The sequence below is a fragment of the Rattus norvegicus genome, chromosome 17 (assembly GCF_036323735.1).
Source record: "Rattus norvegicus strain BN/NHsdMcwi chromosome 17, GRCr8, whole genome shotgun sequence".
Taxonomy (NCBI): domain Eukaryota; kingdom Metazoa; phylum Chordata; class Mammalia; order Rodentia; family Muridae; genus Rattus; species Rattus norvegicus.
Window position 1 is genome coordinate 55,825,554 of NC_086035.1, and position 576,716 is coordinate 56,402,269.

General features: G+C 40.8%; 7 protein-coding genes and 1 long non-coding RNA gene across 41 annotated transcripts; 5 read left to right on the top strand and 3 right to left on the bottom strand.

The window, feature by feature from the left end:
- Positions 1–8,354: 8,354 nt before the first annotated feature.
- Positions 8,355–132,829, bottom strand: Arid4b (AT-rich interaction domain 4B). 8 transcript variants are annotated; one of them, NM_001414215.1, is made up of 24 exons: positions 132,601–132,829; positions 131,764–131,818; positions 91,916–92,026; positions 81,763–81,828; positions 79,065–79,155; positions 76,515–76,594; positions 72,852–72,943; positions 67,375–67,513; positions 65,116–65,195; positions 63,696–63,772; positions 62,068–62,222; positions 59,361–59,433; positions 56,848–56,942; positions 55,718–55,815; positions 52,972–53,212; positions 52,290–52,465; positions 44,623–44,883; positions 34,187–34,271; positions 31,376–31,574; positions 20,717–21,931; positions 17,599–17,712; positions 15,219–15,434; positions 13,569–13,715; positions 8,355–10,152 (listed from the first exon to the last, which is right to left on the bottom strand). In NM_001414215.1, the coding sequence occupies exons 2-24, from the start codon at positions 131,767–131,769 to the stop codon at positions 10,025–10,027; spliced, it is 3,945 nt and encodes a 1,314-aa protein (NP_001401144.1). In that variant the 5' UTR covers positions 131,770–131,818; positions 132,601–132,829; the 3' UTR covers positions 8,355–10,024. The 8 variants fall into 8 exon arrangements, 7 of the variants coding, with proteins under 7 accessions (NP_001401144.1, NP_445873.2, XP_063132844.1 ...); XM_063276774.1 differs by having other exon boundaries at positions 8,362–10,152; positions 44,731–44,883; positions 132,601–132,739; XM_008771765.4 differs by having other exon boundaries at positions 8,362–10,152; positions 13,569–13,730; positions 44,731–44,883; positions 132,601–132,739.
- A 367-nt stretch (positions 132,830–133,196) lies between these two features.
- Ggps1 (geranylgeranyl diphosphate synthase 1) lies at positions 133,197–157,209 on the top strand. 7 transcript variants are annotated; one of them, XM_063276199.1, is made up of 6 exons: positions 133,283–133,421; positions 140,180–140,272; positions 142,567–142,637; positions 143,379–143,924; positions 145,409–145,523; positions 155,116–157,209. In XM_063276199.1, the coding sequence occupies exons 2-6, from the start codon at positions 140,203–140,205 to the stop codon at positions 155,154–155,156; spliced, it is 843 nt and encodes a 280-aa protein (XP_063132269.1). In that variant the 5' UTR covers positions 133,283–133,421; positions 140,180–140,202; the 3' UTR covers positions 155,157–157,209.
- Positions 157,210–158,073: 864 nt separating this feature from the next.
- Positions 158,074–206,025, top strand: Tbce (tubulin folding cofactor E). Of its 9 annotated transcripts, none has more exons than XM_063276620.1 (18): positions 160,150–160,227; positions 165,534–165,961; positions 168,431–168,561; positions 180,840–180,924; positions 184,074–184,259; positions 189,630–189,718; positions 194,158–194,257; positions 195,063–195,165; positions 196,085–196,161; positions 198,107–198,202; positions 198,637–198,701; positions 198,785–198,849; positions 199,181–199,321; positions 200,721–200,874; positions 202,656–202,724; positions 203,705–203,764; positions 205,531–205,622; positions 205,799–206,025. In XM_063276620.1, the coding sequence occupies exons 2-18, from the start codon at positions 165,906–165,908 to the stop codon at positions 205,889–205,891; spliced, it is 1,662 nt and encodes a 553-aa protein (XP_063132690.1). In that variant the 5' UTR covers positions 160,150–160,227; positions 165,534–165,905; the 3' UTR covers positions 205,892–206,025. The 9 variants fall into 9 exon arrangements, with proteins under 9 accessions (XP_006254077.1, XP_063132690.1, XP_063132689.1 ...); XM_063276621.1 differs by lacking the exon at positions 160,150–160,227 and adding an exon at positions 160,382–160,866; XM_063276619.1 differs by having other exon boundaries at positions 205,531–206,025.
- B3galnt2 (beta-1,3-N-acetylgalactosaminyltransferase 2) lies at positions 204,856–247,399 on the bottom strand. Of its 9 annotated transcripts, none has more exons than XM_039095525.2 (13): positions 235,948–236,065; positions 234,694–234,864; positions 234,412–234,562; positions 229,599–229,699; positions 225,084–225,280; positions 221,526–221,621; positions 215,937–216,047; positions 213,061–213,139; positions 212,366–212,549; positions 209,895–210,020; positions 209,240–209,399; positions 208,731–208,787; positions 204,868–207,080 (listed from the first exon to the last, which is right to left on the bottom strand). In XM_039095525.2, the coding sequence occupies exons 3-13, from the start codon at positions 234,528–234,530 to the stop codon at positions 206,940–206,942; spliced, it is 1,371 nt and encodes a 456-aa protein (XP_038951453.1). In that variant the 5' UTR covers positions 234,531–234,562; positions 234,694–234,864; positions 235,948–236,065; the 3' UTR covers positions 204,868–206,939. The 9 variants fall into 9 exon arrangements, 6 of the variants coding, with proteins under 6 accessions (NP_001138323.1, XP_038951453.1, XP_008769923.1 ...); XR_361036.5 differs by lacking the exons at positions 234,412–234,562; positions 234,694–234,864 and adding exons at positions 208,339–208,455; positions 246,948–247,342 and having other exon boundaries at positions 206,949–207,080; positions 235,948–236,095; XR_010058837.1 differs by lacking the exons at positions 234,412–234,562; positions 234,694–234,864 and adding exons at positions 208,339–208,455; positions 246,948–247,342 and having other exon boundaries at positions 206,949–207,080; positions 208,731–208,790; positions 235,948–236,095.
- Rps19l4 (ribosomal protein S19 like 4) lies at positions 234,862–235,475 on the top strand. The gene has a single exon (XM_039096374.2). The coding sequence runs from the start codon at positions 234,986–234,988 to the stop codon at positions 235,421–235,423; it is 438 nt and encodes a 145-aa protein (XP_038952302.1). The 5' UTR covers positions 234,862–234,985; the 3' UTR covers positions 235,424–235,475.
- A 112,433-nt stretch (positions 247,400–359,832) lies between the features above and the next one.
- Kif5b (kinesin family member 5B) lies at positions 359,833–397,437 on the top strand. Its single transcript, NM_057202.2, has 26 exons — positions 359,833–360,361; positions 366,594–366,681; positions 370,498–370,571; positions 371,245–371,349; positions 371,982–372,030; positions 372,660–372,715; positions 372,799–372,886; positions 373,038–373,162; positions 374,371–374,475; positions 374,758–374,903; positions 375,729–375,877; positions 377,007–377,200; positions 377,723–377,791; positions 380,610–380,816; positions 381,191–381,334; positions 383,831–384,019; positions 384,445–384,562; positions 385,509–385,570; positions 385,663–385,772; positions 386,315–386,416; positions 387,619–387,679; positions 387,776–387,847; positions 388,024–388,128; positions 389,343–389,559; positions 390,338–390,487; positions 394,864–397,437. The coding sequence occupies exons 1-25, from the start codon at positions 360,236–360,238 to the stop codon at positions 390,466–390,468; spliced, it is 2,892 nt and encodes a 963-aa protein (NP_476550.1). The 5' UTR covers positions 359,833–360,235; the 3' UTR covers positions 390,469–390,487; positions 394,864–397,437.
- Positions 385,576–402,762, bottom strand: LOC134482723 (uncharacterized). Its single transcript, XR_010059198.1, has 2 exons — positions 401,971–402,762; positions 385,576–385,954 (listed from the first exon to the last, which is right to left on the bottom strand). It is a non-coding gene; the product is annotated as an uncharacterized LOC134482723 (long non-coding RNA).
- A 55,966-nt stretch (positions 402,763–458,728) lies between these two features.
- On the top strand, positions 458,729–572,077 carry Arhgap12 (Rho GTPase activating protein 12). Of its 5 annotated transcripts, NM_001107357.2 has the most exons (19): positions 458,733–458,916; positions 476,321–476,357; positions 478,607–479,361; positions 531,809–532,069; positions 535,894–536,034; positions 537,287–537,367; positions 539,592–539,717; positions 543,977–544,051; positions 548,701–548,762; positions 552,595–552,676; positions 558,025–558,126; positions 560,183–560,281; positions 562,761–562,863; positions 564,141–564,257; positions 566,299–566,397; positions 567,949–568,026; positions 568,128–568,262; positions 568,691–568,793; positions 569,701–572,010. In NM_001107357.2, exons 3-19 carry the CDS (start codon positions 478,684–478,686, stop codon positions 569,873–569,875), a joined length of 2,517 nt encoding a protein of 838 aa, NP_001100827.2. In that variant the 5' UTR covers positions 458,733–458,916; positions 476,321–476,357; positions 478,607–478,683; the 3' UTR covers positions 569,876–572,010. The 5 variants fall into 5 exon arrangements, with proteins under 5 accessions (XP_006254074.1, XP_006254075.1, NP_001100827.2 ...); XM_006254012.5 differs by lacking the exon at positions 543,977–544,051 and having other exon boundaries at positions 458,729–458,916; positions 569,701–572,077; XM_006254013.5 differs by lacking the exon at positions 535,894–536,034 and having other exon boundaries at positions 458,730–458,916; positions 569,701–572,077.
- The last annotated feature ends 4,639 nt before the right edge of the window (positions 572,078–576,716 follow it).

Below are 576,716 nucleotides of genomic sequence, written 5' to 3' on the forward strand. Positions count from 1 at the left end.
GGAAATCAGTCTGGAGGTTCCTCAGAAAATTGGACATTGAACTGCCTGAGGATCCAGCTATACCTCTCTTGGGCATATACCCAAAAGATGCCTCAACATATAAAAGAGACACGTGCTCCACTATGTTCATTGCAGCCTTATTTATAATAGCCAGAAGCTGGAAAGAACCCAGATGCCCTTCAACAGAGGAATGGATACAGAAAATGTGGTACATCTACACAATGGAATATTACTCAGCTATCAAAAACAACGAGTTTATGAAATTCATAGGCAAATGGTTGGAACTGGAAAATATCATCCTGAGTGAGCTAACCCAATCACAGAAAGACATACATGGTATGCACTCATTGATAAGTGGCTATTAGCCCAAATGCTTGAATTACCCTAGATCCCTAGAACAAACGAAACTCAAGACGGATGATCAAAATGTGAATGCTTCACTCCTTCTTTAAATGAGGAAAAAGAATACCCTTGGCAGGGAAGGGAGAGGCAAAGATTAAAACAGAGACTGAAGGAACACCCATTCAGAGCCTGCCCCACATGTGGCCCATACATATACAGCCACCCAATTAGACAAGATGGATGAAGCAAAGAAGTGCAGACCGACAGGAGCCGGATGTAGATAGCTCCTGAGAGACACAGCCAGAATACAGCAAATATAGAGGCGAATGCCAGCAGCAAACCACTGAACTGAGAATAGGTCCCCTATTGAAGGAATCAGAGAAAGAACTGGAAGAGCTTGAAGGGGCTCGAGACCCCAAAAGTACAACAATGCCAAGCAACCAGAGCTTCCAGGGACTAAGCCACTACCTAAAGACTATACATGGACTGACCCTGGACTCTGACCCCATAGGTAGCAATGAATATCCTAGTAAGAGCACCAGTGGAAGGGGAAGCCCTGGGTCCTGCTAAGACTGAACCCACAGTGAACTAGTCTATGGGGGGAGGGCGGCAATGGGGGGAGGGTTGGGAGGGGAACACCCATAAGGAAGGGGAGGGGGGAGGGGGATGTTTGCCCGGAAACTGGGAAAGGGAATAACACTCGAAATGTATATAAGAAATACTCAAGTTAATAAAAAAAAAAAAATAATAAAAAAATAAAAAAAAAAAAGATGTAAAAAATATGTTTTTTTTTATAGGTACAACAAAATAATTTCTATAAGTAATTCTAATTTAAAAGCCAATTATTGTATAGATGCATTTGTAGAGCACCTTACTATCACACTCCTTTCTCCTAAGTTCACTATGACCTAAAAGGAAAATCAGCAATCAACAGCAAAACGTATATGCAGGAGCCTGAGGCAATTCAGATCTCAAAGCTAGCATGGGGCATATAGGGAAACCCATCCAAACTAACAAAAACAAACAAACAAAACAAAACAAACCCACCTAGGTATGTGGCTCATCCCAGCACTTGGGAGGCAAAGGCAGAAGGATTGTCATCTCTTAGTCACTAGAGTCAAGGTATAATGAAATCCCACCCCAAAAACAAAAAAGAACCAAAGGGTGGTTTAGTAGTTACGTTGTTGCTCTTGCAGAGGACCCAAGTTCAGTTCCTAGCACCTATACAGAGGTTTACAACCATCTGTAACTCCAGTTCCAGGGAATACAAAATCCCCTCTTCTGACTTCTGGGGAACACATGTAATATACTTACATTCAGGAAAAACACTTAAACAATATATAAACAAATCTAATTTTTTTTTCCTTAAAGGAAAGTACATGACATCTTTGAAATTCAAACACTGAGAGATAAAAAGTAACTGAATATAAGCCAGAGTGTTTCATAGGTTGCTTTGTTTTTAAGGAAAGAGACCATAAACCACCCTCCCAAAGATTAGCAAGATTTGGGCATGAGGACTGTCAATTCAGTGACTGTTAGTCACGTGTACACTAAAGGCAAAAAGATGGCTTTGGTTAGCAAATCCCAAAGAACAGAAGGCATTAATTAGTTCTTATCTTCTATACATCAAATATTTACTGAGCCCCTGAAATGTGTGAGGCACTTTCTCATTTGTGCTGGATAGAAGTTGAAGAAAACCAAAGGCAGAAACAGCCACCGTAACAGTTCAAAGTGGCTTTTGAAAGTCCCAACACACACACACACACACACACACACACACACACACACACACACACACACACACACACACACACGGTCTGAATTAGGCCAGGGATTAAGGATCACAGAAGTTTTGGCACCAGAACCCTCCACAGTGTGGTGATTAGGAAGATCTTGCAATGAAGCTACAACAATGACTTATAAACTATGAGCCCATTAAATAAAGCAATCTTCCTTACTAACATCTTAAGGTTTATACTACCCCTCCCCCATGCTCACCTTCTTATCACGTGGCACAGGCAGATTGCCCACAAACCATCCTCTCCTTCTTCAACTGCTCTTCTCCCAATCGAGTGGCCCCAGCAGAGGCTGAAAGCAACACCATCAAGGGCTTCTTGACTAGCCACAATTTTATCCATTCCTGCCTTTGGTCCTGACAATTTCTTCTTCTACATCAACACTTTCTAGGGCATATTCCCTAGTTTTTAAGGAACAACCAAAGAAAATACGTCATTAAATAAACAAGCAAACAAATAGTAACTCGGTTCTTGACTTCTTCAACCAAACACCCCCAGTAGCTTCTGCTTCCCAAAATAAAACTTAGCACTCAGAAATGTATTACAAGTTGCAAGGCATCATTATCTTAAAAGAAAGTGTTTGTGCCTTTAAAAAACAAATCCTGTAAGCTAAAATTTTTTTAAGTCAAATATTTGAAGACAAACTAAAAACTAAAAACATCAGGCAACAGCAGCATAAAGGTTCTAAAGAAAAGCCAGTTCGCTTAAAGCTCAACTTAGTTTATACTGTTCTAAGGCCTAATTTAATTTCATTCTCTTCTCTAGGACCGAGATTGCATCACACCCTAGGAACCTAGAAAGGTGCAGGCAGGTCCCCATCAAACACTCTGGCAAAATAGAATCCGCTCCACTGCGAAAACCGGAGTTCCTACTTCCAAGGCTCTAATTGAAGGACTGCGTTCTAGTTAAAGTAAGCTCTGAAATGGTAAATTCAGCAGATGGTGATGGCATGGATGGACACTAAGGTCTGATATCATGATGACAAGACAACTGGACAGAGATCCTAAGGAGAGGAAATCATGGGCAGCAAGAGCCATGCAATGACCGGCACACTGTACAGGTTCCCACGATGCTCTCTAAAGCTTCACAGCAGTGCTCTAATGAGGCAAGAGATGAGCATGGGGACAGATAGAAACAAGAGGAACAGGAAAGGTTTCTCAAGAAGTAATGTCTTGAATGTCTTTAATGAATACAACCACTACTTCATCAGATCAAAGGCTCCATCAAGAGCGTTCTCAGAGGAAAAGGTATTTCGGGGTGTGGTTGAGAACAGCCTATTAGGCAAAAAAAAACTTGACTTTATCCTTTAGAAGACACAATACTACCCACGATAAACAGTACCTAAAAGTACCATTTGGGCAGAGCTAAATATATCTGGTGTGGAGATCAACCTGGACTATATACTAAAACTGTACTTCTAAAATTAATTTGGGTCTGGGTACATAGGTCATGGAAGCCCTGGCCTAGAGTGTGTTTTTGTTTGTTCAATGTCCAGCACCATAGGAAGGAAAGGAGGAAGAGGAGAAAGAGAAGAGAGGCTGTGGTGGGGGAGAGAAGCAGGCAGGCTCAAGTGGATAGAGCAACAGAGATGATGACAAGGGAACAAGGTATAGAAGAGTGAACAGGAAAGATATTGTCAAGACAGCAGAAGGGAAAAGCAGATCAGCCTGAGCAAGGATGGAGATGGACAGACAGACTCAACGAGAGTCAAAGCACATCACTGCTCCATGACATGGAAGGTTAGGCAGGAGGATCTTGAGTCCAGGAATGACAGACCTGTTTACAGAAGCATAATAAGACACTGTCATGGGCTGGAGAGATGGCTCAGTGGTTAAGAGCACTGTCTGCTCTTCCAGAGGTCCTGAGTTCAATTCCCAGCAACCACATGGTGGCTCATAAACATCTGTAACGAGATCTGATGCCCTTGTCTGTACCTCGTGTGTATCTGAAGACAGTTACAGTGGACTTATATATAATAAATGAATAAATCTTTTAAAAAAAGACACTGTCATTTATTATAAAAAATAAATGATAGATAGATAGATAGATAGATAGATACATACATACATACATACATACATACATACATACATAATAGAAAGATAGAAACAAACAAACAACACCATTAGGACTAAATAACCAAAGAGCTATATATGGAGAGGGGAGAGCACAGGATACATTTCAAGCCATTTGCTTAGGCAACTAACTAGAAGTGGAGTAGGTACCATTCATGCAGAAGTAGGATTTCAGTTTGAAGCATTCTTACTTGGTTTTCTTTTTAAGAAAGAATCCCATGTAGCCCAGTCTCAAACACACTATGTAGCCTAGGATAACTTGAGTTCCTGATCCTACGCCCCAAGTACGGAACCTGCACGTGCCACCACAGTGGTCTAAGGCCTTCTGCACACTAGGTAATGACGCCATCAACCCAGCCCCAGCCTCATGGAGCATCGTGAGGTAAATAAAGAATACACAGGTGAAGATGCTGAGGGTCGAAAGATAAACAGGCCTAGAGATCAAGGCAAACACACATGGCAGTGCCTACAAAGTTGTAAGATGATTGACAAGAACCCTGAGGGAAAAAAAAAACAGTATCCTAAGAACGATCCAAAGAAAAGGTTCATCTTAATTCAGAGAGAAGACAGACAAGCAAAAGAACAGAAAAATCACTCACCACATCTAAGAGCCTCAAAGTAGTAGTTACCAAGTGTTAGCAACAAGCAACCCTCAGACTATGTTGGGGGACAAAAGGGCTGGTAAGATGGTTCAGGAGGTAAAGACATTTGTCACCAAGCTGTTTGACCAAACATCTGACCCATGTGTCTCTTATGGTAGAAAGAATAAACTCATGTGAGTTGTTCTGACTTCCTAGCCTGGGTGCACCGACACATGCACACATAATAAATATAATTAAAAATATTAAAGGTTTTGTGAAAGTAGAGAAAAATGGAAAAAGGAATGGGAAAAGATTGAGGAAGGCACTAAATGTCACATGGCTAAAATTCAGCTCTTAAATGGGGGTAGGAGGATCCAAAGCTGAAGTGTATTGAGAAAGCTACATAGTGAGATCAAGGCTCACCTGGGAAAAACCCCAGCCCCATCCACCCCCGAAAAAGAATGAGGAAAAGGTAACTGGAAAAGTAATGACGTACAGCCCTCACTACACTGTTCAAAAAACCACCTCAAATACAATGTAAAAAACTTAAACAAGGTTAACTTGGTTCTGAGGAAAATCAAACTCATGCTTCATAGAACCTCTGATGACATAAACCAAAGGGTTACTATAAGGGTAACTAACAGTCTAACAAGGCTGGCCCGGCAGTAACATTTAAGGCTCACCTTAAATGTGTTTCTAATATTTTAAATTCTGTATACTAGGAGACTTTACCTAATATTTTTTTTTAATTTTAGAAACATGCAATGAGAAAATAATGAAGGTATTATTTCTTTAAAAGACCCAGTGTATTTAACACAGCTAAAAAGAAAATTTTGCCGACCTGCTTGCCAGCTGCTTGTGGTTGCCAGTCCCTTCACTTCATTGCAGATTCTTGGAAAACTGGCCTTTTAGTACATTTGGGATGTACTCGTTTCTTCACAAGGTTTTCTTTCTTTAGATGGCTCCTTCCAGAAGTTTGAAGTCACATTTAATACTTAAACGTTAAAAAATGCTAATCCACTGAGTGGGTGAAGACTATGCCTGTAATTCCAGCATTCAGGAAGCAGAGCCAAGAGGAACATTGTGCTTGGCCAGCGGGGGATACCTAGCAAAGTCCCTGTCTCCAAATATTTCAGATCCTAAGCAATACTGTGTTATCACATCCCTCTGCAATTATACAGTCACACAGGGGCCACACGAGCCTGTAATGCTGGCTTTTCAGTGGAAGGCTGAGACAAGAGGACAGCTTCTGAGCTAGGTGTGTGTCAAAGGTCAGCCTGGGCAACTTGATAAGGTAAAACCCTGTCTTGAAATAAAAAAGTAAAGCCAGGTGACTCGCACAGACATGTAATCTGAGCACTCAAAAGGCCTGAGGAGGACCAGACTTTAGTCATCCTCAGCAACATAATGGAATTTGAGGGAAGGAGGGCTCCATTGGCAGAGTTAGTTATGTCAGGGGAGTTACCCGCTAAACCCTAAAGGGGCACATGGACACAAGGGGGAGACCCTCATCGCCTCCAGGAGGGCACTGGCCACGCTGCAAGCTGTAGTCAGCCCGGCACAGCTCTCCAGGGCTCTCAATGAAACACAAATGAGTCTGACATAACACACTGACATAACACACGGCACTCACTGCTCCACACCCCCACATCACACACCACTCACCCCCACCCCCACTCCAGGCCCTTTTTTCCTCTTGTGCACCTTCCTTCCCAAAGCAAAGCTTAGACCTGAGCTTCCTTGAATGGCCTCAGTGCAGTCTTCACTTCTGGACTCCCACTAGTCAGTCATAACATTCCCTCTGGCCCCAAGTTCCAGTCACTTCCAAGATGGGGCCTTGCCCTTCTGTTGAGACTCCATTATCCAAGTAGTGTGTGGCTGATCAGTACTTAGGAGGTGGGGAACTGATGGTTCAGGTCACCAGTTTGTCCTGTTGTCCTGAGCCTATTAAGGAAATCTGGACTTGGGTGTACAAGAAGTCCAAATCATCTCCTTATGCTAAGCTGTAGGTGAACTTGAACTGACATTTGAATGACCAAACTACAGTAGAACGTGTGCATTCCTCCTGGCCGGTTCAGACCTATTCTCATGCCTCAACTTTGATTTAGATGTGGTGACGCTCAAGAGTATTAGGTACAGGGGTCAGTTGCATGTACAATAAGGCTAAATCAGATGCAAGGTTAACCGCCCTATATCTTCAGGCATGTGTCTTCAAAAGCAAGGGCCATGTCTGGCCTAGAACCCAGCTCTGCTGTGTCAGCCAACAGCATTCCGTGCTGCTGGGAAAAGGTGTACAGAAAATGACAAGGGCCATGCGGCACTCAGCTGAGGGGGTCCTTGCTTTCTTACCGTTGTTAAGATGAGAAAGGTAAGCTATGGAGTCTTGAACATTCCTGGGCTCTGACTGCAACAGCAGTGCATTTGTGTCACCACCGGCTTCCTCTCAAGTGACAGCACATTTTTGATATTGAAACCCCTCACTGACTGAGGTGACTGATATAGCAGACTTGTTAGATGGCTTTCAAGACCCTCTACAGACTATGAGGCCAGCTCTTCCACCTCCTTCCTCCTTAAATGCCACAATGAACATGTGGGAGCAAACAAGTTCCTCTTGAAGTTGCTTAGTAGAGGACGACGCACCTCTAACGCCACACTTAGGAGGTAGAGGAGGTAAATCTGAGTTGAGGGCTACAGATGACAGATTAAATTGTTGCAGTATTTTTTAAAAGATCATACATAATATATCAGGTGAATTGGAGCACCCTGGAAATGGGGAGAAGCACACTGGCTGGTTTAACCATGATTACTGGATTCCTGTAACAGGCACAGAGGGGTTACTCAAAGCAGAGCCAGAACGGCTCCGTCATAATGAGAATCTGTGAAATTGAAGCCAGGTTGGACAATATAGCAATTTTATTCCCAAGAAAAAGGAAAAAGAAGGTTTATGTTTATTGAGTCTTGGTCTATACCCAAGATCACTGCCTCAACCTCGTGAGGGTGGGATTACAGGTGCGGGCAATCATATACTGCAGAAACATCTTTTTATATTTGTGTATTCTCTGTGTGTGAATGCAGAGGACAGTCTTCCTTCTACTATTGGGGTTCCAGGGATTCACAAACCAAGGTTGGTCATCAGTGCTTACCTCTGAGCATCTTGCTAGCCCCCAAATACAGTTTTAAAGTTGTACTTAATTATTTCCTTCTTTGGACAACCCCCCAAATCGTAACAAAAAGATTTGTATTTACACTCTAGCAAAGTAATGTAGAGAAAGATAATAACAACCTTAAAAAAAAAAACAATTTACTTAAGGTTTGTTTTTTTTTTTTTTTTTTGGACAGGTTTGATTTGGTGTAGTGTTGGGAACTGAAGCCAAGGGCCTGGGGCACACTAACTCCATGCTGTACAACCAGCTGTGAAGGGGCTTTAAGGTTTAAAAGCAGAGCACTGCCTTTGGGACACTGATGTGTCCTTGTGATAATGCAGGCTGCAGCATGTACATATTCTCAGCAGTCATCACATACAAGGTGAACTAAAATTACTTAACCTGCTACAAACAAAATCAAGGATTCACAAACTATGGCATTTTATTTCAGAGCTTCTGCTTACATTTGTACAATATATTACATAATTCATCATGTTTGCAGATCCTAATATATACTTTATAGTTTTATTCTATTAGTTTTTCTTCAACATTTTGCTGTCAACAAATCTTTACAGTCTGTACAAATTTGAGTAACTTGAAACCATTTTTCAACAAAATTAGTTACTGTAAGCACACATTACAAGACTGAAAATGCTTTTCTTAGAAAGGTTCAATGTAAAGGATTAAGGATTCTGACACGTTAGCATCCACAACAAAACGCTTCAAAATTCTCACATGTATTGCCAGAAAACAAATAAAACATGCCAGCCTCATTCAAAAAAAAAAAAAAAAAGGAAGAAAAAAAGAAAGAAAAGAAAAGAAAAGCACACAGAACCACAATTAAAACAGTAAAACAGTCTGTACAGTGAAGTACTGTGTATTTAACAGCGCCAGGTTTTAAATAGCTTCAATGAACACATCCGCAATATACAAATGTATTACAAAGGTGGGGAATTAAATACAAGTGCCAAACAGAGATTGGAATCACACAACATAAAGTCAATACAAGTGAAAACAGCTTGGCGTTCATTTTGCAGTTTATACAAGGCATTTAATTGTATAGGCCTACTACCCAATTAGCTACGTATACGTAAAATAACAATCATCTTTGTGAGGCAGGTCATAGAAACAGCCTTGAACCATTCTAACAGTTTGTTCCTGAATTCTTTTTGTTGTAAGCTCATAATAAAATAAGCAATACAAATGAATTATCTGCATTTAAGGGAAAAGAAACATTTACAAGAAAACACAAAAATATAACTGTTATAATTCATTATGAATAAATATACACTTTGAACTGGCTAAGTACAATCTTTATACATTGTTTAAGATTTAATACAGTTTATTAGCCATTTTCTTTTTTCACACAATGTATTATATCAAAATTAAAAAAAAATACTGATTTATAGAAAAATGGCAAAGTACAGTAGTCCCATTTCAATTTAAGGGGTGTGAAAAGCCACCACATACCTTTTAGCCTAATTCAAACCTGTAAACATGTTCAGTCATTTTTAAAGAGAATCTTCAATATTTGGTTACCAGGATGAAATCTAATAATATCCTGTTAACTGCAGGTTTTGAATTTGTTACATGTGCTTGACTTATACAATTAAAGTCACCATAAGGTGACTTGCTTTAAAAAACAATTAGCTTGTACAAATGAAAATAGGTTCATATTTTTAATAAATGAATGGAAAAATATCAAATGTTCCAGCTTTAACAAAATACAAGGGAATACATATACAGTAAGTCATCTCACATGTTCTGGCCCACCTTTTCTCCACCTACTGCATCATCTTCACAGGCAGTGAAAAGCCTCCTCTGCCACAGTGGAAGGCCTTCGAGTTACCAGACACGCAATTCCCAGACAAGTTGGAAACAATTATTGCTTGAGGAAAAGCAGTTCGTTGTACTTTTTCTTCATAAAAAAAGTGCACTTAAGTGCCAAGTCAGCTTGTCAAGAAATAATTTTTAAATATAAAATAGTGCTTGTCTGATTTTGTGTGTTTGTGTGCCACTGTGCAGTATAAAAAAAGATGTGGCCCTCAACAGCCATTAAGTGCAAAGTGCTCTAGCAAGTCCTGCTGTCACCTGCACTCAACTGACATTCCATTCTGTGATGCACTGGACATTGACGGCTCAGCTAGTGTCAACATAACAGCAGCTGTTATGGAGCTGGATGAGGGAGAGGAGGAGGAGGAAGATGTAGCAGCACCTGAGGAAAAGGAAGAACACATGTGAGGCTACAAGGCAGGCTACACTGGGAAGAAGCAAAAGCTCATCTTCAGCCTAAACTTCTTTTGTGTTCTCCAAATTCAGCGTTTAGGAGCCATCCCTGCTCAAAGTACCATAGTGTAAAGAAGGGGAAAGTCCATGTATCTAAGCAGCAGACTGTTGCCCATCTGTAGAACGCAGATGGTACAGTATTTAGAGCTCAGTGACAATGTACTTGCTTGGACTACAAGGCCATTAGTTCTGTTCCTAGCCCTGCCAAAGAAAAAAGAAGCAAGGTGGAAAGGAAAGAGGGAGGAAAGGAATTGTGTATCCACACTGTAGAATACAAAATTAAAGAATAACTTTGTTCACTAAATACCCACCCAGTTTTGAATGAAAACAGGAAAAATGTCTGTCATTTCTGCTACTTTTCTAATACCACATTTCTGTACCACTTCTCCAATAAACTTTGAGACCTCAGAGACAGCTTACAGGTATACACTGCTTGCCTCTGTAGCCTAACAACCTGAGCTGAACTCCCAGAAGCTACAAGGTGGAAGAGAAGAAATGACTCCATGATGTTTCTTCTTGTGCACACTGCACTCAGACAATAAATGATTTTGTTTCCAAGTTTAAACAGAATGGGTGGTTCAGGTGAAAAGCTAACCATCTGTACGACCTCCCAGTGTTTATAATATACTGTTTTCCTCAACAGAATCATTATATCAACACACGGAATGGAATGTTTTAAGATAATACCTACATACACAAATAAGAAGGAAGTAAAGACCCAGTGAGACAGCTCTATGGATAAAGGCACCTGCCACCAAGCCTGTCCAGTCTGAATGTATATCTGAGATCCACAAGGTGGAAAGAAAGAACTCACCTCCAAAAGTTGTCCTCTGACCTCTAGATGTACATTGTGGTAGAGATGCACATATGTATGTGTACGTGCCTACATACATACGTACGTGTACATACACACACACACACACACACACACACACACACACACACACACACACAAAATGTAAAAGAAAGTTTTTGTCCCATACATGGGAGTAAGTTGGAGAAGCAAATTTGTTACCAGAGCTCTATTTGCCCAAATGCTCCCCTTCCTGTCCCTAGTTGTCCAATGTTTAAAACTTTGGATGAAAGTATTACTGTAAGGCCTAATCTTTGATAAAGACGGTTGCAATGATCCATAACCACACACTTATTTCTGCATTTCAGAGACTCTGGACTACCAGAGCCAAACAGTTTCTGTAGAGACTATAGTGGTCCTCAAATAGTCACCATGTCTCTAGAGACAACATCTACAACTCATGTTCTAAAAGAATTTCATCCTAGAATCTCGAAATGGGAACTTATACTTCCTAATTTAACAGCACTTATTAAAACACAGGGAGGAGCTGGGGAAGAAGCCCAGTCACTGGAATGACTGTAGAGACCCAGTTCCATCTCTAGAACCTATATAAAAAAGTAGGGCCTGGTGGCCAGCCAGTTTAGCCTATGAGCAAGGTCCAGGCAAATGAAAGGTGCTGTCTTAAAAATAAGGTATCTGAGGTTGTCTGTGGCCTCCACGCACAAGCAAACACACAAACACAGGTGGAAGGAAAGAGTAAATATTGTGCAGTGTCATACAGTGTACACTCTCTTGCTTTTACTTTGATTTAGGCTATGAGACAGGGTCTCACTATATAGCCCTGACTAACCTGACCTTGAACTTTTGCAAACACTGTCCTGCCCCTGCTTCTTGAGGGCTGCAGTATGGGCCAGCACCATAGTGCAAGATCATCCACATCAGCTCTATTGCCTTTTCTTCTCAAAGTTAAATAGTAGTATACTATATTTATGAATGAGAACTTCTTTAATTTCTAAGCTTTTGTTGTTACCAACAATGTAATATTTTGTACATAACAAATACAATTTTATTTAAGACAGGGTCTTAAGCAACACAGGCTAGCCCCAAATCCACCATTTAGCCAAAAATGGTATTTCTCCTGATTTTATTTTACCTTCCAAGTGTTGGAATTACAAGTGTGTGCCACCACACCTAGATACGAATACAAAAACTTAATGTCTGCTTTATTTTCATTGGCTTGAATATGCAATTAAATATTTTCCATCAGCAATGTTGCTAATTCAACATTAACTGATTCCCATCTTGATTGCGCATGGCTTCAATACTATGAACTAATGGAGCAGGCTTCCCTCACTCCCTGCTTCCATTGCTGCTCCTAGTCTATGTGCCACCCAGCATGTCATTTCCCTGTGTAAACGCTTCTAACAGCACTCTCTCTCCTCAGAATAAAACTGCAACCCCTCACTCTATCCTACACAGTCCCACATGTCTTGCCCTCTGTTTACCTGACTCAAATCTCTACTACTTTCACACCACAATGGTTTTCATTCTGGTGTGGAAAAGAACCAAGTATACTCTCACTTCAGAGCAGTGGTTCCTACCTAATTTGGGGTCATTCTACCACTCCTTCATCCTATGCATACCTGACAGTGTCTAGAAGCATTAACATGCTGTGCCACTGGCATGTGGGATGGCAGCTAGAAAAGCTGCTACATAGAGAACAGCTATCAAGCTCAAAAGCCAACAAGGTCACATTTAAGGAATTCTATCTCAAGGACATCTGTCAGGGACTTCTGGTGTGAACTGAGTCATGCACCAAAACTACCAATGGGAAATAATTACAAGTCATACTGTTAGAAGGAATGTCAACTATTACCACCACAGAAAACAACATGGAGGTCCCTCAAAAATTATAAGCAACACTACTACATTATGTAGAAAGGACAGCATTTACAGTGCCTAGGAAAGTAGAGAGGAACGGAAATTCATGCCTCATCAGGACACAACATCAGGACCAGATGGGAGCAATATCTTTTAGTGTGATGGCAGTCAATAATACTATTTAATTCAGAATACCTGCAAGATGGGACTTTGAATGCTGTTATAACAAAGAGAAGATAGACAACCTAAAAGTCCTAATCACTCCCCAAGTATGGATGTACTGAAAGACCATACTGTGCCCATTAGATGTGTGGTTATCTGTCAAAGTATTCTTTAAAACGAAGTCATTACAATAATACCAGACACAAAAATGCAAACATAGAATCTGTTGAATGAGCATGCACAAATCAAAAGATCGTATGATCTGTGCATTATGCTAAACTTTTTTTTTGACAATCTTACTATGTAGCTGGAACTGACCTGGCCTCCCACTCTTGCTGTCCCTGCCTCCCTAATGCTAGGTCTATAGCCACTTGTCACTCAGTGAAGGCCCTAACACCCCTATTCTCCTTTATACTAAGGGTATATATACTCTGTCAGTGGGCACTGTGATGCCGTAACAGATGAGGCTGTGTAATAAACTGACTTATGTTTAAGGAAAAAGTACTTACTTTCTCTCTCTTTCTTCTTTAAACGTTTTCTCCTCCTATCAATGGATGCTACTTCGGATTTTAATGAGAGATAATGTTTTCTGATTTCTTGCAATTTTTCTTGAAGAATTGAGATACGTTCAGCACTTGTCATATTTTCCAGGTCCGCTGTCAATTTGAAAGCTTCATTAATATGTATTTTGAGAATAAGTTAATAAAAATGAAAAAAAAAAACAATACAGTTTTAGCATAAGGTCTAAGACAGATAAACTACAAGAAACAATTTCCCATGTGTGTTGGTGCACACCTGTTATACCAGTTAAACCACACAAAGAAACAAAGACATCAAAATATTTGACTTCTCAATTCCTCTAGTCCCTGCCCTTTGACTACAATAACCAGACACAAATGAAATGCATAGCACAGAATTTGCTGAATGAACAAACCAAAGGCCTTATAATGTATTCATCATGCTAAAAATCGTCTTTTGGGTAAACAGGGTCTTGTTATGCAGCCCAAGCTGACGCGGCTGACCACTCTTGCTGTCTCTGCCTTCTGAATGCCAGTATCCCCAGCTCTGATCAGTTTTCTAGTCATACACAACACTGCCATAGTGTATGAGTTAAAAATAGCCAATGGAGCCTGGCCAAACCTGGTGTAAACCTTTAATCCCAACACTTGAAGACAGAGGAAGGGGGATGTCTATGAGTTCCAGGTCAGCCTAGCCTACATAGTCAGTTCCAGACCAGCCAAGGCTACATAACCAGACTGTGTCTTTAAAAAAAAAAAAACCAACAACAACACCACCAACCCAGTTATAGTGGCAGGCTTGAGACTCTAGGCCTCAGGCAACAAGGATTGAGTTTGAAGGCAACCTTATCTACACATTGAGTACTCAGTCAGACAGGTTATCTAGCAAGATCTTGTCTCAAAAAGGAAAAGTATATTTATAAATATGATGCAAAGACACCAAAAGGTTAAAATTATATTTTGGGAGGGAAGGGAGACAGGGTTATTCTGTAACCCAAGGTAGTCTCAAACTCTCAATCCTCCAGTCTCAGACTCCTGAGCCCTGAGATTACAGGTAGGTGCACCCATGCCTAGCTTCCATACTATTTTTTTTCTTTAAAAAAAAAAAAAAAAAGAAAGAAAAAGATTTGTATTATTTTTAATTGTGTATGTGTAGTCTATGTTCCTGAGTTCAGGTTCAGAGGACCACGGTTTCAAAGCCCCTGAGTTACAACTGTGAGATGCCTGACATGGGTGCTGGGATTTGAACTGCCCTCCTTTGGAAAAATATATTCTTTTTTTTTTTTTTTTGGTTCTTTTTTTCGGAGCTGGGGACCGAACCCAGGGCCTTGCACTTCCTAGGTAAGTGCTCTACCACTGAGCTAAATCCCCAGCCCTGGAAAAATATATTCTTAACCAGTAAGTCATCTAGCACCTGTATACTGTCTCCAAGCAAATTCTCAATCTTACATGTACTCGGTGATGGTCAGCTGTCTTAATATTTTCTTTTAGCAATTTGTTCAATCTAATCAGGATCCTAGTAAGGTCTATACTATGCCACTGTCAGGTCTCTCAGGCTCAGTGTAGTTTCTTTTTCCAAGCACTGGCATCAGGAGTAACTAAGACAAAATTCCTAAATCCTAAACCACGTATGTCACTTACACATCTGAAAACTCCACTTGTAAACCTTGGGAAGCCGGTTACTGGGCTCCTTGAGATCAGGATCTTTATCTCCATTCTTGCCACATTTTCCTGGAGACTGTATTCTTGCAGGAGACTTGCTATTGTGGGTCTTCATTCCAGTGGGGACTGACTTGATTGCCTGAGTCTTAGTCACACTTTCACCAGCTGAAAGATCTTCACTGTCACTACTGTTTGCTGAAAGAGAAAGAAACCATCAATAAACAAAAGTTGGTCAAACTATCATCATCTTAGGAAGATAACTCTAAATGTACCACTTGAATTTTCTACTACAGTAAACAATCTACCTAGAAAACCTGGAAAATCAGTGTTGAAGATTTAGCTCAGTTGTGTAATGCTTGCCTAGCAAGCCCAAGTCCCTGGGTTCAGCCCTCAGCACTGGAAAAATAAAACCTAGAAAAATCACATGCATATGCAGACATATCTCAGCCAAAGGAAATAAATGCCAAAGTCATCCCACCTATATTGCCAATAGGTATGAACTTGTGGTGCTGATTTTCCATTCTGCTAGCTTTACTATGAAGAACAGTGAGCCAGTACCCGATGTACCCATGTATCCATACCACAGATGCTTTACTCAGTCACAGGCTCTTTCCTAGCTAAAGAGCATTTTATTCTGTTGGAATAAAGAATTCCTTGTAGGAACTTCTTCATTCTAGTACACAGCCACTCTAATACACAGCAACAGGTACCAATTCCACTGCCACAATATCACCACCACTGATCCAGGTAATAAATCCTTAACCTCCTTATACCCAATGGCTTGTTTCCTAAGTCATCACCAACTCTGAGATCAACATACTCTGAAGTTTATCAAGAATTTGCTAGTTAAGCTTCAGTCCTAGAATGGATGAACTTATACCTGACCATTGCCTTGTAACGGGAATAGGATTTGTTTAGTTGTACATGTCCTCTTTCTGAATACAAAGTACTGTGATAGATTCTGTTGTAGAGATTACACTAAGAATGGTCAGAGAATGGTTAATGTATCTGATTTACCAGGATGGAAGCCAGATAATCAAAGTGGGACACTACCATGAACTCCTCTAGACAAACTTACTTATTGACTCTTTGAAGATAAGCCTTTCTGGAAATGACATTAAAATGGTAACATCTTAAAGGCAAAAAGCTTTACAGTGTAAGAAAAACATATTTTAACTATTCTGATATTTATACCAAGTAATCTAGAATCAATTTGGCATACATTCATGAGTTACTCTTTAGCAGTGCCCAAGTGGGGACTCTGAAAGTATTAAAAGTGATCAAAACTGGAAAGATACACCACCTCCCCTGAGAGTAAACAATGTCTGCCTCTCCTAAACACACATCTTAATGACTCCTTCCCTGTCCCCACTGCCGCTCTGAAACCATAGCAACTCCTAACTAAGCCACCCAAGGCTTGGCCCCTTTATGTGCTGTGGCCTGCCTCAGCCTGCCTGACGCGGCCTTGCTGAGCACAGCCACCCGGGGCCCCGAAGGATGCCATATTCACCGCCTGGAAGTCATATGGGCTCAGCAGAAGCTCGGGGAGCTGACCGCGTAACCCTTTTCTGCACTGCAGTGCAGCCAAGGCCGCTGCTAGCAAAGGTCAGGCAGTGGAGGTGGCAGGAGTCTCGGAAGAGCAGCAGGGGTCAGTGTGGGGCACCTGAAAAAAAATTCTTTACATATTTTCCACTTCTTATTTTGGCTACAAAATAATAAAAAGTAAGTAAGTAAATAAATAAATAAGTAAGTAAACTATCAAATGCACAGCCCTCAGAAGCAAAGCATTACAGTCTCTGCAGGCCAATGAACAGTCCCTGCCAGTCTTAAGACAGGCGACTGCCCTCAAGTAGCACGGTTTGGAGACAGAAACGTTATTTCACAGACTGGAACTGTGCCTAAGACACGATCTTTGCCTGCTGTTCTGAAGAAATATGAAGCAATCCACTTCATTATAACAAAAATACACATAATACACGTAGACACTGTGAACATGAAGGTAACTGGGTCATGATATCTACACGACCACTCACCAGTAACCAATGCTCAATCCTAGACTTTACCCAGGATCAGAAAACTCCTGTGTAACTTTTGGCTGTCGTTTGTGGCAGGGTCACATATAGTCCAGGCTGACTTTGAATTGGCTATGTAGCCCAGAGAATGATCATGAACTCCTGATTCCTCAGCCTCTACCGCCTCAACAATGGCATTATAGGCGTGCACCAATTGTCCAGCCTGTGATTTTTTTTTTTAAGGTTATAAGAAAAAAATGTAGAATTATCCCATAACCAAATAACCTTTGGGGGAGGTCAGCTATTATTTTCAGATCTTGAAGCTCCAAAGCAAACTTTATACTTACTGCCTTTTCCCTTCTTTTTGTTGTTCACCACAGTGGCTTTATGGCTTCTCTTCTGCTTTTTTGATGAACTTCCTACTCCCTGAGTATCTTTCACTCTTTTCTGACCTGTACAGGCTGTAATAAGAAACACAAAATAGAATCTCACTTTTACTTTAATAGGGCTGGGGATTGAGTCTGGGACTTCAGAGATGCTTGGCAAATGCTCTACCACTGAGCTACATATCCAGTCCAGCAATACAAAACAAAGTCAGACATTCCCTACTTGACTACTAAAATATTTTAGAAAAGGGTTTCCTCAAATTATATATTTCTATGAGATTTATGTAAATTATCACATGAGATATTTCCCAACTTTTAACAACTGTCATTAATGACAGCTAGCCCTTAAAAATTAAGAGCAACTTTCAGAAAGACAAAGTACATTCTTCTAAGGAAAATCACCAGTGAAATGCTGTCAGCATAGCACTGCAGTTTATGGGTCTAGTAACTCAAACATAGGACAGTGCTGAAACTTGTTACGATCCAATAAAACTAAGTATTAAGGTTCTGTTACAAGTTGAAATGGTAACAAAGTAATGTTATTTTGAATGATATAATATGAGTGCAAGTAAGACAGGATGTCATATAGCTTAGACTGGTCTCTAACCTCTACGTAGCTGACGATTACCTTGAACTCTTGATTTATGTCTCCTCCTCCCCAGTGCTGCAATCACAATATATTAACTGGATATATTTTTGATAGATGTTCATAAATGTTTTAAGTGAATTTACTTTTAGGGCATTGGCTAATTAACATGCAAATAACTAACAAACTCAGCAACATGGGCTAAAAAACATTTTGGTGTGAAATGACCTGCAAAGAGTACTATAAACCAACATCATATCACCCTTTCTTAAACTAGCTCAAGTGTTTATTTTCAATGAGAAATTCCCTGATGCTGCAAGTTTATGAATCCATCACTACTCTCAACTGTAGCATTTCTATATACTACTTGTGTGTCTTTAGTCCTTGTTATGCTTCTGTATATAATTATACATAATCTCTTAGACTAGCAAGAATAAGCTTTAAAAAAAGAGACTAAAGAGATATATCCACTTATTACATACGCATCATGTAAAAGAACACCAGGCTTAGCGCCAAAAACATTTCTTGTTGCTCCTGTTATCAATGGTGAAATTAATCTACAGTTTACAAAATATGGCTTTGCTTGGCTGAAATGTAATAGGGTGTTCACTGGATGAAATTTGTTATGTTTTACCAAATAAATACACTGAAATGAGGCCATATGGTAGATGTCTAACAGTTTATTGTGGCATAAATTTAAAAAAACAACTGAACAGTCCTTTGATTTGAGAAAGCAGGTAGCCTCAAGTTCCATACCTTTAAAATTTTTTATTTTAATTAAAATTTTATTTTAATTAAATAAATTTAATTTTATATATAAATTTTATATATAATTTTATATATAATTTTATATATATATATATATATATATATATATATATATATATATATATATATATGTATGTATGAGATGAGCTTGGGTAGGCACCCATGGAGGCCAGAAGATGATGTTGAATCCCCTGGAACTGGAGTTATAGAATTTTGTGAACCACTTGATGTGGGTGCTGGGAACTGAACTCTGGTCCTCTGCAAAAGCAGTAAGCACTCTTAATCACTAAGCCATCACTCCAGCGACAGCACTTTAAAAAGAAAACTTTACATGTGAGTGTGTGAGAGGACGTTTGTGAGCTGGCTCATTCTTTCAACCAAATGCGTTTTAGGCATTACATCTGAGTCATCAGGCTTTGTGACAAGTGCCTTTACCCAAGGAACCATCTTTTCAGCCCAAAGCCCATAGTTTTAATTTAATGAAGATTAATATCCAAAAGAGCAGCACTGACTGAGCCTCAGTAGAGAAGATATCAAACTCTTTCTGGATAACTTTAATTTTTCTTCAGTATTGAGGACAAAAAAGAAGATACAATCTCTCAAGACCTAGAATTTAATACAATATTGTTGAAGGCCCAAATACGCTCTTTTTTCATGACTATGTAATTTAACTCCATGACATAGCATGATTCATAGATATAATGCCAGTAGCAGCTGGACCTGAACATCTCCACTTCAGTTTTCACTAAAGATTTACTGAGTATCCTTTATTCTTTGAGAAAGGGTCTCCCTACCTAGCACTCCTGTACAGGAACTCACTTAGTAGCCAAGACTGGCCTTGAACTCTAGAGCCTCCTCCTTCCCCAACCCAAAGGCTAGGATTACAGCGTGCATAGATTACCATATCTCTTTATTGTCAACTAAGACCCTCACTGTTGGACTCAAAACAACCTCCAATGTTCTTCACAGAGGGTGTGCACATTTCAAAACCAAATGCCAGCTTAGAGTGCACTGATTTCAAACACCTGGTTCATAAGAAAAATGATGGCAGAGTACAACTGTGATAGCCAGAGAAGACAGTCATACTCTCACTAAGTACTAGTTTGATTCTCCACTTTGAAAAACTACATGGAAAAAAAAAATCAAGAATATTATTGACACACATACTGGTCCTTCAATTTGGAAGTTATAGGTCTAAGAAAGCATCAAATTCCTTTACAAACTCACACAAATAAGCTTGGCTTGTAAATCAAGTTTGATTCGGTTGTCTGAGGGAAGCAGTGCCTGGACAGCTAGTTGCTCCAAACCCCTATTTACAATATTTGGTTAAGGGTGGAAGGAGTCTCACAGCAAATCAGAATGTTTGTGAGTGGCTGCACATTTCAATTGCAAGTACATTTGCTGCAGGAGTACAGCTAGGTGGCTCATATGATATGGTCAACTAATGAACAGAATGAATTTCACCAGTTTTTAAGCTCAGGGCCTAGGTGCAAACTAGATGTGGTCTAAAATCCACTTGAAATATCATAGACAGTTCAAGAAAAAGACATTAAAGGCTCTCAAAGCCATCTCATTATCATTATTTAAATTATCTTCCTACTGTCCTTTTTCACTGTCCATACAAGCACACTGCTCAACCACCTCACAATAAAAGACACACTGAAACCATCAAGACATTAAAAGGGGAAATCCTACAAATAGTCACCATGGTCTTTTCCACCTCACCTTTTTCTGGGTGTTCTGGTTCTGGCTGATTGCTACTGCTGGAGCTCACGCTTGCATTAAAGCCTGCTGGTGAGCTATTCCCCTCTGACTGGAGGTCCTGGAGCTCCCCCACAACACTGTCCACCTCAATTGTGCTGTCAGTTTCACTCTTGATGCTTCGGACCTCTTCCTGGTTTGGAGGCAGGGGCACTGACACCGTGACAGAAGACTGCTGCTGACTAGTTTCTGTTACAGTGACTGAAGAAGGCGACTCCGGTGTGGTAGGTGGGGTATTGAGCACTGAATTACTGCCACTGCTCGGAAATTCTGTTTTTCTGTCACTAACTTCTAGGGGCTTTTCTTCCACTGGCTTACTGTCAACACTGGTAGGTAGTGGCTTCTCTAGCTCCATATTGGGTGAGCAACTCTCCTCTTCTGCCACAGTCTGCAGTGACTCCTCTACTGTCCCTTCATCTGGGGCAGCATGGGGTGGAGAAGCTGCAGCCTCAGTGTCAGAGTCCGAGAAAAGCTCCTTTAGTGTTTTCTTAGGCCACTGTCCCTGAATACTTGACCAGACGTCTTTTCTATCTTTAGCCCTGTTGTTCTGGAGTCTTTCATCAGAGTTATTTAAAAGTTTTATCCTTTTTTCTGCTACTTCTGAAAATCCTGAATAGAAACTAGTTGTCCGCAAAGATTTTCTCTTTTCTTCTAAGCCATTATATTTCTTGGTTGGTGTCATCTTTGCTTTGGACTTTTCCTCTTCGTCTTCATCTGAGGAGCTATTACTACTGTTTCCTGTGCAGAGTGGCTCTTTGCTCTTGGTTCTGTCTTCCTTCTTGCCAGGGGATCCACTCTGCAAACATTCGTCTGTATTACAATACCGTCTTTTCCCACGTTTTGTTTGTGGCTTTAAAGCCTTATCTGTTGTGTCCTTTTTAACATCCTTTCTCTTTTTTGTGATTTCATCTTCCTCTTCAAAATCAGTATCTTCTGATATTGCTTCCACATCTTTTCTTAATCTTTCTGGAGATTTTGACACTGTTTTGGCTATTACCAAATCTGGGTGGACTTTGTTTTCTTCTAGCAAAGATGGACTACTCAGTTCCTCTTTTGAAATCAGCTCACTTCTGCTGTGGGCTGAATGTTCCACCTTTGATTCGTCTTTGCTACTGCTTTCTGGGTCCTGAGCACACCTCTCCTCCTCCTGCTCACTGTCTTCAGCTGAGCTTTCGGAAGCTAAAAAATAAGAGGGGTGGGGGTGGGGGGGCAACATGCCTAATAAGACTGTTGTTTATGTCTGCTTCAAATAAGCAAATAAAAACAGAAAGAAAAACTTCCATCCAAGGTGCTATGATTTAAGTATCTTCTTCAAAACTGAAGCTGACACTTAATGACAACCATAGCAACTGGGAACCTCTCACACGCGTAGGTTAGCTATTTCACAAGTTACCACCATTGTGATCGCCCTCAACACAGAGAGCCTCAACTGCAAGAAATAAAAACTCTCTCCTTTATGAGTCTGACCCAGGCTGTGGCACTGTTAAACCAGTAGAAAACAGAATAATACAGTTTTTCAAGTGAACAAAACTAGTAGGCAGAAATTTTCTAAAGAAATTTACTCTTTTCCTATACTTACTTGTTCTTAAAATGCCAGAAAGCGCTGTCACTAAATGAGAACATGGAGGGCTGTGGAGAACGCACAGCAATTAAGAGTGTTGGTTGAGGGGTTGGGGATTTAGCTCAGTGGTAGAGCGCTTGCCTAGGAAGCCTGGGTTCGGTCCCCAGCTCCGAAAAAAAGAACCAAAAACAAAAGAGTGTTGGTTGGTCTTGCAAAGGACTCAGGTTCCTACACACACATCCTAACTCATCCACCTCTCAACTCCACTTACAAGGGATCCAACCCATATTTTAACCTGTGCAGGCACCAGGCACATGGCACAAATATATACATGCAGGCAAAACACATATACATATAACATAAATATTTTAAAATGAGAATTATTTTTAACGAAATAACAAGATAAGGAAATCCTCAGTTTAAAAATAAAATTCTAAAGCCTATACTACAGTTTGCATAAATCTTTCTACCTAACCATCAAGCTACCTACTCCAGTCAATAAGCATTCTATAACTTTCTGCCCATCTACCTATCTACCAACCATCCATCCATCTACCTATCTACCATCCATCCATCCATCCATCCATGTACCTATCTACCATCCATCCATCCATCCAACCATCCATCCATCTACCTATCTACCATCCATCCATCCATCCATCCATCCATCCACCCACCCACCCACCCACTCACCCACTGATTCTGTATTTTTCCCAGGAAGGTCACAGTGTAGCAGGTGTAGAGAAAAGAGACTAGTAGTGATTTTACAAAGGAAGTCACACTAAGAGCTATCACTAAACTGCCACTAAACTACAATGGTTTATAAACTAAATGCACATTCCCTGAAGGCCCAGATTAGCCTAAATAAGTCTTTTATACTTTCTATGTCCTGTTTTTTTGACTGTGCAAATGAAACTCCAACTCTCCTTTCCATGTCTTTTATGTTAGTGCTTCTATCAACTAGCAATACAAAGCAAAAGCATCCTGCTCAACTTAAGAAAAGCACCGAAGATAAACTATGCAGAGTTAAAAACGACAGCAGTCTATTACTCCCACTGCATATATTTCCCTGGTCATCCCTGTGTTGATGGCAGGTATTCTATCTATGGTCAGCACCAAGGTTTCTAAGAACTCACTTAATCACGGACTAAGCTCTCAAAGAAGCAGGCTCTAAAATCAGAATATGACCTAGAAAGTCTACTCAGACAGGTTTCTCTAGGTAGCCCTAGCTGGATAGAAACTCATTATATAGATCAATCTGGCTGTGAACTCTTGAGAAATCTGCCTGCCCTTGCCTCTCAAGTACTGGAATTAAAGGTGTGCACCACACTTGGATCAAATGACACTGAAGACAACCTCCACCTACGCTTTCTCACAAACTGAGACTTACATTAACTGGCCAGCATTTACTTTTTAAACTAAATGATATCTTCTTTTTATCTATTTGCTTATTTATTTATTTATTTACTATGTATGCATCATTATGTCTGCATGTCAGAAGAGGGTACCAGATCCCATTATAGATAGTTATGAGCTACCAAGTAGTTGCTGGGAATTGAACACAGGATCTCTGGAAGAACAGCCAGCACTCTTAACCTCTGAATCATCTCTCCAGCCCAACAGTATCTTCTTTGGGAGTATATGCATAAACAATTAAATCCTATTTTAAAAGTAATAATTAATAAATTTAGGTGAGAACTCCTAAGAGGCACATCTAGTTATTTTAAATACTACCTACTTAAGACGGTAGTGTCCAAATCTTATTCTTTAAACTATATATTTTTCTATATAGTACTATAAATGTTAGATATTATAGAAATTTTAAAGCAAACTTTAGAATATTATATAGCAGTAGGCTTATATAATGAATTCATATACAGTTTTCTGAAATAAGGGGAAAACCTAATTTCTCTAATACTTAAATCAAGTTCAGAGCAATTTAAAATATTTAGGGGCACCCAAATCCTGTGGGGAAGACAGCAGACCACCCAGGAGTGCAGACATCCCGAGGCTGCAGGACAGACTGCCACCTCTGCACACCTCGGCCCACATCCCTGGTACAAGGGGAAACTGCATAGTGCCTCTGGACAGAGGGATATAGGAACAGACAGCCACCGCTACCCGTGGTTCTGGTTTGCGCCTAGGACCAGACTGATTCCACCAAACAGCTCCCTGCACCCTAATCCCATGGGGCACAAGACTGGAATCTAAGAAGTGTGGATACTCCTGAGAAGTCAGAGGAGAATACCCTCTGCCCATAGTCCAGACCCAAGAGAAAATCGCATAGTGCCAACTGTGCCCACGGGGTGCAAGGACCTACACGAGCAATCAGTGGCAGGATCCTTTGATTCCTGCCCGCATAAAGCTAGAAGACAGTCTCCAGGAGCGCCGCCACAGCTGAGAGCAGAGCACCTGTTCTCAGGAAAGGCTGAAGGAAAACAGTTCTACAGGAGTGCTGACACAGAGGCCTACAGCAGGGCCAAGTCACTCCCAGAAACAGCAAGACAACCAAACACCAGAGACAACCCAATGGCTAGAGGAAAGTGCAGGAACCTAATCAAAAGAAATGAAGACTACTTGGCATCATTAGAGCCCAGTTCTCCCACCAAAGAAAATACTGGATATCCAAACACACCAGAAAAGCAAGATTTAGATTTGAAATCAAATTTTTTGATAATGATGGAGGACTTTAAGAAAGACATAAAGAGGGGTTGGGGATTTAGCTCAGTGGTAGAGCGCTTGCCTAGGAAGCGCAAGGCCCTGGGTTCGATCCCCAGCTCCGAAAAAAAGAACAAAAAAAAAAAAAAAAAAAAAAAGAAAGACATAAAGAACTCCCTTAGACAAATGCAGTAAAGCACAAGTAAACAAGTAGAAGCCCTTAGAGAAGAAACACAGAAATCACTGAAAGAATTACAGAAAAACGCAATCAAACATGTGAAGGACTTGAAAATGGAAATAGAAACAAAAAGGAAAGTACAAAGGGAGACAACCCTAGATACAGAAAACCAAAGGAAGAGACAAGGAGCTGTAGACACAAGCATCACCAATAGAATACAAGAGATAGAAAAGAGGATCTCAGGGGCAGAAGACACCATAGAAAACATCAACACAACTGTCAAAGATAATGTAAAACACAAAAAGCTCCTAACCCAAAACATACAGGAAATCCAGGACACAATGAGAAGATCAAACCTAAGGATAATAGGGATAGAAGAGAGTGAAGACTCCCAACTTAAGGGGCCAGGAAATATATTCAATAAATTATAGAAGAAAATTTCCCTAACCTAAAGAAAGAGATGCCTATAAACATACAAGAAGCCTACACAATGCCAAGTATACTGGACCAGAAAGGAAATTCCACTCATCATATGATAGGCAAAAAAAACAAATATACTAAACAAACAAAGAATATTAAAATCAGTAGGGGAAAAAGGTCAAGTAACATATAAAGGCAAACTTACCAGGTTACTATATCCAGCAAATATTCCATGACAAAACCAAATTTACACAATATCTTTCTACAAATCCAGCCCTACAAAGGATTATAGATGGAAAACTCCAACACAAGGAAAGAAACTACACCATACAGAAAGCAAGAAAGTGGAGTTGGGGATTTAGCTCAGTGGTAGAGCGCTTGCCTAGCAAGCCCAAGGCCCTGGGTTCGGTCCCCAGCTCCGAAAAAAAGAAAAAAGAAAAAAAAAAAAAAAGAAAGAAAGCAAGAAAGTAATTTCCGTGTAATGAAACCAAAAGAGAAACAAACAAGCATAATTCTACCTCTAACAACAAAAATAACAGGAAGCGACGATCACTATTCCTTAATATCTCTCAACATCACTGGACTCAATTTCCCAATAAAAAGACATAGACTAACAAACTGGATACAGAAAGAGGACCCAGCATTTTGCTGCATGCAGGAAACACACCTCATAGACAAAGACAGAAACTACCTCAGAGTAAATGGCTGGAAAAAAACTTTCCAAGCAAATGGCCCAAAGAAACAAACTGGAGTTGCCATTCTAGTATCAAATAAAATTGGCTTCCAACCAAGAGTCATTAAAAAAGATAAGGAAGGACACTTCATATTCATCGAAGGAAAAATCCACCAAGATGAACTCTCAATCCTAAATATCTATCCTCCAAATGCAAGGGCACCTACATTCATAAAAGAAACCTTACTAAAGCTCAAAGCACACACTGCACCTCACATGATAATAGTAGGAGATTTCAACACGCCACTCTCATTACTGGAAAGATCATGAAAACAGAAATTAAACAGAGACGTAGAGAAACTAACAGAAGTTATGAACCAATTGGATTTAACAGATATTTATAGAACATTCCATGCAAATCAAAAGGATATACCTTCTTCTCAGCACCTCAAAAAACTGACGATATAATCAGTCACAAAACAGGCCTCAACAGATACAGAAAGACAGAAATAATCCCATGCATCATATCGGATCACCATGCACTAAGACTGGTCTTCAATAACAAAAATAATTATAGAAAGTCCACATATACATGGAAGAAGAACAATGCTCTACTCAATGACAACTTGGTCAAGGAAGAAATAAAGAAAGAAATCAAAAACTTCTTCGAATTTAAGCAAAATGAAGATACAACATTCCCAAACTTATGGGACACAATGAAAGCTGTGCTAAGAGGAAAACTCATAACTCTGAGTGCCTGTCGAAAGAAACAGGAGAGCGCTTATGTCAGCAGCTTGACAGCAAACCTTAAAGCTCTAGAACAAAAAGAAATAAATAAACACAAGAGGAGTAGAAAGAAGGAAATAATCAAATTCAGAGCTGCAATCAACCAAGTAGAAACAAAAAGGACTGTACAAAGAATCAACAGAACCAAAAGCGGGTTCTTTGAGAAAATCAGAAAGATAGATAAACCCTTAGCCAGACTAACCAGAGGTCACAGAGAGTGTGTCCAAATTAACAAAATCAGAAATGAAAAGGGAGACATAAAAACAGAATCTGAAGAAATTCAAAAAATCATCTGATCCTACTAAAAAAGCCTATATTCAATAAAACAGGAAAATCTGGAAGAAATGGACAATTTTCTAGATAGATACGAGGTACTAAAGTAAAATCAGGAACAAATAAATCATCTAAACAACGCCATAGCTCCTAAAGAAATAGAAGCTGTTATTAAAAGTCTCCCAACCAAAAAGAGCCCAGGTCCAGATGGGTTCAGTGCAGAATTCTATCAGACTTTCATAAAAGACTTCAAACCAATACTGTCCAAATTATTCCACAAAATTGAAACAGACGGAGCACTAACAAATTCCTTCTATGAAGCCACAATTATTCTTATACCAAAACCACACAAAGACCCAACAAAGAAAGAGAACTTCACACCAATTTCCCTTAAGAATCTTGATGCAAAAATACTCAATAAAATTCTTACAAACCGAATCCAAAAACACACCAAAATGATCATCCATCATGATCAAGTAGGCTTCATCCCAGGGATGCAGGGATGGTTTAATATACGAAAATCCATCAGTGTAATCCACTATATAAACAACCTCAAAGATAAGAACCACATGGTCATTTCATTAGATGCTGAGAAAGCATTTGACAAAATTCAACACCCCTTTATGATAAAAGTCCTGGAAAGATCAGGAATTCAAGGCCTATACCTAAACATAGTAAAAGCCATATACAGCAAACCGGTAGCTAACATCAAACTATATGGAAAGAAACTTGAAGCAATTCCACTATAATCAGGGACTAGACAAGGCTGCCCACTCTTTCCCTACTTATTCAATATAGTACTCGAAGTCCTAGCCAGAGCAATCAGTGAAAAGAGGTCAAAGGGATACAAATTGGAAGGGAATAAATCAAAATATGACTATTTGCAGATGATATGATAGTATATTTAAGTGACCCCAAAAGTTCCACCAGAGAACTACTTAACCTGATAAACAACTTCAGCAAAGTGTCAGGGTATAAAATTAACTCAAATAAATCAGTAGCCTTCCCCTACTCAAAGGATAAACAGGCTGAGAAAGAATTTAAGGAAATGACACCCTTCACAATAATCCCAAATAACATAAAATATTTTGGTGTGACTTTAACCAAGCAAGTGAAAGATCTGTATGACAAGAACTTCAAATCTCTGAAGAAAGAAACTGAGGAAGATCTCAGAAAATGGAAAGATCTTCCATGCTCATGGATTGGCAGAATTAATATAGTAAAGATGGCCATTTTGCCAAAATCAATCTACAGATTCAATGCAATCCCCATCAAAATTCCTACTCAATTCATTATAGAGATAGAAAGAGAAATTTGCAAATTCTTTGGAATAACAAAAAAACCAGGATAACAAAAACTATACTCAACAATAAAAGAACTTCTGGGGGAATCACCATCCCTGACTTCAAGCAGTATTACAGAGCAATAGTGATAAAAACTGTATGGTATTGGTACAGAGACAGGCAGATAGATCAGTGGAACAGAATTGAAGACCCAGAAAGGAACCCACACACCTATAGCCACTTGATCTTTGACAAAGGAGCTAAAACCATCCAATGGAAGAAAGACAGCATTTTCAACAAATGGTTCAGCTGGAGATCAACATGTAGAAGAATGCAAATCAATCCATTCTTATCACCCTGTACAAAGCTTAAGTCCAAGTGGATCAAGGACCTTCACATCAAACCAGATACACTCAAACTAAAAGAAGAAAAAGTGGAGAAGACACATGGGCACTAGGAAAAAATTTCCTGAACAAAACACCAATGGCTTATGCTCTAAGATCTAGAATCGACAAATGGGACCTCATAAAATTGCAAAGCTTTTGTAAAGCAAAAGACACTGTGGTTAGGACAAAACAGCAACCAACAGATTGCAAAAAGATCTTTACCAATCCTACAACTGAGAGAGGGCTTATATCCAAAATATACAAAGAACTCAAGAAGTTAGACTCCAGAGAGCCAAATAATCCTATTAAAAAATGGGGTATAGACCTAAACAAAACATTCTCAGCTGAGGATTATCGAATGGCCAAAAAGCACCTAAAGAAATGTTCAACCCCCTTAGTCATCAGGGAAATGCAAATCAAAACAACCCTGAGATTCCACATCATACCAGTCAGAATGGCTAAGATAAAAAAATCATGTGACAGCACATGCTGTCAAGGATGTGGAGAAAGAGGAACACTCCTCCATTTTTGCTGGGATTGCAAACTGGTACAACCATTCTGGAAATCAGTCTGGAGGTTCCTCAGAAAATTGGACATTGAACTATCTGAGGACCCAGCTATACCTCTCTTAGGCATATACCCAAAAGATGCTCCAACATAAAACAAAGACACATGCTCCACTATGTTCACAGCAGTCTTATTTAAAATAGCCAGAAGCTGGAAAGAACCCAGGTCCCCTTCAACAGAGGAATGGATTAAAAAAATGTGGTACATCTACACAATGGAGTATTACTCAGCTATCAAAAACAATGACTTCGTGAAATTCATAGGCAAATGGAATGAGCTAGAAAACATCATTCTGAGTGAGGCTACTCAATCACAGAAAAACACACTTGGTATGCACTCATTGATAAGTGGATATTAGCCAAAAAGCTCAAACTACCCAAGATGCAATCTACAGACCACAGGAAGCTCAAGAAGGATGACCAAAATGCAGATGCTCCCACTCCTTAAAAAGGGGAAAAATATTCATAGGAGGCGATATGGAAGCAAAGTTTAGAGCAGCGACTCAAGGAATGGCCATTCAGAGCCTGCCCCACATGTGGCCCATATATATACAGCCACCAAACTAGATAAGATTGATGAAGCTAAATAATGCATGCAGAAAGGGACCGGATATAGATCTCTCCTGTGAGACACATCCAGAGCACGTCCAATACAGAGGTCAATGCTAGCAGCAAACCACTGAACTGAGAATAAGACCCCCTTGGGAGGAATTAGAGGAAATATTGAAAGAGTTGAAGGGGCTTGCAACCCCATAAAAACAACAATGCCAACCAACCAGAGCTTCCAGGGACTAAAGCACTACCAAAAGACTATACACGGACTGACCCAGGGCTCCAACTGCATATGTAGCAAAGAATAACCTTGTTGGGGCACCAGTGGAAGGAGAAGCCCTTGGTCTTGCCAAGGTTGGACCCCCAGTGCAGGGGAATATTGGGGAGGGCAATAAGGGGAATGCATGGGGGGGAATACCTGTATGGGGGAGGGGGAGGGCAAGGGAAGGAGAATAACCTTTGAAATGTAAGTAAAGAAATATATAATAAAAAATTAACAAAAATATATTTTAGGGAAAAGAATTAAGTTATTTTGTAAATCAGATCTCTAATCCAATTTCACACTCACTGCTTTTTAAATATCATTTATTTTTATTATTCTGTATGTATGAATGTTTAGCTTGAATGTATGGGTATACACCAAATGGGTGCTTGGTGCCTAAAGATTTCAGAAGAAGTTAGATCCCTGCCAATATAGATTTAAATGCTTATGACCCACCATGTGGGTGTTAGAAATTGAACTCAGGTCCCTAAGAGCAGAAAGTGCTCTTAACTACAGAACCACCTCTCCAGCCCAGTTCTCTGCCTTTCTTATTAACCATTACCATATATCAAAATAAGCAGATGAGTTCTTCACAACTTTCAGAACTACACTATCATCTTAACATATAACACAGCCTATGCTTTATACAACAACAGAAAGGACAGTGTTTGACAAGAATAGAGAAATATTGTATTGCTAACAATAAACACAGCAAATTCTGGGGGGGGAAAAAAAAAACAAACCAAACCAAACCAAACAAAAACAAAACAAAAAATAACCTGAGTCCACAGAACCACTTTCATAGAATTTAACTTCAGGGATGTTTTTTTAGGGTGTGGAAGGAGCAAAAATACATAAGGCTTTTTTATTCCCCTGAGACAGACTCTTGCTTAAACTAGCCTCAACTCCCAATCTTCCTGCCTTAGCTTTCAAAGTACTAGAACTGAAGTCACATACCACTACACAAAAGTTCATTTAAATACAGAAATTAAAATCAAATACTTGCATGAAACAATTATGTTTACCTTGTAGTCCATTAAGAATGGAGGTAATTTCTATAGATTTAATATGACCTGTATCAGAATTTTTGGCATCAGCAAGATCTAGTTTGGAAACCATCTCAGGAGATGGATTTGACTGAAACGGTGATTTTGACAAGCGTCGAAGTTTACAGTTCTTAGGAGAGTATTTTTCATCTCTGTCTTTTTCTTTGTCTAGTTTATTCTAGATTAAAAAATAAAGTATTAGATGTTAGCTATAATCTTACAACATATGACGTATTAGATATGATTATATATTAAAATATATAAAATATAAACTAAATATAAACTTATTGCTAACAACATTAATCCTTTTTTAAAATCAACATCAAAGAATATTAATTAAATATTTAACAGAGGGAAAAAACATAAAGAAAAGAACTTCAAAATAACCAATTTGATTCTTTTAAAATTATTCATGAAAACACTATGAGATAGAAAAACTGTTTTGTATTACAATCTAATAGTAGGGATGAAAACTGACAAATAATTAAGACTAGCAAATAAATATTGCTAATAACTTGTAAATTCTTAGAAATTAAATTATAAATCCAAATTTAATATTTACAAAAGAAACTCAATTTCAACAACTTTATTTGAAAATGAACATTGTCACTGTAAGATAATAAACTGGAATCGCCATACTCTGTACTTGAATTTACAGGCGGAGTTCCTCACACTGGCCTCTGCGGAGTGAGCTCAGAAGAGCCTTCCCACCTCACTCAAAGGCTGATGTTGTCTCAAACTCAATTTACAGATGAGACAAAACTAAGGTATTTCCTATTAGCGATTTGTTTGTTTGTTTATTTAGGTTCTCTAAGTATGACTTAGCAACAATTGTGAAGTCCCATTACACAGACAGACCGAATAACATGTGAGATTATTTTCACAAGTCTCCAAATGACAGTGTATACCTAATGTCACATAAGATATGCCAGGGGAGAAATACTCCCTTACATGTAACAGTTAACATTTAGATGGTAGCTGTCCTTCAAATGGGGTCCGTGGCCCTGAAATTTCTGAGAACTTGCTAGAAAAGTAGCCCCCTTAAAGATGAATCAAAATACTAAAGATGGAACCAGGAAGCCTGTTTTAATGTGTAGTCCAGGTGACTATGGTACATGTTTCATTTTTTTTTTTAAGCACTTTATGACTTGAGCTCAGAAATCAAAATTACCATGAGCACTGAAGGCTGAAATAATTTACTTCAGTCCAAGTCAAATACATTTTTAGTGGCAGTCAAAGAAAAGAAGTCTCCCATCCAAGTACTAGAAGTCTCAGGCTGGAGAGATGGCTCAGTGGTTAAGGGCACTGACTGCTCTTCCAGAGGTCCTGAGTTCAATTCCCAGCAACCACATGGTGGCTTACAACAATCTGTAATGAGATCTGATGCCCTCTTCTGGTGGGTCTGAAGACAGCTACAGTGTACTTATATATAATAAATAAATAAATCTTTAAGAAAGGCAATGATTAGGCAGACATGTTGCTCCTAGAATACTTTAAAAAAAAAAAAAAAGAAAAGAAGTCTCTACAACAGCTTTCAGTAGAAAACTTAATTAATAGAGGGGCAGGATGTATGTGCAATACTAAAAGGTAATATATATGAAACCTTTTAGAATCTGCTAATTTCCGATTCATAAGCCTCTTTTCTTGTGAGCAAGAATTTTAACATGCTTGAGTTAGTATAAAGAACTGAATAGGGCACAGACATTCAGAGAACATTTTATATGTATGATTCAAACACTGCTTCTACTCATCTACCTAGAAATGCTAGAGCTTGCTTTGTACAGAGACACTGGGTTTTTAACAGATATTCTTCCATTTCTAAAAACAATGCTAAAGGGGTTGGGGACTTAGCTCAGTGGTAGAGCGCTTGCCTAGGAAGCGCAAGGCCCTGGGTTCGGTCCCCAGCTCCAAAAAAAAGAACCAAAAAAAAAAAAAAAAAAAAAAAAAAAACAATGCTAAATACAGTGTGGTTTACATATTTTCCAAGAGGATCAACAGTGAGTTACGTCAAGAGTTTAAGAAATCCTGAGTTTTAAGTACTTGGTTACTGTACTGGAAACTTAAAACAGACTCAATACAGTAATAAAAGCATTCATCACGTAAGACCACAAAGGGGCCCCTAAACAGGACCGTAACAGCTCTTCACTAGAATGAGGAGACTGAGCTTCAGAATTACTACCAAGCATGTCAACTACACGTGATCATTTAAAACGATTTTTAAAGTCCCCAGCTCCGAAAAAAAGAACCAAAAAAAAAAAAAAAAAGATTTTTAAAAATTTCAAAACCATATTAATGATTTTTTTTTATTTTCTCATGCACAGTATCACAACTTTGCACATGAGAGCACAGATCCTATATTAGCTATTGAGTGTGTGGTAAAGAGGGTGCTGAAGAGATTCTGAGGCAGAACTCAGGGTCATACAGAGATGAAGAGAGAGACGCTCCTGTGTCTTCAGATATATCTCCTCTTCCCCACCTTAAATCTACTTACATCCCTACCCAAACGACTGAGGGCTCCTAGCTGAGAACTAAGAAAGACAGGAAAAGATTTAAATAGATAAATGTAATCTGGTTGTGTGGCTTTACACAATGTTGAAATGAAAGGGCCTTAAAGATTACTTAGTACTTAGAGCAAAATCCAATATTTGATAAAAGTGTTATTTAAAAAAGATGATAATATCAGAATTAGCACATTCATACACATGTACATTTAATTGCATTTTGGGGGGTGGAGGGTAGAAAATGTATTTACTTAACAGCTAATGGTGCACAGCAAAATCAAGACATTACCTTTATTTTCTTCCGATGTTTTATCTTTGGTACATTTTTATCAGCAGGTCTTACTATTTTATCTGCTTTAATCCATTCATCATATCTAAAATTAAGAAAAATGAGCATAAATATGTAAGGTATAAACCACTGAAGGAACTATACTATATTCAAATAAAAACTCAATTTTAACATTTTATAACTTCACTGGCTCTTTTTTTTTCTTTTTCTTTTTTCTTTTTTTTGGAGCTGGGGACCGAACCCAGGGCCTTGCACTTGCTAGGCAAGCGCTCTACCACTGAGCTAAATCCCCAACCCCAACTTCACTGGCTCTTAAGAGATCTGATGAGTATACAATCAAGACATCAAAGAGTCAAATCGACTGTCCCATGGTCAAAACCCTCCTAAATCCTCTAGGGTCACTACTGCTCCACTCAAACCAAACACACACATTAAATATTGAAAAATTATAATCTTTTCTAACATTTGTTTTGCTCTTAAGTGGTGGTAGGCATTTTTTCCCCTCTAGACCTACCAAGAAAACATGCTGTAGTTAGTAACACTCTGACAGAAAGGCCTCCTACTGCTTTTAGAGGACTCAAATAATTAGGGATTGGGGGGTGGAGGATGAGGGTGGTGCTGCTCTAGAAAAACATTATTCTGCCCCAAGTTTTCTGTGTTCTAAAAAGCTTCTTTCATATGTTTACAAACATTAAAGGGTCAATAGAGCTATGATGACTTCTCAATTCAATGATCAAAGTCTTCAGAATTTTACAAGGTGCAAAATACTGCTGACTACACATTAAGTTATGTACATCAAAAAAGGAGTACTTTTTTCCATAAAAAAATAAGCTAGAAAAAAAGGAACATTAGAGGAGACCAGAAGAGCATTATGTCTTCCAGAGGTCCTGAATTCAATTCCCAGCGATACATGGTGGCTAATAACCATCTGTAATGAGGTCTGTGACCTCCTCTGGCCTGCAGGTACACATGCAGGTAGAATGCTGTATACATGATAAATAAATAAATCTTAAAAAAAGCAGAATAGAAAGTAACTCAGTCATTCTCTTTTTCTGTTTTAAAGTTATACCCATAAAGAGAGCAACTATTTGTTATTGTTTATTTATCTGTCTGTAGTATTAGTGATTAAAAATAACCTTTCATATGCTAAGCTGTGACTCCAGCCTTTAATAACAAACACAAAAACCTGAAAATAAAGTTTAATTATTGCAAGCATTTATGGTGAAGTAACAAAGGTCCCAAATCAAGAACTAAATTAACAAGCTGTAATGAATCAGGCCTTGAGAGGCTAAAGGAAGAGTTTCAGGAGCTACAGGCCAGCCTGGCTACAAACTGTGAGCTCCAGACCAGTCTGGGTTACAAAGAGCAACCCAATCTCAAAAGCTACCACCTTCCTCTGGTGGGAAAAAGAGTTCAATTATATAGGTCACCGTTTGATTAAACATGTTTTCATGTTACAACAAACAGAAGACCTACAAGTACCTAAAGCAACCTTTAGGCTGGTGCTTCACAGACCACAGTGAAACTGCTGACTCAGCTCCACACAAAAGCACACTGTGCTTCCTACTGGCTAAACCTGGTGACAAGATAATGAAAAATTTTAACTAAGAAACAGAAAAGCAAAATATTTTTAATTTTTTCAGAGATACCTTATTAAATAGAACATTTATTCATCCCTCAAAATACAACTTTAAAGGATACTAGAATTGCTGGATATTTCTTTTGAAATTGATAGACATTTCTTTAATCTCAACACAGGAGGAGACAAAGGTAGGTAGATCTCTGTTGAGTCTGAGGTCACTCTGGTCTACAAATGGGAGTTCCAGGCCATCTAGGAGCTACATATTGAAACCATGTATCAAAAACAAAAACAATACCTAAATGTTGGAGCTGAACACACTAAAGAACTATAATCTATCATCCAGGAGGCCAAAGCTCCTAGATGGAAAGCTCCACGCTAACCTGGATACAGAGAGAGACTGTGTCTCAGAAACATCAACATCAACAAATAGGAATCAAAGAATTACTGCAAGCATGTGATAGAGTCATAATCTGGACTATCACATGCCTGTACAGGGGGCTCCCGCAAGTCAGTTAGTGGTTTAAGAATCAATAGGAAGGAGCCGGAAGATAACTTAGCAAGTAAGGTACATGGATAGAGTCTGAGGGCATCTGCATTCACACACATAAACACAGACACATGAAGACAGTAGAGGAAAAAATAGATTAAAAAAAAAAAAGAATCACATAGGATACCAACCATTCACAATAATTAGGAAATGGAAGCAACCTAATTATCCATTAACAGATGAATGGATGATAGAAATATGATACATATACATACATAATGAAATTCTATCAAGCTATAAATAAAATCATTACACATGCTGGAAAATGGATAACTAGAAATCATTATGCTAAATGAAATAAGGCAGGCTCAGAAAAAATACATCATGATTTCTCAAGTAAGTTTTATATGGATGTATGTAGAGGTGTGAGTGTAGATCACAAAACTAGAATGGGAATCATGAAGACATGTCTTAATGGGGAGCAATGTGAGAAAGACAAGGAAGAGACAGGAGGTGCTAAGGAAGCTAAGGGAGAGAATGGAATAGCAATACCAAGAAGAAGAAAGTGTGGGTGAAAATGTCATAATGACTTTAGAGAAGAGAATCAACAATACAGGGAATCAGGGTACACATTCCAGTATGGATCTCAATTGAGCAGAGAGAACACTGGGCAACAGTTGTTCAGATGAACCCTGTCAAATTATTGTACTCTTGTTCGTCAGTCAGCATGCTTCATGATAAGGAGGCTGGAGAACTATGATAAACATGTCTCCTGACCCACTGGCTCACCCGCACAGCTGCCTTGTTGAGGTTCAAGCACAAAGTCTTATGGCTACAAGAAAGCAGAGAGACTGACTGGATGTGCCACACACCCATCTGCCTTTGCCTTCCCCTCTTTTACTAAACAGTACCAAGGAACAATAAATAGCCTCTTCATTGCAAGAAAAGATTCACCTTGGCAGGTATAAGGGAAGAGGACTATTGTTGTCTTATGTTTTTCCCATTCAGAAACAATTTTTAATAATTAAAACAAATATTAAATTAGGCCTGATTATTTTAATTAAGCAGTGTTAGTTCAGTGGTTAAGCACTTGATCAGCATAAGAAACGCTCTAGATTTGAGCCTCAGTACTACCAAAACGGGTGTGTGTGTGTGTGTGTGTGTGTAAATAAAGGACTGGTTAGCCTCAGCTTTTAATTTCCATTATTAGCACATTATATAATAATCTTATATAGAACCTAGATAAGCATCTGATATTCATATAAACTGCTAGGCAAATATAAATGCCTAATCTGAGAAGATATATACTAAAATTACCTAATACAAAGGACTCAGATGTCTCATCGCCTAAAAATGGTCAAAATCTATATATTTATTCAACACATTATCAGTATATTAAGCATGAAGTCACAACACAGCTCTTATCTGCAAGGAGCTTACAATTTAACCTAGAAGACAATGCAAAACAATAACTGCAAAGTAATGATACAAACCTTTTGAAAGAAGAAGTTATGCTGGATGTGACCTTTTTAATATATTTAAAATACTGACACATAGCAAAAGGAAACCATTCAGAGACCACTGAGTACTTGCTCTCACCAGAGAAAACTGTAAGTTCTGAAAAGCTTTATGACTTTTGTGTGGCTGTATCGGCAAATCACTTGGTGATAATAAAGCAGCAGAAGGTTTGTCTATAAAATGGTTATTATGTACACTTTGACACATTTTCTGAAACCCAGCTTTCAAAAAAATACTGTATGCACATAGTAATACATACTCAGCCATACCTTTAAAAAACAAATTACACCCAGAAACAGGTGTTTTTAAAATACTTTCAGAACACCTGGTCATGGTGGTACACGCCTTTAATTCCAGCACTCAGGAGGCAAAGATAGACAAGATCTCTGCGAGTTTAAGGCCAGCCTGGTATACACAGTGAATTCAAGGGTACAGAGTGGGACCCTGTCTTAAAGCAAACAAAGCAAAAACAAACTTTCAGAGCAAAAGCAAGTTGATACAATTCTTTAAAACTACCTATGTGTAAAGGCTGTTACAAAGAAAAACCCCAAATAATTAGCTATTAAGTTAAATATCAAAATTCTAAAACTGGTACTCTATTTAAAAATTATTGACAACATATTTTATTTAAAATACTGACACATGGCTAAAGGAAACCCACTCGGCAACTGCTGAGTCCTTGCTCTCACCAGAGAAAGCTACGAGTTTCTCTTACTATTACACCCATAGAATGACATGAATGCTATTCATCAAAATTAAGAATAAATAGCAGTCTGGCAGTGGCAGTGCATGCCTTTAAACCCAGCACTCGAAAGGCAAAAGCAGGCAAATCTCTGTGAGTTCAAGACCAGTCTGGTCTACAGAGAGTTCCAGGACAACCAGGGCTACAGGGAGAAACCGTGTCTCAAAAACAAAACCAAACCAAACAACACCTCCCCCTCACCACCACCAAAAAAAGAGAAAGAAAAGGATAAGATAAGACACAGAGTCAAGCACTGTGGCACACATCTCTAAGACCAGCACTTAGGAGATGGAGCAGGAGGATTAATAAGCTCACCCTTCACCTACACAGGAGGTTTCAAGGCCAGCCTATGTTATGTAAAACCTTATCTTCACCACCACCACGCAAATAACAGCAGAAGGACAGAAACACAAATATGATAGCACTCTTGTACTTAAATTTTGTCAGAAGAAGCTCATTAATAGTATAGTCATTCTACCAATAGCATTTCCTAAGGATTCTGATTCTAATGCTAGAGTTGGTCTATAGGCAGAGATAACATGTAATTTGAAAATATCCTGGACACGTATGGACCAAGCTCAGGCCACTGCAAATGGTAAGAGCTATGGCACTAACAGCACAATGTAATATAAATTTTAAAAACATTCCCAAAGTTGTGTTTTTTCAAATAATTGATTAAGTTTAGGAAATTGTATTTGTACGTATTTAAAAAAACCAGAAGGACCAGCTCCGAAAAAAAAAAAAAAAAAAAAAAAAAAAGAACCAAAAAAAAAAAAAAAAAAAAAAAAAAAAACCAGAAGATGTACTTATTAATTTGTAAATTATTATATGGAATATGTCCAGTGGATATTTTTGAAACATCTGCTAACCTATAAGACTACTCAATGAGACAGACCCCGGTTTAGTCAACAGTTTGAGCTGAAAATACAAAGATAGACCAAGGCTCTCTAGTATAACCATAATGGAACTGTTCATCTTTTTCATGATGTCGATGCTGATTTTCACTTGTACTCCTGCACTGTGGTTAATTCAAAAGTCAATCTCTTCTAAAACAAGTTTACAAAATTATCAAATGAGATACACTTTATGGCTTTTAACTTTTACACTAAAGAACAATGGATGACTTTCCAGAGTATTTGCTCTTTTTATCATTGTTACAATAATCTCAAAGCATAAACACCATGATTTTGCATGGTTTCTTCAGTACACTAATTCAACTGTATGGAATACATTGAAGTACAACAAAACAAGGGTAGAATAGTCTAGAAGAAGAACAGGAAAATTAAGCTGAAAAGTAACCATTCAGTAATTTTTTAAAAACAAAAGAAAAAGAAGTCCTAAGAAATGAGGATTCCCAATCTGTCTCTCAATTGCTAACAAACAGACTAGATCGGTGTTCTGAAGAGAAGTTATATTCCTGAGCTCAGAAAGCTTATTATTTGAATCATGTTATTATGATTAGTAGAAAAACAGCAACATAAAGTAATAAACTGCAGTAGTTACCAGAAGACAAAAAAAAAAAATTAAAGAGAAACCTTCCAAATACAAATAAGAAATAAAGCACAAGATAATTAAGGAAAGTAAAAAAAAAGCCAGATGCAGATGCTGCAGCCAGAATCCAAGTGAAGAGTGCCATAGGAGTGACCAGCTGGAGGTAACATTTACTGGTCAAAGACAGGATTCCAAACCTAGTAATCCTGGTAAGTACTATTCTAAAAGTATGGGATGTGGGGCTATCTGAGTGGGCTTACCCATAAATGAGAAAACAGGACAGATGCAAATAACATTGTCCACTAGTTCATGGATTGATGCACAGAAACGACACAGTGAGACCAGGCAGGCTCAAGACAGGGCTTTCTTTGACACAGAAGAAGTAAGTGCAAGTCTACAAGTGGTGGTGGTGGTGGGGGGAGATAATTTGAATAGGTCAAGAAAACAGGCTGGTGTCTTTTACAAGACAATATCTAAACATGAGCATATTAACTTGTGACTAGAGGTGACAAATACACAGCCTGACTGTAGATGAAAGCAAGAAATTAGTATAAATTAGTAAAATTTTCCTTCTTGCTTCAATTTCCCAGCCAGATTAAAATTCAAATCAAAGTTACCAGCTGAAAGTGAGGACTAGAGGGGTGAGGGGTGGGGCGGGAATTAGAAACAATGTAAAATAGTCTGCTAAGAAAATAAGAGAGTGGACAGAAAAAACAAAATTGAAAAAAGGAGTAAGGGCTCACTTAAAGTTCATATATATCACAAGGCAATGATGTTACAGAGATGGCTCAATGGTTAAGAGTGCACATTACTTCCTCCAGAGGATCCAAGCTCAGTTCTGACACATAAGTTAGGCAACGCACAGCTCCCTGTAACTCCAGTTCAAGGAGATCAAATGCCCTCCGGCCTTCTGTACACAAGTAGCATACACTCACACATACATACACACATAGTAAAAATGTATCTAAAAGTCGAGTAACCTAAATGGTTCTAATATGTCCAGTTATGAAACAAGGAAGGATACAAATCCCACATTCAATGACATTTATGGTATGTTATTTGAGGGCGAAATAAAAAAGTTCCACTGTATAATCCAGGCTGGCACTAAACTCATATTTTTTCTGCCTCAAACACTGAGTGGTACAATTACCTATGTAGCATATATTTCTAAATCCAATCCTATACTTATTATTTGGCAAGGACATGATATCTCAACAGACCACTTAAGATAACCATGCTAATATTAACATTGCTAACGTTAAAAAACAAACAAAAAAGCAAAAAACCCCAAGAGAAAGTCTACTACTAAAACTAGCCAAAGTAGGAACTAGAGAATGGTTCAGTGAGTGAAGGCACTGGCTACTCTTCCAGACTTCAGTTCCCTGCACCTACTTGGTGCTTCACAACCATCTGTAACTCCAGTTCCAGGGGATCCAATAAGCACTTCTGGTTTCTGTAGGTACCACACAGACATAAATGTAGGCAAAACACTTTTACATATTAAAAAATTCTTTTGATTCTCTCTCACAGTTAAAAAAAGGTTAAGATACTATAATTTCCTGAACCTGTACTGCTAGGGGTTGAACCTAAGGCCTTGCAAGCGCTTAACAAGTGCTCTTCCATTAAGCTACAGCCCACCCAGAGGAATATAATTCTTAAAATTTTACAAAGCTATATTTTCAGAAGCACTGTAATTTTAAATCATTTTAATCCATTAATTTTATTTCTATTTTTCATGTTATTTTATGTTGTATGTTATTTTGGAAGGATTAATAATTATTCATGGAATGATTTAAACCAAGTACCCTATGCATGGTGATTCTCTATCATTTAGCAGTAACTTAAGATCACTCTATCAGAAAAGATCACTACTGGTATCATATCATTTGTGGTTTGGGTTCAAGAGCTCCAAATTTACTTTAAGTAAATTTAAATAAAATAGTTTTTTTTTAATCCTTCCATGTGTGGCAAAGAACTTTTTCCAATACTAATGCTTACATAAATATAATCTTCATTAAAATGTTTTATAGTAGGATATGAACAATATTTAAATTTATGCATCTCAGAAAAATATACAGAAATCAACAATAAAACTTTTTTAAATTAAGATATTATTTCCTTAAAGAAAAATTTTCTTACAGAAGTCAGATAAAATACACAAATAGCCCCATACACAATGTGCTAAATAAAGCATCTATCGAGAACCAGTGCGAATGGAGGTTTCATAAACCCCCATGCGTAAAGCTTCAAGTCTAACATTTCGTTAAACGGTAATATACACAATAACGCTGGAGACCTCTAAAATCACAGGAAATAACTGAAGAGCTGGTGGTGATTTGCTGTAGTCCTCTGTATTAGTTTTAGACATGAAGAAACATCAACATTAACAACAGTTCTTGCTGGTTCATCACTAGGGCACTCTTTGGTAATTACTACAGAGAATAGTGGGGACACTGGCATGCTCACTAAGAAGATTAACTGTTAAGTGTGCTGAAGCACGGTCCTGTCCTCTGTGCTGCAGAAGTTATGCAGATCCACCCCAGAGGTCTTCATCGAGATTGTTAGGATCTTCTTTGCAAAGTTCTTAACACAGAACTGCTTGAGGTCAGAACAGATGGCATCTGTCTTAATAACATAAGCATGGCTTGCTGGATCAGGTCTCACTTCCCTTCCTGGGTCATTACAAATCTGATTGCCTCAACTTAAAATCTTCCTTTCTATCAATTTCAAAACTGAAGTACTAAATATCCTCTGTACCTTCTGCAACCCAACTAGCTATGCTTTTCTTTGGTCAATCTCTTCTTTTAAAAAAAAAATTAGAAAATATGATGATTTAAAGTGTGAAATGATTTCCTCCATATTTTGTTTCCTTTGCTTTTGCTTAGGAAACCAATTAGTAAAGATAATCGAGCCTGAATGTTGTGGAATCTGTGTCTAAATCCTGTTCATCGGTCATGAAATTTCAAGCACTTGATATAAGCCAAGAGGAAATATTGCTTCTGTGTAGAAATCAGCAAAGTAACTAGGAATGAAGGATGGAGACAGCTGAGAGACAGCAAGCCTTTCTACTCCTGCGGTGGTCCTGGAGCTGGGGGGCTCGGCCCTCAGGCTTCCTAATTCACACTTACGTCTGCAAGTACCTGAGGGCAGAACAAGACCTCCTTAGCACCTTTACTCAGTAAGATGAAATCCGTCCAACAACGAGACCACAGAACAATCTGAGGTTTCTCCTATCAGCCAACCTGTCAATGAGAGAACTGCATACAATACAGACAGAAGAACCACAGCTATGAGGACAGACTCCATGCAGGGTACCATGTACCACCTGGCAAAGTCTATGCTTCAGAACAACTACACTTCAAAGCCCTGGTAAGAAAGTATCCTGAAATCCATACTTTTACTACCTTCTTTATCAGAAATTCAGTCTCTGAACTCCCTTCCTGACTCAAGTTGCCATATTCTTCCTAGTGTTTTAAAAGTCATACATATACTTTTATATATGAATACATAAAATTATACTTTCCTCAAATTGGAAAGGCAATCAGATTCTAGGTCACACTTGCAGAACTTACTGCTGTTACAACAGAACAAAAGGTATGCTTCTAAGAAATGAGAATTTGAAATCTTTTCTTAGAATTTCCCACAAACATTAAGCTTCATGTTCGTGTATAAGGGACAGCAGGGACTGAATTGAAGGACTCACAGTACTGAGTGGGTACTTGACCAAAAGCCACACCTCTTCTCCAAGAATAAATTTAACTATAAAGCCTGATAACTGTATTTTTCCTGAAAAACACGAGGACTCCCTTGAAAAAACCACCAATAGAAACAACTGAGCCTAATTTCACAAACTACAACTAGATTTCATACATTTAATTTACTACCTAACAATAAACATTCCAAAGTTAATGAAGTTACTGTGAAAAGACAACTAAATGGTTTGCCTTACAAATTGACTTCTCAATTTTAGATAAAACTGAAAAAGTGCAAGATAAAAATCTTAAATCTCTGACCACACCTAGACCTGGACCTCTGCTTTGTCTTTCACTGGCTGGACTCAGGAGCAGTAGGAAGGTTCACTCTTAGCACATTTGCTGCTATTTTCCAGCTTTGGTTTCAAAGACACAAATAAGGTCCTATGACTTCTGAAAAGATACTAATATAGCTGCTGATAATAAGGTCTTTTAAAAAAATCAGTGATGCTTCTTAAGAAATTCAGACTTTGAAATCTGGACGACCACAAAGAAGAGTGTGAGGATTTAAGTGGAGAAAGCAGGCAGCCTGGTAATGATATGATGAAGTCAAGAAGCAAAACCCATTATCATTGTGAGGTTTTCCTATCATTTCTTTCCAGTGTATACTCTATTAAACATGTATTAGACTTAACTGTCTAGACCTACTTTCCATTTACTAAAGATGTCTGTGAAGTGCTGAAAACACGAAGTAGAGTGGTAGGGTGTCATCGAGTGAGGTATTAACAGGCTAAAAGCTTGATATTTTTAATGTTAATGTGTTCAGTTAGAGTACTAGTAAGTCTGTAATTTGTTATGTAAGTTTTTAAATAGAAAAGTATTTTAAAAGTGTTTGTAATAATCACTAGCTGAAACTCAAGTTACCTCACATTCCATCCGCAGTAATGCACCAAGTAAAGGACCTCTCCACCTTCGACATCAGAATCTTTTATACTAGCTTCATACATTTTTTGATTTTTCCCTCGTCCATACCGCACTTGGACTTTCATGCCTGGTGGATAGCACTCAAACTCCTCTTCTTCATTGTTGTCATCATCATCTTCATCCTCATCTTCTTCCTCATCTTCTTCCTCCTCCTCTTCTATTTCTTCATCATCTTCATCTTCTTCTTTATTGGTTTCATCTCTTGAAAGGTTTAAAAAATTGAAGAGTTAATAAAAGTTACTTCATGAGTTTCAGTTCCAAACCACATATACCGATAAAAATCGTGGCTGTGATTGTTCCAGAACAGCTGGTTCCGTGTGTACAAAATGCTCTGAATTTCAATTTAGTATTTAAAACTAAAACCTGTATGAGAGGACAAGTGTCAGAAAGATAGTTTTAGAGGAAAAATAAGAAGCAAAAATAAGTACATAAAAAAAAAAAAAAGAAAGAAAATCCTGCACTGTAATCCCAGTCCTTGGGAGGATGTAGGCAGGAGGATCAATGTGAGTTCACAGGTCAGTCCAGGCTACATAGAAAGACCCTGCTCAAACAACAGACAGAAAGACAGAGATTAAGATTGATTGATTGATTGATGATTGATTAATTGATTGACTGATCGATTGACTGATTGATTCCTTGACTGATTTTCACCAAAGGAATATAAGTTGTGATGAACAATAGGAAACTAGTTTGGCTGCCTAAGCACTCTCTCATATTTTATTACAGAAGTGCTTTACAACTCAGTTTATGTACACATACACACACACACTTACTTCATTACCATTTTCTGATGGAAACTTACTCTAAAACAAACATGTCCAACATTAGTATGTTTAAAACAAAATATTCACTAATTAATGGTGACCCTTAGTAATGTTAAGACATGCTCAAAACAGATTCTCAAATGTTGAAGTAAATGAAATATAATTTTGACTTTCACAGGGATTTTCTACTATGGTCACATAAATTATGCAAGTATCACAATTTTACCAGACATTTATTGAATTTTTCTGGCATAGATTCTTTCAACATGAAAGCTTCTTAAAAGTAGGAAGATTTAGAGGTCAATTCCAAATATAGAAAACAGAAACACAAACGATCATAGTAGGAACACTAAGTTATTTTCATCACCTCAATATCACATAGATCCTAAGAGTGGACACTTATATTCCTTTATTTCTTTTTCATTGGAATTTTAAGACAGTGTCTCATTATGTAGGCAAACTTGGCCTTCAACTTTGATCCTCCTGCCACAGACTCCAGAGTTCATCACTATGTCAGCCTTTATGTTCTTCTTACATTATCCATAAATCTGTACTGAAAAAGTTTTTAAAAACCTCCAATTCTGAATCTTTACCAATCACTAGTTTTATATAAAATAAATTTCAATGTAAAATACAGTGTTATATTTGGGCAGTTTGTCTGCTTTGCAATGTGAGTGCACTAACAGCAAGTCTCTCACAGAGGATCTGTCCCTTCATACACATTGGAAATGTGTAATTATAAGAAAATAGATATAGAAAAGCCCCTGTGGTACTAATTTCAGCTTTAAATTCTTTCATAAAAATCTTTTGACTGACAGCATGTCTCAGCTATCATTTCTTACTATATAATTACATATGTAATGAGAAAACTAACAGATAAAATGGAATGACAAGTGAGTTCACAAATCTATCAACTTTGTCTGAAATGACAGCTCAACCCTATAATCCTAGAGCTCAGGAGGCTAAGCCAGGAGAATCTCTTGATCAAAGGCAAGATAGCAAGGCCCTGTTCTCAGAAACTCCACACAAAGAAACAGGAGAATAGAGTCAAGTCAGTCAGTATTTAGAAATCTAGACTTAACTGAATACAGCTTTCATCTGAAATGAAGAGCATGAACTGTTATTTAACAATCAATAGCATTTCTAGCATGAAATATTTTAATCAGCAAAGGTAAGTACAAAATCATCAGAGATGGCCTTATAAGTATTAAGAACATTAAACGAATTTGTATTCATTTATGCTATTTATATAACACACTGAAACTGCTAGGAGAGCACTCTGAAAAAATACGGCTTGTCCGTGTTTCAGGACTCCACCGTGAACATCTGAGAAAAAGGGAGTAATGGGGAGCACGGTACAAAGAAGAGCAAGCACCAAAATAATCAGTGAAAATACCGGACTCATACATCAAAGAGTACAGTGAGGCCACTAGGCACATGCCACTACTATCAGACATGAAGACATCCTACACATGGTTGTGGAAACAGTACACGGAAATTTTAATAGACCAATCAAAAAATTTTAAATATGTACTTAAAATCAATCTCAGATACAAAACTAAACAAAATTTTATTAAACTATACATTGGAAGTTCAAAGAAGCAAACAACATAGATACTGGCAATTAATCAAGGAAAACGGCTCTGTTTTTTCAAAGGCACTACTGGCAAATTCAAAAGTCAATGAGCATAGAAAGGAATTTCCTGAAAGTACCCATTATAACCAACACACTCGTTAAAAACTAAGCTCATATATATATATATATATATATATATATATATATATATATATATATATATATATATATATTACATACAAGTAAACACACATATATGTTATTTGTCTTTTAAAGATCATTGTGCTAATGTATGTTTTATATGAGTACAAGCATAATGAGCCAGAGGGCGAGTGTGTGAGTCAGAGGGCAGTTTGGGGGAGTTGGTTCTCTTCTCACTGATTTCTAGGGCTCTACTTCAGGCAGTCAGACTTTGTAGGACAGATGCTTTTACCCACTGAGCAAGCCTGACAGTTCTAAAGTTAGCTATGTTCTTCAGAACATTGTTTGGAAAACAAACTACATCAAAATAAAACTTTCACAACAGAGAAATGCCAGAATTTCCTGGTTTGACATTATTACTCTACTTATATCATTGTCATCGTCATAAAAAAGCCACAGTGTGCCCTTCCAGTCTGAATCAGTGCCCTGAGCAGACCTTGGGTGCTGGATCCTCACTCACTCCCACAACACCCAGAGGAAGCCCAATTCCCAGGTCCTCTAATACTTGAAGGATCAGAGATGAGGAGGCCACAACTGCCTCAACACCAAGAGTAACTGGGACCCCTGGGATCCAGAAACACAGGAATCCCTGCCAAGTCACTGGCATAGGTTCCCTTCCAGTCTGAACCAGTGCCCTGAGCAGACCTTGGGCGCTGGTTCTACAGTGACTCCACAAGTCGCAGGTGTTCTGAAACTCCCGGGATCACAGGAGAGGCCACAACTTCTGCCCGAAAACCCAGAATAACTAGGTTCCCAGGACCCAGGGACACAAGAACCCTCCCCCCAGCAAGGGGCACGGTTCCTCCTGGTCTGACCCGTGGGGACTGGCTCCACACCAAGTACCATCCAGAGGAAGCCCGACTCCCAGGTGCTCTGAAACTCCCAAGATCACAGGATCCCAGGATCCCAGAGGAGGCTCCACTCCTAGGAGATCAGACACAGCCAGGAGTTCAGGATCACAAAATCCGAGAATCAAAGACAGACACTTCCTCAGAGTAAAAGGCTGGAATAAAAATTTTCCAAGGAAATGGTCCCAAGAAAAAAAACTGTAGTAGCCATTCTAATATGTAATAAAATCAACTTTCAACCAAAAGTTATGGAAGGAGACTTTATACTTTATACCTCAAAGGAAAAAAATCTACCAAAATGAACTTGCAATTCTGAACATCTATGCGCCAAATGCAAGGGCAACCACATTCATAAAAGAATCTTTACTAAAGCTCGAAACACACATAACATCTCACACAATAATTATTGAAGATTTCAACACCCCAATCTAATCAGTGGACAGATCACAGAAACAGAAATTAAACAGACACAGTGAAACTAACAAAAGTTATGAACCAAATGGATTTAACAGGTATTTATAAAACATTTCATCCTAAAAAAAAAGAATATACGTTCTTAGCACAGCAGGGTACCTTGTCCAAAAGAGTTCATATAATCAGTCACAAAACAGGCATCAACAGATAGAAGAACACTGAAATGATCCCTTGCATCCTATCAGATCACCATGAACTAAGACTGGTCTTGAATAACAAAAAAAAAAAAAACCCAGAATGCCCACATACACATGGAAGTTGAACAATGTTCTACTCAATGATAACTTGGTCAAGGAAGAAATAAAGAAATTAAAGACTTTTTAGAATTTAATAAAATGAAGGCACAACCTACCCAAACTTATGGGACACAATGAAAGCAGTGCTAAGAGGAAAACTCATAGCTCTGAGTGCCTCCAAAAAGAAACTGGAGAGAGCATACACTAGCAGCTTGACAGCACACCTGAAAGCTCTAGAACAAACAGAAGCAAATACACGCAAGAGGAGTAGAAGGCAGGAAACACTCAAACTCAGGGCTGAAATCAACCAAGTAGAAACAAAAAGAACACAAAGAATAAACAAAACCAGAAGCTTGCTCTTTGAGAAAATCAACAAGGAAGATAAATAACACTTCACCAGACTAACCAGAGGGCACAGAAAGAGTATCAAAATTAACAAAATCTGAAATGAAAAGGGAGATATAACAACAGAAAATGAGGAAATTCAAAAAACCATCAGATCCTACTACAGAAGAATATATATACTCAACCAAACGGGAAAATCTGGATGAAATGGACAATTTTCTATACAGATACCAGGGTTAAATCAAGATCAGATAAACCATCTAAACAGTCCCATTGCCCCTAAAGAAATAGAAGCAGTCATTAAAGGTCTCCCAACCAAAAATGTCCAGGACCAGATGGATTTACTGTTGAATTCTATTAGACCTTCATAGAGGACCTAGTGTCAATACTCTCCAAACAATTCCACAAAATAGAAACAGAAGGAACACTACCCAAACTCCTTCTATGAAGCCACAATCACACTTATACCTAAACGACACAAAGAGAGCTTCAGACCAATTTCCCTTATGAGTAGCAAATAAATAAATAAACAAACAAACAAACAAACAAACAAACTCAATAAGATCCTCCCAAACCAAATCCAAGAACACATCAAAATGATCATTCACCTTCATCCCAGGGAGGCAGGGATGGTAATCCATCAATGTAATCCACTATATAAACAAAGAAAAAAGCCACATGATCATCTTATCACATGCTGAGAAAGCATTTGACATAATTCAACACCCCTTCATGATAAAAGTCTTAGAAAGATGAGGAATGCAAGGCCCACACCTAAACATAGTAAAGCAGTATAGAGCAAACCAGTAGCCAACATCAAACTAAACGGAGAGAAAACTGAAGCAATCCCACAAAAATCAGGGACTACACAAGGCTGCCCACTCTCTGCCCACCTATTCAATATAGTACTTTAAGTCCTAGCCAGAGCAATTAGACAGCAAACAGAGGTCAAGGGGATACAAACTGAAAAAGAATAAGTCAAAATATCTCTATTTGCAGATGATATGATAGTATACATAAGTGACCCTAAAAATGCCACCAGAGAATTCCTACAGCTGATAAACAACTTCTGCAAAGTGACTGGATATAAAATTAACTGAAACAAATCAGTAGCTTTCCTCTACTCAAAGGACAAATGGGGCTGAGAAAGACATTAGGGAAATGACACCCTTCACAATAGTCACAAATAATATAAAATACCTTGGAGTCACTCTAACCAAGCCAGTGAAAGATCTGTATGACAAGAACTTCAAGCCTCTGAAAAAATAAATTGAAGAAGATCTTAGAAGATGGAAAGATCTCCCATGCACATGGATTGGATTAATATAGTAAAAATGGTCATCTTGCCATAAGCAATCTACAGATTTAATGCAATTCCAATCAAAATTCCAACTCAATTCTTCACAGAGTTAAAAAGAGCAATTTGCAAATTCATGTAAAACACAGGATAGTGAAAACTTCTCAACAATAAAAGAACTTCTGGGGAAATCACCATCCCTGACCACAAGCTGTATTACAGAGCAATAGTGATAAAAACTGAATGGTATTGGTACAGAGACAGACAGGTAGATCAGTGGAATAGAGTTGAAGACACAGAAATGAAACCATACACCTACAGCCACTTGATCTTTGACAAAGGAGTTATACCATCCAGTAGGAAAAAATACAGCATTTTCAAGAAATGGTGCTGGTTCAACTGGTGGTCAGCATGTAGAAGACTGCAACTCTTATTATCTCCTTGTACAAAGCTGAAGTACAAGTGGATTAAGGACCTCCACATAAAACCAGGTACACTGAAACTAATAGAAGAGAAAGTGGGGAACTGCCTAGAACACATGGGCACAGGAGAAATTTTACTGAAGAGAACACCAGTGGCTTATGCTCTAAACTCAGGAACCGACAAATGGGACCTAAAATTGCAAAGCTTCTTTAAGGCAAAGGGCACTGTCAACAGAAAAAAATGGCAACCAACAGATTGATAGAGCATCCTCATGGATGGAGTGGATGGAGGGATGAGATGGGAGGTTTTCTGGAGGGGAAACTGGGAAAGGGGATAATATTTAAAATGTAAATAAAGAGGGACTATGGTAGCACATCCCTTTAATCCTAGCACTTTGGAGCAGAGATGGAGGGCTGTCTGTGAGTTCAAGGTCAGTCTGTTCTACAGAGAATTCCAGGGCTACACAAAGAGAAACCCTGTCTCCAAAAAAAAAAAAAAAAAAAAGACACAGTGTAACAAACAGATACCAAAGAACAAACACCAACCAGAGCATCTTACGAGTCTTAACCTTTTTAATCTCCTATAAGTTAAGACAGATAAAATTCTTGGTGGTCGCCAATCAGGGAAAGTTTATATACCAAAAACCAATCAAAACAACATAACCAAGGCATCATATCGTATTGTTTTCTTTTCTATTTATAAAGCTAAACAGATCAACATCCTTCAGGTAAAAATCCCAATCTTTACTAAGTTTCTAAACTGTAATAATCTCCTACGGCAGGAAAGTATACTTCAACTGTGCACATACACAGAGAGAAGAAAATAAATGTCCTTACTATATTTACCTGGGCACATTTAGTTTTGTTTTTTCTTCCCTGTTTGTATAATGGAGCTGTATTTTTAAAATCCTCAAATGAGAACAGTTGGTTTCACTTATTGAAAAGAGTAACTAGCACTTAGATCATTTTATTCTAAAGTCTCAGAGATGAAAGCCAAAGATTCTTACAAAGCTAAGAACCCACCAATAGACCACTTAAGTCAACATTCCCAAGTAGCCAAATCAAGTAAGTATGACTCATCACACACAGCCAAAACGACCCATACACTTTCTGCTTAAGAGACAAACACCCGGAGCCCCAACAGTTTCTGTGTCATCTTCATAACTTGCATTACCCAGTCAGGAGCAGACCTTAGTGCAGTAAAGAATACTGTTCCCTCAAGAAAATTATTTATAGGTTTCTATGATGAGAGCAAGAATAGATCAAAAAATATGATCTTTTCAACAATTCACATTAGTAGTGTCTCTGAAAGAATCAATTTTTCTTAACAAATGCAAATGATTCTTCTATACGTCATAAATCAATTTAGATTCAAACATTCACAAGACCAAATAAGAAGGCTGCATCCAACCACACTGTATCAGAAGCAGAGCAAGTATCTTACCCAGATCGTGCTTGCTCTTCTTCAGCATCTACCTCTGTGCTGAGGGCCTCCTCGGCCCTAGCTGTGGCACCGTCTTTATCTTCCAAGCTTTCCTTTTCTTCTAGTTTTGTAATGTTAGCTTCTTTTTCTTGATCAGATTGTGCAGGTATACATTCTAATAAGCCTTTTTTACTTCCCTAGAGAAAGACCAGAAGAACTAAACCAAAAACAGTAAAAACTTAAACCTAAATCAATGATTCTAGCTGTCAGCAACAAGAGGTGTCAACCAATATGTTACGGCTATTACTACTGATAATGTCAGCATATTCTTGCATTTTAAAGAACACATCATATAAAACTGCTAAGCCTGTCTGGTTAATAACTATCCTAAAATAACATTTCAGAAACATTCAGTAGAAGAGTTTGGCACTCTGTGTTTAATCCTCATCAAATCAAAAATTAACAAACACCCTTAAAAAAAGGTACAATGAAGAATAATAATGCAGGGTTGGGGATTTAGCTCAGTGGTAGAGTGCTTGCCTAGCAAGCGCAAGGCCCTGGGTTAGGTCCCCAGCTCCAAAAAGAAGAAAAAAAAAAAAAAGAATAATAATGCATAGAAAGCTAATAAATTGATTGGAAGAACTTCACAAATGATTAGAAAATCTATCTAGATGACAGATGACAATTAACGGTATATGGTTACCAGAGAGGGTTTGATATTTTCTTTTCTTTCACTCTCATCCTCAGCAGGCGTCTCCTCTTTTGGTATCATGTTCTTACTGTCTTCCACATTTACTTCTTTGATCTCTGCATCACTTTCTTCTTTAACTTTTATTTCTTTATTTTCACAATCTTTACATGGCTTGTTAAGAACTTTCTCTGGCAATGCCATCTGAAAATCAATATTTGCCGACCTGCAGTACTCTTCAAAGCCATATAAGTACCTGGAAACATGCAAAAACGATACATTTAGCAAGAAACACTCAAATACATTACTGAATAGTGTGTAGGGTTACTTTAGCTTGTTTTCTTTTTGTTTCATTGGGGGTGCGGGGGGAGGGGGGGTGGCCTGAAGCCGGAGAAGATGCTAAAGCCTCCTGGAGGTCACACAGATGCATTACAGTGGCCACTTTACAAAGTTGTTAGTTAATATGCATTCATGTCTTAGGTTATATGATCATCTTAACACATTCTAATAGTTCTCCATCTTTTATTGAGAGAAAAATTACTAAATGTGTAACCCTAAAATTATTGGCTCTCTTATCTCAAGTCTCCCAAATTCTGGGGTTACAGACATGGGCCACCATGCCCAGAAACGCCCCACCCCCCATTTTAAACATTGTATCAAATAAAATCAATTGACTATTTAAAGTCACAGGTAAATGAATGGAGGTGGAAACAATCACTCTAAAGTGAGGTAAACCAGACCGAGAAAGAAAAACATCAGGTTTTCAGTTGTCTGTAAATGTTAATGTTCAATCTTCGGAATATGTGTACTTCATCTGAAATACCCACAAAGGTCTGAGGTTACTAAGAAACCAAAAGAAGGGACCTTTAAGGGAAGGGATTGAATACACTTGTATAAAAAGTTAAAAAGGGAATAATGGAACAGGAAGAGTTAAACCGGGGTGAAGGAATGGAAGGTGTGTTAGAAAAGGGAATAAATAACAAAGACCTTTTAAAAACACATTACGCAGTAATCGATCAACAATGCCCCTACTAGACACCAGAAGATAACAAATGAAAAGCCCAGTGGGGATGAGTTACTTACTGCCTTTGAAGGCTATAGGCCTGATAGTCAATAGACCCCTGAAACATTTTAAGTTTAAGCTATTACCTAACTGCTCTTGGTTACCCTTCAGAACTGGAGAGCAAGATACTACTACTGAAGACACCACATGCTTGAGTTATAGGATTCATGCTACTAGAAACGTGGATATCTCATCCCAAAATGCTGTCTTTTATAGTCTGAAAGGTGCTAAGTAAACTACGGGAGGAGAAAAGTAATCCTTAATCACACCCAACTATTTTAACGTTTCCAGCTACAATGATGACTGTGGCCTGGAAAACGTGCCCTCTAGGGCAACAGTGGCACAAACACTGTGGGAGTAATCAACTGCTTCCTGTGAGTCCCACTCCACAGAGCAAAACCCATACCTGGGTACCACTACAAGGCTAAGAACCTGTGTCATTAGGTCACAAGCCCTAAAGGAGAACCTATTAATCTTTGGCTTAATGGACAAATATTAAACTAATAATTTACCATTACACTCACAGATCACCTAAGAAACTTCTACTTGCAGTAGACAATGGTCCACAAATAGTTAGTAGCTAAGGTACAGAAAATAAGAGACTGCAGAATGCTCAGTCCTATACAGAAAAAATACATGTGTATGTGTATATGAATATATAGCTACTCCCCTTCCAAGACTCAGAAACCACTGTGGAAGAAGGAATGTAAGGAGTACAACAGCCTATTGTAGTGGATGGCTACAAAGAAACTGTCTTCTATACACAGCAGGGGAGCTACATACATGAACTCAAAGTAGTTGTAATACAATGTACAAAACCTATGTAAGACAAAACCAGACCAAATTGAGTACTCGATCCCACCCAAGTTATGGAACTATTGGTAATTGTTAGCTGCTGGGGGGTCGGGGAGGCAGGCAGGCAGGGAGGGAGGCGGGCAGGCAGGCAGACAGACAGACAGACAGAATTTTCTCTCTAAGTATAATCCCTGGTAAGTTAACCACTCTCCAAGTAGAAGAACATACATTTAAAAATATTTAGGCCACACAAATTGGTCTTGTAGAAAAAAAATGACAGATAAAGGAGGGAAGTAAAGAGAGAGAAAGAAAGGGAAAGGAAAGGGAGAAAGAAAAACAAAGTTGGGTGGGTGGAGAAGAAAGAGTTAGGGGTGAATGTGGTCAAAACACATGAAGCGCCCAAGGAACTTCAAAAATAATACCTGAAGTAAGAGTGAAAAGTTACAATCTAAATAAAAGTAACAACAGTAGATACAAAGGAGAAGCTATAAAGATTATAAATGGTAAAAATCTATTTTGAGTATTTATAATATGCAAAGTATAAGGCACTTTAGTAAACTTCATTCAAAAGCAGAACATTCCTAATGGGCAAGCCATAGTGACCCCTTTGTAAATAAACTAGGGAAAATAAACTTAAGGAAAGCCAGATAGGGTCAAAGAATACCCACAGCTAATAGGATACCTTTGGCTCTGGGACATGAGCTTTTAATTTCTATGCAGTACTTTTCACATGATGATGGAATCTAACATTTTCTTTACAGATTCTTTAATATCTAGAATTATTTCTATAGACTAAATAGTAAAAATTTTCAGTTTCTTCTAAGTTAGCTTAAGTTAAATGATATATTGCATGTTGTTTTTAGGTAAGATATGAAGACAGTCACGTCAAGTACACCGACTCACTTTTTGTAAGCACATTTAACGTTATATCCTGCAGCTGAATTTAAGACAGGGATGCCAAGGTCTTGGTAGACTTGCTTCCAAACAGCTCCACTTTCAATCTAATGGACAAAGGGAAATAAAAATTTTTAAATTCGAAGTGGGATGGCAGTAATACATTTTAGCACACATAACAAATATGGTGAGCTACATTTACTGGGTCCAGGCTCAAATGCATGAAAAATAAATGATAAATTTTAATTGTGGTTTACAAATAAAAAGTTTGAGTACTCAAACAAATGCCAGACCACTCTAAGTATGTAAATATTGAGCTATTGAACTTTGAAATAAATTCAGTTATAGTAAATATAAAAGTATTATTTTTAAATCAACACTTCTAACAAAAAGAAAAACTGACATTTTCCTATCAAATTCACAAGCTAGTAAGACAAATTACTCAGTGAACTTTGTAAAGTATTTTAATCTAGAGCACACTCTGAGTTAAATGACCCATACAGGGTAACTAAAACACCATCTCAGATCAGCTTAAACACAAAAGTTTTAGAGGGAGGGAGGGAAACAGGGAGGGAGGGAGGAAGGGAGGGAGGGAGTAGCATAATCAAGTGGAGCTCTGTGAGTTCCAGGCAAGTCTGAGCAACATGGAGAGTTCTAGGCCAGTAAGGGCTACACACTAAGATCCCATTTTTAAAAGAAAGGGGGAAAAAAAACTGAGTGATTCCATCTCTAAGGCTGTGCCTTGACTAAGACCTCATTGAAGTCTGACACTAAAAAGGAAATCAGACATGTACTCTCTGTAAACTGCATATTACATCTTTCTTTTTACATTCTCGTTAATAGACAATAACTTGAGACATGACAGATATATACTGGGCAGCTATTAATCCGTTATTTCATGATGCTTTAATGTTTACTCATTAACACAGCAAATAAAGTGTAAAGCTAAAACTTATGTTTCATTCTGACAGAGGAAATTACAAGAAGACACTAAGTAAAGCCTTCAAGATGTTACAAAGTGGTAGAGAAAGAGAAGAGAGACAAGCTGCAACATCCATTCCCAAAACCAAGTCTATGAATGATCCCTAAGGAAACATATGGTATAAAAAGCACATTTCACTTTTGATTATAATACTTACGTTATCAAATCCTCCAAGTTTGTGCACAAGTCTGAATAACTTAAAAAGATTCAGATTTCGATACCCAAGCACAGGCCGTTTGTTAATAGGTGTACCTATTAAAACACATAATACATTAGCACCCTGCGTTACATATATTAATCTAAAATCTCAAAGGATTCACATAATACCAATTATTACCACCTACACTCCACAGGACCCAAACAGAATACAAGCACTTCCTTATCTAAACCCATGACAACATTATTTTAAAAATTTTGTACACCAGATTTTTAGGTTTTTTCTAGCATCTTTCCTCTGTTGATATTGATATAGAGGACTGTGATGGTTTGTATATGCTTGGCCCAGGGAATGGCACAATCTGGAGGTGTTGCCTTGTTGGAGGAAATATGTCACTGTGGGCATGGAACTCAAGACCCTCTTCCTAACTACCTCCAGAACAAAAAGGAAAACTCTCAGCTCCTCCAGCACCATGTTTGCCTGGATGCTACCCTGCTCCCACCTTGACAATTATGGACTGAACCTCTGAACCTGTAAGTAAGCCCCAATTAAATGTTGGGCTTATAAAAGTTGCCTTAGTCAAGGTATCTGTTCACAGCAGTAAAACCCTAACTAAAACAAGGATAAACCAAGTAAAGCAGGACAAACTGCAAACCTTTCAAACACTAGGGAGATAAAACTGAGAAAAGCTAAAGTACTGAGATATACAATGGGCACCTATTAATCAGTTATTAACTCACTAACACACCAAATGATTCTGCAGTAAAGCCATACTTCTGTTTCATTCTGACAGAGGAAATTACAAGGAGACACTAAGTAAAACTTCAAGATGTTACAAAGTAGTAGAGAAAGAGAAGAGAGACAAGCTGCAACATCCATTCCCAAAACCAAGTGGATGAATGAATGAATGGATTCTTCTCTAATTAGGTTTTAATCATTTTCTGTACTTTTTTTATAACTCACACAAAACTGTAAGGAAGACCACACTTCTTAGGCTAAGTCTCCACGCAAACAAAATACACAGATAAAAAAATATTTAACATTAAAGAATAAAAAAAAATACTCATACCACAACCACCACTACTATTCATCAGTACAGAACAAGTTCCTGAAGGTCTTGGTTAGTACAGTAAATTTCAAAAAGTTAGACTACATCCTCTGTCCTGCTGCTGCATGCATACCTATGTGTGTAAAACCTGGAATTGAACATGTCTTGGATATACTAGGCAAGTATTCTACCACTGAACTATTAACTTGGCCCACTAGGGGTTTTTTTTTTAGAGATTTTTCTTTTATATGAATATGTATGTATATGTCTTTACACCACATGTATATCTGATGACCACAGAAGCTAATAGATGGCTTCAAGTCCCCTAGGGGTAGAGCTACAGACAGCTGCTACCTGATATGTGGGTGCAAGTCCTCTGGATAAGCAAGCAGTCAGTACATTATTCACTGTGCCATCTTGCCAGTTCCCCCCCCCCCTTTACTTTTTATATGTGTTTGTGTTACTGTATAAGCACATGTGCGTGGAGGTCAGAAGCTTCTTTTTTCCCTTAGGGTCTCTCACTGAGCCTGGAGTTCGTGTATTTGGCTAAATTAGTTGGCCAGCAAGACTCAAGATTTTCCTATCCCTGTCTTCCCGACACTAGTGTTCTATGTACATGCCACCATGCCCGGCTTTTTAAAATATGGGTAACAAGGACTGAACTCATGTACTTATGCTGACATGGCAAGTAATTTACCAAGTAAACTGCAGCTCAACTTTTTTTTTTTTTTTTTTTTTTTTTTACTTTTTGGGACAAAACAACATTGTCCCAGCCTCCTGAATAGCTGAAATTATAGGCTCATACCACCAGGCCCAGTTTTACTCCTTGTCTTCTTCTGAGAAGAGTGTAGTTTACGGAAGGTTTCATATATACAAGGCTAGCTTCAAACCTGCTATGCAGCTGAGGATAGTGTTGAACTTCTAATCTCACTCCACTGGAGAGTGTTAGGATTACAAGCATTTCCCACACCACACTCTATGGATTATATGGTAGAAATAGAATTTGGCTTCATGTATGCCAGGCAACCACTGTTACCAACTAGGCCACATCACCAGCCCTATTCATTACATTTCTTTTGCAGCATTAAGCAAATTCAGAAAGCTGTCCCACTCAGCTGGAGCCTGCCATTTATTTAATTATTTATTTATTTTTTCCGTTTTTAGGTTACTTTTTATTTTGTATGAGAAGGAACTTTTTGAGGCGGGATCTTACCATGTAACCTGGGCCAGCCTCAAGCTCACAGTCTCTGCACTAACCTCCCTATGTTGGGATTAAAAACAAGAACTAGCATCTAGCCTTGACGTCTCTTCTTGCTATGATTTCTGGATTTCTATGAGGTTGGATGGTAAGATTTACTCAATACCAAACAAGTCCAATATTTGTTCTGTATCTCACACACAGTTAAGAGTAAGCATGCTCACCTCTACCTTCCGTGAATTTAGACAGTAAGAGTGACACACTTACCTCTATCCTCCATGAATTTATACAGCTGCTGAAGAAAGTTCTCCCTTTCCTCTGGAAATGGTTCTATTTCTTCCTAATTTTAATCACAGGAGAAAAGATATTGTTTTCCTCAATTCAGAATTTTATTAATGCAAGCAACATTTCTTGCCAACAGCAAAAACTATTATTCACTTAAATATTCCAAAGGCAGTTTACAAAATATTTTTTTACTACTAAGCTGTTCAAAACCACCTTAGTCTAGACATTTTGCACTAGATAAATACTTCTTAAAAGATATCTCAACAGAATTCCAACTGTCAATTTTTGTATAAGAAAAGGCACTAATAAAACTGTTGATCTCTGTGCTGTTACCAGAGATTTAGTCTTTAAATCAGGGTCACAGGCTCAAGAACACCTATTCTCACGTATATTAAAATTGGGCTAGAGTTTAACATCAAAGCTGATTCCATTATTGCTCCTCAAGGAACTCAGAAAACACAGGTCCCATTTGCTCTAAGTATCCTTCGTTATAGGCAGCCCCACTGTATAGTACTTCAAGCTTACATAATCAGTGAAGTGGGGAACAAACTTGATCTACAATACCTGAAGATTCAGACTTAGGGAAATCTTCAAGTAATAAAATAATTCCCCGAATTATCAATTACAAGGGAGGGACTAGCTTCTTGCTGCTGTGGCCAAGGGCTGTGGCAGTAGGGAGCTGGTCCTGAAGCAACCTGCAAGGAGCAGGGTAGTAGGTAAGATGGAGGAACTCACGATTCATTGACTTTCATCCATTCAACAAACAAAAAGCACCTTAAGTGTAGGCACTGTGCTAGGTGCTGCATCAAATAGAAGAAAAAAACCTATGGAGCCTGCTGTGACAGAAACGTGAGGAGTAACTGCAGAGAAAATGACTCAGCACATACAAGCAAGCTGTGCAGTTACTCTAACTGAAAGAAAAGTTCTAAAAGTCATAGGAGATCCAGCTAATATGCTAAACAAAGTCACATATCCAATGTCATTGTTCTAGTGAGGGGAATTGTTTTGTGGAGCAAAGAACAGTAAAAAAGAACAAAACAGACATATTAATAAGCTATTAGATTGGTACTTAGACACAAAATAAATGACAACTGTTAACTTGCTTGTGATAAACTGCATTTCTCAATTTAAACAGCCCATATATGCCAGGTTTTGGCAAGGCAGTGAACTACAAAAAAAGTTGACATCATCCTAAATGTCACTATGGTAAAATATCTGACTTAAACCACATTAGTTTTGTTTCTATTCCAAACATCTAAGTTTTTATTTAACTTAAACTGTTTAAATGGATCTCAGATTTCCTTCCACCCCCACCCTACCTCCACCCAGATTTGCTTTTTAAAAAGTACTTGTAAAACACAAATCTAAGCAACAAAATGTTCAATAACTGATATTTATGACCACCTGCCATGGTTATGCACTATAATAAATACTAAGAATAGAAATAAACTAATAATATAGAATCCTTCTCTTTGAGGAGCTTACCAATAAATTAGTAAGAAAAATAACAGGCAATAAACCTAAATAAGAGTGGTGAGGAGAGACATAGAGACAGGGAGAGATATATGCTGTATTCCAGAGGGGTGGGAGGAGTGGGGAGGAGGTTATGGTTCAGGAGTTTCCCTCAAGAGTTTTGGAAACTGACCAGACATGTGCCCAACAGTCCGCATGCACGCATGCACGCACGTACGCACGCGAGCACACACCAGGGTGTAGAACAGAGGGAGGAGAAGCAGAGTGCTACAGTGAGGGAGATAAGGTAACAGCTACAGCTCAGAGTTCCCAGGGAAGGCACAGAGACAAACACGAGGAAGGGGCAGCAGAGGCTGGACCATCAAAGAAGACTATACACTTGGAGCTGGACTTCTATACTAAAAAGAAAGCCATTCAGAGATTCTACACAAGGGATTGGTCACATAATACTGGAGACAGAAGCCAGGGCCTCCAGCTTGCAAGGCAAGCACCCAGAGAATACCTCAACCTTAGTTTTGACTTTAATATTTAAAATAAAGAGCAGACCTAGGCCAGATTGAAACAGACAAGTTTCTATGCTATCATTTGTCACTGCGTTATAAAACATAACTATTTGCTACAATTAAATAATATAATCCAAAAACTGAGAACATTACATATTCACAAGAAATTACCGTGATTTTCCAAATAGAAAACACAGTTCACCTCATGGTCAGAGAGTAGGTATCATTACCTGTACACTACTTAGTCATTAACTATGTTCCAATTATCTGTCACCTGAAGTCACAACAAAATCTAAAACTTTAACTCGATGACCCAGATGAATGCATACAGAAATCCATATATAGGAAGTTCAAGTGTTTTCCATTCTGTGAATCTAAGATTTCACTAATACTGGTTGGTCATTACTCTGGGCACATTTCTAGTCTTTTGGCAATTATGAAGATATACTGCTGCTATGAGATAGCAACTATCATACACACACTACGGTTCAAAGCATGTGAAGCACTAGGTGGTATTTTAGCCATCTTAAGCAAACGAACCCCTGAATCACCTCACCTCGGGAGAGTGTATGAAACGACTCTTAATTCCCCAAGCTCACATTCCCATTTTCAGATAGAAAGCAGACTTGATTAGACAGAAGATTATGATGAAAAGATCCCTAATAGTAAGACATTACTTAGCATTTTCAAAGGCATCAACAGTTTTTATTTACCTCTTCTTCGCTGCTATTATCTTCTTTCTCTTTTTCATCATCTTCCTCCTCCTCCTCTTCCTCGGCTTCACTACTGGAGCTGTCTTCTTTCAGTTCAGTCTTCCAGTTAGCAGGAATAGTTCTACTTTTGTGAAACTCAAGTGCCTGATCAAAGGCTAGAAACATACCATAATGTCAACAAGCAGAACAGATTAGGACAACTGAGTTATCTAAAAATATTAAATATGACAAGAAAGAAAGGCTGTGCAACCAAGTACCAAGGCTCCTGTTCTGCACTAAGAACGATTACACGAAGCCACCCACTTAATCCTTCTGATCTTATATGTGGGAGATCCACTTTACAGCTATTAAAGTCCACTGTTACCACTGGAAGGGTTCTTAGATTCAAACAAATACAGGCTGGAGGGATGCCGCAACAGATTTAGAACACTGGCTGCTCTTCCAGAGGTCCTGAGTTAAATTCCAGGCACCCACAAAATGGTTTCAAACTGTAATTCCACATAATCTATAATTGTAACCCCATGAGATCTGATACCCTTTCCTGGTTTTCAAACGTACACACAGACAAAACACTCGCATATATAAAGTAAATAAATAAATCATAAAAGAAAAAGAACTGGGCACATAACGTTAATCCTAGTCAGATCTCTGTGAATTTGAGGCCAACCTGAACTACAAAGCCAGTTCCAGAACATCCAGGGCTAAGAGAAATTCTGTCTCAAAAAACAAACAAACAAACAGAACAAATGCAAGAGGAAAAAGGCTATTTTCTTTTTTAAACAGAAATTAACTTTATATCCTACAAACAATTTTAACAGATGAGTCAATGTTTTTCATTATTACTTGTCATTCTCTTTTTCTGTTTTTGAGACAAGATCTCTCTGTGTAGCCTTGATTGTCTTGGAACTGGCTAAATAGACCAGGCTGGCCTAGAACTCAGAAATCCATTTGCCTCTGCCTCCCAAGTGCTGGGATTAAAGATGTGCACCACCATCCTATGAGTCAATATTTTACTCAATAATTACTAAACAGCACCATATCAAGCACAAACCTAAAATTAGCCAGAAATATTCTCTACAAATCTAACTTAAGCCAAACTTGAAATTTTGTAAATAATGAATTTAATCTAAAATAAGCTAAAAGAGTTATTCTCTTCTTATACTACATTGGTATTAACTATAAATCATAAATTTGTAGGCAACCTATCTACCTTTGATAGGTAAGGAAAAGTAAGAAACAATAATTTAAAATGCTAAAAACAAGCTAACAAATGCAATCACAGTATTACTTCCCAGTCAAATATAACTATTAGAGCCTTTAATTAGGAATAGACATTAGCAGAGTTAACAAATCAAAATTACCTTAATTTTATTTTTGTCATCCCTCGAAACCAACAGTGAATTTCCTAGGTAGAATCTACATTATTGAAATAGCTATTTGGCTTTCTTTAAATCACTGATCCAGATTATTACTCTACTTAGAAATTCTATTGAAAAAGGTTTATAACAAGACATGCAAGCTTTTTCAACATATAAATCTAATAAAAATATATTAATAAAGTAAAAGAAAGCTTGAATTTATCAATTTGTTAAACGTTTCTTATAATCTTCCCAAGATTATTCCCTTACCTTGTTTTAATACGGCATCAGGCTTTGGTGCAGTGTCACTAGTAATTTCATGGACATCTTTCCTTGGAACTGAAGTACTATAATATTCAATCACAAAGATGAAAAATAAGAGATTAAGATAGTAGTCACTGACACAGACAAATATCACAAAAATGAGACCATTAACATGAGCAATAAAGACAACTGAACACAGGGGCTAGCTAAACTGTCTATAGAAGCATCCTGCCTTAAGATTTGTTTTGTTCATACCTTGATTCAAATTCCAGAATCAAGAAAAGGAAATACTGAGTCTCTATATCTATTTATTTCTTAAAAGTAAAACTAAAAATATCGACCTCTTCTAAAAAGAAAACCCAAAAACCAAAAAACAAAACAAAACAAAACAAAACAAAACAAAAAAAGCTTCTCCATGTCAGACAGTGCTGGAGCACACCTTTAATCCCAACATTCAAGAGGCAGAAGCAGGCAGCTGAGTTCAGGACAGCCAGCTCTACAGAAGGAGCACCAAGACAGTTGGGGCTACACAGAGAAACCCTGTCTCAAAAGAACAGGAAGGAAAGAAGGAAAGAGAGAAAGAAGGAGGAAGGAAGGAACAGAGGGAAGAAACCATCTTCTCTGAGAAAGATTGCTTTCTTGCCATGTAGAATACATTGATTAAAAACCCACTTAAATCCTAAGATCACTTTATAAGTCATACACTAGCCAAGAGAGCAGCACTTTTCAACCTTCTTAATGCTATGACCCTTTAACACAGTTCCTCATGGTGACCCCAACCATGAAATTATTTTTGTTGCTATTTTGTAACTGTAACTTTGCTACTGTTATGAATTATAATGTAAATATCTATATTTTCCAAAGGTCTTAGGTGACCCCTGTGGAATGGTTGTTAGACTACCAATGGGCTCTCACCCCCACAGGTTGAAAAACACTACAGTAGATCTTATTTAGAAACAAAGAGTATTAAATAATCAAAAATAAGCCTTAGGACTACTGACATGGCCAGGCAAGTCCTGCTTTCAAGCCTGAGAGCCTGAATTCAGTACCCAAAACCCACATGGTAAAGGAGAACCAACTCCCAACACGATGTATTCTGACCTCTTCATGTACAGAATTATATACACCACCTCAGAAGTAAATAAATTACCCCAGAGACAAACAATATATTACTATCTCCTTAAATCCCTTAAACATTGAATCTGCCACAATAAACCACCAGTTATCATATCATGACTAAGAAAGTATTAAGTCTATGATAGCAGTCTAATGAGTAAAGGATGATACTGTAAGACTTCCAGAGAGTGTGAAAACCATTCTCTTTGAAACATTCCTCTTCAAAACTTAAATTCATAGGATCATAGTTTAACACCCTAATTTGGAAAACATGGCTTATGATTTTAAAAATTACATGAACAATACTTACAATTTGCCATCTTTGAAAGATCGCACAAGAATATTGTCTTTTTTCACGGCGATCTCATCACTACAGTCAGGACAAACCACCTTTAAAAGAAAGTATGGAACTATCATAAATGAAAGTAGACTTAAAACTGTTTACACGCCTGCTATTTAAATGTTTTTGAAGGTGTAGAACAGCACTTTGTGGCTGAACTGAGGACAAAGACCCAGAGTCCCTAGAATCTTGAAGACCATATGTTAAGCCTTAAATAAAAACTAAAAGCTTATAAGATGATCTAACACAAAATCATGTTTTTAAAGATTTGCCTTACAGCTAAGCATTAAAACATATTCCTTTAATCCTAGCACTAAGAAGCAGAGGCAGGCAGGCAGGTCTCTGTGAGTTCCAGACCAGAGAATTACACAAATTCAATCCTAGAACCCACAGTGTGTTAAGAGAGAACTATTAATTGCAACAAGCTGTCTTCTGACCTCCACATGCACACTCCACACATGTATGTGGCCATGGCAAACCCCCCAAATAAGTGAGTGCAATTTAAATTTTTAAATAAATAATAAATTACTGGGCCAGTGAGATGGCTCAGTGGATAGATTCCTGGGCACTGTGGTTATACCTAATGCCTAATGATCTCAGGACATGGGAGGCTAAGGTAGGAAGTTCTTTAGTTCAAAATCAAGCTAAGTGCATAGAAAAATCATATCTCAAAAACAACAACAACAACAACCACCCTAGTAAGACAGTTAAAAACATTTCATGCAGCAGACCCAAGTTTCGTTCCTAATACACATGTCAGATGGTTCACAAGTACTTGAATCCTATGTCTTCTAATTTCACAGGTATTTTCATATGCATAGTATATACTCACACAGAAACAAATACACAAATAATTTTCAAAAGTTAATTTTAAATTTACAAAAAGTCTTAAAAAATTCCTGGGCTAGGAGATGGGTCAGTCAATAAGTAAAGTGTTTGCCATGCTAGCATTAGGACATTTAGGATCCATGGCAATTATACAAAAGAGAGGTATGGCAGCATGACTTGGAAATCACAATACAGGATGGGAATGAGAAGATCCTTAGTTCAGCTAATCAGAGTCACAATGCACAAGATTGTGTGCACACATGACAAAGTTTTGATAGACGTATATTTTATTTACACAAAGCAGTGTTAAGTTTTTATCAAAAAAACTTCCCTTTACTTTTTAGCATTCCTCTTCTAAAAAAAATATCTTTTTGTTAACATTTATTTGCTTGGGACAGAGGAGGACTGCACATGGATATAGATTAGAGAACAAATGCAAGAGTCAACTCTCTCCTTCTACTATGGGAGCTTCAGGACTTGAACTCAGGGTTAGTGTTAAGTGAAACCTTTACCAGCTGCGCAAAGCCTGGCCCAGTAATAGAATGATGAGTGCCAATTCAAAAGTCTGCCCTCCTTTTGCATTTTAGACTTCATAGTGGACTTAGGAGTTCTGTAAGTTTACATCATGATTTTTCTACCCCCAAAACCCAGTTTTTCATTATCAAACTGCTTCTCTTAGACATCACCAAGATATTTTTGTATTTAAACGATTTAGAAAGTAATCTTTGCTGGCTTAATAAAAGCTAGATTCGCTCTCCTATTGTGACCTATAAACACCATTAGTTAGAAAAAACAATGTTTCCTGTACAAACTTATCTCATTAAAACCTACACTGTTTATAGCCAGACACGGTGATTGTATACCTGTTAACCTGGAAGGTGAAGGCGGGAGATTCAAGAACTCAAAGCCAACATAATTATACAAACAGCAGCTGAGGCCAAACTCCAGCACATGGACCTTATCTTAGAGAGGGAGAGGGAGAGGGGAGTGGAAGCTCAGCAGTAAGATGCCCTACTGGTAAAAGCACTTGTCGCTCTTGCACAGAACCCAGGTTCAGTTTCCAGTAGCCACCTGGACAGCAACTGTGAGTGTCTGCAACTCCAATGCCAAGAGATGCAATAGCCCCTTCTGGACCCGAGGCACACACATAGAAAAGCAAATATTCATACAAATAAAATAAAAACTAATTTATGTGTTTTATGTATATAAAGTTGCCATCCCAGAAGAGAGTATCAAATCCCACTAGATGGTTGTAAGCCACAATATGGGTGGTGGGAACTGAACTCAGAACCTCTAGAAGAAAAGCCAGTGCTCCTAATTTCTGAGCCATCTCTCCAGCTCCACACCCAATAAATATTTTTTTTAAACAAAGGATTAAAATCTTTCACTCAAAATACTCACCAGTGCAGGGAACCACAGCGCTTTCTTTTTATCCAAACTAATATAATCTACACAAACAACTTTGCCTAGCAGTTCGTCAGTCTGTTTCCTATCATCCTCATCGTCATCACTGGATGAGGAAGAAGATTCCTCCTCTGGTCTAGAAAGAGAAAAAAATATATATATATAGAACATTCTCATTTACCTTCAGGAAGATAAATATACCAATAGTTAACAGGATGTTTTAGAACGTTCCCACATCCACTAAAAGTAACTCTTTAGATTTCAAATCATTCTCTAAAATTTCCAAACAAGCTTATCTTCAAACAAAAGACATTATACCTATCACTCCCCAAATCATTTGTGCTTACTGTTTTGAAAAACAAAAGAGAACAAAGGCATAGGCACAGCAGTGCACACCTGTAATTCTAACAGTCAGGGGTCAAGGCAAGGAGCACTGAAGTTTAGTGCATGGTTTACATACCAGGACAAGTTCCACAAAATAAAACAAAGATTAAGGGGGAAGAGCAGAACAAAATAGCCCATCTCCAAATCCTCAAGAAAAAAAAAAGGCTAAAGGCCCATACTATACATCTCAGCATTGCACTGCAAGAGAGGAGATATGAAGCTCAGATCCAAGGCATTCAGGAAATAGTCTTCTAGTATTCCCAATAGTGAGAAAACTTGAAAAGGGAGAAGGCAGGGGTTAAGAACACTGTCTATTCCAGAGGACCAGCTTATCTTACTCACAAGCCCCTCCGGACTACAGTTCCACAGGAACCAATGCCCTCTTCTGGCATTTAAAAAAGAAGGCAGGGGTTGGGGATTTAGCTCAGTGGTAGAGCGCTTGCCTAGGAAGCGCAAGGCCCTGGGTTCGGTCCCCAGCTCCGGAAAAAAAAAAAAAAAGGCAGATTTAAAAAAAATGGAAGTTAATAGTGAGGGGCAAAGAGACAATCCAGTTAAGAAACAATCATTGTAATCATTGTGATCCTTAAAAGAAAATGAATCCAGTTCAGTACACAAAATGCACACATGGTTCTTTTGTGTTGTAAAATACATTCAGGAACACAAGATTTTGCACTAGGCCACAAAAATAGGAACTGGTCAACTAACAGAGAAAGAAGTATCTGAAATCAGGTACTATGCTTCTTTGACATTAGAAAAAAGCTGACTATAATTCTATAAAGGAAAAGAGATAAGACAAAAGGATACTTTATATTGAATTTCATGACAATTCAGAATACTGAAAAAAGATTTCTAACAATAGCTCAAATGCAACCCTAGTTTCAACAATCCACTATTATTTCAGACAAGTATGAGCAATTTCATACTTCATGTGCTGTATATTTTAAGAGATTAATTTTAATAGGTAATTCATAATGCATAGGCTCTTAAAGACTGAACCACTGGATATATGGACATAAGCAATCGTATATTTCCTGATTTTTACCAAAATTAAACTGTTAACAAGAGTGCAAATCAGAGATAAATGACCTTCCTTAGCATGTCTAAGAGTCCTGGATTCAATCTCTACCTCCACATTTATTTAAAAAAAAAAAAGGAATCTAACTTTATTTCAAAAAAGGTACATAAAATATCTTTTGAAATCAAACAGTAGTAAAGTAGCAATTGTCGCACTATTTTGTGAACAAGTCATAATCAATAAATTTTTTTAAAGCATGGCTTATAATATGCAAATTAAAGTCACAGACATTCCTTTTCCAGAATAAAAATCATTAGCATTACCAAAGGATACAGCTTAGGAACATAAGTAATCTTTGTTAGTAAAGCAAAGTTTGTTAGGCTTTATTTCTCTTCTGCTGGGGAAGTAACAGCAGAAGCTTGCCTTCTACTCCAGCATCAAAGACCTTTAACAAGTTACTAAAAAGAAAAACAGTAACAAAGCTAGGGGACAAAAGCTCATAGGAACAGGTCCATAATTCTAAACATTGTATTATTTGGGCAGAACAACACAACTTCTATCCAGAATAAGAAACTAGTAAGGGAAGAACTCTTAAAGTTACACATTAAGATCAATAACTTATTTTAAATAATTAACAATGTAGTTGGTCGTTAAAAAATTATTGGACTTAACTAGGATTAACTAAAGGCAAGCTATAGACTAAGTAGAATAAAGAAAGGCAGATTAGCTAGTATGTGGATTTATAGCTGTTGAAAGAGAAACAAAGATATTGGAACAATGAAGTCCTGGGAAACCTACAGAATTTGATGGTGACATGTTCTTGTTATATATCCTAGGTTGGCTGCAAATTTGCCATCTGCCTGCTTCAGTGTCTCAAGAGCTAGGATTACAGGCACACACCACCATGCCTGATTAAAAATACATTTAAAATAGCCATTGTTAAAATCATAATGAGGACTTTTTTTCAATAGGGTTAAGTTTTGAATAGGTAATTTCAGAAGCAAATGACAGTCACAAGAATACCCTCAAGGTCTCGGCCCAAGACTGTTGTAGAGGATGAGTAAAGAATAATGAACTCTGAGGAAATGTAGATAAAGAGACGGGTATTTCAAGCTGTGATAATTGTTTATGATGCTCATAAAACAAATCTCAAAGTGCCAAACAGGAACACTGTCCCTCAGTAATGAGACCAACCAGTAACAGTAGTGAGGTGAGCAACAGCTAGCAAACCAGTTCACACACAGAAGTAGGCTTCCTTTCCAAAACTAGCTCTCTAGCCATCAGACAGCGCATGTGTTGATTCCACATGTTGATTGATTCCAAGGCAATCGCTCATGGAATGCCCACATCTCATGGCATGCTGAGATTCTTAACAGAAATTGAGTATTGCTAATCATTAAGAAGCAGCACTCACATACACTTCATTATCGTGTTCAATGTAGAATTGTTTTTTCTTTAGCATTAGAGACTTTGTAATAAAGCATAACTTTAGTCATTTTAATAGATAACATCTACGTAATATTAAACTTATTTTAATGTATTTATATATTTATTTGGGTGTTTTGCTTGTGTATATGTCTGTGCCAAATTGTCAATCCTGGAGTTGTGATCCTACAGACAGTTGTGAGCTCCCTTGTAGTGATGGGACTTGAACCTGGGTCCTCTGGAAGAGCAGTCAGTGCTCTCAACCACTTTGCAGCCCTAGGAATGTGATTTTTAAACTGCAATTGAAAATAAAGCAGTTGAGTGCAGTACTGCTGCTAGGGAGTATTTAAGCAGGATGTTTAAACGAACATCTATGCATGCTGACATGTTTTCATGTAAATACATGATGATTATTTAGTATGTGCATTCTATACTTTGCAGAAGGAATGCTCCACCAGTAAAGTCTATACAAAACCATCAAGCCTCAACACCCAAATACAAAATACCTCTGCGCTTGGGGTTGGGGATAACTCAACCTGCACTTGTTATATAAGCATTATATATGTGTATATAAACATGCATAATTTATAGTATAAATTCAGTTTTCAAATCTCTAAGAGAGTTAATACTATGATCCTACTTTTACAGATAAATATATGAGAAGGCATGAGAAAAGTAAGTTGCCAAAGTCATAGAGCTAGTGGCAAAGTGATGAAAACCAGGCCATCAAGCTCCATGTTCACACTAAACTAGGTAACTGGAAACACCACTAATGAGATTATCTGACATTTCACACTCACCACTACTCTGTTAGCACCAATCAGAGTTATTAAAACTTAAATATACTCACAGAACTATAGGAAAACTAATGACCAATGATATAATATCAATTCGTTAATTTTCAAAGCTATCAAAACATTCCACAACAATTCACCTGCTTAAGTGAATACTTTGTGGCAATGTAATAGTCCTGTCAAAGATTAAAATATTCAGATCAGAGTTACAATGAAGGATCTCTTATTAATACTATCATATATTTTCTGAGACAGTCTTACTATATATCCCTGGCTGGTCTGGAATTCACAGATCTGCATGCTTCTGGCATTAAAGGCATGTACCACCACATTGAGCCCACCATTTATTTCATTTATGTTGCTCTGTGGCTGAAACACACTTAATTTAAAAAGGTCATACACAGAAGAATTTTTAAAAGTTACAATGGAAGTATACTAAAAATAATCAAGCTACCATCAAAATAACAAGACAAAGATATCTGACAAATAAAGAAAACATTTTATTGAAGATTCAGAGTAGTAAATGAGTAACTCAAATTAAAGATAGGAAAATGGATAGCAGTGAATATCTCTTTCAGTGCAGAAATTAATCTTTTAATTTCCTTCCTCAAATGAAAGTTTATTTGATATTAAAACTAATTTGCAAGTAACTTAAGTACTCTAGCTAAGGAAAATAGAACTTACCAGTTAAACAAGAAAAGCCTGTGGGTTAAGCCCCAGTTCTCCTGTCTCAGAACGTCTCCTTAATCTTAAATTTTATTTACATATTTACTCACTCATGTATGTATGTATGTATGTATGTATGTATGTATGTATGTATGTATACAGTAGTAACAGCTGATACCCATGCAAGCCAAAAGAAGCCATCAGATCCCCTGGAGCTGGAGTTACAGTAGTCACCCAATGTGGTCCTTGCAAGAGAAGCAACCATTCTTAACTGCCAATCCATTTTCTAGGACCCTGATTTTAATAAAGAAACTATTATTTTTAATAAGGAAACTATTATTTCAGATAAAAATAAAGATGAATACTTATTAATATAATAAAGATGAATTAGCCCATTAAATAGTATGAGTGAACTTACCCACCTTACATCTTGAGGGTTCTCAAATATTAAATCAGAGTTAATATCTGATTGTATGTACTGAAAGCATTCACTTAAGGTTTTTAATAATCTAATTAAATATTTTTAGCTGTTTAACAATATTTTCTTTCATGATTATATATTTTTATTTCTGATATTAATTTTTTTAATTCAAATCATTAATTTTTTAAAAGAACACTTGAAAGAATAAATTAAAAAATATACTCTGCTGTCTAATCCATTCCAACTTCTTTTAAACTGCTTCAAAGAAGTTGTTTTTAACCCTTTCAGGTATTTGCCTCATAGATACTAAGAAAGAAATCCAACACTATAATAACAGTAGGAGATGAAATTTTATCTATGACATTTGATCAATGCAAAGAATTTAGGAGACTCATAAAAAAATAATGTCTGGTTTCAAAGGAAAAAGCAGGGAACAACAAAATAGTTCACATAAAGGTAAGAGCTACAGAATGAGCAAGAAAATGGCAGGGAGGGAGGCACAAGGAGGTATGATTTCAGAAAACCAATGGGGACAACTGACTAGTTCTGCTCCAAAAGCAGCATCAAGATACATGAAGGAAGACTTGGAGGAAAACAGCTGTTAAGGCTGGCAGGCATGGAGCTCAGTCCCATGCTGAGGAGTCTGAATCTGTGACATCAGCAAGAGATCTCATTAACACTTTTCAATTTACAATTTAAAGATCTATTAAAACAATACTGGAAAGAGAAATGATTTCAGGTTCACTAACAGTTATGAAAATTGACTTACATATGATTAGATCTTCTTCCTCTATTTGTTTTCTTTCCTATGACTGGAGTGCCAAAATGCTCAGGATTGGTAAGTGGGAGCTGGTCTAGTGTCTGTGGGTGAGAGCACAAACCCAACAAGTTATTGCTTTGCAAGTGCTTTCTTCATTCTAAACCAACTAATGCAATATGTTATATGTTCAAATTATTTTTTTCATCCAACAAAGGCTACAATACAACTTTTCTATTGAAAGAAAACTCTAGTTTCAAAGATGTTAAAATAAAGATGAATGAGTCCCTTATTTGGAGAGAGAAAGAAAAATAAAGCCCTGGCTGCCTGTCTAGGTGATTCATTACCTATTAGTAAGCCACACACACCCAAAAATCACTAAAATACAAAATAACCAATAGCTTACCCAAAACACACACACAAGGTAATACACCTACTTATAATTATACTTGTAATTCTTAGGATGAGGTCAACAACAGCTCAAAATTTTTCCTTGTCTATAAATCATAATCCATAAAAATTGTAATAAGTAAGCAAAACAAAATTAACCATCAAGATAAACACCAGTAGCTTGAAAGGAGGATCCAAAGAAGATATATTATAATTTGGCAAATGTTTTCTACAATAAATCTTCCATAAAGAAATGTTTAAAAGTGACTTTTAGTATTTAACTTGTTTTTCTTTTTAATCTACAGCATACAATATAATTGCCAGTATGAAATCAAGTATTCCTTTCTTGATATAATCTACACATCTCACGGGAATGTACTTTTCATGAGTTTTCTTGTCCTTTTTCCAGCCTTCATTTCCTGCAAAGTATATAAACCTAAGGTACTAATACTACCCTATTAGCCTTAACCCACTAAAGCTCAGTGTTGATAATGTGTCTTATTTTCTTCTCACCTAATAACATGTGTACATACATACACACAAACACTTTTCTTTTTCCTTTTCCACCAATAAATTAATGTTTGCTGTTGGAAGGTAATTTTGTGAACACTGGAGAAATGATGGATTCCTGGGAAAATTTTCAAAACAGAGAAACTATCTATGGTTAAGATTTCTTAAAAGTTACATTTTATACGCTTCCTTCTATATACTCTCCTTACCAAGCATTAATATAATAAAAGTATTAAGATATTTCTGATTGTTTAACTAGTGGTTTTATTCTCTAGTAGAGGATGAGCTACTCAAGTAGAAATGCCGTGTCTACATAGCTCATCAGTGTCCTTAGCACAGCACTGACACATAGGAGGGGATTAATGAATATATCACACTCCTATTATCTTAACTGGCCTTAAACAAAATATAAATAAAAGTAATCAACAGCAGAAAGAGACACAGAGAAAAAAATCTTCCTTGAAAGCACCACAAACACATAGCTATTGTTCATACTATCTCAGCCTATCCCTGCCTTACGAACAAATCCAGTCTTAAATTCTTCTGGTAAAAGCAAAACTATTAAATTAGATACTTCTTTAAACCAAGCCTTCACCAGTTGAAAAGTCAGGATTTTAAGCTGCCATATTTACTTACTGGCACTAACTGGATATGTGTTCTAAGGGAATGGAGTTACATATAAACCTCGTAAATGCAGAAAGATCATTTCATGATGTCACTTGCTCCAAAGAAGTCAGATTTCTTGCATTAAACCTTCAAAACATGGGTGTGCTGGTGTAAAATTGTAACCTCAGCACTTGGGATGAAGGAAGTGGGTCCTGTTACAAGGTCAATCTATTCCCAGCCTACAGAGAGAACAGCTTCAAAAAGCCAATAAAACAACAAACCTCTGAAAACTAAGCCAACCCAAGATATCTATAATTCTAACACTCCGGAGGCTTTGAAGAGATAAGGAGGAAGATCAGGATTCCAAGGTTAATGTCAACTACGGAGCCAGTTCAAGGTCAGACTGTGCTGCACAGAGAGACCTCATCTCGAAAGAACAAAACAAACAAAACCTCATCTCCAAATATAATCCAATAATCATTTATTGAAGGCTCTTATAGAGAAAACACTGCTGGGGAAAAGGAGGAATCATCAAGGAAATGTGGCTATTCCCCTAAAACAGTTTAAAATTTATAGGGCACATAAATAACAAAAAGATCACAAAGCAAGAAAACTCAAGGGAAGGGCAAAAAATAAAGGGTGAGGTAATATAATGGGCAAAAAACCCACGAAAAACATTATACAGAAAAAAGCATTTCTAGTGGCCTTTAGAGAAGATTCTACCAAGTGGGTTCAACTGGAACCAAAACAAGATAGTAAAATCCAGCAGTCTATAGGGAGTGGTAAATTATGAGAAACAAAATAAAATGGAATTTCAATTGCTGAAGGAAGAGTAAATAATTTTCAAACAAAAATATGGTCTACTATGTAAGTAAGTAATACTAAAGTGTCCCATAACAAACATTCTTCTAAACAAAGAGGACAAAGGTATGACAGGTCAGTTACACTGTGTATCAGTCACTTTTGAGAGAATGACCTGGCCATGCACAGCATGTTACTATGGAGAGTGACTCAAGCTCCTGAATGCAGATCCTTGGCAGTTTTCTTGGTCCAGCTTTCAAGTAAATAGCCGACTTTTGTGCTACAAAGTTCTAGTCTGACTAGTTCTGGCTATCAGTCTCATAACTAACTAATTAGAGTGTTAAAAACAGTTCGTTGGAGTGGATAAAGCAGAGAATGTGACAATGCACTTAGCAAAGCCTCTGGTAGATGTGCACTTACATATGATTACCAAGTGCTCGGCTCCCTTCCTGTGCCAGGCACTGCAGCAGGAACTATGATCAAAGCAGTGAAGACAAAAAGCCTACTCTTGTGATACATGCTACCTAGGCATGCAGACCCCCAAAACAAACAAACAAAATATATACTTTAATGTCAGGGAGTGGTTAACATTGTGAAAGAGAAATCAAAGATAAAGGGGGGTAATTTCAGAAAGGGCAGTCAGACAAAAATTACAATGTCACTATGAAGTAGTTCCTTTATATCCTTCAGCTCTTCTTATTAAGTATATTTAAAATTCTTAAGATGCCTTAGAAGTCTTATACAACCTGACTAGAATATTTACATAAAGTTATATAGAAGTGGCCCGAAAAAGCTAGACACAGCAGTACATGACCATAATCCCGGCACTCAGGATGCAAAAGCAAGAGAACCATGAGTTCGAGGCCAGCATGGAACTCACAGAATTCCTATTTGTTTATTTATTTATTAAAAAAGAAAAAAGCAGCCTCAAGGTAACTAAAAAAGCCTACTACTTTCTTTGTGGAAAAGTACTAAAATGCTTTAAACACATAACTTAATGTTTGAGCTCATGGCTTTCAACATAGTTCACAGATCACATAATGACACGTATACTTGGGAATTTTTTTGATTAACAGGAATTTTTTTGTTCACTGGATTGAAAAAGCAAAACTTTGCTCCTTCTACAGAAAATAATACTACATGTTCAAGCCAGGTATGGTGACACACAACTCTAATCCCAGTACTCAGGAGGCAGAAGCAGGTGGCTCTCTGTGAGTTTGAGGCCAGCTTGATCTGTATGTACAGTGAACTCCAGGGCAACCACAGCCGCAGCTACAGTGAGACCCTGTCTCAAACAAACAAACAAACAAAATCAACACAAAAGAAACCCCAGAAGATGTGATCATTCAAATCAATTCTATCACGTACTTCACTTTCAGCAAAATGTCTCTCTCCTTTCAGACATAATGAAGATCTTCTCAGTGTCTTCTCATCTCCATCATCAAAAACTGTGAGGAAATAAAATGGAAGCAATTGAGCAACTTTTCTAAGATGATGAAGGAAATCATAAAATTTTATGAGTGCAAATAGTCCCGCTTTTAAGAATTAATTTGGAATTCACGTTTTCTAGCAAATATCTTTAATTACAGTTATTAGAGTAATTTGCTATTTCTACCAAAATGCATCTTATAAATAAAAGTATCCTTCTTGGGCCAGTGAAATGCTGCCACACCTGAAGACCCAAATTCCCTGTGGCACACAGAATTCATTCCTGCAAAGTTGTCCTCTGATCTCTATACGTGTCATGGCATACATTCTCTCTGTGTGTCTCTGTTTGTATCTCTCTGGGTCTGTCTGTCTGTCTGTCTGTCTGTCTCTCTCTCTCTCTCTCACACACACACACACACACACACACACACACACACACACACAAATTTTAAGACTTGAAGTAGGAAACACAAAACAAAAGGTGGCATTTCAAAAGGAAACAATTTAAATGCTAATTAATTACCCTCAAAAAGATAAAAGAAGAAAAGCAAGTCTTCCTACTGGTAGCCACCCATAGATTTACCTTAGATATTAGAAGCTAACAAATTTATGCAGCATCTGTCCCCGTCTCAAAAATAATATTACAGTAAGGTTGCTCAATCTGGACAATCCCTACATGCAAAATGTATCAAATAAACTATGTGTGGCAAGCTGATCCTATAGCACAACAGGAGCTCCATCCTAGAAGCCTCCTTTGCCAGTTGCCACATTCAAAAACTGTTTCCACATATTGCCAAATGTTCCCTAAGGTTGCAAAGCTACAATTTCCTGATTTAAGGCACTACAATGTTTGCTAGAAATAACAAAGGTAATAACTCACTTGACTATGATGATCATGTCACAATTTGAAAATTACTTTAGATACAGAATGATCTTCACATGTCTATTTTATGATACACAGAATTTCAAGAAACTCCTATATTCCTTAAAAATCCTGGACAGAGGGGAGGGAACACCCATAAAGAAGGGGAGGGGAAGGGGTTGGGGGACGTTGGCCCGGAAACCGGGAAAGGGAATAACACTCGAGATGTAAATAAGAAATACTTAAGTTAATAAAAAAAAGTAATTAAAAAAAATCCTGGACAGAGTACAGCTATTTTTAATAAAGTTATCAGATCTGAACTTTAAAATTTTTAGAGTGTGTGTGTGTGTGTGTGTGTGTGTGTGTGTGTGTCCCCTCTAGTTAGGATTACTGTTGCTGTGATGAAACCCCATGACCAAAACTAAGTTGGGTAATGAAAAGGTTTGTCTGACTTATACTTCTACACCATAAGCCGTCACTGCAGGAAGAGCACAGGAATTCCAACAGTGTAGGAATCTGGAGGCAGAAGCTGATAGGCCATGGAAAGGTGCTGCTTACTGGCTTGTTCCATTTGGCTTGCTCACCCTGCTTTCAGAACCTAGATTCAGAACCTAGAATCACCAGCCCAGGGGTGTGCCCACCCACAAAGGGCTAAGCCCTCCCACATCAATTACTAAGTAAGAAAATACTTTACAGGTTTGCCTAAAGTCCTATCTTTATAAAGAAATTTTCTCAGCTGAGGCTCCCTCCTCTCCAATGACTTTAGCCTGTATCAAGTTGCCATGAAACTAACCAGCATAGTATGCGTGTATATATATGCACAAGTATGGTATACTTGCATGCATATACCATAAACCAGAGGACAACTTGCATAAGTTGGTTCCCTCTTATTCAAATTTGGTGGTGCATGCCTTTATCCCTTTATCCACAGGACTACCTATACACACACACACACACACACACACACACGCACGCACGCACGCACGCACGCACGCACGCACGCACGCGCACTCCTCTACCTGAATCCAACTTGGCCAAAATAGTGGCATCAGTCTGACAAGAACTGGGAAAACACATATACTTGTACACTGACCATAAGAATTTTTAAGTGAGACAGGCAATTTTCCCTCTTAAGTTGAAAAGCACATGTCTCTTCAACTTGAACTTCTATCTATTCCTTAGTGCACAGGAAAATATGGGGATCATGTACATCCACCACTGTAGCATTCACCACTGTAGGCAAGAAGCCTGGCAGAACAGAAAATGAGTGAGATCATACCTAACTATTTAAAGAAATTGTGTTGTACAACAGGTTGGACAGTTAACACTAATGAACTCTAAAGTTAAAAATGATGAAGATGGAGGAACAAGTTTCTGTAAGATATATTTTGAAATGGAAATAGCTAGAAATCTAAGTATACACTATATACTAAATAATTTCAAATTATATGTACATATAAGCAGCTTAGAAATATTTCCTTTATAATCTGGAAGATAACCAGTAATAGTAACGGAGTCTATTGCACTAGTTAAGGAAATTTAGTCTAGGAAATCTAGCTTTATCTGCATTACTGCAACAAATTTTGTACAACTAAAAATAAAATTTTAATAAAAAATTATTGTCTTACCCACAGTATACCAACTTGCATCTGTCAGTTTATTGATAACAGCTTCCTGATAGGCACCATCAAGATTCTTCACTTCCACAATAGCTCCTACCTAAAATATTATGTAAATATTAGAAAACCTTTTGAAGGCAAATGACCCAAAAGCAATAAATAGTAACGCCAAACTCTGCTTTTTTTTTTTTTAATGCATACATGGTGTGTTGTGAATTGCTATTTGTATTTTCTGCTTCAAGAGCGGTGTCCTGACAAGAGGTAGGTCACATACTCAGGTGAGGTCAGATGAAATCTTAATTGACTGTGATTGGGTGATGGAAGGAAAAGGCGAAGCTGAAAGATTTAGAGAGGGAAAAGAGGAAGAAGACAGACAAGACAGGAGGATGGAAGAAGATGGAGGAAAATGAACCAGAACCACGTGGCCTGAAGTAACTAGGGATTTCATAGATGGGCAATAAAGTAACGTCGGGTACATTTGTCCAATCTAGGTGTGCAGCTTCTATTTCTATCAATTGAGTTTTGTGTTCTTTGCCTGGGTATTTTGGGGTTGGAGATTTACTGTTATAAGTCTGGCTGGTAGATATAAAAAAGTCTAGTGTTTTCATTTCTTAGGGCTAAGGGGAACAGAATGACAGCTCCAGACATTCCAAGAAAGACTGGTTCTGTCAGCCTAGCAAGCGGAGACCAAGAGAGCTAGCTTGGGAGCTGGTTCTTAACCAGAGTGGCTTGGCAGCAGGCTGGCCATGGGAACCAGAGCAAAAGAGCTGCTTGGGGCTGGTCATGGGGGCGGGTAGACCCATGCTTAGCCAGATTACAATAGTGATGAATGCAACAGTTACCAGCTTGATTTGTGTTCAAGATGCCTGAAGTTTTACTGACAATGTCCATACATTGGATAAGGAAAGTAAATCTAAGCATTACTAAGAAAGCAGTTTTGTCTCTATAGGCCTATAAAGGGGTCTTAAGAACCCCCAAGGGTCATTACAAACACTGAGAAGCACTGACTGTAAAAATAACTGTCTTTCCTCCATCTCCTCATCTCTCTTTCAAAGAAGCTGAAGATGGATAGAGGTAATCAAAAAGGTCCTGAATCTTCCTTACAGGTTAGACTGCCCACTGCTTACAGACATTTACACTACTTTCCATCTTATCTGAAAATGCTGGTATTTATACTTGTATGGTCCTTATAACGATGATTTTAAAAAATTCCTTCAGAGAAGAGCCTTAGCTCCATAAAATGACCAAATGGTAAAAAGTACAGAAAAACTGACAAGTCCTGTGAGGAATCGATACTCAGATTTTAAATCAAGAGTCGCATTATGTGCCATTTTTCTGTAAATTCATTATTCAAAGTGTATTGTGATTAAATGACCACTCTTTCCTATAAAAGAAACATGAAATTGAATGTTGTCACCTTCTACCACCTGATAAAAGCTACAAAATGTATGAGGAAATAGTTCAAATCCTAGAGACATCACCGCCAGCCCCCTAATCTACAGGTAAAAATGTATCATTAATCTTATACCAAAATTTGTTACAACTGGATATACAAATCTAAAATAGTACTAAGATCACATCGATCACAAAGAAAAAAACAAAAAACAAAACAAAAAACAAAGAAATAAATCAACTACACCATTATTTAGGAAGCTAGACCAGACTAAGGAGAGAAAGACTGAAGTCCAGGTGCCAATTCTACCCTTATGCAACAAACACTTCCTGGTGGTAGGTACCTGGGCCTGTAGCACAACAAGGCAGGTGAGACAGCAAAGAGCTATGGGGCTATGCCTAGGAGGCAGGCATAGGCTTGGGTACTCAATCCAAACAGCACACCTTCTCAAACACAGGCCGTGACCCTATCTGAATGCGGACATTATTGCTTGTGAAACTGGAGTCTTCCCTTCAGTTTTCTCTTCTATAGAGCTGTTCTTAAGACTAAATAAAATACTAGATGCAGAAAGATATGGGACAGCACTAGCACACACTGAGTGCTAAGTAAGTGGGAACTAAAGTCATAACTGTATATGCCTGTCTCCACTGGTCCCTGAAAGTGACAAATGGATACATAAAATTAAAGATGATGCCTATAAAATGGAAATGATGGGAAACTGTTTTTGACAAGGTAAGAATTAATAATAAGATTTTTTTTAAAACTAAAGAATTTTGAAACCCCAAGGTACCAAGTAAGCTATGTTTTGTGCAAAGATCTACAAAATGTTTCTTCACTATTCTTCAATATTCTAACGATTCCTCAAGCCCAGACGGTGGACATTTTCATACGTGGTGATTTCTCAAACTCCCTGTCACTGGCTTACTGGCATATAAGAAGGTAAAACAACATCTATCCCACTAGTGAATGAAGAACAAATGGCTCAACCTCCCTTAAAAGATTCAATCTGCCAGTGGGTGGCTCCAAAATCAAGAGCTCAGGATTTTGCTTTTAATTGCTTACATCATGAATACTATGCATTCCTGGAAAACCCATTCTTGCAGTAAAGGAAAACACCTGAATGGAAGGAGTAAATACCTCCTTCATTTTTAAACATAGATTTTGCTATCATTTCAGATACAATGTAATACTAAATATATTCCAATTAGTCTTTTTAGAGAATAGTATGTAGAGTTAAAAATGAACACCAATAAAAAAAGAAAAAAGATCAAATGTCATTCTCCAATCAAAACTGGGGGGAAATGACAAACTCACCTTCAGTGGGCCCTTTATGTGGTCATCCTGAACTTCCACTGTTGAAGAATCGTGTCTAAAAGTCACCTAGAAAATATGAATCTAATTACTTACACACCCAAAAAACCCAAACAATTACAGATCGTGTATGTGCAAACTAAATAAGGACCAACTAGTCTAAATAAAAGCCCAAACACTAAACAAATGAATAGAAAATTGTTTAAACAGATATTTTTTTCCAAAATAAAAATAATCATCAACAGACACCACAACTACAAGGCTGGATATCCCACTTACTACCTTAATGCACAACTTGTTATCCTTAAAGGTTGAGGGAAAAATGATGTAATGACCTAAGTCTATGAAGAGTTGCAATATTTTGTGAAGGCCTAAATACTACCCAGTGGATACAAATTTACTTTTTCTATTACTTTGTTTTGAATTTTTTTGAAACAAAGTCTCACTATGTAATTCAGCCTGACCTCAGACTCCTTGGTGCTTGGATAAAAAGTATTAAAAATGGCCACAATAGTCATTCAGAACTAAGTATCATGTTCCAAGGATGGAATTTAATATCCAACCAAGGTTGTGGATGGTAGCTCAGAGGTAGATATTTGCCAAAGAAAGTTCTTGAGTCAATCCCCCACATAGAGAAAAGACATAGAATCACACCCTAAAAACTTTACTCCCCTTTCGTTAAACAGAAAGCCAATGAACGAGTCCAGGATCATAGAGCTAGAAGATAAATAACAGAGCTAAGATTCAAACACTAGGTAGTCTTTCCCAGACCTTTCTGCACCTTGTACCAGTACTATGGAATTAGAGAATTAGGAAAATAGTAAGTGAAAAATGTTGTTTAGATGGATATAACTATGTATTCCTGGCTGACCTGGAACTCCCCATACAGAAAAGGGTAGCCTTGAAATCAGAGATCTGCTTTCCTCTGCCTCTCATGTGCTGAGATTAAGATTAATTAGTTGGTAACTACCATCACAGGCTAGGTATGCTAATACATATCTTTAATCCTAGCACTCAGGAGGTACACATAGGAGGGTCTCTGTGAGTCTAAGCCTAGTCTGGTCGGCATAGGAAGTTCTAGAACAGCTAAAACTACATAGAAACCCTGTCTCAAAACAAACAAGTAAGTACCATATTCAATACAGATTGATGGAGTTATCTACAAAAAATAATTCTGTAAGAACTGATGAGTTCCATCCAGTATCTATCTGCACCCAGAGAGATACCGTTGTCCCACAGCCTGCTGGACCCAAACTTGCCTAGACAGAGCTGGTCTGCCAGGAGTGCTCTCATTTGTAAGACCATAAGTGAGACCCCATTTGCACTCCACTAACTGTCCAAAGAGGGACCCTGCCAGGAGCTCACAGGGTATAGGAACCACTGAGCAGTCTAGGACAGGACTTTTTCCCTCTCAATCTGCACCCAGACTAAGGCTGTCCCACAGTCCTCCAGATCCAAAACCTGCCTAGAGAGAGCTGGTCTTCCAGGACTTCTCTCACTCCTAAGATCACAACACACAGGTGAGACAAGCTTCAGTCAGAGACAGCAAGACCAATTAACATCAGAGATAAGCAAATGGCAAGAAAAGAGCGAGAAGTTCAGCAACAGAAACCAAGATTAACTGGCACCAGCAGAACCCAGTTCTGCCACCATAACCGGTACTGGATACCCCAACAAACGGAAAAGCAAGATCTGGATTTAAAAATCACATCTCATGAGGAAGATGGAGGACTTTAAGAAAGACATAAATGATTCCCTTAAGAAATAGAGGGCAACAAAGGTAAACAGGAGGAATGCCTTAAAGAGGAAAAAAAAATCCTGAAAGAATTATAGGAAAACACAAGTAAACAGGTGAAAGAATTAAACAAAACCATCCAGAATCTGAAAACAAAAATAGAAGCAATAAAGAGATCACAAAGGGAGACAAACCTGGAGATAGAAAATGTAGGAAAGATAACAGCAATCATAGATGCAAGCAACACCAACAGAATAGAAGAGACTGAAGGGAGAATCTCAGGGGCAGAAGATACCATAGAAAACATTGACACAACAGTCAAAGAAAATATGCAAAAAGCAAAAAGCTCCTAACCCAAAACATCAAGGAAATCCAGGACACAATGAGAAGATCAAACCTAAGGATAACAGGTATAAAAGACAGCAAAGATTCCCAACATGAAGGGCCAGTAAATATCTTCAACAAAATTATAGAAGAAAATTTACCTAACCTAAAGAAAGAGATGCCCATAAACATACAAGAAGCCTGCAGAACTCCAAATATACTGACCCAGGAAAGAAATTCCTCCTGTCACATAACAGTCAAAACACCAAATGCACAAAACACAGGAAGAACATTAAAAGCAGTAAGGGGAAAAAGGTCAAGTAATGTACAAAAGCAGATCGATCAGAATTACACGAGACTTCTCAACAGAAAATATGAAAACCAGAAGATCCTGGGCAGATGTCATACAGACCCTAAGAGAACATAAATGCCAAATAAGGCTACTATATCCAGCAAAATTCTCAATTAACATAGATGGAGAAACCAAGATATTCCATGACAAAACAAAACTGACACATTATCTTTCCACAACTCCAGCCCTACAAAGGATAATAGATGGAAAACACTAACACAAGGAGGAAAACTACACCCTAGAAAAAGGAAGTAATATCCTTGTAACAAAACCAACAGAGTCACACAAACATAATTCCACCTCTTAACAACAAAAATAACAGGAAAAACAATCACTATTCCTTAATATCTTAACATCAATGTACTCAATTCCCCAATAATTAGACATAAACTAATAGACTGGACATGGGAAAAGGACCCAGCATGTAGGAAATACAACTCAGTGACAAACACAGACACTACCTGAGTAAAAGGCTGGAAAACAACTTTCCAAGCAAATGGTCCTAGAGAAGGACATTTCATGTTCATCAAAGGAAAAATCCATCAAGATGAACTCTCAATCCTGAATATCTATGCTCCAAATGTAAGGGTACCTGCATTCATAAAAGAAAGCTTACTAAAGCTCAACGCACACGCTGCACCTCACACAATAATAGTAGGGCATTTCAACACCCACTCTCATCAATGGACAGATCATGGAAACAGAACTAAACAGAGACATGGAGAAACTAACAGAAGTCATGAACCAAGTGTAGCTATTTAAGGAACATTTCATCCTAAAATAAAAGAATATACTTTCTTCTCAGCACCCCATGGTACCTTCTCCAAAACTGACCATATAATCGGACACAAAACAGACCTCAACAGATACAAGAAGATTGAAATAATCCCATGCATCCTATCAGATCACCATGAACTAAGGCTGGTCTTCAATAACAACAAAAATGACAGAAAGCACACATATACATAGAAGTTGAACAATGCTTTACTCAATGATAACTTGGTCAAGGAAGACATGAAGAATGAAATTAAAGACATTTTAGAATTTAATGAAAATGCAGGTACAACATACCCAAACTTATGGGACACAATGAAAGCAGTGCTAAGAGGAAAACTCATAGCTCTGAGTGCCTCCCAAACGAAACAAGAGAGAGCATACACTAAAAGCTTGACAGCACAACTATACGCTCTAGAATAAAAAGAAACAAATATACCCAAGAGGAGTAGTCTGCAGTAAATACTCAAACTCAGGGCTGAAATCAACCAAGTAGAAACAAAAGGAACTATGCAAAGGATCAACAGAACCAGGAGCAGTTTTGCTTTTTTGTTTTTATGTGTTTTTTGAAAAAAAATCAAGAGAGAGATAAACCCTTAGCAAGACTAACCACAGGTCAGAGTGTGTGTCCATATAGACAAAATCAGAAGTGAAAAAGGAGACATAACAACAGAATCTCAGGAAATTCAAAAAAGCCTATACTCAACAAAGTTACAAAATCTGGAGGAAATAGACAGATACCAGGTACCAATTCTAAATCAGGATCAGATAAACCATCTAAACAGTCCCATAACTCCTAGAGATAGAGATGCAATTAAAAGTCTCCCAACCAAAAAGGGCCCAGGACCAGAAGAGTTTAGTGCAGAATTCTATTAGACCTTCATAGGAGGTCTGATACCAATACTGTCCAAACTATTCCGCAAAATAGAAACAGAAGGCACACTACCAAATTCCTTCTATGAAGCCATAATTATATGCTTATACCTAAACCATACAAAGACCCAACAAAGAAAAAGGACTTCAGACCAATTTCCCTTATGAATATCGACGCAAAAGTACTCAACAAAATTCTCATAAACTGAATCCAAGAACACATCAAAATGATCATCCATCATGATCAAGAATCCCTAGAATGCAGGGATGGTTCAATATGCCAAAAACCATCAACATATCCTACTAAGCAATCAAACTCACAGGAAAAAAAAAATCTCATTAGATGCTGAGAAAGCATTTGACAAAATTCAACATACCTTCATGTTAAAAGTTTTGCAAAGATCAGGAATTCAAGGCCCATACTTAAACATAGTAAAAGCAATATACAGCAAACCATTAGTCAATATCCAACTAAATGGAGAGAAACTTGAAGCAATCCCACTAAAATTAGAGACTAGCCAAGGCTGCCACTCTCTCCCTACCTGTTCGATATAGTACACGAAGTCCTAGCCAGAGCAATCAGACAACAAAAGGAGATCAAAGGGATATAAATTGAAAAGAAAAAAAAAAGAAAAAATAACTATTTGCAGATGATATGATAGTATACATAAGTGACCCCAAAAGTTCTACCAGAAAACTAATAATAAAGGCCTGAGAAACAATTTCAGCAAAGTGGCTGAGTATAAAATTAACTCAAACAAATCAGGAGTCTTCCTCTACTCAAAGTAGAAAGCTATACCACTCCTGGCTGAGAAAGAGATTAGGAAAATGACACCCCTCACAATAGTCACAAATAACATAAAATACCTTGGTGTGACTCTAACCAAGCAAGTAAAGATCTGCGTGACAAGAACTTAAATCTCTGAAGAAAGAACTGGAGGATCTCAGAAGACAGGAAGATCTCCCATGCTCATGGATTGGCAAGATTAATACAGTAAAAGTGCCCATATTGCCAAAAGCAATCTACAGATTCCATGCAATCCCCATCAAAATTCCAACTCAATTCTGCACAGAGTTAGAAAAAGCAATTTGCAAATTCATTTGGAAAAACAAAAAAAAAAAAAACCCAGGATAGCAAAAACTATCCTCAACAATTAAAGAACTTCTGGGGAAAATCACCATCCCTGACCTCAAGCTGTATTACCGAGCAATAGTGATAAAAACTGTATGGTATTGGTACAAAGACAGGCAGGTAGATCAATAAAATAGAATTGAAGACTCAGAAATGAATCCGCACACCTCACTTGATCTTTGACAAAGGAGCTAAAACCATCCAGTGGAAAAAGGATAGTATTTTCAACAAATGGTGCTGGTTCAACTGGAGGTCAGCATGTATAAAAGAATGCAAATTGATTCATTCTTATCACTATGTACAAAGCTTAAGTCCAAGTGGATCAAGGACCTCCACATACAACCAGATACACTCAAACTAACAGAAGAAAAAGTGGGGAAGATCCCTGAACACATGGTTACTGGAGGAAATTTCCTGAACAAGAATACCAATGGCTTATGCTCTAAGATCAAGAATCAACAAATGGGACCCTCATAAAACTGCAAAGCTTCTGTAAGGCAAAAGACACTATCATTGGGACAAAACAGCAGTCAACAGATTGTGAAAAGATCATTACCAATCCTACATCTGATAGAGGTCTAATATCCAAAATATACAAAGAACTCAAGAAGTTAAGACTCCAGAGAGCCAAATAACCCCATTAAAAAATGGGGTACAGAGCTAAACAAAAATTTTTAGCTGAGGATTATTGAATGACTCAGAAGTACCTAAAGAAATGTTCAACATCCTTAGTCATTAGGAAAATGCAAATCAAAATAATCCTGAGATTCCACCTCACACCAGACAGAATGGCTAAGATCAAAAACTCAGGTGACAACAGATGCTGGTGTGAATGTAGAGAAAGAGGAACACTCCTCCATTGTTGGTGGGATTTCAAGCTGGTAGGTACAATCACTCCGGAAATCAGTCAGGAGGTTCCTCCGAAAATTGGACATAGTACTACCTGAGAACCCAGGTATACCACTCCTGGGCATATACCCAGAAGAAGTTCCAACATATAACAAGGACACATGCTCCACTATGTTCATTGCAGCCTTATTTATAATAGCCAGAAGCTAGAAAGAACCCAGATGTCCTTCAACAGAGGAACAGATACAGAAACTGTGGTACATTTACACAATGGAATATTACTCAGCTATCAAAACCAATGACTTCATGAAATTCATAGGCAAATGGATGGAACTGGGAAATATCATCCTGAGTGAGGTAACCCAGTCATAAAAGAACACACATGAGGGGTTAGGGATTTAGCTCAGTGGTAGAGCACTTGCCTAGCAAGTGCAAGGCCCTGGGTTCAGTCCCCAGCTCCGAAAAAAAGAAAAGAAAAAAAAAAAACAAAACAAAAACACATGATATGTAATCACTGATTAATGGATATCAGCCCAAAAGCTCAGAATACCCGAGAAACAATCCACAGACCATATGAAACTCAAGAAGAAGGAAGAGCAAACTGTGGATGCTTCAGTCCTTCTTGGAAGGGGGAACCAAATACTCATGGGATGAGATACAGGGACTAAGGCTGGAGCAGAGACTGCCCCACCTGGGACTCTTCTCATATGCAGACACCAAACCTTGAAGCTTTGTGGATGCCAAGAAGTGCAAGCTGACAGGAGACTGATATAGTTGTCTTCTGAGAGACTCTGCCAGAGCCTTACTGATACAGAAGAGGATGCTTGCAGCTAACTATTGGACTGAGTACAGGGACCCCAATGGAGGTGTTAAAGAAATGACTGAAGGAATTGAAGGGGTTTGCAGTCACACAGGAAGAACAACAATATCAACCAACCAGATCCCCCAGCACTCCTGGGGACTAAACTACCAACAAAAGAGTACTCGTGGTGGGACCCATGGCTCCAACAGTGTATGTATCATCAGATAATGATGGCATTATCTGGCATCAATAGGAAGAGAAGTCCTTGGTCCTGTGAAGGTTCTTTTCCCAAGTGTAGGGTGTTAAGGTGGGAATGAGTGGGTGGGAATAGGAACATCTTCATAGAAGCAGGGGGTGGGGAAAAGGCACAGCATTTGAAATGTAAATACGTAATATATCCAATAAAAAAAGATCCTAAAAAAAAGAAAGAACTGATGAGGTAACATGTTAATATTAGAATCTAGTGGTCAGTGTCTTAGTAAGGGTTTTATTCCTGTGAACAGACACCATTATCAAGGCAACCTTATAAGGACAACATTTAATTGGGGCTGGCTCACAGGCTCAGAGGTTCAGTCCATTATCATCAAGGCAGGAAGCATGGCAGCATCTAGCCAGGCATGGTGCAGGCATAGGTGAGAGTTCTAGATCTTCATCTGATGGCTGCTGGTGGAAGACTGACTTTCAGGCAGCTAGGGTGAGGGTCTTATAGCCACACATACAGTGACACACCCATTCCAGCAGAACCATATCTTATAATAGTACCACTCCCTGGGACCAAGCATACACAAACCATCATAGTCAGCAAGAAACAGACTCACAAACCAACTCTGGGGAATCCATAGAATCCCATGCATATTAATAACACACAAAAGCAAGGTTTTAAGAGTATGTTTAATGTGGGATAAATGCCCAATAGATCAAAAGCTAGTAAAGAAATTTATCACCAAGTCTGCTTAAAATGTATTCACTTTGTTTGTTTGAGACACTGTCACTATGTAGCCCTGACTGTCCTGGAACTCCCTATATAGACAAGACTTACCCCTAGAAACTCCTTGCCTGCCTCTCCCTCTGCCTCTGTCCCCCAAGTGCTGGGATGAGAGAGATGTCCCACTTTAGCCTAGATGAATTCATTTTTTTAAAGTTTATTTTATATTTTTATTTATATGTCTGTGAGTGTAAGTGTGTGTGTGTGTGTGTGTGTGTGTGTGTGTGTGTGTGTTGAGAGAGAGAGAGAGAGAGAGAGAGAGATCAAACTCAGGTCCTCTGCAAGAACAGCAAGCCTTCTTAACTACTCAGTCACCTATCCTGCCATAGCTCTATGTACGTTTAATTATTTATCAAACAATTTAAGATTAGTAAAATCATTAACTTTGAATTATAAATGTTGAGGCTTCCAAAAAAATTCAAAAAGAAGTTTCAAATATCTATTATATGTCAAATGCTACATGTAATATCTATTACATGTCCTGTGCTATCAACATATGAAATACAGCACTGCAGCCTTGTCTCTCTCCTTCATGATCAGAACAACACAGCAGCTATGTCTCAGCCCCTGGGTCATTTGTTACATAGCTAAGGGTGAACTGAAATGAAATCTAGCCTATGTTCCTCAAGCACAGGCACAAGCCCTGAGTGTCATTGGTCCTGCACAAATAACACACTTCATGCTGGCACAGGAATGCTCTCCCTGAGCTAAGGAATAGCTCCTTCTCCACCAGGAGGAAAGGGGTTTTTCTAAACTCAGTTTCAGATCTTTTAAGTACCATAAGCAAATAAATGATAAAAATTGATACATGGGTTTTTATTCATCCCTAGAATGGTGCTGATAAATACTATTAAGCTCAGAAAATGGAAGTATACGATGCCAGAAGAGCAAATGTCACTGTAAAAGCATTTACCTAACCACATTACAAAGCAACTCCAGGCACCAGCCTGTGAAAAATACAAGAGAAAGTGTGGCCAGGAGGGTTCACAGTTAATTTAGAGGCCTTCATATACAGTTAGTTTTTAGCCAGGGTAGAAATCAAACTAGCCCAAAAAGCTTCAACACATGCTTAAGAGATACACTCAGGCAGCACAGACAGAACTCTTCAGTGGAAATAATCATACTTCTTCCGCTTGGTTAATTATTCAAGTCAATGACTGCATGGTTATTTGTTCGTCTACACTGCACACCCTCCTATCTCCACACTCCTTCCATCTAACAGAGTCCAAGTCCAGTCACTCAGTACATTATTGGCAAGTGGGTAAATACCCAGAACACTAAGATGTTTCACTGGTCCTGAGTTTTTACTGTCCTGTATTTTTCAAATATAAAGGCATCTTCCTTCTACTAAATATACATGGTCATTCATACATTCATTCAACTACTCATACTTTTTGTTGCTACCATCACACCCAGGGCCTTGCTCATGGCAGGCAGATTCTCTCTGACTATGCTACAAATCTAGTCTCTTTCTCTTATTTTTAAAGAGGATCTCACTATCTTCCCCATGTGTGTCTCCAATTCCTAAGCTGAAATGCAGTTCTGGCCTCTGCCTTGCTAATACCTGGGACTAGAGGTGCACCTTACCAGTCTTGTGGTAATAACTTAAAATGAAAGCAATTATATTTGCTCACTAGCCAACTCAAAACTCAAGTACTTCAGAAAGATTTTCTTCAAAAATGGCAGAGGACCAAGTATCAGGTGGCATATACCTGTAATTCCAACATTCATAAGGTTGCAGTTCAAAGAGTTCAAGGCCAGTCCCACCTAACACAGCAAGACCTTTTCTCAAAAAATAGAGGAAGGGAGAGAAACAAAACAATGGGCTGGGAATATGGTTCCTTAGCAAGGAAGAATATTTGCCTAGTATTCCTAAGGCCCAAGATTCCATCTCAATAACCAAGAAAGGGTGGCAGGAGAGTGTTAATACCTGACGTTTTGCTATCGGGGGAAACCCATGTAGCCCTGACTGGCTAGGACACAGAAACCAGGTTGGCCTATCCCTCCTAGGGCTGGGATTAGAGATACATACCACTATGCCTGGCCACTGTTCTCATGTAATAAAAATAAAGGATCAAATCAGATGGTTTCTAAGATCCTTTCCAACACTAAAACAGCAATCCTAAAGAACCAAGTATACACTGAAATTATGAGCTGTGATAAGTAAATTTTATTCCAATTTATTTTTAAATAGCAAATATTGTTTAGTTTGGGAATGGTTAATAGCCTGCTTTAAAAATTCATTTTGCACAAAGATAATTTTTAGATTTTTTTTAGACTTTTTAAGTATCAAATATTTAATGACTATTAAATTACAAATAATACCATACCTTGACTTTGACAAGTCTTTTTGCAGTCTTGATCTTGGCTTCACAAAAGGCTCCTCTGTACTTGGCACTCACATCAGTGCCCACTGTCAAATAAGGAGGCTCATCAAGGGCCTAAAAATGCAAAGAAATACAACCTGATTTAAACTGCTTATTTTCCCCCCTACAATCAGGCTTCAGAATACGCCTAATCTTGTAACAGTAATTTAAGTTAAAATAGTGAAGCCATCTATAAAATGCTATAAATTAAAAATAATAAAACATGTATCATAGACCAATCAATTAAATGTACATTATGGAAAATAAAGACATTTTTTTCTATTAAACACAAATGGTCCCTAAAATGGCTCACAGACACAACCTTCCATTAAGGCTCTCACCACCTATTCACTCATTCATTCATTCATTCATTGACTTATTAAAATATATACTTATCATACAACCACAGGATTTGCTAGTTAGCAGATCTGAAATCTCAAAGCACGAACGAATGTTTTCTAACAGGCTGTACCTTGTATTCATCCAGATTCAGGATAGTTCTGTTCTTTTCAAAACTCTATGACAGAATCAAAGTATACGTGTCCCAACTATTGCTAAAAGCCACATGAAGTAATCCATTATGCACTGTCTCAAACTACTGACAGAATGCTTTACATGGGTTCTGTTAGGCTGTCCTTCAACTTTAAATACACTGCACACTTGTAGGTTTGACTTTTATTGGTCCTAATCTGCTGCTTTGCTTTTTTGGGGGTTTTTTTGTTGTTGTTATTGTTATTATTGTTGTTGTTGTTTACAGTAGGCTGCATTTCTGCACTGAACCTTATTTTCACCAATTCCAAAGCCAAAGGAAGATTATGTAAGCTGCTTTTTCCAGTGTTTTATAAGAAGCACTAATAGCCTAAGATATTCACCAAAAACAGGTACCAGGAGGTTTGGAAAAAGAAATCTATTATTGAATAATCCCTCTGCCTCCTCTTTTAAATATTCATAAATACACTGAAAGGCCTAAGAAGCCCTACAATAAAAACAAATATTCATAAATTTGAGTATGACTTAATCTATTTGTTTGTACCCCTTTCTTTTCCTCTTAATATCATTAATACTCTCGAGAAATCATAAAAGGCATGCAGTACAAAATACTGCCATAAGCACCAAGCACTCCAGTCACCTGTTGAACAGAAACTTCAGTCTAAGCTCATCCCAAAGTTCTTGTTAAAACATAAGGAACAATCTTAAGAGAATTCAGAGATTTCAATGTTACAATCATTTGCTTGCAACTGTATCTGTAATTTCTACCATGTCATTTACCTGTGGCTACAATTAGGCATACAAGTGCCTCAGAAGAGTTAGGAAAGCAATCCAACATAACTTGTAAATAACAGCATCTTATCAAATGTCAAAAGTTGGATACCCTGATATATATTTCATAACCTTTAAAAAAAAAAGTCTATGGTCATACCACCCTGAACACATCCCATCTTGTCTAATCTTGAAAGCTACGTAGGATCAAGCCTGGTTATTACTTGAATGAGGAGACTACCAGTGAATATCTGGTGCTATAGGCTTTAACAACAACAGCAACAACAACAGCATCATCTGACACCCCACACAAGCACTGAATTAAAAACCACCTTTCTGGGCTGGAGGGATGGCTCAGTGGTTAAGAGCACTGACTGCTCTTCCAGAGGTCCTGAGTTCAATTCCCAGCAACCACATGGTGGCTCCCAACCATCTGTAATGGGATCTGATGCCCTCTTCTGGTGTGTCTGAAGACAGCTACAGTGTACAGTGTAATAACAAATAAATCTTTAAAAAAAAAAAAAAAACACCTTTCTCAGCCAGTCAAACAGAGATTACATGTATCTGTTACACTATTTTTTGTACTGTTATTTTGTTCTTTGAAACAGGATTTTTTCCTATGTAGGTGGCCCTGACTGGCCTGGAACTAGGTGTGTAGGTAAAGCAGATCTCAAATTCACAGATAAATCCAACTGGGTATCTCTGCCTCCTGAATGCTGGGATCAAAGATATGCAGCCACCATGCCCAATGTGGAAAATGATGTTTCTTTTTTTAAATGACAAATCAAGTGTTTTTTTTTTTAATTTAAAAAAAGTAACAAAAGCTCTAGCATGCACATGCATGCTAAGTTTGCATCACAACACTTGAAGATCAGAGGACCATTTCTAGCATGTATCCAGGTCATGATGTTAAGCAGCAGGTATGCTTACCAATGTGCTCTGTTTAAATTAGGTAAGTGTCTATTAGTCAAGCTGTACATTTAGGCTGTAATAAGAATGGGGCCGCAGTTAAAAAAAAAATCTCTTCTTCACTGTTATTAATGTTTTATTGTTAACTAACTTAGTAACTTTATGTTGCTTTCTACATTTTTTATTACTTATTTTTAAGTGTATTGACTGCATGTATATCTGTCTGTGTTCAGTGGCTATGACATCAGATCTGAGCCTGGAGTTACAGACAGTTGTGAGCCTCCATGTAGGTGCTGGGAATCAAAGCCTTATCCTCTAGAAGAACAGCAATTATTCTTAACCATCTCTCTATAGCTCCTTTGTGCTGCTCTTTTAAGGTTCACAAATGTGTACCTTCAATACACATTCAACCTTAGCACTCTTAAGATAACATTTTCCTTGGCTAAATTCCATACATGACAGAAATTAGTGGCTTTATTTTACCATGAATAATGAAGAGGTGGCATATTTATATCAATTCTTTGTAATAATCATTACAGAACACACACACAAAATCATCACATATCTTAAACAATCTTTATTAATTATTTTTAAGTGGAGAAAAATTTTAAGAAAATTTGAATTCATTTTGTGGTCAAACAGAGTAAGGGACAGTCTTCATGACCACAACTCACAACGTCCATTAGCAATGCATCCTTTCTATATTGCTAGCCAGTAACATTTCATGTCAGGGAGAAATAACATGAACCTAAATTAAAACTAAGGAGAAAACCCCACTTCTTATAGAGTAAGTCAATTAGAACCTACCCAGCTGGAGCTGGGGAGATGATTTAATAGGCAAAGTGACTGCCACACAAGCAGTGTGTACACACTACGTACAGATCTCCCAAAACCCACATGAAAAGTCTGGCATGGAGATGTGCACCTGCATTCCAAACCTCAAAGAAGAGGATGGACATTCCTGAAATTAATGACCAGCCAGCCTACCAAAATTAATGTGCTTCAGAAAAAACGATCTTAAAAATTTAGAGAATAACAGAGACACCAGGTGTCAACCAACCAACCCACCCGCCACACATGCCCATCACCCTTCATATCTGTACCTACAGAGAAGTAAATAAATATGTAGGAAGTAAGCTTTGGGGGTAAGATGACTCAGTGATTAAAGATGCTTACACCAAGCCTCACAACGTAAATTCAATCCCAGGACCTACGTAGTGTAATAAAACAAAAATCCTCCCACAAGCTGTTTTCTAACAGCTAGAGGGACACAATGGTATGTAGGCATACAGACAGACAGATACAAACAGACAAACAGGCCTTGTGATATCACATCCAGTCCAGATATGTGTGTGACCGTATATATGAACAGATAATTGAACAACATTTTACAAAATATGGTATTCAGCTCCCCTGGGCACTAAGTTTACAGACTTATGAAATACACCCAATTTAAATCTATTTCCTTTGTATCATTCTAGGCAAGTTACTTTCTGTTCATAAATAATCCTTTGGTTTAAGTGTTTGTATGTTAAGTACATCTGTCTAACAATTCTAAAAGCAGAAAAGTTGTAAAAACAGTCAAAATGTTTGAGTTACTCTGAGACATACTTAATCATCTAGAAGTAAATCTGCATAACCAGTATTGTTAAATATTATCCAAAATATAAAAATGATTCTCTGCAGACACCCAAATCACATCTCTAACTGACAGGGTCAGACTAACAATTATTAACTCATCAACAACTGTTCCATTTATTCCCTTTCCCATTCTGCCCTAAACATTATTGGGGTTTTTGTTTGTTTGTTTATATTTAAATCATTTGCCAGCATGTATTATGTTAAATGAATTTCATTTTAACATTTCTCAATATGTATATCATGCTTTTTTTTTTCCTTTATTAACTTGAGTATTTCTTATTTACATTTTGATTGTTATTCCCTTTCCCGGTTTCCGGGCCAACATCCCCCTAACCCCTACCCCTCCCCTTCTATATTGGTGTTCCCCTCCCCATCCTCCCCCCATTGCCACCCTCCCCCCCAAGAATCCCGCTCAAGCTCACTGGGGGTCCAGCCTTGGCAGGACCAAGGGCTTCCCCTTCCACTGGTGATCTTACTAGGCTATTCATTGCTACCTATGAGGTTGGAGCCCAGGGTCAGTCCATGTATACTCTTTGGGTAGTGCCTTAGTCCCTGGAAGCTCTGGTTGGTTGGCATTGTTGTTCATATGGGGTCTCGAGCCCCTTCAAGCTCTTCCAGTCCTTTCTCTGATTCCTTCAACGGGGGTCCCGTTCTCAGTTCAGTGGTTTGCTGCTGGCATTTGCCTATGTATTTGCTGTATTCTGGCTGTATCTCTCAGGAGAGATCTACATCCGGTTCCTATCAGCCTTCACTTCTTTGCTTCATCCATCTTATCTAATTGGGTGTCTATGCCCTTATTTAAGAGAGAAAAAAAAACACCCAGGTATTACACAAATAACAAAAATGCTTTTCTGTAGTGACTGGGATTCAGAGTTAAATTCTCTTGTTATGGTCTAGAAACATTGTTAAGCATAAGGATCTGCATTCATATCCACAGCACACACATTAAAAGCTGGATATAGTGATAACATATGTGTGACCCCAGTATACAGAGACAGGCAGATCCCAGTTGCTCACTGGTCAGTCAGTACAGTCAAAGTACCCAGTATCCCAGTCCAGAGAAAACCCCTTTTCTCAAAAATTGAGATGAAAGGGCTGGCCAAATGGCTCAGTGGGTGAAAGCACTTGGCAAGTCTGACCACCTGGGTTCAAATCTTGGAAGGTGGAGGAGGGAACCAGCTCCATGAACTTGTCCTCTGACCTCCACATACTTGGAACAAATGCACACTCCACCAAATCATATATACAAATAAATAAAGATTTTAGTTTTTGGATTTATTTTGTTTGTTGTTTGTTTGTTCTGTGTAGCTTTGGCTGTCCTGGAACCCCCTCTGAGGACCAGGCTGGCCTGGAACTCACAGAGAGCTGCCTGCCTCTGCCTCTTGAGTGCTAGGACTGAAGGCATATGCTGGTGGTGACCAGGCCTACAAAGCTGTTATTTAACTAAAAAACATTTATTAAGATGGAATCCATAAAGGGAACACACCCAACATCTAATCTGGCCTCTAAACATATCCACATGGGTAAATGTATACACAAACATACACAAGACACCTATATCCCCCACATTTTTATATATTAAGACTATAGGTTTGAATAGGTTCCCCCTCCCCCATACACTTATGTTTAAATGCTTGGCCCACAGTATACTATTAGGTACAAGCATGTTGTAGTAGGTATGGCCTTGTTGAAAAGAATATATCACTGTGGGGCTGGGTTTTGAAGTCCCCTATACTCAAGATCCACCTAGTGTGGAACTCCAGTCTCCTCCTGGGTGCCCTGCAGAAGACAGACAGTCCCCTTCTTAAGCCTTCGGATTGATATGTAGAACTTAGGGTCTCCTTCAGCACCAAGTCTGCCAGTACATGTCCATGCTTCCTTCTATGATGATAATGGACTACATCTCCCAAACTGTAAGCCAGCCTCAATTAAATGTTTTTCTTTGTAAGTGTTGCTGTAGTCATGATGTCTCTTCATAGCGATGAAACCCTAAGACACAGCACCAACCTCTGCAGCAATGGGACTCAGTGACAGAATAGGTGTTTAGCTTAGTTCTATCCCTAGCATCCTCCCAAAAAGGCAAACTCCTGAATGAGATACGTAAATTAGAACTTCTACAGTTTAGTATACAGTCACTACCTCACAGGGATGAAAAGTATACTATATCTGTAGTATTTAGAACATGCCCAGTGTACAGTGCAAAACATAGACTAAACAATTTTTGTCCTTAATGGGGAGTTAAGTCATTAAAAAACAATTCCTATATAAAAAAAAAAAGATGCCATTATTTTTCTCTTCTCCTCCCCAGTTCTGTGTATGAAGTAACGCCTTTAAAATTGTTTCCCTTGTTCATCAGCCATGACATAATCATGCTGCCTTCCAGTAGTAAGAGTTGCTAGGATTCCATGATACTGATGCCTAATGAAGTGTATGACGATCCATTAGTGCAGCAATCAACCAAGTCTGCAGAGCTGTTCTGAGTCTAATGTACTCTGACTCAAAGCAAACACACACAAAGAACTGTGTCAGTAGGTTAACCAAGACTCCGCTGACTAGAAGGGCTAACAGTTATGCAGATATGTGTATCTATATAATCAAAAGGAAAATAAAAACCGCTTACCTTCTCTTTTTGTTCTGTTTCTCAGATTTTGGTCAATAATATAGACCATTTCAGAGGCTAAAAATAAAATGTCTTTAAGTAGTACCTCCACACCACAGAGGGAATTAAGCCACTAAATCATCATCCTCTTGTTTAGCAAAAAGAACAGTTTTCTAGTTGCTAAGGCAACAGCTAATTCACAGTTACCACATGTTGCTTAAACAATTATTTTTCTAGTCTATCTACCAAATGTCTTAATTTGTGTGTGTATGCATGCTTACAAGACTATACAATATAAAGTTAAAAGATCTGCAGAACTATATTTCAAACTACCAAAATCTCTGAAATTCAAATTACACACACACATACACACACACACACACACACACACACACACACACACAAACAAAATTGATGGTATTTTGCTAAAACTTCACATTCACAACAAAAAAAAAAAAACCCATTGATACCTACGGATTACTTCGGACTAGACTGCTCAGATATTGAACACAGTGTCATACATAGGAATCTAGCCTCATACTATTTCCTTGATTCAAAAGGCTGTAGACCTTTGCCACATGGCTCAGGGCTGCATCACCACACAGGAACAAGCCATTTACTACTAACCTCATCTCTGTTCTTTTATCAAACCTATAACATGTTGAGGATTGTCAACTCTGACTACAAAACACAAAATGCATCTGCAGAAACCTAAATGATAACCCAAAAAAATAATCTAGATGTAGAGATAACCCAGAAAAAAGTGTTAACTTTAAATCTTTTTAGCTCTGTCAATTGAAGTGCCAGGAATTCAAACTAAAGAAAATATATATCCCTCCTGGGTTTTTGGGTTTTTTTGGGGATGGAGAGGGGGGGTTGAGGTGGGGGGTAGGACTCATATAGTTCAGGCTTGCTTCAAGCCTGCAGTGTAGGCAATCACAGCCATGCACCACCACACCCAACTTAAGTATTTATCTTCTGTATCTTTGTAATACAAGATTATTAATATGTGTTACCCAATACAGAGGTAACAGGATGTAGAAGTATGAAGATACAACTATGAAATACCTTGGCTTATAACTCAAGCTTATTATCTGATACCCTGATTCTCAGTCTCTTCATCTTTACAGAAAGAGTAGTAATGCCAAAAATAAAAGAACCACTGGCTAACCCTTCTGCCAAGTCACAGACAGGAATAATGTAAGAACAATTAAGTGCCACCCCAACACTAGTTCATGAGCAAATAAGCCCATCAATTAAATTATGACCACAATGTTCCTGGATAGGTGCCCCCAAAAAACAAAAAACAAACGAACAAAAACACATTTTAAAAGTTCTATTTGATGATTTAAATGTGGCAGATAAGAGTTCTAAAGGGTTAGCCAAAGCTTCCAGAGGGAAAAAAAAATCTCAAAATTGTTGACCTAAACTTCTAAAGAATTGTATTGAAAATACAATTTCATCTAAGAAATTAAATAAGATCTTAGTCTATAAACCACCTAAATACTGGAAATTATAGTGTCAGTCTGACTATAAAACCAATCTAGACGCTTGGAAGAAGAGTAATTGTGAAGAATGAAAAGAAAAAGATACATGTGCTTTGCTATCTGTGCAGGCTCAATATGTTTTCTACTCTATAGATGCAACTGTGCAGAGCATACCCATTGATAGTCTCTCTGTGGGTTGGGGATTTAGCTCAGTAGTAGAACGCTTGCCTAGGAAGTGCAAGGCCCTGGGTTCAGTCCCCAGCTCCAAAAAAAAAAGAACCAAATAAATAGATAGTCTCTCTGTGTCATGTCATGTCATGTCATGGGTTAGGGGTCTGTAGCACATGATGGTCAGTGATGTCAAAAACAACAGAAGCAGAGCTTTGAGCTTGATGCTTGTCCATACTCTTGTGTTTTATGTTTGCTCATGGTTGTCCTCCCATTGGTTTTAGAATTTCTTTCTTCACTCTCAAAGTTTTTACCTGTGTTACCACTAGAATATACTGAGTCAATAGAAGTTATTGCTATGTCCAAACCAGAGTACTCATTTCCACTGCATACTCTAAAGAAACACCAACACATCACACACACTACATGTCCAAGTTAATGACAAGCATTTCAGCACACTTAACTCTTGCCTACTTCATCTGCTCCGAAGAATAAACATTCATGCTGAGAATGTCTGACAGGACAGTTAGTATTGTCATACTGTTCATCATTAAACCTGCAATGTAAAAACACACACACACACACACACACACACACACACGAGAAAAAAAAAAAAAAAAACAGGAGCTGGAGTAAAGCTGATTTACTAATGATCACGGCAAGGTCCAGGGATCCATCCCCAAAATAAAAAAAAAAAGTTTATAATAATGAGAATACTGTTATTTGAAAACATGTGGATAAGAATATTTTCAGAATTTCATTACCAAATCATCCTTCTGATGGTCTGGCCACCAGTTAAACTGTCTCCCTAGGACTTCATTCACCCCTCCTCCAGGAATGAGAGCATTCCTGTGGTATCAGTTCCATGGGCATGCCAAGGAAGTCCTGAAAAATTCTGAGATATGCCTTGACAGCCCATTTTCTTTAAAAAAAAAAAAAAAAAAAAAAAAACTTGAGAGAATCTTCTGGACAATAATGACAGGTGCTATGTGATCTGAGGATTTACCACACACACACACAACAAAATATGTCTTTTTAAAAATAGATTCAGAAATAAACTTCACTAATATTCTTTACCAGTAAGAATTGGGTTGGGGATTTAGCTCGATGATAGAGCGCTTGCCTAGTAAGCGCAAGGCCCTGGGTTCGGTCCTCAGCTCCGAAAAAAAAAAAGAATCATTTGTGAGTCTTGCTTCCTTTTCAAGTCCTAGAAGTAAAGTTGCTGGCACTGACTGTTCCAGGAGAAACTGTCTCCGTAACCATCATGATCTCTAAACACAGGAAGGGGGAAGGGAAGGAGCATCACTAAGCAGCACAGGTGGCTACTGATTTCTCCCAGGTCCAGAGAAAGAACAGGACACATAAAATGGAAGCATTACAGTCACTTTCATTTTTCCAGGGAAGCTGCTTTTAGTCTTTAAAATACAAATTAATTCTTTTTCTAGTATTTCTTGGGCTGGTATATAAGCATTCTGTAATCACACCCACCCTACACAATACACACCCTACACACCCTACACAATACACAGTGGTTAACAGTTGTCTAACTGCTTGTTCACTTTCAAAATATTGAATTAGGTATTCCTGTGTTCTGGGATTACAAGATGTGTAACTGTTACATGAGTCTGTAATTATAGACCACAAAGTGGTTCCCAGAGTGGGCTCTCCAGACCAATAGTATCAGCATTACATAGAAATTTGTTAAAAGTAAAAATGGTCAGCTCTACTCCATGTCATAGTTTGGAAATTAAAAGAAAAAATTAACAATTACTGCTTTAACAAGCCCTCCAGAGAACTCTAACTCACATCACACAGTAAGGAGCACCAGGTCCTGAGGTTATCTCAAGGTCTTAAATTGGTTCTCAGCAACAGAATTCCTATTTGGTCTTTAGCTACGTAGTATGTGACAACAGAAAATGGAGTAAACAAGTGCGAGTGCTTTGGTAAATCACTCCAATTATTTCAGCAGGGTGATAATGAAAAGTATGACAACTAGGGATAGACAGATAGCTCAGTACTTAAAAGTAGTTGTCCCTCTTACAGAGAACCTGTGTTTCATTTTTAGAACCCAAATGACAGTTCACACCATTCATGACTCCAGTTCCAGAGAACTCAAAACTCTCTTCTGATCTCAATGGGCACCAAGCACCTGCTTATGCACACACATTTATACAGGCAAAATACTCATACAACACAAAATAAGTATAATCTAATTTTTCCCCTAAACTGTAGCATCCACATAGCATGTAACAAGGAAATAAACAAAAATTCACTAGTTGGGTGTAGTGGCATTGGCCTTCAATCCTAGTACTCTGAAGGAAGAAGCATGTGGATCTCTTAAGAGTTCCAGGCCAGCCTTGTCTAAAAAGTCAGTTCTAGGACAACCAAGGTTGATAGTAAGAACCTACCTCAAGATAGAGAGAGAGAGAGAGAGAGAGAGAGAGAGAGAGAGAGAGAGAGAGAGAGAGAGAGAGAGAAAGAGAGCGCGCTCAGTCTGTGTCCTGTGCCACAACTCTCTGTACACAGATCCCACAGGGAGAGCTGGTCTCACAGGAGTGCTGACACATGGGAGAGCAAAGGTGAGACCACCACATCTGCTCAGAGGGACCAGCCCAGAGCCCTCAGGACACAGGAACCAAGGAGCAGTCTGGGACAGGACCCTTCCAGTTTCTGCCTGTGCCTGGAGCTGAACCAGTCCCACAGTTCTCTGCAGCCAGATCTGGCTGAAACAAAACAGGTCTAGAGGAGTGCTAACACACAGTCTTATGGGAAGGTCAAGCCACTGTCAAACACAGCAAGACTACCTAACACCAGTGTACTGGCTAGTTTTGTGTGTAAACTTGACACAAGGTGGAGTTATCACAGAAAAGGAGCCTCGGTTGTGGAAATGCCTTCATGAAACCCAGGTATAAAGCATTTTCTCAACTAGTGATCAAAGGGGGAGGACCCAGCCCATTGTGAATGGTACCATCCCTGGGTCGGGTCTTGGGGTCTATAAGAAAGCAAACTGAGCAAGCCAGGGGAAGCAAGCCAGTAAGAAACATCCCTCCATGGCCTCTGCACCAGCTCCTGCTTCCTGATCTGCTGGAGTTCCAGTCCTGACTTCCTTTGGTGATGAAACAGCACCATGGAAGTAAGCTGAATAAACCCTTTCCTCCCCAATTTGCTTCTTGGTCATGATGTTTGTGCAGGAATAGAAACCCTAAGACAACTGGAGATAACTAGATGTCCAGAGGCAAGTGCAAGAACTAAGCAACAGAAACCAAGGCCACCTGGCATCATCAGAACCCAGTTCTCCCACCACAGCAAGTCCTAGATACCCCAACACACCGGAAAGTAGGCAAGATCCTGATTTAAAATCGCATCTTGTGATGATGATAGAGGACTTTAAGAAGGACATAAATAGGGGTTGGGGATTTAGCTCAGCGGTAGAGCGCTTGCCTAGGAAGCGCAAGGCCCTGGGTTTGGTCCCCAGCTCCGGAAAAAAAAAAAAAAAAAGAAAAAAAAAAAAGAACCAAAAAAAAAAAAAAAAGAAGGACATAAATAACTCCTTTTTTTTTTCTTTTCTATTTTTCGGAGCTGGGGAACCCAGGGCCTTGCGCTTGCTAGGCAAGCACTCTACCACTGAGCTAAATCCCCAACCCCCATAAATAACTCCTTTAAAGAAATACGGGACACCACAGATAAACAAGTAGAAGCCCTTAAAGAGGAAACACAAAAAACCCTTAAAGAATTACAGGAAAACACAGGCAAACAGATGAAGTAATTGAATAAAACCATCTAGGATCTAAAAATGGAAATAGTAATAATAAAAAAAAAATCACAAAGGGAGAAAACTCTGAAGACAGAAAACCTAGGAAAGAGATCAGGAGTCATGGACAAAAGCATCACCAGCAGAATAAAAGAGATAGAAGAGAGAATCTCAGAGGCAGACGATATCATAGAAAACAGTGACACAACAGTGAAAGAAAATGCAAAATACAAAAAGCTCCTAACCCAAATCATCCAAGAAATCCAGAACACAATAAAAAGATAAAATGTAAGGATAATAGGTACAGAAAAGGTTGAAAATTCCCAAATAAAGGGCCAGTAAATATCTTCAACAAAAATATAATAGAAGAAAACTTCCCTAACCTAAAGAAAGAAATGCCATAAACATGCAAGAAGCCTACAGAACTCCAAATATATTGGACCAGAAGAGAAATTCCACACATCATATGATAGGCAAAAAAACAAATATATTAAACAAACAATATTAAAAGCAGTAAGGGGAAAAGGTCAAGTAACATATAAAGGCAGACCTATGAGAATTACACCAGATTTCTCACCAGAGACTATGAAAGCCAGAAGATCCTGGATAGATGTCATACAGACCATAAGAGAACACAAATGCCAGCCCAGGTTACTGTATCCAGCAAAACTCTCAATTAACATAGATGGAGAAACCAAGATATTCCATGAAAAAAACAAATTTACACAAATTGTTCCACAAATCAGCCCTAAAAAGGGTAATAGATGGAAAACTCCAACACAAGGAGGGAAACTACACCCTAGAAAAAGAAAGAAAGTAATCTCCTTGCAGCAAACCCAAAATAGGAGAGCCACACAAACATAATTCCAACTCTAACAACAAAAATAACAGAAACAACAATCACTATTCTTTAATATCTCTAAACATCAATGGACTCAATTCCCTGATTTAAAAAAAAAAAAGTAGACTAACAGCCTGGATAAATAAAGAGGACCCAGCATCTTTCTGGATACAGTAAAAACACCTCAGAGTTCAGACAGACACTACCTCAGAGTACAAGACTGGAAAACAACTTTCCAAGGAAAAGGTATAAAGAAACATGCTGGAGTAGCCATTCTAATATCAAATAAAATCAACTTTCAACCACAAGTTATCAAAAAAGATAAGGAGGACACTTCATATTCCTCAAAGGAAAAATCCACCAAAAAAAAAATCTATGCTCTAATTGCAAAGGCACCCACATTCATAAAACAAACTTTACTAAAGCTCAAGGCACACATTGCACCTCAAACAATAATAGTGGGAGACTTCAACCCCACTCTCAGCAATGAACAGATCTTGGAAACAGAAACTAAACAGAGACACTGTGAAAATAACAGAAGTTATGAATCAAATGGATTTAACAGATATCTATAGAACATTTCATCCTAAAACAAAAAAATATACCTTCTTCTCAGCACCTCATGGTACCTTCTCCCAAAGTGACCATATCATCAGTCAAAAACAGGCCTCAACAGATACAAGATTATACAAATACACCCATTCATCCTATGAGATCACCATGGACTATGGCTGGTTTTCAATAGCAACAAAAACAACTGAAAACCTACATATACATGGAAGTTGAAAAATGTTCTACTCGATGATAACTTGGTCAAGGAAGAAATAAAGAAATTAAAGAATTTTTAGAATTTAATGAAAATGAAGGTACAACATACCCAAACTTATGGGACACAATGAAAGCTGTGCTAAGAAGAAAACTCATAGCTCTGAGTGCCTCCAAAAGAAACAGGAGAGAGCATATACTAGCAGCTTGACAGCACACCTAAAAGCTCTAGAACAAAAAGAAGCAAATATATGCAAGAGGAGTAGAAGGGAGGAAATAACCAAACTCAGGGTTAAAATCAACCAAGTAGGGGTTGGGGGTTTAGCTCAGTGGTAGAGCACTTGCCTAGCAAGCGCAAGGCCCTGGGTTTGGTCCCCAGCTCTGAGAAAAAAAAAAAAGAAAAGAAAAATCAACCAAGTAGAAACAAAAAGAGCTATACAAAGAATCAACAAAACAAGAAGCTGATTCTTTGAAGAAAAAAAAATATGTATCAAGGAGATAGATAAACCATTAGCCAGACTAACCAGAGGGCACAGAGAGTGTAACCAAATTAAGAAAAACCAGAAATGTTATGCCATACATAAACATAGTAAAAGCAACATACAGCAAACCAGTAGTCAACATCGAACTAAATGGAGAGAAACTCAAAGCAATCCCACTAAAATCAGGGACCACACAAAGCTACCCACTCTTTCCCTACTTATTCAGTACTTATTCATTACTGGATGTCCAGGGCAGAGCAATGAGACAACAAAAGGTCAAAGGGATACAAATTGGAAAAGAAGAAGAAAAAATATCACTATTTGCAGATGATATGATAGTATATATAAGTGACCCCAAAAGTTCTACCAGAAAACTAATAAGGGCCTGATAAACAACTTCAGCCAAGTGACTGAGTATAAAATTAACTCAAACAAATCAGGAGTCTTCCTCTACTCAAAGGATAAACAGGCTGAGAAAGAGATTAGGGAAATGACACCCCTCACAATAGTCACAAATAACATAAAATACCTTGGTGTGACTCTAACCAAGCAAGTAAAGATCTGCGTGACAAGAACTTAAATCTCTGAAGAAAGAACTGGAGGATCTCAGAAGACAGGAAGATCTCCCATGCTCATGGATTGGCAGGATTAATACAGTAAAAGTGCCCATATTGCCAAAAGCAATCTACAGATTCCATGCAATCCCCATCAAAATTCCAACTCAATTCTGCACAGAGTTAGAAAAAGCAATTTGCAAATTCATTTGGAAAAACAAAAAAAACCCAGGATAGCAAAAACTATCCTCAACAATTAAAGAACTTCTGGGGAAAATCACCATCCCTGACCTCAAGCTGTATTACCGAGCAATAGTGATAAAAACTGTATGGTATTGGTACAGAGACAGGCAGGTGGATCAATAAAATAGAATTGAAGACCCAGAAATGAACCCACACACCTATGGTCACTTGATCTTTGACAAAGGAGCTAAAACCATCCAATGGGAAGAAGATAGCATTTTCAACATATGGTGCTGGTTCAACTGGAGGTCAGCATGTAGAAGAATGCAAACCAATCCATTCTTATTGCCCTGTACAAAGCTTAAGTCCACATGGATTGAGGACCTCCACATAAAACCAGATACACTCAAAATAACAGAAGAAAAAGTGAGGAAGAGCTTCAAACACAGGGGCACTGGGGAAAATTTCCTGAACAAAACACCAATGGCTTAATCAACAAATGGGACCTCATAAAGTTGCAAAGCTTCTGTAAGGCAAAGGACACTGTTGTTAGGACAAAATGGTAACCAACATATTGGGAAAAGATCTTTGCCAATCCTACTCCAATAGAGGCAAAGATTCCAATATTCAAAATATACAAGGAACTCAAGAAGTTAAACTCCAGAGAGCCAAATAACCCTATTAAAAAATGGGGTATAGAGCTAAACGAAGAATTCTCAGCTGAGGAATATCGAATGGCTGAGAAGTACCTAAAGAAATGTTCAACATCCTTAGTCATCAGGGAAATGCAAATCAAAACAACCCTGAGATTCCACCTCACACCAGTCAGAATGGCTAAGATAAAAAACTCAGGTGACAACAGATGCTGGAGAGGATGTGGAGAAAGAGTCCTCCATTGTTGGTGGGAATGCAAGCTGGTACAACCACTCTGGAAATCAGTTTGGAGATTCCTCCAAAAATTGGACATAGTACTACCTAAGGACCCAGAACACTGGGAGTTGGAATTGTGAAGCACTCCCACCATCATCAAATGATAAGAAAGGCTCACTAAGCTCGAGCTACACGTGCAAACAAAATGGTTATGCTTTACACCTGCTTTTCAGACTGAGCCTAGAACCACTTACATCTATGTCAGGTACAGGGTATTTATATGACAAGCACCAAACCCTACATGCAACCACTAACTACCTTCCCCAGGTTAGAACATTTCTCTTGCAGTGTCACAATTTCTTGCAGAGAGAATTTGGTGTGGCTTGTGTGACTACTGGGAGAAACTTGCACATGGTTTCCCCATGCATTTCACCCCACCAACTTTTTTCTATTGCTGATTCTACTTTCCATCCTTTCATTGTAATAAGGCATGGGGGGTTGTAAAAACAATTATCACACAGAGCCAGGTCTGTGCATTCTCCTAGCAAATTACCAAACTATAGTACCAAGTCACTAAGAGTGATGCTGGGACTTGACAATATATTTTCTTACTTATGCTATTAATAAGAGAAAACCTTGCCAATACCATTAAATCTGCCATGTTAATGTTGTTCTTACTTGATCCATTAATAAAAACGTTTTACTATTATTTTATTGCCATCTTATTTTGTAACATATCCAGTAAACCTAAATCACATGCAAAATCCTTAGCCTGTCAATAACAGGGCAAACTTACAAGCCATTATGGGAAACTGGTATGCTGTAACCAACAGAGTACTTTCTAGGCAAGACCAAAGGAGAGAAGACTGACCACTAAAATCTTAAAAGATATTAGGAATACATCTCAAAGAAAACCAACATCTCTAACAACTCTAAGTTCAAAGTAACTTCTGTTATTTTATATAGTAAGAATAAGGTAGAAATGACAAGGTTTCAAATGAAATCCTATATTACGTCACAGACTTTACAGCTCCCAAGTGCTGGCTTGTCACAAGGCTGATTCTCAACAGGTCAACTTTATAAAGCAGGCTGCCAGGAAGACAAGTGAGAACATCTTACTTCTCCATGTTCTGACTCTTCTTGTGGGAAGGGACACTCTAAAGAAACTCAAGGGAGTCTGCCCTGACAAGTATACTTTTTAAAAAACCTACTCTTTATACCACTCAAAATATCAAGGAAATGTTGGAACACTTAATGTAAAAATTAAGTTAGCAACAGTATTGTTAATAATGGAATACTTTCAGCCTTAAAATCACCATGAAAACTTTCTAATCTATGTAAACTACTAGGCCAGGGATACTTTGGAAGTATTTTGAGTTTTTTTGTTTGTTTATTTGCTTTGTTTTATAGAAACAGGGTCTCACTATATAGCTCTGGTTGTCCTGGAATTTACCCTGTGGATTAAGCTAGCCTCAAACTCACAGATTTGCCTGACTCTGCCTCTCAAGTACTGAGATTAAAGGTGTGCACCACTACACCTGGTTAGGTGAGAGATAGTTATAAAAATGTGATATGAAATAAGACAATGAAATATGAGAATTTTTGGATATAAAGGGATTAAAATAATACAAAGGAGGGGCTGGAAATACACACCTGATTTTGAATCCCCAGCACCTGTGTCAAAAGCCAGGCACAACAGCATGTGCCTGTGACTATAGTACTTGGGAAATTGTGAGAAATGGGGGGGTTTCTAGAGCTCATTAGCCAATCAAGTTAAATCAGTTCAATTAAAAACTGTCTCAAGGGGCTGGGGATTTAGCTCAGTGGTAGAGCACTTACCTAGGAAGCGCAAGGCCCTGGGTTCGGTCCCCAGCTCCGAAAAAAAAAGAACAAAAAAAAAAAAACTGTCTCAAAAAACAAGGTGTAAAGCAAAAGTGACAAAGACACCCAACATGAACCTCTGGCCTTCATACACATATACAACAAACACATACATACACACATGGATGTGGAGAAAGAGGAATACTCCTCCACTGTTGGTGGGATTGCAGTCTGGTACAACCACTCTGGAAATCAATCTGGAGGTTCCTCAGAAAATTGGACATTGTGCTACCTGAAGACCCAGCTATACCTCTTCTGGACATATTCCCAAAAGATGCTCCAACATACAACAAAGACACGTGCTCCACTATGTTCATAGCAGCCTTATTTATAATAGCCAGAAGCTGGAAAGAACCCAGATGCCCTTCAACAGAGGAATGGATACAGAAAATGTGGTACACCTACATAATGGAGTACTACCCAGCTATCAAAAACAATGACTTCATGAAATTCATAGGCAAATGGAACTAGAAAATATCATCCTGAATGAGGTAACCCAATTACAGAAAAACACACATGGTATTCATTCATTTTTAAGTGGATATTAGTCCACAAGCTCGAATTACCTAAGATGAAATGCATGGACCACATGAAACTCAAGAAGGATGACCAAAATGTGGATGCTTCACTCCCTCTTTAAAAGGGGAACAAAAATATCCATAGGAGGGGATAGGGAGGCAAAGTTTAGAACAGAGGCTGAAGGAACGCCCATTCAGAGTCTGCCCCACATGTGGCCCATATATATACAGCCACCAAAACTAGGTAAGATGGATGAAGCTAAGAAGTTCATGCTGACAGAAACCAGATATAGATCTCTCCTGAGAGACACAGCCAGAACATGTCAAATACAGAGGCGAATGCTAGCAGCAAACCACTGAACTGAGATCAAGACCCCCATTGGAGGAATTAAAGAAAGGATTGAAAGAGCTGAAGGGGCTTGCAACCCCATAAGAACAACAATGTCAACCAACCAGAGCTCCCAGGGACTAAACCACTACCCAAAGACTATACATGGACTGACCCAGGGCTCCCAACTGCATAGGTAGCAGAGGATGGCCTTGTTGGGGCACCAGTAGAAGGGGAAGTCCTTGGTCTTCCCAAGGTTGGACCCACAGTGTAGGGGATTGTTGGGGGGGGTCAGTAATAGGGGGTGGATGGAGAGGGGAACACCCATATAGAAGGGGAGAGAAAGGGGTTAGGGGAGTAATGGACAGGAAACCAGGAAAGGGAATAACATTTGAAATTTAAATAAGAAATGCCCAGTTTAATAAAAATGGAAAAAATAAATAAATAATATAAAATTTTAAAATACTTTTTAAAAACATGATTTAAACTTTGTAGAAGAAAAGAAAGAAGAAGGGAGGGAGGAGGAGAAGGAGGGGAAGGAAGGAAAAGAAAAAGAAAGGAACAGAGAAAAACTGCAGTGGTTTTAGGGCTCATCAAATACATAAACTTCTGTTTAACACATCAAGAAACAAATGGTCACAGTGGTCATCAGAGCACTGACTATCCCAAAACCTAGTGAAGAACATAAAATTGAGCATCTATTTGCTTTTGAGGATTGTAAAGACATTAAACAGAAGCAAGAAGAGTTTAGAGGATTTCAACTAATAAATGCCAATATGATATAATGAGAAAACCATCTTTTATGATAGACAAGTACTCTACCACTGAACTACCTTTTATTATTCTTAGGGTGAGGTCAAACCAGCATTTGAAGGTTCTAATATCTGTGATTGAAAGCTATTAGAAAGGCTGATAGTACCTGATTAGGTCTTGTAAAACTAAAACTGAACTGACCTGATACCTAATGGGAAAAACACAGAGCCTGATATTGTGATGCTCACCAAAAGGTTTTAGAACTATTTCAGAGTATACAGGAAGTAAGGGGGTTAAGTAAAAGTATAAAAGACAACCAGCCAAACTAAACATGCATATTTCTAAAGGTGAAACAATACCATCCCTTCTCCAAATGAAGGGAAAGGAGAAAACATATCACACTTGTAGGGATACGTCTTCCATGTGTGGTGTGAGAACTTCTGGCTCCTAAAGTAAACAAACCAACTATAAAAACAATTTGTGTGATCAGGCAAATGTGAACATACTTGCTACAGCATAAGAAATGTAACAATTCAGTAACATTACTAATTAGCGACATTAACATTATTGTGGCTATACTTTTTAAAAGTCCATGTAAGTTAATAGATTAAGGGGTGAATTAATGTCTAGGAGTCCCTTTAAAATGCTACATGGTGGGGGGGGGGGGAAACTGCCATTAGAATAAGAAAATAAATGTCAAGATGTAAATTGTGTGAAATCACTAGTTTTTTGGTTTTGTTTTGTTTTGTTTTGGGGGAGGGGGTGTTCAAGACAGGGTGTCTCTGTATTCCTGGTTGTCCTGGAACTCACTTTATAGACCAGGCTAGTCTCTACCTCCTGAAGGCTAGGAATAAAGGTGTGTGCTACAACACCCAGCTGTGAAATCAATCTTAACTTTGCTTTTTACAAATCTTAAATGTCCAGTTTTAAAAGTCTCTAGAATGTTTAATACATCTTTCATTTCCAAAACCTAAAAATTCCTATTTCAATAAATTTACGAATATCTACTTTATAAACAGGCACTGCCTGTCCATAGCTAAGTATCTGTCAGGCAGAATGATGCTCTGTAATGTCCTACTTCATTCTGCTTCAATGAGAACTGGGACTGTCACTGTCCTTAAGACCTGTATCTGTTTCATCAACACTTTATCACAATTAATACTACAATCAAAGAACTTACAATGTATATAACTTCAGGGGTAAAGTCATACATACTGCTTGCCATAAAAGTTGGTTTCAATCTATATGCACACACTGCCATCCTGCCCTGGAGCTCAAGTGTAGCTCAGACTGTACATTCAGTTCAAGCACCAACATTGTAAAATGAAAGAAACACCCAAACTCTGTCATCCTGTGATCTTTGTAGAGCCTTTAAAACAATGTTTCTCAACCTGTGGGTCATGGCCCCTTCACAGGGATTACCTAAAACCATCAGAAATCAGGTTACATTACAATTAATAACAGTGGCAAATTTACAGTTATGAAGTAGCAATGAAAATAATTTTATGGTTGAGGGTCACCACAACATAATTATATTAAAGGGTAGCATCATTAGGAAGGTTGAGAACCACTTCTAAAGTCTGAATCAAATACAAGTAAATGTACTTGATTTTTCTATGGGATAAACTTTTTTAAGTTACCTGAAATTTTTTAATTTGAAGAAAGATTATAAGAATCCAACGTATTAAAAATTAATAGAGCCAGCCTGGCAGTGGTGGTACACACCTTTAATCACTTTGAAGGAAGGAGGCAGGCAGCTTTCTGTAAATTCCAAGTCATCCTGGTCTACAGCATTCCAGGATAGCCAGGACTGTTAACACAGAGAAATGCTGTCCTGACAGCAAACAAGACAAAACAATACATTAAAATAAAATAAAAGTGTTAACTAGTGGAGTTTAACAGTACCATTTAAGAAAATGTGAATTTGGCACTGGCTTAAAAATGCATAGGTTTGGCACGAAAAAAAAATGCATAGGTTTCCTGGGATGTTATGAAAATGAACACTGATTCCTTCACTGGTCAAGAGGTCCAAATGAAGTGGTTGATTTATCCATAATCCTTATCCACCATATGAATACTAGGAACCTGGGTCCTCTATAAGAGCAGCAAGTGCTTTTATACTGCAGAAACCATCTCTCTTGCCCCAGTATAGATTTATTTTTAACAAGACAATTAAACATTTTATTATTTGAAATTTTAACTATATTTTAAAATGAGATCATCAAAATAAAATACATAAGAAACAAAAATTGGCACTGGTGACCTTCCAAAATGAGAAAAAAAATATTCTCTGTACATCAAATATATACAATCTTCCAGGCATTTTGTAGTCTCCCAACAAATGAACAGTGAGTTTGAGGCCAGCCTGAGGTTCATAAGACCCTATCTCATGGTGGGTCACACAAAAACTCACCACTAGTCAAGGTGTCAGTGAAGTGGTGAGCCACAAAATGAACTCTGTATCACATCCCCTCCCCAAGGTTTAGGGACTATCATCTCAGAAGAGAAGCCAGGAAGAACTGAAGCAAAACAGCACCTTCTAGAGATGACAGAACCAATATGCACAGACCTCACATCAGCTGTGGCTACCTGAACAAGACCTGCATAAGAGTAAGCCAGTCAGTCAACTTTCCAGCATGGAGTGGTCAGAGGTTCATAAGCCCCAACTCAATGGCTTCCGGGGAAGGGAGGGCCATTTCTCTTTAAGGTTGTGGCTTCTGGTAGGTCAACCATTCTGGTGGATGGCCCATGCCCAATATCTGAACAACACATATGAGTCCACGGGTTCTTCTTTTTGAAAGGAGGGGGGATGAAGCAGGGAAAAAGAAAGAGGTAGGAAGGATCTGGGAAGAGTGTGAATGGGGGGATGAATACAAAATGAACTGTATGAATATTTCACAGAATAAATATTTTTAAAAGATCATGCCTCAAAACAAACAAGATCAAGGACCAACAACACTAGCAAATATCAAACACTAGCAATTAGGAGCATACAAAATAAATGCATGTGTCTTTTAAAAAGCACAAAGACTCAAAGCCCTCTTACTTTGCACAGTGATCTTTTGCAGACCCCAGTAAACAGAAAGCCTGCAGCTTCAGAAGCTAGAACTTTACCAGCACTGGCCCATTCCAACATCATTCTCAATATATGAAGAAAAGACTGAATTTTAGAACAAAACCCTGCCTTAGAAGAATCAAATAAAAAGTGAACATCAGTTAGAAAACCTCCGCCTTTTCAATGGACCTAGACAACAGACAACTTGCTCTGCTTCCTACAACATAGTTTAATGAGCACCAAGTAGTCAACTTGGACTTTATCAAGCCACTAACCAGCTTTTCCCCTAAGCATCTAAGGGCAGTCATGGTCAACCATAAAGTACTGTTCATTCGAGGTGCACAGCTTATCTGCACCAGCACGAAACTTCCATCTTCATCAATTCCGACGTGGTAAAGACCAGATAATAATCCTATTTTACAGAGAGAACTAAAAAGCTTAATCATTTTGCTTTTTAGCAAAGCTAGAGTCTGAAGCAAGCAGAATAATAGCCAAACAAAATGTCTGCACCTTAATCCACAGAAAGTGTGAAAAATCTGTATTATCTATCAGGGGAAAATCTAAAATTGTAGAATGATCTAAGGTCACTTATCAGCTGAGCTTGAAATGGGGAGATTTATGCAATCATGATGAATACAGCCCAACACAAAATCATAAACTTACTTAAGCATGAAATTATTCTGTAACATTTACTTGTTATTTGTTTATAGTTTGTAGCCCGACTGCATGTTTCAAGTGTGAACTTTGTAGGTAACAACATTGTGTCCCAACAGTCAAAGGTTGGACACAATGCTACCACATGGGTCCTGATTCTTGAGAGGAAGAGGCTACATAAACAGAGAGGTCATGTCAGAGACACAAATGTCAAGAGAAAACGAACTGTGATCAGGAGCTGGAGAGATGGTTCACTAGAGGACCTGGTTCAATTCCTAGAATTCACACTGCAGCTCACAACCTCCTGTAACTCCAGTTTGAGAGAATTTGATGCCTTCTTCTGATCTTAGGTACTGCACGCAAGTGAAGCACAGACATATATGCAGGCAAAGACCCATGCCCAGAATAAAATAAAATGTTAATTTTTAATAATTGAGACTGGTACAGAAAAACTGTACTATGTTCAGCCTCTAAAGCTGCAAAAGGCAGGAACATAAGTTGTTTCTGGAAGACAAAGGAGTCCCAGAAGAGCCATGTAGGATTTCTGATCTCCAGAGATCTATGCTAATAATAATCTGCTGTTTTCACAGCTACTAAATTTGTGGCAAGTTGATTTAACAGAAAGTGAATACAGAGTTCATCTCTACCACCATTGTGCAAAAAGAAAAATTTCTAAATGCTTTGGAAAGAATATAAGTACCTAAATTTTAGCAATGGATAGGCTTATAAAAATCTGACTTCAAAATTTTGTGCCTTAAAATTTAGATAATATAATTTTATACAAATTCTTCACACCTAAAAAGTTAAGCAGTAATTAATTCTAAATTTATAATTCTTATTCTGGATTAGTGAGAAAGCTCAATGAGTAAGGAGCTTGCTGTGCAAATTTGTTCTCTGGCTTCATTATGTGCCACATACACACGAGCACACACACACACACACACACACACACACACACACACACGCACACAGGCATGCATGCATGCATATTATATATACATACTCACAATATTAAAACTGGTAAGAACAGACAATACCTGTGATCTTAGCCAAAATGCCAAGAAAAATACACAAAAATATTTAATAACTATTTTTAGCTTCCTATTCTTTTTTAACTTTTTTAATTATATAATTTATTTTTATTTTATGATCACTGGTGTTTTGTCTGCATGCATGTCTACATGAGGGTAAGCCCTGGAACTGGAGAGACAGGTTTTAGCTGCCTTGTAGTTGTTCCTGGGAATTGAGCCCAGGTTCTCTGGAAGTGCAGCTTGTGCTCTTAACTGCTAAGCCATCTCTCCAACTGGTGTGATGCTCCTAGTCCCAGCACTTAAGAGGCAGAGGGAGGAGGATAAGAATGTAGTCCTGGTGGTACATGCATCCACTTAATTGTAGTAAGTAAAGGCAAGTAAACTCTGTGAATGTGAAGCCAGCCATTTCCAGGGCAGCCAGAACCACATAGTAAGACACTGTCTCAAGAAACAAACGAAATAAAAACAAAACACCTGTCCAAAACTTTTTTAGTTCAAGTCCAATCTAAGATGCTTGACATTCTCTCTCTAAAAATATAAACGAAACCAGAAACCATTTCATACTCTTTTAAAACATGACAATTTATTTGTCCACAATAAGTAACATGCCCTTGACTTGGCTTTGTTTTTTGGAAAAAGAATCTGACAATACAGCCCAGGATTGTCTCAAACTCACTATGTCTCAAACTCACAGTCTTCCTGTCCCAGTCTTCTGCTTGCTAGAATTACAGTATATGCCAGGACATCCTGTAGAAGTTGGTTGTTTTAATTTGCAAGTGTTTTCTTTTCCTAGCACAAAAACTTAATTTATGAAAATTTAAATAGAACATTTTCTAAACTTTTCAACTTTCCTTGCCCCCTTAAAAATGGGATATATTTACATCTTGATACTTCATGATCTGCACTTAAATGGAATATAAAACATACTAAGTAATAATACATGTGTCTCGGTCCCCAGCTCCGAAAAAAAGAAAAAAGAAAAAAGAAAAAAAGAATAATACATGTGTCTTCTAAAGTATTTCCAGCTTTTACTTATGCCCATTTCTCCCACTCCCTAGCTTACATGTACATTCACACCCATTTGAGCACATGTCCATGAAAACCTGCCTACACACAAACATATACATACACAAAGAAAACTATTCTTTAATTATTAATTTATGTTTATGTGTTGTGAATGTATGCATGCCTCCAGAGACCAGAAAAGGGCTTCAAAGGCTCTCAGAGCTGAAGTTAAAGAAACCAAACTCAGGTCGTCTGGAAAACCAAGAAAAGGTTCTTAACCACTAAGCCATCTCTCTTGTTCTTCAAACTCTTTAAAGCCTTGTTTTCTTCTCTTTAAGAAACCAACTTTGAAGCTACAAAGTTTTCCTAGAATTAAAATCACTGCAGTTCATTTTAATATATTCAAATGACTTCTAATTTTTAAGAGAACAGAGTAGGTTTATTTACGAATGCTTACTATACTACGTAAATAAATTCTAGATTCAAATTTGTTTCCAATAAATTAAGCAAAGCGTTTTCAACTACATTCACTATTCCACAAAGCTACTGAAAGACCAAAAAATGGCAGCGACTTCATGACTTATAATAATCAGACAGCAGGGCTCAGCATACTGACTGGAGTGAAGCTCTGCGATCAGTATCATGTGTGCCTGTGGCACATCGCTCAGCATCCTTGCATGTTTCTTCAACCATAAAAAGAGAAAATGCTACTAACCTGCCTCAGAAGGATGTTTTAAGAAATAACCAATGACTACAGAACTTTCAAAGAACAATGTGCCATTTAAAACATTACAGAACCATAGTATTAAGGAATCCTTTTAAGCTGTATTCCCTGGACTTAAGCACCTATCTGCTGAAGTCACTGTCTATGGTCTATCCTAAAATTAACTTTTCAAGAATACTACATTAAGCACCCCAAGAATGGGCTGGAGACATGGCCACTGACTGCTCTTCTAGAGGGCCTAGGTTCAATTCCCAGCACCTACATGATATCTCTCAACTGTCTGACCCTCCAGTTCCTGGAGATCCAACATCCTCCATATATTCATCATTCATTCATACATACATATACATACATACATACATACAGTCATACACACACAGCAAAACACTAATGCACATTTAAAAAAATAAATCTTTAAAGATCCCAAACATAATCAGAGCTTTTGTTTGTTTTATACTTACTGGAGATCCAACCAAAGGCAAGCTCCCTACAACTGAGCAATACTCACAGGTGCACCCAACTTTTTTAGGAGACAAGTGTCTGGCTATAAATTTGAAATCTTCCTGTCTCAACTTCTCAAGTGCTAATACACTTATAACCATACTGGGCTCAACCTGAGCTTCTTGAAAAGTAGCCATTCAGCGAAAAAAAGCCTCCTCTGCTAACACTCAAGGCTTATCTTACCTTAGGAGCATCCCTTACAATTAGACACAATTAGTAATCACTTCACAGGGCTGTTAAGACTCTACACATAGGTCCTAGAGGACTATTTACCTCCTAGTAGCACTAGAAATTCAAATCAAATAACAAAGAAGTCAAGTCTTCATAGTAGTACCCTTTGTGTTATTTGGTAAAAGAGAAAATGGCATATTAAATGCAAATAAAACCTTGCTGAAGCCATCAAAAAAAATGACAAAGATATGTATAAGGGTACTCATCATATTAATGCATACTATAATCCAGGCACATGGAAGGTAAGTCATCATCCTTGGCTACAAAAGAGTTTGAGGGATACCTGAGTCCTATGAGACCTTGTCTCAAAACAACAGGAGAAAAGAGGGCCACTGGGCTGGCTTACCCAGTAAAGGTACTTGCCACCAAGCTCAATCCCTAGAATTCACACAGTGAAGGAGAAGGAAGAGACCCAAAAAGTTGACCTCCATACACTTACCTCCAGACAGACAGAAGATGGAACACATACACTAAAATAAACTAAATAAGACAGTTTGTTGAGACTAGAAACTATTCCCCTTTTTGGTAAATATGTGTCCCTTTTCTCCTAACTTAGACCACACAGTTCTAGGACAGCTTAGGAAAACCCGGTTCATGGTGGGGAAAAGAGATTAGAACAAAGTTCTCAGAATAAAGAAATCTGGCTTTTACTGTCTTTCAGAATTTAAAGCATAAAACCACAAACACGGTTTTAACTTTTAACCATAAAATTGCCATCAAAATGAATTTCGGTCAACAATAACAACAAAACTAGAGTTACTAAATAAACCTGAAACTGAATTTAAATTCCGAAAAACTTGAATATTCTTCTCCAGAACTCAGCTGATAAAGGCATTTGTCACCATCCCTGAGGACCTGAATTTGATCACTGGGACCCACACAGTGGTAGGAGAGAACCAAATACCATAACTTGTCCTCAGATCTCCACACAAATAGCATAGCATATGTACACACACAGATAAATAAGTAAAGATGTAATTACCAATATTTTGAAACTAGTAATAGTTGCTACAATTTATTAAGAGCCTATAAACATTGTTATTAAATTTAGTCACCCCGACAAGCCCTCAGGATGAGGATTATAACTAATTTCACATATGGATACCTGCTTTTTCAGAAGCGGCATATATAACATGGTAAATACAAGTTACAATTCAATCCCAAAAAATCCTAGTAACTCCTCACTGTAGAGCTTATAATAAGGTTCATGATCTAGCAGGCTAGCACAGCCATCGTGTGTACTGGTCTCTCAGCACCTCACCAAGAATTCTGTAAAGTATTTTCAGTTAACTTTTCATTAGTACATTCACAACTTTGTTCAGGAGTGATTTTTAGCCCCATTTTGCAAGAAGTATGAAATTAAAATTTTACCTTGATCTAAAAAAAAAACTGTAGGTAAACTCCAGCAACCAATAAAGGACAGAAAGACCTCTTGTATCTTAGCTATATACCTTTAATTATTAAGAAACACCACTTACTGGGCATTTTTTAAAGACACATCTTAACTTATCAGTGTAACTAGATCTTTTCTCTATGTGTCTTTTGCTGAAAGGTTCAATGGTTTCATATGTTCATTTCTGTCACTGAGTGACCACATTTTCTCTTTTATGCTTTGCTTTTTTCAAAAGAAAAACATACTGTATACATTGAAGGAAAGCAGGGAGCTGGGTAGTAGCTAGAGTATAGCCAACAGCCCAAAGTGTTCTTTCTAATGAAGTTAAATATATTAAGAATTCATCAATGACTAGGTTCTGGCTAAGTAATTGAGTTCTGAAGTCAAATGTTATCAAACCTGGGTCTAGAGATATAGCTCAGTGGTAGAGTACTTGCATACAGAGTACAAGATCTTTGGTTTGACCCCTACAATACTCATTCTACAAGAGAAAAAAAAAAAAAGACTATCAACTTTTGGATACAAGTAACAGACCTAGGCCAGGGAGATGGCCCATCAAGTAAAAGTATTAGCCAGTCAAGCCTAGAAACTTGAGGTGATTCCCATAACCATTTAACAAGTGGATGTGGAAGTGCATTTTTAATTCCAGTACTCCTGTGGCAGGATGGGAGGTAATGACCGACTAAGTAGAAACAAAAAAGGCCCTTCTTCAACAAGATAGAACAGCTGAAGTTGTCCTCTGACTTCCCTATGTACAGTGGTACGCATTTACAGAACATACATTAACATACAAACTCACACACAACATTTTTTCAACTAAAAAGGTTTTTTAAGGGCTGGAGAGATGGCTCAGCAGTTAAGAACACTATCTGTTCTTCTAAAGGTCCTGAGTTCATTTCCCAGCAACACATGGTGGCTCACAATCATCTGTAATAGGATCTGATGCCCTCTTCTGGTGTGTCTGAAGACAGCAACAGTGTACTCATATACATAAAATAAATACATAAATCTTTTTTTAAAAAATTAAAAACAAAATAACAGTGCTAGAAAGATTGCTCAGTGGTTAGAAGCACTGTTGTTCTTACAGAGGGCTTGGGCTCAATTCTGAGCACCTGTATGGCAGCTCACAACTGTACCATACCCCCTTCTGGCCTCTATGGGTACTAGCCACACACTTGATAAAAAGATATGCATGCAGACAAAACACTCATAACATAAAATAAAAACATACCCTAGACTTACATTGCCAAAGTTCCCAAACTAACATTAGAGTTAACCTGGATAAATATCACATCACCCAAGGTAATGTCTTGTTTCATATTGATCTCTCCAACTGTATCCTGAATCAACATGTAATCATAGGCAGTATTCTGTTATAAGCTCATTAGGGCAAATGAATGACTGTACCAAGTGTGAGATTAAATATACATTAACTTGTAGGCAGCAGGAATGCTTCAAAATCATACTTGAAAATTTCCAGTGATTTAAAATTATTTCATGGGGGCTAAAAAGATGATTCAGCAGTTAAAAGCACTGCTCCTCTGAAGGATCCAGGTTCAATTCCTAGCACTGACATAGTGACCCACAACCATCTGTAACTCTGTTCTAAGAGATTCAACAGCCTCTCTGGCCTCTGAGGGCCAGTAAGAGACATATATATGGCACACAACATGCATGCATGCAAAATATTCCTATATATAAAATTTTTAATAACTTTATAAAATATTCTCATAAAATCTAAGATTAATTTTAATTAAATTTAACTTGTATACAATATATTTTGGGGATTCCAAGAATAAACATAGGCTGGAGAAATGGTCCATTTCTCTTGCAAAAAGGCTGCAGTTCAGTTCCCAGCACTCATTATCAGGACATGTTGGGAAACTCACAGTCACCTCTTAACTCTAGCTCCAAGAAGTCCAACACTAACTTCTGGCCTTTGCAGGCACCCTACACACACACACACACACACACACACACACACACACACACACACACACTCACTCTCTCTCTCTCTCTCATATATATACACATACATACCTACCTACCTACATACATACATACATACATACATACATACATACATACATTAAGCTATGTGTGTTTTTTATATAAATGCTCTTTTAGAAACAATGGGATACAAACATTTGTGACTGGTAATGATCTGAACAAAATACAACTAGAATTGAGTACTGGCATTTGGTTGTATGCATCTTTGATGGTGAGAAGAATGCACAATCTTCTGAAAAAAGGAGCAGATCAACTGAGAGACACAGCTACGCCTAACTGTCATGGAGGTTCCAGCATGAACCTTATGAAAGCTATGGCTACTCTCCTCTGGAAAAGACATGACTATGAAATTCTGTATAACTCTGAGGTAAAGGAGAGGTTTACAGACTCCTAAAAGCCCACTCATGCTTGCATTTTCTAAGACTAAGCAAAAGCCATGATTAAAGACTGCTAGGACTATTCCTAGCGTTAAGTAAGTGAGGAAAAACATCGGTTGGTATTTTCTCATTATGGGGACAAGACATGGTCTTACCAAAGCCCAAGCGAACTTTAGCTCAAACTCACAGCAACTGTCTTCAACCACACATAGTACAAGTATTACTGTGTATACTTCCCCTTTTGCATCTTTCATTACATCTTTTGCTTTCATCACACCTATTAGAAAATATAATTCTCAACACAGCAGACAAAGCTCATAAAACAAGGTTTCTTGGTCTATGCAAACCAGCGTTTTCTTATTTTCATTTTACTTATCTGGTTTTTACATTCTAGTAGACTGTTTATTAGCTTGCATAAACTCTTCACCCTACTTCCCCCAAATTTGAATGCTATCTCCAGTTTAGTAATGAAAATGATCAGATTTCTTATAGCATACTATTTTCATAGGAAATGGTATATCATTTCCACTTAAAAGAGAAAAGTCATTTTCACTTAAGAAGAAATTAATTTAGTAACTCTTTAAGTTAAATATAACAATTACTAACATCAAGCAGACTATACTGCTTAATCATTTAAGAGGTAACATTCTCTCATTTTGAGGAAAATCTTTTAACGAAAGTTTGTCAATCAGCTAGGAATAAAAGCTAACTCAAGTTTATGCTTAATTCAGGTTTAAAGGAGACTAAATCAAAAAGTATTGATCTATTTTCATTAATATTTTCCTTTGTCTCATTCAAGGTACAGGATGAAATTAATACTTTCCACTTAGGTAATAAAAATTTCAAATTGATTATAACAGCACTCTGTACTTTACCAAAATCTACACCTTCCACATTCTACAGTCATTCACCTATTAACTATTAAAGAATGGAGGTGGCACAGCATCACCTTTAATCCAGCACTTGTGAGGAGACAGGTAGCTCTAGGAGTTAAGGTCAGCCTGGTCTACATATCATCTTCCAGGCCAGCCAGAGCTACATAAGACTGTACCCTGCCACTGGAGAAAGAAGGAAGGAAGGAAGGAAGGAAGGAAGGAAGGAAGGAAGGAAGGAAGGAAGGAAGGAAGGAAGGAAGGAAGGAAGGAAGAGGGGGCAAGCACACACCCATGCACTCACGCACCAACAACAACAAAAATGAATGGATGTGATTATGATTTCCATTGTTCAAATGTAGATGCCATCTTTCTTTCATAGAACACTAGAATCCTATCATATACTTCTAATGGACTTACAACTGGCCAGAGAGTCACTATTCTGTCCTGTGATATCAGAAAGAATATGTGTCCTCTTCAGAAATTTGTTGTCACCAGGTGAAGTAGCACATAACTCTAATCCCAGCGCTTAGGCAGAACAGCAGGGAAATCAGAACTCAAGGTCATTCTTAGCTACATATGTATCTACTCTTTGACCAGCCTAGGTTATATGAGGACCTGTCTTTAAAAACTATTGCTTTTTACTGTAGAACTGGGTCACTACTATAAAAATGGGTATGTCAATGAAAGTTGGGACCATGCCACTAGACCTGATTAGATGAAAGGCCACTAGCTAGGCAACACTAGGGATGTAGAGTTCAAGGACAGTATGGGCTACAGAGCAAGTTCCAGGACAGCCATGACTACATAGAGAAATTGTCTTGAAACCCTACCTCCTCCCCAAAAACAGGCTGTCACCATAACAAACAGCAGTAAAGTGGCATCTGAAAGCATGCCTCAGACATACTAGTGTGTCTGCATTTGATCATCATCCTCACAAAGTAAGTTGCCATGAGCAAGAAAATCCCCAAGAGCTAGAGATGGGGTTCAGTGGTTATAGAGCACTTGCTGCTCTTGCAGGAAAGAGCTAGGTTCAGTTCCCAGCACCCACATGGCAACTCCCAACCACCTGCGACTCCAACTCTTAACACATACATGGGCCTCTTCAGGCATTACATACATGTGGTACATACATGCAAGCAAACACACATTCTCATTCTCTCTCTCTCTCTCTCTCTCTCTCTCTCTCACACACACACACACACACACACACACACACACACACCTTTTGTTTTTGAGACAGGGTTTTACTCTAACCATCTGGCTATCCTGGATCTCATTTTGTAGAATAGGCTGACCTCAAACACCCAGAGATCCTCCTGCCCCTGCCTCAGGCATACACATAAACTTAAAAATTAAAAAAAAAAAGAAAAAAAAGAAAACTGGTGTCATGGTGGTATACCACCTTTAATCTCAGCACTTGGGAGGTAGTTAGGCAAATTCTGTGAGTTCAAGGCCCGCCAGGTCTACAAAGTAAGCTCTACACCAGCCAAGGCTATATATCTATAGTTAAAACCCTGATTCAAAAATAAATTAATAAAAATAAAAGGAAAAATGCTAAGAGGTAAAAAAGGACATGTCTTTTATGAAAGTGTGTAACTACAATCACTTCATGTACAAGATGTATTCCATGGGTGTCTCCTTGAACCAAACTTGTCAACAAGGTATGTCTAAAGACCCTGGTCTTTAAATGTAAGACTGACTGAAAGTTAGGGCCAAGTTCCAAGAGAGCATTAAGTTGAGCAAGAACAAATAGTTCTTTCACAAACTCAATTTTATATAATTTTTGATCACTAAAAGTAGGTCAATTGGTAAAGTGCTTGCCTATCATTGCTAAGCCCATAGTTCATAACCCAGTATTGCATAGTTAATACAGCACAGCTGGGTGAGGTGGTACACATGATGGGGAGATGGAGGCAAGAGAATTAGGAATAAGGATTTCCAGGCCTGCCTCAGCTATAGCAAACTAAAAGCCAACCTGAGTTACATGAGACCCTACCTCAAAAATAAAATACCAATAGTAATAAAGACAACAGCAGCAATAGTAGACAAATGACAACCTGTAGCTGCCTATTATTACACTATCAACATATTGAGATGCTCAGAAGTGAATGAGGAGAGGAAAAAAACAGCAATTAAAGGTGCCATGAAAATTCAGCACAAATTTAAAAATTTTTAACCCTAACTAAAATGTCACTAGGTTTGGCGTGTCTGTACTTTGTTTCAAGCCCCAATTCACAGAACATGAGACTTTTTGCCAGCACAGACTATAACGTTTACTTCGAAAATACTAAACAGCCACCATCATCTGAAAGGACTACCGTCCTTTAGTAAAATACTTTCATCTCTGATGTCACCTATCCTCCCCTTCTCGTACATCTCAACACAGCAGCAGTGACCCTTTAAAACACAAACTCCATTGCTCTGCAGTGAGACTGCACCACTTTTCTATAAGACCTGCAGTGCTCCCCATTCCCCAGGTTCAAAGAGGGTCAGCTCTGCTCTGCCTGTTCCCACTGTCTTCCTCCCTTGTTTAACACCAGCTACCGTGGCCTCTAGAGCTTTGAGGCCTGGCCAGCCACATGGCAATATGAGGGAGTGCTCAGCACCTGCCCAAATTTCTTCTCAATAATACCAAACTCTTATACCCATACCAACCTATCCGGTCCAGCCCCTTCCTTATTCCCACGCTATCTGTCCCTTAAAATAAGTAACATCGTGGGCTGGAGAGATGGCTCAGAGGTTAAGAGCACTGTCTGCTCTTCCAGAGGTCCTGAGTTCAATTCCCAGCAACCACATGGTGGCTCACAACCACCTATAATCAGGTCTGGTGCCCTCTTCTGGCCTGTAGTTGCATACATGCAGGCAGAAAGCTGTATGATGTATACATAATAAATAAATAAATAAATGTTTAAAAAATAAGTAACATCGTATTTACTCCTTTTTGTTAACACACATAACCTTAACACGTGGAATCCACAGATCCAGGAATTTCTATCTGTTTGATTCACTGATACATCCTAAAACAGAATAGAAACCAACATGCAATAAATTCAGTAAATGTTGAGTACATCTTTTAAGTGTCCAGGATCTTGACAGCCACTTGTCACAACATAAAGACCTGAAGAAAAATATTCAGTACTCTATAGGTTATCACAAGCCACACTCCCTGTAACTGAAAAGGTCCATTCCTAAGAGTGAACAGACTGAAAAATGTTTACTGGGCCATCTTGATGCCTCCACAGGTAAAAGCACTTGCTCCTAACTGTGAATGTGATCTTTGGAACTCTACATGATGGAAAGAAAGATCAGACTCCCTCCCACAGGTTGTCTTCTGACTTCCAACATGCAAGCTAGAGTGTGCATGCCCACACGCAAAAATAAATAAATCTAAAATGCAATAAAAATTAACATATACATATTTATGTTCAAGTAAATACATAGTTACATCTGAGGATATGCACCATGGAACACATGTGCATGTATGCACACACAGAATACATGTTACAAATTTTTAAATAAAAATATATATATTTTTTTTTTTTTGGTTCTTTTTTTCGGAGCTGGGGACCGAACCCAGGGCCTTGCGCTTCCTAGGCAAGCGCTCTACCACTGAGCTAAATCCCCAACCCCTAAAAATATTTTTAAATGCTAAAAGGTAAATTTATACTTTGTGAATTGTATCTCACTTTTTAAAATTAAAAAAAAAAAAACAAAAAAACAGCTGATAGACTGTTGAGGTCAATACTCTTGCTCACTGTAAGGGCAGGCTAGGAGCTGGGAATACCTTCTTGGTTACACCCTATCTGAGAAGCTCCACATACTGACCATACAAAACAAAGAGCGTTAAGTGTAGGGCAGGCGTCTCAGGAGCTATTCACGTTAACAGCAACAAGGACACCCACTTCACAGTCAACAGTTCTAATCCAATCACATCCATCTTCAAAACTAAGACCTCTCCATTCCCTCCCTCTTCACAGAACCACCTGACAGCTTATGTGATCCGTCCACTTCCACTCTCATTTCACCAGTTTGTTCTCCTCCCATCAACTGCTTTTCCCATCTGAAAATGTATAACTATCACCTTACGCTTTTGTTAAGACCCTTAGAAGACTTCTTGGCTATATTAATCCATTTTCCTTTACTTTAAAAAAAAAAAACCCACAAGGACGGCTGATGTATAGTTATAAGACTTATAAGTATATAAAACAGTAAACTTTGTTTTGGAGACTGAAAATTTCAAGGTTGGGCAGTCCCATGTATTTAGCCATTTATGAAAGCCAAATGAGACAGAAAAATGAAAGTACCAAGGCTGGTGTTCGTAATTTAGTTCCTAGAACCCACATAGTAGAAAAAAGAGAGAACCAACTACACCTAGTTGTCTTCTGACTTCCAGTGATCATGTTGGCACATGAGTATGTATACACATGCATTCTAATTTTCTTTAAATTAATTTTTAAAGTTTCACATAGCTCGTACATGTGTACTTTTTCTTTTTCTTTTTTTTTTTTTTTTTTGGTTTTTTCGGAGCTGAGGATCGAACCCAGGGCCTTGCGCTTCCTAGGCAAGCGCTCTACCACTGAGCTAAATCCCCAACCCCATGTGTACTTTTTCATGTGTGCATGTGTATGGGTGCACATGTACTCAGGCCAAAGGTTGTAGTCAGATGCCTTCCAGCTCTCTACATTAAAAAAAATACACTTACTGATTTTGTGTGTGGTTGGGAGAGGAAAGTGAGTATGATTCTGTGTGTGGTTGGGAGAGGAAAGTGAGAAGGGTTCCTGGGATCACACTCGGGTTGTCAGGCTTGGCAGCAAGTGCATTTGCCTTCTTTGCCATCTTGCCAGCTTCTCTCCACCCTGTATTTTCAAATACAGTCTTTTTTTTTTTTAACCTGGAATACACCAATATGATTTGACTGGACTGGCAAATCAACACACCCCAGGTATTTCTCTCCCTCCCTCTCTAGTGCTGAGATTACAGGTGAATACCACCACATTCAGATTTTTTACTTGGGAACTAGGATCCCTCATGCTTACACAAGCATTTTATGAACTGAGCCTTGTCTCAAGACCTCTCACATTGCATTGAAGAGTATTTCAGACTAGAATTATGACTCTGTGGTAAAGTCCTAGCTTTACATGTATGAGACCTGGTTTCAATTTCATTAGCTGCGGGGGGGGGGGGGGGGTGTTCACTCCCTCATCTTCTATCACTGCTCTTCTAGTCTCACCTGACACATACTTTTTTTAAATTTTGAGGTGTCAGCCTTGAAATTACCCTGTAACCTAGGCCTAACTGAATTTGCCTGCCAAAGTCTACAAGTAGGTAAGACAACAGACCTAGTAACACACCCAACCAACTTTAGTTTCCAGATGTTGTTCCTTTCCATCCAGTGTCTGTTTCCTTGTATCTGAAATACTTTTCCCTTTCATTGGCTGGCAAAATCTTTAACATTCAGCAGATATCAGCCACACCAGAAAACTTCCCGTGTCTCTTTCACTTAGCTGTCCTTTCACAGCACATCCTGTAATAGTCATATGGTGGAACAAATACTCTAGAAAAGTGCTTTAGTTTTCTGTCTTCTACTACATTGAGAGCAAGTCAAATTGTTGATGCTACTCCATCACATTGCCTGGCACACCAAAGTAGTTCTTAAATGATTTATTTAAAAGAAAAAAAAAATGCCAAGGCAGAAAAGGAAGCAAAGAAAGGGAAAAGAGGAAGAGAAATTGTATCCATGAATACCCAGAACTAAAAAGTGAGCACTTATAAGCCATCAGTGTGTTTACGTGGTCCAGGCCAGTACTCACTGAGAGACAGTAACACACATGAAGAAGCCCAGTCTCAAGTACAGCACCTAAATCCCTCATTCCCTAAACATTCTAATGTCTAAGCCACCTGGCCAATTCACTCCACAACTTACTCAATATAGTAAAAATGTCGGTCCATAACATGCACAGTATAAAAAGCAGAAACAGATTGAGTTAAGAAAGAAAAATAGGAATCAATCTGACATAGTTAACTGTAAAAAGAATTTATGAACTTCCATAGACTATCTGCTAATGTATCACCATTGATGCTAAAATGTTTTACTAGCCAAAAAGAAGTATGAAAAACATGAGGATTATTGAGATGGTCAGCAGGTAAAGGCCCTTGCTATAGGGTCTTATGGCCTGAGTCCAATCCTGAGGACCCGTTTGGTGGAAAGAGACTTCCATAAGTTGTCCTCTGACCTCATTCAAGTGTGTATACACATACAAATAAATAAATGTTAATATTTTGTCAAAAAATAAAAAAACAACATACCAGTGACCTCTACCCAAGAGCAGTGCCCACCACAGCAGCGCCAGTCCTAAAGCAGACAGGCTGCTTTTATGTGGCAAGACACAGTTCTCACAGACAATACTCGTCATGACCACGCTCTGTGCAAATTGGATTTCAAAGGATGTACAATAGGAAAACTGCTTTTCTACATTTAGACTTTCTACGTGTAATGACTTTAAGACAAAAAAAAAAAAAAAAAAACACATTACTTCAATATACTGCCACAATAAAATTCTTAGTAACATTAGTAGTTAAGACAAATAATTCAAATTTAAAAGCTTGCTTGAAAGTAGAGTTTGTTTGGTAAGACTCAACAAACAACATAAAATCACTCTGTAGCTCAAATGTCATTCACACATGCACATGGACACAAGCTACCTAAAACTGTTTCTCACACACAAATTGGACCTGATATACTCAACCCCAAATGGCTTTCCCTCATTTTATTTTGTTTCTTTGATAGTCTTACTATGTAGCCTATTTGGCCTCAAACCCACTAAGATCGGCAGCCTCTACCTCCTGAGTGCTGAAATTAAAGGTGTGTGCCACCACACTTAGTGGAGACTTCTTTAACATTTATGTTTATTATTTTTAGTTATGTGTGTGTCACTATGTAAATAAATGTTGCAACGATGTGGAGGTGAGAAGGGGGTTAGATCTCTTGAAGCTGGAGTTAAAGGTCCTAGAACCCAACATCTATCTACAAAGAGCATAGGCTCTTAACCACTAAGCTATCTCTCCAGCCCTCAGGAGCAATATTTTAGTACTTGTGATTAGTAATAATAGAGTCTCTCAAACTTCATAAGCTAAAATTATAAAGTATCTTTATAAAGTTGAAAGTTTAACCACTTTTTTAAACATTACTAGTATAAAGTTCCTTAATATTAAATGTAGTAACAGACACACATAAAAAATGGCATTTGTTTAAAGCCATGAAACTTTTAAGGCTAAAATTTCCAGTATACTTTCTTTTCATTGTTATTTTGATTCCTTGTTGGAGACAGAGTTTCCTGAAGACTTGGCTGCCTTTCAACTCAATATGTAGGCCAGGATAGCCTCTAACTCACTGTATAACAACCCAGGCTGTCCTTGAACTACTGATCCTCCCTCCACTGCTGGGATTAACAGTCATGCACCCTCACACCTGACCAACCGACCGACCTCCCTTCCTTCCTTTCTCTTTAAAGAAGAAAATGCAAATTTACACAGAAAATAAAAATTAAGAAAAACAAAAAACAAATCAACATCTTCAATTTAGTACATCCCTTTCAAACAAACATTTACTGAGAATCCAAGATGTGCCAGATACCACAATAGGAAGGGATCATAACATTTATTCAGCTTCTGAATGTATTGTGGATTATACATGTATCAGTCAACTTAAAACTTTTCTCCAGGTATACCCAACAAGACAGATACATGCTTTTCCTAAAAACACTTTTTCCTAATACACTCACTTTTCACTGTTTCACACAGGTTGTATATCTGTGACAAACAAAAATGTTTCACCTTCTCATATAACATTGGCTACATTTTCATTCATGTGAAAGACAGGAACTTAGAAAATAAAAACCAAGCCTCTACAGAGCCCCAAACTCAAAAAGGGGGGGGGGGACCTTTAAAAAGGTCTACTACTTAAGGCAAATACTTAAGTGGCAACAGCATTTGTATTCTACAAACAGAAGCTTTTAAAACTGTACCTGGATGCAGTCCTACAAAAGCAATCCTCGATGGAGACAAGTGTAAAAAATTTAAAAAAAAAAAAATCCCGAAAGAACTGTCAAAAGTAGATGCCATTTACATTCTAACATTTCAATTCTATAAGCACACACATGTTTTTCAGGTATATCTGAATTTGTAATAGATTTTAAAGAAAAAATATTCTAGTATCAAAGGTCCACCAGCTAAATCTAGATATTTTCCAGATACCTAAAGCTTTTCATACCAGTATGATAAAAAGAAAAACTAAAATAGCTATGATTTATCCCACCAATATACAGACTACTTCTTAGACACTTACATTTCTTAGAAACTATTCTGTGGTCAACATGTTTACTTCAGTAGAACCTGACCATTACACACAACATATCTTAAAAGATCATGAGTCAACTCCAAGATCCAGAACATCAACCTATAGAAAAATGACCCATAAACAACCCAAACTACCTAGAAATACAAGGTACAACAGGCCAAATCAGCTCTCTAAAAGTAAAGAGCACCGAAGTACTTGAAACATCTTCAAAATATTTGGCTTTCTGCTTAAAATTCACGGTCCTGGTCACACAATCAAATGAAATTTTCTTTCATCGTTGTAACAGACAGACCCACTACTGTTTCGAAATTCAGGTTACTAGACCAGCTTTCTGTTTTACGATTTAAGATGCTTTATTTAATTCGTGCAGTTGTTCTTTCGGTTCCACGCAAAAGGCGCTGTTCTATTTGGGAAACCTGCTATCTCTTAACTGACTCCACAACTTCGCAACACAGCCTGTGGATGTTCGCTCCAGATGACCCTCTGTCTCCAGGGAAAGCTCCACACTGAGCCACTCCACACACCTGCCTCTGCAAAACTCACAGGCCTGCCACAGCCCCTACACTTCCTGAATTCGAAAGCCACTCAAACTGGCTGAGTGACGCCTTACCTTCATGGTGACTCTGGGGCCGCGATCCCCACGGCGACACCCGCTTCACCTGCACCTGAAGGGGAAACAAAGACACCCGGTCAGCACCAATGGCACCCCAGCACCCCCCCCCGCCCCGGGCCGTAGTGGCGGGGGCGGCACCGAGTGGGGCCAGGAGCCCGGAGCAGGCACGCGCCATCCCATCGCCCCTACCGCCCCCACCGCCTGCCGCCCCATTGTCGCGACTCCACGGACTTTTCCCCGTCCTCCACGATGACGCCATTTCTGTCAGAAGAAAACTCACAACAAGCCCAGGGTCCGGCGCGGCCTGAAGCGCGGCTGCAACTGTCCAAACCTACGGAACCGCGATGCCCGGAGCCCCGGGACTGAGCCCTCAGTGAACCGGCGGGCCCTCGGGCTGCGGAGGCTCGGCCCCACAGCGCCCGCCCGCGTCCCGCCCGAGCGAAGGCCCACAAGTGGGAGCCGGGACCCGGCACCGAGGACATCCAGCTCCCGCGGGCCAGGCCGCCGGGCCCACGGTGCGGCCCGGGAAGGGCGGCTCCGGCTCCGCGCCGCGGGGGGCGGGGGTCCCGGGAGGCCGAGGCCCCGCTGCGAACGCCGACTCAGCCCCCGTTGCCATTTGCCCCGGTGCGCGGCCGGGCCCGGAGCTTACCCGGTAGAAAAGAATGCTCCTACCTCGGGCGCAGACGAGGTCTGAGCCCTACGGCCAGAGCCCACTGATCTGCCTCCCCCAACCCCCCAACACCAGCAGGCCCAAGGGAGAGATAGCGAAGGAGCGGCGGGTCCGCCGGCGACCGGGACTCCGGCTCCTCCTCCTCCCGTGGCGGCGACTGGTACCTTTGTTTGGCGGCCGCTCCGGCTCCCTCGCGGGGGGAGGGGGCGACAAAAAATCCCTCTCGGACGGAGGTCCGGGCCCCGGTCTCACTGTCCTCCGGAGGAACACGGCAGCCGACCTTCTCCGGCCCCCTCCGGGAAGAAGTCCAGGCAGTGGCCGTCGCGGCACCAAGCTGCGGCTGGAGACTCTCCCTCCGCTCCAGCGCCCGAGCTCCTCACTCCGGACTCGACTGACGGGCAAACATCGCTTTCCCCCACTCTGGCCCCCCTGCCCCTTCTCCCCTCCCCTCGGTTCTTTTCCCCTCCCCTACCTCTTTCCCGGATGCCTCTTAGACGACCTAGGATTGGGTAGGATTCTTTGGAGCCCGCCTCTTGCAAGTTTCTATTGGTTTGAGCGATGCAAACAACGACGCCATTTACTCACCAGTTCTATGGAAACAGAAAGTTATGCCTCAATGCTTTCTGGGAATTGTAGTCCATTCTTCCAGGTCAATCGGTAAACTTACGGATATTAGAACTACCAAGACCGCAATGCCCCCTTGCCTGCGTTCGACGAGAGCAGGGAGCTGAAGGAGGCGCGGCCATGAGGCAGAGGGGAGGTGGCATACGACGCCTGCGCAGTGTGATAGGGATGGCGTATTTTCTTACACCGAGTATTGCGGCGTTGCTGGCCGCTGAGGAGGGCGGAGATTTCTGTGTGAAATAGGGGGAGGGCTCCAAGAAAGCTTCAGGAAGAGCGGCAGTCTGAACAATAAAGTGGGGAATTGGCGTGGGTACTGCTAGTCTCGTTTCGGCGGCTTCAAGTCTGAGATCATCGTGGAACCGTGAGCAGCAGCGCGGTGGCAGGGGGGGTGGGGGGTGGTACCCGCATGGGGAGCGGGGGAGGGGGCGGTACGAAAGAGGAAGAAGTAAGGAGGAAGAGAGGACCCGGATGCTGACCCTGGTCGGAGTGACTGGCGGCCCGGTGCTGGGCTGAGGGAGAGGCAGAGGAGCTCGGGAAAAGTGGAAGGGCCACCAGTGCAGCTCAGGGAAGAAGCCGGCCCGCGAGCTTATTACAATGTCTGTTTGGAGCCCCTTTTTTTCCTTCAGAGCCATCGTTCCCCGGGTTTGGAGTCAAAGGTTCTTGCTGTGCGCGTTAACAGCTGAGCTTCTCGGTGGCCCCTATCTGTTTAGCTAGTCTCAAGCCAGAGCCTGCCTATTTGAGAGAGGGGGGGGGGGGGGGGGCCAGGCACTGACTTTGCATCAAGTTTTCAATATCGTATGAATGTTTGATGCGCTGAGTTTACCCTCTGAGGTGTTAGGAGAAGCATTCATTCAGTCCTCATGTGGAAAGACGGGATGGATCTTGTACAACTTCCAGAACCGAAGTCTAGTCAAAGTGAAGCATGATAGGAGGATGTGAATTAGAGCTTTGGCTTAGAGAGGTATAGAAAGGCTTCCCTGAGAGAGTGAGAACTAAGCTTGGCTCAAGAAACCAGCTGGAGTTATTAAGGAAAGGAAACCAGTTTCAGGAAAAAGATTTCCCAGTATGAAGAACTGAGGCCCAGAGAGGTGAGGAAGGATGGTTAAGGAATTTTGATCCAGCAGCCTGGAGACTGAAACAGGATTACTTTGAGTTGTAAGCAAGCCTGGACTACACAGGATGCCCCTGTCTCCAGAAAAGGAAAAAAAAAATTAAAAACAGTTTTTATCTGGTCCAGTGGTCCAGTGAACAATAGGATATCTTGGGTTTTGAACTGCTAAAATGATAACTCACTCAAAAGAAGAAGAGCTTAGCATTGTGGTGCTGACAAGTCCTAAGACCAGCCTGATCTACAGAATGAGTTCCAGGCTAGCTTGGATCACATAAACACTGTCTCAAAAAGAAAATTATATAGAGGAAGATCAGAGAGGCAGCTGCAGTTGCATTTCTACAGTGGAAAAACAAATATGTTTGCATAAATACTAGTCTACTCTTTGAACAAATTCCTAAGAGCTTTTCATTTTGTAAGTGGGAAAATGGTGTCAGATTCACAGAGACATTCTGTGGTGACCCCACATAAAATTAACTGAGTTTGTGCCACTTAGCCATTATTACCTCTTAAATTTAAGTCTAGTATATGAGGAGCTGAAAATTCTGTGATAAATTAACAGTTCTGGATTTAAAAAAAAAAATTTCAAGAGTGTATAGAACTCAAAGTGCTATAGGCTCTTAAGAAAAAAGTACAAAACATACCGTCTCTTGGTACTAACGTCGAAGTTCTCATGTTTACTCCACCACCGATAATACTATATGTAAATATTTTCAGGGACAGAACATTAATTGACTTACATGAATATTGCTAAATGTAAGTGAGCAAAGGAAATAGTGTTTAATTCATCACTGGTAGAGAAATATTAAAGATAAGGAAAACTTGAGAATTTAAAGAATTCTTCATTTCTGTGCAAAACGTGATTTGCTATTGACTCAGAGCCAAATTCTTGAGTTATTTTAAGTTATGTCAAATGTGTTTTCCAGGATGCAAACAAGATAGCAGCATGTTTTTTGGTGCCACCCTAAGTTGCTAGCCTTCAGACTTCACCCAAAACTAAAATATGTATATATATTTTACCATATGTTTAATCCTTTTCCAGAATGATCTGTTACCAACATTTTCTCCTTTCTTTGCATCTTCTTTATAGTTAACCTCTAAGAACCAAGCAACATGTCCAGCATTAACAGTTGTAATCCATCCCTCCAGAGGCCAAAGCAGGAAAGAGTTCAAGGCCATACTCAACTGCGTAGGGAGTTCCAGGCCAGTCTAGAACACATACCAAAACCCTGTCTTGGGAAAGAAAAAGTGTTACTAAGTTGGTATTTGAAATACTTTTATGAGCATTCTTTTCCTTGTGATGTACTTAATAGTAACCGCCAGTCAAGGCCAACGTAGAGCATTTCCTTCGGAAGTGAGGACATGCGACATATAGTATAGCCCAAGCTAGCCCTGGACCCGTTTCTTTTCCCCACTTCCCAGCCGCTGGGATTACAGATATAGACTACCACATTTGGCTAGATGTTTTCTACTTCGGATATCTCCCTGAATTCATATTGCTGAACTGATTTGTTTTCATGAGTTGCTGATTTTTTTAATGGATAACTGACTTATTAAGAATATTGCTCTTGAGGCCAGAGAAGTGGCTCAGTAACTACTTTATAAAGTGCTTGCTGTGAAATCATGAGGACCTGAGTTCATGCCTAGCATCTTTTTAGCTGGAAATGACTACACATCTGGAATCCCAGCACTGGGAAGTCAAAGGCTGGAAGATCGCTGGGGCTTGCTAGTCACCTATTCTGGCCAAACTAACAAACTCTGGGTTCAGTGAAGAGCCATATTTCAAAAACTAAGGTAGAAAGAAAGTAAATAAAATACTGAATGTCAGCCTCAAAGCTCCACCTACACCACTGTGGTGGCCTGAGTAAGAATGGCCCCCAAATGCTCATATTTGAATACTCATCACTAGTTGGTAGTACTGTTTGGGGTAGGATTAGGAGATGTGGTCTTATTGGAAGAATCCTGCAACTGGAGGTAGGCTTTGGGGTTTCAAAGGCCCGTTTGTTTGTTTGTTTGTTTGTTTGTTTTAAATCTTTTTTTACTATCCAGTCATAAACTCCCTCCTGGTCTTCCCACTAGCTGTTTCTCATCTCTCCACCCCCACTCCACCACACCTCCCACTCCCTGGGAGAGACCTCAAGTTTCTCAAGGGCTAGGTGTGTGCATCCTCTCTCACTGAATCCAGACCAGGCAGTCCTCTGCTCTATATATGGGGTGGGGGGCCCTCCTATCAGCTGGTGTGTGCTGCCCAGTTGGTAGCTCAGTGTCTGAGAGATCTCAGGGGTCCAGATTAGTTGAGACTGCTGGTCTTCCTATGGGGTTGCCCCCCTCTTCAGCTTCTTCCAGCATTTCCCTAAGTCAACCACAGGGGTCCGAGCTTCTGTCCATTGGTTGGGTGTAAACATCTGTATATGACTCTTTCTGCTGCTTGTTGGGCCTCTCGGAGGGTACCCATGCTAGGCTGCTGTCTGTAAGCACACCATAGCATCAGTAATAATGTCAACCCTAGAAGCCTCCCCTTGAGCCGGATCCCAATTTCGGCCAATCACTGGACCTCCTTTTCCTCAGGCTCGTCTCCATTTTTGTCCCTGCAGTTCTTTTAGATAGGAACAATTCTGGGTCAGAGTTTTTTACTTTGGGATGGCAACCCCATCCCTCCACTTGATGTCTTGTCTTTCTACTGGAGGTGGGCTCTACAAGTTCCCTCTCCCCACTGTAGGGCATTTCATCTAAGGTTCCTCCATTTGATTCCTGAGAGTCTCTAACCTCCCAGGTACATTCTAGAGGGTCCTCCCCACGCCCCTGCTACCTCCTGAGGTTGCCTGTTTCCATTCTTTCTGTTGACCCTCAGGGTCTCAGTTCTGTTCTCACCACCACCACCACCACCACACTCATACCTCAATGGCCCATGCCATTTCTAGTTAGCTTTCTATCTCTGGTTTATGCATAAGATATAAGCTTTGAGCTACTAATCCAATGCCATGATTTCCTGCCTGCTTGCTTACTTGCACACTCCCCAGCATAATGGTAATAATGGACTCACCCTCTGAAATTGTAAACAAGCCTCCAATTAAATAGTTTGTTTTATGAGTTGCCTTAGTTGTAATATCATGTTTGTTTTGTTGGTGATGGTAGTGTTTTTTTATTGGGAGAATTGTTTGTTTGTTTGTTTGTTTGTTTGTTTGAGACAGGGTCCCTCTACATAGCACCAGCTGTCTTCAATCTCACCATGCAGACCACACTAGCTACAAACTTATAGAGATCCACTTGCATGCTGGGATTAAAAGCATATGCCACCACACCCAACTGGTCATGGTGTCTCTTTACAGCAATAAAAGCAATAACTAAGACAACCACACACACAAAATTAAATAAATGAATACTTTTTAAAGTATGCTTCTTACTGGACATGATACACATGTAATTGTAGAGACTAAGGAAGGATTGTTCATTCTAGGCCAGCCTGAACTGCATAGAGAAATTCTTCCTCAAAAAAACAATAGGGGGGCTAGAGAGATGGCTCAGCCATTAAGATCACTGACTGTTCTTCCAGAGGTCCTGAGTTCAATTCCCAGCAACCACGTGGTGGCTCACAACCATCTGTGATGGGATCTGATGCCCTCTTCTGGTGTGTGTGAAGACAGCAACAGTATACACATATAAATATAAATATAAATATAAATAAATAAATAGTAAGAGGAAACAAGATAGAGGAGGGGACTAATAGCCCATTTTAAAAAATAAAATAAAAGTGGGGGGGGGGGAGTTTGATCCTAAAGAGTAACCTGAACAATAAATGCATCACTTTCATTCCTTGATTTCATATATTATCTGTAAAGAGCTACTAGAGTAGATGGACTCAGTCATTGAAACATCTACGAAGCATAAGGACCTAAATTCAGATCCCCCTGTAAAAGCCAAGTTCCACAACTCCTAACCCCAGCACTAGACTGGGCCAGAACAAGCATATCCCAGGAATTCATTAGCCAGTTAAATTAAAAGGCCAGGATTCGATGATAGGACCAATCTCAGCTATAAAAATATAAGATGGAAAATGATTGAAGAAGACCCAAGGTTATATACTATGCAAACATGTACTCACACACATGCACACATAAATTTTTTTGTTTATCACAGGTATTTATTGTATATGTGAGTGCCCACATACTTCAGTGCTGTGTTTTGTGCTCAGGATAGTTTTCAGTTCTTAACTTCTCTGTCTTAATTTTGTGTATGGAGTCAGCAGATGGCTCTAGTTACCTGGGTTTGCCACCAAGTCTGACAACCTGAGTTTTTCAATCCATGGGATTCACATTCAAGAGAACTGTCCTTGTCTCTAGAGCCCATGAAGTTGACAACACCGACCTGTGACACGCAGCACTTTGCCCAGCAGTAATCATAAACTGCCATCTATAACCGTATTGTGTTTGGTGTTACATTTACATGTACAGAGTGAATCCATTGAAGGTTATTGGAAGAGGGCTTGTGATCCTACAGACCAAAATGGTCATCCCCAAAGAAGACAAAACTCATAACACCTAAAGCTTGCCAGAGGCATCATAGTTACTAGAAAAACAGACTCTGTGGAGAAAAGTAAAAATCAATATTTGCAAAGAAATGGAAGACTCACCAGTAAAGGAGAGCCCTGCAAAGGCCAGGATCGAAGCTGGGTATTATGACATGCTCTGTAATCCCAGTATTTGGGAGAAGAGGCAGAAGGGTCAGGAAGGAATTCAAAGCTAGCACAGGTAAAATATATCTTGTCTCAAAAAATACATGTATGCATGCCGTGATTTATATTCTAGGAAGTATTAAAGTAAATGCAGAATTAAAAATATTTCAACACTAATTATACGAAATAATAATATTCAAATGAGCATGCACCTTAAAAACAATCTCCAGGACTGGAGAGATGGCTCAGTGGTTAAGAGCGCTGACTGCACTTCCTAGAGGTCCTGAGTTCAATTCCCAGCAACCACATGGTGGCTCACAACCATCTGTAATGAGATCTGATGCCCTCTTCTGGTGTGCATGAAGACAGGGACAGTGTACTCACATAAAATAAATAAAATCTAAAAAAAAAAAAAAACCCTCCAAAATTTATTGATTTAAATATTCCTCACAAAGCACACCTATCCTAATCATAGAGCATTTGCTAATTTGGAATCATTATAGAAATGTCTTTTTGTGAATTTGTTTTGGAATTTATTTGATGTCAACAATTTAAGTCCTTTATGATTAATTAACTAGGAAATTTTACTGTAGGTCATCTAAGAAAATTACTTCAAAATCAACTGAACAATGTTATCAGTAGACTGAAGAATTTTTCTTTAGAAACTTGAGGTATAATTTATACAGCAACCATCAAAAGTATATGTTCAAGGTGGGTTTGGTGGCTTGAACCCATAATTTCAAGGCCATCTTGGGCATCATAGTAAGACTGTATCTCAGGACTAAACTAGATATGGTGGGGGGTGTGTGTGTGTGTGTGTGTGTGTGTGTGTGTGTGTGTGTGTGTGTAATCTCAGCACTGAAAACCCTGAGGCAAAATGATCACAAGTTTGAGGACAGCTGAGCTATAATGTAAGACCTTCTTCAAAAAACTTCTTTAAAATTTAGATTTTTTTTTGTTAGTATATTCACAGTGTACAGACATCACCGTATCTAATAACATTTTGATTCTTTATATACATACATGTACCTTTATAATTCATTAGTAATAGTCTTTTTTTCTAGCCAGCAACTACTAACCTGTTTTCCCATCTGTATAGGTTGCCTGATTCAGAACATTTCCTATAAATAGGATCATACAGCCTGTTCTTTTGTGGCTGCCTCCTTTTGCTTTCTTTACATAATTTTTGCAAGGTTTTATACATGTAATGTTTTGCTGTATAAATAAAATTTTAAATCTATCATCCCAAAAAAGTATCTTGACAAAAAGTCCTTTGCCATCTAACACTTAAAGATAATTTGATTTGTGAGATCATTTTTATATTTCTCCTTTCTAACAGGTCAACTTTGAAATTAATAAAACATGGAGAAAACTAAAGAGAAAGCTGAAAGAATTCTTCTAGAGCCTTATAAGTACTTACTTCAATTACCAGGTAACAAATAGTTGTTATTAATAGATAGATAGATAGATAGATAGATAGATAGATAGATAGATAGATAGATAGATAGAGCGAGCATGCATGGTTTTCAGAGAGTACTCATTTAAATGTAAAATTAAATATAAATGGTTCTTGTTCTTGAGAACTTCTAGTGTAAGTTAATACCACTATAAGAGGAATTACTCAAAAAACTGTATGTGAAATGTTTCTGTTTTATTGAGACAAAAATCTTGTTAGTATAGCCCTGGGCTGACCTAGAACTCAACTGTAGCCCAGGCTGGCCTAGAATTTGTGGTAAACCTCCTACCCATCTTTTAATTGTTGGGATTATAGGTATGCTCTGGCCACTTCTAAAAGTTATTTCTTCCTTTTAATTTTGTGTCTGTGGGAGGGTATGTACACATGAGTATAAGTGCCTGTGGTCAGAAGAGGGTGTTAGATCTCTGGAGCTGGAATCACAACCAATGATGAGCCACCTGATGGAGGTGCTTGGAACTAGACCCAGCTCCTCTACAGGACTTTATCCCTCAGCCATCTGTCCATCTCAACTCCCTCTTTCTTCAGTTCATTTAGTGGGAATGTATGTGGTACTCAGAAGATCCTGGGGACCGAATTCAGGTCATAAGGCTTGGCCCTAACACCTTTACCCCAGAAACTTAACTTTTTTTTATTTGAGTCAGAGTCTTGCTGACCTTGAACTCACAAAGATCCATCTCTCTGTCTTTTCGGTGCTGAGATTAAAGGTGTGCATCACTACACCGAAACTAAAACAACTTTTTCCCTTTTTGAGTTTTATGGAGGTTTTGGCTGTGTGTGTGTCTGTGCAACCCAGTCTATCCCTGTGCCTGAGAGGGCAGAGGAGGACGCAGCTCCATTAGGTCTAGGCGTAGAGGTACACCTGTGAGCCAGCATGTGTATGCGTGGAATCAAACTTAGGACCTCTGGAAGAACAGCAAGTGCTCTTGACCACTGAGCCATCTCTCCAGCCGCTGAAAGTTAACTTTTATTTAGTTGTTTTCTTGAGCCTTGTTCTGAATTTACAGTATTAGAAGCTCACACTATATTTTTACAAAATGAACTAGTTGTAACTGCTTTCTGTTTGGGTTAATTTAACTTCTATTGGCATCTACTACCTAAAGACATTTCTCAAGTGCTCCGTATAAAAAAGAAAAGGCCGCTAAAACCTAGTCGACACAGGAGGCTAGCACTTGTTTAAATGGAGGACATGTAAACTAAAGTTACTCTTAAAATCTTAATTTAAAGGAATGATAGATTTTTTTTTTTCTGAGACAGGGTTTCTCTGTGTAAACAGCCCTAGTTGTCATGAAACTTGCTTTGTAGTCTAAGCTGACCTTGAGCTCACAGAGATCTGCCTGCCTCTGCCTCCCAGATGCTGGGATTAAATGCCACCCCCACCACCAGGCAAAGTGACAAATAATCTTGTGAGGAAATTCATTGGCAAAATTCTTGAAGTTTTGTGTGATAGATAGTGCTAATTGTCCTTGAACAGATTTTCTTGATTTTCAGAAAAATAAGAGATTAAATTGTATTTTCTAAAGATGCCCATTCCATCTTCAGTACAGTGGTTCAGATTAAAACTCACTTAAATGCTTTAGACTTTCATTTTAAAAAAAACTTTTGATTTTTAGTTGTGTGCATATGTGTGTTAGGAGTAAGGAGGACGCACGTATGAGCTGGGTCCACACAGAGGACTACAGAGGGTCCGTTAGTAACTTTGGATCTCCTGAACTTGGAATTACATGTAGTTGTGAGCCACCTACGATAGATGTTGGGAACCACACTGGGTCCTGGTCCTCTACAAGAGCAGGGAGTGCCTGTTACCACTGAGTCATCCCTCCGTTCACCCAGGTGTAGTTTGAATGGTGAAATGAAGAGGGTAAGTTCAGCCCCACTGTGCCCTTTACAGTGGGGAATCTGAGGGCTACTCAACTGGGAAGGAAATGGGTTGATGGGACTGTTTTATTAAGTCTGCTCAGTTTTGAAGCAAGTTTATCAGTTTTCCTTGTAATCACATTTTGGAGGCCAATTAGGTAACGTAGCCAGTGAAGTTACCTGACACCAAGCCTAAGATCTGACGTTTATCCCTAGGACCCACATACAACCTGCAGACTGTCTTTTGATCTCCACAAGTATACCATGGAGTACACATGTACATACAAACGCAATTAAGTAAATGTTTTTAAAATAATTTTTAAGTAAAATAATGTGGTTTTTTTTTTTTTTTTTTTTTTTTTTTTTTTTTGTCGTATTCTATGCTTTAATTGCAGGTAAACAGGTGAGAACCAAACTTTCACAGGCATTTAATCACTGGCTGAAAGTTCCAGAAGACAAGCTACAGGTATCTAGGCAGTCTGACTACTTCTCTTTTTGTCCTACTGGGGCACATTCTGGACCCTCAGCACCTGGGCAAGTACCCTGCCTCTGAGCCACATGCCCAGTCCTTAGGCAGTGCTCCTCCCATTGAATCACCAAGGAATTAGTAGATGTCCCAGAAAAAAAGTACTCCAAGACTCTTATTTTGTTAATGCTTTTACCATATTATATATTAAGGCTGCTTAATATATTTTATATAATACATTTTTATATTATAATATAATTATACTTTATATAAAAATGTATATTAGCTGTAAAAAGCTTAAGATAACTGAGACATTAATTAATTTGGAACTATCATCAAGTACAAACTGTTTGGGCCAAGCATGGTGGTATACATGTAGAATTCCACAACTTAGGTGCTGGCTACATAGGACGACCATGTCTCAAAAGAAAAAAAATCTGGACTAGAGAGATGGCACTGATATTAATTAAGAGCATGTACTGCTTTTGCAGAGGACCTAAGTTCAATTCCCAGCATCCTCATCCGGCACCTCACAACTGCCTCTAACTCTAGATCCAGGTTTATCTGATGTCTCTGGCCTCCAAGGGCACCTGTCCTCACAAGAACATACGCCACACTGACACAAACACAAGAAAATTCTCTGTGTGTATGTACAATAGCTTTTTCTGTATCCGTGTGTGTGGGGTGTGTGTGTGTGTGTGCACCTTAGTGAAATTTTCTTCTTTGGTTGTTTTTCTCTAGATTATCATTGAAGTGACTGAAATGTTGCATAATGCCAGTTTACTCATTGATGATATTGAAGACAGTTCAAAGCTCCGACGTGGTTTTCCAGTTGCTCACAGCATCTATGGTGTCCCATCTGTCATTAACTCTGCCAATTATGTCTACTTCCTTGGCCTGGAAAAAGTCTTAACACTTGATCACCCAGATGCAGTGAAGCTTTTCACACGACAGCTTTTGGAACTTCATCAGGGACAAGGCCTAGATATTTACTGGAGAGATACCTACACTTGTCCGACTGAAGAAGAATATAAAGCCATGGTGTTGCAGAAGACAGGTGGCTTGTTTGGATTAGCCGTAGGCCTCATGCAGTTGTTCTCTGACTACAAAGAAGATCTAAAGCCACTGCTGGACACACTTGGGCTCTTCTTCCAGATTAGAGATGATTACGCCAATCTACACTCCAAAGAATACAGTGAAAACAAAAGTTTCTGTGAAGACCTGACAGAAGGAAAGTTCTCATTTCCTACTATTCATGCCATTTGGTCAAGGCCAGAAAGCACCCAGGTACAGAACATCCTGCGCCAAAGAACAGAAAATATAGACATTAAAAAGTACTGTGTGCAGTACCTGGAGGATGTAGGTTCTTTTGAATATACGCGATACACTCTTAGAGAGCTCGAAGCTAAAGCCTACAAACAAATCGAGGCCTGCGGTGGGAACCCTTCACTAGTGGCTTTAGTCAAGCATTTAAGTAAGATGTTCACAGAAGAAAATGAATAATGTTAGCCATTCTTTTTTTTTTTTTTTTTAAGATTTATTTATGTATGTGAATACACCGTAGCTGTCTTCAGACACACCAGAAGAGAGCATTGGATCCCATTACAGATGGTTGTGAGCCACCATGTGGTTGCTGGGAATTGAACTCAGGACCTCTGGAAGAACAGTCAGTGCTCTTAACCACTGAGCCATCTCTCTAGCCCAATGTTAGTCATTCTTGATTAGACTCAATAATTTCTTTTAGTTGAAAATGAGAAGTGGTTTCTTCCCATTTATCTTTTCAAGTACTAGTCTCCAAAAATTGAGTAAATGAGGGTAATGTGTGTAAAATGTTTTGTTTTCAAAATCCCTTTGCACAAAATACAAAATTGAGGGCTAGAGAGATGGCTCAGTGGTTAAAAGGCTGCTCTTCCAGAGAACCCAAGTTCCATCTCCAGGGCCCACAGTAAAGTTCACCAACATCTGTAACTATTTCCACATAATCTTCTGGGCTTTTCAGGCACCAGGCACACACATAATATACAGGTATACCTATATATAGGTATATAGGGTCATAAATTTCAGACACTGAATGTGACCAGCTCTTCCTACTACCCCACATATACTGGGCTTGTCAATAAAAACGACTTATCTTCCAAGAAACTATCTGCTTTCTAACAGTGAATGGAGGGTTTCCAGTTCATAGATGACAATTCAAACATGGATTTCTTAGGCTAGTCTCTCTTGCTAGTTGGCTAAAAAGACCAAAGAACTGCTGTTTTTCCCTAAATGATAGTGCCAAGAGTACCTCAGTTTTATCTCTAAAGTCCTGTACCAAAGTCTGAAAAGACAAAATAAATACACAGGCACTTTTCCAACCACCTTGCTTGTTTCCATGCTTGACACCCCACAAATCGACCCTTTTGACAAAAGAGGCTGTTCTACTTAATGAAGTTCAATTCACAACCTAGTCTTGGTTTTTTTGTTTTGTTTTGTTTTTTTGTTTGTGTTTTTTTTTCTGGTTTGTGTTTTTTCTTGTAACATTTTTCTGACCCAATCTGATTAGTATCTGTGTATAATGTTTCTTTGAAGAAAGAAAATAATATAAAAGATGTTCGTGGAGTTCACTAGTAATGCCAGCATTCTGAGGTAGAGTCAGGATGATTAGAAGTTCAAGGTTATACTCTGCTCTTATATATATATAAGTTTGAGGCCAGTCTGAGTGACAGGGGACATTGTGTCCAAAGAAAATAAAAAAAAAAAAAACCAAATTTTTTTATTTCTTGAGACAGGTTTTACTATGCAATTCTAGCTGGCCTAGAACTCCAGGATCTATTAGCCTGGCTTCTGCCTCTTCAAGTGCTAGAATCAAATGTGTGTCCTACCATGATGCCTGGCAAAGACTGTGTAAGTCAATTTATTTCCTTGCCTAATTAAATTAATTTTGGCCTGGTGCTAACTCATAATTCTTTTGTTGTTCTTTTCTTGCCTTTGTTGGTAACAAGAATGTTTAACAGTGAGTTGAGAACCTTTTTAGAGTCATTTTGTCTTTCCAGTAATCAAAATCTCATTCTTTATTTGCTTGTGGTCCCAAATGTTAATTCAGAAAAGACCCAGGAGGCTGGAGAGATGGCTCAGAGGTTAAGAGCACTGGCTGCTCTTCCAGAGGTCCTGGTTCAGTTTCCAGTAACCACAGCTCACACCTGTCTATAATTCCAGTTCCAGAGGATCTGATACCCTCACATAGACATACATGGAAGCAAAACACCACGTTTAAAAAAACGAAAAGAAGTATCTGAAGAGACCCAGAACATGGGTAGCTTAGTTAAGTTAATAACATGACTTTATATGCTTAGATTTGTGCTACAGTAATGCTTTTCCTGCCTAAGAAAGTCTTGAGATAAACTCTTAGAGAAATGTTGGATTTTGCTGTGTCAGAGACATACTTTTTAAACTGTAAATTTTATAATTTATGCAGTTTCAGAACATTAATTTTTTTTATATCAAAACTGCAAGAATAAAGGTCAGTTGTATTGCCATAAATCTCTTGACTCAGCAAAGCGTTTATTTCATTGAGTTGAAGTCTGGCTTTGTTGTCTAAACTGTTGTTGACCTCATCATCTTCCTTCAGCCTTTTGCTTCCTGTGCCAGCCAGTGCTGCCAGGGAATGTTTTCCTGGCTGCTGTTGTGGCCACTGCTGCTTGTTTAGCAACCTCCTATCCTGGGTAACCTGTATTGTTTGTCTCTTCTTTCTTTCCTAGCAGAAGAGGAGTCCTCACCTAGCAATCTATTGTCCTTTATTATCTTTTTCCATTCTCCACCTATCACATGTGGAGTCTCCTAACTTTCTTCAAATTATTTACTTCAAGTAGTCTTCCTTTTACTTCCAAAAATGTAAGCCATATGAGGTGGCACATGCCTGTAGTCTTAGTACTTAGGGGCAATAGAGATCAAAAGTTGAGGGTCCTTATTGGCTACATAGTGGGCTGGGACTAGCCTGGATTTTGTTTGAGTTTACCCTGCAGCCCTAGGCCAAAGTAGCTCTTGAGCTCTAGAGGCCTTGTAATATCCCAGGCTATAATTCTCAGGGATCCTAGAGCTCATTGTAAGCTATGTGCTAAGAGAAAAGGGAAAGACATGTGTATTTATGCAACTTTAATCCCAGCACTCAAGTGGCAGAGGCAGGCAGATCTCTTATCACTTGGTATACATAGAGTTCCAGGCAAGACAAGGCAACATAGTGAGGTCAGGGTCTCTCTCTCTCTCTCTCTTTCTCTCTCTCTCTCTCTCTCTCTCTCTCTCAAAAAAAAAAACAGTTTAAGTACAAAAAACAAAAGAAGGCTCAAAATAATGAGCCCTTTATAATATAGTGAGCATTTTGCTTCTTCAACCCTACCATCCCGCTTGGCTAACTACAGACTCACTCTGCTCATCTTAATTCATCATTTTAAATTATTCAATATGTTGAGACTTAGCTATAATGTGAAGGTATTGTTTTACTGTGTACTGCTTAGTTGAAAAAAATACCAAAAAAAAAAAAAAAATCAGTTAGGAATTTCAATGTTAACTTGTTCAAGTCCACTCCGTACAGTATTTCCTAACACTTAATTGGCACTGACACAGAAGTGCCTAGGAAATGTTTATCATGCTTTTTTTAATGTATGTATGTATATGTATATATGTATTTATTTATTTTCTGTAGCCCTTGTTGGCCTAGAACTTGATTTGTAGACCTGAACTCAGAGATCTATGTGCAGAGGTTAAACACATGTGCCATCGTCACTCCCAGCAAAGCATACTGTATGCAACACTACTTTAGAAGAATCACCAACTTTGTATTGTTTATCACTGTACTTAAAAAGGAAGCTGTGTCTGAGGAGATAATCTATGAAACGAGATTGTTGAATCTCTTTGGGGTGTCTTAGTTACTGTTCTATTGTGAAGAGATACCATGGTCAAAGCAGTTCTTATAAATGAAAGCATTTAATTTGAGGGCTTGCTTACAGCTTCAGTTGGTCTGTTATCAGCTGGTGGAAACATAGTGTCACTCCTGGCCCTGGAGCAGTAGCTAAGAACTGCATCCTGATCTGTAGGCAGCAGACTGGATCTGCCACGAGGTCCTGAAACCTCAAAGCCCACCCCTGTGACACACTTCCTCCAACAAGGCCACATCTCCAAGTCCTAATTTTGTCAAAGAATTCCACTCCCTGGCAACTAAGTATTCAGATATATGAGCATAGAGAATTATTCTTATTTAAACCACCACAGTGAGGTAGTTTAGTACTAATGATAAGCTGTAAGAAGATGTATTAAATCTTTCTGAAACTTGCCCAGTTGCTTAATAGAAATTGTAAATTGGAGTGTTTTAAAGAGAATTGGCTTTAATGAATATTCTAAGATGCCAGTGTTTTTTAAGAATGTAATGGTGTGTTTATTAAATCTCACAGGTTAAGTCAATTGACTATAAACAACTGGACATTAAAAAATGGAGTTAAGACACTAGACAAGCCTGTAAAACCACCACTGAAGCTAAGGCAAGAGGATCGTAGTTCAAGAACAGTCTGACCTCCATAGGAAGTTGGGGCCCAGATAGATTGCATACTCAGACCTTAATCACAAAAAACAGAAATACTGAGTTAAGGAAGCAGGGTATTATTGAAGTAAGACATGCATTTGAGATACAAATTAGGAATTTTTAAAAACTCAGATTTTCTCAAAGTTTTGTGAAAGTGGATTTGTATAGGATGGAGTCATTATGCAGGAGGCATAATGCAGGAGGCAGGTCCAGGATAAGGCGAAGCCTATCATTGGATGAGAAGGAAGGGTGGGGGAGTGGGGGTGGGGGAATTCTAGGAAGGAGAAAGGAGGAAGAGAAGCAGGGAATCAAGGATGACCCAGATCCAAGTGGTCTTGAATTGCCAAGATAGCTGGGATGGACTTCTGTAGGCAAGTTTTATCTTATCTAGGAGGGCAGTTTATATCCTTATCAATTGGTTATAAGTTTATTGTGTGGATGTATTATAGATTGAGAATTTAAAATATAAATCTGATTGTTGGGTTACAGTTTGTTGAGTCTTGATTTTACTGGGTAGTTGGGAGTTTATACTTTAACTACAAGGGGGCAGTTGCTGGAAATGTGGGCAGAGTCCACGGCAGAGAGCTTCAATAGGCCAGCCGCTGCTGGACTTCTAGAACCATGATTTTGCAGGGTAGCTGGAACCAGAGAGTTTGTGGCTAGCAGAGAGCCACCAGGAGAGATACTAATCTGAGATAAATTAGCGCCAGTTCAACTGGCAACCGCCAGGGTATGCATGGGAACTGTTCCACCACTCTTTTATTATTATCACAACAGATTTGTGATTTGATAAAAGTGTAAATGTGAACAGAAAGATGACTTAGACTGTCAAGTACTTGCATAAACATGAGGATCTGAGTTTTGATCCCCAGCATCCACATAAAAGCAGAATGTGACAGTGTAATGTATTTTAATGTTTGCCTTATAAACTCAGCGTTGAGGAGGGGGAGAGAGGCCTTGGATACCCTGGGAAGCCATTCTAACTGAATCTGTAAGTTGCAAGGCAGAGAGAGAACCTGTCTAAAAAATAATGTGAAAAACCTATTGAAGAAGACACCTGATCTTGATTTCTGGTATCCACATGCTCATACATATATGCATACAGTTATAAACATGTACACACACAAAAGTATGATAACTGTATTAATTTGCCAGAGCCTGAAACTTGGCCAGTTAAGATTTGTAAAGCTGCGGGTTGCAGGTAAAGAATGAATAAATACAGTTATAGCATTCAGTGAGTGCTTAGTAGGGACTGAAGGTGGCACCACAGTTAGAAACACCTGCTCCTGCCTAGGACCTGGGATCAGGTCCCCGCACCACATAGTATTATGTTTACATGTTCACACAGGCGTGTATACCTGTGTGCACAGGTACATGTGCACAAGTATATATGGACATGAAGGTCAGAGGTCAATACCAAGTAACTTACTTGATCACTTTATTTTTTAGACAGGGTCATTGTAGTCCTGGTTGTCCTGGAATTCTCTGCAACACTACACTGGTCTCAAACTCACAGAGATCCCCCTGCCTCTTCCTTCTGCCTTGGTCACGTTTTACTCTTTTTTAATAGTTTTATTTGTCATTAGTGTGTGTCAGGGTGCTGGTGCATGCATGCGACAAAGCATATACAGAGTAAAGGACACCACTTTGAAGTCAGTTCTCTCCTTCCACCGTGGGTTCCAGGAATCAAACAAGTCAGCAGATACACACAGCAATCTGGTCAGCCCCAACTTTATTTTTTGACACAGGGTATTTCACTGAATCTAGAACTTAATAATTTGGCTAGGCTGCCTAGTCGCTGAGTTCTAGGGATGGGCCTTTCTCCACCTCCCCAACTGTGGTTACTGATCTGCGTCACACTCAGTGTTTACATCGGTGTGCTGGGATCGGAATCCAAGTCCTCCTGCGCGTGTGGTAGGCACTTTACCATGATCCAGCACTCTGCCATCTAATTTTTACTTATCATTGTCCTGATACAAAACAAGTCTGAAGGGGATAGAAGAACCAATTCTGAGCCAAATATGAGTGTCCATGCACCAGCTACACAAAATCATGTCACCCTGAATGGCATGTTTCTGTGAAGAAGGCTTTACAAATTTAAAAAACATTCTTTATTAAATGTATTATATCTAGTGTGTATGTGCTATGGCCTGCACGTGGAGGCCAGAAGACAGCTTTTACAACTTGTGGAAATCAGTTCCGTCTTTCTCCCATATGGGTCCTTGGAATTGAACTCAGGATTGGTGGCAAGTAACTACTTGCTGAACCAGCCCCCTGCCCAGTTTCATAAACTTAGACAGTTACAGAGCAAAAAGTCACGAATCAGTGCATTTCCCAAATGCAGTTAGAGATGTCAGGAAGGTTGTAGCCACAGCAGGACGAAGTGTGTGCTGAGTTTCGTGTGTGCTGAGCCTCGTGTGTGCTGAGCCTCGTGTGTGCCGAGCTTCCTGTGTGCCAAGCCTTGTGTGTGTTGAGCTTCCTGTGTGCTGAGCCTCGTGTGTACTGAGCCTCGTGTGTGCTGAGCCTCGTGTGTACCGAACTTCCTGTGTGCCAAGCCTTGTGTGTGTTGAGCTTCCTGTGTGCCGAGCCTTGTGTGTGTTGAGCTTCCTGTGTGCTGAGCCTCGTGTGTGCTGAGCCTCCTGTGTGCCGAGCCTCCTGTGTGCCGAGCCTCGGGTGTGCCGAGCTTCCTGTGTGCCGAGCCTCGTGTGTGCCGAGCTTCCTGTGTGCCGAGCCTCCTGTGTGCCGAGCTTCCTGTGTGCCGAGCCTCCTATGTGCCGAGCTTCCTGTGTGCCGAGCTTCAGGCGCTACTTTGTAACATCCTCAGCTTTAGAGGTGGGCCAGGCTACTGCCCTGCAAGCTCAACCGTGCATTCCAAGTGGGGTGACACATATCTATAACCCAATTCCAAAGACAAAACCAAGACAGTTGTGAATTTGAGACTAGCTTGTACCATATAGCAAGTTCAAGGTCAGTCTGGACCCTGACTGACCCCGTCTCTAAGAACCAAAACAAAAGCATGCATTCCACAAGTTGTGCCTTGTATTCACAAAATGTTAGGCCACATACCGAGGTTGTTAGTAGATGGTTATTAAAAGATCTGAAGATAGTCCAGGATGTTTTGGGCTCTCAATCTGTTACAGTCTTTTTTCTATAGTCACCAAAGTTCTAGTTAGCCCTCCAATCTGTAGTTCTTCAGCAGAGCCGAAGAACCTACACTTCCATCCACAGGTGGACCCTACCCATGTGTCAGCAGTCAACGGTCACCTTTGAGCCCCTCTCCTAATACTTGCTGAAAGTGATTGCCTTTTCCCATCTTGTCACCAATTACTTTATCGCCCTTAGTTTAATCTGAATGATCCTATGGGTGGCTGATCAACCCACACACTCTTTTTAAATGTACAGAGTATTGTAATGTTGCCGATCTGGCGTGTGACAGCTCTGGGGAGGAAAAAGGGGTCCTGGCGGTCAGGAGTCGGAATAGCACAGAGAAACACTGCATGACAACCTAACACAGAAGATTTATTGGTGAGGACAATAGAGGTGGCTGCCTCTGCTCCAGAGAGGAGAGAACTGATGAGGCAGGATTTCTCACTTGGGGGTGGGGTTGGGGGATTCCAGGGTGCCTGGGACTGGAAGGATTTTGTGCCCTAATCTTGGGCTCTTTTATGTAGGGTGGGGCCTGGCCAGTCTCCTGCCTCAAGGGACTGGAAACAGCTGTTACTGTCATAGAGAAGGCTGGGGGCTGTGTATTGGAGGGGGAGGCCTAGCCACTCTTGCCTCAATGGGCTTACAGCTCCCTTTTTTGTTTACTATTGATAAACAATCTTTTGAAATTGCTTTTCACACTAAGAACAAGATTCAAAAGAAGAGGCAAGAAGGACAAAAAATCAAAATCTGGATCTCCTTGCCTAGGAGCTTAGCTGTTTCTACTGTGAATTTATAATTTTGAGAGCAGTATCTGTTTCCTTTTTCTAAAAAAAAAAATTAAGACAGGTTCACCAGAATAGAGCTCAGTTGAAAGGAGGTTTGCCAACATAGGGCCTTGCATTTGATTCCCAGCACTGCATAAGATGGCACAGTGGCATTCACCTATATCCCCAGCACCTGGGAGGTGGAGGCCCTAGAACAAGGAGGTCAGGTCATCCTCGACTATATACTTAGTTTAAGGCCAACCTGGGCTGTTTAAGAAAGAAAAGAAAAGAAAAGAAAAGAAAGAGAGGAGGGAAGAAGGAAGGGAGGGAGGAAGGAAAGAAAGGAGAAAGAGAAAGAGAAATAGGAGGGAACATCACACACAAAAGAAGAGGAAAGAGGTGAAGTCAGAGAAAAATGAGCACAGGGGATTGACAGAAATTAGATCCCACCTATAAATTTCCTGTCCTTCAACATCTCAACCTTAGTATGGTTTCCAGCAATGCGTTTGCAGAACATGACAGTTCACACCCATCTGTATTTCCAGTTCCTGAAGGTTGGACACCTTCCTTTGGCCTCTACCATCTCTTTCACTCTCCCCCCCGACCCCTGGGGCTCCTGGGGACTCCTCTAGAGAAGGTAAAGCCTGTCGTTGTCAAAAGTGTTGATACAAAACACAGTTCTTGCTCCAAAGAGAATGTGAGAATTTATTTTTAAGTATGAATGGCCATAATCTGAGAACGTGGATTCAAGTTACCCTGACTTAGGCATACTTACAGAACAAATGAGGATCATAAATTCATACATTTACCAGATATTTTGGTGGGGACATTGGACAGATAGGTCACAGTAGAAGAGAAGGGTCTCATTTCTAGATTTCAAATGCTATCTTAATGTTTTTGTCTGTTTTGAGACAAGGTTATCTCTATTTAGTTCTGGATGTCCTGGAACTCACTGTAGACTAGGCTGGCCATGAACTTAGATATCATCCTGCTTCTGCCCTCAGCATGCTGGGATGAAACACATGTGCCACCATGCCCAGCTCCTTTTTAAATTGTTATTTACTCAGACCCCCTTCCACTGCCCACCCGTCCCAGGTTTCCCTCTTTTAAAAAAAAAATTAAAACCAATTTTAAAATGTTGTGTAGGGGTTGGGGATTTAGCTCAGTGGTAGAGCACTTGCCTAGCAAGCGCAAGGCCCTAGGTTCGGTCCCCAGCTCCAAAAAAAAAAAAAAAAAAAGAAAAGAAAAGAAAATGTTGTGTGTATGGGTATTTGCCTGCATGTTTTTGCACCACTTGTTTGCCTGGTGCTCTCAGGCAGTAAGACAGCCTGAGTCTAGAACCTCCAGAACTAGAGTTACAGATAGTCATGAGCTGTGCTATGGGTGCTAGGAATCAAATCTGGGTACTCCACAGGTACTCTTTTCTGCTGACCCCACCTCTACCCTCAGATGCTCTCTTTAGCTTAGGGTTTGGTAGAAGCTAATGATCTGCAAAGTTTAACAATGAATTCTAAGGTTTTACCTAATAGTAACCAAAATGTTAAGTCAGAGATAGTGAATAGCTATTAAAAGGGGATGAGAAGGCCATAATTGGTATAGGTTTGTAATCTAAGTATCTCAGAAGATTGATGCTAGAAGATAAAAAATTCAAGCTCAGCCTGGAAAATTCAGTGAAACATACCTCAAAATCTCAAAATAAAAGTAAAAAGAAGGCTGTGGATACAGTCAACGGCAGAATGTTTGCTCAGAAAGCTGGAGGCTATAGGGTCAGTCAGTCCTCAGTACTACAACAAAGGGAAGGAAACTAAAGCACCCACCATAGTGTAGGTTTCAATCTACAATATCCACAGGTCTTCCAATCAGTAAGTCAGTCAGTGTGCAGGACCTTCAATATCAGTGTGGCTTCCACAGAGCATGTTGGGTCACAGATTTAGACCTTCATTTAACCTTCATAAACTCTTACCTACATCCCACCAAATTCCTGCATCTTCTCTATCATCTAACTACCACCATCTGCCAGAGCTAGAGATGAAATCCAGGGAACATGCACTTTTAAAATTTGGATTCTTCTGGTTCTGCGCTCTCTCTCTCTCTCTCTCTCTCTCTCTCTCTCTCTCTCTCTCTCTCTCTCCCTCCCTCCCTCCCTCCCTCCCTCCCTCCCTCCTTCCCTCCCTCCCTCTGTCCCCTTCCCCCATCTCTCTTTCTCTGTGTGTGTGTGTGTGTGTGTATGTGTGTGTGTGTGTGTGTGTGTGTGTGTGTGTGTGTGTGTGTGTGTGTTTAGGAGTCATTTCAATATGTGTGGTTTGGGGATCTTAGGTTCTCAGGATTAGCAATAAGCACCTTTACCTGCAAAGCCATCTCACTCAACTCACTGAACCCACACCTTGAATCTTCCTGTCTCCTTGCTTTAACATTTCCCCACATCTCTGGCTTCCCCTTCTCTCCATCTTTCCAAAGACAGCTATCATCAGTGACTTCAAATCATTAAGGTGGTCATTCAGTTTTCATAGCCCTGTATTTCTCCATGTCAGACTCATAGGGATAAGTTTGTTTTAATTAATGTTTAAAACATGGCAAGGGAAGCTCAAACTTAAGAAAGATTAAGTGTGTACAGTAAATCCATTCTGAGTCCCATTATTCACTCATTTAGTCAATATTTAATTTTTTTTATTTTCCCCCCTTAGTCAATATTTAATGAGTGCTAGTTTAGCACCAGGCTATATTTAGGCCATGGAGGCCTAGCAATGAAAAAGAAATCAAGCCCTGAAGAAATGTGTTTTGTGTGTACGGTGGGGAAAAGGCACAAAAACTCCAGCAGGGGGAAGATGCTGGGAGCCAGCTTAGTAAGTAAAATGCTTGAGGACAAGAGTTCAGATACTTAGTGCTCACAGGAAAGCTAGGTGTGCTGTCCACATCTGTAACTCTAAAACTGGGGGAGTAGAGTCTGGGGGATCCCCAGAACTTCATGGCCAGTGAGTCTAGTAAATCAGTGTGACCTTGTCTCTCACTTCAGATAGGTTAAAAAGGAGTCTGGAGGAATGGATTGGTAATTAAGAGCACTTGGTGCTCTTGCAGAAGACCCAGGTTCAATTCCTATCAGCCACATGGAAACTCACCAGCACCAGCAACTCCAGTTCCAGACGGTTGATCTGATATACTCTTCTGAACTCGGAGGCACAAAACACATATATGGTGTACATCATACTTGTGGGCAAAACACCCACACATGCAATCAAATAGATACAAAAAAATAATGTAAAGTTCAAGGGCTGGGGCTGTAACTCAGAGGGATAGTGCTAGCTTTGCATGTGTAAGTCTCCTTAGAATTGTCAAAAATGTTGATGAAGGTGATGATGACGAGATGGTGGTGGTAGTGGTGATGTGAAAAACAGTAGAGGAAAGATACTTACTATTAACCCTTGGCATGACAGGCACACACATACATACTAACACACAAATGTTCCTATACAAATAGGTACACAGACTAACACACACACACATGAATGAATGAATGAATGAATGAATGAATGAATGAATGAATGAATGAATGAATAGGGCTGGGTATGCTGTTGGCACAATGCTTAACACACACAAAATTGTGTATCTTAAGACCCCAACACTATATAAAACAAGTAGAAGCCCTTAAAGAGGAAACACAAATGTGCCTTAAAGAATTAGAGGGAAACAACCAAACAGGTGAAGGAATTAAACAAAACAATTCAGGATCTAAAACTGGAAATAGAAACAATAAAGAAATCACAAAGGGAGACAATCCTGGAGATAGAAAATCTAGGAAAGAGAACAGGAGTCATACAGAATACAAGAGATAAAAGAGAGAATTCAGGTGCAGAAGATCCATAGAAAACATTGACACAACAGTCAAAATGCAAAACGCAAAAAGCTCCTAACCCAAAACATCCAGGAAATACAGAACACAATGAGAAGACCAAACCTAAGGTTAGTAGGAATAGAAGAGAATGAAGATTTCCAACTCAAAGGGCCAGTAAATATCTTCAATAATATTATAGAAGAAAACTTCCCTAACCTAAAGAAAGAGATGGCCATAAACATGCAAGAAGCCTACAGAATCCCAAATAGATTGGACCAGAAAAGAAATTCTTCTTGTCACAGAAGATTCAAAACACCAAATGCACAAAGCAAAGAAAGGATATTAAAAGCAGTAAGGGAAAAGGTCAAGTAACATATAAAGGCAGACCTGTGAGAATTACACCAGACTTCTCAACAGAGACTATGAAAGCCAGAAGATCCTGGGCAGATGTCATACAGACCCTAAGAGAACACAAATGCCAGCCCATGCTACTGTACCCAGCAAAACTCTCAATTAACATAGATGGAGAAACCAAGCTATTCCATGGCAAAACCAAATTTATACAATATCTTTCCACAAATCCAGCCCTACAAAGGATAACAGATGGAAAACTCCAACACAAGGAGGGAAACTACACCCTACATAAAGCAAGAAAGTAATCTTTCAAAAATCCAAAAGAAGATAGCCACACAAACATAATTCCACCTCTAACAACAAATAACAGGAAACAACAATCACTATTCCTTCATATCGCTCAACATCAATGGACTCAAATACCCAATAAAAAGACAGACTACCAGACTGCATATGTAAACAGGACCCAGCATTTTGCTGCATTCAGGAAATGCATGTGAATGCTCGCAGTCAACCATCAGATTGAGCATGGGGACCCCAATGGAGGCACTAGGGGAAGGACTGAAGCAGCTGAAGGGGTTTGCAATGCTAGAGGAAGAACCAGCCCTTCCATAGCTCCCAGGAACAAAACCACCAACCAAAGAGTACACATGGAGGGGCTCATGGCTCCAGCTGCATATGTAGCAGACGATGGCTTTATCTGACATCAGTGGGAGTGGAGGCCCTTGATACTGTTACGTCTCAATGCCCCAGTGCAGGGAAATGCTAGGGCAGTCAGGTGGAAGTGGGTGGGTGGGGGAGCACCCTTATGGAAGCAGGGGAGGGGTGCAATAAGGGGTTTGTGGATGGGAAACTGGGAAAGGAGTTAACATTTGAAATGTAAAATAAATAAAATAACCAATAAATAAACAAATACAACAAAAATACATGTGTGTTCTCATATGGAACAGAAGTCTTTGGAAAAAATTTTGAGTGCAAGTCAGGGCTTCCCCAAGAGAATCCGGAATGTTCCTTTTCTCCTTACTAATACCTTAGGAAAATAGAGAACTGTTAACCAAGGAGGCAAAGATCCTCACAGATATTGACATTATGCTTTTGAAAAATCTCATCACATTAAAAAAATCCCACCCCAGGGTAAAGCTGAATGATGAATAAAATTTCTTTTTCTTTCCCCTCCCCTCCTTTCTCTTCCCTTGTCTTCCCTTTCTTTCCTTTTCCCCTCCTCTCCCTCCTGCTCCTCTCCTCTTCTTTTTGGAGACAGGATCTCACTATGTAGCCTGGATGGCCTGGAACACCCTATGTGAACCAGGCTGCCCTCTAATTCACTTACTGCTTACTTCTGCCTCCCTTCCTGAGTGTTTGGGGTTAAAGGACTATGCCACCAGGCAAGTAGTGAGAATTTCTAACTTTCCTTCAAGACAAATCCCATACAATTTCAAATTCAAAAAGTCTGGGATATTATACTTCTAAAGGCATATAACACCCTGTTGATTTATTGGGACATGGCTTTTGGAAGCACTCCAGGCTTCTGTTTCCTTATTTTGAAAGAGCTATGATCTTGAATATGAGATATGGAAAACCTCCAATCACTCATCTTTTCTATTCTTGCAAAAATGAGGCAAGAAGGACTCCATGGGGGGAGACTCCCTTCATAAACACTGGGGAAACTATGGGAAAATCTTCAACAGATACAGGGTGAATAAGACCAGCCGCCCTATTGAAATATCAATAAATAAAAACAGACCAGAAACAATTATAAAGCAGTCCCTTCTGGGATCAGATGTGCTGGGAAATAAAACTTACTATACAAGAATACCTTAAAATGGGTGTATGATCTCTCATAGTGGTCTTTGCTACATCCTAATTTCAGTAAATGCAAAACAAGAAAAGATGGAGATTTAGGCAAGGTTTTCAGTGCTGCCCAAACCATTACATGGCTAATAGTCCCTCTAATTTCAGTTTATTCTTTCTTTCTTTCTTTTTTTTAGAGATTTATTTATTTATTATACAGTACACTGTAGCTGTTTTCAGACACACCAGAAGAGGGCATCAGATCTCATTACAGATTGTTGTGAGCCACCATGTGGTTGCTGGGATTTGAACTCAGGACCTCTGGAAGAGCAGTCAGTGCTCTTAACCGCTGAGCCATCCCTCCAGCCCTTATTCTTTCAATAATAGATCTTTGTAGTGTCTTTTGTGGTTGTTCACCTCCACTTGAGAAGAACAATATACTTCTATGTGCAGAATTTTAAGACTTTTAAGGTCCAATTTTGGCTGGGTGTGGTCACTCACAACTTTAATCCTATCACAGGTAGAGGCAGAGAGATTGCCAATAGTTTGATGCCAAATTGATTTAATATCTGAAACTTGAAGTGACTGACATTTTGCTATAATCTGGTACACTTTGTTCCCACCAACTTATTTTGAATGTGTTCTTGTATAAAACTATAAAAATTCAAATAGTCTCTTCCACAGTAACAGTGATTCAGGGTAAACTCCGTAAATGTTTCTGGGTCAAGAACACTTGAGTTTGGTTCAGAATAATCTCTCTCTCTCTCTCTCTCTCTCTCTCTCTCTCTCTCTCTCTCTTTTTCGGAGCTGGGGACAGAACCCAGGGCCTTGCGCTCTACCACTGAGCTAAATTCCCAACCCCAACCTCTCTGTTTTTTAACATGTTTTGTATCAACAATTCCTTGAAAAGCATGAAGTTGAATTAAATGTGGACATACTGGCATGGCAGTCCAAGCCTGTGATTTTAGCACTTGGTGGATGGAGGCAAGATATTCAGTAGTTCAAGACCAATCTTGACTTTGGCAAGTTTTGAGGCAAGCCTAGATTACACAAGACTTTGTCTCAAAACAATCAGCAGCACCACCTTCATGAAATGTTGTCCTTGAAAAAAATATCTCTTATCCGAAGTTCTATATTTCTATTAGAGAATTGCCACATGACCCTAGTAGCTTAGATCCTCCAGGTAAGAAAGAGCTGATAGGATTTCAAACAGGAAAGGTTCTGGAAGCTTATTCTATTTTTCATTAACCAATGACAGCAGATTCACTACAGGGTTCCCTCTCACTGCTAGGCAATAAAGTAGATTTGTCATGAATTATGTCTCCCAGTCAAGTTGTGCAGTTCCTCTTTGGTTGAATTACAGCCCTCTTTTATTGTTTTCATGGTGATGTGTGTTAAAACTGACTTGGATCTGGCAAAGCCAGAACTCTTCCACTGAAGTTTATGCCCAGCCTCAGGTATACTGAACCTGTGAGAGGTCACATTGCTACATGTTTATGTAATACCATCCTAAATTTGTTTTCAATAAAAAGTTACTGGCTTTTAACATCTAAAATCAAATCAAAACACCACCAAAAAAACTCGATTCATAGGAAGTTCTTGTTATAGTGGTGACTTCAATTTAAAACACTGCGTTTACTCTGGTTCTCCCTTATGCCTTAGCTGATTAACTTTTTCTTTCCAGTTCTGGAGGGATTAACACTACACTTTTCTCTGTAACTCTGAACTTCCTATGGTGATAGACTACTCGAAAGCATGAAACACTTTTGTTTTTGAGATAGGGTCTTTCTTTGCCATCAAGGCTGAAGCCCCTCCCATCCGGTCTCAATCTTGCCTCAATCTTCCTAGTACTGACTGTTAACAGGAGTGAACCACCACGCCCAGCTATGAACTTCCACTTCTCATCTTGGCTGCCCTAGATCAACTACCGTACTCAGATTCGGTTGGTCCCGTTGTCCTTCAGGGTTATAGTTCCGGTGCTTACCATAACAACACTTCGAGACAATGGTGTTAGGGTTTGGGTGGGCTAAACTAGTTTCTCGTCACTTCCTCTACGGAGGCGGGATTTCCGGTCTACGGATACTTCCGCCTAGAGCCGAACGCTCAGGGTGCGTGAGGGCCTCTGGGTGCTGACAGACCGGCTGAAAGAAGGTGAGCTTCGTAAGATCGTGGAGCTGAGGTGGCGAGCTGCCCAATGAGGCTGGGTTACCTCAGTATTCCTTCTCCGAGACTTCTCTCGGATCGGCTGGGAGATGTTGTGGGCAGACCCTGCGGAAGACTAGTGCGCCTGCGCCAAGCGCCTCTCTCTCTCTCTCTCTCTCTCTCTCTCTCTCTCTCTCTCTCTCTCTCTCTCTCTCTCTCGATCTCTCTCTCTCTCTCTCTCGATCTCTCTCGTTCTCCCTCCCTACCTCCCTACCTCCCCCCCCCCCGAGTCTGGGCGTGGATCTCAGGTGATGCTGCCAGAGTGGACAGCGGTCGTGGAGTGCGGTGGGAGGGCAGAGGAGAGTATTCAGTTTTTGTGGGTTTTTTTTTTTTTTCTTTTTTGAGAGAGGGTCTCATTCTGTAACCCAAGGCCATTTTGGAAATATCTGAGGCTGGCCTCTAACTAGCGTCAGCCCTTAGCTTTGCTTTAGCCTACCAATGCACCAGTCAGCCTGCCCGGCAGTACTTTAATTTAATTTTTAAAACAAGGATTCATTGCCAGATGCAGAGCTCATATTTCAGCCCTGGATGACTTTGAACCTGTGACAATCCTCCAGCCTCAACCTCCGGAGCGCTGAGATTACATTCGTGAGTCACCACACCCTCAGAATAACATTTTTTACAAAGAGTTTACTGCTATTTGGGGATTGTTCTGTGAGTTGTAGTTGAATCCAATATTAGGGTGTGATTTAGCCATCCCCAAAGAAAGAGGCTTATTGAGACAACAGGATTTATAAATGCTAATGACAAGACTGCTCTCTTGCCTGATGTGAAAGTTAGCCAGATCCACTATCCATTGCTGTTGTCTTTTTATGTCCTTACTTATTAATTTTTCTTTTTTTAAGATTAATTTTTATTTTATATGTATGGGTATTATGTATATAATGTATGTATGTGCACCATATGTATGCAGTGCACCAGAAATCCAGGGAATTGGATCGCCTGAGACTGGAGTTACAAATAGTCCAGGGTTGCCATGTGAATTGAACCTGGGTTTCTGGATGAGCAGCTAGTTCTCTTAGCCAGTGAGCCATCTCTCCAGCGCAAGTTTTAATTTTTGTATGTGCTCATGTTATGGGTGCTATTGTAAATTCAGCTTACTACCAGGAACTTTGGTTTGTTTTTGTTTGGTTTTTGAGACATCTTTATGTAGTCCTGGCTGTTTTGAAGCTCAGTGCATAGACCAAGATGGCCTGAGATTCACAGAGAACTTCCCACCTCTGCCTCTAGAGTTCTGGGATTAAAGATATGGGCTACCACACCCCAGTGCAGACAATTTTATAAATTATAATTTTTATTAGGATCTATAAAAATATTCAGAAGGTTAAGTTACTGATACAAATCTGCCCTGATGTAGAGAACAGAACCTTCTTCCACAGTGGCCTTGAAATCACAGGAGTCAGTCATGCCAGACCATTTCCTCCTTGTTTATGCTGCAGGAGTTCTGAATCGGTATCCCTACCCTCATCCCTCTCATTTATAAATCAGATTGATTTTCAGAGCATCATTGAGAAAGAATGTGGTATTCTGTGTTGTTCCATGAAGAGGACTTTTATTTGTTCATAATTGGGTCAATGCAAAGGAATTAGATTCTCTAGAAGTTGGCTTCTTTTGATATTGATGTTCCCATTACTCCCCTAAAGAGAATTATTAGTTTTCTCCTCTTCTTCCTCCTCCTCCTCTGATTCCTTCTCCTCTTCCTCCTCTTATTCTTTTTCTTTTTTCTTTTCTTTCTTTCTTTTTTGTTCCAGGGCCTCCCTTATACTAGGTTAGTGCTTTACCACTAAACTACACCCCCAGTCCTGGTAGGGTATTATCTGTGCTGACCTTTAATATTTGATTCTTCTACCTCAGCCCCAGAGTAGCTGAGATTATAGACCTGTGGGTCTGGAAAGAATTTGCCTGTGACTTAATGGTTTATTATATTTATCAATTGTCTACTGAGACATTTGTTCAGGCCAAATCTTTGGAGTCATTATGACTCAGCATTTTTATTTGTTCATATCAGCTAATTCTCTGATAGTCAAAATATGTCCAGATCTTTAAGCCCTTTCTCAACATTCACCTGTTTAAAAAATGGCAGCATCTCTCATAAGATTACTGTTCCCTAGTTACTAGTCAGTTTTTTCTTCTTGTCAGTTAGCATCACAGAATCTACAGGGATCTTTCTAAGATTCCTTTGATGTTTCACTCCGCAGGCAAGTCTTTCAAGTCACCCCCAGAGTCCTAAATGACCTGGCCCTGCATCATCCTTGATCTGTCCCTTGCTAATTATCCCTTTTTTATTGCTCCATTTTCTGCCCTCAAACACATTTTAACTTCTAAGATAATCAGCATTGCTGTGTGTGTGTGTGTGTGTGTGTGTGTGTGTGTGTGTGGTTTTTTGTTTGTTTGTTTGTTTGTTTGTTTGCCTGAATGGTCTTCTGTATGTTCATGTAGTTTGATCTCTTACTTCTCTCTGCATTTTGGAATTCTACCTTTTTTTTTTTGGAGCTGGGGACTGAACCCAGGGCCTTGCGCTTGCTAGGCAAGCGCTCTACCACTGAGCTAAATCCCCAACCCCTGCTAAATCCCCAACCCCTGAAATTCTACCTTTTTTGGCCAACTTTCTTCCATCTTTAACAGAGCCACTGTGCTTCTTGTCCTTGTGTTTATCCCTTTCATGTGATGTACCCGGTTATCTGGTTTATTGTTTTTCTCACCACAAGAATAGATGCTTCCAGAAGGCAAATATTTTCCTACTCTGCCCTTAGTACCTAGAAAAGTGTCTGGCTTTTAGTAATAGCTTTAATTGTGAACTGAAGGTATTTAGGCTTTTCTACCATCATCTACATGTTTACAGTGTCTGCCAGTGACCTACAACTTCTACCTAAGACTTTATACTTTATTTGTGTGAGTATATGCATGTTTACGCACACAGGATGGGGCATATTTGTGATGCAGATGCACGAGTACATGTGTGTATGTGGAGGCATGAAGCTGATGTTGGGTATGTTCCTTGAGCTCTTAGATTTTATTTATTGAGGCAGTACAGTATTTCTTGCTGAACCTGGAGCTCACAAATTCCTGTTAATGCTAGCTGGCTTGCTATAAGGATCTGTTCTCTGCCTCCCAAGATACTGGGATTATGAGTGGCAGCCACACAAACCTAGCACTTAGATGGGCTCTGGGAATCCAAAATCTTGTGTTCAAGAGTGCATGGCAAGTACTTTGTCTGCTGTATCAACTCTTCAGCCAATCACTTAGTACTTGCCTTTTTGGGGATGTTGGATTTTTTTTTTTAATTCTTTTTCTCATTTCACTTTTCTCCAGCCACTTGTTTAAAGGATACACTATTTTATTTTTCTTATAACAATTAACTTATAATTTTACTGTATATTCTTTATTCAAATCTATTTAGAATTTTTATCCTGTGAGCAATATTTCTTTTAACCTTTAAGTTGCTGATTTCAGCAAGCTTTCTGGATCATCTCAGCAATTAGATTTTTTTTTAATATAAGATGTGAATGTCTTTTTTTTTTCTTTCTTTTTTTTTTTTTTTTTCGGAGCTGGGGACCGAACCCAGGGTCTTGCGTTTGCTAGGCAAGCGCTCTACCACTGAGCTAAATCCCCAACCCCAAGATGTGAATGTCTTAACAATAAAGTTATTGGTTAGAACTGTTTTCTGCTGTTTTTCTTTGAAATTTGTTGAAGTCAACTTATTATACTTTTTTAGTAGAATATATATTTAAATTTAGCACTTCAAGGATCAGATGACATTTCCCTATCTTAGTATTTTACTGAAAATACATATCGGAGGTATAATTAAAAACATGATAGACATATTGAATATGTGAAATGAGTATTATTTAGAAAGTAAATAGGGACTGCAAGAAAATGAAAGCCTCATGATTTGACATTTATTTATTTATTTATTTATTTATTTATATATGATTTGTTATAGCCCAAGCCAACCTCAAACTCATGTAATTAAAGTAGACCTTGAATTCCTGATCCTTCTGACTCCACTTCTGAGCTCTGAGATTACCAGAGGATACCACCACACTTGATTTTTGTAGGGCTAAGGATCAAAACCCAGGGCTCCAAACATGTGACATGAGCAGTTCCATTTTCTTTTTTATTTATATATGTGGGAGTGGGAGGTATGACAAGGAGTATGTGTGAAGATCTGAGGACAACTTGCAGGAGTAGGGTATCCCTTTCTACAATGTGAGTCCTAGGGATTAAACTCGGGGTAGGTGTTAAGAGCCCTTATTTGCTGAGACATTTCACTGGCCCTGAAATTACTGCCTCCCACCCCCTTGTTTTTCCAGACAGGGTTTCTCTGGCTATCCTAGAACTAGCTCTGTAGACCAGGCTGGCCCCTGTAGAGGTCTGCCTGCTTTTGCTTCTCAAGTGCTAGGATTAATGTGCCAAGACTGCTGGCTGAGATTACTTTTTAAATTGAAAAATATATGTTGCAGAAAATTTACTGTCTTTGTAATTTTTAAGTGTATAAAGTTAGTAGTAGTAAGTATATTTACACTGTAACCAGCACTTCTCTCCAACTCCAGAACTTTGTGTCTTATAGAACTGAAACTGTTATTCTAAATAGCTGCTTCTGGTTATCCTTTCCTGGAAAATCATGGTATCTACCATTATACTTTCTGTCAGGGAAAAATAACAAACAAAGAGAAATTTTTTAAGACAGGTTCTAAAAAAAAGGGGGGGAGGGGGCTGGAGAGATGGCTCAGTGGTTAAGAGCACTGACTGCTCTTCCAGAGGTCCTGAGTTCAATTTCCAGCAACCACATGGTGGCTCATAACCATCTATAATGGGAATCCAATTCCCTTTTCTGGTGTGTCCGTGGATGGCTATAGTGTACTCATATAAAAATAAATAAATGAATCTTAAAAAAAAAAAAAAAAAAAAGGACAGGTTCTTACTATGTAGCCATAGCTGGCCTGGAACTTGTAGTGTTCACCAGGCTGACCTCAAAGTAGCAGAGATCCACTCCCAAGTTCAGAGTTAGAAGCATTCACTACCACATCCAGCTGTCTTTGTGCATTTTACAGGCCTAGATACTGCACAGAAGAAGGATCATTTGGTGTCTGTCCTTAAGGTTGAATAATACTTTTTGGTGTATTCTTTATTTTAATCAGCACTTAGATATTTTTTCCCTCATCTTTGGGCTGTTAATGAATAATTCAGTTATAAACATATTGTAGAGATAGCTCTTGACTCCATGTTTTTAATTCTTTGCAAATTGTTTTAAGGAACTATGGTCACTTCACCAGGAACAACAGGAAACAACAGAGTATGATGGTATATAAAGTTTTCAGTGACTTGGGAAGCTGAAGCAAGAGAGTTGCGAGTTCAAGGCGAGCTTGGGCAACACAGTAAGATCTCATCTGAGAAGCAAACAACGGAGCTTAAGGATGTGGTTCAGTAGATGCAGAGTTCGCCTAGCATGTACAAAACCCTGGAATCCATCTCTGGTACCACATAAGTCTGCACAGGTCTGATTTCAGCACTGGCAAGGTGATAGCAGGAAGATCAGAAGTTCAAAGTCATCATCAGCTACAAAATGAGTTCAAGGCCAGCCTGAGCTGTCCTACTGACCCTATCTCAAATACACACATACACGCATGTGTGCACAAACACACACACTCAACAATAAAAACCTGCTAAAACAAAAGGAAAGGTGAGCAAGATGTAAGTGGATAGTTCAGAAAAAAGGAAATCTGATCAGATGCCCATCTTCTGTTATAACTGGATAAAATACATGGTTTACAGAGCTTACTCAGCCCTAGAGCACCTGCATACCTCAGGTCCTGGATTTGATCCCCACCATAAACATCAAAACAAAATGCATACACTGGTAAAAGTTGAGGATGTTCTTTGTAGGCAAAATTGTTAGGATACAAGGGCTCGTATCTCATATTCTCCTGATAGTACAATATATTGGAACAACCATTATAAAAGTGCATCTGATATTAGCTATCAAAAAATTGAGTGCATATTTCCTTTGGTCAGCAATCCTAAACTAATAACAAAAATGTGAGTTTCTGGCAAGATAACTCCTTGCTCTCCAGTTTGTGGACGTCTAGGAATGGAGTTCTACTGACATCTTACTCAGGGACAAGAACTTTGCTTCAGGGCACAATCTTATTATGAGCAGGACTCTGCCTTGGCCAGTGTACCTATGTTTCCTAAAACATAGCTAACCTAGTCTGATTCCTACTCGCAGCTCAGTCTCCTCAGCTTGTCCAAGCTGCTCTCACTTCGGAACCCCATGTGTTGGGCCTGTGATGATTTCTTTTGCTTTTCATTGCTGAAAATTCCATTATCGCCCAGGTGTTTATCTTAGAGGTTGCAATACCTTAGAGTACCACTGACCTACCCAAGGCAGAGCCCAGCAAACTGACCGAGTTCAAGGAACCAAACTGAAGCCATGTTGAATAAAACTTCCATTTTGGATAGGGGTCAAATAAAGTTTAAATTCCCAAGACTTTCCCGGGTAACTGATACCCTGTTTGGCAGAAAGAGACATGTACACGGGTAACTGACTTCCTATTTGGCAAGTTGCGACATTAATGCTAACATTAATGCCCCGCTACAGTTGGATAACCTAACCAACAGGATATCCCTAAATCCTGATTGGTGCGAAAATGTCACTGTAACTTGGCACAGATATTTATGGATTTCGGGTTTAAACATTCTGTGATATTCTGGGTCGGGGTCACAGTTCAGCTCTGGAGTCTGTGGTCCTGATCAACCAATAACAGCCTGAGTACAATATGTTTTGTCATCCCCTTAAATCCTTACGAAGATGAACATTTTTTTTTTTTATTTTTTTGGGTTCTTTTTTTTGGAGCTGGGGACTGAACCCAGGGCCTTGCGCTTCCTAGATAAGCACTCTACCACTGAGCTAAATCCCCAGCCCCGAAGATGAACATTTTAAGGATGCAGTCAGCTCCCTAAACTGTACTGTTGCCCCTGACTGGGAGATCTTGCTTTGTGCCTGCTTGGGTTGTTTTGGGTTTTTGGGCTCTAACAAGGATCCTTATTTTCTGTTTGACCATTTTTAACTAATTATTCTCCCAAATGTTGATTCTAGTGTTTATCTTAATAAAATCCTCATCCTTCTGGTCCCTGCCCCTCTTTCACTCTATGAACTACCTGCACTGCTACTGGTATATCCAGACATGTACCTCAGGAGTGCAGATACCTCAGTGCTTATGTCCAAAAGACCAAACTTTGAAAGAAGTCATAACCAAGCCAAGCATGTGGCACTCGTTTGTAATTCCAGCATTTTGGAAGCTGGGGCAAGAGGATCAGGAATTCAAGGCTAGCTTATACAGGAGATCTTGCCTCCAGAATAAGCTGGGCATAGTGACAGATGTCATAGTCTCGATACCCCTCCCTAATTGCATGGTGAGATTGAGGCCAGTTTGGGCTGGGTTACATGTCTTTAAGAAAAAAGCAAAAACAGAGATATTAACCATAATATACCTAAATTTTTGAGTTATTCATTTTTTTGTTACTCTTTTCCTGAGCTAGGGCCTTGTGTATCTCAGGCTGGCTTCTGACTACTAGGATTAAGGCATGAGCCACTCTGCTTTGTGGATGCTAGGCAAGCACAAACCAACTCAGCTAGATCTCCAGGCCCATTGTTCTTTAGTATGTATACACGCACGGGGGGGGGGGTGTGCGTGCATGCATGCGTGTGTACGTTCATGTGTGTACCCATGAGGGCCAGAGGTCTACTCTTTCTTATTCTATCACTCTCCATCTTGCTTTTTGAGACAGGGATGACCACTAAACATGGAACACACCAGTTGGCAAAACTGGTTAGCTAGTAAAGCCACAAGAATCCTTTTGTCTCCCAACTCTGAAATTGTAGGTGTATACTGTCTGTCACATTTAGCTTTTTCTGGGGATCTAAACCCAGGTCCTCGTGTGTGCATAACAGGTGCCTTACATAGTAAGCCATTTTCTTGAGCCCCTGTAGGAAACTTTGGCTGTGTGTGGTGACTAAGATCTGTTATCCCAGCACTTGAGCAACGGAGGCAGGAGGATTTGCTATATATAGTTCAAGAGCTTGAGGCCAACCTAGACTATGATTTTTGCTAATTAAGTTCTTGTCACTTTTTCATGTTTTCCTCCCTAGGTCTCCTATTTTGAATTCCTGCTATCTTAGAATGAGTGACATCTTGCCATTAGATGTCATTGGTAGAAGAGTTGAAGTTAACGGAGAATACGCAACAGTGCGCTTTTGTGGTGCTGTTCCTCCTGTGGCAGGTAAGCTATGCAGATCTTTCCGTCACTTCCATGTAAATGTCTTAGTAGTGTGTTATCATACCAATTTTGATCTGGGTGTGGCAACACATGCCTTCAGTTCCAGCACTCTGAAGCAGAGGCAGGTGGATTTCTGAGTTCTTTTTTTTTTTTTTTTTTTTTTTTTTCCTTTTCTTTTTTTTCGGAGCTGGGGCCTTGCGCTTGCTAGGCAAGCGCTCTACCACTGAGCTAAATCCCCAACCCCCGGATTTCTGAGTTCTAAGCCAGCCTTTTTTACATGGCAAATTCTAAACCAGCTGGAACAGCAGTGAGACCCTGTCTCTAATAAAGAAATATATAAAATAAAAAATCAGTTTTGAGGAATGTGTCAACCAGCTTGCAGACACATAGTTTTATTTGGGGTCATTGCACTGTATATGTATATGAGATGTACAACTTTTTAAACTTTATGCCACTTGATTTTGTAGTATTTTTTTTTTTTTTTAAAGATTTATTTATTTATTATATATAAGTACACTGTAGCTGTCTTCAGATACACCAGAAGAGGGCATCAGATCTCTTTACAGATGGTTGTGAGCCACCATGTGGTTGCTGGGAATTGAACTCATGACCTCTGGAAGAGCAGTCGGGTGCTCTTAACCGCTGAGCCATCTCTCCAGCCCCGATTTTGTAGTATTTTTAATACTAAGTCAACATTGAAATATCTTCTGAACAAACGTCAAACAACCAACAGCCTTGAATTTTCATGATTCTCAACTCAAAAACCAAGTGACCTTTTGATATTACTTTGCCATTAATCCATACGCACATGCATTTAATACTGTGTTGATGTAAATAAAACTTTGTGTCTGTGATTCAAAAAAATCTTTACTTGAGCCCAGAATTGCTCATGTAAACCAACAGTCTTCATCATAATCTCTCTTGTATTAGCAAGTACTCATGTTGTAGTATCAGTGGCACTCTTGAGTGTGAAGCATCATGCTTTGTAACCAAAAGCATGTGAATGCTTCTCCTCACGTGTATGTGTATGTGTATATATGTGTGGGTGTATACTTACGTTATATAAATGTGAATAATGTAATTGCATTCTGGCCAAATAGAACCTTGTGCATTGCTCATATTTTGTAGATTTATAGGAAACAATACACATGTATATGTACATTGTATAAACTGTGGTGAATAGTAAATTAATGATTTCGTATGTCAAGGTGGCAGATTGTACCTATCTAATACTGCAGGCTCTTAAACCTCAACTAAAATGGATTTTCTTTCTTTTTATTTAAGTCCAGGCTTATCCTATACCTCTGAGGAGAATAGGACAAGAAAAAGTACAATTAAGTTTATTAATACTGGAAAGAACTAGGTTTAAGTGGCAACAAGCTAAGCAGAATTGAAAAGATTTCACTTGTAAAGACGTAGTGGAGAAAGCTAGGAACTAACCTAACTCTCTGGATCTCAAAAGATCTCAGAAATTGGTGAAATTTATCATTTCTAGCCAGATACAGTGATTTGTGGCTGTAGTGCAGGTTCTCAGAAGGCTACAGCAAGAGAATTGATAAGTTTTAAGACCTGTATAGACTACCAAGTAAGTGCTAGTCCAGTCTGGGCTAGATCCTGTCTAAAAAAATAAAATAAAAGGAAGGAAAGAAGAAGGGTTTCAGGAAATAGATTTAAAATAAGATTGTTGTTGTTGTTGCCTAGGAAGCGCAAGGCCCTGGGTTCGGTCCCCAGCTCCGAAAAAAAAAAAAAAGAACCAAAAATAAATAAATAAAATAAGATTGTTTCGTCTTCATGTAAGAAACACGGTAGGGAGGTCTTTAGTCACCAACCAGAATGGGCACGCATAGGCATTGAGTCTTCTAGCCCTTTGATCTCATTATTCTCCCCAGCTTCCATATCTAGGAAGTAGGTTCTTTGGTGAAGCTACTGATCTCCAAAGCAGCAAGAATGTGTCCAGGATAAAACTGGATCCCTGTGGGAAAATGGTGATAAGAGCATTTGAGTCCTTCTCGCTTTAGAGGCCTTCAAAGACAGGCAGGGTCTGCTCTTCCTTTCTGATGGCCTTCACCATTCTTCAGGCATCACCGTAGTGTGGCTCAGATATACACAGACCTATCTATTATCTTTCTTCATTTAATTACTCTGTTCCTGTAACATCGTCATCACCTCCGTCACCACCATCATCCATATCGAGAGAGAGTCTCAGAGAGCTCTGTCTGTTTCTGCTTCCTGTGATTAAATGAATGTGCCTGGCCTGTAACATTATTTTACTGGGTTTTCCTTTTTTAACCTTTTTATTAATATGTACTAATCATATAACATAACGAATGTATTGTGGTGTCTTCGAACATCTAAACAGTGTACTTTGGTCATATTAGCCCTACCTCACTAACCCTGTACAGAGCTCTGTGAGTGTGAGACCAGCCTGGCCAATATAGCATGTTCCAGGGCAGCCAAGGATACATAGTGAGACCCTCTCTCAATGACGATGTTGAGGAGGAGGAAGGTGATGTTGATGTTGTTGTTGTTACAGGAACATCCTCCTTTCCTCTTATGTTTGTCTTTTTTCTTCTCTTTTCTAGTTCTGGGTTTTCCTAACGGTTATCCATTTAGTATACTATGTAATTTATTTAGCCATTCTCTTTTTCTGCCCTTCTTTTTATTCTTAATGGGACAAGGTCTTCCTATATTGCTCAGTCTAGCCTTAAACTCATGAACTCAAGGGATCCTCGTATATCAGTCTTATAAGTGCTTGCGAGTATAAGTGTCTGTCACCGTGCCCCACCCCTCATTTTGAACATTTGATTGCTATTTTTTTTCCTTTATGGTAACAATGTAGTAAACTGCCTCATAAGCCTAAGTGAATCAACAAGTAATTGAGTATTTTCTATGTATTTGGAACTCGTCTGAGCAGATTCAGGGCGGTTTAGATGAACTTGGATCTGAAGCTCTCGGTGTGGCTTCTGAGCAGCATCACCATCTTGTGATTCCTGGTTAAATGCGGATTCTCGGCCTGCCCACATATCCACTGACTGACACTAGACTGGGCCCAGTAGTTGGTGTTTAGGAAGCTTTCAGGGCTTGGGTGTAACACTTGCCCCAGCATGCATAAGACCTGAGTTTATTTACCCTAAACTAGACAGATGTTACTGTGCCTGTGTGGAAGTCACCATGGAAGTCTTTAAACAGGTATAAGAGAAATATTCCCCCTAGTCTGACTGAGATTATTGTTGTTTTTAAAGGTTTTTTTGGAGGGGGGATTGATTTGGTTTTTATTTTTAATTTTTTTATATTTTGGTGTTTTGAGACAGGATTTCTAAGTCTAGCCTTGGCTGTCCTGGAACTTGCTCTTGTAGACCAGGCTGGCCTCCAACTCATAGAGATTTACCTGCCTCTGCCTCAGGAGTGCTGGAACTAAAGGTGTGCACCACCACCATCCAGCTAAAAAGATTTATTTCTTCTAATTGTGTATATGTATGTTTAAGTGTGGTGGATATGTGCATGTGAGGCCAGAAGGCGTCTGATGTTCTAGAGCTGGAGTTGCTGGCTTCCATAAGCTATTTGGTGTGGATGTTTGTCTGAACTCAGCACCTCTCAGTGAGTCATTGCACTAGCAGCATGATTGGGATTATTTGTGAGAAGATAGATTTAAAAAATAATGTTTGCATGTCAAGTACTTTCCTCTATGTCAATTAGTTCTGTTTATTAATAGTGAAACCAAGTGCTAAGCCTTAAAGCTTCCATAGAACAGAAATGGACTTACAGGTGATTGGTAGATACCATGTGGGCGTTGGAGATTAGTTCTGGGTCCTCTTAACAGTCACTCTTATTTAAAAAAAATCATTTATTCATTTTATGTGTATGGATGTTTTGTCTGCATGTACATTGGTATATTGCGTGTATGTTGGATATCTCAGAGGCTCTGGAATAGAATTACAGAGAACCTATGAGCCACCCACCATGTGGGTGATGGTAATTGAAACCATGTCTTCTCAATGCTCTTAACCCAATGCTTTTAACCCACCCTTCCCTTCCACTCTGTAGCCCTTGCTACTTGGAACTCCCTATATAGATCAAGCCTGCATTAAACTCACAGAAGTGGGCCTGCCTCTTTCTAGGATTAAAGTGCTGGGATGGAAGGCATGAACCACCATGTCTAGTTTTTTGAGGCAAATTCTTGCTATGTAGCTCAAGTTTGTCTTCTTGGTTGGTTGGTTGGTTTTTGAGGCAAGGATTTCTGTAGCCCACCAGTCTTTCTTCAAACTTGTTCAGTGACTGCGGATAGCCTTGAATGCCTCATCCTGCCTAGAGGTCTAGGCATGGAGAGCATGTACCCACACCCAGCTTAAGTTAGTGTATCCAAAACATTAAAAGAAGAGCAGGACAATCCTAATGTTTTGCAAATAGATACTTGTGGTCGTTGTTTATGGATCTTTACAATGGTCAGGGATGGTTTTGGAGGATTCATTCCTAGAAATAAAGATTTCAAGACGTGATAGGTGCTTTTTGTATGTATAACGAAAGTCTTCAGCCTGCGAAAAAGAAAACAGTAATAACAGAGCTTAACATTTTGTCTTCTCATTTTGTGGTGGTCATTTTAGATTATGTAGCATTGGCATTTCACCCTAAAACTCCATGCACATCTCTAAAGCAGGAATGATGATCTACCCTTAAATTTTGAGGCATAGTGTTAGATTGGTAAAGTTTGTTCTTTCTTTAACTACATCTTAAAATTTTTTCACTTCTCCACCTCTGTACATTTTGTGTGTGTGTGTGTGTGTGTGTGTCTGTGCGTGCATGCATACATACATACATACATACATACATACATACATACATACATACAAGCATGCATACATGCATGCATATGCCACACATGTAGCAATCAGAGGACAAACTGCAGGGGTTACTACTACTCCCTTTCCAGTTTGTGAGTCTTGAGTATCGAACTCAGGTCATCAGGCTTAGCCATAGGTGCCTTTACATGATGAACCTTCTTGCCACCCCAAGAGAGTTCTTTAAAATCAGTCATCCTTGTTAACTAAAAAAAAAAAAAAAAAAAAAAAACCTTTGGGTTAGTCCACTCTCTAAAATGGTCCTTCCAAATTGCTGATATTTTAATCTGCTCATTATACTATCAAAATTCTTTTTTTTTCTATTTTTCACCATCAGAATTTTTTTATTTATTTTATTTATATGAGTGTACTGTCACTGTGTTCACACACACCAGAAGAGGGCGTCAGATCCCATTACAGATGATTGTGAGCCACCATGTGGTTGCTGGGAATTGAACTCAGAACCTCTGGAAGAGTGGTCTGTTAACCCCTGAGCCATCTCCCCAGCCCACCATCAGAATTTTTAATTGATTTTTAGATATGGATTTCTTAGTATCCCAGATAAAGAATGTACTGGCTGGTTTTTTTTGTGTCAGTTTGACACAAGCTGAAGTATCACGAAGAAAGGAATTTCAGTTGAGGAAATGCCTCTATGAGACCCAGCTGTAAGGCATTTTCTCAGCTAGTGATCAAGGCGGGAGGACCCAGCCCATTGTGGATGGTTCCATCCCTGGGCTGGTAGTCCTGGATTCTATAAGAAAGCAAGCTGAGCAAGCCAGGGGAAGCAAGCCAGTAAGTAAGATCCCTCCATGGCCTCTGCATCAGCTCCTGCTTTCTGACTTGGCTTGAGTTCCAGCCCTGATTTCATTTGGTGATGAACAGCAATGTGGAAGTGTAAGCTGAATAAACCCTTTCCTCCCCAACTTGCTTCTTGGTCATGATGTTTGTGCAGAAGTAGAAACTATGACAAAAGGGGTTGGGGATTTAGCTCAGTGGTAGAGTGCTTGTCTAGCAAGCGCAAGGCCCTGGGTTTGGTCCCCAGCTCCGGGAAAAAAAAAAAAAAAAAGAAAGAAAGAAAAGAAAAGAAAAAGAAACTATGACTAAGGGGCTGGAGAGATGACTCAGCGGTTAAGAGCACTGACTGCTCTTCCAGAGGTCCTGAGTTCAATTCCCAGCAACCACATGGTGGCTCACAACCATCTGTAATGAAATCTGATGCCCTCTTCTGGTGTGTCTGAAGACAGCTACAGTGTACTCATATATAATAAATAAATAAATCTTTAAAAATAAATAAATAAAAAAAGAAACTATCACTAAGACAAAGAACATCTATATGGATTTTTTTTCTTCTTTCTTGAGGCAGGGTTTCTTTGTATAGGCCTGGCTATCTTGGAACTCATTTTGTAGTCTAGATTGACCTCAAACTCAGAGATCCATTTTCCTCTACCTCCTAAGTGCTGCTATTAAAGGCTGTGGTTTTGTTTTTGAGACAAGTTTGCACTGTGCAGCCAGGCTGATCTCAGATCCTTGGTGTCCTGCCTCAGACTTTTGAATGCTGAGATTACAAAGTGCACCATCACACCTGGCCACACTTTGAGAATGGTTGTTTTATTATTTAGGATATGCCAGTTTCCTGGTAGAAACAGATCCCTAGGCAGCCAGATAGAACCATCTAGGTTCTCTGCCTAACAGCTTAGAGAGAAACAAGCCAGGTTTGACCCCAGACACAGGTACTGTGAGCTGTAAGTGGTACTGAGTGCAATGTGCCCCTCTTCCTACTCAGGCTCCTCACAGACTTTTGTTGGCTCCTAATGAACCTAGAGAGTTCTAGTATCCAAAAAGAGAGTTGAGGCCTATGTGGGACCCCACACTTCTAATGTTTTGCTTCTCATCTTTTGTTGGTGGCTTTTGATCTTTATTTTTTACCCCTTTATTTCTTCCTGGAAATGCTTGTTTGTCTTTAGAAAAGTCTCAGCTCTGAAGCCTAGGCTGGTCTTAAAACTCACGGCCTCAGCCTCTCAAATGCTAGGTTTACAAGGCTTGACCTACCTTGCCTAGATATTGTAGATCTTGTTTTGGTTTGTTTCAAAATTGGGTTTCTCTGGGCAGCCTTGGCTATCCTGGAACTTACTCTATAGACCAGACCTGCCTCTCCCAAGTACTGGGATTAAAGGCGTGCACCACTACTGCCCAGCTTATTGTAGATCTATTAAACACACTCACAGGTTAGAAATTACAAAAACTCAAAGGCATTGGGGCATTTTAGACAGGAGACTGCCTATATGGTTTTGAAACCAGCATTTTTTTTTTTTTATTATAGCTTCAAAGAACCTGAATTTTATTAAGGCTAACCTTGAAATAGCAAGGTTGCAGCCGTTAGAGTATGAACTTTGTTTTGGCTGCGAGCTGTTGACTATATTTGGAGGCTCTGAGGAGGTATTCTCTCTGAGGGGAATATAGAGAGAATTGAGAATGAATCAGGTCAACAGTATTGCTTTGAAGAACTGGGTAGAACCTCTTAGTTGATCCTTTCATCATGTAATATAATTAGGTATCTTTTTTAAAAAAAATTTAGTTATCTAAGGACATAGTCTGTGCAAAGAAGCCGAGGAGCAGAAGCAGCATCAAAGGTACTTCTGGCAGTATCCATCCTTGGCCTTGGGTGAAGGAGGTACAAGAAGAGGTCCCTGGCACTTGAAGGTGTCCAGTGGTCCAGCTAGCCCTGTGAGGATACAGGCCCTGAGCTCTGTCATTACAAAGTGGACTTGAGGTAGCTCCTAGCCTATTAGTAAGGTCACCTGGTGATACCTTTGTCACATTCAAAATGGCCCACTTATCACACAACAACCCCCGCCCCTCAGCCTTGAGGATAGAACACAAGGTCATGTACACTGGGCAAGTGCTTTGCTACTGAGCAACACTCTGGTCCTTTATTTCCTTTAGCTTGGCTTTCATCCTCAGCAAGTTAACTCAGTTATACCAGGATCTCTTGTGTTGGTGTATGAAGTAGGACATACTCATCTATGGACTCATTTTATACATAGGCTTCTTTCGGAAACTAATTTATTTTGTCTGTGTATATGCATGTGGGTGGTACCTATGCTCATCATGGTTAGAGTTGTCCCTCTGCTTCCACTATGTAAATCCCAGGGTTTCATCGCACGGCTGTCAGGCTTAGTGCCAAGCATCTTGACCCACGGAACCACCTTCCCAGCCTTAGACATATCTGGCTTCTAGGCTTCACTTTTTTAGGGCAGCTTTAAATCCTCAGCAGAACTAAAGAAAAAAGATTGTCGAGGTCCTACATACCATCTGTATGTGCACAACATCTTTTGATTGCTACCTGAAGGGATTCTGAGTCGGCCCAAGTATGGCAAACAGCTCTGGAAGGACTTGCCTTTCTCCCCAATTCCCCTACCTTGCTACAGACTATTAGATTACGTTCTTAATGCTAGCCACTAAGGTCTTATCTCTTACTCTGCTATGTCCTCTTCCTGAGGCTGATTACCAAGGTCCAGCTATCAAAATATTAAGAAGCCTATCCAGCAATCAAAATTGTCCTGTTGGCTGCCCTAATTAATATGCCCAATCAAAATTGAACACCTCATCCTAACAGGGTTTCCCCCCTTACCTTTATAAATGGCCATTTGCCTATGGACCACGTTTGTCTTTTTATAAAGAGGCAATCCTTTGTCCTTCTGGAACAAGTATCCCTTCCCCCTCTTTCTTGTTCCTTTCTCCCTTCTCTCTTGCCCTCTATCTCCTGTCTTTGTCTCTTATTCCTTTTGTCTCTTTGTCCCTCTGAGGCAAATAAATCTTTGTGCTGAGGACTTAGTCTTAGGGTGTCGTGTGTCTGGTCCCTTCACTATCTCTCTCATGGCAGTGTGTGTGAATGTTAACAATCACTTGTCTATACATGGCGTCCCTCTCACACTTAGTTTACCTTGGGGTCTGTGCTTAGTGTTAGTTGTTGTTTGGGTTTGTCTGTACCTACACAATACAGATGTCTGGTGACCTGTGTCTCCCACTGTGTGAGTTAGTGTTACCGTTCCCCAAGTGCTCTGTGTTCCAGCTGTTTATCCCCTACACTCCTCCAGCTACTGGTCTTTCCCGTGCTTTTCCTTTTCCACTGCCTCTCATAATTAGAACCACACAATGTGTAGCCTGTCAGACCACCTTGTCTGCCTTTGCTATGTGCATTTAAGATTCCCCCATGTCTGGTAACTCAGGTTGTTTTGTTTTGTTTTGTTTTGTTTTGTTTTTTCTTTTTTTTTCGGAGCTGGGGACTGAACCCAGGGCCTTGCGCTTGCTAGGCAAGCGCTCTATCACTGAGCTAAATCCCCAACCCTCAGGTTGTTTTTTTAAAAGAGAGAATCTCGGGCTGGGGATTTAGCTCAGTGGTAGAGCGCTTACCTAGGAAGCGCAAGGCCCTGGGTTCGGTCCCCAGCTCCGGAAAAAAAAAAAAAGAGAGAATCTCATGTAGCTCAGGCTGGCCTCAAACTCCTAATCTGAATGCTGGGATTACAAGCACACACCACCATGCCCACTGTAATAAAGCTGTGCTAGGCATTGAACTCAGGGCTTCATGAATGATGGGCAACCAAGCACTCACCCAGCTAAAGTATATTCCTAGCTCCTCACCTGTCTTTTGTTTTCTAGTTTTATTATTTTAATAAAAGAAAGCATTAATTGGGCTTATAGTTTGATAGCATTAGAGTTCATGATGGCAGAGAAAAGTCCTGGTGTCAGGAATAGCTGAGAGTTCACATCTCGATCTGAGAACAGGAGGCAGAGAGAGGCACACAATGAATGCCATGTCTTTTGACCTCAGAGCCCACCTCTAGTGACACACCTTCTCATCCTTCTCCAACAATTTCACTAATAGGGACCAATTATTCAAACACATGAGTCTGTGGGGCCATTCTCATTCATACCCACCTTCTGCCTCCTGGCCCCCACAGACTTTTAGCCATATAATTATACAGAATTCAATTAGTTTTATTTTAAAAGTCACCTTGTTGTTTATGTCTCAATGCTGGTTAAAAATCTCATTCTGAGACTGAAGACAATCTCTTAATTGTAACACCCTATTAGATCTAAAAGCAAATAACATATTCCCAACATACAGAATGCATATTACCATTCCAAAATGGAGGAATGGAGACATAGTTAGGGAATACTGGATCAAAGCAAGACTGATACCCAGCAGAGAAAACTTTTAACTACTGTAGCTCCATGTGTGTTGTTTAATGGCTCCACCCCTCCAGCTTTGCTGCCTGTAACATACTTCATTCTCTTGTTCTGGTTCCATTCCCTATCTGCAGTCTCCCTGGGAGATATCCTATGGCTCTGGCATCTCCAACATCTTGGGGTCTCTAACACAGTGCAGGCTTTACTTTCTCGGCTTCACATGGTAGCCTCCCAGGGATTCCTTGCAGGGTCTTCCATGCCATAGACTTGGCCTTAGCAGCTCTACAATCTTTCTACTCCTGTATCATCCTCCAACAAAGAAACTAATGCTGCTTTTTAATTTAGCCTCAGGCATGTGAAGACCCGGGATTGGCTTAGGGCTCATTCTTAATGGCTCTTCCACTTTGTTCATCAAGGCAAGGCAGGGTCTCATTCAAACAGTGCATTCAGCTTGCTTTCCACTTTTAAGGCTGGAGTTATATTGAACAACTCATGCCTACTTCACTGCTTTAACCACTGGGTTATCCCTAGCCTGTTCAAAATATTTTTTAATTTATTTTGTGATTTCTTTTGTTGGCTTAGTTTAAAATAACATTGCTTAATATGTAAGTAAGAATTTTTTTTAAAGATTTTTTTAAAAGATTTTTATTTTGTGTTTGTTTTCCTGTATTATATGTATGTGTATCACACATGCACAGTGCCTACACAGGCCAGAAAAGGATGTCAGATCCCCTGGAACTGGCGTTCCAGACAGTTGTGAGCTGCCATGTGGGTTCTGAGAATTGAACCTGGGCATTCTACAAGAACAACTAGTGCTCTTAACCACAGGGCCGTCTCTCTAGCGTGATTGATTTTCTTGAGACAGTGTTTAGCTATGTAGCTTAGGCTGGCTTCTAACTCACAGAGATCCTTCTGCCTGCCTCCCAAGTGCTTAGGTGTGCCCCCATGCCTAGCTCCTTTCATTTCTTTCTGTATCGTTTCATAATTTTCATTCTTGTTGGCTAATTTGCCCAAAATTGTAGTTTTTCACATCATGCATGCACATCTTGGAATGTTACAGCCATTGCCCAGTAGAGATGAAGTAAAGAAAGAGTTGAGCTCTGAGCCAGCCAGAACTACATAAACCATGTCTCATAAAAGGCAGAGGAGGAGGAAGAGAGGGACGGAGGAGGAGGAGAGGAAAAAGACTAGATTTTCTGTACTTATGTATTAAAATACTTTTGTTAACATTTATCAGTGATCAAATATTTAGTTTTTTTCCCTACCAAAATCCCAACAATGTGTTTGTTTTTATTATTTGTGTGTGTGTGTGTGTGTGTGTGTGTGTGTGTACACTTTCCATGATATTTGTTGGAGTTGTTTCTCCTCCCATGAGGAACCCTAGGGGTTGAGCCTCGGGTACCACTAAGAGACCATGTCTCAAAAGAAACAAGGCAAGGGCTGTAGCTCAGCAGTTAAGAGTATTTCCTGTCCTCGTAGGGATCCGAGGTCAGTTCTAGCACCTACATCATGTCGCTTATAACATTCTATAACTCCAGTTCCAGGGGTCAGACATTTCTGTCCTTCTGGGGAACCTGCACCTACATACTCATCCCTCCTCAGTTGCTGGATGGCTTTCATTTTTAGACTTTATGCCCAAGGAACTGGCAGCTCTCCTGCCCATTCTGCTGTGGTCTTACCCAGGGGTCTGACCTGCCTGCCTCTTTGCAGGTTTCTATCTGAGACAGCCTTTTCCTTTGAAGGCTTTTTTCTCTTGAGTTTTTTGGACTGAAATTACTTGTATTTCATCTTCAATTTTTTCTTCCCTCAGACTTTTTGCTGTGGTGGTAATTACAGGTATTTACGGTAGAATTTGACATTTTAATCATGTTTTGATTATAGTTATGAGTTATGATCTGACATCATAAACTGACATCACAGCCAGTTTATAAAGAGGAGAGAGAGAGAGAGAGAGAGAGAGAGAGAGAGAGAGAGAGAGAGATCCCTGTATCCCCTGTGGAGTGAGCCATGTTTGGTCCTCTGCGTTTTTTTTTCTTCACTTGGTACCATGTCTTCAAGCTTATCCTTGCTTAGAGTATCCAGTAAAGTTTAGCTATTCATATTTCCTGGGTTTGGCAGCTTTTTAGCCCACACTGAGACATTCCATCCTCTGCTTGTGTGTGATAACAGCTTCTGTCACAAGTGCATTTGCTTGCAGGAGAATAGAGCATCCCTCTGTCATCTTTTGTCACTTGTTTTCTCTTTTTCTTTTGCTAGGACTCTGGTTAGGAGTTGAGTGGGACAATCCTGAGAGAGGAAAGCATGATGGGAGCCACGAAGGTACTATGTATTTTAAATGCAGGTAAAAATGTCTTATGGATTGACAAGGTTATAGTTAATTATGAACAGTGGGGCTGGAGATGAGGAAGCATTGTGACTGTGAATAGCCAAGGTAGCATATGGGATCGTTAGAAAAGGAACTTCAGGCTGCTGTGGTGGTACATGTCTGTAATCAGGTGGTAGAAGCAGGCAGATACAATCATGTACAAGTACATGCCCCCGACAAGAGGCCAGAGGAGTGTTGCCTTTTGCTTTCTGCTGAATTCTCTTGAGACAGTGTCTCTCACTGAACCTAGAACTACTATTTTGGTTAGACTGACTGGCAGGCAAATATGTGACACTCTTAGCTCTGCCACACACCCCAGTGCTGGGGTTATAGGTGTATGTCGCTGTTGATGGTGCTGGGAATACTAACTCGAGTCCTAATGTTTGCACAGCAGTACTCTTGCCCACTGAACCATTTCCCACTCCATTCCCCTTTTTGTTTTAGTCCTATTGTCCAGGCTGGCATCTAACTTGATGTATAGCTAAGGCTGGTTCCGAACTTGAGATCCTCCGGCCTCCACCTCTCAAGTTCTGGGGTGTTCAATATACACCACCATGTCCTGGCTAGCCCTTGGTTTCTTCTTTCTTTTTTGGATTGGATCTCACTTTCTAGATGGCCTGGAACTCATGTAGAACAAGCTAGCCTCGAACTTACGGAGATCTCTCTCTGTCTCCTGAGTGCTAGGGCTAACTGTCACTGTACCTGTCTTTGCTTTCATTTTCTGTGTCACAGGTTCTGAGCACTAGGTGCTGGTGGAATGAGGACATTGTCCTCCGAGGTTCATTCAGAATTTGCACTTCGCTGTAGCATATTGACATAAATCCACACTATTAGTGGTTTCTGTCTAAATCACTGTCAAAATCAGTGTATCTTCTGGAAATATGTTGTTGATGGGCATGCATTTGGCTAGCTTTTTTTTTTTTTTTTTTTTTTTTTTTTTTTCTTTTTCTTTTGATCATTTACTGGGCTGTTTGGTTTCCTGAAAAACCTGCCAGGAAGGGTTTCACCAAAGATTGAGATCTCGGATTTATAACATTGCACAGCCTCTGCTTTGCAGCTCCCTGACACAGCTCCACTGTCCATCTGCCTACAACCAAAAATAATAAGCTTCTTCTTTTGACTAAATCATTACCATTGCTGTAAGAAGTGTGAATTTAGGCTAAGTACGTATAATCTCGAAACTACAGAGGCAAAGGTGGAGGCAGAGGCAGGATGATTGCATGTTCAAGGCTTGGGGCTAAGTGACAGAACAGCCTTAGGGAAAAAAAGGCAGAAATGTATTTTTATCCTAAATGTTCGTGTGTGTGTGTGCCTGTGAGTTTTCGTGTGCGTGCGTGCGTGCGTGCGTGCGTGCGTGCGCGAGTGCGTGCGTGCGCGAGTGCGTGCGTGCGCGAGTGCGTGCCAAGGCTAGAGGTCATAATGTCTCCCTCTATTGCTCTCTACCTTATTTTTTGAGGCAAATTACTGAACTCAGAGCTCAACAACTGGCTAGACTAGCAGGTGTATAAGCCCCAGGAAAGCTCTCCTTTTTCTGCCTCCTTGTGTTGTGTCAACAGTGGCCATCTTTTATGTGGATACTCGTCCCATGCTACCCAGCAGGCGCATCCACTGAGGGACTCCACAGCCCCTATTTGAGATTTGCAGCGTTCTCTCCACTTTCATCTTAAATAGTGTTGTTTGTTGTTAGACAAGGCCACTATGTAGGCTTGTCTGGTGTAGAACTTGCTCTGTAGATTAGGAAGACCTTTAGCTTGAGCTCAGTGCTTCCTGAGTGCTGGGATAGAAGGCATGTGCCATCCCGCCTGGCAGAATGTACTGTCTTACATTCTAGCTTGGGTTTTAAACTTTATTTGTGAAATAATTTATTTTTATTTTGTGTGTATTGGAATTTTGCCTGCATATATGTCTGTGTGAGGGTGTTGGATCCCCTGGAGCTGGAGTTACAGACTTGTGAGCTGCCATGTGGGTGCTGGGAATTCAACCATCGTCTTCCGGAAGAGCAGCCAATACTCTTAACTGCTGAGCCATCTCTCCAGCTTGTAGTTTCTTTAAATTTAGATTGCAGTGTTTGGAAAATAAAATTTCTCTTTTCGTGTTTTTGTACTTTACTGTAAACATTAGCATTTCCGTTTGATTTTTCTTATTTTAATTAGTGTGTACATGATGTATATGTGTGTGCTTGTGTTCCTCTGCATGTGTGGAGGATGAAGAAACTTTATGGACTCAGGTCTTCTCTTCCACCTTTAAAGGGGTTCCTGGGATTCACCCGAGGTCACCAGGCTGTACAAGAAGTACTTTCCTGGCACACCGAGCATCTGGGCAGCCCAGCAGTTATTCATTCAGCCCTCTGCCTCTCTTCCCTCCTTCCCCCTCTCTTTCTTTCTAATCCTCGTTTCATCCCCTACCTCCAGCATTTCCTTAAAACTTGTCAGCATTTGTTTACGAAATGTTTTCTTCTTAGCTTTTTTGGTTTTGTGTTTTGTTTTGTTCGTTTTGTTTCTTTTCAATACAGTGTTTCTCAGTATATCCCTGGCTATCCTGGCACTTGCTCTGTAGATCAGGCTGGCCTTGAACTCACAGAGATACCCATGCCTCTATCGCCAAATGTAGGAAAAAATTATACTTCTTAATCATTAGAAAGGTAGAATGTTCCCTATGGATCTACTATTTTTGTTCTCTTTAACGTGAATTATCTATCCATGTCTTTTGTCTGTAGGAATTTCACATTGCTTGCATAAACTCAGAACCTTTGTGATCACTTGTAGATATTATAAACTTTCCTTAGTACATTTTTGTTTATATTGTACTTATTTTAGCATATAGAATTATTTAAAAGTCACTAAGATATCATGCTTTAAACATTTCTTTGCAGACATCCCTTCCTTTTTTGTGTTACTAGATACTAAACCTAGAGCTTTAACAGTAGTCTAAGTACTCTTAACACTGAGCTATAGTCACAGTAGCCCTCTGTATACTCTTTAAGAGTTTCACTAGCCTTGAACGGGCTTTAGAGCCTTGTCAGGTGTGGAACCTGCCTTAGCCTCCCAAATATCTGGGATTGGCAGGCCTCTGACACCATGCTCAGTAGCAGATGATATTTGTACTTCATTTCTCTCCTTTTCCAGGCACCCAACAGGAGGCTCTTTCGTTCGTCCAAACATAGTTAATTTTGGAGAAGACTTTCTTACTGCCCTTAAGAAGCGCTATGTGCTCACAGATGGACCTGATGATGATGAAAAATCGTGTTCCTTAAAAGTCGGAAGTAAACAAGTGCAAACTATTGGATTTGAGCATATTACAAAGAAGCAGAGGTAAATACAGCTGATGCTGGTAGCATGGTTTTCAGAGTCACCAGATTGTTTGCTGACGCTTGTAACTTTGCTTTCATATTGGATCATCTTCTTCACACAATGACTTGAAATGTGGAGAACACAAGCACTGATTATTTGGGGAAATTAAAACCCTCAGTTTAGCTGAGTGTGGTGGTAACCATAGAAAGCACTTGGGAAGGGGAAGTGGGAGATCAAGGAGTTCAGTGATTATTCTTGGTTATGTAGCCAATTTAAGGCCAGCCTGGGCTACATGAAATCTTACACTTTAAGAAAAAAAAGGGGGGGGGAAGGGGTTAAACACTGGAGAGATGACTCGGTGGTTAGGAGCACTGGCTGCTCTTCCAGAGGTCCTGGGTTTGATTCCCAGCAACCACATGGTGGCTCACAACCATCTGTAACGGGTTCCTATGCCCTCTTCTGGTGTGTCCGAGGTGGTGGCAGTGTACTCACATAAATAAATCTTTAAAAACAATACTCGCTGCTCTTGCAGAAGACCCAGGTTCAGTTCCAAGTACTCATATAGCAAAGCAGCTCACAATGGCCTAAATGCCTTCAGTTCCCGGATCTGACGCCCTCTGCTGACCTGCACAGTTCAGGCGTGCAGGCAGTGTCTATGCAGACATGCAGCTAAGACAGTCACACACATAAAATATAAGCAAATATGATAAAGAAGAGGAGGAGGAGGAGGTGCTGGTGAGATAGCTCAGGGGCTAAGGTGCCTGCCATGTAACCCTGATGTCCTGAGTTTGAGCCCAGAGATCACTTAAGAGTGGGAAGAGAACAGGCTCCACAAACTTGTTCTTATCTCTGCTTTTGGTAAGTGGGGTGGGGTTTGCAACCTCCATAGCAGCAGAGTTGATGATTCTCAAGAGGAAGTCTGGCTTAGCACCCGTGAGTAGCCCGTGCTGGTTCAGACTTCAGGAGTTTGATGTGAATGGTTTATTTCAGAGCACAATTTGGTGGAGACTTTGTTGTTAATTAAATACATACATACATACATACATACATACATACATACATACATAAAATATACCTAACTCTCCCTGAGGAACAAATAAACTAAATGAAGATCGGATGGAAAACAAATGTATGATAAGGTTCTCTGGGAAGATCCAGTATGGGGAAAATCTCTAACCTTGTAGGGCAAAGGTCACCAGGCTAGTAAACAATCTGCTCCCAGCCTCATTCCTTCCCTTGGAGTCACAACTCTATGTGTTTAACATTCCAGATTCCCCATTTGCTTATCTGTGAATACAAAGACCTCTACATGATACTAAGATGTCAGCCTACATGAGTAATGAATAGGATTATGGTTAATGTAGTCTGAACCTGGCCGTGTTAGGATGCTCTAGAGGAACAGAACATATAGAATGAATGAATGAATGAATGAATGAATGAATGCATGAATGAATGAATGAATGAATGCATGCATGAAAGAGAGAGAGAGAGAGAGAGAGAGAGAGAGAGAAATATATATTGTACTGGCTGTGTGTGTGTGTGTGTGTGTGTGTGTGTGTGTGTGTGTGTGTGTGTGTGTGTGTAATTGACATAAACTAGAGTCGTCAGTGAGGAAGGGCCATGAGATCCGGCTGTAAGGCATTTTCACAGTTACTGGTCAGTGATTAGAGAGCAGGACGAGCAACCCATGTGAAGTAAGCAGTCCCTCTCCATAGCCTCTGTGTTAGCCACTGCCTCCAGGTTCCTAACCTGTTTGAGTTGCTGTCCTTCCTTTGGTGATAAACAGCGATGTGAGTAAGTTGAATGAACCCTTTCCTCCCCAGCTTGCTTTTGGTCGTGGTATTTCATTCCAGCAATAGAACCCCTAGCTTGTCTATCAGTGGCTGTCTACCAAGGGGACGTTCCAGTGGTTGTTCAGTCTAGAGTCTGAATGTCTCAGCGGATCTTTAGTAAATGTCCAGATCCTGAAGGAGATTTAATGCCAGTGAAGTAATGGGCTTGCCAATGAGAGTGAAGGCGAGCAGACAGAGAGCAAGCTCCTTTCTCTGTGTCCTTCATATAGGCTGCCAGCAGGTGCGGCCGGCCCAGATTAAAGGTGTGTCTCCCACTTCCAACTCTGCATTAGGACTTCTTCTCACCTCACACGATAGACTTGAGAACAGCGCCTCGCAGTGTTGTCTTTCCTTGTTATTACCATCTAGCTGGCCAGCTCTGCATTTATATCTTAAGATAGGCACAGTAAAGCCGAGAGAAGCAACTAGGAGCCCGTGTATCCTGGCTCTTCTGGAGATGGCTTAGGATTGACACCTCTGTAGAGACCTGGCCCCCCAAGCTTCATGCCAAGGTGTCCAGCATGAGACACTTTAAACCGTAAAGGGAAAGAGCAACTTGATTAAGATTTTTTAAATTATTTTTATTATTGCAAGATAGATTTAATGTAGCCCAGGCTAGCCTTGAATTTTTTGTTTGCTTGTATGATTTGTTTTGGTTTTTCTAGACAAGGTTTCTCTGTGTATCCTTGGCGGTCCTAGAACTTGTTCTGTAGACCAGGCTGGCCTCAAACTGCATCAGCCTCCCAGGTGCTGGAATTAAAGGCATGCACCACCCAATCTGCTTGAACTCTTTTTTTTTTTTTTTTTTTTTTGAGCTGGGGACCGAACCCAGGGCTTTGCGCTTCCTAGGTAAGTGCTCTACCACTGAGCTAAATCCCCAGCCCCTGGCTTGAACTCTTTTAATTTGACCTTTTTATTATCCTGTATATGTGTGTATAAGGGCAGCATGCTGCTGTCACAATATGAGAGTGTGACCAGTGTGTGTAAGGGCAGCATGCTGCTGTCACAGAATGAGAGTGTGACCAGGACAGCTTTTTGGAACTGGTTCTTTCCCTACTGTTGAGACAGGTATTCCGTGCTAGCTGGCCTTGGAGCATAGTGATTCTCTTCTGCCTTCCACTTGATCACAGGGGTGCTGGGATTATACATGTGAGCCCTTGCCTGTTGATCCACTTGATCACAGGGGTGCTGGGATTATGCATGTGAGCCCTTGCCTGTTGATCCACTTGATCACAGGGGTGCTGGGATTATACATGTGAGCCCTTGCCTGTTGATCCACTTGATCACAGGGGTGCTGGGATTATACATGTGAGCCCTTGCCTGTTGATCCACTTGATCACAGGGGTGCTGGGATTATACATGTGAGCCCTTGCCTGTTGATCCACTTGATCACAGGGGTGCTGGGATTATACATGTGAGCCCTTGCCTGTTGATCCACTTGATCACGGGGGTGCTGGGATTATACATGTGAGCCCTTGCCTGTTGATCCACTTGATCACGGGGGTGCTGGGATTATACATGTGAGCCCTTGCCTGTTGCATTTTGTAGACATTGGTATCAGGGATGAACTCAGGTCCAAGTGCTTTTATCCACAGAGTGATCTATCTACATGGTCTGACTTTGAGTTCTTGACCCTCCTGCCTCAGCCTCTGAAGTAATGGAATTAAAGTACGACCATACCAGGCCTAGAAACTGACTTCTGTCAGACTACAAACTGCTGGTCTGCGACTATTGACACTTTTAGGAATGAATATTCACGGTTCCTTTCGATGATTTCCTGTTTCTGAAAAGCTGAAATGGAGAGTTGTGTTAAAAAACAAGGGATTTTTTGGGCATGGTGCCACATGCTTGTAATCTTTTACAGTGCTTGTGAGGTGGAGGCAGAAGCAAGGCCAGCTTAGGCGACGTGAGACCCTGTTTCAAACAAACAAACAGCAAGTAATTGCTGAAAATAATGGTGGACAGATTATGGGCAGAGTGGTGTTCAGATGACTGACTTCGGAGTCTAGGAAGTCATGTGGTTTTCTCAGGTACTAAGTTGGCAGCACCTAAGTCATCATGAAGTTGCTTGGTCCTAACCTCACACAAAAATTGGAACCGGGAAATACTTGTTTTGGCCTAGACACCATGAAGCATCTCTGAAACTCTCAGGGCCTGTTGAACAATTGTTAGAGCCTTTGCCCTAGGACCGGTTTGATTGTAATCACCTCCCCTGCATTTAGCTCTCATGTTTATTCCTCAGTTGTCAGTTTTCCATTGATTTTTACAAGTATCAATTAAGCCGTTGTGTGCTAAGTAGTATTTTGAGATCTTTGTAAATACTAATTCACCAAGTCATTTGTTGCAGAGTATATCTATAAACCAGGTTAGCAGTGTTAGCGCTAAACATTGCTTAAACCAGTCCCCAGAAAACACCCATCATGCCAAACTGGATTCCATCACCTGGAAACACTAACTCCCTACCTCCTCCTCCCCTCCTTTCTCCTCTCCTCTCCCTCTCTCCTCCGCCTCCTCCCCCCTCCTTTCTCCTCTCCTCCCCGCCTTCCTCCTCCTCCCAGCACCTGCCGGCCATTGTTCTTTTTACCTGTTGCTTTGTCTGTTCTAGGATCACCAGGTGGATTATGCAGTATTTCTGTTCTCCTCTGCCCCCACCAGTATCTGATCATTGTGCTTGAGTAACATCTTCAAGGTCTCTCCATTTATGGGCTGTCAGAATTTCTTTCTTCTTAAGGCCAGACTGTTTCTCAGTGTGGTATCCTTTTGGTTCATTTGCTCTGCATTGTTTCTACCTTTTGGTTATTGTGACTAAAGGTGCTACAATTAAAGTGAAGTAAAGCACTTTACCATAGTGATTCCGAGGCCCCAGGATTAATCAACTTGCTTAGTGCCTAAGGAGGTAGTAGAATTGGACCTTGAAGCTTCGTAGTACAGGCCTGGAGTTTGAGTTCCAGGACATTGCTTCTTCTGACCACCAGAGAACACAGATCCTGCACATGGAGAAACAGGAAACCTCTGCATGCACAGTGCTGAGGACAGACATATCCCTAGAGAGGCTCGGCCTCAGTGCCAGGTGTCACTTCAGCATTTTGGGAAACTGAAAACTGTTAGCCAAAAAACTAGTAATTTTATTGGGATCTAGTCATATAGTAAAATGCTAACAGGGATGGAGACAAGTGTTCTAGAGCCTAAGTGTAATAGTGCTAAATCTAACTGCTTCACAGTTAGGCAAGAAGTCACTGGAGAATCTGTATAGCAGAATGTCACACCATTTCATGGTGTACAATAAAAGTCATTGTGAGACTCAGTCAGGATTAAGTCCATAGCAGCTGTGACTGGGCGTTGGCTGGGGAGTGGGGGAGAGCAGAGTGTGGTAGAGGTCAGTGACCACGGCTGCCTATGCCTGTGATGCTTCACTTCACTCTCCTTTTTTGTGATGCTTTGTACCTTAATTTGCATGGTGGGTACTGGCCTTTGTATATCTTTGGTATTTTTGTAAGGTTTTAAAGGACCAGTGGGTAGCATATGACTAACATGTACATGTGAACTGTTTTTCACGCAGTCAGCTGAGATCACTGCAGGACATTTCCCTGTGGAAGTGTGCCGTGAGTTGTGCTGGTGAACGAGGAAGAATTGCTGAAGCCTGCCCCAGTATCCTTAAACTAATTTTGGATTCGGCACCTGTGCTTGACACCATTGGTTGATGAGTTAAGTACATTCCCAGACCCTTTTGCCTGTAGGTATGGCCCATGAGATGAAAATTGTTCAATATAATTTTCTGGTACTGGGGAGGGGATTTTTACTTTTTTGAGACAGGGTCTTCCTCAGTAGTTCATGCTAGCCTTGACCTCACTATGTATCTGAAGGTGGCCTTGAACTCAATAGTTCTCACTCAGCTTTCCCAAGTGCTGGTATTATAGTGTGAGTCTCCATGCTTAGCTCTTAAAATGGAATTTTGTAGGTGGGCCCCCTAGCAAGGGGACAGAGTTGGTTGGCGTCCCCCTGTTGTGTTGGTCTCTGGTGCAGGTGGGATGCCCAGGCTTCCTCAGTTGCTCTTCAGGTGTGAAGAGAGCTACCCTGCAAAGCTGAGAGCCTCGTGGATATGGACATGTGATAAGTTGGCACGTTTGGGTTTGCAGATTGTGATGCTCCTTGTGTCTCTCCCCACCTGTTTCCTCCTGAGATTGATAGCTTTCCAGCCATAGCCCTGGAGGGGTGAAACAGGCTCTCCATGTTTGTGAAATGTTTTAGTGAATGTTTTTGAGATAGTGTCTCATGCTGTTATCCCAGGCTGTCCTGGAACTGAATATGTAGTTAGGCTGGCCTTGAAATTGCTTCAGCTTTCCTACTGAGGTTACTCATCTGAGCTACCACAACTGTCTGTCTCCATATTTCATCTGTGTTTAATGTTTATAGTTATATTGTGGGATATATCAAATTGGACTCTGGATGGCGGCTGACAGGTAGTCTTGGCTAGTCTATACATGTGATAGTTGTCTACTCTGGGCCTTGGATTTTCTCCTGAGGTAAAGGTGAATCAGCAGGTGAATGTAGCACTTGTTATTGTAGTACCAGACAGAGGCAGGGCCGTCATGAATTTGAAACAGCTCTCAGCTTCCTGATGACTTAAGGTACAGCTGCTATTCTCATCCTTAAGACTTTTCTTCCTTCGGCGGATGCTCTGTCTCTTTTATAAAAGGTCCCGTCGTTCAGTGAAGTGCTTGTGTACCTTCAGCTTCTCTCAGAGACTATATGTTGGGGTACAATTGGACCCCAACCCGCTTCTCCTTCCCCACACTGCTCTCTGTCTTCTCCTGCTCATTTAACACCTAATTCAGTCAGGTCTGATGGTTATCTCAGTCATGTGCCACAGTGAGTCACTTCTAGCCAACTTAGACCATAATTTCTATACCCAGTAAACAGCTGTACCGTGTACCTGGCTGGCTCTGTCTGTTCACAGCTGTACCGTGTACCCGGCCGGCTCTGTCTGTTCACAGCTGTACCGTGTACCCGGCCGGCTCTGTCTGTTCACAGCTGTACCGTGTACCTGGCCGGCTCTGTCTGTTCACAGCTGTACCGTGTACCCGGCCGGCTCTGTCTGTTCACAGCTGTACCGTGTACCCGGCCGGCTCTGTCTGTTCACAGCTGTACAGTGTACCCGGCCGGCTCTGTCTGTTCACAGCTGTACCGTGTACCCGGCCAGCTCTGTCTGTTCACAGCTGTACCGTGTACCTGGCCAGCTCTGTCTGTTCACAGCTGTACAGTGTACCCGGCCAGCTCTGTCTGTTCACAGCTGTACCGTGTACCCGGCCGGCTCTGTCTGTTCACAGCTGTACCGTGTACCCGGCCGGCTCTGTCTGTTCACAGCTGTACCGTGTACCCGGCCGGCTCTGTCTGTTCACAGCTGTACCGTGTACCTGGCCGGCTCTGTCTGTTCACAGCTGTACCGTGTACCTGGCCGGCTCTGTCTGTTCACAGCTGTACCGTGTACCCGGCCGGCTCTGTCTGTTCACAGCTGTACAGTGTACCCGGCCGGCTCTGTCTGTTCACAGCTGTACCGTGTACCCGGCCGGCTCTGTCTGTTCACAGCTGTACCGTGTACCTGGCCGGCTCTGTCTGTTCACAGCTGTACAGTGTACCCGGCCAGCTCTGTCTGTTCACAGCTGTACCGTGTACCTGGCCGGCTCTGTCTGTTCCTTTACTTCCTGCATCTGGCAAATCCTCCTGGCTGAACCTCCATCTTGGGTACTCAGCCTGGTATTTCCACCTGCTCTCATGCTGAGGTGGGATCCAAACCTGCTGTGAGGATGTGCTGCCAATTTTTATGTCACCTTGATACAATCGAGAGTCATTGAGAAGATGGAGCCTCCCTTAAGTAGGGTATTTTCTTACTTAGTCATTGATGGGGGAGAGCCCAATCCATTGTGAGTAGTGCCATCCCTGGGCTGGTGGTGCTCTAAGAAAGCAGGCTAAGCAGGCCATGAGCAATCCAGTAAGTAGCTCTTCCCCACGGCCTCTGCATCAGCTCCTGCCTCCAGGTTCTACCCAGTTCCTGCGTTGGCTTCCCTCAGTAGCCTTTGGTTCAGGATAGGGTAGAAATGTGTGGCAGATGCCTGGTTACATCTGTGACTGCCTTGTGTGGAGAAGGCTTCCTAGTAGATTGTCAGCGATCTCTATCTATAAAATCGTCTTTGTTTTGGAACCTTTAACGTTTTTCTTTCCGAACAGTAAGCTACAGAATTTTGTTTTTATCAACCCGTTCCTCCCCAAGTTGTTTTTGGCCATGGTGTTCATCACAGCAGTAATAACCCTAACTAACACAGCAGACCATCTCTCTTTTGTTTCCCTATATTTCTTGGCTCCACTTTGCAGCTGAGTGACTTCCCAGAGACTCACGTCAGTTTCTGGTACTCTGCTCCAGCTTCTCTAGTAGTCTCGTTTCTGGTAGACTAGTAGACTTCATAATGAGGGCTGGCCTCCAAGGCCTAGGCTAGAGGTTGAAATCCCTTTGGCAAACTTGTGTCTCCAAACAAAAATTCATTACAATCCTTAACATTAGCAAAATAACAGTAATGAAGTAGCGATGAAAATAATTTTATGGTTGGGACTCATCACAGCATGAGGAAGTGTATTAAAGAGTCACGGCATTAGTTATACTGGCCTAGGTGTCCGTCTTTCCAGGTGTGTTGGACGTGACTGTTCCCACTCTGACCTCAGCTGTGGTGATTGTTGTGCCCAAGATGCTTAGGACTCTTCCAGGTTGTATTTCCTAGGTGGCCCTAGTTTTCTGCTCAAGTTGCCCATAGGTTTTGCTTTCACTTGTATCCATATGACCACACCCCTTCCTTCCTTCCTTCCTTCCTTCCTTCCTTCCTTCCTTCCTTCCTTCCTTCCTTCCTTCCTTCCTTCTTTCCTGCCCTGCCCTGCCCTGCCCTGCCCTGCCCTGCCCTGCCCTGCCCTGCCCTGCCCTGCCTGCTAAGCACAGGGAATTTCAGACTTACAGGAGGTGTTAGCTATGGACTGTTTCCCTGATGAGCCTGTGTTCTTGGCCCTTGTAAATAACCCTTGTAGAGTAGCAATAGTAATTCCCAACATATCAGGTGGGAATGCTAGGATGTCCATTAGCCTATGGCCTGAGACTGTTACACTGTGACCTCCTTAAAAGCATAGCTGTTGATCCTTAAGCCTCAGTGCATGTGTGATGGTTCCAGAGTCTTATTCTAAGTTTGTGGTCCTGAACCAGAGATAAATTACATTGCAGACCTTGAGTTCACAGCCCCTTTCTTGCCTGTGTTGCTGCTACCCTCATATTCTCTGGGATGGTGCTGTTTAGATTTGTGGGTTTAGGACTGGTGCTATGGAGAGAAGGATGGGCGGGCTCTCTCTCTCTCTCTCTCTCTCTCTCTCTCTCTCTCTCTCTCTCTCTCTCTGTGTGTCTGTGTGTGTGTGTATGTGTGTGTACATGTTTGTGTTTAAGGCAGTGCTGAAGGCAAGGCCCGATGGTATTCAGTATATCAGAGACAGCATATTTCTGCTGTCTGTCACTGTCTTCTGGGTTTTGTTTTTTTTTTTTTTTTTCCTGTCAGACAGTCCTGCAGGAGTTTGTAGCACTTGGTTGTATTTTGGTTATTATGCTTGTCTCACATTTTGAAAAACAAAAATGAGTATTTTGGCTTTTGAATGAACCAAGGTACTAGTATTTCTCTGTCCTGTTTTGCTGCTAGAGCTAGGACTCAGAACTTTGGCTATTTAGATAAGTACTATACTGCTGAACTCGATCTATCTATTAGATAATTTAAAAGGTGAAGACATTCAAACTAGTGGGTGCCCAGTGAGAAGGTAAAAATCCCCATCCTGCCAGGAGCATTGGCACACACCTTTAGTTACAGCACCTGGGAGGCGGAGGCAGGCAGATCTCTGAGTTCAAAGGCAACGTAATCTACAGAGTGAGTTCCAGGACAACCAGGGCTACACAGAGAAACTCCCACCCTACCTCTAAAAAAGAAAATCCCCATTCTAGAATTAGAGTGATATTAATTCTATCTTTGGTGAGTCTTTTGAAATTACTTTTTCTTAAAATGTGTGTTTAGATATTCGAGTTGTAGATTTATCCAAAAACTTGTTGTCAACTTGGGATGAAGTGATTCTTATTGCAGAGCAGCTCAAAGACCTGGAGGCTCTGGATCTCAGGTATGGACTCTGCATGCCTTCTCTGACACCTGACAGACACTTTCTGAGCAGCGCTGGCTGACTAGACTTTGCTGACTAGACAAGGCAGTCTTCACATGGCCCCTTGAGGTGCAAGAAGGAGGAATGTATCTGTGTCCCAATCAGTTGGAAGGGGTGGGTCTTCATAGCTTTTAAACCTGACCATGAAAGGGGGACTATGGTCCATGTGATCTCAGCAGAGGAGAGGGGTTAGAAGTGAATGTGCTTATTTGGAATTACTGTTTAATTCTTTAGAAATACGTTGTTCATTGGGACACTACTTAATCTAGTTTTGATAAAGATTATAATTTCTCTACCTTGTTTACTAATGCCACATTTTCTAAGATCTTCCCAAATATTTGATTAGTTTAATCTCAGAACCTTACTTTTCAAGGGTTCAACTAGGCTGGTCCATCCATCCTTCCTTCCCTCCCTCCCTCCCTCCCCTCCTTTCTTCCTTCTGATGGTGCTAGGAGCTAAGCCCAAGTTTTTGTGCTTCGTAAGCTCTACCAGTGAACACATCCCAACCCTTCTCTCCTTGCCTCCTAAGTGCTATGCAGGTATGCTTTATCAGGCTAAGGAAGACACATAGAGTAGACAGTCAGGCTTAAAGGCACCCCAAATAGAGCAAATGGGTATAAGTCAACTTCACATGTCTGAGGAAACCTCAAGTTTCACCCACCTCCGTGAGAACCCCTCTCAAATCTTCAGTTTAAACCCCAGACTGTTGATGTCAATGTATTGGGTCTGCTGTGTAGAGTATTTCACATCTCCTTTTTCTTCTCAGTGAAAATAAACTGCAGTTTCCCTCTGACTCACCAACTCTAACTAGAACATTTTCTACTCTGAAGACTTTAGTCCTGAACAAAACAGGAATAACGTGGACTGAGGTAATCATATTTGCTTTATTACACAGGAATAAGTGGTTACAATTTTGCTTTAAAAGGGAATTGAAACCTAACTGGCTTCATTTCAATCAGCTTATTCTAAATAGTAGAGTGCTCTCAACTTCATCACAGAGGAGAGTAATCCTTTGGTGAAGTGGGATTTTCGATCTGGTAATCCGTGTTCTTTCTCAGCCTGTTCCTGTCTCTTAGCTCATATGTGTTGCTTGGGAGTCTTGAACACGGATGCTTACAGTGGCAGATATTAAATATGCGGAGTTTTAAAAGTCATAATGCTGGCTCCCTTAGGTGACTGCAGACGTTTTTAGGGCAGAGCATGCAGTAGAGTGTTTCACCTTTTCCCTTTATGCAAGCTTGTCCCCATCATCCACAATTCTGGGATGATCGGCTTGTGAATAGCCACAGGTTTCGTTGGCACAGAGGCACCTGGTATATATGCTTCTGTCTTTCCTGGGCCCCTGATTTTGGAGGATCTCCTGCCCTCTTCTGGCGTACAGAGCCTGAGGATAGGAAAACACTTAGCAACTGAGGTGGGTTGGGGAGGATGGCAGTACAGTTCAAGGGAAAACTCCAGAACCAGTGAGACATCTGTGTGCTCAGCATGCTCTTTACATGTCCAGTGCTGTCAGGACTGAGGTGTATGCCTGCCAGGATCAGTCTCCTAGTCAGTCGGTTGTGACCACCAGCATTCCTTGCTCCTTTGTGAAGCATTTCCTAAGCTGGGTGCTGACTTAGCCATTGGCTTAATAGTGCTAGAATGTCTGCCTGTAGCTGTTCAGTGTGGTCATTCATCCTCCTGCACCACTGCTTGGTGCCCAAGTACAGCTCAGGCTGTCCTCAATGCAGGGAGTTCCCGTGAGGCGCCAGCAGGGGCTGCCAGACACTAGTTCAGTTTCCTTTCCAGGTGCTGCACTGTGCCCCTTCATGGCCAGTCCTCCAGGAACTTTACCTCAAGTCTAACGGTATTTCCATTTCAGAAAGGTAATGGACTTTGCTTCAATGACCCTATTGCTACTTCGTTAATTCTGAATAAGGTCTCAGGTCCAGCACTACCTTTTAGGAAGATCTGCAGGTACAGGTTACAGTAGCACATACTCGTTACTCAGTGTCGACTAAAATATCAGAGAAGACTCATCAAAGACACCTAAATTAAATATTTGAACTTTATAAGTTTATGTAAACAAATATCTTAGATTCTGATAAACCCAAACTAAATATTAGAATTTATTAGTTTTGCATACATATTAGGTTTTCTGGTTCTCAGAGGAGTACAGGGTATAACAGGTACTTTTTTTGTTTCTTCCTTTCTGTTTTTTTAAACTAAGTAGTAAGAGCTGGAGTACATGCTTGTAGATAAGGCAGAAAGATCCTAAGTTTAAGGTTATCCTAGGCAACTAAGCAAGACCCTATCTCAAAATACCGTTAATATTGTAGAGCATGAGTCTAGCATGTACACGGCTGTAGGTTCTTTTTTATTTAAAAATTGAGATATTCATTTTTATTTTTGTGTAAGAATGTTTGCCTGAATATATACCTATATACCACATATATGCAGTGCTTAAGGAGGCCAAAAGAGGGTGTCTGAACCTCTGGGACTGGAGGAAGAGGGTTTAAGTCACCATGTGGGTGCTGGGGATTGAACCTTGGTTCTCTGGAAGAGCAGCCAGTGTTCTTTAACCACTGAACCATCTCACCAGCCCCTGAGTTCATTCTTTAGTATTGCAAATTTTTAAAGTAAGTAACAGATTTTTTCTTATATTGTGTGCATATATGTATATGGTGTTTGTGTGTGAGTTTTCAGGCGTGTATGGTTGAAGGATACACGCCTTCAACTTTGAGAACTTTGAGGTTCTTTCCACTGTGGGCTCCAGATGTTGAGTACAAGTTGCCAAGATTGAGCACTGAACCGTCTTGCTAGCCCTAGTTGCTTGTTTAGAGACAAGGTCTCATTACAGCTCAGGTTGGCCTCAAACCAGTTGTGTCAAGTCTGACCTTCAGCTTATAATCTGCCTCCACCTTCCTAGTACTGGGATAGGTGGCTGTGCCTGGCAAATGGAAGATCATTAGTTGGTAATATCTGCTTGAGTCAATTGTACTATAGTGTATGTGGTGGCACATATCCTTAACCACAGCACTCAGGAGGCAGAGGCAGGTAGATCTCTGTGAGATAAAGACCAGCCTGGTCTCCAAAATGAGTTTTGAAACTGTTTCCTAAAGAACAACAACAAAAAAATTGATTTTCCTTTTTTAAAATTAATGTGTAATCTGTGTGAATGTATGTAAGTGCCCGAGGAAGCCAGAAAGGGGTATCAGATTTCCTAGAGTTGGAGTAACAGGCTGCCTGACACGGGTGCTAGGAACAGAACTTGCAAGAGCAGCAAATGCTCTTAAGCACGGAGTCATATTTCTAGGCTCTCATCTCCCCCTTCCAAACTATAGTTTTTGACATTTATTTAGACTGTGTAGTTGTTTGGGTGTGTGTAGGTATGTGGAAGTCAAAACAATCTGTGAGAATAAGTTCTTTTGGGAGATGGGACTCAGGTCATCCGGCTTGTTAGCAAGTACCTTTACTAATAACTGAGCCATTTCTCTGGCCCGTCATCTCTCTTTTAAGATAATATCATTAAATAAATATGTGAAAGAAAGTCAAAACTGAAAAACATCTTCAGTTGAGTTGGTTCAGACTATAAAGCTGCATTGTATAGAATGGTTTCATTTGTGAAGGCAAATACAGGCATTTTTCCTCCATTATCAAGGGCAGGATAGGGTCCTGACTGCCAGCATTTCAACACAGCATCCCTTGGGTTGGCCTTTTTTTTTGGGGGGGCCAGATCCACCAGGTACTCTTTATTTTAAGCTCTTGTCTTTGTAAACAAGAGATAATCCATATTGAAAAAAAAAAAAAAAAAGTTCTTTTCCACTACAGGCCAGTGAATGCCCTGCAGAACCTGAGGTTACTAGACCTTTCTTCCAACCCATCAATTGATGAAAGCCAGCTGTGCCTGATAGCATATCTCCCAAGGTAATCCCTTAAAATTTACCTGTTAAAGATCCATATCATTTTTAGGGAATGAATTGTCATATGTCAAATACGCCTTTTGAATAGATATAGAATGTAGCTCTTAAACTGGGCAAGTCCCTCAGGGAATTTTAATTGAACTCTCCTAGAGAATGTGCTTGTCCCTTACGCTGTGTGGACTCGTAACCAGATAATCTGCAGCTGCAAAAATGGGTCTGGTGGGGACACCTACATCTCCACTTAGGACTTGACAGAACAGCAAACAATCCAGAGGGCTGTGGGGGCACAATCACAGGGTCAGCCTTCTTTCTGGACCTTGTGTTTCACAATAGGATGAAAACCCAAGGTAGAGGAAAAGACTTGATAGTGTAGTCTAGTAGATGCCCCAGAAGACTTTGTAGTGTCCTGTGTAATCAAATTTAACATTTTCATTTCAGATTAGAACACCTACTCCTTTCTGACATTGGACTTTCTTCTATACATTTTCCAGATGCTGAAATTGGTAAATAAGATTAGTAATGTCCCTCCCTCCTTGTTAGCTGTTTCTTTCACTCCTACTGTGCAGTTTCATTTTTATTGTTTTAGGGTGCAAAACATCCATGTTCCCGGCCTTGACGTACCTCATAGTCAATGACAACCAGATATCAGAAGTAAGAACTACCTCAGTGTGCAGGGCACAATACTGCTTGTCTTCGCTTGCACATAAAGTCTGAAGGTTCCTTCTGCCAAAAAGGTTAAACTAGGGCCCTGGAGACATGACACTCAGTGGTTAGGAGTACTGGTTGCTATTGCAGCCAACCGGGGTTCAGTTTCCAGCCAACACCTCTTCTGGACGCCTTTGCTCACTATACTGTGTACTAAAAGTCCTTCCAGGGGTGGGTTGGTATATGATGCTTCTTGTACCTTAGATGAGAGCTCGGCCATTTTGCTGGTAATATGAAATGTGGCCTGACACATTTCTTTCTTCCTTTGTTGCTTCAGTGGTCATTTATCAATGAGCTGGATAAATTACAGAGCCTGCAGGCCCTGTCCTGTGCTAGAAACCCTTTGACCAAAGGAGACAAAGCAGAGGAGATCATCATTGCCAAGATTGGTCAGCTGAAGACCCTGAACAGGTGTCAGGTAAACAGTCGCACCTTAACCTCTGTTTTCGTTCTGGAGAGGAAGTCTTATTGGTATCTCTGCTGGCCTCAACTTCTGGACTCAGCAGTCGTTCTGATTCAGCCACCAGAGTAGCTAAGACTACAGGAGTACTAGGTTAAAAAAAATTTTAAGACTAGAAAACAAATGACAAGGACCTTAAAAGTAGGTTACATTTGGATATTATAAAGTGGTGAACAGGTGCATTTTGGTTGATATTCTTTGCCAACTCCTTGGAAGAGCGAGGGTTATTCTTAGGTCAGCACCAGATCAGTCTTACTGTGCTGCCGAAACAACAATGGTCATATACGGAATGGTGGAGTGGTAGGCACTTTATCCTGTGTCCTTGAGAAGGAAGATCCAAGGTTCAGAGCATGTCTCATTTCTCCTTGTTCCCTCCAAGAGTGAGACTTCGATGCCTAGGTACACCCTGATGTTTCCTAGGGGAAGCCAGCTATTGTAGCTCACACCAAGAGAGGTGACCTTAGGCACGTAGTACAGATATTATCATGAAATTTTCAAAACGGGGGCTGGAAAAGAGTATTTGTTCTTGCAGTGAATCCTCATAGTGATCCTTAGTGTCTCTAACTCCAGTTCCAAGGGATCTAATGCCCTCTTCTGGCTTCCTCAGATACTACCAGGCATGTTGGTGCAATACATAAATGCACCAAAAATATGTAAAATCAAAATTACTCTTTTTAAAAAAGAAAATTATGAAACTTGAATTTAAAATTACATTACTTGTGTGTGGGGAGAGGGAGGGTCGTGCATGCTAGTGGGCATACAAAGATGAGAAGACAGCTTGGCAGTTCTTCTACCACACATGGAGACCTGAGGAGCTGAACAATGTTCTAGGCTTCAGGCAAGTGTTTTAACTGCCGAGTCACCTTGCTGGCCCTGGTTATTACTTCTTTAGAAGAATGTGCAAGCACTTGGGGATGTAATGGTTAGTAGGTCTTCAGGGTTATTTAATAGTCTTTTTAACTTAAAATGCATTTGAATTTTATTTTGAGATTGAGTCTCTAGCCCAGGCTGGCTTTGAATGCCTTACAGTTCTGCATCAGCTCTTGAAATGCTGGGTTTGCTGGTAGTGGTGGATGCCGCTATTCCCACCTTAGAATTCTTGAATAAACTTCTGAGTTCTCTGTGTTAGAAAAGGAAGGGTGTGGTTGGGGCTAAGGATTTTGCTTAGCATTGAGGGCAAGGCCCTGGGTTTCTTTGGTTCTCAGTTCTAAAACGGGGTTGGGGGCTGGGTTGGTGTAAAGTGTAATGACCACCCCTCACCATTTTATTGTCTCTGCATGGGCACCAAAGGACGGGGTAAAATCTGAGTAACTCACTAAAAGATGCTTTAAAAGACTTCTATTTTACATCAATGCAGATTCTTCCAGAGGAAAGGCGTGGTGCTGAGCTTGATTATCGAAAAGCCTTTGGAAAAGAATGGAGAAAGGCTGGTGGACACCCAGATCCAGACAGAAACAGGCCAAGTGCAGAGTTTCTCTCGGCCCATCCAAGATACCAGCTTCTCTGCTGCAGTACGTCCAGGTAGCCCGTGGGGACTCCAGCTGGAACAGGTCTGATGTGGTAGTGCAGGAAGGCTGTGCTTTGTCTTCTGCTTTGGGGGCTCTTTGCTCCCCTTTTGAAGGGGCTATGGGCTCTTTCTTGAGGCAGATACTAAATTGGCAGTATCAACATGTGTTCCCTAGAGACCCGCATTGGTGGGAGGAGGGGATTGGCCCCTTTAAAAATTGGCAGTACTCCAAGGTCATCTCAAGCACTGGAATTCTCTAAATCTCCCAGGGTTGCAAGTTCATAAATAAACTATTGTTCTTCCCAAGTCCCCATCCTAAGATCTTATCCTGTATTGTTTGTCATCCAGTGTTCACAGTGGTTAAATTAGCACTCTTGTTGGGCCCTGGGCTTTGAAGCAAAGGATTGGGCATCAGGCATCCACTTCGTTGTGACTTCATTTTTATCATTCCATGGCTCACATTTAGGCCATTTTTCTTTTCATGTATGTCCTAATACAAGCAGCTTACTGCATAAATGTTTCAGCTGGAACATTATGGCAGGAAGACAAACTACCTGTGGGAATTACTTTCAAATTAGTCCATTAGCTGGCCCAATTTCCTGGCCAATCTAGGTAAATTCTGAGTCGCTTGAGGATGAAGGGAAGGTTCAAAGCAGCCTGCAGGTGCTTCTTGCTGCCAAGTGTGTGCAGGGAGGAGACAGCAGTCGGCCGGGCACAGCGGGGAAGCACAGCAGCGCCTTCTCCTCCTCTGCAGTTTCTCTTCAGTCACCTCAGCCCACCTCAGCCCACACCAAATGGAGAGTCCAGACACCAGAAATGTCTTAACCGCACACCATCCTAAGCAGTGTGCTACAGTTGTCTCACCCAGCACAAGACTGTCTCGATGTAGTGTCCCATGCTGTGTGTGCTGTCTGCCCTGAGTCATTCAGTGATTCCGAGAGTCAGCAGGAAGAACCCCAAGGTGTCACAGTGCTGTGACACGGGCTTTACTTGAAAATACCCCATCACAGATGAAGACAGTGCCATGTTTCGGTTTGGTTTGGTTTTTTGGAACAGTTTTTCTCTGTAGCCCTGATCTCAAACTCAGAGATCCACTTGCCTCTGCCTCCTGAGTACTGGGCTTAAAGGCATGTGCCACCATTACCTGGCCAGGGCCATGATTCTTAAACTGCAAAGCAGCTGTGAAATGGACTTACTGACATTTAAACGTACAGAAAGATGTCCTGAAAGAGCAGGTTCGCTTCCGTGACAGCGACAGGAGTGCTTGTTCTCCTAGTGTCTGATGTACGATCATAGGTGTTAAAATGCAGAGCTTGGGTCTGTCTCCGTCTGTTCAGGTTCAGATGGCCACTGGCCGTCCACTGGCCTAGGACGTGTCCCACAGACAAGGGGAGCTTCTGCTGTGTGGCAGGTACAGGAGTGGTCTGCAGCTGCACTGTGTCTGGCTAAAGCTTGATTGGGTCCTATGAATTCTGTCCAGATCATATATATATGGTTTCTCTCGGAACCCTGAAGGAAAGTGCATTTTCAAAACTGAAAACAAGTACTAGTTGGAAGGTTTTGAAAGCATTGGGATAGTACTCAGAATAGAACAAACACATACAGCTACAAATAAGATAATATACGTAGGGAGGGACTGTTCATCTCTCCTGACCACCCAGCAGGCAGCCCTGCAGGAGAAGGCTAATCAATCAGTGATGCTGGGTTGGTCCTAGGAAGAGGCTCTGTTCACACTAACATTCTTCACTTACTGTGGCCTCTGGCTTTTTGTTTCTTCCTAAACAGAATATGGTGCACCTGAAGATGAGGAGCTCAAAACACAGCAGCCATTCATGCTAAAAAATCAGCTACTAAGTAAGAATTCTTTTAGATTTGCTCTGAGGTCTTGGGTAGGAAGCAAATGGTGATGCCTTGCTTGATAGGGATAAAGTGTGCTTCTCTTAGAAAAGTGGTCCTCAACCTTCCTAATGCTGCAACCTTTAATACACTTTCTCATGTTGTGGTGACCCCAACCATAGAGTTATTTTCATTGCTGCTTCATAATTGTAATTTTGCTTCTGTTGTCAGTCGTAATGTTAAATATCGTTGTTTTCCAATGGTCTTAGGGGACTCCTGTGAAAAGGTCATTCAAGCCCCAAGAGATCACATCCCAAAGGTTGAGAACCACTGTCAACTCCCAACTCACCCAGTCTGTGCTGAGCATTCTGGCAGCTTCTATACTGCAGATTCACTGAATGGCCTTCTAGACGTGGGAGGGAGCAGAACAGTAAAACATGCTGTGTGTGTCCTATATGTAGAACTGCGGCTAACCCAACAGGAAGGAGTATGGAAGGAAAGAAAAGTAATAGAATCCTGGGTCAGCTGTTCGGGACAAAAATCTTGTTATGTACCAGGCTGCTGTGTACTTAATATCCTCCTCCTCGAGCCTCCGCAATTCTGGGACCATGAAACCATGAAAGTATTTTTCTGGTTTTTGAGACAAGGTCTCACAGATGGCAAGTGTCAAGGCTGGCCTTGAATTTGTGGCAGTCCTACCACAGCCTTCCAAGATTGGATTACAGCCTGGAATTATCACTCAGCTTTATGGAAATATTAATAGAAAATTAATAAGACCCACTTATGAGGATTGAGTCAAGTTGTATCAAACTGCTGCATTATCTGGCAATGTCTTGGCCTGTACATTTTTATTTACTGGTGCTAAAGGCCTTCTGACTGAGGCCTTGTGTATACAACATATGTGCTATACTCAGAGGCAAAAGTCCCAGTTCTACATGCATGTGTGCTGTAAATCCCTGCTATGGTGGTTATCAATCTTTTCCTCTTTTTCCTTAAAGCACTGAAGATAAAATGCTCAAATCAACCTGAACAACAAATATTAGAAAAGCAGTTGCCAGGTAAGCGCACACCTGTCTCTGCTGTCCACGTACCTGTGGACACTGGACACTGGAGCACTGGTACAGCTAGCTGGAAAGTGAACTTTTAGTTCATGTAGACCTAGAACTTAGGGCGTCTTCATTAGGGCTTAGGCTAGAACATAACAGAGTTCCAGTTTCCTGTATGCCATCAGCATATCTGAAAAACAATTTTATTAAAATTTGCAAGGTCCCTGTCTGTTATGGTGGTGGGTTTTGTTTGTTTTGAGACAAATTGTCTTGAACTCAGATACCTGCCTGACTTCTGCTTCCCAAGTGCTGGGGTCACAGGTCACACCTGAGCCTGTGATCATGTGATCAGCCATAGGAATGAGGACTTGAGTACTTAGACCCTTAGAGGAATCACTACGCAGATTGATGCTCTGGGGCTTTTGTCTTAGTGCTTTTAAACAACTTGTGGAGAAAGACTGTTTTTCAGAATCCTTAAAAAAATATTTGTACTGCTGGAACTGAGTTAGTACTAGGAAAATAAATGCTTTTGTATCAACATAAATGACCTAGACTTGCATGACACAACTGTCCACAGCTAAAGACTGGTAGGTTAGGTTTAAAGCCAGAAGAAATGAATCCATTTCCCTATTTGCCTCATGATTTTAAGTCTGCGTCCATCAGACAAAACAAGTTTGCACATGGAAATCTAGCTGCATTCAGAAGAGAACTTTTCTGAGTAGCCATCCAGTTTAGGGCTGATTGCCCACAATTTCTCTATTTTTTTTAAAAATAGAAATCCAATATCTATTACTGTGGTATGACAAATTAACACTGTCTATTAACTGTTTTCTTGTTGCTCTGAAAACATTCTCAGGTAATGTAAGGAAGGTTTGTGCTGTTCATGTCATGAAGGGATGAAGTCCGCCATGGCAGGGCACAGTGTTGGGAGGATGGCATAGTCACAATAGGTCCACACCAGGGAAGCAGAGCCATGCTGGCATTCAACCCGCTTTCTCCAATCCTTCCCTCCTTGTCCAGTACGGGATCCAATCCACTCTAGACACAATAAATTTGGTCAGGCACATTCAGGGTACTATAGCTGTTGAAGTGGGTCAAAAACAAGAAAAGGCTAGTTTATTCTAAAATAGAGAAGATTTATTATCACAAGTCGCATAAAAACAAAGCATTTATAAAAACAATTTTATAGAAAAATAATTGAGTACATAGTGATATTTGTGGTACATCACACTATTGCTGTACTTTCAGCTAAAGCTTCAGAGAAACTACTATTCTTAATCAAAATATCCACTATTACCACAACCTGTCTTTGGGAAGAAGTTCCTACTATGTTCTTAACTGACCAGAGCAGTTTCTTTCCAACACCTAGTGGTCATATGTGTGCACATCCTGATGGTGACTGGATACTCAGGCTGGGAGGGACCAGCAACCACTCAAGTCCATGCTGTCTTCTAAAGGGAAAAGAAGGCTGAGAGGTGCCTCTCAAGGCCCCCACTCCAGCAGCCCCTTAGCAAAGTATCACAAAGGACTATATTTTGTATATTTTGTCCTCTTCAGTGAGATAATTATTTCTGGTTATTCAGATTGAGGAAGAAATAGTAAATGCTACTAAAAATGGTATGACACCCCACTGTCAAGCCCACTTAGATCAAACACTGGCTCCATTCTTTTGTTAAAAGAATCACCTGGTAGAATGACTTAAACCTTCCACCAATGGCTGCCTCACCTAAGCTGTTTCTACTTGTAGTCATCATTTAAAGGTTTCTTTTCTTTGATAGACTCCATGACAATTCAAAAGGTAAAGGGACTGCTGTCACGTCTTCTCAAGGTTCCTGTGTCAGAACTTCTGTTGTCCTACGAAAGTTCCAAGGTACGTTGTAAGCAAAGACACAAAGCTAAGCTTCGTTCTCCACAGTACTGTGAGCCTTTCATAACACGTTCTAAATGGAGGCAGCCTTTGCCTTCACAACTCACCTGCCATTGGAGGGTGACGTGAATAATAACATGCACCCTGTCCTTCTACTCCCCATTTGATTCTAATTTTAGATGCCGGGCAGAGAAATCGAACTAGAAAATGACCTGCAGCCATTACAGTTTTATTCTGTGGAGAATGGAGACTGCCTACTGGTGCGCTGGTAGCAGGCCAACCGTGAGAGTTAAGGCTGGAATGTGTACACCAGAAACAGAACCTCTGCCCTCACAAATGATGTTGTTTTGTTGGGAAAAGACCATTCGGTTGTTTATTAATAGAATAATAAAGGCTTTGATTACTATTGGTTTTCCTGCCCTTTTTGTTTTCATAGCTTACGGCATTCCACTATGTGAAGATGTAAATATGAAGTAGAAAGTCTAAATCTAGTAGAGTTAACATCTGCTGGGGGCTGCTTATCTTCTAAAAAATGATTTAAACAGTGATTGGTTGGTCATTCTGAGAAGTGTCCTTTAAGCTGAGAAAACACATCTTCAAACCTGCCACATACTTTCTCTTACATTATGCCTGAACTGAGCCTGTCTTCCACAGATCACCACCTCCTATTCAAGCTTCGGGACAGACATTAGCAAGGCAGAGTGCCTTCCTACGCTACTTCCTGTGACACTGAACCCTGAGCTGTTTACTTTTACTCATACTCACAAAAACAGTTTAGGGGGAGTAAATGTCTCAGTGCTAAGCTGAGCCACTCAGGATTTACATTAAACTATAAAAGAAAACATGATGTGTATGTAAATAGACATCTTTAAAGATAGCAAACTTCAGTTTACAACACTTCCTTTTCAGGGCCAGGTTGTCTGTATCAGAGACCCACACACTGGTATTTCTAGCAGCCCAGACTTTGGTACATGTGGCCCTGTGCCACAAAGCATCTTTGTAGTGTCTTTCTGGCCTAATTAAGTTATGCAGAGCTATTTTGTAATCCCACTTGAGATTCAAATGGAGTTATTTTCTCAATTTGGCCATTTAACCAAAAATGGTAACAATGAGTTACTAATTAGTATAAGTGATCAGAAATTAGCAATATTTTTATAAAATAATTTGGTATAAATAATCTTTCAATTTATAAATAAAAACTTATGCTGCAGTTATCAGTTGATCCATTAAGATCTGTGCAAAACACTAGTAATACCCTGCTAATTACAGCTCAGTACCAGCCACGGCTCTCTTCGGACTTACAACCCCTAGTCTTTGGGGTTATCGTGCTTTTGCTTCACACTGACAAGGATCCCCACACAGTTCCTTCAGTCCCCACAGTTTGCTCAGCTCTTCTGGTGAGTACTGAGGAGAAGACAGCATTCCTGTCTCACAGGTTTTCTCACACAGCCACAGGCTGTCCTGTTGAGAAACAAATATGAAATATGAGACGGAATCAGGAAGGAATATATATAGGACACCTAACTGTACTCTACCAAATCTGAACAACTCATGACATTTGGGGCTGGGGATGACTCCTGATTTTGGAAAAGTGCCATGGCCTTATAGTCCTAGGGATGTGAACACAGAAACTGCTATGTGAAGATTAAGAGTCACCAATGCCACACCACCTCATAAATATGCAGTCACTATATCATCAGTTAAATACAATAGATCCTCAGAGGACTCAGCACATGCAGTTCTATGAAAACAAGTACAGGGAGCACAAATGGATGCTTTCACATTCCCTTCTAGAGAGTATTAGTCCTAACGCAGTGGCAGCAGTGCTCGGATAGGATGTACCATGCCTTCTAAAACCACCTCATTTAAGTATCAAATGCTGTGAGAGTGAAGCTGAGTTCCTCCCATCACTGTGCTATGAGAAGAGCAGGCATGACTCAGATGCCTGACGCAAGTCCCAAGTACTAGACTGCTCATCAGATAACAGAACATGTGCATGAAGAATCAGAATAACAGAACATGTACATGAAGAATCAGATAACAGAACATGTGCATGAAAAATCAAAATAACAGAACATGTGCATGAAGAATCAGAATAACAGAACATGTGCATGAAGAAACACCCTGACTCTAGGAACACAAATCCTGCGTAAGATCGAAGAGTCTTTTTAAACCATGTTGTTTCGTGTCCATGATGGGCACGAGCTGCCGGAACCAGCCTGTGCCTCAAGGGTGCCTGGTGATCCCTATCTCTCAAAAGCACACCTAAATGACGGACTCACCAGTGGCAGCAAAGTGGGTACTCTGCCTTGGGTACAAGGAGAACAAAGCCTTCTGTCCAGGCGGCTCTTCAGCTCCAGAAGGCAGTGTGAATTATTAGGCATGACGGTGCCCATAGGGCAGAACAAAATATGTATGACTATTTAAGGGGGTGGGGTCACAATAAAGGATCGTCACACATCAACCAACTCCACAAACAGCCTATGGAAACTGCAGGTTTCACAAAGCTCTGATTTGCTGAGAAGACGGAGTGTGGCAGGACCCAAGCTTATTGCTGTCCCTCCTGAATGAGTAAGTGTGGACATGTGGCTCTGAATGGCAGACACTGCATGTCCTGTTTTCTGTACCTTCTACATCCAGAGTAGAAGGTGCAAGAATCCAGAAATCCATACAAAAAATGAGGGAAAAAACTTGTTCCTCCCAGCCCCAGGATTCCTACCTTCCATTCTGGTCTCTGCACACACATCCTGCCTCCACTCCCGCCACCACACCACTGGTCCTTATAAATAAAATTCTAGGTAAAGTCTGCTGTCAGACGAGTTGAGAGGTCTTCTCACTGTCATGTGCCAGAAACTCAAGTCAACAGATTCTAAATTGTAAAACTATAAGGATTTTTTATTAAATACAAAGATCTAATTATTCTTTGAGGGTAAAGAACTTTAATTATAGCATTTCTTTTTTGGTTTTAAACATAGACAAATATGACAAGTTAGTGTCTCAACTTAAAATCACAGCTGGGATGCCAAAGGCTTTTATTTCCTATGCCAAGGGTTGGATGATCACTTGCAAACCTCCAAGAGCCCTGAGGCCAGCATTCCCATCCCTGCTTACCTGGTGTCTTTTAGGTCCTATGGCTGCCATCCAAATGCCCATGCTGACATCTTCACCCTACTCATGGTCAAATGCAAACTTCTTAATGTTTTTGTAATGAAAGGTTCTATGGAGAGTTAACCAACCCAGATCTGTAAGTATGAACTAGAGATGGGAGGCAGGAAGTGCACAGCAAACCCTCTCCTCACATGTACATTCCTCACATCAACACATTGGGCACACTGGTTCCTGACTACATCCAAGCCAGGAGAAAGAAAGCTCTTCCTTAGCTTCTTTCTTATGAACAGAAGTGTAATTCCTCCATAGAATACATTTCCAAATGAAGATTAAAACCAGCAAAAACAGGCTCAAATAAATGTTTGAATGGTCGTCATGGCTAGAGTCTGAGAAGTATCAGGTAAATTCCCTGATCTTTAGAGAGTAGGTCCACAGAGAAAGGACAACCACGGTAAGCTTGCTCTGCTGCAGGGACATCTCAAGACACTGGATTGGATGAATGATCTTGTTACCTGATAGGTCTTTAACCTTCCGGAGTTGCCTGCCAGCCAGTCAACGATATCCTTGGAGATCACATACCCTGACCCACAGGCAAAGGCAGGGTAAGCGGGGCTTGGGTATTCCAGCTCCTGCCATTTTCCAGTTCTGTCCACTGCCCAATTCAACCTGAAACTGAGATGTTACAAAGGTGGCTTCTTAGTAATGGCTAGCCACATCCTTCTACCAGACTACTTTGATCACTACCAACGGGATGACCACGGCAAAATTCCTGCAGCCTAAGGAAAGGAATTATTTATCCACAGGTAGTTTATATAGGTTAGATAAGCTCTCAGTTCCTGAATGGAAGCTAAGAGAAACGACCCTGTGTTTCAGGACATTCTTAAATGAACCAAACCCACCAAATCACCAGTCCCGCAGTGTTCCGAAGTAGGAAATGCAATGGCTGAGGAAATGTGTCATACATGATTCTAAACAAAAACAAAAAAAGCAAAAAGGACACGACAGCTTCAGAAGACAAAGTGCTTCTAAAACAAAAACCATATCTTTAACTCCTGGTTAATAAACGTGAGATTTTTCAATAGAATAAAAAGATTCGCTCAGATTATAGTGATAGCATATTAATCCAGAAGAGTATAATCAAGTATTGACAGTCCATGTTTCACTTACTTTCCCCACCAAAAATTAGGCCCATCTAGATTCTTCTGAGCAATTCTATTAAACACAGCTTCTAAGTCTATGTAACAGTCATCATCTGTCTTGAGCAGCAAACTGAAGCTGGTGGATTCCACAGTCCTGTTGACAGAAAAAGAAATATGCCCATCACTGCAGCTCTGGAAGGACACACTACACACATACGGCTGTGCACCTTCAGTGTCTTACCCTATACACAGAACACTATCATTGTGGCCATCCACTATACTTGGTCCTCACTTGATCAACTGGGATAACACAAGAATGAGAACAAGGACTTTCCAGTCATTTTCCACATCAGTTGCCAGACCTACCTGTCACCTGTACCCTTCCCCACATGTAACTAGTTACAAAACCCAGGATCATGGGACAGGTATCAAGACCTGAAGCTCTCACTTAGAACACTGAACGAGGTAGGTTAAGAAATGGGCCAGGTGTGGTGGGAAGCAGATGCAGGTGGAGCTCTGAATTCTAGGCCAGTCAAGATATAGGGTAATGGTCTCAAAACTTCTTTTTTAAAAAAATGAATATATTATGGGCTAAAACGTGACTTATAAGATGGAAACATACTTGTCTTTGGAACCAATTTCCATCATTTAAATTATTATAAAGAATCAATCCTCTCTAAGAGCTTCCTTCATTTCTCTAGACACCAAAACTTCATGGCATCAAACAAGGTAAAACTAAGTTCCCTACCTGACTTTTGGTTCCTGCACAGCACATCTGTTTGTAAGTGCAGACTTCTAAGGGAACCAGCCAGATCTTACTGTATAGACCAAGCTGGCCTTGAACTTATAAAATGCACCTGCCTCTGCCTCTGGAGTGATGGGACTAATGGTGTGCACCATCAAACTTAGCCTTCTAAGTTATTTTTAACAGTATAACAGACACATAGTATTTGCCAATCAGAAATAAGCTTTTGTTATAAAAGATGTTTAGATCTCTGGTGGCTCTGCTAAGTAAATAAGGTTAAATAATTGAGCATTGATTTCCAATGTGGATGGTGCTGCTGGTAGCCACCTACTAGCAGAACACTAGTTCACTTTTCTGTTCCCAGGACTTCCTCCACAAAGCATAGTGAAAACAGACGATGGGTGGTAATGTGGGCTATGAGGAGGCAGATCTAAAAACAGCTCTGCTGAGGTTTGACAACACTAAAGAGGAACGGAGGCAGAATGTAAGGACCAAGAGGGGGAAAACTGAAGGAAGTCCCCGCTCAGAAGTTCAATCTCACACCTGGGAAGGACCTCTGTTAAGAAATTCTAGTGCCGGGTTGGGGATTTAGCTCAGTGGTAGAGCGCTTGCCTAGGAAGCGCAAGGCCCTGGGTTCGGTCCCCAGCTCCAAAAAAAAGAACCAAAAAAAAAAAGAAAGAAATTCTAGTGCCCCCTTCCCACCCCAGTCTTAAGTCCCAGTCACGAACAGGCCAGCAGTCAGTCACTCCAGTGACTTCAGCCATCTGAGAGAACAAGCTGATCCTCAGAAAGTCAACACTGACACAAGCAACGACCAACTACAACTGTTAAAATGCTAATGTTACTGTCACAGACACAGAATACAGCCAAGATGTGAGAATCACTGGAGGCTCCAGGAAGTGAGAGCAACTATAAGAGTTTGTAAACCAGACACATAGGGTTTTTATTTGTTGTCTTTCAGAGCCTTGCCATGTGAAAACTGGCCTTCATGTTCTAGGAGACTTCTGTCTCGGCCTCTGTGCACCTGGACAAAACTCATGTCCACTCACTTCATCTATCCAAATGCAAGGAGCCTGGAGGCTGATGGAGTAGACACTAGAAATGGAAGGTGGATATTTAATTGAGAAGAATTCAAATTAGTAACTCAGTGTGAACAAAATTAGGGAATTTGGGTAGATAGGTAGGAATAAAGCTGAAAAGGGACCATTTCCAGATTCAATGGCTTCATCCAGTGCTTGGCTGAGACACCTGAAGTACGTAGGAATGAATTCAGGGGAATTTTTGATTGTTGGTTTTGACCCCTTAATACCATTCAGACTGTGGCTCTGTTATCTAAATAAGAAAGCAACAGCATGTTCAAAGATGTCTTCAAAAGGACCCAGGTGCTAGAGAGCTGGCTCAGCAGTGAGAACTGTCCTGGTACTCACGTGGGGCAGCTTACAACTGTACATAACCCTAGTTCCTGAGGACCTGAGCCTTCTTCTGGCCTAAGGCACTCATGCTCACATAGCAAAGAGACACATACACATGAATAATTAAAACATATATAAATAAAAATATAAAAACAAATGTTATTATGTAAAATAGAATATATAATATCTTATAAAATATTTAAAAACCCTTGATATTAAAAAAATTTTTTTTAAAGATCCAGAATGTAACAGGTCAAATCCCAGGTGATGAGTCTTTTATATTTTGAAATCTCAGTCGTATGATGATGTTTTATAAACCTACCCAACATTTATACAACCTACCATCTGTAGAAGTTCAATAATTTTGCAGGAACGTTCCGGTAAGTATCCACAACATCCACGAAGACAATGTCATCATAGATACTGCTTTCCTTCTGCAGTAAGGCATCTTCCACTTGCAGATCCCGTATGTGATCTACAAGTCTCTGGGGCCGAGAGTAAAGGCTTCGTAATAGTGCATCGCCTTCTGAAAAGGAAATGCTGACTGTTGAAGGACACTGCCGCACACTGGGGACCCAGAACTTGAAAATGCTACCGCATTCCTTCCCCGAGACAGCCAGCGGAGCACACGTTCATTAGGAGGTACAGGTGGGGCAGTTACAGCTCAGTGACGCCTGCCCGGGATGTGACATTAGGCATCCTCTTACATGGGCACTTCTCTGCAGTGCAGTCTCTCATGTTGGTGAACAACAGAACTAGAGTCAATAGAGAGTCCAACTCTGCCCTACCTGCCTAACAGAACGCATCAGTCTAAAAAGGAAGCTTTTGGGGCTGTGTTCTGGAGACATGGTGTTGCCACACAGCTCAGCATGTCTTTGAAGGCATAATCTTCCTACAGCCTCATAAGTATCAGCATTCCAGGCCCATGTTTTTGTACCTAGCACAGTAAGGAACTTGTGACATGCAGGATGACCTTTCACAGTTAAACTGCATTGAGGGTAACTACACTGGGTTTGCTTTTACACTGGCCGACTTACCCTGAACAGTGTAGATAAAGCCACCTGCAACTCCCTCCACACCTTCCATGAATTCATGAGGCAAGGCCCCTTCCCCAGCCTGAAAGGAAGGAAAGTAGAACAGGGTTCAGATTTCCTGACTAACAGAGAATGTGCAACAAATGCAGAGCTGAACCAGAAGATGCCCCAAGGTTCCTGCCCTACAGCGGATACTGGTGCTGTGGACTTCTTTTTATTCTTTTACTTTATATCTTTAGTTTTACTTTATGTACATAGATACTTTGTATGCATATATGTTCACCACCTGCATGCAGTGCAGTGCCAGAGGAGGTCAGAAGAGGGTCAACTGTGCCAGAGGAGGTCAGAAGAGGGTCAACTATCATTAACTACAGTTTCAGCACCAAGCCTGCCTGCCTGCCTGCCTGCCACCAGGCTTCATACCACAGTGGTCCTGAACTCTAACCACTTGGAACTGTGAGCCCCACATTAAACACTTGTATTTATAAGATGCTTTGGTCTTGTCTTACCTTGAAATAGAGAAACAGAAGCAGCCAGTGCTCTGGACCACAAAGTCACTCTTTCAGCCCTTCTGCCATGGATTTAAAGCACCAGGACGACTCTGGCCTGGTGCTCAAAATTCCAACTTAAATAAATGTTCTTATATTTAACAGTACAAAACCAACTTAATTTATATCTAACCCTACCACTTTAAAAACATTAAAAAAGTATTTTTCATGAAAATTTTCATGGATTTGATAAGATCTTAGTGCACTTGAGAATTCAGTGGCCATGCAGAGAAAAGCTTCTTTAAATCATCTGTCCCCAACACGTCAGATGGGGACTAACTTCCTACTGCTGCTCAAGACCTAGGACTTAACTGTTGCCAATAGTCCTGCCTCTTAGAGGAACTTTCACCAGTCACCTCCTCACAAGTTACCCATCCATTGACTGCTGCCTTCTCTAGGTTGTACTCCAATATGGCTGCCTTCCAGAACTCTCCTCCAGCTGTTGGGGCTGAGGCTAACTGTCAAAAGCAGTCATCAGCATTTTCACAGTATTTCCTATACAGCAAGAATCCTTTGACAGAAGGGATATGCACCACTTTAAGGCCACCAGAGAGTATTCTGAGGTCACTGTGAGTAACATACATTTAATTTTAAGTACACTTTGTAATAGAATGGTGTGGAGTTCAACTCTAGTTCCATAATTGTGGTATTCTTTCTTATTAAACTGCCAGTATGTTCTATTTGGTTTTGGCATGTTTAGAATTTAACAATACTCACTGTGTCCTTATTTGATTTCTGTTGCTGTGATAGGCACTCGAACTATAAGCAACTTGTGTGAGAAAACTGTTTACACTCCCGCTCAGGGGTTTCCACCAAGTCTGCCTTCCTTCTTCAGTTAGCTAAATGTTTAAACTGTCTCTGACCCTCCACGACTATCTTTCCTCCAAAGCAGAGCATTAGTCTTCATATTTGAACTTAGTCTTTGACTCAGAAGAAACTTATTTCCTTATTATAACAAACTCAAATATTACGGAATTTTGGTATATCCTAGGTATTTTTAAAGTTTCACAAATAGAAGGTGGCATGAAAACTAAAGGTACCTGTCCTGAAAATAATAAAAGTCTCGATCTTAAATAAATAATGGGTAAAATACTGTTCATGATCTGTAAGGCTAAGACTCTGTAGGTCCCTTTACTTAATAGTTTCTTTTAAACATTTTTTTTTCTTCTTTTTTTCTTTTTTTTCGAGCTGGGGACCGAACCCAGGGCCTTGCACTCACTAGGCAAGCGCTCTACCGCTGAGCTAAATCCCCAACCCCTCTTTTAAACATTTTAAAACTACATTAATGTATTCGTTTAGATTTGTGCATATGTATTTGCCTGGGTGTTCTCACTGAATTTAGGTCACCAGGCTTGGCATCATCCGCCTTAACCTTCTAAGGCATCTACTTCCTCCCTGGACTGTGGACCTGTGATGGAGTAACTGTGCCTGCCTTGCAGTGGGTGGGTATGCAAGAAATGCTTTCCAAATAAATAATAATGATATGACACCCAAAACCAGGAATGATTTCACATTAGTGGAGCTAATATTCCAGAGATTACTGAACTTCTGCATTTAAATGCCAAGTATCTTCCTATTCGCTATACTAACTCCCAAGGGGGAGGGCAAAGCTGTCCGTACCACCACTACATGCCTCTTGCTTACTAAGTCTGTCTACACGCTCACCATGCTACATTTCAGAAATTTACCTGAGAAAAATCTGGCTAAACGGGAAATATGATTCAGAAACTCCAGAGCTGCTTCAAAATAAAACAAAATCGGGCATTCTATTTCGCTTTTTAGAGACAGCATGACAGCTCTGAACTCTGGGGTAAAGCAATCTTCCAGCTTTAGCTTGACAAAGAGCTGGGAACACAGGCATAGGACACTGGGCTCAGCTTAATATTTTGGTAAACAGTATTTTAACTAACATTTTCCTATCAAGGTAAAATGGCCAACTGTGGAAGAAACATCTCTCCCCTTCCTTTCTTACTCTGTACCTAGCTGGTCTCTTCAGAGCAATCCTGGTGCTTCAGTCTCCTTGGACGCTGAGAACACAGGCATAAACAACTGTACTAAACCATTAACAAATGTTTCTAAAAACTGCTCACTAAAATGTTGAGAAATAAAATATCATACTTTAAAATGTCTCAACTATAAGACAAAACTCCATTATTCATGCACACTGGAGTTACAGGGACACACAACTCAAGCCCGTGCCTTCACTGCAAGGGCCCAGAAACACTTTCTAGTGTGTATATGCGAGACCCTGGCCTGGGATAGCATAAATAACCCACGTTATGCATACAGAGCAGTTAGTGTTTCTAACCAAACAAACAAAGCGCAGCTTACTGTGAGGACTCTGAGAACACCCCCTCCATCATTCACTGTCACTCTGTGCAGGTTTCTGGACACGAGGCCATGGAGATCTTGGCTTTCCCACACGATCGTACCTTCAAAGCTCTTTCGGAGGAAAATGATAGTAAATCAATTTGTTTATTCCTTTCACTTTGGTTTAAAGAAAGTATTTACATGAAACTTAAAAAAAAAGTTATCTCCCCTGCCCCAAAACACATCAGTTAAAAATTTAAGCCACGGGGCTGGGGATTTAGCTCAGTGGTAGAGCGCTTACCTAGGAAGCGCAAGGCCCTGGGTTCGGTCCCCAGCTCCGAAAAATAGAACCAAAAAAAAAAAAAATTTAAGCCACAACTTAAACAATGCGTTGCTAACTTGGTAGTGTATCTAAAACGCAACTGCAACAGGGCTATGGTGTTTATAGATCCTGCCTGGCTGTTCTGTTGTGTCAATTTCCAAATGTTGCTATAACTGTTGGAGCTGTTCTTTCTAATGTGGGTGAAACTGTCTGCTGGCAGACACTTGATAGAAATCAAATGGCCACTGTAACATAGAATATTTTGGTATGAATGTCTCTTTTCCCCAATACTTAAAATAAATTCCCAGAGATGAAATTACTGGGGAAAGGTACATTTATGTATTTATTTTGGTACATACTGAAATTGCCTTTGAATGGTTGTTTTTATTACTTTATATGGTCATTAGCAGAAGATGAGAACGCCAACTTCATTGGGCTCTCCCTCTATAAAACTTAGGAAAAAGTAAAAAGTGCAAGTTGGTGTGATAGATCTTTAATATGTGACTGTCTAACACTTGCCAAGCTATGGTTCATTATACACTTAACATCAGACATTAAAATTAAAATTAATATCAGAATAGCCATTATCTTTAAATACTACCAACATCTGGCCATGATTCACTAATACAAAAAAAATGTATTTTGGAAGAAATTGAGGAAGATATTGTTCAGAAAGAACTTCAGTTTACCATAAAAGCAGACAAGTCTTGAAGTAGTTAAGGTCAGAAAAGTGGGAATCGACAGCACAACACCTTCAGAATCATAAGCACTTCACGGGCTCTAATACCAGGCTGAGGAGAGGGAGGTCTAAGGTAGGCCAGATGCTTCTCTGTCCACCATGGCGCTATGAACCCTATCCTTCACTTAGAAGTGGGGAAGACTGGAGGTTGTCAGCAGAGTAGCCAAGGCTGGTAGGAGAAGAACTAACTAGCTGCTGTGGTAAGACTGAACAACACGGGTCCCCAGGGAACGGACGGCCTAGAGGTTGAACTATAATTCCTCTTCTACATGAGAAGAAATCACGTTCCAGTGACTGACAAGAACTCAGAGTGAAGTGTAAGTAGTGACCTTAAACCCTCCAACAACCTGCCGCTGGCAACCACACAGAATCTAAGCAGCAATGTGACAATATGAAGGAGAGAAAGATTCTGCTATGAAGGTCACATCTCTCCTGGATGAACATCACTTCGAAATTCTCAATTTTCCATTGCTATGATCAAATTCAATGCCCAAACCAAGTACTGCTCCACGTCATGGTTTTCATGTACCCATCCCTGGCAAGTCTTTTGCCCTTTTTCATGCTGTACTTTTCTTCTCTACCACCAATAAAATGTGGGAGACGTGAGAACACCTTGGGATTAATTAGAGTGATGGGACGTAAGTCTAAGATCCGTGATTCTGGTTTAGATGGTTTAAGAAAATCTTAGACCCAAGCCTGAACGCACAGGCAATGCAAATGGCTGGGAGGAAGACAACACCACTTAATGGCCCAGGATCAGCTAGTTCATCTGGGCAGGAACCAATGAAACGGCCTACGTATGCTGAGTAAAGTAAAGCAGGCGGCCAAGAGTCAAAACAGGAGAGACGGACCCACAGCAAAGGACAGGTCTCTGAAAACTTTACCTTACATCTACAGAGAAGGAATGGAAACACAACACATCCTTCTCTGTCCCCAGGTCAAATGACACTTGGCATCTGATTTGCTCTTTGCTGGTAGTTCTTCCTGGTACCCAACTCCATTTAGTGTATGTATAATTGGGTCATGACCATCTCCATAGACGTCTACTGGTGCAAAAGGCCTTGATGTCCTCTGACGCTATATGAGGCAGGACTGCAGCAAGCACTCTCCCCATCCCCATCCAAACTGACTGCTACCTCACACACCTTTCTACTGATACTGGAGGTGTCATGAAACCAGAGAGCTTAGCATCTACAACAGTCACGGGCAACTGTTTGAAGACCACAAAACTACTGACTTGGGAAAAAAATCATGGTGATAGAATGGGAAAATGAATTACAAATTATGTCACAAAATAGTAAGTTACTATAAGCCCTTCCACATAAGTCTTTTATCTATTACTTCTGACCTCTCATCCGTAAGAACACAGGAGCTAAATCATAAGAATAACAACAACTGCTTGTGGACTAAAGAAACGACTCGACTCACTTTCAAACAAAGAAAGCCTAAGTGTCCACCAAATGCACAGTACTGTGCCTAGTGACTCGGTTACACAAGTCTGCGCTCTACGAAAACAGCCTTAGATTTCAGTGCTCAATAAGAAAAATACACAATTCGAGAAACAACTGCCTTAAACACACAGTGGTTTTCACTTAAACTTGTGGCTGTCCCAGAGGCTTCCTGTTCAGTGGGCAGACCACAGGATGAGCACTTTACAAAAGAACACGATGTGACAATCTGTGCTACTCCAGCTATCTACTGTACAAGTTTGATGTGACAATGACATGAAAGCATGTACTTTTCCTCACAGATGCCTTACACCAAGGGTAACTTTCACTTCTCTGGTAAAACACAATCACCATGTCCATTAGGTTCCATTGGGTTTGATATAGGGGAAAAAAAAAAAAAACATGTATACAAGACAGATTTCAACAAAGAAAGAGCTGTATATTATATGATCTTAGCGTTCTAGAGGCTTATTTTTTTATAAAGCTCATATAAAGCATATAAAGCTCATATGCATTTTAGCCTTTTAGAAAGAAAATATATGAAATAAAATCATCCCACATTCTCCCACGTATCCATTAACAAACAATTCCACTTTTCTCACTATTTTTCTAAAGTAAGGCTTTGAGGGAGGCCAGTTTTAAAAGTCCCTCCCAGGCCAGGCACCCAAGCTGGCAGAGACTCGGGAGAGGAGCCAGCCTGCCTTGGTTAGGTTTGGTGTTGTTTTCAAGCAGGGTCTCACTGTATAGCACTAGCCATACAACAAAACAACCAAATGACTTCCAAGCATGGACTGCTGAAATGGCTTTTACTGGAGGAAAAAAAAAAAAAAATCAGTGATTTCCCTAAGGGTGAGGCCGCTGGCAGGTTGAGTACAGGGGAGCGCGCTCTGGAGTATACAGACTACACAAACTGGACCCTCTGACTTACTAAGAAAACTTTAAAAAGGGGTGAATTTGGGTGATAAGAAGGTAAGTGTGGATCCTGAATGAGTATGTGGGAGGGGTGAATATAATCAAAATAAACTGAATAAATTCTCAAATAGTTTATAAAGCTATTTTTAGTTGTAAAATGTAAAGTTGACAGAGCAGTACTCATTTGCTCTTGCTGGTGTAGACAGGACTTTTGTTACATTTTTAAAAAAGTATTATTCTTTGGCAAAAAGAAAAACGAATCACCAAAGATCCTCCAACTATTGGCAACCCTGTCCCCTAAATTTCTATTTTTAAAACCTACAAACCTACAAAGAAGTCGGTCACCACCTGTGAATGCCTAGCCTCCAAGTGGCTCGCATCTCCACAGCTATGTCCCCCACACACTTGTTTGTTGTCCATGTCCTAAACAGAAATGCAGGTGCACAAGGACTCAGCATTTCAATAGCAGCCGCACTCTGAGGGAAAGTAGTGCCTTTTACACACCAAGAAAATGCTTCTAAGGGTGACTGAAAGTAGAGGACAGACTATAAACCTGTGATTACCTGAAAGCATTGAAACCTGCTCTCCTCCTTTTGCCCCTACCCCTAGACACTCCTTCCTCAAGAACCGTCACAGTCTCAAGCCCAGTCATTCTGGAATCCCACAGTCCAAGGTTACGAGCCAGTCTCAGTCACTGTTAAGTGTCCTCTGTTGGCCAGTGGATGACTCGTGGGCAACTCTGAGTTGTTTTATTTACAGACAATAATGGTGGAGCACATTTTAAGTGGTCCACCTGTATAAAGCCACTGGTCAGTACCCCCAAAGCTTTCTGGACTACCTAGTGCAGCAACTCTGCCTTCCACAAGACTCCTTTGACACAGAAATAACGTGCACAGCCTGAAAGGGCCCATGCCTTCCACAAGACTCCTTTGATACAGAAATAACGTACTGTCTTTGTTGGGGTCACTACTGCTATGATGAAGCACCATGACCAAAGCGAGCTGAGGAGCAAAGAGGTTACTCGGCTCACACTCCCACTGCACTGTTCATTGTCAAATGTAATCAGGACGGGGACTCAAACGGGCAGGAACATGAAGGCAGCTGCTGACGCAGAGTCCATGGAGGGTGCTGCTACTAGATGGCTCCTCACTGCTTGCTCAGCCTGCTTTTTATTGAACGGAAGCCACGAGCCCAGGGGTGGCACCCCACAGACTTGCCTAGAGCCTTACAGAAGCATTTGCTTAGTTGAGGCTCCCTCTTCTCTGACAACTCTAGCTGGTGTCAAACGGACAGAAGACTAGCCAGGATACACCATGTGATGCCGAAGGTAAATGACGCACTATAAAATGCGTGACTCCGATGCCCTAATAGAAACTAGTGGTTACTGCGCAAGTGTCAATGGTCTAGCTTTCACATCATAACTCAGCTTTGAGATTGCATATATAAATCAAGATAGTTCTCAAGGACCCACACAGCTGTCCAGGCCCCTAACCCCTGCTGTGGTTCAAAGCACTAAGTTCTGAAGTGGACTCTATGGACAGGTTGAGTCTGGTGGATGGGCACTGCTCAGAGCTGCCTGGCACAATGGGGATACCCTCAGGATGCCACTAGGGCACCTGACAAGCCGAAATGGTCTCCAGCATGTAAAATTTAAGACTGCTGTACAGCACCTCAGAGGTAACAAGAAAGTTTCCAGACATCATCCACGAGTGTTCACGGTTATTAAAGTTCTATTTAACTTGAAAATACTGCCTATTATTCTATCTGTGCCTTTGTTTTTCTTTTCTTGTTTTGGCTGTCCTTGAACTCTCTCTGTAGACCGGTCTGGTCTCTAACACACGAGATCTGCCTAACTCGAGAGTGCTGGGATGAAAAGTGTGCAACATCACACCCAACACGTTTTGTTTTTTTAATTCTTTAGGTAAGTAAAACATCTAACTTACCCAAATGATATATTGTCCAATAAGACCTAATACTACCCTTTGTCACTAAGACAGTCACAGAGTTCTCAAGTTAACCATGGCAAAAGGCAATACTTTTTAAAAAGCATGGCTGTGAAATTCTGTTGCTGTAACTGCAAAATTTAGTGCCGGCTGTGTTGGTACCGCTGCTTCCGTACTGCAGAGCCGATGCACTGCAACGAAGCACACGTACCACAGAAACCACACTGGCCTTCGCCACAGCCATACCTCTGGTAAGATGAATTGCTCCACAGGCTTATACCACAGCTTGTTCACTTGTGTGCCACAGCTTGGAGGACTAAATCGAGCGACGAAAAGGGCCTCCTGCAGGTGGGTAGGGAAGAGCAGAAAACAAAGACAAACGTTTCCTGTTATACACTATATATCCAACTGCTCTTCAGGTACTCTGCAGCTGTCCAGCAAATCCACAATGCTGCTGATCATCTCACTACGGTTTCAACAACTTTCATGTTTTAAAATTTTTCTTTGTAAATCTGTTTTATGTTACAGGTATTTACCACCTAAGCCATCTCTCCAGCTCCATTTTTCAGATTTTCTAGTGTGATTGCCATGGTCACTAAAGTGCTATATTGTGTGTTGTGTAGCTCCAGGGAGTCAACTGTTGGCCCTTGTGTCCTAGGTAAGCACGGTGCTAGCAAAGGCAGCCACGCAGCCTCCTTTTGAGGTAGTGCCTGGCTAAGTTGCTAAGAATATATTTGATCCTCCTGCCTCAGCTTCCTAAGCAGCTGGGATTGCAGGCTAGAGCCACCAGGCCTGAATGAGATTCCTAAGATAATCAAAGTTGCTATTAAGATCTCAAATATTAAGTGTAATTCATATAACCTTTGAAACACTACCCTGACATTTCTGTACTTACCCCTCATACACACCCAAGAACAAACTGTAAGTTCACAGATCTCTTTGGAAAATAAAATGTGCCTGGAAATTCTTCAGTAAGGACTTTGAGAAGAGAATATATATAAAACAGAGGACTGACCCTCAGGACATGTACTGTTTTCTGTGCACTTTTTTGTTTCTTTTAGGCAAATGCTAGGTAAGTACTTTACCATTTCAGCTCTTCCATGAAAAAAAATTTTTTTTACACTTTTACCATAGTAATACCTAAATTACTATAGTCCAGTAACTTGCTAAAGCTATTCTAACAGAAACCACAATTATAAATGTGTTCTCCCTCTCCCTTTATTCCTATTGACATTCTTTTAAACATTTTTATGTACTTTATGTGTATGGGTATTTTGCCTGTATGTACATTTGCACACTAAGAGATCCCACAGGATTACAGTTATGTGGGATTGAGAGATACCATGCTGGGAACTGAACTCAGGACATCTGAAAGAATAGCCAGTGCTCTTAACTGCTAGGCCCACAAACCAATTCTTTAGGTGGAGGAAAAGAACGAGGGTGGTCCAAGCTATATAGTCCTGTTTGCCCTGGAACTTTATGGATTATACTGGCCTTGAATTTATAGAAATCTTTCTACTTCAGCCTCTTGAACACTGGAATTACAGTCCTCTGTTTGACCATGTCTGACTTCAACAAAACTTAAACCAACCAACCAGCCAACAAAAACTGAAAAGAGGCTTCTAGTAATGGCAAACCAATTATATTGACAACAATGAACTCTGGAAAACATAAAAAGGACCTTCCCTGCATATGATGATACCCACCTGCAAACAAACAAACAAAGAGACTCCCCATCTCAAAAAACCAAGACCAGTAAACAACAAGAAAGTGGAAAGGAGGCTGGAATTCAAATTCAGGCAAAACCTGGAAAAAAATCAAAAGCAGAAAGGGGAGACCAGGTCTACTTCCCCTTCCCCTTAGTGCTCTTTGTTGAAGGTACAACTCTACATCAACTTAAAAAAAAGTCGGAGGATGCAGGTGGGATAAAAACATCATTTGCAAGGAGAACTTAAGTAAACGTTGACGTGCATACACACGCAGGTAGGGAAAGGGGGGAGGGGAGGATGAGAAAGGGTGAGCTTTATTTTTTTTTAATTATTTTATTTATTTTATGCATATGAGTACACTGTAGCTGTCTTCAGACACACCAGAAGAGGGCATCTCATTACAGATGGTTGTGAGCCACCATGTGGGTGCTGGGATTTGAACTCAGGACCTCTGGAAGAGCAATCAGTGCTCTTAACCGCTGAGCCATCTCTCCAGCCCAAGGGTGAGCTTTAAATTCTTCATATAAACAGCCCTGCTCTGAGGCTGACCCCTGTGACATGCACCAGAAGCAGAACCCAGACAACGAAGAGCAAACAGAGCCAGGTAGGATGTCAGCTGCTGTCCACGGCAAACAGTCTAGAGTCCCCTCCAGCGGACTTAACTGCCTGTCATAGCAAAGCAAGCAAAGGCAACTGACACTCTGAGGGACACAATGGGAGGTCCTGTAATACATCACTCAGTGTCTGGACTTACTAACTCCTTGGAATAAAAGGAAAACCTACATCAACAGAAAATAACTGACCCAGGTATTTAACAGCGTGAGGCTAGGAGCCATGTCTTATGAAAGATAAAATATGGATAATATAAGGTGGTATTTGTCTTTCAAGCTTTGGTGACCTCACTTAACATAACATTTTCTAGTTCCATTCCATCCATTTTTCTGCAATTTCATTCTTCTTTATCACTGAGTAAAATTCTACCGTATGTTTGTACCCCATTTTCAGTTCTTTTTTTTTTTTTTTTTTTTTTTTTTTTTGGAGCTGGGGACCGAACCCAGGGCCTTGCGCTTCCTAGGCAAGCGCTCTACCACTGAGCTAAATCCCCAACCCCTGTACCCCATTTTCATGATTCATCTGTTCCCTGCTATTGAAAAAGAACAGTGATGTGAGGATATTCCTGCAGAAGGCTTGAGTCCTCTGTATGTACGCACGGAGCGGCATAGCTGGAGGATACGGTCACACCGGTGTCCACAGTGGCTGGGCTAACAGTGCATAAGGGCTCCTCCTCCATTGTAAACCTGTCAGAATTTTCTGTTATTCTTGATACTGATTATTCTAACTAGAGTGCAGTGGAACTTTTACTAATCTGATGGCGAGAGATGTTGAACATTTGTATTTTTTCTTTTGAGAACTGTTCAACCACTGGCCACTCGCTGACTGGCAGGTTCTTCAGTGTTTTTCATAGTTCTTTATATATTCAAATATCAACCCTAAACTATAGCTTACAAAAACTTTTCATTAATTTTGTAGTATTCTCTTTCTGTTCATAAACTTCTTCTGTTGTGAAGCTCTTTAGTTTCATGTAGTGCTGTTGGTCAGTTCTTGAGGCTGCTTCATGTGTTATTGGGATGCTATTCAGAAATTTGTTGCCTGTCCCTATGTCTTGAAGTGTTTTCCCAGAGCAGTTTACAGTTTTAAATTAAGGTTTCTGATCCAGTTTGAACTGATTTTTATGCAGGGTAAAAAGATATGGATCTAATTTCATTCTTCTACAGGTTGCTATACAATTTTGCCAGCACCAGTTTTGTCTTTTGTCTAGTTCAGGCTTTTGACACCTTCATTAATGAAGCTATAAAGAATTTATACTGGGAATTTCTAGTCCAGTCCAACTATTTTTGGGGGGGGGGACATATAATTCATATATCTACAGTAATCTCTCCCCAAACCAGCATTGTAATGTAACATTAACTTCAACTAATACAGGAAGGAAAATGGAAATCACACAACCACAGAGACTGCTTTAGTCTTTCAATCTACTTGGAACCACAAAGAAAAGTCATTTCGAAAGAAGAATCTTGTCCATGCCAGTACACACCTCCTGCTCTGTCTGATACAACTTGACTGTGATGTTCCTTTGAAAGCCAATGTCACTGGCATCATAGAACACTCCGACACTGGTGATCACGATTGGGTAGAGAACTCTGAAGCTCACGCTGACAACTCGATCCTCAGACAGTCGGGATGAGGAGGCATCTTCAGGAAAGCTGAAGGCCTCGATTTCCTGATTCAAAACTAAACAAACAATGAGAATAGGGTTTATATAACCAAATAAATAAGAGTTAGACTTCTGCACACACACATAAGTGCAAATATACACACATGTGCAAGCACACACATCCTACTGGCGAATATTAACTATGTCAACTGCAAGGCATCTACATGGGAGGACTGGATAAAGATAATGAAAAACAATACTTAGTGTAGTAAAAAAGATTAGGACTTTGATCTTGGTCTGCAAATCTAAAAATGCTACCTGTTACTGAGCAATTAAGAGTTCATGTTCTGGAAGAAAGCAGTGCAGTATGGGAGTAACTGAAACCATGTCAAACGACACCGAGAAGCTTGCGGTAAACTATTCACGACAGGGAAAGTGAATCAAACTGATTTTGATCACTGCCCGTTACATCTATACATTTATTATTTCACGGTGTGGGAGGAGCAGCCCATCACTTGCCTGTCAAGACCCTGTAACCCTAAAGGACACTAAGTAATCGTCCCAAAGGATTCCAGACTCAGGAATTAGACGTGGGTTTAATGACTCACAAGTCAATGCTCTTTTTACCGGTGCATTAGCTCCTGGACTATCTTTTCCCGTTCTCTAGTACTGGGAACTGAGCCAGGGCTTTATCCGTATTAAGCAAGAACTCTACCACAGAGCTATTAGTACAGTCAATAGTCTCCTTTGAGTAAACTTTTCGAATTACTATAAATGAAGCAGGATAGATTAGATGATACAGATAATACCCAAAAAGTACCAGTATTAGTTTGAGAAATATCAAACCTACTTTAAAGGCAACATTCTCTGTAGTTTTTAGAACTGTGGTTTCAAACTCTGCTGATGACCCAACCAGTTAAACAAATGTGTACATAACATTTACTGTAAGCAGTCTATACATTTATATCAGGGCTGTGAGTCCAGTTCAGTGGTATAGCAACACATACTTAGTACACACAAGGGTTTGATTCCTAACACAGAAAATCTCATCAAAAACCCCTGGATTGCTGGGCCTTGGTAGTGCATGCCTCTAATCACTACACTTAAGAAGCAGAGGCAGGTGGATCTCTGTGAGTTCAAGGCCAGCTTGGTCTATAGAGCTAGTTCTAGGACAGTCAGTGCTACACAGAGAAACTGTCTTGGGAAGAAAAAAAAGAGGAGAAAACCACTGGCTCCCTCACCTCAAAAGAACACAATACACAAAAGTCTACTTTGTCAGAACTAACCAAGTTCACTGATATCTTAAGAAAGATAGCCCTGCTTTACAACAGAGACTCTAGACTATGACCTAACCTTGTATACACTGGGCATTCGGGTCCCCCATTTCAGTCCTGATACTTGGTAGATTTTCAATAAAATGAAGATTAACAGGAAATGCTGCATCCTTCTTTTTAACAGACAGAGGCAGGAAAGGGGAACGGGGTCAGACAGATTTTTGCCATAAGCAAAAGAGCACTGCCAACATCCAAATTGGATGATATCAAGTTTTTCCTTTTAATATTCAGAGGACTAGCTGGAGAGATGGCTCAGAGGTTGAGTGTGGCTGCTCTTCCAGAGGTCCTGAGTTCAATTTCCAGCAAGTACATGGTGACTCACAACCATCTGCAATGAGATCTGGTGTCCTCTTTTGGCACTCAGGCATACATGCAGACAGAACACTGTATATATACATAATCGATCAATCTGTATTTATATATTCAGGAGACAAAAGGCATCTATCCGAAATAGAGGCATATGTATTAAAAACATCAGGTCAAGTCATTCCTAAATTCTATTTCCCTTAAAAAAAAAATGTACCTTAAACTCAAGCAGCCTGTAGCAGGAAATCTTAATGCTTTGACAGCAGCTGGTAAGCAAATCTTTGACACATGCACAGCGTGATTAATGCTCATCATGACCTTTGGATACTGACATAACCCAAATGCTCAGGAGGGCATACGATATACTTAAACAGTGAAGTTTTAAAAACTGTTTATTTATTAAATGATGAAAGTTTTCTATTAATGGAAAATCCACTCCTCTCTTAGTAATAGCACTTAAGATGGTAAGCTCCAGATAACCAGTGCTGGGAGTGGGACCAGCCCGCACAGTGGTGGCAGGCACAGCCACTAAGCCACACCTCCGGCCCTGTTTAGGTTTCTGTACATAGTTGTTTGGCTTTAATTTAGCTTTCAACTCTTGAACTTTCTGTAAGCTACTGCATCAGCAACATCTGGTGAGGCTGATGACCCTTTTGCTCTCTACGTAAAAGTTAATGGAACCTGTCCTCAGAAGAACACATTTAGATGTAAAATTTTGTCTATAATCCTCTGCTTTATATAACATAGGCTAGAATATATGCTCAGTTTATTTTAAAAGTGGGCTGGAATATAACCCACTCTGGGCTGGAGAGGTGGCTCAGCAGTTAAGAACACTAGTGTCTCTTCATGAAGACTGTGCTCTTCCAGAGGTCCTGAGTTCAAATCCCAGCAACCACATGGTGGCTCACAACCATCCGTAATGGGATCCAATGCCCTCTTCTGCTGTGTCTGAGAAAAGCTACAGTATACTCATATAAATAAAATAAATCTTTAAAAAAAAAAAAGTCAGGCTCTTTAATAAAGTATCCATGGAGCCCCAGAACCTACAAATTTCCATGGGATGGATACATTTTAAAAAAGAAAAAGAAAAACAGCATCTAATGCTGCAGCTCAGGCTGAACTGGGACTCCTCACGCAGCCAGGTTGGCACACTTGTGGTGACCTTCCTACCTTGGCCTCCCAGGGGCTACAGTGACAGGCATGTACACTTACAAACTCTTCCTCGCTTACAGATGATGAAATATAGGGTCAGCAGGCCACAGAGCTAGAATGTGGCAGAGCTGGCTTTACAGCCAGAGTCACAGCCCACACCTGCATATTATCAAACTTCTAAAAGGGAGATGTAAAACTATGAAGGCCTGACGAGCTTTAAAACACCAGAGTCCAGGCCCAGTACACTGAGATTTGGAAAACCTCTAGAACTGCAGCTGACATAATAGGAATGCTTACTCAGTGGTAACCGCCTCCCCGGCAACAGCAGACCTCATTAGCATCCGCTGATGCATTCTCACAAACTTCATTCTAAGTAATATAATTTTTTGTTTGTTTTTTTGAAACAGGGTTTCTCTGTGTAGCCCTGGCTGTCCTCAAACTCCCAGAGACCCACCCACTTCTGCCTCCCAGGTGCTAGGATTAAAGTTGTGAGACATCACTGCCTGGCAATAAATTTTTTTTTTCTTTTTTTCGGAGCTGGGGACCGAACCCAGGGCCTTGCGCTTGCTAGGCAAGCTCTCTACCACTGAGCTAAATCCCCAACCCCAATAAAATATTTTTTAACATTTCAGACCTGTTTCTTTTGCAGAAGCTTAGCCACTAGATCATGACTTTTAACTTTTTAAGTTAATAAACAAATTAATTAATGCAGAAGTGATCTTCCCATTTCAGATTCCTTATTGCTGGGTTTTTAGCAGTAATTCAAGATCAATGTCAACTCACAATATATATGTTATGGCTATTATAAATTATCATAAAATCATCAGTTTTCCAAAAATTCAAAATTCAGCAATCTGTAAGTGTAATGGCTACTCCTGGTTTCAACTTGACTATCTGTGGAATGAACTACAATCCAGGGTTTACCTGTGATCCAGATCTTGAGGCTGGGAGATACAAGTTTCTGACCTGGACCTGGACTTGAGGCACAGTGGCTATGAAAAGCTTAGGCCCATTGAAGGGTAGTATACACCTTTAATCTCAGGAGACTAAGGCAAGGAGACCTCTGAGTTCAAGGTCAGCCTGGGACAAAACTAGTCCCAGATCCAAGCATGGTGGTACACACCTTTAATCTGGACCACACCTTCTGCTGGAGACCTACATAAGGATGTTGGATGATTCCATGTAGTTCACTTGCTCGAACTTACCTGCCACCACATCTGTTGTCATTTAATTCTACAGAAGACTTCCCATTCACAGCTGACCATTGTTCAGGAGTTAGACTACAGACTGTCAGTCATCATAATAAATCCCCTCACTGTATAGAGACTACCCGTAAGTTCTGTGACTCTAGAGAACCCTGACGAATAGAATGAGTAATCGAATTCTTCAGGTGCACTAAAACTTCCTGAAGTCCGGCCCTGAAAATCTGTGTCAGTAAATAATCTCAGAGACTCCCTGAGTGACTAGTAACTCTGTCAGAAAGGCTGAAACATAAATTTTGACAACAAATATTTTGTTGGTTAAAAACAGACTCGCTCCCATAAAACACAGCACCTCTTACTTGACCACGAACTTACAGACGGCAATCCAGCATGCGACGCACCTGGACTGGTGATGTTGAGCAGTCGGCAGGAGTAGGGGTCCTCCCTGTCTTCCACAGGCACGTCACAGCCACGGGCACCTATTATGAACTTCACAAGCACACTGAGAGATGCGTTGACATTAAAGTCAGTAACGTATCATCACCTCACACATACCTACTTCCTCATGTTCATTTCAGACCTTTGAGGCACTAGCATTTCTGAGGGCTGATTTCTAACTTTATTTTTCTGACCTAATAAAAGGAGAGGGCATGCAACCCAAGGGCTGCTAACCATTGAGTGACTTCATAGGAGTTCTCTTCTGTAGTACTAAAGCAGGTATAAATGCTTGGCCTGGCTACCAGCAAATGCTCCTGTCACTTAACAGCAGATTCACAGAAACATCTAATTCTCAGAAGCTGCATTTATAATTTCCCTTTTCCCTCACTTCCCTACCGTTCTCAAACCTTGTGTCAATGGTTACTTTGTGATCTGTTAACCAAGGTTACCTGTTGCTCTTGTCTCTCCTTGGTCTGCTCATTCTTACTCTCTATCCTCTGGCAACCCTTATTCCTAAGGCTGTAACCGGTCGGTCCAAGAGTGATTCTTAAATGTGAACACCTAGTGTAGATTCAACTTCTAAGCAATCAGTCCTCCAGTTCTTTGGCATTGGCAGCTGAGATCTGAAATGCTAGCTTAAGAGAGTCGTTTGTCAAATTTTCAGGAATTTTGTAAATGGTTCAGTATAGTCTTTATTAATTTACAGAAACAACTAAATATATTTAAAACAAGGAAGCACTCAAGTTTTCTACTTTCTAGGTGTCTTAAGGTTATTTACAATTTTATCTCTTTGATGGAATAGTCATCATGTATCTTTTTATAATTTTGAGCCCAACTATATCACAGTAGTTGCTTGAAATTAGCCTTTGTGAAAATATTTAAACACAGAAATTGACAAATAAGGACTCAATGTCCTGTATCACTTTTTGTCTAGACTGAGAGTATGATAAAATATTATTAGTGCAGATCAAGCCTACGTATAATAGATTTCCAGCCTTTACGTTCTGAATAATACAAAAAAATATGAATACACTTTCAATGTCCAAAAACTATGAGATGATCCAACAAAGAAGTCACTGACTTCACTGACATTTTGAACATTTATTATTTTTATGTGCATGGGTGTTCTGCCTGCATGAATATCTGTGTGCCACATGCAGTGTAGTTCCCATGGAGGTCAGAAGAGGGCGGTGGGTCCCCTGGGACTGGAGTTACTGACAGTTGTGACTGTCATGAGGGGGCTGAGAATTGATCCCAGGTTCTCTAGAAGAGCAAGCAGATGCTTGCTGAGCTCTCCCCAGCCTAAATCTTATTCTTTAACTTAAAACATTTACTTCAGAGCTATATGCCTTTGGTGATTCCAGCCATACGTTTATTACAAATCTAATATTCTGGCAAAACGGAAGCATTCTATGAACATTAACTGGCCAGATAGACTTTACTAGGTTTACAGAGTACTGCAGTTACTAACTATCCATTATGTGGTATTAGTTGTATCAATAAAACTGTGACAAACCAAAGTACATATGAATACACTTTTTCCCCAGGGAGCCATTCACAGCCTGAGGGTACCTGAGCTCAAACACCCTCAGCTGAGCTTTTCTCTTCTCAGCAGTACTTAGCCGTTGACCAAGGATTTCACAACTCTCAAGGCAGACACTTCCTGTTCCCTCTACAAATTCTGAGGAGCTACCACCACGCAGTCGCTCCTCAGCAGTTCTTGCCTGAACGAGTCTGCTTCTACACACCTGCTTGCCAGGAGCTACTCAGCTCACTGCTCATCTCTTACAGCCACAGGCCTTTTCTCCTTTCCCCATCTGTATAGTCTCCTCTCATTTTCTGCCTTCCTAGGCTTTGACTCTGCTCCAACATTCACCTCCCACAACCCCAGGTTACATGTGACTGATGTTTGTCAAGTACTCCAGGCTATTTAAAAAGATCGATTTTATCATCTTCTGTCTGCGTGTGTGTGTGTGTGTGTGTGTGTGTGTGTGTGTGTGTGTGTGTGCGCGCGCGTGCATGGCGCATGCCTGTGAGTGTGCCTGCAAAGGCCAGAAAAGGGAGTTGATTTCCTAGAGCTGGAATTCCAGAAGGTTGAAAGGCACCAGATGTGGGGATCAGAACTCAGGTTTCTCTAGAAGAGCAGCAAGTCTTCTTAACTGCTGAGCCAGCTCTCCAGCCTATTCCAGGCTATTTTACTTATATCTCCATTGTACCCCATACTGCCCTATCAACTATCTACGTGAACTAAACTTAAAGGCCCCTAGACTCCAGTTGCACCTTTGTGTTCTGACACACACAGTACACTACCTGCTTAGAATACATTAAAGTGACAAACTACAGCCTATTACAGAGGTTTAGAATCAAACACAGTCCTCATAATATAAAACACGAGATATTAAAGAATTCCATAACCACAGAATGCAACTGTCTTTTACTACTGGCCAGCTAGGCAGAAAACATCTCATGTAGACAACTAGGATTTGTCATAAAGGTCTAGACAAACATGAAAGAATACGCTAACTAATTGAGAGATACTCATATTTATGTTAAGCTATCTTAATAACCTTACTAAATTAATATAACTACTATGCCCTAAAAAGTTACTTTTGTTCTTGAATCTGTTTTTATATAGATTGAAAGACCCCAGCTTAGCAGCAGTAACGCCATTTTGCAAGGCTGTACTTAAGATGACTGGTTCAGGGAAAGGTTAGAACACTGAGTACACAGCGGCTGCCAAGCAAGATATGTTTGGTTGAAGGCCTGGCAACAGGACGACTTCGGTTGAGCACCTGACAATGAAAAAAAGCCCCAGGAGAGGTCCCACACCCTGGTGGGGGGCCGAGTCAGTCGTTATGTTCCAAGAAGGTAGCTAAGAAACTTGCCCCCGGGCTGAACCCTTGGGGGGCCGAGTCAGCCGTTATGTTTCTGGAAGGTAGCTAGGAAACTTGCCCCCGGGCTAAACCCTTGCCATATTAGAATCCACCAATTATATCCCTGTAACCATGCATCTGCTTCTGTATGCTTGCTTCTGCTCCCCAAAATCCTATAAAAGCCCATCCTTGGTTCCGTGGGGCGCGCCAGTCCCCCGAGTGACTGAAGCGCCCGCAGGTGCCTGTGCCTGTGTATCCCGACAATAAACCAAATCCTCTTGCTGATTGCATCCTGTGGTGTCTCGGTCTGGTCTTTGGAGTTAGAGGGTCTCCATCCCGAGGGAAAGTTCTCCCTGAGAGCTTTTCAAGATAATTCATTATTTTCAGAAAATAAACCACAAGCTTACTTCATTTAAGTAACTGCTTCAAAGGCTGAATTACTGATATAAATTATACAGATTATTTTTAGTTCGGAGGCATTCACTCAATTGTTCTTGGATACTTATTTTATTCTTGGCCAAGCTAGGTTATAGATATTGGGGATCTAACAGGAGAATAAAATCAAAGAGCCTATCTCCTAATGGGGAGCGATGAATAACATAAATGTATCACATGCCAGTTGGTGATACATCCAATAATAAAGCCAAGCAGGGGACGGCAGTGATGGAGAAGTGGAGTGCTGCTTAACCTGAGACTGTCAGCTACGGTAGAATCTACCAGACCTGAAGGAATGCTACCATGAGGACGTTAAGTGAAAGAGTGGTAAAGCAAGAGCAAAGACTCTGAGGCAGAAGCTTCAGTGTACTGGAGGTGGGGGAAAGAGGGGTTGGGGGAATGGGAAAGATGATATCATATGTTTTCTTCACATGCAGAACTCAGGCTGTGCGTGTGCATGTACGTGTGTGTGTGTGTGTGTGTGTGTGTGTGTGTGTGTGTGTGTGTGTGTGTTGTGAAAAAAGGATAGACTCTTTAGAGGGAAGGATTCATCAAGGAAGGATGAGACAGTGAGGGTAAGTATGAGCAAAGTATAATGACAAACTTAAAAATGTTATAATAATAAAAACCACCACTATTTTGTATGCATTTAAAAAAAAAATCAATCCCAGGAGTATAAGGGAAACACAGTGAAGTGATTATATAGAAGAAAATGTAGACTGATTGACTACAATAACTTGGAATTTTTATTATATTTAGAGACAAGCATCAGTAGCCTAGACTGGCCTCAAACTCACTACACAGCTGAAGAAGACCTTAAACTCCTATCTGTGCCTGATAGGATTTTATTCTAAGATCAGAAAAGACAATGGATATAGGCAGGTGTGTGCGTGTGTAAGTGTGAGCGCATGCACACACACACACACACACACACACACACACACACACACACACACACACACCAGTGCAGAGTTATAAATAGAAAGTTAACAATATTTGACTAATCTTAACAATATCATTCTGGCCTGGCAGCTATATGGAAAACGGAATATGGCATATGTCTAAGACAAAAGCCAGCAATCCATATAGAGGATCTTTTGCAATAATCCAAATGACAGGTGAAGGCAGTGAAGACATGGTCGGCAGCGGTAACGGGTGTGACCCACAAACGGCACCAACACAGTGTGAGTGGTTGGTGTGGGAAGGGAAAGCAGGGGAAAGATAACGTTTTGGTCTGAGTAGCTGCTGGCATGTTCTAATTGGTACGGTAGGAAACACAACGGAACTCAAGCTGGCGGGGGGGGGGGGGGGGGGGGGCCGAGGCGCTTCCTTGCTAGGTTATGAGGTTTATTATAGCAATCGTGGACTAAGGAAACCTATCAGGAAGAGGAATGGAAGTTGCCATGAGGAAGATAGGGGATCTAAATGTTCACTATTAGTGACAAGAACATTCCCAACTGCAGCTTACCTCAACAGCCAACCAAGAAAATTACAGCTTAATAGAACCCCAAGAGGATGTTCTCTGGTACAGCCCGGGTGTCTTGCCTGTCTTCCCAGCTCCTCACTGTAGCCCTGAGAGATCCTCATGCGGAGAAGGAACTCGGGCCCTTAGTGCATGACTGCAATAATAAACCCTATTACCAAGCAAGAAAGACTCAGCACCACCCCCAGAGCCTGAGTTCTAGCAGCCATTCCCATCATGCCCAGTAAGAATGTGCCGTCAACTACTCGACCAAAATCATCGTTTCACCTTTGTTTCCTTGTTTCCCATGCCAACCGCTCTGCTCCAACCATTTCTGACCAGCTGCTGGGCCGTCTACTATCAGCAAGAGAGGCACTGCAAAGCCCAGCTCTGGGCAGATGGTTACAGGAGTATAGATGCCACGGACACTGTAGATTATCCCACTAAAAATACTAAAAACTGGGAAAAAGTGAGGTTATTGAAAATATTCTTTCAAGTACCTTTTGGCTTAAAATCTTGATAAAAATTACTTCTAAAACTCAGATGGTTTTCCCCTGGCTGGCAGCGCGGAGGCCGCACGATGCCTGGAGTTACTGTAAAAGACGTTAACCAGCAGGAGTTCGTCAGAGCTCTGGCAGCCTTCCTCAAAAAGTCTGGGAAGCTGAAAGTCCCCGAATGGGTGGACACAGTCAAGTTGGCCAAACATAAAGAGCTTGCCCCATATGATGAGAACTGGTTCTACACACGAGCTGCTTCCACAGCACGGCACCTGTACCTCCGTGGTGGTGCAGGGGTTGGTTCCATGACCAAGATCTACGGAGGACGGCAGAGAAACGGTGTCAGGCCCAGCCACTTCAGCAGAGGCTCTAAGAGTGTGGCCCGCCGGGTCCTCCAAGCCCTGGAGGGGCTGAAAATGATGGAAAAGGACCAAGATGGGGGCCGCAAGCTAACACCTCAGGGACAGAGAGATCTGGACAGGATCGCTGGACAGGTGGCAGCTGCCAACAAGAAGCATTAGAACAAAGGATGCTGGGTTAATAAATTGCCTCATTCATTAAAAAAAAAAAAAACTCAGACGGAAATGGCCATTCTTCCAAAAGAGCCATGTTTCTAAACCAGTCTCTCTTTTAAAAAAAGATTTTTATTTTAGCTATGAGTGGTTTTTTTTTTTTTTTTTTCGGAGCTGGGGACTGAAACCAGGGCCTTGCGCTTCCTAGGCAAGCGCTCTATCACTGAGCTAAATCTCCAACCCCAGCTACAAGTGTTTTGGCTACATGTATGTCTGTGTACCACATGTGTGCAGTGTCCACAGAAGCCAGAAAGGACGTAAGATCCCCTTGGACCTAGAGTTACAGTTTTAAGTCACCATGTGGGTGCTGGGAATTGAACTTAGATCCTCTGGAAGATCTGCCTGGAAGACAGGCAAATACTCTTAGTCACCAAGCTGTCTATCCAGCCCCAGTGTCTGACTTTTTAAAAGTAAGGGGTTTTTGCTCTTTTTCAATTCCTGAACCAGGTTAGGGAATAATTCAGAAAACCTACCGTTGACTTAATGTAGGATGTTGCAGCAAATCCTTCAGCCAGGTGTTCCTTATCACATTTCGAAGTTCGTGGTTGTTTCGAGCTGATAACACACCAACTACCACATCATAGTGACGAAATTTCCCCTGAGGAAATAAGGCTGATTGATCTATAAATAAGTAACATAAATTGCGAGTCAGTCATGACATCTCAACTACAGTAAACTAAGCATATTTCATAAAAAGTTTATTACAAATAAAACACTTATGCTTGTAAGATATATAGATAAATAGAAACAAAAATTTTAAACTTCACTTGAAAATTTAAAAACCCATAAACTCAGCATCCAGAAATATGTACAACTAACATTCTGGTATGTAGGCTTTTGGTATCTCATATGTATGTATGTATCTATGCAGGCATAAAAAGATTTTCAGAACAAGTGAGCTTTGCTATAAGAATTGGCTGTAGAAAACAAGATGGCATAAATAACAAATACTGGCCACAGTTCGAGTCCTGGACCCTTTGCATATTTACTGTGAGATTTTGTGGGTGTGCTGTTGGGTTATAACATGGAGTCCAGACTGACGTCAACACCTACAGAGGTGAAGAAGACAGCTCTGACCTTCCAGTATTACTGCTTTCATCGCCCCAGGACTGGGACAACAAGCATGTACCTGGCTGACTGTGAGTCACTTAACCTCTTGAGTCTGTTTTCCTTAGATATAAAAGGACTACAATATTTCTCATAAATATGTAAGAATTAAGTGAGGTAATGCGTATAAAGGTCCTAGCTTAGGACTAGTAGCACATAAGTGATAGTTATTAAGTTTGGGGGATGAATCAAAGGACCTCCATGTTAGACACTATCTCCTCCCTCCCTCTCTCTCTCTCTCTCTCTCTCTTTCTCTCTCTCTCCCTCTCTCCCCGCCCCCTCACACACACACACACACACACACACACACACACACACACACACACACACTCTAGTCAGCTAAAACTTTTTTCATTACAAACCAAATTTTCTAAAGAATGAAATCAGAAGTAACATTTTAGTAAGGAAAAAAAGTCCTGTAACAAGTCATTCATTCATTCATATATATATATATATATATATATATATATATATATATATTCATATATCGCTTTTTTCTGTTCTGTTTTAGGTTAAAAAATTCATCCTTAGAAATAAGATAGAAGAGAGGCTATGCCTTTCTTTTTATTGGTAGCTTTTAAGCTTAAGAGCTACAAGCTGATTTAGAACTCCAATAAGGATTCCATTTTATCTTTCTCCAGTGGTGGGAACTGACTCAAAATGTTTTCAAAAGTAAATTACTGAGGGCCAAGGATCTTCACCATATTAAATGCAGTGTTTTTATGTGGTGTATGCTCTAGGTATTCAGTCTAAAATCCAACAGAAACATGTTGATACCTTCTCAACGAACCAATAAAAATAGCTAGGGGATCTCACTCTTCCTTCCGCTCTCTATTCTCTCTCTCTCTCTCTCTCTCTCTCTCTCTCTCTCTCTCTTCCTCTCTTCCTCTCCTGGCTTGACACGATAAAAAAAAAAACAAAAAAAAATAGCTAGGGGACAGATTATTTTACTATAATAATTTAAAAGATATTAAACTGTAACAATTTTAGCACTGTTAAGAATTTTCACATAGCTAACCTTATTTTCCAAAAAATAGATTGTAGTCAGTGTACTTGTAAAGAGGCATTTCGATTCTAAAGAGATATTTGTATTGCTCTATCACAAATCTTGTACCAAAATGAGTTCAATAAACATAGAATTTATCTTCAACATGAATCTGCATGCTCGTGGATTAAGCTTGCCCATCATCGTTTAACACCTGACATTAATATAGTAAGCATTACATACAGGCTATCTTTTGATGTGCTGGGGACATTGTGCATGCTATGCCAGCCCTACTATTGACCTACATCCCCAGCCCTATAGTATGACTTCATGTTCATCACCACGACACACAGATACTTACTGAGCAAATGAGAAAACAATACAGAGAAAAATCAGTACCTTGCCCTAAATGTTAAATTTTTTAAAATTCAGAGACCAGAAACACTTTTCCTCAATCATATAACAAAATAAAAGCTATAGCTATTGCTAGAACTAACTCTAAATGAGTAAAATTTAAAATATAACTGAAATTCTTGTATAAAACTTGATAAAATTTGTATAAAATTCTTGATATTAATAGTTAGTGCACTCTAGTGACAGGACAGAGGCAATGTAATCACCATCAGTCCCACAGTTAAAATAAGGCACTACCTCGGGGTTGGGGATTTAGCTTAGTGGTAGAGCCCTTGCCTAGCAAGCGCAAGGCCCTGGGTTCAGTCCCCAGCTCCGAAAAAAAGAAAAGGGAAAAAAAAAAAAAAAGGCACTACCTCAGGTAAGCAATTTGCCTCCCATATGTCTCTATTTCATAATCAAGCAACAACTGATAGAGGAGAAAAAAAATCTTTTCTTTTTGTTTGAGACAAGGATATGTGTTACCTGAGCTGGTAAGAAACTGAGCTTGAACTCCTGATTCTCCTGCCCCTACCTCTCAAATGCTAGACTGCATCTACAAAACACCACACCTAGCTAGAATTTTTAAATTCTAATTTTTAATTTCAGCTTCTATTTCAAAGTATCTTTTTAAAAGATTAATAATTGGCAGCTGAAGAGATGGATCAGTGGTTAAGAGCACTGACTGATCTTCCAGAGGTCCTGAGTTCAATTCCTAGCAACCACATGGTGGCTCACAACCATCTATAATGGGATCTGATGCCCTCTTCTGGTGTGTCTGAAGACAGCTACAGTGTACTCATATAAAATAAAAAAAAAAAAGATTAAAATTCTTTAAAAGGCCAAATGGTGGTGGAACTTGCCTGTGATCCCAGCACTTGGGAGGCAGAGGCAGGAGGAGCTCTAAGAGTTCAAGGCTAGCCTGATCTACAGAGTGAGTTCCAGAACAGCCGCAGCTATGCAAGAGAAACTCTGTTTCAAAAACACCAAAACCTAACCAAATCAAACCAACCAACCAAATAAACAAACAAACAAACAAAGAAAAACAACAAAATCTGTAAAAGGCCAAAGGCAGAAGTCACATTTTAACCTGTCCTTCATTAATCTGACATCAGAAAATAAAGTTCTAGACAAAAACAAATTTTCAGAATAATTCAAATATCCCTGAGCTCAAAATAGTACCTCATTCGTGGTATCTAATCAAAGTAGATCATCTAGAAATAGTGCACACTGCACATTAATTTAACCTCTGAATGCCTCAGATTTCTTCATGAAAAATTTCTCACAACTATCCCTTTCTGGGCACTAAATCTAGTTTCTGTTTAGACTGTAGGCTTTTACTGAGACTAGTTTCTCCATGAACCATCCATATTACGGGGTCTGTGGCTTTGTTTTAAATAACTAAATGTATACAAAGATAACCCCTAGCAGCCTGAAGATCACAGCCTTTTGATGGCATTGTACTCAGTCTGATGTCCTTTCTCCCTGCTTCTAACTCCCATCTAAGCCACGTCTGTTCAACTGCTTTACTTTGCAGGCATCAATCTTTTTTTTTTTTTTTGCAAAGAATCCAGAAGGTATCTTGGCCTCCTAGAGAACTTCTATTCCCAGATACACTGCAGTCAGATTAAAAAAACAAAAACAAAAACAACCCCGAATTCTACCACACACATACCCATGTGATCCCATCCAATAGACTCCCCAAATAAACAGGTAAAAATTTCCAGTGGTAATCACTCAGGCTTGTAGCCCCTTTCAGGAGTTTCACTTTATATACTCATCTCACAGTTATATGGGGTAAGCAGGGGACACCTAGCTTGATATCAGTATTCAGAAACATGAAGGGGGAGGGAGGACGGACGACCAAGACAGAAGCACTAAGGGACAAGTCAGGAAAGAAGGCAACTGTTGTGGTTTGCCCTGGAGTTATCTGTATTTTGATGCTAATTCCACTGCCCCAAGGACAGCTGCCTAGTCACATACTCAGGACTCAGGTGACTTCACCAGAACCTCCCCATTGAATTTGTAAAGTACAGGTGAGGGGCAGGAACAGGATAGAAGGAGGCCTGTCACTGGAGGAGAAGGAAGAGTGGGCGGGAGAGAAGTTTGAAGGAAGAGGAGGAGACTAGAACAGAAAGGAGGAGAGAGGGAGAAGCCATGGCAGGATAATGGAGGCTGAAGTATAGATCTCGCTCTGTGTATTTACAGGTTGTTATCAATGTTCCTAAGGGAGCATGTTTAAGTGGATCAATTGGATCTAAGATTATTGTGTTGTGTGTTCTTTTATGTGACGGTTTGAGTGTAGGAAAGTGTGCGGCGGCAGGAGACACTGGGCGGCCGAGGAGTTGGGATGTGTTTCTACCAAGATATCTAGCAGATATCTTGGGGCACTGCAGTGCAGGACCTAGCGAGGTAAAAGACAACAATACATTTTTTTCGATTTTTTATATTTTTACAACAACAGGCAACAACTTATGGGAGGGAAAGCCCAACTTCACTAGACACTGAGTTTGAATTAGAGCAACATTACATTAGATTTCTTCTCCATTTGAAGTGACAAACGTCTTCTTCAACGGTAAAAATCAAATGGCAGGTACTTCAAGAGAATGGTGACCATGATCTCAAGATAACATCTACTCTGCCTCGCTGCTGTGGGACTGCAGTCTGGAGCCAGACCTGATGACAGACACCTGCAACCCCAGCACTCGGGGAGGCAGAGGCAGAGGCAGGTGGGTCTCTGAGTTTGAGGTCAGCCTGATCTACAAAGTGAGTTCTAGGACAGCCAGGCAGGGGGCAAAGAGCAGGGGGGTGGGAAGAGGGAGGTAGAACCTGTCTCAAAAAACCAAAACCGAACCAAAAGCCATACAAAACAAAACCCAGGACATACTATAAATACATATTCAACATTTTAGGAAGGGTAGGAACTTTGTTGACATTTGATTTCCTCAAATGCTGTTCACATTATATTTTGAGGCATCAACGATCAATTTAGGCTGGGTATCGAGTAAGTCCCAGGATCCTTCTGCCCCACTTCCTAAGTGCTGGGATTACAACTGTGCATTACCATGGCTGGCTTAGGCCATGAGGATGGGGAGGGGGGTTGGTGCTGGAGATCTAATTCAGATCCTCATGCTTATTTTAAGACTTTTTTTTTTCTTTTTCTTTCTTTTTTTTTTTTTCAGAGCTGGGGACCGAACCCAGGGCCTTGAGCTTGCTAGGCAAGCGCTCTACCACTGAGCTAAATCCCCAGCCCCTCATGCTTATTTTAAGACAAACATTTTACCAATTGAGCTAGCTTCCCAACCCCGTACATTTCCTTTTTAAAATTAAATGATTGAGAGGCCTCAGCTTGTGAGAATATATCAGCCTGCACAGTCACATGTCTGAAAAGAATGTGTGTGATACATCAAGAACATTTTCAAAATACATTTTTCAAAACATGTACTATATTGAAAATAATCCAGAAGTACAAACCAAGTTTCTTTCCTTTCATTTAAAAATAATTTTGAGTTTTCCTCAACAGAACTTGGTTTCCTTTATGAAAGAAATATATTTAAATTATAAGGTCCTCATGGCATGTAAATAGGTAATATAGGTAGAAAGTTCCTATCATCTCAGTTTTACTCTCTTGATTCATTCACTCAGACTGAGCATTTCGTATGCCTGCTGTACTAAATGGCACAGGCCCACAGGGAACAAGATCTCCACAATGACAGGAATAACTCACAACCCCAGGCAAGGGCCCCAAGAGCAATGACTATTTATTTTAGTAAGTAATCTATCTTGAGAGCCTGGCAACTTGCTGGGCTTTGCAATAACCTTGGGCTTTAAAAGGGTAAGGGAAGTTGACCTCGAAACTGATTATTCAAAATAAGCCTAAGAAGTGAAAAGACCACAAAAAACAAAACAAAAAACCCCCCTTCTCATATGTACGCTCTTGATGACACCCGTCACAATCAGGCAGAAATCTTGAAAATGAGGAAAATGTATGAGCCCATTACAGATTTGCTGGTGAGCCAGTCAACTGGGTCACTACAGTGTGCACCTGCCAGCCTCAATGAACCATACTGGCATAGACTTTAGCCAAGACCCACTATGATGGTTTACACATGTTTGGCCCAGAGAGTAGCACTATTAGGAGGAACAGTAGCACTTGTAGGAATAGGTGTGACACTGTGAGCACTGGCTTTGATACCCTTGTCCAAGCTGCCTGAAAGTTAGTATTCGGATATCAGCCTTCAGATGAAGATGTGGAACTCTCAGCTCCTCCTGCACCATGCCTGCCTGGATGCTGCCATGTTCCCACCTCGATGATAATGGGATAAATCTCTGAACCTGTAAGCCAGCCCCAATTAAATGCTGTCCTATAAAAGTTGCTTTGGTCATGGTGTCTGTTCACAGCAGTAGAACCCTAAGACAGTGACTGGGGTATTTCTGTGATTGGCCTGGCCATGCTTTTATTTGGAAGAATGTGAATGTTGGGATTTGGAATGCAGTCGAATGCTTTATATGGGGCTCGATGGGCTATCCTAGAAGGAATATGGGAGACTTTATTACTGATAATGATTTGAATTGTGAAGATCTGGCCCAAGAGGTTTCAATGGAGAATTTCAACATGTAGCCTAGTGACTGTTTTTGTGGTATTTTGGTGAAGAATGTGTCTGCTTTTTGTCCTTATCTAAAGAGTCTTCCTGAGGTTAAGGAGAAGACTCTAATTGCATTGACAAAGAAGTCACAGAAATACCCATCTTAGACTTTGATCTCTGGTTAAGCCTCATGAAGAGCATTTTAAACAAGAATACCAAGCTGAGAAAGGAAAAAATATAAAATATATGTATTAAAGGGGGACCAGGAAGTAAAATGGAGCTGAATCCTGTGTTCAAAGATTTTAAATTGAATTAAGCAGAAGGTCAAGGCCAGCATGGAACAGAGCAAGTTCTAGGTAAAGAAAAACTTATATCTAGGCTTGGTGAAATATACCTTTAATCCCCGTGCTTAGGAAACAGACATGCAGATCTCAGAGTTCAGTCAGTCTAAAGAGCAAGTTCCAGGACAGCCAAGCTTAGGCAGTGAAGGAAAACAGAAAGCTGGTGATACTGTAATAGAACAAGGGGGCCATGTTCCGGCACCAGCAAGCCACAGAACTCAGCAGCTTTGGCCACATGGCTCTGGCTTTAGAGTCCAGAATAGAAGCAACTGCTGGGACAATTGATGCTGGCTAGCTGGAGTTAAGAAATAGTGGTGATTAAGGAGACCAGCATCACTGAGGTGAAATCTTCTGGGAAGTGTTTTCTGAGAACACAAAGAAACTGTGCTTCAGAGCTAGCCAAGGTTGTACCTCGTGCTACAGATGTCCCTGGTAATGTTAAGAGTCATCCAGGTTTTGAGGAATGAAAGGGTCATGAATAGCAGCTGAAGCTTGGCGCTGTGAGAGTCCATGAAAGGCCACTAGTGAAGGTGCAGCCCCAGTTGCAGTTGATGGCCCAGGACTGAAGGGGTCATGCAAAGCAATTGAAGCTTGGCACCATGAAGAGAGCCTATGAGAGGCTACTGATGAAGCCTAGTTGCAGCATTAGACCCCAGTGTATTGGAGATGCTAGTACCAGGGATGATCAACAAGAACAGCAGCAGCAATGGAGTGGATCAACCTGAGCTTAGAGGGCTACAGAGGGCAGAGCTCCTCCTTTGGAGAAGCCCAGAAGATCATGTGTAGATCACAGACACTGAAACAAGAAGCTGTAATACTGAAGTTGCCATGAAGACCCCAAGATTTTTTGAGATACCAGAACCATGGGAAAACTGCTAATGGGGAGGGGAACCAGCCCAGGAGAAAGAAGTTTGTTGCAGTCAACAAAGATGAAAAAGGAGTTCTGAAGAATGCTTCAACATTACATGGAGATGCAGTCTGGAGTTTGCCCAGATGGTTTCCTGACTTGCTTATGGGATTGAAGTTAAGTCATTGGATGAATCTCAGAAGAGACCTTGAATTTTGGACTTTTAACATTGTTGAGACTGTTCTAGACTATGGGGACTTTGGACGTAGGACTAAATGTATTTTCTTTATTATGCCATAGGTTAAGTAAGGCCCCCATAGCCTCATGTGTTTGAACAAACCTATAGGGGCCAGGGAGTGGAATGTAATGGTTTATATATGTTTGGCCCAGGGAGTGGCACTATTAGGAGGTTGGAACAGGTGTTGGAATAGCTCCTTCTGCATCATGCCTGCCTGGATGCTGCCATGTTCTCTCCTTGATGAAAACGGACTGAACCTCTAAACCTGTAAGCCAGCCCCAATTAAACGTTGTCTTTGTAAGTGCTGCCTTGGTAGTGATATCAGCTTACAGCAGTAAAATCCAAACTAAGACACTCATCACAATTCCGGGAGTGACTCAGGCACTGATATGAGTGTTTTGCCGACCAAATTCTTATAGCTTATATACATGGGAACTGAAATCCTGAGATATATAGCATAGAGGGATAGTTTTGGAAGAACCAGCCCTAGGCAAAAGCTAGACAACAAGCTCGATTTGTCTTTGAACTGCTTGCCCAGTCTATCCACAAACATGCTGGACCCAGGTATCCAGCCCTACACCTAGCTAGCTATCCAAATAAGTACTTGGTCATAAGCTACTTTTCTTTACAACTCTGGCTTCCTTTTTTCAAGATACCTTACAAAGAGAAGCCTTTTCTCGATCACATAAGCTTTCTATATTGATCACTGCATAATTTTTGCTAAGGCACTGCCCAAAACCAGTCGGCAAAAATCAAGTCACAGTTTTTATCCCGGCTATTGTTTCCTTTCCTGTCTGTACCTACGGTGTGCTATACTTCACAAGAACCTTCCTGCTAACCAGTTGTGCTCCATGACTGGTTTCAGCTGTTTAAAGTCATTGTATTAGAGAAGTTGCTAATCTTAGCACCGGCATGGCAGACTCTCTTCTCTCGGATCCCTGCTTGGCTGTCACCTTTTTGCAGGGGCCGTCCTTGATCTCTTAGATCAACTTTTAGAACGCTGCCTCATTTTGTCTCATCATACTCACCACAGTTACAGTCTTATGCTGTCTCCCCTTTCAAATGGTTAAGACTTGCAGGCAGGCACTTTACATTAACTACTTGCTAAGATGGCCTAGCAGCCTTCTACCGTTTGCTGAACCAACCATTAGCCAGAGGGCTTTTCTAATATTCAGGGAAGGCAAATTTCCCTTTCAAAAAAGTTATTGGACTAATGAAATGGTTCATCAGGTCGAAGGACTTGCTAAGTCTGATAATCAAACTCTGAACATCACAAAATCAGAACCCATATGGCGGAAGGAGAGAACAAAGTCACAAGTTGTCTGTTCTTCAACTTTTTACAAAAGCTCCATGTAGTACCAATGTACACACCTGAGTGTGCGAACACACACATGCACATACACACAGACACACAAATGTAAAAAAGTACTATTGTGGCTTAAATGGGATTTCAGACAGAAGAGCAGAAAAGAAAACAAATATTAAAATGCTATTTCAAGAGAAAGATACTTAGCAAAATCTCAGGTTTTAGGCTTAATGTATGTGGTCAGAAAGTAAAAATGCTCAAATGTTTTAAATATTTCAACAACAAAATAGGAAAAAGAGCTGTGGGAATTTTTTGCAATCAAAATACTTCTGCTTTTGTTTCTGAAGTACCAAGAGAAGAGAGTGGGATAGGAATCTGTCTAATTAAAACATCCTACTGATTATCAGACAAAGCTCCGATATCAACACAACATTAATTTTTACAACTAGTACGATCCCATGCAACCCTGACTCTTCCTATAGCTTGCTTCCTTAACCTGGTCTAGTCTAGATGGATAAGCATTAAAACATCAGGAAAAAATCTTTTTCAAACACAAAAATTGCTTGCAGTCTTACTTAAATACAAGCTCAAAGGCAAGGTTTATTGTGTTGAATCCCAAGACTGCTAATGTTAAGGTCATACATAGTCTACAGTGGCTCTGCAAATAGATCCCAGAACTCTCTCAACCCCAACAGACGTGAGGCGGCAAAGCATTTTGTATGTATGACCTTTCTTAACTAGTGTGTAAAAGTCCCACAAGCTAAAAACACATAATGTACTTTCATTATGCCACGAAAGTGATTCTTTTCAGTCACATGAATAGCCTTTCCAAAAAAACAGTGGTTGTCTAATAGGAAAAGAGAGCACTACTAAAATAACCCCAGGGTAATCTGGTAACAATCTGAGTTTTGAGGATTGCTAAATAAGGCGTAAGACTTAGTTTGTGATGGCTGTGAAGACCAGTTTTAAAACTAACAGCTGTTTGGATATGAAATGGTAAGATAAATCCTAACGTAGTTAAAAAATAAAACAAGCATTACCCTATCCTTAAAATAGTTATCTAGTTCTCATTATACACACACACACACACACACACACACACACACACACACACACATACATTCTGGAAAAAACTTGAAAAGGACACACAGGAGACACGAAAGTAGTGTTGAGAGTGACAGGACACTGCGGGCAAACCGTCAGGTCAGGTTGTAAGGCGAACGAGAGCAAAAATTTCATTCCCACAATGGATGAAATTTGGGAACAAATGTACGCAACTTAAAGAAGAATCCGGTATTCCTACGCCCCTTAATTAGCAAGCTACCCAAGCACAACTACAGGGGTGACTCCACTCACGTCTAGATGTTTCCCTGGCTCACCCCATGATCAGAGAACACAAAGTACAGTCAGTCCCTCCTCGTTGCAAAGTGAGTCCTGACAGCAAAGCCAGCACCGGCAGCACCGGCAGGCTCGGAGAGAAGCCCACCAAGTTGTGACCAGGGCCCCCGACCACGACATGGGCTGTTGAGCACTAGCTAATAAGAAACGATCGCCCAGCGCCAATGAAAAGACTCATTTGTTCGGTCCGTACTAGGACGTCCGAGCACTCTCTGTGCCCCTCCAGGCATCCCCGAGGCCTCCCACGAGCTCAGCGACCAAGCCCCTCATCTCACCTGCAGCGCTGGGCTCCGTGTTGTGGGGGGCCGGAGGGGAACGGAGCCAGAGGTGCCAGAGGTGCAGCGCGGCCCCGAGCACGCAAGGGCACAGCAGCACCAGCCAGTTTCGCATTGGCCGCTCCCACCTCTCGCCCCCGCCGCGCTCTCCCGCGTCCCGTCCAATAGCGAGGGGACCTAAGAACACCGGGTGCTACCGGCAGCGTTCGCGCCCACGCCCGGCGTTGTCTTCGCCGCTCGCTCCGTAGATCCGTACCACGAGCGGCCGCCGCTTCCCGGCCAAGGCACCGCCCCCGCGTGCGTGGCCTTCCCACCCGTTCCGCCCTCCTCGCTCTTGCCCAGCCCTTCAGTCCGCGTTCTAGCACGCTCCTGTCTGCCGGAAGGGCGGGAGCGTAGTCCCTCGCTGAGCACAGGAGGGAGGCGTGCCTGAGATTCTAAGCCGTACAAACTACATTTCCCATGGAGCTATGCACGCTGTTACGCGACGCTGGAGGAGGTGAAATGCACACACGAAGCATGCGCGTCTCTTATCAGCCTGAGAAGCATGCGCGTCTCTCACCAGGCTGCAGTTTCTTAGCGGCACATTAAGCATGCGCGTTCGTCCTCACGTTAATGCTTCCCTGTAGTTGAGGCAGGCACTGAACACACGGAACCTGCAGGTTAACTGCTCAAGTTGCTGTCCAACCCCCTCAGCTGTGGACGTTGCTGCAGGGCGCATGTCCTCGAGGAGCGGTTGCTTAGTCGCGGCAGGTTATTATGGCGCCGCAGTGCTTAAAAAAGATGGAGGGCAGCGGGGGAGCCTGAGCGCGGAGTAGCATGGAATTTCCGGTTTCCCTCTAGTTAGCAACGCCTGGTGAGGAGGACTAGAAGCCACGGGCCTCGCTATGAAAAGCGAGAACAGAGGAGAATCCCGGACCGGGAGGCTGCTGCAGCCCCTGGTCCTGGGTGCCCACGCGCTCCTCACTAGGATAACTGTCGGAAGCACGGGAATAAAGAGTTTCGCTTACCAGATGATTTTGACACGTTCCTACCAAGTTGAGGTGACCAAATATGTGAGGGTTGGGTTTCCAGAAGATCCATCTCCAGCCCGCGTTAGGAGCAAACTTCATTGGAGCCACCTCTCAAGCTCGGCATCATAGCAGTTTAGTGTCAAAAAAGCAATTGCATCCCCCGACCCCAATCCCATCCCCTAGTGTCTCACATAGATGACTGAAACTGTTCTGCAGAGGATAACCTCGAACTCTTGATCTTTCTGTCTTTACCTCGACAAACCTGAGCCAAACAGTGCTTTGCGATGCAACCTAGGGCTTAATCTATACTAGGCAAGCACTTTACCAACGGAGCTACATCCTCAATTGGACACAAAGTTAAGATTGACTTTTTGTTTGTTTTTTTTCATTTGTGTGTGCGCGCCCGCGTGCAAGTGTGTCAGGCCAGGGAGGTCTATCCATCTTATCCCTTGGAGCTGGAGTTTTGAGTGGTTGTGAGCCACCCTGTGGGAACTGAAATCGGGTCCTCAGGAAGAGCCTATTGAGCCATCTCTTCAGCCCCTTAAGATAGCGTTTTCTTTGGCTAATTTTGCAATGTTTGTGGTTTTTTTAATTTCAATTTTTTATTTCATGTAAAAGTTGTATTCTGCCGTTGTACTTACTTAATAGAAAAACTCACATGGTCAAATTTATTTCCATGAAAAGAAATTTGTTTGAGCTGGGGATGAAGCTCAATGGTAGAGCCTTCCCTACCAATGGGCAGTCGGGTTGATGCCTACCCAACCCAGTACAAAAAGGGGAAGGAACACGTAAATTTGTTATTCATTACAAATCCAGACTAGTTGAAACAATAGTAATCATTTCGTACCTCAGACTGTAGTACAGGTCAGGAATTTGGGAACTAAGTTCTAGTTCAAGTTTTCAAAGTTGCAGGAATATTATCAACCAGGGTTTCATGATGTATTGACGAGTCTGCTTTATATATTGCTTACTTAGATGGCAGACTTAGATTTCTCTTTAATAATGGAGACATATTGTCACTTCTAGGTTAGTAAAATGTCACACAGAAGAGCCCTATAGAGTGAATACCTGTGTGCAGACTATCCAGGTATTCACCAGAGTGACTACCAGGAGGCGAAGACCACTGGGAACCATCCTAGATGCTGGCTAGCACTGCATGCCCTGAAAATTTGAGTGTTTCAATACCCCTATATACAAGAGTCCTGAGGACAGGAAAGAATACTTTTTTTTCCTTTTTAAGAGTAACAGAAATAGGGGTTGGGGATTTAGCTCAGCAGTAGAGCGCTTGCCTAGCAAGCACAAGGCCCTGGGTTCGGTCCCCAGCTCCGAAAAAAAAAGAAAACAGAAATAAAAGACCAAACATCTGGCTGTTAGGCAGATATCACCAACTTCTGTATGTTCCTTTCCTTTTAAGGAAGAATAATTTAAAGGTTTATTTTTTAAGTGTGTGTGTGTGTGTGTGTGTGTGTGTGTGTGTGTGTGCGCGCGCGCGAGGGTGTGTATCCATAAGTATAAGTGCCCTTGGAGACTAGAACAAGACATATTCCCTGGGGTAGAATATAGTGGTGCTGGTAAACTACCCAGTGTGGGTGCTGGGACCCAGAATTTTTTGCCCTATTCATGAGACCCTCAAAGAGACCACCAGAGACCACAACTTCAGTGCAAGCAAACAAGAGTCTTTATTCAGGCTTGAGCCTGGGCCACAAACTGTCCTGATACAATAGGGTAGGAGAGCAGCCCCAAGGTCTAGGGCCATGAGGTTTACAAAGGAAAAAATCCCGCAAACAGGGATTTCCAAGCCTTGTGTTACATGATTGGGTAAGAGGATAAAGGGATGTTGGCCTTTAAGCTGATTGGTTTACAGCATCAGGTCAAACCACAAGGAGGGACCACACATATAAAAGGAGTTTCCTGACCTGGGAATGATTCATGTTTACTTAGCCTACCCTGTTATTACTGGCTGGCTCAGCTCTTATATCTATGTTGCACCTGCCAAGAATCTCTCTCTTTTTTTCCCCAGAACTCAAGGGTCAGGGCCAAGTTACTTTGAGGACAAAAGCCTAAAATGGAGTTTAAAAAAAAAATCAAAATGGAGTTTGTTCTGCTACTTTAGTCCCTTCAGACTCAGGTTCGTACCTTTTTTTGGTAGAATTTTCTTTGTTTAAAAACTATGATGGGGGCTAGAGAAATAGCATTACAGTTAAACACACTTGTTGCTCTTGCAGGGGACCCAGGTTTTGTTTCCAGCATCCACATAGGCTCACAACTACCTTAACAACCATTTTAGAATATCTGATGTCCTCCTTCTGAGTTCTGAGGGCACTAGGTAGGTTTGTGATACACATTCACACATACAGGCAGAACAATCCACTAGGGGACACTGTCCCTCCCTCTTGTCCTCCCAGTTTCTTGCAACCCATAGGTTGAGAAACACTGATTTAAATGATTACTTTTGGATTTTTAGCCAACGGTTAAATTCTTCTGAGTAAATGTCTGTATACTGACTAGAAGAAGAAGATAATAACCTTTTACCCAGCAGATGCACATCTTCACATCTTAATCCAAGGCTTCCTGATTCTTGTCTAGTTTTACTGTGCCACTGGGTCAGGGTTCTCCTGGAAGTGAAAGAAAGTAGAGAGTCTTCAGTTCTTCACAGAAGGGAGCTTCCAACAAGGAAGCTCTTCGAGAAGTGGTGAATAGAACACTGGAGGGTGAGTGTGGAGATCTAGGCTCCAGCAAACAAGATGTAAACTGCGGTAAGGACTTTGCTTTTGTTCTGAAATCAGTGGGAATACTATTAAATGGGCTTTGCTTAGAGGAGCATCAGATCTCATTACAGATAGTAGTGAGCCACCATGTGGTTGCTGGGAATTGAACTAAGGACCTCTGGAAGAGCAGACAGTCCTCTTAACCGCTGAGCCATCTCTCCAGCCCAAGATCCCTCTTTCAACAGGATTGTTCACTCTGCTCAGTCAAGAACTTGAGTGGCTAATGATGGGGAGAGTCTCCCAGTAAATGTGGAAGCATGCTTTAACAAGAGTGACAATGGTGGCAGTGATGGCAGCCAGAATGAAGGTTCACGAGCACCCAGACAAGTGCCCTGCTACACCATGGGCGGGCCTCATGTCTTATGCAGATGTTGGGGGGGGGGGTCCCTAGTCTGCAGCCTGACTCTGAGTCTGGCTGGAAATTGTTGGGGAGTGGCCAGGTCCCAGCTCATTCTGCAGAGGTGGGAGGTAAGATGAGTATGCAGATGAGAAAGGGGCATCAGAAAAAATTGAAGATTTGTGGAAAATCATCCTGAAAACAACAAAGATGAAAAAATTGGTAATAAAATTGAAGATTTTAAGGAAAAAAAATCCCGAAAACATAACAGACATGGAAAATATTTCATAAAAATTTGAAGATTTGGTTGGGGATTTAGCTCAGTGGTAGAGCGCTTGCCTAGCAAGCGCAAGGCCCTGGGTTCTGTCCCCAGCTCCGAAAAAAAAAAAAGAAAAAGAAAAAGAAAAAACAATTTGAAGATTTGTGGAAAATCATCCTGAAATATGAGAGATGAAAAAAATTGATAATAAAATGAAAGATTTTGGGGGAAAAAATCCTGAAAATATAAAGACACAGGAAATACTTCAGGAAAAAAAGAAGTTTTTTTGGGAAAATAATGTTGAAAATATAAAAGAAACAAAACATTTCAGAAAAAAAGTGAAGATTTGTGGAAAATCATCCTGAAAATACTAAAAACAGAAAATATTAGTAATAAAATTGAAGATTTTAGGGAAAAATATCCTGAAAATATACGATACACAGAAAATACTTGAGAAAAAATTGAATATTTTCATTTTGGAAAATAATCCTCAAAATATTAAAGAAAGAAAATATTTTTAAGTCTAAGAATCCATGCGAACACTAAACAGAACTGTCTGACTGCTAAGTAAACATTCTTCAAGATATGAGCACAGGGAAGGAAAAACAGGCATGTACATCTGTGTAGCTTCTATGATAAAGTACTTTTCTTTCAGCTATAATGAATTGCACTCTTCTCTGTGTAATGTATATGTTTAATTACGATCAAATAATGATATACATTGCTTCTGTACCTAAAAATATCAATGACAAAGAATAACTTACTTCATATGTTTTGCAGATGACAGCTACAGTGAGAAATGTTCCAGGTGTCTTCTTAAAAACATACATTTATGGGCTAGGATGTTTAAATCTAATTATACACGAGAACACTGAAAGAATCACTCCTCTGGTTCTTAGTACAGAAAGGAACACAGGCATGCAACATGAACTGTTATTTGGATGGCTTCTACGTTAAAGTACTTTTCTTTCAGCTATAATGAATTGCACACTTTTCTTTGGATGTCAAATTTCCAATTTGTATCCCTTTGAACTCTTTTTGTTGTTTGGTTGCTCTGGCTAAGACTTCCAGTACTATATTGAATAAGTAGGGAGAGAGTGGGCAGCCTGTCTAGTCCCTGATTTTAGTGAGATTGCTTCAAGTTTCTCTCCATTTAGTTTAATGTTAGCAACTGGTTTGCTGTATATGGCTTTTACTATGTTTAGGTATGGGCCTTGAATTCCTATTCTTTCCAGGACTTTTATCATGAAGGGGTGTTGAATTTTGTCAAATGCTTTCTCAGCATCTAATGAAATGATCATGTGGTTTTGTTCTTTGTGTTTGTTTATATAATGGATTACATTTATGATTTTCCGTATATTAAACCATCCCTGCATGACTGGGATGAAGCCTACTTGATCATGGTGGATGATTGTTTTGATGTGCTCTTGGATTCGGTTTGCCAGAATTTTATTGAGTATTTTTGTGTCGATATTCATAAGGGAAATTGGTCTGAAGTTCTCTTTCTTTGTTGGGTCTTTGTGTGGTTTAGGTATAAGAGTAATTGTGGCTTCATAGAAGGTATTCGGTAGTGCTCCATCTGTTTCAATTTTGTGGAATAGTTTAGATAATATTGGTACAAGGTCTTCTATGAAGGTCTGATAGAATTCTGCACTAAACCCCTCTGGACCTGGGCTCTTTTTGGTTGGGAGACCTTTAATGACTGCTTCTATTTCCTTAGGAGTTATGGGGTTGTTTAACTGGTTTATCTGTTCCTGATTTAACTTCGGTACCTGGTATCTGTCTAGGAAATTGTCCATTTCCTCCAGATTTTACAGTTTTGTTGAATATAGGCTTTTATAGTAGGATCTGATGATTTTTTAAAATTTCTTCAGATTCTGTTATTATGTCTCCCTTTTCATTTCTGATTTTGTTAATTTGGATACTCTCTCTGTGACCTCTGGTTAGTCTGGCTAAGGGTTTATCATCTTGTTGATTTTCTCAAAGAACCAGCTACTGGTTTAGTTGATTCTTTGTTTAGTCCTTTCTGATTCTACTTGGTTGATTTCAGCCCTGAGGTTGATTATTTCCTGCAGTCTACTCCTCTTGGGTTTATTTGCTTCTTTTTGTTGTAGAGCTTTCAGGTGTGCTGTGAAGCTGCGAATGTATGCTGTCTCCTGTATCTTTTTGGAGGCCCTCAGTACTATGAGTTTTCCTCTTAGCACTGCTTTCATTGTGTCCCATAAGTTTGGGTATGTTGTGCCTTCATTTTCATTAAATTCTATCTTATCTTTTTTTTTTTTTTTTTTTTTTTTTTTGGTTCTTTTTTTTTCGGAGCTGGGGACCGAACCCAGGGCCTTGCGCTTCCTAGGCAAGCGCTCTACCACTGAGCTAAATCCCCAACCCCCATTAAATTCTAAAAAGACTTTAATTTCTTTCTTTATTTCTTCCTTGACCAAGTTATCATTGAGTAGAGCCTTGTTCAGCTTCCATGTGTATGTGGGCTTTCTGTTGTTTTTATTGTTGTTGAAAACCAGCCTTAGTCCATGGTGATCTGATAGAATGCATGGGATTATTTCAGTCTTCTTGTATCTGTTGAGGCTGTTTTGTGACCGATTATATGGTCAGTTTTGGAGAAGGTACCATGAGGTTCTGAGAAGAAGGTATATTATTTTGTTTTAAGATGAAATGTTCTATAAATATCTGTTAAATCCATTTGGTTCATAACTTCTGTTAGTTTCTCTATGTCTCTGTTTAGTTTCTGTTTCCATGATCTGTCCATTAATGAGAGTGGGGTGTTGAAATGTCCTACCGTTATTGTGTGAGGGCCAGTTTGTGCTTTGAGCTTTAGTAAGGTTTCTTTTTTTTTTTTTCCGATTGATAAGATATAATTGCCCACCTAAACATACAAAGCCCAGTACCATCCATCCCTTAAGAACATTAATAACAACCTGTAAATACACAGAGTGGAATCTTTTTTTTTGTTTGTTTGTTTGGTTGGTTTTTTTATTATATATATATATATATATATATATATATATTAACTTGAGTATTTCTTATTTACATTTCGAGTGTTATTCCCTTTCCCGGTTTACGGGCCAACATCCCCCTAACCCCTCCCCCTCCCCTTCTTTATGGGTGTTCCACTCCCCATCCTCCCCCCATTGCCGCCCTCCCCGCAACAATCACATTCACTGGGGGTTCAGTCTTTTTTTTTTAATTTTTTTAATTGATTTAATACGTAATAATAATTCTTTGGTTTCCGGGTAAACATCCCCCTCCCCGCTCCCCTTCCTTATGGGTGTCCCCTCCCAACCATCCCCCCATTGCCGCCCTCCCCCCAACAGTCTAGTTCACTGGGGGTTCAGTCTTAGCAGGACCCAGGGCTTCCCCTTCCACTGGTGCTCTTACTAGGATATTCATTGCTACCTATGAGGTCAGAGTCCAGGATCAGTCCATGCATAGTCTTTAGGTAGTGGCTTAGTCCCTGGAAGCTCTGGATGCTTGGCATTGTTGTACATATGGGGTCTCGAGCCCCTTCAAGCTCTTCCAGTTCTTTCTCTGATTCCTTCAACGGGGGTCCTATTCTCAGTTTAGTGGTTTGCTGCTGGTATTCGCCTCTGTATTTGCTGTATTCTGGCTGTGTCTCTCAGGAGAGATCTACATCCGGCTCCTGTCGGTCTCCACTTCTTTGCTTCATCCATCTTGTCTAATTGGGTGGCTGTATATGTATGGGCCACATGTGGGGCAGGCTCTGAATGGGAGTTCCTTCAGTCTCTGTTTTAATCTTTGCCTCTCTCTTCCCTGCCAAGGGTATTCTTGTTCCCCTTTTAGAGAAGGAGTGAAGCATTCACATTTTGATCATCCGTCTCGAGTTTCATTTGTTCTAGGCATCTAGGGTAATTCAAGCATTTGGGCTAATAGCCACTTATCAGTGAGTGCATACCATGTATGTCTTTCTGTGTTTGGGTTAGCTCACTCAGGATGATATTTTCCAGTTCCAACCATTTGCCTACGAATTTCATAAAGCCGTTGTTTTTGATAGCTGAGTAATATTCCATTGTGTAGATGTACCACATTTTCTGTATCCATTCCTCTGTTGAAGGGCATCTGGGTTCTTTCCAGCTTCTGGCTATTATAAATAAGGCTGCGATGAACATAGTGGAGCACGTGCCTTTTGTATATGTTGGGGCATCTTTTGGGTATATGCCCAAGAGAGGTATAGCTGGATCCTCAGGCAGTTCAATGTCCAATTTTCTGAGGAACCTCCAGACTGATTTCCAGAATGGTTGTACCAGTCTGCAATCCCACCAACAATGGAGGAGTGTTCCTCTTTCTCCGCATCCTCGCCAGCATCTGCTGTCACCTGAGTTTTTGATCTTAGCCATTCTCACTGGTGTGAGGTGAAATCTCAGGGTTGTTTTGATTTGCATTTCCCTTATGACTAAAGATGTTGAACATTTCTTTAGGTGTTTCTCAGCCATTCGGCATTCCTCAGCTGTGAATTCTTTGTTTAGCTCTGAACCCCATTTTTTAATAGGGTTATTTGTCTCCCTGCGGTCTAACTTCTTGAGTTCTTTGTATATTTTGGATATAAGGCCTCTATCTGTTGTAGGATTGGTAAAGATCTTTTCCCAATCTGTTGGTTGCCGATTTGTCCTAATCACGGTGTCCTTTGCCTTACAGAAGCTTTGCAGTTTTATGAGATCCCATTTGTCGATTCTTGATCTTAGAGCATAAGCCATTGGTGTTTTGTTCAGGAATTTTTTTCCAGTGCCCATGTGTTCCAGATGCTTCCCTAGTTTTTCTTCTATAAGTTTGAGTGTATCAGGTTTGATGTGGAGGTCCTTGATCCACTTGGACTTAAGCTTTGTACAGGGTGATAAGCATGGATCGATCTGCATTCTTCTACATGTTGACCTCCAGTTGAACCAGCACCATTTGCTGAAAATGCTGTCTTTTTTCCGTTGGATGGTTTTGGCTCCTTTGTCAAAAATCAAGTGACCATAGGTGTGTGGGTTCATTTCTGGGTCTTCAATTCTATTCCATTGGTCTATCTGTCTGTCTCTGTACCAATACCATGCAGTTTTTATCACTATTGCTCTGTAATACTGCTTGAGTTCAGGGATAGTGATTCCCCCTGAAGTCCTTTTATTGTTGAGGATAGTTTTAGCTATCCTGGGTTTTTTGTTATTCCAGATGAATTTGCAAATTGTTCTGTCTAACTCTGAAGAATTGGATTGGTATTTTGATGGGGATTGCATTGAATCTGTAGATCGCTTTTGGTAAAATGGCCATTTTTACTATATTAATCCTGCCAATCCATGAGCATGGGAGATCTTTCCATCTTCTGAGGTCTTCTTCAATTTCTTTCTTCAGTGTCTTGAAGTTCTTATTGTACAGATCTTTTACTTGCTTGGTTAAAGTCACACCGAGGTACTTTATATTATTTGGGTCTGTTATGAAGGGTGTCGTTTCCCTAATTTCTTTCTCGGCTTGTTTCTCTTTTGTGTAGAGGAAGGCTACTGATTTATTTGAGTTAATTTTATACCCAGCCACTTTGCTGAAGTTGTTTATCAGCTTTAGTAGTTCTCTGGTGGAACTTTTGGGATCACTTAAATAAACTCTCATATCATCTGCAAATAGTGATATTTTGACTTCTTCTTTTCCGATCTGTATCCCCTTGACCTCCTTTTGTTGTCTGATTGCTCTGGCTAGAACTTCAAGAACTATATTGAATAAGTAGGGAGAGAGTGGGCAGCCTTGTCTAGTCCCTGATTTTAGTGGGATTGCTTCAAGTTTCTCTCCATTTAGTTTAATGTTAGCAACTGGTTTGCTGTATATGGCTTTTACTATGTTTAGGTATGGGCCTTGAATTCCTATTCTTTCCAGGACTTTTATCATGAAGGGGTGTTGAATTTTGTCAAATGCTTTCTCAGCATCTAGTGAAATGATCATGTGGTTTTGTTTTTTCAGTTTGTTTATATAATGGATCACGTTGATGGTTTTCCGTATATTAAACCATCCCTGCATGCCTGGGATGAAGCCTACTTGATCATGGTGGATGATTGTTTTGATGTGCTCTTGGATTCGGTTTGCCAGAATTTTATTGAGTATTTTTGCGTCGATATTCCTAAGGGAAATTGGTCTGAAGTTCTCTTTCTTTGTTGGGTCTTTGTGTGGTTTAGGTATAAGAGTAATTGTGGCTTCATAGAAGGAATTCGGGAGTGATCCATCTGTTTCAATTTTGTGGAATAGTTTGGATAATATTGGTATGAGGTCTTCTATGAAGGTTTGATAGAATTCTGCACTAAACCCGTCTGGACCTGGGCTCTTTTTGGTTGGGAGACCTTTAATGACTGCTTCTATTTCCTTAGGAGTTATGGGGTTGTTTAACTGGTTTATCTGTTCCTGATTTAACTTCGGTACCTGATATTTGTCTAGGAAATTGTCCATTTCCTGTAGATTTTCAAGTTTTGTTGAATATAGGCTTTTATAGTAAGATCTGATGATTTTTTGAATTTCCTCTGAATCTGTAGTTATGTCTCCCTTTTCATTTCTGATTTTGTTAATTTGGACACACTCTCTGGGTCCTCTCGTTAGTCTGGCTAAGGGTTTATCTATCTTGTTGATTTTCTCAAAGAACCAACTTTTGGTTCTGTTGATTCTTTCTATGGTCCTTTTTGTTTCTACTTGGTTGATTTCACCTCTGAGTTTGATTATTTCCTGTCTTCTACTCCTCCTGGGTGTATTTGCTTCTTTTTGTTCTAGAGCTTTTAGGTGTGCTGTCAAGCTGCTGACATATGCTCTTTCCTGTTTCTTTCTGCAGGCACTCAAAACTATGAGTTTTCCTCTTAGCACAGCTTTCATTGTGTCCCATAAGTTTGGGTATGTTGTACATTCATTTTCATTAAATTCTAAAAAGTTTTTAATTTCTTTCTTTATTTCTTCCTTGACTAGGTTATCATTGAGTAGAGCATTGTTCAATTTCCAAGTATATGTGGGCATTCTTCCCTTATTGTTATTGAAGACCAGTTTTAGGCCGTGGTGGTCTGATACCACGCATGGGATTATTTCTATCTTTCTGTACCTGTTGAGGCCCGTTTTTTGACCAGCTATATGGTCAATTTTGGAGAAAGTACCATGAGGAGCTGAGAAGAAGGTATATTCTTTTGCTTTAGGATAGAATGTTCTATAAATATCTGTTAAGTCCATTCGGCTCATGACTTCTCTTAGTCTGTCTACGTCTCTGTTTAATTTCTGTTTCCATGATCTGTCCATTGATGAGAGTGGGGTGTTGAAATCTCCCACTATTATTGTGTGAGGTGCAATATGTGTTTTGAGCTTTAGTAAGGTTTCTTTTACATATGTAGGTGCCCTTGTATTTGGGGCATAGATATTTAGAATTGAGAGTTCATCTTGGTTGATTTTTCCTTTGATGAATATGAAGTGTCCTTCCTTATCTTTTTTGATGACTTTTAATTGAAAATTGATTTTATTTGATATTAGAATGGCTACTCCAGCTTGCTTCTTCTGACCATTTGCTTGGAAAGTTGTTTTCCAGCCTTTCACCTTGAGGTAGTGTCTGTCTTTGTCTCTGAGGTGTGTTTCCTGTAGGCAGCAGAATGCAGGGTCCTCGTTGCGTATCCAGTTTGTTAATCTATGTCTTTTTATTGGGGAGTTGAGGCCATTGATGTTGAGAGATATTAAGGAATAGTGATTATTGCTTCCCGTTATATTCATATTTGGATGTGAGGTTATGTTTGTGTGCTTTCATTCTCTTTCTTTTGTTGCCAAGACGGTTAGTTTCTTGCTTCTTCTAGGGTATAGCTTGCCTCCTTATGTTGGGCTTTACCATTTATTATCCTTTGTAGTGCTGGATTTGTAGAAAGATATTGTGTAAATTTGGTTTTGTCATGGAATATCTTGGTTTCTCCATCTATGTTAATTGAGAGTTTTGCAGGATACAGTAACCTGGGCTGGCATTTGTGTTCTCTTAGGGTCTGTATGACATCAGTCCAGGATCTTCTGGCCTTCATAGTTTCTGGCGAGAAGTCTGGTGTGATTCTGATAGGTCTGCCTTTATATGTTACTTGACCTTTTTCCCTTACTGCTTTTAATATTCTTTCTTTATTTTGTGCGTTTGGTGTTTTGACAATTATGTGACGGGAGGTGTTTCTTTTCTGGTCCAATCTATTTGGAGTTCTGTAGGCTTCTTGTATGCCTATGGGTATCTCTTTTTTTAGGTTAGGGAAGTTTTCTTCTATGATTTTGTTGAAGATATGTACTGGTCCTTTGAGCTGGGAGTCTTCACTCTCTTCTATACCTATTATCCTTAGGTTTGATCTTCTCATTGAGTCCTGGATTTCCTGTATGTTTTGGACCAGTAGCTTTTTCTGCTTTACAGTATCTTTGACAGTTGAGTCAATGATTTCTAGGGAATCTTCTGCTCCCGAGATTCTCTCTTCCATCTCTTGTATTCTGTTGGTGAGGCTTCTATCTACAGCTCCTTGTCTCTTCTTTTGATTTTCTATATCCAGGGTTGTTTCCATGTGTTCTTTCTTGATTGCTTCTATTTCCATTTTTAATTCCTTCAACTGTTTGATTGTGTTTTCCTGGAATTCTTTCAGGCATTTTTGCGATTCTTCTCTGTAGGCTTCTACTTGTTCTCTAAGGGAGTTCTTCACGTCTTTCTTGAAGGCCTCTAGCATCATGATCAAATATGATTTTGAAACTAGATCTTGCTTTTCTGGTGTGTTTGGATATTCCATGTTTATTTTGGTGGGAGAATTGGGCTCCGATGATGCCATGTAGTCTTGGTTTCTGTTGCTTGGGTTCCTGCGCTTGCCTCCTGCCATTAGATTATCTCTAGTGTTACTTTGTTCTGCTATTTCTGACAGTAGCTAGACTGTCCTATAAGCCTGTGTGTCAGGAGTGCTGTAGACCTGTTTTCCTGTTTTCTTTCAGCCAGTTATGGGGACAGAGTGTTCTGCTTTCGGGCTTGTAGTTTTTCCTCTCTACAGGTCTTTAGCTGTTCCTGTGGGCCTGTGTCTTGAGTTCACCAGGCAGGTCACTTGCAGGGGAAAAGTTGGTCCTACCTGAGGTTCCGAGGCTCAAGTGTGCTCGTGGGGTACTGCCTAAGACCTCTCCGCGGCGGCAGCAACCGAGGAGATCTGCGCCGCTCTTTCCGGGAGCCTCCGTGCACCAGGGTTCCAGATGGCATTTGGTGTTTTCCTCTGGCGTCTGGATGTGCGCAGAGTTCAGTCTCTTCTGGTTTCCCAGGCATGTCTGCCTCTCTGTAGGTTTAGCTCTCCCTCCCATGGGATTTGGGTGCAGAGAACTGTTTATCTGGTCTGTTTCCTTCAGGTTCCGGCGGTGTCTCAGGCGGAGGGGTCCTGCCGCTCCTGGGCCCTCCCCTACGGGAACCCAGAGGCCTTATACAGTTTCCTCTTGGGCCAGGGATGTGGGCAGGGGTGGGCAGTGTTGGTGGTCTCTTCCGCTCTGCAGCCTCAGGAGTGCCCACCTGACCAGGCGGTGAGGTCTCTCTCCCACGGGGTTTGGGTAAGGTTTCTTTTATAAATGTAGACCTGTTTTCTTTCAGCTGGATCTGGGAACAGAGAGCTACTCCTGAGTTTGTATGACCTGAAGCTTCCAGGTCGGTCGCTTGGAACAGAAGTATTGGTCTTACATCTGCTCTCAAGTGTGTAGGCACTCCTGGTGAATGGCTTTCGGTGCAGGCAGAAACCAGAAGGGTCTGGCTCCTGACTGCCCCAGAGGGAACAGAAGGCACAAGACAGGTTCCTCTTGGGTCAGGAATGTGGGCAGAAGTAGTTGTCTCCTCTGAGCTCTCAGGATGGTCTGCACTTCTGAGAGTCCAGCTCTCTCCCCGAAGGGATTTGGATTCACGGAGCTTGGATTGACTGGTTCAGTTCAACTCTGGGCGCAGGCAGAAACCAGAAGGTTTCTGCTCCTATATTCCTGTGTCCAGAGGGTAATAGGCAGGTGATGAAAGTGTTAAGAAAATGTCCCTCTTTTGGAGAAACTTCCTAGATGTCTTCTTACAAACATGCATTTAATGCTTAAGATATTTAACTGTACATGAAGAGAAAAAAAAAAAAAAGAAACCCACTTCTGTTCCTTAGCAAAGAGGGTAAAACACAGGAATTTCCATTGTTTTGGGTTTTGTGTAGCAGCTTGTTAAACTGAGTTCCCTTCTGCTGTAATGAATTTTATGGTACTCTGAGAAATGGTACTTTGATAACACAGGAAATTAACAAAGTCGTGTTTTGGACTACAAAAATAAAGCAAGTCCAAAACCAAACATCATGAATGTGATATGTATATGTCTTTTTTGAGAAAGAATCTTAATGTCTTCTTAAAATCATGTTTTTAATGCCTAAGATATCTGATGGTAAGTGTATATTAGGAAACTAAAGAAACGCTTTTCTGGTAATTAGAAAGAAGAGTAACATACAGACATGCCCATTGTACTTTGTTTTGTGTAGTGACCATGCTAAAGTGAGTTTTTTTCAGCTATATCAAAATTTTCTGTGCTCTTTAAGTTTCTGTGAAAACACAGGATATTGAAGATGTCCTAAAGGCTGCTACAAAAATAAAGCAGTTCCAAAGCAGAGCTGATGAGTGGATTTAGAAAATGTTGCTCATTTGGAGAAACATCCTTGATGTCTTCGTAAAAACATACATTTAACACCTAAGATATTTAAAGCTAACTGTACATGAAGAAACATGAGAGACACTCTTCCGGTTATTAGAAAAGAGGGTAACACTCATTAATGGACATTGTTGTGTTTTGTGTATCGTCTTGTTAATGTGAGTTTCTTTCTGCTGTAACAAATTTTATAGTACACTGTAAAATGTTCCCGTGCCAACACAGGAAATTAAAGAAGTTGAGCTCTCAGCTACAAAAATAATGCAGTTCCAAAGCAGAGCTTGAACAATGTCTTAAGAAAATGTCCTTCTTTATGATGTCTTCATCTTTTCTTTGTATTGGACATTTTTAATTTACGTTTCAATGTTATCCCCTTTCCTGGTTTCCTGTCCATAAACTCCTTATCCCAACACCCTCCCTCTTCTTCTATAAGTGTGTTCCCCCTCCCCAACCCCTTCCTGCCTCTCTGCCCTGACATTCCCCTACACTGGAGGGTCCAGCTTTGGCAGGATCAAGGGCTTCTCCTTCCATTGGTGCCCAACAAGGCCATCCTCTGCTACATATGCAGCTGCCCATGGATCTGTCCATATGCATTCACTGGATAGTGGTTTAGTGCCTGGGAGCTCTGATTGGTTGGTATTGTTATTCTTACAGGGTTTCAAGCCCCTTCAGCTCCTTCAGTCCTTTCTCTAACAGGGACCCATTCTCAGTTCAATGGTTTGCTGCTAGCATTTGCCTCTGTATTTGTCACGCTCTGGCTGCGCCTCTCAGGAGACAGCTATATAGACTCCTGTCAGCACGCACTTCTTGGCTTCATCAATATTGTCTACTTTTGGTGGATATATATATATATATATATATATATATATATATGTGTGTGTGTGTGTGTGTGTGTGTGTGTATGTATATATATGTGTGTGTGTGTGTATATATATGTATATATATATGTGTGTGTGTGTATATATATATATATATGGGCTGGGTCCCCTGGTGGGGCAGGCTCTGAATGGCCATTCCTTCAGTTTTGGCTCCAAACTTTGTCTCCATATCTCCTCCTATGAATATTTTTGTTCCCCCATTTAAGAAGGACTGAAGCATCTGCACTTTGGTTGTCCTTCTTCTTGAGCTTCATGTGGTCTGTGGATTGTGTCTTGGGTAATTCAAGCCTTATATTCACTTATCAGTGAGTGCATACTATGTGTGGTTTTTTTGTAATTGGGTTACCTCATTCAGGATGATATTTTCTAGTTCCATCCATTTGCCTATGAATTTCATGACGTCATTATTTTTGATAGCTGAGTAGTACTCCATTGTTTAGATGTACCACATTTTCTGTATCCATTCCTCTATTGAAGAGCATCTGGATTCTTTCCAGCTTCTGGCTATTATAAATAAGGCTGCTATGAACATAGTGGAGCATGTGTCTTTGTTGTATGTTGGAGCATCTTTTGGGTATATATACCCAAGAGTGGTATAGCTGGGTCCTCAGGTAGTGCAATGTCCAAAATTCTGAGGAACCGCCAGACTGATTTCCAGAGTGGTTGTACCAGTTTGAAATCCCACCAACAATGGAGGAGTGTTCCTCTTTCTCCACATCCTCACCAGCATCTGCTGTCACCTGAGTTTTTTTATCTTAGCCATTCTGACTGGTGTGAGGTGGAATCTCAGGGTTGTTTTGATGTGCATTTCCCTGATGACTAAGGATGTTGAACATTTCTTTAAGTACTTCTCAGCCATTCGATATTCCTCAGCTGAGAATTCTTTGTTTAGCTCTGAACCCCATTTTTAATAGGGTTATTTGGCTCTCTGGAGTCTAACTTCTTGAATTCTTTGTATATACTGGATATTACCCTCTATCAGATGTAGGATTGGTAAAGATCTTTTCCCAATCTGTTGGTTACTGTTTTGTCCTTATGACAGTGTCCTTTGCCTTACAGATGCTTTGCAATTTTATGAGGTCCCATTTGTCGATTCTTGATCTTAGAGCATAAGCCATTGGTGTTCTGTTCAGGAAAATTTCCCTATTGCCTATGTGTTCTAGGCTCTTCCTCACTTTTTCTTCTATTAGAGTATATCTGGATTTATGTGGAGGTCCTCGATCTACTTGGACTTGAGTTTTGTACAGGGCAATAAGACTGAATCAATTTGCATTCTTCTACATGCTGACCTCCAGTTGAACCAGCACCATTTGTTGAAAATGCTATCTTTTTTTCGACTGGATGGTTTTAGCCCCTTTATCAAAGACCAAGTGACCATAGGTGTGCGGATTTATTTCTGGGTCCTCAATTCTATTCCATTGATCTACCTGCCTGTCTCTGTACCAATACCATACAGTTTTTATCACTATTGCTCTGTAATACAGCTTGAGTTCAGGGATGGTGATTTCCCCCAGAAGTTCTTTTATTGTTGAGCATAGTTTTCACTACCCTGGGTTTTTTGTTATTCCAAATGAATGTGCAAATTGCTCTTTCTAACTCTATGAAGATTTGAGTTGGAATTTTGGTAGGGATTGCATTGAATCTGTGGATTGCTTTTGGCAAAATGGCCATTTTAACTATATTAATTCTGTCAATCCATGAGCATGGGAGATCTTTCCATCTTCTGAGATCTTCAATTTCTGTTTTCACAGACTTGAAGTTCTTGTCATACAGATATTTCACTTGCTTAGTTACAGTCACACTGAGGTATATTATGCTATTTGTGACTATTGTGAAGATCGTCATTTCCCTAATTTCCTCATATAGTGGCTTATGTTGATTGATTTCCTTATATTCAGCCATCCCTGCATCCCTGGGATGAAGCCTACTTGATCATTGTGAATGCTCATTTTAATCTGTTCTTGGTTTCTTTTTGCAAGAATTTTATTGAGGATTTTTGCATCTATATCACAAGGGAAATTGGTCTGAAGTTCTCTTTCTTTGTAGTGTCTTTGTGTGGTTTAGGTATAAGCATAATTGAACAAATTGGGTAGTATTCCTTCTGTCTCTATTTTGTGGGATAGTTAGGACAGTATTGGTATTAGGTCTTCTTTGAAAGTCTGATAGTTGTCCCGCGCGACCTCTCGCCAGCAAGAATACACGGGGACACACGAATCCTTACTGCAGCTAAACGTTTATTGAATCTTAAGGAGAGGCCCCGCGCGCCGGCATGGCGCGGCTTATATACACCCTAGCGCGGCGCATCCACACCTAATTGGTCGCTTACCCATGATCTCATTAGGCACGCCCCGGAGTGGGCAAAGACCTGGCACGAAGGCACTCTTGCACATGCGCACACAGTTAACTTCCTGAAAGGTAGTTGGCTGGCGCGGCGGAGGCCAGCGCCATCTTGTAATGGCAAAGCTCTCTCGGCCTTCCACGTGGGGCGCAGTGGAAGCCAGCACCATCTTGTGGTGGCGAATGTTATTGTGGCCCTCTACAGATAGTAATCTGCACTAAACTCATCTGGTCCTGGACTTCTTTTGTCACTATTGTTGAGGGACATTAAATGACTGCTTCTTTCTTTAGGAGTTCGTGACTATATAAATGATCCCGATTTAAATTTGGTACCTGGTATCTGTCTAGAAAATTGTTCTTTTCTTCCAGATTTTCTAATTTTTTTGAGTATAGGCAGTTAGCAGGATTTGATGATATTTTGAGATGATATTTTGAATTTCTTCAGTTTCTCTTGTTTTGTTTCCCTTTTTATTTATTTGTTTTTTATTTTGTTAATTTGGATACTGGCTTTGTGCCCTCTTGTTAGTCTGGCTAACTGTTTATCCTGACAATTTTCTCATAAAACAGCTCCTGGGTTTTGCTGATTCTTTGTATAGTTCCTTTTGTTTCTTCTTGGTTGATTTCAGCTCTGAGTTTGATTATTTCCTGCTCTCTACTTCTCTTGGATGAATTTGCTTCTTTTTCTTCTAGAGCTTTCAGGTGTCCTGCCAAGCTGATAGTGTATGGTCTCTCCAGGTTTTGATTTTTTTTTGTTTTGTTTTGTTTTGTTTTGTTTTGTTTTTGAGCTATGAGTTTCAAACTTTCCCTCTGCTTTCATTGTGTCCCATAAGTTGGGTACGTGCCTTCATTTTCATTAAATCCTAAGAAGTCTTTAATTTCTCTATTTCTTTTTTTTGGCCAAGTTATTGTCGAGGAAAACATTGTTCAGCTTCCATGTGTATGTGCACTTTGTGTTGTTTTTGTTGTTATTTAGACCAGCCTTAGACTATGGTGATCTAATAAGCATCATGGGATTGTTTCAATCTCCTTTTACCTGTTGATGCCAGTTTTGTGGCCAATTATATGGTCAATTTTTGAGAAGATACCATGATGTGCTGAGAAGGTATATTCTTTTGTTTTAAGATGAAATAGTCTACAAATATCTGTCAAATACATTTGGTTCATAACTTCCGCTAGTTTCTCTGTGTCTCTGTTTAGTTTCTGTTTCCATGATCTGTCCATTCCTGGGTCCCTGTTTGGATAATTATTGAAGTAAAAATGGTGGTCTCACCTGTGGGCTGTGATCTTAGGAGTGAGAACACTCCTGGAAGACCAACTCTCTCTGGACAGGCTTTGCGTATGGAGGGCTGTGGGACAGCTTTAGCTCTGGGTGCAGACGGAGACCCTATTTTCAAATTCATATGAGAAACTTCCAACACAACTTATAATTTCTGAAGACCAGTATTAATTACTTGTATCTGTGATGATTTTGAGCACAATAAGTGACAGTGAAAGTGTTCTCAAATGTCAACTGCGAACTCCCTAATGTGTTTTGGATTTGTATTTTGAAATATGTTTTTATTCTGTCCTATGTTTCAGCACGTTAATATCTAAATCCTGTTTGTGTTATAAAAAATCAAAATTTACATAGATGAAACTTGAGTTTTCTTCAAATTTTAAAGTTTAGCCATGTATGTTATTTTTTCTGCTATAATATTTATTTATTTATTTATTTATTTATTTATTTATTTTTCTTTTATTGGATATTTTCTTTATTTACATTTCAAATGTTATTCTCTTTCCCAGTTTTCCCAGTTGTCCCCATCCCATCTCCCCACCCCCTGCCTCCATGAGGGTGCTCCTTCACCCACCCACTCCCTCCCACCCCCCAGCATTGGCATTTCCCTACCCTGGGGCATCGAGCTTTCACAGGACCAAGGGTCTTCTCTTTTTTTTTTTTATTAACTTGAGTATTTCTTGTATACATTTCGAGTGTTATTCCCTTTCCCGGTATCCGGGCAAACATCCCCCGCCTCCCCTTCCTTATGGGTGTTCCCCTCCCAACCCTCCCCCCATTGCCGCCCTCCCCCCACCAGTCTAGTACACTGGGGGTTCAGTCTTAGCAGGACCCAGGGCTTCCCCTTCCACTGGTGCTCTTACTAGGATATTCATTGCTACCTATGAGGTCAGAGTCCAGGGTCAGTCCATGTATAGTCTTTAGTTAGTGGCTTAGTCCCTGGAAGCTCTGGTTGCTTGGCATTGTTGTACATATGGGGTCTCGAGCCCCTTCAAGCTCTTCCAGTTCTTTCTCTGATTCCTTCAACGGGGGTTCTATTCTCAGTTCAGTGGTATGCTGCTGGTATTCGCCTCTGTATTTGCTGTATTCTGGCTGTGTCTCTCAGGAGAGATCTACATCCGGCTCCTGTCGGTCTCCACTTCTTTGCTTCATCCATCTTGTCTAATTGGGTGGCTGTATATGTATAGGCCACATGTGGGGCAGGCTCTGAATGGGTGTTCCTTCAGTCTCTGTTTTAATCTTTGCCTCTCTCTTCCCTGCCAAGGGTATTCTTGTTCCCCTTTTAAAGAAGGAGTGAAGCATTCACGTTTTGATCATCCGTCTTGAGTTTCATTTGTTCTAGGCATCTAGGGTAATTCAAGCATTTGGGCTAATAGCCACTTATCAGTGAGTGCATACCATGTATGTCTTTCTGTGATTGGGTTAGCTCACTCAGGATGATGTTTTCCAGTTCCAGCCATTTGCCTATGAATTTCATAAAGCCGTTGTTTTTGATAGCTGAGTAATATTCCATTGTGTAGATGTACCACATTTTCTGTATCCATTCCTCTGTTGAAGGGCATCTGGGTTCTTTCCAGCTTCTGGCTATTATAAATAAGGCTGCGATGAACATAGTGGAGCACGTGCCTTTTGTATATGTTGGGGCATCTTTTGGGTATATGCCCAAGAGAGGTATAGCTGGATCCTCAGGCAGTTCAATGTCCAATTTTCTGAGGAACCTCCAGACTGATTTCCAGAATGGTTGTACCAGTCTGCAATCCCACCAACAATGGAGGAGTGTTCCTCTTTCTCCGCATCCTCGCCAGCATCTGCTGTCACCTGAGTTTTTGATCTTAGCCATTCTCACTGGTGTGAGGTGAAATCTCAGGGTTGTTTTGATTTGCATTTCCCTTATGACTAAAGATGTTGAACATTTCTTTAGGTGTTTCTCAGCCATTCGGCATTCCTCAGCTGTGAATTCTTTGTTTAGCTCTGAACCCCATTTTTTAATAGGGTTATTTGTCTCCCTGCGGTCTAACTTCTTGAGTTCTTTGTATATTTTGGATATAAGGCCTCTATCTGTTGTAGGATTGGTAAAGATCTTTTCCCAATCTGTTGGTTGCCGATTTGTCCTAATCACGGTGTCCTTTGCCTTACAGAAGCTTTGCAGTTTTATGAGATCCCATTTGTCGATTCTTGATCTTAGAGCATAAGCCATTGGTGTTTTGTTCAGGAAATTTTTTCCAGTGCCCATGTGTTCCAGATGCTTCCCTAGTTTTTCTTCTATAAGTTTGAGTGTATCAGGTTTGATGTGGAGGTCCTTGATCCACTTGGACTTAAGCTTTGTACAGGGTGATAAGCATGGATCGATCTGCATTCTTCTACATGTTGACCTCCAGTTGAACCAGCACCATTTGCTGAAAATGCTATCTTTTTTCCGTTGGATGGTTTTGGCTCCTTTGTCAAAAATCAAGTGACCATAGGTGTGTGGGTTCATTTCTGGGTCTTCAATTCTATTCCATTGGTCTATCTGTCTGTCTCTGTACCAATACCATGCAGTTTTTATCACTATTGCTCTGTAATACTGCTTGAGTTCAGGGATAGTGATTCCCCCTGAAGTCCTTTTATTGTTGAGGATAGCTTTAACTATCCTGGGTTTTTTGTTATTCCAGATGAATTTGCAAATTGTTCTGTCTAACTCTGAAGAATTGGATTGGTATTTTGATGGGGATTGCATTGAATCTGTAGATCGCTTTTGGTAAAATGGCCATTTTTACTATATTAATCCTGCCAATCCATGAGCATGGGAGATCTTTCCATCTTCTGAGGTCTTCTTCAATTTCCTTCTTCAGTGTCTTGAAGTTCTTATTGTACAGATCTTTTACTTGCTTGGTTAAAGTCACACCGAGGTACTTTATATTATTTGGGTCTATTATGAAGGGTGTTGTTTCCCTAATTTCTTTCTCGGCTTGTTTCTCTTTTGTAAAGAGGAAGGCAACTGATTTATTTGAGTTAATTTTATACCCAGCCACTTTGCTGAAGTTGTTTATCAGCTTTAGTAGTTCTCTGGTGGAACTTTTGGGATCACTTAAATATATTATCTTATCATCTGCAAAGAGTGATATTTTGACTTCTTCTTTTCCGATCTGTATCCCCTTGACCTCCTTTTGTTGTCTGATTGCTCTGGCTAGAACTTCAAGAACTATATTGAATAAGTAGGGAGAGAGTGGGCAGCCTTGTCTAGTCCCTGATTTTAGTGGGATTGCTTCAAGTTTCTCTCCATTTAGTTTAATGTTAGCAACTGGTTTGCTGTATATGGCTTTTACTATGTTCAGGTATGGGCCTTGAATTCCTATTCTTTCCAGGACTTTTATCATGAAGGGGTGTTGAATTTTGTCAAATGCTTTCTCAGCGTCTAATGAAATGATCATGTGGTTTTGTTCTTTCAGTTTGTTTATATAATGGATCACGTTGATGGTTTTCCGTATATTAAACCATCCCTGCATGCCTGGGATGAAGCCTACCTGGTCATGGTGGATGATTGTTTTGATGTGCTCTTGGATTCGGTTTGCCAGAATTTTGTTGAGTATTTTTGCGTCGATATTCATAAGGGAAATTGGTCTGAAGTTCTCTTTCTTTGTTGTGTCTTTGTGTGGTTTAGGTATAAGAGTAATTGTGGCTTCGTAGAAGGTATTCGGTAGTGATCCATCTGTTTCAATTTTGTGGAATAGTTTGGATAATATTGGTATGAGGTCTTCTTTTTTTTTTTTTTTTTTGGTTCTTTTTTTTCGGAGCTGGGGACCGAACCCAGGGCCTTGCGCTTCCTAGGTAAGCGCTCTACCACTGAGCTAAATCCCCAGCCCCTGTATGAGGTCTTCTATGAAGGTTTGATAGAATTCTACGCTAAACCCGTCTGGACCTGGGCTCTTTTTGGTTGGGAGACCTTTAATGACTGCTTCTATTTCCTTAGGAGTTATGGGGTTGTTTAACTGGTTTATTTGTTTCTGATTTAACTTCGGTACCTGGTATCTGTCTAGGAAACTCTCCATTTCCTGAAGATTTTCAAGTTTTGTTGAATATAGGCTTTTATAGTAAGATCTGATGATTTTTTGAATTTCCTCTGAATCTGTTGTTATGTCTCCCTTTTCATTTCTGATTTTGTTAATTTGGACGCACTCTCTGTGTCCTCTCATTAGTCTGGCTAAGGGTTTATCTATCTTGTTGATTTTCTCAAAGAACCAACTTTTGGTTCTGTTGATTCTTTCTATGGTCCTTTTTGTTTCTACTTGGTTGATTTCACCTCTGAGTTTGATTATTTCCTGCCTTCTACTCCTCCTGGGTGTATTTGCTTCTTTTTGTTCTAGAGCTTTTAGGTGTGCTGTCAAGCTGCTGACATATGCTCTCTCCTGTTTCTTTCTGCAGGCACTCAGCGCTATGAGTTTTCCTCTTAGCACAGCTTTCATTGTGTCCCATAAGTTTGGGTATGTTGTACCTTCATTTTCATTAAATTCTAAAAAGTTTTTAATTTCTTTCTTTATTTCTTCCTTGACCAGGTTATCATTGAGTAGAGCATTGTTCAATTTCCAAGTATATGTGGGCATTCTTCCTTGATTGTTATTGAAGACCAGTTTTAGGCCGTGGTGGTCTGATAGCACCCATGGGATTATTTCTATCTTTCTGTACCTGTTGAGGCCCGTTTTTTGACCAATTATATGGTCAATTTTGGAGAAAGTACCATGAGGAGCTGAGAAGAAGGTATATCCTTTTGCTTTAGGATAGAATGTTCTATAAATATCCGTTAAGTCCATTTGGCTCATGACTTCTCTTAGTCTGTCTACATCTCTGTTTAATTTCTGTTTCCATGATCTGTCCATTGATGAGAGTGGGGTGTTGAAATCTCCCACTATTATTGTGTGAGGTGCAATGTGTGTTTTGAGCTTTAGTAAGGTTTCTTTTACATATGTAGGTGCCCTTGTATTTGGGGCATAGATATTTAGGATTGAGAGTTCATCTTGGTGGATTTTTCCTTTGATGAATATGAATTGTCCTTCCTTATCTTTTTTGATGACTTTTAGTTGAAAATTGATTTTATTTGATATTAGAATGGCTACTCCAGCTTGCTTCTTCTGACCATTTGCTTGGAAAATTGTTTTCCAGCCTTTCACTCTGAGGTAATGTCTGTCTTTGTCTCTGAGGTGTGTTTCCTGTAGGCAGCAGAATGCAGGGTCCTCGTTGCGTATCCAGTTTGTTAATCTATGTCTTTTTATTGGGGAGTTGAGGCCATTGATGTTGAGAGATATTAAGGAATAGTGATTATTGCTTCCCGTTATATTCATATTTGGATGTGAGGTTATGTTTGTGTGCTTTCATTCTCTTTCTTTTGTTGCCAAGACGGTTAGTTTCTTGCTTCTTCTAGGGTATAGCTTGCCTCCTTATGTTGGGCTTTACCATTTATTATCCTTTGTAGTGCTGGATTTGTAGAAAGATATTGTGTAAATTTGGTTTTGTCATGGAATATCTTGGTTTCTCCATCTATGTTAATTGAGAGTTTTGCAGGATACAGTAACCTGGGCTGGCATTTGTGTTCTCTTAGGGTCTGTATGACATCAGTCCAGGATCTTCTGGCCTTCATAGTTTCTGGCGAGAAGTCTGGTGTGATTCTGATAGGTCTGCCTTTATATGTTACTTGACCTTTTTCCCTTACTGCTTTTAATATTCTTTCTTTATTTTGTGCGTTTGGTGTTTTGACTATTATGTGACGGGAGGTGTTTCTTTTCTGGTCCAATCTATTTGGAGTTCTGTAGGCTTCTTGTATGCCTATGGGTATCTCTTTTTTTAGGTTAGGGAAGTTTTCTTCTATGATTTTGTTGAAGATATGTACTGGTCCTTTGAGCTGGGAGTCTTCACTCTCTTCTATACCTATTATCCTTAGGTTTGATCTTCTCATTGAGTCCTGGATTTCCTGTATGTTTTGGACCAGTAGCTTTTTCCGCTTTACATTATCTTTGACAGTTGAGTCAATGATTTCTATGGAATCTTCTGCTCCTGAGATTCTCTCTTCCATCTCTTGTATTCTGTTGGTGAGGCTTGTATCTACAGCTCCTTGTCTCTTCTTTTGGTTTTCTATATCCAGGGTTGTTTCCATGTGTTCTTTCTTGATTGCTTCTATTTCCATTTTTAGTTCCTTCAACTGTTTGATTGTGTTTTCCTGGAATTCTTTCAGGCATTTTTGCGATTCTTCTCTGTAGGCTTCTACTTGTTTATTAATGTTTTCCTGTGTTTCCCTAAGGGAGTTCTTCATGTCTTTCTTGAAGTCCTCCAGCATCATGATCAAATATGATTTTGAAACTAGATCTTGCTTTTCTGGTGTGTTTGGATATTCCATGTTTGTTTTGGTGGGAGAATTGGGCTCCGATGATGCCATGTAGTCTTGGTTTCTGTTGCTTGGGTTCCTGCACTTGCCTCTCGCCATCAGATTATCTCTAGTGTTACTTTGTTCTGCTATTTCTGATAGTAGCTAGACTGTCCTATAAGCCTGTGTGTCAGGAGTGCTGTAGACCTGTTTTCCTCTCTTTCAGTCAGTTATGTGGACAGAGTGTTCTGCTTTCGGGCGTGTATTTTTCCTCTCTACAGGTCTTCAGCTGTTCCTGTGGGCCTGTGTCTTGAGTTCACCAGGCAGCTTTCTTGCAGCAGAAAGGTTGGTCTTACCTGTGGTCCCGAGGCTCAAGTTCGCTCGAGGGGTGCTGCCCACGGGCTCTCTGTGGCGGCAGCAACCAGGAATACCTGCGCCGCCCCTTCCGGGAGCTTCAGTGCACCAGGGTTCCAGATGGCCTTTGGTGTTTTCCTCTGGCGTCCGAGATGTGTATGCAGAGTGCAGTCTCTTCTGGTTTCCCAGGCGTGTCTGCCTCTCTGAGGGTTTAGCTCTCCCTCCCACGGGATTTGGGGGCAGAGAACTGTTTATCCGGTCTGTTTCCTTCAGGTTCCGGCGGTGTCTCAGGCAGGTGTCCTGCCGCTCCTGGGCCCTCCCCCACGGGAGCCCAGAGGCCTTATACGGTTTCCTCTTGGGCCAGGGATGTGGGCAGGGGTGGGCAGTGTTGGTGGTCTCTTCCGCTCTGCAGCCTTAGGAGTGCCCACCTTACCAGGCGATGAGGTCTCTTTCCCACAGGGTCTGGGAGCAGAGAGCTGCTGCCCCAAGGGTCTTCTCTTATTGATGCCCAATAAGGCCCATCCTCTGCTACACATGCTGCTGGAACCATGGGTCACTCCATGTGTACTCTTTGGTTTGTGGTTTAGTCCCACGGAGCTCTGAGGGGTCTGGTTGGCTGATATTGTTGTTCTTCCTATGGGGTTGCAAAGCCCCTCAGCTACCTCAGTCCTTTCTCTAATTCTTCCATTGGGGACCCTGTTCTCAGTCCAGTGCTTGACTGGGGGCATCCTTTTCTGTATTTGTCAGGCTCTGGCAGATCCTCTCAGGATACAGTTATATTAGGCTCCTGTCGGTCGAATTCACTTCTTGGCATCCCCAATAGTGACTAGGTTTGGTGACTGCATGTGGAATAGATCCCTATGTGTGGCAGTCTCTGGATGGCCTTTCCTTCAGTCTCTGCTCCACACTTTGTCTGGACATGTCATTAAGATAGACTCATAAAAAAGATAAATTTTTCCATGTTCATAATCTATATACACATGAATATAAACATGGTTAACCCTGAGTTTACTTTAAGAAATATACATGAAGTTTTATATAAACTAAGTAACATACAGATGTCTTATTTTCTATATAGGGATTGTTCCATGTTATCCAACAAATCAAAATTGGCAAGTATTAAATTGTCATTTAAAGTAACTCACCCATATCTTTTGTATTTTAAGGCATCTATGAATTTTATATAGTCCCTAATTGTGCTGGTTGATTTTTTATCAACCTTACACAAACTTAGACATCTGAGAAAATGCCTCTATAAAGATTTGCCTAGTTAGTGTTGCGTGTGGGGGAACCTGATCGTTGTGAATGTGCTCCACCACTGGCAGGAGGTCCTGGAGCGTGTGAGATCGCACAGAATATGAGGAGCAATCAAATAAGCAGCCTTTGTCCATGGCCCCTGTGCTGTCTAGTTTTATGTCTACTTGACACAAGTTATAGTCATCTAGGAGAAGGGAGCCTCAATTGGGGACATACCTCCATAAGATCTACTTATCGGTAATCCCTCCTTTTTAGTTACTAATGAATGTGGGAAGACCTATCCCATTGTGTGTAGGGCTACTGCTGGGTCAGTGGTCCTGGGTCCTGTAAAATGCAGGCTGTGAAAAGTCTGTATGCAGCACCCTTCCATGGCCTCTGCATCAGTTCCTGCATCCAGTTTCCTGAATTTCTGTCCTGACTTCCTTTAACGATGAACAGTGATTTGGAAGTATAAGCCAGATCAACCCTTTCATGCCAGGTTGTTTCAGTCAGGACATTTCATCACAGCAATAAAAGCCCTAACTAGATAGCTAATATATTAATGTATGACTATTATACTCTGTTATTTTGGGGATATTATCAAATGCCTGTGGGTCCTTAGCACAGGTGCAGTCTTAGTTTACATCTTTTTGAGGTCCTGGATACAGAATCCACAGACATAGAAAAATGGATGATTCTCTCTCCCTCTCTCTTTCTCTCTGAATAGAATACATCGAGTGATAGCTAACATGAAAACTTCCTGACTTGCAGTGAATGAAAGATGTCGTTATTCTATCACCTGAAACAATAATGCCCAATCTCTCATAACTTTTGTGTCACCAACACGGCTGGCTGCTTTTGTTTTTATTTATTATTTTTTCTCTAAAATACAACTAGTGTTGCTGTGATTTAACATTATGCCTATGATATTGCGTCTTCTGCATTTTGTGAAAAGTGCACTAAGTGGATCTCTAGATTTCTTCTCAATAGGTTGTATCAGTTACTCACCTGTTGCTATGATAAAATACCATGACCAAAGACAACTTAAGGAAGAAATGGACTGTGGTTACACGGGGACAGTTTCCATAATAGCTGGGAAAGCAGAGCATGCCATCAGCAAGAGGAAACTGGCTGAGGACAGTTTCATCCATACATAACAGGTAGACAGAGACAGGGAATGGTAAGTGGGGGAAGTGTATAAATCATCCCCTCCTCAATGATCTACATCCCTCAGCAAACCTCTGCCTCCTGAAATTTCCATAACCTCCTCAAGAAGCACCAGTAACTGGAGCCCAAGTGTTCAAACACTTCTCATTCAAGCTACCTGTCTCCTTTTCCTCCCAGCTTCCTCCCTCCCCAGTTGTGGTTGCATCCTCACTTGGGCCCTTCACCTTGTTGAACTTTTTGAGTTCTGTGGACTGTATCTTGAGTATTCTGAACTTTGTTTTGGCTAATATCCACTTATTAGTGAGAATAGCTGAGTAGTATTCCATTGCGTAAATGAACCACATTTTCTGTATCCATTCTTCTGCCGTGGAACATTTGGGTTCTTTCCAGCTACTGGCTATCAGAAAGTTAGGATTCCAGAGGGCGGTGGGTTGCTATTTTTAAAATGATAGGGGAAAAAATTGATGAAAGATCCTCCTGGAATTCTCACCAGAGAAGTTGGAGGCACACATGGTTTCTTCAACAAAACAGGCTTTTCCTAGCCAATATTTTGAGAAATCAGAGCGACAATTCTTGAACCAAATAACAACCAAAATAACTGAGGACATAAATGAAGATTGAGTGCATATTTCCTAGCTAAAGCAACTCCCAAGCGGTTTCTCTGGGCTTGGACCACTCTGGCTCCCATGGCCTCTTTTGTGATCTTAGCTCTATTTCATGTTTTCAGTCCCTCTGGATTTAAAATCCTGGTACAGTTGGTGCTTTCCTCATTCCAAACCCTTCAGGTCCTCATGGTACTGCCTCAGAATTACCAGCCATTGTCATCAGCATCAATACCATCTCCCACTACTGGGCTCTCATTGTTGTCACATCTGACCTCCAGTCCCTCACCAGCACTCTCTCTTCTTTCTCATGTTTCTGTGCTGGTCAGGCCAAGCCATGCTGTTTAGGCTGAGCCATCTTAAGACCTGATGACCAATCAAGATCAGCTGCCCATTTCCAGCTCTGAGGCACCTCTAGAGGATGACCTTTGACTATTGTCAGTGCACTGACCCTGCTTATGTCAGGGGTGACCTGACAGGTGAACTCCATTCAGGAATAGATGGCTCTGCTGAGCCATTGTAGTCTGGGAAGAAGGCTGCTTTGATTTCAGGGCAGGATACACTCACAGCAAAACTTGGCTACATTCAAGTTGGAGCAAAGGGGGTAATCTTAATAAGACATGGCAGCAAACTATCTAAGGTAGTAGCACCATTTTGGATAATTAGACCTTCAGGAATACTGGTCTTTATAGTGATAGCCAATGGGAGGGTCACTCAAGGGACTTAGACAGATGAATGATCTATTCTCATTTAGTGTCTTTCCATAGTTAGGTTTCTGTTGCTGTGATCACCAGTGTGATGGATAGTCCTGGTTGTCAACTTGAAAACATCTGGAATGACCTACATTCCAGATATGGAGGGCACACCGGTGATCCAGATCTTGAGGGTGAAAGAGACACAGATCTTGAGGTATAGAGGCCATAAAAAGATTAGGCCCATGCATGGTAGTACTGGCCTTCAATCCCAGGAGACTGAGGCAAGCAGATCTCTGAGCTCAAGACCAGCCTGGGACAAAGCACCTTAATCTGGGCCACACCTTCTGCTAGAGGCTTACATGAGGCCTTTGGAAGAAGGAAGACTTTTAGCCAGCACATCTGTTGGAACTACTTCTTTGAGCTTATACAGAAGACCAGGTGAAACAAGTAGACCCTTGGGTCTGAATAAGGTCTAGATTTCTGGACTTCCCATTCACAACTGCCCATTGATGAGTTAGTTGGATACAGACTGTAAGTCATTACATTAAATGCCTTAGTATATAGAGACATTGTGAAAGTTCTGTGACTCTAGAGAACCCTGACTAATATAATCACTGTGACCAAAACTAACTTGGGAGGAAAGTTTATTCCCTCCCTTACTTTACCACCTGTAATCAGGAAGGCACAGCACAGACCTGGAGAACAGGAACTGACCCAGTGAAGACCACAGATGAAGGTTGGTCCCTCTGGTATTATACCTTCTTTATACAATGGGGCACCTGACCAAGGATTAGAGATACACAGTAATGAGGTAAGGACATCATCAACCAATTAGCCAAAAGAAAGTGCCTAATAGGCATGCCTCCTGGCCGATCTGTAAGAGCAACATTTTGATTGAGGTGTCACAGGTGTCTCTGAAATAACTGAGGCTACTCTGGTAAGGTTTTATTTATTAGTATTTGAGACAAGGTCTCTTGTAGCCTTGTCACAATCAGGCTGTCATCAAATTCAGTACTTGACCTTAGTTTTCAAAACAGTTTTAAAACAAAATCTCAAATGTTCCATTCTACCAAATGAAGAATCAGGAACTAGATGCTGTTGTGAACTTGGGCTAGACCAGACCCAACTGACCTTCCTCCTCAATCTTCATCTCAGAAGGAAAAAACAGTTCCCCTTCTCCACACTTCTCAAAACCCCTTCCAATTAAGTGCCCATCTTTCTGCTTTCTGTTCATCTTTCTATCCATCCACTTGACTTACTCTCATTCTCTATGGTTTTCTTCCTATGTTCACTTCTGGTCAACTGGCTGCTTGCTCTGTGTCTTGAGCTTTGGCTAACTTTATTCAGTGTCATTTACAACAAATGTCTTGGATTGAAGGTGTGTGTTGGTCCTGAGCCACAGTACAATCAGAGATAGGCTTTTCCTATACAATCTTGAGGTTCACAGTGTGATCAAATTTCTTGCAAAATGTGACTGAGGATTACCTTGGATTTCTGATCTTCCTGCCTCTGACCCTCAAGTGTTGGAGTTACAGGCATGTGCCAACATGTCTGGTCTAGACATTTTTATTCATGCTTACAGATACATACTATCTTATTATTCCAAATGTCAGGTACCATGGTATCTTTAACTTCCCTATTTTAAATACTTACTTTTATTCATTTACCTATTTATTTTTGCAGTGGTGGGATTATGTGTTCAGGGCCTTGCACATAATTGAAAAGAACTTAACTTGTGCGCAATGTCTCTCACTCCTTTTTTCCCCTCTTAATCAACCTTTGGTTTTGTTTTGCATTGTTGTTTTGAGACAGGGTCTCTGTAGTCTTGGAGGTAGAGACATACACCATGCTGACTTTAATCACAGAGATCCTCTTGTCTCTGCCTCCTGAATGCTAGGATTACAGGCATGTGTGAATACACTCATCAAATCCTTGGTATTTCAGTAGTTTGTTTTGTTTTACTTGCTTTGTTTGCTGACCAAGGGTCTTACTCTATAGTTCTTGGTGGTCTGGAACTTGTTATGAAACACAGACTGTCCTTGAATCTACGATCCTTCTATGTTTTCCCCAAGTGGTGAGATTATATGCATAGGACAACACACTAGGTTCTATGGACACATTTATTATTTAAGACAATGTCTAATATAACCCATGCTGCCATTCAATTCAAATGTTTAGCCAAGACTGTTATAGAAGTTTTACTTAGAAAGTAGGATCTTAAAAAGTAGAAAGAGAAAGATCATTTATAAGTGTTGATATTAAAGCTGTGTGCTACCATGCCCAGCTTGAAACTTTGTCTTCTATCAATATTTTTTCATTTTTCTTTATTTTTGAATGCATGTGTGCATGGGGTACACATGGAGGCCAGAAGACAAATGGAGGAACACCTCCCATAAGATATTGTAGGGGGCTGAACTCACATCATCAGGCTTGGCAGAATGCATCCTCACTCACTGAGCCATCTTACTGGTCTTCACATACACTTCCAAGTTTCTAGTCTAAAGCTGGGTGTGGTAACATATGCATGCATTCCTACCACTCAAGAGACAGCGTGTCAGGCCTGACTTTTTATTCATCTGGCCTTAAGCTCCTTATTGATAGGTTATTTGTCTCATTATTTGGCCTGCATAGTTCATCTTTAACATGCTTTATATTTGGAGGCAACTTTAGACTTTCAAAAGGTTGGATGGAGGAACAAGGGAGAAGAAGGTAAAATGGCTGCTGTGCAAGCATCAAGACCTGAGTTCAGATTCCTGTCACTCATGTAAAAGCTGAGCCTACTGGGACAGGTGGACCTCTGAACTTCACTAGTCAGCCTAGGCAGTCTGCTATTTCCAGGGTTAGGGAGAGTCCTTGTCACAAATAGTAAGTTGGAGGTAGCAAGTAAAATCCCTAAGATATACTCTGACCTTCACACATGCATGCACAGCATGTACACTCATATGACCACACATTCACATATACATACCCACAAGCTAGGCTGATGATACATGCCTGTAATCCAAATACCAAGGAAGTGGAGCCAAGAAAATGAGGAAATCAAGAGCAGCCTCATTATGTAGTGAGTTCAAGGTCAGCTCTGACTACATGAAACTCAAAAAGGAAAAAAGAGAAAAAAACGAAAGACAGAAAAAGAAAGATACAAAGAAATTGGAAGACAGAATAAAGAACACCTGTATATCAGTCATTTACATTTCCTAAATATTTACATTTTAGATTTTCAGTGTACATTCCATCATTGAGGGAAGCTGTGGTGGTTTGAATAGGAATGGCCACTAATCCTCCTGGGTTTGAAATCTTGGTCAACAGGGTATGGTACTGTTAGGAGGTGTTCCCTTGTTGCAATATGCTTAGTTTAGAGGATCTGTGTCATGGGTTGGGGGAGCTTTAGGGTTCAAATGCTCAAGCCAGGTCCCCCTCTCTGCTTGCTGATCTAGATGTAGAACTCTCAGCTACTCTCCAGTGTCACGCTCCTTAGCCTGTCTGAACCATTAACTGTAAGCCAGCCCCAATGTTTTTGTTTATGAGTTGCTGTGGCCACAGTGTCTCTTCAGAGCCATAGAACACTGACTAAGCTAGAAGCCAAGATGGGAACTCAGGAAGCCTGGTTGCAGAGGCCCTGGAGGAATGCTTCTTATTGGCTTGCTTTCTTTGGTTTGCTCAACCTGCTTTCTTATAGAACCCAGTATCACCACCTGTCCAGAAATGACTCTGGCCACACTGGGCTGTGCTGTCCCACATCAATCAATAAATTGCCCACAGGCCAATCAGGTGAAGACAAGGTGATATTAGGTTGACCAAACCTAACCAGAACACAGGTTTTACATTTGTCAATTCTCTATTATTGTCCTTTGAGCCTTCGATATCCCAGCCAACTGGTATCCCAGCAGGTCTTGGACTTGTCTTTGTGTGAAAGCCACGTGGAGGTCCTTCTAAAATCCTTAAAGGGCCTAGAGAGATGGGTTATCATTTAAGGTCAGTGACTGCTCTCCTAGAGGACACAAGTTTTATTATCGGCACAAATCGGACAGCCCACACCCATCTGAAACTCCAGATCCTGGGAATTAGACCTCTTTTCTGCCCTTCTTAGATAGCAGGCACATGTGGTACACACACACACAGGCAGAACACTCACACATAAAAACAAGTCAATTTTTTAAAAACAATAAACATAAACTTCATTTATTTTCCAAGCTTTGCTTATTTTATGTGAGTGAACATTCTCCTGTCTGTATCTCTTTGATCGTGGAGGTCAGAAAATGGCATGGAATCCCCGGGAACTGGAGCTACAGCCACAGTGTGGTTGCTGGGAATCAGACCTGAAGAACAGTTAGTGCTCCTAAGTGCTGAGCCATCTCTCCAGATCCAAAGATAAACGTTAAGAGACAGCCCATTCGGCCTGGTGGTGGGCGCAGTGCGTGCCATTAATTGAAGCACTTGGGAGCAGAAGCAGGAGACTCTCTGAGGCTGAGGTCAGCCTGGTCTGCAGAGTGAGTTCCAGGACAGCCAGGCAGACAAAAAGAAACCCAGACTGGAAAAACTAAAAGAAAGAAGAAACCAAGAAAATGTTTCTAAATCCTATAGGCCTTGACGTAACAGCCCTCTATAGGATTGTGAGGGGCTTAATTTGAGGAGAGGCTAATATAGCTCAGCTGACCTAGAAATTAATCTGTAGCAGAAGCTGGCTACATGATCTCATGGTAAATCTGACCCTCCTGCCTCAGCTTTCCCACTACTGGGATTACAAGCTGAGTTACGAAGGCCTGCCATTTTGTTACATTGCTCAAAAGACATAAACAGGTTGGAGAGACCTGTGAGCAGTTAAGAACACCTGGGTGCTCCTCCAGAGGACTGGGGCTCAATTTCCAGGACCAAACAGCAACTCACAACTGGCAGTTTTTCCAGTCTCTGGGGAAGCTGAGGAACTCTCTCGCCTCCACTGTGCTTTCATGCATGAAGTGCATAGAAATACATGCAGGCAAAACACTCACACAAAGTTAAACAAACAAACAAACAAACAAACAGGATGTTAAAAGAAGAATTTACAAAAGAGATAGGGGCTGGGGAGCCTCAGCTCTTAAGAGCACTGACTATTTTTTTCAGGGATTCTGAGTTCAATTCCCAGCAACCACATGATAGCTCACTCTAATGGGATGCAGTGCCCTCTTCCCATGCGTCTGAAGGGACAGACAGTGTACTCACATTAAATAAATAAATATTTTTTAAAAAAGGAAATGCTGTAAACAGGAATCTGTTTACTTTCATCTATGAAACTTTCCCTTTTCTGTTTTTTCTCCTCTGTATGTTAATGTGTGTGCCGATTCCTGTGTGACTGGGTGTGTTGTGGGGTTGTAAGGAGTATAGGTCAGTGCCTATGGTTCTTCATGCCTGTACACCTTTTAAAATGTTTGTTTTTCTCTTTTTAAAACTTTTATGTAGTCCATACTAGCCTCAAACTCAGAGACTCACCTGCTTCTGCATCCCTAGTGCTGTAACTAAAGGCTTCAACACAGCTGCCTGACTAAGACAGGGTTTCCATGTGAAGGGCTGGCTGCTCTGGAACTCACAGAAATCCACCTGCTTCTGCCTCTAGAGGGCTAGGATTAAAGGCCAATACCCCCACTGCCTGGCCACACGTATCATTTTTAATATGGGTTCTGGACACAGCAGGGCAAGCATGTCGCAGACTGTGCCATCTCTCTACCCCCACCCCCTTTTTAAATATATTGTATTTAGTCTTGAGATGGTTTCTCATATATCACTGCTGGCCTTGGTCTCACTGTGTCTGTTGAAGGTCCTTCAACTACTTTTGGAAATAAGGTAACAAATTTTAGAGGTTAGTGATGACTGAATAGTTTTAAATCTAAAATTCTGCTGAAAGGGAACTCTGCCATAGAGAAAAGGCATTAATGGCCAAGGTGCTGAGTTACACAAGACAATGGTTTTGAGAAATCTAAGAGAATTCCAGTTCTCTTCTCCTACAGGCCTATAGGGCTTGTATCCTTCTAGGTCTCATTTGACCAGGACATAAGCCTCATCCGATGGAATATTTGGGATGTGAGAGTGGCCCCTTCTGATTGCTGGTTTCTCTGTCCTGGGTAAGTGACAAGGTCTACCTCTTGCAACTTCCTGAAGCAAAGAGGGGCTGGCTGGCTTCTCTGTAGTCCTGTGGATCTAGCTCAGCTCATCCTAAAGTGGACCAAGGTGATCTGTGTTTTCACTCCTTATCCTCCTCTGATGTCCACTGAGTGCTGGGATTTTCTTTCTGTACCATTTGAGACCATAAGGTGGTTTCTGAGGGGCATGACACAGGTGACAGGATAAGGTTGCTGCACAAAGGTCCCAAAGAATGGTTGTGTTTTTGCTGAAAATGGGTCTTGTTCATGAACTTGTTGTGATTCTCAGCCTTTTCTTCTTCAATTTCTTGTTCTATCTGCCTAGCCTCTCCTGGGGAGCTGCTGGGCTTTTCCAGAGAAGGCTTCTGATACTCCTAGTGCAATGGGGCCACAAGCTCTACACAGGCAAGGGGTTCATCCAAGGCTGTCACTGGTTGCTTCATCCCTTCCTGTGTGTGTGTGTGTGTGTGTGTGCTTTCCCTGAATATCTGTGGTCATCACGTGCATGCAGTACCTGCTGAAGCCAGAAGAGGGCAGCATATCCTGTGTAACTGGAGTCACAAATGATCTGCAATGTCAGCAAATGCTCTACAAATTCAAATTTTATGTGGATTTGAACTCAAGTCCTCATACTTGTAGAAAAAGCATTTTACCGACTGAGCCCCCATTCAGGGGTTTTGAGAAACCATGTAAACCCAGGAAAATGTCAGCAGATGAATTTATCAGAGGGCTAAGAGGAGGTATTGAAATAAGGAGAAAAGCAAGGTTGTCATGAACCCAGCTGTCCATGTTTCAGAAGCAAAGGTCTCACCTGGTCCTTGGCTGTAGGTGGAGTGGGGAACCTGCAGAGTTACTTAGCTGTTGATATAATGGGAGAGTCAGGAAGAGGTGCTATGTGGACAAGAGATGACGAACTTGATTTTACACCATGCCTAATAGGTTTTAGCTTTGAATCCAAACTCAATCACAACCTGGCATGGTGGTTTTCACCTGCACTCCCAGCGCTGAGGTCTAAGATAAGAAGATCTTGAATTTCAAGTTCATAGAGAGACCTTAACTAACAAAAAGGAAAAAGTCTAAAAGGCAATGCAATAGAGCCTTGGGCCAGAGCTAACTTAGCTCTCTTCTCCACACTCAGCAGGACCTACAAACTCTGTTACTATCTATTACTTTCCATCTACCAGGTCCCCTGGACACTGACGGGCAGGAGCCTGCTCAGGAAACCTTTACAAACCCAGAGTTAGGGGCAGACTGCAGATGTTGAAGTCGGAGAGTTAGCTTGTGGATGTGGGATGGCAGCCCAGAAACAACTGAGCTTGCTGCAAAAGGACACACTTCAGTCTCACATAGACTTCTACGACAGTCCCATATCCTGTTACAGTGTGACCCGCTTGCCAGCCCTGCCTAACAAACATATAACCTCTTAGACCAGCCAGCAGGGAGTTGCTGACATTACTGTTTATCAGAAGACTTCTTCGAGGGCTTGAGAGAGCTCTGATGTGGACTGGAGTTCTCTGTACCAGGAAGAAAACTTTAGCGACAGGAAGACCAGGAGAGATGGAAGCCCTGGAGAAGTGAGGTGAGTCTCTTGTCTGTGGTCAGTCTGCGGGGTGATGAGGGTGGGAGCTGATGCAGAGAGGACTGAGGGCATCACGAATGGTGTTCCTTGAAATTCACATCTTTGTTGTACTGCCTGTCCTGTGGTAGTCACTGGTTCTCCCTTGACCCCAGTCCAAACACAGAGTTATAGGAGAGATTCGATAAAATACAGGTTGTCCTTCAGGAAGGCCAACTAAACTCTTCTTCAGGGCCCAGGAGAGACGCCCTGGCTCACTAGACAGAGTGTCCCTGAGAACTTGACTGCTCTTATTTTCCAGAGCATAGCCAGAGAACTGACCCTCTTCTTTCATTGAGAGCTACATAGTGATAAACACGTGTCCAAAGCCATCAAGATGGATATCCCAGGACACTCGTGCCCTGCTCACACTTCTGTCCACACTGAACCACCTTTACTGACATTTTCTTGAGGGTCGTAGAGCTAGTCAATGAGTATTCATCTGCACAGTCCAACGCAGCAGAGAGTGCTGACCAGTGAATGCTTTGACCTCCAGTTCCACCCTTTGCTCACCTGGCAGTGCTGTGAAGAGATCCTAGCTCCAGTGGCAGGCCATCTTGGTAGTGTCCCTGTGGCCCTTGGCCTGCTGTGGTACATACAGACTCAGGGCCAACATGCTTTTGGGGAAGAAGTGCAGGGGTCCATGAAGAAAGTGCTGAGAGATCTGGTTCATGCGAAACCCACAGTGGGACTGGTTTACAGCCATTCTCTTGGCACACCTTTGATAAGGAGCATACAGTTTCCAGCCATCAAAAACAAACAACAGAAAAAATGACTCGGCCCTGCTCTGCATCTCCTGGTTAAAAGAACCTGCTGACTCTCCTTGTGCCCAGTGACCTGGGGCTCTGGGGCTCTGGAGCACGGAAAGGCGAGGCCTGCCCTTCCTTCAGGGTCTATCGCAATTGTCCAGGTCCTGCAGGATTCCCCAAGTCTCCCTTCCAGTGGAGACTTTACCCTCTCTAGAATAGGAATGTCTGAGTTCAGACCCCTTGGCTGCTGCTTACAAGCTGGTAACCTTCAGCAAGTTGCTTCAGCAAGTGCTAGTAAATCATAGCACCCATCCCAAAGGGTCATCATGAGTGCTGAGTGGCCTAGTGTTTGTGTTTGGCACTTAATGCCCCATGCTTGATAAAACCCCGTTGCCGCTTTTATTTTTTGATAAGGTCTCTTGTAGCTAAGGCCTCGCCTCACAATGTAAAATGACCTTGATCCTCTTACATCTACCAGAGTGCTGGGGGTATAGCCACGCACAACCATACCTAGTTTAATCCAGTGGTGGGAATGGCTGACAGATGAAGGTAGGTAAGCATTTCCAACTGAGTTACATTACCACCTGTGACATCATACACACACACACACACACACACACACACACACACACACACACACACACACACGGCCTTCTCTCTAAGGAACCGGGTGCCCTGCCCTTGCTGACCTGTGGCAAGATCTCCCACACACTGCACTGCCCCTAGGTCAGGCTCTTCAGAGTGACTGAGGCTCCATCTGGATAGCTTGTCTCAGACCAGTAAAGAACTCTATATTGGGTTGACCTGTGCTGTAAGTATTTTCATGTTTATTCTGCTTCCACAAGAGGGGCTGCCCTAGAAGGAAGGTAGATCATCTACTCAGGTGATTTCACTGAACCTTCTCCTCATTCTCACTGGTCGAATAAAGGCAAGAGCCAATGATTGGGCAGGGGGAGGCTAAAGAGGACAGAGGTCTCAGAGAGATGGAGGAAGAGGAGGTAGAAGGAAGATGGAGCAGAGCCACATGGCCTAGAGAAGCTGCAAATAATGAGGGATATCATAGCTGGGGAATAAAACAGTGGAGTGATAGATCTGCCCAGTCTAGACATATAGCTTATAAATATGATAAATGAGTTGTGTATCTTTATATTGGTTTATTGGGATAAGACATTACCACAACATTTGGTGCACTGACCTGTTGCTTAGAACCCAACTAACCTGAGAAAAATGTTCTCTGCACCCCTGACCCCCTGAATAAGTAGCCTGGGCTGTGGTCTAGGGATGCAGTAGTGTGTGCATTGTAATCTGAGTGAGTCTGAGGTGTCTATGCAGAACTTCTGAGAGTCTCCTTCCCCAAGCCCAAGATAGAAGTCATCAGGTAGGGGCAGCACCCCAGTGTGAGAGCCAGTGTCAAACATGGTTGAGGGTTCCTAGAGCCTAAAAGGACCACGGACTCTGGTGTGCGATAGCCTACAGAATGACCATCACAGCTAACAAATCAATAATGAAACTTCTAAAGCCTTCTCACAGACATAGTGGGCTGACCCTAGCACTCTGCCTGAAGGGGCCTTCTTACCCAACCCCTGATCTAAACAGTGTGCTGACTGGCCAGACCACCGCCAAACAAAGGCAGGGTGGTCTAGAAGTGAACTGCACTGTCCTGACTCGAGCAGGAGAGCATGAACAAGGTACAAGCTTCTATCAAGTGACAGGAGAATTTGAGGACACTAAAAGATGGGATGCTAGAGAGGTGGGGGAGGGAGCAAGTGGGTAGGAGAGCACTCTCATAAAGGTAAAGAGGAGGGGAAGGGGGAGGGCATGAGGGGGGTTGTGTAGAGGAAACCTGGAAGGGGGATATCATTTGAAATGTAAAGGGATAAAATGATGAATAAAACAAACAAATAAAAACAAAAAACAAACTCGACAAAACAAAATACATGGGGAACACAGTAATTACCTTTTGGCTTTATAGGATGATATTTTCAATGGTGTGACAGGGATGGATTTAAAGGAAATTGACCTTGTCAGCTATAATTATTACAATATTGAGTAAGTAGCTTGTTTACTATGTCTTCTCAAGAGACAGGGTCCAAGATAAAAAATAATGAGCCTTAGAAGAGGGGTTGCTAAAACGAAAGATGCAGAAGTTCATAGCTCTGACTGAACATCAAAGAGGTAGCTATAAAATTTGGAAGCAGAGGCTAGAGGTAATTTAATAAAACTAGTAAATCAAAATAAGGTACAGGCTACACTATCAGAATTATAACATAAAGAGAAATTAAAATCATAGACGCAGGCCTAGAGAAGAAGATAAAGTGATCTATAGAGCAGCATAAACAACACAGAGAGAAATTTAATAGTTGGCAACATGGCCTGGAGGAAACTCCTGAACTAAAGCTAGAGTGACTTAGGGGTCAAGACGATGACAGAGAGGAGAATGAGGGTTAGAGACAGGAGCTGGAAAAGATGTTAGAACAAAGGCAATCTTGATGCATAGTGGACATGAAAAGCTTAGGCCCTTGCATGGTACCACATACCTTCAGGCCAGGAGACTGAGGCAAGCAGATCTCTGAGTTCAAGGCCAGCCTGGGACAAAGCACCTTAATCTGGGCTACACCTTCAGCTAGAGGCTTACATGAGGTCTTTGAAGGAAGGAAGACTCGCTTTTCTTTGCCTGCTAGCACTTACTAGCCAGCACATCTGTTGGAACTACTTCTGTGAGCTTATACAGAAGACCACGAAACAAGTAGACACTTGGGACTGAACAACTACTAGATTTTTGGACTTCCCATTCACAACTGCCCATTGATGACTTAGTTGGATACAGACTGTAAGTCATTACATTAAATGCCCTTAGTATATAGAGACATTGTGTAAGTTCTGTGACTCTAGAGAACACTGAGTAATACAATCACCATGACCAAAACAAACTTGGGAGAAAAGGGTTTTTTTCCTTCCTCACTTTATCACCTGTACACAGGAAGCCACAGCACAAACCTGGAGAACAGGAACTGAATTAGAGAAGGTCTTTGATGTAGGTTGTCCCTCTGTCATCGTACCTTCCTTATACAAGGGGACACCAGAGCAAGGATCACAGACTGACCACAGTAACCAGCCAAGGACATCCTAAATCAATTAGCAAAGAAGAAAGTGCCCTGTAGGAATGCCTCCAGGCCAACCAGGTAAAGGCAATTCCGAGACAGGCCTGGGAAACCTCAATCAACAATTGGCTTGTAAACGATAAGAGTCAAATAAGACAACATAAAATATAATGAGAAGAGCAAAAGCAATCCTAGTAATGTAGGACATGGCAACTGACCCGGAGGAAAAGTGTCCTAAGAGGAGGCAGACGAGTCAGAGGCCCAGTCTTCCTCACAGTCAAGAGTCCCATAGAAATACTAAGCGAATGGCTATAGTGTATGCAGAGGACCCGGTGCAGACCATGTGGGCCCTGGGCTGGATATTTGGTGTGTGTGAGCTCATATGTGCCTTGTTTAGTTGACTGAGAGGGCCATGTCTCCCAGTGTCCTCCATCCACTCTGGTTCTTACAGTTTTTCCACCCTCTCTTCCATGGGATTTCCTGAACCCTGGGGGGAGGGATTTGATGGCGACCGCCCATTTAGACTATCTCCACATAATGTCTGCTTGAGGTTCTCTGCATCTGTGCCTCCATGATCATCTTTCGTTCCTTTGTATCTGTGAGCCATAATCAACCTTCCCTTCCTCAGTTGCCTTGGCTGTAGCGTTTTATTGCAACAGAAATGTAAGCACCATGGTTATACAACAATAACCATGAAAATTAAACATCATTTTAACAATGGTCTGGGGGTTAAGATTCTATTAGGTGAAAAGGTAATATATGCTACTTCCCAAAGTGTCAGGATAACCAGGATAACCTCTGCATCTTTTCCAGCATGATGGACTCTCATTCCTCTGTATCTGTGGGCCATAATCAAGTTCACAGTTGATTGAAGACTATACCAACACACCCTGATACTGCCTGAAACACTCTTAAGATTTTACTGTGTCTTGCATGGTTTTCATGCCAATATTAAAGTAATGGGTACATGTACCATCTGTTTTGTATGTGGCAGGAGGAAAATACTTTGGAGTATGAGTATAAGCTAATACAAAGCTTGAGAGAGAAATCGAGGTAAGATCTCTTGGTAATTGTATTCAGAAGTAACGTCAGAGTAAGGAGGTTCTAACTCTAAAAGTTTTCAAAACTGACTGTAAGTAGCCTTACTTTTTCTTTCTTTCTTTTTTTTTTTTTCTTTTTTTCGGAGCTGGGGACTGAACCCAGGGCCTTGTGCTCGCTAGGCAAGCGCTCTACCGCTGAGCTAAATCCCCAACCCTTACTTTTTCTTTCTATATAGAGTTCAGAGTTACGAAGAAATTAATTATATGAAACTTTTAATCTGAAATCACATTGTTTGGAGAGTAAAGCAGACTAATTCGGGCACTGAAAATACTATATGTCTTTGTATATATAAAAAAGATTCCCAAAATTAGTATATGTATGGTAACCATCACATTGTAGCAAATTGGGTACGTTATAGAATGGATTTTAATTGTTTATAAGAATATAGTGTACCACATAGTTGAATATTATTTACTTAGTAATAATAATATGTCACTAAACAAGAATAATGTTAAAGCATTTTGTTGTTTTCTTTTCTATATTGTTTGTCAAAAACTTGACTTTCTGTGTTTTCAAACTATCCAGCCAAGACTATAACATTCATCTACTATTTCTGTGGTTTTTGTATAATTTCTTGAATAGTTGCACATGAATATACTATGCTTTTATCAAACATACTCCTATTTCTTCCACTCCATCACTTGTAACATCCATAATTTTCCCTTTCTGGTTTCATATATGTCCCTTCATTATTTAGTGCTATTAGTTCCCATTTAGTCCATTTAGTGCTGTTGTACATGCATGGGTGTGGTACCATCTACAAGAGATGGGTAGCTTCTCAGAGCCAAGATCTCTGAGGAAAGTGGACTCTTCCTCCAAAAGAAGCCATAAATGCCAATAGCTCTTCATAGGAGTGAGACCTGGATAGGATCAAGTCTGTGATTTTTTTAAATGTCTCCACTTCAGGTGACTGCCTCTTGTGATAATACACAGAAATAGTAGGCTGGCTAACATACATTACAGTAAAACATCATTAACTCTGCCACAGGATTGAATCCAGGACCCCATTCTAGGTAAGCTCTGTAACCCACTAGTTACCCAAAGCAGTCTCATTAAAATGAGTAATGAGACATGGCTGTCCATTATCCCTATGCACTTTCAATCTAGAGCTTGAAGAACTAGTAAGTATAATATAAAACAAGAAAAAGAAGTTAAAGGGATACAAGTAGGAAAAGAAGAAGTTAAATTGTTGCTATGTAAAGACAACAGGTATTACACATAAGTTATCCCAAAAATTTCATCGGAAGACTTCTAGAAATGATCCACAATTTCAGCCAAGTGGCAGGACAAAAATATCAACATACACAAATCGGTAGCTTTTCTATATTCCAACAAAACACTCTGAGAAAGAAAGCATGGAAACACTCCATTCACAACAGCCTCAAAAACCTCAAGTGTCTAGGAGTAAACCCAAATGAGAAAGTAAAAGACCTTTCCAATGAAATCTTTAAGTCTTTGAAGAGTTTGCGGAAGAAACTAAAAACTGGAAAGCCATTTCATGCTAATGGTTTGATAGAATTAGTATTGTGAAATTGACCATTCAACCTAAAACAATTTGCAGATTCGAAGCAATCCCAATAAAATCCCCATTTCATTCTCCCCAGAAAATACTCTAACATCCATATTGAACCACAAAAGGCCCAGATTGCCAAAGTAATTCTGATTCAAGCTTTGTTTTTTCCATTTAGGATAATGTTGCCCTTTCCATTAAGTATAATGCGGGTCTAGTTATAATGGAATGAACCAAGTCACATGTAAGGGAAACCCACGAGAATAACAGCAGGCGACTTCTCAGTGGAAACTTTAATAGCTAGAAGACTCTTGAGAAGTACACTACAAGATCTAAAAGACCATGTATGGCAACATAGATTACTGTACCCAGTCAAACTATCTACCACAATTGAAGGAGAATGAGAAATTTACCATGATACAAGCGGACTAAAATATTTCATGTCAACCAAATAACTTTATACAGAAGATTGGAAACAATATTTCAGACTCAAAAGTAGAATGCACATAGACATGAGAATACAGGAATAAAACAAATGAAACTCATGGAAATGAAACACTCATCACTGAATGAGGAAAGATCAAAGTAAAAATCAAGACAAATTTAAAAAAATATCTTGAAATAAATGAAAATGAAAATATGATACAAACAATCCACTGGGACACACTGAAAACAGTACTGTAAGGGAAATACACGGATGTGGGTGCCTACAGTCAAAACTCAGAAGGAGCGCAAATAAACAACTTAATGGTGCAACTCTAGGATTTGGAAAACTCAAAAGAAGCCAAACGCAGGCCTAATGGACTCCAAAAAATAGTAACAATGAGAATAGAAATTAATGAAATACAAATGAAACAACAAGTCTGTAGTCGTTTGAATAAGAATGGCCCTCATAGGCATGTACATTATACGTGTGTGTGTGTGCGTGCGCACGCGTGCATATATACATACTTGAATTCTTAGTTATCAGGGCATGGCATTACTTGATAAGGATTAGAAGGATTAATAGGCATGGCCTTGTTGGAGTCACTGGTAGGTGAAATTTGAGGTCATTATTTTCATTGAATTATGGAAAGTTTCTAATTTCTTGCCTTCTTTTTTCCTGACCAAGTTATCATTGAGTAGAGAATGTACAGTTTCTATGGTGTGTGGGTTTTCTGTTGTTTTTATTGTAATTGAAGTCTAACCTTAGTCTGTGGTGATCTGATAGGATGCATGGGATTATTTCAATCTTCTTGTACCTGTTCAGGTTTTATTTTTGTGACCGATTATATGTTCAATTTTGGAGAAGGTACTAAGAGGTACTGAGCAGAATGTATATCCTTTTGTTTTAGGGTGAAATGTTCTATAGATATCTATTAAATCCATACGATCATAACTTCTGTTAGTTTCTCTGTGTCTTTGTTTAGTTTCTGTTTCCACGATCGTCCATTGATGAGAGTGGGGTGTTGAATTCCCCTCTATTATTGTGTGAGGTGCAATGTATGCTTTGAGCTTTAGTAAAGTTTCTATTATGAATGTGGGTGCCCTTGCATTTGGCGCATAGATATTCAGAATTGAGAGTTCATCTTCATAGATTTTTCCTTTGATGAGTATAAAGTGTCCTTCTTTATCTTTTTTGATAACTTTCAGTTGAAAGTCTGTTTTATTGGATATTAGGATGGCAATTCTCACTTGTTTCTTGGAACTTTTTCTTCATAGATTTTGCTCCAGCCTTTTGCTCTGAGGTAGTGTCTGTCTTTGTTATTGAAGTGTGTTTTAGTATGCAGCAAGATGCTGGGTCCTGCTTTGGTATCCAGTATGTTAGCTTATGTCTTTTAATTGGGAATTGTGGCCGTTGATATTGAGAGATATTAAAGACAGATGATTGTTAGTTCCTGTTGTACTTGTTGTAGGTGGCATTGTTTGTTTGTGGTTCTCTCCTTTTGGTTTTGTCGTGAGAAGCTTAATATCTTGTTTTTTCTTTGGTGTATGTACCATCCTTGTGTTGGAGGGTTTTTCCCCCCCTAGCATCCCTTTAAGACCAAATTGGTAGACAGATATTGTTTAAACTTGGTTGCGTCCTGGAATATTTTGCTTTCTCCTTCTACAATGATTGAGAATTTTGCTGGTTATAGTAGCCTGGGCTGGCATTTATGTTCTCTTTTGGTCTGCATGTCCTCTGTCCAGGCTCTTCTGACTTTTATGGTCTCTGCTGAGAATTCTGGTGCAATTCTGTGGGAGTTATGGAGGCAGGAAGCATATCGGGATGTATGCTTGCCCTGACTGGATAAAGGAAGTTCAAACTTCGTGGGTTTTCACTTTATAAGCACCAGAGTAATGAACATAATTCAGGGCTATCCTCTGGGAATCCAAAACCAAAGTTGAACCACAGTCCCTTGGTGCAACATGGGAAACACTTCAAGAAACACCTCTGTTGTTACACACTTCGTTTTTAATTACTTTTTGGTAACTGCATGTTCATGCCACATTTTTTTTATTTTATTTTTAAACTCTTTTTTAAAAAACTACTTATTATATATATAGTATATATAATAAGTACATTGTAGCTGCCTTCAGACACACCAGAAAAGGGCATCAGACCCCATTACAGATGGTTGTGATGGTTGTGGTTGCTGGGAATTGAACTCAGGACCTCTGGAAAAGCAGTCCACTGACTTATCTGCTGAGTCATCTCTCCAGCCTCATTTTTAAAAATTTTAAGACAGGGTTTCCTGTGTAGCTCAGGCCGTCCTGGAGCTCACTCTGTAGACCAGGCTGGCCTCAGATCCACAGAGATCCACTTAAGTGTCTCTGCCTCCTGGGTGCCAGGATTAAAGGGACTCATTGCCACCATCTAGCTGCCACATTTGTTTTGAACCTTTGTGTAAATTTTTCCTGGGAAGATGAACAAATGTCTATTCACCCCACATAGAGCACCAGTGACAGACTGAAACAAAGGATTCACCCCAAATCTAGTTTGGTGAACCAATGAATTAAACTGGGTTCACTTACAGGGAGTACAGGTGAAGAGTTATTTACAGGATCATTTATGAATGGTACACCACTGAAGAAAATGTCCTTTCTTCCAGTAATGACTGATTGTTCATATATCCTCAGAGTGAGGTAGGGCCTCATAAACCCCTCCCCCTCCATAATGGAATGTTAATGGGCCCAATGTTATGTTAGTCACAGTTTCTGAATTATGTATAATAAATATTATGAATTATAATTCACAGCTACTAATTAATGTAGTTAATTACAGCTGCTGAAGGTTTTGTGAGTGTGTTGTTGTTTTTGTTTTGCTTTGCTTTGGTTTGATTTTTGTCTTTGTTTTTGTTACCTGTCTTTAGTACTTTGAGACAGTTTTATTCTGTAGCCCTGGCAGACCTGGAACTTGCCCTATAGACCAGGCTGGCCTTGATCTCAGAGATTTGCCTGTCTCTGCCTCCTGAGTGCTGGTATTAAAGATGGCCACCTTGCCCAACAACTGCTGCTGCTAGGAACTTAGGAGGCCTTGTACTGTTCAGAAACTATTTATGTGAGTGTTGGGTGTGTGTGCATGCTCACATTTGTGTGTGTGCATGGGTCTATGTGCACATATGTGTATGTGCATGTAGAAGCCAGAGGTTGATACTTGGTGTCTTCCTCAGTCACTCTCTATTGACTAGAGCAGGGTATCTCTCAGAAACCAGAGCTCTAGTCTGTCTGACACGCCTGTCTCTGCTTCCCGGGTGCTGTGAATTCAGGCTGCCATTTCATCCATCCAGTTTCTGCATGGGTGTTGGTGTTGTAAGACTCCATAGTGGCTTTACCTCAGGAGCACAACCCACAGAGCACAGACCGACAAAGTGATCGCTGCGATAGCATGAGGGTATAAGGTTTTTTAATCCACGTACGTGGGGTAGCTCATCCACGCAGGGAGAGGCAACCCCTGAACCCAAAAAGCACACAACTTTTATTCAATACAGAGGGCAGACTTCAGCAACAGGGTTAGCTGGCCCATTCTCATTGGTGGTACACAGGACAAAGGATCTGGTCAGGTATTGGCTGGCCTGCTCAAGGGGGCTGGTCTTGGCTCAGTTGGTCACTTTCCTCATCCAGCCCTACACCTGGCCTTGGAGAATCACTGGGAAAGGGCTAAGTTGGCACATCTCTTAGAGGGAGAGGAACTGGGTGGTCGGGCAGGGTCAGGATGACATCTTGCAGTTGTTCTCAGAATTTACCACAGGGAGAGAGGTAGGGAGTCTTTCCAAGAACAGTTGTTTTATGTTTTGACTTAATTAGCTTATTCAGAATCTTGATCAACAAAACTCTATCATATCACTGGGCATCCTGAGGTCAGATGTATCTCTCAGAAAGGTCACAAGTTTGTCATAGGCATCCTGACCACCAGATGTATTTCTTAAAACCTTGTTTTTACAGCTTTGTTTCTCATAGCTATGAAACTATGAAACTTTGTTTCTTCATTGGGAGCCTGAACGTCCATCTCCATTCTTACACAGCAGAAGCTTTCTCCACAGATTCACCTCCCCAGCCACTACAGGTTACCTTGTCACAGCAGCTACTCCACATTCAGTTATGAGACCCCATGTGGGATCACAATCCACAGTTTAAGAAATTGCATTCCAGGGGTTGGGGATTTAGCTCAGTGGTAGAGCGCTTGCCTAGCAAGCGCAAGGCCCTGAGTTCGGTCCCCAGCTCAGAACAAAAGGAAAAAAAAAAAGAAATTGCATTCCAAAGTACATAGAAAAAATTAAATAAATGGAAAAGTAAATGTATGAGAATGGTAGACATAGTGGTATACTCCTGGAATCCCAGCACTTGGGAGGGACAGGCAAGAAGGTCAGGAGTTCAAGGCAGCCTCAGGTATAGAGAGTTTAAGGCCAGCCTTAAATGAGTAATCCTGGAGTAAATGAGTTCCTGTCTCAAAGAACAGAAAAATAAAACAAAGCAGAGGATGTGGGAAAATGTGTGCTATGTTTACTTTGTGATGTTTTTATGTTCGGTGTTGGAGACTGAATCCAGAACCTTGTGCATGCTAGGCAAGCATGCTACCACTGAGCTACATCCCAGAACTGTTGCAGGTTAAGATGAAAAGGTATGAAATTTATCCTACTTTGCAAGCTAGGTTAGCCAAGCACAGTGTCATGGATGCTAACACCTGACACAGGGGTCAGGTGGGAAACAAAAGACTTCATATGGCATATCAATGTTATGACTTAGGACATTAATGTTTCTAAACACACCCTGGGCTTCAGAGTCTAAACAGGTGATGTAAGGTGGAGCAGGCAACTGATGTCTAGGGCAGTAGGTTGCATCACAGCAGAGAAACCTTGAGGTCAAAAGGTTCTCATCTACAATGGGGAGTGAGGTTGCACTTCTGCAGTGTCTTACAGTAATGCAGTCTGTCCTGTGCAGCAGAGAGAAATGTTGCTCTATCCTCTCAAGCTGTTCACTTTGAAAACATCCCTAAAATGACAGCCTAGATGATAGTGTCACCGCCCAAAGTGATGCTGAGAGGTCCGACCATTGCCTTGACCAACCTCGCCATGTGCTCCTTAGGCCTTGGAACCAGTCCATAGGAGTGTGGAAGACGTTGGTACTTTAGGCTAGAAAAGCCCCTGAATATGGTAAGCAAAGCTTACTGGATTCCTGTCAAGGATCAGCCTTGGCTTGCAGAGGGGTTCCTGAGAGAAGGGCTGTTTAACTGTGGTGAAAAAAATGACTCGATGTCAATTTTGGGTACAAGCTAATGGCCTGTGTTCTGTTCAAGACAGTTTTCCAGAGTACTCTGCCTGAGATAGCTCTCTCTTGATATAAAAAAATAATCCAAAAACTCTCTGGATAGTTCATCTCCTACAAACCAAAAGCCAGTAAAGATTTATTTACATATCAATCCAGTCACTACTACAAGGTTCCCTTTTGATTATACCATGAATCAGCATTCCCTGACCCCAGCCCCTTGATTCTTAGAAAAGGACAGCAAGTACATTCTTTTTTCTTTTTCTTTTTTACTTAACATTGCAAATGAACTCACAGATCTGCTTGCCTTTGTAAGCACAAACAAGTTTAGCTGGGTAGGATCCCATCGTGAGATTACCATTCCTACCATGCCTGGACCTGAACCTAAACTCCCTTTGTCCCAGGATGATTTTGAACTCTTGAATCTGCCTGCTTCTGTAAGCACAGACAATAAACTCAGCTTGGTGGGGTTCCATCCTGAATCACCAATCCCTATATCTCTTTATCTCCTTCCTTAATATTTTTCTGACAATCTGGCTCATAATGCAGCAGCCTCTGTTCTTTTAGGTCCATAAAACCCCTCATATAATTTATATTGCATCCTTATATTTTGCATAATTGAGAAATAATATATTCTTGAACTCATGTTTTCAGAGTTTTATCCCACAGCCATAAGGGCTGTACTGAAGGTCTCAGCATTTACCATTTTGCTGATACATTAGATACATCCTCACCTCCCAGACTCATGATGCTTCTAATTATCATGAGTCATTAACCTTGGCAGGGAGAACATCCCTCTAAGGAAGAAGATAAAAATATATACATTATCATACAAATGAGTCTTATGCTTACCCACAGCAGCTGTCAACACTCATGGAGACCCATATCCTGCTGGCTCTGTTCCAGAGGAAGGAACCATGTCATACCCTCCCTTGCATGGTCATGAAGGACTCAGCACATCCCAGGGGGCTTAGAAGACAAAAATCCTCAGAGAAATATGGAGGCTAGACTCATGAAATTCAGAGGGGAACTCAGATTTTGTGAAAAAGTAGGTTAGAGATAATTCATATGGTATTCTGGCAAAAACCTGGCTTTATTCTGCTTGTCCTGAGTTGAGTGAGGTTCAATTTAAAAGTGATAAGTTGGGCCTGCAAGATGGCTCCGTGGGTAAAAATCACCAATCCTGATGGCCTGAGTTCAATCTCTGGGGCTCACATGATAGAAGGAGAGCACCAAGTCCTCAAGCTGTCCCCTGAAACATCCACATCCCGATACACTCCCCACACGTAAATAAATGAAATATGTTTTTATGTGATAGACTAATATATTCAGCAGAAAAAATGTCAAGGCAGGACAGCATTCAATCTGTTGTGTGGTTGTAGATCACCACTCTTATCCAAGTCTACAGTGTTGAAAAGAGGTAGAAGGACATACTCTATCTATACAGTTGTTTTTCTATTGCTGGGATAAAATACCATGGCCAAAAGAAACTTATAGGAGAAAGAGTTTATTCCAGAGGAGTGGTCCACACAATCAAGAAAGTAAGGTAGCAGGTGACAGGAACAGGAAGCCAAGAAATCACATCAACCACTGATATAAAACACAGTGAGATCTGTGCCCCAGAGCTAACCCTGTAGAACAGCTCTCTGGACACAGATCCTGCTCAGAGGGAGCTGGTCACCAAGAACTGCTGTCACTCCAATAGCTGGCCAAAGAGGGATTTGCCAGGAGACTGTGGGGCTCGGAAACCACAGAGCAACTGGGGACAGAATCCTTTCGGCCTCCGTCTGCACCTGGGAGTTAACCCTGTGACACAGCTCTCCAGACCCAAATCCTGCCTGAACAGAGCTGGTCTCCCAAGAATGGTAACACACCTATCATCACAGGCTACAGGAGGGACAGGATCCAGTCAGAGACAGCAAGACCAGCTAACACCAGAGATCACCAGATGGCGAGAGGCAAGCACAAGAACCTAAGCAACAGAAACCAAGGCCACTTGGCATCATCAGAGCCCAGTTCTCCCACTATAGCAAGTCCCGGATACCTGAACACACCAGAAAAGCAAGATTTAGATTTAAAAACAGATCTCATGATGACAATACAGGACTTTAGGAAGGACAAAAATAACTCGCTTAAAGAAATAAAGGACAATGCAGGTAAACACAGGTAGAATCCCTTAAAGAGGAAACACAAAAATCCCTTAAAGAATTACAGGAAAACACAACCAAACAAGTGAAGGAATTGAACAAAACCATCCAGGATCTAAAAATGGAAATAGAAACAATAAAGAAATCACAAAGGGAGACAACTCTGGAGATAGAAAAGATAGAAAGATATCAGGAATCATAGACGTAAGCATCACCAACAGACTATAAGAGATAGAAGAGAGACTCTCAGGGGCAGAAGATACCATAGAAAACATCAACATAACGGTCAAAGAAAATGCAAAATGCAAAAAGCTCCTAACCTAAAACATCAGGAAATCCACGACACAATGAGAAGATCAAACCTAAGGATAATAGGGATAGAAGAGAGTGAAGACTCCCAACTTAAAGGACCAGTAAATATCTTCAACAAAATTATAGAAGAAAACTTCCCTAACCTAAAGAAAGAGATGCCCATAAACATACAGAACTCCAAATAGATTGGACCAGAAGAGAAATTCCTCCGGCCATATAATAATCAAAACACCAAATGCACAAAACAAAGAAAGATTTTCTTTTTTTGGTTCTTTTTTTTTCTTTTCTTTTTTTTTTTTTTCGGAGCTGGGGACCGAACCCAGGGCCTTGCGCTTCCTAGGTAAGCGCTCTACCACTGAGCTAAATCCCCAGCCCCCCAAAGAAAGATTATTAAAAGCAGTAAGGGAAAAAGGTCAAGTAACATATAAAGGCAGACCTTTCAGAATTACACCAGACTTCTTACCAGAGACTATGAAAGCCAGAAGATCCTGGGCAGATGTTATACAGACCCTAAGAGGACACAAATGCCAGCCCAGGTTACTATACCCAGTAAAACCCTCAATTAACATAAATGAAGAAACCAAGATATTCCATGACAAAACCAAATTTACACAATATATTTCCACAAATCCAGCCCTACAAAGTATACTAGATAGAGTTCTGAGTGCTGGGATTAAATACAGGCACTGTCACAACAATTAACTATAAGGCACATTACATGACAGGTTCTTTATTGACAACAGTCTTACAGTTATTGTATTTTGAGATCCAAATAGATTTATATTTCTTTGATACAATAAAAGCCTTGGGGAAAACCTGTATTAGTGAATGAATTGAATAGATTTGTGGTCAAAAGTCTGCCATCTAGTGGCACCATTGGTTATTACAGACACAATTTTAAAAAGAAACACCAAGGCTCTAGACTGACTGTGCCTCCCCTCACAATGGTGTTTTATTTCTTTACATTTTGTGGTCGACCAGATCTTGTTTATTTTGAACATTCCTTTTCAATAATTCTGTCTCACAAGTCTGTGATGAGTTTTAAAGCGATTTCTTTGACGGCTTCATAGAGGGGGCGTAGTGAACAAGCTGTGGGCTCAGAAACAGGGGATTCTAAGACCCACATGTGGGTGCTTTCTTCCACAGCACCACAGGCAAATGAGACAGTGGGTATGATCATTTTCCTGGACATAAAAAGTAGCAGTAGGGCCAGCAAGGTGGTTCCGCAGGTAAAAGTACTTCCACACAGGTCAGAGGAATTGATTGTGGACCCCAGAAGCAGAAAACCTATGGGAGAAAGTTTTCTTCTGACCTGCACACCAACCACACGGTGTGCACTCTACCAACAAGCACACTGCACACACATTAGTAATGTTGTTAAAGTTCAGGTAGTGACAATTGGGGGTGGTGATGATGGCTCAGTGAAAGAATGACCCGCCTAACACGTGGGGGGCCCTGGGGTTGATCTCTAGCGCCCCAAAACAAAATCATAGTGGTGGTGGTTATCATAGGAATTCTTAGCTTCGGAGGACAGAGGCTAGGCCACAAAGGGCAAGCAAGCATCCCCTCCCATCTTTTGCCACATCAATGTTCCTCATCCCCAGCTAAGTTATCAGAGGTTGAAAAGTCTTGTAAAGCAAAAGAGCACCCACTGCATGTAGCCCCCCTCCCCTCCAAACACCATAGCTGTAGCACAGAACTTGGGAGAGAACGGTTTAGCAGCCTGATCTTGATGCCCATAGAGCCCTAGAGCTCTCGGCACTGCTCAGCCCCTGACCCAGCTACATTTGGAAAAGGTTAAGCTTCCAAACAAGGTCCTTTCACAGCACTGTGAAGCTGAAAACTCTTTTAAGTCATGGTCATGGATAATCTGTGAATTGAGTTGATTGGCAAATACACCAGAGAAACAGCTTCTATAGAATATACTTGGAGAGAGCCTGAGAAGACTCACGATGGGAGCGTACAGAGACTACAAAGGCGCAGAAGCTCCCACAACTTACCATCTGAAAACCGGCGGCCCAAGAAAGCCACAAGGGTAATTCAAATGTGAACCCAAAGACCTGAGGAGCCATGATCCAAGAAATGGTAGAGAGGGCTGCTGTGAGTCTCAGAGCCAGAAGAGCCCAGAAGTTCTAGCAGGAGTACAAGACAAACGCCCTTCTGGAGAGAACTGTCCCATCCTCTCTGCCGTCTTACTCTGTCAGATTCTTCTGCCTTGGCCTCCTGAGTGCTAAGACGAAAGGTGCGTGTTACCTTGTCTGGTTTTGTTACTGAGTTTTAAGAGTTCTCTGTGTGTTTGAATATTAGGCCCCTCTCAGACACAAGATTTGCAAATACTTTTCCCATTCTCAAGATTGTTTATTCATATTCCTGATAATTTTTCTGGATGTAAAATGCTTTTTTAATTTTTATTTAAAAGAATGATTAGTTCTTTGAAAATTTTGGACACTGGGTTTGGATCTTTACCCCTTCCCCGAACTCCCAAACCCACCATCCTTTCCTGCCAACCCAACATCTCATCCTCCTTTTCTGTGTGTGCAAACCCACCCAGTCCAGTCTGTGATGCCCACATATTCCTGGGTACATTGCTTTCCTCTCAAGCCTGGCTGACTCCCAGGAGCTACACATCCTTACAGGAAACTCGCTCTCCCTATCCAGGCAGCTGTTAATGGTCCCTGGATTGATTCTCATTTGGCTAGAGGTGGGACTTGATTCTCATTTTCCCTTTGCATGCTGGGATTTGGTCTGGATTCATCTTACGCAGGTCTTGTGCCTACCATCAAACTGCTGTGAACTCATGGGGGAAGCTGCTCTGCTGTGTCCAAATACACAGCTTCCTCACAGTTGTCTCTCACTTCTGGTTCTTACATTCCTTTCACTCCCTCTTCTGAATGATCCCTGAGCCTTGGGAGGAGTGGCTGCTGTTATACATATTCCCTTTAGGGATGACCATCCTCAGTTTCTTATATTGTCACTGTTGACCAGTGTGAGCCTCTGTGGTAATCACCACTTATCGTATCTATCTATGGTTATAATAATATGTCATTATAAATTGGTTTAATATTTAACAGGATGATGATGATGATGATGACGACGACGCTGATGATATGCATTCTCCCCTAGGGCATATGAACTATCCAGCTATGGGTTCTTGACCTGATAATGGTACCAGTTATGGATTTCATCCTGTGTATTAGGATTTAACTCTAACCAGAAAGTGGTTGGTTTCTCACATGATGTTTGTGCCACTCTTGCATCCATAGTATGTCTTCCAGAACAGCCATTACTGTGGCTCACAGGGAGGCCCACAGTTGGCAAAAGTGATGATTGCCTTTCTCCTACAGTATAATAGTAGCCTTCCAGCATTGTGAAAGCTTACAAGAAGGGATGAAACCTCCTTGTCAGTACCAGCTTGATTTCTCTGTGTTCTGTAACTCAATATTTAGTGTTTAAAGTGTTTTTTAAAGAAAAGAAAAATGAATGGAAAAGGAGAAACTATATTATACTTTTCACATGAATTTATGTTTAATGCCTATTTAAATGTATTTGTTTATTTTTTAGGTATGTTGGCACACATCCCACAGTGTGCATGTGGACATCAGAGGACAACGTTTAGGAAAGTCAATTCTTTCCCTCTACCATGTGGGTCCCAGAGATCAAAATTCTGGTTTTCAGGCTTGGTGGCAAGTATGTGTATCTGTTGAGCCTTCCTTCCCCCAGAGCCCCTCCCACCCTCAAGGTCTTACTGCAGAATCCAGACTCCTTGAACTTGATCTAAACTCATGATCCTTTTGCTTCAGCCTTATGAGTACGAGGATTAGGCATGGCAACTGTGTGTGTGTGTGCGTGCGTGTGTGTGTGTGTGTGCGTGCGTGCGTGCGTGCGTGTGTGTGTGTGTGTGTGTGTGTGTGTGTGTGGTGGTGGTGGAATTCATCTTGCCAAGGTGACTCAGCAGGTAAAGGTGATTGCTGTGTAAGCCTAACTACCTAGGTTCAATCCTTGGAATCCACATAATGGAAAGAAACAATTACTGACTGGTTCTCTAACTTCTGCATGTACCATGTCCCATAATCATACACACACACACACACACACACACACACACACACACACACACAGGCACACGCACCAATAATCAATTTTAAAGTTATGTAAAATCAATCTCTCCTGCATGTTTCTTTGGGACAGTGGATCTTATCTACACCCACGGATATGTGGCCTTCATTTGTTTCATGTCTTTCTAGGAACATCTTGGCCACTGCCCACATATGAGGAAGTGCCATGCCATGAAACTGCAGCACCTTGTCCTTTAACCCTGGTCCCGCCCCTTTCTAGATGTGTGCTTAAGCAGGTTTGATAATGTCTCTCTTGCCCAGTTTTCCCATCTTCCCGAATGCAATGTCTCATGGGTAACTCCAGAGGAAGGAAGATTTGCTGTTGTTTCCCATGTAATATTTCTAGCACCTAGTAAGAGGCTAATTGTATTGCTTTATTGTTACCACACCCATGATTGCCAACGGCTTATTGAGAACACGTTTATAACCATCTGCTATAACATTCTTTTTAAAATGTGCTACCTTTTATTGTTTGTTTATGGATAGATTGCACATGCCATGGCTTACATGTAACTGCCAGAGAACAACTTGTGGGAGGAGTCATTCTTCCCTCCACCACATTGGTCCCACATCAAACTCAGGTTGCCAGACTTGGCCACAGGCATCTTTAGCCATTGAACCATCTCACTGGCCCCTTCCTACAGCATTCTTGTTTCAAGTAACCTAAACAAATTGAGATGCATTTATCAGAGAAGGATGCATTTACACAGGAACACGGGTTACATGCAGATGCCCTGGGAAGGTAGAGAGACATAGGTCCCAGTTTTTCGGGTCTGTCTCCTCCCTTCCTAAGAGGACATCAGTCCAAATCAATCCTCTTCCTTGCTTCTGGGTACTTTCTCAGTATAATCCTTTTCTTTGTGAACCTCTGGGCTCAGCAGAAACCCTGATACCTTCTCCAAGCCTTTGCTGACCATGCACGTGACATTTTCCTCAGATTCTTACAGTGCCCAGTGACTTTCTTTTTTTTTTTTTCCGGAGCTGGGGACCTAGCTCAGGGCCTTGCGCTTGCTAGGCAAGCGCTCTACCACTGAGCTAAATCCCCAACCCGCCCAGTGACTTTCATTCTGCCTTTTAGGATCATAATGTCTCTCTCCTGTCTGGATTGTGTTCCTTGAGGTCAAAGCCCATGTTTATAACTTTGCGGGTCATGTACTCATTTCTGTAAGTAAAAAACTTGAGCCAGGCAGTGGTGGTGCATGCCTTTAATTCCAGCTCCTTGGAGGCAGGTAGATCTCTGAGTTCAAGGCCAAACTGGTCTACAAAAAAAGTTCCAGGACAACCTGTCCTGAAAAACCAAAAACAGAAAAAGAAAAAAATTCAATAAAATTCTCCAGAGCAAAATACCCATTTACTCTTGAAATAGTCAAAATACTAAGCTTAATGCATAGACCCAGAACCTAAAGCCACCTGTCACTACATCCGGATCCTGTATCCTCCTTCTGTCAGTTCCCTGCTGCTCTCAGAAGCCAACAAGTATGTGGGCTCCATGTTTTTTTCTTGGCTCTCTTTGTCTGTTATGACTGTCAGCCTCTGGCCACCATTGTCAAGTACAGATAGCTCCAGCCCTCATTAGCTCCCACCTCCTGAGATCTAGCTTCTCTCCAGGGATGGGGCGTGCCTAGAGGTATGGCTAGGCAACTGCTCCTTGCACTTACATCATAGGGAGGCCCTGGGGCTTAAGGCTGTGTAGCTGTTGTGCAGTGGGGCCTCTGAGATGTTTTTATCACTGTCGCTTGTACCTTTGCTCTCCGACTCGTGAGCCCTCATCAGTCACAGCTATATAGCCATTGTACACATCTCTTGCACAGACCTTTGCACTGATCTCCTCACTTGCACCATCTTCATCCAGGAAGAAATCCCCATCTCTCTTCTATCCACTCTGCAAAGAATGAAACTTTATAAGACATTTCATTCCACAACTAAAGGTGATGTTTATAGAAGTGTCAGCAGAGCTGTTGGAGCCACAGTTTGGACTGCCATGATGATGGTACTGAGTCAAGATGAAGACGGGCAGATCTGGGGGGTGTGGTCTGATCCTCACCATACCTGTCAAGAACATGCCACGGTTGTCCAGTTCCATGGCTCAGTTTATCAAGGTCTAAGCAGATAGCAAAGGAATTAGAATGGGGTCGGGAATGTAGCTCAGTAGGAGAGTACTTGACCATATATACAAGATTGCTTTCCTACCCAAGAGAAATCAGGGTAGAGTGTCCAGTAGGTGTTTGTGCCTATAATCTTAACACTGGAGTATCTGAGGCAGGAAAAGAGCAGAGACCAGCTTGGGCTACATAGCAAATATAAAGCAAGTATGGACAACTTAGTGGGAACCTGTCTTTAAAAGCAAAAAATGAACAAATGAACAAAAAGCTCACTGAAAAAATACAGAAATAAAAGAACCAAAGAAGTAAATAAGCAAATAAAGTTCCCTGAAGACATGTTTTAAAGGGTTTTTAAAAAGCCAGATTAGTTAGTTACGTGGACTGATTCATACTCCTCCTCTCAGATTCTGCAAGCCCTTTATCCACCTCAGCTTATGGGTTCATTGCGCCAACTAAGGGATTGCTTTGGGGTTTGAAAATCTGTCATCCATTTGGTTTTGTTGTTGTTGTTTGGTTGTTTTTTTGTTGTTTTTGGTTTTCTTTTTCTGGTGCCAGGTTAGATTGCTACACACATGCAACTTAGGGTTCTCTCCAGCAAGCAAAAGGCCAAGAAGTAATAGGCTCATATTCTCAAGGCCATCTGATACCGTCTGCAACCGGCCGTTTTCTCAGGAAGGTCCTCCCTGCACCATGCAGATCTAACTCTGTTGGAGGGAGTGCAGATCTAAGAGCTATTTTCAGAACACTTGTGCTGTCTGTTATTCATAATTATTGGGCCTTTTAACAAAATCAGTCATGTCTAATGGTGCATTCCTGTAAATTCCAGCACTCAGGAAAGAGACTAGGGGATTGCCACAAACTCATGCCAGCCTGGCCTATACAGTGAGAACCCATTTAAAGAAAATAAAACAAAGAAAGAGGGAAGGAAGGAAGAAAAAGAAAGTGAGAGTGAGAGGAGAAAGAAAAACAGGTAAAATAGTAGGAGGAGGGTGGGTGTGATAGCCAGCTTCCTGTTACTATAACAAAATGCCTGAGGTGATCAGTTATAAAGCAGAGAGGTTTGTTTTGGCTCACAAACTCAGAGATTTTGATCCCAGGCCAACTGGCCTTGTTGTTCTAGGTTTGTGTTGAGGCAGTGCACAATGGTTTTAACATACGGTAAATTATTTCACCTCATGGACAAAGTGTAAAAGAGACAGAAGATAGAGCTGGAGCCCTTGTCAGTCCCTCAAGGACGCACCCACAGTGTCCTAACTTTCTCCCACCAGCACCTCCTCCTAACAGTTCTGAGACATCCAGTAATGCCACAGGCTGAGTACCAACCCTGAAACGTACAGGCATTTGGAAGACATTTAAAAACCATAGCAAAGGGTGCCTTGTAGCTTACAACAAATGAAGCTACCTCACTAGGAGGCTACATTGTGTTGGCTACAGTCAGTGAAAGTGAGGAGAATAAGGTCCTGCCTATACACCTTTACCAGCAGATAATAACTGCACAGCCTAGTCTCTGGGGTCTACAGAACAGCAACGTTCTGTTCTTTCGGAACTTAGAGTGAAAGATTTGCCTGGTATCAGTACTGGGCAGGCCTCTGTAAGACTGAGTAAGGAGCCTCTAGAAGCCCACAGCACAGTGCTGTGTTGGGAAACTTAGCCACCAGGCCAAGTACTTAAGGGCTATTGAGCTTCTACTACTAGAAGGATCATCCTCTGAAACTAGTCTACACAGTTTAACTTCCCACCCTCCTATCAGGGCTAGTCCCAAACCCCCTGTTTTAACCTGGAACTAACTGAGAAGTTTAGAGTCTCCTCAGAAAAAGCTTCTGGTTGCTTTTCTTTTTATAATTTTATTGGTGTATATTAATTGTACACAGTACGGAGCTTCCTTGTAACATCTCCACACATTATTCTGAGCATGCCCATATTACTGCCCTTTATTCTCTCCCTCTGTCCTTCCTTTTCTCCCTCTCTATTTCCCTCCCAAATGCCTTATTACTGAGCTTACATACAGCACAAGTTTTGTATTGTGCTATTTTGTAATGGAAAGCCACTGACGCCAGGGCAGGCTAACACAGGCTAACACAGGCCAGAGAGGAGCTGGTGGAGAAAGCAGCACAGAGGCCTCCAGCCTGTACCTAAGGTCATTAGGTCACTACACAACAGATTTGCTGCTTCAGCCGAGTGCTTCTCTGAAGGTTACAGGACAGGTGATGACAGGCCTGGAGGACCCTACAGACCTGCCCAAGGCCGGTGTGGAGCAGGGCCTCCCAGGGGACACACTTTTCTCCCACAGCAGTGAGAGGCACAGGTGACTCCCTGAACTCAGGACCTGTGTCACAGAGAACTCAGAGCTGCCAGGTGGAGGGTTTGATGTTTGCGCCTTTCCAAAGCTGATTCGTGACAACAGAACAAGATCCAGTAGCTTCTTGTGAGGTAGGCATTGTCAGGAGGAAGAGAGCCCATAGCAGCAGAGACAAGACACTGCAGCTGAGCCTCTCTGCTCCCAGACCCCTCCCCTTGGTGAGTGAGGCCACTTCCCTCCCATCCACCCATAGCAGACCAAAACCACACATGCCAACCAGCAGATGCCAGCTCAGCCAATCCCAAGTAGAACTACCCAGCTGACGCTGAACTAAATCAGATGGTTTTGCTGTGGCTTATTACACATGCAAAACTGGAGATCTACCTTGCCTGTGGATAGCCCAAGATGCGGAAACCATCTTGAGGTTACTGCACGGCTCTTGCACCCCTGCAGACAGTTATGAGTGTCAAAACTATTGCTAATGCCCATGCTGCACTGTGAACAGCAAGCACAAACTTAGAAGGAGCCATTGCACTGTAATCACGAGTATAAGGATTGGTAAGTGGAACAGAGCAAACTCGCAAAGCCACAGACCACCGAATCTGGTAAGGTGTGGAAGTGCGGTGCACTTGGTAAGGTGTGGAAGTGCCGTGCACCTGGTAAGGTGTGGAGGTGCGGTGCACCTGGTAAGGTGTGGAGGTGCGGTGCACCTGGTAAGGTGTGGAGGTGCCGTGCACCTGGTAAGGTGTGGAGGTGCCGTGCACCTGGTAAGGTGTGGAGGTGCCGTGCACCTGGTAAGGTGTGGAGGTGCCGTGCACCTGTGTTTATATGGGTAGAAGATCTAGAAGCACATGAGCAGGTACTCACAATCAGTGGGCAACAGTGGTGGGATGGTGGAGATGCTGAGAGCAATGGGCACAGAAGCGGGGGACAAAAAGAAGGGGTACAGTTTAAACACCCCGCAAACACACACAATCTTGCTTATGCAAAGGGGTAAAATGTGTTCACATCCAAACCTTTCCTGAGATGTGTTTGTGTCTCCTTGGGAGAAGTTAATACAACACCAACTCCCAAACTTTGTCCTTGCCCTCCCTACAAGCACCTCCTGCTAAAAATAAGCAAATGTAATAAATATCTACGTTTACATCTACGGATTGGTGCTGCTCACAATCATGCCCAGAGAAGGTTCATTTTTGCACTAGACTCCAGTCAATGCAGAGACTCATAACTGGTCAAAGTGCTGACGATAAGTGAGACGCATATATCACCCTGCACAAGGCTAAGAGACCCTCACAAGAGATGACCTGTGATGGAGGGTAGGAGACGAGTGAGGGTGAACGCTGGTAGCCACCGCATGCAGGAGCCCCAGCAGCCCTGGTTAGCTGCACAAAGTCAGGCTAATCAGTAATTAGCACAATGGAGGGGCTCTGTCACCCCCAGCTGGGGAGGTAGGCTAACCACCTATGCTCATGCAGGCAATACCTACTGAATTCAGTTGGCTGCTTTTTTTTTTTCTTTTTTCAAAAGAAGGACACAAAGGAGAAAGGGAAACACATTGAAGGGAGGATGTGTAGGAGTGAGTGAGACGGAGAATTTGGGGATTAAGATCAAGAAACTATATATATTATCTATAAGTATCAAATAATTTAAATAAGAGTATACCTAGACCCAAGAAAACAGCTTTATGCAGTGTGAAATGTATCAGAATACAAATAGTTGATATAAAACCGTTCTTAAAAGCTTAGAGACTGAGATCCTATGACCTGTGATGGGCGTTGACCTGGGTTCCCCAGGGTCCCAGCAGAAAAGGGAAGACTCGACCGTGTGCACTCTTCCCACATCCACGTATGGCAGATTGGCGCATGTCACATGAGGCATGTGGTCAACACGAGAGACAAAACTCGAGAAAGTGGGTAAAGCTTCTGCCAAACACTCCTGTCACCAGCCGAATGCTGGGAGTGTCTGCTGAAAGGTTCTGTGTGTTTAGTAAGACGCCAGATGGCAATGGTGAATCAGAGGGGCAGGGAGGACCTTGTTATTTCCTGCCAAAAGATTAGCTCACGTGACAGAGTCAGCACATTTCTAATGAAGTAAGATCTGTAGTACTTATCCTGGACGCCTGGGACACTGCCTCTGGAATAGCTGACACCATCTGTCTACTCCCCCTTGTTCTCCTAATGCTCCCAGGGAGACCTCTCCCAGCAGTTGCTGTTTGCACCTGCTCCTGGGAGGCCTCAAGACATTTCCTTTCTCCTTGGGTCTCAAGTATCCTGTGTGTGTGTGTGTGTGTGTGTGTGTGTGTGTGTGTGTGTGTGTGTGTATCTCCTTCAGCATAGCCTTGTTAAAGACTGTCCAATCCCACACTTCTGCTGGGTCATAGGTGTCCAGTGTACTTGAGTCAAGACTTTCCCCACTGTCTAAAGGTACTGAAGCAACCCCACCCCATTCCTCTCAGGGTTGTATGAAGCATCCAGGCTCCTGTCAGCAAGACTCCCACCCCTTGTGTTCTTCCCAAGGCTTGAGGAAAAATAAATAGGAAACATGGACTTTAACCATTCTCAGCACGAATGAGATGCTCACCAGAGTGGTATCAGAGGCCACAGAGAGAAGATTTAGAAAAGATCCAGAATGTGATTGTATAATGCCTACAGTGGGAAGGGTCCGATAGAAAACCTCATACCAATAACCAGGAAAATGTCAACCTGAACATAAAGAGGTAATCACAACACACCAGGCAAGAGCGTTAACACAGACACCAGAACAGTGTTTCACTAAGAGACCATGAACGCACTTGAACCAAATGAAACATGAAGTTCAGCCTAGTGGGGGCGTCTTTAATCCAGCACTCTAGAGGCAGAGGCGGCTGGCTTGCTGTGAGTCTGAGGCCAGTCTGTTCTATAATACTGAGTCTACACACACACACACACACACACACACACACACACACACTATCATCATCATTATTATCATCCATAGTATAAAAGGATTAGATGGAAATCTTAGGACTAAAATATGACAACACGATAACTGAATGGCTGGCCTCAGCAACAACAGAGGGGAAGAGAAAGCCCAGAGTAAGTGTGGGAAAGTGCTGTGAACAACATGAACAGGCTGAAGAAGGAGAAAAGATCAGAGCCTCAGAGACCTGTGGGAAAGACCAGAGGATTTACGAGTAAGTCCTTGAAGAGGGGAGAGGTGGGAGTAGAAGAGTATTTGAAGCAATAATTGCCAAGTCCTGGGGGATGGGTCAGTGGGTAATGCACGTGTGGTTATCTACATGGACCTGAGCTCAGATTCCCACAACTCACGTAAAGTCAGGTATGGGAGCAATCACTGGGATTCTAGCACCCTTATTTTTAAAGTCAGTTCTTCAAGACTGCCAAGATTCTTACAGTGTGTTTTGGTCATATTTACCTCTCTCTATTCTTCCCAGATCTGTATGTTCTTTAAAAGGAAATCCTTACAGAGCAACTTATAGTCCCACAGTCTTCTTGGTTGTTGTCTTAGTAAGGGTTCATGGCTGTGAGGAGACACCGTAACCAAGGTAACTTTTATAAAGGAAAACATTTAATTAGGGTTGGTTTACAGGTTCAAAGTTTCAGTCCATTATCATCAAGGCAGAAATACAGCATCATCCAGGCAGGCATGGTGCTGGAGAAGGACTGAGAGTTCTACAAATTGTTCTGAAAGCATACAGGAGGAGGCTGGCTTCCGGGCAGTCAGGATCAGGGTCTCAAAGCCCTCTCTCATAGCAACACACTTCCTCCAACAAGATTACACCTCCCTGGGGCTGGAGAGATGACTCAGCGGTTAAGAGCATTGACTGTTCTTCCAGAGGTCCTAAGTTCAAATCCCAGCAACCACATGGTGGCTCACAACCATCTATAATGAGATCTGATGCCCTCTTCTGGTGTGTCTGAAGACAGCTACAGTGTACTTCTATATAATAAATAAGTCTTAAAAAAAAAAAAGATTACACCTCCTAAGAATGCCACTCCCTAGACCAGGCATATTTAAACCACCATAGCTGTGGTCTTCCACCAGAGGGTGGTCAACTTACCAGTGACTATGCTCTTAGGGAAAACTGACTGTTTCTTCCTTAGCAGTCAGTGTCTCTGTGGCTAGGGATGGGGTTGTATGCCCAATTCCGTTCTCCAAGTTTAGATTTGCTCTGGCTTGGACTTGCACGAGTTTTGCATGCTATTACAAAAGGTTTCCTTGGAACCATTCACTACGTGTGGCTCTTATGCACTTTTCAACCTGCCTCCTTTCCGTCTTTCTCCCAGAGCCTTGGGAGGAAGAAGTGATACATATATATGTATGTACCTATACCTACTCCCTTTAGCACTGAGAAGTCTGCAGTCTCTCATTCTCTCTGCTCCTTGGCCAATTGTGGGTCTCTATTGTTTACCATCTACTGCAAGTAGAAGCCTCTCTGATGAAGGCTGGGAGATGCAATGATTACAGATATACCAATAAGCCATTAGGACTTTGTTTAGAATTATGTTCATTTAGAAGCATAACAACAGTAGTGTCTCCCTTAAGGGCTACGATGTGTTCTAGCCATAGATTCTTGACCTGAAGATGGTGTGAGGTACTAGTTTCATTTCGTGGAATGGGGCTTCAATCTTAGCAGAGAGTGGTTGTTTACTCCCGTGATCTACACCGCTCTTGCACCACTGGGAATGCGTTGTTAAACCAGCCGTGACTGTAACCTGTAGGATTCACAGCTGATGTAATTGATGGTCACTTTTCTCCAGTAGCAACTTTCTCAGCTCCTGCCAGCACTATGGAGGCCAGCCAACAGGGATGAAACTTCCAGGTCCCTCTCAGCTTGAGTCTGCCATGTTTTAAAAAATTGAAATACTTTGCACATAAATAGATGGAGCTAGAAACAGTCCTTCTGAGTGGAGTGAGGTAACACAAACCCAGAAAGGCAAACATTGCATCTTTTCTCCCATCTGTAGGTGTTAGCTTTGAGTCTCCACATGTTTGCTTTGTTTGAAATACCGAAGATACAGGAAATTTATAAGCCGTGGGGGGGGGGGGGTTTCAAGAGAAGGGGGATAGAGGGCACTGGCATTGGGTGAAAGGGGATGATGGAACAGGAAGGGTTAAACTGGAATGGGGAAATGGGGAGCAGAGGAGGAAGAAGGGAGACGGCTGAATAACTACAACGTCCTTTTGAAAAAAACATGGAGATCTACTACGATGGACACGTCATGCATATATATGAAGACACACACACCGGGAGGCATAAAAAGGGAATCATTGAAATTTGGCAAAAGCACATAAATCTTCACACTAAGGAAGCTGAGAAAATCTTAAATAGGAAAAACCCACAGAAGTTCACCCACATTTCAGAGTTCTAAAGGCTAAATCTGGAGGAAAACAAATTAAAGCAACAAGAGAGAAAGCAAACCTCATCCAAAAGAGAAAACCGTCTGAGAAGCAGCAGCACTCTCATCCAGGTCCAGGGAGTCCAAAGCCGTTTCCAAGTTTTGTTCTATTCTTTGACATTAGTAGCGTTGTTGCGGTGCTGGGAATTGAACCCAGGGCCTGGTACTATGTGCTCGGTAAGAATCTACCACTAAGCTGCATCACCAGCTCCTCCGAGGATTTTTTTAAAAAATGTTTTTATTACCTTTAATTTATTAAAGACTTACAGTCTTTTCTGGAATTTCTAAATTGTTTAATAGCTGAAACAAATTTATTAACAATGATCGATGCATTCCAAAGTATGCAAAGGAAACAGTCAAGGCAATCATTTGATAATTGAAGAAGCTCGAGGCCTGTGAAGAGTTTGAAGCTTGCAGAAATCTGCATACCTCATTCAGTGATTGTAGAAGGCAGAACCACACACATTTTGTAATGACATGATTGTTACTAATTGTCTTGTTTGTCTGAAGTCAGGAGTCTTACTACATAGCCCAGGCTAACCTTAAAAAAGATCCTCCTGCCTCAGCTCCTGAGAGCTGGGTTCACAGGTGTGCCCTACCACGCCTGCCTCTCTACTTCTGTATTTCGATTATTTTGATGGTTTATTGCCACACACATGTAAGGACATATTGTCTAATGTTAATTTCCTGGGTTGGGCATTGTATTATAGTTACAAAATATGTATCTATTACTAGAAACTGGGTCAATGTCTTTGAAACTTTCTAGGAACTTGTTTCAAAGTAATTTTCTCAAGGGATGAGTGTGGTACACCATAATAAGGCATGAATGCAAGAAAATAAGAGGTTGTGCATCTTAATTCAAACTTTTCAGTTGCAGATGACGGAAACCCAAGTCCAACCTAGTTAAATAAGTTGTGAATTGGTCATCTTATGGTCCAGGAATAAGAGAGCCATTTCTATTACTCAAAGCTAACATCCCAGAATTCGAATGCACCTAGCTTATCACATGTCCACCCTGGGCCAATGATTGTGTCCCAGAGGTCAGGTTCTCCAACTGCCAGGACTCCCCTCCGCCCTTCCCCACACCCCAGCCCCCAGTCCCCACCCCCACCCCACCCCCGACAGGAAAGACAATACCCTTACTAGAAGGACTGGGTTCAGGGCTGCACATTCCTGAGCCCATAGGCTGTTCTCCCAGATAACAGAAGCTTGAGGATATTGAAAAAAACAATCTCACTTTAGTGGAATAATGCAATCCAGGCAGGACTAACTCACCAGCAACTGAGCCTGAAACCCATTAGGTCAAAAAGAGTGCAACTTAAAAATGCACATCACACAGCAAATCTAGCAAATTCCATAGCTTACCCTGGCCTCACTCAACATGCCTTCTTTATTAGCTTACAGTAGAGCAAAAGCATCTGCACAGGCCAATCCTACACTCTAGTGCTGGGAAATCTGATGTTCTCTGTTCGAGTGCTATATTAACGTGAAAAATAATGGAAAAATTATTGTTAAGTTAAAGGCTCTCAGAAGAACTACTTATAAGTCTGGGCATCTATATTGGTATTATAGAATTTCCTTTTATTTTGTTTCATTTTCATTTGTGTGTTTGTGTGTATGGCAATTTGAATGAGAGTGGCCCTCACAGGCTCAAACATTTGAATACATGGTCCCTAGTTGCTGGAAATGTTGGGAAGGATTAGGAGGTGTGGCCTTGTTAGAGGAGGTGTGGCCTTGTTAGAGGAGGTGTGGCCTTGTTAGAGGAGGTGTGGCCTTGTTAGAGAAGGTGTGTCACTGGGGGTGGGCTTTGAGCTTTCAGAAACTAGTGACATTCCTAGTTATCTCTCTCTGCTTCATGCTTGTGTCAGGGTATAAGTTCCTACTGCTGCTTCACACCATGCCTGTGACTGCTGCCATAGCTACTGCTCCCTGCTGTGCCTGTGGCTGCTGTCACATTCTTGGCCTCGAAGGTCATGGACTCTATCTCTGCAACTGCAAGCCCCAAATCCTTTCATGAGTTGCCTCGCTTATGCTCTTTTGTTCTGAATGTAACCAAGACACTCTCTCTCTCTCTCCCTCTCTCTCTCTCCCTCTCTCTCTCTCCCTCTCTCTCTCTCTCCCCCTCCCTCCATCCCTCCCTCTCTTCCCTCCCTCCACCCCACGTGTGTGTGTGTGTGTGTGTTTGTGTGTGTGTGTACATGTACTTGAGTGCTCAAGGAGGTCAGAAGAAGGTGTTGGATTCCCTGGAGTTGATGTTACAGGACATGGTGCTGGAACTTTCTAATTCACTGCACCATCCCAAGAATCTGGGAGGTGGTTAAGGTCATGGAGATTGGATGCTGAGAAGCAAAATTTGGTCCTCTGCAAAAACAATAAGGACTTTTAACTGCTGAGCAATCCTTTTAGTTCTACCCTATCCCCTCCACTTTGAGATATGAGTTCACAATGTAGCTTATTGTGGAACCAAACTGGAGATGACCCTTCCTTCAGTGCCTGGTCCTACAACTTTCCAAGTCACTGAGTCATTCAAAGACCTGTGAAGTGGTTGAGGTCATTATTGCCTTTTCAGAGGGGACAGTGGCATGGTGGTTGACCTGACGATGGTTAACACCTTGCAAACTTTTCTTGGCTCTTGTTCCCAAATACAAATGCCTTTCCTCTTGCCTGGTCACAAATGGTGTCCGGAGCTGGAGGATATAAACTAAGGACTTTTTTTGTGTTTTATGATATTTTATGTAAAATATGGGCTTAAGTCCTAAGGATTTTGCTGTTGTCCAAATAGAGATGAACATGTAAGTCACAGAGCAATTTATTTCAAATCTGGCTCCTGCTCCCAGTGCTAAAGTCATTTCAAAATTAGGCCACAGGTGTGGGAATGAGTGTCATCTTGAGGAAGCAACCTGGTCCCACCCAGGAGACAGAGACTTCAAGCTTGCCTCTGGTCTGCCTTATGATCCCTCAGCACAGAGGGAGGGCCACACCCTCCACACAGCTCCCAGTGCACAGGGAGGAGCTGCGTCCACTCTGAGGGCTCTCCTGATCTTGCAGTGCACAGGGAGGAGCTGCCTGCACTCTGAGAGTTCTCCTGACCTTGTAGTTCCCAGTGAGCTCTCATTTTCCAGCCAAACTGCCTACTTCCCTCTCTGGCCTTCAGAATTAGGACAAAGAGTTGTCCTTCAAAGGCATGCCAAGACTTTTGTTTTTCTTTTTTTGTTGATATCTGTTCTCATTGGAAACATGATAGATACACACACACACACACACACACACACACACACACGGGGTGGGAGGGGTGCTATGGGGAGAGAGGTGGACAGACAGACAGAGCACTGCATCAGAAAATTAAAAGTGTGCCCCCACCCCAGGGTTTGCATGGGACTTCTCTGAGACACTCAGAGAACGTTTTAGAAAAATAATGTTCTGAAACACATACCTGTCAAAGTATTAGTCCTGAGGCTCACCCTTGCTGCATGAAACATATGCTTTAATAACGGTGAGAGTAATCTTACTGAGATTCAGAAAGTGTATTCCTCCCTCTACCTTAGCACAAAGCTGGGCTGTCCTACTGGCTAGCTGTTGCTTCATCAGCTGGCAGACACAGAGGAGTAAGGAGTTCTAACTTAACAGGACTTTTTAAGATTTACTTTATTTGTAAGTGTGTGTGTGTGTGTGTGTGTGTGTGTGTGTGTGTGTGTGTGTGTACAGGTTGGTGCCCATGAAGTCTAGAAGAGGTGTCAGATTGTCAGATCCCTTGGAGCTGGAGTTATACACAGTTGTGAGCCAACCAACACGGGATAAGTACACCTCTTATCCTCGGAGCTGTCGGTCTTCCCTGTCTGAACAGATTTTTGTTGTTGGTTTAATGAATGTTACAGGTCAAAGGCTATAGATATTATAGCTCCTGACAAGAAAGTCTCTGGACTTAATGATCTAGGTCAAAAATCTGTTCTGTCATGTGCTGGCTAGGTGAATGCCACATGTGTTATCTGGTGCAGATGGAATGGTGGCAGCTTGGAGAGAGAGCTGTTGGCTGTCCGCTGAGTTAGGAAGTGTGATCCATCGGTGACTTTTGTGTCATGTTACCAGAATGTCTAATAAGTGGTTTGTATAGAGGCATCATCAGGGCACAGCCTTACACCTGGATAGTTCGGCTTGCAATCATCGCTGCTGATTAACACTGGTGTCTTTGGAAGGCCTCAGGTAGAAGACCGTGGCAATGGATAATCCTCACTGCCAACACCTTTGGGATCGCCTAGCAGAAATCTCTCTCTCTGGATTGTAGAGAGGACCGTGACGGGAGTCACCCTAGGCTCACCTCTGCCCTGCACAGAACGTACACACGGCTGCCACATCCTATCAAGGTAAAACTGAAAGCTACCATCTTCCAAACATCAGCTGTGTGTACCAGGTACTTTGCATGTCTCATTTCAATCCTCATGATGATTTTCAAGACAAATATGCAAATAAATGGTTTGAGAAATGTTAATTTACTCCAGAGAACAGCAAAGCCAGGATCTGAAGACAACTCTGTGCCACTCTAAAACCCACGTCTTTCCCCAACCCCTGTGTTCTTTTTTTTTTTTTTCTTTTTTTTTCTTTTTTCTTTTTTTCGGAGCTGGGGACCGAACCCAGGGCCTTGTGCTCGCTAGGCAAGCGCTCTACCACTGAGCTAAATCCCCAACCCCACCCCTGTGTTCTTAGCCAGCACTTCAGTTACTGTCACAAAATGCCTGAGATGAGTCAACTTAAAAAGAAGAAAGGTTTACTGTGTCTCAGTCTCAGAAGTTTTAGTCTTCACTTGCCCTGTGATAGCATAGGGCAGTAAAAGCACCTGGCAGAAGAGGCTTGGTTGTTTCCCTGAACCCATAACAAGCAGCTCATAAGTGCCTGCAATTGCACTTCAAGGCATATGACTATCCGACCTCTTCTCTAACCTCTGTGGACACGCACACACAGACACACACACACACACACACACACACACACACACACACGTTTTAACTGAAAGAATTGTTTTTTTAAAGATACACACTATAGACCCTGAGCCGTGAGGGTGTACAGAGTGAGGAAGCACCCACCTGCTTGTGGTGCCAACGCTACTTTAAAGGAAAAATACGTGCTTCAATTCTGAATTGGGAAATAGCTTTAAAGGTGCAGGCAGCCTGCTGAGAGAAATTCCCACTGAACTGTGAGCACCTGACATGAGATCCTTTCTTGATAAAATCACATTTGACCATGGCAGGAACAAAAGTGCACTGATCCCAGAAAGGGAGGCCAAATCAAATTCAGGCCACCGCTTACTGCGCTCCTGGTAAGGTTTACCTGCCCTAGAAAACTCCATATTTTAATGTCTATTCGTCATAGGATTGCCAGACTTTAAAAAAGAAAAGGAAAGAAAAGAAAAATAAAAGAAAGAAAGAAGAAAAAATAAGACTAATATTTTTTAATATAAGTCTGTCTGTCTTGTGCAATCAATATTCAGGACATACTGTAGTTTAAAGTTGAGATTCCCATTCAGCTGGTGAACCTCTCTATTTCACTTGGCAACCCTAGTTCCTTGGCCTGAAAGTTCCTCACTGGTATCTCACAGATGGAAGGGTAATGGCGCAGTTGCTAGGCAACTAGGCTCAGAATCAGGCTGACACCTTCCCAGCAGCGTCAGTGGAACTTAGAGCAGCACTGAACCGGAGCCAGCCCAGTCGCCTGTGAGTGCCAGTGTTGAGGTGGGGACAGGCACAGGCAGGGTGGAGCTTTGTTCTGTCTCTTAGAGCTTGCATGTTTGTTTCTATTACTACGCTAACGAGTGACCACGAATTTAGTAGCTCAAAGCAATACGCATTTATTCTTTCTCTCACAGCTTTCTCTCAGCGACTCTCCCTCCTCAGCCTCCTAAGTGCTGGGATTACAGGCTCTCCTTGGCCCATAGTCTTGTCCATCTCCAAAGCCAATAGCAGTTCTTGTTACCACCACTGCCCTCTGCTGCAGCCTCCTGACAGATCTCTGCTTTCGTGTGTGTGTGTGTGTGTGTGTGTGTGTGTGTGTGTGTGTGTGTGTGTGTGTGTCTGCGTGTCTGTGTGTGTCTGTGTGTGTGTTTACTTTTTTGAGACAGTTTCTCTGTGTAGCCTGACTGTCCTGAAACTTGCTCTGCAGATCAGGCTGGCCTCAAACTCAGAGACCCACCTGCCCTTGCCTCCCAAGTGCTGGGGTTAAAGTTGTGGTCCACCACCACCTGGCTCTCTACTTTCCTCTTATGCTAAAGATTCCAGCACTGCCCTGGGTCCGTCCAATGAGTCCAGGAAGATCTCTTTACTTTAAGGCTATTGATTAATAAATTAATTACACCAGCAAAGCTCTTTTTGCACATGAGGTATTATAGTCACAGGAGGAACAGAGGGGGAAAAAGTAATGGGCTCATAATTCTCTTTGAATCACAGGCTGGCCAGGGTTGGCGCACTTCCCAAGAACACCTTCCCATAATGTGCAAGTGCACAGCTCTGCCTATATCTGCTCTGCTACAGAATGAGATGACCAGGGTATATCGTCAGTTTCATCACAGCTGTGCCCTGACACAGACAACCTGAAGGAGGAAGGATTTATTCTGGCTTGTGGTTTCAGACCATTAAGTCCATGACTACATGCTTAGTCTTATGCAACTGTGCAAGCACATCCAGCTATTCACCTCACGGCTGACAAATGGGAGACAAAGATATTCCCCCAAGGGCCTTCCAATAGTGTACTTCCTCCAGCTGGCCCCACATCCTGAAGTTTCTAGACCCTTCAAAAATATATTGCACCATTCAGGGAACATTGCACATGGAAGGGTGGAGAGACTGAAGAGGTTAGAGAGGCCAGCTACAAAGCAGTATCTTCTGTACCTCTTGGAGCCTCTGCAGTCATGAGCTCATAGTAGCTGTGGTTGTCTGTGTAACCTACACAAGACCCAGCATAGGTGGGAGAGGGGCCCTTGAAGGACCACCATAAATGAGGAGCTACTGAAGCAACTGAAGGCTACTGGGGAGCCAGTTGAATCCAGAGGAGTGGCACGCATTAGGTTGCCCATGCTCCAGTGGATGACCCATCACACCCATGCACATAAAAGACAAGAGAGATTGGATCCAGGGTGCTGTGAAAAGAAGACATGAAGTTAGGAGGGGTGGTAGAGGAGGGTTCTGGAATGAGATGACTCTGTTGTAGTGGGCTGGCATGATTAAAGTACATTGTTTACATGATTGAAATTCTCAAAGAATGAATAAAAATAAGTAGATAAATGAAAACAGAGCTACAGCCATCAAGCTGGAGACTGGTGGTTTAATGCATGTGCCTATGGGAGATATTTCATATTCAAGTCACAGTAAAGTAGAACCAAAGCCCCTTCACCCTGAATCAAGTCCATCTAAACATTTAAAGTCAGTAAGTGTGTATTTCTCAGTATCCTGGAAAGAGTCTAGCTTCTGACCAAAGACCTGTGAGTGGCTCGCTCTGCACTGCCACATGGCCAATAAAGGCTCTTGTGGACGGACACTCTCCCTGGTCTTTTACTTAGCTCACTGTCTCAGTTAGGGTTTATGTTGCTGTGGTAGAACACCATGACCAAAGAGAACACAGAAGGAAAGGGGATATTTCAGCTTTCAACTCTCAGCTCACGTTCCATCACGGAGGGAAGCCAGAGCAGGAGCTCGAGGCAGGAACTGAAGCAGGAGCCATGGAAGAGTGCTGCTGACTGGATTGCTCCCCCTAGTCTGCTCAGTCTCTTGTCTTATTCACCTCAGGACCACCTGCCCAGTCAGAATGGGCTGGACCCTCCAGCACCAACCATTTATCAAGAAAATTCCCTGTAGGCTCTTCTGGAGCTCTATCAATTGAGGCTCTCTCCTCTCAGGTGGCTGTAGCTTGTGTCAAACTGACAGAAAACTAAGCAGCACCTAGAGCTGCTTTTCCAGGGTGTCTTGAGCAGAGGAGCCAGGCTTAGATCCCCGGTCTATATTGGGCACTACATGTGCCCTACACAGCTGATTCTTGCTAGGGCCGTTCCATGGCAGCAAACGGAACTGGGTGCACTGGGCCTTCTCCTCTTTCACCTCTTGCTTGTGGCTGGCTTCTGCAGATCAGTGCTACTGAGAGGCACAGACCTAACGGACTCCAGTCGAGTGACTCCAGCCATGCTATGAATTGTTGAGCTAATGCATTCATGCATTAACTGATATTCTGCCCCATTAAGGTCTGGACACCAGCTGGATGCCAAGCATACAGAGATAAATGAGCCCTGTTTGACACTGGCAGGAAGCTCTTACCTCTCTTAAGGTATTGCCATATTGGGTAATTCACTCTGCCATCAAGGATTGATTCAAAGCCTCACTCCTGGCCCCAGTTCTCATCTAATCCTCCAGACTCAAGGATAATCATTATTTTCTAAATAAGTAGATCCTGAGGCCCCAGGAAAACACACACACACACACACACACACACACACACACACACACACACACACACACACAGAGGGAGGGTGTTCAAAACAGGGATTCTCTAGCCCCAGTTGTCCTGAACTCCCTCTGTAGACTCGACTGCTCTGGAACCCAGAGATCCTTCTGCCTTTATATCCCTACTGCTGGGATTAAAGATGTGTGCCACCACTCCCCAGCTATCTATCTATCTATCTATCTATCTATCTATCTATCTATCTATCGTTTTTGTGAAGCCCAGTTCAGCCTTTGAATTCACAACCTTTTGCCCCCATATACCATGTGAAGAGACCACAAGGGTGCTCCACTACTCCTGGTGAGGACGAAACCTTCTCAGTCAACTCCACTCCACTAGTGTGTGATAGATTTGAGATTCAGACTCAGTAAGGGGCTCCTTCATGACAGCTAAAGAGAGGCTGCAGAGAGGGATCAGGACGTGAAGCCTGAGCCTCCTGGGGTTAGAGGGTGGCAGGCTGCGGTACCTCAGGAAAGCTGAGGTGCTGCGTGTGATATAAATGTCACTATTACAGTTATCACACATTAATCCTTGTACTTGCACTGAGACTTTCAGAAGTCCCAGGTCTGGCTGGGACTCTAGATCAGTTGGTAAAGCATTGACCTAGCCTGCTCTATGCCCTGAGTACAGTCCTCAGCATCCCGTAAATTGGGTGTGGTGGCCTGAACTCAGCACTCCAAGGGTGGAATATCAGAAGTTCAAGGTGATCCTCTTCTGCATAGTCAGTTTGAGGCAGCCTGGGCTGTATGATATCTTGAGACAAGGGGTGGGGTTCTTCCAAGCCACCCATAAGCCATCATGAAAGGCATGGTTTTTCTCTGAACTGGAGCATCCCAGGTAGACTCTGACATGGACCTCCTTTACAGAGTTCATTTGTGCTCTGTGCTGATGGCAGTTAACACTCGAGACTGTGGAGTCAACGGCCATTCCAGGAGGGCGCTAGAGAGTCTGTTTTTGTACAGTGATCCACTAAGTATAGTGCCTCTCAATGAGGCCATTTAAGGACCAGCGTCCTATGTAGACATAAAGAACCCATTTATTCCACCTCACTGGCTCGATGGAAAAGCTAAACGTGGGTGTGTACAGAATGCTGGCTGATAATAAAGAGCTGCCCAGCCCAGAGCTAGGAGGAGGGCGAGTGTGAGCATGATGTAATAGTCTCCTCCCTAAAAATGCTCCCCGAGTCTCCACAAGGGTGATAGCATTGGCAAACGTTTAAGTGCCGCTCTCTGCCTGCGCCGTGTGCAGTCCTGCCAAGGATGGATGCCAGGAAGCCCAGCCCTGGCCAGAGTCCATCCCAAAGTGCCCTCTGATTTTAGGTTGTGGAAACCAGCTCACTTCCCAGCTCTTTCTCTCCAGGTTCCCTGTGTGGACCAGAGGCCTGGCTTAACCTGGCCTGGCTTTGCCTCTCCCTCAGGGACAATTCTGCAGCCACAGAACAAACACAGCTTCTCCTGTCAGGTCACCTCCGGATCGACTTAAATCAGTCAGACTGAATCAGGTCAGGTCACTCTTTCCTCTCTGCTTTTTGCTCAGTCCAGACAGAACAGCTTAATGCACAAATCAGGAAGACTGACTTTTACCCTGCTGCTCATGGAGGTGACCAGATCATGCTGCCCATCTCTGGCCTTCCCAGTTACTAAACAGAAATGAAGAAAGTATTCACAATCTCAAATCTTGTATGGTGCTTGAAGTGCACTGAAGAAGCAGAGAGCTACAAAGTAGTAGTAATCGCTATGGTCCCATTCACTTATACCTTCCTGACTACACGTCCATAAAGCACCTACTACATGTAGGGAGTCCTTTGCTCATGCACAGGAGAGGGATGGCGAGGGATGAGGGCTGGGAGAGATGTCATTGCAGCTGTTTAGAATTTAGTGTCTACTGTTTCAAACAGGCAGAGTGTTGGAGGGCATGAGCTAGAAGACGCCCTTGGAGTTATTTTCGAATTAGTTCTGAACGTGTCGCAAACACGCCATAACAGGCAGGGCTGGTGCTGTCAGCTGGCTTCCCTCACAAGCCTTTCCAGTCGGTCACTGGAGAGCAAGGCCTGGGAAGCCTGCATCCTCCAGGCTGAGCCCAAGGTGTGTCTGCTTAAAGGCAAACAGGGTTAGTTTTAGGTCTGTCAGTGGGCACTTTGGGGCTTTAAGTGTACTCATTTTTAATTCATGAGGTTGAAAGCCTACTCTGGAGCTGGCTGTCCAGCCCTAACAGGCTGATCTGAGAATTTGGGGTGGCAATATCGCAGAGGAATTGCAAGAGCCACGCCTCAGCTGGGGCAGAGAAAGTGATGACTCACCCAAGCCTTTTAGGTTGGGTAGGAAGCCGCTGACTTCCCAGCTGGTCTACATATGGCAGGATAGGAATGGAGTTGGGGGGCAGGGGTAGGCGAGATGGAAGTTCCCTGGGATGGGTAGCAGGAGCATCTTGGTGGGAGTTTAATTGTTATCCGTTTTCTGTCTCTTTCTTGGTTGGTTTGTTTTTAGGGACTTTGAGAAAGAGTTGAGCACTGGAATGAGCTTGAAGGAGGCGAAGTAGGAAGATTATAGCCTGGCATCGTAAAGGCCAGAGCTTCCTTCGAAGCTCCGTGGAACATGAGGGCACACAGGGCATAGGCTCGGTGTGGAAGGAGAGTTTGCTTTGATGCTCAGCACCTGGCAGGAAACCTCCAAAGCACATCATCAAACAAAGCTAATAACAGGAGCACCTGGAGGACTGTCTGTGACGATGAATGGATCAAAACCATGAAGCCACCGGGACAATGTATGGTTCCGAGTAAAGGTTTAAGAGTTTTAGTTATTTTTATGAGTTCAGAGGAAGACAATTGCATGCCGACAGCAACAGGTGCACATACACTGGTTGTTAAGTTATGGCTGGAAGAGCAGAGCCAGATGTTTTTCTATTTTAAGAAGCCATGCTGACAGGCGTCTACAGGAAGTGACTGCACCTGTTGAGCCTAAGCTGGCCTGGATGTGGCTCTTTCCTTCCTCTAAGCCTCAGGTGTGTCTCCTTAATTGTCTAAGCCTGGGGATCTCAAAACACAGACTCTGGCTCCTGGACCTGGAGAGCCGTGGCTCAGCCTTTCTTACTATTAAGTCTCAAACCCCAAGATAAACAGCTGAGATGCCTATTTAACCAATCAAAGCGAACCTGGTGACCAGGTTCTGGCAGCATCCCTCAGCACCTACCTGTTACAGGGTCCTCTTGGGTTGCATGCCCCCCCCCCCCCTTACCTATTCTGAACTCTCCAGCCAGAGCCCTGAGCTGCTCTTGCCTATATAATTCAACTGTTTTGATATCCTGCCCTTTTGGTACCTTTGCCCTCCTGACTGCTGTACCAGGTTCCCCTTTCTCCCCTCCCCCTCCCACCTCTCCTTTTCTCACAGGGTCACAGCCACTGTGGACTCTCCTAGATGTGCCTGCCTTTGGCCATGCTCACCCACGTATTGACAATAAACTTTCTCCTCCAGCCCTGAAGAAGCAGTCCTAGGAGCAGTAATGTCCTCCCCCTTTTGTTTCTTTATTCATTCACTTACGGGCTTCCTGTAACTCCAGCACTGCTGCTTCACAGCCTTAGAGCACAATGGCTGAAGCTAGCACAGGCCATAGCTTCTCGATGGAGCCTGGCATGGTGGTGTGCACACCAAACTTGATGGACAGAGGTAGGAGAAGCATGAATTTCAGGCCAGCTTGGGCCATATCATGGGACTTGATCTCAAAAAACAAACAAAAGCAAAAACAAACAAACAAAAAACCTAACAACAATGTTCAGTGCTGACAGAACTGTACTGTCTGTGCTGCCGACGGACCAGTGGGTGGCAGCCCACTGGAAACTGATGCTTCAGTTTTATCTAAGCCAAGCATCAATCGTGAGTGCTTAGTGAATCCCTCATTGGACAGCTCTGGCCTACGTTCAGAGGCCACCGTCAGGGTTCTGATCCTTGTTAGAGCCATAGTCCAGACTGTGTCCCAAATCACACGGCTTTAAGGATGAAGGCAATGTAAAAATGTACTTAGTTCTGTGGACCATCAACACACCCAGAAAACACAAAAAGCAGGTGAGCACTTTGACTCTGGGAGTCAGCTGAAAAGGCTTCCTGATGGTTGCCTGAGGGGAGGTGCTTCTCTCATTCTGATCTGGAACTGGGGCCTCATTGTTGCCTGTGTGTTGGTAAAGAAAGACTAGAAAATAACTCATGGCCATGAATCCCACAACAGCTTCCGCTCAGAATCTGCAGGCTTGGCTTGTTTTCCTCTTGTGTGTGCCTTCGAGCGCCCATGATACATACGAATGGGCCTTCTCAGCGGGATAGGTGGAAGTCTGGGAGAACTCAGGCAAGGCCATAGGGTTTTTATTTTAGTGTAGTGAGAATAAGAAATTGAAATGTATAAGTAGCAAGATGTTTTTAAAAAGCCAGAGGTAGGGGTATACCCTTACCATCCCAGAGCTTGGAAAGGAAAGAAAGAAGTAAGTTCAAGGCCAGGCTCAGCTACACAGCCAGTTGGGGCCAACCAAGACTACAGGGGACCGTCCATCAAAGAGGCAAAAGGAGAGGGGCTCTCTTTAAAATTCATTTCTATGAATTAGTGAGTTCAGATTGAAAACAGCCAAGTGTTGCAACAGACAATAGTAGAAGATGAGACACAAAACATTTGGTTCGTAAATGCTTTTTTTGTTTGTTTGTCTGTTTTGTTTCCTTTTGGAAAACTGTAGCAGCCTTGACCAGCTGGAATGCTCTATGGAGACTAGACGTGAACTGATGTATAGATCCATCTGCTTCTGCCTCCCAGTGACTAGCATTAAAGGTGTGCTTTATCTCCACTACGAAGTATGTAGAGGAGCACATTCCAAATCGAATCCAACCCTTCAAATGCTATTTCCCCCAGCATGCCTCACCCAAATTATGTCAACATTGACTAGGCCAGGGACTGCTGACAGAGCTCGCATCTGCATTGTTACTTGAAGTCAAACAAGGAGCCAGCTGTTTCAACATGTGCATCCGCCTCTCTAGACACTGAGCTAAAGCAATGACTCAAAGCACGTTAAAAAGACAGGGCAGTGTTTGCCGTCCTTCCTCTTCTCGCTTGGGTTAAACATCCGAGCACAGGCTTTGCCTTTCAAAATCCTGCCCTGGCTCCTGACTCCTCTATTCCAAGGCTGCTTCGTCCCAACATGATAACGAGTTGTGTCCTTTCCTCACCTTCAAAGACAAGGAACAAAATGCCTTTTTTTTTTTCCTTTGTAAGATTTCTCCCTTTGAATTTTGTTTTTCTTTGGCGCCTAAACAGTTCCCAGGGAGGAACAATGCTGAAGGTCGGACAGTCCAGCCTTAGCTATCAAAGCCCCTTCTCATTATCTGTGGCTTTTGCGTCACTCCCAAAAGGCAATGCGGCTTCTGTCCTCTTCTCTGCATGTATTCCTGCCCCATGTCAGCTGCCTGCAAGGTCAGACATTGCCCCCGTGGCTGTGAAGATTAGCAAGGCAGGCAGACACCCTCCGATTGGGAGGTGGACAGAGTCACTTTCCCTTGGCAAGGACTCCTGGGGTTGTTACTGTTGCATCTGAGCTACTTAGTCATGATGTTCCTGAAGCAGAAGCTGGGAACTGCAGTCTCCCCGCCCAGTCACCGTGCTGGAAGAACCTGCTCTCCCTTACTGCCGGTGCCTGTGTCGGTGGCTCCGTGCCTGGACTCCCGCTGGGAGCCAAAGGCTCTTCTTTTCCTAGGCAGAGCCTTCTGTTCTGTCTTTGTGACTAACAGCTTGTGTTGAGTTTTGGTCTCTTAAACAACATTTTCAACATTAGGAGCCGATGATAGTAAACAAGCAGCGTCCAGCAGGAACCCTTTGCAGATAGTTTTGATTTGGTGATGTTTGCTTTTGCTTGTCTGGTTGAATCACAATCCTTAGCTATTTAATAAAAAAAAAAAGAACAAAACAAAACAAAAAGAAAGCAGTTTCCTGATCCATGTGGCTGAGAACATGCTGGGCCTCTGTTCTCCTCCCACTCAGTCAGGGGGATCCAGAGTAGGGGCCAAAAAAACTTGTGTCCCATAAATTTGGGTATGTCGTGCCTTCATTTTGATTGAATTCTAGAAAGTCTTTGATTTCTTTCTTTATTTCTTCCCTGACCCAGAGATCACAGAGTAAAGAGTTGTTCAATTTCCATGAGGGTGTAGGCTATCTGGCGTTTCTGTTGTTGTTGAAGTCTGGCTTTAATCCACGGTGGTCTGATAAGATACAAGGCGTTATTTCAATTGTCTTGTATCTGTGGAGGCCTGCTTTGTGACCAACTATACGGTCAGTTTTGAAGAAGGATCCATGAGGTGCTGATAAGAAGGTATATTCTTTTGCGTTTGGGTGAAATATTCTATAGATGTCTGATAGGTCCTTGTGATTCATGATGTCTGTTAGTTTCATTCTTTCTCCACTTAGTTTTTTTTTTTTTTCTTTTTTTTCCGGAGCTGGGGACAGAACCCAGGGCCTTGTGCTTGCTAGGCAAGCGCTCTACCACTGAGCTAAATCCCCAACCCCTCCACTTAGTTTTTGACTGGATGTCCTGTCCATTGGTGAGAGTGTGGTGAAAATGAATAAAAATTTGCAACTTGTGGGGTAGGGGGCATCTCCAGGATGAGACAGAGACCTACGATAAGAGAGGTACCCAAGAATGAATGGGGGTGACCTTAGCCGTGACTCACTACGTTGAGGATATGGACCCTTAAAGCAGGAACTCCAGTGGAGTGATAGAGACACCAATCCACCCACAAAACTTTTAGCCCAAAATTTATCCTTTCTACAAGAAATGAGGGAATGGCCAACCAATAACTGGCCCAACTTGAGACCCATCATGGGCACGCAACCAATCCCTAACACTATTAATGATACTCTGTTATGCTTGCAGACAGTCTAGCATGGCTGTCCTCTGAGAGGTTCTACCCAGCCGCTGACTCAGACAGTTACAGACACCCACAGACAAACAGTGGATGGAGCTTGGGGACTCTTATAGAAGAATAAGGGGAAGGATTGCAGCCCTGAAGGGGACAGGAACTCCACAGGAAGACCAACAGAGTCAACTAACCTGGACCCTTGGAACTCTCAGAGTCTGAACCACCAACCAACAAACATACACGGGTTGGACCTAGGCCTCCCTGCACATATGTGTACAACTTGGTTTCATGTGGATCCTGAACAACTGGACTGAGGGCTATCCCCCCTCAGACATGGGGTATGTTCTTCTAGCTGGGCTGCCTTGTCTGGCCTCAATGGGAGACTTAAAATCTCCACTGAGCCTCACAGACTTGAAGTGCCAGGGTGTGTATAGGGGGTTACCCAAGGGGCCCCACCCACTCAGAGGAGAAGGGGAAAGGGAATGGGGAAGGATTGTGAGAAGGGATGACGGGGGGGGGGGCAGTGAGTAAGATGTAAAGTGAAAATATAAAATTAAATTTGAAAAAAAGAGCCATAAACAAAGCAAAACAAAAAACAAAAACTAGGCTTCAATGAGGAAGAGCTCACTTTGAAACAACAGGTTAAGACTCCAACTTTAAGGCCACCTGAGGAAGCCTGCCATATTTTTATTCTTTGTTTTTGTTCTGTTTGGGAGAAACAGCAGTCTGGTTGCCATTTAGAATGTGAACTTGGAGCCATTATTAGTTGGACTTTGTGTTCTAATTCACATCAATAATCAATTCTGCTTCTATGTACTCATAACTTATTCATACTGATGGCATTCTGTGGGGCAAACCTCGGCTTGCCAAGCATAGCTGGAGAGCAAACTCTATTTCTAGAATCATCTTCCTTCTAAGACCTACCTAAAAGTATGGCAAATTTCAAGGTCCTTAACTTGGCTCATTACTTCGGTGAGGAATAAGATCCCAAGGAGACAACTAAGGGAAAGAACAGGGCTTCCTACTGAACGAGTCACTTCAGAGTCTTGCATTTAAATTACCTTAAGTGTTTCAGAAGCCTTTGCAGGTCTTGTTTGTAGGCTTGCTTCTTTTGGGTGTAGTGCTGGGGGTTGACCTGAGTGATCTAGACATGGTATGCTGATTATAGTTCTAAAATTACATGTGTTACTAATTTTGTGTGTCTGCCACAGCACTTATATGGAGGTTAGAGGACAACTTGTAGCAGTTGGTTCTTTCTGTCCACCATTGATCCCAGGTGGTCAGGTGTGGTCAGGCCTTTACCTGTTGAGCCATCTTACCAGGCCTGTAGATGACAGATTTGCACTCTACTACTGAGCCAAGTGCCCTGAAAATTATAGCTTTAAAAGAGATTAAATGTCATGTGAACATGGAATTTTAGCGTGTGTGTGTGTGTGTGTGTGTGTGCGTGCGTGCGTGCGTGTATGTGTGTGTGTGTGTTACACTATGACCAGTCTATAAGTGGTATTGGAGTCATCCATCTGTGCCTGATCCAATTATGTCCACTGTTGTGGTAAAAGTAAAAAGATGGCAGAACCGGTTCCCACGTGTACCCTGGCGGTCGGCTCTCTAGCTAGTTCTGGCTCCAGCAGGCCATTGGAACTAGCGTTAGTTTATCTTAGTGGCTCCATGCTGCCCCCATCTATTTTCTGACCCCCTGTCCATGAGCCATGGCATACTGTCAGGCCACCTCGCCCTCACTCACAGCTTCCTTGGCTGGTTTCCACCACGCCAGGCACACACATCTCAAGTCTGTGGCGGGCCCAGTATGTCTTGCCACCATACACTGTCTTGAACTCAATTAACTTGTCACAGGAAAGAACACATCACACAATATCCTCTGATCCAATTGATAAGATATAATTTGCCCATCTAGACCACATAAAATCCTGTACACACCCATCCCTTTTTTTTTTTTTTTTTTGGTTCTTTTTTTCGGAGCTGGGGACCGAACCCAGGGCCTTGCGCTTCCTAGGTAAGCGCTCTACCACTGAGCTAAATCCCCAGCCCCACACACCCATCCCTTAAGAACAGTCATACCAACCTGTAAATGTGCAAGAGGCATCTTAACGTCCGCCGCCATGTTCTCAGCTGCCTCCTCCTTGCTCCGGCCTCCTCCTCCTCTCTAAAACTTTTCTCCCGCCCATCCTTCCTTCTTGACCAATGACAGACCTCGCTCTATCCTGTACCTGCCTTCACCTGGGTAATGACATCAACCTACAGCCCATCTTTGAAATTCCTCTAGGACATGCCTTTATGACATCCTCCCTAATGCACTTCCTTCCCCTCTGGCCTGCCCCATGTCCACATACAATCCTACCTCCGAAAGGCTTCCCAACTCCAGTACTGCAACAGATTAGAGACCAAAACCTACAATACGTGGGCATTTGAGGACATTAACATCTAAGCAGCAGGTCCCAAACTACCTGGAAGACTATTTGCTTTTAGGGCAGAATTCTAGCACTATTGTATTTTATTTTCCTGGGTCTGGCATCAGACCCAGGGACTTGCAAATGCCAGGCACGTGTACAAAGTTTTATTAACTGTTTGGGTCTCAACTTATATTGCATTTATTATTATAGTTGACACACTGAGAAAAACAGACCAGGCGTGGTGATTCATGCCTTTAATTCTAGCACTCAGGAGGCAGAGACACACTGATCTCTCTTAGTTTGAGGTCATCCTGGTCTTCACAGAGAATGTCAGGCCAGCTAGAGCCTACATTAATAGTTCTAAATTTAACTGACTTGAATGTCTCCAAAATTTTTCATCATTCACACAGAGTCTCTAGAAGATTTTATTTTCCCTTTAGAATTCTTGAGAAAAAGAGAAAGACCTCACATTGACATGTTAATACACATGGCATTTAGGCTTGGCTGTTTTCCTGCCCTATTTTGTAAGCCCCGTCTTCTTGGTGACCAAGTTCTGCCATAGAGACCCCGAGTTGCATTTCACTGGGCCTAACAAAGCAATCAGAGCTTGTAACTTTTATGTTTGTTATCTTAAAACTTATTTTATCACACAATCGACATATGCTTATTCAAAAGAAACGAGGAGTACAGATAAGTAAAACAAAATTCCCTATAAGCCTACTCTGTATGTGGGACAATGTAGCATAGCTTTCTTATCTAGAAATACAGACAGCTTTGTTTCTTGAATCAAGGTATCAGATAACCTCTGTCTGTAGTGAGAGATGGAAATTTACTCTTGAACAGATCTTTGTCCTGTGACTGTCACTTCAGTGCTACAGTTTAGATAGGCATCTCTGTCCTGAATCCTCAGTAGACAGCCCTAGGCTGGTTATTTGATTCCACAAAGCTGACCTTATCTCCCAAGCCCTTTCCACCAATAGTGGGAAGCACATGTTCAGGGAAGCTCAGCCTATGGGTATTGTGGGAAAATCCAGTGTGCCCTAGCACACATGACTTTGTGAAGCAGAGCAAATCCATGCTTGTAGGTGCGGTGTCTGAGCACTGTTTTCTTTAAGACCAGTCAGTAGCATCCTGATACAGATGCCATAGAGGAGTGTGGCTGACTGGTTTACTTCCCATGGCTTGCTCAGCCTGCTTTTAATAAACCGAGGACCATATGCCCAGGGATGGCACCACCCACAATGGGTTGGGCCCTCCCCCATCAATCACTAATTAAGAAAATACCCTGCACTGAATATTAAAGAGGTATTTTTCTCAATTAAGTTTCCCTTTTTTCTGATAACTATAGTGTGTCAGGGTGACGTAAGACCAGCCCTGTCAACTTGACACAAACATATCACTATTAAGCCACACCTTTCCTTCTTATTCATCCCTCAGATCTCCAAGGCAAATGACTTTAAAAGTTCCACAGTCCTTACAAATTCAAACACATTAAAATTTCAATCTCTTTAAATAAATACCAATTTCTCTAAAAGCCCAAAATCTCTTTTAAAAGTCTTTTTAACAGTCTTTCAGCTGTCGGCTCCTATAAATAAATTCCAACAATAAAAAAAAAAAAAAGTTCAATTATCTGAGCATCAGTCATGACCTTCTGGGCTCCTCCAGGGAGTTAACTCGCTTCTCCAGCTCTGCCCTCTGCAGCACCTGTAGCTATCTGCTAGGCTCCAGTTTCCTTCACTCCTCTGTTGCTGCTTTTCTACGTAGTCATCCCATGGTGCTGGCATCTCCAAAATGCTGAGGTCTTCTACTGCAACTGGGCTGCATTTTCCCCAATAGCCTCTCCTAGGCTCTCTTCATGGTGCCAAGCCCCTACTTCTTTGCATGACCCCTTCGGTCTTGGGCCCTCAACTGCCACTGAGTCTGTGCCTTCTCCAATGGTAGGTACACATCGCCAAGCCTCCTGGCCTGTCACAGAGCCAAGCCTCAGTTGCTTTCCTTGATGTACCGACTGGGCGATTCCTAAACTACCAAGCTTGGCTGTCAGCATAAGGTACACCCTCAGCCACTTCTGCACTACAGCCTCTGTGTGAAACACAAGAAACACTTCCCAGAAGATTTCACCTCAGTGATGCTGGACTCTTCTCAGCCGTCACTAATTTCTTAGCTCTAACTGACCAGCATCGATTATCTCAGTAACACAGAGGTTTCACTTCATTGTTGCTGGTCTCCTGTTTATTACAGTTGACTCTTCAGCCCCAGCTGACCAGAATAAGAGACTCTCAATCCCAAATAGCAAATGGCCCCGATAGTCTTTAAACTTCCTCTGAAATGTCACAAGCCAAGATCCCATCTTCTGCACTGCTCTCAACCATCTTATCCTCCCGTCTCCTAGGGAACATCCGACTGAGCTCTCCACACTCAACTCTTCTAGTCCAAAGTTCCAAAGTCCTTCCACAGTCCTCCCCAAAACACGGACAGGCCTGTGACACTAATACCTCGCTACATCGGTACCAACTTAGGGTTTCTATTGCTGTGATGAAACACCAGGATTGAAGCAACTTGGAGAGGAAATGGTTTATTAAGCTCACAATTCCACAGCACGGTTCATCGCTGAAGGAAGTCAGGACAGGAACTCAAGCAAGGAAGGAACCTGGAGGCGGGAGCTGATGCAGAAGCCATGGAGGGTGCTGCCTACTGGACTGCTTTCTACAATTTGTTCAGCCTGCTTTCTTATAGAACCCAGAACCACAATCCAGGAGATGCAACTACACACGATAGGCTGGGCCTCCCAGCCATCAATCGCTAATTGTGTTATGGCAGCATTTTCCCAAATAAGGTCCTCCCTTTCAGATTTGTGTGTCAAGTTGACATAAGACTAGCCAGCACAATTCCGTTCTTCCGTTGGTCCTAATTAAAGATTCTAAAATGATAAGATAGCCTTGTGTATAAACCAAAGATGTTCTTAATGATCAGGAAAAGGAGTAAAAGAAATTAAGGGCAGTTGAGGCAGCTCAGCGGGTGAAGATGCTTGCTGCCAAGCCTGGTGGTCTAAGTTGAATCCCCAGAATTCACGGTGTAGAAGCCGAGGATTGACTTCTGAAAGTTGTCCTCTGACCTCTACCTGGGTGCCCCAACCCCCACCCCATCCTACAAAGCAAACGATTAAAGAATTTAATACAAAATTTAAAGACATTAACTTTGAAAACTTATAAAATGTTTTCCGACAGTTCCTAAATATGCATTTACATTTTAAAATTATGTATCTTAACAAATAGTATAAGAGCTAAATGTACTGAAAAAATTACATAAAGAGGGTCTGCTCCTAGTTATTTTTACCCAAGTGTATCATAAAGATGGGCCTAAGACCTCATCAGAGGTCAAGTCTTTGCAAAGATATAAAAATCGAACTGGTGTTGGAGGTGCCATATGTGGAGAATTCCGAAACCCCTGTGAGTCAGGACCTCTGGAATGTTGTAGAAGACAGAATGGCAGTGATCAAGCTAGGACCCGAAGGCATGCACTCGGAGGCTGGTCCAAGTCTATTTTAGTAAGTGCACATGTCTTCAAAATGAAAGGTATTCTCCAAATGGTCAAATGGCATCTGAACCTCACAGGGTTGTGGCTTTTAGTTACAAGTATTTAAAAATTATTCAAATGTTAATAGACACTCTAGAATCTTCAAAATGGTAAAGGAATGTCAAATATTTTAAAAGAGTTTGTGATTTGAGCCTGGTCTCCATCACACAGAGAGTGTAGAGGTCATTTGAGCTATTGTGACTGTGGGAGGCTCTGACTATACCAACAATGTAAGGGTCATTTAGGCGGGTGGGTATCTCAGATCCTGTTTGTAGGCGCTTGATTTAGTCCAGTCCTACAGATAATGTTGATCACCAGGCTATTAACCATTTCCAATTTCTAGCTTTCTAGAGTGGAGAACAGGTTTTGCATCTTTGCCAATGGAAAGACAATCTTGAGTGCTTAGCATTCCTGATTCCTCTAGGGATCTGTGGGCACAAGCACCTTTGTGGTGTGCTTCCAACGAAGGGTAACTTGATGAGCCTCACTTGGGGGAAGGGAAAGAGGTGTTGCTGAGAGGCCCCTTATGTTTGAAGTGACCTTGGACCTTGGGAAGTCACTTCCCCTCCTTGACTCCATTCTTCCTCAATAAAACCCGGATGACATTGATACAAAGTGTCTGGGCAGTTTCAAATGTTGAAAGTGATGCTGCTCATGAAAGTGTTCTGGAAACAAGTAGTGTGCAAATGCTGTTTCCCGCCCGCTCTCCGGGGATAGCAAACACTGGGCTGTCATTTCCTTCTCTGAACAGTATTGGAGGATGGTAACAAATAACCTTTCCGAGTCCCTCACCCGACCGCCACACCACTGCTTCTGAAATGTGAATACAGCGTCACACAACAACTTCACATCATTATTTGGAAAACCATACGAACTTTATAATGAATGCGACTGGTTTTTTTTTTTTCTCCTTTTTTTTTTCGGAGCTGGGGACAGAACCCAGGGCCTTGTGCTTGCTAGGCAAGTGCTCTACCACTAAACTAAATCCCCAACCGCTGTGACTGGTGTTTTAGAGAACACTTGAGAATGGCATCCTGGCTGGGTTACTCCTATGAATGAGGATAATCTATGCGTTTCATGTTTTGCTCCCACTGTCTCTACCTTCAGAGACAATGGCTTTCACAGCTTGTTCCTGAATTATGAGTCTGACACACACACACACACACACACACACACACACACACACGCACGCACGCACGCATGCACTACGTCAGGATAGTGTGTAGTGAGAATTTTGGTTTCTCTAAAAACACAGAAATGTTATGTGACTTTTTCTTTTAATCCCAGGTGAGGGATATGGGGCTGCTTCAGATTGTCTACAGCAACTTACTATGATTTGTCTCCTGCTCTGGCAGGGGTGTGATTCTGCCAGCTGAAGACAGTTTACACTTGGAATTATGGTGACTTTTCAGAAGGTATATAAATCCCAGAGCCCTAAGAAGCAGCTGCTGCAGCTCCTTCTGTTGAACTGCTGGACTGCTGGACTGCTGGACTGCTGGACTGCTAGACTGCTGGATGCTGGGTTACCGGGTTGCTGGGTTACTGGGTTACCTGGTCACTGGGTGACTGGGTTGCTGGGTTTCAGTATCCTGACAACAAGGATAAAATTTGCCCCCAGAACTCAACAAGTACAAGATCAATCTCCCTTTCCCCCTATATCCTTTTTCTCTCCTACCTAGTGCTGGAGAGTTGGACGGGATATAGGTTTGAATGAGGAGGTGGATAAAAGAACCCAATAAAGTAGCCAATGTCTGGTTACAATACTGTTTGGAGGTGACTTAAGCCAAAGAAACCAACACCTGCTGTCTCATGTCTGCACGTATATTCTGATCTGGGTAAGCACTCAATTTCTTCACTGCTGATAATGATATATAAAGATCTCGGTGCATATGACTTAGATCATTGAACCAGTAGATGAACCAGTGAAAGAGAGTCATAGCTGGAAACACCAAAGGCAGAACTGCTAAGAGTGGCTTAGCAAGGTCAAGCACTTCTTTCATGTTGGAAATATTAATTCTGCGAGTTTCTTCCTAAAGAATACAAGCTCGGAGTGGCATGTTGATCCCACCAGCTGAGAATAAGACCATCATCACAATTTAAAACCAAATTGATCCCTGGGTTCCCAGGAAAATGGACACTAATCGTGTTTTTCAGGGGCTTAAAAAGGCAAAACCATGGGGCTACCATATTTCCCATCAGGTCTAATCAGGGGCCAGGATATATCATGACATACTTCCTGCCTGTGTACTTCCCACCTATATCCAGTCTGGGGCAAGCACACATCCTAACGTATTTCCTGCCTAAATAACACCTCCACACACACACACCCCACCCATATCCAATCAAGCACATTTGGCGCAAACTTGTTTAGGAGAGCGAAAACATGTGGTTCTTTATCTCCCACAAACTAGAGTATCTGTTCTCGGACAAGACAAGGGGCTTACAGGGTAGAGGCATATTTTTTCATAGATTTATAAGGCACAGTAACTAAACTTCAACTTAAAACATAACTTTGGCTCTCACACACACAGCAGATTGTTGTAGCTTCGGGCTCAGGAAAGACAGACTTAGGGCAGCTAGGCAGGAATGAAATAAAGCTGAGCAAGGCTAGCCAATGGTCAGTGCACATCCATCCTAATCCCTGGCTAGGATTAGAACTCCAGTCCTGGGCCTCTGGTTTGCTCCAGGGTGATCAAGGGAGCTATCTTACGACCATCCCTGGATGTTAGGTTACTTGTGGTAGGGTAGTCTCCTCTTTAGAACTCTCCTCTCCTTTATTGTACAAGAATCAGGACCACTGATCCATTCTAGATCAAATCACATACAAAGTCCTTCCGAGTACTGACTTCATTCCTATGAAAGCCTGCAGCAGCTTGAATAAGAAATGTTCCCCACAGTCCCTGGGGAACCACAGTCCCTGAACCATCGGACTCGTTGGTGGCACTGTTTGGGGGTGGGGGACTTTAGGTGGTGAAGCTTTGTAGGACAAAGTACATCACTGAGGGTTGCTGTCCAAGATGTAAGCTCTCAGCTTCCCATCCCTACCACAGTGTCTGCTGCTGGATTCCATGTTTTCTGCTCCACCATCACATATTCTTAACCCTTTAGAATTGTAAACCCAAAGCAACCTTCCTTTTAGAAGTTGCCCCAGGGACAATATTTTATCACAGCGACAGAGAAGTAACTAATACAGACCCAGAGCCTTGAACTGTACCTTTTGTCTTCCTTGGCTCTGAAAAGTCAAGGGAGTTTCGAGAGGTGGCTGAAAGGAAGGAAAGTTTTCCCTTCTAAACTCCATACTTATTGCCAGTGTGTCATACGGACTCAATGGACACGTACTGACAAGCTAGGAAGAACGCTTGCCCTCAGCACCCAGAACAGAAGATCTCACAGGATCACAATGTAGTGGTTTCTTGGCCTTCACTGCTGGAAATCACCCAAGAAATTCCATAAAAGTCGATCGCTCAGTCTAAAAATGGAGGTGTTCTACTATAAAAGAAATGAACGACTCAGAGCATTTGATCATTCTAATTACTAAGATTATTGTGACATGGACCTTTTGGATGAGAATTGAGAGTCCTCTGTAAAATATCTTTGAGCAAGTTAAATTTTCCATTGTTTGTGTCCCAGAGTCCTTAGATAAAGGGAACTCACTGAACCCCGGTTGCAGCAGCTCTGACAGCATTCGTAGTTTTGGAGCTGATCTTCAGCCCTAGGGAGCTGAGTCCTGCTTTGGGGCTCAGGATGATCCGTCATGCAGTGAATGATACGGCAGACATGTCACTCTAGGGGAGGTGTTATTGCCTGGGAGTGGTTTTGTTCAGTTAATTATGCAGCTAGAATGAGATTTTCCTTCCTGTCAGGAAGAATGGCTTTTCTCAGTTGGACAATGATAAAACTACCGAGAGACAGGAAGGATGTGGTAGCATTATGTGCTAAAAGGGGGAAAATCAGGAAAGTTACATGTTGTGGGTGGTGGTGGCTCACAGGTTTAATCTCAGCATGAGGGAGGCAGAGGCAGGTGAATCTCTGAGTTCAAGGTCAGCCTGTTCTACAGAGTGAGTTTCAGGAAAGCCAAGGCTAGCCAAGGCTACATACAGAAGTCCTGTCTGGGAAAAAAAAAGTCTTATATTTTCCAGGTCTGTCATGTCTGGATTTAATTCCAAGGCAATGGCAGCCCATGATCACCACTAGTTTTGTATATAGTGCTATTCTCAGTCCAAAGGAGATAATAGCACTAGAGTGTCACTCGGTGGCAGGGCATGTATCTGTGTTCAATCCCCAGCACCAACAGGGAAAACATGAAAAAAGGAGAAGCCTGGGGGGGCAAGAGAAATCAGGATCATGTTTAAGACACCACACCTAGCCAAAAAGCAAGAGTGCCTTTAGCAATGGCAGGAGCAGAGCTGGCAGGCAGGGCAACTAGCTCAATCATCACCCAGGAGGAAATGGTCTCCACAAAGGGCAAATGTTATTGCTAATATAATTAGAGTGAACTAACTGAATCTCCATGAGTTATGATGCCCTGAAAAGAAACATTACCATGTTGCACAAAAGATGATATAGTATAAAAATGGTGGCTACAGGAGGATACATGAAGTTTGGTGAATTGATTTTGATGAGACAGTGAGTCAACTTATGTTTATTAAGTTTATACCTATTTATGAAGTATGGGTATATAACTCCTTTGAATCAGAACTTACAGTGTCATAATTTTAATAAGCGCCCCAAAACTCCTATATTACAGGCTTAGTACTTTTCTCCATGGATCTCAGAGCAATTTATTTATTTAAAGACCAGATCTTTCATTAATCCTAGAGCTGACTAGATTGGGTGACCTGTAGGCCATGAATCCTCCTGTCCCTGAGTCTCTAGTATCTTGCATGTATGAGACAAGAGTTCTGCCACTACATTTTGACATTGGCCTTTTTATTTTATTGTACTTTTTATTCTGAAGCAGGCAGAAGTCTACCTGAGTTGTCCAGGTTTAAACAAGCTTTGAACTCGAAATCCTCTCAGTCTAGCCTCCCAAGTAGCTAGAATTATAGGCCTACACCACTATTCTCAGCTGCCTGATTCTACAGCAGACTCAAGACACCAAACAAATGTCTTCTATCTCAATTTGATTCTATTTAATTTAGAAATGGTATCTGAAGCCATGTGATGCTCCTTCCCCTTATCTCCACATCAGATGCTGATCACAGCCACAGGATGCTTTGGCGCCTGCACTTCTGACTATAAAAATCAGGGTTCCCAATCCGGGTTCCCACAGCCTCCATAGCCCTAGTTCTATTCAATTGTTTGGATAGCTCACTAAACTCAGAAAGACACTTCACTTCCACTAATCTGTTCATCATGAAGACTAGTACAAAGGATACAGGTGGACGGCCGCAGGGACGTAGGGCAAGGTGTGAGGAGACAATTGGGAACACCCATGATTTTCTTGGGTGTACCACCTCCAGACCTCCACATGCCCTCCAACAACATTAGGAAAGCTCCATTCTGCGGTGTGATAGATAGATTGATGGAAGCTTTTATTCTGGTGACCATATCATCCTTAGCTATTCCGCCCTCCCCCTGGCAGGGAGATCAGGTGTGTTATAGAATGTGGTTCTCTGAACAAAAGAGCCAGAGCCACACTCTTAATCAGACCATCCATGTCTGCTCGCAAGAGTCCATTACTATTTTGTCCACTGTCTGTTGATGTCACCTCAGTGAAGGGGCACACAGTTATTTGACCCTCATGGGAGATTCCAACTGCTTCTCCCAGCCATTTGCATGCAATTCTGGCCTAGTTGCATATGGCTTTGGTGTCTCAGGACATGTTAGGGTATGGGCTGGGGGAACATAATAGAAGGGCGCTCTATCTATGTAGCCACAGGGGTACTATTGTCCACTCCTGTGAAACTTCTAGTAAGGCAGCTTTAGGGTCACCCACACTCCTGTAAGCAGCCCTGACTCATGTTCCATAAGTGAGACCAATAATCTCATTGGTTCGCAGAGTCGACTTCAGTGGAATTACACTTTGCTTTGTGGTTAGGACCTTATAAGGAGGGGATATATGCTGTTTACATCTCTACAGGGAAGGAATCCTCAAAACAGAATGCTATGAAAGCTTTGTTCTATTCTTCTTTGTTGTTTTATTCTTAATACAAATGTTTAATTTAGCACTCCCATGGGTCAAGTGGCGGATATCCAGGATCCAGAAGCAAGTTCAGCCTCCAGGCCTCTCTTCTTGATTCCAAGAAGGTGGACCTGTCACCCCTCCCCAGTGTGGGCATATCACACTGAGGACGGCTGAAGGGCTGGCTGGCATCATGAGTCGGTTCCACGGGCCCTGTATGCTACTCCTCCTGTGAGCCAGATCTACCCAGCACTTGGGTGACCCTGGCCACCCTGATGGGCTGCTGCATGACTCATGTCAATGGTGATCCTGCTGAGAGCAAAGACTTGACTCTTAGTCATACCTTGGTCTTCCTTGTCACCCTCAATCACCAGACAGCTTATTAAATAGCACAGCCAATGGCTCTGGCGTCTTCAAGGGTTTTAGGAGCCGCGTGCCAGAAAATGAAGATAAGGACCAAAGGTATATTTTAACACAATTTTGAAACTGTTCTATAATTCTAAAATTTCCAAGCTTGCTTTAAAATAAGTAATAGGAAGAACTTATATAAAAGCTGAAGGCACTACAGGGAGGGAAATCTGATCGGGATTTGGCCAGGGTGGGCATGAGGAGAAGTGATGAGCTGTGAAGGGCAGATTGAGGTGAGGAAGGACAGCACGCATCCAGATGGTTACACGGTTATGCATACTTAGCGAAGTTAATCAAATACTTTGAATTGTGAGGATTTGATTGTGCACTCCTGACAGGATAGGAAGTCTCAGGAAGGTACCTCAAGTCCTTCACACTGTTGTGTGAGTTGCTTCAGGAAATTAAGGAACAGGACACAGAATATTTTGAAGATGAGATCAGCAAGGAGGCAACTACAGGATTGCGGGGCCACAGTCTGAACAAAGAGGTGCTGGGCTGAAGTAGCGATGAGTGGTGATCTCAAGCCACAGTGGAGCAAGCAGACGGCAATGAGACAAGAGAGCAGCCCCAGAGCCCACTGTGCATCGCTAGAGACCAGCCACAGGAGGCGTAGGACCTTACAGGGAAGACTTGACTCAGATGAGAGGGAAACAACGGTCCTGCTGCTGAAGAGATGTGGCGCAGACATCAGTCAGACCTCGGGACCTTCCTACCTGCGCTCATTCTACAGTTTTCAGGTCTTCAGAGATCGCTTGGCCGTATTTGCTTACATTGTAGTATGTCTTTATTACACAAAATATTTCTTGATCTGTAGTGTATACCATAAATCTTAGCGATTAATAGTAAATTGCTCACCATCTTCCAGACACGTGCCACACCTTTACACCCACATTTTGGGAAAAGAAAACAAATCTCCCCAAGCTAGACATTAATCATGATTATTCTTTTTAATTTGATAATTTGAGGTCCAGGCTTCAGGCTTCTCTGTCTCCCAGAGTGCCTACAGAGTTCCTATCTGAAGCAAAATCATTGAGTCTTGATTTACTGGGCCATGGTGTGATCTTATTTGCTTGATGTGGTGGCCATTTCTCAAGGAGGAACAGATTTAAAAAAAAAAAAAAAACAAACCCATAATGTTATTATCTTAGAGATTTTCTTCTAAAATGAAACACCTCAAAGGTCTCTTACACATGTCACCTAATAAAATGTACCCAGACACACATAGGATTGAGGGTGCTACTCCTCGGGTGACTGCAGAGTGGTACCTAACTGCTGGACTCCTGATTCAGGGTCCTGCTCCCTGTCTAATCCCCACAGGCAACACTGCAGGGGATACCGGAAAGCGGAAAGCCACCTTGCAGCTAAGGTATTACCGTCCCTGGGAGAGGTAACACTTTAAACAGTTTACAAGTTATATCTTGTAATTGATTGTGTTTAAAATCCTCCTTAAGAACAGATTTGAGAAGGAAGTAGCCATTGAAGAAGGGTGAGAGAGGAAATAATAAAAGCTGGAATCCTGCATTCTCCCTCAAGTTCCCACAATCCTTTCTGATTCTTACCCCTCCCCATCTCTCAATGCTTTCATTTGGTCATCTGTCTGCTGAACTCTCAGACTGAACCTCTGACAGGAAACTTCCCACCAGTGGGCATCCATAGGAAGAGCCACACAAATCAGAAGCTGTGGCGAGGATGCTCTCAGAGTCTGTAACTCAGACGTGCCTGATGTATCTACCTTCTGACCTCACTTCCTGTCACGCTGACGTGTGAGCAGTCTCAACTTTCAGCGTCTGTGATCAACACAAGTCAAGGATTTTTATTGTGAATAATGATTAACTTTTATTGGGTATTTATTTTGTGTCAGGTACATTGATCTTAGTTTAAACAAAAATAGACAGATGCGCATATACATCTGCAAGAATAAGTCGTTTTCAAAGACAAAACAGAGCAAAACCATACTTAAGGAGAAATGCTATCCTTGAGAAATCTCAGTTCTTGGGGTCTCTCCAACAATGAAGAAAAATGTTGAAAATATTATGCATAAACTATAGCTTATCATGTTCCTGAAGCTTTCAATTATAACGTGTGTGTACGAGCACACATGTGTGTGTGCATGTGCGTGTGTGCGTTTCTTTCCCAAATAGTTCATTAATGTGTTTTTCAAAACAGGGAAACAAGGGAACGTTAGGCTCTCACAGGTAAATTTAGACCTTGTTCTCAGCAACATAAACTGAGTTCAGAACTTAAATTTCTCTGAGTTTTAAGGATTCTAGGCAAAGGTGAGCTGAGAGCTTAGGTAACCAAATGGGAGGGCCTAAAGCACAATATTCTCCACCAAACAAGCCATGCTGTCCCAGCATTGGTTTTCTGTAATTTATAATTGAAAAATCCAGTTGTGATAACAGTAAAGCTACAAACCACTACAAAACTGTAATTTTTTAAAAGAATTATATCTAAGGAAAGGGGTGTGGCATCTGTAGTATAACTGGAAATACATCAGAAAGAAGGTAGTCAACAGAAGGATGGTAGGATGGCTGGGTGGGCGATGGCTGGGTGGGTGCATGATGTCTGGATGGCTGTACTCACAAAAAAGAAAGGATAGTGAAATGGTGAGTGTAGAAGTCAAGCTAAAGGAATGTATCTGATTATTAGAAGATTCTTTTGACTTTGCTATAAGCTTGATAGTTGACAAAGTGGAAGAGTTTATAGTTAGAGCAATAGAATGTTCAGTGAGAGCTTTATTGTCTAATTACTTGCGAAGGGGTCTTAGTATGTAGTCCTGGTTGACATGTAGACCAGGTAGACCTTGAACTCCTGATCTTCTGACGTTGTCTCCTGAATGCTGTAAACATGTTGTTGTGTACCTCTGCATTTGTCTCTTTGTTTTTATTGAAAGGAGCCCAGAAATAGGTTCATGGATGTATGAAAATTTTGTGCTTGACAGTAGTATCAAAGAGTTATGACTAACAAATGGTAGTGGGGAATTAGATTTCAACCTTAACAAGTGACCTTGTGTTTGCCACTGAGCTGTGAGAGCCTTGGTGGCGGATCTAGGTCTGTTTTTCCTTATTATAACCGCAGAGGCTGGTGCTTGCTGGTAGACAACTGATACGTTGAATGAAGATTTGGGGCCTGGAAGATACATGGTGAATGGTAGAACTCTTGGCACCTGTGTGGCTGACAGAAGTGGAGGAAAGACCACACAGCTGAACCCTGAACCCACCCTTTCCCTGTTCTTTGTCAGCCCAGCTGAAGCAACTGTCAAAGTTCAGTGCGCTGACCACTACTATCGACAGCAGATAAGAAAACGTAATCGTGAGTGCTATGTGGTTGTTATAGACTCCACACAGTGGCTGGCAGAACTCTCTTGGCGTGAGCAAACTTTATGGTTGCTTATATTTCTTAAGGCTACATTTAATGAGGGAGCAGTATTTGAGGAATGGAGAAAAACAATAAGATAGGAAATAAATGATTCAATCCAAATACAGATATTATATATATATTCATTATAGATAGATATAAATATGTTATATGTGTTGTGTATATAAGTATACATATATGTTTGTGTATAAAACAATAACAAAGAATTCTATCTCATGAACTTAAGTAGATCTTATACATATTTTCCTTACAGCCCTGAAGAAGGAGAGCAAGTAGGGGCTGGAGAGATGGCTCAGTGGTTAGGAGCACTGACTGCTCTTCCCTAGGTCCTGAGTTCAAATCCCAGCAACCACATGGTGGCTCACAACCATCTGCAATGATATCCGATGACCTCATCTGGTGTGTCTGAAGAAGGCGACAGTGTACTCACATACATAAAATAAATAAATCTTAAAAAAAAAAAAAGAAGGAGAACAAGTTATTTCACAGAGTCAAATTTGGCAAAGGAACTCTGAACCACTTTCACATATTGACTCGTAGGTTTTAGTAGTCAGGGTACATCCTGCACTTTGATTCTGGTCAGTCACGTGCTCGCTCTCACCACACTAATGAGGAAACGAGAAAACTGCACTTGAATTATAGATCCTGTACTTGGAGGTTGCATTTCCACTGCCAAATCAATTGGAGTGTGTTTTTTGCTCAACAGCATCGTAGATGCCAGTTTTCTACAAGGCCGATCTGACTGAAATGCTGTCTTCCTTCTAGCGCTTTCCCAGTTCCCTGGAGTTTCGCTTCTTCCATGGTGTGAGCTTTAGGTCAATCAACTGCAAATGCACAAATGAGTTTCAAAAATGTCAGTCACATCCATTCTAATGCTGTGAATAAAAGATGCCTAATAGGTTCCTCTACCACCCACACTATTGGAATCCCATCTTGCTGCCAGTGCTGCTCAATTTTCAAGCATAAGTGATATATTTACACTTCAATGATCTCGAGAAAAAGCAGGATCCTTACAGACTTTGAGTTTATACATTTGGTACCCCCTTTATGCATGGATTTTTCAATAATCCTTTGGCCAACTGCTATCTGAAACTATTACATGGAAAATCTGGTAATAAACAATTCATGTTTGGAGTTGCAGGCCATTCGGAGTAGCATAATGAAATCTTCTGCCCTCCTACTGTCTCGCCCAGAGTATGAATCATTCCTTTGTCCTGGAGATCACAGTGCATTGTGTGTATGTGGAGGGAGAACAGGGTACAGTTAAGGGTTGGTGCTATCGGCATTTCAGGCATTCATTGGAGGGACTGGAACATGTTCCCCTCAGACAAGGGAGATGACTGTGCCTCTTGGTTATTTTGTGTATTTTATACCTAGCATGAGATAGAGCTGTCCTGATTAAGCCTTGACTAAGGCAGACATGTTCCAATGTGACTACTATTAGGACAAGAGAGGGTTTACCTTCTTGATTTCTATTTTGCAGACTTTCATTTTGATTCTATCATTAAGATGTGTGTGATAAAATATGAGACTATTCCTTTACCCACACACTCGGGGCCTCCATAATGAGGCAGACACTCTTGTGCCCCTCTGTTTCAGGTCCTTAGTTTGTGGAAGGCAACGATAACCAGAACTGAAGGGCAGGGGGTACTGGTGACCAGACAGCTTTCAAGGTGCCAAGTGGCCCCTTGTCCTTGACATTAGGATACACATTTGGGGGCTGGAGAGATAGCTTTTGGGTTAAGGACAGATACTGCTCTTGCAGATGACCCAAGCTCAGTTCCCCACACTCCTGTCAGGCAGCTCACATGAGTAGCATGATGAAATTGACCACCCTACTGTCTCACGTATAGGTGCTTGTAACCCCAGCTCTAGGAAAACCAGGGCCTCAGGTATCTGACTGGCATGTGCATACATATTTGGTTAGAAACAAAAGTTAAAAACACTTGAAAAGAGCCATAGCTGCTGGCTAAAGAGTAGGCGGTCCCTCTGTGGAGCACAGTCACAGGAAATTAGGCTCACATTCTTTGCCTTTCAGTGGAGGGGCCCATTCAGTCACTTGGGTTTCTTTTTAGTTTCAGGTAAAGAAGAGAACAGTTGGTGGAAGAGCATCGGCTGGTGGTTCTTACTATGTGAAAAATCAAGTCTTTGTAGAAATAAACACTATGTGTCTGCAATGTTAATGTGGAGAGTGTCCTGGTGCTATGTCTATACCCAAACACAGTGCATACTTCCTTATACTCATCTGAATTAGTCTGCAGTAGTAAACCTCCCCCACCAATAGTGGGGGCAAACCTAAGGTGCTAGAATTCCTTGATGGAAATCTCAGCTTTGCATTTTGCTGCTCTGTTTCCTGAAATAACTTGGAAGACACTCAAGATCCACCGTTCTGCCTTGTTTCCCCGAAACCCACTCACTCTGTCACTCAAGAAAAGCAAACGGCCTTTGCAGTCACTAAGTTTGCAGCTGCATGTTTCTCAAATAAAGCAATTTTAAAGAACCAGTAAAAGCAAAACAACAAACATTGTCTTTCTTTTTTTTTTAATTTAGAGAATACTTTATTAGTTTTTGTAATCAAACCCACGTAGATAAGACCTTACATATTTAATACAGTGTGTTACCCCTGTACAAATGGAAAAAACTTAAGTTCAACATTTCTAGACCAATATGGCTGTTAATTTCTGTACAGTGCCAACTCAACACAGTAAACGGGGATACTTTTTTCGAAAGTTGACAGCACAGGTAAAGTTTCAAAAAATTCAAATTATATATCTGTATATATATATTTATATTTATATAAAAAGACCAATAATAGCAGTGTGTTATGCATCAACAGCAGCAACAGCTTTTCCAGGTTCTGCAGTCATCTGAACAAAACTGTAGAGACATCCAGCACACTCCATTAAAAAAAAAAAAGTAAAAAAACAAAACCTGAGAAAGCAGCACAGTTCTGTTACTCTTGTGGTACCTGGCACCATTTTTTTTTAAATTAGCTTCTCAATCATCATCTGGAAAGAAAACATTCTGAGCAACATCATTAAAAACAGCTCTGATAAAGCACGGTCACTACTACGTATCATAAAGCAGGTACAAGCTATTTTACATCCACAGAGGTATGATACAGTACTGTCCTACATCTATAATACTAGAGGATACAATTTAAAAGGCATTATTTGAGACTTGATTCTACTTTTCCAGCAGAGGGCCCAAAGGATGGTGTGACACAGCTTTGTAAAGAAACATACTCTAGACAGGATTTCCTTTCACTAGTGGCACACTTCTAAGGATTCATTCTCTCCATGAATGTCAGCTAAAACAGTTATTAAAAAAATGAAATATCCCTAGAACAAAACCGTATAACCACCGGATTCACATGAAGATGACCTAGTGGAGACAAGCTGGACCTCACCTTACCAACAAGCTATCAAATCTGTTATGTTTAAACAGTGAGACCTCCAAGGAAGGAGATGCCAAGTAGTGCTTCAAAGCTTCGAACCACAATCAAACACAGCATCCTTTTCAACAGAAGCAGAAGCTCATCTGAATATGCTCATGGATGCTGACATCAACATTTAATCATCTCCTTACTCATCCAGGAAGAGGGGGAGATCAGTTACTACTGTACTTTATTGTGTTCAACCAAATCACCATGTTACAAAAATAGCAAGCTGCCATAATAAAAAATAAGGCTCCTCTATCCAGCACCAGATAGCATCATTTTACTTTCAAGCCTAGAAATTGCACACTTGTATATAAACCAATCGAAGATGAGGATTGAGAGTTCATCTTGGTGGATTTTTCCTTTGATGAATATGAAGTGTCCTTCCTTATCTTTTTTGATGACTTTTAATTGAAAATTGATTTTATTTGATATTAGAATGGCTACTCCAGCTTGCTTCTTCTGACCATTTGCTTGGAAAGTTGTTTTCCAGCCTTTCACTCTGAGGTAGTGTCTGTCTTTGTCTCTGAGGTGTGTTTCCTGTAGGCAGCAGAATGCAGGGTCCTCATTGCATATCCAGTTTGTTAATCTATGTCTTTTTATTGGGGAGTTGAGTCCATTGATGTTGAGAGATATTAAGGAATAGTGATTATTGCTTCCTGTTATATTCATATTTGGATGTGAGGTTATGTTTGTGTGCTTTCATTCTCTTTGTTTTGTTGCCAAGACGATTAGTTTCTTGCTTCTTCTAGGGTATAGCTTGCCTCCTTATGTTGGGCTTTACCCTTTATTATCCTTTGTAGTGCTGGATTTGTAGAAAGATATTGTGTAAATTTGGTTTTGTCATGGAATATCTTGGTTTCTCCATCTATGTTAATTGAGAGTTTTGCAGGATACAGTAACCTGGGCTGGCATTTGTGTTCTCTTAGGGTCTGTATGACATCTGTCCAGGATCTTCTGGCCTTCATAGTTTCTGGCGAGAAGTCTGGTGTGATTCTGATAGGTCTGCCTTTATATGTTACTTGACCTTTTTCCTTTACTGCTTTTAATATTCTTTCTTTATTTTGTGCGTTTGGTGTTTTGACTATTATGTGACGGGAAGTGTTTCTTTTCTGGTCCAATCTATTTGGAGTTCTGTAGGCTTCTTGTATGCCTATGGGTATCTCTTTTTTTAGGTTAGGGAAGTTTTCTTCTATGATTTTGTTGAAGATATTTACTGGTCCTTTGAGCTGGGAGTCTTCACTCTCTTCTATACCTATTATCCTTAGGTTTGATCTTCTCATTGAGTCCTGGATTTCCTGTATGTTTTGGACCAGTAGCTTTTTCCGCTTTACATTATCTTTGACAGTTGAGTCAATGATTTCTATGGAATCTTCTGCTCCTGAGATTCTCTCTTCCATCTCTTGTATTCTGTTGGTGAAGCTTGTATCTACAGCTCCTTGTCTTTTCTTTTGATTTTCTATGTCCAGGGTTGTTTCCATGTGTTCTTTCTTGATTGCTTCTATTTCCATTTTTAATTCCTTCAACTGTTTGATTGTGTTTTCCTGGAATTCTTTCAGGGATTTTTGCGATTCCTCTCTGTAGGCTTCTACTTGTTCTCTAAGGGAGTTCTTTATGTCTTTCTTGAAGTCCTCCAGCATCATGATCAAATATGATTTTGAAACTAGAACTTGCTTTTCTGGTGTGTTTGGATATTCCGTGTTTGCTTTGGTGGGAGAATTGGGCTCCGATGATGCCAAAACATTGTCTTTCTAACCTCCACGTGTGATCCATGGCACAGATGCATGTTCTCAAATGAACATACATAAATGTCAGCGAGAGAGAGAGGGAGAGAAAGAGAGAGAAAGAGAGAGAGAGAAAGAGAGAGAGAGAGAGAGAGAGAGAGAGAGAGAGAGAGGAGACTCTTTGGAGGTAGTAAGATAGCTAAGTGGGTAGAGGCCCTAATCTGAGTTCTATTCCCAGAATCCACATGATAGAAGAGAATCAACAACTCTGACTTCACAGAGGTGCTGCAAGCAAGCAGGGTGTGTGTGTGTGTGTGTGTGTGTGTGTGTGTGTGTGTGTGTGTGTGTAGACACAAACTGTGGCCAATTAAATATGGCAAATTGAGGGTGGAGATACAACCTAGTGGTAGAATGCTTCCCTAACACTTGAAATCAATCTCCAGTACTGAGAAGAATGCAGACTGAATGTTCACGTATGCCTTCGAACCCCTGACTTCTCATGAAAGTGACAGTGAATTCATACAAAAGTCCAAAACACACAAGTGTAAGAAAACTTGAAGGAACCCACAACCAACAAGATAGCAACATTTTGGATATTCTGGAGAATGCCAAGTCCTATGCTGGCAGAGCAGAAAGTTAAAAATCCAGTCTGTATTCACATACAATACTACAAAGCCTTAAATCCCAGGAGGCACAGGGCAAGGTGGAGTGGAAAATAGGAAAGTTTAGTTGAAGTTTCTATAGAGACCTTCTGAATACAGTCTCCCTCAAACAGAAGTGCCAAAAGTTTGCACCATCCTAACACAATCAAAGGAAGGAAACTTCCTGTCTGGGTAGGCTGAGTCAGAGAGGCTGAGGACTCAGGAACAGCAGATAGCTGACTAGGAGGCTGCCTGGGCTCCTGAAAATTGTGAAGTAAACCACAAACTGAATGTGAGATCACTCAACCCAACTCAAAAGAGAAAAAGGAAAAGATTAAAAAATCCTGATTAGGGGCTGGGGATTTAGCTCAGTGGTAGAGCGCTTACCTAGGAAGCGCAAGGCCCTGGGTTCGGTCCCCAGCTCCGAAAAAAAAGAATCAAAAAAAAAAATCCTGATTATATTTACCCAACAATAAATTAAGAGTTCATCTCTGTGGAAAACAACCAATCCAAAAGAATATCATTAGAAACATGCAGATCAGAGCAGTCTGCAGATTCAGTGCAACCCCTATTAAAATACCAAGTTATTTCACAGAAATATATATTTTGGAAAATCCTTACATGGGCACAAAGCACAAAAGACCTTCAATGGGCCTTCTTGAGCAGAAAGAGCGCACAGCTGGGAGAGAGCACCTGCAGACAGTAGTGCCTGACTTCAAATATACTACGAAGTTACAGTGTCCAAAACACCATGAAACTAGGATCAAAACAGACCCGTCTGCCAATGGACTAGAATAGGCAACCGCAAGATAAACCCACATATCCAATTTGTTTTTCATGATGCCAAGAACACAGAGCAGAGAACGTGGAAAACTGGATAATCACATGCAGAAGGATGAAATGAAACTGTATCTCACAACATACAGAAAAATCAAATCAAAGTGGAATAAACACTTCAGTGTAAAAATTCAAATTGGGAAGCTACTGGAAGAGAGAGGAGAGGAGAACTCCATCACAGTAGCCAGGACAGGGATGCTGGGATGTGATCCCGGAAGCACAAGAACAACGCAGGAACTGACTGATGAGGTCCCACCAAGCGAGGAGGCCCCTGCACGGCAAAAGGAACAATTAGCTTACAGAATGGGAGAATGTGTCTGCAAAGTGTGTATGTAATGGGGCAGTTAATAGCCAAATGATAAACACCTCAATAGCAAAAAAACAAACTTAACGAGTTTAAATGAATGAAAGAACGAAATAGACATGCAATGGCCAACAGATGAATAAAGAATGCCCAACAGTACCAATCATTAGAAAAAATGCAAATCAAAAGCCACAGTTAGATATAGGATAAAATGGCTATCAAAAACACAAAAGATGGGGTTGGGGATTTAGCTCAGTGGTAGAGCGCTTGCCTAGGAAGCGCAAGGCCCTGGGTTCGGTCCCCAGCTCCGAAAAAAAGAACCAAAAAAAAAAAAAAAAAAAAAAAAAACCACAAAAGATTATGTGTTAGTGAGGATTAGCAAAAGCCTCACTGGCTGTTGGTAGGAATGCAGCTGCCCCACTACTGGGTGTGTCTCCAAGGGAAACACAGTCAGTATGTCCAAGAGGGATCTGTGCTTCTATGCTAATTGCAATGTTACTCAGAGTGGCTAAGATGCAGAATCAATCGAAGTGTCTAACAATCAATGGGAGGATACAGAAAACAGGATACGCACACAGTGGATACTCTTCGACCATTCGAGTAAGGAACTCTTGCCATTTTTATAACCTGGATGAATACGGAGGACATTATCTTAGGTGAAATGAGCAGGCTGAGGATGTAACTTCATTGGTGAAGTCCTTGCCTAGCCTCACAATGCCCTGGTTTTTCAGCATCACACAGAAACCAAGCATGATGGTGCACACTGGTAAACCCATCACTCTTATGGTGAGATGGGAGGCAGAGACAGGAGAGGTGCTCGTCAGGCCGGCCAGGCTGCACAGCAACAGAAACAGCAAGGGCTTGCCCCTACAAGGTAGAAGAAAACTGACTCCTGAAAGCTGTTCCTTGATCTCTAAACACACACACACACACACACACACACACACACACACACACACACACACACCACTTACACAACAACAGTAATAAAATTTTAATGTTCATCATCAGCTGCATAGCAGGTCAAAAACAGTCTTGTCAGGCTGACTGTTTGCCAGCAAGCTGCTCAGGGGAGACAGAACACAGACGGTGATAGGGGTCCCACCCTGTGCTTCTGCGGCTGAGAAACAACGAGGTCTGGATGGATGCTGTGATTTCTGACCTCCTGTGTACCCAGCATGAGGACCTCAGGTATTTGGAAACTGTGTGGTCCAAGGGTCCGTGCTTCTCCTCCGCGCCAGGCAGGAAAGGGATAGTTGGGACAGGGGCTGAATCCGGTTTGGTTCTGAGTGCGGAAGACCTTCTCTGGGAGATTAAGGCGAGGCTCTTTACGATGAAGCCTCCTCCCACCCCTCTCACAGTGATCCTTGATGAAGATGGTTCTTGCTTGTCCAAACTATTTTATTTGATGGTGGCTGTGAATGCATACACCTTACTCAGGGTGAGCCAGGGATTAAACATCTTTTGTGGGAAGGAAAGCCCAGGAAGGGAAGCTCATTGACTAAACGTTTACTTGGGACCTATCTAGATACCTCATTAGCATGGAGAACTTCAGGTTTTTATGCTAAGTGGACCATTGTGTGCACAGTTACATGTTCCAGGCTTGGCAGGGAGCTGGCCTCATGCCTCCCTTCTCTATTTGAAATTTCCTGGGGTAGACTGGTTCACCCTTACCAGTTCTGTCCAGTGGCACAGCCCATTTGCTCCACATAGTCTAGGCTACAAGAAATTCCTGCTTTTCAAAAAAGTGAAATACAGAATTTGTCCTGAGATATGAATGCCTGTTCTCAACCACATGTGGCTCGGGGCACAAAGTAATGTCCAGAAAATGGGGAGATGGATAAGGGCAGTTGAGGGAGATATTGGCCAAAATATTAAAAAATCACTGAAATAGGAAGAATAATTTCAAGATATCTTTGTAAACATAGTTTTTACCATGTAGTGTATTCTTGAAATATTTTAAGAGGATATATACAGTGTTCCTATTGCAAAATGATAATTACATGAGGTAATGCATATGTTAATTGACTAGATATAATCATTCCATAATACATACACACACTTCAAAGCCTCATGCTAGGTACTTTAAATAAATCTTACTTGTTATATTAATTGACTAAATAAATAATTTTTAAAATTTTGTTTTTCCTTATGTGTGTATCTGTGTGTTTAGGTGCTCTCTGAGGCCAGAGGGTGGTATGGAATCCCATGGAGCTGAAGTCATAGGAGGTTGCAAAGCCACCTGGAGTGGGTGCTGGGAACCAAACTCTGGCCTCTGCAAGAACAGCAAGTGCTCTTAACCACCAAACAATCTCTCCAAATACACAGCTTTAAAAAATAGCTTTCAGGGTGCTGGCATGGTGGTGTACACCTTTAATCTTAGCATTCATGACTCAGAGGTAGATGGATCTCTGTGAGTTTAAGAGCTGCATGGTCTACACAGTGAGTTCCAGGACAGCAAGGGTTATGTAGAGACCATAATCATAATCACAAAAATAAACATAGCTTTCAGAGGTTGAAGAGATGGCTATTAATAAGCCAGAAGCCCATTTTAAAAGCTATTTTGGACTCATATGTTTACAGCCTAGCATGGCTGTCCTCTGAGAGGCCCTACCAGCAGCTGACTGAGACAAACGTAGACACTTATACCCAACCATTAGACTGAAGTCGGGGACCCCTATGGAGAAATTAGGGAAAGGATTGAAGGAGCTGAACGGGAGGACGATGCCATAGGAAGACCAACAGTCTCAACTAACCAGGATCCTGTGGAGATCCCAGAAACAGAGCCACAAACAGACAGCATTCACAGACTGGTCCAGGCCCCTGGAACCAGGCAGTAGGAGAGGACTGCCTGGTCTCAGTGGGAGAAGGTGCACCTAATCCTTGAGAGACTTGAGGCCCCAGGGAAGGGGAATGCCCTGTGGGGAAGAGGGGGAGCACCCTCTCAGAGTCAAAGGGGAGGGAGAATGGGGTGAAGAACTGTGTGGAGGGATCAGGAGGAGGGGCAATGGCTGGAATGTAAATAAATAAAATAATTAATATAAATAAGTAAGTAAAAGCCGTTTGGGGCTGGAGAGATAGATCAGAGGTTAAGAACACTGACTGTTCTTTCAGAGGTCCTGAGTTTAATTTTCAACAATCACATGGTGGCTCACATCTGTAAAGGGATCTGATTCCTTCTTTTGGTGTGCAAGAGCACTTATATAAATAAAAGAAATGAATAAGTATTTTATATTTCACATGAAATATAAAATGCATATTCTTAAGTGTAGTACTCGGGGCTGGAGAGATGGCTCAGTGGTTGAGAGCACTGACTGGCTGCTCTTCCAGAGGTCCTGAGTTCAATTCCCAGTAACCACATGGTGGCTCACAACAATCTGTAATGGAACCCAATGCCTCTTCTGATGTATCTGAAGACAACTAATAAATAACATAAAATAAATAACTATTTTTTAAAAATAGTAATAGTGTTCCATACAGCAGTTATGATAGATCCTATCCAACTTTTTTATGTATGGGGGTTTTGCCTGCATGTATGGTCATGCACCATGTTCATGCAGTGCCTGTGGAGGCCAGAAGAGGAACAATGATCCCCTGGAACAAGAGTTGCAGATGGGGGTGAGTCCCTATGGTGGTCATAGGAGTCAAACCTGGGTCCTCTGGAAGAACTTAGGTCTCTTAACCACTAAGCCGTCTTTCCAGCTCCCTTCTCAAACTTTTACATTTATAATTACTCTAGAATAAAGTCCAATTTAAGCACATTCATCACATACAAATTACATATTGCAAACTTATTTATAAAAGATAAAATTTAAGTTTGAAATTGCAGGAACAGCTTGAAACAATAACTTCTTTATTGTATTTCCTGATTTTATGGGCCAGGAATTTAGGCAGACCTCAGCCGGTTGACTTTTCTGCTCTGAGAGTTTTAATTGTGATTACTTACTGGTATTCGGCTAATGGATAATGTTGGTCTGCATGTCCAAAATGGCTTCCCTAACAAGTCTGGTCCCTAGGTCGTAATGGCTGGAAGGTTGAGATCATCTGAGACTATTGCCTGAAGTGCTTACAAATGACCTTGCTAGCATTGTGCTTTCAGGGTGGCTGGACTTGATGTGCCAGTCAGAACCACAAAAGGAGTGTTCCAAAAGATGGAAATTGATACTGCAAGCCATCTTCACTGTTAGTTTAAGATACCATGAAGTGTTACACTTCTTCCATAGTGAACAAGGGTCACAGGGCCAGCTTAGGTCCTGGTAAAGAGAACACACAAAGATGTGAATTCCTGGAGGGTCATTACTGAAGACTAACTTAACCTACATAAAGATATCACTCACATTTTCCTTAAGATGTTATGTTGACAAGTCACAAACTAAAGGAAATATATTATTTCACTAAAAATACTATATTATGGGGAGTGGAGGAAGCCCTGGGTGAATGTGAATTACTGACATGAACATCCATGACCCTCACACATAGAAATTTGCAAACCTCCCCTGGGTTAGGCTCAGGGAACTTTGGTATCTGTGCAAATGCTGACAGAGTTTACAGAGAGTAGCTTCCTCCCCCACTGCTTCTATGTCCAGACCTCCCACTGAGCCAGCAAAACCCTCCTCCTTCTGTACAAAATGAGGGCACTGTCAGAGAGAGCACAGCCTTATCACTCCTGGCCTGGCTGTATGTGTGTCTGTCCTTTCCTCACTCCCTAGCCATCCCAGGCAGGTTTCCAGGACCAAGCCACACAGGACTAGGCAATTGGGATTGCAAAGTTTTTAAAATCAGTCTTTTGGGAAGTGGACAGATAGCTCAGTGACTACTATTCCAGAGGATGTCAGTTTGGATCCAGTACTCATGTCAAGTGGCTGATGATCATCCATAACTGCAGCTCCAAGGGATCCTATGCCCTCTACTGACTTTGTAGACATCTGTGTACAAAGCACACACTCATAGAGACATACACACAGATAAAAAAATAAAATTAAAAAACTCAATCATTTGTTTCTTCATGAAAGTTGTAATGGTTTATATATACTCGGCCCAAGAAGTGGCACTATTCGAAGGTATGGCCCTGTTCTAGTAGGTGTGGCCTTTTGGAGTAGGGATGGCACTGTGGGTGTGGGCTTTAGGACCCTCATGCTAGCTGCTAGCAGCCTTCAGATGAAGATGTAGGATTCTCATCTCCTCCTGCACCATGCCTGCCTGGATGCTGCCATGCTCCCAACTTGGTGATAATGGACTGAACCTCTGAACCTGTAAGCCAGACTTAATTAAATGTTGTCCTTATAAGAGTTGCCTTGCTCATGGTGTCTGTTCACAGACAAGTTTTGTTCACAAAACCCTAACTAAGACAGAAGTATTCCACAGGGATTTATTATCATAATTGTTTATTATCACAAAATGTTGAGAAAGATCTTGTTTTCTGCATAGCATTTTTCTCCTTCGTGGTTCTATGGCAGGAGATGGTGCTTCCTTATCCGAGTATGCATGGCAGGTCTGAAAGCAGAAGGCTCTTGCAGGGCATTTCCCTTTAAGGCTTTTGCTTTTACTGGGCCTGAGCTTCCAAAATCTGATATGCAGGAAGAAGCAGTAAGGCGTGCTGGCTAGTCTTGTACCAACTAAACACAAACTAGAAGTATCTGAAAAGAGAGAACTTTAATTGAGAAAATACCTCCAAAAGATCCTATTGTAAGGCATTTTCTTAACTAGTGATTGATGGGGGAGGGCCTAGCCCATTGTAGGTGGTTCCATCCCTGGGCTGGTTGTCCTGGGTTCTATGAAGAAAACAAGCTGTGCAAGCCATGGGAACCAAGCAAATAAGCAGCACCACTCCATGGTCTCTGCAACAGCTTCTGCCTCCAGAATCTTGCCCTGTTTGAGTCCCTATCCTGACTTCCTTCAGCGGTGAACACCAAAGTGTTAGTGTAAGCTAAATAAACCCTTTTCTCCCCAATTTGCTTTAATAGGAATGGTGTTTCTTTGGAGAAATAGAAACCCTGAGACACAGGGGTTGAAAGGCCAAAGACATTGTTGGGTCCTTTGCTCAGAGCAGTACCCCAGAGTATCCCTCCCAGGCCCTTCATCTTTCTTCTTTGTTCCCATAGCAATGAAGCCTTCTGAGTTACCTCTTGGGAATGCTCCTCTATTTTTCCCTTGAAAATATCCAATTATCTCAGTATGGTTTCCTTTCCAATTGCAGTAGCTTATGACTGATGAAACTCTGCTTAGCACTGTTTACCTTTGACAGTGCGCTAATAGTCACAGAAACCAATGAAAGTCTTAGCTTTATTGTTAGCTTTCTTTTGTCTACAGTGTTTGTTTGTTTGTTTGTCTGAGATAGGGCATCTATCTATCTCAAGTGGCCTGGAACTCATTATGCATGCCAGGCTGTCCTTGAACTCAAAATCCTTCTATCTCAGCCTCCCGAGTTCGAGATTACAAAAGGGCACACATTTGTCTCCTTTTTTCCTTAAGGTAAATTAAAAAAAAAAAGGAAGAGGAAGGAGGTGGTGAAAGAGGAGGAAGAAGAGGAAGAGGAGGAGGAAGAAGAGAGGAAGAGGAGGAGGCAATGACAGAAGCTGACTACAGACAGGAGCCAGGTATTGGAGAATTTGGAATGTAAATGAAAAACCTACTTTTCAGAAGGAGAACTAGATTCTTTTGAAATTAGAGATAAAGATGACAAGATACAGATAATGATGAAGAAATCAGATGAAGAATAATAGAACTGAAGAAACAACAAAGTAAAAATCTCAGTATCCTGGGCTAATAAGGGACATAGAGCACAATACAAACAGAGCAGGAAAAGATAGCTCTCCCCAAAAAGCATGTGTCCAATCCTCCTTACACTGACTCTCTACTTCTTACTGAAAACCTCTAAAATCATGGACTACCCGAAATGGTGGTTCCAAATATCAGCAAAGAGAACACCTTCTACTCTTGTCTGGAGGACAGAAACAACAAGGCAGCCTTCAATTCAAAAGAAAGAGTTCAGAAAAAAAGAGTATTCCCAGGACTGCATTCCACATAGGTGCTCTGTCATGCTCAAGGACATGGCCTGTTGGCCCACTGTTATCCAGACCTGATGATGGCACCTTTATTCAAAGTTCTGCCTTGCCTGGAGCCTCTCAGAACACGGGGTCATTTAAGTTGTATCCACATTCCACACTTCCAAGGCCTGTGATAAAGCCCTACTTTGCTTGATTTCTAAGATTCTCCACTGCAACTGAGCTCTTTTCCTCCATTGCAGAAGGCCAATCAAGCTGGATCTATTAAACTCTGGATTTGTTTCTGGAGGTGCTAGGATGTTCCAGTGAGCTCAGCAGGTCATTTACCCAGCCAAGTCTGAAAACCAGAAAAAAGGTTTCTAAATGTTGTTGAAGTTTTCCCTTGCAGCACCTCAGAACCATTTCCACATAGAGTTTTTGTGGTATTTATCTTCGGAAAAGAGAATGCTAAGTCATTTGTTTTTTAAGTGCAAGTGGTGGTTGAAGCCAGGGCCTCCTGCTTTCTAAGCAAGCACACTAGCAGACTTATGACTCCAGCCCGGGGAGTGGTTTTCTTAGATATGTAACCCAACGTATTAATATCTAGGTCAGTGTTTCTCAACCTTCCTAATGCTGAGACCCATTAATACAGTTCATGTTGTGGTGACCCCAAGCATAAAATTATTTCATCACTATTTCATAACTATAATTTTGCTACTGTTATAGATAGCAATATAAAAACCTGCTATGTTATTCCAAAAGTGGTTGCAACCCACAGGTTGAGAACGGCCGATCTAGGCCTTTAAAGACACTCTTAAGGAACAAGTGCTACAACAGCATTCCTCTGGTGTTGCAGCTAAGTTGGGTTTCCCATTGGTCAGGGAAGTGGGACCTCAAATTCACCAAATACCTTTGGGAAACAGTGGCTCACCTGTCAAGTGATGTCAAGCTCGGGGCAGCTAAAGGTGACAAGTGACGGGGAGGTTCTTCTTCCAACCCACCCAGCAGTTCCATATTTCTTGGAAAACTTCTCACATTACCTGAAAGAAACTTCCCCCTTCTTTGTTATGTCTGAACAATGCTCGCGGGGTGGGTTACTGCTGCACCCCGGCCATGCCCCACCCTAAATTCAAATCTCCCCGGTTTTGGCAAGGCGATCTAAAACAGAAACAAAATAAAACCCAAGGGTGCATCAGTAATCATTTTTTCTCTAAGGCCAAATGAAAGCACTCTTCTTTTTAGGGATCTGGTCTCAAACTAAATTGAACATCACCATTAACTGGTTAAAACTAACTTCTCCAAAGAAAAAGAGATAAGTAAACCTTCCTGTGCTCTGAGAAATTCTGTAGCGGCCTTGGCGCTATTCAACTTGCAGGAAAACTCGATCTGAAGTCCTAAACCAGCAGCTGAGGTGGAGCCGGCCATAGCCGGCGGCCGGTCGCAGGCTTGGATTGGCTGCTGGGCGTCGCCCCGCGCCTGCGCAGTGTTCCGCCCGCCCGCCCAGCTTGCCGCCAGCCTGGGCACTAAGGCCTTTGAGGGTGTGAGTGTCAGCTGGCCCGGAGGCCGGCGAGCTGCCGGGACAGGATAGTGGGCCGAGCCATAGGCCCCGGCTGTCCCTCCCGGAAAGAAAAGAAGGAGCCGCTCGCCAGTCCCGGCAGCCTGCAGAGATCGGTGAGGGAGACGCTGAGGAGCACTGAGGCGCTGTGGGCGCTGCCGCCATGACCGCCATGATGGAGCGGAAGTGAACTAAGGGCGCGGGCTGCCGGTGATAGCGCTTTGGTCTAGCTGCCTGGGGCTCGCAGCGCTGCGGAGCCCGGGCCTTCGGGTCCTCGCGACCCCTGCTTCTTGGCTCCCGTCGCTTATCCCACTGAGCGGCGGGGAGTGGCTCCCGGCCTGCAGTCCCGGCTGCCAGAAAGATGGCGGACCCGGCGGAGTGCAACATCAAAGTGATGTGTCGCTTCAGACCTCTCAACGAGTCTGAAGTGAACCGCGGCGACAAGTATGTCGCCAAGTTCCAGGGAGAAGACACGGTGATGATTGCGGTGAGTGGCCCTGTCCCCACGTCACTCGGGGTCGGGCAGGGCGGTGAGTTCTGGGACGTGGCCGGTCGCAAGGACCAGAGGGAGCAGGGAGTGCTCATTCTCCCGAGCCGGGTTTGCGGGTTCACACGGCCAGGGAGGAACGAGCTATGTTGAGGCAACTCTGTGAAGGTTCGAGGATCACCCCCCACCCCAGTGCTAAGCTCTGGCAGCTGGGAGGTGTCTTGTTTCTCAGTCTGGACACTCCCCCACCTGGGGCTCTGGAGGCTACGTCCCAGGAGCTAGTTTAGTGCACGTTCACTCGCGCGCTCGTGTGTGTGTAGATATGCTTGTTTCTCACATGTTCACCCTCTCTGTTTTTCATGTTAACAGTAATTGGGAAATTGAAGTCTGTAAAAAGAGCTAGTGGCTTTTCATTGAAATTAGAGTTAATTGTCTCTAATGTTATAGGAGGTCTAAGTAGATTTAGATTGGGCCAAATAAGTGTCAGAAAGATCTAGAATTTCATTCTTTAGCGTGTTTTAACATTGTAGGAAAGATAGGTATAACGGAGACATAGTGTTGTAAAGACCTTATGGGAATCTAATCACCGTTATTAGATTCATGTTAATACAGATATAGTCTATCTTAAAGGAAATTGATCATGGTAATCTGAGAGGCAGCAACTACTCCATTGTAGTGTAAAATGTAACTGAGCTGATTGATTATTATTAGAAAAACCTGAAAGGGAAGATTTTTTTTTTATATAGCTAGCATTGCAGATTCTCCGAAAACAGCATTCTGAGTTCAAGATTAAAAGTGACTGATAAGATTGCCTCTATATACAGAACAGCAAGCTAAACTAAAAAGTAAGCGCATCATTAGTGATGATGCCATGGGCATTGCTATTAGGATTCAATTGTTAATGTCAGTTTTACTCGTAATTGTTTGTTCTTGAGTAGAAATCTATATTTAGTATATTGTTTGAGCTACTTAATTTAGAAATAGGGCAGAGAGGTCACGGAAGACTGGCCATTGATGATTGAAAGCATTGGCCTGATGGTAATACTAAAGTTCTCTAGTGGGTGTGTTAATGTGAAGGTTTTCAAAGTTCAGTTTGGGAAATGTACTACATCCTCCTGGTAGGGTTATGGCAGGAAAAAAAAGTATATATATCAGGTCACTAACCCCAACTACTGCTGTGTGAAGACTGTCAGGCCAGTTCTTTGTTAATGAGTTCTCAAGATGCTCTTGCTATAAAAGACATCATAGTAAAGAAGGGAAGTTAATTGAGCATAGGAATTCTGTTCTTTAGTGCACAGAGACCAGAGTGGAAGGTGGTTAGGTGTATGTTGTGCCTGCAGTCCTTAGCAGATTAGTTCCCAACTTGAGGCTTCTTATTCCTTAGCATCTCTGATTATTCAGTTTTAGCAATGATTTATACAATAAAGATATATTTCATTTGCCACTATTATTAAGATGGTCTTAATTCTCTGAGTTTTTGTGCATGCTTTAAAAATTTTGTAAATATCACTAAGATTTGTTTTGCTTGGAATGCCAAAATTTAAGATTTTGTATTAAGTTTATGTAATCATAGCACGTGTGAGCCTGAGACAAGAGGATTGTGGCCATAATACATGCAACAAAAGATAGCCCCCACTACAGAAAACACATTTATTTTAGGTCCTTTCCTTTGGGAAAAGTTATCATGATTTCTGTTTGAAAGTTTCTGTAATACAAGTGGGTTTAACCAATGAATAGAAACTTAGGTAGAGGATGAGTAAAAAGTATAGGGGAAAGTACATTTTAAAACTAAAGGAAACATTGAGGACACTAAAAAGATACTTAATATATTTCAATTATTGTTTTAGAAATTGATTTCTTACATGTATTACCCATATTTATATGATGAAGTCTTTGTGTTCAATTTTTAAAAGACTATTTAAGAAGTTATAAGGGGTTTAAGGAATGAAATGAAAGTCTCTATGCCAAAGAGCCAGATTGAAAAAAATTGTAAAAACATGATTTATTTAACTTAATTTATTGGATCCTAAACATGATAAATTAGAACTAGTTTAGGAGAGAATTGCAACAGCATAGCATGTAAAACTAGAGTGTTTTAAGTATGATATTTAGGTATTTTGTTCATTATCTTTAAGTTAAGTCAAAATTTAAGATCTAAATGTGTTAGTTTATAATGTCAACTGAGTGGTAGTCACTGTTCAGATAAAAAATAATTGGATAGAAAATAATTGGGGATTCTGCTTTTCTTCTAAGTTTAGCTTTTAATATTTTGCCCAAAATTTTTCCTGTTACCCTCAGAATCAATTTTAATATAATGTGGCATTCTGGTAAGTGGACCTGTTGATCTTGCAGTGTTGTGCATGATTTGAGTAGCTTTTAGCCTTATTTGTGATATAAATGCTTGGTAAAGTGCAATAAATATGACCACACTGAGTGAAACAAATCATTCCCTGAAAATCTTTGAACAATACAAAATAGCTATTTCAGTTAGAGAGCTCACAAAACAGTGAGATAGCAAATAAGACTGAGTATCTATGTGTTCCCCTGAACTTGCTGAAAGTGAAATCCCAAAGCAAAAAAGTTCCTAGCAGTATTTCTGCATCTTCCTGTGCAGGGTTAAATGTCTTCTAATCATAGTTCCTTATATGGTATATTGTTCAGGCTGCCAGAACCTAAGCCAGCCTGCTGTAATTCATTGACATTAGAAGAGATTTAAAGTAATTAGATTATCTTTTCCATTTCCTTGCCTCAAGCAAAACATAACTTGCACTTACAGGTCAGTACTGGCTTGATATTAAACCTTGATTGCCTTGAAAATTGAAAAAGAGAAAGGAGTCCTCACCTCAGTGCCTTAAGGAAAACTCAGTGCACACTGCATTCTGAACAACCATTATTCAGAATGCCTGTCAGTAGCATATCCCTGCTTCATGGCCAAATTTGGTTTGATCTGAACAGTCTCACATGGAAGTCATTCAAGCAGACCAAGGTGTCATGTAGTTTAGTTAAACTCATTCCTTGGATTTATCCTGCGAAGGCTAAGTCAGATATGGATGCATCTTGTGACTTAGAGTTTGTAAAATAGATTACTTTTGAAAACATAGAATTATAGGTTGTGTAATGTGTATTTCTTTTTTTTTTTTTTTAAGATTTATTTATTATATATGAGTACACAGTCGCTGCCTTCAGACACAGCAGAAGAGGGCATCAGATCCCATTACAGATGGTTGTGAGCCACCATGTGGTTGCTGGGATTTGAACTCAGGACCTCTGGAAGAGCAGTCAGTGCTCTTAACCACTGAGCCATCTCTCCAGCACCCATAATGTGTATTTCAATTTAAAAAATTTATTAAAAAAAATTAAGACCTGATATATAAGTTTCCTTTGTTTAGTTTATTCAAAAGATTGAGATGTATCTTAATTATGAATTTTTCATTCACAAGGTCTTGATTTCTTCCTAGGAGGCCAGGTTCAGTTAGTAACTTCAGGCGGTATCTTTAGTGACAACATTTGACTTACATAGTGAAATTAATGATTTGTTTTTATTGGGGTATGTGTGTGTATGAGTATATGAGCATGTATGCATTCAGGTTCCCTGGAAGCCAGGAGAGGGCATTGATCCTCAGGAGGTGGCATTAAAGCTATTGTGAGTGCTTGACGTGGCTGTTAGGAACGAAACGCCTCAGGTCCCCTAGAAGAACAGGAGGAGTTCTTAACTCCTGAACCATCTTTCCAGTCCCAGTTAATACCTTACAACTGCAATCCAAAAAGAATGCTTTGTCAAATAAGTAAAATACCAAATTGTCTTCTTTAAAAATCTGCACCTTTGGAATTGAATGTTAATGTGTCAGTAGCATGTCATCAAAAGGATACTTTGAGAATAATCAAAATTGATGCCTAAATGAAGTCATTCTTGCTATGCTTCTAGTTGCTGAGGGAAAACAACTGGGGCTTAAAATTAAAGGTTATTTTTCTCATATCATAGAAATTTTAGAAATAGGTTCATATTACTGCTGCTTCCAAGACCTTTTAGTAGTCTGTCATGCTTCGTTGCTCACTTTTGATTATAATAGTTAAGTTTGCGTCCACTACAGCTCCAGATTCATTCCATGAATCAGAAAGGAATCCAGTGCTAATCAGAAACTGTAAAAATCAGGAAATCATGCAATGATCTATCTTAATCCCTGAGACTAAATAACTGGCAACTGAGAGTGCTGAGCACTTTTCAATGTGACAGAAATAAAGACAAATGTTACATTAAAAAAAAGAAGAAAAGAATCTGGGTGATTCCTTTATTAGTAAAGAAAGAATTTCTCCAAGGCCTGCTAGCAGATAACCTCTTTATATGAGGTAGAACTGGGTCATATGACCACCAATTGCAAGGGGACTAGACTAGCGGAAAGTAGCAGGGAAAAGACAAGGCTTGGGACAAGCCCTAAGAACAGGGTTTCTTAAACTTTCCCACTTGCCTGAGAAATAGTAAGCGTAGTCTTATGCTACTTACAGTGTATGGGTATATAAAATATTGGACATTTACTGATAATCATAAAATTATTTTAAGACATTCCATTGTGATACCACTTAGTAAAGATGAACACAATTTTATATACTAATGAGATGGATGTTCTTGTTTACTTTTAAATAAGGAATTAAGTTTTATTTGAATATTTGATACCACAGTATGTGGAATATCTTCAGTAGTTGAAAAGTATTGACTACTCCAAGTTGTTTTCAATGTGTTTGTACGGTGTAAACATACACAAAATAAGTGTGATTTAATTCTTTAATTAAAAAAATCAGAATATAAAATGTGTGTACCTCAAGGAAAGGTAGCTGTGAATTGAAATACTCAGTACCAGAGGTATGGGTCAGTAGTAGAGCACTGACTTCAAAGAAGGTCAGGTTGGAAAAGAATAAGGAGCAGTCAGGTAGAACAGAATTGTCAATGAGTCTAAGATTTAATTTTTGAGGTGGGCTGAACATTGGTTGGAACAATGTAATTAGATCAGGCCTCTAAAGAAAGAGTAACAGAAGACCTAAGTATGCATCTGCCTGCTCCCTAGTTTTTCCTAAAGGAAGTTGGATCCCCAAATATACAGCAGCCATGACTCAAGGGAAAACATGATTTTAATGTCATGGAGCACTTGCTAGGCCTCCTACCTGACCACCAGGAGTTGAACTTTTATCATGAGGCTTGGAGGCTCCTTTACCCAGGGAGTCATCTCCATGGCCCCATATTCTGAACCTTAAAAAAATTTTCTATGTAGATATTTAAAAATATCTACAGGATGCAATGCTCTTTTCACTGTATTGACATTTGCATTTGGTCCTTGCTCCTGACACTTCAGACTTCTTTTTCTTGAATGTATATAAGCTTATTTTGACTACAGGCTCTGTAAACACCTTATTATCGATGCCTACACTGCTTCCTCACATCAACCCCAACTGGTGTCATGGCTAATACTGAAAAGAGGGCCAGTGAGTCAGGTGCTTTTTCTAAGGCTGCCATGACATTCTTGTGCTATCCTCTAGTGTACTCTTTCAGTGTGTCAGCTAAGCTGTGGTCACTTAATTGTGTCGTGTGTATCTCACTGTTAATTTAAGCTCCACTAAAACAGAATCTGTCTTGGTCATCATGGTGTCTGCATTCCATAAATATTTGTTAAATGAAAGGATGAGAAGCTGAATGAAATTGTTGAAAGAGGGCTGAATTTTAATTGATGGAAGTTCTGTTTTAATTTTGTCATTAACAGTTTTTATGCCTGTCAAATTCTTATTTTTTTTATTTGCAAAGTAATATTAGTATTGAAAATGGACACTAGTCCTGGTGGCAAGGGGCTGAAATCTAAGCTGCTTTGGAGTTGGAGCCAAGAGAATCTCATGTTCAGGGCCAACTTGGACAATTTAGTGAAAGAAACCCTGTCTCAAAACAAAAATGCTTTTAAAGAAACTGAGGAAGGCTGGGACTAGAACTGGAAGTGGAGCTATATGGAGAGCAAGTGGGGAGCAAGGTATAGAGAGAGAAAACTGTACCTCCGTACTTCTCAGAATAGACCCTAAGGTATACTGGGAGCAAACCAAATGTTCTTGTTTTTATGGAGCTGATTTTCTAAGGTCTTACCCTCATGGTGCAGAACAGGTATACTATTGTTAAAGGTAAAGATGCCACGGTGTCTTTGAGTTTAAAAATGTCCACTCATCTGTAATTTGTAACACTTTTGTTTTCATTTTATAGTCCAAGCCTTATGCATTTGATCGTGTGTTCCAGTCAAGCACATCTCAAGAGCAAGTATACAACGATTGTGCAAAGAAGATTGTTAAAGGTAAATGTAACTCTCCAAACTTTTTTTTTTTTTAAAGATTTATTTATTTATTATATAAGTACACTGTAGCTGTCTTCAGATACACCAGAAGAGGGCATCGGATCTCTTTACAGATGGTTGTGAGCCACCATGTGGTTGCTGGGAATTGAACTCATGACCTCTGGAAGAGCAGTCGGGTGCTCTTAACCACTGAGCCATCTCTCCAGCCCTCCAAACTCAGTTTACTTACTGTCCTAGCAATAAGTAAAATTTGGTTTGTGATTTTTTTTCCAACATTGCTTTTTATTTTTAATACCTGCTTTTGCCTACATTAATTAGAAAGTTAAAGTAACAAAAGTCTAAATACAATTTTTAAACATATTGCACTTTTCAGTTACTGTGATCTCGTCATATATTGTACCTAGTAAAGACTGCTATAGGGATTGTGTTACAAGCTTATTTTTGAAGAGTGAGTTCATGAGTGATTTCCTAAGATACTATTGTAGAAATGGAACAGTATGAGAATGACGTGGCTAGATAAATTTTTAAAAATTAGAAAATAAGTTTTATTTTTTCTATTCCATTGTCCCTTCCTCAAAGGTTTATCTTACAGTCATTAGAAAAATCCTGTAGGAACTTATTAGGGAAAAAAAAAAGTAGCACCCACAGGAGAATATTCTAGTTTTAGATTTTCTAAAATCTTAAAACTCTAAAAGCAGAGAGGGTGCTAGACTTTATGTTTACTGTAAAAATGCTTTTTTATCAAAGGGCTCTCATTAAATAACTGTTTATGATAATTATATTTATTGACAGTTCTAAAATATGCTCCTTAGTTTAAAGCAGAAATCTTAAATATTTACCAGACACGTTGGGTTTCAGTATGAAGACGAATGAAAGCAGTCATGGTGGCAGAGGTCTTTAAACCCAGGGCTTGGAAGAGACAGGCCAATCTTTGTGAGCTCAAGGCTAACCTGTTCTACATAGTAAGTTCCAGGCCAGCCAAGTCTAGGCAGTGAGACCCTGTCTCAAAAAACAAAAAAGCAGATGAATTAGGATTAAATAGCAGAGATGGTGTATCTTAATAACAAGAGGAAGTTGGGTGTGTAGATAAGCAGATTTGTAGATGAGAGGGGGAAACTATAACACTCTTTATGTTAATTTCATAGTACATATTGAATGTAGAGTAAGGCATGTGAATGAAGAGTGAGGAATGGGGAGGTGTTCCAGAACAGGCATGCAGTAGTGAATTGGGGCGTGTGGAAGCATTGCCAGACAGCAATTAAGTTAGCTTCCAGAAGAACTGAGTTCACCCACTTGAAATTTTACCAGGCAAGTACAAAAGAGGAGATTAAAGGGCGAAAGAATTGAGGATATTGTCCGTATAATGTTTGTATTGGTGTACCATGGTGCCTTAAAGGGAAGTTACTATGTGAGAGACTTGAAAGACAGTGAAAAAAGATGGTAGGATTAATGGACAAACTGGGTATGCCTGCAATCTCAGCTCTCAGGAGGAAGAGGCAGAAGGATTACCATAAGTGTAAGAACAGCCTGGGCTACCTAAGGAGTTCCAGTCTCTAAAATCCAAAACAAACTGATAGAAAAAAGTTAGTAGATTATAGTTTCCAGAAGACAAAAACCAAAAAAAACCCAAAAAACAAACCACAAAAAACTTGGGCTCCGTCAATCAGGAGTAATAGAAGATTGTGGAGGTGGTGTGGTTAGTTAATAAGAAAGGTCATGGGGTCACAGCAGTTCATGTGGTGGTGGCTAGGGCAGTGCAGCTCCTTAGCAGGCTGCCCCACCACCCCCACCTCCATGATGCCCAAGAGGAAGGTTAGTGAGGATGGAGCGGCAAAGGCAGAGCCCAAGCTGTTGGCCAAGCAAGTCCATGGTGCATGCAAAGCCGAAAAAGGCCACAGGAAAGGTAAAGCATCAGCAGAAAAAGTGCAGATAAAAGAGAAGAGGGGAGCGAACAGCAAACAGGCTGAGGTGGCTGACCAGCAAACTACAGATCTGCCTGCAGACAACAGAGAGACAGAAAACCAGAAAAGAAAGAAGAAAAGAAAGAAGCGAAGTCCAACTAAGTATTCATCACGTGGTCCCCGTCTCCCTTGTACAATCCAGAGGAATATTTTTATCAACTATTTTGTAAATGCCAGGTTTTTAGTAGCTCTAGAAACATTTTCAAAAGGTGAGGGAATGCCACCTGACCCCATTTTTTAAGTGTAAATGTTTTTTTAAGAGGTTAAATCATTTGCTGGTTTATTTTTTGGGACAACCAGAAAATAGCAGGATACTGAGTCAGCAGGAGAGGCTGTGACTGTCTCAGGGGTCACCATAACATTGCACAGAGGGGGCTAGTTTTATATCCTACAGTACAAAGCATACTAAATGGCAGTTTGGAGTCTCAGTCATGCATTCATGTCCGGAATATTTTCAGTTATAGCTGGTCCGGTGTTTCTAGTAGAACCATTTTGTAAGAAAGCCAGTCTTTGTTCCTTGCCCTGTCAGAACTGTGACGTCTGTGGTTGTGGGAGTCCATTTTCCTAACAGTTGGGATAATGTGCAGTGAAAGATGGAAATTTTGAGTATGTTTTGTGTGTGGCATAAAATTGTGAAACTGGTGGAAAATATAATTGTGGAACTGAGGATTATGTGAAACTGGTGGATAATAAAATTGGTGGAACTGAGGATTATGAGCATTTGGTTGTTATGAGAGGTCTTAAGGAAACTTAAGTTAGAGGCTGGAACATCACTGGATTAAGTTCAAAGAAAAACAGTATGGTAGCTCTTCATTTGCGTGGGTGAACACAAACTCTTCAGAGTTTGGGTACCTGTGATAAGAACTGGAATGTCTCTGTACTCTTACTCTGATCTTCAACCAATAAAATCTCAGTTATGAAAGGAAAAAAATAGGGGAAGGTTAGGGTCTCATTGTGGAGTTGGCAATCATATCAAGTCTCTAAGGGGCTAGTCAGGGTCTCGGGTCATATATTATATGGACGTGAAATCTATCAAAAATTAGGAGTGGTATTGGTGAGAGACGGTGAACTGGTTGCTAAAATGTTCATAAGATGAGGGAAGATTAATTGGTTATTCTATAACTGCAACAGAAGAACAGTGGCGTTACACTGTTATAATTTTTCCTAAAGATTCTATTATGGAGTATAATTATATTGCGTTCTTTTGACCTACTTTGTGTGAGTCAAAAGTTAGCCTCAAATATGTTAAGAAGGCCCTTTCTGGGGCCAGAGAAGTGGCTCACCAGGTAAGAGTACTGGCTACTCTTCCAGGGTGTGGGGCTCCTACATGGTGGGCGGCTCACAATTGTAACTCTAGTTCCAGGGGGTCCAATGCCTCTTCTGGTTCTGCAAGCACAGGAACACAAGTCTTGTGAAGTCAGACATGCATGTGATACACCCAAATAAGTAAAATAAATGAAAAAATTAAAATAATAAAAGTAAAAATGCCCTCTCATGATATGATCTGATTATCCTGCTACCTCACAATTGGGTATTAAGTAAATAGTTGTAGGTAGGTATCTATATAATACATTTGCCAGACTACATACAGTTGTATAACACTGGGGCATTAAATGCATACATGTAACACCTCTGAGATTTAAAGTGTAATTTTTAATGTTATGTATAATCTCAGAGACTCTAGCTTGTGTCAAGTTGACATAAAACTAACCAATATGCCATCCATCCATGCCTTCTTTGATTTTATAAGTTCATTACATATTATATATTGAACTTTAATCACTTTTTACATACTTTATAATGAGAGCATTTCTTTAAAAGACCTGGAAGTACAAGATCTTTTGTTTTCTCGCAGATGTTCTTGAGGGCTATAATGGAACAATATTTGCATATGGACAAACATCATCTGGAAAGACCCACACAATGGAGGTAACATTTCATAATCTGTGCTTAAGTATAGTTTACAGTATAAGTTAAGTAATCCACTTACTGATTTCTTGTAGTTAATTCATTGCGCTTAAATTTTTTTATCTTTATTGCCTTTTCTCATACAAATAATACACATGTAAGTGCAAGATTCTAGTTACTCATGAGCTTGGTTAGTAAGCTGTACCTGTATTTTATATTATAAAGTCTTACAAATTAATATAGCTATAAAGTATGGAACATTTTAAAATTAAATGGGAATTTTTCTACTACTTTATGATGTGAGAAAACTTAGATGATATTAAAAGTGATTGTCTCCTGAATATCTGCTACACTTCTGATAAGATTGTCTATAGAGTGTGATTCCGATAAGCCAGGGCCATACAGAGAAACCCTGTCACTCACACACACGCACACACACACACACACACACACACACACACACAAACACAAACACACACACACACACAGTGAGAGAGAACTTAGTTGGTATATGCTTATACAATATGACATGTAATACTTGAAACCTTGAATTTATTTGTAGAGCTATTTCTAAAAGAAAAAATTTCAGTCACAATGTTTATCCTGTTAACTATATATTAGTAAAGAGTCACAGGTTTTTGTTTCAATTTTTCTCTTGAAATTTGTTAACAATTCTACTTTGTTTTCTATGTAGGGTAAACTTCATGATCCAGAAGGCATGGGGATTATTCCAAGAATAGTGCAAGATATTTTTAATTATATTTACTCCATGGATGAAAATTTGGAATTTCATATTAAGGTAAATTTCCATGGGAAAGGTTATATTTTATTTAACTTAGGATACTTATTTTCCAAAATAACTGATTCCTGAAAGTCAAATATAAAAGCTGTTACAGCTGGAGAGATGGCTCAGCAGTTAAGAGCAATGACTGCTCTCCCAAAGGTCTTGAGTTCAAATCCCAACAACCACATGGTGGCTCACAACCATCTGTAATGGGATCAGATGTCCTCTTCTGGTGTGTCTGAAGATAGCTACGTGTACTCACATAAAATAAATAAATCTTTTAAAAAAAGTTGTTACAGGTATATAAGGTTGAAGGATTGTCAGAATTGGTGAACTGATTCTAATTTATAAGCCATTAGATGACTACCTGGGTAAGCCAAGTCTGTTCTTAGCTTCTCACCCTGTAGAAAGCAGTTTAACTACAGAGCTTTAAGATTCCCACTACACTTACCTTTTCACGTCCATTGTAGGTGGTTCTAACAGAAATGGGCTTTTCATTATTTAAGCAGCTTAGTGACTCACACTTTCCTCTTAGAATGTGAGTTGTGGCTAGCGTAATGTCCTAGTCTAAATACCTAACACTTAGACCACATTGTTTACCAAGAGAACAAGGAATATTAACTGATTGACTTTTCTTTGTGCTTTAGGTTTCATATTTTGAAATATATTTGGATAAGATAAGGGACCTGTTAGATGGTAAGTTAAATTCTTGGCTCTAATAATTTCAGTAGTACCTGTTACTCTTCTAGTATTAGATGTTCTTAGTAACATAGATGAAGTTTCATAAAGTGACACATCATACATAGGTAACTTAGTAGCGTATGTGTACTTCTATTTTTTTTTTTTTTTTTTTTTTAAAGTCAAGCAGCATTTACTAAGAGATGAAGGAATAGCTCCTGGTAGCTGGCAGGGAATGTGAACCTGATTGGGTACTTCTTAAATGATAATGAGGGCTTTAAACTGAGGGGTTGTAGAACTTAAACCCAGACTATTAGTCCTAGTTGTTAGATGCATTGTCCTCCCTTAGGCCTCATGTTATTTATAAAATGTGGGTGGTAGAAGTTTGAAATTTCTGTTTTTTTACATTAGTTTCTAGATTACTCTCCTAGTATGTTTACAATGCCTTGCTTTTTTTATAGTAATGTGTATGTATGTATGTACGTGTATATATGTATAAAATGTATATTTTAAAATTTCTATTGTTGGGCTGCTAAAGGAAGCCTACCACTTACATTACATTACATTAGTTATTTTATAACTTTCATTACTTATTTTATAATTGATATCCAGGTAAAATTACTAATACTATAACTTTTCTTTTTCAGTTTCAAAGACTAACCTTTCAGTCCATGAAGACAAAAACCGTGTTCCCTATGTAAAGGTACTTAAAAGAATGATTACTTTAGAAAACCCTGTAAGAGACTTTTTAAAGAGTATTAAGAATACTTTAAAATTACTTCACAGGGGTGCACAGAGCGTTTTGTGTGTAGTCCAGATGAAGTTATGGATACCATAGATGAAGGGAAATCCAACAGACACGTAGCAGTTACAAGTAAGTGGAGTATTCATTAGTACTGACCAGGGCATGTCTGTCTTAAATCTTAATGCAGTCTATTAATTTCAAGATATTTCTGGGATAATGCTTTGGGGGAATTATTAGTGAAGAAACTGTATTTATACTTGGCTTATTAATTTCATTGCAGATATGAATGAACATAGCTCTAGGAGTCACAGTATATTTCTTATCAATGTAAAGCAAGAGAATACACAGACAGAACAGAAACTCAGTGGGAAGCTTTATCTGGTTGATTTAGCTGGAAGTGAAAAGGTAAACCCTCTTTTGAAATTCTAGTAGGTCTTAGGCATTTCTGTAAACTTTACGTTGAATTAAAACTTATATGCTACATATTGTTGCATCTTGAGAACTTGTGGAATTCAATTTAGTAATCTGAGAATTTTGCTGTTGATGCAAGTGTTATATAATTGAAGTCAGTCACCTGTTCCCAAGTAACTGTCATTTAGCTACATTTGGTCCAGTCTGTAGGGTGTTTGGATTAACATGTATGTTCTTATTGATAACTTGTTAGCATATGCCATTAGAATTTTATTCTTTATCTCTTGTATGTTACCTCTATCCGTGGTAACTTTCTCTGTGACATTCTGATTTGGCTTTACCTTTGTCCCTTGATATCATAAAGATTGATTTTAGGATCTCTCACACGATCCCTCATAAATATACCAACATCCATAGATGCTCAGGTCACGTATGAAATGATGTAGTGTTTGCATAGCCCCTATACACATTCTTCTGTATGTAACTACTCTCTAGACAACTACTGATACCCAATGTAGTGAGACCACGCAGGTGGATGTTAAACTATATTGTTTAAAGACATGGCCAGAAACAAACCATATGTTGAGTAAAAATGAAGTTTGTTTTGGAATGTTTCTCAACCTTGGCTAGTTGAATCCATGGGTATAGAAGGGTCAAAAATTAGAATATATAAATGTTTTAATAAAGACTTCTGTGGCCATTATGCTATTTTGCATCTTCTGATTTAGAATGATGTACCTAGTCTTGTTCACCAAAAGTCTTACACACAGCTTATGTATTAGAACCACAGCTCTTATTTAGGAGCCATTTAGGTTTAGTCACATGTTAGCTTATGTAGTATTAGAACTCTCTTTTATTTTTAGCAAATTATGTCTGTGTATGGTTTAGGTGATTTCCAGTTTGTTGTTTTATAATGTAGTAAAGAGATAACAGTGAAGACTACAGATTTACATGTAATTTTATTATTGACCAAAGCACACTAGAAATAAAATTTAATATTACTCTAATCGCATTCTTGTCCAACTAGTTCTCTGACTAGGCTATTAGAAGAATAGTGGGTATTTAAGGATTTCTAGTCCTTAGTGTGAACACCCTTCCCTTTTGTAATTTTATACTACTGTTTATTGGTGGCTATTTGGAAAGTTGAAAGAAAATTATCTTAAACTTAGAAGTTTATCTCATTATTATGTAATCTTACATAGGTTAGTAAAACTGGAGCTGAGGGTGCCGTGCTGGATGAAGCTAAGAACATCAACAAGTCACTTTCTGCACTTGGAAATGTCATTTCTGCTTTGGCAGAAGGCAGTGTGAGTATACAAGTCTGTTCCCTTTTTTATGGGTAGTTATTTATAGAGAATATACACAAGTGTAAAACTGAATGAGTGTGTGATGTCTTCTGAGTTTAGTGTTATACAAACCCACTCCCATCTTGAAATCAAGTAGTTACAATAAATGAAATAATCGAGGCCTGGGAAAGCATATCTGATCACAGTGCCTGAGGCAGAAACAGGATGACCAAAAGTTACACAGCAAATATTATTGTATAAACCCTACTATTTTTGTTGTTTTGTCTTTGTTTTTATTTGTAGACCTATGTTCCTTATCGAGACAGTAAAATGACCAGAATTCTTCAAGATTCATTAGGTGGCAACTGTAGGACCACTATTGTCATTTGCTGCTCTCCGTCATCTTACAATGAGTCTGAGACAAAGTCAACACTCCTCTTTGGTCAAAGGTTTGTTGAAATACAAAGCCTAAAGACATAGCATTAAAGTTACTAATGTCAGATAGCCACTACTCAAATCCAGACATACTGTCAGAGAGCTAGATCCTGTACTGTGAATCAGGACATAGGTCATATAAGTTAGAGCTGTATTTTAGACCTAACAAACTTTAACTTTTCACAGACATTAACATTAATTGAGAAATTTCATTGTCTAATTTTCTTCTGATGAAAGTAAATGTCTGAGTTAGATGACGAAGTAAAAGCTTTTCAAATATATGAGCCTGTGTGAAGCTCACTGACACACTTGAAGGCTCGATTAACATACATGAAATAGCTACTTTGTGAAAATCACCGACAGCCTTATCTTAGACCTGCAGGGATAGGTAACGTAGGTTACTGCTTCAGCCTTGCCAAGTGAGTTGGCAAAATAAATATATTTTCTTAGTTTTGATTTTTTTTTTCAAAGATTTATTTATTTATTCTATATAAGTACATTGTAGCTGCCTTCAGACACACCAGAAGAGGGCATCGGATCTCGTTACTGAGGGATGTGAGCCACCATGTGGTTGCTGGGAATTGAACTCTCCAGCCTGTTATTTTTAGTGTTACCAAAGATTGAGTGCAGATAGAAATTTATTTGTGAATAGATATTTTTTTAGAATTTGTTCTAAGAAAGAACTAGATAATCTTGAACAATTTGTTACTTAGCTATATTATGTATTAAACAGGAATGTCACTTAAAAATACTTTCAGTCATATCCTTTTTTTTTTTTTCTTTCTGTAATGATTACTCTTCCTTACACATGTCATCTCTTCTGTAATTGCATCACTAAGGGCCAAAACAATAAAGAACACAGTCTGTGTCAACGTAGAGTTAACTGCAGAGCAGTGGAAAAAGAAGTATGAAAAAGAAAAGGAAAAAAATAAGACTCTACGGAACACCATTCAGTGGCTGGAAAACGAGCTCAACCGATGGCGTAACGGTAATTAATCACTTAAGCATTGTCATTTAAACTTTCTCACTTAGGGCTCTTTTACATACTTGAGATTTTATATGAATGCTAAATAAAGCCTGTTTTCATGTAGAGGTCTTCAAATAAAGATCAAGATGTGTCATTTAAATTTTATGTTGTCTCAAACAGTAAGTAAGAGCCGTAGATGCTAGAGTACAGTAGGTGCCTAGATTAGGAAGAGTTCAGTAGCAGGTAAGCATGTCCAGATCTAGGACAGAGCTCTGTGGTATAGGCCTGTGATCCCAGCACATGGGAAGTAGAACTGACTCTACATGGCAAGAGTGTACCATTCTAAAAATCAAACAAAACTTAGGATCAGAGCAGAAAGAAAAGCAGCTAAGAGCTGCTGACGTTGCTTAAGGAAGAGGCACAAAGGATGGTGAGGTGGGACTCATTGCTTATCACCCCTTATGGAAACATTCATTTCAATAACAGGCGAAAATAGAACTTGATGTGGTTTAGTAATAAAGTTTCAGTGTCCACAAAGGATGCTTCTAGATTACTTGTGTCTCCCTATTCCTTAACCAAGATACAGAGAAAGATAAGGAAATTAGTGTACCTTGGACCCCAAGACTAGGGAAATGCCCTCCGCTCTATACATGCCTGCAGCCTTGCCTCACTGCCAAGTGGGAACTTGCAGCCTCAGGCTTCTTCTTTTTTTTTTTTTTTTTTATTTATTTTTTATTTATTTATTTTATGTATATGAGTACACTGTCTCTGTCTTCAGACAGAGTAAGTAGGTGGTGACATCAAACATGATAGTGATCATTGAGGGAAACAGGGCACCACAGACAGAGATCAAGATGAAGTGCCAATGGTTGATCCTAAAGAAACCGAGATGAGTGAACACCTGAGATTGAGAGTAAAAACTGATCCTGCACAGAAAAGCAATCGAAGGAAATGAAAACAGTAACCAGAATGAGAAATTTCTGATACTGAAGTACCTTTGAAAGCGCAAACATATCTGCTTAAAATGGCAGTAGGGAACACCAGCCACATACTTTGTCACAGCAGAAGGAATGTGTGGGAACTTGCAGAGGGAAAGAGTAGTTAGTTTTAGATACACACATTTGTAGTCACCATTTCATTGTCATTTTAGGGGAAACAGTGCCTATTGATGAGCAGTTTGACAAAGAGAAGGCTAATTTGGAAGCCTTCACAGCAGATAAAGATGTTGCTATTACCAATGACAAACCGGCTGCTGCAATCGGAATGGCTGGTAGTTTTACAGATGCTGAGAGAAGAAAGTGTGAAGAAGAAATTGCTAAATTGTATAAACAACTTGATGACAAGGTAGAGTTCGCATTACTTGTTTTAGATTTGTCTATTTAGAACACTATTGATATCAGGATTTTTTAATTTCAGTATTAAGGTTCCTTGTGATCTACATTTTCCTTTATTTCTGTTAGCTTTTAGAAAGCCAAGACGTTGCTGCATTTGGTAGGACATGCTGAAATTCTAGTACTTAGGAGGTAGAAGCAGGAGGACAGGAGTATAAGGCTAACCTTGAGCGTGTAGTGATTTTGAAGACAGCTTGGATAATTATAGAGGGTTGGAGAATCATCTTAACAGTAAATATAAGTGCTGACTTCAAGGGGGTAAAGATACAGCTAAGTAGTAGAATGTTTGCATTGACTGCATGGGGCTTTGGATTTCATTACCAGGACCAGGGAAGAAAATATAATTTTAGTTCTGCGTGGAAGCTGTATGTAAATTCTGTTGACTATTTTGGAGGAGTAATAATTCAGAATTGGTGCTGAGAAACAAGCCAGGTTATAGTCTACTTTGTTAATTGGATACTTTAATATTTCTCAGGATGAAGAGATTAACCAACAGAGCCAACTGGTGGAGAAATTGAAGACACAAATGTTGGATCAGGAAGAGGTGAGTTAAGTGCTTCCAGAAAATCTTCAGTGTTTATCATCTAAAGCCAAGGGCATCTATGGGGTTTGGATTATGTAACTACTATACCTCTAAAGTTATTGGTGTGTGCTTGCTTAATTATCTATGTGCTGTGAGATTAATCCTCGAATGTGTTGAAACAGACCGTTTTCCTCCTTAGGTGCTTTTTGTTATTTGGTTTTGATGTTTGAGTTTCCTGTCCTATATATGGAAGAGAGAAGACAGCTTCTACAAAACAATTTATTTTTGACAGATGTAGTGGCATATAATCTGTATAAACTTGTAATCTCAGAATTAGGGATGCCCAGACAGAATTTTAAGTTTGAGGACAGCAAGGACTACATAATAAGATCTTTTCTCAGAAACACCAGTAGGGGAATTCTGGACCATATGACTGTGGAGTTTTTCATTCTCTTTTATGTTACTTACTATACTATATATCTTCTACTCTCCTCACTTCTAAACATTTCTTACAGGTTTGCGGGGGAGACAGTGGCTTGGAATAATTGTTAAGACACTCTCCTTTAGAGAAAAAGATGTTTACATATGAGTGAAAGGAAGTTAAGAAAGCTATATACATATTGTCTTTATATTCACTTACTTGTGTTTATTGGGAAAAGGCCTGCTTTAGATATAATAACTTAAGATATATAAATATATAAGGTAAGTGTCTTTGTTAGGCTTTCGGTTGCTATGCTAAAAATACCATGACCAGGGGCTGGAGAGATGGCTCAGCGGTTAAGAGCACCCGACTGCTCTTCCAGAGGTCATGAGTTCAATTCCCAGCAACCACATGGTGGCTCACAACCATCTGTAAAGAGATCTGATGCCCTCTTCTGGTGTATCTGAAGACAGCTACAGTGTACTTATATATAATAAATAAAAAAAAAAAAAAAAAAATACCATGACCAAAAGCAACTTGGGGAAGAGAGGGTTCATTTTGCTTTATAGCTTATAAGTTTATCACTCAGGGAAGCCAGGGCAGAAATCTGAAGACAGGAACCAGAGCAGAAGCCATGGATGAGTGTTCTTTGCTGACTTCTCATGGCTTGCTCAGCCTGCTTTTTATAGTGCCCAGGAACAGCAGCCCAGGGTGGCACCAATTCTTGTGGGACAACTCCACATACATGAATCATCTATCAAGAAAATGCACCACAGGCCAATCTCGGGGGGACATTTTCTCAGTTGACGGTCTCTCTTCCAAAATGAACCTAACTGGCATCAGATTGCTAGAAAACAAGCCAGCGTGCTGATGGTGATGGATCATGCTTTGAATCCTAGCATTTGGGAGGCACAGGCAGGTGAATTTCTGGGTTCAAGTCCAGCCTGGTCTACAGAGCAAGTTCTAGGGCAACCTAGGCTACACAAGGAAACCCTGTCTTGACTCCATCCCCAAACAAAGAAAAAATTTCCATTTGGGTGTACCCAACCATTTGGGTTTTAGTTAATTACAGATGCAGTCAAGTTGACAACCAAGTATAGCCATCACAGTTGTTAGTAATTGTATAATTTTCAATGTGACTTTTTCTGGGAATGTGAGTGTCATGAATAAACATACTTCTACTCCTCCATGTTGCCTTCCTACTCCCAGTCTGTGTCACCTTTCATTTCATTTCACCCAGTATAGTGGAGATAATTGAAAAATAGTCCCTATTTAGTGCTTTTTGAGAACCTGAAGAAATAGAAAAGGCTGTGACCTCCAGCAGAATGAAATATCCATTATCAGAAAAAGCAGCCTTAATCAGATTCTCCTTTTGGATTGTTGAGAAATTTACTTTTTAATTGGCCTGGAACTTGACATTGAGCCCAAGTTACCTAACACAGCCTCCTGGTGTGTACCACTGTGCCTGGTGTCTTTTATTGTTTACTTCAACTATAACATTGTTCTTAGAGGCAGATTGTTAGCATTTGGAGTTTGACAACTTTATAATATTCTGTCCCTTGCACTGTAGGACATTTAGCACTCATGATTCCTATTTCTTAATGTTATTAATAGCTATTACTAACATTCCCATTTATTTCCAACTGTCTGTGATAAAGAGTAACTGACCTGGATGGTCCTTTGTCTTCTCTCCAGTTCAAACTTACTAGGCTGACATATTTCACTGGGGCATTTCTCCAAAGCCACCCTTAGTTTCCTAAAACAAATCCAAATTCTTTAAAAATGATTTACTTTGATTTCATGTATATATGTTAGTACCTGCGTGTATGCATATGTACCATGTGTGTGCCTGGTACCCTTAGAAAGCAGAAGTCATTTGATTCCCTGAAATTGGAGACAGTTTTGTCCTGGTGCTCAGATCTGAGTCCAGGTCTTCTGAAAGAGCAGCAAATGCTCTTAAGTGGTGAATTTGCTGCAGATGTCAAATTTTTAAAGAACTATTGTAATTGGATTTTGGATCTTGTACACAGTATTTACAAGTCTAGAATAGAGTGCCTTTGGTCTTTTGTTTGTTTTTACATGGCTAAAATTGTACTTCTTGGCTAAATTGTCCATGAATGTCATCCAGAAAGATCTCTTTGTTATGGAACCCAGCGCTCTGCCCTCCCTTTTAGCTACTAGATTAGGCCCTGTGCTGCCCTTGCTCTCCCCGACTTCACACTTAGTAGATCTCTTCCATTCTGTGTTGCACAGAGTATAGCCTAGTGCTTGCTCTGAGCTGCTCTGTGCGAATGTCACAGAGTAAAGCGTCAGCACCTTTACTAGTGTGACTTTTCATTTCTGTTGTTTGCCTTAATCGTGAAGCAAATGAATGTTTTCTTGCAGGTTTGATAAAGTTCTATTTTCCCTTTTATCTAGCTTCTGGCATCAACCAGAAGGGATCAAGATAATATGCAAGCTGAACTGAATCGCCTCCAAGCAGAAAATGATGCTTCTAAAGAAGAAGTCAAAGAAGTTTTACAGGCCTTAGAGGAGCTGGCTGTTAATTATGATCAGAAGTCTCAGGAAGTTGAAGACAAAACAAAGGAATATGAATTGCTTAGTGATGAATTGAATCAAAAATCTGTAAGATAAATTTTGTTTTCTTAATACTAAGTATAAATAATACTAAATGAAGTTAGCTAAGTAAGGCACTACTATGTAAGCCTAAGAGATGGGTGACATAGGTTCTCAAGACACCTGGGTCTCACCTTCTCTTCTCTTTATATACAAAGCCTAGGGAGTAGAGCAACAATGTTATAATTTGGGTTCCTAAAAGTGTATTGGTATGTAATTTAATTATTTAAATAATTTGGCTATTTCTAACGTTAGGAAAACTAATAACTTGAATTAGAAGCTACCGCATCCCATAATTCATTATAGATCAAGAATCTCAAAACAAGAGAGAAGTGGTTTTATAAGAATTGTAGATGTAGTCTCATCTGTTTTCATTCTGTCAGGCAACTTTAGCAAGTATTGATGCTGAGCTTCAGAAGCTGAAGGAAATGACCAACCACCAGAAGAAACGAGCAGCTGAAATGATGGCATCATTACTAAAAGACCTTGCAGAAATAGGAATTGCTGTGGGAAATAATGATGTAAAGGTAACACTGTTACTATTATATATCTTTTTTTGTGTACAGCTCCTACTCCAGCATGTTATTTTGTCGTGCATGTGCTATTGTGCAGGTGCAGCTGCACACCTTTCCAGGGGCCTGCGAAGCTCAGGGATCAATCTTTGGTGCTGTTGGGTTTGTAGTGGTGCATTAGTTAATCCTCTTTGTCTCCCGGCTGCACCCGTACAAGACCTCTGGATTCACAAATGAAAGACTGCACCAGCTAATTTTGCTATTTCTTGACTAGCTCAATGGCTGGGCACAGGTTCCTCTCCAGTATTCCTGGCTTAACATCTTCTAAATCTGTAATTTTATGTTTTTTACTTCTGGGCTGGTCTCCCCCACCACCCTCCAAACCCCCAAATAGGGGCCCTTTCCCTTTCCACCTACATTGCACCTACATTTCCACCTACAGCAGCTCTTAAATCTGACCCTCTCCCTCGAGTCATGGTGAGTATCTTCTCTCTTCTCTCTCTCGATCCTTTGCCCGAGCAATCTAAAAGTCCCACCTCCATCTCCTTGCCCAACCTTTAGCTGTACTGCAGTTCTTTATCACTGATTGAAGCCAGCTGGGACTGGGACCCTCAGGCATGGAAGTGCGGCTTTTGGGAGCAGAATTAAGTCAAATTCCTAGTATGATTTCTTTTTCTTTGAATCTTCCCTTGTTTTTTGAAACAGCGTCTCCCAGTGGGGCCTGGAGTTTCCCTATGGAACCCGCCACCTGCCTCCCAAGCACTGGGGACATAGGCATGTGCCCACTACATCTGCCTGTTTTTTGTCTTCAATTTTGGTTTTGTTTGTTTGTTTGTTTGTTTGTTTGTTTGTTTTTTCATGTTGATTTAAAAAGTCCTCAGGCATTTGTGGCAGACATTTTCCTGACTCAACCATTATCCCCAGCCCTGCTATTTTGGGTTTTTTTTTTTTTTAAACAAAGTTCTTTTCATACCTATTATCCTCATAACCATGTATGATATTAACTATATATTAGTTGTTTTTTTTTTTATATTTATGTCTATGTGAGTGTATGCCATGTATGTACGGGTGTCCCTGGAGAGCAGAAGAGGGTGTTGGAGCCCTTGTGGTGCTCCATGTAGGTTCTGGGAACCCAGTTCAGCTCCTCTGGAGGAGCAGTAAGCACTGAGCACTTAGCCATCTCCCTCTCCCCTTAGGTTTGATTGAAGTAGATAAGCAAAGAGGGAGAAAGCCAGGGTCATAGAAGTAGAATATTTACTAAGTACCTCATCGGGCCATGTTGAAGATTGTCATTTAAAATCACCTTACTGGGCTGCTGAGGTAACATAGGAGTAGGTAGAAGTGCTTCACTCCGTAATCCTGATGACCTGAATTTGGTCCCTGGAACCCATGGTAGAAGGAGACAGCTGACTACATGCATGCTGATATTGGTGGTAAAACATTTTAAACACATCTTCCTTTATTTCTGTGTGTGTCTGAACAGAACAGTGGTGAGTCTGCTCAGGTGGGGAGCTCATAAGTGAGTTGCCTGTTGTTACATCATGTGTGTCCATGAATGTGTGTGGAGGCCAGAGATCAACCTCAGGTGTCTTCCTTATGCACTCCCCCTTTAGTGGTTGAGACACAGTCTTTCACGGAACCTGCAGCTTAGCTAGCTAGCATCTTTGCCTCAGATCTTGCTTCCTGGGTGCTGAGCATTAAAAGTGACCACCATTCCTGGTAAGCTTTTATTTGGGTTCTGTAGCCCAAAACTTCAGTCCTCACACTTGGCACCAAGCTTCAACCTGTCTGTCTACCTGTCTACCTGGCCATCCACATTGTAGTTTGGAACAAAGGTTTCCCTGAGCTAAAAGCTCAATGACTTGTCTAGACCAGCTGGCCAACAAGTCCCAGAGAGCAGCTTGTCTCTCTGCCTTCCCCAGTCCTGAGATTACAGGTACACACTACCTTGCCTCGCAATTCCTCCTTATGGGGTCACGTCAGACACTTTGTTGCTCATCTATCTCCCCAGCCTACCTTGGTGACACTACACAGTCACATTAAACATGTAAAGGAGAATGAAGTTCAAGCCAGTCAGAGTTATATAGTAAGGCCCCATCTTATACTCAAGCAAACAAAAACAGGTGAAGGTGACTCCTTTATGGGAGAGGGGACTAATTCACATAATAGAAGGAAAGAATCGCAAGTCCTCCCTGTGATCTCCTCCTGCACACCGTGGCTCACATGCTTGCTCACACAAACATCATGGCTTCCTATGAGCCCTGTTAGGTTTTCTAGACTAGCTGGGGACAATAGACTTGAACCTGTTTGGCTCTGAGTTTTTTCATTCCTTTGTGTGTATGGTGGTGGGAAGTGGAGGTAGGGAGACAGTTCTTACTTGGTTCACCTTGTAGACCAGGCTGTCCTTCAGTTTACAGAGATTCTTATTGCCTCTGCCTCCTAAGTACTGAGATTAAAAGTGTGTGCTACCATGTAGCCCTGACTTTAACTTGTTTCATGTTTTTCTCTCAGCAACCGGAGGGGACTGGTATGATAGATGAAGAGTTTACTGTTGCAAGGCTCTACATTAGCAAAATGAAATCAGAAGTAAAAACCATGGTGAAACGCTGCAAACAGCTAGAAAGCACACAGACTGAGAGCAACAAAAAAATGGAAGAAAATGAGAAGGAGTTAGCAGCATGCCAGCTTCGTATCTCCCAAGTATGTGTTTCAGATGGCTTTTCATTTTTGCTAAAGTGTCATGTCTAAATTTTATTTATTATAAAGTTTTCAGATTCATATGCTTCTGTGTATTTTCAGTAATAAAAGGCCTATTTGGTTTTAGTGTATCTGTAATGTACACAACTTGTATGATGTAATGTGTACATACCAAGTATGAAAATTAGCTAGAAACGCGACTGGCAAAATGGATGTGCAGAACTGCAGGGACTAATGGATGTTCTGTCACTGGCTGCTGAGTAACGAGCACTAACTACACTAGGAAGTGTTCAAGGAGGATTGGTAATAGCAGTATCTCAGGTTACAGGTGCTGTAAGCTGGATAGATAATGGTCTAAATCTTTCACATTTTAACTGCATAGTGTGTGAGATATTTCCCCACCTAATATTAGTATTTTTCCCCAAAAGCATGAAGCCAAAATCAAGTCACTGACTGAATACCTTCAAAATGTAGAACAAAAGAAGAGACAGCTGGAGGAATCTGTGGACTCCCTTGGTGAGGAGCTAGTCCAACTTCGAGCACAAGGTATACTGGCTTCCAACTGCTATGTCTGTGTTCTTCCTTACTTTAATATAATTGTTGTACACATACTCAGACTGAAAGAAAATAGTTAAGAATGTAGAAGATTTGGGCTGGAGAGATGGCTCAGCTGTTAAGAGCACCCGACTGCTCTTCCAGAGGTCCTGAGTTCAATTCCCAGCAACCACATGGTGGCTCACAACCATCTGTAAAGAGATCCGATGCCCTCTTCTGGTGTGTCTGAAGACAGCTACAGTGTACTTATATATAATAAATGAATAAATCTTTAAAAAAAAAAAAAAGAATGTAGAAGATTTGAAATAGCAAATTATCCACCTCTGTGGCATTGAAATATTTTTTTTTCCTTTTCTTTTTTTTTTCGGAGCTGGGGACCGAACCCAGGGCCTTGTGCTCGCTAGGAAAGCGCTCTACCGCTGAGCTAAATCTCCAACCCCCCTGAAATATTTTTTAAAATTAAGGAGTGACAGAGGATGCATGGAGTAAGCCCCTAGCTACCAGACATATGCACATGCACATAGGTAAACACTTCATGTGAACATGACATACATGTTAAAAAACATTAAAATTGTATTGAAGATAAGTGGCAATTCAAGGTATTTCCCACAAAGTTTGTGCGTGTCTGTGTGTGTGTGTGTGTGTGTGTGTGTGTGTGTGTGTGTGTGTGTGTAAGTCCTAACATACAACACTTAGAAACTATTTCATTTCATTTCCTTTTGTGGTATCAATACATCAGTGGTAACAAAGTATCCTAATGTTACTGAGGTTGGAAGGTTTGCCCTCTGGTTTATCTCAGGAATCTTAAGAGGCACTTTGCCCCTCCCTTTTTGTTTTGCTTTGTTGGTGGTGGTGGTGGTGGTTGTTGTTGTTGGTGGTGGTGGTGGTGGTTGTTGTTGTTGTTGTTTTTAATCTCTTACTCTCATGTACAAAACAGAGAAAGTCCATGAAATGGAAAAAGAGCACTTGAACAAGGTTCAGACTGCAAATGAAGTCAAGGCAAGTTTGCTGTCTAGTGCACCCTGATGTCTTTAATCCATCATTATTAGTAATCTTAATCTAACTTTGAACTTTTCCCTTCCGAATTTCAGCAAGCTGTTGAACAGCAGATCCAGAGTCACAGAGAAACCCACCAAAAACAAATCAGTAGTTTACGAGATGAAGTTGAGGCAAAGGAAAAGCTAATCACTGATCTCCAAGAGTAAGTACTGTGCTTTTCTCTGCGTTGGTAGCGACTGATTCAGGGAGGTTGGCTCTTCAGACAGGAGGTACTGATGGACAGGCATCCTCATAGAAACCTTCTGTGTTCATTGAGATGAGGTTTTTTTTCTTCTCTTCGAATGTTTTCTGTCTTCACATATGTAGAGTATAAATTGGAGAGATCTGTGATAATTTGAGTAAAAAAATAAAGAAAATAAGTGATGACAAATTTTGTGAGATGGAGATAAAGGTGTGGGGAACAGATTGATCAGTGACTTAGTGACCATAGGAGAAATCCTAAATGACTTGAGGGTGGCCATGCCCTTCCTGTTTTACCCTCATGAAATCAGAGTAATGAGACCCTGACCAGTTGGCAGAAGAAATTGAGCTTGTCAAAGTTCAGGCCCAGGAAGATGGCAAGTTCCTAATCAGGAATATGTAGTAACATCCTATTTTAAAAGGCAGACCCCTTTAAAGAGTTAAATTTGGTGATGACGTTCAGATAACTTTTGAGGTTGAACTTTTATTCTGTTCTTTTGTCAGCCAAAACCAGAAGATGGTGTTGGAACAGGAGCGGCTAAGGGTGGAGCATGAGAGGCTAAAGGCTGTAGACCAGGAGAAGAGCAGGAAGCTGCATGAGCTCACGTGAGTGCTGCTTGGGTTAAAGCTTACAAACACAAGGCTGCAGGTACTGCCCATGGGCATGGCTGTCTTCTTTCTGCATTGCTTTAATTTGTGACATGTGCTTATTTTTGAGTGAAAGCAAGACTACTTATGTTTCTCAGACTGCCTGCTGTTTTCTTGGTGTCTATAGTACTTCAGAATCTATCATAAAGACCATCTTAAAATCTGATAATAACCTAGAAAATTGTGGGATATACTTCTATTGCTACATTTTGTCAAATTTGATTTTTCATGAAATCATTTGTTTTGATCTTCTTTTTAAAATAAAGTTGTAGTGTTCGGTTTTTGTTTTCCCACCTTCTCTCAATGCGTGTGAATGGCCTGCTCAGATTTATTCATGTTTACCATGTACATGCCTGGTACCCACAGAGGTCAGGAATAGGTGATGGATCCCCTGAAACTGGAGCCACAAACTGTTGAGTCAGCATGTGGGTTCCGGGAATCACACTGGAGTCCTCTGCAAGAGTCTCAAGTGTTCTCAGCTGCCAGACCAGCTACCCCTAACCTTAATTTCTTGAGCAGAGATTTTCCCCCTTGCTTTTTCTCATTCACTGTGAGTTACTGGCTTTCTAGAGTCTTGAGTTTTAAGAAATAATTTGCAAGTAAGCTACAGCATTTAGATGTTACACCAGAGGAGCAGTTGAGAGTGCATTGCATGAAGGTTCTGCTCGGGGCTGGGAATGTGCCAGGTGTGCACAAGGGCCTGGATTTAAGTCCCAGCTCTGCAGTGAGGGATGGGGTTGGAGTGGGGAGATAGAAGATTCTGCTGAATTTCAGCTATACTTTTATATAGTGTAAAATGCTTTAGTCTCAGACAAATTTTATTATCAACAACTTCCACTTAGTATCTTTTTAGATAAATAGCAGTTTACTCTGTGTACCATATTTTAAAATAAAAGCCATCCTTATATGAACTCTGGCACATACTGTTTGATCTCTTCCATTGCTGTATGAGCCCTGTTTCTCCTAATAAGCTAGATAATGAAGAAGAGATGGAAATGCATACATGCAGATCCCTTCAAAAGGTACTGCATGGGCAAACTGTTGTTTAAGTGTAAGCATATTTCTATTTGAGTTTAATAAAGTTTGATGTAATTTTTGCTAAATAAAGTTGGAATTTATGGAATCAATGTTGAAAGCATGTAATTGTTGCTTCAATTTAGGGTTATGCAAGACAGACGAGAACAAGCAAGGCAAGATTTGAAGGGGTTGGAAGAGACGGTGGTAAGAAAATATGGAAACAGGACTGGGGAGCATGCTTTGGATTTTCTGCCTTAAGTATTGTGATTGTAAGACCGATTTCTTTATTCTTAATTCAAGGCAAAAGAACTTCAGACTTTACACAACCTGCGCAAGCTCTTTGTTCAGGACTTGGCTACCAGGGTGAAAAAGGTGATCACAGAGTGCCCAGGGCTGCTTGTACAAATGGTGCTTGCTGTGTGTGTGGTGCTTTAAGAGTATGTTACGTGGTTGTGCCCGTGTGAGTCTGGGACGTCCGTGTTTGTATGGAGGAAGCTTGGGTCCTCTGGTCTTTACACTTCCTTACTGCTTTGTCTCTGTGCTGTCAGAGCGCTGAGGTGGACTCAGACGACACTGGCGGCAGTGCTGCACAGAAGCAGAAAATCTCCTTCCTTGAAAACAATCTGGAGCAGCTCACCAAAGTGCACAAGCAGGTAATGGAGTGCCGTGCAGCAGCGTTACAGAGCCACAGATGGCGTAGGAAGCATTTCACCTCCAGGGCCCCAGACTGTTAGCGATGTACCACTCCTGTTTCAGTAAGCAGTTCTGTGGGGACCAGGCATGTGCAGGGAAGGTAACATGTTTACTTTCCATTTTATGAGTCTGGGTCTTATGTACTTCTGCAGTCCTGACTCTCCTTCCTAAGTGCTGTGATTACGGGTGTGAACTACTCTGCCCAGGTCGGGAGTTAATGTTCTTATCAACATGTTGTTATTAAACAAATCCTATGAAAGCATGAAATATTCATATTTCCTCTATAGGAGTTCAAGGTTGAAATTTCTTGTTAATTTATTGGATAAGCTTCCTTTTGTAGTTAATGCAGTCTTTTCTTTGTTGAACTTTTTCCCCTGTAATCCGAAATTACACCATGTTATATAGTGAGCAGTTTATATTTTGTATAGGAATGTGTGTTTTGCTAATTCACCCTCCCCCCCAGCTAAGGGCTGAACCCAGGGCCTTGCACTGTGTTTTACTAACTTTTAAAAATGTCACTTTATTATGCAAACTCTGTGCTTTCACCAGTGTAGACTTGAGCTTTTATTAGTGTGCTTACTTGGACCTGTCATATGCCTAGAGAGCAATCTGGGGACTCACCTCAGCACAGTGTTCTCCTTGAATGTGTGAAAGCCTGAGTTCAGTACCTGTTACCTCCATAAAGACTGGGCATGGTAGTGACCACCTGTAATCCCAACTGGGACATAGAGACAGACCAGAGGATCAAGATCATCGTTCACTACGTGTGTTGGGAGGCCATGTGGGATACATGAAACCTTGTCTCAAAAATATACCTAAAGGAACAATTGCTTGACCAGCTGTGTTGTATTACTGAAGAAAGAAAGTGTCGTCTACTAGCACTGTTGTACTTCGGTGTCTACCTAGGTACAGGGGGATTACAGGCCAGTCACTGGATAAAAAATAATTAAATGAGGGGGGCTAGGATGTTAGCTCTGTTGGTAGAGTGCCTGCCAAGCATTCGGAACTCCCTGGCTTCTGTCCTCAGCGTCATAGGAACCTAGTTTGGTGACAGGGCCTCTACTCCCAGCCCTTGGGATAGAGCAGGGTTAGGACTTAAGGTCATCTGCTAGAGTGGCTTTGAGACTGTTCTAGGCTACTATCTCTTAAACAGATTTTCTCTGTGTGCCTTTAGTTGGTGCGTGATAATGCAGATCTTCGCTGTGAACTTCCTAAGTTAGAGAAACGACTTAGAGCTACTGCAGAGAGAGTGAAAGCTTTGGAGTCAGCCCTGAAAGAAGCCAAAGAAAATGCATCTCGAGACCGCAAACGCTATCAGCAAGAAGTAGACAGGATAAAGGAAGCAGTCAGGTCAAAGAATATGGCCAGAAGGGGACACTCTGCACAGATTGGTGAGTAGAGCATGCTCAGGTAGCTTGTGGCCCTTCAGCTTGAGAACATTGCCTCCTTTATCATGCTTCGTCATGGTGGTGTTTCCTGTCTTCATTTTATAAATTACTAAAGAGTGATGGTGCTGTTGGGAGAGAAGATAGAAACTGAGAGAGAGCTAATTAAGTAACTAGACGGGTCAAGGCCAGGAGGCCCTGTCCAGGGAAACACCACGGAAGATAAGAGAATTTCCAGAAAGGACAGGTGATAGCAGCAGTTAGTTTCTTGGGTTTAGAATACTCACTGGTGCAGAAAAGGGATTATGTGAGGATGTAGGTGCAAGCACTTGCTATGCAAACCTGGTGGCTCGTGTTTGATCCCTACATCCCACAGTGGAGAGAGAGCTGACTCTGAAAAGGACCCATCTGTGTGGTCTAGCCCAGCCTCGTCCATGTAGAGAGTTCCAGGACAACCAGGACTACATAGACTATCTACCAGGACTACATACCACTTCAAAATTTAACAAATAGCAAATATTTTAAAAGATTATTAGAGGCAAGAGATTATATTATTTCTGAAGAATGAGAGATAACTGAGAAAAAAAGCGTGTCAAGAAATGAAAACACAAAATATTAACCCAATAAACTCCTCGGAAATGGCTAGCGAGGAGAGAGACAGAGACAGAGACAGAGACAGACAGACAGACAGACAGACAGACACCGACCGACCGAAACTCCGACCCCTGTGGAATCATTGCAGTCACTGTTACACCTTACTCTGACTCTATTTTCTGTTTCACAGCAAAACCTATCCGTCCTGGACAGCATCCAGCAGCCTCTCCAACTCACCCCGGTGCAGTTCGTGGAGGAGGCTCATTTGTTCAGAACAACCAGCCAGTGGGGCTTCGAGGTGGTGGAGGCAAGCAGGCGTGAACACCGACACACATTGCAGGTGTGGCGCCATGCCTGGCTTTTGAGTTGTAACTGTGTATGGAAACACTGAGCTACTTAGCTTAGGATAGGAGTTTCGCAGAAGAATCAGGATTTTTTTTTTTTTTTTTATTGTGTGTGGTTTTATAAAAACAACTTGGCATGATTTCTTGTAGTCTGTTTCATGCTACAGATAATTTATGTTTAGTTTTGTGTTAACTAATTTTAAAACACATTGGATCATTTGTAATAATTCTTTGTACCCTACACAATGGGTATGCACTGGTTTATAATATTCCCTTTACTAGAAACATAATAAAGCACATTAATTTCATTCTAATTTTTGCTTCTATAAATGACATTTGAAATATGAAGTATCTTATATACTCCCTCATCCTTTAGATACTTGAGAAGATTCCCAAAACTGGCATTCTACAGCCTGACATTTTTAAGGATCTTACAGTTGCTTTCTAGAAAGTTGCATCCTAATAAAAATTAGCATTTGGTTGTATCCTTGCCAGAATTATTAGTAGTTAATTTGATAGGCCAAAAATAGCATCCCATGGGTGTCCTGAATGAAGGTGACTTAATATGCACACACACCTCCATTTACATTGCCTTTTTAAACAGTACCCATTTCATTCGCCTGTTGAGAGTCGATTTTTCTCTTTTTTTAAATTTTATGTGTGAGTGTTTTGCTTGCATGTATATCTGTATACCATATGCATATAGTGCCCCCGTGGGACAGAAGAGTGTTAGATCCTCTGGGACTGGAGTTATAGACAGAAGTGAACTGCCATGTTGGTGCTAGAGATTGAATCCCTGTCCTCTGGAAGAGGGACCAGTGCTCTTAAGTGCTGAGGTATCCAGCCCCTGTGAGTTGATTTTTCTAATAGGTTTCTGAATGTTCTCCCATTTTTTGGTATGTGTGTGTGTGTGTGTGTCGTGTGTGTGTGCGCGCGTGCATACACGCGCACATAAGTTGAAAATTAGAAGGCATTTGAGAGGGTGTTCTTCCACTTCCACAGTGTGTGGGCCCTGGGATCAAATGCAGGCTTATTATCTGTTTCTGGCAGGAAGATAACGAATGTCATTTGAGGACTTTCTGTATATACTACTATAATTTCACATGTATAAGTTCTAGAAATAACACACCACCCCTGTTCCCCATGTGGTACTTGATAGCTTTCTTTTTAACTTAGTAATACACTCAGCCCTTTGTTCATTAGTGAATGGCTATCTGATATTTTATGACAGTCCAGAAGTCTGACTTTTAACTACAGACCTTCCACAGAAATGCTGAAATTCTAAAATACTAAATAATTATGAGATGGTTAGCTCAGAAGCTCTGCTTCTGAGAATTCCTAAGGTTGGTTCATTTTAATTTTGCTTGGTTTTTACTTTATATAGTGCTGTTTTGAGTAGAAATTAAGCCAACAATCTGGAGAGGTTAAAAATGTACTATTTTGTTTTTTCTATCTAGTATGAGATTTAAGTGAGAGAGATAAAGAGCATGGGATTGGAAGTTCTGAGTGTCAGTCTGGCTTTGCTGCGTTCATGAACTTGAACAAAGCAACTCGTTAAAGTCTGTTCTTTCTGGGCTGGGGAGATGGCTCCATCTGTCAAGTGAGTGAAGCTGCCAAACAGGCCTGAGGACCTGTCTTTGGCTTGGTGTGCATGTAGAAGTTAGACAAGGAAGAGGACATCTGTAAACCCAGCTCGGGGGAGGGGAAGTCCCTGGAACTGGAGAGTTCTGGGTTCACTAAGCTACCCTGTGTCAAAAAATACAATGGTAAAGCAGATGACCGCTGTCTGGCCTCCTATGTATGCACACACATGAAAACTCATTCTCCTCTGAGTCCTTCTAGAATTCACTATAAAAATAAGTTATACATTCATGAAAATAGCTTTTTATGCAGTTGTAATAATCACATCTCACATTAATATGTGTAATGCCTGATGTCTAAATTTGGTTCTTCCTCTTGTATATCTGGGGTGCTGTGGTTTTGTACCTGCTAGTCAAGGCTGGACCCACTGAGCTATACCCTTAGCTCTTCTCTATTTCTTGTTAATGTCCTGTGTATCTAACTTTTCTAAACCAGGGCATGATCTAGAACTTTGTATTTTTAAGTTTCTTTTAATCTAGAATAGATCTCTACTTTGTAGTGACAGTGACCTACCAAAGACACCTGGGGGTTGGGGATTTAGCTCAGTGGTAGAGTGCTTGCCTAGCAAGCGCAAGGCCCTGGGTTCGGTCCCCAGCTCCGAAAAAAAGAAAAAAAAAAAAAAAAGACACCTGGTATCACAAATGTATGCTACCTCCTTTTGGATGTGTCTAATATGTGTGTAGCTACTGTATTCTTTTATTCAGTGTAGACTGAATGACTTAGGCATGTTTGGGGGGGGGTTGTTTCCTTTTTCTTTTTTTGATTCAAGAGTCCCATTTTACACCTTGGCTTGCCTGGTACGTAAACCTGAACTCAACAGAGATTCACCTGCCTTTGCTTCCTGGGTGCTGGGATTAAACCTATGTCACCAGGCCCATAATGTAAGCACTTTTACTTGAGCTATATTCTAGTGACACAGGAAACAGATTAGTTGTTCCTACACTGAGAGATGCTCCCCTCACAGACAGGCAGACACGCATGCACACACACACACACACTCCAAATCCTGTCTCTCTGCCCATGTTGGACTAGTAGCTGACATCAACCTCCTTATTAGTAAGCTGGTAACGGTTGAGAATTCCATGAGTTAGGATATCACCACATAGCATCAAGCTTTCGCTACACAGAAGCTGCCCCTTCTGCCTCGCTAGAGGAGGGAGTTTTAGAGCTCAGTAGTTGGTATATTCAGACGTTTTTTTTCATGTTAAAATTCATGTGACCTTGGACTCACACTTCATGCGCATAGAGTAGACGTGGCCACTTACGTACAGCAGCGTCTACATAGTGATGGTGGTTAGCACAGGAGAGAGCTAGCTCAACTGAGTGAAAAGTATATTTATGAAGTGTAATTGTTTGTTATGCTGCTGGACCAAACGATAGTCAATTTTTATTTAATTTTTGTTACTTATTTCTTTTTAAAATTATGTATATATGTGTCAGCCCTCAGAGGCCAGAGACATCATTCCCACTGGAACTGAATTATAGGCAGCAGTGCACCTCCTAGTGGGTGCTGGGAACTGAACTGAGATCCTCTGCAAAAGCAGCATGCACTCTGACATGCATGCCCGTCATCCCGTGAGCCTTTTAATTTCTTAGATCAGTGTGTCTCAAACTGTTGAAAAGTTAAATACCCTGAAGGAACTTTTTTAAACTACTTTTTAAATGTTGAAGAAAACATGGATTTATTTGGGTGGTAATTAATAATAATGTTTAATGCCTTTTGTTTCCAGTTTTACATAGCCTATCTTCTGTCACATGGCTTTCTTACTAAGTCCAGCTTAAAGATAGTTGTGTGTTTTAGGGTATGTCTGTTGGCTCACAAATGGCACAGCCTATTTGTGGAGGTCATAGGTCAATACTGGGTGTCAATCCTTGCTTTCCACCTTGTTTGAGACAGGGTCTCTCCTGCATGTTCCAGTCTGACTATCCCTCCAGCTTCCAGACATTCTCTTGTTTTCAGCTCCCATCTTGCAGGTATAAGAGCACAGGATTACAGGCCCTCCTAGACTTGCTTCAGTGGGTTCTGGGGATCTGTTTCCCAGCGCTTCCTTATTTTTATTTAAGCCACATTTATTTGCTACTAACTGCTGCTAATTAGTAGTCCTTGACTTAAGAATGTCGTGTTTACTGTTTAAAGATTGACAAGCCTGCTCTCCCCCAGTACTTCCTCATGCTTCCTGTGTGCCCACCCCCTTGCTCCCCTTCAGCTTCAACTCATGGTAAACCTCCTGCCTCATACTTCCAAATGCTTGTGTTACGAGTTTGAGCCACCATGCCCAGCTCTATTTTGTTATTAAAATAATTCATTAATCAGCCCACATATGGTTTTATTAACTGGGGGTGAAAAAATGATGGGCTGACCTTGTAAACATTGTCCTGCTCATAAATAAGTTGAGTTAGAAGACAGATGAGTAAAAGAAAGAAATAAGGAGCTGGAGAGGTGTGTGTTGGTTAAGAGCACTTGCTGTCTTGCAAAGGACCTAAGTTTGGTTCCCATTATCCACATAGTAACTTATAACCATCCATAACTCCAGTTCCAGGGAATCCTTCTATACTCTATGGGTACCACCAATCATGTGGTCCACATATCATGCAGGCAAGAGAGTTATGCACAAAAAAACTTACTAAAACATATTTTTAAAGAAATTAAATCATTCTTATTTTGTTCATCATTAATCTCAAACATGAGTTTTATAAAAACTAAAATTCTCTCTGCTTTCTCCTATTTCAGGTGTTGAAAAGTAATTGAAGTTTGAAGAGGACGTAAAATCAGTCTTTCAATAACTAACCTCTATCCCTTGGGATTGTAGGAATTTAATTTTCTAATGTGTAAATTACTCCTGGCTTGTACAGCTGTTTCCTACCCACTCTTGTAAGCTCTGCTGCTTCCCAACACTAGAGTGCAATGCTGATGTCCTAGAAGGGAGATGACAGTTTACAACTGTGGCCCTACTTACTACATAGTCTGTCCATCATGTCTTCACTGTGCCGAGTAACTGTGTTACAGGACTGTGCTACTTGATTGGCCTTTTCTGTGTATGTGTAATCTTGGTTTACATTACCTAGCTGCTATTGCTTTTCATGTTCCCTTTTCTACTAAAATGTCTTTTTTTTTTTTTTATGGAAATACGGAACATTTAGATTAAATGTCTTAAATTTTACCACTTATAACACTACTTGCCACAGAATATATCAGGTCAGTACTGTATTTTAAAAGTCCCTCAAGTGGGATACACAACTTTAATCCCAAGCAGAGGCAGATGGGTATCAGTCAGACAGTTCAGTTCAGCCTGGCCTACATAGTGAGTTCCAGGACAGCCAGGGCTATATAGGGTGACCCTGTCTCAAAACTCAAGAAATAAAAAGTTCACTTAAAAATAAAAATCCTTGAAATGAAATTAGGGTTCATGTTGCTGGTATAGTCTCTGAAGCTTGCCTCTGAAAACATTGAGCTTCGAGACCTCTGACTTAATTAGCCAGGAGTTCAAGACCGAGCAGGCTCATGAGATGTCTGTTGCATATTACTTTGAATACAAATATCTTACATATCAAAAGTGAATATTATGTTAAAGATGAGTTTGGAAATGACTATATCCCTTCTTTCCACTTCTGCACTTAACATAGCTTAACATAGGGACAGTGGTGCCCTGCTTTATTCTGTTATATCCACCTGCTAAAGTAAGAATTGAACAGAAGCTAATGTCATCCTCAATATTAGGAAATAAGTGGATTAAGACATTATAGAATTAAATAATTTTCAAATGTTAAATAATTGTGTTGACTGATAAATTTATAGCCTTTGAAAAATGAGAAAAATTGTGAACAGGACAGATAAACTATAAATTTAAAACTACATGGTTAATTTTGCTCTGAAATCTTGAAGGTGGTTTTTACTTTTTACACTAAGTCATACACTATAATTTGTTTAGTTAGGAATAGTAAATTGTTTGGAAGTCACTAATAATTCTCAAAAAAAATGAGAAAAAATTGTTGGCCATAATGAATAATTTTTAAATTAGAACTAAGTGTATACCTATTTTTGGCACTTATTTTTCAGATGATTAAACTCAATCAAGTATATTTTAAGGATCTATAAAAGTAACAGGGAAAGATTTTCAACCTCTGCTTCCTCAGTGCTTAGGGTAACTGCAGCCCTGTTAGCAAGAAATCCACAGGAAATGGAGTGTCTGAGGTTATTTGATAAGTAGAGAAGCTTTGGAAGTTCTGTGTTAGAATCTGGCTGGCAGAATCTTTGGAAAAGTTTTATATACAGATATTTGTATTATTAAATTTGGAGCCATAGTCAGAAGACTCAGATCATAATTGGCTTATTTTTCTATTTCCTTAACTATTGTAATTTCCACTTTTATAATAATTTTGATTTGAAAAATAAATTTATTTATTTTTTTAACAGTCAGAATCTTTGCTGTTGTAGTCTGCAGCCTTTAATGATTGTGTTGCTTTTATGATTGAAAGAAACACTCCACAAATTGAAGAGAGAGCTTGATGCAGCGAGGTGTAAGCGGTTAGTAAGGTGCATCGTTCGTGATGCACGGCTCCTGTGCTCATCGCTGTCTGAGAGGCGTCTGGCTGCATCCATAAGGACAGTCTTCCCAAAGGAAAACTTGCCTCTTGGGCAGTTTTCACAGTGGGAAAGAAATCCTCTCTTGTCTGAGTATAGAAGTTTTAAGATGTATCATGGGTGTTGGTGCTTGTATAACACACAATGAATTGTAACTAGCATGTTAAGAAAACACATTGTTAGTTTTTTTTTTAATCTTAAATGTTTCTTTTCTATTTATAATTTCAAACTTTCATAAAGTATACTAAGAATTTCATAAATTTCTTTTCAGTGAACTGAACTGCTCTTTTTTGCTATGATAGGTCATTTAAAATAGCATTCACTCAAAATGGACATTTTTAATCATCTAGAATATTGAAATATTTTAATTTGCAGTGTCTTTTTTTTGTGACTGGATATATTAATGTTCCTCTGAGTGGTATTAGTAATTGGTTCAGAAGAGAAACTCAATGAAATACGAATAGTATTTATTCATGGTGATCAATTAAATTATTTGCCTAATTTAAGGAAACTAGCTACTATGCATTACTGAATTTATTTGCAACTCTGAATTGATTTGAGGTAACAGAAGAGAGTCTAAGCCTACCTGTGGAATATGTTGGTTTATTTTCAGTGTTTAGGATTACATTTAAACATAATTGGTTTGGGAAAACAACATATAATTTTAAGTTAACCTGCATGCTGTAAATGTATTTAAATAAAGGAAAATCTTTTTGAAATGTAGTGACATATTTGAACCTTACTTCATGAAGTATTAGCTTGATTTTATATAACTGAATGGCCCGCCCTGACTGGTTAGTGGGAGTCGGGGAGGGGGTTGTATCCCTCTACTCATACTCATCTGTGTATGTTTTAGCAACAAGTGGCTGCTTCTCAAATCAAGTGGGATTGGCTCTTTTGTATTTTGGCTTGCATCTTTTAGAATTGTAGAAAGTTTTAACCATATTTCAGAATAGAATAAGTAACCTCTAAGTTACTTGTTCTTGGTTTTCAACAACTACTAGTTCACCATTTTATCTGTAACCCTAATCGTACATTGTACTTTAAAGGTATTTTCACACTGATGTTAATGTGTACTTTTTACAGATAAAGCACACAACAAAGGCAGGCGTGGTGGGCATGCCTTTAATGTTCAAGGCCAGTCTAGACCCTGTCTTTTGCCTTGTCTTAAAAAGAACATAGACACGGGGCTGGAGGGGTGGCTCAGCAGTTAAGAGCACTGACTGCTCTTCCAGAGGTCCTGAGTTCAGATCCCAGCAACCACATGGTGGCTCACAGCCATCTGTAATGGGATCTGACGCCCTCTTCTGGTGTGTCTGAAGACAGGGACAGTGTGCACACATACGTAAAATAAATAAATAAAACTTTAAATATATATATATATATGTATATATATATATACACACCAGATACCATTATTACAGCAAAACAGAAATAATTTCTTAACCAGATATTTTAGTTTTCTAAGAAGCTTGTTACATCGAGATCCAGTTAAGGACCACATATTGCAGTGTATTCTTCTATCTCTTATTTTTTCTTGAAGTTTGTTTATGAGGAAAGCAGGTAGCCTGCCATAGTTCCCCAGATGTTTGTATTTTCTGTGCATTTGTTCTGGTCCACTGGGACCTGGGTGGGGGGATTGCCTCGCCAGTAGTTCTACTAGTATTACATCAAGAGGTGCATGATGCCTTACAGTCTCTCTTATGGGTTATCAGGCACCTAATGCCATAGATGCTCAGTAGGAGTTACTAAATGTCAGCTTCTATTGTCCCTTTTGTTAGCCTCAGTAGATAACTCGCCCTTTCTGTCTGGTTAGGAAAGGTTAGTTTGCATAAGAAAGGTGGGGTGGATACCCAGTTCTGTTGTTTCAGAACATCATGGTTCTCTTCATCTTCAGGGATGACCATTTGTTGTTCACTGTTCCTTCTGTGTATACATGCACTCTCCACCAGACTTTTTGAGACAGGCTTCTCATTGGACACAAAGCTCACCCCTTCAGCTAGGCTAGTATGCCATCCAGTAAGCTCCATCTCCCCGGTTGTCAAGCACTTTACCAACTGAGCCATCTTTCCAACCCTGGTTTCGTTTTTTTTAGGTTTTTGAGTTTTCAGGCTGGTTCCTTTTCTGAAGAAATTTAAATGTAAACCAAGGTTTCCAGACTAGTACACATAAAGGGTAGGATGGTAAAGGACTTACTTCATCGTGTGAAGATGTGTGTGCAGATGTGTATACTTGGAGTAAGAAGGCAAACTAGGACAGGGGGTAGATACCACTTTAATATCTAAATGACCGGAAGAGCCAGAGAACGTGGCCATTTCATGCTAGGCAGTTGATGCAAGCGATTACAGGGATTGTAGTGCTTTTGAAATGTCCTAAGTGAGGACAAACCCTCAGTTCTCGGGCAATTATAGAGGTGTCCTCGACGAAAGTTTGTATTACAGATGCCTCAATGGTTAAAAACACTGGCTGCTCTTCTAACAGACCCAAGTTCAATTCCCAGCTCACAACTGTCTATAGCCCCAGTTCCAGGGAATTCACAGAGACATACATGCAGTCAAAACAATGCACATAAGGGGGTGGGGGGAGGTGATGCTTATAATACAGTCCCAGAGAGGCAAAGACAAATTGTTCTCTGTGGCCCAATTGAGAGGCCAACCTAACCTGAATAGTACCTCCCAGCGTAAGAAGAGACCCTGTCTCAAAGAAAAATCAAGATAGATGGTAATTTGGGGAATGATGGCCTACAATCTACAAATTCATGTGCACACAAAGAATTTGCATGAAGCAGTGGAGGACCTGCAGGATTGAGTTTGAGTTGTAAAGCTTTTCTCTTTGAGGATCAGGAACTTTATCTTTGTAGAACTCTGGGTTATAGAGGACACAGTGTTCCCATGATCACGATGGAAAAGATAAATGGGTTTTGGTGCTCCCTTCTACTCCTAGAACCGTGTTTTTCTGGGAACAAAGGACTCAAAAATACTTATATGAGTGTGTCTTGTGCTCTAAAGGATAATGCCTTGTTCTTAAAGACTAGATTCTGAGATGGCCCTTCAGCTAACACCACCATCAGTCCTCTTATGCTACCAGGCCTGCAGCTTGTGGGCTTTGAAGAGTGTGATCTGATCGGTGGGAGTTAGTTGCCCCTCTGTGAAGTCAGTCTCCAGGTCTTACAATAACCAAGTGTGCTAGATCCTCTGCCAGGACATCTTCAGACCAGAAGCAGAAGAGCCACATCTCTGGCCCTTCCAGAATAGAAGACAGTGTAGCTGCTCTCCTCAAGGATGGCCAAGCCCACCAGGTGGCAGGTAGAACATGTCACCAGAGCAGTGATTAGCTCAGACTTCTAGAAATCAGTCTTTGTTTTAGAATGGACCAGGTGTGGCTTTGTTAGAGCTCACTATTGGCATTCAACTGAAGTACCATTCTGTGGTGGGTACCATTTCCTGGTTGGCATAGTGGTGTCCTACATAGAGTTCTTCATAGCTTTGCTCCTGCCTAAACATCTGTTCTCATCTGGCTAGTCATTGGAGGGATGAATGTAAAATGTTCACTCCGATAGGGGCATGTATTTGAACACTTGGTTCCCTACTCACAGAGTCTAGTCAGTGAAGCCCTGATAGAGAAAGCTTACAGTTTTGCCCTACTTCCTGTTCTGTTTTTGGAGTGTGTGCAACTATGCTTTCATCCCCATGATAGACTACTGTCCTCTCAAGAACAAAATAAAGCCAAAATAAAGTTGTTTTTGTTCCAGCAACAGAAATAAAACAAGTACCTGATTCTAGGACATACCATTTTCTCTCACAGGTTGATATTTTCTAATCTTTCTGCCAAATTGGAGAATGGCTCCTCTATTGTATGAGAAGAAAAGTTGCCCTTGTGTCTACAGTTTGTTTTTAGTGTGTTTCCTCTTCATGTTCTTTCTATAGTCCCTTCTATAGTCTGAGCTTTGTCATTTTAACCTCATGATATCCAGTCTGACATCAAGTCCCCATCCTTTTATCGGACCCAACACTGTATGAATGCTCAAAGTATTCCACTTGGCAAATGAGACAAACATTTTATTGATGGTGTGAGCGCGGATGTGTGTGTACCACAGGATATGTGTGGAGGTCAGAGGACAAGTCTTTCCAGTTACTGTGTAGTGTCCAGAGATTGAACCCATGTCAGCAGTCCTCATACAAATGCCTCTGCTAACAGCCTCTCACAGGCTGTCAGTGCAAAAACTTAACTTCTGAGCTCTAAAATATTTTCCACTATACAGTGGCATGAGGCAAGATTGGACACAAAGCTCAACCCCGGCAAGGCAAGCATTGCTTTCTCCAAAGCCAAGTCCAGCTTGCAGGGTGCATAGTGAGTGGCATAATGTGAGCCTGGATTAGCTTCCCTTCTGTCATTTGTCCTGCTTGGGACCTGTACCTTTCCTCAGCAGATGTTCTATGTTGGGGTCTCCCCACTCATACACAGCCCTCTTGGAGTCTTCCAGAAGGTAAGCCAACCATGCCATGTTTCTGGGGCCTTTTGTTAGTTTGTTTTATTCTGGATGTTGATGTAAGCCTCTGACTCTACAACTCTTACATCCCACATATGCAGACCTGGCACCATGGGGCTGGCAGACTCCATGTTCTGTGGCCAGCTCGTAGTCAGAACTTCTCGGACCACAGCTCCAGCAGCTACTCAACACTTGAGTGGATGGACTTGGAAAGTTCCTAGGTAGCCTTGCTTGAGCAGGACCCACTCCCAATCCCACCCTAGTAGCTGTTTTTGCAGGTTCTCTCTACAGAAAAGGCAAATGTATTTGTGTTTGTAAGGCACTAGGTTTAAAAGTTATAGCAGCTTTTTCCAACCCCTGCTCACCCAGCCTAACTTTCTCCCAATTCTCTGTAAATCTGGTTGAAAGCACCCAGCAGTTACCATTCCATAGCCTGCATACAATATCGTTTCTTGAAATTTCTGCCAAATTAATGGGTCTGTTATATTTAAATTAGCCTGCCTCAAATCTTGAGCTTGAGTAGGGCTGTCCCTGCAGCCCTGTTCACTTGAGCACACATGGGCTTGCTTTTCTGAACATGCCAATCTGTAACAGAAACTGCCTCTCAGTAAGGTTCTTATGCTTAAAACAACATCATGAGCGACTGTTTTGGCTGTCTCCCTGACCTATGTAATAAGATTGTCTGAAAAATAAAAATATTTTTTAAAGAGATTCAACAACAAAACAAAGGTTGAAACTGAAGAGATGGCTCGGCAGTTAGTACTCACTGCTCTTCCAGATGATCTGAACGGGGTTTCGAGCAGCCTTCGCAAACTCTGTAACTTGAGCTTCAGACCTCCATGGTCACCTGCAGTCCTGTGCACATGCACACAAGCAGACACTCACACCTATATGTAATTACAAGCAGTAAAAATTTTAGGGAGGATTCACCAAGTGGACTACATAAAGGGGAGTCACGCCTGGCTAGGGAAGGAAGGCTGCCATGGAAAGTTTCTCAGAAAAACTGGGACAGAGTAACTGATGTGTCAAATTTTGAAAGGAGAGTTAATGCAATTGGAGTGCAGCTTTGGTTTGAGCGAGTGCCACATAAGGCACAAAGTAAAAAACTACTGATTCACAAAAACAGGGCTTGTGATATAAGCCAGTGGTAAGGCTGTATGCTTACCATAGTCAAGACACTAACTGATTTCACTACCAGGGTGGAAAATCAGACAAGAAAGAAAAAGTCATCATACCTTATTCTGTGGCTTAGCTGTGATTAGCACTAGATGAGCAGAATTCATAATTTGGAGAGAGATTAGGGGTGCTGGTGGTAAGAATTCAATCCTCTTATAATGATAGATACTGCCTTAGGGTGAATAATTCAGAAGTAGCAGAGGTTAGAGACTAAAAACATGATAGTGGTTGCTTGCCCCTGGGAAGGGAAGAAGTGAAGTGGGGCAGAGGGGCTGTAGCTAGGAAGCTTCCTACAACCTTGACTTTCTCGAGCATAGCTGGTCACCATGTGGCTTTCCTTCCAGAGCTGGACAGACAGTCCTAGTTTCCTGACAGTATTAGACCTTTTCTCATTGGTATGACAAAATGCCTGGTGAAAGCTACTTTGAGAAGGAAGAGTTTCTTGTGCTTCATAGCCAACGGGTTGCGTCCTTCCCCTTGTCGGAGAAGTCATGTCAAAAGAGAGGAGGCAGCTCACATGGCACCCCACAGGCAGGGCAGACCAATGCTGCTGCAGCTTGCCTCAGGGTGGGTCTCCCCTGCTCATCCTCGGAACAGTGGATTGTCATTTGAAAACCTAGGTTTCTCGTTAGTTGTTCTGAGATGTTGAATGATCTTTCCTGAAGTTATCAATATCGCATACAAAGGGCTGGGTTTGTTTTCATAAAGGCTTCATTATCAGGCTGGATAAGAACAACCCTACAAGGTATCGGACTGAGGTTTTCTATTGTCATCCACAGCCACCCTAAAGTAACCTGCTTTTCTCGATTCTTGCCCTACCGACCTCAATAAAGGAGGCCATGAAAGATGCTTCTCCATCACCTGACGTTTTGCTCCCTAGTCCTAACTGCCAACCATAGACCAACAAGAGGAAAATGTTCAGTCCCCTTCCTGCTCCCAGGTTGAAGGTGGAGCACAGGCTCTGGGGCCCCTCTGTAGGTCTTTCCCCAAGTAAAGCCCTTGTTGTTGAGCTCCATTTCTGTCTGCCTTTCCTTCTTACCCACTTTACAGTTAATTATTCTTATCTTTCCTGAGACAGGGTCTAGCTTGTGGCTTGTGTAGGCCTTGTACTCACTAAGTAGCCCAGGCTGCTCTCAAACCTGCAGCAGTCTTTCTGCCTCAGCCTCCCAAGTTCTGAGATATACTTACCTGGAGGTTACTCACAGTTAAATAAGCAGATATTGCAAGTACTTGTATGTTTAAGCACATACATACAATATTTACATCTGGGCCACTTTCAAGTATAACATATATAATTGTGCTGAAAGAAGTCACACACACACACACACACACACACACACACACACACACACATACCAAGAAATGCACACAGAATTGGTTCAGGACTGGAAAAGTTAGTGTCTTAAGTTACATTTACTTCCTGGGGTTGTGCACATACATGTGCCATGGCATGCATATATAGGACAGTATTTGTGGAGTCACTTCCCTCTTTCTGCCATATCCCAAGGACCAAGCTCAGACTGTCAGGCTTGGCAGCAAGTGCCACAAGACTATTTCAATCTGAGCCAAAACGCTTGGGAGTTTTCCATTTATATTAGCTCACCAAAGTATTAATATTGTGCCATACATCCAAACTATTCTTCCATAGGTAAAATTAAACTTTATGACAACTATTTAAAATATTTAAGAAATTACCATTTCCCACCCATTTATTTGCAATCCATATGAAATGAAAACCAGCACAGCAAAGTCTGAACAACTCCAGATCAGAGCCCATTGTTTTCTGAGACAGACAGGAGGCCACCAGTGTGAGCAACAGAAAATAACCGTAGTAAGCATCCCTGATATATTATTTCCTCTGAGCAAAACATTAGGCACACAGCTTTTCTGTACAATAACTAGGATTGTGCAGACTCCTCACTGCTCTGAAAACGAACTTTTGTCTTATGCAGATGTAGGCGAATTAGAATGCACAAAGGCTGAGAACATTCAACTGGATGTGACAAAGGGATTTTTCTTCTGTAAGACAGGACCCAAACAGCTTAACAGACCTGAAATCCATCTGTTGTCTCAGTTTCAGAAGTGCCTGAACACTAGTACTTTCTGAATACTCCTTCCCAGGGCTAGAGAAACAGAAACTGAAAAATCTCCAGGTCTTCTGAGCTCCAAACCTGTGTAGAGGACCAAGTGCCTCCCATACTGTGGTAGCAACTAGTTCATCCAAAGGCCTGTACCACTCTTGGCCCACAGACACCTATTGAGAGGGCTGAGACACTTCTCTGGACCAATAACCAGAACTCCTACAGGAGGGGAGGCCTTATCCGCAGTCTTAGAAGGAGAAGATGCCGGGTTATTAAGGAATGCTGAGAGCCACATCTCAGAGGCTCATCAGAGATGGACCAGCAAAGCTCTCCCCACTCTGCCCTACACATAGCATTCCATGAGGCTGAGTTCATTCTGATTTCCAAGAGCTCTCTGTGGGAAACACCCACCACTAGGATCGAAGTGCTGCTGTGTCCTCCATGGCTATGGCTATTGGTCACAGCCCAGGGACTAGCACACCTCTGTTATTTAAGTTTCTTTACCCAGCTTTCCTTCTCCCGGACTCTTTTAAAGTATAGGTAGTATTGTGGGAGTGGAGTGGGGTGCCTGCATCTGCCAGAAGAGTAGGTGCGATTCCTAGAGCTGGAGTTACAGGCAGCTGTGAGCCACTGGAACTGAACTCAGGTTCTCTGGGACAGCACTAACGGCTGAACCATCTCTTCAAGACCTCATGAGTCATAAAATGTGTGGGGTGTGTGTGTGTGTGTGTGTGTGTGTGTGTGTGTGTGTGTGTGTGTGCATACACCTGTGTTTGATAGTGGGGGCACCTGTCACAAAGACAAGTGGAAGTCAGGGGACGATACTTGGAGTCTTTTTCTCGCCATTGTGGAACTCAGGTGGTCAGGCTTGCCTGATGGGCTTCCACCTGCCAAGGCACTCCAGCAGCCTTGTTTTGAGGCAGACTTGCACTGTGTTCCCCAATCTGGCCTCTTGGCCACGAGCATCCTCCCTCAGCTTCCTGAGTAGCTGGAGACACAGGTGTGTATTATGGCACCAGGTGTCCTGGACTCTGATCCATAGTGCTCCCTTCCTTTTCTTGTTTTGTTTTTGTTGATTTGTTTTGTTTTTTTCCAAGACAGGATCTCACTATGTAACCATGGCTATCCTGAAACTCACTCTGTAGACCAGGCTGGCCTTGAACTCACACCTGCCTCCCAAGTTCTGGGACTAAAAGGCTTTATTCATCTCTTAAACACTGGTTTTAAAGTCTGGTTAGATTACAGACTCTCTAGCTGCCATTTTCCATCCTACAAGTCAGGTCTTGCTCCCCTGTGGCTCTGCCTTGAACAGAGTTGAAAAGCCACATTGTGCTGTGGCCTTCCAGACAGACCCTTGAAAGCAGCCACAGAAACTTGGCATCCAGTCTAGCTCTACTCATGAAATCTACATGAAACTTACACCAACCTCCAAAAACTTGAAAACCAGTTACCCCTTTGTTAGGGGATCTGTCTGAAGGCTGTTCTCCTTCAGAGAGCTGTCATCTACGGCGGCTCTCCTTTTAATAGTGTGTTTATTCTTTAAGAATTTCATACATGAATCCAGTGTGTTTATTATATTCACCTTCTACCCTAACTCCTCCAAGATCTATTTACCTCCAACGTCATGTGTGTGTGCGTGTGTGTGTGTGTGTGTGTGTGTGTGTGTGTTTAAACAGGGTCTCTATATAGCCTGCCTGCCCTGAAAATCACTATTGTAGACCAGGCTAGCGTTGAACTCACTGAGCTCCACCGGCCTCTGCCCTGAGTGTGAGGTTCAAAGGTTTGTACCACCGTGCTCAGACTCTCTTTTCTCTCCTTATAATAACCCACAAAATTCGATTTGTGAGCCATAGATACTCCTAGGTGTGGGTACAGGGCTCTGTAGGGATCACAGTGTTAAAGGAAACTGACTCGCCCTTCCTCAGAAGCCATCAGTTGCCAATAGCTTCTCAGCTAGGGGTGGGTGCATGCAAGTCATCTCTGTTTGGGAGCCCCACAATCTTTGAAAATTTCAGAATGTAGTGCACAGTATATAAATACATCAGTGGGCTCTAAGAACTTCTTACACATTTTTTCTTCAACAAAACATAGAGCTGTGACTGGTTCCACACCTATGTAGAGTTCCAGGAGAGAGGAGCATTTAAGCATAAGATTCTGAGGTTAGTCTGGGTAAGCAACATAGTGAGAAGAGGGAGGAAGGGAGAGACAGGAAGGGCAGGTTCAACACAGCTTCGTGTGCCAATGGGTTTTGTTTTACTTTTTTGTATTTATTTATATATACACCATTCTGCCTGCATGCATGTCTGCAGGCCAGAAGAGGGCACCAAATCTCATGGTAGATGGTTATGAGCCGCCATGTGGTTGCTGGGATTTGAACTCAGGACCTCTGGAAGAGCAGTCAGGGCTCTTAACCTCTGAGCCATCTCTCCAGCCCAAGTTACGGCTCTTTAACAATGAAGCTTGTACCAATTTATGTACCAAAAGATGACTTTTCAGAGAAATGTAGACATCGGAACATGTGACCTCAGTGAACAAGCTTAATAAACATGGGACTCTTGGAAATTAACAAGAAACAGAGAAGACCTTGAAAGAAAATGAACTAAAGCTATAAATGGACCATTGAAGATATTTTGTGTCTGTTTCAGTTTCTCTTCCTGTGGCTGTGATGAAAATACTGACACAGAAGCCTAAAGAGAAAAAGATCTGTTGTGGCTCTCAGTTCAAGGGTACCACCATGATGTACGGTGTAACTCACACATCCACCATGATGTTTTTTAGGCAGCGGCAGCTGGTCTTTGAGTGTTCACAGCCAGGAAGAGAAAACGATGAATGCAGGTTGCTGCCCAGCTCCTTATGTAATCTGGGATCCTATCCAGGGATGGTGCCACTCACAGCTGGTACATTTTCCCACCTTAATTAATACAAACAAGATAACCCACAGGCAGGTTCTGAGGTCCATCTCACAAGTGATTCTGGATTTTGCCAAGCTGATAATTAGCACTAATCACAGTAACCATGATCACCAATGCTCAAAGACATGCAGCTTGAGGTAGTGGAGAGAATACAATAGTGGAGAGAAATAAAACAGCAAAGATATTGACATACACAGTTTGTGAGTTAATATTTGTTAAAAAAAAAAAAACAGCTTAGAACCACTGTGTAGTAAGCACAAGTACTGACAACTTGTGAAGATGAACTACTATTAAAATATCCAGTGAGAGCTATGAAAGCAATCAGAGCCTGCAGTGTGAGTTCCCCAGGTCTCATGGTCGGCTTCCACAGTAGAGGTTTTTCCTGGGAAAGGGAAACAACAGAGACTCCAGCTTTCCTACAGCAGGGAAGCAGCCAAAATCATAGCAAAATGGGGCAGCTGGAGGCCCTCATGGTGGGAAGGGGTGTCAGCTTTAGAACAAGCACCATTCGCACTCCAGGGTGTGCATCCGCACGCTGGTACAGGGCCACTGCAGGGTCATCGACTGTGCCCTCCCACATACGTGCCCACATGGACCAGGTCACCTCCTGTGGACTCTGCTTCTCCACTCTGGGTAGGGGTCAGGGTTTCTAGCTCCCTGCCTGACATTTCCTTAGCAAACATGAGCAGGGAGAGTTGTGGTGTCCTCAGGTTTACTACAGAGATCCCTCAACCACACAGCCACCATTTCCTCATTTCCTGGTGTATGGCTAAGACGCTCCAGGCCACCATGTGCTGAGCCAACCAGAGAGCACTATAGGTGCTACAGGGAGCTAGGGTGTCATCCCTAGAGATTTTAGAAGCTTGTACTTCAGAACTGCTAGGAAGCGAAGGACCAAGGCTGCTTGATGGAGACCTGCACCAAGGGCTATAATCATTTTAATAAGTGGCTCAAAGACAATCTTAGAAAACAAGTGGTGTCATGCTACCAAGTTAGATGCCCAAGAGCACAATGCTGCTGTCAGCAGACGAAGGCTGGAGTGTGGCCCTATCCTGGGGCACACTTTCCTAGCACAAAGCTCAATGTTTAACCCTCTACGTTGGTCTTAGCTCTCCATTACATAAACAATGTGTGTCAACATTACAAGCGATTCTGGGGATCTGAGGAGTAGGCTCAGTAGGTAAAACATGAAGATCTGAACTCATTCCCAGCTCCCAGGTAAAAGCATAGCGCAGTGAAGTGTTGTAACCCCAGGGCTGGCAGCAGGCAGATCCCTAGACCTCATTGGCCAGGCAGTCTAGTCAAATCAGGGAACTACAGGTTCTGTGAGATCCTGTCTCAAAAAAGTAAGGTTGAGAGAAACAGAAAATGACATTCAACATCTGCCTCTGAATTCCATAAGTGCACACATATGAAAACACCAGTGCACACTGCATACATAAACAGGTATACATGCGTATGCCACACACAAATATGTATGCATGGATTCTACAAGCACATTCATATGCACACCAAGATGAGGAAGATTTGTGACTGGGGAGATGACTCAGTCAGTGAGGCACTTCAAGTCAGCAGGCTTGAAGACCTGAGTTCAACCTTCCACACCTACATAAAAGCTATAGTCCCAGTTGCAGAGGCTGAGACAGGGGGATCTCTGAAGGCTTGCTGGTCAACTAATCTAGCTAAATTGATGAGCTCTCCTTTCAGTGGAAGACTCGGTCTACACTGGAGACAATAGAAACAAAATACAATGGAAAGTAAGAAAGATACTTGATGGTAACCTCTGGTCTCCACATATATATGCACATACATACATACATACATACATGTGCACATATGTGAACATCTATACACATGCACCACACACACACACACACACACACACACACACACACACACGAAAGGGGAAAATTGGGGTTGAGGTAGCTCAGTCTGTGGAGTGCTCTCTTGGCAAGTATGACAACCTGCATCCCATCCCCAGAACCCACATGAAAACACCAGTCATGTAGCATGTGCCTGTAATCCCAGCACTAGGGAGATGGAGGCAGGCAGACCAGTGGGGCTCTCTGACCAGGTAGTTTGGTCCAAAGGGTAAACTCCAGGCAAGTGAGAGACCCTGTCTCAGAGGAGGAAGGCAGCATTCCTGAGGATGCCTTGTCATCTGGTCTGCATACACATGCTCATAGTATTGGAGATTAGCCAGAACCAGTGCTTTTGGTCTTCTCACAGCAGCTCATCATGGTGGAGAGTGAGAAGAGGAACAAAGTTATCCATCACATGCATCTGAGATACAGAGGGGGAAGAAAGAACTAGGCCTCTAATATTCTCTACAGGAGAACATCCCAGGAGAGTGACTTCCTACAGCTATAAAGGCCCTATCATCCCCAGTAGCATCAGACTCTAATGCCTGCCTTTGGAAGACACCAACATCGCAGCAAAGCTAGAAGTGTAGTTTGTGTTTCCTGGTCAGCACTGTACTGAAGTCTTGCTTTACTGTAGTTTAATCTTTACCTCATAGTATACCTAATTATAAATAAATTCAAGCCACAAAAAGTCAAAGAAAACCATCACCAACTGTCATACTATGCCAAACAATTTGATATCCAGTAATAACTAAACTTTTGAACTAATTGAAATTAAGTTAGTGAGCCAGGTGAAGTGGTTCAGGCTTTTAACACCATCACTCCTCAGTGAACTCGAGGCCAGCTTGGTCTACAGAGTGTGACCCCGTCTCAAAAAGTAAAAGAGTTAATTAAGAAAATCTATGTAATGAACGTTTCCAAAACCCAGTGGACATTTGTGGCTACAACTTGGTCACTTACTATTTCTCCTGACTTTTACCTCCTGGCAGGAGTTTCAGTCACTCCGCCAAAGAATGACTCTGTAGTGGGATCCTTTCTTCATTATCTAGGTGTTAAAATTAGCATAGCAGAAAGATTTTATTATTATTATTATTATTATTATTATTATTATTATTATTATTATAGCAACAGAAATAGACCCTGGCTAACTTAAGGAGAAAAGTGCTGGCAGCCTAATAGAGGCCCATCAGGATGCTAGGAAAGGGAAAACCAGCCTGGGGAAGGATGGGAACTGAGAAGTCCCAGAGTGTAGAAACTGGAAGCAGGAAAACCTATACTAGCCCCACCCTCATCCCAAGCACAATGGCTCTATTGCAATGAAGCTGCATCGCTGACTTACTGCCTGTCTCCAGGGTCAAAGGTCCCGGGCTGCTGGACTAGGTAGATGTGGTGATGGGAAGTACAGATGGCTCTGGATGCAGAGAGAGAAAATGTTCCCAAGGGAGTGAAAGGAACCCCAGATGTTACAAGGCTCTGCTTCCAAAGTCCTGCTCTAGATGGTTAAAGTGTGTTAAAATCATAACTCACGTCCTTTGCTCCCAAAACACAGATCACGGGAGTGAGAGTGAGAAAGTATAGTAACACATGCACCAAGTACCAGAGTGGAATCCATTCATCTGTAGAACAACTTAAAACTTACTTTAAGACACAACGTCGGGCTGGAGAGACGACTCCACAGTTAGCACTGACTGCTCTTCTAGAGGATCTGATCTGTGTTCAATCCCTTGGACCCACATGGTAGCTCACAACTGTCTGCAACTCCAGCTTCAGGGAACTCAATGCCCTTTTTTGGCCTACAAAGAGCACCTGCATTCACAAGCACACACACTTGCACACATACACAAACACAAACAGAGAGACACAAAATAAAAGTGAATATAGGAAAAATAATTATAAAATGGAAATAGGCCAGGCATGGTCACATTCATTTAATCCCAGCTCTAGGGAGACAGAAGCAGAAAGATACCGATCTGTAAATTTAAGGCCAGCCTGGTCTACATAGCAAGCTCCAGGACAGCCAGAGCCACACAGTGAGACAGTGTGAAAGAAAAGAAAGAAAGAACAGAAGGAAGGAAGGAAGGAAGGAAGGAAGGAAGAAAGGAAGGAAGGAAGGAAAACATAAGTAAAAAACTCAAACTACATAATATATTCTATAGTTTTCCTAAAGTTGGAACTTAATTGTATTTAGTATCTTTACAACCAACACTTTTCACCTAACAATATATGAAGGGTTCTTCCCCACCGTTATTCATCTGCATTATGGTTTTTAATGGAGCTACAGTATTTCTTTATCTTAAAGTATTTCATGGTTCTGGTTCTTGCTGTACCATAACATGACAGAAGATGTTTCATGGCGGCCAGAGGAGGGTAAACTCACTCTTAAAACACGCGAATTCGGGGTTGGGGATTTGGCTCAGTGGTAGAGCGCTTGCCTAGCAAGTGCAAGACCCTGGGTTCAATCCCCAGCTCCGAAAAAAAGAATAGAAAAAAAAAAAAAACATGCGAATTCATTCATGAAGGTGGAGCCCTTGGGCTGGGGAAATACTCTGCGGTAAAATGCTTGCCGTGCAAGCCCGAGGACCCAAGTTTAGATTAACCACCACATAAAAGCTGGGTGTGTGGTTGCACACCTGTAACTCCAGCGTTCTCACTGTTCCCAGAGCTTGCTATCCTGGCTGGTCTGGCCAGCCGTCTTACCCTGGCAACTCTCTCCTGTATACTGGGATTACAAGTGGTCAGTACATTTGGAGCTCCAAATTTTATCCTTATGTGGCAGTGTTTGTCTCCCTGAGCCAACTTCTCAGCTTCCTTCACTTTTTGTATTTTTCGCTTCTTTGTTTTATGGTGTGAGGAGGGTAGACATTGCATGTGTGGAGGTCAGAAGACAACTTGTGGGAATCAGTTCACTCCTTCCACTAAGGTTTGGTAGCAGGTGCTTTTACCAGCCGAGACCTTGCCAGCTTCCTCTCCTTCCTCTTCCTCCTTTTCTTCTTTCTCTTCCTCTTCTTTCTTCTTCCTCTTTTTCCTTTTTTTTTTTTTTTTTTTTTTTTGGTGTCTTGAAACAGGGTTACTCTGTAGAGCCCTAACTGTCCTGACTCACTCTGTAGACCAGTCTGGCTTCAAACTCAGACATCCTCCTGCCTCTGCCTCCCAAGTGCTGGGATTAAAGACATGATCCACCACTGCCTTCATTTTCAAATGTATCCTTGTAGCTGTGCATATGCCTTTAACACCTCTATGACTTTCTGCTCCTCCATGACAAAAACCTGCTTGATCTTGTCACAGTTGTGGTTAGTGCACACGGACATTGCTGACCCTGCGGACACGTGTTTTCCACTTAGTAAATCTACTTAAGGACCTCACATCTCACAGCGTGATGTGAGAGACAAAAATAGCAAGAAAATTAAAGGAGGAGATATTTATTTTGGCTCACGGTCTCTTGGCCCTGTTGGTTCTGTGGTGAGGCAGAGCATCTTGGTGGAACAAGCTATTCACCTCAGGATGGCCAGAAGGTAGAGGGAAAGTTCCCTTTACAACAAAGCTCTTCCCAAGCTCTCTGAACTACTACTGTTCCCATCCAGGGACATCCCAGAAGCCCAGCTTCTGAGTGTCTTCAGTGGCACGGTGTCTCAGTCAGGGCTACCATTGCTAGGATGAGACACCACGACCAAAGGAACCCCAGGAGGAGAGGGTTTGTTTGACTTATACTTCCATATCACAGCTCATCAAAGGAAGTCAGAACAGGAGCTCATGCAAGGCAGGAACCTGAAGGCGGGAGCTGATGCAGAGGCCACAGGGGGGTGCTGCCTACTGGCTTGCTCCTAACGTCTTGCGTCCTGCTCAGCCTGCTTTCTTATAGAACCCAGGGCAGCCAGCCCAGAAATGACCCCAAATGACACTACTCACAATGAGCTGACCGTCCCACATCAATCACTAATTAAGAAAATGCCTTACAGCTGAATCTTGTGGCGGAATTTCCTCAGTCGAAGCTCCTTCCTTCAAATGACTCTAGCTTGTGTCGAGCTGACGTAAGAGTGGCTGGCACTCATGTCAAATACTATACATGTTGAACGCGTCCACACGCCATCTCCAGCAGAGAACAAAAGAAACAAAACCCCAGCTTTATTTCTACAGATTGCAGCAAAGTCTGCCGACTCCACCCCAGTCTCCATTGTGTTATTAGATAGTTTGTGATCATCTCCACTGTACTCGTCTTGGGCCTGCATGCTTCTCGTCCCTTGCGTCGATGTCAGTTCTTCCCCAGGGCGTCTCTGTGGTACATTGTTTATACCGAGTTGTCTCGTTCTCCATCGTTACCGATAGCCAGAACTTGAACCTCAGCTCGCCATGTCTAACTGAGCTGGGGGTGCACCGTGTGGGCTCAGGAGCTGGAGACATGCTATCACGCCACTTCTACTCCGTCAGTCACACACGTGAGCTACATGGGAATGAGTGGCTGTGAGTTCGAGTTACTAAATCCCAGAATGCTAAGCAAAGGGCCGCACTTCTCGCTCCTTGAAAGGAGCTCAGGAAGGGTTGGGGGTTTAGCTCAGTGGTAGAGCACTTGCCTCGCAAGCACAAGGCCCTGGGTTCGGTCCCCAGCTCCGGAAAAAAAAAAAAAAAAAAAAAGAGCTCAGGAGCCTACCAAAAAGGCTTCTTTTTGGCCCACTGCCTGTCTGAACACAGCTAAATCTTGCAGAAACAGCAGCATGGAGTATCGCTCCCTTGGCAGTGTAATTATCAGAACATGTTGTAAGCTGCCCGTCAATCACATGGGAAGACGCAGCAGCAGCAGCTGTGAGTCCTATGGTCTCCGGGGTGGGGGATGGGGGAGTCGGGTTGAGGGGGGGAGGGGCAATTAGTTCCTAATTAAAACTTTCTAAATTAAAGGCCCAACTGTCATAGGAAAATCCTGCTCTATGTTATACAGAAGTTAACAACTGGAGGTTGGGGAGAGGGGTTGGATGGATGGCTCAGTGGTTAAGAGCACTTGCCACTTTTTCAGAGAACTCAGGTCTCCTTCCCAGCACCCATGGCAGGTGGCTCACAACCACTTGTAACTCCAGCTCCAGAGGACCCAAAATCTTATTCTGGCTTCTGTGGGTACCTCCCCCCCCGCCACCCCCCCCCCCAGCCAAAACACATACATAAAAATAAAATAAATGCTTAAAAGGCTCTGAAAACAGCAGGCAGGAGCGCTTTGGTCATTAGCATCTCTGATGTGCCCTGGGCGCTCAGGCTGCAGCTTACACTTCCACAGCAGTCCATTGCAGGAGTCGGGGTTATGCTCAGCCTGCATAGCACTTAACCTAAACATAGGCCCTGTTTCACTGTGAAGTCAGCACAAGAAAAAGGACAGGTTTCAAAGAAAATTGGGGTTTCCTCTTGTCTTTATCAGCATATATTAAACTTATAAAATAATGTTTCCTTATGACATTTTATACACATATATAATACACTTGGATCATATATACCCCATTACTCCTCTCCAGCTTCCGCTGGCCTCTTCCTCTTCCCAAATAGTCCTCTCCTTAAGAACATTTTGTTTTCAGCCATTCACTCTATCCCAGGCTGAACTCAGGAATCTGCTTGCCTTAGTATCTTTCTGACAAGCTAGTTTTTATTAGTGAAGCTGCCTTTGTTCTTTTGGGCCTGTGAAGCCCCTCATATTGCATCCTTATATTTTGCATAGTTGATAAATTATATGTTTTCGAACTCGTGTTTTCAGAGTTCTTTCCCAAATCCTTAAGGGCTGTTCTAAAGGTCGTAGGATTTACCATTTTTGCTAAGGACACATTCTTACCTCCCAGACTTGTGCTTCTCTGATCATTATGGAGTCATTAACTTCGGCAGAGAGGACATTCCCTGATAACCTTGGCAGAAAGAATAAAAGAACATTTCCTAAAGGAGGAATATGAAGATACACACACACACACACACACACACACACACACACACACACACACACACCTCAGCCCAGCCAGCAACTGTCAACACTCATGAAGTTCCATTTCCAGGGGCAGAAAACCATGTTACACTTTCCCTTCCACGTGGCCATATAATACTTGGAATGTCCCCACACAGTGACTTATTTTTTTTTATTTTATTTTTTTTAACTTGAGTATTTCTTATTTACATTTCGAGTGTTATTCCCTTTCCCGGTTTACGGGCCAACATCCCCCTATTCCCCCCCTCCCCTTCTTTATGAGTGTTCCCCTTCCCATCCTCCCCCCATTGCCCCCCTCCCCCCAACAATCACATTCAGTCTTAGCAGGACCCAGGGCTTCCCCTTACACTGATGATCTTACTAGGATATTCAATGCTACCTATGAGGTCAGAGTCCAGGGTCAGGCCATGTATAGTCTTTGGGTAGTAACTTAGTCCCTGGAAGCTCTGGTTGCTTGGCATTGTTGTTCATATGGGGTCTCGAGCCCCTTCAAGCTCTTCCAGTTCTTTCTCTGATTCCTTCAATGGGGGTCCTGTTCTCAGATTAGTGGTTTGCTGCTGGCATTTGCCTATGAATTTGCTGTATTCTGAGTGTGTCTCTCAGGACAGATCTACATCTGGTTCCTGTCTGCCTGCACTTCTTTGCTTCATCCATCTTGTCTAATTGGATGGCTGTATATGTATGGGCCACATGTGGGGCAGGCTCTGAATGGGTGTTCCTTCTGTCTCTGTTTTAATCTTTGCCTCTCTATTCCCTGTCAAGGGTATTCTTGTTCCCCTTTTAAAGAAGGAGTGAAGCATTCACATTTTGATCATCTGTCTTGAGTTTCATGTGTTCTAGGCATCTAGGGTAATTCAAGCATTTGGGCTAATAGCCACTTATCAATGAGTGCATACCATGTGTGTTTCTCTGTGATTGGGTTACCTCACTCAAGATGATATTCTCCAGTTCCAACCATTTGCCTACGAATTTCATAAAGTCCTTGTTTTTGATAGCTGAGTAATATTCCATTGTGTAGATGTACAACATTTTCTGTATCCATTCCTCTGTTGAAGGGCATCTGGGTTCTTTTCAGCTTCTGGCTATTATAAATAAGGCTGCTGTGAACATAGTGGAGCACGTGTCTTTTTTATATGTTGGGGCATCTTTTGGTTATATGCCCAAGAGAGGTATAGCTGGATCCTCAGACAGTTCAATGTCCAATTTTCTGAGGAACCTCCAGACTGATTTCCAGAATGGTTTTACCGGTCTGCAATCCCACCAACAATAGAGGAGTGTTCCTCTTTCTCCACATCCTCACCAGCATTTGCTGTCCCCAGAGTTTTTGATCTTAGCCATTCTCACTGGTGTGAGGTGAAATCTCAGGGTTGTTTTGATTTGCATTTCCCTTATGACTAAAGATGTTGAGCATTTCTTTAGGTGTTTCTCAGCCATTCGGCATTCCTCAGCTGTGAATTCTTTGTTTAGCTCTGAACCCCATTTTTTAATAGGGTTATTTGACTCCCTGCGGTCTAACTTCTAGAGTTCTTTGTATATTTTGGATATAAGGCCTCTATCTGTTGTAGGATTGGTAAAGATCTTTTCCCAATCTGTTGGTTGCCGTTTTGTCCTAACCACAGTGTCCTTTGCCTTACAGAAGCTTTGCAGTTTTATGAGATCCCATTTGTCGATTCTTGATCTTAGAGCATAAGCCATTGGTGTTTTTGTTCAGGAAATTTTCCCCAGTGCCCATGTGTTCAAGGCTCTTCCCCACTTTTTCTTCTATTAGTTTGAGTGTATCTGGTTTGATGTGGAGGTCCTTGATCCACTTGGACTTAAGCTTTGTACAGGGTGATAAGCATGGATCTATCTGCATTCTTCTACATGTTGACCTCCAGTTGAACCATCACCATTTGCTGAAAATGGTATCTTTTTTCCATTGGATGGTTTTGGCTCCTTTTTCAAAAATCAAGTGCCCATAGGTGTGTGGGTTCATTTCTGGGTCTTCAATTCTGTTCCATTGGTCAATCTGTCTGTCTCTGTACCAATACCATGCAGTTTTTATCACTATTGCTCTGTAATACTGCTTGAGTTCAGGGATAGTGATTCCTCCTGAAGTCCTTTTATTGTTGAGGATAGTTTTAGCTATCCTGGGTTTTTTGTTATTCCAGATGAATTTGCAAATTGTTCTGTCTAACTCTTTGAAGAAATGGATTGGTATTTTGATGGGGATCGCATTGAATCTGTAGATCGCTTTTGGTAAAATGGCCATTTTTACTATATTAATCCTGCCAATCCATGAGCATGGGAGATCTTTCCATCTTCTGAGGTCTTCTTCAATTTCTTTCTTCAGAGTCTTGAAGTTCTTATTGTACAGATCTTTTACTTGCTTGGTTAAAGTCACACCGAGGTACTTTATATTATTTGGGTCCATTATGAAGGGTGTTGTTTCCCTAATTTCTTTCTCGGCTTGTTTCTCTTTTGTGTAGAGGAAGGCTACTGATTTATTTGAGTTAATTTTATACCCAGCCACTTTGCTGAAGTTGTTTATCAGCTTTAGTAGTTCTCTGGTGGAAGTTTTGGGATCACTTAAATACACTATCATATCATCTGCAAATAGTGATATTTTGACCTCTTCTTTTCCGATCTGTATCCCCTTGACCTCCTTTTGTTGTCTGATTGCTCTGGCTAGAACTTCAAGAACTATATTGAATAAGTAGGGAGAGAGTGGGCAGCCTTGTCTAGTCCCTGATTTTAGTGGGATTGCTTCAAGTTTCTCTCCATTTAGTTTAATGTTAGCAACTGGTTTGCTGTATATGGCTTTTACTATGTTTAGGTATGGGCCTTGAATTCCTATTCTTTCCAGGACTTTTATCATGAAGGGGTGTTGAATTTTGTCAAATGCTTTCTCAGCATCTAATGAAATGATCATGTGGTTTTGTTCTTTCAGTTTGTTTATATAATGGATCACGTTGATGGTTTTCCGTATATTAAACCATCCCTCCATGCCTGGGATGAAACCTACTTGATCATGGTGGATGATTGTTTTGATGTGCTCTTGAATTCGGTTTGCCAGAATTTTATTGAGTATTTTTGCGTCGATATTCATAAGGGAAATTGGTCTGAAGTTCTCTTTCTTTGTTGGGTCTTTGTGTGGTTTAGGTATAAGAGTAATTGTGGCTTCGTAGAAGGTATTCGGTAGTGATCCATCTGTTTCAATTTTGTGGAATAGTTTGGATAGTATTGGTATGAGGTCTTCTATGAAGGTCTGCAAGAATTCTGCACTAAACCCGTCTGGACCTGGGCTCTATTTGGTTGGGAGACCTTTAATGACTGCTTCTATTTCCTTAGGAGTTATGGGGTCGTTTAACTGGTTTATCTGTTCCTGATTTAACTTTGGTACCTGGTATCTGTCTAGGAAATTGTCCATTTCCTGAAGATTTTCAAGTTTTGTTGAATATAGGCTTTTATAGTAAGATCTGATGATTTTTTGAATTTCCTCTGAATCTGTAGTTATGTCTCCCTTTTCATTTCTGATTTTGTTAATTTGGACACACTCTCTGGGTCCTCCCGTTAGTCTGGCTAAGGGTTTGTCTATCTTGTTGATTTTCTCAAAGAACCAACTTTTGGTTCTGTTGATTCTTTCTATGGTCCTTTTTGTTTCTACTTGGTTGATTTCAGCTCTGAGTTTGATTATTTCCTGCCTTCTACTCCTCCTGGGTGTATTTGCTTCTTTTTGTTCTAGAGCTTTTAGGTGTGCTGTCAAGCTGGTGACATATGCTCTTTCCTGTTTCTTTCTGCAGGCACTCAGAGCTATGAATTTTTCTCTTAGCACGGCTTTCATTTCGTCCCATAAGTTTGGGTATGTTGTACCTTCATTTTCATTAAATTCTAAAAAGTCTTTAATTTCTTTCTTTATTTCTTCCTTGACCAGGTTATCGTTGAGTAGAGCATTGTTCAACTTCCACGTATATGTGGGCGTTCTTCCCTTATTGTTATTGAAGACCAGCTTTAGGCCGTGGTGGTCTGATAACACCCATGGGATTATTTCTATCTTTCTGTACCTGTTGAGGCCCGTTTTTTGACCAATTATATGGTCAGTTTTGGAGAAAGTACCATGAGGAGCTGAGAAGAAGGTATATCCTTTTGCTTTAGGATAGAATGTTCTATAAATATCTGTTAAGTCCATTTGGCTCATGACTTCTCTTAGTCTGTCTACGTCTCTGTTTAATTTCTGTTTCCATGATCTGTCCATCGATGAGAGTGGGGCATTGAAATCTCCTACTATTATTGTGTGAGGTGCAATGTGTGTTTTGAGCTTTAGTAAGGTTTCTTTTACGTATGTAGGTGCCCTTGTATTTGGGGCATAGATATTTAGGATTGAGAGTTCATCTTGGTGGATTTTTCCTTTGATGAATATGAAGTGTCCTTCCTTATTTTTTTGATGACTTTTAATTGAAAATTGATGTTATTTGATATTAGAATGGCTACTCCAGCTTGCTTCTTCTGACCATTTGCTTGGAAAGTTGTTTTCCAGCCTTTCACTCTGAGGTAGTGTCTGTCTTTGTCTCTGAGGTGTGTTTCCTGTAGGCAGCAGAATGCAGGGTTTTTGTTGCGTATCCAGTTTGTTAATCTATGTCTTTTTATTGGGGAGTTGAGTCCATTGATGTTGAGAGATATTAAGGAATAGTGATTATTGCTTCCTGTTATATTCATATTTGGATATGAGGTTATGTTTGTGTGCTTTTCTTCTCTTTGTTTTGTTGCCAAGACGATTAGTTTCTTGCTTCTTCTAGGTTGTAGCTTGCCTCCTTATGTTGGGCTTTACCATTTATTATCCTTTGTAGTGCTGGATTTGTAGAAAGATATTGTGTAAATTTGGTTTTGTCATGGAATATCTTGGTTTCTCCATCTATGTTTATTGAGTGTTTTGCAGGATACAGTAACCTGGGCTGGCAGTTGTGTTCTCTTAGGATCTGTATGACATCTGTCCAGGATCTTCTGGCTTTCATAGTCTCTGGCGAAAAGTCTGGTGTGATTCTGATAGGTCTGCCTTTATATGTTACTTGACCTTTTTCCCTTACTGCTTTTAATATTCTTTCTTTATTTTGTGCATTTGGTGTTTTGACTATTATGTGACGGGAGGAGTTTCTTTTCTGGTCCAATCTATTTGGAGTTCTGTAGGCTTCTTGTAAGCTTATGGGTATCTCTTTCTTTAGGTTAGGGAAGTTTTCTTCTATGGTTTTGTTGAAGATATTTACTGGTCCTTTGAGCTGGGAGTCTTCACTCTCTTCTATACTTATTATCCTTAGGTTTGATCTCCTCATTGAGTCCTGGATTTCCTGTATGTTTTGGACCAGTAGCTTTTTCCGCTTTACATTATCTTTGACAGTTGAGTCGATGATTTCTATGGAATCTTCTGCTCCTGAGATTCTCTCTTCTATCTCTTGCATTCTGTTGGTGAAGCTTGTATCTATGGCTCCTTGTCTCTTCTTTTGGTTTTCTATATCCAGGGTTGTTTCCATGTGTTCTTTCTTGATTGCTTCTATTTCCATTTTTAATTCCTTCAACTGTTTGATTGTGTTTTCCTGGAATTCTTTCAGGGATTTTTGCGATTCCTCTCTGTAGGCTTCTCCTTGTTTATTTATGTTTTCCTGTGTTTCTCTAAGGGAGTTCTTCAAGTCTTTCTTGAAGTCCTCCAGCATCATGATCAAATATGATTTTGAAACTAGATCTTGCTTTTCTGGTGTGTTTGGATATTCAGTGTTTGCTTCGGTGGGAGAATTGGGCTCCAATGATGCCATGTAGTCTTGGTTTCTGTTGCTTGGGTTCCTGCGCTTGCCTCTCGCCATCAGATTATCTCTAGTGTCACTTTGGTCTGCTATTTCTGACACTGGCTAGACTGTCCTATAAGCCTGTGTGTCAGGGGTGCTGTAGACCTGTTTTCCTGTTTTCTTTCAGCCAGTTATGGGAACAGAGTGTTCTGCTTTCGGGCGTGTAGTTTTTCTTATCTACAGGTCTTCAGCTGTTCCTGTGGGCCTGTGTCCTGAGTTCACTAGGCAGGTCGCTTGGAGTAGGAAGGTTTGTCTTACTTGTGGTCCCGAGGCTCAGGTTTGCTCATGGGGTGTTGCTTATGAGCTCTCCGTGGGGGCAGCAACCAGGAAGATCTGCGCCGCCCTTTCCGGAAGCTTCCGTGCACCAGGGTTCCAGATGGCGTTTGGTGTTTTCCTCTGGCGTCAGAGATGTGGGCAGAGTGCAGTCTCTTCTGGTTTCCCAGGCGTGTCTGCCTCTCTGAAGGTTTAGCTCTCCCTCCCACGGGATTTGGGTGCATAGAACTGTTTATCCAGTCGGTCCCTTCAGGTTCCGGCGGTGTCTCAGATGCAGCGGACCTGCTGCTCCTGGACCCTTCTCTACGGAAACCCAGAGGCCGTATACAGTTTCCTCTTGGGCCAGGGATGTGGGCAGGGGTGGGCAGTGTTGGTGGTCTCTTCCGCTCGGCAGTCTCAGGAGTGCCTACCTGTCCAGGCGGTAAGGTCTCTCTCCCATGGGGTTTGGGAGCAGGGAGCTGCTGCGGGCAGGGATCCGCCCACACAGTGACTTATAACAACAAGATTAAATGATCTGTCAGTCCGTGTGGATCAGGATTATGGGATGGCATTCCTGAGAATCTAGGTCTCCCAGGAGGTCTTCCAGCAGGCTGTTAACTGGGTCTGCATCTCACCAGAAGACCTGAGTGGTGAATGGCCCTGATCCAGACTCATGCATTTGGTCACTGTTAGTTTCAGAAAAGCCAATTCCAAAATCATTGTCATGGGCCTCCAGGGAATTAACTTACAGCACTGCAGCTAGCTTTTTCCAGGGAACATTCCAGAGAAAGCTGGAGCAGGTAAGAACCACCACAGAGCCTACGAACCCTTATAATCTAATCTCAGAAGGAAAGGCCATTCAGAGCCTGCCCCGCCTGGGGATTCAGCCCATATGCAGCCACCCAGCCCAGAAGAATATTGCTGATGCCAAGAAGTGCGTGCTGACAGGAACCTGATATGGATGTCTCCTGAGAGCCTCTACCAGAGCATGACAAATACAGAGGCAGATGCTCACAGCCAACCATTGAACTAAGAACAGGGTCCCCACTGGCGGAATTAGAGAAAGGATTGACAGAGCTGAAGGAGCTTGCAACCCCATAAGAAAAACAATACCTACCAACTAGAGGTCCCAGGAACTAAACCACCATCCAAAGAGTACACATGGACAGACCCATGGCTTCAGCTGCATATATAGCAGAAGATGGCCTTATTGGGCACCAATGGGAGGAGAAACCCTTGGTCCTGCCAAGGCTCGACCCCCACAGTGTAGGGGAATGTCAGGGTGGGGAGGCAGGAAGGGGTGAGTGGGTGGGGGACCACTCTCATAGAAGCAGGGGGAGGGGGATGGAATAGGGAGTTTATGGACAGGAAGCCGGGAAAGGGGATAACATTTGAAATGTAAATTAAAAACAATCCAATAAAAAAAAGCAGAAAGGATGTACCATTGGTTCTCTGGAATCATTAGATGTCAGTCCATCCCACACTGGAAGTGAGGTATCATACAGAAGTCTGAATAGCAGGAAGTGGGAATCAAGATTATGTATCTTGGGCATCACTTACCACCACTTACCACATGGACATGGGTGTGTGACGGCTTTATCTAGAGTAAACTGTTTCCGCTCCCCTCTCACTATTTGGAAATGACTCCTTTTGGTTTGTATATTCCAGTGGGCTAGCTGATAACTCTTCCCATCTTGGCTGAAGGAGCTTTAGTGTTCTTGATCTGGTCAGGAGCAATATTTCAACTTGTCTGACCTAAGTGAGTGATTTGGGGGATGGCCCATTCCAAATCTCTTTCACTCTGTGTGAAGCTGGAGATGCTGGGGCAGGAGGACACTCTGCTATCACGAGTGCTGTGGGACACGGGAAACTGATATTTCTCCACTTTCTATATCTGATGTAGACCATGTTTGTTTCTTGTGGGAACAAAGTCCTAGAAGGAGGCAAACAGAAGCCAATGCAGCTGAGAGGTCCAGCTAAAATGTCTGCCTTCACACGCTGTCTTAAGTCTGAAACTTTTCTATTATAGAAAAAAATATGTGTTTTCATTTTATAAGTATTTCTTGAAACGAGGCTTGCTATGTGAGCCAAGCTAAGTTGACCTTGTAAGTCTGTCTTAGTGTCAACTGCTGAGGTGACAGGCGTGTGCCACCACACCTGACTTGCAATGCTTACCTCTTGAAACAAAAATGACGGTGACTAATGGACCCGGACGTTGGGGATGTGTCTCCCAATCCTTGCTTCCTTTATTGAAACCACATCAGCCTTTTGTGAAATTATCTAAATATCGTGAGTTCAGTTTTCAGTCTTAACAGTTTGACACCTAGAAAACCAATCCTTCTTATTTCCAGTTGTGTTCCTAACCCTGCTGTTCTCAGCATGTAGCAGTCATTCATCTCATGGCAACCCTCAACAGCTTTCAGATGAACTAATGAATCTTCTAAGTATAACTTAGATTGTCTCCCCAAAGCTTGTTGGACCCATTATTTTGCCCACACGAAGACTGTTTCGTTATTTTCTGCCTGCCCAGGTTAGCCCCCGTGTGTAGGCTTTTCCTAGTCGGGAGAGCTTGTGGGTATTATGTTTTTCCTCCCCCAAATAATTCATAAAAACAGGGAGGGGAATCCCAGTCCTCCAAGAAGCCCTTTTATCCCTAAACCATTGTTTCTCGTCTCTAAGCAACTTCCTCCTGTATCACCCAGTCCCCATCCAACCACGATGACTCCACTTCTAAAACAGTCTTTTGTGTGAAACTTTGTGAAAGGCTTTTTGAAAATCTAAATAGACACCATTCACGAGTTTCTTTCCATGAGCACATGTGCCTCCAAAAAAGGCTTTAATAGATCCATTTGCCTCAGCACTCTCTTATTGACGACATACATTCTCTTCTCAATCCTTTCTGGACTCACTCTGGGGGAAACCAGCTAAACCCTCCCCCTCCCTCCCTCCTTCCCTCTAGACCTTCTTCCCTCCCTCTCTCCTTCCCTCCCTCCCTTCCTCCTTCCCTTCTTCCCTCCTTCGTTCCTTCCTTTTCTCTTTCCTTGTTGATCTGCCTAATACTTCAGGTACTACAGGACTCTAAAGACTTAAAATCATATAACATTGTAGTGAAGTTAGCAAGTTGAGGATCAGATATATTGATTCATGTGTGGTAAATATGGGCAGAAAAAAAGAAATAGTGTGAGAAGTATGGGCAGCTGGTGGTTAAAGATTAAGGTCTGGAATGTTCTAGATCCTTCTAGATATTTTCTAGATACACAGAAATGTGTAGTGTTGTTGATTTCCCTTCTCTCTTTAAAAGTGTGTGTGTATCTGTGTGTGTATCTGTGTGTGTCTGTGTGTGTGTATGTGTCTGTGTGTGTGTCTGCATGTGTGTGTGTGTGTGAGAGAGAGAGAATGTGTCTGTGTCTGTGTGTGTATCTGTGTGTGTCTCTGTGTGTGTGTATGTGTGAGAGAGAATGTGTGTGTCTGTGTGTCTGTGTGTGTCTGTGTGTGTCTGTGTGTCTGTGTGTGTGTGTCTGTGTCTATGTGTGTGTCTGTGTGTGTCTGCATATGTGTGTGTCTGTGTATGTATGTATGTGTGTGTGTCTGTGTGTGTCTGTGTGTGTGTCTGTGTGTGTGTCTGCATGTGTGTGTGTGTGTGTGTGTGTGTGTGTGTGTGTGTGTGTGTCTGAACGTCTCGGTCTATGTGTATGAACACAGATGCTTGCTCAGTTGTACCACGGGGCATGGGTAGAGGTCAGGTGGAGCTGTGTGGAGTTGGTTGTCTCCTTCTTTGATGGCCCTGGAGATCTGGTTTGTGGAGCAAAAGCTTTCACCCAAAGTCATCCCACCACAGTTTTCCTTTTCTGCAAATCCTCTTTTCCTAGCTCTTCTCCATACCGTGCCTGGGTAGACACTCTTTCTTTGCATCATGTTTATTTGAAGACAGAGTCTCATGTAGCCCAGGCTGGTCTCAAACTCATCCTGGAGTCCAATGACCTTGGTCTTCCCATCTTGTGCTTTTACCTCTAAGAGCTGAGCTCACAGGCACACGCCACCACAGACTTAGGCTGGGGTTGAACTCAGGCCTCAGTGCATTCTAGGCACTGCTTGGACCACTGAGCCACATCTAACCCCAGAGTTTCTGGGTTTGCCTATTTAATGTGTTTTTGTCCTCAGATCTCATCCTTAGTTTTTTTGTTGTTAGTGGTGGTGGGTTTTTTTTCCAAGACAAGGTTTCTCTGTGTAGTCCTGGCTGTCCTGAAACTTGTTCTGTAGACCAGGCTGGTTTCAAACTCATAAATCCGCCTGCCTCTGCCTCCTGAGCACCGGGATTAAAGCCTTGTACCACCACTTGCCAAGATGCCAACTTTAGTTTTTCCCCATGCCCTTTATGTGGTGGCTTTAACAACTGTATCGGTGTCTTTCTCAACTAACTCCATCTTTATTGAATTAAAAGTGGATATCGTTTCTTGGGTGTTTCTATTGATTTGATTGATTTTTTTCCTAATTACTAATAGGCTTTTTCCCTCCATGTTTATGTGTCTCAGGTCATAAGGGTCCTTGAAAGGGACTGGTAGGACCCTGGTCTCTCCATTGTTTCCTTGCTGAAGAGGTTAGCAGTTACTTGCTTTGGCACATCCGTCTCACATACCCTCATAGATCTCAGCATAGACGCAGAGAAGGGACTGGCACCTGCTCTCTCAGCCAATGCTCACCCCCCCTGGTGGACATTGTACACTGGGAGGTCCTCCACACTCAATATGACTATCTGTCTTAGTTAGGGTTTTACTACAGACACCATGACCAAGGCAACTCTTACAAGGACAACATTGGGGCTGGCTTACAGGTTCAGAGGTTCAGTCCGTTAGTTATCATCAAGGAAGGAGCATGGCAGTGTTCAGGTAGGCATGGTGCAGGGGGAGCTGTTGTCCTCTGACCTCTACACGTGCTCCATAGCACTCATGTGCCCCCATGCCTAATAAAAAAAGGTGAACTTTTATTTATTTTTTTATTTTAAAAGCTTAGTTTCCAGGAGGTGCTGCCTTTAGGAGGTGGGGTTCAGGCAGACTGTTGGTTCACAGGCAGTATTGACAGGGATTGAGAGACGCCAGTCTCTCTGTCTCTCTGCTTCCTGCTCTGAAATACCACAAATTCCTTTGTCAACTGCTACCACCATTGCTGCACCAGAGCAACCGCCTCAGCCTCATCGTACATCCACACCTTCAAGTCCGTGAGCTAATGAACCTCTTCTTCACATTCAGCCTAGCTCAAGTCTTCTGTTACAGCACCACACAGGCACAGTGCATGCATCATGAATTCTCACGACTCCATGCTATATTACTTTGCTTCCAACGGATTTTCTTTTCTTTTCTTTTTTTAAAGATTTATTTATTTATTTATTTATTTATTTATTTATTTATTTATTTATTATGAGTACACTCACTGTCTCTGTCTTCAGACACACCAGAAGAGGGCATCAGATCCCATTACAGATGGGATTACCATGTGGTTGCTGGGATTTGAACTCAGGACCTCTGGAAGAGCAGTCAGTGCTCTTAACCGCTGAGCCATTCCTCCAGCCCATAGTGCTCATTTTTGATAGTCTTTATTTACATGTATTCAGCTATTAAAAAATGTTTCTGCTGCATCTAATCTACTATTAATCTCCTCTACTATATGTTTCACAGTAGATGTATTTTTTATATGTAGAAATTCATTTCTTTTACAACTTCTATTTCTCTACATTGTCATTTTCCCTTAGATTTTAAGCATACAAAATATAGTTTTAAATAACTATTTTTAAAATATTTCTCTATTAATTCCACCTTTATCTAACATGAGTGTCATTTCTGGAATGCTTCTATTGACTTTTCCCTAATTTTTATTGTATTTTCCTGCATGCTTACGTGCCTGGTAATTGTTTATTGTGTGTTTGTAAAGGTTAAGCTTATCAACTCAATGGGATTTAGAGTCTGCGTGGAAACAAGTCTTGGGATGTCTGTGAAGGATTTTTTAAACTTGGTTAGTGGAGGCATAAAAAGCATCATGAACATGAGCAGTAACATGCCATGTGCGGGGGCGGGGGGGGGGGCGCGGCGGGTTAGGGGGTTGGGGAGGGGCGGACTGAACAGGCAGGAGAAAGTGAGCTGAGCCCAAGCACTCCTCTCTCTGCTTCCTCACTCTGTATGGCCAGCTGCCTTGACTCCCCCACCAGGAGACTGTCCCTGGAGCGGTGAGCCAAAATAAACCCTTCCTCCTTCAGTTGTCTTTGTCAGGGTATTTTATGAAAGCCACGTGAAAGTAACTAATACGTGGTAGGTATGGCTAAGTCCCCCCCCGCCCCCCCCCCCCCCCGCCCCACGCTGGTTAGTCTGCCATTCCTACAAGCGTTTGCTGGCTTTCTATTATGTGGAAGAAGGTCAACGTTCTCAAAGCCTCTTTAAAGCATTGGTAGACAGGAGAGCAGAGACTTTACCTGAGAGCTGGCTTTCCCATGCTCCTGAGCCTCCAAAGGGTCTAATGCCCACAGCAATGACAAAGACTCAGGCGCCCTTCCCATATGTAAAAGGCTCTGCCCAGTCTCTCCTTGCCAGTTCTTGCTATGTGAATTCAAAGTACTATGGCCTGTGGAGGCTCCATGTGGCCCCCCTCCCCGCCCTAAACTGTACTGTGGAAGCTCTCTCCAGGCAGTAAACTAAGATAATTTCCTATATCTCCTCATAGGTACCCACCCCAGAAATTCCTGTCCTCCGTTCCTAGTGTGCAGTGTCCGATCCACATGGTTTTGTGAATTCCTCGTTTCAAATGGAAGAGTAACTGAACACTGTCCCATCATCTTGGCCGGAAGTGGAGTCAAGTGAAATGGTGCGCAGTTATTTATACTCTGGGCTCGTGCTTTTGTTTTAGGTCAGTTTGAAATGTCATTCCCTTTCACCCTGGCAGACTGGCAAGATTATCTTCTCCCAAACCTTTCCAGGCCTTCCTGCACCAGCACCTCTTCCCGATGTGCCCTGGAAGAGCTTGGTTTCCTCACTAACTCTAAGTGCGGTAGGCAGAAGCTCGGGGTGTGCATCTTGTATCTTCCAGTCCCACACAGCAGAGACACTTCAGCCCCCCAGGGTGCTCAGGATGAAAATGGGTCCTTGCCTGTCACTGGACTATCTGAACCGAAACACACAGCTAAAAGGGGACTGGGGGAGTCCTGCACGTGTGTTCCCAGCTACTGGAGACACCAAGGCAGACACATTGCTTGAACCCAGGAGACTGAGACCAGCCTGGGCTACCCAATGAGAATTCAACCTCAAAAATGAATAAATATGGCCAGGCCTGGTGGCACATGCCTTTAATTCCAGCACTCAGGAGGCAAAGGCAGGCAGGTCTCTGTGAGTTCAAGAGCTACACAGAGAAACCTTGTTCCAAAACAAATCAAAAACAAAACAAACAAAGAACAGACAGAACAGGATGTAGAGAAACATAAAACACTAAAAAGGTGTTCAATAATCGCCACTGCTGCTTCTGGGTGTTTTGTACACACAAGGTTACCCCTAAACTGGTCTAGATCTTAAATACTTCTCTGCTCTCAAGTTCTAACTTTGCTTCTCTTGAATCAAGTGTCATCAGCAAAATCCTCAGCCACTAGACCAAGAGAAATGATGCTTTGTTAAAAGTGAGTGTTTGGAGCCAATGAGGTGGCTCAGTGGGCACTTCCTGGCGAGATGAATTTGATCCCCAGGACTCACATAGTTAGAAGGAGAGAAATCCTGCAAATTGTCTTCTGACACACACATGCACACACATACAACATACCCAAACATACATACGTTTGCTTGTAGTTTTCCTTCAGCAGGGTTCCAGACTGGACACATTTGCAGTTAGTTTTATATTGAAAATAGTCTTTTCAAATCTTTTTAGCCTGTTAAAGATTTTTGAAACAGTGCCTGTCATAGTTACCATCATGCTTAGCAGAGATGCAGTAAAAACTGTCAGAGATGAGGTGTGAACTGTCAGAGGTGAGGTGTGAACTATTGGGGATGAGGTAAACTGTCAGAGATGAGGTGGAAACCATCAGAGATGAGGTGGAAACAGTCAAGCAAACTGTTTCAAACAAGCTCACACAGACAGAAACACACAAACAGATATACAACCTCTTTGGATTTTATCCTAAGTAACACACACACACACAGACACACATACACACATAGGCAATATGTAAATAGGTGAATAAAGCATGCTAAGGTCTAAAAATAATGTTTGCACACATGTGCATAACCAGTGAGTACTAAGACTTTTTCTTGTCCCACTCAGGTAAGAAACACTTTGAACTTTTGCTGTGTGCCTTTTCACATTTAACCTGTTGTTTTTTAATTTGTTCAAGGATGTGGGATTTTTTGTTGTTGCTGTTCTGTTTATTTTTTTAAGGCAGGTCCGTGCCACACATCCCTGGGTGGTCTGGAATTCCTCATGTCACCTAGGCTGGCCTCAAACTTGTAGCTGCCCTGCCTTTGTCTTTTGGTTGTTGTGATTGTGAGCTGTTTTCCCTTCCCTTTGTCATTCCACCTCCCCTACTGTAATGGTCAAGTGACTTAAGCATAAGAAATCCTTCCCAACCCCTCTCCCTCCTGCCTTCTTTACTACTTTTTTTTTCTTTTTGGAGCTGGGTTCGGAACCCAGGGCCTTGCGTTGGCTAGGCAAGCACTCTACCACTGAGCTAAATCCCCAACCCTCCCTCCTGCCTTCTTGAACGTTGATCAAGAACTCCTGGATACACAACTGCTAATGCGATGGGGCCCTGCCCCAGTGCTGGAATGCTTGTAAGATGCTGGATGAATTCTTCTAAATTTGTTAAAAAAGATGTAAGGCATGAAAGGGTACACGCTTTTCCTATCAGCATTTGGGAGATGGAGGTGGGCTGGTCTCTGTCAGTTTGAAACCAGCCTGGTTTACATAGAGAGTTCCAGATCCTGTCTTGAAAGAAAGGAAGGAAATAAGAAAGAAAGAAAAAAGAAAGAAAGGAAAGAAGGAAGAAAAAAAGAAAGAGAAAGAGGGAGGGAGGGAGAGAGAAATAGAAAGAGAGGTAAAGAGAGAGGTAGAGAGAGAGAGAGAGAAAGAGAGAGAGAGAGATACAGAGACAGAGAGAGAGTCAGAGAGAGAAAGAGACAGAAAAAGAGAGTGTGTGTGTGTGTGCGCGTGTGCGTGCGTGCGTGCGTGCGTGCGTGCGTGCGTGCGTGCGTGCGTGCGTGCGTGCGTGCAGGTGCCCACGGAGGCCAGAGACGGCACTAGACCTTCTGGAGCTGGACTTACAGGTCTGGGTGAGTTGCTTGAACTGGGTGCAGGGTCTGGAACTCGGGTTGTCTGGAAAGCAGCAAGCCTTTGAGCCTTCTCCTCAGTACCACATCTCTCCTTTGTGTAAGGTAAACTCTGCCATGATATGAATGACAGCAATGTGTCATGGAAAAGGAAGAGGCCACGGAAGGATCTGCAGATGCTATGTTCTGCCTCGTTCTAAACAGATACTTTAAGAGCAATGGCACCTGGGTACTTTACCCCTAAGGAAAGCAACGAAACACCTCAGTGATATTACAGCTTAAACATGTCCAGCAAGCCACTCAAGGCAAGCATGACTCTTTCCCTAGTTCTACCTCATTGGCTTTCTTTTGATTTTATACTGGTATCAAAAGCCAGTTGGCAACTGACTTCTTGCCCCTTCTTTTTTTTTTTTTTTTTTCGGAGCTGGGGACCGAACCCAGGGCCTTGTGCTTGCTAGGCAAGCGCTCTACCACTGAGCTAAATCCCCAACCCCTTGCCCCTTCTTTTTAAATGAAAATATCCTTTGAAGCAGTGTACCATAGGCTAATAAAAAAAATTAATGTGGGGCTGGAGAGATGGCTCAGGAGTTAAGAGCACTGACTGCTCTTCCAGAGGTCCTGAGTTCAATTCCCAGCAACCACATGGTGGCTCACAACCATCTGTAATGAGATCTCATGCCCTCTTCTGGTGTGTGTGAAGACAGCTACAGTGTACTCACATATATACTATATTTATTTATAGTAAATAAATAAAAATCTTAGAAAAAAATTAATATGAGCCAATGAGCTAGCTCTACCACCAAGCCTGATGACCTGATTCAGGATCCTGGAGGCCCAGGATCCAGATGGGATCCTGAATACTGACCTTTGAACTTCCCTGTGGCTCCCACATGTTCTCCTCTCTTTGCTCTCTCACGCACATAGACAGATACTCACAAAATAAAGAAATAGAAATAAAAACTAACATTCTGGGTTTTTTTTGGTTTTTTTTTTTTGTTTTGTTTTGTTTTTTAGAAAAATAGAATAAGTTCCATGCTGGCATCTGGCAGAAACTTCTCGCTTCTGCCTGGTGGAACTTATGTTTGGAATCAATGATCATAACTAAACAATAAACAGTATCTGATGCCAGGGACGTGGCTCGACTGGTAGAGTGCTTGCCTAGCATACACAAAACCTTGGGTTCCATGCCCAATGTCTCATAAAGGGCATGGTGACATAATCCCAGAATCTGGGAAGTAGAGGCATCAGGATCAGAAGTCCAAGGTCACCCTTGGCTCATAGCTAGTCTGAGAGTAGCCTGGGCTACATGAAAAAAATAATCACGGGCCAGTGACTTAAATCCGTAGTTAAGAGCACTTGTTGTTACGGAGTATGTGAGTTCACTTCAAGATAGCAGTCTTTATGTCTAGCTCTAGTGAATCCAGTGGCTTCTGGTTTCCATGAGGTGCCAGGTACACGTGTGCCCATACACACATGCAGGCATACAGACACCTATACACATAAACTAAAAATCAATATTTTAAAATCAGTATTTTTATTTGAAAACAAGGTGTTCTGGAAATGACACATACCCCAGTCCTTCTCAGACTTGGCACTGTTCTTTATTTCAGTAGCTGCCCTGTGTCCCGGAGGCTGCTCAGAGGTATTGCTAACGTCAGTCCGCTCGTGTGAGAACCCCCTTGCCCTTCCAAGTCGTTTGCGTAAGGAACATCTCCAGATGTGGCCAAATACCCCTGATAGGCAAGGACGACACATTAGTCGGAAACACCTTCCCCACATCCACATGAACAGAATGTGGAGATTCATAACAAGCAAGGACAGGTAAAAGGATTTTTAAGGGGTTGGGGATTTAGCTCAGTGGAAGAGCACTTGCCTAGCAAGCGCAAGGCTCTGGGTTTGGTGCTCAGCTCTGAAAAGAAAGAAAGGAAGGAAGGAAGGAAGGAAGGAAGGAAGGAAGGAAAGAAGGAAGGAAGAAAGGAAGGAAGGAGGAAGAAAAAGAATTTTTAAAAGACAAGCGGATCCACTGATACACCATTACCAAACCAAGACTCCAAGAAGAAAATCCTTAAACAAGGAAGAAAACGTCTCGTTATCTCCACGCCAGGGGCTATAGTGGGGAAATTGTGTAATAAAAATATACTTGTTTTAAATAACCCTATATTCATTTTCCTCATGCAGTTATTTATATACTTCAACTTAAAAAGACATCTATGGGACTGGAGAGACGGCTCAGTGCCTAAGAACACTTGCTGCTCTTGCAGAGGACCGGAGTTTGGTCCCCAGCACCCACATGGCAGGACACGGCCTGTAATTCCAGCTCCACGGTATCTGATGCCATCTTTTGGTGTCTGCAGGCCCAGGCACCCATGTTATGCTCGTGCACACATTTTTGGCAAATATTCATACATATAAAAATAAAAAAAATAGAAAACTAACGACCAGCCAACATGACGGGGTATACCTTTAAAATTCCAGCACCCAGGAGGCAGAGGCAGGTGGATCTCTGGGTTTGACGCTAGAAAGATTGGCACCCATTAAAATGCATCGTATCCAAATACCTTCAGAGCAAGCTTCCTTGAAATTAATGGCATTCTTGTCTTCCCAGTCATGTGGAGTTCTTACTCACTAAGCCACAGGTAATTATTCTGGCTCTGCAGGCGATTTGAGTTACATAATCTTGGGCAAGTCAGTTCCCCACTCAAGGCCTTAGGTTCATCTGCCAAACTGAAGCGCTTGTATCTGCTTCTGCCTGAGAAGTTCTGAGGACTTCTTAGTTGTCAGAGTTCTAAAAGTTACTCCAGGTGCTCAGAGCAGTGACTGTCACCCAGGGCACGCCTAGCACACGTCAACACTTATTAACATTTGCCAGTGTGTGGCCAGTTTGTAGGACTTTCCTCCTACACACTGTGTTTGGGTAATTCATTCTGCTACATGGTACTAAGCCAAGTACACTAAGTTCTGTATAGTCTTGTACAGTGCACAATCAAGTGTACATAGCTGCCTGGCTAGTCTTTTATACTAATGGTCTCTGCTAATATACATGGGGAGTCAATGATTTGTGATAAAAAAGCAACAATAACAACAAAATATGTTATTTCTCTGGAGACAGGTTCTCACCGTGTAGCGTTGGCTACCCTGGAACTCACTACATACATCAGAGTAGCCTCAAAGTTAAACAGCATCTGCTTCTGCCTCCAGAGTGCTGGGATGAAAGGCATGTGTTACCATGCCTGGCTCAAAATACATTTTCAAAATTTTGCCCCAAGTTATAAATACATCCTTTTGGTCTAGATGTGGTAGTACATGCCTGTAGTCCCAGCCTTTGGGAGGCAGGGGCTGGAGGATCAGGAAGCCATATTTAGCTACCCAGCAAGTCTGAAGCCAGCCTGGGATACGTTAGCCTCTGTTCTAAAAATCAAAAGGAAATAAGTTCTCTTTTCAGCTGATGATTGAGGTAGTAAGTATTACTTTCTATGTGAAATCTAACAACAATGAAGTCTGCATCGATGTACTCTCTGGTAGGGACTAGCTTAAGGAAATTATTAAATCCTCAGCTGAGACACAGACATGGTGCTTAAAGGCTTGCTCCCTTAAGTTTCCTTCACATTTTTTAACACTAAAATCATCATTTTCATTATTACTGTGAACTTGCTAATAATATATCAATCAGTGATTGATTAGTAATTGAAATAGTTATGTTTTTGCTTGCATCAGAGTGAGCAACATATACTTTTTCTAAAGAACATGTACGAAATTTAAAAACAATGGTTTAAATGGTGTGATACTGTCCTCAGATATACAGATACATGGAGCCAATTATCTTTGTGCAAACTCCAGGAATCAGTCAAAAGGCAAGAGCATTTAGGTGAGAGTTCAAAGCTATAAATAAGTTCATCAAAGAAAGAAGAAGCCTGGGTGTGCTGACATGCCTATATCCCAGATAGGGGAGGACCCAGAGGATCAGAGTCTGCTTATCCTTGTTGACATGGAAAGTTTGAGGCTAGCCTGAAACAAAACAAAACAAAACAAAAACAACAACAAAAGAGGTAGCAAAGTGTGTAGAATTTTGTCTCCAGTGATTTCTGGAGTGGCCTGGAGAAAATCCTGACTCCTGGCTTCTCCCTGAGCAAAAAGAAGAGAGTGGAATGGATGTGATGTCACAGGTACCTGTGACTCAGACATAGATGGGGACAGCAGCATGGTGTGCACTGAAGCTCTGCTGAGAACGAAGAGGAGGACCCCAGCACAGGACACCCCGGCCTGGCCGACTAAAGGACTGTGGAGAGACTCTAGGGGAAGGAAGAACGTTCATGCTCAGGATGAGAAAGACAGGCTGAGCCTGAGTCCACTCTATAGGGAGGCTGGGCTTGAAGTCTTAATGCCCCAGCGTCCACCTCCTGCATGCAGGCACTACAAGGACACACTACCAAGCCCTGCTGTGTACTGGGCATAATGTTCAAGTTCAAGAGGATTTATGAATTATTTAACAAGGATTTAAAAATACCCATAATAATGATAAACAGTCAGCTGGAGGAGAGAATGCAGTCAGTAAAAGGAAGTCAATGAGGGGGCTGGCAAGATGGCTCAGCGGTTAAGAGCACAGACTGCTCTTCCAGAGGTCCTGAGTTCAAATCCCAGCAACCACGTGGTGGCTCACAATCATCTGTAATGGGATCTGATGCCCTCTTCTGGTGTGTCTGAAGACAGCTACAGTGTACGCACATACATGAAAAATAAATAAATAAATATTTCTTTTTAAAAAAAAGGAAGTCCATGAAATGATTACTGAGGGTGGCGAAATGGCTCAGTGGCTAATGGTGCTTGTAGCACTCGCCAGACAGCATGAGTTCAAGTTCCCAGAAACTGTGTAAAAGCCAGACAATCCTCTGACCTCCAACATGACCATGACTCAAGAAAACAAATACAGATGGGGGAAAAAAGAAACAGAAAGAACAAACTTAAGACAGATCATTTGAAGTTATGAAGCCTTGAGAGCAACAAAGAAAAATAAATGGAAAGAAAAGTAAGCCAGGCATTGTGGTCACATCCTTGATCCCAACACCTAAAGACAGAGGCCAGAGGATACAAATATACAACTGGCTTGGTTTACATAGTGAGTCACACACACACAGAGACACACACAAACATACACACAGACACACACACACAAACACACACACACAGACACACACAACAAACACACACACACACATACACAGAATGCTAAGAATACCGCCAAGCCAACCAATACATACATCATGAGATTCCCAAACTAAAAAGGAAATGAGAAAGGGGCACAGACCTTACAAGAAGAAATTTTCACCATAAATTCTTCAAAGTTGTTAACAGAAATGAATATATAAATTCAAGAAGCTCAATAAACTTGAAGATAAATTCATATTATAATCAAACTATGACAGGATATGGGTAGCTCAAACTAGAACCCCAGCACCCAGATGGGTGAGACAGAGGATTGCTGTAAGTTCTAGAACATTCTGGACAAAAGTGTGACAATACAAATCACACTGCCTGAAGTTACAGATGAAGCAAGTCCTCCAGGCAGCAAAGAAAATGAGAAGCCGGCTTGGTGGCACAAACCCTTGGTTGCACTCCAGTACTCAATAGGTAGAGGTAGGCAGATCTATGAGTTTCAGGTCAGCCTGGTCTACAGCTAATTCCAGAAGCCAGAGCTACACAGCTACACAGAGAAACTGTGTCTCCCCCAAACCACACAACACATACACACATGCATACACGCACCATACATGCACACACCACACATGCACACACATATACCACACACATCACATACATATGTACACACACTGCACACACATTCCACCACACATTTTTAAAGATTTATTTTTTTATTTTTATTTATTTAATATAAGTACACTGTAGCTGTCTTCAGACACACCAGAAGAGGGCATCAGATCTCATTACAGATGGTTGTGAGCCACCATGTGGTTGCTGGTTGCTAGGATTTGAACTCAAGACCTCTGAAAGAACAGTCAGTGCTCTTAACCACTGAGCCATCTCTCCAGTCCCACACACAGTGTTAAGTGGCATCACTGAAATGGAAATGCAAGGCTTTGGGTTCTATGTAAGATCACGAATTTAAGGTGGTAACCTCCCAATCCCTGAAGCTCAGGGAGGGTCTGCAGCTTTTGTTAAAGTGCTGTCAAGGCCGCTCAGATAACTAACCATATCTAGAGAGTCGCCTCAGAGCTTAAGAACACATGTTGCTCTTAGAGAACTTGGTTTCAGTTTCTAACACTCACACAGTAGCTCACCATCATCTGTAACACCAGTTCCAGGGCATCCAACACCATTTTCTGTCTTTTGTAGACACCTGTGCACATGCATGTGCTGCACATGCTCAGGCCACACATACACATAGAGTGAATGAATGAATAAATAAATCTTTAAAACATCATTAATGTGCTGATGAGTAAGCTTTTAATGTCAACATTCCTAATGGTCTGTAAATTTAAAAAAAAGCTGTCGGCAGAGCAATTTGACTAATTAACAACTGCTGAACTCATCTTTGTTCTCCTGAAGGCTTCAAGTAAAAGGCCCCTCAGTCAAACGGCCAGTGAGACGCCCCTTGGATCAGGACAGCCACTCTGAACATGCCACAGACGTCTTGAAAAGCTACATGAGGATCTCAGCTGACTGCTGCAACAGAGCACGCACAGACAGACGTGCAGGCAGAACATCCGCAGTCATAAATGAATCCTTACAAAAAAAGAGTAATTAAAGTAAAAGAACACAGTCAGGTGTGGGGATGCCTGCCTTCAAGCCAGCACTGAGGAGGATCTCTGAGTCTGAAGCCAGTGTGCTCTTAGGGTTAGTTCAAGGACAGCCCCTGGCAAACGTTTGCTTTCTGGACTGGACCTCTTGGAAAGACCACAGTTGTCCACAATGCCACCAGAGGACATGCTGATATCTGTGTTCCATGCTGCTGCTCTAGGCCACGATGAAGCCTGAGATTGTGTTCCATGGTTCAGGCATGCACCATCATGCTTACCTTCCAACAATGCTTTCAAATACAATGTATCAAGTCCAAGAACAGTACTAAGTTGAACATTTAAAAATTAATCAACTCAGCTAGGCGATAATGCTGCCTGCCTTTAATCCCAGCACTAGGGAGGCAGAGGCAGGTGGATCTCTGAGTTCCAGGACAGCCAGAACTGCAGAGAAACCCTGTCTTGAAAAAACCAAAAAGAAAAAAAAAAGTCAGTCAATTCAGGCTGGAGAAATGGCTCAGAAGTTAAAGGCCAGGCACTACCTTGCTCTTTCAGAGAATCCAGGTTCAATTCCCAGCACCCACATGGTGGCTCAGGACCATTTCCAGGGATCCCAAAACCTTATTCTAGCCTCCTCAAGCACTGGGCACACAACGACAACCACACAAACCTATAATAAAAAGTTAAAAATACATCTATTTAATTAAAAACTCAGTTTAAAAATAGGCCATGGATGGAAGACAGTTCAGCAATTATTCAGTTATTCAACAGTTAAGAGCAATTATTGCTCTTGCAGAGGACCCGAGTTCAGCACCCAGCACCCCACGACTACATGTCACTTCAGCTCCAGGAGACTGAATGCATAGTGCAAGCACCTACACTTCTATGCACACACAAAAACACAGAAGGAAGAGTTAATCTTAAAATGAAAAGAAAGAGCCAAAGACTTTAACAGATACCACACCAAAGTTATAGACATACTAAATAAACATATCAAGAGATCCATACCATATGCCATCTAGGAAATGCAAAATAAAATGACAATGAGATGTTAGTGCATGCTTATTACAAAGGCAATGTCCAGAATATTGACAGCACCAAGAACCAAGCAGGGCAGAGTCCTAGGAACTCCTTTCACTGCTGGTGGGAATGGGAAATGGCACAGTAAAGACACTCTGGAAGTTTCTTTCAAAACTAAACATACATACATTTAACACATGTGCCATACATACATACCCATAGACTTAAAATAAATACTTGAATACAAATAAAAATTTAAAAAGATATTAAATGGAAACACTCTGCCCAGTACTTTATTCAATGTCACATAGTTAGGAGGTCTTTCATTCGGGGAACACAAATTACATCTCACTATTATGGTTTAAAAATAAAATGCAGGCTGGATTGATGGCTCAGCGGTTAAGAGCACTGACTGCTCTTCCAGAGGTCCTGAGTTCGATTCCCAGCAACCATCTGTAATGAAATCTGATGTCCTCTTCCGGTGTGTCTGAAGAGGGCGACAGTGTACTCATAAACATAAAATAAATAAAGTTAAAAGGAAAAGGAAAGAAAATGTCCCACTGGCTCAGGTCCACTTGTTCCTCAGCTAATGGTGCTGTTTTGAAAGGCTGTGAAACCGTCAGGAGGAGCTGTCTAGACAGTGAAGTACTTCACTAGGTATAACCTTTGAAAGCTATACCTGGCCCTTGGTCCCAGTGTTTCCCTCTGCTTACTGTTCTACAGGAAGTGACAGACTCTGGTCACATTCTGCCCCCACTAACTGGGATGAACACTTTGCCTCCTTTTCCAAGATGGAATGAGACTACCTAAAACTATGAATCAAAATAAATATTTCTTTTCATGTTTCTGCAAAAAAATTGTGATCACAGAGGCTAAAACATATCTGATACAGAAAACTAGTATAAAAGAAGTGGCACCCATTGTTTCAGTTGGTCACGTGGCTCTTGGACCTTAGAAACTGGTTTGTGACAGGATCTGGATAAGAAGGCTGAAAAGCCCCACCATGCTGTAAGAAGAGTCTAAATGGCAATGCTGTAAGAGTGCAGAAGACCACAAAGTCAATAGAAATACTGACAGTAAAGAGAGAGCTTGGGCTGGAGAGATGGCTCAGCGGGTAAAAGCACTGACTGCTCTTCCAAAGGTCCCCGTGGTGGCTCACAACCACCTGTAATGGGATCCAATGCCCTCTTCTGGTGTCTGAAGACAGCTACAGTGGGGGTTGGGGATTTGGCTCAGTGGTAGAGCGCTTGCCTAGCAAGCGTAAGGCCCTGGGTTCCAGTCCCCAGCTCCAGAAAAAAAAAAAAAAAAGAAATTAATCAAAGACAGCTACAGTGTATTCATATATATAAAATAAATAAATCTTAGAGAGGGGGGGTTTAGTCGGAAACAAGAACCCCATTGGGCACTGAGACACAGCCCAGTTATGCCACAATATGGCAGTCTACATTTTGCCTGGGTCCTTAGAAATGCAGTGAGGCTGAATTTCCAAGTCATAAACTAAGCAATCTGACAGGAAATTACAAGAGAGCATAACATCCAGACGTGGCATGGTTACCAGTGGCTGCTTTTAGCCATGTTTATAGTGAGAAGTGGGAAGGAAATGTGGAGAAAGGTGGGAAAACAACAATGGTCAGAAAATAGTGCATTTAAAGTTGTGAGCAGGGTTGGGGATTTGCTCAGTTGTAGAGCGCTTGCCTAGCAAGCGCAAGGCCCTGGGTTCGATCCCCAGCTCCGAAAAAAAAAAATAAATAAAGTTGTGAGCACTAAGTAAGAGCAAAGTATACTATCATATGTGTATGAAAAAAATGCCATAATAAAACACATTAGTTTATGTGCTGTGGCAGTTTGGATGAGAAATAAAGGAAGAGAGACAGACAAAGAGGAGACAGAGACTCAGAGATCATTAGATCCATTAAAGGAAGGCTATGTACTTTTCAATGGGATAACAGTAAAGGTACCTTGGATACATTTTAAGAATGAATAGGACCCCATCCATTGCAGGATGTGCAGCATAAAACTGGAAGCCCATTTAAGGGACTTTCTTTGGAAAGAGGGTGCCTCCACTGCATCTTGCTTACAAAGAACCCACCAGGGGAATGTTTTTACAATTCAGCTACCCTGGCATGCAGAGGGAACAGCAGCTACTAAGAGGGCCCCAGAAACAGTTGGCACCATCTATGTGGCGCTGTTTTTCAAGTGTGAAAAAATGTAAGAGCTACAGAATTAAGAGAAAACCCTAAGAGAGCATGCACTGTGTGGCGGTGTTGGATTTCCTACAGGGTGTCCCTGGCAGGGCAGTGTGTGAAGCTACAGGAGGCCTAAGATATGCTAGAGATTCTATAACGTTGGAGACGCCTACTAAGAGAAGCTACAGGTACTGAAGGAAGTCAGCCCAAGAAAGGAGTCATGTGGACTAAACATGGCAAGGGCAGGGAGACAACACTACTGTCCATGCCTGCTGGAACTCAGATGATACCACACCCACTTAAAGATCCGGTGCAAACAACACAGTCAAGTGTGCGTCTGTTAACTTTACTCTCTCCCCACTATGTTCCCATCCCACCTTTTACAGTAGGAATGTTTACTCTATCTTATTATAAATTAGAAGTATACAACTTTCTTTTATCATTTGATAGGGAATCAAAACTTAAAGACTCCTTTGTCCTTCTGGGCTTGATGGCACACACCCCTTTGATCCCGGCATTTAGGAAGCAGAGGCAGGATTGTGAGTTTGAGGCCAGCCTGGTCTATATAGTAAGTTCCAGGAGAGCCAGGGAGGCACAAGCAGGCATATCTCTGTGAGTTCAAGGCCACCCTGGTCTACAGAGTGAGTTCCCAGACAGCCAGTGCTACACAAAGAAACTTTGTCTCAAAAAAACAACCAACGGGGCTGGAGAGATAGCTCAGCAGTTAAGAGCACCCGACTGCTCTTCCAGAGGTCATGAGTTCAATTCCCAGCAACCACATGGTGGCTCACAATCATCTGTAAAGAGATTCGATGCCCTCTTCTGGTGTATCTGAAGACAGCTACAGTGTACTTATTTATAATAAATGAATTAAAACAAAACAAACAAAAAACCAACCAACCAACCAAACCAACAAACAAAAACGATGTTGAGACTTTTAAAAGTTGCATTGGATACATTCTACATTATGTGATGCCCATGGGTCTCGTGGGGTGGGGTCAGGGACAGATTTTATGGCTTGATCTGAGGTATACACGCCAATACACTTCATGTTTTGAATAACTGACCTTTGGCTGGAGATGTTGGGGACTCTGTGGAGGATTTAGGAACATCTTGGGATTCCCTTGGAGATTAAGCTTCATCCTCAAAGCATCACATCTTACCTCATCTGGGCATTCTTGCAGGGAATCTGGCACTGCCACACAGTGCCTGGTCTCACAGGCTTTTCTCTGCAATCTTGGTGGATGACTCCAGGACCCTTTAGGGAACCATTTAGCTGATGCAAGTAGGTCCATGGGGCAGGCCTCTGGAGGATATACCTGGCCCTCGCTTCCAGCCTCTTTTACTGCTTCCTGGTCCACTGTGATGTGAACCTTTGCCACATGTTCCTGCAGCCATGAACTGATGTGTTGTTCTATGCCTTCCTGCCTGCCATTCAGGCTCCACTTCCCCAGCGTGGCAGTTTGATCAACAGGGATCACATCAGGTGGACGCTGGGAGGGGAAATGAGGCTGGACCACTGGGAGCTAAGAGAGCTCCCATGGTGCTAAGCATAGCAAAAACATTCTTGGGAGGCAGCTTCAGTGAGACAGCTCTTTTTAACGGGGGAACAAAGGCTATTTAATCGTTTTGGGGGGTGGGTTAGGGGCTTTTGGGGTAAGTGTACATCATTGGTGGGATGCCAGGGTGTAGGGCAAGTGGACTATGCCTCCAGACATAGTAAGAACTAGTAACGTTGTGTGAGCTCACACCCTGGGGATCTCAGAGATTTGAGAATGTCAGGAGTGGAGCTGTTCTCTACCTGTCTCTGTACTTGCTCTGGAACATTTAACCATGACCCCCTACCCAGAGGGTCATAATGTAGCACCTGGAGTCCCTCCCCATGCAAATAGAGCATCACTAACATCTCAAACTCAGTCAATAGAAAATAGCTACCCCCAAATCCCACCCCACCCCCCAAGGCTCATATAGTCCCTGTCCACATGGAATAAAGCACACAAGTCATTTCACAATGGATCGGGAGTGGCTGTCTTTACTGAGCTGTAACACTTGGGGAAGAGTTCTCCTTCCCAAAGCATTCAGCTGGATCTTGGTTGGACCCACTTGGCTGACCAGGTCGCCCAAACCTCTCTGCTTCTCTTCTAGGAGCTGTGTACTCTGGTGTTCCCAGCTGGACTGGAGCTCTGTGGAACTTCTTCGTCCCTGGCTCCCCTTTGCCCCCCTCCTTCTGGCATACAGAGCTGTCTGATGCCCCAGAGGGAAGCAGGTGGGCAGCGGACCACAGCAGGGTGTTGGGGATGCCGCATTAGCACAAGGAGGAATTCCAGGTGCTGCTGGGCTTGACCTTATAAGGGGAGAGGAAGCTTAACCTGGCTCTCTGGGCAGGGTGGGTTGGGGAGCAATCCCACTCCTGCTGATCTTTTCTGGGAGGTTGGGCACGTACCCCAGCTCTGGGCCTGTCCCCCAACCCCTACACTGCTCTCCATCCCTGCACCTCTCACCTTGAGCGACTAAATGCCAGGGTAAAGTTCTTCCTCTCTCAGCTGTTTCCATCAGCATTGGCTGCAGCAATGCAGACATCGTGATTACCTATGCCCAAGGCAGTGACTGTGTTACTTCCTTTCCCCTGATAGGACATTCTGTCCTCTCAGGTAATTTCTTCAAAAGTGAGTGCTGATCTGCACTCAGGTGAAGACCTAAGGGGGAACTTCTGAGGACTTGTCTTTCTATACAATTCTCAATTGTAGCACTCCCTACTACAAATTCTACTGTTCTGTTTTGTTTTGAGCCAGGGACTCACTATAAAGCCTTGGCTGGCCTGGAACTCACAATGTTAACCACATTAGCCTTGAACTCCCAGAGACCCACCTGCCTCTGCCTCCTGAGTCCTGGGACTATAGGAGTGTGCCACCTATATGGTTTGGAATTACAGATTCTAATTATATTCAGTCCCAGTCAGTCATGTTCAACTCCATTTTCCCAACCGGGGAAATCTAGGAGACCCTATGTATGTTTTCCTTACCAGGAGCCAAAGTTCAGATGCTCCTCTCTACACAGGAAGCTGAGACTGGGGCAGGCTTCCTCTCCTTTGCTTTTGTTCTCCTAGGGAACACTGTCCTCGGCTTCCTGCTGCTGGAGGTGTGGGAACATGTGCTTCATACATGGTCGGTCTCTTGGCTAAGGTCAAACAGTAAAATGAATTCTTGTTTCATAGGCTGGAAGCAGAAACTAATTAATGGTTTCTGATCCTACCAAATGACCTCCCTCATAGTCTGCCAACCAGCAATAAAGCAATGGCTCTATTCTACAACTAGAGCAATGGCTGGGTCAACTTTCCATCACAGACTAGTGACGTTTTGGGATTCTAAGGCTGAGTCCTTTTGGCTCAGGACTCTCTGTGGCACTGAACTGCATCACTAGCCCAGTGATAACTGCAATGTATGTAGAGAGCAGGACCTGCTCTTGAAAACTTTTCCAAGGACTGCCAAGTACAGATGTGTTTCTGTCCCCCAAGCCTTGTTTGTCCCTGTCTTCTCCTTCTGAACCAGTGTCTTCCTAAGTGGTCTAGGCTAGCATCAACTCAGTTCCTATGTGTTGGGATTGTAGGCGTGCGCTTCCAAGCCCAGTCCTCCCAGCCTTTTATTTAGAACAACTGTGATACTTAGGTAAAGTTGTATTTTATTTATTTTTGTTTGTTTGAGTCAGGGTCTCATAACATAGTCTCTGGCTAGCCTGAAACTCACTAAGTAGACTAGGCTGGCCTCAAACTCACCAAGATCCTCCTGCCTCCTTGAGTTTTGGGATTAAATGTGTGCACTACCACACCCAGTCTTATGTAAAATTTAAAACTTTGACCAACAAATATGCATTCAGTCTTTGTCTGATTCACTAATTTTTAGTGTTTTGCCACAAATACTTTCCTTTTTCAATTAATTGAAAGAAAGATTATCCTGCATCTTGAAGAAGAGAATATTCTCTTACAAAGTCACAACATTATTCTACCTGGGAAGTATTGTATTATACGGATACAATAACATTAACTAATATAGGGTTGGGGTGATATAGAGTTGGGAGATAGCTTAGTCAATAAGGTTTTTGCCTTGCAAGCATGAGGCACCAAGGTCAGTTAGATACACACAAATGTGTGTGTATAAGTGCCAGGGGTGATGGTACATGCTTGCACTCCCAAAACAGGAATGCAGAGACAGGCAGTTCCCAGGGGCTTTCCAGCTAGTCAGTATAGACTTATAGTGAGTTCCAGGCCATATGAGAGAATCTGTGTCAAAACCCAGGGTGGACCCTATGTGAGGAACAACAGCTGAGGCTGCCTTCTGCTCTCTACACGCACTTACAAATGTACATAGCCCACCTCCAAGCACTCGCATGCACATAGATGCGAGTTGCTATAAAGTTCATTAAATGTTTCCAGTTATTTTTTGTTGCTTTGCTTTTTGATAGACTACAGTCCAATCAAAGATCACTTCATAACTGTCTGTATTGTCGTCTTTGAAACAGGGTCGTATTACTTGCTATTTAGCCCAGGCTGACTTCCAACTTCTGAGCCTCTGTCCTCAGTCCCTGGAGTGCTGGAAAAGGCAAGTACCACCATGCCAGGCTCATTCTATCCTGTTTTTTATAGCAGCCTGAACATTCAGTTCTCTGTCTGCTCCTGGTATAACCGTGGCAGTCTTGAGCAACTAACACCTGCTATCTTGTTACTGTTGATTGTAAAGAACTGTGACAGCGCTAGCAAACTTTGTGACAACTTAGGAGAAACTGCTCATTGCCTTAGACTCACGGTTATCTCGTCATTTTGAAACTGTCAAATGATGAACATGAGTAATGTCAGTTTACAAACCGATACGCCCTAAAATTGCTCAAGGGCTCAAGTGTGTGATTACCGAATCTAGCAGCAGGATATGCATTTTCCCTCGGCAAAGGGCAAGCTAGTGAATTTTAGCTCTAATTTATTCTATCATTTTTATTTAGGATCACAGATTTACCTAAAACATGAACCAAATTTTTCATAAGTACTATCCTTCTGTGTTTTTTTTTTTTTTTAAAGATTTGTCATCTATGCAACAACTGAACCTGCTAAACACGTCCCTAAGGGAAACAGAGCTGAAAATTCCTTAATTTTAGACTCTTGGCACTGCTGTGAGAGATATAAACACATTGTTTCCCTCAGGGGAGACTCCTTTACTTTACTACATGCATTTCAAAGGCACGGTCTGGCAGTCAACCCTGTCTTCCCAGCAGATGGTAACAATCCCTGAAGGATGAGCAAGGTGAGGGGAAGGGGCACAGGCTGCAGGAGGTGAGGGTTGCAAGGGTGCTTGCTTGCTAGCTCATGGTGACTGACTTGGAGACAGTGAGAAGTCCCATGTGAGGCAGTGACAGGTCCCAAAGGAAGACAGGAAACAATGCATGGTTGCACCCAAGTGAGGGTCAAGCAGCAAGTGACAGGATGTTAGCGACAGGATGTTAGCTACAGGATGCATGAAAAGGAGTGCACCTTTCACTTTTGATCTCTAAGTGAAGAGCAAAATGTGTTGTATCATTTTGTCACTTTTAAACTCTTGTTTCCGGAACCACATATTACAGAACAGCTGTTGAAGGATGGAGGAGTTGTCGATATTCAAATTGAACTAATTACATTCAGTACCCAAAAGATATCATATGTTACTAACAAGCAGCAAAGTACTTTGGGACAAAAGGGGAAAAGCAGGCTGAGGCAGGACTTGGGAAGTACAGGCTCTTGACACTTCTCTTTCAGGGTGTTTTAAATGGTCTAGCATGATGGCAATCTCAGGAGAAGACCAGGGCTAGCCTGGGCTCTAGGTCCAGTGAAGCAAATACAAGAAGAGACAGAAGCAGAGAATCCCTATCTTGAAGTGAATGTGGCTCAACTGAGCTAGTCTCTCTGTGCTAGGGAATATCCCGACCCAGGCTTGCTGGCTTGTCAGGGTTTGAGAGCAGGAAGTAGGCCTCAAATGCTGACAGGGACTTTGTAACAGTCATTCTACTTTTCAAGCAACTTCTTGAAAGTTTCTAGAGAAAATAGAATAGAGATAATAATTGTTCTTTTCATACAGTGATTTTTTTTTGCAGTGCTTTAATTTCTTCAGTTATATAAAATATCTGACCAAAGCAACTTAAGAAGAAAGGGGCTATTTCAGCTGACTATTTGGAAGAAAGTTCTAATCTGGTGGGGGATGCATGACAGCCAGAAGAGAGGGTCACATCGCATCTGTGTCAGGAGATACAAAGCCACAAATGCAGGTGATTAGCTAAATTTTCTGTTTTTTTTTTTTTTGAAACTGACATCCCTGCCCATGTAACAGTGCTACCTCAATAAACCCAATCTAGAAAACACCTCAAAGACATGCCCTGAGATTTGTTTCTAAAGTGAGGTTTGTTTTTTGTTTTTGTTTTTGTTTTTGTTTTTTTTAATGTCCAGAAGAGTTTTCTTTTCCTTTTTTTTTTCTCCATCTTTATTAACTTGGGTATTTCTTATTTACATTTCAATTGTTATTCCCTTTGGGCCAACATCCCCCTAATCCCTCCCCCTCCCCTTCTATATGGGTGTTCCCCTCCCCATCCTCCCCTAAAGTGAGTTTTGATCCTATAAAGTTAGCAATGGATATAAACCATCACATAGTGCCCATGATTGAGCCCAAGGCCTTGCACAAGCTGGACTAAGTGCTGTCCTACTGGGCCAAATCTTCAACTCTAAAAGGCTGTGTTATAATAATACTCAAGTGTGACTCAGTGGCAAAATACTCATGCATCTGAAGCATCATTAGCTAAAAGATGCCACATTATTCTCCCTCCTCTCCTCTCCATGGAGCTTGGTCTAGCCTGGAACTCCCACCTCAGCTTCCTTGAGTGCTGGTGTTCTAGGTGTGCGGTAGCATGCCCCTCCCCCCCATGAACCATGTAAGAAAGGAAGCAATTTCTACCAAAGATGCTTAGTGACATTGGGAGGCTGAGGTAGAACAACTGTGAGTTCAGGACTAGCCTGTGCTACACAGGAAATCTCAGTACTGCTTGAGCTATAGTTTGAGAACTTGTCTCAAAAGCAAAAAAACTACTTCAAATAGACTAAAAATCTATAGATAGATGTTATGACAATAAAATGTGAATTTATGCAAACAAAATGTTATAGGTTTAAAACTTTGAAAAATAATGAAAAATAAGTATCAAAGAGCAGATGTTAATCATGGCAAACGTCTCTGGAGTTGTATTTCAGGTTAATACCATTCCCTATCAGCCAGCATGTACTGCAAACACGCAGACCGAAGGTCACTGAAATGAGGTGGAACCAGTTCGACAGAGAGTGTGCAATCTTGTTTCAACAGATTGATTAATACGAGAGAAAATAAAATGGAGGCAGCAAGGAGGCAGGGTTTGGAGTGACTTCACAGGAGTCATGGGCAAGGGCCCAGCCTTCTCTTCAGCCATTTCAGTAGGAGTGTAAGAGGCTGTTGAGTTCAGATGGAGACCCTACTGACAAAAGACAGGGAAAGCAGGGGGAAAAGGCGCTTTATTTGAGTGTAGTCATGGAAAATTGTATATTAGCGGCTACTTTCAGGCATGACTAGTGGACGTGTGTCAGCGATGGAGAGATGGCAGAGAAGGTCTGAGGCTGGAGGCTTTCTTCTTTTTCTCATTTTCTTTTACTAGTTTGCAACTTCTGCATTCCTCCATGTATTTACCCAATCTAATATATAATAAATATTCGGCCATACAAAATTATTTCTTTCACTGGAAACACACATTCAAGAAGTGTAGATATGTACTAAACAGAAAAAAATAAAGCTAGGTGTGGAGACACAGGCCTGGATTTCTAGTACCTGGAAGTGAAGGCAGGAGGATTGCCTCCATTGTGATACCCAGTCTCAAAAAGAAAGTCAACACAGGTCAATGAACAAGTTCTACACGTCAGTAACTTTCCTGTCACTTTTTCGAAGTAGCCAAATTATTTGCTTCTTTTTATTTCTTCTGTTAAAACGAATCTTTTGAGCATGGTGTGGCAGTGCACATGTGTAATTCCGGTGCTTGGCTGGTTTACTAAAGCACAACCACTGCCATGAGTTCAAGGCCAGCCTGGGCTACGCAGTGAGTCCCAGGCCAGCAGTGGTGAAGGCAACACAGCAAGACAAGTCTAAGCAAAACAAGGCTTTTAAAAGTAAGAAAAGACAGAGGGGGCTGAAAAAGGGCTCCTTGGGTAAGAGTGTGTGCTGTTCCTGGATTCAGCACTCTGTAGATAATAGTGGTTCAGGATCAAACTACAGTTCATACTGAGTGCTCAACACTGTGTGGAACACACAGTCAAAAACGTTTTCCCACAGCTCCTGATGCGAGTGTGTTGGACCTAGTAATTCCAGCCTGGGGTGTAATGCCAGGAAATGAACACCAATAATACCTCACTTTAGCCATTTACTTCCCTTTCGTCTCTCACCAACCTTCCGAGTAAAACCAGTACAGCAGTAAAGGGGCTCTTTTCCCTCCCTGCCAACCTTGCCTGTATGGAAAAGTGACGGAGGTAAACAGGAGATAAGGCCCGGTCAGGACACAGTGAGAACTCAGTCACTGGGCTGACTTTACGGGGAGATGAAGAAGTCTTCACTTGGCTCTTGTACAAAGTGTCCCAGATCACACAGTGACTTCAGTTCATGTCCCCTGAAAGGGTGCCTCTGGCAATGCTGTGGGAGGACAGCCTGCTTAGAGGTTGGAGTGTGCCATGTGTGACTCACCATCCCTCCTCACTTCCTGGGATGCCTGGGTGTTCCAAGACACTAAAGGGATTAAATTAAGGGAGGATTAAATTAAGGTTGCCATGACAGCTATGTAAATGCTGTCATGATAATATCCACAGACTTTGTTGTCACCTTCCTTAGAAGTTCAATCCTCTCTCCTCTAAAACATTTGTCACTTTAATAATTATTTTTTTTTCTTCAAAAACTAAACAAAATTGATTTACAGAATCAATCTGGTTTTCTTTTTTCTTGTCTTTTTTTCTTTTCTTTTTTTTGAGACAGGGTTTCTCCGTGGTGCCCTGGCTGTCCTAGGACTTGTTCTGTCGACCAGGCTGGCTTTGAACTCACAGAGCACTAGCATCTACCTTTTCAATATTATATGCCTTATGCCCCCTCATTCCCTTAAATACCAAGGAGAGACTAGAACAGGAGATGCCTATTAGCCCAATCCATCCTTTCTTACAATCCTGAGGTCTCTTCTCTTCCTTGGCTCTAAATTATCTGCTAGATTCATTTTACTCTACCCCCTTTTGCAGTTGTTAATGCCAACCTTTGTTTTTGGTCAATTGATTCTGTTTTTCTTCCATGTATATAATATATTCTAATTACTTTGCCCCTACTTGTCAGTCCCTACCCCCAATTCCATTCATCCCTACCCTCCATTTCCCAAATTCGTGGCTTTGAATTTTGTTTTGCAACACATTAATTGAACCAGGACCATCTGTGTGACCACTAACTCTCATTTAGAGCCTGGTGGGTAATCAGTGGATGTACAACCACTTTTCTCTGAATCTGTCAGTAGCTAATAGTACAGCAGTAAGTGGTGAGCCCCCAATGCCCCTCCATTCATGTCTCTTGACTGTTGATGGCCCATGCTTGTGCAGATCCAGTACAGGCCCGTGTAACAGCTATGACTTGGCCAGAAGCAGCCAATTTACAGGTCTTCTATCTTCTGGCTATTCTATTCTTTCTGCCCCCTCTTCTGCCATGCTCTCAGAGCCATAATACTAATTTTTTGTTTTAATCTTGCAAAAGTTTTACCTAAAAAATGAGACCCTCAAATTTTTAGAATACATCTAGGTTAATATGCCCCACCCCACCCCCCATGACTTCTTCAGTTCCTAGGGAACAGGAGGACAGTGCTTTGTTAGAGAGCCTGGATTCACAGGAAATAGCTCAGGCGCTACCTCAGGGCAGTCCCCGTCCTCATTAGACTGTCCCACACACCTCTGACAACTCCCCAGAGGGTGAGGATGACAGCCATGGACACTCCCAAAGGTGTGGTTTTTTTTTTTTTTTCTTAAAGGAACTCTGGTGGTTGAAGATTTAAAACAATGTTGTGTCTTAGCCTACAACAGATACAGCCTATAATAAATACATGATCATTAACCTAGCCCTGCTCAGTCTGTTGGAGGCCAACAGAGTTCCTTACTCACATGGCCCCATGTCACTGCACTGCGTTAATTACTTCTGGAGTGCAGGGCGGTGTCTGTGGTATGGCAGAACCACACACTATACTTGGATAAACATTTCTAGCTGAGTTGCACAGGAAGCTTCCAAAGCCTAATTGGCTAATTTCCCAAAACCAGGGGTAACTTCAAATGGTTCTCTCAGCTGAGTAAGTGCCTATTCTCAGCTAGCTTCAGCTGGCTGTGCCCCTCCCCCATGGTTTCTTCCCTGCTGTTTCCTTCTCCCCCACTAGGGCTAAGCATTTGGTTTCTTTTCAAGATCATTCTATGCCGTTTTGACATTTGTTTATGAGAGACATCCTCCGGAATGTCTGGCCAGGTTCAGCTAACCCGAAGTCAGAACCAATTAACCCAAGAGACTTTGATTCAGGTCAGACAGGTACCTGGTGCCTTTATTGGCAAAGGGCTTCAGTTTCTCAAATGATGCCAGCCTGAGGGATCTTTTCTTTGAATTTTATTTTTAAAATTGTATTTGTATGCAGTTTTGTTTGCATGTATGTCTGTGCACCATTCGCAAGCTCCATGCTTGAGGAGGCCAAGAAGTGGGCACCAGGCATCAGATCGCCTGGAACCGTTGTTACCTACAATTGTTAGTTGCCAAGTGGAATTGAACCAGGGTCCTCTGGAAGAGCAGCTAGTGCTCTTAATCACAGAGCCATCTCTCCAGCCTCCAGGCTTTAAAATCATTGCTCCATCTGTTTATTCATCTTGTGACTTGAGGGCCCCCACGTGCTATGCAGCTCTTGTGTATAGGTCTAAGGACAATTTGTGGGAACTGGCTCTCTTCTCTCCTTTTATCATGTGGTTTTCAAGGAGTAAACTCAGGTCGTCCAACTTGGTGAAAAGCGCCTTTACCTGCTGAGCCATCTCACTAGCCCTTGGCTCCCGAAATCCCGAGCCAGCACCAGATGGGCCGTTCTGACTCTGTTATGGCATAACTGCCTTGACCAGCAGCGCTTCCTGCCTTCCTTCAGGTGTCTACCAAATGGAACGTGGGAGACAGCAGTTATGAGCGCTTGCTGTTCATCCGGGGCCTCTAGTTCAGTGCCCAGCACACTGGGCACCTTCTAACTACCTGCAACTTCAGTTTCAGGGATTCTGATGCCCTCTCTTGACATCTTCAGGCACCTGCACACACATGTAAAGCACGTGCGCGCGCGCACACACACACACACACACACACACACATTTAAAAACACAATAGAAAAAAGAGAAAGGGTGAATTTTCAGAAAAGCTGAGTCACGTGGAGTTATGCTGGTGTGCAACTCTAATCCTAGCAGTCGGGTGGCGGAGGTAGGAGGCTCAGGAGATCATTGTCATCTGTTGCTATGTAGTGAATTCAGTGCCTGCCTGGTACACTAGCTAGATCCAGGAGAGAAGGAGAGGAAGGGGGAGGGGAAGGGGAAGAGGGAATGGGAGAGAGAGGAAGAGGGAGGAGAGGGAGGGGGAGAGGGAGAGAAAAAAGACTGACCCTAAAAAAAGTTTCATGTGGAAACGGCCCTAATTTTATAAAGGAGGCAGGCAGCCATTTTTCTGGGGTGTGTGTGTGTGTGTGTGTGTGTGTGTGTGTCTGTCTGTCTGTCTGTCTATTCCAGGAAGAAACACAAAGCTTTACGGGCCTTGATGTTTTAGCTGCTGAGATACTCAGCATGGTCTCCCGCAGTCTCACCACACTCTCATTTGATACCAAGCACTGACTTGTGACCTGCAATCCATAATCAGGTTGTGCACCTTTCATGAGTCTGGAATGTTCTGTGTAGGCCTCCTCTCCCCACCTTTCAGGATACACTTACTTTTGTACCACGGTGTGCAAACTGTTCTCTCCTCTCCTCTAACACTCCTTGACAATTTTTGTTGACATTGGCTATTACTTATTCTGTGCTCCCTGGGGGAGGGGGGAGTGGTTCTTCCTGGTTTTAGTTTCATAAACATTTATCAAAGACCTGTTTTGTCTTTAAAAAGCTTCTCGTTTGAAAAAAATCAAAGTAAGGGTGCTTGTCAGGAAACAGCCCATTCAAGAGAACTTAGTAGTCAGGGCGGACCATTCCCACAGGTGTGAAGGAGGCAGAGTGGAAAGCCTAAGAGGATACTGAGGCATCCTGAGATCAGTCGGAAGACATCTCCATGCACTGCTGGCCTCCAGGTGGTAGCGGAGGGTCATTGTTACAGAGACCGCAGGAACAAACAACATGAAACAATAATTGTCCCGTGCAAACAGCCATTGTACAGGTGGACAGCCTCTTCTAGAACCTGAGCAAGGCAGAGCACAAAGGGAGATAAGAATCAGATTTTCCTGTCCTCCCACTTCTGTTGCCTGTGAATGGTGGAGCAGGGAAACCTCACTGATAATAGTTCCTAGCAGGACACAGAGGGGTAGAGAGTAGGGGTAGCAGGACACAGCTGATCTTACATAACCAGGCTGTGGAACTCACTATAATTTAAAGTGTATAGCAACCCACCCTTTTCTTACATTTTGTCATTTAGCTATTTGGATGGTCGATATTGCCATGTACCTGGCTTATAGTTTTCTGGGTATATTACTACATCTTGCTTGGCGGGGTTTTGTTTTTGTTTTTTGTTTTTTTCCCTCACAGGGTTTCTCTGTGTAGCCATGGCTATCCTGAAACTTGCTCTATAGACCAGGCTGGTCTTAAACTCAGAGATCCACCTGTCTCTGCCTCCAGAGTGCTGACACTAAAGTCATGAGCCACCGTGAATGATTATTACACCTTTTTATTTCTTAGCTTTTGTTCATGGAGTACTCAGGGCCATCTGCTTCTAGGGTAGAATCTATTAGAGTCAGCACCCTAGCACATACACCACTATTCTGGGAAACAAGGTTATACTTTCTGTAGCAGTAAAGATGACCGCATGCATTTTCCTATCCCAATATTTTTTCTAACAACTCAGAAGCAAATTTTCTAAGTATATAATAAAGAAAATCGCCTGAGATTAATTTCTCAACCCAACCATGTGCACAATGGTAGGGTGAATTAGCGGTACAAACTCACAACGGAAACCTCCCATTGTCAACTCAAAGTAGCCCAGACTCCGACTAGGGTGGCTGATCCCATCGCACATAACAAAGTCAAGTTCGTCTTTGAGCTTAGCAGGAAGCTCTAGGTCTGATCTTTAGCAGCCTTCCCTTTTACCAACAGAAGAGTTGAAAAAAAGATTCGTTCACATTTCCTGTCCCTGCCATTTGCCCGGGTTTGCTTCTGACATTGGTTTCCGCATCTGCTTCTAAGATTCTCTAACCAAACCAAGGACAGACTACACAAAGGAAGCGGCACCCTGATAAGAATGTGCTGATCTGTTATTTTGTTTGGCCTCCACACATCCTAACACACCGATTAGACATTTTAACAATGTGCTGTTTAGATGTTTTATCTATTGGACCAAATGACAAAACTTTCCTAACATTTCCTCTCCAAATTGACTTGTTGCTGTTTATTTAGTAGAGGCAAAAGCAGATGTCCTTGCTTCGGTCCTTTATGAAGAAAGCAAGCCAAATGAGCCATGTTATTTTCTCTGACCTGTGACCCAACTGTGACAAACAGTAATTGGTCATCTGAATAGGCTTAAACACTTTTTTTTTTTAAACCTCTTCTGAAACAGGGGTTTTCTGTGTATCCCTGGCTGTTCTGGAATTCACTCTGTAGATCAGGCTGGCCTCTCAGAGATCAAACTGTCTCTTCCTCCTGAGTGCTGGGATTAAAGGTGTTTCCATTACACCTGGCTTTAAAAAGTAAAAGTTTAATGTAAAACTACAATGAGTGTACTTTTAATAAGACGAGCACAGCGGAGCAATTTATCAATGAACATATCTCAAAACTTCTGGACGGCTAAAGTTGAAGGCCAATTACTGTTTTTCTTTTTCTTTTTGTGTGTGTTATTTTGAGAAAGGCTGGCATCTTGTTTCAGCCCCAGAGTGCTAGGACTGCAAGTTGTTGCTCTACACTGATCTTTTGTTAGGTAGCCCAGGCTATGTTATTTTGGAAACAGAGCTCCATAATAGTGATATTTGTAAGAAACATAAATATTTCTTTAAAAATGGCATCCTGTTAATTTAGTTACTATTGTACTCACTTCTGAGGCTTTTAGAAGTATGCACAATCAAATATGAAACATCTCGGCTGACATAACTTACGGGTCATCTGTGTAACCCATGAGAACAAAGGAGGCAAGGGAAGAGCTACACAGAGAGGTACCACGCTGCCTTGGAGTTTTCCCAAGTATTTTTTTCTTGACCTTAATTAGCAGACCAAAAAAAAAATGATCTGTGAAATTTTAATTTTAATGTTTACACCAGAGGAGTCAAGCAATTAAAACTTGTTTAAACAAGGTTCTACTTAGAACATTCTGAAAACTTAGAGGGCCTGTGATGGTAGTGCAGTGCCAAAGTACCTGCCTTCCTTGCATGGAATCTAGAGCTCAGTCCCCAGTAGTGGGTGAGAAACCAAAAGTGAGAGACCCTCACTGGACAGGACTCTGGTAGGCAGACAGTTAGGCAGAGGGACCATGGCTAGGTGAAACAGCGGTGCGTTCCCAAGACCACCAGCTTCTTCTTCAACTTCTTAACTGTTTCTTCTATTGCTTCAGCCACCAAACACTATAACCAAAAGCGAGCTGTGGAGGAAAGGATTTATTTGGCTTATGATCTTCCACATCGTAGTCTATCATTGAAGGACAGGGAACTTAAACAGGGCAGGAATCTGAAGGCAGGAGTTGACACAGAGACCATGGAGGGTGCTGCTTACTGGTTTGCTCAGCTTTTCTTATAGAACCCACAGCCCAGGAATGACACCACTCACAATGGGCTCCTGTTGATCACTAAGAAAATGCCCTACAGATTTACCTATAGCACAATCTTATGGAAGGATCTTCTAAATTGAGGCTCCCTCTTCTCTGATGACTTTAGCTGTTGACATCAAACTAGTCAGTACAGACTCCTGACGAGACAAAAGCCTCTGTGTTGTGCAGAGGGTCTCTCTGCACGTCTGTTGTCTGTTTCTTCACTCCCCGATGCCTGCCCCTTCACTCATTTGCTGTGCTTCAAGTCCCTCCACTGCTACCTACTGTGCTTCAGATTTTTCCTGCCTTTAATTCTTTAACTGGTAGAGAAAATGAACCTGATCAAGACCCTTAGACTGTATCGTTTCAGGACTGTATGAGAAGGAAGGCGAGCTTACATATACTTGTTAAGAAAAACATATCTAGTTCTTGAAATGAATTGTTTGGTTTTTGTTTACTGAGTTAGCATACTCCAAATAAACTACTTCATAAACTAGATTATTTCTGCAGTTTCACTTACGAACTTAAAAACCTAATATGATCCGAGAAAGAACCTTTTCTTTCAGTTAATAGTCACTTAATATAAAGCATTATTATAATTGATCTAGCATTCCACCGATGTACATTTAGGTGGCTGACAATTTTTTCTATTCTCTACAACAGTAACATGTTAGCTTTTCATTCAAATAACAAAATATAAGAGACAATTAACTTATGAAGAGAAAAGCTTTGTTTTTGGTGCTAGCGATGGAGTTCTAGTGCAGGATTGGTGGATCCTGTTGCTTTGAACTTGTGATCAGGCAGCACACCCTGGTTGGGATGTGTGTTGGTGTAAAGAGCTGTTCATTCTTAGGTATAGGAAAATGTCTTTCCACGTTCACATGTAGTTGTAATTTCCATTCTGCCAGTTACTGTTTCACTCCTAATCCCACAAAAGTAGGGATGCTACACAGACATGAAAGCTTTTCAGTTAGAAATGAGCCAAGTATGTTGGTGTCTCGTAAAGAACCAGCGAGAAAGCACAAGTACCTTCAGTAATGCAGAGTTCGTTTCCACTGGAAAATACATTCCACAGCAATTTCGTTTGAATCTAACCCATGTCAAGAGCTTTTAGGCACTTGAGATACTCACACACACCAGCAATTCAAAGTCACATTTCTGCCTATGTTGGAACTCACATTTGAGTTCTACATTTTGAAACTCTTTGCTGCTTCTTAAGAAGCCAGTTAAGTTCGGTCCCCAGCTCCGGGGGCAAAAAAAAAAAAAAGCCAGTTAAATGTCAAAATCCTGAATTTGATTTGTTGAGATTCTTCACATCAGAGCCAGACATATGCTACGAAGTGTTATTTAAAAACCAACTAGGGGCAATGTTGCCTATGATTTCATCACTCCATCAGGTCCTCTCCCAACAACATACTAACCAGAGAGCTCTTTTTATCTGACTCCATCTGCTGTTGGTAGTGATCAGCATACTGTAGGCACTGTGGTATCATCTGAGATTAGGTTGTGAAATAGGAAGTGAGTTGCAAGCAGATTTGCAAGTAGATGCAAACTGTTCCCTTCTATTTCGTGCCGAAACTAAGGGCACCCAATTCAGGTTTGGGAGTAGGCAAGATAGAGCTATCAGCACATTCTTATCAAGGTACAGTTTACTTTGGGTACACTGTTCTTGTTTTGGTTTTGGAAAGAAATCAAAAGGGGACTCTCTGGAAAGTAGTTTCAGAAGCACACAACGTTACTATATGAATTACTGTATGTTGGACAATGGCGTATTCTGAACATGCTGAACAAGGGCATGGAAAAGGGGCCATGTTAGAAACGGGGGTGGGGTGAGGGGAAGACCAGAAACATTATGAGAGCCAAAGAAAGGTAATAGAAAGTGCAAAGATACAGTATAGTCTCGTAGATTTTTAAATTCCCATCTCTAGCATCAAAGAAGAGAATTTCTTAGAATATCAGCCCCATTAGATTTAATGAGGACTATAAGCTAAAGCTGTTAGAAACTTTCCCAATATTCTGGTGAGATTTATTATTACTTAACAATTGAGAATTCAGCGTGTTGTAAAGCTGACAGACATTGCTGCATCTTTATAGATGAAGCCCAGAAGTCATCTCCAGAGCCTGGCTTTTGAACCCTATGCTGGCTTCCTTCTTCTTTGGTGTTATTGAAATCTGATCTGGGGATCATAAAAGGCACAATCAACAAGTAGTTAATGAATGATTTCTGATTTCCTAATTTTTTTTCAGTCTTTTGATTTTAGAGCCTGAAGGTTTAAGTCAACAGTCTTTATGTGATAGTGGAGGTGTAAAGGGTGAAGCGGCAATAAATGGTAGAAGCCAGGCCTCTGCGGATTCTCCATTCTAGCTACTCACCACACGATCACGATCACTACACATTTAACCGCGGGCCACTTCCGTGCTCTACACTGCCACACTGTAAACCGGATTGACTTTGGACAATGGCACCCGAGTGGCCCACAGTGATTGCACACAGAAGGCCCTATGGATTCAAAGCGCAGTCACGCTCCTGTGTACTGCTCGTCCAGCACTCTGCGCGAGGCTCAGGCCACCAATAGTTCCGCACAGATTTAGTGCGGAGATCAAGATCCGCTCAAAATCCCCAGAGATCCATCTCATGCCAATAGAAGTGCGACACGTTTACCGACACTAAGCGCAGTTGCCAGTCTGTGGACCCTAGAGCTAGGGCGCCATTAAGCCTCAGACGGCAGGGAGCCTGCCGCCGTAGCACTCTGTTCTCCGTTCCCCGTATCCCTACTAGCGTTTTCCCAACACTTCCCACTAGCTGTTTACAAAGTGTTGACGCCCACTCGTCCGTGACCGGCTTCCGCGCCCTCCCTAATTCCTTTACACAGCCCAGCCTGCCCCAATACCCTCCCAACAACCCGCCCATCGGGCATTCTTGGCTACCTTGCCCGGTGCGCCCTTTGCTGCTTAGGACTTGGCGCCCCGCCCACTCTAGCCATCACGTGAGCCGCCCGTCCCTCACAAATCCATTGCCCCGCCCCCTCTGTCACGTGCTCCCAACTATCCGCCCATTTACAGTACCTGCCCCGCCTCCGCTCATCACGTGGGTACTCTGCCCCGCCCCTCTGAAGCGTCTCGCACTCCCTCTTAGGTCCCTCCGCCCCGCCCTCCCAGAAGACCACCAGCCCCCTTTCGTCACGTGGCCAAGTGCCCCGCCCCCTGCTTAGTGCCCGCCCCGCCCCCGCGCCGGCGCGCTCCGACGTGCCCTGGAACTTACCCTCCCTCAGAGACCAGCTTGCGGGGACGCCCGGTTGTGGTTGCCGCGGAGTGAGTGCTCTTCAGGCGGTTTCTCAGTCGCTCGGCCACTGCGCCGGATGAGGAGGGAGTTCCCCGTCGCAAGGTCTCCAACCCTAGGTAAAAAGGCCCGGCGCGGGTTCCCGCGGAACGCACAAAGGCGCTCGGGGGCGCGGGCTATGCTCGCCGAAGGCTGCGCCGGGGAGGGCGGCGGCCGCCTAGCCTGTGGGGCGAGCAGGTTTACTTGACTCTGGTCTCAGCCTGGGCTCCCCGGCTTCCTGCCTGCGGGCAGAGGGCCCTAGGGAGGGCGGGAAGGCCGGCCCGCCCCCCGCGGCTGCTGCCGGTGGGCACACCTGCCACCTGGGCCGCGTCGGGGACCGTGGACGCGAACGGCGCGCTCTCCCGGGCCCTGAGGAGCTGCCCCCGGTTCTGTTGCGAGATATCTTTTCCGAGCCCTTGAATCTCAGACAACAGACCCTGCTGCCAGCGCGCTGCCTCCCTGCCTGCCTCCCTGCCTCCCGTCTGGGGCGTTTGTTTTGTCTTTCCGGAAAGGCTGCCCTTGACACGTTGTGTCTTAAGTTACTGCAGACCCTCACAGACAGAATGGCCACAAGGTGGTCATTAGGGAGAAAGGCACGCCCTTCAGTTTCCGAGGCGGGTGCAGTTTTCCTTTTTTTTTTTTTTTTTTTTGCCTACAGCAGCGTTTTAAAATGCTTTGCAAAGGCGAACGCAAATTTTCTAGTATACCTTTTCAAAAAAGTTGGAATGCCAAATGAAGTGCCACGGGTAATGGGTTTTAACACTGGTTTCAAGGTTGGTCTGTGTGGTTCATGTTGACATGCGGAAGTAGATTTTATTGACCATTTAGGCATACATTCCTAAAGGGAGGTACATTGGAGGAAGGAGCATTAACAAGGAGTCACCCTGGTTCTGGTCCAGGTTTTGCTATCCGACTTATGTGAAATCTTGGAAAACTTTGAATATTGCAGCGAAAAATTGTTCAGAGTATGTAGCGGGTAGCAGTGCCTCTTTTGCACTTAAAAGCTGAGAAATGGTGGCCTGGAGGTGTTTATTTGCTCACGTCCGGTTTTGCTTACCTGATCTCTAAGAAGGTGTATGGTAGAATGGATCATCTTTCCGTTTCTCCATTGTTCCGTGTCTGACTGCAGGTGCACTGTTTTCTATTTTAAAATTGCTTTGGAAACCTTTCAGAGCAGTGTTTGGAACCCAGAGCAATACCTAAGACTGGTTCGTGAAGGTGTGATTTAAGCCACACCATTGAAGTTTAGGCCATCAAGGCACACATAACTTTCTATCTTTCTGGGGTGTTTTTCTGTTCAGGAAACAAAGCATAGATCATATTCTCCCTCTCCCCTTCTCTGCCCTCTCTCCCTCTCCTCATCTGTGTGTGTGTTTAGTTCCTAGTATTTATTGACTATCTCCTGTTCTTTATCAACCACGGGGGCTGGAGATTGCTCATTGAGTCACGATATGACACCACTTGTGTAGGTTAGTTGTGCTTATACGATTGTCAATACTTCCAGATTTTTAATACACTACTCCGTTTGTGAGGCATAGATGAAATATGTGAGTGCTGAAGAACAACTTACCAGTTGTAATCATTTGGCTTTTTTATTAGAAAGTAGTCAATGCGTTTTAAAACATGGCCTGATTTTAAAATGAGCTTTAAGTCCTAAAAGTGCAAATGACATTACTGGGAATAAGGGTAATAATTTTATCTATTTACTTACTATGGCCTCACTTTATGTAGGTAGCTCTGGCTGGCCTGAAACTCACTAAATAGATCAGGCTTGCCTTTAATTGACAGATCTCCCTCTCCCCTGAGAACTGGGATTCAAGGTGTGCACTACCATGCCTATCTACAAGTAATACTTCCAAATTAACTAAAATGTGATAGTGGTCTGTAAAGTCACTAAATAGTAGTAATATTATTTGTCCGAGAAAATGGACATTGAAATTTTGCGATAAACAATGAAAGAGAAAAGTGAAATTAAACTTTTATCCCACTTTGTATTTAACGGTTTTAATATTATTTGGGAGTGTGTGTTACTGGAAATCAGTCCTAGGTCCTTGGCATGTTAGCTGAGTGTTTTCTAGTAAAACCAAGAACCTAATAGACATTAGTTATAATTGTAATTTGTTTTCTGTAGAATAAGTCAGATATGGAAGTGAATCTACAACACAGGAATTCATTGTACTTAAAGACACTTTTAGTTGAGGACCCCAATATTGGGCTACCATCTTTGTGACTCCACTTTTCCTTGTTTATTTGGCCTAATTATACTAGAACCATGTAATTCAGCCATTGCCTTGTTGCTTTCATAAGACAGTCCGATGGTTTCAGTTTGTAGGTGACTTGTTTTATGTTTGAACTGAGCCAACAAATGCTGGTGTTTTATCTGGGAGCTGCTTTCTCCTGTTTATAATCTGTGACTTCTCTAATCCTCAAGCACAGGGGATCGTCTGCCCTTCTAATAAGCCCCTGGGTCATGTGTGCAGCACTCAGACCACTGACAACTATACTATCATAGAAATATACTACCACCTATCATGTGATCTAAATGTGTAGTACTCATGTTACAAAAAACAAGTGAACAAATTATATAATATTTTAGTGTATAATTTACATAAAATTCTCATTATTTTGATTAACTTTTTGATAGATTGTGTAGCTTATACTTAGCACTTAATCTATTCTACCCATGTTGTAAATTTTTAGTAGTCATATCAAAAGTGTCTATTGTGTTAAGCTATCTATTGTTGGTTAGTCCAAACTCTTTTTATTTCTCTTTCTCTTTTTGAGAGAGGGTCTTATTATGTAACTCTGGCTGGAACTCATTGTGTAGACCAGGATATAGTCACTGCCTCTGTCTTTGGAATGCCCAACTAGTTAGTCTGAACTCTAAGAATGCTGTTCTTAGTATGTTTGCAGATTAGTACAACATAGTGTTGATTGTGAAGTGTAGATTTTGGGGCTTCAGTTTCATACTGTCATTAAAATGTCTAAAACTGGGACTCAGTACTTGATGGCTTAAAACCTCTCTAGTATATGATTATGGAATGCCTGTGGCATTCTGGACAAGATCCTAGATCAGAAAGGTCAGCGTCAGGGCAGTAGGGAAGAACTAAAAGTCTGAACAAAGTATTCTGCATCAGTTGATTTTGATACTGATTTATCGACTAAGAAAAGTATGCCAAGTATAACATTTAATGAGGCACAGAGAGACCCTTCCACACTATTTTTGTAGTAATTCTATAAGTCTTTTTGAATCAAGATTTTATGTAGCCCAGGCTGACCTTGAATTTGATAAGTAGTTAAGGATGACGTTGAATTTAAGATACTCTTGCCTCCATCTCCTAAGTGCTAGAATCATAAATGTTTGCCACTGCACAGAGTTGATACTGTGCTGGCATTGGAACTCAGGGCCTCTTGTATGCTGGCCACCTACTCGACCTAAGCTATATCCCAGCCCTAATTCTACAAGTCTTAAACTCTTCCAAAATAAGTACATTCAAAAAAAAATTAGATGATCCTTTACAGATGATTCCATCCCTCCTAATATGAAAATCAGTGCTCTGAGTCACCGATGACTTGCCTTCTGCAGCTTGAATGGCAGAATGGAATTTGATATTGAGTGTTTTTGCCAGAGTAGATAAAATTTAGGAAGGGCTTACTGTCCTAAGCCTACTGTACATTTAATTCTCCAATACATGGTTCCTGTTACTAAGCAGTTTGACGTGCATCTGGAAATAGGCTTGGAGAGCTTCATTGCCTTCTCTTAGATCGCAAAGACAGGGACTAGTTTTACTGCATTGTATTTTTCTACTCTTAATAGGAATACTGTGTATCATGTTTTAATTTACAAAGATCTTTTTCCTTCTTCACAGGGATCTTTTGAAGTTTGTATTTTTTTTCCTTTTCTTCTTCCTTTGTAAGGATTTATTTATTATATATGAGTACATTGTAACTGTCTTCAGACACACCAGAAGAGGGCATCAGATCTCATTACAGATGGTTGTGAGCCACCATGTGGTTGCTGGGAATTGAACTCAGGAAGAGCAGTCAATGCTCTTAACCACTGAGCCATCTCTCCATCCCCTCCTTCTTCTTTTAACCAGTAAGATACCCAAGGAGCTGAAATGGCACAGCCCAGGTTTAAACTTTAGGCCTCTGACCTTGAGTCTGTGCTTTTTCTCTTTTCTCAGACAGAATTTAGAATATCTTAAGGTGTTAGAGTGGTATCTTTGAAAATTGGACGAAAAGTACTTAATTTTGTTATATATCATTATGTTGTCTAAGTTTCACTTTTATTAAGGTAATGCTAACGTGTATCCTATTCTATAGACCAAGTTGCAAATGGAAAGGAGTAATTTTAACACTGAAGCTCAATGTACTTTAAGTCACTTTTAGTTGAGGACCTATTAGGCCACCATCTTTTTTATTTTACTTTTTGGTCAGCTGGTCTAATCGTGCTGGAGTCTAGTGATTGAGCCATTACCTTGCTGCGTTTGTGAGCTGATTGATTGCTGTTTCAGTTTACAGTAGACTTGCTCTATAGTTGAACTGCTAAATACTGAGCTCCGGAAGGCCCCCTCTGCCTTGTTGATAATTGCTTCTCTAAATTTGTTTCTTCTGCACTTAGTAAGCTCCAGGTTGTATGGATAATTGTTCTCTGCCCAAATTTAAACTTGCTTTTCATTGAGGTATAGTATACATGGATTAGAAATAAACTAATGCTTAAAATGAACAAACTCATATGAGTCAATACATATAACAACACAGTTGTACTTCAGAAGTATTATTTAGAATGATACACAGGAAACACAGCAGGCTGTCTCATCTTCTATGATTTTATTTTCTATCATAACTTTTGCATCCTTGGGCAAGCAGTGACTTATGAGATACTCTCTACCATGCTTTTTTTTTTTTTTTTTTAAAGATTTATTTATTTATTATATATAAGTACACTGTAGCTGTCTTCAGATACACCAGAAGAGGGCATCGGATCTCTTTACAGATGGTTGTGAGCCACCATGTGGTTGCTGGGAATTGAACTCATGACCTCTGAAAGAGCAGTCGGGTGCTCTTAACCGCTGAGCCATCTCTCCAGCCCTCTACCATGCTTTTTAAATTAGTAGATACGTTAGTACATGTTTCATCTTTCTCATCTCTCAAAAACCTTTGTGCTTACTGCTTTATAGAGTGTGTACATGAGTTTGTTTAGGCATTGGTGGCTGATTGACAGACCCTTCTGTGGCCTGACATTGCTGTACCTCTTGGGTGAGTTACCAGCTTATACAGTAAGCATACACTTTTATTAGGAACTGACAAATTGTTTTTAGGCTAGCAATATCTTTTTGCATTCTCACAGGGATGAGTACAGGTTTCAGTTGCTACCATTCTTATCCTAAAGAATACTTTTTAAAGTCATTTTTGCCAGGTATAGTGGAAACACAACTTTTTATCCCTGCACTCTGGAGGCAGAGGCTGGTGGAACTCTAAGGCCAGCTTGGACTACACACTTTTTAAGCTAGCCAGGGCTGTACAGTAAGACCTTTTTTTTCTTTTTCTTTTTTTTAAAGTAATTAGTAATATTTGGTTGTTTGACTTAAACTGTACAGTTTGATGAACTTAGTAAAATGTTTATACTTGAGAACATACTACAGTTTAAACATAATTTGAGTTTGCCCATATGTTGGAGCTTGCTCCTCAGTGTGGTGATGTTTCAGGAGCTTGCAGGTATGTCCAACGTGGGCTGCAGGTGCCTCCAAAAAGAAAACCTGTGAAGCTGAGAGTAATGGTATAGGCCTTTAATCCCAGTACTCAGGAGGCAAAGGCAGGCGGATCTCTGAGTTTGAGGACTATTTGGTCTACAGAGTAAGTTCTAGAACATCCATGGTTGTTTGGATAAATAACCATGTTACAAAAACAAGCAAACAAGCATAGATAACCTTGTCTCAAAAACAAACTGGGTTTCTATTGCTGTAAAGAGACACTGTGACCAAGGCAACTCTTAAAATGGACAGCATTTAATTAGGTCTGGCTTACAGGTTCTACGATTCAGTTTTATCATCATGGCAGGAAGCATGGCAGCATCCAGGCAGGCATGGTGCTGGAGGAGCTGAGAGTTCTATATCTTGTTCTGGGCAAACAGGAGAAAACCATCTCTGACATGGCTAGGCGGAGAGTCTTCAAGCCCAACCCCACAGTGACACACTTCCTCCAACAGGGCCACACTTGCTAATAGTGCCATTCCCTGGGCCAAGTATATTCAAACCACCACACAAACAAATAAAACAAAAGATAAGCTATGAAGATGACCCACAACAAAATTGTAGTTAACTTAAAACAAGATGATGCTTTTGGATGTGTGGTTTTAAAAATTTCAGTCACAGTTCTTGAGTGTGATTTTTGCAGATGACAACACTGTGTTGCAGTGTTGAAAGGTTAGACAAGCCCGTGAGAGGTACGACCTATCAGGGAATTATGAAGCTGTTGAGTGTACTGCCTTCAGAAGGAATTGTTGTGGTTCTCATTAAACCTTGCTAGTTTTTGAAAGGTTATTGATAAGAGAACAAGCCTGACTTAGCTCCTCCTTGTCAATGATATGGCCTCTCGCTCTGTTGTTTCTCCTCCATTCTTTTTTTTTTTTTTTTTTTTTTTTTTTTTTGGTTCTTTTTTTCGGAGCTGGGGACCGAACCCAGGGCCTTGCGCTTCCTAGGTAAGCGCTCTACCACTGAGCTAAATCCCCAGCCCCTCCTCCATTCTTTGTCACCACTTTGAAGCTGTTTTGAGCTCTCACCACTGCTTAGCACCACACCATTTACACTCCATAACCTGAGTAGCTAGCCTAAGGAATTGTCTTACATAAATCAAATACAGAAGGCATCACCATTTTTAAGACTGAGTACACCTACTGCTCCCTTTGCTCCAAATCTCTTGCGTTCATTTCCCTTGTCCCCTGGCATCACTGGCTTTCTGTCACTTAAGTTTACATTTTCTAGAATTTTGTGCAGATGGACTCTCATGCAATGTTTGGGATTGTCTCAGTAGAAGATTATTTGAAATTTACCCAGTTTGTTGTAGCATTAATTCATTCCTTTTTATTATTGAATGGCATTCCTGAGATGGGTATAACACAGTCAGTCTGTCCATATACCTTTTGACTGATAGTTGGGCAGCCAGGTGTTGATAAACCTGCTGTTGTTAAATGGAAGCCGGGCTTTCATTTTTCTTTGGTAAATCTCTAAAAGGAGAATCTGTGTCATGTGGTGTAGTTACGTTTTTTTTTTTTTTTTTTTTTTTTTTTTTGGAGCTGGGGACCAAACCCAGCCTAGTTCTACCACTGAGCTAAATCCCCAACCCCTGTAGTTACGTTTTTAAGCACTAGATAAATATAATCAAGTGGTTTTCTTTCTTTTTACCATTTTACATCCTTAGTAGCAGTGTGAGTTCTAGCTGCTCCATATTCCCAGAAACATGAGAATGATTTGACTTAACCATAGTAGGTGTGTAGTGGCATTGTTTTTTTTTTTTTAATAATTTTCATCTTCCCGATGACTGAAGATGTTAGTTATTTTTTTCAAGAGCTTATTCAGTATCTGTAGAACTTTGCATAAGCCTGTTAAAACTATTTGCCTCGTTTTTTTGTTTGTTTTGTCTTGTTTTTGAGATAGAATCTCCCTGTGCAGCTCTGGGTGGCCTGGAACTCCACTATGTAGACCACATCTCTGTAGATGCACAGAGATCTGCCTGCCTCTGCCAAATGCTGGGATTATGTTGAGTTGTCTTCTCATTAACTTGCAAACTCTATACTTTCTAGATGCAGAGTTCTTTGTTGAAATATGTCTTCAAAAACCCATAGTTTTCCTAACCAGTTTTTCAGTGGTGTCTTTTTTATTTTTAAATGCCCAATGGGAAATCTCTACAGCCACTACAGTGAAACCATCTATTTGGTGGAGGCATTTTGCCACTGGGAATTGTGAGCTGTTAAACTGGTAGAATAGAAGCCAAACACAGGTGAGTTATAAAGTAAAATAAGGAGAGGAGTCTTAATTTCTGAGGTACAGAAAGCAAACGCCTTTCCCTGCTGGTTCTGGGAGTAATATTCAGTCTGTGGAACATCCTGTAGTGTAGGTAAGGTGACCTGATACTGCATGGGATCATCCTGTAGGTTAGCAGCCAGATGCTCCAAGGGATAAACTACAGATAGTGGTGTCTTGGTGATACACCAGGCTAGAAGTAAAGGGTTGCAGTAAGCTTATTATTTCACACGAAACAAAGTAGACGAGGCTAGTTTTGAGGGCAGTTAGCATCTCCCCAACTCCTGCTTTTGTTGCCATAGTTGTTGCCACGTGCTGAGGAACACCAGGGCCTCTAGCAAAAGATTTTTAATTGGTGAAATTCAATTTGATTTTTGCTTTTTTATTGTTGCTCTTCATCAGAAGAAACCATTGACAAAGCAGAATGTGATTGCGCATTCTTGTAATTCCAGTATTTGAGAAGCTGAGAATAGTGCGTTTGAGACCGGCTAGGGCTACATGATGAGACCTTGTCTCAAAGACACTGCCAAAATCCAAAATAAACCTTTGTCAAACCAATAATCTCTAATATCTTCCCTCTTGTAAGCTTTATAACGTCTGTGATCCATTTTGTTTTCTCTGAAGTATATGGTACAAGAATTCTATATGAAACCTGCTGCAGCGGTGCATGCCTTTAATCCCGGCACTTAGGAGGCAGTGACAGGAGGATCTCTCTGGATTTGAGACCAGCTTTGTCAGCAGAGCTGGTTCCAGGACACCAAGACTACACAAAGAAACCCTGTCTTGAAAAACAAAAATCAACAACAACAAAAAGAATGCCTTATGAATGTTGAATTTACTGTTTGCTTAGTGTTTGGCTATGACTCAGCAGGTAGAGGTGTTTGCTTTCAAGTCTGATAAGCTGAGTTGGATCCCTAGGATCCAAATGGTGGAACATCTCCATTGTGAACATCCCATACTACAGTGGTATATTTCTTCTTTTTTGTTTTTTGTTTTTTGGGTTTTTTTTTGTTTGTTTTTTTTTTGAGACAGGTCCTGGAACTCATTATGTAGACCAGGCTGGCTTCAGTCTCTGCCTACTGGGTGCTGAGATGAAAGGTACAGGCCAGTTGTATGTTTTTTTTTTTAAAAAACAATGATCCTACATAGTTGTCCCTGAGCAATAATTTATGTAAATGGAGTTTGGGTTTGGGCAAATATTGTTATTTACCCAGTGTTAGAATAAAATGCACAGTATTTTCACTACTTTGGAAATCCTCCAAGGTACTACAGCTGCTCTCCTTCCACTCTCCTAGCGTATGAAACCATGGGTTGGCCTTCGGATCTTCACTGTCCCTGTGGTTTGCCTTTTTCAGGATGTTATATAGTTGCAATCATGCACAATATTTCATTTTTAGACTGGTTTCTTCTACTTGGTGGTATGTTTCCTCCAACTCTTAATAACTCTTTTTTGGGGTTGGGGATTTAGCTCAGCGGTAGAGCGCTTGCCTAGCAAATGCAAGGCCCTGGGTTCGGTCCCCAGCTCCGAAAAAAAGAAAAAAAAAACCCTCTTTTTTGTATGTGTGCTAAAAATTACATTGCACTGAAATTGCTAATGAGGGTGAGGCGGGAGGATGGAGAATTTGAGACTCTGTCTCAATAAAACAAAACAAATTACATTATGGATATCTCAGAGTTTCTCCATTTCCCTGCTGAAAGATCTCTTAGTTGCTTTTGGTTGTAGTAATTATAGACAGCATTGTGGTTGTCACCTGTATGTAGGTTTTTATATAGGCTTTAGATTCTAACTTCTGTAGGTAAAATTTAGGAACTACTAGGGCAGTGGGTGGCATCCCTTTAATCCCAGCACTCAGGTAGATCTCTTGAGTTTGAGGTCATCCTGGTCTATAGAGTGAGTTCTAGGATAACCAGGGTTACACAGAGAAACCCAGTCTTGAAAAACAATAGCCAAAAAAAAAAACAAAAACAAAAACAGAAAAAACACAAAAAAACAAAAAACCAAACCAAACCAAACAAAACAAAAAAACCCAACAAAACTCAAACAAAAAACCAAAAACCCAGGAGCACAACTGCTGCTGCATGTGCTAAAAGGATGTGTCTTTAGAAACTTCCAGAGTGCCTTTACTGTGCCATTTCACATTCCCAACAGCAATGAAGGAGTTCCTAAGAGTCTGCCCTGCTTAGTTCTTGGTGCTGTCAATATTCTGGACATTGCCTTTGTAATAAGCATGCACTAACATCTCATTGTCATTTTAATTTGCATTTCCTAGATGGCATATGGTATGGATCTCTTGATATGTTTATTTAGTATGTCTATAACTTTGGTGTGGTATCTGTTAAAGTCTTTGGCTCTTTTTCTTTTCTTTTTAAGATTAACTCTTCCTTCTGTGTTTTTGTGTGTGCATAGAAGTGTAGGTGCTTGCACTATGCATTCAGTCTCCTGGAGCTGAAGTGACATGTAGTCGTGGGGTGCTGGGTGCTGAACTCGGGTCCTCTGCAAGAGCAATAATTGCTCTTAACTGTTGAATAACTGAATAACTGCTGAACTGTCTTCCATCCATGGCCTATTTTTAAACTGAGTTTTTAATTAAATAGATGTATTTTTAACTTTTTATTAAGGTTTGTGTGGTTGTCGTTGTGTGCCCAGTGCTTGAGGAGGCTAGAATAAGGTTTTGGGATCCCTGGAAATGGTCCTGAGCCACCATGTGGGTGCTGGGAATTGAACCTGGATTCTCTGAAAGAGCAAGGTAGTGCCTGGCCTTTAACTTCTGAGCCATTTCTCCAGCCTGAATTGACTGACTTTTTTTTTTCTTTTTGGTTTTTCCAAGACAGGGTTTCTCTGCAGTTCTGGCTGTCCTGGAACTCAGAGATCCACCTGCCTCTGCCTCCCTAGTGCTGGGATTAAAGGCAGGCAGCATTATCGCCTAGCTGAGTTGATTAATTTTTAAATGTTCAACTTAGTACTGTTCTTGGACTTGATACATTGTATTTGAAAGCATTGTTGGAAGGTGCATGCCTGAATCATGGAACTTGGGAGGCAGAGTAAGGAAGATTGAGTTTGAGGTCAGTAAGCATAAAGAGTTCAATGCTAGTCTAGGCTATATGAGATGATGGGTATGGTTAAAGGGATCCAATTTGCTACAATTAGATTAGCAATTTTTGTATCTATATATTCTTGAATGATACTGGTTAGCAGTGTCATTTTTTTCTCTCTGTTTCAGTGTTTTTTTTTTTTTTTTAATGTTATTGTAAGTATGCTAACTTTATAGAATGAATTGGGTTCTTTTTTTTTTTTTTTTTTTTTTTTTTTGGAGCTGGGGACCGAACCCAGGGCCTTGCGCTTCCTAGGCAAGTGCTCTACCACTGAGCTAAATCCCCAACCCCCGAATTGGGTTCTTTTTACATTGATCTGTCTGTGGAGATTTTTGTAGAAATGTGATACCCCCTACCTCCTTCACTTTGAGTAAATTCACCAGTGGAAGCTTTTTAACCAGGAGTTTTTTTTTTTGTTTTTTTTTTTTTTTTGTGGTTAGTTTTTAATATTTACTTTATGTATGTCAATGTATGTGTGTGCCTGTGTGTGTAGGCCAGAAGTTCCACTTTTTTGTTTTGAGACAATAGTTTCTGTGGCTTGGAATACATGATCAGGATAAACTGGCTCACTTACTAGTCCTAGGAATCCTTCTGTTCTCTGCCCTAGGAGTATAAGTGTGTGCCATCATGTTAGGTTTTAACATAATGTTAAATAGCAATCATTTTACTTTATTCAGTGGTGTTGAGGATATAACCAAGAGTCAGATTACATTCCAGCCCACATTTGGAGTTCTTGTGGTTTCATAAGTTTATAACTTCATTGTGATCAAATTTATTGTGACCAGAGAACTAACTTTGCATGATTTCTGTTCTTTATATTTTGGGACCTGTTTTCCTCACCCAGAGTGTGGATTGTAGGAAGTCATGCATTAGCGAGGCTAAGAACCATTGTTCTAGAAGCTTTCCCCATTCTTCTCTCGATGGGCTTCCCCAGGCCAGGAGAGAACTGCTATTCTCTCAGCTTCATGTAAATGAGATCATACAGGATTTGTCTTTTATTTCTGACTTAACATATGTCCTGTGAGTCCTATTCATGTTGTCAGAAATGACAGGGTTCCATCCTTTTTTTAAGGCCAGCTATTTTATTGCAAATACAACATATTTTTGTCATTCATCTGTTGCTGGAAACAGGTTGATTGCATTTCTTGGCTGTTGTAAATAGCACTGCAAGAAAAATGAAATTGAGTCTGCTTCTTCAAAATGCTGAATGGAAGAAGTATTTAATTTTAGGAAGGTCCAGTTTTTTTTCTCTCATGGTTATAAATTTGTTAAATATTAAAATTCATTGCCAAATCCAAGCTTGTATTTCTATTTTGATTTGATGCATTCCTTACCCCAGTGTGTACACTAAACTTTGCACATGTTGGGTACTGATGAGTATTACTCCAGCCTTTGAACTACATTCAAGGGAAAGTCATTGTGATGACCCTGTTTCTGTCTTCCATAGCCCATGGAATTCTAGATACCCTGTGCAGATTTTCTTTTTTGAAAGTTTAATTAATTTTTCTCTCTTTCTGAGACAAGGTCTCAGTATACCCTGACTGACCCGCAGATTCACTGTACACCAGGCTGGCCTCCAACTCAGAGCCTTCTGCCTTCTCTGGGATTAAAGGTTTGGTTTACATATTTCCTTTTTATTAAAATATGCTTATTTCTCCAAATACTTCTTTTGCTGTTTCCTCATTTTTATTTTATGCATAAGTCTTGCTTTTGCATTTCCTTCACTGGTTTTCCGTCTTTTCCTTCTGTACCACTTTACGACTACCAACTTATTTCCTGTATCCTATTTTTGCTTTTTTTTCTTTTTAACAGCCAGACTCATTATGCTATTTGCCTTTCCTTCATTAAAGTGCTACTTTAATTCAGAGAAGTATTTTATATTGTGTATCTGTTCATTCTTAGAAAGCTGGGGTTCATTAAAAAAACTTGAGCTTAATACTGGCTAATGATTATGATTGTATAACTTAGAAAACAAGTTGGTGAAACAATTTCTTCTGCTGGTACCTTTGTGGATTTTGTTGCTTTGCTCATTAAATTTTATTTTATTTATTAGGTGCTTGTTTGGGAATTACTATTTTATTCTTATTTTTTCCCCTTTTGTGGAGTTTGGGTATATACTAGGCTAGTATAGACTACATTAGGTGATGGGGGTAGTTAAAGAGATCCAATTTGCTACAATGAGATTAGCAATTTTTGTATCTATATTCTTGAATGATGCTGGTTATCAGTAGGCAAGCAAGCAGTCTACCAACTAAGTTACATCTCCAGTTTTTTGTTTTTTTGTTTTTTTTCTTTTTTTTTTTTGGAGCTGGGGACCAAACCCAGGGCCTTGCGCTTGCTAGGCAAGCGCTCTACCACTAAGCTAAATCCCCAACCCCTCCATTTTTTTTTTTTTTAGGAAATTAAAAATTGATTTACTCTTTGACAGTTTTGTACATGAATGTAATATATTCTACTTACACTTGTCCCCATTTTCTTATCTCCAGCTTACTGCCACTAACTCCCCTCTCCAGTTATATTATTCATTGTTTGTTTTGGGGGGGTTCTTACATATGTTAGAGAAGTGTTCTACTACTGATAATAGTATTCTATAGCCTCATTTTATTATTTTGGAGAACATAGTGCCAAGAATTAGTGATTTAGCTTCAATATTTTTAGATTGCTTAATATTGACATGCTTGATGCATATTAGCATTTTATCATTCTAAGTACTAGAGTATCAGAATTACTGCATGTGTTGTGCATATCTGGAATAGTCTTAAATGATAAACCTCTTAGTTATGAATTATTTACTCTTTGTTTCTCTTAAGATTTTATTTTCTTGTTTATTTTTGTTTTGGATTGTTTTTGATATATCTAGTAAGATTTAGTTGGTTAAAGCAGATGTCCTGGGGGAGGAAGGTAACATTTGCTGAGCTGTATAATTTGTGGTAGGCTTCTTAGTAATTTACATGAGAAAGAATTTAAAAAATTAACAGATGGGGAAAAGAGGTTATGAGGTGATAAAGTAGCATGATGGAACATTCTGTGTCTGAGCTGAGGATAGAGCAGTGCTAGATAGAGGTGATGGGCTTATCAGATGGCTGGAAACCTGTCTGCTCCACAGAACTCACAGAAGAAGCCAGGCACAGAGGCCTGTGATCGTAATCCAGTCCCGTGGAGATGGAGATGAGGTGCATCCTTGGGACTTGCTGGTCAGCCAGCCTGGACTACGTGGTGCATTCCATACCAGTGAGAGAGCCTGTCTCAACAAAACAAAACAAAGCCCGGTGTGGTGGTTCACATGTTTCATTTTAGGCAGAGGAAGGAGGATGTCTATGAGATCAGCCTTGTCTACACAGTGAGTTCTAAGACAGAGCTATTTAGTTGGACTCTGTCTCAAGGCAAAACAAACAAAATAACAAGACAGATGGCACCTGAGACTATCTGAGGTTGTCCTTTGACCTTTATAAGAGTGAGCTCGTGGGTACTCATGACCCCCCCCCCCCACCTTTCCACTTCTCCATACATACAAAAGATGTATGTGTGTGTGTGTTTGTTGAAACATAAGGAAGAAGTGGTCGCAGCAGGGGAGGAAGAAGACTTGCAAGAAGTTTGAAAGTCTCATGTGAACATTTAAAAAATTGCTGAGAAAAGCAGGGGGATGTTCAAAGCAGTAGACATGCAAAAATTGAGTGTTCTGGTGATTGGGTGCTTGGTAGTTTGTGTGTGGTGATGGTGGACAGAGGCATGTGTGATGAGTACTGAAGAGGTTCATCTTAGGAGTGTTCTGATGAGAGTATTCTCTAGTTAAGGAAGCAGAATTCTATCTGCAGTTATCAGAATAAATAACTGGCCTGATTTAAGGAGAAGAGGAAGAAACAATCTAAATCAAAGTAAGTTTTCATTTTAATGTAGCCTGTTCTTAGACAAAATAGAATAAATTACTCACACAGTTGTATAGGATTTTCACTTAGATCTGTCTTTTATAGTTACCTCATGAATATCTTAATCTCTTTCAATAAGACTTTACAATAAGACTTCATCTTATCTGATTTTTCTTAGAATTATTTGTATTGTGTAATGTGTAGTTCTTATTTATGGTTTTAACAGTTATTTAGTGTTTTCCAGTTTCATTTCCTACCTCTCACCTTGGTTTTGACTAATAATTTATCTGTAGCTTCCGTTCCTCATTTCTGCTCATTTCTTGCTCATTTCATCCACCTTGGTATGTGACCACCTTTTCATGTAGATATTAGTTAACTACCACATTTACTTACTTTCCCACACCTCATTATCTTTTTTTTTTTTCTTTTTTCTTTTTTTTTCGGAGCTGGGGACCGAACCCAGGGCCTTGCGCTTGCTAGGCAAGTGCTCTACCGCTGAGCAAAATCCCCAACCCCCACACCTCATTATCTTAAACTGTAGATTGGATGTCTTATGTTGAATTAGTGACATTGACTTTCTTGTATAATCCTCTTTCTCCCCAACTGTTCCTGCATACTTGTCTTTGCAGTCACTAGGGCGGGTGCAGTCATAAAGCTTGGCAGTAAAGAGGGCACATGGATTGCCCTGTAATGATTGGTGTATTCTAGTGCCACAGTCTATCTCCAGTAGCATGAAATCAAACTCTGACCAGTCCTGATGTTTCTAAGCTACAGTAATCTTGTGAAAAGTAGCTACATGTCTGCTTACTCATCTCCCTGTCTTCAAAGGTACTTGTTTTTTTATGTTTCCTTGCAAAAAAGGAAACTCATTTAAGGATAAAGAACAGTTATGCTTCATGTACCAACCAGTCAAATTGTAAGATCTGTCATTGGCTGATTCCCTCATTGTTGGACTATCAGTGTGTTTACATAGACTGGATGCTTGCTTATTTCATGTGGTTTCTTGATGTAGGTGATGTGATAAGCACAAGATGTAAGATGGCGCTGCTAGCATTACATGGCATACTGTTGTGAGAACTTTTAAAAATACATAAATATATGTATTACATGATAGTCTCTAAAGTATCAATAAAATGTAGTGTAAAAACAGCTAACAGTTATTTATTATCATCAGGTACTATGCTCTGCATATTCCTATCTCACCTTTTATCCTACTGCAGCATGGTACATCTGGTATTACCAAAAGTAAGAATAGCGTGTTACCTTAGAATGTTAAAATACTATGACAGCATTTTTCAGCTTCACTGACATCTTAGGGACCACTGTGTGTGTTATGACCAATGGAAGCCAAAAGAAGGCATTGGATTCCCTGGAGTTGGAGTTCTAGACATCTGTGGATCCACCCAATGTGGATGCTAATCTGAACGCAGGTCCTCTGGAAGAGCAGCAGGTCTTAATTGCTAGGCCATCTCTGTCACTTTATATAAGGTTAAAGCACAGAGTGACTGATGTCTAGTAATGCATGAAAGCAGACTGAACAGTTCAAAGGTTGGAAGCTCTCTTTACTATGATGAGCAAATTGGGCAGGATAAGGGTGATGTATAGACAGGAAGTTGATTTTGGAAGTGGTAAATTTTAGGTACTTCTAACTAACCAGTTTTGCTTATAAAAGTGTCTAGTCTTGAGGAATCTCTTCCCCTTTTCATTTTTCATGACATCGACTCTGAAGAGTTTAGTTCTGTTATCTAGTGGAATGTTTTGCCTTCTAGATTTGTATGTTTACTAGTAATTGCATGAATTGAAATATGCTTTTTCTTATTTTTTTTTTTTTTTTAAGACAAGGTCTAAAAAAAATGTAGCTCTGGATGTCCTGGAATTTACTGCATAGACCAGGCTGGCCTCAAACTCTACCTGCCTCTGCCTCTCAAGTGCTGGGATTAAAGTCGTATGCTACTACACTGGGCTGAAATGTGCTTTTGATAAGAACACAGTACAAGTTACACTATAGGTGTGTCTCCTCTAAGTATCACTCTTGATGAGTAGGGATAATCATTTGGCTTAAAACTTTACCTTGGAAAAGAAACATTGTAATGTCTGTTTCCCTTCTTATGAAGAATAAGTAATATGTAGGGGGATAATGTGTTAGAATTCCTAACAACTTTAAACATATATGTCATTTTCTATTCCCACTCAGTACCATGAACTTGAAGAAATAATCATCTTAAAATTTTATCAGATTTGTTTATCATATAATCCTTGTTTGTCAGAACAAAAGTAAGGGATGTTGAGACAGTGGTGGCGGCAAGCAAAGGCAGTGACAAAGTTGATCTCAGTGGCCCAGATGGATTTGTTAAAAGAAGGCACTGAAGAGTCAGATACATGACACCTCTATGTGTTCTTTATCACTGCCATAAAAGTGTACTTCCAAAAGTATGCACATTATATGCTTATCTTTAAGGAATCTTGTTTAGAGATATAAATTTTTTTGTTTAATTTTATAGGTTTAAATGAAACACCAGATGTTTACCGTCTTCCAAGGTAAGCTTAATGTTTTTTTTTTTTTTTGAGAAACAGTGTTACTGTATTTATTAATTAATTAATTTGACTTACCACCTCAGCTTACTAGCTTTATCTTAGGCACTATAGATCTCAGAAGAATGATTTTTTTACACAGAGTGGGAACCTGCGAGTTTTCTACCTATGCCATGTTAGTGCTGAAAAAGTTTCAAGATTTTTCAATTTTGAATCAGTGATACTTAGACTGAACTGTAAATGGGTGGCTTTAAACAGTAACATTAATTTCTGCAGTTGGGTGGCTGAGTCAGGCAGCTCTTGGTGAAGTCAGCCTGGGCTACAAGATGAGAACCTTTATGCAGAACTATCAAATTGTTAGCTTTGGTATTCTTTGTCCTGCCTTGCTTCATCATAGCTTCTTGTTGCTGTGAATCCTTAATATTCTGCTGGTTTCTTCCTTTGTCTTCTGTTTGACTCTTCTGTTTTGTTTCCCTCTTTCTCTTCCTCCTTTGCTTCCTTCCTTTTTATTTGTTTGGAAACAGAGTCTCTCATAGTCCAGGCTGACAACAAATTTGCTATGTAGCCTAGAAAGTGAATGAAAATGAAGAAATAGCTAACTGCTCCTAGGTATGGTTGGGGAGAAGGAGTTTACTGTAGCTATGAGGGAGAGCTCAGCCAGAGATATCTGGAAGGATCCAGACTGAACTGGGCTATGAGAAGAGAGAGAGGTGAGAGGAAGAAAGAAGAGAAGAGAGGGCAAGCCTGTGGCCAAAATAGCAGGTCTATATAGGAATGAGAAGCTGGGTGAAGGAAGGGAAGCCCAACTCCTGATCTGGAGAGCTGTAGGATAGGGGTTGGGATAAGAAGTGCTGGGAGGAGCCGCTTGTTTTGTTTTGTTTTTTTTTCAGACCTGACAGAATGAACTTGAGCTTAAAGGCCCTCTGCCTCCATCTTCCAAGTGCTAGCTAGAATTACAGATGTATGCAACCATGCTTTGTTGATAGGGTGCTGGGGATTGAATCCAGGCCTTCATGCATGCTAGACAAGCACACTGCCTATATCCCTACCCCTCTTCCTCGTTTCTAAATCTTCTTCCTTTTTAAAGACATGGTAGGGGGCACAGCTAGAGGATTGGTGAGAAGGCTTATCTGGTAAAGTACTTGCTACACAACCCTGAGGACTAGAGTTCAGATCCTTAGCCCCTAGGTGATGCTGGAGAGGCGGCAGCCTGTCTATAATTCCAGCACACAGAAGGTGTAGACAGAGAATCCACAGAGCAAGCTGACCAGCTAGACTAGCCAAACTTCTGTGTTTAGTGAGATATCCTGGAAAGTAATATAGGGAGATACCTTGAACCTCCCCATGGACATGCACCACACATAAAACATACTCAAAAATGGACATGCTCAAACACACATAAAAAACATATACAAGAGCATAATACTGTTTAATGCATATAACAAAGATACTGACATGGGGATTATAAGGTTATTCTTATCAAATATGACTCTTAGTTAGGGTTTTTATTGCTGTGAAGAGACACCATGACCATGGCAGCACTTATAAAGGAAAACATTTAATTGGGGCTGGTTTACAGTTCAGAAGTTTTAGTACATTATCGTCATGGCTGATAGCATGGATAGGCATGCAGCCAGACATGGTGCTGGAGAGGGAGCTGAGAGTTCTACATCTGAATTGGCAGAGAGTGAGCCACTGGGCCTGACCTGAGCTTCTGTAACCTCAAACCCTCCAGTGACACAATTTCTTTAATAAGGCTGTATCTACTTCAAAATAATGTCACTCCATATGTGCTGGGGGTGGGGTGGGGTAGAGGGTTAGTTCAAACACCACAATGGCTCTGTCTTAAGTTTCTATCTGCAAAGACCATTATTTTCAGATAAGAACACCTTTACAAGTCCTGAAGTGAGGACTTGACTGTACCTTCTGTGAGGCAGTTTATAACAGTACAACAGTGCTTACTCTGCCCTCTAGGATTGTAAATAACTGAAGATTTAGAATAAAAACGTCTTAAATGTAGGTTGATACCTGTGTTACTAGGCATGTTTACTTTATGGAGCTTAAGATTTGCCCTCTTCTAGTGTGTCTGAAAACAGCTAGCTACAGTGTACTCATATAAATAAAACAAATACATCTTTAAAAAAAAAAGATTTGAAGGTAATGATTTTTAAATGGTATGTATAATGTTTTATGAGTATCAAATTTAGATTACATTATTCTTTTTTCTTTATTCTCTTTCTCTGATTAAATAATAGTGTTATGTTAATGCAGCGAGGCACAAGGCATAATGTGGCATGCTGTCTGTTTTGAGAGTGAGTATTACTGAGTAGAAATGGCTGAGAGAAGTGGGAAGATTGCTTCAGGACAAGTGTATATTGAGGTGGAGTATGATTATGAGTATGAAGCAAAGGACAGGAAGATTGTGATCAGACAAGGGGAGCGCTACCTCCTGGTGAAGAAGACCAATGATGACTGGTGGCAAGTCAGACTTGATGAGAACTCTAAAGCATTTTATGTGCCAGCACAGTATGTCAAAGAGGTCACTCGCAAAGCACTGATGCCACCCGTGAAGCAGACAACAGGACTGCCAAATAACTCTATGAAGACGACACAGAGTATGCATCTCCAGCGATCGACAGAAAATGTGAACAAAATGCCTGAGCTTTCAAGTTTTGGAAAGCCATCATCATCTGTTCAAGGAACAGGTCTTATTCGTGATGCCAATCAGAATTTTGGATCCAATTATAATTCAGGCCAGACTCTCAACCTAAGCCTGGACCTGACCCATAATAACGGGAAGTTTAACAGTGATTCACATTCTCCTAAAGTTTCCAGCCAGAATAGGACACGCTTATTTGGTCATTTTCCCGGGCCAGAATTCTTGGACATAGAGAAGACTAGCTTCTCTCAGGAACAGTCATGTGACTCAGCTGGAGAAGGCTCTGAAAGAACACACCAGGATTCCGAGTCTGGAGACGAGCTTAGCAGCAGCTCCACTGAGCAAATGAGGGTAAGAGAAAAGACTGGTGAAATTCGAGCTTGCCTAAATAAAAATGATGTTTTAATTAAAACCATAGCTTTATGAATTTGGTTGTTTTGCTTTATATGTTCAGAATACATGGAGTCTATCCTGATTTAAAGAGCAGAAAAAAAATGGGAAATAGCTTGTGACATTCATAGAGAATCTCTATGTCATTCATAACATCTATGTGGGACAGGACTACCTTGAGCCTGAAAACATTTTTTTCTCCCTATTGATGTGCATTAAGTAGGAAATGCTTCCTTTAGCAGTAGGTGATTCTTCCTTTAGAAAAAAATGTATTTTGTTTTCTGGTTGTACTTTGATTTGTTGCTAGCAAGTGTTTAGGTGTAAAATATGGGTGTGTGGGAAAGATGCCACTGGCATATTAGTGGCTAACTTGCTTATTGAAACTTACCCTGGAGCACCATGCAATAAAGAGTGAATAACTGCATTTCCAGTCATATGCTTGTGTCTGAAGTACTTCCCCTTAATGGCAGTGAATACTGGCCTGGAAAGAATGGTGTTACAGGTTTGATTTTTACTTTTTCCCCTACCTAGCTTTCTTTTCAGATTGTGTATGCTAATTTATTTTTCAAATGAAGTCATTTAAAAAGCATGTGTATGAAAGTGGGCATGTATTTGGGCAACTCTGATTTTTAAAGTAAATTTTTTATCCTCAGTTTAAAGCAAATTAAAAACAACTATTTGATCTGAAGTTGTGTTCCCTTCCACTCTGAGTTTTTTGTTTGTTTGTTTGTTTTTTGTTTGTGGTGAGGAGAACCTTTCTCTAACTCCTTTTCGCTCTCTTTCTTTGTTTTTTGTTTGTTTTGGTGCTGGGAACTTAACTCTAGGTCTTGGGCTTAATAGGTAAGCTCTCCACTGCTGAGCTAAACTCTTAATTCTTGTAATAAAATTATTCAGGTCAAATCAGTTAATAATTAGGCTGTTCTTAAGTATTGCCTAATTCTGTAAGTCGTAACTGTTTATAGCATTTTTGAGAGGCTATAGGAAAAGAGAAGATTCTGTAGCGAAACTTCCAGTGTTTGAGATCAAGGCAGGAAGTAGCACTATCATTGTCTTCTGTGGGAGCCTCAGTTTTAGTGTGATACTTTGTAGTGTCTGCTGAAGCACACCTTTAATCTTAGCACTCAGGAGGCCAAGGTAGGCAGATCTCTGAGTTGAAGCCAGGATGGTCTAAATAGCAAGTTCCATACCAGCTAGAGCTACATAGTAAGACCCTGTCTGCAGAATATGTGTGTATGTTTACATATATACAGACAGTTATATGGGGAGAGATATTTCTGAAATGTGGTTCCTTATAGAACCTGGAGGCCTTGGGAAAGATGTGGGTTTTTTTTTGTTTGTTTGTTTTTTTTTTAAGATTTATTCATTTATTATATATAAGTACACTGTAGCTGTCTTCACACACACCAGAAGAGGGCATCAGATCTCTTTACAGATGGTTGTGAGCCACCATGTGGTTGCTGGGAATTGAACTCATGACCTCTGGAAGAGCAGTCGGGTGCTCTTAACCGCTGAGCCAAAAGATGTGTTTTCTATTCCATCCAGCCATAATAATGATTGTTTCACAGCCAAAATTGTATTTTATATTTATGTTCAGAAGCAATCCCGTGTTCTTTTGGTTATAATCATCTTAAGTTCCCTGCACTGAAAGTTCATGGCTCCTGATCTCTCATGGGCCAGCACCGTTTGAAAGTCTTATAAAGAATTCTTTGGCAGGCCCTTAGCTCTCCATGGCAATGGTCTCCAATCTTTTGCATTTTCTTCTTTTTGCTGATTCACTTGTACTTTGCTCTGGTCTTATCAGATCACATTGCTTTATACTTAACAGCAGAAAATAAGTTCCTAAACAAAACACAAAAAAGCTATGGTGAAGAAATAGAGAGCACATTTGCATAATAGTCAGTAATGCCGGCTTTCATTTTGATCTGATTCCAGCATTTGCCAGCTGTGTGATAATTGGGTGCTGGGCAGGGGTGGGGGTGGGGGATTAGCTGTATTTTACCTATTTTGTAATGCTCAGGGTGAACCTTGGGCCTTTGGGTACACTAGACAGTCTACCTAAATCTAAGGATATTTCATTTATTTTACATGTATGAGTGTTTTATCTGCATGCATTTATGTGTACATATGTATGCCTGGTGTGGCAGACTGGAGTTATGGATGGTTGTTAGCCACCATGTTTGTTCTAGGACCCAAACCCTGGTCCTCTTCAAGAGCTCTTAACTGCTGAGCCACTTCCCTGGCCCTGAGGGGAAAGTTACTTAACCTGAGTTAAGGAGTAGTCACAGGGATGTTGAGGCACATAGTAAGGGCATTGGGCATCTATTGCTGCTTAATTAACTACCAAATTTATCAGCTTTCTTTGCTTTTGTGGGTTAGTTCATCAGTGGAAACTTGGGGTCTCTTGAGGTTGCAGTTTTAGGCAAGCCAAGTTGAGATGAGGAGTTACTTTCAATGCCTTGCTTACAATGTTGCTAGTTAAGCCTCTTCACAGTTGTTTGAATGTAGCAAGTAGACTTCCCCAGAATGAGCAATCATAGTAGAAACATGAGAAACATAGTAGATCTTCAGTTTCTGATCCTGGAAATCCCACTGTCATATTTTGTTGATTATGCAGCTCATCTGTCTTTTCTATGGGAGACTACACATGAGTGTGAGTAATAGGTTTTGAGGATTAGTGAGGGGAATATTTTGATGGTTGTCTGTAAATAGATTCTCTGTAAACTACTTGCCACAGTAATTGTCATTATTATTCTGTCAGTATTATTTCTGTTTTTATTCCCACCATAGAAATATCTATGTTGGCAATTGCCTTTCTCCTGGTATAGTACAAACATTTATTTTAAACATTTCTATCAAAATGTATGCTCTTCATACTTGCTCTTTGTACTTGTTCATGACCCTCTGCAAAAACATGATTGTTATAAGTCTTTTCTATCAATTTAATATATATACATAAATACATATATACATGTGTGTGTATATATACTCATACATACATATCGTGTATGTCTATGTGTGTGTTTGTGTATATGTATATAGCACCCACATGCAAGGAAGAGGATAACCTCAGCTGCTTTGCTTGCCTTACACCTTGTTTTTGAGGCATGGCCTCTGCATTCTAGGCTAACTGGCCTGTGAACTTCTGAGGGATTCTCTTGTCTCTGCCTCACATCTTTCCCTGGGAATGTGCTGAATAAGATACTGCTACTACATCTAGCTTTTGTTTGTTTGTTTGTTTGTTTGTTTGTTTTTGGAGACGTGGTTTTTCTGGTATTCTTGGCCGTCTTGGAACTCACTCTGTAGACCGGGTTGGCCTCAAACTCACAATCGTCTGCCTCTGCCTTCCAGGTGCTGGAATTAAAGAAAGGCATAGGCTACCACTACTCTGAAAGGATTCAAACTGTAGTCATCATTAGGCTTGTGTGGTCAGCAGTTTTACCTGCTGAGCCATCTTCCCCAGACTTTAGAATTGCTGGTATTTCCCCCATTTAGTAACGGTCTGTACCTCTCCTTTTCCCATATTGCTTCATTACTCCTTTCACTATCTGCTGAGTTATCTCCCCAGCCCCTTCACCACTCCCCACTTAGATAGACTGAGAGTTCTTAATAGTCCGGAATACTAAGTCTGTCAGACGGCTTGCAAAGATTGTATCCTGTTGTGTTGGCTTTTCATCCTTTTGGTTAGGTCTTTCCCAGAACCAGTGTTTTATTTTGATGAACTCCAGTTTATTAGTTCTCTATATGTGTCATGCTTTGTTTTCAAGTCTAGGAGCTCAAGGCATAGTAATTTTAGGTATATTTGAAGAAACAGAATCACAAGGGTATGTGTGTATGTTTGTGTATCTTCATAAATACAGACATAAACAAGCTGGGTATATTTTAAACACTTGGTTTGCACAAACATACTGGCATGCAATTTCAGAATCTGGATTTTTCTGGCAGGTGATGATGCTCCAGGGAAATAGTAGTTGCTGGTGCTTTTGTTGTCATAGCCAAGAATCCATTGCCAAATCTGAGATCATGACGATGGACTCTGTGCCTTCTCCTGACACTTGTATAGTGAGGTTTTTAATTATTCTCAATTACTTTTTATGTATAGTATGAAATAAGTATCCAATCTTTCTCTCTTTCTCTCTTTCTCTCTTTCTCTCTTTCTCTCTCTCTCCCTCCCTCCCTCCCTCCTTCCCTCCCTCCCTCCCTCCCTCTCTCTCTCTCTCTCTCTCTCTCTCTCTCTCTCTTTCTTTCTTTCTTTCTTTCTTTCTTTCTTTCTTTCTTTCTTTCTTTCTTTCTTTCTTTCTTTCAAGCCTTCAAGACAGAGCGTTTCTCTGTATAGGCCTAAATGCTGGGATTAAAAGCCTGGACTGCCATACCTTACCTCCAGTTTCCTTTTAAAAGTGACTGGCTTGTTTTCTTAGTGCAGTTTGTTTAAAGACATCTGCTACATTAGGTGTAGCACCCTAATAAAAATTGGAAATCAATTTACCATAGACACATTGACTTGTTTCTGGATATTTAGTGTCTGCCTGTTAATTTATACACACCCTAAAGATAGTCTTGAGCACTCTTGTTTTGTAGCATTTTAAAATTGTGAAGTGTTATCTTTCTTCATTTGTTCTTTCTTTCTTTCTTTTTTTTTTTTTGGTTCTTTTTTCGGAGCTGGGTACCGAACCCAGGGCCTTGCGCTTCCTAGGTAAGCGCTCTACCACTGAGCTAAATCCCCAGCTCATTTGTTCTTTCTAAGAGTTGTATCTTTTCTGGTTTCTTCGGCCTCTATATCAATATTAGGAATCTCTCCTCAATTTTAACAAATAAACTGGCTAGGATCCTGATAAACATTGTCTTTGAGGCTGTAGAGGAATTTGAGGGGTCATATCCACTTCTGCTTTTCTTATTCCCCTCAGTGCTGGGGATTGAACTCAGGGCTGAAATTCAGATTGATTCATTCAGAAAAAAGGTTATAGGCTTAAGAATGGGTAAACATGTAAGAATGCATATTGCTCTTGCAGAGGATCCCAGTTCGTTTTCTAGAATGTTATCAAGTAGCTCACAACCATTTGTAATTCGTGCTCCAAGCAGGTATGGCAGCTCTGGTCTCCACGGGCACCTATACTCGAATGCACATACCTACGCATAGATACAAATATACATAATTAAGATGAAATTTAAAAACAAAGTATTTATACTTCATGTTGGTATATATATTTTTTAGGTACAGAAATCTGTTTTTTTTTTTTGTTGTTGTTGTTGTTGTTGTTTTTGTTTAAAACGTTTTTCATTAGCCTGGTTTCTGGAGAGAAGTATAATTCTTGTCTTTTTTCCTCTATAAAGATTTTTCCTCTGTCTTTCAGAGTTTCCTTTCATCTTTTGTTTTTGTAGCTTGAATATAATGTTCTTGTGTGTAGGGTTTTTTAATTGGAATTTTTTATTTATATTTCATATCCCCTTTCTCGGTTTCCCCTCCCCTGACCCCAGCCTATCCCCCTACCCCCTGCCTCCATGAGAGTGCTCCACCACCTACTGCCTTCCACCTCCCCACCCTGACATCCCCTACACTGGGGCATCAAACCTTGACAGGAACAATGGCCTCTCCTCCCATTGGTGCCCAACAAGGCCTTCCTCTGCTACATATACGGATGGAGCTCTAGGTCCATTCCTGTGTTCTCTTGGGATGGCCTTGGGAACCATCCTTGGGATGCTCTGGGAGGTTTGGTTGGTTGATATTGTTGTTGTTCTTATGGGGATTGCAAACCCCTTCAGCTCCTTCAGTCCTTTCTCTAACTGCTCCATTGGGGACCCCATTCCCAGTTCAATAGTTGGCTGTAAGCATCTGCCTCTGTATTTGTCTGGCAGAGCCTCTCAGGAGAAAGCTTTATCAGGCTCCTGTCAGCATGTACTTCACAAAGTATCTACACTTTGGCCATCCTTCTTCTTGAACTTCATGTGTTCTGTGAATTGTATCTTGGGTATTCTGAGCCTTTGGGCTAATATCTATTTATCAGGAAGTACATACCACACATGTTCTTTCTTTATTGGGTTATCTCACTCAGGATGATACTTTCTAGTTCCAGCCATTTCCCTAACAATTTCATGAAGTCATTGTTTTTAATAGCTGAGTAGTATTCCATTGTGTAGATGTACCACATTTTCTGTATCCATTCCTCTGTTGAAGGACATCTGGGTTCTTTCCAGCTTCTGGCTGTTATAAATAAGGCTGCTGTGAACATAATTGGAGCATGTGTCTCTGTTGTATATTGGAGCATCTTTTGGGTATATGCCCAAGAGAGGTATAGCTGGGTCCTGAGATAGTAGAATGTCCAATTTTCTGAGGAACCTCCAGACTGATTTCCAGAGTGGTTGTACCAGTTTGCAATCCCACCAACAGTTGGAGGAGTGTTCCTCTTTCTTCACATCCTCGTCAGCATCTGCTGTCACCTGAGTTTTTTATCTTAGCCATTCTGACTGGTGTGAGGTAGAATCTAAGGATCATTTTGATTTGTATTTCCCTGATGACTCAGGATGTTGAACATTTCTTTAGATGCTTCTTGGCCATTCGATATTCCTCAGCTGAGAATTCTTTGTTTAGTTCTGTACCCGTTTTTTGATAGGGTTATTTGATTCTCTGGAGTCTAACTTCTTGAGTTCTTTGTAAATATTGGATATTAGCCCTCTATCAGATGTAGGATTGGTAAAGGCCTTTTCCCAATCTATTGGTTGCCTTTTTGTCCTAATGATAGTGTCCTTTGCCTTATAGAAACATTGTAATTTTATGAGGTCCCATTTGTCGATTCTTGATCTTAGAGCATAAGCCATTGGTGTTCTGTTCAGGAAATTTTCCCCAGTGCCCATGTGTTCCGGGCTCTTCCCCACTTTCTCTTCTATTAGTTTCAATGTATCTGGTTTGATGTGGAGGTCCTTGATCCACTTGGACTTGAGCTTTGTACAAGGCAATAAGAATGGATTGATTTGCATTCTTCCACATGCTGCCCTCTAAATTGAACCAGCACCATTTGTTGAAAATGCTATCTTTTTTCTACTGGATAGTTTTAGCTCCTATGTCAAGTGACCATAGGTGTGTGGGTTCATTTCTAAGTCTTGAGTTCTATTCCATTGATCTTCCTGCCTGTCTCTCTACCAATACCATATAGTTGTTTTTGTTTTTTTTTTTTAAATCACCATTTCTTTCTTCAGAAACTTGAGTTCTTGTCATACAGAACTATTACTTGCTTGGTTAGAGTCGTACTAAGGTATTTTATATTGTTTGTGACTATTGTGAAGGGTGTCCTTTCCCTAATTTCTTTCTCAGCCTGTTTATCCTTTGAAAAGAGGAAGGCTACTGATTTGTTTGACTTAATTTTAGATCCAGCCACTTTGCTGAAGTTGTTTATCAGCTGTAGGAGTTCTCTGGTGGAATTTTGGAGGTCACTTATGTATACTATCATATCATCTGCCAATAGTGATATTCTGACTTCTTCCTTTCCAAATTTTTTTCTTTTTTTTTTTTTTTCTTTTTTCGTTTTCTTTTTTTCGGAGCTGGGGACCGAACCCAGGGCCTTGTGATTGCTAGGCAAGCGCTCTACCACTGAGCTAAATCCCCAACCCCTCCTTTCCAAATTTTTATCCCTTTGACCTCCTTTTGTTGTCTGATTGCTCTGGCTAGGACTTCAAGTACTGTATTAAATAGGTAGGAAGAGAGTGGGCAACCTTGTCTAGTCCCTGATTTTAGTGGGATTGCTTCAAGTCTCTCTCTATTTAATTTCATGTTGGCTACTGGCTTGCTGTGTATTGCTTTTATTATGTTTAGGTATTGGTCTTGACTTCCTGATCTTTCGAAAACATTCACCATGAAGGGGTGTTGAATTTTGTTAAATGCTTTCTCATCATCTATTGAGATGATCTTGTGGTTTCTTTCTTTGAGTTTGTTTATATAGTGGATTACATTGATGGATTTCCATATATTGAACCTTCCCTACATCCCTGAAATGAAGCCTACTTCATCATGATGGATGATCATTTTGATGTCTTCCTGGATTCAGTTTGCGAGAATTTTGAATATTTTGTCATTGGTATTCATAAGGGAAATTGGTCTGAAGTTCTTGTTCTTTTTTGGGTCTTTGTATGGTTTAGGTATAAGTGTAATTGTGGCTTCATAGAAGGAATTGGATAGTGTTCTTTCTGTTTCTATTTTGTGGAATAGTTTTCTTTTTTTCTTTTTTGGACAGTATTGGTATTAGACCTTCTATGAAGGTCTTAAAGAATTTTGTACCAAACCCATCTGGTTCTGGGCTTTTTTTGATTGGGAGACTTTTAATGAGTGCTTCTATTTTTTTAGGGATAATTCTGGGACTGCTTAGATGATTTATCTGATCCTGATTTAACTTTGGTACTTGTTATCTGTCTACAAAATTGTTCATTTCATCCAGATTTTCCAGTTTTGTTGAGTATAGAGTTTTGTAGTAGGATCTGATTAATTGTTTGAATTTCCCCAGTTTCTGTTGTTGTATCTCTCTTTTCATTTCTGATTTTGTTAATTTGGATACTGTTTCTGTGCCCTGTGATTAGTCTGGCTAAGGCTTTATCTATCTTGTTAATTTTCTCAAAGAACCAGCTCCTGGTTTTGTTGATTCTTTGTGTAGTCCTTTTGGTTTCTACTTGGTTGATTTCAGCCCTAAGTTCTCTTGGTTGTATTTGCTTCTTTTTGTTCTAGAGCTTTTAGGTGTGCTGTCAAGCTGCTGATATATGCTCTTTCCAGTTTCTTTTTGGAGGTACTCAGAGTTATTAGTTTTCCTCTCAGCACTGCTTTCATTGTATCTCATATAAGTTTGGGTATGTTTTGCCTTCTTTTTCATTAAATTCTAAAAAGTCTTTAATTTCTTTCTTCTTTGCTCAAGTTATCATTGAGTAGAACATTGTTCAGCTTCTGTGTTTAGGTGGGCTTTCTGATGTTTTTTGTTGTTATTGAAGACCAGCCTTAGCCTGTGGCGATCTGATAGGATGCATGGGATTATTTCTATCTTGCATCTCTTGAGGGTTGTTTTGTGACCGATTTTATGATCAGTTGTGGAGAAGATACCATGAGATGCTGAGAAGAAGATATATTCTTTTGTTTTAGGAAGAAATGTTCCATAGATGTTCGTTAAATTCATTTGGTTCATAACTTCTGTTAGTTTCTCTGTGTCTCTGTTTAGTTTCTGTGTTCATGATCTGTACATTGATGAGAGTGTGATGTTGAAGTCTCCCATTATTATTGTTTGAGGAGCTATGTGTGTTTTAAGCTTTAGTAAAGTTTCTTTTCTTTTTTTCTTTTTTTTTTTTTTCTTTTCTTTTTTTCGGAGCTGGGGACTGAACCCAGGGCCTTGTGCTTGCTAGGCAAGCGCTCTACCACTGAGCTAAATCCCCCAACAAAGTTTCTTTTATGAATGTGGCTGCCCTTGCATTTGGAGCATAGATGTTTAGATTGAGAGTTCATTGTGGTGTATTTTTCCGTTTATGAATATGACCTGTCCTTATCTTTTTTGATAACTTTTAGTTGACAGTTGAATTTATTTGATATTAGAATGGCTACTCCAGCTTGTTCCTTGGGACCATTTCCTTGGGAAATTGTTTTCCAGCCTGTTACTCTTAGGTAGTATCTGTCTTTGCCACTGAGGTGTGTTTTCTGTATGCACCAAAATGCTGGATCCTCTTTACATACCCAGTCTGTTAGTCTATGTCTTCTTATTGGGGAACTGCATCCATTGATGTGAAGAGATATTAAGGAATAGTGATTGTTGTTTTCTGTTATTTTTCTTGTTATAGGTGGAATTATGTTTATGTAGCTCTCTTCTTTTGGGTTTGTTGCAATGAGATTACTTTCTTGCTCTTTCTAGGGTGTAGTTTCCCTCCTTGTGTTGGAGTTTTCTATCTATTATCCTTCATAGGGCTGAATTTGTGGAAAGATTGTATAAATTTGGTTTTGTCTTGGAATAGCTTGATTTCTCTATCCATGTTAATTGAGAGTTTTGCTTGATATAGTAGCTGGGCTGGCATTTGTGTTCTCTTTTGGTCTATTTGACTTCTACCCAGGATCTTCTGGTTTTCATAGTCTGGTGAGAAGTCTGGTATAATTCTGATAACATCTGTCTTTATATGTTATTTGACCTTTTTCCCTTACTGCTTTTAATATTCTTTGTTTGTGTATTTGGTGTTTTGACTGTTATATGACAGGAGGAATTTCTTTTCTGGTCCAGTTTATTTGGAGTTCTGTAGGCTTCTTGTATGTTTATGGGCATCTCTTTAGGTTAGTTTTCTTCTATGATTTTGTTGAAGATATTTACTGGCCCTTTGAGTTGGGAATCTTTGCTCTCTTCTATACCTATTATCCTTAGATTTGATCTTCGCATGTGTCCTGGATTTCCTGGATGTTTGGGGTTAGGAGCTTTTTGAGTTTTGCATTTTCTTTGATGGCTGTGTCAATGATTTGTATGGTATGTTCTGCCTCTGACATTCTCTCCCCTGTCTCTTGTATTCTGTTGGCAGTTCTTACGTCTGTGACTCCTCATCTCTTTTCTGAGTTTTCTATCTCCAGGGTTGTCTCCCTTTGTGATTTCTTCATTGTTTTTATTTCCATTTTTAGATCCTAGATGGTTTTGTTTAATTCCTTCACCTGTTTGTTGTGTTTTCCTGTAATTATTTAAGTGATTTTTGTGTTTCCTTTTTAAGGGCTTCAGTCTGTTTACCCGTGTTTTCCTGTATTTTTTTAAAAGGGAGTTATTTATGTCCTTCTTAATGTCCTCTAACAGCATTATGAAATGTAATTTTTAAATCAAAATTTGGCTTTTCCAGTGTGTTGGGGTATTTAGTACTTAAGTGGTGAGACAACTGGGTTCTGATGATGCCAAGTGGCCTTGGTTTCTGTTGCTTAGGTTCTTGCACTTGCCTCTCACCATCTGATGGTCTCTGGTGTTAGCTGGTCTTGCTGCCTCTGACAGTTGCTTGACCCACCTATAAGCCTGTGTGTCAGCACTCCTGGGAGACCAGCTCTCTCCAGATGGAATTTGGGTACCAATATGGCACAGGATCAGCTCCATACACAGATGGAAATAGGATGGATCCTGTCCCAGATGCTCCTTGGTTCCTCTGTCCTGAGGACTCCAGGAGGGTCCCTCTGAGCAGAAGTGGTGGTCTTACCTGTGTTCTCAGGTGTATCAGTACTCCTGGGACACCATCTCTCTCCTGGCGTGGTCTGTCTACAGAGAGCTGTGGCACAGGTTCAGCTCCCAGTGCAGACAGAAGTAGGAAGGATCCTCATGTGTAGGTTTTTGGTTCTTGTCCCCTTTCCAGTGTGGGGAACTTGTATTGACATATCTTCAAGCCAGGTCTACCTGCAACCATGTTTAGTCCGCTTCTTTTATTAGCAGGGATTCCCTGTACTTAGGTTACTGTTACCTTTTCTCTTCTTGTCAGAGCCACTGAAGGACTGATGGTGGCCTTGGAAAAGTCAGTTTCTGTGACAGTTTTTTTAAATTTCTTACTTGCATTTTGATTCTTTTGTAGGATTTTTTTTTCCTCTTGAGACAAGGTTTCCCTATGTAGCCTTGACTTTCCTGGAACTTATTCTGTGAACTAGTCTGTCCTTAAACTCACAGAGATCTGCCTGCCTCTGCCTCCCACATCTTAAGTTTCCTGTTTGGTAATTCTAGCGTCTGTACTGTGTCCAAGTTTGATTGTTACTTGCTTTTGTTACTGTGTTTTGTTATCTTTCATCATGTTTTCCAACTTTTGGTTCAAAGTCAGACATGTATCAAGTAATAGTAACTGAATTAAATAGGCCTGTAATATAAGGTGTTAAGCTGATTTGGCCAGAAACTGGTTTGTGATTAATGTTTATTATAGTTGTACATACCAGGTCCTTGAAATTTAATATCTGTGGTTTTGGCCCCGTTGCTTTGGGGATTTTTTTGGGGGGGGGGTCCTTTCTTCCTTCCTTTTTTCTTTTAAGACAGTCTCAGTGTAGTCCACACTGGCCTTTAACTTTCTCCTGCTTGCCTCTTCCAAGTACTAGGATCACAAGTGTGTGGCACTATGCCTAGTCTCTTCTAACAGCTCCCTCTTTATGAACTTCTTGAGCTCTTTCCTCTGTGGTCCACTGAAGCCCACAGTGGGGAGTTGTCACAAGTATTCTGCAATTCTGTGGTTAAATCTCAGTCTTAAACTGTTTGCTGTTGGGCTGTGAATTTCTCTGGTTTCTTCATTTTACCCTTTCCCTTAGGGGAGACCAGAAGGCTCTTCAGAAGGCATTGGAGTATGGGGAATGTTTTCTGCAGGTTGAATAAACTCTGCTATTTTTCTTAGACAGCAGTTCTTTTTTTTTTTTTTTTTTTTTTTTTTTTGGTTCTTTTTTTCGGAGCTGGGGACCGAACCCAGGGCCTTGCGCTTCCTAGGTAAGCGCTCTACCACTGAGCTAAATCCCCAGCCCCGACAGCAGTTCTTTATTAGCAGGGACTGCTTGAACTTTAGGTCACTTGCTCACCTTTTCTCTTCTTGTCAGAGTCACTGAAGGACATGGTGGCCTTGGAAATACACTCCACCAAAATCCAGGGAATTCTTACAGAGGTTAGTCCCTATAGTGTGTGCATTAATTCATCATGATTCAATTAGGTTTTCCAATCAGTTTATAATGCTAGTAGTTTCTGTTTAACTGCATCTCCTCTGCAACTTAGGCTTTACCCCTTCAAATGTTGGGGCAGTAGTTGGCCATGCGACTTTGGTTGTCTGATGGGTGCAGGAAATCATGAATTGCCGGACTTTTGGTTTTGTCTTGATGCTGAGAGAGTGATGGCTTTGACATTTTCTGCAAGTTAGAACTAAAATTGGAAGTTGATAAGATTGTGAGTAAAAAAAAAAAAAGCAGTGTGTTTAAAAGTAGGGTATGTATGTGGAGACCAGAACACCCGAATTTTCTCCTGCCTTTTTTTTAGTGATCAAAGTAGGTACTCAGGCTCTTGTGGCAAGAATTTATCCGCTGAGCCATTTTGTATTTTTGTTGCTATTTAGCTTATTAATACACAATATATTTGTCGATTTTTGAACATGGGCCATTCTTTCTAGATAATACTAATTTTGGTCATCTATTAAGTTTTTTTTGCAATTGTACTAAAAAGAAGTTGCTTGTGTGTGTGCACACGTGTGTGTTTGATCTGTGGCTCATTAATCAGGATATCAAAAAAATGAGTTGGAAAGTACTTCCTCTTTTGTACTTAGAGAGAGAGGATGTGTAGTTTTGATAGATTTTCCTCCGAATCTCTTGGGTATCATGTTAGTTTTCATTAATAATGTTAGAAACAAAGAATAATCTTGGTTTGGGACCAAGAGAAACAGGAAAAAGTAAATGTAGCTTGGCAAGCCAATATCTTTTTGTAAAAAATGCTGCACCAGGTCTGAGTGGGGCTAGCAAGCACTCTTGGAGAGATGGTGTCTATATTTTTATCCCTGATATATGTGGTGACTACAACTCATCCCACAGGTGGGAGCTTGACTTCACAATTAGATTGGCTAGTCAGTTCAAAGGGGAAGATTCAAGTAATATGAGCCCTTGCTTGGTTAATTATTTTCCATAGGAAAAAAAAGTCTTAAAATAGTTATTGGGGTATTAGAAATGATCAGTTTCATTTTGGGGAGATCAGGTTAGTTTCATTGAAGTTATTGAGTTTGTCCTAGCAGTGCTCTTTTACTGCCATTTCGCAAGCCACTGTTGTCTTCATTGATATCTATTGCACTGATCTTTTCAAGTAGCCCTTGTTTCATTGATTTGCTTTATTTTCCTGTTAGGAATTTCTTTTTTTTAAAATTAATTTTATTTTAATGAATTCACTGTAGCTATCTTCAGACACACCAGAAGAGGGCATTAGATCCCACTACAGATGGTTGTGAGCCACCATGTGGTTGCTGGGATTTGAACTCAGAACCTCTGGAAGAGCAGTCAGTGCTCTTAACCACTGAGCCATCTCTCCAGCCCCTCCTGTTAGGAATTTCATTGTTGCTGCTTCTCTTCCTCTTCCTCCTCCTCCTCCTCTTCATCTTTTTTTTTTTTTTTTTTTTTTTGGGAAACAGGACTTTTTGTAGCCCAGTTTGGCTTTGAACTGTGTAAAGTGTGTAGTAAAATGACCTTGAACTCCCAACCATTCTAGGAAAAGTAAGGCACTTCTCACCATGCCTAGCTACAGTCATTGGTATGTTCTTATTCTGCTCCAGGTTCTTCCTCTAGGAAGCTTAGCTAATTGCTTTGCAACTGTACCCATTTCCCAATAGGAACACTTGCAAAAGTCTTCCCCAGCACTGTTTTAGCTTTCTACAGCAAGTGGCTGTATTTTGCCTTTAAACTGTTGAACTCAGTGCATTCAGAACTCTTAACACTTGCTTTTTAAACATGTTCATGCTGTCTTTGGATATGGATCTTGTTTAGTTCCCAAGTGTTTGTAGATTTCTTTTTTCTACTTTTGTATTACTGCTTTATGGTTTGGTTTCTTTGTGCCTGGGTAACAATCTATGTTTTCATTTTTAACAGAATTTTCTTGGTATGTGTTCTACAGACACTAAAATAGTGTATTATACTATGTTGTTGGTCTATATTTTTGCTGAGATCCTTAGGTTTGATGGTGTTAAGTCTTTTTGTAGCTGAAGAGTCCTGTCAGTAGGTGGGTCTGTCTTCTCAAGTCCTTCTACTTGGGTTCATTTATTTTCAGCATCACTTTTTGTTACATACACTTTCCCAGATTGTTATACTTTCCTGCACATTTGATGTCTTTATAAATATTCATCCCTATTACTGGCAGTTTTCTTTGCTATGAGATCTATTGTATCTGTTCTTACAGAAACATATAGGTAGCCCCCCCCCTTTTTTTTTTTGCCAGTTTTTGTCTTTTAAGGGGCTCAGACTGTTGAAACCTACTGGAAAGTTATAATACTTAACTATTATTGATAGCTAACCCTCATGTCTTCCACTTTACATTTTCTGTTTCTTTTCTTTCTTTTTCTGTTTCTTTCCTATGGCATTTTTCTCCTTGGTTGCTTTGTTGTGTCCCTGATGTTTGTGTAGTTTTAGGGTTTGCCCCAGTCTTTGTATATACTGGACGATTTGTCATTCTGCTGTGTCATGTGGCCAGTCTCAGTAAACCACGAGTTTATTCTACCGTTTGTAACTGTCCTCTGCACAAGGGAAGCCCTCCACTGTATTGTTTTTGTTGCAACTGTTAAACACAACATAGAAACTCTAGAGGCACACTCAGAATTCTTTCTTCTTCCTTGACTTTCCGGGTTCCTCTTTTCATCATTTCCATTTTGCCTAGAGAACCAGCATGCTTAATTATTCATTTAGAAAAGTTTCTACATTTTCTGTCATCTGAGGGTATTTTGATTTCTCCCTTATTCCTCAAGATTTTTTTCATTTATTTTTATAAATACACAATTCTGAGTAGCTTTTCTTTTTTTAGTCAGTTTTTAAAAACATTTGTATCTTCTGGCTTCTATGGTTTTTGATGAGAAGTCAATTTTCTTTTCCGTTTTCTCTTACAAATGAGCCTTGTTTTCCTCGTAACTGCGTTCATCTTTTTCTTGTTTTTCATTTTGACTGTAATGATTTTAGAGCGGATCTCTGTGGGTTTATCCTGTTTGTAGTTTGCTCAATTTGCTTCTTTAGTCTTCCCCACCCCCAAGCTTGGTAAGTTTTTTGACATTCTGCAATTTTTTTCAGCCCTACACACATCCCCCCACCCCATTCTGACGATATGAACGAATGTTGGATCGTTTGCTACAGTTTCATGGGTGGGTACCTGGGGCTCTTTATTTATTTTTTTTAATCTTTTTTCTTTTTGTTGATGGAATTGGCTGATTGTTAATAGGACGATCTAGAGTTTGAGGTCAGCCTGGGCTGCATAGCCAGTTCTGTTGCAAAAGGCAAATGCTTGAAGTGGGGCCTTCCGTCTTTCTGTCACTCCATTCTCATGTCTGTAATGTTTTCTTAAGTGTTTCCATGATTATTAGTTCTAAAACATCTGTTTCTATTTCTCTTTATGTGCATATTGTCCCAGTTGCTCCTTTGCTAAAGCACCATGATCAAAAGTAACTTGGGAAAGAAAGTGTGTCCCCCTACCCCCTACCCCCACCCCCACCCCCACCCCATATCAAGAGAAGCCAAGGCAGGAACTCAAAGCAGGAGTTTGAAGCAGAAACCATAGGGGAAGGAGAACTGCCTGGCTTGTTTCTTCTGGCTTGCTCAGCTACCCTTATACAATCCAGGCCTACCTAACTAAAGATGACATTGCTCATAGTGGGCTGGGCTCTCCTACACCAATTAGAAATTAAAAGAACACCCCACTGATATGTCCATAGGTTAATCTTAATTGTGTCAGTTCCTCAATCAAGAGTCTCTCTTCTTGGGTATATCAAGTGGTCACACATGTATTTGGTTTTTTTTAATTTTTGTTTTGCGGAACTAGGTATCAAAACCCAGGGCCTTTCAAATGCTAGGTAAACACTTTTGTCAGTGAACAATATCCCCAGCCCTTCTGGGTTAGCTGCTTTACTCTGACAACAGATATTACCTTACTATTACTGGGCGAAGAACATAATTTTGATGGCTGTGTCCTAACTGATACCTGTCTGATTTTGACATGCCATGATATTTGGCCTTCAGACTTTCATTACTGCTGGTTTTAATAAAGAGTTCTGCTCTCCACAAGGCCTTCTCTGACATTAATCTAGCAAGGAATGGGAGGAGCTGCTCTTGATTGTCAAATTGGAAAGGACTTGTCTGCACCTGTGTGGTGGGCTAGATGCCTTATTACTGACCTGCAGTGATTATTCTGGTTCCTTCCTCTGCCTTTCTGACTCTAGTCTGGCAGTGGTTAGAGTACTTTGTGATAGCTAGCCTGGTAAGTGTAGAATTCTTTGTGTATTTAGACATTACTGGTAAGGAGGCAGAGTTTTATTTTTCTCTCCTTTATGGCATTAGCCTGGAGCAGTGTGTTTATATATGAAAGCTTTCATTGAGCTTGAATGTCTCTTTTTTTGGCCTGTGCCTGACAGAGTAGGAATTTGTTTGAGGGACTTTTTGGTCTTACTATGCCTGTTGGTATTGCTGACTTCTTCCTTTCCAATCTTGAATGTAGGAAACCAAAAGTAAATGAACAGAACTCACTTTCCCCATGTCACTGTTCTTTCTGTCAGAGAATTTATGGATCTGTGTCATCTCTTAATCTCAGAATTTAGAGTTGTACCTAATGAGAAATAGGAAAAAAGTACATTTATTCTTCCTGAAATTGGAAATGGTTGGCTTGTTTTAATATAAATGTTTAAATCTTTTAAATCTATGTGTGTGTGAGTGTATGTGTGGGCATGCCTGTGGAGGTCATAAGAGGGCATTGTATTTCCCTGGAGCTGTAGTCATCTGTGAGCCTCCTGAGTAGTACTAGGAATCAAAAAGGAGCAAGCACTCATAACCCTTAAATGCCGAGTAATTTCTCCAGTCTTTTTGATCTCTTAACCTAGCTTATTCCATGGCAAGCTTCCATTCTACTGTGGTTTCCTTCTGCTGTGCTCATCATAGTTGTGATTGTTTTCTCTTTCTCTTTCTTTCTTTTTTTTTTTTCCGAAGTTGGGGACCTAACCCAGGGCTTTGCGCTTGCTAGGCAAGCACTCTACCGCTGAGCTAAATCCCCAACCCCCGACTGCTTTCTCTTTCATTAATCCCCAGGTCATACTTGGTTATCTGAGAGCATAAGGCACTCAGTGTGATATCTAGTATATCTGTTGTTTAGCAGACATGCTAAACATGAACACAAGCTTAAAGGAAAAGTTAGAGGTCTAGATGCGTGCTCCTTGTTTCTACTTGGAAAACAGTATTGTAGGAACAGTGTTATTTCCTTATGTTATTTATTGTGTGGATGTGCCACAGTATACATGTGGAGGTCACAGGACAACTTGTAGTAACTGTTTTTTTTTCTTTCCACCATGTGGATCCTGATGGATGGTACCCTGGTTGTTAAGTCTTGTGCAAATGCCTTTAATCACTAAGCCATTTTGTCTACCTGATAAAAAACAACCTTGAAAGAAGAATGTTAGATGGGACTTGGAAAAGGAAGTTGTAATTGATTGTGGAGACTCTTAAAAAATTTTTTTTTTGATTAACTTGAGTATTTCTTATTTACATTTCGAGTGTTATTCCCTTTCCCGGTTTACGGGCCAACATCCCCCTAGCCCCTCCCCCTCCCCTTCTTTATGAGTGTTCCCCTCCCTATCCTCCCCCCATTGCCGCCCTTCCCCCAACAATCACGTTCACTGGGGGTTCAGTCTTAGCAGGACCCAGGGCTTCCCCTTACACTGATGATCTTACTAGGATATTCATTGCTACCTATGAGGTCAGAGTCCAGGGTCAGTCCATGTATAGTCTTTAGGTAGTGGCTTAGTCCCTGGAAGCTCTGGTTGCTTGGCATTATTGTTCATATGGGGTCTCGAGCCCCTTCAAGCTTTCCAGTTCTTTCTCTGATTCCTTCAACAGGGGTCCTATTCTCAGTTCAGTGGTTTGCTGTTGGCATTCGCCTCTGTATTTGCTGTATTCTGGCTGTGTCTCTCAGGAGAGATCTACATCCGGCTCCTGTCTGCCTGCACTTCTTTGCTTCATCCATCTTGTCTAATTGGGTGGCTGCACATGTGGGGCAGGCTCTGAATGGGTGTTCCTTCTGTCTCTGTTTTAATCTTTGCCTCTCTATTCTCTGCCAAGGGTATTCTTGTTCCCCTTTTAAAGAAGGAGTGAAGCATTCACATTTTGATCATCTGTCTTGAGTTTCATGTGTTCTAGGCATCTAGGGTAATTCAAGCATTTGGGCTAATAGCCACTTATCAATGAGTGCATACCATGTGTGTTTTTCTGTGATTGGGTTACCTCACTCAGGATGATATTTTCCAGTTCAAACCATTTGCCTACGAATTTCATAAAGTCATTGTTTTTGATAGCTGAGTAATATTCCATTGTGTAGATGTACCACATTTTCTGTATCCATTTCTCTGTTGAAGGGCATCTGGGTTCTTTCCAGCTTCTGGCTATTATAAATAAGGCTGCTATGAACATAGTGGAGCATGTGTCTTTTTTATATGTTGGGGCGTCTTTTGGGTATATGCCCAAGAGAGGTATAGCTGGATCCTCAGGCAGTTCAATGTCTAATTTTCTGAGGAACCTCCAGACTGATTTCCAGAATGGTTTTACCAGTCTGCAATCCCACCAACAATGGAGGAGTGTTCCTCTTTCTCCACATCCTCACCAGCATTTGCTGTCCCCTGAGTTTTTGATCTTAGCCATTCTCACTGGTGTGAGGTGAAATCTCAGGGTTGTTTTGATTTGCATTTCCCTTATGACTAAAGATGTTGAGCATTTCTTTAGGTGTTTCTCAGCCATTCGGCATTCCTCAGCTGTGAATTGTTTGTTTAGCTCTGAACCCCATTTTTTAATAGGGTTATTTGTCTCCCTGTGGTCTAACTTCTTGATTTCTTTGTATATTTTGGATATAAGGCCTCTATCTGTTGTAGGATTGGTAAAGATCTTTTCCCAATCTGTTGGTTGCCGTTTTGTCCTAACCACAGTGTCCTTTGCCTTACAGAAGCTTTGCAGTTTTATGAGATCCCATTTGTCGATTCTTGATCTTAGAGCATAAGCCATTGGTGTTTTGTTCAGGAAAATTTTTCCAGTGCCCATGTGTTCGAGATGCTGCCCTAGTTTTTCTTCTATTAGTTTGAGTGTATCTGGTTTGATGTGGAGGTCCTTGATCCACTTGGACTTAAGCTTTGTACAGGGTGATAAGCATGGATCGATCTGCATTCTTCTACATGTTGACCTCCAGTTGAACCAGCACCATTTGCTGAAAATGCTATCTTTTTTCCATTGGATGGTTTTGGCTCCTTTTTCAAAAATCAAGTGCCCATAGGTGTGTGGGTTCATTTCTGGGTCTTCAATTCTGTTCCATTGGTCTATCTGTCTGTCTCTGTACCAATACCATGCAGTTTTTATCACTATTGCTCTGTAATACTGCTTGAGTTCAGGGATAGTGATTTCCCCTGAAGTTCTTTTATTGTTGAGGATAGTTTTAGCTATCCTGGGTTTTTTGTTATTCCAGATGAATTTGCAAATTGTTCTAACTCTTTGAAGAATTGGATTGGTATTTTGATGGGGATTGCATTGAATCTGTAGATCGCTTTTGGTAAAATGGTCATTTTTACTATATTAATCCTGCCAATCCATGAGCATGGGAGATCTTTCCATCTTCTGAGGTCTTCAATTTCTTTCTTCAGATTCTTGAAGTTCTTATTGTACAGATCTTTTACTTGCTTGGTTAAAGTCACACTGAGGTACTTTATATTATTTGGGTCTATTATGAAGGGTGTCGTTTCCCTAATTTCCTTCTCGGCTTGTTTTTCTTTTGTGTAGAGAAAGGCTACTGATTTATTTGAGTTAATTTTATACCCAGCCACTTTGCTGAAGTTGTTTATCAGCTTTAGTAGTTCTCTGGTGGAACTTTTGGGATCACTTAAATAATACTATCATATCATCTGCAAATAGTGATATTTTGACTTCTTCTTTTCCGATCTGTATCCCCTTGATCTCCTTTTGTTTTCTGATTGGTCTGGCTAGAACTTCAAGAACTATATTGAATAAGTAGGGAGAGAGTGGGCAACCTTGTCTAGTCCCTGATTTTAGTGGGATTGCTTCAAGTTTCTCTCCATTTAGTTTAATGTTAGCAACTGGTTTGCTGTATATGGCTTTTACTATGTTTAGGTATGGGCCTTGAATTCCTATTCTTTCCAGGACTTTTATCATGAAGGGGTGTTGAATTTTGTCAAATGCTTTCTCAGCATCTAATGAAATGATCATGTGGTTTTGTTCTTTCAGTTTGTTTATATAATGGATCACGTTGATGGTTTTCCATATATTAAACCATCCCTGCATGACTGGGATGAAGCCTACTTGATCATGGTGGACGATTGTATTGATGTGCTCTTGGAATCGGTTTGCCAGAATTTTATTGAATATTTTTGCGTCGATATTCATAAGGGAAATTGGTCTGAAGTTCTCTTTCTTTGTTGGGTCTTTGTGTGGTTTAGGTATAAGAGTAATTGTGGCTTCATAGAAGGAATTCGGTAGTGCTCCATCTGTTTCAATTTTGTGGAATAGTTTGGATAATATTGGTATGAGGTCTTCTATGAAGGTCTGATAGAATTCTGCACTAAACCTGTCTGGACCTGGGCTCTTTTTGGTTGGGAGACCTTTAATGACTGCTTCTATTTCCTTAGGAGTTATGGGGTTGTTTAACTGGTTTATCTGTTCCTGATTTAACTTCAGTACCTGGTATCTGTCTAGGAAATTGTCCATTTCCTGCAGATTTTCAAGTTTTGTTGAATATAGGCTTTTATAGTAAGATTTGATGATTTTTTGAATTTCCTCTGAATCTCTGTAGTTATGTCTCCCTTTTCATTTCTGATTTTGTTAATTTGGACACACTCTCTGGGTCCTCTCGTTAGTCTGGCTAAGGGTTTATCTATCTTGTTGATTTTCTCAAAGAACCAACTTTTGGTTCTGTTGATTCTTTCTATGGTCCTTTTTGTTTCTACTTGGTTGATTTCAGCTCTGAGTTTGATTATTTCCTGCCTTCTACTCCTCCTGGATGTATTTGCTTCTTTTTGTTCTAGAGCTTTTAGGTGTTCTGTCAAGCTGGTGACATATGCTCTTCAAATTTTTTTTAAAAAAGATTTATTTATTTTAGTTATATACCGTTGCTATCTTCAGACACACCAGAAGAGGACCTCAGATCCCACTACAGATGGGTGTAAGCCATCATGTGGTTGCTGGGAAGTGAACTCAGGACCTCTGGAAGAGCAGCCAGTGCTCTTAACCACTGAGCCATCTCTCCAGCCCCGAGACTCTAAAATTTGAATGAAAACAAAATCACAGAATTCATACTGCATGGAATAGTACAATGAGTGCCTTACATATGCAAGGCCCTCATCACTGCCATCAAATCACAAAAGTCAAGGCAGTATATAGCCCCTACAGCAACACTCATAGAGACAGATGTACCTACCATGTGCAGTGTCTTCCATAGGTTTAGGTCTTTTCAAAGTTCATACTGATGGAAGAAATGAAGATACGAAACTCAAAAATCAAAAGAAGAGAGGCTCTGGTGGAATATCAGGAGCAGAAGTCCCTTCAGGTTCAGGTCTTACTTGGTCCATATGCGAGTTCAGCCAGAGCACTATATAGAAGAACTTGTCTCAAAACAAACAAAACAAGAAAATAATACAACCCTGAAAATAGTGGAAAAATTTTATATTTTAGTCCTCATGCCCCTCACCCCACACTCTCACTAATACTTGAATTGTTTAATCAGTGTTTCCAGTCTTAAGTATTAAAGTAGACTTCATCAGGAGGCTGACGAAATGCCAGGAGAAATAATGACTGACAAAGTCACATTAGGAAGAAGACTGAAATAATATAAATCTAAGAATGAGATTGTTTAAAAAATGTTTCACTCCAGAAGTCTGTAAAACTATTATACAAGGTAGATTTTTAGTTTAAAATGAATGAAGAATGTGATTTTTTAAGCTTAGTTGCATTTTTAAAAATTAATGTTAAAATCCTTTTGTTTCAATGCTTTAAAGAGATTTTCTTAAATCTACGTTCCCTGTATCAGCCTTTCTCAGTCATTGGATCATGACGTCTTTCAAGGTGTGTGTGTGTGTGTGTGTGTGTGTGTGTGTGTGTGTGTGTGTGTGTGTGTGTGTGTCTGAATGGCCTTTTCACAGGGGTGGCCTAAGTCTATCGGAAAACACAGGTATTCACATTATGATCCCGAACAGTTACAAAGTTACAGTTATAAAGTAACAGTGAAAATAATTTTATTGGGAGTCACCACAACTTGAAGAACTGTATTAAAGGGTCGCAGCATTGGGAAGATTCAGACCTTCTCTGCTCTAGATGGTGTTAATCCAAAACTGGGTGTACATTAGGCTTTTGCAACAACAGCGGATTGTTACCTTTCATCCCAATCCTTATTCTCTGCTGATCTTTTTCTTAGGTCCTCCCTAGTAGGCTCCTGGGGTCAGTGGAGGCCCTTAGCTTTCCCAAAGCTTAGTGAGATGCAGCTTGATACCTGTCTGACCTTATACAAACTGCCCACTTAGTGATGCTTTTATTGTTTAGAGCTGGCCCCAAGTTAGGAGTCTTCGCTTTAGGAAGAGGGCTACTACAGCACGACTTTGCAGCACCCCTGTAGCAATCTCTGCTTATTTGGTGAATTTGTTTGAAGACCTAAACCTGGTATTTATTGATAAGGTGATTTTTGTTGTTGTTATTGTTGTTAAATTATGCTGTTTAAGTTCTAATTGTCATACTTAGGAAGCAGCCTGTTGTAGAGTGTAGTTGTCTCTTGAGCACAAGTGTAACTACTATTCAATTTTCTTTCTTTTGAGACAGAATGGTGTTTGAATTTGGATATAGTAGATGTAGGCTTTGAATGTCCTACTGTTCTGACATATGACTTTAGACAAACCATTTCATCTCAAAGCTTCAAGTTGTTCACTTGTAGAAATGAAACTCAAGTTGAGACTAGGTCTAAACAGGCTCTGGTGTGTGTGTGTAAAATTACCTGTGAGTCTGGCACAGGAGGGACCACATGGCATAATGTTATTTCTGTTTACTACTTAGCAGTGTGTACACACTATGATGTTCGAGATGGTAATGACAACACAAGTGAGTGTAAAGGTGTCATTGTACTGTTTTTCTATAATTTTAGGGGATCACTGGATTTTAAAATATTTATGAATCTCTCTTAATGTTTTAAAAGGTAGTAGTTGAGTACAAAAGTGAGCTTCACATTATACCCTTAATTATGGTTAGTAAATTCTGCTGCATTATGTACTTTTCATAGAGAAACTGAGGTAAAATCCGTCAAAAAAAAAGATGATGGTAGAATGCAGGCCAACAGATGTTGCACTCTTCAGTGGCTTGCAGGGCAGCTACAGTGTTGACCCCTTGCCTAGAATGTATTAAATCTTGTTTACTGCACATGGCTCTTTAAAAAGTAGTAATAATTAGTTTGATATAGCTAAGCATGTAACTTGTATCTTTAGAAAGTAAAACTGGAAAAGTGGAAACTAGAACTGGCTTCAAATTTATTTTTTGTTTAAAAAATGTGTGTGTGTGTTGTGTGTGTGTTTTGTGTATTGTGTGTGTTGTGGGGGGGACAAGGATGAATAATCATGTGCTATGGCACATATGGAGGGCAGAGGACAACTTGGAGGAAATTGGTTCTCTCCTTCCACTGTATGGGTCCTGGGGATCCTTACCTGCCTGTCTGTATGAAAGTAAAAGTATTAATGTGCAGTCTGGATCAGGAATAACCAAAAAGCTGTTTTTAGTATTTTCCTCATTAATTTTTCCATTATTCTCTAACTGCTCCTGTGAATTAATGTAATTGACATTTTAATTCTATTTCATTGTCTTTACTACCCCTTGTTTTGTTCATAGAAAAGATTAATGGGGAGGAGAGTGAGATAGAAGAAAAGACCTGTAATAAACTCAGAAGGATATTGGTGACTTCTCTGCAGGAAAGAACTGCTTCTATTCACACTGAATCTTACTTGGGTAGTACTTTAGTAAAATTTCAGATTAACAAAGTCAAGAATGCTTTTTTTGTTGTTCATTTGACTGATTTTGGTTTATAAACCAATTTAAGTGAGATTAAGCAAACCATATTTAAATAGTATCCTGAATAGTATCCTGGCGACATCATCTTGTGATTTTGCTTCCTACTGTGCCATCTTCTCGTCAAGTCTTCCTACTTAATTAAAACAGGAAAGAAGAGTAATTCTTAGATTTTTATTTGGAAAAAATAAAAATCCTGAACATCAGAATACTCAAAACATCATGAAAATTGTGTACTCCTTTTTTACATTTATACTATGTTATTGTAGTTTCAAGGTATCCAGAGACCCAGATTAAGTGATCTGGACAAAGTAATTACAGAGTAAAAAAAATAGCAAAACTTGAAGAAAATTGAGGCTTAGATGAGTAGGTAGAAGAAAGTTTGGGAGTAGAATAAGACAGGCGTGAACATTACAATTGAATCAACATGGAAGGAGAAGCTGACTCAGCTGGAGGAGTGATCTTGTTCTTCTGGCAACACCTCTGCCTCAGGAAGAACACTTGGTGATAACTGGAGTCTTGCCCTAAGAATCTGTGGGCACTAGAACACAAACACTACAGCCAGCCCCTGGAGCAAAAAACTTCCTTTTGGAGTTAGCTCTTCTCCTAAGGCTTCTTCCTCACTTGCTTGTAACCTCTTTTAGAATCTACCACAAAGCTGTGGGTTCGTGTTCTCTCTCTCTCTCTCTCTCTCTCTCTCTCTCTCTCTCTCTCTCTCTGTGTGTGTGTGTGTGTGTGTGTGTGTGTGTGTGTGTGTGTGTTCGTGTTCGTTCACCGCTAAGGTTTTGTTAGCTCACAGTCCACAAGAAAGTCCTATGTTCTCTTCCACCTCTTCACATTGTGTCAGTGGTCCCGTTTTTATCTGTCTTCAAAATTTCTCCTCTGCCCCTTTCCTTTTTTTTTTTTTTTTGGAGAAAGGATAATCCTTGTTGACTTTGGGCCTGTGATCCTTTGCCTCAAGTGCCGGGATTGCAGGCATTCACTATTCCCAGTTCATTATCTCTTTGTTGAGACAGACTGGTCTGGACTTTATCTTTCTTCTAAATTCTACTTGCCCCCTTTCCTTAATATTTCTAAATATAGTTTATTTTTTTTATATTTGTTTGCTCCTCCATATCCTTTTTTCATATTTGCGTATTAAGAATGCTTACTCAGGGGGCTGGGGATTTAGCTCAGTGGTAGAGCGCTTACCTAGGAAGCACAAGGCCCTGGGTTCGGTCCCCAGCTCCGAAAAAAAGAACCAAAAAAAAAAAAAAAAAAAAAGAATGCTTACTCAGTACTAGAAACTCATCCATGAGTAGCTTAGATAAGAACTTCCTGGTTTCTGAAAGTGAACTACAGAATGTGTTTATTCACTTAGCATTAGGAGGATTGTAGCAGGGAACTGTATACTGTGAGTGGTCTCCAGGCTCTGAGCCATTGTTGTCTATCCATGATATCGCCAATCTTCCAAATAGATTTTGTCCCCATGACTTAATGGCAATTACCAGGTATCCCCTTAGTTTTTCTGTTCAACCATCTGGTTTTCTTTCTTTAGTTCTAATTGAGCAAAGCTTGGAGGAGTCTGGCTTGGCTTGACTTAAGACAATGCTTGTACTGTTTTTAATGGCCAGGGGTTTGACTTAACATCCTGGGGCGTGATTGAAGCTGATCCAAACTGCATAGCTAGAATTTGAGAAAGAATTCCTCCAAAGAAGTTGTAGATAGTATGTTTGCAGAGTACGGGAGAGGTTCCAGGCATACAAAGTAATATTGCCTGCACTTTCTAGGTCTCTCCCCACATTATACTTACTCTGTGCCAGGATGGCCATTGACACCCAACTTCTGTAAAGGCCAGGGGAGGGTGTAAGCAGGAAGCAAAGTTCCCAAGCTTACTCCAGTTCTCCTTGGCGGTTTCGAAGATACAAGAGTTTTAAGTGATATAAAGTAAGAAGAATAAAATAATCTCTTTGAATGAATTTGTGCATGTCTGAGTCTTAAAGTTATAAATTTCTTGATGTCAAAGATTTTGTCGTTTTGATAATCAATATTCTAGAAAATATTGTACAGTAAAAACAACACTCAATTAAAAAACAAACAAATGAAAACCCAACCCCTAGGGCTGAGGAAGTGGCTCCATTGGTAAAGGTTGTGTAGTGAGCACAAGGACCTGAGTCGTGTGGTCCATCTGTAACCTCAGCACTAGGGAGTGGACGCAGAGTCTAGAGGCCAGCTGGCCAGCACCAGGCCAGTGAAAGACTTTTTCTAAAATACAGCAACACACAGTGATAGACCTGAGAAACAACTGAGTTGTTTCCTGGCCTCCACATATTGGCAGACATGTGTGCCTACACGTACGCACATACACAAACATGCAGATACATATACATACAAAACACCCTATTATGGTTTGTGTAAAGTTGACAGAGAATAAGCTTTATGTGCTGACTCTGCTGGTCTACTCTGCCTAGATATTTTGGTCCATTATTCTAGATGTTTCTGTGAAGATGTCCCTTTATGAGAATAGCCTGTAAATCTAGATTTTGAGTAAACCATATTGACCTCTTTAGTTTGGATATCATCCAGTTTTGAATGCTTGGGCAGGACAAAGGCTGATCTGGGCAAGAAGGAATTCTGTGATTACCCTATACTCAAATGACAGATCTTCCCTGGATCTCATCCTGTTAGCAGTCTTGCAGATTTTGGATCTGCTAAACTTTTGGTCATGGTGAACCAATTCCCTAAAAGAAATCTCCTTCCCTGTTGTGTATGTATCACTTATGCATACATACCTTCTTGATGGGTATGTTTCTCAAGAAACTGCCTGAAAAACAGAGTATAGCTATTGCACACACCCTTAGGTTTTTACCACCACAGTTAGGTACTCAAGAAATGACTAAAGTTCACATGTAGAGTCCTTTGCAGACACTTCCTATCCTGGTTGATTATGTGCTGTGTTACTTTGGTAGACTAGAGGAACACTCAAGTGGGTATGAGGTCTGCAGGGTAGTATGATTAAAAGTGCCGTCAGAACTGTGTCAGTTTGGGGAGAGGACAGATAATTAGAGGAAGGAGTATGGGAACGATAGCTGTGCAAAAATGATACATGTTCATAATAGCACAGTTATTTGCTATGGGACGAGCTACTTCTAACATTCAGACTATAGAGTCAATATGTTATCTCTTAGCATTCTTAGATAACTTTTAAAATGATGACATAAATTTCCTTCATATTCTGATAGATTAGAATAGTCATTGCTTAAAATTTACAAGTCTAAGTTACTCTATTTAAAAGTTGTTAAAGTCATAGTGTCAGCTAGAGTTTGAGAAATCTCTCATGCAAACATGCATGTGGAATTAAAGAGTAGGGATTGATAGTGAAGCTGTCAATGTCTGATCATAAGAGTCATCCAAAATGTTATATCCAGTGTTCAATGTTGTCCACCTGCCTTCTTATCTAGGTGGCTGATGGATGCATAGAATACCTTCTGCAATCTGCAGTTCAAGCCAGACAGCTGGGGAACTTGAATGATCACTTAGATCACTTAAGCACCACGGTGCACCCAACACTTCAAGTTTGAGTGTTGAAAAGTAATGTGTAACCTGTTTAGGAACTGACTTCTGAGTCAGAGCCATTGAGGTCTCTGGCAGGAAGGCCATATGGGCACTTGACTTTTGAAACCTTGTCAACTGTGGCCAAATACCAGTTGTCAATTCTTTTTTTCTTGTCTCATATAATAGCAGAGTTCAGTGACTTGAAGTTGTTGGAAGCTGGATGTGGTGGTGCAAATTTGTAATCCCAGAACTTGAGAAATTGCAGCAGGATCATTGTTGTCAGAGGCATGGGCTACATACTGAGTACTAGGCCTGTCTCCCCCTTCCCTCCAATAAGTCTCCAAATCAAACAAATAAACAAACCAATTAAAAAGGGCTGGAAATCAGACAAAGCAGGGCAGCATGGTTCTAAAGCAGACACTGAGCATCTTGAGTGTCTGCTCTGAAGGAGGGATACTTTGGTTTGTTTTTACATTGAACACAGCTTTCTATTCCCAGTTCAGAAGTCGAGACCTTTACAACATTGACACTCTTGTCAGCTTTCATCATGAGCTGAGCCAGCCACTTTATTCAAAGAATGCCAGTTCTAACTAATAGAATGACTGACAATCTGGTTATCATAACAGCACATTTGACATTTTCTCAAAAATAAAACACAAACTTCATAGAAAACTGCTCACTTTTGTTAAAATTAAAAAATTCAAGCTTTTGAGTGGAAAAATAGAATTTCATTTTATTTTTTGAGACGGACTAGAAGTTGATTAGGCTAACCTCAAATTCACAGTGATCTGCCTTCCTCTGCCTCTCAAATGCTGGGATTAAAGGTGTACAACCCCATGCCTAGAAGAAAGTAGAAAACATTTTAAAAGATTCTGTGTATGTGTCATTTGTGCATGTACCTGTGATGGTCAAAGACCTCAGATCCCTTGGAGTTACAGGCACTTTTGAACTCCAAATGGAACTTGGGTTCTCTGAAGGAGAACCCAAGCACTCTTAACTGCTGAGCTGTCTCCAGTCCGAAAATAGAATGTTAAAAATGTGTATTTGCTGTTATATTTGTAAAGCTTTTCTGATGAAAAAAAGTGTGATTTTTGTTTTTTGTTTTGCTTTCTTTGTTGTTGTTGTTGTTGTTTTTTTTTTTTTTTCAGTTTGAGAGTTTAACTATCATTTATTACGCTGCCTTGATACTCTCTCAGCCATGTGGCCTCTTCAATGTTAGTGTCTTCTGGTGGCACTACTGGTCTCAATGCTAGTGTGGCCTTGGTGTCTCACCCTTGACCTCAGCAGACCATTAGCCAGGAGATGTCTTCAGAGCTGTTCTGAGAGTCACTCATTCGCACCACTTTCTCCTTATAAAGCACAGACTTAGGTGTGACCAGATATTGATCTTATTAGGGATCTCTCTCTTAACCTATTTCCGGCTGTCCAGTGGACATTTCTACTATCAAATGACAGAAAATTTCAAGACAATACATTTGAGATGACGCCACCATAGCTTCCCTCTCTCGTAGTCTCAATGTTTGTGTGCCTTAAAGTTCACTTTTTTTTTTTTTTGGAAAGAAGTCTCATTTATGGGTTGGTAGGATTAGCACAGTAAAAATGGCCATCTTACAGATTTAACACTATTCCCATCAAAATCAAACACAGTTCTTTACAGATCTTGAAAGAACAATTTTCACCATCATATGGAAAAACAAAAAATTCAGGATAGCTAAAACAATCCTGTACAAAAAGAATTTCTGGAAATATTTCCATCTCTAATCTCAAGCTGTATTACAGAGCCATAGAAATAAGAACCCCATGACATTGGCTTAAAAACAGACAGTGTTTGGTTGTTAAAACCTTAGAGAGCTGTAAGCCTGTAAGCTTCCAGCCCTAGGTTAAGCAATGACTGTAAGATGGCAATTTTGAAAGCCAGGTGTATATTTTGGGATAGCCACAGTATCCATCTGAGATACTTCCTGTAGAACAGTGGAGGAAAAATGGAAGACCTTAAAGTCTGTGTCTGTACTTGTACTGTAGTAAGGTTTCTTTTACGTATGTAGGTGCCCTTGTATTTGGGGCATAGATATTTAGGATTGAGAGTTCATCTTGGTGGATTTTTCCTTTGATGAATATGAAGTGTCCTTCCTTATCTTTTTTGATGACTTTTAATTGAAAATTGATTTTATTTGATATTAGAATGGCTACTCCAGCTTGCTTCTTCTGACCATTTGCTTGGAAAGTTGTTTTCCAGCCTTTCACTCTGAGGTAGTGTCTGTCTTTGTCTCTGAGGTGTGTTTCCTGTAGGCAGCAGAATGCAGGGTCCTCGTTGCGTATCCAGTTTGTTAATCTATGTCTTTCTATTGGGGAGTTGAGGCCATTGATGTTGAGAGATATTAAGGAATAGTGATTATTGCTTCCTGTTATATTCATATTTGGATGTGAGGTTATGTTTGTGTGCTTTTCTTCTCTTTGTTTTGTTGCCAAGACGATTAGTTTCTTGCTTCTTCTAGGGTATAGCTTGCCTCCTTATGTTGGGCTTTACCCTTTATTATCCTTTGTAGTGCTGGATTTGTAGAAAGATATTGTGTAAATTTGGTTTTGTCATGGAATATCTTGGTTTCTCCATCTATGTTAATTGAGAGTTTTGCAGGATACAGTAACCTGGGCTGGCATTTGTGTTCTCTTAGGGTCTGTATGACATCTGTCCAGGATCTTCTGGCCTTCATAGTTTCTGGCGAAAAGTCTGGTGTGATTCTGATAGGTCTGCCTTTATATGTTACTTGACCTTTTTCCCTTGCTGCTTTTAATATTCTTTCTTTATTTTGTGCGTTTGGTGTTTGGACTATTATGTGACGGGAGGTGTTTCTTTTCTGGTCCAATCTATTTGGAGTTCTGTAGGCTTCTTGTATGCCTATGGGTATCTCTTTTTTTAGGTTAGGGAAGTTTTCTTCTATGATTTTGTTGAAGATATTTACTGGTCCTTTGAGCTGGGAGTCTTCACTCTCTTCTATACCTATTATCCTTAGGTTTGATCTTCTCATTGAGTCCTGGATTTCCTGTATGTTTTGGACCAGTAGCTTTTTCTGCTTTACATTATCTTTGACAGTTGAGTCAATGATTTCTATGGGATCTTCTGCTCCCGAGATTCTCTCTTCCATCTCTTGTATTCTGTTGGTGAAGCTTGTTATCTACAGCTCCTTGTCTCTTCTTTTGATTTTCTATATCCAGGGTTGTTTCCATGTGTTCTTTCTTGATTGCTTCTATTTCCATTTTTAATTCCTTCAACTGTTTGATTGTGTTTTCCTGGAATTCTTTCAGGGATTTTTGTGACTCCTCTCTATGGGTTTCTACTTGTTTATTTATGTTTTCCTGGAATTCTTTCAGGCATTTTTGCGATTCCTCTCTGTAGGCTTCTACTTGTTCTCTAAGGGAGTTCTTCACGTCTTTCTTGAAGTCCTCCAGCATCATGATCAAATATGATTTTGAAACTAGATCTTGCTTTTCTGGTGTGTTTGGATATTCCATGTTTATTTTGGTGGGAGAATTGGGCTCCGATGATGCCATGTAGTCTTGGTTTCTGTTGCTTGGGTTCCTGCGCTTGCCTCTCGCCATCAGATTATCTCTGGTGTTACTTTGTTCTGCTCTTTCTGACAGTGGCTAGACTGTCCTATAAGCCTGTGCTGTAGACCTTTCAGCCAGTTATGGGGACAGAGTGTTCTGCTTTTGGGCGTGTAGTTTTTCCTCTCTACAGGTCTTCAGCTGTTCCTGTGGGCATGTGTCTTGAGTTCACCAGGCAGGTCACTTGCAGCAGAAAAGTTGGTCTTACCTGTGGTCCCAAAGCTCAAGTTTGCTCGTGGGGTGCTGCCCACGAGCTCTCTGCGGCGGCAGCAACCAGGAAGATCTGCGCCGCCCTTTCCGGGAGCTTCCGTGCACTAGGGTTCCAGATGGCGTTTGGCGTTTTCCTCTGGCGTCCGAGATGTGTGTGCAGAGTGCAGTCTCTTCTGGTTTCCCAGGCGTGTCTGCCTCTCTGAAGGTTTAGCTCTCCCTCCCACGGGATTTGGGTGCAGAGAACTGTTTATCTGGTCTGTTTCCTTCAGGTTCCGGTGGTGTCTCAGGCGCAGGGGTCCTGCCGCTCCTGGGCCCTCCCCTACGGGAACCCAGAGGCCTTATACAGTTTCCTCTTGGGCCAGGGATGTGGGCAGGGGTGGGCAGTGTTGGTGGTCTCCTCCGCTCTGCAGACTCGGGAGTGCCCACCTGACCAGGCGGTGAGGTCTCTCTCCCACGGGGTTTGGGAGCAGAGAGCTGTTTGTTTCTTTTGAGACAGGGTTTCTCTGTAACAGTCTTGGCTGTACTGGAACTCACTTTGTAGACCAGGCTGGCCTTAAACTCACAGAGATCACCTGCTCTACCTCCCTAGTGCTGGGATTAAATGTGGGAGCCACCACTCCCTGGCTGTTCTTTTGTTTTTGATAGTGAAGTTTCAGCACTCTGAAGATAAGCGTAGTTTAGTGGATGTGTAATGACAAATCTGGGGTTTTAATGCAACTAGGTAGATACTTAATTTTTATGATTTTAGATTCCAAGAATGCTCACAATTCTATGAATGGCAAATAAGATACCTTTCTCTTTCTCACTTATATGAGAATATGAGGCTATTATTTCTTACACTCCAGCACAGATAACATACTGCAACAGTTGGAATATAGAAACAGATGTGACAATCTAGACAACAGTGAATGTAAATAGGGCCATTGTCACTACATTTTTAGAGGAGGATCATTTAAAAACACGCTAATGTATGAAAAGTTAATAATTAGACAAAAGCTCTCTGTGGTGCTGTTGGGGATGTAGCTTTGTGGTAGAGCACTTTATCTAACATGCATGAGGCTCCAAGTTCAAGCTCCAGAACTACCATCAAAAAAATCGTTTGTTTGTGTTCAAAAGAATTGTTTGGTAAAAAGATCATATTTACTAGACAGACCTGACATTTGACTATAGCATTATGAAGTTATTACTCTCAGAACTCAATTCCTTATTCAATAGGGTTGGAGTAAATATTAATGGTTTAGAGATGTTGATAATTTTTGGTGAAATGCTTTAAAATTTAACTAGTTAGAGAGTTACAGAGACAGTGGTATGTGAATTCTTTAATGGTTAGTAGAACACATGGTCTTTCAGCCATACATACGTAGTATTACAAACTGTAATAACATTTAAGTCTGAGGTTTCTTGTTTTACTTATAACTAGCTTGTTATAAGTATAGCTTGTATGAATGTTTTCTGCTGCCCTCAGGGTGTCCAGGCACCATTGTGTACCAGGTTGGACTCCAAGGAATGAAGGCTAGCAGGGCAGGTGGTTCTGCAGGACCTTAGTTGGTGTGGAGTGCCAGGAGAAACAGCCTTCTCTCTCTGAGACAGTTTTCAGTTTTATTGGGGGTAACAAGGACTATATAAACCTTGGGGAGTGGGTTGGGGTTTTCAGGGTGAGTGTACATTATTGTCTAGTGCGGAGGTGCTGAGAATGCTTCATTTGCACAAAGAGGAATTCCAGGTGCTTACTCGACATGTAGGAGAGACATATGGAGAAAGGAAGTTAAACCTCTAATTTGGCCACCAGGCTACTTCATAAGTGATAAAGGTATGGGTCATATAGGCAATGAGCATAGGTTGTGTAGACCCAGAACAGGGAAAGAGCAGTCCTAACTCCTGTTGGTCTCAAGATGAAGTTTTGGTGTTTAGACACATCTTGACTTCACTCTTATTAATTAATTAATTTATTTATTAATTAGGTTATATTTCTTTATTGACATTTCAAATGTTATTCCCTTTCCCGTTTTCCTGTCCATAAGCCCCCTATCCCTTTCCCCTCTTGCATAGGATTTCCCCCTCCAGTCCACCCTCCTTTACCACCATCTTTACCCACCACCCGACATTTATCCAATCTTGGCAGGACCAAGGGCTCTCCTTCCACTGCTGCCCAACAAGGCCATCCATCCTCTGCTGCATATGCAGTTGGGGCCATAGGTCAGTCCATGTATAGTCTTTGGGTAGTGGTTTAGTCCCTAGAAGCTCTGGTTGGTTGGCATTGTTCTTATGGGGTTGCAAGCCCCTTCAGCTCTTTCAATTCTTTCTCTTATTCATCCAACGTGGGTCACGTTCTCAGTTCAGTGGTTTGCTACAAGTGTTCACCTCTGTATTTGACTTGCTCTGGTTGTGTCTCTCAGGAGAGATCTATATCTGGTTCCTGTCAGCATTCATTTCTAAGCTTCATCCATCTTATCTAGTTTTAGTGGCTGTGTGTATATGGGCCACATGTGGGGCAGGCTCTGAATGGCCATTCCTTCAGTCTCTGCTCTAAACTTTGCCTCCATGTCCTCTCCTATTATTTTGTTCCCCCTTTTAAGAAGGAGTGAAGCATCCGAATTTTGGTCATCCTTCTTCTTGAGCTTCATGTGGTCTGTGGACTGCATCTTGTATAATTCGAGCTTTTGGGCTAATAATCACTTATCAGTGAGTCCATTCCATGTGTGTTCTTCTGTGATTGGGTTACCTAACTCAGGATATTTTCTAGTCCCATACATTTGTCTATGAATTTCATGAAGTCATTGCTTTTATCCCTGAGTAGTACTCCATCGTGTAGATGTACCACATTTTCTGTATCCATTCCTCTGTTGAAGGGCATCTGGGTTCTTTCCAGCTTCTGGCTATTATAAATAAGGCTGCTATGAACATAGTGGAGCATGAATCTCTGTTGTATATTGGAGCATCTTTTGGGTATATGCCCAGGAGAGGTATATCTGGGATGTGGGCAAAGGTGGGCAGAAGTGGCAGTCTGTCCTGTGGTCTCAGGATGGTCCATACTTCTGGGTGTTCAGCTCTCTCCTCCCCCCAGAATTTGGGCTTGACCTCACTCTTGCTCCAGGTGGGTTCCTCCTGTTAGTTGCAGGCCTTTCTGGCCTCCACTTCTATACTATGTTACATTCCCACAAGGAAGTGTAGTATAAGAATGCTCAGTTCATGTTTGAAAACACGAACTAGGAAGGAAAAGTAGACGACTTGTGTCTTTGGTGAGGAAGGTAAAAAGGGAAGACAGCATTTTCTATGTTGGAAATTGGAAAGCTTAAGAAAAAAAACTACCTAGTGTATTGGCTCCTTTACTAGCTTCCATTTGCAGCAGGGGACAGGGTAGACAGCAGATAGACCTGTTTTTCAGTTTGTCCACATCATGTGCATTTCTTTCCTTTTATTTATTTATTGAACTAAAATTTGAAGCAAATTTAGGTAGTGGCTTAATTATATAAGTCTTAAGGAAATAAATATTTCTTTTAATTTTTAAAAAATAGACATGTAAAATTATATGTCTATGGGGACTCCTGTGAGTTGTTGTTGTCGTTGTTGTCATTGTTTTATACAAGTGTTAATTGTATGATGTTTGAATCAGGTAAATATATCTGCTAAAATATTTATTCTTTGTGGTGAAAACATTGTCAATCCTTTGTTGTATTTTTCCTCCAAATTTATTTTTGTGTGTGTATTTGTGTGGAGGTCTGAGGACAATGTTAGGACGTCAGTCATTTTATTCTTCCATTGTGGGTCCACACTGAGGCTGTCAGGCTTGGCAGCATGTACCTTTACCCACTGGGCCATCTTCCCAGCCCCCAGGAGCCCTCCTCCCTTCCTCTTTTCCATCCTCTTGAAGTATACGATGTATTGTTATGTACAGTCACCCCATAATGGGACACAAACTTTTCTTTATGATTTAATATTTATGTAAATTTTCCCTCCCTTTTGTTTCTACTGGCCCCAGCCTTTGACAAACACTATTCTATTGGCAACTTCTATCAGATAAATTTTATTTATTTATTTATTTATTTATTTATTTATTTATTTATTTATTTATTTTTGAGCATGAGTTTTTGTATGTATGTTTTGTGTGCATGCCATAGTTTGTGTGTGGAGGTCAAAGGACAACTTACAGGAAGGAGTCTTTTTTCTCTTTCCGCTTTTTCCTGAGGCTTGGTAACATGTGCATTTACATGTTGATCCATCTTAGTGGTAACATGGGCATTTACATGTTGGTCCATCTTAGTGGTAACATGGGCATTTACATGTTGATCCATCTTAGTGGTAACATGTGCATTTACATGTTGATCCATCTTAGTGGTAACATGTGCATTTACATGTTGATCCATCTTAGTAGTAACATGTGCATTTACATGTTGATCCATCTTAGTGGTAACATGGGCATTTACATGTTGATCCATCTTAGTGGCCTGAGAAAGCTTAAAAAAACAAACAACAAAAAACTAGATTTGAATGAGATCAAGTAATATTTATTCTTTTGCGTGTCTTATTTCAATGAACATAATGTCCTGCAGTCTCTTGCATATTGTTGTACAAATGCTATATATTCCTTTTATGATTCCTTTATGATTGAATGAAATGTGCAGTCACCGTATTTTTTAAGGCTGAATTGTAGTTTACCACACATTTTTCATATTCTCTTTATCCATTTTATCTATTACTAGACACTGGTTAATTATATTGGCTATTGTGACTGATATTAAACATTAGTATGAAGATGTTTCTTCAACTTTCTGATTTCATTTCTTTTTAGTAAGTACATAGGTATGTTGCTGAGTCATGTGGGTGAGGAGTTACCACGTAGCAGCATTCCTCCGACAGAGTGTAAGCATCTTTATTCTCTGTCCTCTAACTAGCAGTTGGACCTGCTTGCTTATATCTTGTTGCAGCTTTAATTTGCATTTGTCTAGTAATTAGTGTCATCTAGCCTTCTTTGGTAAACCCATCTACTTTTATAAATTTTTATTTTTTGAGAATGTCATACAGTGTATCTGGATTGTATTTATCTCTAACTCCTAGATTACCTTTTCATTCTTGTTTTGCTGTGCAGTTTTTAGTTTTGTGTAGTCCCATACTATGAGCCCAGTAATTGCAGTGTCTTCCTGCAGTGACTCAGTTTCAAGTGCTGCATATCTCTAATACATTTTAAATTGGTTTTGTAATTGATGAGAGATGGTGGTTCCACCCTTCTGAACTGGTTGACTGGTAATCCATGGTTGCCAGTACTGTTATTTTGAAGACTGCCCTTTTTCCATCCTATGTTCTAGCAATGACCTGTTTGTTGTGATGTCAGGATTTACTTTCAGGTCCTCTCTTGTCTGTCTGTTTCAGGATAACACCATGTTTGATTTCTGCTTTGAGACATTTTGTGCATTCTTTATGAATTTTAAGATTATTTTCTCTCAGTGTTAAGAATGCTGATATTTGTGAGGAATTGGACTGAACCTGATCACTTTTGCAGTTTGGACTTTCCAACACACTAATTCAGTCCACCAGCCTCTGTACATGGGAGTCTTTTTCTGTTTTCTGTGGTTTCAAGCACTGGGCAGTTTTTGTGGTAGTTCTTGTTGTAGATGGGCAAGCATAACAGGTCTGTTAATTTGATGGAGACAGAGCTTTTTGTATAATTGATTTCCTTTTAACAAAACAAGGATATCCAATATCTGTTTTCTTTTCAAGTCTTGTTTGTTTTTTTGAGACAGGGTCTCATGTAGCCCAGACTAGCTGTGGACTTCTGATCCTCTGTCTTCTGATTCCAAGTGCTAGGATTTCAGGTGTGCCCCATCAGGCTTACCTAGGTATCTGTTTTATTCAGCACTTACTGATGGCAATGTTAGGCTGTTTCCTAGCAGAACACACTTCCAAAGTGTTAATCATCCTGGTGTTATTTTCTATAGCAAAATTAATTGGAGGGTTAGAGCATGGTAGATAAAATTCTGTCTTGGCTAGAGTTTCTGCCCCTAAAGAACACAGTTTTCATGAATTTTAGCCTACTTTGTCCTATATTGGCAAAAGTAATGTGCATGGAAGCTAGTTTTAAACAATATCACCACCACCACCACCACCACCACCACCACCACCACCACCACCACCACCACCACCACCACCACCATCTTTATTATTTTGTGTATGTGGGTGTTTTTGCCTGCATGTGTGCCTGTATACTGTTTGAATACATTGCCCTTAGAAGCTAGAAAAGGGCATCAGATTCCTTGGGACTAGAGTTAATAGACACCCACCATGTGGGTACTAGCAATCACCAGTACTTTTAACCACTGAAGCCTGCCTCCTCTCCCTCTCCCTCCTGTCTCCCCCCCTCTCATCTCCCTCTCTTTCATCTCCCTCCCTTTCTCTCCACTCCCTCTCTCTTCCTCTCACTTACCTATAGATATATATTAGTATGTTTGTTTGTAATGTGTTCATATATTTAATGTTACTTTGGAGAAAAAGTTACACTATGAAGTACCATTTTGCTTGATGGGTTGAGTGCTGGCATTAGGTTAGGTGGGCTCTGCCTGACATTTGGGTGTAGCTGTACCTGCAGAGGTTAGTCTAGTCTTCTTCCCAGGCAGCAGTCTGCACAATGTGGCCATTCTCTTCAGCTCGGCCACCTCCCAGTCTGGAGAACTCTCATGGAGCTTCTTATGGTGGGAGGACTTCCTGTCCCCAACTGTGCGAGATGGTCAGATTTGCATGGTGTCAGAAGTGTGTTGGAAACTCATTTTTTAAAAGAAAGTGTTGAGTCTGTCTTAGCAGTTAATTTTATTTTCTCGGTGATTTTTTTAAAAAGTATTCTCTGTGATACTAAGGAACCATGAAAACTAATCTTGAAAATTATTTGTCTTTTTAATAAGAACTAACTTGTGCCTCATACAGGCACTTTGTTGGATGGCTCCATGTTAAGGTGCCAGCAGAACACACTTGTGTAGTGATAATTGTCTTTCATTTTGCTTGCCAAAGGTAGCTAGAGACTAGAAACATGTTAAATGAGAACTTTTGGAACCGACACAGTCATGTTAGCTATATTTTCCAGACAAAGATAAAAGTGTTTTGATAAATATGTGAAGCGAGAATGTGCTTCTGGGCAGAGGAGAGAATATTTGAGATATCAACTGGCCTGTTTGGTTTTCGTGCTCACACAGAGATTATTGCTTAATTATTTGAAATATTTATTACCTATACCATGTCAGACATATTTGACAAAGAAGAAATAAAATCTCAAATCTTTTACTAAAAGACAAGCTGAGCTAATGTGAAATAATGTATTCTAAAGGCTCTGAAGTATTTCTCTAACTATAGGGAGAGAGAAGTCTGTGAGTTTTTGCATCCTTCACACTGGTGACAAGTGTTCTCAGCACAGTGTGATGAATCACTTGTGATAGTTCTCTTTGCTGGGCAGTGCAGGTAGTGACTAACAGTCTGGACTTTGGAACGCTTCTGCAACTTCCTCATGAGGAATACACACCTGGATTTTGAGATAGTTGACAGGATAAGGAAGCAGATTAGTCTCAGAGTACATGTTTGATAACATTAACTGTTTATTTGGTTTTGATCTGGCTAAAGGAAAAATTCATTGAACAGAAAATTAAAGGCTTTATGAATTGCTCTTTGAGATCTTTAAAAAAGGCTTCCTAACTACTAAGCAGTTTTAAAACGTGTAGTTTCTAAGATAGAATTCATTCATTCGTTCATTCCTTTTTATAGTACCAGAGATTAATCCAGGACCTCACCCATGTCAGGCAAGTAAACTACCAGAGCCTGCCCCCCTGGCTCTACTTTTTACTTTATTCTGTAGTGGAGCTTGGCTAAAAGTTGCCCAGGCTGGCCTGGAATTTGTGATAATCCTATTGCCTCGGCTTCCTGAGTGGCTGGGATTACAGGCATATACTTCTACACAGGTCGTGCTTGTTAGTTTTTAATGTGCTATTACTTGTCACATTGTGTTTAATGATGAACCTTTTGTTAGGCTTTTTATTTTATGTGAATGATGAACTCTCATTTGGAAACTTGCCATGTGAAGTTTGGGAAGAGCTCTTGGTTGCTTGCAAAGTTTCTCAAGGACAGACCTTGAGGCTGTTACTTCATTCTTAAATTCAAGCAGGATTGTGATGGATGTTTTTCAAATGAGAGAGTAAATGAATAAATGGAGTGAGTGAACATAAAAAAAAATGCCACTAGTAGTATCAAAAGACCTAGACTGCTTATTTTTTACCCCCGATGTACATTTAGACAGGAGGATTATTTGATTTCCTAGCTGACATATTTAACTTTTTTATAGTCTAGTCTGTATGATTTTCTGAAGAATTTTTAATTGTGTTTTTATACCTTATAACCATTAACCTTTTCTAAGCACTGAATGTTGATTTTCTTATTAGGTTTATAGCTTTAATAAACTGTTCATCCTTCAGTGAAGCATTACAAGCAGGATAGCATATGGAAGTTGGAGTACACAGATTCTGAAGTCAGGTGGCCTGAGTTTCAAGTCTGATAGGTCACTTTTCAGTGGTCTGCCCCTGAATAAGTAGCTGAACTCTTTTCAACTACTTTCCCCATCTGTATAATGGGGGTAAATACTGGTATCCGTACAGTTTCCTAGTAACTTTCCTGTTGCTGTGATAAACACCAGGACCAAAATCACGGTTTGCTTCATCGTACACTTTCTGGTAACAGTCCATCACTGGAGGAAGTCAGGGCAGGGACTGAAGGAAAGGAAAGGCCATAGACAGGAAGTACTGCTTACGAGCTTGCTCCCTATGGCTTGCTCATCCTGTTTTCTTATACACCCTAGACCACTGCCCAGGGGTAGCACCACATACAGTGGGCTGGGCTAAGGTGCTGGAGACAACTTCTCAGTTGAGGCTGTTCTTCCCAGCTGGCTCTAATGATATTCATTTGACAAAACATAACTAGCACTAAACAATAGCAGCTCTTAAAAAAGTGTGCAGTTGACAAAATATGCTGTATAAATGTTTTCTATATTGTTTTATATGTAGATATACTTTTTGTAATGGGATTCAGCCATAGAGGCAACACTAAGATATTCTGTGGTATTTTTTTAACTTTTTTTTTTTTTTTAGTTAAAAATGAAGAAAAAATAGCTAAACTATCAGGGTCATATTCACTCTGGACTCTCCCAGATGTCCCTGCCTCTGGCTGTGCTCCCTCTTTTATCTGCCATAAACTTTCTCCTTCTTTTTTCTTTCCCCATTGAAAGTGAGCATATGAAATGTAATTATGGTTTTGTATCTGATTGATGGTATTCGTGGGGGACACTGAGGATTTGGCGTTTGATGATAAGAACTGTGAGACTATTGTCTTAAGGATTTTTCTAATAATGTACATGACAAGCAGTGTTGAAAATAGAATTTGCACCTTCTTCCCTGGATTTCAGAAAAGTTTGGATCCATTTGTGAAACAGGTATTCTGTTTTTGGAATATGCAGTCTATTGAGAGCTGGGATTATCTGTATGTTCTACCATGTTTTGCAGGAAGCAAAAGGTTTGAATACATGATGTGAACCAAAGGCTTTAAGAGAAGTGTTAGGTTTTTTTTTTTTTTATACATTCGTTAAGATATTTTAATGATTTTTATATTTGGAAAGGAAGAGGAAAATAAAGCATAAGCTGATTTCAAATTATTTGAATAATTCATTCATAAAATCATTATATAAGTATCTGTTGAACACCAGCTGTGTATTTTTTGGTTTTTATTAAGCTGTGTATTTTTATTTTTTATAAGACAGGGTTAGCACTTTATAGCTCCAGCTGGCCTCTTCCTTATGGTAAGCCTCCTGTTCCTACTTCCTAGTAGGCTTACAATTGTGGACATTAAGCTTGGAAATAACATTATATTTTCTTGAAATGTATTTTATATGTATGAGTGTTTTACCTGCATGTGTGTGTAACATGTGCCTGCCTATAGGACCTGGGAAATGAACCTGGCTCCTCCAGATCCAAGAGTAGCTATTTTTTAAGAGAAACTGTGTTGTGAATAGATGATGCCTTAGTAAAGTAGACAACAGCTCAGTGGTGCACAGTGAGCTGTGAGGACATTCTACAGAGGGAAGTTCTGTATGATTATTTAGTGGGTAAACTAACTTTCACACCTTAGAAAGCATAAAATAAAATATCCCCAAGTACAGAACTACCAAATTGTCACATAGGTAGATGGCACCTTGGAGACCTGCTGCTGTGTCCTGATTGTGTTATGGAAGGAGCTTTGGGGTTTCACGGTGGAATTCTGAAAGGCAAACTGAAAGTCAACTGTTCTGTGAAAAGACTATCTGATCAATTGTGTTTTTTTTTTTTTTTTTTTTTTTTTTTTTGTCATTTAAGATCTCAACTGGAGTTACACTTGCTTTCTGCATTACTTCCCTTTAGTTCTGTGTATTGTCCAACTTAATTTTGCCCTCTGTATCTATATTTCACAATTTAAAGAAGGGAATGTTCTAGGCAGCTAGTGTATCATTTTTTTTCAGTCATGTAATTGTGTCTTTAAATTTTGTTAATTGTTTTTGTTTAGATATCTTCTTTAAGCATGCCAGATTTTCCTTCATTTATTTTGAGTGCTGATGGGGCTGGGAAGTGACTCAGTGATTAAGAATGAGTGCTCCTTTTGCAAAAACTGCAGTGCGATTTCCAGGACCCACCTGCACTGTTGACTTAGGACTTAGGGTGCAGCTCATAACCTCTCATAACTCCACTGCAGAGGGATCCAGTGCCCTCTTTTGGCCTCTGCAGGCCCCAGGATGCACACGGGCACACACATAGACAAACAAATAAAAGATTTTAGTTTGAATGCTTACTTTGAGGGACCTTGTTGGATGCTCATGTGATGGCTAGTATGAATACTCAAGATGTGTTCACATAGGGCTAGAGTGTTGGGAAAGGACAATGAGAAGTCTTTTTAGTAAGGTGTGATAAATTACTAGCAATTTTTTAAAAAGTCAAATGGGAAGGAATGCGATCTTGTTATAATTTTTGTCGATATAATTAAAGTCAAAGTGACCTTTTGGCTCATTTTGCAACACATATTCCAAATAAAAGAAATAAAAGGCAGACAGCTTCTGGGGCCGCCCCCACGCCCCCTGACTCTCTTTCTTCTCTTTGCTCTTTCTTTTCTTTTTTTCACCCCTTCCCTTTGTCTTGTACTCCCATTAAATCTCTCTATGTGGAACTGTGTTGGTTTGGTGTGCTCTATCCCAACAGGCGTGGGCTGATATTTTACAACAACGAGATGTTGACAACAGTAGATGTTGGTGTCTACCAGTACTTGACACTCATACATGGAACAGTATAGAATTCCTAAAGCAAATTTATTAATGAGTTGCTACATGTGGTGTTCTAGAAAGCCATTTATCTGAGCTTGAAGTGACAGTTTATAAATTCTTTTTCTTAAGCTCTATTATTGAACATTTTTTGTTTCAGAATTTTCTCAGAAATACAGTATTCTGCTGTGCATATCATTTTCATCCTAGTGCAGTCATTGAGTGAAACTGAGGAACCTAGAAACCTGAGAAGCAGATACTTTCTTCCTTGAAAAGGAAGACCCTTTATAAAGAACCAGGTGGTTTTATGCCTTTTCAGTATTCTCCATTTCAAGAAGCAGTAGCAGCCCCAAAGGCAGTGCTGGACAAGAAGTAACTACATTTTAGCTGAATTTAAGTCTCGGTGGCACAGGTTTTGCCATTTATGGTGCCTGTCTTGGAACGGGAAAATCTTTAATTTGACTTATGAGATGAATGTCTTTTGTATTTTTGGAATCTTTCTCAAAAAACCTGATTTGAGAGCCAGTTTTTGATGAAAAAGGAAGCTTGCAAACAACCCTAAAAAGTTACTAAAGGTCTTGGGAAACAAGTTGCAGTTCTGGCCAGACTTGACTCACTACAGAGTGGAGCATACTTGTTAATGCACTGTGTTCCTACAGCTGGGGAAAGGAGAGAACCCCTTACATTGCTGTGTGTGTTTGTGTGTGTGTGTGTGTGTGTGTGTGTACAGGTTAGAATGACACACCAAATTTCTGGCTCCATTATTGAAGGTTTTCAATATAACCTTAGGAAATCTTAAGACTATTAATTCATGTGTAATCAATAGATTATCTCAGTAGCTGTGGTATAGAGTTCTTAAGCAAACATTAATGATTTGGTACATGTGTTATTCTAGAAAGCCATTTATTTGAGCTTGAAGTGACACTTTATAAAATTGTCCTCTTAAGCTCTACGATTGAACAGTTTTTGTTTCAAAAGGAACAGTTTTTGTTTCAGAAGATGCTCATAAAACAAGAGATACTGGGTGCATAGAAAAGAGTGGAATTATGGCATGTCTGGCATTTAAACACATAAAACTAGATTAATTTAGGAATTTATAATTCTGGGTCTATCAGAACCCCCAACTTCTAAACTTAGACTTATACATTTAGTATGTTTCAACAAGTTAGTTACAAGAGGCCTTGTTTTCCAATTTACAATAATGTTAATCTTTTGAAAATTTTTACTTATATTATTTTTGTTTCATGTTTGTGTTTGTATATGTGTGTGTGTGTGTGTGTGTGTGTGTGTGTTAATGCAACATGTGTACAGGTGCCTAGAGAGGACAGAGGAGGGTGTTAGATCCCCTGGAGCCAGAGTTACAGGTGGTTGTGAGCCACCTGGTGTGGGTTCTGGGGCCCAGTCTCAGATCCTCTAGAAAGAGCAGTAAGTGCTCTAAACCACGGAACCATCCTCTAGCCCCCATTATTAGCTTTTAATCTCCAGAAATTTTAGAACAAAGTATCTCTGTGCATTCTCTGAATGCTGATGGTAGAGTTACCATTCAAGTCCCTTGGGAGGCAGATTTGTAATTGTGAATGGCAGGGGACCAGATCATTGTCTGCTACTTCATCAGCATAAAATAGCAGCTAAGTCTTGCTACAGCTGCATAATGTCCTGTTGGAGAATTGCGTGTGTTTTGCAGACCAACAAAGACAAGCATGCCTGGTTTTTTTTTTTTTTTTTTTAGTATATCAGTGATGAAATTTCATTAGTACATATTTGCTTCTTATAGCCATCTCCTTTGTTTTTCCGCCTTTTGAAATACTCTATGGATTTTTAAAAACAGTAAAGAAGAAAATAAGATTCACAGAAGTCTGTTACTTACTTATGTATGTAAGGTTGTGTGAGGGTGTATACATTACAGCACACATGCTCAGGTCAGTGGACAAACTTATTCAGCATGGATCTGAACTCTGGTAGTCAGGTCTGCCTAGTGTTTACCCAGTGAGCCATCTCCTGGTCTCCAGCTTAAATTTTAAATTTTACTTAATATTAAGTTCATTTGTTGTAAAGTTAAGAATTTTGACTAATTTGAGTATGTTGTATTTTCAGATGTAAGTTTTATGAAATACAAATATAAGTGATAATGAATCTTGGATCTAACTTGAAATGTCCTATAAATATATACTAGGTTCTAAAAACATAAGTTTAAAAGAAACTAAATATATTTTGGGTTGAATATATAAAGAAATGATAATATTTTGGATATATTAGGTTAGTTAAGCATATTATTAGTAGCTACCTTATTTTACTTATTTAATGTGGCTACTAAAAAATTTAAGATTACATACCTGGCTCTTGGTATATTTCTATTTGTACTGTTTCAGATGCACAAGAAATCTGTGTGAATTTTGCTTCTTGAGTCAGAGAGTAGTTCAGAGAGTCGAGCCAACTCTATTTGGTTGTATCCAACCCCAGGGATTTTATGCTGTTATAGAAACCAAAGCCCCTGGAACTAATACAAAAAGCCCTGAGTGACAGGATACATTCCAGCCGTATGCAGTTAGGTGAACAGAAAGGAGTGAGGGACATGCACTCTGCATTGAGCTACATCTCTGGTTTCCTAGTTTTATGTGTGGTTTGCTGGGAATGAGACATGACAGAGGTAAAGATTTCAAGATGTGGGAGAAAAGCAACATGGGCTTGCTAATAGGATTCTGTAGCAAGGGGTATAGAGCAGAGAACAGCATAGCAGTGAGTGGAGGCAGCAAGGGATGGGAGAGCTTAAGAGCCTCAACTTCTGTGCTGGGATTCGGACTTAGGTTAAGCACACGAGTAATAAGCGTATTTGTAGAGATTAGCTAGTGGTACTAAGAAGATTGGACAAAACAAAGAAATGGGTCAGTGGACCTCACTGTAGGTAGTTGTAGTTGTTTCATCAAGAGGTGGGGCCTGGACTAGGTAGTTACTTTGGGTAGAGGTGGAAAGAATTGAAGTAATGTAATGGAAAAACAGTAAAACTGTTAAAGAGTCACAGAATGACTTGGATAGAGAGAATTCTGTATTTAAACTGACAAGTGGAGTGGGAGAGGGTGAGTTTGTGGAGTCTCAGCCCACAATATCCCTTTAGAGTGAAACTATAGCTCAGGAAGAGAGAGATGTTGGAAAGATGTTTTGCTGAAGCAATGGCATCAGGTAAGATTTCCTATGCAGACTATAAAGATAGGAAGGTGGAATTGATTAGACTCTGATTTCCATTGTAGCTTTCTAGTTTAGTTGTGTAAAAGTATCTTTTGCCTAGGAACTTGCTGAGTGTTTATCTGTGTGATGCTAGGCTTAGATGATGAAGGGATAAGCCAGGCAAACACTGCCTTAGAGATAATCAAGTTCTGGAGGGAAAAGCAGAAAGGAAGTGTGGGCTGAGAATGGTGTATCAAGCACCCTTATAGTAAGCTGCAGAGCAGCAAAGCTGGAGGAAAGGATGCTTGTGAGAGCACTTGATCTGAAAGGGGTATTTTCTTTCAGTCCTTTTAGTTAATCTATCTGGATAAGTTTCCTAACTGAAAGCTAACATGGCAATGGCATCTTGGTCACTACCATCTAGGACTTGCAACAGCAGCTTCCTGCGACTTTGGTTTCTCTTGTGGCATGTGGACAGTGTTATTAATTTGCACCTGTTTCTGTGAGTTAATAGTACGTAAATGACTTCATTAGTGTATTGCAGGATTTCTAGAAATGAGCATTAGTTGGGCTTCAGAATTTCTCCTTGGGACCTGTTTGCTATTGGTGCTTAAATGTTAAAAAGCAAAACATCAAGAATAATAGTATGGTTTGCATAGCTTGGAGCCTCAGGCTGTGCTTTAAGATAGTATTTGGATTTATAAGTCTATTTCAGAATTGTTAAACATCTACTATACTATTTTTCTAATAGTTGCCTTCAGTGAAAAACTTTGCTTTGGAGTTAGTGTTGATAGATTTTAGCTACATTTTTACTATTGACTGCTTAGTAGATTTTCTTGTTTTGTTCTTTATTGTCTATTAATCGGGCCAGTGTTATAATAAACAATTATAGAAAAGGAACTTGTTTAAACAACTAAATTATAAAGACATTATATACATACATAATTTTTTGTTTTGTTTTTAGATAGGGTCTCACTATGTAATCCTAGCTATTATGAAACTCTATATGAGGACTAGGCTGGCCTGGAGTTTGGAGTAATTTCTCTTGCCTTTATGCTGGGATTCCCCCCACCCCCACCTCCAACACCCTACCCCATGTTTGAGCTCTTGCTTGCTCCAATTCTCTCTCTTTCCCCCCACCCTCATGTTTTTGGTTGCATAAATTAGAGTTAAAACAATTTAAATTCAGTTTGGGATCCTAGTCATTAACACCCTCCCCAAATTAATATGATTATTGGCTATAGGGGTTTATAGTATACTTCTGAATTTCTGGTGAAGTAGGGATTTAAGAATCAAGCTGTATAACATGTGTTGTTTAATAAAGGAGGTGTTTCTCCTAAGCTAACTTGCATTCTTCCGTTCTCTGAAGTTTATTGTAGTATATTTCTTAAGATAACGTCAAAGGTAAGAAGACAAGTACAGTGCTTTTTGTATTGAAATAAAACTTCAGACACAGTTTAAGTTTAAAGCTTCCTTTAGATGTGCTTCCAGAGTTCCTTCCTGGAGATCCTTTGAGGATAAAGTAGAACAGGCCAAGTCTTTTTTAAAATATAAAATTGGGTCATGTGCAGCAGTACTAGTCCCAATTCAGTTGTTAAATTAATGACAGATATAGCTTATACAATTAACTTTGGATTTTTGTTCTCCTTTTAAAGGTTGATTTTTTTCCTTGCATGAAAAATTCACCTTTGTTTGTTGATGACAATATACAAACAAGGTTTTTCTTACAAATGTTAGAAAACAAGTTTTACCTTGATTCATATGTTCTAAGTACTCTGTTAATTCTTGCTTAAATTCCTACGTAGGAAGAATCAGCTGGAATGTAGATTGCAGAATTATGCATGAGTATTTGCCTTAAGACTAAGGGGACTAACTTCACTGATTTTCATCAGTCTTCTGTACAACAATGTATATGAGAATTTAGCCAGGACATTTTACATGTAGATTCTTGACTGTTCCCACCGCTGCTTATAATTCTGTGATCCTGCCCAAGAATTTTAACAACCCTAGGTGACTGAGACAGATAACTCATCAACTGCCCTCAGGAAACTCTTGTTACTGTGTTAATCGTGATGGTGCTGGTACTGTCATTCCTAGACTGGCCCCTAAGTAGTGAACTCTGGGTAATCTCATGATAATAAAGCTAGGAGCTGAAACGTGAAGAGGTTCTACCTAGTCTTACTCAGGGAAAACTCGTAATGCTTGGCTTTTCTTCATGCTTTCCAGGTTTTAGATGGGATTGACTGTGCAATTTTTATTTTCTCTTTTTCGTGTGTGTGTGTGTGTGTGTGTGTGTGTGTGTGTGCGCGTGTGTGCGCACACGCGTACATGCACGCTGTTTTAAATCAATCACACATGGCCTTTTCAAGCTTCTATACTATTAGACAGTACTAACCATGCCTTTGTTCTTAGGAATTCAGTTTGACTTTGCTAAGTAACAGTGCAATAAAGTTAGGAAATGATTTTTTCTATAACTAGATTTATTTTTTGTAAAAGCTTTTTAAAATATTTATGGAAGTATTTTTAAAGGAATTTTTACAAAATTTAAAAAGCCAAAGAAATGGCTTAACGATTTAGAGTACTTGCTGCTTTTCCAGAGAACCCAAGTTCAATTTCCAGCTTTGTATGGCAGCTCCAGTTCTGGGGGATCTGACTCCTTCTTCTGGCCTTCAAGACATGTGGCATAGACACACAGGCAAAACACTTACACATATAAAATAATTTTAGTCAGATGAGGTGGCATACAACTTTAATCCCTGTTTGTTATATGCATGTGCACTTGCCCGTGTGGGTCCATGTGAAGGCCAGAGGTTGGCACTGGGATATAGTTTTCAACCACTTCTTTGCCTTATTTTGAGACAGGTTCTCAGTGAGCCTGAAAGCTTGCTGATTAGACTACGCTTTCTGGCAGTGAGCCCCAGATCCACTTGTGTCTAATCCACAGTGACGAGGTTATACATGTGTTTGTTATGGGGTTGGGGATATGAACTTACATACTCATACATAGGTACACTCACTCTGATAGTGGCAGGCCAAATACTCAAGGCTGGCAGCTGAATCTTTTCAAGAAGTTGAATGCTGAGTCAGGTGACTTCCCATTCTTTATGTTAAGGTCTGTGGATTTGACACTGTTGAGCTCCACCTTGGAAAGCCTCCTCTTTGCCTATAGAAGACCTTGACTCTACCCTTCCTTACTGGATCCTTTTATCCGGTGTCTTGTTTATACATACACAGATGGTAACAGAGACCACTATCCTTAGACCATGTGCTACCTCTCAAATATTCTGTGCTCACTTTTCCTGTCTTTTCAGTTTTCTGAGGTTCTCATATATGTTCTCTTAACTTACTGATCCAATATCTTTACATTTATAATTTTTGCCCTGGTTTTCCTCTGCTTTCAGTCTAGTTTGATCATTTCCAGTTGAACATTATAGAGTACCAACCAATAGAATCCAAAGAGCTTCTCCTTTCCCTCCTCTAGATGTGCGGTTCTCTATTGTGATACTAATCTGTAGTTTAAAATTGTGAAACAAATTATTTCATACAAACGTAACATCTGCATGGTTATTTGACCTTGTTATGTCTGGGCTTTAGCTTGCCCAGCTTGTGCACTCCCACCATATTTATTGCATTTCTCCTCTTCTGTGCTATTGGCATCCCTCTACCAAGCTGATCTCCAGAGCAGGGTGGAGCTGGATGCATTGTTTCTCTCCCGCCTCCCTTCCCTTTGATAGGGTGGTCCAGGCTGAATTTGAACTTGCTATGTAGCTGAAGATAACCTTGAACTCTTGATCCTCCTGCCTCTACCTCCCAGATGCTGGGATTGTAGGCATATACCACCATACTTGATTTTGTGCTGTGCTGGGAATCAAATCCAGGGCTTTGTATATGTGAAGTACATCCCATAGTTGTATCCCTCTAAATGTTATAGTAGTTCAAAATGTTCTTTCTGTCTTAAAGACTTGTTAATTTCTAAATACTATATTGGATGTCATCTGTGGTAGTTTTCTTTCTCTCCAAGGGGACCATGCTGAGAGTTGAACTCATAGACTTGTGCATGTTAGACAAGCACTTTTGAGTTATACCACTAGTAACATGAATGCTTTAAACATAGCACATAGGTCGTCCTTGTTCCTTTACTAATTAGGTATTCTGGAGGATTTAAAACCTAAGGCTTTCCTCTTTCTACTTCTTCACAGACTTTGTGAGTTCACAGGAGCCATGTTGGTTCTTTAATTTCTACCTTTTTAAGGCAGGGTCTCACTCTGCAGCTCTGACTGTCCTGGAACTCATTATGTAGAACAGACTGGCCTCACACTCACAGAGATGCCCATGCCTCTTCCTCCTGAGTGCTGGGATCAAGGTAGGTGTCACTAGGCCTGGCTTCCTGCTGAGCTATTTTCTTCACATGTGTTTCTGCCTCTCAACTAACTCTCTTTTGTTTATTTTTTTCATCCTGGAGCTCTCCTCACTCTTGCTCAGAATGCTTTGCTTCAGTGAGTATCTGTTTCCCATGTAACCTCAACATTGTCTATTATTCATTCAGATGATCAATTAGTTTCACTTTTCTTTACGAAATCCTAGAAGACAGAATTTTTGTTGTGTTTATACATGATGCTCAGTTCATTTGGAGATGTTTCATTCTGAGATAGGGGCGTAGCTGACCATCCTGTCCCCAAACTAGAAATGATTGCTCTCTGTCACCTCTAACCAGTTTCAGTTCCTTAGTTCTGTGTCTGTTTGGCCATTGCATTTGCATTCTTTCTTCATTCAGTACATTGTTGTCTGACAAGTGCTAACCATACTACATGCTGAGACTGTGTATTTGTAGGGAATTATATGTAATCAAGTTTTGAAATGAGGAGCAGGGCTTATGTCATGCTGAGGAGTAAATGTATGATTTGGGATTCTAAGTACACAGTATACCACTGAGCCAGTCCTTGGAGGGATGTATTCCAAGTATTCTCATTGGGTTTTAATGTTTATTTTTAATTAGTTAACTGATTCCCTACTATGAATAGGTGTTTCCTTTTCCAGTTACATTTTTTTTAATTATTATTTGTTGAATTGAGAGTGACTAGATTATCATGTATCTGACTGAGGGTAGAGCTATAGAAACATAGAAATATATTATTTAAATTATTTGGAGATATGGCTCAGTATTTAAAAACATGGTCATCCAGAGGACTTACGTTCATTTTCTACCACCTACATTGGACAGCCCACAGCCAGCTCCAAGGAGTCCAACACTTCCTTCTAGCCTCATGTAGCATACTTTCACACAGACACATATATACTCATAAATAAATCTTTTTTTTTTAAATTGACAAAAATCTTAGATTTTAGAGCCATAGGGAACCTTAGTAGCTTGGTCTAGTCCTTTCATTTATGGGTTAAATACTTCACATTTGGATAGTTGAAGTGGTCTTATCCAGTGTTGTACAACCTTCTTGTGTCAGATCTTAAATAGAACCTATAGCTGTCAGTTAATTGAATATTGTTTTAGGAGTCAGGGAGATTTGTCAAGCTCATTTTAGATTCTGTTTGAAGAATCAATCTGGCTGTGAATATTAAACCATACTATTTATTCCCATGGTCTTATGTATTTTTATTTTTCCTTTAAAATTTCTTGGTCATTTTTATGTGTTGTTTTGAAATACTTATCTGCTCATTTATTTTGTAGTGCTAACAATCAGACCTTGAACATTCTGGGCAAGGGCTGTACCACAGAGCTTAGCTTTGTACCGTCAGCTCTTGGTATTTTCCCCAGGTTTTAAAATACATTAGTATGGTTATTTATAAATTTCTTTAATGTAATTTCAATTTGTAAATGTTATGCCATTTAAACATGAAATTTTAATTTTATTTCACAGGCAACCACACCCCCTAATCAAGGAAGGCCAGATTCTCCAGTTTATGCTAACCTACAGGAACTGAAAATATCGCAGTCTGCTCTTCCTCCTCTCCCTGGGAGCCCAGCAATTCAAGTTAATGGGGAGTGGGAGACTCACAAAGACAGTTCAGGCCGTTGTTACTACTATAACCGCACAACCCAGGAGCGAACCTGGAAACCACCTCGGTGGGCTCGGGATGTGAGCACAAGCCGAGATTTTCAGAGCCCAGGAGAGCAAGAGGTATGAGTACATCAGAGCCAACCAGTAAGGCTCCCAGTTTTTCTTCATTATTCAGAAATGAAACAAAGAGCTTGGTTTCTTGGTATCAGTGTGGTAGAGCATTTGAACCTCTAAGATTTCCCCAGGCTTTCTTCAAACCTTTAACTAGCGTACAGATACTGTCTTTAGAGAACACTCATTGGCTCCTGCCCACTGCAGAACCTTTTCTTTACTGCATCAGAAGGAGCCAGCACAGCAGAGGTGAAACTCACAGCAGTGTCATTGCCAGTCCTGGCTTCACAGCAAGCTTGAGGCTGTCCCATCACAGTGGTTCCCCCACCCCCAAAAGGATGCTTATTATATAAATCAGTAAAAAGAAAAGGAGGTCCATGACTACAACCTAGACTGATACATAGAAAAAGTTACTTAAGTGATCAAAACAGTCAGTGTTCTGTGACCATCAAACTCTTCATGTTTTCCTGCCAGTAAGGATACAAGACACCCTTTAATTCTGTTTAAGGGAAGTCATGATTATTCCTTGGCTGTAGTTGGGTTAGTCACGTGTGAGGATAATTCCCTCAGAACTGTGCTATACACTGTTCTTACTGCTGCTTTCCTCTCTCATCAGTATCTCCTGCAGGCTGTTATAGAGACCTGACATTTTAGGGGAGCACTGTGTTGTTGTTTTGTTTTGTTTTGTTTTGTTTGTAGTTTTGCTATGTAGGTAAAAGGTGGATTGGATTGGTGGGATTCAGTGAAGTCCTGCCACTTTGTGCTGGGTTTCCATGAGGGCTACCAACTCTCACAGGAAGCAGCTAGGTCACCTATCCTGCATTTAGCAGAATCGAAGAGCTTTATAGCTAATATTCCCCTTCTTGTCCTACTTTTCAATTGGTTATTCACAGCTCTCTTTCATGGTGACTTATAATGTTCACAATTGAGAACAAAAATAGAAATACCAAAAGTAAAACTGCTAAAAAAAAAAAGCTAGGAAAGCTCTAGAAAGATTTGGGAAAAAAAGTTTTGTCTATCAATAGTAAAAATCTTTATAATTACTAAGGAAAGATTAAATTACAAAATAGTAGAAAAAATTAGATATACACAGGAAATTTGTATTTCTTACCTTTTTAATTCTGTAAATGAAAGTAATTTGTCTGTCAGGGTCTCAATGTATGTTTCTGCACATCCTGTGTGAGAATAGATATTTCCAAAGTCTCTAGACACATCTTTTATCAATTCTGAAGAAAGGATGTAGATGGGAGGTAAAACTGAGAGACTTCGTGAATCTGAAAACCATTTGTATTTAAGCAAATGCTTGAGTGTAAAATTCTAGGTTAGAAATAATTTCCTTTCACAGCTTTAAGTTGTTTTGAACTTCACTTGAATTGGGCCTCTGTGTTAGTTGCTTGTCTTCCCTGTTAGACCCTGTGGGCCTTTCCACACTGACTGTACAGCCCCTCTCCCTACAGCATGGGGCCCTTTAATGCATTGGTGTCAGCATTCAGTTCTCAGGTGCCTTAGTCTTTGGATCCTTCTTAACTGTGATTTGCTTTGCAACTGAGGTTCTTACTGATTGCCCTCTTGAGGGGATTAACACCACCCCAGTTCTGCTTTGGAATATGCCTAGAGCATGGGCATGAAGAAAGGGATTTTGGTACCATTAGTCCTCTCATCTTTCGTACCCCGACCATCGTGTCTTAGTTCTAGTGCTGTTGTTTCTGAGCCAGCTCCAGATCCTGCTATCCAGTAGCCCATTTCCTCCCTGCCAGTTTAGACTAAGCTTTCTTCTGCATGGTTAATTGAGATGTTTGTTATCTGCTAACTCTGTTCTTCCAGTTCTTGTGGGTGTGTATCTTTTTAGACATAATTCACTGTAGTTAATTTTGTAAAATTTGAAAGGAAGTAAGTGGCCATGTCTCTCTGTCTTACCTTAGAGCAGTGGTTCTCAACTGACCGAATGCTGCAGCTCCTTAATACAGTTCTTCATGTTATGGTGACCTGCAACCATAAAATTACTATTGTTGCTGCTTCTTAACCATAATTTTGCTACTGTTATGGATCATAATGCAAATATCTGATATGTAGGAGATCTGATATGTGACCCCCATGAAAGGGTTGTTTGACCCTCAAAGGTTCCAGGACCCACAAATTGAGAGACTGTTTTAGAAGCTTATCTAATGGTTTCCTAAGGACAATGGCTCTTACATGGTAACAGTGCTTTGCAGGACAAATATGCTTTCCAGAATCTTAGCACTGTTTACAGACTAACTATCACAGTGAGGGAGTACTGTGTTAGAGGCCAAAGGTGTTGCTAACACAGCTTATGACAACTGTTCACAGCAAAGGGTTATCTGGCCTGAGTCTAGCAATCTTGCTACCCACCGCTGCCCTGATTCTCACCATGTCTGCTTTATCACAGTTTAACCTTAACAAGTCTCCTCCGGCACTTATTGTATATTTTGTTTCTGTTTTTAGCTCCTCTATTATGTATTACAACTCAACTTCAATCCTTAATTTTAATCTTTCTCCCTCAAATTTCTTCTGCTTTCAGTACATGCTTTTAAATTCCCTTGTGAGCTTTTCTTAGCGATAGAATCTTTTTTTTTTTAAATATTTCATTTATTTATTATATATGAGTATACTGTGGCTGTCTTCAAACACACCAGAAGAGGGCATCAGATCTCATTACCACCATGTGGTTGCTGGGATTTGAACTCAGGACCTTTGGAAGAGCAGTTGGTGCTCTTAACCACTGAGCCATCTCTCCAGCCCAAGAATCTTTTATTTTTTTTTTGGTCTGGAAATGTGCATGTGTGCGTGCACATACATGCGCCCATACATGCTCAGCACACACAGTGTTGAGTTACTTAAGGATTTAATGTAGTTCCAAGTTGACTTTTGTTTTTGTTTTTTTTATTTCTTTTTCTTTTTTTCGGAGCTGGGGACCGAACCAGGGCCTTGCGCTTGCTAGGCAAGCGCTCTACCGCTGAGCTAAATCCCCAACCCCCCAAGTTGACTTTTGACTTGGTTCTTTTTGTTTGGTTTGGTTTGCTAACTTATTCTCATGTTTTCTGGCTTCCATTGTTAATGCTGAAAACTCAGCTGTCATTTTATCCTATAAAGAATACGCTCTCTTTTCTTGCTAGTCGCTCAGATAATTTATATCTGTAATCTCACTAGGATGTGAATGGTAAAGATTCCTTTGTTAATCTCCTTTCTATTGTGACATCCACTGTAGAAAACCAAAGTAAAGGAGGAAAGGTTCATTTGTGCTCATATTTTCAGTTTGTGGACAATTGGGTCTGTTGTCTCTGGCTGTTTGTGGGGGAGAACATCATAGTAGGAGGACATAGTGCAAGAAAGCTGCTCACCTCAACACAGCTGCTAGGAAAAAGAGGTGAGAGATAGGGGACAGAGACAACAAGGAGCCAGGGACAGGTTATGCCCTTTAAATGCATTTGCTCAAGCCAGTCCTCTCTTACTCGTTCTTAACTCAGGTATGGATCAATCTCATCTGCATGGTTAGCACCAAGAGCTGAGAACCAAGCCTTCTACACACAAGTCTTTGAGGCTGTTCTGTACTAAACTGTAATTATTTTTATTTCCTGTCAGGACCTTGTCCAGGATTGTATTAATATAACTCATAAAATAACTAATGTTAATTGTATATCACAACTTAAAATGTACTAAAGACAATTTATTTTGAAAAGTAAATATTTGAATATTATTAATATATTCAAGATATCCTAGTATGTATAGCTAAGTAAATTCAGTCTTTTTAGATTCTCACTCAATGCATATTTATATTCAAAGACGAAAATCCTTGTGTTTCTGACTGTTTATAGCCTCTTTCATCAGAAGAAAACTACCACAGCAGTTGTTTCAGCCAGTCAGATAGTCAGTGTGGTTCTCCTCCCAGGGGTTGGTCAGAAGAGCTGGATGAACGTGGGCATACCTTATATACCAGTGACTATACTAAGGAAAAGGTACTTTTCTTTTTCTTTTTCTCGTCTAGTATACTTTGACAGAATCCCCATGAGATAATTGTGTCCTGAGGTTGAATAGTAATAAATTCATAAGCTGGTACAGAGGTACATATGTATAATCTAGCACTTGAGAGGCAGAGTGAGATGGTGACTTTGAAGTTAGGCTCTTTCTCCAAAAAACCTCACGAGAAGTATTCCTCATAGCAATTTTACAACGGAGTACATAGGAATACTACTGATTCATGGTTTTGTTGGTGTGTTATTGGCTGGGGATAGAACATGAGGTTCACATATGATATGTAAGCACTTTGCTACCAAACTATATCCTGATCCTTGCTTCACTGTTTAAATGGACTACAGCAATGGTGGTTTCGTGGACTGATAACCCATTCAGTTGAATCTTTGAGGACAGACCTGTTGTCATTTGCTTAAGGTTCTTCAATAAAAATATTTGTTGGTATTTCTCTTGAGGAAATTTGGGGGTTTTTTCAATGATTTTTCCAACCTGCTGTTATTACACACTCTCACACAGCTTATATTTCGATCTCCATTGCGACTGAGTTTGTGTAAAATAAAGACCATGAATCTAGTATTTTGTAATTAATTAGTTTATGAATGAATATCAAAATTTTATGCACTACCCGAAAAGCCATTTTAAATGGTTGCCGATTGGTTTGCTACTTAAGGCTAGGGGTTAGGCAAATAGTCCTCTTCCTGCTTCAGTTATTTAGCCCCAGAATGTATAAAACTAGTGGTTTTCACTTCTGTAAAAATAAAGATTATTTATTTATTCTCTGTTCTATATTGTGTGCAGTTCTCTTTTTACTTAAAATGCATTGTGTACAGTGCACTGACTGAGAGAAATAATGAGGATTTTATAAAAGTAGGCTTAAATTGTGAGATTTTTATACCTAAAACTTGAAAAATGTTTTTAATGTCTTAAAACCTGTTCTTAGGATGTTTTAGACCCTCTGCTATACTAGCATACATATGTCTCCACGTATCTTTATGTCTTATGTTTCTTACTGTGTTGTCAAATGATATTTGAATTATCTGACATTTGGGGAAAGAGGGAAGTGCATGCTAATATTGAGTATTATATTACCAAGCTAAGCTCTTGAGTTCATTTGTTTACTTGTTACTTTCTTGCTGGTAGGATGAAATTTTTAAGAATAATGTCTAATAATCTTAACCATAGCCATTTAAACTAGCCTTTATTTAAATTAAATAAAAACCTGTTCTGTTTTTGTAGTGGCTCAAGCATGTTGATGATCAAGGTAGACAGTATTACTATAGTGCAGACGGATCTCGGTCAGAATGGGAATTGCCAAAGGTAAGAAGCTTAATGTTGACCTAATGTACATAGTGTCTGAAGACAGTTGCATAAGACTGAATTTATTTTTTTTTTATTTTTTATTTTCATTCTTGTCTTTGTTTGTTGTTTTAGAGACAAAGTCTCATTTGTAGCTCAGACTAGTCTGAAGTTCCCTTCAGGTAGCTTTAAACTTACTATAGATTTACTCTTAGCTTTGTTTTATTCTTTAAAAAGCAGAAGACTTTTTTTTTTTAAGTTCATTTGCAGCCCTGTAGTTCCCTAACATTGTCAGAGATGTACATTTACCACTTTCTCATCTAGATTGTCCTCAATCAGGAATCTTTTGATAGCCTGAAACTGGTCTCTTATTATCCCCAGATATGAGTTCTACTTAATGCCAGTAGTGTCAGCCTGTCAAGTTATCTGAGAGTCTTACATGGAATGGGCTTTAGTTCTTTTTGGAGAAAGAATAGTGATTTTATTCAAGATTATCATCAGTGAAGGTATATTTAAATGAGTCAGATGTGCGTGAGCACACACACACACACACATTTGACACTGCTAGGTATAGATAAACATAGGGCACAGTACAGTTAGTTAACAATATATTGATGCTAAGATTTTATCAAAATATGAGATGCATGTGGTTGGTAAACATGCAGTTCATCATATAATATAGCATGAGAGGGAGGAGAGATGGATCTGGAAGTTGTATTTGGAAGGCATCGATGTGTATTTAATACTGTGTTACTTTAGAAAAATCTGTGCTAGGTTCTTATAATTTATTTCTATGTATATGCTTAAAATAATGCACAATTAGATTTGAGTTCAGATTTTTAAAAAGTTTTTATAGGGATTAAAAACATGTTAAAATGTGGTTGTCTTTTTAAACTAAGGGTGTTTAAGTTGTGTTGTTTCTCTTGTCTTTTTCTCTATTATGTACACTTTGTTATTGGTGTCTCACAGTTCGTTGTGCTTGTTTTGCCCCTATGAATATTCTGTGCCTAGTAAATTGTGAGTACATTTAAAATTATGATTATTACTTGAATTAATTTTACATTATTTTTCTTACCACCTAGAAAGGTTTTCTAAATTATAGTAATTACAAGCTCAAAAGCTAGGCTAGGTTCCATGAAATTTCATATATAAGCTCACACAGCCACAAGTGTTTGCTAGAGATGATTGTTTTTCCGAGAAGCCCTGTGTAAACAGTTAGGTCTTTTTATAATTAAATGTCTGGCACAGGACTTTGGTGGTCTTTAAGCATTATCATTGTTTAGTGTAGAAATAATAATCTGAAGATTATTGTTAGAAAACACTGAATTAAAAACAAATACCTGTATGTGCTGACTGCCACTTCTAGTTTCAGCTTCGTTAGCTACTTTGTATGCATTCACTTGGGAAAGTCAAAAAAACAACATACTGTGCGTGAAAAGCACACTCTAATATATAACTAGTGGAATTTTTATCAAAGTCATTGAAAGCTAAGGTTTGGACTGATTTTAGAGCTGAGGGGCATTAATACAGGATTTTTTTCTTTTCAGGAAAAAAAAGCCCACATCTGTTTAAAAGTTGATTATTATTTTTTTTACAACAAAGCATTTACATTCCCTACATAAGGTAGCACAACTCTCAAAGCTTTATAGTTTTCCATCTTTCTGTATGATCTACTTAAAATTCCAGACACCTATGTTTAATACTGCACTGATAACATATTAACTTCACATGCAGTTTTCTTTTGACAGTGATTGTTCTGTTTTCTATACAGTTGTTATGTTCAGAAGTAATGTTCTGAGCTTGTACACTTTAGAAAGACAGCAGTATGTCTAGCCTTAAGTGGACAAAGGCAAACCTTTAAACTATTAAATGTAAAAACTGTATGTGTAAACCTTATTTAAACTGTATGATAATTGTAGTAGTATTTATGAAGAACTGGAGTGTTTCTACTACATTTACTCTTAGAACAACTTAGTGAGGTGACAGTTCTGCTCTGTCCTTTTTGCAGTGAAGAACAATTTATGAGGAACAAATAGTTTACAAAAGACAACACTAACTGGATATGTCCAACCCTAAAGTCAAGGTCTCAGTCCTGTCACAAGGCTGCTCAGTAAGAAAACTGAGATGAGACCACTCGTGGTGTGGTATCCCTTGAACATTGCCTAGTGATCATGTGTCATTAGGAGCTATTGTAGATTCACATTTGTATCTTTTACTTATGAAGTGTATTCTTTTGTTTGTTTAGTATAATGCTTCATCTCAGCAGCAGAGAGAAATAATTAAAAGTAGGAGCTTGGACAGGCGGCTGCAAGAACCAATAGTGTTAACTAAATGGAGACATAGCACCATTGTGTTGGACTCCAACGACAAGGTAAGAGCTTGGAGAAAAATGTGTTAGGAATTTTGTCAAGTGTTTTGGGAATTATATTGTTCACAGTGAGTTATAGCCATTTGTACTAATATTTATGTAAAATTTTACTGTTGTTAAACACAATTATTAGCAAAAATATTAACTTCTTTTGATCAAGTGCAAAATAATGTTATTTTGTTTTAATTTTTCCACTATTATGTACATATAATGTACTTTGATTATATCACCCTCTCATTAGCCTATCTTATACTGTTCCCACTGAGCCCTTCTCAACAGAATCTCCCTACTTTTATCTGTTTGCTTTTATAGCCCACATTAAATTAGGGGTTCCTGAATGAGCTTGGGTGGAAGGTTATTTACTTGGGCAAGAGTAACTTACCAGTGGCTACACCACTGATGCCTACCCACTCCTATTCATTAACTGCCCGTAGTCCCTCAGGGAAGGATGAGACCTAAGGTCCTTCCTGTGTGCTGGAATGCTGAGATGCTTAGTCTTGATGAGGTGCTGTGCAGGCAGGCTCTGCTGCTCTGAGTGAGCCACAGCATATCCAGAAGAGCTTCATAGCATTCCTTCCTTAGTTCTTTCTCCTCTCTGTCCCTTGATGGCCCCTGAACCTTAGAGGGTGATGCAGATATCCTGTTGAGGGCAGAACACACACTAGTTACTTAATTCTTGCATGCAAGTTAATGGTTTTTGTCTACAAAACAGTGTGAAAATATTGCCTTAACTAAATGGCATGAGTTTGTATTTAGCATCAGTTACTGTGCATTGGTTTTTGGATTTGTGTTTTCTCAAATTCTGTACAATAGACCAACTTTTTTGTGACATACTGATATCTGATGTGTATACTTGACATATTTGAGCTAGCATGCACATGTGTGTTTGTAGGAGTGTGTAGTATATAATATATACACACACACTATTTTAAGCCACTTTTGCTGTCTTTGATCTTCAGGAAAGTTTATATAGTAAAGGTTTCATTTTTTCTGTCCCAGGAAGTGATCCTACTTGCTCTATTCTTTCCCATAATATTTCTTTCTTCAGTCTGAGAAGTGACATTCTATGTTTCTAATAGGATATGGATTTTGATTCGGGTTTCAGAAAGGATCTTCTTAAACTTCCTCAGTTACACTGTTAGAATAAGGTTTTCTTTGAGGGCATGGTGGGCATTTGTGGTACATTTGTAAGAACATCAGTCATATCCATTAGAAGGAGAAGGGGAAGGGGATGATGACATTCAAAAATTAAGCACATTACCTTTAAAAAGGTCTCTGATCACTTTTGTAGCATAATTAACAAGTCTTCCATGTTTCTATCTCTCGCTCTCTCTTTTTTTTTTTTTTAAAGCAGGATCTTTATCTGTAGCCTAGTCTGACTTGGAAGTTGGCAACTGAAAATGTTTGGGAAAAATTAGGTAGGTGTGCTATTACAAGTAGGTATCCCTACTACACATACACCTTGTGCTTGTGGATCAGTCGTAAGCTGTCAGCTACTGCTCTAGCACTGAAGAGACACCATGATAAAGGCAACATTATAAAAGAAAACATTTATTTTGGAGGGCTCGGGATTAAGAGAGCTAGACTCCATGATCATCACAGTAGGAACATAAGCAGTAAGCACTAGAGCAATAGCTGAGAGCTTACAATTGATCCACAAGCACAAAGTGTGTGCAGTAGGAAGACCTACCTATAATAACACACCTCCTCCAGTGAGGCCACACCTCCTAATCTTTCCCAAACACTTTCACCAACTGGGGACCAATCATTGGAATACATGAGTCACAAGGGCAATTCTCATTCAGACTACCACAATGACCCTCCTGCCTTAGCCTCCAGAGTGCTGGGATTATAGGTATAACACCACTATGCCTGGCTAAAATGAGCTCTGTTGTTAGTTTCCCCCCAGTGTTCGGTTACTTTCAGTCTTAAATTCTTTTGTAAATTACTGATTTCATTCAGTTCAAAATAAGATGTTTTGTTAGTGCAATTGAATGTAAATTAGTCTCTATATAAAACAAGGTAGATTTTTGAAGAGTGTAGGGTGCACACTTTCTATATTTATAATAAGAATTTACAGAACAATGAAAATAGACCAGTTCTAGTTTTTATTTTCAAGAATATTTTACCTCTACATGTAGCCATCTAAAAGACAAATTAAATGAGTGACATTTTGGAATCAATGTTTTTGAAGATGTGTTTGAAAATCTATTAATATTGAGATTAGCCTAGCCAAATGAGATTCCTAGAAGTGTTCATGGAAAATACAATCAATTCCAGGAATTAATTATAAATCTAGGTATATAGAAAACTGTTAACTGCCATATATAATATGGCAAGGCAAAACCTACTGTTGAACTACCTCTTCTATTTCTTCCAATGATAGCAAAAATGAGCATTTCGGTGAGGTATACTTAGAGTTCCTTTTTCAAGCTTTCTGTCATTTTCAAGGGTGCATGTGCACACATGCACACACATTTCTGTGAGATTTCAACTTTAATCTGATCCTTGAAGGTACCTTTACAGAGAATTACTTCATATTCTTTCTCATCTAATTGCCCTTAGGCAGCAGCAATATGACTGTCCTGAGAACAGATGTTTACTTATTTTTAGTAGAAATCTGTCTCTTCAGGTTGCCCTTTGAAATAGATTCACAGCTAATTGCTTCATCAAGTAAATATTTCCATTTCTTTTATCACCTAAATATGCCTTCTTAAAATAGGGCAGTCTTTGAGGCTATGGAAAAAGAGACTACACTAGGACACTATACATAATAGGCACCTATAACTTTAATGGAATAAAATCCAGTATTATGTGGCAAGTTTTGTTAAAATGACTTGAGTCCTAGTTCAGCAGGCAGGTAAGATTACCTTGAAGAAGGTAGTTGTGGGTATGGCTTTATTGCATCTGAGTGGGTTTCCTTGTTCCTATTTATGTATGGCTTTTACTAAAACTATTTATGGATGTGAATGATGTGTATGCACATATTCTTACATAGATACATCAATGTGTGATTGTTTCTTTACTGTAATAATGATTATGTATTCATTATCACTGTTATTTGTGGGTTTTAGGAATGTAGAATCCATGCCACTTTTATTCACTCACTTTGTAGTCTTGGATCATTCATCTTTTGCTTTTCAGGCTGTTTTAATACACATAGAAGTCATGTGACTGAACTGAGAAAAAGTACTGAAATAAGGTTAAACTCAAATCTGGATAAGCTGAGCTTGTTTTTCTAGGATTTGTAGATAGGATTTTAATACTTTGTCCATTAGTGGTGTTAGCTTTGGTTGTTTTGTTGTAAGATTGTCCTTTCAAAGGTTTCTTTGTAAATCTTGATTGTTGTGGAGTTTATGTGTACAGATTACAGGGTGCAAACTGAAGATTTTTTTCCCAAGTGAATGAATGTTGAGATTAGGGTTTTACATTGTTACTTAAAATGTTCTCAGGCTTGTTGTCAGAATCTTGTAGTTTTATAAGCATAGATGTGGAGGTGAGTGTTCAAAGCACTGTTTGTTTGGACTGGGAATTAGTAAGGGGATTGGGATGACTTCTCATCCTCTTTAACTCAGATTAGTTCAAGCATCTAAGAGAATGGAGAAAATTTAAGGAAAGTTGGTATTAGTACCAAAAAAATACTTTTCACTCTTACCCTTCATAAGAAATAATATCTTTTAGTTTTGACCAAACTAGCTGTTTATAGAACCTGTGCTTGTTTTTATATTCTTGTAAACTTAAACATGTAAATACCCCACCCCGCATCACTAATCTTTAAATGCTAGATTTCTTTGGCATATCTTTTTATCTTTATATCTAATTATTGAAGAATAACCATAAATTCCTTTAATGCCAATAAACAATTAAATTTATTTTCTCATATTGCTTTAGAGTAAAATTCCATTTTGTCAATTATCAGTTAGTTCTTGTGAATGTTTCTGCATAGAACTTTATAATCTTGTGTATCATACTAATAGCACATCATATGGTAACTGATGTATACGTAATTTTAAATAGGGTTAATTAAAAGTGATAAAATGCTGTTTTAGTCAACATAGTTGCTATACAAACATGCCATAGGTTGTAAACTTTTAATAATATCTGTAGTTTTCAGATCAGTGCGATCCTACTTCAGAGCATCTGAGATAGAAAATAACAAGGAAACAGTTTCCTTTGTTTGCCTCGTTAAGTTCTCCCACTGTGGTCAGGGAGAAAGACATGTTTAAAATAGAGTAACATTTTTCATTACTTATTTCTTGTAGGATTCTCCAACCTCCACCAAACTCTGCTTACCTGAAAATGAATCTCCTCCTACTTCAACAAAGCATCAAGATCCAGTTAGTATGTTAGAAACATACAGAAAACATAGCATAGCCTTTTCTACCACTTTCAGTAAATTAATTTTCTTTAAATACAATGTTGAAGTGTTTCTTGTGCCTCTATAAATTTTATTGGCCTTTTAGAAAAATTATAATTAAAAGTTTTAAGAATCAAATTTTACTCATTTTAAAGCCCCACTTGTACAAAATATGCTAGTAATTTATATTTACATATATGCTATATTTAAATATATGCCATATTTCTAAGTGACAAATTTATACTTAGTTTTTAAAAGTAATAGATTCTAAGCTAGGTCTGGTGGCACATGCCTTGAGTCCTGGCACTCGGGAGGCAGAGGCAGAGGAATCTCTGTGCATTCCAAGGCCAGCATGGTCTGCACAGTGAGTTCCAGGACAGCCGGGACTACACAGAGAAACCCTGTCTCAAAAAACAAAGAACAGACCTTTGCCAGAGAATATTACAAGTCACACCTCACTTTCTTCCCAGGCCAGCAGTTTGAAGGTGAGACGTACGTATGCCCTTCCTTCCCAGCAGTATGGCTGCTCTTGCGCGTCTGTGATTTGGAAGAGCTTGTCAGTCTGGGCCAGGGAGGACTGGAGATGATTAGTCTGACTGGAAACCTCCCAGCAGCTTTTCTCTTCACACTAAAACCCAGGTCTTTACTTTTTGACCTCATCCTCATGTTCACACACTCCTGATCTTCCTGTCACCACTGATCTGCTGCTGGTTTGTACTGCTGTCTCTTCTTGGGTGACAGTTAACAATTTTAAGGAGAACACTTTTAAGCAAGACTGCATACATCCATGCTTTGGCTCCTGACCGTATCCCTAGCTCACGCTTTGTGTGTCCTCTTCTGCCTACTGCACAACTGCACAACACGACGGTCGTCTCTCAACTTCCCTCTGCCACTGAGATTCTGCCACACCTTTGCCTGGAAGCCTGTGCATGTCCACCAGGATTAATGTCAGAGTTTGCTTCCTTAGAGAATTTAGGCCAGTCCTCTAGGTTAGATGAGGTTCCTTGTGATCCTCCTTGTAGCATGAGTTCTGTCTATTTCATAAAATTAAGAGCAGCTATTGATACACAGACCCCCGCTCTTGTCACTGTCTTCTCCAGCAAGGAAACAGTGCTAGCAGAAACAGTAATGCTCATTCCTACTGCACAGCCACACAGTAGCTGCTGGGCAAATACTTGTTCAGTTAGTGAATGTAGCTTTAACACTTTAAAAAGACTAACTTTCACCATTACTGTCTGGTGAAGTTAGGTCAAACTTTTGTTGACTAGTCAGACTTGAGATTCTGTGTAGGCACAGGCTTCGCTTCTTTCTGATCATTCTGACTCTTGTTTCCCTTTTTCCACATATATGTGGCAATGCGTGCATATTTCTTTTTAATTGTTTTCATTCCTTGTTTTATGGTTCCCATCACATTGTATATACTTTTTATTTTTAATTAGCACTCAATAAGCTAAGAGGTAATGATAGGATGTATTTTTAAATATAGGAGGTATAATACATTTCACAGAAATATCTTCATAGATTATGTTTTAATAAAAAGGAATTTCTAAGAAATTGTAGAAGCAAGAATTTGCAAATCTGCATAGAGCTTAAAAGCACTGTTGGTCAGTGTTCTCCCTGTCCACTTGACATCCATTAAATTGTCCTGGATGCAGGGTGCCCTCTGATGGCCACCCCGGGAACTGCCTCCCCAGTGTGCCTTGTTTCCATGCTCTGTTAACACAGAACAGCTGTGTTGATGCTGCCAGGACTACTGTTTCCACATAAACAGGGTGTTCTTTCCTCCCCACACACCTTTTCTGCTCTCTTGCCTCCCACTGAGACTGCTATCCCCTTGACCTCTCTCTTCCTGACATCTACTTTACAGGTCCCTCCTCTGCGTGCCTTGCTTCTAAAAGTCCTACTTGTTTCTCTTCCATCCTGTCAGGTTACTACAGAGCTATTTCCCCCTCTCTCTGATGTGAATTAAAATTTTGGTATATATATATTTATTGGCAATGAAGGTACAGATTTAGAAGGTTTTCTAAAAATACAACATTGAAACAGATTCTGCTGTCTACCTAGTTGCTTAAACTCTGCACTTTGCTCAGTATCCTCCCTTTCCCCTGTATGCATGTCATTCCTGTCCCCTCATGACCTGTGTCTCTCTGAAATTTAGCCCCCTTTTCACTGTCCTTGGTCAAATTCAGACCTTTGGCATTCCTTGGCATATCAGTAGAGGGGTGCAGCTGGTTGCCAGCCATGCTGCTGTCTCTTAGTTCTTTCTTCTTGCCACATGTCTACCTTGCCACAGGATTGGTGGGCCCTGAGATGGTCTCTCTGCCTTTCTCCTTCTGTGTCCATCTGGCTACTGGTAGGTTAGAGGTCAGCTCCTCTAGGAAGGTGCTCTGATTCTGTTCTTTGTCTTCTAGGTTGAATTCAGTTCTCCTGTTCAGGTTAAGATAGGAGTCCATTTCTCATAGCACTTAACATATTCTGTAATGATTGGTTTGTGGTACTTTCTGTACATTTGGGTATAGCAAGTTTTGTTCTCTTATATTCAAATGAGAGTGCTCAGTCCTTAGAGCACCAGCGCTCTCGTCTTACTCCCTGTGAGAATTTGGGGAAAGTACTAGCTCCTTTTGAACAGTGTCTTAACAAATGCAGCCTTTCACATGGTTTTTGTTTTCGTTTTTTATTGTTCTATTTATCTGTTGACTCTGGTAAAAATCTGATTTAAGTTCTTTCTCATTCTCGAACTCAACACTGTCACTACTGCTTCTAAATTCATTTCTACTCTTTGTTTGATACCTGAACCTCCTTCTTGCTGCCACTGCTTCTATGCTACTCCAGCTGTAGCTTAAACATCCCAGAGTCTCAGTTCTGTCCATTCACATTAAATGGCCCATCCTGAGAAGTAAATGTTGTTATTCTCATACTTTGGAAAATTTTTACCTATATCTGATGAAAGGACAGAAGGCTTTTATGTAGTAACTTATACATACTTAAATTGTATTTGTATAGTATCTTGTACATACTTAAAATTGTGCCATTTGACATTTTTGTTGAAAGGCAATAGAGTCTTATGAAAAGTTTCAAGTTGCGATTCTGAGAGACCAAACACCTGTTTTGTAAAACGATTATAGTAAAATGTGACTAAGTTACTTTCAAGTATGCTAACAATAAACAATAAACAATAAAAATTTTCAGCTAGAGATGCAGCAAAATTTCAAACATCTTCTAAACATTATTGATATTATGTTTATATGCCATATTAAAAAATTTATATTTTCCTATTAAAGTACTTAGAATTTGTTGAGGAACCAATCAAATAGAAATAAATTTTGGAGCTGGAGAGATTGCTCAGTGGCTAGGAATGCTTGCTGCTCTCAGAGAACCCAAGTTTGATTTCCAACACGCCTTATCACACAGCTGACACTGCCTGTGATTTCAGTACCAAGGGATCTGACCCACCCTGCTGACCTCTGCAGGTCCCCACACTTGTGTGCACATGCCTACATAAACATACTCATACTCATGCACAAACATGAGTAAAAGTAAAGCAGATATTTTTAAAAAAGAAATACATTTTGAATCTATTTTCTTTGAGTTTGTATTTGTGTTTCAGTTGAGCTGCTGTATCATGTACATATTATTTGTAGTGTTGATGATTATAATAGCCACCAGCTCATTTGATGAATCTCATTTGTATAGGAAACTAATGTAGTGAGATAGTATTACTTCATGTTTATTTGCAGGACTTTTGAGAAAACATCAACTAGCTTTTGCCTGCATGATGATGAATGATAAAGTTTTGTCACTTTTACATTTGTAATGTCATGTCTAATAAGTCTAGTTAGTATTTTCAAGACCCAGTTCACCACGTGGTGATCTGTTTAATGAAGCACATACTGACATTTCTTTATATCACTTTAAAGTCTATGTAGTGTACTAGGTACTTTTGAATAATTTATCAGCCATGTCATTTGTCTGCCTAGTCATTATTATGTTCTGACAAGATTAGTATTTTTCAAATGTACTATTTATCATCATAACATCACATTACATTCTTTGAACAGGCTGACCAGTGAGCCCCTGGATCTGCCTGTTTCCTTCCCTAATGCTGGAGATTGGCTTTTTTACATGGGTGGTGAGGATTTGAACTCAGGCCTCCATATTTGCAAAGCAGATATAAACCATTTTTCTGGTGATTACTTGTAAAACTCTAATTGCTAACAAAGAATCAAAATGGCTGCTGTGACTTCAGGAGAAAAAGATATTTTGCCAGGTGTTGTTGGGCATGACTATGATCCCCTACTACTTGTGAGTGGTGGAGGAAAGAGGGGTAGGAGTTCAAGGATAGGCTTGGGTTTATAGCAAGTTCCAGGCCAGCCTGGGCTGCAGGAACTCTTTCTCAAAAAGGCAAAACAAAACAAAACAAAAATCAAAAACCAAAAAACCCCAAAGTCCTTAATTTTAAATTACTGACAATGTCAAGATAACTATAGTGCTGTGATAATGAGTGTGCTATATACTAACTAATCTCTTATGTTTTTGAACTGCAAGGTCATTTGATTCCATTGGTTAGTATAATTTGGACATTATTATTTGAATGAATGTTAACATTAAAAGTATCACTTTGTTCCATAGGGTCAGGAGAAATATGGATTGTTAAATGTAACAAAAATTACTGAAAATGGGAAAAAGGTTCGGTAAGTATGAAATCTTTAATATTCTTACATGTTTATCTGGTTGAGTAAATGAAAACTTCTATTCCAGTAGAATTAATAACATGGTTTAGGATAATTTTCAATCATGTATTTTCTAGTAAACTTGCCATTGAAATATTTCCTTTGTTAACATATTTAAAAAATGATATTCAGAGGGCTGGGGATTTAGCTCAGTGGTAGAGCACTTACATAGGAAGCGCAAGGCCCCGGGTTCGGTCCCCAGCTCCGAAAAAAAGAACCAAAAAAAAAAAAAAATGATATTCAGAAATAATAAATTCCAAAGAAACATTTTCTTTCTTTTTATATTTTTTTCTTTGAATAAGCAGTTAGTTGTGGTACATAATAAAAAGCAAAGATATATTGAGTACCATTGAAAAAGCCTTCAACAGCTGTGTGTTCCCATGTCAGGTCCTATGAATATAAGTACTTTCCTCTACAGAGGATTTACATGTAGATGTTTGTAGATGTGTAGATGACACTCTCCCACCCCCGACACGGTTTCTCTATATAACAAATCCCGTAGGTGTCTTGGACTCGATTAGTAAACCAGGTCTGCCTCAAATTCACAGAGATCTGCCTGCCTCCCAAGTGCTGGGATTAAAGGCATGCGCCATCATGCCCAACTGTAGATGACATTATTAACCATGGTCTACTTTATATTTATCTTGGAGATGGTTCCAGTTCATTATATCACAGCTATCACAGCATGTGCTGTTGCAGAATAGTTAATCACCAGCAAGTTAATCATTATTTATCTGCAAGAATGTGATGAGGCCTGCTGTTAGTACCATTTAGGGTGCTTACAGTGTTTGCTGTTACAGTATCACACTGAGTGTTCGCTTAGTTAATTCTGCAAGTGTAACATTGATACAGTGGTTAGGAATGCTTGCTTTGCAAATGTGGAGGCCTGAGTTCAAATCCCCACCACCTATGTAAAAAAGCTAGGTGGAGCTGGACATGGCTGGATCCCCCAGCATTAGGGGGAAAGAAATAGGCAGATACCAAGGGCTCACTGGTCAGCTAGCCAGCACAGCCAAAATGAGTTCCTGTTTAGTGAGACACCCTCTCTCAAGGCAGTAAGGCAGGGAGTGGTGCAAGAAGTCAGTGTCTGCTCTGGCTTCTGTCTGTGTGTATGTTGCCATGGACACCTGCACACTTGCATCCAAGTACCATATTCACACATACACATAACAGTTTTTTTTTTAAGAAAGGAAAATAATTCTTCCCTTTACATCTAAAGTTGGAAAGGAAGAAAAGCATCTTTCTTTGTAGAGAGGTATAAATTAGAGGTATAAATTTGTTTGTTTCACAAACAAATGAAAGTCATTTCAAAACAGCATAAAAGAGGTCCACACAAAATGAAATAGAAAGTACATTTTAATAAACAGTATTAGAATCCTCACTACTTCTAACATGCAGATAGACGATTTAGGTCTACTAAAACAGTGAGTGCTCAGACTGAAGCAGAGCACTGTGTTTAAAAACAGTGATTTAGAGCTGTGAGCAGGGATGTTAAAGTTTAAAAAATAAAGCAGGAGTAGGAACCTAGCAAAGAAGAAATGCACTTGAAGTATTACAAACGTGGATACTCTGAAAGGGCAAAGCAGGGAGCCAAAGATGAATCAGTGGGTCTGAGTGCCTCTTGCACAGCCATGAGGACCTGAGTTTAGATCCCAGCACTCCTGTAACAAGCCAGGCATGGTCTCCCCACCAGCCTGTAACTGCAGTCCAGTTGGGGCAGAGACAAGAGAAACACTAGGATTTTCTGGCTGCCAGCCCAGCCCCAAGCAAGAACTTTAGATTTAGGCAGAAACCTTGCCCTAAAGGAAAATGTGGAGAGTGATAGGGGAGAACACTTCATGTTCTCTTCTAGCCCATGCATACTTGTATACCCACACATAAACATGTGCTATACTTAAATATACACATGTATATATAAGTGTGTAAAATAAGAGCATTGTGAATTGGTTCCTGGGGAAGCACTAGTCATTAGTACTGTCATTGGTGGGCTAAGGATAGTAGCTCACTTGCTACAGTGCCCATTCACATCCACAAAGCCCTGGGTATGATCTCCAACACTGTAGGTAGACATGGGACAGAAAGAAGTTCAAGGCCATTCTCGGCTACACATTGAAGCTCAGCCCTGGGACATGTAAGACTTAGACTAAATTACACTTCATTGGGAAAAACAAACAAAGAAACAGGCAAAACCAGTTGTGCATAAACTACAGGAAATGAATGGAAGAGTAGATCTTACTCACAGGTATTGAATCCTACATTCTGACAATATAAGCAAACCCAAGTCCCTGCAACGTTCCCACAAACTGGCCGTGTGGGACTGGATGGAAAGCAGTACTGAATCTCTACAGCATTATAGCATGTGGAGTTAACATGCCTTTTACCCTTCCAGCAACTGAATCCCCTTATAATATAATATAATTTTATTATTTGCAAATATTAATCTATGTTTGCTATATTTGCTGCTACTAAAAGAAATTGTCTAGACTTTGAAATAGTTACAAAATGAATTGTCAAATAATGTAAGGTTTACTCCAGTGGGAGAAACATTTAAACAACAAATCTTTAATGGATAATTTAAGATAACAAAGAAGGGAAGATTCTGGCCAGACTATACCATCAGTCAGTCACCTTTAACGTTATTAGTAGGAGCATCAGTAGTAGTACACGTTTATTGTGAACCTACCTGTGTATCTGGAGACAGAACAGTGAGTCAGTAGACAGTTGCTTTAAATATTTTTAATTTTATGTGTATGAGTGTTTTGTCTTTGTGTATGTATGTGCACCATGTGCATGCTGGGTTCAAGAATGTCAGAGGAAGACTCTGGGTCCTCTGGAACTGGGGTTACAATTGGATACTATGTGGTTGCTGGAGATTGAACCTAGGTCCCCTGCAAGAACAAACGTCGCTTTTAACCACTGAACCACCTGTCCAGCTTCTAGTGGTCAGTGTTTAAAAGACCCAAATACAGGGCTGGCAAGAAGCCTCAGCAGGTGAAAGTGCTTGCTGCCCACACCTGGCAGCCTCAGTTGGCCCCTAGGACCTTTGTAAAGATAGAAGCAGAGAACTGACTCTAGAGGTACCCTCTGACCTCACATGCACAAGCACACATAAGAGTACTATATAACACTTTTAAAAGACCCATATACACTGGACACTTAATACTTATTGTCTCTGAGATGTGGATTGGGGGAGGGGCTTTACAGGTTTTGACAATGTGAATATTGGTGTTGGAGAATTGCGTGAGTTTCTCTTCATAGGTCCAGGGGATTGAACTCAGATTACTGAGCTCAGCAGCAGGTGCCCTTATTTGCTGAGCCACTTCACTAGCCTATCCTTCATTTCTATTCAGGGTTTTTACGTGTATGTGTAGCTTTTGTAATTCAGTAATTCTTAAAATCTTAGAGAGCAATCAGTCGTTTAATATATACTTTTAACATATTTAGTATTTAACCTATCTAGTATCTATGGAACATACACATATGTTTTGTTTGTGTGGCTAAAATAAATTAATGTTCTTAATTACAGTGTGTTAGATTAGTTCTATGTGAAAACACCTGGATATTTTGGTTACAACTATTTTGATTATTTACATTTCTGACTAACCTCATTTGTTTTGTGTGATGGTTATGTGTCAGATCGAGGCACTAAAATGACTATGGATGCCATTAGAATCATATATTAAGTATAAATAGTTCAAGTACTAACCATTAAATTGTGGATAACAGTGATAGCACTTAGTAGGTCTTGATTTCTTTTGATTGATAGTGTTGCTTTTCATCTGTGTGTTTGCAGAAAAAACTGGTTGTCCTCTTGGGCAGTGTTGCAGGGTTCATCTTTACTTTTTACGAAAACTCAAGGAAGTAGTACAAGCTGGGTAAGTATTGCTCTGTGGAAATGTACTTAAGTCATGTGAGTGCTGTAACAACTGAATGTCCACAGTGCTTGAAGTAAAGACGTGCACATGCCATTTTTCTAAAGAGACTGTGTTAAAATCAGCAGTTGGCTTTATCCTTTGAACCGACTGCTCGCAACTTGAGCATTGCAGAATATTAACTTATAGGATGTGAAAGCTTTTCTGTGTTTTAAATTATTATTTCAGATACTTAGAAAATAGGTAGTCATGTGGCTGAGCCCACCTTTGTCTGTTTGATCCTTTGTAACTAGGAGGGGAGTCAGATGTCCACGTCTGTAATGTCAGGCAAATTTCTAGGCGAATAAGAAATGGGGCTTTGTTTTGTGAACTGCTGAAGCTGTTTATTTTTGGTGTTTACTATTGTTACATGGGTGTTACAGTTGCAGTTACAATGACACCAGGATGTCACAGTTGCTAATGTTTTGAATGCTGGCATGTCCTAAATGCAAAGGATTGTGCACATGTTATCTTTCTATTCCAAGACAGCTATTTCTCTTGTCCTTCTGTCCTGTTATAGGTGAGACATTGAGACATCAAACATTCAAACTTAAGAATTGACAAGTAGTAAGTGACAGATCTGGGTTTAGAATGTCGAGAGTGGCTCCTGAGATCCTTCTTTGGGTATTTCTAGAACGTTTAGTAATTGCAGTTGAAATGTCAATATTCAAAAAAAATTAAAACTAAATTATTCTAAATGTATCTGGTCTGTTTTATATCCTTTCTAACCAGCATTTTCTTACAATTACTGTTTTTTTCAAATTAGCTTAGGAACCATGTTTGAGGACAGAGGGAACCATTATCAAACTCCCAACAGCCTTTTGTTTCCTACATTTGTGCTGCAGTTGTGTAGAGCAGTGCTGAGCCTGCTGACCTACACATGCCCAAGCTCTGTGTCTGTGGAATGGAGCCTAAAAATCCGTAGCAGTGTGCGCAGTCTAGAATAGTTCTTTTTGTGCCTCACTAACCCTTGGGTTAGTTCTCTGCTCAGCCAGTATATGGAAATTACTTAGAGTATACATTGATATCATAAGAGGAAAATGTCAGTATGACCTGTCTTTCTTAGGGTAGATTGATCATTATGTCTTCCTCCTTTTCCCTGGAATAATGTGGCAGTATTGTGTTAATGTCTTTCTGAAGAATTGTGTAATTATTTTTTTCTTCGTACTTGTGGCTCAACTTTTATTAAAAGCGGATTGAAGAAAATGAATGCATGAAAGAAATGAAATGGAGAAGCAGTTAAGATTAATAAATAATAAACCAATGCCTGAAATAAGCTGCAAGGTGTTCACTGATTTGTTAACTAATGAACCTTAACTATTGAAGGCTGTGGTAGATAAGAGAGTAGGCAGCGTGCTGAGTGAGGTCAGTGACAGCTATGTTTGTGATTAGTTTGTCTTTTTCAGAGAGAGAGAGAGAGAGAGAGAGAGAGAGAGAGAGAGAGAGAGAGAGAGAGAGAACGAACTCGCACGAGAACTCGAGCGAGTGCATATGGGTGCCATGGCTTGAATGTAACACTAAAGGATAGCTTTGTGAACTTGAACTCAGGTAACCAGCTCATGCTGCACTCCTACTTGGCCATCTCTTCAGCCCTGTGTAGGCTCTAAGAAATGCAGACATGGGGGAGGCCTTAGTGAAATACAGTTCAAAACTCACTGGGCTAGCCAATTTTGAATTGGAAGGATTATTAATGACAGTTCATTTGGGAGATTTATTGTTTTAATTTTTATCTTAAGTGAAGTTTTATTAATGTTATGGTCAGGTAAAAACCATTCACATACTAAGAGAATAAAAACAGTTAAATGGTTCAGTAACCAGTAGTTGTATTTAAATAAGAAGTAGATGAGTCTATATAATGTATTTTACAACTACTTCATAAATACCAAGGTTTTGGCAGGATATGTAAGGCATCTCTTAGGATTACTGGACATGATTTGAAAGAATCTAGTTTTGCTTCTCCGCTCAGCAACTAGAGAAAACGTTGGTAAAGTGTATCCCCTTTCTGCAGTGGAGTTCTACCTGAGATGAGAGGACAGATTCTCAGTTAACTCTCAGAAGGTACAGGCTGACATTGGGTCCTGTCAGTGTCTGTCTCTATTTCCTGATTGCTGTTAGCACTTTAGTTTGACTGGCATTAAGCTACAGTGTTCACATTTTAAGAGTTTAGTTCTTTAGAAGTTATATCCACACTAAAATCCCAAGAGATCACTCGCAGAAATAGCAGACTCTCTAACCTTATACTCATCCAGGCTCATGCTCACCTACTCTCTCTGTTTCTTCTTCTTCTCTAATCATCATGTTCTTTACCTTTTTCAAAGAATAGTTACAATTGAGTAAATAGAACACATATATTCCACCTGTAATTGAGAAAGCTACACACAAATAATACACAAACATCAGTAGTTCTGAAGCATTCTTTTAAAAATTTTTATCTGTGTGGTTGAAGAAGAAAGCGAGGTTGGGGAGGGAAACTGAATGCAGGTGCACATAGCGGGCAGAGGACAGCTTTCAGAAGGTGTCCTTCTACCATGTCAGTTCTGGCTATGAACTCTGGTCATCAGGCCTGCTCAAGCAAACACCTTTATTCACTGAGCCATCCTACTAGTCCTTGAAGCGTTCTTTTATACTTTACAAATTCTAAAAGTTCTAAAAATAGAACTGTTTTTAGGATAGGCTTTTCTGATATGAGTGGTGTCTATGAACTGAGGTGTTTGCAGATGACTGGTACCCTCACCTCTCACTTAACTGGACATTGTCAGATGTCCCATAGAGGATAAAGATCACTTCTGTCCTGGTACTCCAGAGAAAGTGGAAGGTAAGCTACATAAAACCACATGCAGGAACTCACCTGAAGGGGTCATAAGACAATGCCCAGTACTCCTCAGGAGGAGGTTAGGGTTTCTGAGCGGAGGGACTGGACAAGGTAGCTGAGAACCAGATGTGAGTCCTTTCTGTTGGCCTTCAGTTGTTTTGTTGTGAATATAGGTTAAGATGTGCGTATTTATGATGTCTTGTAAACCATTCACCTAAAGAATAAACATGAATATTTGTGATTACAAAATACTGTAGGAATTGTGTCTTTGGCAGACACGTTTGGGAGTTTAACTATGCGAGTATGGTGTCTGCTTATCGAGGTATGTTCTTATGCTACCTGGTTTCACTGTGCTTTTTCTCACTGACATTCCACTGTTGTGTGTTGTTATGAAATCATTTTCTTTCCTTGCCTCCTCGTGTCCTTTTGCCAACGGAGCTCCATCTATGAGTTCTTCCTTTCTCTGCTTTCTCTTTAGGGGAAAAAAAAATCAGTCCATTATCATACATAAAGTCTGGCACTGTTTCACCTGTTACTGTTTGTGTCTCTTTGCATCCTCTTACTACTGGTTGAGGTTTTTGTTGTTTGTTTTGTTGTGGGTGCTCTGAATATTCTGACAGGGAGGTGATTTCAGTAAAATCATAGTTTTTTGAAAACTATGATTTCAAAAAGAATGAGAAAAAATGGGCTGGAGAGATAGCTCAGGGATTAAGAGCACTGACTGCCCTTCCAGAGGTCCTGAGTTCAATTTCCAGCAACCACATGGTGGCTCACAACCATTTGTACCAATGGGGTCCAATGCCTTCTTCTGGTGTGTCTGAAGACTGCGACAGTGTGCTTATAATAAATAAATAAATAAATAAATAAATAAATAAATAAATAAATAAATCTTTAAAGAAAAAAGAATGAGAAAAATGTTGCCAAACTTACTGATTCCATTTTTATTATTTTTCATATCACTGTTTATCTTTAACTGGTTAGTTATACGTTCTCTTAGATCACCTTGACCATCTACAAAACTTACTAGTAGCTAATTCAATAACTGATTTTGTTTTACTAAGTGTATTTCAAATTATAAAACATCTGGAATGTTTCAGTTCTGCCAAGAATTTTACTATGTCTGTTATAGCTTTATGGTTAATTGTTTTGGTTACAAAGGTAGAAATGGGGGTTGGGGATTTAGCTCAGTGGTAGAGCGCTTGCCTAGCAAGTGCAAGGCCCTGGGTTTGTTCCCCAGCTCCAAAAAAAAAAAAAAGAAAAGAAAAAAACAAAAACAAAAAACAAAGGTAGAAATGTTTCGGGAGTAAATTCCATTCGAACCCTATTTCTTGTTATAACAAGTGCATTGTGTAAATCTTTACTACTCACTGAAAAGTTGAAGAAAAATGAAGTAGTTGGAGTCTGGCCATTTCTTAGGTACAAAGCTGCTAAGTAGAGTTCTGCTCTTACAGTAGGAACTTATCTACCACAATATTGTCAGGCCTGATTCCAAGGGCAAGTATACATTGACATGACATTTCAGCAAATGAAGTTTTTTATATAAAATTCAGGAAATATTTGTAATCTTTATTACATGTAAATTATAGTTCTTAGAAAATTTAATGTACCAAATCATTGTGTGCCATAGGAATAACCTTTTTTATTCTTACCAAGCAGGCTGAGTAGAAAATTTAAATTATCAGAGGCTTACCAACAGAATAAATATGTGTTTAATGTACATTTTCTTTCTGCCAATCTTTTTTTTTCTTTCTTTCTTTTTTTTTTTTCTTTCTTTCTTTTTTTTTCGGGAGCTGGGGACCAAACTCGGCCTTGCGCTTTCTAGGCAAGCGCTCTACCACTGAGCTAAATCCCCAAGCCCTCTGCCAATCTTTCTTATATAGTTTTACAAAACATAATAAATAGCTAAGAACTTTTTTTAAGTACTCATGACACCTGCTTTCCTGTTCTTTTCATGGCTTTTATTATGATGCTAAAGGCTTTAGTATCTGACTTCCATTTTCTAGCGAAGGCTAAGTGAAATGATGGGCCTTAGGATTTCTGTTTCTATCAGTCATTGGTATAGTTATTGGCAACAGACCTAGTTGACAAGCAAATAAGTCTAATCAAAATAGGATTAGAGGATGTTCCTTAGAAAATGTATGTGACATCTGCTTGTGATTTGTGTACAGGTGATAGTTGGGCATCACATTCGAAACATAATTTTTTATATAACCACATACGGTGTACGATAAGTTATAAGAAATATAATATACTGTGAAGCGGCAGTGTATCCATGTCCACTTGTTTGCAAATAGAATTAGCCTGATCATAGCCTTCCTTATTGAGGAACTGAGGGCCTGTTAGTTTAAAGGCTCATCGGATTTAGATATACTTTATAATTCTTTAATCTGAAAAGAGAAGGATTTAAGACAATCTCTGTATTATACATAGTTGGTCTTCTTTTAGACATACCTATGCATGTATATCACATAATGTCTTTTCTCTTTTCTCTAAAATGAAGTTTGGGAGTAATCAGTCCAAACCAGAATTCACAGTGGACCTGAAGGGGGCAGCGATTGAAATGGCATCAAAGGACAAATCAAGCAAGAAGAACGTATTTGAAGTAAATAACTCACATTGTTGGCTTTAGTGTGTACATGTTTTAGGTTTTTATTGTGACAAATTTCAGCAAAGTTTGTGACTAAGTCGCTTGTACCATCATGTTGTAAGGGTGTGCGAGTGTGTGGGGAGAAGAGGAGGGAGGGTATCTCATGCCTTCTTAATGTCGCTGTGGCCCAGAACCATTTTACAGCAACGACATCGCTCCTCTTTGTCATTCCAAAGCTTCCACAGCAGTTTGTAATCAGTTTGTTATTGACATATAATAGACTACTCTAGAGCTTGGTAGCTTTGCAAAAGAGCTTCCCTCGCTTGTTCCAGTTAGTGTAGAATGAGAGACTGGGTGTTCTCTCTCACCTGGGGACCAGTCATGAGGTGCAGATGGAGTGGGTAGTTGGACTGACTCACTTTCCCCACATGTCCTATACTGGCTCGCGGATAGGTTTCCTTCTCCCTAAGATCTCTCTTGTTCAAGAAAGTTAACACAGGCTTCTCCACATGGCAAGTCAGGAGTCTAGCAGGGTGAGAGATGATAGAGATTCTAAAGGCCTGGACTTGGAAGTCGACCACCTGCCATGTACTGTTATAACACAGCTCAGAGGCCTCGCTGGCTGGCATTCAGGGACCTGAGTAGTAGTTCACCTGGGTCAGAAAGCAGTGAAGTCAGAAAGCTAGAGGAATTGTTGAGATATGTTTGTAATCTGTCCTCTATTTCCCCATTCTTTATAGCCTCATGTCCTGGGCCTTTCACATTTGTAGGCTGGGCACTTTGGCTTTGCCAGTGTCTTCCAAGCAGAATCTACATGATTCTTTCTCTTTATTTTCCCTCCTTATGTTCCAATCCTCTTTGAGCTCTGCTTCCCAAGTACAGTTTATCTCTAAGACTAAGACAAATGCTCCCACAGTGACGCTACTTACAGTGGTTAGCTTTGTCCTGATCTTAAACTCTTATCTGTGATCAGGAAGCCCTCCCTTGTCTAACACAGCATACATTTAGTGTTGGCGGTTGGCTGTCTAGAAATATGCATGAAAGGAGAAATCTCAAAGGAGAGCTGTCTTCTTAGACTTCTTTTACCTGATACTTTCCAGGTTACTATTTCATCATATCTTACATTTATTTATTTTTATTTTGAGGAATAGCCTTACTAAATAGTACTTGGAAAATTATGATGAATTAATTGATTGGGAGAAAAATGCCAAGTGTTCCTCTAGAAAAGCCAACCCAGTTATCAGCCAAGAAAGAGATATTGTTACAATTTACAGTTCTTTTATTGAAGTGTAAAAAAACAATATAGTCCAAAGAGATTAAATTGGTTTTGGGTTTCGTGTAAAATAATGGATATCCTTACTTCAGTTCATGATTAGACAGTTAGCAATATTTCTGCTCAGAAGGGGTGTGAAAGTTGGTGGGTTAGCTTGCAGTTAAAGGCACTTGCTGCCAAGCCTGAGTACTTGGGTTCAGTTCCTGGGATCAGCATGGAGGAGGAGAGAACTGACTAGTTGTCCTCTGACCTCCATACTCAAGGCATGATACACACGCAATAAATAAATGAATTAAGTTAATAGATGTATAAACATTTTAAAGGGATGTGACATTATTATCGTTTATGCCTTGTCTTCATACTTAGTCATCATTGTCTGGTAAGTAGGAAATACTGAAAACCTAGCACTTACAGTAATATATGTAGCCAGATTAAGAAAATTCTCAGGCTATAAAAAATGTTTAAGCTGTATGCAATCCTACAGACTTTTGTTTCAGCTTTCATTGTCTGCATTGCTTTTATACTTGAATTTATTTTTAAATGATAAAGTATACTACTTTAGGACCAGAGTTACTAGATTTTTATTAGAATTTACTACAAAAAAAGGAGGCTCATGCTCTATAAAATAACCAGACTGGTGCTGACACTGATGAAATGCATCCCCTAGCTGCCTTGCTACCTCTACTGCTATGTGTAAGACTGAGCGCACTGCAGACTGTGGGCTTAGAAGTTCATGTTTTCACTTGTTCTGTTAAAAGCACTGACTGTGTTCTTTTTTCACGCTTCTTTTCTCTAAAGCTGAAAACCCGCCAAGGAACAGAACTGCTAATACAGTCTGATAACGATGCTGTTATTAATGATTGGTTTAAAGTTCTTAGTAGTACTATCAATAACCAGGTATGTATTTGACTTAAGCAAAAAATTTTTATTGCAGAACCAAGTGTAGTGATGCATGCCCCAATCCTAACACTTGGGAGGCAGAGGCAGAGGCAGAGGCAGGTGGACCCCTGTGAATATTAGGTTACCTTGGTTTACATAGTGAGTTCCAGAACAGCCAGAGCACCTTGTGAGACAGAGCTACCTGTCTCTATCTCTTGTTTAACTGCAGAGCTGTTTTCCTGATTTTCTAATCGTGGATTGTATATGCAAATTTCAGTTTACAGATGGAAAGACTGCATGCATACATGTATGTGCTAACCCAGGTGGGAAAGGCAAAGGTCACTTTAGTTTGTGCCAGTGATGTGACCAAACATTCTCACCTATGAAATGTCAGTGGTTTGCATCAGGGTTTCTGTTAGGCAGTGGTTCGTGAAGAAGGACCTACAGTGCTTAGTGCACATAGTATTTACTCAGTGTCCAAATGCATTGGAAGGGATACTGTGATGGGCAGAGGCCAGAGGTCAAGTTTTGAAGTGTATTGCATCTGTAGCCTCATCAGTGTGTTTCTAGTGACACCATGTCTACTTTTCTTCTGCTGCTTCTCTTCTGAAGGTGTTCATTGTTCACTCCTCCGGTCACCAAGAGCTGTGTGTTCTAGCATTCTTAACTTCTCACTTGTACTGAGGGCCTTCTAGCTGACAGAGATGAAAGATAACTCTTATTAAGTGAGATGTGAGCTTTTCTAGCAAATAGATCATAAACTATATATAGTATAATGTATTTTTTTTACTTTTATATCTTTATCTCTGAAACCATGACTGACTTTATTTTCATACCCAAATAAGAATAACCTTCTAAACCAGTTTCCTAATGTAGCATGATGACCTTTTTGTCTGTGTGTGTGTGTGTTTTGCTTGCTTTTGGTAGTTTGGATTAGCCTGGGGCATTGTACATGCTGGGCAGTCTTCCGCTGAGCTCATTGCTAAAATGTGATTGGTTTTGGTAGCCAGTAGTTCATTCTTAGAACCCTCCTATGCTCTTCATTAAGATCCATCTTGAGCCTGTGTCTGTCTGTTCAGATGCTTCTTTCCTAGCCCCTGTAGGTTTTCAGCTGTCATCACAGTACATACATTTATAACTGTGTGAGTCTGTGCACTGGGCAGCAAGCAGTACTACACCACAACTGCTTTGCAGAAGTTACAGTCAAAAGCAAGATAAACAATATGGGTTATCGCACAGTAAGATGTGTTGTACTGTGGTGATGAGGGAGTGTAACATACTCCAAAGACGTTAGGAAGGGCCAGCTTAGGGAAGGTACGGCAGGGTAGTGCTGCAAGGGTTTTGTTTTGTATGTGAGGTCTCTAGATGCAGAGAATGAGGCCAGCTAAGAAAGAGGGGCATATTAATTACTATGAGCTGTGAAAGTACCTACTGTCAAGCACTGAAGACCCAGATGCAGCTTCTTCCTGAGATCCCAGTACTGGGAGTAAGGCAGGAAGACTGCTGCAGGTGCAAGCCCAGCCTTGGATAGAGCTGATCTTAAATGATCACAAAATGCTACTGAGAGATACTGAGTCTTAGACTCAGTGATGTAAAGATGTGTTTTCTAAATGATTTTGAGATGGGAGATTTTTGAGTTTCATTAAAATTCCAAGTAGTTTTCTTGTAGAATTTGAGAGCCTTATTTTAAAATTCCTTTAGAGATAAAAGGAGCTAAAAGTACCCAAGACTTTGTTGAAGAAGGAAGTAAAGGACCTGCTTTATCATATATTAGGACTTTATAAATCTCTGTTAAGCAGTAGAGCTTCTGTCTATGTGGGGTAGATCTGTGGGACAGAGGAAAGTGCCTAGAGACAGACCTCCCTACCCATGGACACTTCATGTGAGAATAGCACTGAGGAACAGAGGGGAAGGACGTGCCTTGTGGTAAATAGTACTGGTGCAAGAAGAAATGGAGGCCCCTTATACCATAAACAGAAATAAACTCAGTGCAGCAGACCTCAGTTAAAAGGGAGTCAGAGTCCTTAGCTTTGGAAATTTGGTCCACTGTTTGACATCCTGTACAGGTTTTCTTGGTGGGGCCGTAGAAGAGGTCTACTTCAGTAGAAGTAGAAGGTACTTCAGCACCTAACATCTGTGAGCGTTAAGTCTGTCTCCCGCTGTTGTTTCCACACTGTATGTACTAGTGTGCTCTTAAACTGTTGTCACAGGCATCATGGCTGTCCTGTCCAGGAGTGTAAGTCTGACCCTTTTGTCAGGAAGTCCATAGTCTTTTATCACCGACTTCCTAAGTGTTGTTTGTGCCAACCACGTGCAATGTCAAGTGAGTCAGGTATACCTAATGTTCTGTGAATTCTATTAAAGATTGATCAAATACCAAAATCATTACACTGTACACTGTTCTCCTAAAATCACTGGTAAGAGTCAGTCAGTCTGAAAAATAGGCTGTTCATCTACAGCAACTTGAGAAGTAATCTATGTTTTCTGACACTGACAGGTAGCAGAGGCTGATGAAGCAGCTGAAGAGGAGGCGCCAGATTCACCTGGGGTAGAAAAGCAGGATAAAGAAAAGGACCAGAAGGAGCTTAAAAAACTTCGCTGTGAGTCGTTTGCTCCTTTGCTGATAAATGTCCATATAAAATGCAGTCTTCGGTATTAGAAAGTGACAGGTTAATTAAGTACTATCTTTTAGCTCTTTGTTACTTTTAACCATAGCATGCATTATGTGATGTAATAATTTTAAGGCAGATACTTTAAGAGAAAATATAGTACACATCTCTTGAGGCCTCTAGGAAGCGAGGCTCTTTTGAGTTAAAAGTATGTAGTTTTGTATAAAATCTTAGACTTTGGAAGTCTGAAGTCAAGGGCTAATCACTAGACAGCTCCACCCCTACTCCAGGCACCAGGCAGCTCACTCTCATGTGCTCACACACACAGCCATGCACTTGGATCTCCAGAGCACACGGAAAGGGGCAGAGCTAAGCTACCAGTTTTAAGAAATGCAGAATCTTGTGAAGTATATTATTGGCTGTTAACTGTGACTCCACACCTTTTCTGGTTTAACTAATCCACATGCTGAGCTCAGGTGTTTCTGGCCTTCTAATTAAGTGATTAGAAACTCACTTCAACTTTTATACCTACCACCACCACCACCACCACCACCACCACCACCACCACCACCACCACCACCACCACCACCACCACCACCACCACCACCACCACCACCACCAGTGTTAATACTAAGTTTTGTGATTTTTGAGATTCATTGGTTCTGTGTAGTCCAGACTGTCTTCAAGCTCTCTCTGAAGCCCAGGCCAGCTGCGAGCTCTAGATTCTCCTGCCTCTGATTCTCATATGATGACATAGGAAATTACAGGCATATGTCATCACACCTGGATTTAACTTTTAATTCTTGATCTATATATTTCATACTCTTAGTGTTCTTCAAATATAATTATTTTTAACAAATGTACTTGAGAATTTCATATTACTGTAAATTGAAATATTATAGAGCAGGTTCTGTATTCTCCCTTTTGACATCAGTACAGATAATCACGAGAACCTCAAACACAAGTATGTGGACTTTGCAGACCCTTCAGCAGTTCTCTGGGATAGGAATTTTGGGTTGAGTTGTGAAATTCGTGTGTCATTTTTACCCTCTGACACACATGGGAAAGTAAAATCACTTGTTAATGTCTTGACTCATACTAAAGAAAGTAAGGTATAGTTCACTTTTAGTTACAACAATGAAAATCTCACTTAAAATTAGAATAGCCATCTCTGCTATAATTTGACCACGGGATTGATATGTTTTGTGTCATCTGTGGAAAACTCTCAGAGAACTTTCCTGAAATACAAAATATCTGTTTGTCTTAAGCAATGAAAGGATCCAGCATGGATTCTTCAGAGCAGAAGAAAACTAAGAAAAACTTAAAGAAGTTTCTTACCCGGCGCCCCACTTTGCAAGCTGTTCGTGAGAAAGGTTATATCAAAGGTATGGAGAAGTGGTGCTCATAGTGATGGATGTTGGCTGACTCAGAAATAAGGTGTTTGAAGTTAAAACTGAACATATCCAACATTTCCCTTTTTTATCTGTTAAGTTTTCAGCTACAGGGTTGAAAAGCATTTGAATAATTAGCACTGATTTTTAAAAAATGCACAGTAAAGGGTAGCTAAAACATGGAGCCAGGTATTAATCTTAAACTCGCATTTTTGAAGCCTGTGTCAGAGGACAAATGAGATGCAGGTGGGCAGCGGTGATCTTATCGGTCATGACAGTAGAGTTTTGGTTCTGCACCATAAGGATCAGACGTTAGAAATGAGACAGACAGCTCTAAGAGCATGAAGGGAGCATGAGTGAATGGCTCTGTTCCTGATTGTTTGCTTTTAGCTCTAACTTAAGATAAGTTTACAATTAATAAAAAATGTTTTCCACTGATTATTTTGTATATTTCTTAATTTATGATCACTGTAGTGTACCAGTAAAGAGAAAGGTGTTCCTTAAAAGCACATATGTCTGTGTATACCAACAGTTACTTATAGTTGTGTTTATCTTGGGAGATTAAATTTTTAAATTTGTAACTCAAACCAGTAGCATTTATTCAGAAATAGTGGTGATGCACAATGTGATATATGAGTTTGGTTTTAAGTTTATAGCAGACCATCACTAAACATGCTTGCAAAGTATCTTTTCAGTTGAAAAACAAAGATGAGTACCATTAAGGGCATATGTAAGAATATATAAGAATCAGCTGATTCACATTAGCAACTGTACCTGGGTTTGGTAGTACCCTTCTATATTCCCAGTGCTTGGGAGGTGAAGGCAGAAAGATCAGGTGTTCAAGGTCTCCTTCCATGTATATATAGCCCAGCATGTATTTAATTGAGACCTTGTCTCAAAAAAACAAACAAGCAAACACAAACTGAAAAATAGGCTGCAGAAATGAGCCAGCAGATAAGAATGTGTGAATGTGTACTGTCCCTGCAAAGGACCACTGCTGGGTTCCCAGCACCCTTTCCCGGTGGTTTACAACTTCCTTTGTAACTCCAGCTCCAGAGGATCTAATGCCTTTAGCCTCCATGGGCACATGTACTCACATGCATATACCCATGCACAGACATAAAATAAAAACAGTCACTTCCCCAAACAAAATAATGTAGAATTGGTTTAATCCCAATCTGGGGTTTCTACCCCACCTTTGACCATCAGTTCCCAGATAAAGACACACACAGCCTTTATATGTACAGCAAACCTTAAACAGCACAAGAGCTGGGCAGGTATCTTCCATCCGTGCTGTTAGATTCTACTTCCCTATGGGTAGCCCCAGTTTTTACTTACTGTGTTTGATCTGCCATGTTTTCATGACTCATCTAACCCATGGTGGCTTCTCCCTCCCCCTTCCCTTTCTTCTCCCCTTCCTCTTTCTCCCTCTTGGTTCTCCTCTGAACCCCCAAGCTCAAGAATCCTAAAACTCCACCTATGTCTCCTCTGCCCAGCTATTGGCTGTGGGCATCTTTATTCACCAATCAGAAATAACTTGGGGGCAAGGTCACAAAGTTACTTTGGTCTATGTGTTGGGTCTATGAACCAGTGTTAGCATTAGAAATACAAGCAGCATCAGGCCAGCCCACTACAAAGTAGCAATCTTAGGGGCTATAGATACGTACTTCTGGATAAAGGATGTAGGTTGGTTTGCTGTTCAGAGCCTTCAAAAAAAGTGACAGAAAGTGACTGGCAATCAGTTATCTTAGTTATGGATAGTGAAGTTTTTCTGAGGGGATTTTTGCCTGAGACCAGAAAAGGAAGCCATATTTAGGGAGAAGCTCTCTACAGGAGGAATAAAGTGTGCAGAGCTTTCCCACAAGAGTGAATTTCGTTCTTGGAGTTTATTCAGGAAGACTGGGGTGAGGCTGAAGGAGGCACATGTGAATGATGTTAGGATCCCAGCATATTTTCTCTTGCACTCTGAAGGACTCAGCAATTTCCTGAACTGACCTTTAGCAAGATGATTCATTAAAAACAAAATCTCTTTCAGATCAGGTATTTGGATCTAATCTTGCTAATCTGTGTCAGAGAGAGAATGGGACAGTGCCAAAGTTTGTGAAGTTATGCATTGAGCACGTCGAAGAGCATGGTAAGATCACCTCCAAGTTTTGTTCTTCACATTAATCAAAACTGCTCATTGGTTCAGCATTGAAATTCCTAGATCTGGGCCAGCACAGTGGTGGCTCAGCTGATAAAGGTGCTAGCCACAGGCCTGAGGACCTGAGAGAGAGAGAGAGAGAACAAGAACTATTTTCTACAAGGTGTCCTTTGACCTTCACATAGGCACTATGACACACACACACACACACACACACACACATACACACACACACACACACACACACCAGAAAGTAAATAAGTGTAATAAAAGCCTTTAAGGGATTTCTTGACCTTTTTTTTTTAGTAAGGCAACTAAAAGATCCTACAGTGAGAGAGAGAGAGAGAGAGAGAGAGAGAGAGAGAGAGAGAGAGAGAGAGAGAGAGAATATATGAGCATTTTGTTTGCAAAAGTATTACGTTACATACTTGAACATGTTTTGAATTAAGGCCTTCAGGTGACAGTTAGTGTTTGATATGTCACCATGATATCTGCCAAGTCATTTGGAGTTGCCAGTACTTAAATGGAAACAGTGGTGACTGAAGGCAAACTCCAGGACTGATTAGCCAGTGTGAGTGCTCCAAGGATGTTCACACAACAGGAAATGCTTGTGTGTTACAACAGAAAGGAGAGCTCGACTGTAAAGTATCTAAATACAGAGTCCCCGAGAAGAACACAACTATATGGCATTTTTATTTAAATTTAACATGTAATTATATTACCTACTTATGACCGACAGTATAGTCACACCATCGTGTGTGTCAGAAGCGTCTGGCACAGTTAGCAACTAGTGTTACCAGTTTCAGATGTTTTGCCCGGTGTGACAGTGGAGGCCCTGCACTGTTTACTGCCTTATGTAAGGCTAAATGATTACTAGCACATTAGAAATGTCTTTTCTTCCATATGTACAGCTTTGTGATTTAGTGGGCATTTAACTTTTAGGTTTAACTATGAGTTTCAAATGATTCTGGCCCATATCTGAAAGAAGTTATTATCATGTGGTATGCTCTTTATAGAACCACTAGATAAGTCTACCATAAGCAGTTGGTGTGACAGACACTTGTGAGAGTGCTAGGTTCTTCATTATGTGCATTTACATTATTAAATAATGTGCAAAAAGATGGATGCGTTGGTCTTCACTTTTTTTTTAACTATCTCCAGGTGTTACTAATTTTTTCTGAGTTTTGTGAGATTTTTTTTCATGAGCTTAGCTACAGTGTGTACCTGATAAAATGTAGAATAGTTTTGAACAGAATTCAGAGTAAATCGTTATTTCATCTGCCTGCCAAGTGTCTAAAATGATGTTTAGAGGAACCGAGTATTTGCCCATATGATTTTGGAGCTGTTAAGAACATGAATTCTGAAGCTGGTGCAGTGTCTCTGCAGCTCCAGCTGCTTGGACAGCTGAAGCAGAGGATTGCTTGAGCCCAGGGTTTAAGGCCAGCCTGGGCACTGTGGTGAGATTTCAAAATGGAGACATTTATGCATCTTCAGAAGTCACAAATGAGTTTCTTTCCAACATGAATTTTTACTTCCTCTTAGGTTTAGATGTTGATGGGATCTACAGAGTGAGTGGCAACCTGGCGGTGATCCAGAAGCTGAGGTTTGCAGTCAATCATGGTAAGAATGCACTCCCTACCTTTATACCCAGAAGCATTGGCATGACTTAAAGAACTGGTTCACAGCAATTTTTACAATGTCTTATTCCTGCTGTTTTTCAGATGAGAAGTTGGACTTGAACGACAGTAAATGGGAAGACATTCATGTCATCACAGGAGCACTCAAAATGTTTTTTCGAGAATTACCAGAACCTCTTTTTACATTTAATCATTTCAATGATTTTGTTAATGCAATTAGTAAGTATGCTGCTCTGCTCAGTGTTTTTCCTTTTTTTAAAGATATATTTATTTTATGTATGTGAGTAAGTACACTGTGGCTGTCTTTAGACACACCAAAAGAGGACATTGGATTCCATTACAGATGGTTGTGGTTGCTGGGAATTGAACTTGGGACCTCTGGAAGAGCAGTCAGTGCTCTTAACTGCTGAGCCATCTCTCCAACCTCTCAGTTTTTTCTTAAATTTAAAATCATTTTTACAAATTAAGCTATTGCATTATTCAGTCTTTTTTAACAGGTTTTTTCAATAGACTGTATAGCTCTAGAGATTTTAAATGCAACCACCAGATGTCACTGTGCATTACCAAACACCAGCTTCCAAACTATGTCATTGCTTTTCGTTCTGTAAGAGTTTGTTACAAACTATCTGCTTATTACTTTTCTTTAGAACAAGAACCAAGACAGCGTGTCACTGCGGTTAAGGACCTAATCAGACAACTGCCAAAGCCAAATCAAGACACAATGCAGATTCTGTTTAGACACCTCAAAAGGTAAGGGACTGCACAGCTGGGAAGCATGGGATAGAACAGCGGAGGACAGGGTCAGCAGGCATCATTCTGTTCCCAAATGTGTCCTTTGTTGTCTTTGTAAATTATGAAAAGAAACCTGACTGATAGTGTCCATTTCTTTTAGTAAAATGCTTTGGTGTGAAGACTTTGTTAAAGTCTATATTTTATGTAAAGTGTTTGTGTGATGCCCATCGCACAGAAGGTGTTCTGACAAGCTTGAAGTTAATCAATAGACGCTGGGATAGCTTCAGTGAGGCACATTACGTTATTTTAAAACAACTTCATGGCTGAAGATTACTACTGCGTGGCTACTTTAATAAATGATTTTGTTCAGTCTCTACAAAGAACATTGAAATGGTAAAGTAGGGATGGCTCGTGGCTCGCATGTAAAGGCATGTGCTGGTGAATGTGCGGTCTCCCATTCAATCCCAAGGACCCACATGATGGAAGAGATAACTGACTCTCACAGGTTGTCCTCCAACTTTCTCATATGTGCTTTGTGGCAAGTGTGCGTACACGTACACACACACACACACACACACACACACACACACAATAAGTCAAATGTAAAAGTAAATAAAATAATAAAGTACCAGTTAGAGAAAAATTTTTAGTAATATTAAATTGAAAGTTTTAATTTCTAGTCCCTGATGAAATACCCTCCCCATATAAAGGATAGATTATTGTTACTTAAGTTCTTAAAATCATTTAAGGTAAAATATACACATTTAAAGTTTGCCAAAACAGCAAGATGGAAATCTACATGACTAAAGCCTTCCTGTGTCATGCAGCACATCAAGCATTGTCTTTCTAAACGCAGACCGTTAGCTTTGTAATACAACTCAAAGTTTTCCTCTGTTTTTAAAATAAGTTTGTTTTCTTCCCTTAGGGTTATAGAAAATGGAGAAAAAAACCGAATGACCTATCAAAGCATAGCGATTGTTTTTGGCCCCACCCTTCTAAAGCCAGAAAGAGAGACTGGTAATATAGCGGTTCATACTGTGTACCAAAACCAGATTGTAGAGCTGATTCTCCTGGAATTAAGCACTGTCTTTGGACGTTGACTCTTATGAAAGACAGCCTATGGAATAGATGCTGGATTCCAAGATTTCAAGTCTTACACATGGTGTGTTTCATTTTGGACCAAGCAGTGACTCTGATTTTGCACTTTTTTGAGGGTCAGAGAGGAAGAAGAGAGTGAAGGCACCAGCTGGGACCTCATTTGCTGCTTTGTTGGCTGTAAATTTGGATTCATTTTATCCTGGATGCTTGCATTTCATCCTCCAAATATCAGTAAACATCAAAACTCAGAATTCTGACCAGTCATATACACTGGATAATTTGGTAAGGACAACCATTTAGGTCCCCTGCGGTATTGTCCTTGCCATCTTCAAACTGGATAATGTAGATTCCTTCTCATGGTCCATAAGCTCTTTACTTGGTACAATGATACTCACTGTCAGTTATTTTAAAAATGCTCTTGGGCATTTAAGACAAATGAAGTTGATCCATTTCAAGCCTGTGTACTGCTTTTTTCAGGGTGTTTGCATGAGTGGCAGTCTTAAGTGCCGAAGCTCATAACCCAGGTAGAATCCCTGGGTGAAGGTTTGCTGTCTAATTTTACTGTCTCATGGCATTTTTCTAGATACCTTAGTGGTCTGTTGGAGCAGCACACTGACAGGACTTAAAACACTGTGATATACTGGAGTTCTGGTTAGTCTAAGTCAAATCAGGGTATTTGGTACCTGTCTTGCTGTACTGAATTATAGCTAACAATCTTTATTATATTTAGTGCCATGTTGAGTTTTTGGTATGATCCTGTGGAAACAGACATTGTTTGATGTAAGTATGGGCTAAGGACCTAATATAATTTACCTTATGTATATAACTGTGTTGTATAGGCTCAGAGTACATCTAACTCAATGTTTCTAATCATGACATTGTTAACTGTTTCCATGAATATTTGGCTTCCTCCAGACAGAGGCCATTATTTGGGAAAGTTAAATTGTGCACTTTTAGGTTTTAATTACAATTATAGGCAGACCACTGCTATGAGAATGGTACTGAGAAATACTGAATAGACTTGCTAAATAGTGAAACACTACGGGAGCAGCTCCTTAGGTTATTTAATATGTACAGAAGACATTAGAAAAATGATTATAGAATTCTAACCCCAGCTAAAATAGCGGAAACCTGTACATTGGATGTTGGATAGAAAATGACACTGCAAAATTTTAGTATTTTCTTTTTAAATTACTAATGAAGATTGATTTGTATAATAAAACAGGGTTTGGAAGGTTTTGTTAGAGGGAGGCATGGTCTGTTGAAGATTTTTAAATGTATTTTTCTAGATTAACTGCTGTATATGAAATGTCTAATCTAATAAAGGAAACTACAATATGCTTAGTTTTTTTCCCATTGGAAATGTGCATTTTGGTTCTTAATTTTGTTATTGTTTTGTTTTTATTTACTGGCATACTTTTATACCTCATTTTAGAAAATCAACCAAATCCATATTTCTTGTGGTAGATTGACTTTTCTCATTTCATATGTTTTCTTTTTTTTTTTTTTTTTCTGTACCAACATTTCCCTAACACCACACACTTCCTCATCATCAGTGTTTGAAAGGAAATGATTTCTGACCATGATCCTTTTTCCTAGGATCATTGATGATTTTCCAGATTACCTTCGGGGGAGGGGGGGGGGATAATCTGTGTGGTGTGTGTGTGTGTGTGTGTGTGTGTGTGTTCTGTCCAAAACCTTTCTCCTAAGTCTTGTGGCTAAGATATTGTGTGTGTTGTTGTAATCTTAAGTAGGTAACAAACCAAGCTGCTTGACAGCTCATGCAGATTGCTTTGGGTGGGGAGAAATTCTAAACCAGAATGTATAGACTTGAAGATGCCATTAATAACATAGTGTACTAGAGCTCTTGTATCTTGACTGTGTACCAGGAAATCAATTAGACTCAAATTTGTGATCTGTGGTGTTCTTGCTCTTGGTGATCATGAACATGTCAAAAGTTTTAAATTGTCCTGTGTTTCTTGTTTCAAAGTACATGTGTGTATGCAAAGTCTTTAATGTTGTATTGGTCTACCACTAATAATTGTATTGTAATAGTGTATGTACAATGAGATAAGTGTCTTGTGTTTTCATCCTTTGTGAATTAAAATTTATGGATTGTTTTTGTAATAACAAAACCAGTAATATTTTCCTTCCTTGACAAGTTGATTTTTTTTAGCAGAAAGTATATTAAAAACTAAAATAAATATTATTAGTACAGTTTCATTTACTAATAGAAGGTTCTTCAAAATACCATAAAAGAGACAATAGAAAAGTGTATTCAAACCACTGTTAAAATTCTAGTTAGAAAAATATTTCCTTAAATTTTGTTTCACTGAGGTATTTTATCTTTTACTCTGAAGGCTATGAAATAGCTCTGAAAAGTGTTATGTTTTAGATAGAGGAAAATCTAATATTTTTCTTTTGTGAAGATAACAAATAAAATCATGAATTCAGCCAAACTTCAAACTTAGTGGAGTATATGCTATGATTATACAAATACACCCACACATAAGTTATACATAGCTATTGCCCAGAGAAGTGAAAACTCACTAGAACCATAAATTATGCATAGCTATTGCCCAGAGAAGTGAAAACTCACCAAACCAGTTGTGGCCAATGCCAGGAGATCTATGACTATTGTAATGTCAACACTTACATCTTTGAAAGCTATAATATTGGATACTTAGTTAATCTGCAGCAGCAAAAAAATTAATTCTTGTGCCAGGAGTGATTTTTTTTTCAGCTTATGAGAAAAGCTTCTAATTAAAGTAAACATGGAGTTTCCTATTAACATTAATTCTGGGGGTTGGGGATTTAGCTCAGTGGTAGAGCACTTGCCTAGCAAGCACAAGGCCCTGGGTTCGGTCCCCAGCTCCGAAAAAAAGAAAAAGAAACAAAACAAAACAAAACAAAAAAAAAAAAACATTAATTCTGCAGACATCTGTATAAGAATATGCAGAAGTTTGTGGAATACATAGAGGACAGCATGCTCTTGCTGCTCTAGTAAGATACATGGTCCAATGGACAAAAGACCTAAAGTGCTTAGGAAATAGAATTTTGTGCAGTTTACCTTGTGTCTAAACTCCAACCCTCAGCTCTGATCTGAATACATTCAGAAAATGTATCTCCAGTTTATGACTAGAAAAGGTATTTGATATGCCTGCTGTTTGGTCTGTGTCAAAACAGTGTTGGCAATGGGGCACAACTTTTTGAAAATCTTCTAGTATAATAGAGTCCTTAAATGTGACTTTTAGTGGGGAATGAAAGACAGAAAAGCAAATGTGTACTGAAAACCAGCAGACTAATAACAGTGGTGTGTGGTGTCTTTGGAGATTTGTGAGCTGTAAACTTATGCTGAGTAGAGCCAAACTGAGTATTGGTGAAAGGGGAGGTGCAGGATGCCAGGTCAAGGGAGTCTTGTCCTTGCACTTCTTCTATAGACCAAGGGTAACAGTGAATATATCCAGCATGATTGTGCTTTCACACATTTCCTTATATGGCCTGGCACTTGATTCCTTTGATTTCCTTTTTTGCTGCCCTGCTCCCGTGGGACCATGTGAGCAGAACTCTTTCATAGTGTTCATACACAGCGCTTGCAGAACAAGATAATGATTGGACACACCAATATGTACGTAGCTGAGTAATTTCTTTTCTCTCCTAAACTCTTCCCTTATTTTTACTTCTTGACATTCTGTTTAGATAAGCATGCTCGGGCTGGAGAGATGGCTCAGCCATTAAAGGCTAGGCTCACAACCAAATATAGATAAGCATGCTTTGGTAAAGATGTATAATTATTGATGTTCGTAGCCAGCTCTTTCAAATAGTTCTGATATTTCTGTTTCAAGGCAAGTGGCATTGAAACTCATCCTGAACCTTACACTATTGCTGAACTCCATAAATGCTTCAGAATAACACATGATGCTGAGGTTGAGTAACAGGGCCTCTCTAGGCAGAGTAATGGTTCTGCCTAACATCCAAGGCCTCTTATCCCATTGGGGAATTTTGAAAGTTCACATTTAACTGATAGATCAAAGGCTAGTAGGAGCCTTCATAATCACAGGGGTTTTGTCTGTTTGTTTTAACAGATGACTTAAGTTATATGAGAATGTGCATAGGCTCAATTCTGCAATACAGTAAATGCTGCAGCATTAAGGGACTCACGCTTCTGTGGATTTTAGTATCTGGTAGGGAACAGTCGTAGACCTAATCCCCGTAGGTACTGATGGATGGAAGCAGTGATTTTTCCAGTGTTCCCTGCAACATTGCCACACACAACCTACACTGATCTGTCCTTTGATGTTTTGTTCTTATGAACCAAAAACAAATGCATCTCTGAACTTGCACTCTTGGACCAGCATTAAGTAAACGAAGTTAACTTGAAACCAAACACTGGTTTGTACACAGCAGTTCATCTGATAGCCCAGATAAGTACCAGGTGATTCAAGTAGTGTGCACAGTGTGGTTTCTCCAGATGAAAGGATGACTTGGGTCTCAGGTGAGATGGAGAGTTCATCTTCCTACTCAGAACAGGAAACAAACTTATAAATTGTTTTCTGGATGTTTCCATTTAATATTTTTGAACCCGCTGCACGGTTTGTCACCAGCAGCAATAGTATGACCAGCAATGTATGTGTGTATGTGTTTAAGTGTGAGTAACTTGTTACATTTTGTGGTCTTATCAGGCTAAGATAATTTTACATGACATTTAAATTCTATTTTTTATACATTGTGCTCATTAATACTATGTAAATGGCCTGGCTTCTGTTCTTTCTTTATTCTGGATGCATTGAACATAAACCAACCTCTCCCTTTCCTTCTCCCAACCCCTCTCTCTACTCCTCTCCCTCTCCTCCCTCCATTCCCCCTACCCTTCTCCCTCTCCCTCTCCTCCCTCCATTCCCCCTACCCTTCTCCCTCTCCCTCTCCTCCCTCCATTCCCCCTACCCTTCTCCCTCCCCCTCTCCCCCTCCTCCCTCCGTTCCCCCTACCCTTCTCCCTCCCCCTCTCCCTCTCCTCCCTCCATTCCCCCTACCCTTCTCCCTCTCCCTCTCCTCTCTCCATTCCCCCTACCATTCTCCCTCTCCCTCTCCCTCCATTTCCCCTACCCCTCTTCTCTTACAAACTGAACTCTAGGGCTCTGTTTATATTCATTGATATTTCTGAACAGACTAATGTGTGCCCTTGCTATTAAGTATGTGGTGAACTTTCACTTGTCTGTATAATAGTTTCCCAAATACTGTAGGTGCTAACCACATGTAAAAATTCTTTGTGATCAAACAAAAACAGTTAAAATTTGCTAGTTTAAGCGTGTCACTCAGCATGGCTGAACAGTCATGGTGTGCAGCCACTACTGTTTCATGTTCACAATGTCACCTTACAGAAACTATTGCCCATTGAACAGTAACTACACATGTTACTTCAAGCCCTTGGCCCATACATTTCTGTTTTCTGTCTCTATAGTTGTAACTAAGCCATCTGAATGCAATCATACAATATTTGCCTTTTTATGACTGACTTGTTCATTTCTTCATGCCTTTATAATTTATTATTTATATACTATTTATAGTATATTGATGGATTCCCATCCACTCATATGCTGAATCTATTGTGTGTAGGCAAAGTGGTTTATCTTGATCACTGAAGATAATGCAGAAGACAGTATAGGTAACTATACAACATGTCCTAGCACAAGAGCAGAAGCAGAAGGCTCTCTGTGAGTCAACAGCCAAGCCTGTTCTACAGAGTCAGAAACAGCTTTGTGAGGTCCTGACAGCAACAAAAATTTACGGTAGTGGTATTGAATCTGACACCAGCAACAGCAAGTTGAGCTTCATGATATTTTGTGTATTAAGAGAAATCAACAAAAAGGGGGCACAAATAGGGGTAGAGTATTTACAATCATGCCTGGTAAAGAACTAAGACATAAAACTAAAACAACAAAAACTCAGTTTAGAATAAGCAAAGGACTTGAATATGGAAATACATGGATAGTCAATGAGCCCATGAAAAGAAGCCCAGCATTTGGTCAAAGAAGTCAGTTTGAAAACAGATACAGGTCTACTGGTCTCCATCTGCACCCAGAGCTGGGGCTGTCCCACTGCTCTCAGACCCAAAACCTACCTGCAGAGACCATGTCTGCCAGGAGTGCTCTCCCTCCTCAGTCCACAGCCCACAGGTGAGACCCCACTTTCTACTGACTGTCCAAGGAGAGACATGCCAGGAGCACAAGGGGCACAGGAGCCACAGGGCAGACTAGGACAGGGCTCTTCTGGTCTCCATTGGCACCCAGAGCAGGGGTTGTCCCACAGCTCTTACACCCAAAACCTTCCATAAGAGAACTGGTCTACCAGGAGCACTCTCACTCCTAAGATCATAGGATCACAGGCCCACAGGAAGGACAAGCTCCAGACAAAGACAGCAAGGCCACCTAACATCATAGATAACGATGGCAAGAGGCAAGCACAAGAACCTAAGCAGCAGAAACCAGGACTACTTGGCATCAGCAAAACCCAATCTCCCACCACAGTAAATACTGGATATTCCAACACACCGGAAAAGCAAGATTTGGATTTAAAATCACATTTCATGATGATAACAGAGGACTTTGAGAAGGACACAAATAACTTCCTTAAAGAAATATGGGACAACATAGGTAAACAAGTAGAAGCCCTTAAGGAGAAAACACAAAAATCCCTTTAAAAAATTATAGGAAAACGCAACCAAACAGGTGAAGGAATTGAACAAAACCATCCAGGATCTAAAAATGGAAATAGAAACAATAAAGAAATCACAAACTGTGACAACCCTGGAGACAGAAAACCTAGGAAAGAGATCAGGAGTCAT

What these genes read in the sequence shown, in the direction of transcription:
- B3galnt2 (NM_001144851.2), bottom strand. Translation starts at nt 247,062, where the DNA reads ATGCGAAACTGGCTGGTGCTGCTGTGCCCTTGCGTGCTCGGGGCCGCG. An exon ending in TTATTGAACTTCTACAGATG is followed by an intron (nt 210,021 to 212,365) that starts GTAGGTTGTATA and finishes TTCTGTCAACAG; the next exon opens with GACTGTGGAATCCACCAGCT. An exon ending in GAAGGTTAAAGACCTATCAG is followed by an intron (nt 208,788 to 209,239) that starts GTAACAAGATCA and finishes GACCATGAGTAG; the next exon opens with GGTGAAGATGTCAGCATGGG.
- Arhgap12 (NM_001107357.2), top strand. Translation starts at nt 478,684, where the DNA reads ATGGCTGAGAGAAGTGGGAAGATTGCTTCAGGACAAGTGTATATTGAG. An exon ending in CAACAAAGCATCAAGATCCA is followed by an intron (nt 544,052 to 548,700) that starts GTTAGTATGTTA and finishes TTTGTTCCATAG; the next exon opens with GGTCAGGAGAAATATGGATT. An exon ending in TGATTTTGTTAATGCAATTA is followed by an intron (nt 568,263 to 568,690) that starts GTAAGTATGCTG and finishes ACTTTTCTTTAG; the next exon opens with AACAAGAACCAAGACAGCGT.
- Kif5b (NM_057202.2), top strand. Translation starts at nt 360,236, where the DNA reads ATGGCGGACCCGGCGGAGTGCAACATCAAAGTGATGTGTCGCTTCAGA. An exon ending in ACCGTGTTCCCTATGTAAAG is followed by an intron (nt 372,716 to 372,798) that starts GTACTTAAAAGA and finishes ATTACTTCACAG; the next exon opens with GGGTGCACAGAGCGTTTTGT. An exon ending in ACACTCCTCTTTGGTCAAAG is followed by an intron (nt 374,904 to 375,728) that starts GTTTGTTGAAAT and finishes TGCATCACTAAG; the next exon opens with GGCCAAAACAATAAAGAACA.
- Rps19l4 (XM_039096374.2), top strand. Translation starts at nt 234,986, where the DNA reads ATGCCTGGAGTTACTGTAAAAGACGTTAACCAGCAGGAGTTCGTCAGA.
- Ggps1 (XM_039095522.2), top strand. Translation starts at nt 140,203, where the DNA reads ATGGAGAAAACTAAAGAGAAAGCTGAAAGAATTCTTCTAGAGCCTTAT. An exon ending in GTACTTACTTCAATTACCAG is followed by an intron (nt 140,273 to 142,566) that starts GTAACAAATAGT and finishes CTTTAATTGCAG; the next exon opens with GTAAACAGGTGAGAACCAAA. An exon ending in TTCCAGAAGACAAGCTACAG is followed by an intron (nt 142,638 to 143,378) that starts GTATCTAGGCAG and finishes GTTTTTCTCTAG; the next exon opens with ATTATCATTGAAGTGACTGA.
- Tbce (XM_063276619.1), top strand. Translation starts at nt 165,906, where the DNA reads ATGTGTGCACAAACACACACACTCAACAATAAAAACCTGCTAAAACAA. An exon ending in TGCTGTTCCTCCTGTGGCAG is followed by an intron (nt 168,562 to 180,839) that starts GTAAGCTATGCA and finishes TTCTTTTGCTAG; the next exon opens with GACTCTGGTTAGGAGTTGAG. An exon ending in ACTATGTATTTTAAATGCAG is followed by an intron (nt 180,925 to 184,073) that starts GTAAAAATGTCT and finishes CTCCTTTTCCAG; the next exon opens with GCACCCAACAGGAGGCTCTT.
- Arid4b (XM_008771764.4), bottom strand. An exon ending in AAAATATCAAACCCTCTCTG is followed by an intron (nt 52,466 to 52,971) that starts GTAACCATATAC and finishes GTCTTTCTCTAG; the next exon opens with GGAAGTAAAAAAGGCTTATT. An exon ending in GAAGAGCAAGCACGATCTGG is followed by an intron (nt 44,884 to 52,289) that starts GTAAGATACTTG and finishes AAACCTTTCAAG; the next exon opens with AGATGAAACCAATAAAGAAG.